This window comes from Uranotaenia lowii, chromosome 2 (assembly GCF_029784155.1).
Source record: "Uranotaenia lowii strain MFRU-FL chromosome 2, ASM2978415v1, whole genome shotgun sequence".
NCBI classification, from domain to species: domain Eukaryota; kingdom Metazoa; phylum Arthropoda; class Insecta; order Diptera; family Culicidae; genus Uranotaenia; species Uranotaenia lowii.
The window spans coordinates 100673354-101225679 of NC_073692.1; the positions used below are offsets into that span (position 1 = coordinate 100673354).

Sequence of the window (552326 nt, forward strand, 5' to 3'; positions counted from 1 at the left end):
CACCATTGGTTCGGAAAGCAGCGTCTTTTCTCGTGAACGTGTTTTCTCTCTGTGTTAGCTCTCTGACTTCTCCTCAACACCACTAATGCGCAATAGATTTGTCCGGAGAAGAGAATTCTCTTCATCAGCGGATGTGAATGCTCTCGCTCACTCTTATGTGTTTACAATCTCACGCTTGACTTCAGTGCGATTTATCTCTCCCCGCTCCGCACAGCTTGGGGAAACAGACGAAAAAAATAGCCCTCTCTTTCACTGGACAAGCCGATCTGAGGAGTTTTGCCATCCATGTGTGTCTTAATTGCTCTCTGGGGTCACCCTTTTGCTTAAAACAAAATATTATACAAGTCATTAACATTTTTTAAAATTTTTTTTTAAGTCATTAACATACCAAATTTCTTTTGTTAATATTTTTTATTCCTATCTTTCTATATCTTGCTTTATAATATCATTTATTTACAAATCAAATTCCAAAAAAACTGTTTTTCTGACTGAAATTGTTTGGTTTGATATACTACTGTATTTTAAAGTAAGAGGAATCAATAAGATATAAGATTTTGTTTGAAGCAAAAGGGTGGCTCCAGAGAACTATTTACATATTAATTTTCAATACAGTATGGTATTGCTTATACGCAATTAAAATTTATTTCCACATAGATTTATGTTCAACTGCGGAGTCCTAAAACAAACAAGTTTTCAATATTATCATATCGAAATCATTAGAAAAAAAACACTTTTAGAAAAAAGACTAATTTGAAATGTGCTTGAATCGAAATGTTTTTAGGAAAATTTTTAGATAAGTTGTGAAACCTTCAAGCAAATTGACGGATTTTTTTCTCATTTGTAGAAGTTTTACTTTTGTTTCTCTTATGTCATACTGTTCGAGACACATAAGAGCCTGGCAACGAATTATCGTTCTTTTACTAAATCGAATACTGACTGACAGAAAAGGTTGGAAAAAAAATACATACGTTGATCCGAAATTAATTATGATTCAATGTTTCATTCAGTTTCTTCAGTTATTAGGAGTGTCAGAAAAGTGCAATAATCAGAATATGTACACCCAAAAATTTGGGATCTTTAAAAATGACAGTCTGATTCTTACCTAGATACTATTCGTACTGTTATCATTGTGATTCAAGGACAATCAATGAATTAATATTTCAATGTTTGGTTGCTTTGTTTTGCTAAAATATATTTTACTACATAATTTCAAACATTATTTTTGTAAAGTACATAGACTGAGTCTATTTGGGGTCATTTTTGAGTTTCTAATTTTTAAGTAACGCTCAGTAAATTTAAAATTTTATATTTTAATTAGAAAATTAATTTTTTTTTTTTCTAAAAAATCAACATATTTTTTATTCTACTCTGGAAGCAAGAAACTGTTAATTTATAAATTCATTGAAGGAAATTTTCCGCTGAACAATTTTGTCGAAGATCGTGACTTCGTATCTTATCAGACAGAATTGTTGTTAGCTGTTTAAGACGTGTATGTCTTTTGGCATTGAAAAACAATCAATTCATCTGACATCACTGATGGTGTCTAGCGAAGTATTGCTTGACTAGTAGTCATGGAATATCTCGATAGGCACCAGCAGTGATGTCAGATGAATTGATAGTTTTTCAATGCCAAAAGACATACCATATTCAACGGCTAATAAGTTTTTTGTGTAATAAGATACGAAGTTACGGTCTTCAATAAATTTCAGCGGAAAATATCCTTTAATGAATTCATAAATTGGCACAAAAATCACTTGCAAGCTCGGTTCCAAAAAGAAACAAAAATTATGTTGATTTTTCAGAACAAAATATTCGATTTCCCCATACAAACATAATAGTTTAAATTTACTCATGTAAACATTACTTAGAAATTCAGCAAAAAATAATGGATGAGTTTTGAACCAAAACAAAGCTTTTTAAAAACCAGGGCTTGAGAGATTCAAAAATTATTTCAAATCGACTCAGTCAAATGAACATAAGTATATACAAAATCTATTAGTTTATTTTTGTTTGAGCACAGGCTCATCCTAAACAGAAAATAACGAAACGAATTCTATATGATAATTATCTTCCCTTATTGAAACAGAAAAATTAGGGCATATTGTCGTAAAATAAATAATCTTAAAAAAAGGTCAACTGATATAAAGTTTAGCCATTTTAAACCCATTCGTTTCCAATTTCAATAATAGCTCACTAGTTATTGAAATTAATCCAATCAATTAATATACATCTCACCATGGATACTACAGATCATTTCTATAACACAAATCACAGGGCAAAAAATATCACTCAATCAATTTAGAATACTGGCAAAAAGCGAATCTGTTGTTGAAAGCAGACCAACATCGGCGAAACAAAAACCAGTCGATTACTATCTCTATGATAACGAACCAATTAGCCCCTTCAAGTGCAGCAGAAACATCTATGGGGGGTTTTGACGAGGAACTTCAAATGCACCGAGTTGTGCATTGGTCGTTGGTATTACATCGAATGAAAAACCGAAGCTTTGTATCCTCTGAATTGAAAGTGAATGAAGAAAAAATAAAAAAAAAAAACTGTTGCCGATACCTTAAAAGAGGAGAGGACTGGATGCCTTTTTGTTTCCAATACAAAATAAAAATGTGTTTACTGACACACTGCAATTGACTAACTAATATCCATAATTGGATTTTTTTTTATTTCAAATGGAATTGTCAGAACCTCAGAATTGAGTGAATAATGTAGTTACAAATTTTTTTTATCATGCTTTGATGACAAAGTAGGTAAATAATGTTTGAAAGTTCTGGGAATAAGTTACATTTTCGCGTTTTTGGAAAACAGTTAAGTAAACATATAAAAAGGTGCATCACGATAAAGAAGACTTTTTCGTTTTAATCAGCCTTGTGATTGTAATTGGAATCCGAAAAATGTTTCGCAATCTAGTTTGAATTAAAGTATATTCAATCATAATTTCAATAATTCCGGATTGCGATTTTTGGTAAAGTTTTATTTTTTTACGAACGAATTACGATTTTAAATCTGCATTTTGAGAAAAAAAACATATGTACGGAAAATTCTGAGAAAAACAGACAAATTCAAAATTCCCTATTTCTAATGTTCTATACAAACAATTTTAACGTAACGGGGAACCCCATCATACCTTTCAAAACAACCACAGCGTATTTTCGTCTCGATGAAAATAAAGGATGAAATCATACGAAACAGAATCAAGCACTTGCATCGAACACTGGCAGGTTCCAAAAATTTCGCACACGAAAGTAACAACCTCTAGACAGGCAAAACCCAAATGTCGCATCGGGTGAACATAAATTCGTGCCCCGAAACGGATCACCAAATCAAGGGTACGTTGCTTTTTTCTGCGAAAGAATAATCGTTTTTAAAAAATATATAGAGTGCTGTTAGGATAAAAGAGGTATTTTTTTTAAAGGGACAAGGTGAATTTTATTCCAAAAAAACCTTATTCCGACGTTTCGGTATCGATTACCATCACCAAAAGAGATTAGAAAATTTGTTATTTATTTCGTAACTCCGTTTGATTTTGGAAATTCGTATCTGTTTTGTCCGATATTGGAGAACCGCTATTCTTGGATTTTATCTAAATCTAAATTATCAGTTCATTTACCCTAGGATCGCCCTGCTTGTTGCACTCAGCCAGCCAGCCAGCCAGTACGTCGATTTTGTCAACGAACGTTCGAGTTCGGGGGAAAACTTCTCTCGAAATCACATAATGTGCGGTTTTCCCCCGGACCTGAATGAGATGATAGGTTTCGAGGGATGGGGATGTGACTGGTTTATCGAATTCCAGATGCCAATTTATGTCGAGCTATGGGAAAAATTGTTTCAGAATCATGTATGAAACGGGACCAAAAAGAAACAAAGCTATCGAGACGCTGTGCAAGTGCACTGGATTATGCTGAAACGAGTCGAGCATAGATGACATATATTGTGCCAGGGAGAATCAGCGATTTTATTTAGACGTGGATTAGGGAATGGATTTGATATTATGTGCAGTTGTTTCAAGGCTGAAATAGTATTTTACTGTACAGGATTATTTTATCAGAGTTTTGGCGTTGAACTCAATCTCCCGATTCAATAGGTTTTTCAATCCTCTCACAATCAAATCATGATATTTCAATTAATTTGTTCTATGATTTTAGATAATGTAAGTATTATTATGAAGCTAAATTTAAAATTTCTATACTCCATGTCAAATACAGATGTCGCATTTTGTTTCAACTGAATTTCCATATTTAGTAAAATTTATAAATTAATTGAAAATAATTAACATTTTTCAAATTTGACTAAAAGCGAGAAAAATGTGCTAAATCGTTTATTTAAGCATTGCAATGGGCTCAGACAATAACAAAATGAAAAAAAAAGACTTTTTTAACGAGCAAGCCCATGTTCTCAGTTCTCTTTCTAAGAGTCTTTAAATGTGTTAATTTGGATTTTTTTTCTTGATTAAAAAAAATGCCTATCTCCATTAATTTCACAATCAAACATTTGATATTTGAACTAAATATTGCCGTCATAAATTTTTTTTTTTGGTTTGCACCAATCCGACATAAGACAGTTTTAAAAGTACAAGTTTTTTCTAATAAATCTCTTATAACAAACGAATGCCTCCAGATACAATTTTGTGCTTTGAGAAAAAAAATGTGCGCAAAATGCTTAGAAAACATGTTTCTTGTATGATTTCATTCACAAATGTTAAAGCCAGAATGCTTATTTTTTTGACACATCCTAATATTTAAACATTAAAAAAATCATAACTCGCTTACAAATCGTCGTATGTATGTGGTGTATTCGGTAAAGTTGCCTCTAAAATCGTTGCCTAATACTTAGTACAAGACAATTTGGCTCTATCTGTTCACTGGTAAAAGTTTTTATGTGAAAATCATGTAAAAATTACGTGCCCTAATATTTGATTGGAGATTATTTAAGCGCATGGTTTGATGAGCATTTTTGCAAAATTTTTAATAAATTTTGTCACGATAAAGGACGGACCACTGTCCAGTGGTAGATATAGATCTATGTGCTTTATCAATAGGTGGAGATAAGAACACCCTTGCACGAGTGTGAGAATCAGTTTTTTCATTGTTTTGATTGCTACGTCACAATCGTTCATGAGCGTCTCGACGTTGAAGTCGGCATTCATCGACGACATGCATCGTTTCATGTTATTTAAAAATCACTATCAATGCCCCTCTTATTTGCGCTTTTTCTTCCTGACGCGCAGTACGGCGACGCTATGAGTTCTAAATAACAAAAAACTTTTTTTGCGTCCCAAACATTCCTCCTAACAAGTTCCTATGGCTTCACTTGGTATAAGGTATACTTGACTCCATGATGGCGTCGCGTTACGTCACAATCGTCCATAAACAACTGTATGGATACAACGAACCAATACTAAAGTTTTTTCCCCACCTATAGATAAACCACATAGGATATAGAAAGAGTAGTAGCTATCACGCAGGGATGCCAGGTGGTTTTGTCAAAAATTAGGACATCATGAAGAAAAAAATCAGGATTGTTTTACCTTTTTTCAATTCACCTAGCAAAAAGGTAAATTTTACCTTTTTCGCATTCACCTAGCAAAATACTAAATAATACCGTTTTCACATTCACTGATTTAAAACTTAAATGCTAGTTGGTTTGGTTGGTTTCTTCAATCAAAATGAAAACAAAATTCATTCAAAAATTTATATTTATTTGTGAAAAATTGGGATTTTTCATTATATTTATTCTCGAAATGTATCACCGTGTTTAAAAAAATTATTGAGGTAAGTCCTTTTTTCTCCAGGCTCGTGGCAATTCGTTAACGCATACATGCCCTTCTCCGTTCGACAAATCCGGATCAGATTCGAATTTTCTGTCATAATCCTCGCGATTCATCATCACCGAATTTTCCGGAATGATATCTGGGCCGATCTGAAACAAAAGCAAAATATTATGACGATTCCCTTCTGAACGACAGAACCGCTTAACCTCAATAAACGGATTCGACAAATAGTTACTTTTTTTCTAGATGAATTGTACCGTTTTGTTTATCTCAATCTAGGTCAACTTCACCTCGCTACGAGGTAAGTTTTACCTTATTTGGATTTACTTTCTTTCCTAGGTGAATTATACTTTTTTATTGAGCTCAATTCAGGTGAACTTCACCTCGCTACGAGGTAAGATTTACCTTTTTTGGATTCACCTTTTTCCAACCTCGATTCAGGTAAATTTTACCTCGCTGTGAGGTGAGTTTCACCTCGAAGAGGTAGGAGTTACCTTTTTGGCTTTCACGAGCGTTCACCTTGCTAGCTTGTCAAATTTTACCTTTTTATTATTTTCCGTGTGGTACTTTAGACGCCTTAATTTATGCAACAGAAAGAAGTATAATATCATCTGAACCGAAGATTATCATCGGTTGAACTATTTGATTAATGTTTATTCTTAGGAGGAACTATTTTATTACAGATTATATGATATCCCGATGATAAATTGATATTTTTTGAAAATTAGGACAATTCCGTACATTTTGAAGATCATTTTTTAAAAATCAGGATAAATCAGGCCAATTTAAAAATCAGGATGGTCACTCGAAAATCCGGACCGACCCTGAATTATCAGGACACCTGGCACCTTTGCAGTACCACCACGCAATAGGCCATGCGTGTTTCGCCCCACTTGCAGTGCGAAAGAACAAAAATTTTAGTTCAGATATCTACATATTTCGGAACACCTTTCAACTGCTTTCCAGTATTTCTTTCATAAATCTAGTAAATCATGAAAAATCTGGACTAATGTAGTTAAAGCTCCTTACAAAGATTCTAGTTATAATTAGAGGTGTACCGAAAATTGACCTTTTCAACTACGAATAAACGAATATTCGGTCCAAAAGCCGGAACAAATATCGATTTCTTTTTTTGTCACCCCCCGTTCGAAATTTCCAAAGGGGAGAATAAATTAAACTTGAAGTATTTTATAGAAATTTCGGAAAATTTATCAAATATCCGAAAGATTACGAGAACAATAATTAAATTGTTGAAGATAGGAGTTCTGGCACTTTTTGTATGATTCATTTTATTGAATTTTTCGTTAAAAATTTACTTGATTTATGGGTTTTGTGCCATGATACAGTGTGAAATTTTATTGCATACAAGCTTTCATGCAATTTATTCCACTTTGTTTGTTTTTTGCATTATTATTTACTATTTAATTTACGATTTAATTTACCCCACATGTTTTTAAAGTTTTTAATTAACGACCTGATGTGTAATGCATAAGATCTTCTCCATTTAATTTCTTTTCTTTTATTCAAACTCATGTAACTTATGATAAAAATCTTTTAAATTGTTACACTTTAGAATCCTCTTAGATTGTGATCGTTCCTTCGATTTTTGTTCTTGATTCAATACTATTTAGACCGACTTTCTATCCTTGTGACTTCGTCAGCAAAAGTCTCTCAAAACTTCTTTTTGTCAGACTTAACATGATACGGAAGATTTAGACTTGAAATTCGTTTATTTGGAAGGGTGCCTTTTTCCACTGAAATGGAAATCTGGATGTTGAGATTATTTTATCACTTCTAGGGCGTTTATCAAAAAGAGAATAAATTCCAGTGAAATCTGGGACAAAACATTCCGAAACAGGCGCCGAACCAATCTGAAATTGCTTATCTGATATCAAATTAAGTTAAGGTCGAATTTGAGCAAGATATTTTCTTAATCTATCGATCTATAGATACATACATATATATAAAAAGCAATTTCCGTTTGTTTGTTTGTTTGTTCGTTTGTTTGTTTGTTCGTTTGAATGTTTGTCTTCAATAGGCTCAACCGTCTTTAGACCTAGAGAGCTGAAGTTTGGCATGGGTGCTCATTAGGACCAGGATGGATGATAAATGTTTTTAGATTTTCGGATAACCCCTTTTGAAGGGGATCGTCCATACAAGACAAATATTGTTTAAAAGATATTGACGTTATTACACATTAGATTAAGATAAAAATTTGCACATGAGTGTTTTGAGGGATGGACTTTTGATTTCAGGTATCAGATTTTGTGTAAGGGGTCGTCCATATTAACTGTTCACTGTTTTTGTGATATTTACGTTATTATGCATCGGATTGAGGTGGAAATTGGCACACGAGAGTTTTTAGGAACGAACAATTGATTCCAATTATCCAATTTTGGGCCAGGGGTCGGAAAAAGGGGTCGTCCATATTAACTCATCACTGTCTTTGCGATATTGAAGTTATTATACATTGGATATAGATGAAAATTGGCACAGGGAAGTTTTCAGGGATGGATAATTAAATTTGATATAAAGGGTTGGCAAAATGGGTCGTCCATATTAACTCATCACTGTTTTGCGATACTGTACATTGAATTTCTATGCAAACTCACGCATATAAAAAAATACATACTGAAAAAATTCTAACAACATATCATTTCTGGCTTATTTTTTTTAACTGAGTAATCTCTTATTGTATTTTCCCAATTTGTGGTTCAATTTCTTTACTATTTATACCGTTTATCGGCTGAAACAAGAAAAAGTAAGTTTTATGGAAAAATACCAAGATTGTCTCAAAAAAAAATTTCAAACTGCGACATATTGAAAGGGACTGACCTGTAATCGATGTACGTCTTGAGAAGCATTCAGAAGCCAAAACCATGGAAGGTAACTCGAGTAAATTTAGTCAAAAATGGTCACAATCAAAGTTGTGGTAAATTCTACAAAATCTATTTTTTTAACAATCACGTACGCTTTAAAAACAAGGAGTAAAGCTCTGAATTCTCATACATCTGTTGAAATGTATACTTTTAACAATATTTAAAAATAATTTTTTTTTTTTTTTTTTCAAAAACTTAACTTATACTAGGTGTCCACATTCTTTCGTGAACCGTCCTTAGTTGAAGCAAAAAGAAAGAAAGAAAGTCTTAAATAGTACGAAATATTCAACCAACAGGTAAAAAGAAAAACTGAGGAAAAGTTGAAGAAAATTGGTTAACGAATGTACAAAAGTAAACAAAACTTGATTAAAGGAATAAAATAGGGAAAGGGTAACTAAACTATACGCATAAATCAATCTCTGGCTAAATTTTAGCAAAAGTTTCAGTATACTGCTTTAGTTTTAAGGTGCTCCATGATAGGCATTGGGGTGGTCTAACCCTTCATTTCATGATTTTTTATTTTTTCTTGAAAACATTCTCAATGGTGCGCAATGATGTGTACATGAAGGGAAAAATAATGAAAAAATCTAATTTTCACACATTTCGAGTATTTAGCCAAATTATTAATTGTTGCAAATTTGCAACAACATGAAATGGTTATACCTTTTTGTTCCTCACACAAGACAGCTAGATATAAATGTTTACTCTTAGTTTATCTTGCACTAACCATAGTTTTAGCTCAAAAACTTCGTAAACCTAGTGTCTGGACACCATTTAGTTGGGGGTAGAACCTATGTATGCTGGTTATCCACCATGGGTGCACGGATTCACCGCAGTTCCTACCTAAGTATGTGCTTACATGCATTATTGAGATTAATTAGATCGACAAATCTCGAGTTCTTTTTCAGTAACTTTTTTTTTTAGTCATAGGTTTATTTATTAAGGCATTTTACTTATAAGTTTCATTTTGCCGAGTGGATCACTATTTAATCCATGTTAGTAGAGGAAGGAGCCGTTATAGTTGCGGTGACTCAACCGTTAGCTTTGATTCTAATTTGGAAGAGGGAAGGGGAACGTTTAGGGTTCAATATCGAAAACGATTTCCCGATGGTACACATTCAGAAGAGTTAACGGAATTCTAAGTAGGACTAAAATGAAACTGCTATTTCACCATCATGCACCGTTTCCTTATCACATTCGTTCTGAAAACATAAATACTGTTTAAATGATAAAAAGCAATTGAAGCACATTATGGAACTCATGTTACAAACTAGGGTTCTACATTGTATAATGTTGAGAACATGTAATGCATTTGCTTTTAAAAATTCAATGTACTATTATGGAAAAGGTATGTTAATAATTAATTTACTTAAAATGCGAAAATATTTATTTCGAACTCAGAAAATCTTTCCCAGGGATCACAATATAATATTTAAAATCATAGAAACACAGCGCTTGTTGTATTTGAAAAATTAAAGATTCAAACTATTACAACAAATACTTCAACGACTCAAAAGTCACAAATTTGTACTAAATTCGACCCTTTGGAAATATAATATCGAACTTAATAATCTGAGAATACATTTGAAAACATACTTAGACAGAAACTGCGGTGAATCCGTGCACCCATGGTGGATAAACAACATACAACATACATACATATGTGACCCTTTGGAATTACAATTTTTCAACTTTTAGCAGGATTTCTAAAGAGGTTTCGTAATTAATGCCATTTTTTTTACTTTATGATACTAATGGTTGATGATCTAGTCGAAAGGATTTTTTACTGTTTTTTCCCATATTTCTACAGTTGGTAGCCATTTTGTTCAGTTAGAGGCTAATGCATCTGCATTATTTTTAAAAATGTCTCGATAACATGATAATATAACATTAAAATAATAATACTTTCATCGGGAAACATATACACTGTTTAAACGATGAATCTTTCGAAAACACACTTTGTAGCCCATATACGTAACTAAAGGTGCTACCGTTGCATGATGTTGCAAATTTGCAACAATTAATAAAAGGCCATTATATCAGACAAAAATTTGAAAAAAACTTCAAATTGTATTAAATTGTGTTAATTGCATTACTGAAAATGCGAAAATATTTTTTCTAGTCAATTTTTTTTTTCCTCGGTGCGAATTGGACTAGGTCAAAATTCTGAAAAATAAGCCTATTTTAACATTTCATATTTTTCAGATTGAAGTTGGTCTAGTTTGTACATATATACTCGGAAAGTCATTTTTTTTAAATTGAATGGTATTTTGCAGTTAGAAATATGATTGCCATGAAGAAAAAAGTTGACTATTTGAATTTCTGCATAATTTACAACAGCTTTAATTAATTGTTGCAAATTTGTTACTTTATGAAACGAAGGGCTAATATGCAAACGTGATGGAACAAAATTCCAAACAAACGAATTTTTAGGCTTAAATCTAGTTGAATTGCAGCAAACCCCAATATGTTTGGATAGAAAAAGCTTTAATCCTGAGCTTGGTCAGCGTGATGAATGGATACTTCAGACAACAGATGCATAAAAAAACATAAAATTTAAACATTATTTGTAGTCCAAATCTATATTTCAATTACCATTTTGGTTGATGAACGATTCATATAGTATTGTGTAACATGTTGTGAAGAAGAAATCGAAAAAACGTTCTCACCTTAACCTCACCGGTTTCAAAGCTGATCAAAAAATCACACCCGCAGCGCGAACTTTTCCACCGACTAAAGGGTAGGTAAGTACAACCGGATCTTGTTTATTACACACACGATTCCACGGAAATTCGCCACATCAAACAACGGTAAAGCGCTACGATTTCTGACTTTTTTTTTCCACATTTTTACTTATACGCCCTACTTCCAGGAAAGCTCAAAATGTTCCCGATCGCCGCCATGGGAACAGCAAACCGGAACAAAGAATGCACATTCGGTATTTCGTTTATCCTGTGAACCTACCAGGGAGTCGAGGAGGTCGTATCCAATTAACTCACCTTCCGGATTTGAGACGAAAATAAACGGCGACGTCTCCATGATTTCCGATTCACATATGAGCTGGTGTAAAATTCTCAAAAAAAAACCCCTAGCATCTATGGGGGGGCGGTAGAAAAAAAAGACAATCATTCCATCTGCTTTTTCCGGGGGAGGAATTCCCGTTGACAATCGACAAACATCGTTTCGAATTCATTTGAAGCGCTTTTTCAATCGTATGTTTTTTTGTTGTTCTGTCTCCTTTCATTCCATCCCTTGGCTGCGACAATGGACACGTTTTTCGATTGCCTCCAAACTCCAATTCTCACCACCCAACCAACAAACCATCATCCACCGGGGTGTGCGACATCCGGGATACATTCCGGTACTTCCGGGCTGGACTCCAACAGTTGAAGGACAAAATTGTCAAACTCGAGTCCCAGCTGGGTGAGGAAAAACGCCGGAACGAAGATCTTCAATTTAGCGTGGACGAGGCGACCTTCTGTGGCGAGGAGCTCAATGTGAGTATCGGTTTCGTTTATTTTCTTTTTTACACCGGGACCATTCCGTTTCCGTTCAATTACAATGGGGATCAGTCTCTTGTTTATTTTTTTTTTTGGGTTCTCGCTCGGTTGCACATTTTACCTTTTAATTGAATACCTATCCAGGTATCCTTGTGTACATACTGCAATTGAAAGGGAACGTGCACCTGGGAGTGTTTTGATAGTTTTTGGCTGGGTTTCATTTTGTTATGAACTCCGAAGTGAAACACTTTTCATATCCATTGTACATAAATACAAAAGCACTAAAAGTTTAAAAAAAATCCAAAATCGGAGTGTTTTATGACAAATTTGGAAGCTTATTGAAAAATCGGAGCTTTAAACAGAAGCTCCCAGCCCAAGCCTGACAGTTATAATTATGATTCGAGATTCAGATTGTCTCTGATTATTGTCTTCTATTATATAAAATTTTCGCGTAACGGTGTTAGTCGCACTACTCCTCCGAAATGTCCTAACCAATTCTAATGAAATTACTTTTAGAATATTCTTTAGGCATGAAAATCGATTTTATCAAATAAAAAAAACAACCAACTATGGCATAACATACTGATTAGTGGGAACATCTGAGCGCATATTTCCAATGCACGATATGGGGATATGAAGCCTAGATGTGATTTTTTTCTTGATTCCTAGCTCATTTGTACAGCACATATTAATGGATGACGCCTAGATGTGACCCAGATTGATAATTTGCCGATCGAAACAAAATCATATAAACTATTTAAAAAAAAAAAAAAATATTTTGATTTTGTGTTAATTAAAGCAGTAGTGGTTGTCTAAAATATTTGAATTTAATACTGATGCATATTAAATAATAGAATGACTCTTTGCGGTCGTTTGAAAAAAAAAAAATGAAAAATTTACATACAATTGTACATATAATCCAATAATTGATTCATATCGATAAATAATATTTTCGACAGATATAACTTTTAGTTGAACATGTACAATTGTACTTAACTGAAGATGTATCAAGCGACTTTAATTTTTTAGAACAACTATAAAATCCGATGAAAATGAACAGACACATGAACTGTACAAGAGCCTGTCCTTTAAAACAGATTATATAGAAATGATTAATTGAAAGGCCGAATGCAGAGAACTTTTTTATTTTTTTCAAGTATAAGTGAAAATTACCAATAAAATAAACCCCTTCTTCGTAACAGTAAGTAAGGATGTGCATTTTCCAGAAGAATTTTCAGTTAAGAAGGTACACTTGAGCAAGTGCAAACGTTCTACATTTACACAAAATGTATACAATATTTCTCTATCTATAAATTGTTGGGCCCAAATAAACAATCTGACTAAATAAATTCATTTTTTTCTAAACACTGCACTGTTTGTTTACACGCAATTCAAGTACGTAAGGCTATGATCATTTAGTATCTGGGCAGTTACAAAAGCCTGTATTTTTAAAAACCTTTGTTCGATCGAAAAACCTTCTATGAAGGAATTGAAGGAATTATTTACCATTGATTTTAAGAAATACCCTTGCTTTATTTTGAAATCGATCATTCATTGTTGAACACTTGTTTTAGTCATGTACTGAGCTATTCCCTTAACCACAGAAGCAGAACCTTTGCAAAATCATGAATTTATTTTAAATAAATTCACCTGAAAAACCCAATACGAATTTGATGGAAACCTAGCCACGAGCAGGAATTTCGAAAAACTTGATATCTAAAATTCGATTTTTACATGAATTTTTTCGTCCATCAGAACACATCTGTCCATTGTGTCAAAATCCGGTTGTACAAATCGAAACATATGTAATCGCAAACTATTTGTTGTGTGCTGGTTGTTCATTAGTCAGGCAACGCTTTTTGCCGACAGGAGACTGACTTGCTGTATAGTTGATCGGCCTGCATTCGATTACTTGCCATAACCATATGCCTTTAACCACGGTTTCGATCAAAGGTTAAACTTCGAGATGCTTGATTGAACTTTGCGAGTATTTTGAAGAATCGTATTATAAGAACTTTCATTCACCCAGAGCAAAGAAGTGAAAGAAAAGAAATCATAAGTTTAAGAGTTTTCAAGTCGATATTGATGGATTTTCGAGGTAATTGTGCAACATTATTTTCACCATGTCTCCTTGCTTCGTAAATATCTCAGAAACACGGAAACTTAAGCATCTAAAAAATGGACAAGACAGCCCTTTTCATAACCAACACAACGCTGCCAAAATTGTACACTTCCGAACCCTAGGAATGTAATTTTCCCCGAAATAAAGTGCCCGAATACTAAACGATCATATCCTTGCTCAACATGAACAGTGTGGTTTTGTTTTACATATTTTGGCTACATAGAAGAGACTTTTGATCCGCTTTTTTGTTGAAAAGTTTTTTTTTTGTACCTAATTGATATTCCAGTGGAAGCAGAATTTTTTTGATAAATTTTTAATGTGACCTGAAAGTGTTGAAAATGATATTGACTCATGAGGATTTTTTTTATTGTCTGACGGGTTTGCGCCAGGGGTCTTCAGATTTTCACCACAATTGAAAATTGGGTTCAATTTTACGACCTAAAACACATGTATTTTTTTCTGATTTCTGACATTTTATTTTTCGAGTTAGATTTGGCTAGATTTCTTCGTAAATAAAATAAAACCATATTTGAAAGCTATTAATTTTCAAAGGAAATCATAAAATAGCACATTAGAACGCATCGAAAGTTTACCAGCTTTTCAAATAAAATATTGACATGAAAAAACATGGAAAATTGTAAGTAAGCTTTAAATTATGTCTAAAAGTACCGCCTACATCGACGAATATTCTGCAAATAATACCATCATTACTTAATTTTTTTTTAAATATTTTATTTGAAAAGCTGGTATAATTTTGTTGCGTTTTGATGTGCTATTTTATGATTTCCGTTGAAAAATAACAGAGTTATGTAGCTTTGAAATATGGTTTATTTATATATATATATATATATATATATATATATATATATATATATATATATATATATATATATATATATATATATATATATATATATATATATATATATGTATATATATATATATATATATATATATATATATATATATATATATATATATATATATATATATATATATATATATATATATATATATTTTGGAGAGGAAATTCTTAAAAGGTAGAATGTTTCATGGCCAAAAGGCGCGTTTGAACTTGTTCCACCGTGTTGTCATTTCAGGGGGATTTAGAGGGGATTTATTTTTATTATCTGACAATTTGCGCCGAGGGTCTTCAGATTTCCCTAAAAATTGAAAATGACTTCAAAACACATGTATTTTTTCAGATTTTTACCATTTTTATTTTTCCAGTTAGATTTGATTAGCTTTTTACGTATATATATATATATATATATATATATATATATATATATATATATATATATATATATATATATATATATATATATATATATATATATATATATATATATATATATATATATATATATATATATATATATATATATATATATATATATATATATATATATATATATATATATATATATATATATATATATATATATATATATATATATATATATATATATATATATATATATATATATATATATATATATATACGTAAAAAGCTAATCAAATCTAACTGGAAAAATAAAAATGGTAAAAATCTGAAAAAATACATGTGTTTTGAAGTCATTTTCAATTTTTAGGGAAATCTGAAGACCCTCGGCGCAAATTGTCAGATAATAAAAATAAATCCCCTCTAAATCCCCCTGAAATGACAACACGGTGGAACAAGTTCAAACGCGCCTTTTGGCCATGAAACATTCTACCTTTTAAGAATTTCCTCTCCAAAATACTTCAGCATTATTTGAGAAAGGTCAGAAAGGGGGTGTTGAATTTGGAGTGGATATTGATGAAATGAAATTTGATAAAATAAACTGAAACACTTATTGAATTCATCTCAAAGCCTTTACACTATGTTACGCTAGACTGAGTCGATTTGGGTCATTTTTGAATTTCTCAAACCCTGGGGTCTAAAAAGCTTCGATTTGGTCCAAAACTTATCCATGATTTTTTTGCAGAATTTTTAAGTAACGTTTACATTAGTAAATTTGAACTTTTAGGTTTGTATGGGAAAATTGAATATTTTGTACTGAAAAATCAACATCATTTTTGTTTCTTCTGTGGAACCGAGCCAGCTGATGTTATTTGTGCCAATTTATAAATTCTTGAAAGGAAATTTTCCGCTTCGTATCTTATTAGACAAAAAAGTTATTAGCTGTTTAACAGGGGCATGTCTTTTCGCATTGATATAAAATAAATTTAATTGACATTACTGCTGGAGTCATGCGTAGTATTGCATGGAAAGTAGTCATGTAATACTTTGCTAGGCACCCAACAGTGATGTCAATTGAATTTATTGTTTATCAATGCTAAAAGACATGCCCTTGGTCTTCCACAAAGTTGTTCAACGGAAAATTTCCTTTCAAGAATTTATAAATTGGCACAAAAATCATCATCTGGCTCGATTCCACAGTAGAAACAAGAATGATGTTGATTTTTCAGTACAAAATATTCAATTTTCCCATACAAACCTAAAAGTTCAAATTTACTCATGTAAACGTCACTTAAAAATTCTGCCAAAAATCATGGATGAGTTTTGGACCAAATCGAAGCTTTTTAGACCCCAGGGTTTGAGAAATTCAAAAATGACCCCAAATCGACTCAGTCTAATGTTACGCATCTATGAAAAAGTTCAGAAAAAGCATTGTGTTTTCACTTGCCTCAATAAACGCGACAAATGTACACTTAGAAATATCTTTTTCTCATAATTTTTGCATACTTTACTTTAAACAAGAGTTTGTTGAGAACTCATTTAGTTATGCAACAAACGAAAATTGATTGGTTTAAAAGATTTACATATTTTTCTTAAATTCAGAAACGTTAAACTACGGTAAAATCCGCTTGCCCCGGTGTATCTAATTTGAAATTAGTTGGAATGAAAAAATAGAAGTGAAAGAAACTTTGATAACTGTAACCCTTCTCGACGCAAAAATCATTATTTCAATGTTTGGTGTGATGTTTTCATGAAAATGTTTAGAAATTATTCATACCACCGTCGAAGCATGAACTGTTTTTTTTTTTTCGAACCATTAAATTTTTGAAAATCTGCTTTCCAATCGAACAGATAAGGTCAGTAAGTTTAAATTTTAAAAAGTCTTAAAAAGAAACCATTAGCACAAAAAAAGAGAAAACTTCTGTGGTTCAGTAGAATAACAAAGTTTAAACATATCTTGTTTTTTAAACTATTATTTTCCTTGATTCATTGGGCTACAGCTTATCCATATGAATTCAATTTGCACTTTTTGCATAAACGAATAAAAATATTGTAATTTGCAGTATATAAAAAAGTCGAAAGATTTCATACCATAACTAGTGCTGTTTGGCATCACTTCAAGTTTTAATGTGTCAAGTGTACAAGTTTAGTACATGGCGAAAAAAATTATTAACATGATTTTAACATTGGGAGGTATTTGGGTACGAGATATGTTTCTATGATAGTTACGAACATTTCTGCATTGCAGTGTGAAGAGGGGAGTGCAGTGAGAAAACTTATTAACCAATCAGGGCTTCCATACAAGTATGTTAGCATAAATCGAGAACTTATAAAGCAAAAGGAAGAGAGGTTATTTCTGGGTGGAGTCAAAAAGAAGGAGGAAAGTCTTTATTCATATAATTTTCGGCATAATTTTAAAACTAATCAAATAAAAAAAGCGAAATGCTACTTCATTTTGATACTAAAAATGAATTCATAGTAGTCCTTGCATTGGGAGAGGGAAAGGGCTAAAATTTTTGCATCCAAATACGATTTTTTGGGCAAATTTCATCATAATAATTAAGAACGGTTTTAAGGGAGGCTTAAATACGATTTAAATGTGCTGATTTTCGATAGAAATTGCTTCAAGCGTTTTATTTCTTGATTTTCGTTGAAAAATCCCTCGATTTTGTCCAAATTTGCCCGGATTTTGGGTTGAAAATTTTGAAATTAAATACTCGGATTTCGCCAGATTTTCAGATGTAAAAAGCTCGGATCTGCCCGGCCCGGATAGGGGAAATAAGAACATAATGGCCACCTTAAGAAGCACTCTAATTAAACCATAGAAAACAGCAATATGTGAGTGACTTCATTGTTCCGTGTTCAGAGACTAGAAAAGCCTATTTACTAACGGGCTAAAACTTGAAAAAGTAGATAAAAATGTTTGAATATGCATTTTATTTTTTTTTGCCAAAAGCGGAAAATCAGACACTGTAGGGGCATAATGAGAACCCCCCACTGGGGTATTGTGAGCACCATTAATCGGGGCACGATGAGCATTTTCTGCCGTAGAATCTTGTAGCGAATTCAACTCGATGATTTTAACTGAATTATACGATGTTGATGTTAAAAAATCACCTCGACCAGGAACCGAACTCGCGTCTTCTGATAACCTTTCCGACACCTAACCAATAGGCTAAACCGTCAGATGTGAACTAGTCAAGCTTTGGCTCTATAATTCAGTTGACTTCATCGAGTTGAATTCGCTGCACGGCAGAAAATGCTCATCTTGCCTCGATCAATGGCGCTCTATACACCCAAGTCAACAAGTTAAATTAAAAACGCATTTTAAAAAATTGTAGTGAAAAATTAAAAATTTCATGATGGTGAAAATTGAGGAACGATGTGTACCTACATCATGTTGCAGTGCATATTTTATAGATCAAGATGATTTAACGATCATAAGAGCTCATTTTCCGGTGCAAAAAAATTATATGGGAGAGTGGGGAATCATGGGCCACTTTTTTTCGTTGTTCCATAACTTCTTTATTATAAAACATAAAATGAAAATAAAAAATGGTATGGTTTTCTACATTTTCAAGGTATCATAAGGTATTTTTTTAAATTGTTTAATAAGTTGTTTTCCCCTAATACTGACTGTTTGAAAAAAAGCAATATTTTTTGGATTTTGAAAAATGGTGGGGAATTGTGGGTCACCAAATCCAAATTGACCAAATAACATGCAAAGTTTATGAGTTGACCCAAAACTGTGATTTCCTAATTCATTTCGTTATTTAAAAGCAATTTCAGATGATGAAATAAAAAAGAGCGCTGTGTATGATCGCATAGATTCCAAAACCTGGCTCGCGAACGTTTTGGCAAAATTTTTATATAGGAAAAAACATAAAAATATAGGTGATTCAAGATGTGTGGCCCACGATTCCTCACAAGCTATGATTTGCAAATTGGTTGCGTTTGTGTGACTTATTGATGTTTCTTCAAAAATTTCTTTTACACGTGAAAGATCATTACAAAACTAAGATCATAAGCGTATGAGCATATTTTTGTTATGCACTTTAGGTTCCCCATCGATGAAATTAGCAGGTGTTTTTTTAATTATGTAAGAAAATTTTTCTAACTTTTTTTAGCTTGATAAATAAAAGAAGCATATGATGCGTATTTCAGTCAACAACATAAAGGAATACATGCTCACGCAAAGTGACGACGATGACAGTTGGTTTGAGATTTTTATCTCAACACATATCTGAGATTTTAAAAGTGGCCCAAGTTACCCCATGGTCTACGATACCCCACTCTTCCCTAATATTTTCGTCACATGAGAACCTAGTTGGTTTTTTTTTAATATTTCTGTAAAGAAGATAAGGAGATTACTTTTTTGCTAAAAAATTAATACTATAGGAACTACAAAACTGTTCCTCATAAACATTTATTTGAGAAAATTCGTACTTTCGTTCAAAAGAGGAGTGCTTACTATGCCCCGGGTGCTCGTCATGTTCTTATCTCCCCTACGTGCGAAAACAATCTGGCAACCTTAGTCTAGTTGTTTTTGAGATAGAGTCCAATTGAGAAGAGAATCAACTTTAATTTGCGATTATTGCACAATATTCAAGGGTTTTTGATGACGTTCTCTCTTTCCTGGAGCTTGAGAAGCTACCTACTCAAAATTTTATTTCTGATAGAAGCTATGACCAATTTAGCAGGATTATCTTAAATCTGAAATTTTAACTCTAAATGCTGAATTCTTAATTCCGAAAATGGAGTTTTGAATTCTATCTTTTGATATAGACAGGGTGGCCACAGAACCGGGAAAACCGGGAAAACCGGGAAAAAACCGGGAATTGAAAATCGAACCGGGAAAACCGGGAAAAAACCGGGAATTTAGACCCAAAACCGGGAAAATTGACAAAAGGTAACCGAAATTCAGTTTTGGTTCCAAGATCAGGGATTCAACCAAAATTTAAAATTCAGTATTATAATTTAAATTTCCAAGACAGAATTTAACAGTTCAAAAAATGTGTAAAAGGAATATCATTAGTTTTTAAATTTAATAACTACTCTGATCTCTCTTCAATTACCCCTCTAAATTAAAAAAAAATTCACAAATTTTACCGAAACCCAGAGTTTAAAACTGTCTCGAAGAAAGAGGTGGTAAATTTAAAAAAGTCTCCTAAATTGCTTTCAAGTATCGCACATAATGATTCATTAAAAACTATCAATCATGTAAAAACAAACGATTCAAAGTTAAATATTTGTTTCAAATTTGGAAATTTTAAATAGATGCTAATATTCTAATTTTCGAGTGATAATGTTTAATTGGAGAGTTAAACACAAGACAATCATCTTTACGCACGGCACGGTGTTTTTTGTAGCTTAATAATAATAGAGTTAAAAAGGAAACCATCTCCTAACAAACACACTGTTTAAAAAAAAATACCATCACGGGGTTCAAATAATTTTTTTAAGTTGTGCTTTCAAACGATAACTGGTCATAATTTATCTAGATAATTTCGAATTACACTTTTAAAAGCTTAGATATGTTGATATTCCTTTGAAAATTTGCGAAAATCGTGATAAAAATTGAAATAAAATAGTCATATGAAATTTTTGTAACACTGTTCAGAATTTTTACAAGCTTTTTTTTATAAGGGTGTGTTTATGTCGGTAAAAGACATTAAGTAAATTCTTTAAAAATGTTAGAATGATTCAACATTGGTACTTCACTTAAAATATACATATTTGTGTTTCGAGTGAAGTATTTAAACAAAATAACAAAATATTGCGATAAAACTGATTATTTTTACTTTTTTTCTTTTCGATGGTACAAGGCAACAAAATTTACGTTTTCCGTTTGAAGAGTGTTTAAGAGCTGATTTTGACTGATTTGAGGCTGACATATCCAATTATGCAGTTTGGTTTCTATCTGCTAGCTCTAGTATTTGAAATTCAAGGTTTAATTTTTTAAATTTTTTTTCAACATTCTAAGAATCGAAGGTTGACAAAAGAAGAAATTAATATTTGTTCCAGCCTGATTGATTTAGCTCAAAACTTAGTAAAACCCACTATCACTAGATTTGATAGAATCAGACAAATGATTCGAATTCAAGACGGCAAAATCAATTTTAAAAACAATGGCTTTGTTTATTGTAATCTGCATTTCAGCACCAACATGTGAAAAGGGTATAAAAGACAAAGTAAACAAAACCGGTTTTCAGTGGATTCAAATAGCCCAATATAAGCTCTACTTAACACAAAAACCGTTTTTAGTTTTTCAGTTTTCGTAAGATTTTTAATGCAGTTTGAGTAAAGGATCTAAAAAAAATAGAGCCATAAAAAGACATTATCCTCACACAGATTGTTTAATACACCCTTTACTCCACAACAAAGCAAACGGTCTAGATGCAAAACATAAAAAGGAGAAGAATGCGGAAAGCTATTCACTCACTCCTATAGCGAGAACCATCCAACCAATCAAACACTGCAAAATATGTTATAACTTTATCATTGACCGAAACAGTAATTTGTTCATAATTCACCCCAAGAAACTGACTCAAAATAAAAATATATACTGACCAATTACGGGCCTTCCTTTCAAATATTACGTAACGCACTTTTCGACCATTTTCGAACCCACTATCCCCTATGTAACACATTTGTTTCGGATTTTTTGTCCAAAATCCATAAACCGTAACAAAATGCTAAACATTCTTAAATTTTTGCACAAAATTTTTTAATTGTGTTGTGAGAAGTATAGAATAAGGATTCTAATGCAACTCAAATTTTGAAATTTGGTCCGCCCTATCCCGAGATGATTGGCTTTGAATATGGATATTTTGAAAATGTTCTAACTTTAAGTTAAGTTTTAGGTACAAAACTTAAACATTATTTCTGGGCAAAATACCTCCGAAATAGCTATTGCTCATTACCTTTCAAATGTGATCAGAAGATTTGCAATATGTCCTAAGACGGCTGAGATATGAACGATCAAAATTTGTATGATTTTTAGCGGATGATCCCAAACTTTAGGCCGGCAGTGTATGCAATAGAAGATTTAAAATTTTTTTCTTTTTGGCCGCTACAAAAATAACATTGTTCCTTTAGTAAATTTCTTCCAAAATTTGCGACTTCAATTTTAAATAAAAATTTCATTCGTGGGTTCTAAAGTTCGTTTTTTCGAATAGTATAGCTAGATTAATTCAAGTTTTAATCAACCTGCACTGCAAAATAAAAATCACAATTTCACTACGCTATGAAAATCAAAAAAAAAAGTTTTTATTGATTTACGATAATAAATTTAGATACCATAATTTTGAATTCTTTATGCTTTTCGTTCATATATTCATTTCAAAATTGAAATTCCTTAATTTGAAATAAAAAAAAATACAATGGGTGAATCTGAATTTAATAAATGTTTTTAATTTTTCTTCATCTCAAACTTTGATATGCTGTTAAATGAATCCTGAAACTATTAAATTAAGACGAAGCAACTCGTTGTCCATTTTTTTAACTTTTAAAGTCAAAATTCAAAATAAAGATCATGATTTCCATGTTCATTCAGAACTTAGAAAGGATGCAAAAACAATGTTTAGTGAATGGTTTGTTATTAGTTATTAATTTATAACAACAAGTTGCAAAAATTTATTTCTTTAGCATGAGTTGTTAATGTATCCAATTCGGGAAATGAAAGTCAATTGATTGACTTACAAGAATTGCATTTTCACAAATAATCACATGTTAATTATTTAATTTTTAATTATTGGCCTTTTTAATATAAAAAATCTACTGAATATTAAAGAAAATCTTTTTAAAACTTGGCTGAAAACAGAAGACAGAAGAACAAAAAACAGAAGAAAGTTTTTCGGAAAACGGCAGGGTAAACTGAGGTTATTATGAAAAAAGATTATTCTTTTTTGGTCTTATCTGTTCATAACTACCCAGACGAATTCGGGGTAATAATGGACGCTGTTAAAATTCTTGTTACTTAACAATTTTTTGTACATATTGGCAATATTTCTAGATAAATCTAAATTTCACAATTGGTGGATTCACAAAAGAACAGGGAATCATGTCCTACAATCTCATATTTACAGATTTTTAGAAACTGATAAAGCTATGTATAACGATTTATTTTCAAGATCTTGATGATTATTGGTACATATTTAAATATTTAAGATAAGTTTAGATAATCAAACAATGCCTTAAAGTGTTCAAAATAATCAAAATTACCCCGTATTATGTAAAACATGGGTAAATTATAAACAATCATCTGTGAATCAGTGAGATAAATTTATAGTAAAAATTTATATTGCAATTGAAGATGGATTTATTACTGAATGTAAAACCTCTGGAAACAACGCCCTCAGAACAGTTTCGAATAATCTCAGAGGCGTGGATTTTGTGAGCTGTAGTAACACACTTGGTACCTGCAACTTATGGAAAAATGATAGAATGTCTCATAACGAATGATTGAATGAAAAGTCCTGACACACCATTTTTAAATTTTTTGTAAACATGACTTTAAAACCCACAACGATGTTTCTTTATCATTTTAAAAAAATGTGATGAAAACCTCAAAATAGAATCAAGTTTGTCTAAGTGTTCAATGATTTGAGTGTTATGAAACAATCTAATCAATGAAATATGTTTAAAATTTTGCTATATTCCGACGAAGATAGGCAGCCAAAGTCTGGAAAATCTTGAATTTTTGACCGGGAAAACCGGGAAAAAACCGGGAATTTCGAAATGAAAATGTTGTGGCCACCCTGTATAGATGAACTTTTGAAACTAGATTCAAATCGTGATTCTAAAAGTCTTTACTGCCTGGCTCTTAATCTCAATTCTTAAATTCATCACTACATATTGCGTCGAAATGAAAGCCTCAAAATATCATTTTATTAAATTTGTTTAACAGTTCCATCTACTTATTTCAAACTTTATTCAATTTTTTTATTTCATTATTTGGGGGATAGGTTCATAAAATATTTTCAAAAAAAAAGTCAAATATGGTTTAATCTCTTTTGTCCTTTTTATGAATAAAATAATTAATAGTTTAGTAGTTTAAATATTATAAATATTTAAAATAATAAATAGTTTAAATTACCATTTACATTTTCATCTAAGAGTCTTAATTATATTTAAACTATTTTGAGACCATAATACATATTCATATTCTACCCTTATAAGAAGTGTTTGTAATTATAGTAACCCCATTCTGATTCATTATTCATTTGTTTACCCCCATTTTTAAATACTTCTCATCGCCCCGGTTTCTCTATCCCAAAAAATGAATACTGTTCTCAAAATCCAGAGAAAAATTCAAAATTCAGTCCAAGTGAGTATTTGTGCTAAATGTTAATGTTGAACAAAGTGTAGTTTTTCTCTCAACGGTATCGAACAAAAAGCTTTTGGATCCTTCAAACCTTCCTTCCTGCTTGAAACTTTTGTAATTATCTACTAGTAAAATTTCAAAAACATTACTTTTAATTTCCTTCAGACCAAATGAACAAACGAGAACAAATTCACACTTTCTGAAATAGACTCCCAGTTCGATATCGATGATTGAAAATCTTGATTGGTATGCAAAAATTGGAATCGCTCCAGAATTGGTTTTTCTTACGTTCTTCGCTTTGCTCCAAGATTGATTCTTTCCTCTTTCGTTTTGCCATTGCATGAAAATTCAACTTAATAAAAAATACCGGAAAGGTTTTGCTCCTACTGTCCTCAGCTAATGTTGGTATTTTTTTTTAGTGATCGGTTGTGCATGAATTTTATACCTCCTTTCATCAAAGTATGCGTCGTTAAAATTGTTTTCTTTTCTCTTTCGATTAGAATAATGTCAAGCATGCTGCATGTCAAATGCTGCCATTTATGCGTATGCACGTAAATTTTATTTTTGTTTTGGCTTAACATTGATTTAACTTATTTATGATTTTTTTTTCAAATGCTCAAAGCTTCAAACCCAAATTTACAAAGAACAAATCACGGAGCTCCAGAAACAGCTTGGTGGCAAACCGACTACAGCAGCTGAGCCGGATCTTTTAGTCAGAGAAACAGGTGAATAACTTAAAAACTTTTCCTAAATTCTTTGAATTATTTCATTAAATTTAATTACAAAAAAAAACCCAGAAACGACAGTCCAGCTGAACATCGAAATCGATCGTCTGAAGGCAGAAATTCTCGAAAAAGACCAGAAGCTGCACCTGACTGACGAGCTCAAACAGTCGCTGGAAGATGAGGTCAGTAAGCTGCACGAGCGATTGGCCGAGACGGAGAAGAATTTGGACATCAAGGTGTCCAGCTACAACATCAGCGAGCAGTGCCTTAAGGAGAAGATCACCTATTTGGAGGGTCGGGTCGATGAGCTGGAAGTTGAGTTGACCACTAAAGATGCCGATCTGGAGAAGCAATATCTGGAGCTGAAAAATGCCGAAAGTAATCTGGATGAGGAGATCTCTCACCTGCAGAGCGATCTTAAAAACAAGGGAGAGCTATTAGGGGAGCGAGAAAAACAGGTGGAGAAACTCACGGAAGAAGTTCAAACGCTACTGGCAGATATTCGACAAAGAGATGTCAAACTGTTGAAAGGTGAGAGTGGGTTGAAGACGGTTCTCGAAGAGAAAGATAGCACAATTGGAAGGCTAAACAAAGAACTAGAGCAGTTGAAAACAAAAGAGAAACTATCTGAAGAAAGTCTCTCTGCCAAGGAGAAGCTACTCTCGGATCTAACAGCCAAATTGGTTAGCACGGAAGAACAGGTTAAGCAGCATGAAAATCAACTCAAGGAGGTTTCAAATAAGGCTCAATCACTTGAGGAGAGTTTGGGCGGGAAAGAGAAGCTACTAGCAGACAAAGAAGCTGCGCTTGCTAAAATACAGGATGATTTGAAGAACAGCTCCGCAGGAAGTGAGCAACAGCAGGTGCTCTTGCGTTCGAAGGAATCCGAGCTGGAACAAAAACAACAAGAGATTGATTCCAAACAATACAAAATCAAAACCCTGGAAACGTCTCTCGCCGAGTTGACTAAAAAACTTGAAGACATCATTCAAGAGAACAACGATAGACAAACAAAGCATCAAGAAGCTCTTGAATTTGAGGCAAAATCCAAGCAAGAACTGTGCAAAAAACTTGCCAATTATGAGACTGAACAACTTGCCAAAGATAAACAGATGGAAGAGAGTGAAATACTTGTTAGCGCTCTCCAAAGTGAACTCAAAGAACTCAACGCGGCCAAAGCTAGTCTAGCGAAAGAGCTGGAAGAAACGCGAAACAGCTTTGCTGATCGTGGAAGCACCCTAGGAAAACTGACTGAGGAGCGATCTCTCCTCAGTGAACAGCTCGAAAAACTGAAAACGGAATCAGCGGGTGCTGTAGCTCTCCTAGAAGAACGCCTGAAAAATGCTCAAAAAACTCACGAAGAACAACTTGCCAAACGAGACCAGGAGCTAGAAAAACAAATTGCCACCAAAGAGAACACTATCTCTGAATTGGAAACATCTTTGGAAAAACTACGCCAAGACACCGTTGAACTCCGGATGCAACTCGAACAATCCAATTCGACTGGAAAATCTACTTCCGATGAACTGAATGCCAAATCCACAACCATCAAGGAGCTCAACAAGCAACTAGAAACGCTCAAATCAGAACTTTCCACAAAAGCTGATCAAAACGAAAAACTCAATCAAAGCCTTCGGGACACTCAAAGCAAGCTGCAAACAAACGAAGAGGAACTCGCTCGTCAGCAAGAGACAAACGGTAAACTAGAGATCGAACACGCCGATCTCAAACGTAAAATGGAAGCACTGGAACAGAAAACAACCCAGTTGCAGCAGCAAAAATCAGATCTGGTGAAGGAAATCGACGCTCTGCGCTCGACAACTTTAGATTCCAATTCGGAACTGGCAAAGACTTCCGATGAACTTAAATCTAAGCAAAAAGCCTTGGAGGAGCTGCGAGATTTGTTCGATTCCACGAAAATCGACATGGAACGACGACTGGACGAAACGAATCAAACGAATGCTGGTTTAAGCGAGCAGATCGAACGACTGCGGAACGAAATGCAGCAGATTTCTAGTCAGAAGATTGATCGAGAGAACGAGCTTAATGTTGAACTGGCGAAGATCAAGGAAACGGCTGAGGTGGAGAAAGAGAATTTGGTACAGGAAATAGCCGGTTTGAAGGCAAGCTTCGAGGAAGAGAGGAATCGGCTGCTGAAGGAAGCCAGCGAAAAGGTGGCTGAGTTCGAAAAAATGAAAGAAGAATTCAGCAAAACCAAAGTGGAATTCGAAAATTTGGTTAAAGAGTTGAACGGAAAATTGGATGGTTTGAAAGAGTCGTCTGGAAAAGAGCGTCAAGAATTAGAAGATAAGTTGCGAGAGCACAGTATTGCGGAAGAAAATTTGAAAGTACAACTGGAACAGTTAAAAAAAGAGGAGCAATCGCTGAGAGGCTCACTGGCGGAGTTGAGACAATCGATGGAGAAAGGCAGTCACGAGTTGTCGGAACAGTTGGATACCAAAAACACCAAAATTACTGAGCTCGAAAAGGATCTCAGCTCCTTGCGAGAGCAACTCGGTAAAAAAGAGCAGGAGTGCAATGAATCTGCACAGAAGCTAGAACAAAACGCTCTATCGCAATCGGATCTTTTGAAACAACTCGAAGGTTTCCTGGAGCAAATACAACAACTCACGAGCTCGAAACAAGAAACTGAAACCTCTCTTAAAGCTCTCTCTGAAGAGATAAATGCGTTAAAAGAGAAATACACTGAGATGGAAGAGGAACAAGTGGATTTGGTTGATCGTGAGCAAACACTTCAACGGAAAGCGGCGCTCTACGAAGAACAACTCGCGGAAGCTCAAACTCAGTTAGAAAGTCAGAAAGAAGAGCTGACAGTGAAGTCTACTGAACTCTCGGAAACGAATGAGAAACTTGGAACAGTTCAGGCTCAATTGGACCAGGAAAGTGCCCGCTTAAGCGGCGTCGTTTCTGAACAAGAGAAGCAAATTCTTCAGTTGAATACTATGTTGGCAGAATTGTCACCCCTGGTAGAGCAGCTACAAAAAGCGGAAGCCAAATTAAACGAACAAGAGCAACTGATCAAGCAGAAACAGGAAAATGAACAGAAGCAGGGTGTTGAGCAAGAATCGCTGCAGAAAGCAATGCAAGAACGGAATGAGACTCTGACGCAGAAGGATTCGGAAATAAAACAGCTTCGCGAGGGTCTTAATTTGAAGAACTCAGAAATTCAAGAGCTGACCAATAAACTTCAAACAGTAGACAAGAGTCTCGCTGAAAAGTCAGAACAAAATACGAAATCTTCGGCAGAAGCTAACAGTTTGCGAGAAGAGTTGGAGAAATCCAAACAAGCAGCAAAGGAACAAGACGACAAACTCAAAGAACAAAGTAGAAAACTTCACGAGCTAGAAACAAAACTCAGTGCCCAGACTTCTCAATTCGATGAACTGTTGAACAAGAAGAAGTCTTCCGAAACGGAAAGTTCACAGAAACTGCACGAACTGAACCAGAAGCTACTTGACCTGGAAAGCATCAAACAACAGGAAGTAACCAAATTAGAAGCGAGACTTGCCGAAACCGTCACCAGGTTGGAAAAGGAAGCCGCCGAATCCGCAAAGTTCGTCGGAGAAATGCGATCCGTCGAAAAGCGGCAGCAAGACCTCGACTGCATTAGGCAGGAACTCGAACTGAAGGAGACCGAGATGCAAATTTCGAGCCGAAAACTGCACAAAGAGGTCGAGCTGCTTCGGTCCCAGTTACAATCGAAAGACAGTGAAATTCGCAGGCTATCACAAGAGCTCGTCAATGCAGCTTCTCAGAAATCTGTGCAAACGACTGCTTTTGCCATCGCAGATGGAGACGAAGATACGACAGCACAAATCAGCTTCCTTAACTCGATCATTGCCGATATGCAGCGAAAGAATGATAAACTCACCCTGAGGATTCAAGCCTTGGAACAGACCAGTATCGAGGGAAATAGGTAATTCTACTCTTGATTTTGTTTTAAAAAAGCTCATTTTGACCATAAATTTATCTCCCCCCGCAGTCACAACTTGAGCTTCGAGTTCAGCAAACGGAAGCCGGCCCCACGAGTATTCTGTGACATCTGTGACGAGTTCGATCAGCACGAAACTGAAGACTGTCCGAAGCAGTGCTCCGATAGTCCACCGGAATCGCTCAAACATCCCTCGGGAGAAGCGAAGGAGCGGAAGGTTCCTCCGCCGAGGAAATACTGCGAGGGCTGTGAAGGTAAGACGGTTAAAATATTTGTTGATTGCTCTCTGGAGCCACTTTCAGTTTAATTTCGTTGATCTGACTTTTTAATCTGAATACTGAAGAACCCTGAATTTTGATGTTTCGAACTCAGAATATAGAATATGAAATTTTAATAAAGAATCTTAATCCAAAATTCGACTCGAAGATCGGAAACTCAATTTGAATCTTAAATCTAAATCTGGGATCTGAATTGGAATCTGAAATCTGTTTTGTTCCTCAGAAAATGAGACTTAACTGATAAAATTCATCATACGTATTATCAAAATTTAAGAAAAAATTATCAATTTTATCAACTATGTCAATTTTGTCAAATGTAGGAATTTTCATACTCAACTTAATTGACAAAATTGACCAAATTAACTAAATTGGGAAAAATTGACAAAACAGAAAAAGTGGACAAAATTGGCGAAATTGACAAAACTGATGTAATTGGCAAAATTATCCAAACCGACCAAATTGACCAAATTTACGAAAATTGACACAACTGAAAAGTTGACAAAAAATGACAAATTGATCACATTGACGAAATTGATAAAATTAACAGAATTGACAAAATGGAAGAAATTATTATTGAAATTAATAATAATACTAACAAACTATTAAAATTAAAAAAAAAACAAATTAAAAATTTGAGAAATTTAAAAAACTGTCAATGTTGCAAAAATAGACAAATAGACTCAAAAAAATATAAAATGCAAAATTGACAAATATAAAAAATTGATAAAATAAGACACAAAAATGATAAAAATCTCAATATTGACAAAATTGCAAAACTTTTATAATTATGATAAAAATCACAAAAATGACAAAAAAAACACAAATAGCAATAAAGACAAAAATGAAAAAAATTACCAAATTGACGAAATTAACAAATATTTCAAAATTGACAAAAATGACAAAAAGGACAAAAATGACGAAGAAAAATGACCAAATTGATAAAATTCGCAAATTTACAAAATCGAAAAAAATGACAAAAATGAAAAAAACGATAAAAATGAGAAAAAACACAAAATTGACAACACTAACAAAAAAACATACAAAAAACAAAAATGATAAAAATGAAAAGAATTACCGAATTGACGAAATTCACAAATATTGCAAAATTGATAAAAATGACAAAACTGACTTAAATGACAAAATTACAAAAATGACGAGGAAAAAATACCAAAAATGATCAAAATCAGAAAAATGACAAAAAAAAACACAAATGACAAAAATGACAAAAATGCAAAAATGAAAAGAATTATCAAATTGACAAAATTCACTAAAATTACAAAATCGACAAAAATGACAAAATTGACAAAACTGCCAAAAAAATACACAAATAAAAAAAATGACAAAAACGTAAAAATGAAAAAAATTACCAAATTGACTAAGTTCACAAAAATTGCAAAATCGAAAAAAATGAAAAAACTGACTAAAATGACAAAATGATAAAAAGGACAAAAATGCCCAAAATGACAAAAATGATGAAAAAGAAAAAAATACCAGAAATGATAAAAATCTAGATGACAAAAAAATATACACAAATAACAAAAATTACAAAAATACAAAAATGAAAGGTATTACCAAATTGACCAAATTCACAAAAAAGTTATAAAATAGACAAAAATAACAAAATGAGCAAAAATGACAAAATTGACAAAATTAAAAAAAATCACAAAAATTACAAAACTCACTAAAATGACAAAATGACAAAAATTCTCAAAATGACAAAAAAGGCAAAAAAAAACAAAAATGATAAAAATCAGTAAAATGACAAAAATTAAAAGAATTACCAAATTGACCAAATTCACAAAAATTAAAAAATCGCAAAAATGATAAAATAAGAAAACATGACAAAATTGACAAAAACTGACCAAAAAACACAAATAACAAAAATGACACAAACGCAAAAATGAAAAGATTTACCAAATTGTCAAAATTCACTAAAACTACAAAATCGACAAAAAAGATAAAAGTGACAGAACTGACAAAATTCACAAAAATTAAAAAAATGATAAAAATGACAAAATTGACAAAAAATTCACAAGTAACAAAAATGATAAAAATGAAAAGAATTACCAAATTGGCAAAATTCACAAATATTTCAAAATCGACAAAAATGACAAATGATAAAAATGAGAAAACATGACAAAATTGACAAAACTGACAAAAAAAAATCCACAAATAACAAAAATGACAAAAATGAAAAAAGGGAAAAATAATGCAAAACAATTGAGCAGAGTGAAACACAGCTGAACCAACTTGGTTGAATGCTCGTCAAAGATTGAATAGTTTTATTTTCCTAACAAACTAGGTAACTAAGGATACAGAGGTTACTATGCTTCGCACCATAGGAGTCGCTGCTTACTACGTCCTAACACTCCTCCCTAAGCTACGAGTCCTACCAAGTTCTTGAATGCTTCAAGCTTCAGACTCGTTAATGCTTTGGTGAAACCATCTGCTGGTTGATCTTTTGTGTTGATGTAAGACAGATCAACAACGCCTTCTTCCAATGCATCTTTCACGAAGTGATACAGGATGTCCACGTGTTTCGTCCTCGGATGGTACCCTTGGATTCTTGCGATACAGATGGCGGATTGATTGTCACATCGTATCGGGATGACTCGTTCTCCAAAAAACTGCAACAGTAGATGGCGCCACCAAAGAGCCTCTTGGATGGTTTTGGACAGCGCAAGATACTCCGCCTCGCATGAAGACAACGCAACAGTTGTTTGTCGCTTCACATTCCATGACACAGCTCCTCCCATCATGGTGAAAACATAGCCAGTTGTCGATTTCCGGCTATCAGGATCTCCTCCCCAATCCGCATCTGAGTATCCAACTAAATCACCTCCTGTTCGGCTGTACTCGATACGGTTGCAAACGGTTCCCTTCAGATACTTTAATATCTTCTTCACAGCTTCCCAGTGTTGGCGACCAGGGTTACTGCAGAATTGGCTGACCTGATTCACGGCGAAACTAATATCCGGCCTCGTTGCTTGAGCCAAATACGTCAGGCAACCAACAGCTTCCTTGTACGGAACCTCTTTCATCTCCAGAATTTTGTCCCTCGTGGTCGGGCACATCGTCTTGTCCAGCTTCGTGCTTGGATCCATCGGAACCGAAACTGGGTGGCAGTTTCTCATGTTGAACCGCTGCAAGATGCTCTCCACGTACTGAGCCTGATCGATCCACAGTTTACCATCAGCTCGGTCACGGGAAATTCGCAAACCAAGACAAAGTTGGGCCTCTCCAAGATCTTTCATCTTGAACCGCTGACATAGAAATTCCTTCAGCTTCTTCTTCAGGCTAGGGTCGTTTGAAAAAATAAGATAATCATCAACGTAAACGGTGACGAAAAGCATTTTTCCACATGCCAGCTGGTAGTACAGGCAATTGTCCACCTTCGATTGCGATAAGCCAAACTCCTTCAGTGCTCCATCCAGTTGTGCGTTCCACACTCGTCCGGATTGCTTTAAACCATTAAGCACCTTCTTGAGCAAACAGACCTTATTGCTCGTATCGCCGAACCCTTCCGGCTGATCCATGAAGATGACCTCATTTCCGAGACTTCCTTGTAAATTCGCACTCACAGCATTCATTTGTTCGATATCCAAGTCGTGCTCCACTGCAAGCGCCAGCAGATATCGAATCGTCGAATATCGGACCACCGGTGAATAGACCTCGTCGTAGTCGATTCCTGGACGTTGCGAACATCCCTTCACGACAGGACGCGCCTTGTACTTGTCAATTCGTCCGTCAGCATCTCGTTTGGTCCTGAACACCCACTTATTGCGTAACGGTTTTCGGTCTTCCGGCAAATCAGCTAACTCCCAGGTTTGATTCTCCTCCAAAGATCGAATCTCTTCTCGCATTGCGGCCAACCATTGACCTCGGTCCGGCCTCGCTAGAGCTTCAGCGTAACTCACGGGATCGTCAGTAGCAACCAAGGATGTCTGGGGGGAATTTTCCAGGACAGTAGAAGGCGTAAAAGTAACATAATCGGAATATTTGCCTGGGGGTCGGCGCTCCCGACCGCTGCGCCTAAACTCTAGCTGCTGATCAGCTGGTCTACTAAGTTTTGGTGGGAGCGCAGAGTCAGCATCCTCGGATTGGGTAACAGATTCATCCATCTGTATCGTTGTCAATTCCATGAAATTGACAGGATCTGGGCTTGAAAAAATAACCAAAGCTGTCGGCTTTCCTTCTTCGACCAAGATGACATCACGGCTGATGAACACTTTGTGGCGGACCGGATCGTACAACCTGTATGCCTTGGAATCTTCAGGCATACCCAACGAAAATGCATGCCTGGGACTTCGGATCCAGCTTCTTGCGTTTCTGCTTCACCACATGCGCCATCGCACGTGAACCAAAGACCTTTAGATGATGCAAGTTCGGGCGTTTTCCGGACCATGCTTCCTCGGGTGTGATGTTCTCTAACGCTCTTGATGGACACCGGTTCGTGATATAGGCTGCTGTCAAAATTGCTTCAGCCCAAAACTGCTTCGGCAATTTAGAATCGTTCAGCATCGCACGGGCCTTTTCCAGTAGAGTGCGATTCATCCTCTCCGCCAACCCATTTTGTTGCGGAGTGTATGGGCAGGTTTTCTGGTGCTGTACTCCGTCCTTCACGAAACTTTTCCACATCTTTTCGTTGACGTACTCGGTTCCGTTGTCAGTTCTCAACACCTTCAGTTTTCGTCCAGTTTTCCGCTCGACCCTGGCCTTGAACCGTTCGTAGGCATCCTTCACATCGCTTTTCTTTCCCAAGAAATACAGGAACATCTTCCTACTGGCGTCGTCTATGAAAATGATAACATAACGACTTCCACCAAGCGACGGGACTTCGATCGGGCCACACAAGTCTGAGTGCACCAGATCCAGCAAACCTTTCGCCTTGGAACCACTTGAAGGAAACGGATTTCGTGCATGCTTCCCTTTGATGCATGCCACACATTCGGGTATCGTTTCGGACCATTTCAAACCGTCGACCATCGATTGCAATTTCGTCATGTTCTGCTGACCGAGATGACCTAAGCGTTTGTGCCACATTTCTGCGCTTATCGTCAGCAACGAACCATCCATCTTGCGATTGAGTCGATATAGCCCTTCTTGATGAGTTCCAGAAGCTATAATGTTGCCACTCTTCTCGCGAACCTTACAGCCTTCTGCGTCGAACAAAACCGTCAATCCTTTCTGGCATATTTTGCTCACCGACAGTAGATTTGCTGCCAGTTCAGGCATCTGCAACACCTCTTGTATCTCGAAAGGACCTTCGTTGACTTCCAGCTTGACGAAACCTTTGGACACAGACATCATCGAACCGTTGTTCGCTGTTCCGACCGGGTGAGAAAGAACTTGCTGCTTCACGAAACCGTCAGTCGAACGCGCCATGTGTGCTTTCGCTCCAGAGTCAAAGTACCACTCGGACTCAACAACGTTGCCAATCGAAAACACGCTGCACATTGCCTTGTTGTTCGCCGTCTTCTGGGGACATTTCGCCGCATAGTGACCAGATTTTCCGCAGATGAAACAACCGCCGTCCTTCTTGCCGTTATTCTTGCTGCATCAACGCTTTGATTTTTGTGCACTGTAAAGTGCGCCATCCGCACCACTCGACTTCGATACTGTTTGAATTTTAACGTCTTGCAGTATCTTAGTCTTTACCGCATCCGCCGTCAGTGCTGCTCCCGAAGCCTCCAATCCCATGATCATCGGCTCGTAATTCGCAGGGAGTCCCATCAACAACAACGCCGCCAGCCACGAATCGTCTACTCGGAATCCAATCCCGGCGAGCTTATGGACAGTGGACATCAAACTATCGACATATGATTCCACGCTTCCGCATTCCTCCAGCCGTATCGATGTCAATTTCCGCAGCAGACCGATTTTCCTCGTCAGACCGTCGTCCTGAAAAGCTCTTCGTAGCTTCTCCCAAGCTTCCTGTGCCGTTCGTGCATCCTGAACTAGGCTGTAGTTCACCGATTCCAAACTCAGGCAAATTCAGTCTCGTTTGAACTACGGTACGTTGCACATCGTGTGTGTGAGCTGAATCGAAATCTAATTTATTTTTCTTCTCTCCTTCCACACGCTATTGTCGAGCGGTGCAATGACCCACAACGATACACCAAGGTCATCGAAAAATGAAGTTCGAGTGCGGAAATATCACGAAAATTATGCTGGGCCATATCTCGTTATGGCTGAAACAAATGTCGGAAATATATCTGCTGCGAAGATTGCTAAAAGTCTGGTGAAGAAATTTGGTGACGATTTTATACGTGCTATGCCGGTTTCTAAAACCAAAATGAAAATTTTGATGCGATCGAGGGATGCTGCTAATGAAATAGCAGGCATCGGTACCTCAAATGAAGTGCGTTTTTTTATCCCCCAACGGCTGGTGGAGTGCCTTGGGGTAGCCTATATTGAGCCGGATATTTGTGATGAAGAACTGAAGTTTGCTAATGCGTACGATAAACGCAAGTCGAATCAAGTTGATAACCCGGAGATAGTTCATGCTCGTCGTGTGCTTAGAAAATTAGCTGATGATAAAGAGGAAGCCCTGTTTACGGTGATTTTTACTTTCGCTGGGCAGAGTTTACCTACTCACATCGAGTTGAATAGAGTGCTTTATTCTGTTAAGCAGTACATTTATCCTGTCCGCCAGTGTGGTAACTGCTGGCGCTTGGGACATGATAAAAAAGGATGCAAGAGTGCTAAACGCTGTAACCAATGCTTGGAGCAAGTGGGCGGCGAAGATCATGCATGTGAAAATAGTGAGCCCCAGTGCGTTAACTGTTTGGGCTCCCATCGGGCCAATGATCACAAGCTTTGTCCGAAAATAATTCAAAAAAAGAAAACCGATAAAGAGCGGCGCGACACTTTTTCACAAGGACGTGTCGATTGGTTTTGTGGAACAACTTCAAATGAATCATCAAACTCACTAACTATCATCTCCCAACCAACAACAAAATCCACCGTGGCAGTTGCTTGCCAAACAAGTAATGTTGACAAGAATGGGTCTAATCCTTCCAGCAAACGTCGTCATAATGTCGATTCGGACGATGAGCTTCCCCAACTTGAAGTTAACATTTCTGACGGGGTTTGCGATTCGATCCGATCGACGATTGAATCTACTGAGGTCATCGATATCGTTGCAGAGGCTCTGGAAGTTCCTGAGGAAGATGTTGAAACTCGACAAAAAATTCAACAAATGGTTTTGGAGAGAATTTCGGATGTTGTAAGTGATAAAATGAAAGGATATTTTGCTAATCTCAGATTATGAAAAACACCACACCGAGCACTTTAACAGCCACCGTTCCTCTGCAATGTCTACAATGGAATTGTAGAGGGATAAATAGTAAACGCTCATCTTTAATCCAGCTCATAAATACACACAATATCAATATTTCGCTTTTGAGTGAAACACATCTCGACAATCACACAAACTTTAGTCTACCGCAGCACACCATTTTTCGTAAAGATCACAGACGAAACTCGATGGGCGTAGCCATCGCGATTCGTTCAGAACTGAATCCCGTAGCATTTCCTATTGCACTGTCAGCGGATATTCAAGCCGTTGCCTGCCAGATCAAATACATCTCCGGGTTGATCACTATTGTATCTGTGTACATACACCCGCAAGCCAACATATCGCAGACTCAGTTTGATAATTTTTTATCAACCGTTCCGAAACCGTGCATCATTGGAGGAGACTTTAACGCAAAACATCACCTATGGGGAAGCGATCATGGAAACACACGTGGAGACCGTCTTCATCAAGCCATCGAAACATCTCATCTCGTCATTCTCAACAATGGTCAGCCAACTAGGTTTGATGTAAACCGGTCGTGGGGCGCAATTGATATCACGCTGGTTTCTTCGAGCCTTAGTTTGTGCTTCGACTGGGAGGTTTTGGATTCACCAAATGGAAGCGATCATTTTCCGATAGTTTTTCATTCGAGTACTACATGCGCGATGAAATTCTACTCTGGAATCAATGTTCGGAAAATCGACTGGGAACGTTTTACCGGAAGCCTCGAGGAATCATTCGTCGAAAATGGAGAACCGGATAGCTTTGATGTCTTCTTTGAGCTGATTTGGCAAGCACTGCGCAGATCCTGTCCATCAGTAAACTCGAACCACACTCGCCGAATACCGCAACCCTATTGGGACGAAGAGCTAACAGAAGCGAAGAAAGCCACCAGAGTTGCTTTCCGCGCTTGGAAACGAGAGCTGTCAACCGAAGCTTACGAAGGGTACGCTAATACAGAACGAAGGTTCAGAAATTTGGTACGCGAGAAGAAGAGGAAAAGTTGGCAACATTTTTGTGATAGTTGTGATAGTTCTACGTCCCTCACAACCTTATGGAGGATGGCTAGAAGATTCAAAGGGCGCGGAGAGCCATCAAAAAACCTTAGAATTTCGGACAATTTGGCCAACGATGTTTTGGACAAGTTGGCTCCCTCATCTGCCAAAAATCCACCCCCGGCTTTTCTACAATGTTCGTGTTGCCCTCAAACTGGTTTACCATTCTCAGTATCGGATATTCAAGCAGTTTTAAAAATCGGTAAAGATTCGGCTCCTGGTTTGGATGGTGTTCCATATTCCGTCATAAATCATCTCCCATGGGCGGCGCTTAGTCAGTTGCGAAAAATCTATTGCCAAATTTTTGCTTCAGGAAGAATTCCGGAAAGCTGGAAAACCTTTAAAATTGTACCGATTCCTAAAAGTGGTCATGATCCGATTTCTCCTTCTGCTGTTCGCCCAATCGCGTTAGCTTCATGTTTTCGCAAAGTGTATGAACTCATAATCAAAGATCGACTAGAACATTTCATCGAAAACAACAACTTATTCCCTTCAGCTATCAACGGTTTTAGGAAAGGACGAGGAACAATGGATGCGTTGTTTCCCCTGATTAATGAAGCTTCTTTAGCTTTGAAAAGAAGAGAGCATGTGGTGATATGTAGCCTCGATATCAAAGCCGCCTACGACAACGTGGAAATTAATGTTCTGGTCCGCGAATTACGCTCATTAACAGTCCCTGAATGCCTAGTAAGAAGTATCTTCCATCTTTTTGAAGAAAGGAATTTGTGCATTTCAAATGGATTAGATTCAATATCTAGGACAACGTGGAAAGGCCTTCCTCAGGGATCTCCACTAAGTCCGTTATGCTTTAATGTTGTGATCAGTGGATTGATCAACAGTGTCCCTCCTGATGTGATAACCGTAAATTACGCCGATGACACAACAATTGCTGTAAGAGGAACCTCGCTGGAGCATAGTTGCGAATCTCTCCAAAGGGCAGTGGATATAGTTGTGGAAAATATTTTCGACCTTGGGTTAGAACTTTCGCCCACGAAATGTAAGTGCCTTCTGATCTCGACACAACAATGCGATAATCCCCCAGAAATAAATATCGGCGGTTGCACTTTGGAATACGTCAGATCCCTGAGGTTACTCGGCATGTACCTCACACGAAATCTGTCGTGGTCGTGTCATATTAGAGAGGTACAAAAACGTACGGCTCCGTATCTTAACTTTCTACGAAGCATATCGGGCCAGTCATGGGGAGCACATCCAGCAGCAATGTTAGCTATTTTCAAGTCATGTGTGAGATCAATATTGGAATACGGTTCCATATTTATGACGGAGTTAACACAAAAAGAAGCCATCGTTTTGGATAGACTACAATGGGCAGGAATTCGAATCTGTTTGGGCTCCACAAAAACCACCCACACAGGTTCACTCGAAGTGATGGCTGGTATTATTCCGCTGCAACAAAGAAGAGAACTTGCTGTCATGCGTTTTGTAAATAAAAGAGCGTCACTTTCTTCTTGGCATGGTCAATACTCCAGACCGATCTTGGAAGGTGGCTTAGTGGCTACGGGAATACACCGCGCCATAAGAATGCTTAACGAATTTATTCCACTTGAACAGCCTCTAAATAATCTCCCATGCTACATGGTCAACCGTGAAGTTGTAAGAACAATAATATCCATTGATCTCACTGTTAAACGGTTATGTTCAGAACACCAGAACTCATCGGCAGCTGATTTGGTTTCAAACTATCTCTTGGAAGTGTATGCCAACGCGAAAATCTTGGCAACTGACGGGTCGAAAGATATACACGGCACAGGTTATGCTGTGGTAAATAGTTTTGGAGCGCCTGCAGAAGGGATCAAACTCGACAGTAAAGCATCAGTTTATATGGCAGAGCTTCTAGCAATCAGGCATGCTGCGAAAATGATCGTAAGCCTTCCTGTTGCTCAGTATATTATTCTAACCGATAGTTTGAGTTGTCTCACGAGCCTTCAAAAAATCAACATCAATCAAAAATATCCCGTTGCTTGGTACGATATAAAAGCTTCCATTCTTGAAGGACAAAGAATGGGGCACGAGATCCATCTGATATGGGTTCCGTCTCACAGAGGTATTCCAATGAACGAGTTGGCAGATCAAGAGGCGAAAAGTGCGTGCATCAATGGTGGTACAGCAGATTATATTTTAACATTATTCGACATCCAGTTTCCGATTCGGCGTACAACAGTGCACAAATGGCAAGCAAAGTGGAATGCAGGAACTAAAGGACGTTTCTGTCACAGCATCATCTCTAACGTTTCGCTCCAACCATGGTTTAGTAGCTTGGATCTCAACCGCAGACAAATTGTAATCCTTTCCAAATTAATATCAAATCATTCACGGCTCCCTGCTCATCTGACTAGAAATGGTATCCTATTGGACGCGACGTGCAGTTGTGGCGAATCCATCGCAGATCCTGATCACATTATCTTCGCATGCAGCAGATTTGAAAATCTTCGTAGACCTATTTGGCGAATTTTAATGAAAAAAGGAATTCCACCCGATATTCATTTGATACTAAAAAAGAAAGACATTGAATTATATAAAACGATAGCTAATTTTGTAATTGAATGTAAAATAGACATGTAAGTAGAAGAGTAATTAACACTTGGCCGGTTATGTTATAGAGGTAAAGCCAATAAAAAAATTAAAAAAAAAAAAAAAAAAAAAAAACTCAGGCAAATTGTAGCAAGTGCCCTCAAGCTCACCTCCTCGTCGACATGCTGACCTTCTCCGGGACAAGCAGCGTACCACGTGCCTTCTCGAATTGATATCATTTTCATGCCGAACGCCCACGTTGAGTAATTCTCGCGACCTTTAGGTTTCTCCAGCGCCGGGAGATTGACTTGTCCGAGAACTCAAACGTTTCCGCCTGCGTGCGCTTGTGCACCATTCGAACCATCGCCAAATCCGCTGTTGATTTGCGAAGGATTTCGACCGCTCACTCCGCTAGCACCGCCTTGTGCTGCTGGACCGCTGGGGGAATCTCTTTCCAGAACCATGGCTTCTTGAAAACTGCTTGCAGAATCTTTCGGGCTTCAATTTTTCAGTTGGGCTCATAACCAATTGAGCAGAGTGAAACACAGCTGAACCAACTTGGTTGAATGCTCGTCAAAGATTGAATAGTTTTATTTTCCTAACAAACTAGGTAACTAAGGATACAGTGGTTACTATGCTTCGCACCATAGGAGTCGCTGCTTACTACGTCCTAACAAAAACTGAAAAAATGCTAAAATACCAGAAATGAAAAAAATGAAAAGAATTACCAAATTGACAAAATTCACAAATATTGCAAAATCGACAAAAATGAAAAAAGAAGGAAAAATGAAAAAAAAAAAAATTGACAAAAAAAAAATTACACAAAAAGGAAAAGAATTACAAAATTGACACAATTATTGCAAAATCGACAAAAATGACAAAAAGGACAGAAATGCCCAAAATGACATAAATGACGAGAAAAATAAAACCAAAAATGATAAAAATCAGAAAAATGACAAAAAATATACACAAATAACAAAAAGGACAAAAACCCAAATATGAAACGAAATAATAAATTGACTAAATTCACAAAAATAACAAAATCGACAAAAATGACATAATGATAAAACAAAGAAAAAGTGACAAAATTTACAAAACTGACAAAAAAACACAAATAACAAAAATGACAAAAATGAAAAGAATTACCAAATTGACAAAATACACAAATATTGCAAAATCACAAAAATGACAAAACTGTCTAAAATGACAATATGAAAAAAAGGACAAAAATACCCAAAATGACAAAAATGACAAAAAATACCAAAAATGATAAAAATCAGAAAATGACAAAAATGACAAAAAATACACAAATAACAAAAATGACAAAAATGCAAAAACGAAAAGAATTACCAAATTGACAAAATTCACAAAAACTACAAAATTGACAAAATTCACAAAAATTAAAAAAATGATAAAAATTAGAAAAATGACAAAATTGGCAAAAAAATCACAAATATCAAAAATGATAAAAATGAAAAAAATTACCAAATTCACAAAATTCACAAATATTGCAAAATCGACAAAAATGACAAAATGGACAAAAATGCCCAAAATGACAAAAATGACGAAAAAAGTAATCAAAAAATGAAAAAAAATAAAAAAAAAAATGACAAAAAAATACACATACACAAATAACAAAAATGCAAAAATGAAAAGATTTATCAAATTGACAAAATTCACACAAATAACAAAATCGACAAAAACTACAAAAGGATAAAATGAAAAAAACATGACAAAATTGACAAAACTGACAAAAAAAAAAATACAAAAAAAACAAAAATGACAAAAATGAAAAAATGGGAAAAAAATTACAAAACTGACAAAAAAATGCACATATAACAAAAATGAAAAAAAATGAAAAGAATTACCAAATTGACAAAATTCGGAAAAATATTGCAAAATCGACAAAAATAAAAAAATGATGAAATTGAGATTAAATGAAAAAAAATGACAAAACTGCCAAATTAAAAAATATACATATAACAAAAATGACACAAAAAGGAAAAGAATTACAAAATTCACAAAATTTACAAATATTGCAAAATCCACAAAAATTACAAAACTGACTAAAATGACAAAATGACAAAAAGGACAAAAATGATAAAATTGACATAAACGACGAGAAAAAAAATTCCAAGAACAATAAAAATCAGAAAAACTACAAAAATACACATATAACAAAAATGCAAAAATGAAAAGAATGATCAAATTGTCAAAATTCACAAAAATTACAAAATCGACAAAAATTACAAAATCGACAAAAATTACAAAATGAGAAAAAATGACAAAACTGACAAAAAATATACACAAATTACAAAAATTACAAAAATGAAAAGAACTATACAATTGACAAAATACAGAAATATTAAATTGCTAAAATTTACAAAACTGACTAAAATGACAAAATTATAAAAAATCAGAAAAATGACAAAAATGACAAAAAAAGTACACCCTAATAACAAAAATGCAAATATGAAACGAATTAACAAATTGGCAAAATTCACAACAATTACAAAATTGACAAAAATGACAAAAACGACAAAATGATAAAAATAAGAAAAAGTGACAAAATTTACAAAACTGACAAAAAAAAACAATTAACAAAAATGACAAAAATGAAAAGAATTACCAAACTGACAAAATTCACAAATATTACAAAATCGTCAAAAATGACAAAACTGACTTAAATGACAAAAAGGACAAAAATGCCCAAATTGACATAAATGACGAAAAAATAAATACCAAAAATGATAAAAATCAGAAAATTGACAAAAAAAAATACACTAAGAACAAAAATGCAAAAATGAAAAGAATTACCAAATTTTCAACAATTCGACAAAACATTCCCGTTTTCATATAAAGGTTTAAAGGATTAATCAATCGAAGGTCTTAATTCTGGATCAAATCCTATGTTTATGATTTTTTATTTATTTATCTAAAAGTTAATCTCACAATCCTCAATCTGCATTTAAAACCTTGAATTAAAATCTGAAGTCTGAATCTAAAATTTGTTTGTTATCTTTATTCCGAATTTGAAATCTGAATCGGAATTTTAGATCTGAATTTGAGGTTTGATTCTGAAAGCGAAATTCGAAACTTGATCTGTAATCAAAAATACAATTCTGATTTTTTTTATGAAAATTCAACAACTTGAATTAACGATTTTGCGTTGTTTTCTTTCCAGTTTTCGGCCACGAGCTCGGTGAATGTCCGGATGACGAAACGTACTAAGAAAAGAAACAACCACCACCAAAAGAAGAGTTCCTCCAATCCCTTTGCTCGATTCGGGGGAACCAAAAACAAACCGAACTGGAAAAAAGAGGCAAACGGGAAGAAATTGCTATTTAATTTGAGACCGGATAATGGCAGCTGGCTGACGGAAATTTTCCGCCGTCTCTGTTTGGAAGGAGTGTACCCGAGCCGAGCCGATAGCCGGAAAATCGCGCATGCTTTCCTCTGCCCTTGGAAACGCGAGAGGAATGAAAAAAAATGGGGGAAAAAGCTCTCAAAATGTGGAATGAAACGGATGTTTATGTTAAGAGACTTTGTCTTGTTAATTCCTTGGGGCGAGATAGGTTTAGAAAAAGGAGAAAAAGTGACTAGCGGCGGCAGCAGTTTGTGAGAATTCCTCAAAGCGTCCTCGGTGACGCAACAGTTGTTTGTTAGCGAAAATAATGTTTCTGCATGCAGAGAAAGCTGCTAAACAATGTTCACTTATTAGCTTTTGTAGTTTAGGGCAGCACGTTTGTTAATATTTTATGTAATCGCTGATTTTCTGTAGCTTTTAAAAAACAGACTATTTCATTATTTATTTGTTTAGTTTTAGATAAGTACTATTAGAGAAACAAACAAAATTAAAAAAAAAATCTTTGAGTTTAAAAGTTAAGATCAGGGTATCAAATTTCGAAGGTTTTTTCAAAAACTTTTATGCAGACATCCGTTTACCAATTGAAAGACGACTAAAACTGTTAAATCAAAACCCCACTTTTTACAGCTTAATGTTAAGTCCGTTTATTTGATTCTTGATATATAGCTACTAGATAGGTAAATTAATAAAACAGAAGAAAATCATTTTTAAACTCAAAACACCCATTCTAAATTTCACTTCCAGAACGGAAAAGAAAACCTCCACACCTTAATCGGCGCCTTCCTTTTTCTCCTTGTAAGCCTCATTGAAACGTTCTTCGAACAGCGACAGCTCCGACAGCAAATCGGTAATGGCATTCATGAACGCTTCCTGCGGGGAACTCTCGGAGGTGGTCTGAATCCGGATCACGAATTTGTGCTCCAACGGATGGGGCAACTTGTAGCCGGCAAACAGCACATTTGGATCCTTGAGCAGCTGCTGCCGGATCATGTTACCGAGGGTGTGATCTTCCTTGTTGACGGTGAAAATAGCGGCGTTCGGAACCTTGGTGTCCAGCTCCTTGATGATTCTGGGCGAGGATAACAAAATTTCAAAATTTTTAATTTCAATTTCAAGCTTCAACGCAAGTAGGGGACTTACTTTTTTTCACCCTCGTATAGCAGGAATGATTCGAAGGTTGGTGGTGCGTTCATCTTGTTGTTTGAACTAGTAGATTTAAGGTAAAATTAAAATTTTATGAAAATATTTTACGCTCTATTTTGGAAAGCGGCGTTTGCGTTTTCGAGGCGATGCTGAACTGTCAAAACTTTTAAAGGTGTGTTAGTGGATTAGAGATGTGAGGCGTTTTTGTGCGAAGCACGGTACCAGTGCTGCCGAAATTCAATTGGAATAAATTGAACAAAATTTCACACATTCTGTATTAATTTTTTTTCCAAAATTCGGGATAAAAAATATACATTTTTAGCATCCTTAGTATCCCGAATTGTGCAGAATATGGGAATGAAAAAAATTCAAAACCATATATAAGAAGCATAACATTCAGGGCAAATTAAGCAATTGTGAACAAATTGAGATGCTCCTTAAAGCCTGGGGGAGTGAAACTGAAATTCGCTGGATCGTTTTGGTATCGTTTTTCGCTGTTCGACAAAAAGTCAACAATTTTCGAAGAGATTTGTAATCGTTTGAATAAAAATGTCGATGTTGTATAGCGAGTCTTGTAAGTTGTAATACTGAGGCGACAAGCAGCGCCTTGATTTGCACCATGCTCACGCAACATAACTGCTCTCATTTACTCTCCATGGAAAAAGCGCAGACCTGATGCCAGGCCGTTGTGTAGCGCGACAAGTAGGGAATCCAATTGGAATTTTGTTTTTTCTCGGTTGAAAGTAGTGATTTTGGGTTTCAAGCACAATAGTTCGAAGATCCGTCCGAATTTGTGATAATAAACTAAATAATATCTTAATCGGTGAGAAAATTGTCATGAATTCCTATTCCCACAAATATAGCAAGGGATTTTGTCGATTGAAATTTCGACATTTTCGTCATCCAGATCATGTTCTGATGAGTTTTTAATGGCTCTCGAAAGAAAGAGAGATTCAAAGCGCCAGTATGACATGCCGATGCGATGCTTTGCTTTCTTATTGGAACGCAGAATGCAAAGCGCAAGTAGATGGAACGCATGCGGTTTCATTGCCTAGTAGCCCAAAGTATGTAAAACTTTGTTTAACCCCTTTCATCTCTACAATTCATTCCAAGTTATTATTAAAACACAGCTGAAAACACTCGTAGATTATAATTTTAAGATATTTTCTTTTGCCTGTAATTCATCGTTACTTCTATTGCTTTGCTGTTGTTCTTGTTTTTGCGTCTCTGCACCTTTGGGCCGTTATAATTTACCATAATTGATCAAAATTTTACTTTTCATTGTCCAATCTTAGCTTTAATTTTTTTTATCTTTTATTGACCAATTAATTTTGTTTTAATATACTTGATTTTAATTCGTGTTCTTCAGAGCTTAGTGATAAGCGTTCAGCTAAAAATTTTCCGCTGCACTTGAAATTTTGTGCTAGGTTTTGTTTTAGAAAATGGATCTTGAGGAAGAACAGTTGATTTGTGTAGAGTGTAAAGGTGTCGAGTCGAATCCCAAAGCTTTTTTAACCTGCTCGTACTGTTTTACTAACATTCATCCCCGTTGTAAGAACCTATTAGGAAGTACCGCCCGTAGAATGAAAACTCAACCATATTTCTGTAATCCAAACTGTGCGGGCATCTATTCGAAAATCGTGGGAATGCATAGTACTCAATCTAGTATGATCAATGCAATAACAGAAGATTTGAAGTTGGCTGTACAGGGTGCAGTTGTCAACGAAATGCAGATGATGAAAGAGGAGTTTAAGACAGTGACTGCAGCTATTGAGGCATCTCAAGATTTTCTGTCTTCGAAGTTCGATGACATTCAGTCAGACTTCAAAGACCTGAAAATTGAAAACGAGAACCTCAAAGTTGAAGTTTCTGATCTTAAACGTTCTCAATCATCACTCTCAAATAAAGTTGATAAACTCGAAGGCAACTTGGATAAAATTAACCGGGAAGCAATCTCCAAAAATGCCATGATCTTTGGACTTCCAATGATAGGCAATGAAAATACTTTGAACCTCGTATGTAAGACGTTTCAGAAAATTGGCTACAATTTGCAACCAGAGCAACTGGACTCCGCGAATAGATTGCTATCGGCTAAAACGAAAACTGATTTGTTCGCACCAATAAAAATAGCCTTCAAGGATATTTCGATCAAGGAGGAAATTTTTCAAAAGAAACGTGTTTATGGTAAATTGAACTCCACTGCAGTTGACCCTGCACTAATTGTCAACGGCAAAGGTGGAAATGTAGTTCTTAGAGATGAATTGACTGCCTTTTCGCTTGAACTGCTTAATGAGTTACGTGAATCTCAAGATGTAATTGGGGTAAAATATATATGGCCTGGAAGAGGGGGCGCTATCTTAGTTAAAAAAGAAGAAAATTCGAAACCTGACATAGTGAAAACAAGAAACGATTTAAGTCGCGTCATGAGTAAATATTTGCTTATGTCCGACAAAAATGTACCTGTAAATTGTAATGAAACACCGTCACCTAAACGTAAGAAGGTTTAATTTATTTTTGTTTTAGTAATTTTAATTTTTAATTATTTATTTACTTTTAATTTGTGATGTCTGGATTTTATTTTAATATAATGGATAGTATAACCAATAAGTTTTATAATAATATTTTAGAATTTAATACTTCAATTGATAATGAAAATTTAAATAAATTAAGGATCTTTCAATGGAATATACGTAGCATGAATGATCTAGAAAAATTCGATAATTTATTAGAAATTCTAGAACAGTCTAAAGTTGTGTTTGATGTGATTGTTATTTGTGAAACATGGCTTGTAAACGATGTCTGTTCATTATATAAAATTCCTGGTTACGCCTCTATTTTTTCGTGCCGCAATCAATCGAATGGTGGCCTAGCTATGTACATTAAAAATAATTTAAAATTCAAAACCGTTCAAAATATTTGTATTGATGGATTTCACAACATCTCGGTAGAGTTGACCATTAACGGGCAAATTATTGATGTGCATGGCATATACAAACCACCCTCGTTTCCCTTTAATACCTTCTGTGATAAATTAGAGTGTCTGTTGTCCTCCGTGCCTGACAATCATTCTTGTTTTATAGTCGGCGACCTGAACGTTCCCGTAAATGTTACAAACAATAATTCTGTGATAAAATATAAAAACCTTCTCGAATCATTTGGCTTTCTGTGTACCAATACTTTAACCACTAGACCTATCAGTGAGAATATTTTAGACCATGTAGTATGTAAGTATTCGAATGCATCTAATTTGAAAAACGACACGATTCATACAGATCTAAGCGATCATCTCCAAGTAATTACTACCTTTGATTTGAAATCAGACAAGCAACAGATACAATTGAGCAAAACCATTATAAATCATTTAGAACTAAACGAAAAATTTGGGAATTATTTGAGAGAGATTGGTGAAATTGAAGATGCTAGCACATGTATTCAAAATATTGTGGCAACTTATAACTCTTTGCTTACTACTTGCTCCAAAAAAGTGACTAAGTCAGTGAAGCTCAAGGGTAATTACTGTCCGTGGATGTCTTTTGACCTCTGGACGTTGATAAAAATAAAACACAATTATATCAAAAGAGTAAAAAGGAATCCTGAAGATGCTCACTTAAGAGAAATGCTTAACCATATCTCCAAGAAAGTTGAAGTTACCAAGAGAAACTGTAAAAAGAACTATTACGCAATGATGAGACTTGTTTATGTTTACATTTTGGTTACTGAATGTCCCCCAAATTTGTCGGGAGACTTGAGACGAGATATCATCAAATGTAAACAAAAAAAGTCTCAGCAACCGAAATCGCAGTCCAAGTTGCCTAGTGTGGACTACAGGCTTAAGTCAATCCAAAGATATTATATTCTATCAAGATACCCGGCTGAATAGTTTTTCGAACAAGGCTGTGTGGTGGCGGCTTATAGAATACTACCACTGGGATACTGGTCCACGTCGTAAAAGGCGACTTATCCAGTACTTCCCATATGTGTTAGTCATTCTTCAAATGCGACTATCACATTGGGAGGGGGGAACCTTGGCTTGGTTCCAAGCCAAGTTTCTTCAGGGAGGATTCACCAATTGTGCTTATTGCTATTAATGCGCATGCACGAGTTGTATTCTCCTAAATTTTGTAAACACCCGCTTCAAGGTGGTTCTGTGCCTGCGGGCCCCAAAGTGGGGGTAGGAGGGTGTATAATAATCCTATCTTAAGCAGAACGTTGTTAAGGTCTGCACTATAGCCAGGCACTGGTGCAAAGGGCCGTATTTTTCCTGGCAACTCGTGGGATTCAGATTATACACACGATTTTTAAAATTTTTATCCTGTATGGGATACCCCGCTTCATGCGTTGATATGAAGGTGCAGTGGTTCTTGTGTGTGATGGAAATATGTGTGAAATTCTTTGATAGAAATGCTTTCTATTAAGGTTGCACAGATAAATCTGCAGCACAAAAGAACCGCTACACTTAACTTATGTCGTTTAATCCTTAATGGAACTGCATCAATCGCCTTGGTCCAAGAACCCTATTTCCGAAATGGAACTTTTTACTTAGGGAATTTGCTCAAACCAAACTTTACTGTGTTCAGTGTAATTGGAATGACTAGTGCCCGAATAATGCCTCGTGCATGTATATTGATAAACAATTCTTTAAATGCAACACTTATACCCAATCTAACAACAAGAGACATTTGCGTCGTTCAGGTTTCGCTGCCTGATAGAAAATACATCTACTGTTCAGCATACACACCATATGAACAATCATCCCCTACGGATGATTTAAAAAATGTCATTTCATTCTGTGAATCACAAAATATACCTCTTGTAATTGGCTGTGATGCCAATGCCCATCATTTTGTATGGGGTAGCTCAGATATCAATCTGAGAGGCTTAAATTTAATGGAATATTTAAGCAGCACTGATTTAGAAATTCTAAATGTAGGAAATAAACCAACTTTTGTTAGGTGTGACAGAGAAGAGGTGATTGACATCACACTTTGTTCTAGAACAATTTCTCAGGAAATTTCAAATTGGCATGTGCCTAACGAAGAATCGATTTCTGACCACAGGTTTATCTATTTTGAACACTCAGGTGAGTTTTTAGAAACAATTACATTCAGAAACCCAAGAACAACTAATTGGGACCTATATTTGGAGCATATTGCTATTAAATTTCATGGATATACACCTGAAATTACTACTCCTTCTGAGTTGGATGAAGTGGTTGCAAAAACCACCGAAATTATTTTAAATTCTTATGAAGAAGCGTGTCCCGTAAGAACGTTAAAATTCAATAAAAACAGTACACCATGGTGGAACTCAAATCTCAGTAAATTACGAAAAAACTGCAGACGCTCTTGGAACCGAAGGCGCACGGAAGGTTTTGATGCCTTCAAGTTGGCTCGCAGAGCTTACCGAAAAGCAACAAGAGCTGCCGAACGCTCAAGTTGGCAGAACTACTGCACAAACATTTCAAGCTTGCACGAAGCAAGTAGGTTAAATAAAGTCTTAGCCAAATCAAAAGATTATCAGGTTTCATACCTTAAAACCCCTAGTGGTGATTATACATCAAACGACGAAGAAACATTAAGTTGTCTATTCAATACTCATTTTCCAGGATGTGTTGATCAAGATTCATCGATAGAGCCTGAGTTCTTTTCTGGAAATCTAGATTCCTTGCATTTTGCTCGGAAAATAGTTACTACAGAATCGATCAAATGGGCAATCGATGGTTTTGCTCAATACAAATCCCCTGGAAGTGACGGTTTATTTCCAGTTTTGATCAAAAAGGTTTCGATCATTTCAAACACATATTAAGAAAAATAATGATAAGCAGTTTTGCTCATGGATATATTCCTAAACTTTGGCGGCAGATAGCCGTGAAATTCATCCCTAAAGGGGGACGATCATCATACGACGAAGCCAAAAGCTTTCGTCCTATGAGTCTAAGTTCATTTCTATTAAAAGCACTTGAACGTTTAATTGATCATCATATCAGGCAAGAATGCCTTGTCCAACATCCGCTTAATGCGACACAACATGCATACCAAACAGGAAAATCAACATTAACTCTTCTGCACAACGTAGTACATAATATTGAAAATAGTTTTTCACAGAAAGAATCATGTCTAGGAGCATTTCTAGACATAGAAGGAGCATTTGATAATGTCTCGTTTACATCAATAATGGATGCGGCACTACTTCATGGAGTGCCTAGTATTATAACTAACTGGATTAGCGCAATGCTAAGTAACAGAAATCTTCATTCGTCTTTAAGACAGGCTTCAATTACAAAAGTTAGCACACGTGGTTGCCCACAGGGAGGTGTACTATCACCTCTTTTGTGGAACCTAGTTGCAGACGGTTTGTTGAGAAAACTCAATGACCGTGGAATACCAACCTATGGATTCGCAGATGATTATCTTCTGCTGGTAAGAGGTTTGTGCATAAGCACATTATTTGATATAATGCAACAAGCTCTGCGCTCTGTTGAGCGATGGTGTTCTCATGTAGAACTTTCAGTTAATCCTCGAAAAACTAATATTGTTTTATTTACTAAAAAACGTATCACCCGCGGGGTGCGCCCTCTGCTGTTTTATGGTTCCGAAATCACCGTGTCTAATCAAGTTAAATATTTGGGTGTCATTCTTGACTCCAAATTAAACTGGTCTGATCACATCGAATTCAGAATCAAAAAAGCATGCATGGCCTTCGGACAATGCCGACGTGCAATCGGAAAAAACTGGGGACTCAAACCTAAACATATTCACTGGATTTATTCCACAATAGTAAGACCAATTCTGGCCTATGGGTGTCTAGTGTGGTGGCAGAAAGGAGAAGTTGCAACAGTTCGGACTAAACTAAATCACCTTCAAAGAATGTGTCTTTTGGGGATGTCCGGATCGTTCACTACAACTCCTACTGCAGCACTAGAGGCTCTATTTTCTATCAAACCTCTACACTTGTTCCTAAAACAGGAAGCCTTCTCATGTGCTTTTCGTCTACAGGCAGTTGGTCTCTGGCTGTCAGGAAATATCGAAAGATCATCGAGTCATACAAATGTGTGGCCTGAATTAGTAAGATTAAACAAGTATAATCTAGCGCCAAACGATTTAACACTCTCGAGTAGTTTTCCCTACATGGGGTTTAAAGTCAAATTTCCTTCTCCTCAAGAATGGTTATCAGGTTTCGTAGAGGACCAAATGTCCTCTCATATTGTATTCTATACTGACGGTTCATTATCAAACGGCCGTGCAGGTGCAGGAATTTACTGTCACGAGTTGAACATAGAATATGCTCAACCTCTAGGAAAATATTGTACAGTCTTTCAGGCTGAGCTATATGCTATTATGTAAGGAGTGCAAATTGCACTTCAAAAGAAGATTATGTTCAGAACAATTTATTTCTGTTCAGATAGCCAAGCAGCTATCAAATCACTCAGTTCTTCCAGTTCTAGATCAAAACTGGTAATCGCATGCCGGAAAGCAGTCGAAGAACTTGCTGAAGGCAATGGATTAAATCTTCTATGGGTACCCGGACATAAGGGAATTTTCGGAAACGAATGCGCCGACGAACTCGCTAGAGCTGGGTCGGAAAAGGAATTTTACGGACCAGAGCCGGCTGTCCCAATATCACCATGTTGGTTCAGAAACCAAATTCAAACTTGGTCCTCTAACCAGCATAAACGATACTGGGAAGAGTTGGACACTTGTCGTCAAACTAAATTATTTTTAGAAAAACCATCTCCAATCATATCGAGTTACTTATTAACTTTAAATAAATCTCATTGCAGCATCTTGATCAGAGCACTCTCCGGTCATTGTAAACTCAACTATCACATGCACAACATTCAGCGTGCTGAATCTCCAGTATGTGGTAGTTGTGAATCAGATGTGGAAGATCCCTTCCATCTTATATGTAACTGTCCCTCATTTGCCAGACTACGTTTTCGTACTCTGGGATCCTACGCTTTAAGCGAATCTGAGTTTAAGAAATTAAACTTAAAAAACATTCTATCATTCCTTACCGAATGTAGAAAATAGCTTTAATGCTAATAATCCCTAGTGGAAAGGCTTTATGCCATCTTAAATAGATTGAATTTATTTCTTCCTTTTATAGGTTTTTCAGGTTTCTCAGGTAAATGATGAAATCTTGGATAAAAAAAAGGCTAGGCACAATTTTCCCGTATGTTTGGATAACGTGCCGCTATTAAGCCTACCCCCATTCTGATACCTACCTACCTGATACCATAGAAGGCTATTTGAGGAACCTTTTGCAACTTTCATGCTCACATTCGAGGAAATTTGGTACCAATTCCCTTTGGAACTTTTGTTCAGCGTAATTCGAACTTTGGAGGCACGAGTTTAAGTAGATATGAGACTTTTGGTTGCTTGGGAAGTCAATCCAAAGATATTATATTCTATCAAGATACCCGGCTGAATAGTTTTTCGAACAAGTAGTCTGAGACATCAACACGTTTGTTTACGGTGCTGCCACTCAACGAAAAAGTCTTCAAGCTTTAAACTTGCATTCAAGCTTGCAAACGCATATCTTTTTCATTTGACCGATGAAACCACGTAAACATTAAAAATGAAACGTCATATGATCAACAAGATTTTTTTTACGGAAACTCAATTTTCTCCTCACATTCTTTCGAATTCAGATTTGAATCAAAACAATATAAAACTCGCAATTACTGAGACTATTCAGATATCAATTAATGAAGTACAATTAAGATTTGGATAGTGGTAGTTTTTGTGGTTTTTGGCTTGAAGGCTGCTTGAAAGGTCTAAACAAAAACAACTGAAATTGTTATGGTATAACAGCTGATAAAAATGGAATTTGTGAATTGTTGTACAGATTAAGAACAGGATAGTCATAAAATATCATTTATTTTCTTTTCTTAACAAGAAACTAAGAATCCAGCGCATCTTTCTCTCCCCGGACAAAGCATAATCTCTCATGACTATGCGACTGTCAAGCGCTTGTGCGGATGGAAAATATTTTTTTCGTGGATTTTTCTTATCGAATCAAAAAAATTGTATTTTGCCAAATTCCTTATAACTGAAACATTTTTATTATTTTAGAATCTAAAATGAAGTTTTATTCATAACAAGTTGTAACAAGTCATTTTTAGCATATTTTTACAACACATTTGAAAAATCCATTCCGAAATTCGAAAATTTTGCTGAAACTAAATTTACAAAGGAATTGTCTCGAAGTTAGAATATTGAAAGCTTTTAAACATAAATTTTACTAATTGCCAGACAAGATGTTTCAAAGAATGCGATTGATTACATAATTGAAATGACCCCTCAATTTTCCTTTAATTGTAAATTTGTATCCCATACACTGCCGTTCTAAGCAAGACTGTCCCATGTGGCTTTTGGGACATTCAACTATAGTTATATGATTAATTTTGTGCATTCAACTATAAATATAATAGATTCAACTATAATGCACGTTATACATTCAACAATAATTATAGTAGAATCAATTATAATTATATGATTGATTTAATTATAAACATGATAGATTCAATTATAATAATATGATTGATTTAATTATAAACATGATAGATTCAATTTTATTCCTATGATTGATTCACTGAGGTCAACTATAAATATTGTAAAAATAATTTCTGTTTATATTGGATGTTATCATATCTGAAGCACTTTTTCAGAATAATTTTATGGCTACGTTTTATTTTCTTTTAATTTATTATTTCAGCATTTTGCATTTAGTTTGTTTTAGCCGCCATGATGCTAGAAAACCTGACCGGAAATCCCGATATCCATGTTCTGGTTCTTCCGCTGTTTTTCTTTTTGGATCTTGATGCATGGTTGCCCAGGAAATTTTGCGTCTCAACTAATCGGTCCCGGAAGATGTCCGTGCTTCTGCACCGGCGAAGATAGACCTTGTGGGGGGAAAATTTACTCAATATGATGTCATAAATCTATCTTGCGTTGACTTACCATAATGCTAGTTTCCTGTGGGATCCTACCAGGATCGTGTAAAAGAACGTCGAGACCCACGTCGATTTCCCGGGCAGCCAGAGTAGGTGTACTTTTCCCAATTCCAGGAACTGTCGGCCTTCTACAAGACCGCTGCCACGAACTGGTAGAGGAAAATGTTTCCCCATCACCGGAGAGCGCTTGCGTTTTGCCACCGATGTTAGGAACTATCGGCTGAGCCCTAAAACCAGCGATACGATCGCTACAGGGAACACGTATTGGGTACCACACTTACTTTTCTTTGTTTTTGCTGATGAACACTATAGTATTCAAGTAACACAGAATCTATCATAACAATACAGTTTTATTTACTATATTTATATTTCAATACCTAGAATCAATCATACATTTGTAGTTGAATCTATCATATTTACAATTGAATCAATTATATCACTACAGTTGAATCTATCATATTTACAGTTGAATCAATTATACCACTACAGTTGAATCTGTTATATTTATAGTTGACTGCCTAAAATCAATGATATAATTGTAGTTGAATCTATCATATTGACAATTGAATCAATTATACCACTACTGTTGAATCTATCATATTTACAGTTGAATCAATTATACCACTACAGTTGAATCTATTATATTTATAGTTGATTGCCAATAATCAATCATACAATTGTAGTTGAATCTATCATATCTACAGTTGAATCAATTATACCATTACAATTGAATCAATTATACCATTACAATTGAATCTATTATATTCACAGTTGATTGCATAAGGTAGTTGAATCTATTGTATTTATAGTTGAATGCATAAAATAAATCATACAGCTGAATGCATTATATTGATAGTTGATTGCGTAAAGACAATTAGAAGTTTGTAGTTGAATCTATTATATAAGTAGTTGAATGCGAAAAAACCAACTGCATTTTGATTATTGGTATAACAAGCTGAAATAATTGAAACAACTGTAGTCTTTTTTCTCCGTGTATATACGAAATTTTCATCAAGGTGATTGTCTCTATGTTGATGACGCAAGAATGTCACACTAGAGAAAATTCTATTAAAAATGCAAGTTTTATCAAAAAATTCTCTTAAGATAAGTTTAAACTGTTGAATACTGAACTGAATACTGAAAAAAACACTAAAATTGAGGGCGGAGGAAATAAAGAGTAACGTATTTCCCAAATTAAGGCTTAACTTGAGTTTTTAGGAAAAAAAGGAACTATGCGAGCTTTTGAAATGATAGAAAAATTGTAGTCGTGTGACAGTTTTTCGAAGAACTAGCATCGGCATGTGTTCTGATTCTACGCAAAAGTGTCACACTGGGCGTTTTTGGCTCTAATTTGCTGTTTTTGGTAGGAAATGTTATTTTCTTTTGACAGAAAACATTGAAAAATTCTCATGTCCAATGTTCGAAATCTACCTTTTTCTAAAAGCTATCGATCTTCGTCTTTTTTATTTTCATATTTCCCTTTCTATCTTCCTTTATTCTCTAACAATGTGTTAAGTTGAACAAACAATTGTAAACAAACAACTGATTAACTTGAACTGTTCACTACGAAAAAAATTTACGGTGAATTGTTAGTTTGAGAGAAAAATTTAAAATATAGCTGAAATTTCAATCGAGTTTTTCTCGTTTGCACGTTTATTCACATGTGACAATCTTGCCTGGAACGGCAGTACATATCTGCTGAAATTTCATAACTATTTTTGACCCTGCGTTTATACGGCTCTCTACGGCTTTCTACTTCCCTTGGTGGATCCTCCATAATTTCGCCTCAAAATGAAATATGGAATAAAATTTCCTTTAAAACAATGTTTTGAAACTATATTATTTTTTTATTTAAAAATATTTCAATGGTGCTTGAACGCTTCGAATGATCACCCTGTATGAATGAACTGCTCACATCTCTATTTAGAAACGTCAGTCGAGCTGTCAATTTTTGCGCAAATCTCACTTACACAATGAAACATTCGTAAACGCGAAGCTTTTTTTCAATTTTCGTGCCTCCCGCAACACACCCACGAACTGGAACCAACTGAACTGCTTTTGGCCGCCGCGGCTGCAAATTCCTCAACAGTAGAACAGCAACGGCAGAGATCCTCTTCATCCGCGGGTGCCTCGGTATGGGTGTGTTCCTTTGGGCGCATATACGTATACGATTCCGTGCTCCCTTTAGTATTGGTGCAACAATTTTCGAATGTGTCAATCAGCGAGCAAAGCTCATCCTTCTTCCTTTTCAGCTTCCATTATCATTTGCGCTCAAGTTGTCCTGCGGAACGGATTGTTCTTTCGGGTTTTCACGACGCGTCGGAAGTTTCGGAGCTCGCTTGGTGTGTCAGCAGGATCCTCCTTCCCCCATTTCTGTGGGAGTGCTGTTGGTAGTGCGTTAATTACTGTGCCGAAGTGTGTATAGCGGTCGGGGGGCGCGCGAGGGAATCCGGATGTTATTTTTTGGCGAATTGAAGAGGAAAAAGTTGTGCATTCTGTAGCCAGGAATCATCTTGTTTACCAGTCGATTCCGGTTTTTCTGCTGCTGGTGATACCTCTTAAAAAAGTGGCAAACCAATAATCATTTGTGTCCGGCTTGCTCCAAGTGGAAGAAAATCTTAAGGGTGCGGTACTCTGGAAGAGAGGAGCAACAGTGTGCTGTTGCCGCAGAAAGAGACGAAGAAGCAGTCAGAGTTACAGGTTCGTGTTGTCCGGATTTTTGTTTCTGCTTCTTGTTTGTCTTGTTTTGTCGATCGGGTTTCATATAGGCGATGTTTCCCCCGAGATATGGAACTTTTCTGTTTAAGATTCCCATCTGACAGATTGGATCCCCGGTGGAAGGTGTGTGCTAAAAATTTGATCGAAATCCGGAGGTCAATCCGTGTTTATGCTGAGAGAGAGAGAGAAGGGGGCCACATTCGCTGATTCGTGGGAAAGGAAATTTCCACCCCGTCTGGGCGGATTTTCATGGGCAGACTCTGGGTAGCCAAAATTCGGAAACTAGGTCAACGGGTGGCAATCGAAATCCTTCAGGAACATGATGGTTTCTGAAGAAAAAAAAACCCATAACGTGAAAATCAAGAAGTTGAGATTCTTATAAAAAGAAACAGTGCATATCTGAGTCATCTTTTCAGTGTTAATACTTAAATCAAGTCTCGGTTCAAGTATGTAATTTGATATTCCCCTTTTTTGCTGCCAAAAAATGAGACAACTTCCCTAAGTTAAAAAAAAAATCGGTCAGCTTCCTGTCCCATCGACAAGGATCAGTGTCGCCGATTGATCTGTGTCTTGCTTTCCAATAAAATCCCACAGAAGGATGAAGAATGAAGAAAGTGGACTACAGAAAAGATCCTCTTAAAAATCGACAGCAGTAAAACAGAAACTGAAAACTGCATACCTACAACATAATCAATAACAGATGTCGAACAGAAGAGAGTGATGCTTTAAAAAGTGAATGATTCTTAAAAAGGGATTCTGTCATTCCAAAAACATGTGCATATTTCCAGTTCTCAGACGAATAGTCGAATTGAGTGATTTAGAATTTGCCAGTTGAAATTGAATAATAATCAATTTCCGAGCGCCCTGTCGCCGTGCTCCGAATCAATCAATTTTGTGAGGCGGATGGCAAAGTAACAAACTGTGTTCCAGACAAAAAGCACGGGACGCAAAGAACTGTCAAATTTTGCTTTTGTTTATGCTTCCTTGCTTTGCGGGGGTTTTCGCACGGAGGGAAAAGCTGCGGTTGTTTCGATTATAGTTTAAGTTTATTATTCGAAATTACGGTAGCCTCAAAGTTAGCATATAACTGTTGTACAAGGTCATTATTATGTGTTAAGGTTTGGAAAGATGAAAGTTGATATTATTCTAGAGTTTGTTTTGAATAGGTCTGATGAGCCATAAATGCTGGTCCAGTTCATCTGTAAATTTATAAGTCAACGTAAAATGGAAGCAGATCATACTGACGTACTAGAAATCGACGTTAATTAAGTTGTACTTACGACCTAATGTATTGCAAACACTGTTTCGGTTGCCTTAAATCTTCAGTTATTCATTCGGATTTTATTGAAAAAATACTGTAAATAAAATAATCCTTTCAACTATTACACTAGCTGTTATGTTTTTTTTCACACATTTGATTTTCTGCGTTGTCGGGTTACAAATTTCCATGCAATTCATAATGAACGAGGTTTGCATGTACACTTGCACCTTCTGACACCAAACGAAACAGGATTTTCATTAACATGTTTTTTTAATACAGCTTAAAAATATTGAAATATTTTTTTTTCGACTTGTGTCTTCTAACAATGTTAATCTATACTTTAAATTTCCAAAAAACAGTTTATCTCAGTTCTGATAAAAAATCACTTGCACCCCTCTGATCCCAAGTGCCTCAATTTTGTCAACTGTAGTTAACTTTTCAATTTTGCCAGTTTTGCATTTTTTCAATATTCGTTCGTAAAATTTTTGCCAATTTTGTCGTTTTTACCTTTTCATGTTGTAATTTTTGTCATTTTTTAAATTTTTCATTTTTGTCGTTTTTGTTATTTTTGTAATTTTTTTAATTTTAACATTTCTGTCATCTAATGTCCAATGTGGAATTTGTCATTTTGTAACAATTATTCTCTATTCTGCTAAATTTATATATTTTTTTTCAATTTTGCAAATTTGCCCATTTTTTTAAAATTTTCTTATTTAAGTAATTTTTATCATGTCTATCTTTTTCGTACGTTTTGTCAAAATTTTGCTTATTTTGCCAATTTTAAATTTTGTAATTTGTTTTATTTAGTAATTTTTTAAAACTCAATTTTGTCAATTTTGCAAATCTTTCCAAATAAATTTTCACGAGGAATAGTTTTGTGATTCCTATTATAGGATATGATAGTATATTAATTTTTCAGCTAAAAAGAAATTTCCTTATCATCTTTACAGAAAAATTAAAAAAAAATCAAGAAGAATCTGAGCTCTTATGATCGTTAAATAAGATACGCACTGCAATTCAACTCGATGAAGTCAACTGAATTATAGAGCCACAGCTTGACTAGTTTACATTTGATGATTTAGCCTATTGGTTAGTTGTTAGACTCGAGTTCGATTCCTGGTCGAAGTGATTTTTTTATTATTTTGATTGTTGAATTATACGGATAGTAGCATCATCCGCCAATCAAAGCTCCAAAAACATAATGTATGAGTGTGTGTGCAATGTTTTTATTCTACAAACAGACATACATTATTTTGTTATTGCTTTGTTTGCGATCATGAATGGTAAATGAAAAAAAAAAATCACCTCGACCAGGAATCGAACTCGTGTCCACTCATCACCTCTCCGACATCTAACCAATAGGCCAAATCGACAGATGAAACAAGTCAAGCTGTAGATCTATAATTCAGTTAACTTCATCGAGTTGAATTCGCTGCTAGATTCTACGGTAGAAAATGTTCATCGTGCCCCGATTAATGGTGCTTTTGAAGGGTGTCCACGATGAAATTGCCACACTATTACCGTATTTGTTTTCACCACCCGAAAGTGTTGCACCTTCCATGCTGAAAACGAGCATGAATCGAGTTTTGCACCCACCTTTGTTGGTGTACGTGAAATCGGCAGTGTCAACAGAAAACATCAAGCTGTCAAAAATCCATTACAGCTGGTATTTGTTTTCGTTTGACTTCGAAAATTGAAATGAAATTCACTTCAGTTGATCATTATCTTTTAAATAATATAAAAAAATTAGCATGAATTTATATACTGTGTTGAATTGTGAAGATTTCAGATTTATTTTGCTTGGTAGATTCGCCTCTGGCTCTGATGATAACTGCAATACCGGCTGATTCTGGGTGGTCTATGTTTGCTGCTGCTAGACTGCAGTTACCCCAGCTTGAAGGTTCCGGTATTTTGAACGTTTATTCCTCGCAAATACCTCGAGTACCTATTTCCGTTTTCAGATGACAAAAGAAAAATTCTTGGAAGTCAAATTGGTGAACTCAGATCGCGGAAGTCGGGGGAGAAAATTTTGCTAACAGACCGAAACGAACGAAATTCAAGCTCCCAATGCGGGTGTAGTCTCGAACTACCGTTTTTGAAGGGCAACGGGTGGGAATCCGGGACTTGGTGCAACCGAGCGACTTGGCACAGTTCGAAGCTGGCTCGAAGCAGAGTAGCTTTGATGCAGCTGAACGCTTCATGCCGTGGAGACCAACTTATAGGACCCTCCCGAACAAGAAAACTTTTCGGTTTGGGCGATTCCACCAGATCTTTGGGTTGGCCTTTTTGCACTCGGATTTGCTGCTCTTTTTCGCCTTCCGGGCACATTTCTTCTTGGGAGCGTTGTTTGCTTTGGAACGTGCCATCCAGGTGAAATTCTCCGCCTCTGTTGGAAACGGCACTGGTATTGAATCCGGAACAAGTTTCCGTTCTTCGGGATAATAAAGAGAAAAAACACAGCTCGAACGCAATTTATGCGGTATAGAAATAAACCAACCAGCTGATATTTGTTTACATCGGGAAGCACGTGCTGTCAAAATTCATGATAGTATAGGTGAGAGCGCAAGCAACACCGAATATTTTCAGAGTGTTCCACCGTCCACTTTATGGTGCACTACCAGTGGACTACTCATCGTGAAAACGAGCATGAAAACAGCAAAAAGTGCACTACCGGTAGTGCCCCGGTGCACCACCACACGAAAACGAATTCTCTATATGAAATTGCTCTAATTTTTAAAGAAAATTTTGGGTGAATTTAGTTCATAGTGCATTGTTTACATCCTGCAAGTTTTAAAGTCCTGTCCTGTGATCATAACTCGCGGGAATGGAATCGAAAGAACAGCTCGTGCGTGATAAAATTTTGCGCATTCATCTCGAGAACAAGGATCTCTCTCATCGTTCCATCGCTAAAACGATGGGGATCGCGAATTCCAAGGTGTCGCGAGTGATTAAGCGGTTCGAGGATCGATTGACCACCGATCGGAAGCTCAGAAGTGATGGAAAAAGTATTCCGTACAACACCAAAAATCACAACCGCGTAGTTGAGGCCTTTAACCGAAACCCGAACGCCTCCGTTCGGGATATGGCTAAGCCGAAGTTTTGTCCAGAAGGCCAAAACTAAGGCTGAGCTTCGAACGTTCATGGTACAAAAGGCCCCTAATCGCGACAAGAAGCAGAACAAGTCCGCCAAAACCCGTGCAAGGAAATTGTATCTCAACAAGTTGAATGCTGCATCATGGACGACGAAACATATGTGAAGGCCGACTTCAAACAGATCCCCGGCAACCTGTTTTTCACGGCCAAGGATAAGTTTAGCGTTCCGGAACATGTTCGCTCTCAGAAGATGTCCAAATTTGCGAAAGAATTCCTGGTTTGGCGGACTTGTTCTGCTTCTCGTCGTGATTAAAAGGTGATACGGTCAAAATTTGGTCAATATCAACTTGACGTATTTCTTTCAATTTTGCATTTAAAAAACCTGAACACCCCTCATTTTGAAGGTGTGTGTGTGTGTGTGTGTGTGTGTGTGTGTGTGTGTGTGTGTGTGTGTGTGTGTGTGTGTGTGTGTGTGTGTGTGTGTGTGTGTGTGTGTGTGTGTGTGTGTGTGTGTGTGTGTGTGTGTGTGTGTGTGTGTGTGTGTGTGTGTGTGTGTGTGTGTGTGTGTGTGTGTGTGTTTCAGTTGTCAAAATGCCGTTAAAGAAAGAAGAGCAGCGTAACAAAATTTTGTTCGCGCATCGTGAAAATCAGAGCTACTCGCACGCAAAGCTGGTAAAATCGCTAAAAGTTGCCAAATCAACCGTTACAAATGTAATTATAGTGTTTGGGGAACGTTTGTCGACAGCCAGGAAGTCTGGATCGGGAGGGAATCGAAAACCGGAATCCGCTGAGGCGACAAAGAGAGTTGCTGGTAGTTTCAAGCGAAACCCTAACTCTCTCTCCGAGATTCCGCAAATAAGCTGGGTGTATCGTCTACAACCGTGCATCGAGCCAAAAAACGAGCCGGACTATCGACTTACAAGAAGGTAGTGACTCCAAATCGCGATGATAAACAAAATACGACGGCCAAAGCGCGATCCCGGAGGCTGTACACGACGATGCTGACGAAGTTTGACTGCGCGGTAATGGACGACGAAACCTACATCAAAGCCGACTACAAACAGCTTCCGGGACAGGAGTTTTATACGGCAAAAGGAAGGGGAAAGGTAGCAGATATTTTCAAGCACATGAAACTGTCAAAGTTCGCGAAGAAATATCTGGTTTGGCAAGCCATCTGTACCTGTGGCTTGAAAAGCAGCATTTTCATAGCTTCCGGGACTGTCAACCTAAAAATTTATGTGAAAGAGTGTTTGAATAAACGTCTGCTGCCTTTCCTGAAAAAACACGGTTGCTCCGTACTGTTTTGGCCGGATTTGGCGTCTTGCCATTACGGTAAAAAGGCCATGGAGTGGTACGCCGCCAACAACGTGCAGGTGGTTCCCAAGGACAAGAACCCTCCCAACACGCCAGAGCTCCGCCCAATTGAGAAATACTGGGCTATTGTCAAGCGGACCCTAAAGAAGATCAAAAAAACTACTAAGGACGAGCAGCAGTTCAAGGCAAACTGGCTTTCTGCGGCGAAGAAGGTGGACAAGGTGGCTGTACATAATCTGATGGCAGGGGCGTAAGGCCCGGCAATTCGGATTTAGAAAAACGAAAGCCTAACTGAATATTTTTCCTGAATTTTATACTAATTAAACTTGAAAAAGAAATTTTATTTGATTTTTTAAATAAACGATTTCACCGATTTACACGCGTTTTCCCTTGACCAAATTTTGACCGTATCACCCTTTATTTGATATAAGCTATATTTCATCAGTTAAACGAAAGCTGCGAAAGCTGGTCATTCTTTGAATAGATATATGAATAAAAGGCATGAAAACAAAAAAAATATATCGCATATAAAACTTGAAGTGGCAGTAAGCATGTAGCTAATTCAAAAGAATCATGAACGGTACTTACAACGGTGACCGAAAAAGACACTCAGCAGGATCATTTCATGTTAGCCTGATTTACCCAGATTTTATTTTCAAGCTCCCTGAACGTTGGAAAAAATTGACCTTTTCAACTATTCGTCCAAACGAATATTTGGCCGAATATTCGGTAGAATATTCCATTGATTTTTTGATAAAAAAAAAACCAAAGACGATTATTTAATTTTCCTTCTATTATTTCCATTTTAATACCCATCATGCTTTTGAGTCGATTTTTTCAACCAGTTGATGTATAAAAAAAGGCTTTTTTTTAAGTAGGGGTCTTTCTGATTTTTCAAATGTCACCACTAACTGAAAGGACATCAGATGACTGGCGCTTTCTATGGTGTTTATCATCAAAGCTATTTGGTTCCTGTGAAATCTGGGACAAATCATGTCGAAACAGGTGCCAAGCAATTTGAAATTGCTTATTTGATATTGAATTAGGTGAAGGTAAAATTTGAGCAAGATATCTTCAAATTAATTGAAAAATAGAACGATATTCCTTAACCTAAAGTAATACCTACCATAATTTTTACTACACGTATCCACATGGTTGGGCAACTCAGGACGATTTTTGAAAAAAAATTAAAACAAAGGGCAAATCTTAAATAAACCTAGGCATTATGCTAAAACATGCAAAAGAAAAAAAAAAGAATTTGCTTTACAGTTTTTATCAAATCACAGCGGCAGTGTTATAATTAAATCTGAGGATAAAACAAAATTTTATGTTCATTTTTTTTAAACCGATTTCAAACACACAATCTAAACATATTTAAGGAGAAATTTAAGTTTAAATAATCTAAAAAACCAGGGCAAAATCTGGGAAGTTTTAAACAATATCTGGGCATCTCTGCAAGATTTGACTTATATCGAGTTCTTTATTGGATTTATGGGCAACGCAAGCCTGGATATATCAAGAAAATCTGGAATAAAAGATTATCAAAGCATAAAGCAATACTTGTCAGCATTCTCCTGTACGATCTACAGTGAAAGATACACGGATGCAACTATGATGTTTTACTGAAACCATAAGTTTTTGAGGATTGTGTAGCTTTTTCAACATTTCTTTTGGAAATTTTAAATTATCCAAAATCATTTAAAATTTTTGACAAATCTATTATTTTATACAGCATACGCATACAATGTGGGCATCCAGCTCCTATGATTGGTTTATTTAATTTTGGGATTATACACCTTAACGCAATCCATTTTATATGATTATAATAAATGGAGCTTCGGCTCCAATTTTTGAAACCGGATCGGTGAAAAATGAACTGGGAACACACGTGCTCTTTATCTCGGGTTTCTGATCTCTTTTTCCATGCAAATTTCGGCAGATGTTTAAGAAAATAAATTTTCCTAAACACTTTAAAATTTACCCATTTTTTGAGAAAAATTTTTTTGCACATCTTTTGTGCAGAATAAATTGGCCCACCGATGGGTTTGCCAGCTTCAATACAATCCTCGTGCGGCTCGCGAAGTTATTTTTCAAATTTCTTTTTTTTTTACTTTTTTTGATTTTCATAAAACACTAGTCCATACTAAACCAACAAAATTTGACATGTCAGTAACTTGCCCCACAGTTATTCAGGTGGTTAACTTTTTCTTGGCATTTCTTGTGTTCTTTTAAAGGCTAGGCAGATGACATTTTTTCTCTTCGGCTATCATTTTAAAATAAAAATAAAACATTAAAACGGATCGAGAGAACAAACCAAAAATCGAAAGGCTACAGATTATCACAGACATAAGTCTGTTGCTCAAATACAAGCAAAAAATAAAACCTGTGATAAAACCATTGGCAAAAGCACAATTTTTATTCTTGAATATTGAGTGCTCCTGTCGACATGATCGACAAGGGATTCCAATCAACATGACTCAAAATCAAAAGCAAAATGTGGTTTGACTGAAGAAGTTTGGGACGAATATTTTCAGAAATTTGTGTCCTTTTACTTCGAAATATGCTAAACCTTACTAAACATCTCAATGAAATGATCTTGTACGGAACTTTGAATAAAAAAGCAGTTTTGTAAGAAAAAAAATCGGTACCTCGTGAAAAAATTAGTGGAAAAATTTCTCGAAGATGCACGAAATGAAATTTAAATAAATAAATTTCAATAATTTTCAATGCTGAGGAGTGAGGAGAAAAAAAATTACCTGTCTCTAATAAACGGTTTAAACTGTTTTAAGAACCAAAAAAAGGCCTTGGATTTTTTGTTTTTAATCAAATTTAAAGGGAGCAAATGATGGCTATCCAGGGAGGGAAAATGTTGAAATGCTTTACGTACAATGGAAACCCCTTCCAGAGGCGATGAAGTAACACTCAGGTTACTGATGAAGGTTTTTCTATTAAAAAATGGCAGGGAAATCTACCTGAAATTCAAGACATAAACAATGAAAACTGGAACTCGCACGAAATTCGTTTAAAAATCTGTGAATTTGCTCAACTTTACTCAACTCTTAATTTTAAATGAAGTTTAGAATCTAAAAAAAAAGGATTTTCACCGTTTGTAGCGAAAAATAAGGTCACCGGGTAAATTGAAATTATGGAAAAAAAATTTAAGTCAATATTATTCGATAAAGATTTAACGTCGAACGCTTAAAAGAGAGCGATTTCAAAAAAAAACTTTCTAGAAGACTTTGAAATAATGAGAAGTAGTGGAATTTTTGCAACATTAAAAAGGCCGCGACAAATTCTTGTCATTGATTAAAAAAGCAAATAAAAATATGTCTCTGTTTGGAAGTAGAAATGTTTGTAAAAAACTTAAAATCAGTCGACAAATTTCCATAAAAACTAACTAAGATTTAGTGATGTACCATATCATTTTCAGCTGGTATTGTCTGTTTTTCATTTGAAAAATCGGGTTAAATTTCCTTTCAAACATTTTAAATAAATAAAACACGAATTTATTTTTTTTCCTTTTTAAAGTTTTTTATTCGTAAAAAAAATTGTAGTCATTGAAGTATGACGATAAATTTTAATACTTCTCTATAATTATGAAGCTTTACAAATTGTTAGTAAGTGATATTTCTAATGCGGCCCGCCGAAAGGATTTTAAATTCGAATTGGCCCGTTGATTCAAAAGGTTGCTCACCCCTGGTAAACAGTTTTTCGAATTTATCGTACAAAATGTGCCAGCATTTTTCTCCAGCCACGTTAAGTTTCTTATTTGAAAATTTTCAAGGTACAATGTCTTTTTTTCTCGATCAACTTGCATAATTCCATTCACACATATGATCAAAACGTCTACCACCATAAGCCTTCTGCATCGGGGCATTGCAAACATCAAACAAAACTGAACCCATTTGATATCCCATCGACAACGACTCGTTATCATCTTTCCCGGTATTAATCTTGAACTGTTTTTTTTCTCTCTTCTAGGATCACGTGAAAGAACGAAAGAAAAAGCTAACAACAAAAATTGCAACCTGTCGTGTACCGCCATTCGTGTGATTTTAGTCATTCCCAGTTTGACAAGTGTGATTCAGTACCGAGTTATTGTACGAATTCAGCTGCTCTGCTCATGAGTTGTCTCTGTGTCGTTTAAGATAAGGGAAGCAGAAAGGTAAATAAAACCTAGCTAGTGCTAGAGCTTGTTGTTTGAAGAAAATTCTAAAGAAACCTTCGGGGTGACCGGGTTTTTTTTCTGTCGTACCCAACTGCACAAGTTAAGTCCGCACCGAGAAGAGCCAGACCAGAAAAAAGCCTTTTCCTCTTCCGCTGAGTGCGTGTTTGGAAAGTATCTTTGAAGAATCGAACTTAACCCGACCCGGAGCAAAGTGGAACGTAATTGTTTGGCGGTGGAAGAGAAGAAAAAAGCAACCGGAAAAAAGGATCTGCTGAGATCAAACCGCTGCTCGGTGAAGGTGTCTGTTTTTGCGAGGGTAAAAAAGGTGCCCCAAAGATAACCGCCAACGGGACAGAAAGTTAGAGAGTGCATTTTTTGTGCCGCGTTCGGAAAAGATAAATCTATACAGCCAGTGAAAAAAAAGGAAGAGTTTCGGGCTTGTAGCTTTGGGTAACTTGATACCTCGTAGGTACCTACACAGAAAGTGATTCGAGTTGAGATGGCGGAAGCCGCCGGTCCAAACAACAACACGGCCCAGGCCCAGGCTCCCGGAGGTGGTGCCGGGGGAGGTTCCGGGGCAGCAGGGGGCGGGGCCAACAACAATGGCGTCGTTAACACGAACCCGAACGCCGAGGTCATTCGTGGTCAGTTGTTCGAGGTTGGACCTCGTTACACCAATCTGGCCTACATCGGAGAAGGAGCCTACGGGATGGTTGTGTAAGTATTTTATGGCCGCTTTTTTTTCTCTTCCCGGGATCCTTTTCAACGCCGATTACCTTCCTAACAAAGTGACCAACCTAGGCCGTCGTTATCCGAAAACAATCTTAATCCTTGCGGAAAATGGTTCAGCTTCTTGGGAAGCGATGCGTTAGTAGTTGGGGGTTGTAGTCCTTATCATTCCTATTCTGCTATCGGTTACCCGGAATTTATGCTCGATTGGGATTCAAACCTAGCTTTCCCATGCTCTCTCATCCGTAGTTATAGGACACCCAATCGAACCAGAGAAGTGGGGTACCTAAACATTGAACCCGGGTAAAATCTAAGAATACCAATAAAAGAAAAATCAACTAATTTTATCTAGCTGCCCATTGGGGCAAAAAACCCAAGTGACCTTAAAATTGAAACTTTAGGAACTTCAGAATTAATGCATATTCGATTTTTTTTAATAAAGTTAACAAATCGCGGACTAAATACAAGATATCTCGTTTTTTTGCTTGCACAAGCGAGCTGTAACTAGAATTACAACTCAAGTGCTGTAATTTTAACAATGAAACTATACTCTAAAAAATTTAACACAACACTTTCGGTAACTCATAGATGATAAATTTATAGAATTTGGTTCATTGGTTTTTGAGATATAGAAGGCCGAATTAAGGAGTTTACCGGTTTGAATATTTTCGAGATTCTTAATGTGTTAACATTCTGTTCAAGGCCGTATTTTATTAAGGGGGCCGGGCAATGGGGGCAATTGCCCCGGACTCCTGGCTTAGGGGGCCTCCCGAAGTAAATTAAAATTTAAACATTACTTTAATCATACTGTTTCAAGTTCAAGAAAAGTAGTAAAGGAAATGAAAATTGAATGTTTAATATAGAGAATTAAAATGTTTAATATAACAGGTAAGGGCCCGTGAAATAATATCTTGAATAATCCCTCCCTAAATAAAATAAGTTTAAGGAGCCCCATTGCAGAATTTTTACAGCTTTTTTGTTGGCTGAGCAAATTAGCACAAATTTTATACAATACCTGGCATAATCTGGGCATTTGATCTCGAATTTCTCAACACAAAATCTGAACCAATTTTGCAGAATTCAGTGATAATTTAAAAAAAAATCTATATATCAATGACTTAACTTAAATCACCTAAAATTTCATTTTTTTATCGAAACACGTCAACGCGTTTAAAACTTATTTCAAACTAAAAAAAAATGGAAAGAAAAAGCACAGAAAAATAGAGTCTAATTGAGACCTTTTGCTTTATTTGTCCACTTTACGTAGAAAACCCAGGCATGTCCGAATCAATCCGGAGAATCTGGAATGGATACCCTACAATAAATAATACTTCTGTTTCACTTATTTATTGAATAAAAAAATATTTCAGGAGGTCTAATTAGGTAGTATTTTGTCCTCATTTTAAAAAATGTAACGGCTTTTACGGAGGATAGATTAACTTTTTCTTACATTTGTAAAAATTTAAGAAAATATAGAAATTATCAGTTTTTAAAAGAAAATTTGCAGAAAATTTATAAATCAAAGACAAAATTTAAAATCTTTTAAAATTTCAAATTTTCTCGGACTTTGTTAGGAATAAAACTAATAAAACTGTGCAATCTGGAATGCTCACTTTATTAGCATATGTAGATATAGGCATGAATATTGCAAAATTAATGTTAGTTTTTCGATCATTATTGAAAAATGCGTTGATTTTTACACTCTACAAAAAAAAGTGACCCGAAAAAAGATAAACCGGCAAAACTGAGCTCTTCTATTGAATTTTCATTCCAATTTTAATCTGAGATTGGAAATTCTAACTGAAACTTTTCCAACTGATTCAACTCAAAATTTTAATAATTTTAAATTTTGAATTGTAATCCGCATAATATTCATCACGTCACATGAAAACGATTTTTTGCGGTTTAGAAAATACCGTTAAAGTGGCACCTTTTAATTTAAAGTTGGACTCACCGTTGTTTAAATTGACATAGGCATTTATGATTTTTGTTTTAGGGTCATTATAAAATAAAATTTCAATTTCAATTTCTTAATCAAATTTTGATAAATGACTAAAATGCTCCCGAGCCTCGGAGCTGCCGACAGACGGAACAGTCGAAGAACAGTGGTGTGGAATCAAGAATGCCTTTATCACGACGAGCCATGGTACTCTCGGTAAAGTTTGTGGAAGAAGGAGTGAATGGATGTCGGATGAAACTTGGAGGATGGTCGATGATCGGAGAAAGGCGAAAGTCGGAATTGAGCAGGCATGTACCGGGTCAGCCAAAGCAGCCGCCCGCTATCGATATGCGGAGCTGGAAAAGGCAGTTAAACGAGCTTGTAGACGAGACAAGAGAGCCTGGACAAACTCCCTAGCCGAAGAGGGAGAAAGAGCCGCCGCCAATGGAGATATCCGATTACTTTATGACATTTCTCGCCGCCTCAGTGGTGCAAGGACTAATGCAAGAATGCCGTTAAAAGACCGAGCAGGTCAGTTATTGACCGATCGAACAGATCAGCTCAAACGATGGACTGAGCACTTCGAACAACTCTTCCGAGTCACGAATAGCGATGGCCAACAGAATCTGCAGCTCGAAGCGCCAACAGTAAGTCGCATAAATGGCGTCAACTCGGAAGCGCCTTCGCTGGCTGAAATAGAAGCGGCAATCAAAAACATGAAATCCAACAAAGCACCTGGGATCGATTGCATCCCTGCTGAAATGCTGAAAGCCGACCCTGCCCTATCAGCACAAATGTTGCACCGTCTTTTCGCTGACATCTGGGATACTGCAACATTCCCGGCCGACTGGATGCAGGGTATCCTCGTAAAGGTCCCGAAAAAAGGAGACCTGACAGAGTGCGGTAACTGGCGAGGCATAACGTTGATCTGTACAACCCTCAAAGTACTCTGCAAAGTGATCCTGAACAGGATCCAGGAGAAAATAGACGCTACACTCCGACGGCAACAAGCTGGATTCCGATCCGGACGATCATGTGTGGACCACATCACAACGCTACGAATCATACTGGAACAAATCAACGAATTCCAGGACTCTCTTCTGCTGGTGTTCGTTGATTTCGAAAAAGCATTCGACCGACTTAATCATGAAAACATCTGGGCGGCTCTAAGGCGACGAGGGGTCCCAGAGAAACTAGTCCATCTCATCGAAGCACAGTACGAGGCATTTTCGTGCAAGGTCTTGCACGACGGTGTCTTGTCCGAACCAATCCCGGTAACTGCTGGAGTGAGACAAGGATGTATTCTATCACCGCTACTTTTTCTAATCGTTATGGATGAGATTCCGATTGGATCGATTGACTGTGCACCGAACCGAGGATTGCCGTGGAATCCTTCAACAATAGAGCATCTGAACGACCTTGACCTGGCTGACGATATTGTTTTGCTCGCCCAAACACAACCAGATATGCAGAGCAAACTCGACGACCTCACCGAAAGCTCCAAGGCAGCAGGTCTCAAAGTCAATGTCGGAAAGACCAAGTCGATGGAGATCAACACAGGAAATCCCTCCAGTTTCATGGTAGCTGGGCAACAAGTTGAGAAAGTGGAGTGCTTCCAGTATCTTGGTAGCCAGATAACGCCTGATGGTGGTACCAGAAAAGACATCGAAACCCGGATAAGAAAGGCCCGATTTGCGTTTGCGAGTCTCCGAAACATCTGGCGGTCACGCCAGATCTCTCTACGAACGAAAATCCGAATCTTCAACTCAAACGTCAAATCCGTATTGCTGTACGGGTGCGAAACTTGGTGCACATATGCGGTAACGACGCGAAAACTGCAAGTATTTGTAAACCGCTGCCTGCGGAATATCATCCGCTCTTGGTGGCCTGGCAATTGGATCTCGAATGAGGAACTACATCGCCGGTGTCATCAAAGGGCGCTAGAAATCGAGATTCGGGAACGTAAGTGGAGATGGATTGGGCACACGCTGCGAAGAGATGAAAACGAGATTTGCAGAGAAGCGCTAGATTGGAATCCAGAAGGTCATCGAAGAAGAGGCAGACCCAGAAATTCGTGGCGGCGAAGCCTAGCCGCTGAAATCCGAACTGTCGACGAGAATCTTGACTGGGACCAGGTGAAGACGCTGGCTCCGGATCGTCAACAGTGGAGGTCTTTTACCACGGCCCTATGCACCGGAGGATCGGCGCGGGATCATTAATTAATTAATTAACTAAAATGATTAAAAAGTGACATTCGCGACTTAAATCTAAAGCCAAAACTTCGAAATCTTAATCCAGGTCCCCAATTCTAGTAGAGGTTTTCGAAAAAAAACTCTCATTTGTGAGTGAAATTTTGTCCCTAATATCGAATTTCAATAAAATATGATTAAGCTTGCCAGATTGCCCAGATGTTTACCAATTTTGTTTATTTTATTTCCAAAATCAAACAAAAATTTGATTCGATTCATTAGAATAATGTATTCTTCGTACCAAATTCTTGAGCAAATTTCAACAAAATTAATGTGGACATTGACGATTTTCTTTAAAATTTTGTTAAATTCCTTCGTAAGGTTTTTTCTTTGTAATGCAAGTTTTCCACTGTCCTCGTCTAATTTTATAGTTTAAATACAATATAAACAAAATTAAATTAAATGGTTAATTTCAGTAACAAATGAGCAATTCTTTTACTAAATGAAAATATTATCGAAGTTCACAAAACACTTATTGAAGACGGACTACGAGTTGGTATTTAGCAATCAATTAGCCTTTTCTTCTCTTGGTTCAGAGAAATCAAAAGATAAAAAAAAAAATTGAAAAAAATTCTAATTCGTTATTTTGAAAAACGTTGAGTGTCGAAATTCAAGAAAAAATAGGAAAAATCAGATAATTTTATAAAAAAAAAGAAAATTGACTTCAGTTTGCTTGAAAGAATCAAACGAAAATTATTTTGAGCAGACTTGAGCCCACGTGGACACTATCCAAACTCCAACTCTATTCTACGTGGAAAAGCATTCGGCATCCTCGTCAATCACAACTTGGGGAATATCCACAAGAAGCAAAAAAAAAAAAATTATTCTAAATTCCCGAGGGGATGAATAAGCCTTCAATGCTTAAAAAGGTGGAAAAATATAAAAAAAAACCATTCCATAATTACTACATTTTAAGGTATTTTACTCACTGAGAATCTTCGATTCAAATCACTAATAAAAATCAAGTGTAATCGTGATTTTAATCATGATTTAAAACACTTTGATTTAAACCAAATCCACCATGATTATTTATTCAGTGTTTTGTTCTTGAAATTAGAGAATTCTTGTTGATGGTTTTGGTACAAATGTTGCTTTTTAGTTCATTTTTAAAAGATATTATTAACTGGAACTTAACTTAAAATTCGTTTTCAGATTCGGAATTCAGATTCAAGATTCAAAAATAAACAAAATCGTCGCCCGTTACGATGAATATGAATTTATGCATCGTCCCGGGTGACGGTTTTGTTTGTTTACGATGAAAAAGTTTGCAACTGAGCCAGTGGAAAATAAACGAAAACGTTTTTGAAGATGTATTTACTAGATTCTTTTCTTTTCCAACGGTTCTATTTTGAACGTTTTTTAAACGATTTTCTTGGAATATGGATATTTTCCAACATGTCAAAAACAAATTCTTGATATTCTTGCTCATTATTAAACAAATCCTGGATGGATTATTGGCTTGAACGTAACTTCTCGATAAACTTTTGGACCGGAATGATCACTACAAAGACCCTGCGAATTTCTGTTAAACATAATATAAAAATATTGTTTAAATAGTGTAAATTGTTTTTTTTTTGAGTTTCTTAATTGATGATTGTATTTTGAATTAAATATTTTGGAATATTTAAAAGTGCTGAATTAAGCTTAAAATGTAATAAAAAACCATATATGTGCTCGTTTGCAGTAGATACATATAGTAATACACACCAATCTTACAAAACACAATTTAAATGTTTATTGATTTAACTTTGCTCAAGTCTGCAGAAAACAAAATTGAGATAGGCTTCTTGATAAAGTCCCACCAATAAATTTGTAGGCAAAGCCTCTTTAGAAAATGTTCCCCACGAGAAAAGACTCTCGGGAGAAATAATTAAAAAGGAGTATTCACGGTTTTTGAAAACTTGTTTGGAATGACGTCTTGCTTCAGAACACCAAATTTGTAAAACAATTCGTATGCAAACGCAAATTAAAGCCTGAAATTTTGAATCGTTTTTTCGGCGGGGAGAGAATTGTATGGCTGCATCGGTGAAAATGAGTGTCAAATCAGTCGTAAATATTGCTGATCCACACAAACACGTCACGTTATTATGATTGTTCGATCTTCAAGAAAAGGTCGATCTCCAAGATCGATACAGATGGATAGTCGTAGAAATATTTCAAATATGAACATTGACTAAATGCCCAATAAATTGCATTTTGGTTCATGCCAAAGAATCGATTCAAAAAATCGATAATTTGAGTTTGAAAAAATAGATCTTCCATAAATAGTTCCAAGATCAACCAATTCTAGTTCTTACCAAATATCAGTTACATAGAAAAATAAACCATGTGATTTTTAATGTGAATCTTAATGTACTATCTTAATAAACCTGCAGCTGTCTTTCCAAGCAATTGACAGAGAAATATCATGATGGCTAAAAGACCCAGAAAAATAGTAAGTTGAAGAATGAACTTTATGAATATTCATAACCGGGTCGCAGGAAGAATTGCCTCATGAGGGGGAGGATTTCTGCTGACAAAATTTTTTCTATTACTTTTTTGCTTGAAAAATGCATACATAATTAATATTAAAAAATTGAATCCAAAAGTATCTCATTTTTTTGGTTTGGGTTTAAGTTTAAAGCTTAAACAAAAATTAGGGATCAACTTTTTATTTCTAATGAACCTTCAATTTGAAATAAAAAGTTGATTGAGGTCCAAGAATTAATTTCAACTTTTATAAATTCGATAAATTCAGATTTTAGTTATAATCTTTTTTTAAAGTATCTACAATATAAATGATGTTAAACAACAAACTAATAAAATATATTTCCGGCTGAATTATCCTGAACTATTGTTGATAAAACAACTTGTACTTTAGCTTCAGGTTCAGGATAATTCAGCCGGAAATATATTTTATTGGTTTGTTGTTTAACATTATTTATATTTTAGATACTTTAAAAAAAGATTATAACTAAAATCATTATAAAATTCCTTAAAAAAATTTATGACAAAAAAAGATTTTTCAAAGAACGCAATCTTGAAAATGAGTTCAGATCTTATTTTATTGTAGTTATATTTTGAACTAGCTGATCCCGTACGAACTTCGTTTCGCTTTAAATCATTGGTACGTCAAAATGAGTTTAGAAAATGAATTCGAAACATTTTTTCGGCAATTTTGGGGAAAAAATTCAACAGTGTTTAAAGTCGCTACTATTACTATTACTTGAAATTCAAATTAAACGGTTGATTGGCTTTTTATTAAAATTTATGTGAGAGTGTTTTCTTCTCGATTGTTTGCAAAATCTAGACATTATGGCAGAAACATGTACTATTTGTTTGTGTGCACGACTCTTTTGCTTGACCTTCACACTTAAATTGGTATCAATTAACTGCCTCCAACAAAATTATTGCACAAAACACTGAACTTTCAATAAAACCCTCTTTTACAGTCCCATGGCCCGAAATTCGATGATTGAAACCAATTTAACGTTCCTCAAAACTCCCTTGTGCCATTTTTTCTTTTCAAATTATATGTAAAATAACGTCAGGAACTTGAAAACAGTGATCAGTGAATATAGACACCCCTTTCGCCGACCCTTGACACGGAACATGTTACCTGGAGTCAATTGCTCATAGTTTATAACCCTCACCTGAACATTTTCATCCCACTCCGATGCATGATCACGACAATATCGCGAAAACAGTGAGCAACTAACATGGACGGCCTTTTTTTGACCACGATTCAAAACTTGACACCTGAAATCAATTATCTTTTCTGTTAAACTCCCATGTGCCAATTTTCATTACAATTCTATGCTCAATCAAGAGCGTCCCTCAAAACTCCTATGCGAAAATTTTCATCACAATCCGATGTATAATAACGCCAATATCGCAAAAACATTAATCAGTGAATATGGACGACCCCTGACCCTAAATTTGATAACTGTAATCGATTGTTCGTCTTTCAAAACACTCATGTGCAAATTTTCATCACAATCCGATGTATAATAACGCCAATATCGCAAAAACATAAATCAGTGGTTATGGACGACCCCTTTTGCCGACCCCTATCCCTAAATTTGATAACTGTAATCGATTGCTCGTCTCTCAAAACACTCATGTGCAAGTTTTCATCACAATCCGACGGAAAATAACGTCAATAACGTGAAAACAATATTTGTCTTGTATGGACGACCCCCTTCAGAAGGGGTCGTCCAAAAATCTAAGAACATTTTTCATCATTCCTGGTCCTAATGAGCATCCATGCCAAATTTCAGATCTCTAGCTCTTAAGACGGCTGAGTCTATAGAGGACAAACAAACAAACAAACAAACAAACAAACATACAGATAATTGCTTTTTATATATATAGATTTTAATTCCGAATTTAAAACTCTGCATTTTGAACCTGAATAAAAATTCTGCATTCCTTATTTGAAATCGATTTCAGAATCTAAAATACAAACAAAATTTCTCAATATTTATGAACCATAAAGTAGGGTTACCATATCCTGTAACGCCAAAAAAGAGTACATGTTTCGAAAAAAATAAAAGAAACGGGAATGACCAGGATATATAAGCTTTTCAAACACCCAATATTAGTTTCAAGTTATCTGACTTACATGACAATTATAAATTTGTCTGAAAATAAACTTTTATCTTTCAAAAGCAATTTTCGTTCCTTGTTAGTTCCTTGTCAAAGGCTTAATTCTGGTTAAACTATTCGTAGGTATACAAGTATTTTATTTCAAAAATATACCAAACATAAAAAAAATAATTTCTAATTATTTCCATTGTGCTAGTTTTTTTTCAATCCGTGTACACTTGATTTGTGTACAGGAACAAATTGCTGTTTTCAATATCACCTGTTAGGGAGACAATTGTAATACAAAGGTGCTGATTGAATTTCCATTTAGTTCGACGTCTGGTTGTTTTCTACTAAAATTCCCGATTTAAATCGATTCGTTATTCGTTTTTATTCATCGTTTGAACAATTCAACAAAGGATGCATACTGACTGATATCGTGCAAAACATACATACAATCGATACATAAAAAGTCGGATTTCTTAAGGTATTTTTAAACATTGTAGAACACAACTTCACGAATTTGAAGAATTAAGTTCGTTTCTCCGATAAAATGAAGAATTTCACAAAAAGACGAATACGTACGTTTCTTGATCAAAAAAAAGTACATGTACTCTTAAAAGAGTACTTATGGTATCCCTACCATAAAGGGCATTTTTTAACAGAATCCTTGACCAGAAATCTATTTTTTCTCTCTTTCCTCAATTATTTATTCGTTATTCAATTAGTGAATCTGAATGAAAATTTCGAATGATGAAACCTTCATATTTTAATTCTGGGCCACCATTATGGAATTTTTTAAGTTTCAATTCTTCATATGAATTTAAAGTAAAAAATTGAAATCCAAATCTTAAAAATGGTTTGTAATTTAAAATATTTTCTTATAACATTCCGGAATAATGAATTTTGAACTTGGAAAATGAACCTCATTCTAGTTTTAAATGCAAATCCAAGATTCGAATCAGAATTGTGTCCCAATGATAAACCGAACTGGAACAAAATCCTGATATGAAGAATACTGGATAAAATTCCAAAATCCGACCACCGGTAACAAATTTTGAAAAATTGGAACCAAGACATTGGAAATGATTGAAACCTAAGCCAACCAGATATTTTACCGCACTTATCCGGGCAGGGCAAATCCGGACTATTTTATCTAAAAACCTTGCCTAATTCGGGCATCCTATTTCAAAACAAAATCTTTGCAATATCCAGGCGAGTTTGGGAATTCTTCAATTAAAATCTAGAAGAAAAAACATGAAAAAATAGTTTTTTTTTCTTTCATTGAAACACATCTGCACGATTATTTGGTTAAACTTGGCTTAAAAAATTGTTTTAGACGCACAACACATAAATGTTATTAAGCATTTTTTTTTTCTTTGATTTTGCAAATATAATGTGAATATTCGAGAAAAATCCGGGCAACGAGGCAACCTTAGTGAGTCTAATCTTATTGACCATTTGATACTCGGGACTAAGGACTGTAACCAAAATTAATGCATCGACTTCTTTTGTGAATAACTTTTGATAGCGTTTTTCGAGTACAATCTTTAAAAATCTATTAACAAGTGAGAAAAATTTGGAAAAAACTGTAATAGAATTGTGATCCTGGGATAAGATATCGAGGTTTGGGCTTAGTTCTGAGTCGAAATCGTTAAGCTTGATTCAGTTAAGTTATTCATCAAAATTTTTTTAAGAATTAAAATTTTTGGTTTAGAGAAGAGTTTTGCTCTACATTTTTGGACCCTCATGGGAGATTAACCTCCAAACCCCCCCGTTCCTACGGCCATGATTCATAATGATTATTTTTTTATTTGTGTTAAGTTTCAGATTCTAGAACACCTTGGTTTTTATTGGACCATCCTAATGAAGATTTGGATTCTATTTTCTAAGTGTGTACTCAACAAAAAAAAACCTTAGAAAGCGTTTTAATGCGTATAGTTTTTTTAAGGATAGAACCTTAAATATATAAAAAACTAAATATTTTAAATTCAATGATCTTAAACTGTTAGTTTTTTTTCTGAACTTGCAATATTGCTTCTTACTTCCAATGCTATACATCGCTGCCAGACACTTTTATTTTTAAAATTTGCAAATTTTTGTCAATGATCAGGTTTTAAAGACGTTTGCGAGATAGAGGAAAGTCTCTCCTAAAAATGTGATTTGCAAAGGTATCAAAAACAATTTGTGAACCCTTTGTTTTTAAACTGAAACTAAAACAAATGGGAAGCGGGAAAATGTTGAAACTGAGATTTAACCAACTTGTCTTACTCCTCCTATTCTGCTATCGGTTTCCCGATGTTTATGCTCGATTAGGTTTTCTGATATCCTCCTGTGTCCTCGTCCCTATCAGTAATTCATGATGCTCTAACATTAGACATCGCTTCCGGTGTGTTCTAATTATAAGTTGCCTTGGCAGGGTTGGTAACCTCGTCAAACGGAGAATAACCGAGATTGCCGCCGATTTACCACCTCCTCTCGGCCAAGAAAACCGGATTATCCTAATGGACTTTTGGGGTTCGGTCATAAGTGCCAGGATTGTATCTTCCTTGTACGCGTCGCACCCGCCCCCGCGTTATCATACATTTATCTCTTCTGGTGGGACCCCAAGCAGGGAAGTTTACCTTTGTCTATCTTCGATTTCCTTTTTCCCGTTTCTGCCGGAAAGTTTGAGCGACAACAACACTATGGTCTGTTTTCTGTTTGGCCGTTTTTTGTTGTTCCGCTTTTTTCGTCGTTTCGATTATATCGTCCCACCACTACTAGCTAGGGCTCAAGAAGGATAAAATCACGGATTTTTCCAGGTCCCGGGGACCCTGGAATCAACCCCAGCGGGAAACTTAATCTAAATGGTATTATAGGTTTGTTTTCTTTTTTTTTCTCGTTGGCCATCCCCAAATTTATTTGTGTGGTGACAAAGAAATTGACATCTTTATCCCTCCTCGGCTGTTGGGGGATTATCGTTTTTGTTGGAAGAAATCTTCGAAGTTCCAATGTCCCTTGCTCCTCCGAAAAGTGTGATGATGATTGATTTAACCTTCTTGTGCCATTATCGGGCAAAGATATGCTGTTGAATGTTTCGAAACATTTTGCTCAGTAATGGGAAGTGAACTGATTTTTTGGTTTTGGGTAAAATGATTCCTAAAAAACCCATATAGAACAAGCTAATTAAGCGACTGTGGTGCGTTATTTGAAATTTACGTGAGAATTATTTTTATGAATTGGATAGATAATAATAATCACTGGCTCATATTTCAAAAACTTGACCCAACAGTCATCAGAGGGCTGCTGTATCATCAACATTGGGTTTAGCTAATTCCTGTGTAAAACAGTTTGATCATTTTTCGTACCGCCTTTATTAGGTAACGATTCTGTGTTTCAATTTATTGGGAATTAATTATTGCAATTTCAACAAAAATTTTAGGTTACAGTGAATCGAAGCCGACCTACGCAAACATGATAATATACAGATAGCTCTACTTTTGAAGTGAAAATGACATAAATGATAAAAATTACTAGAAATACAAAAATGACAAAAATAACGAAAATGAGGAAAATGTCAAAAATGACAGACATTATACAAATGACAAAACTGACAAAAATGACATAAATGATAAAAGTAATAATAATTATAAAAATGATAAAAATTACAATAACCCCGAGAATTAAAGAAAAAAATGTAAAAAATTTTAAAAATAGCAAAAATGACAAAAATGACAAAATTAACAAAAATGAAAAAACGTCTAAAATGACAAAAATGACAAAAATTTAAAAAAATGACAAAAATGACAAAAATTACAAAAATGATAATAATGACAAAAATTATAAAATGATAAAAATAACAAAAATGAATCAAATGACAAAAATGACAAAAATGAATCAAATGACCAAAATTACAAAAAGACAAAAATGCCAAATCGACAAAAATGATAAAAGTGTCAAAAATGAATCAAATGACACAAATGACAAAAATGACAAAAATGACAAAAATGACAAAAATGACAAAAATGACAAAAATGACAAAAATGACAAAAATGACAAAAATGACAAAAATGACAAAAATGACAAAAATGACAAAAATGACAAAAATGACAAAAATGACAAAAATGACAAAAATGACAAAAATGACAAAAATGACAAAAATGACAAAAATGACAAAAATGACAAAAATGATAAAAATGATGAAAATGACCAAAAAAAATGACAAAAATAACAAAAATGAAAAAAATGACAAAAGTGACAAAAATGACAAAAATGACAAAAATGACAAAAGTTACAAAAATTACAAAAATTACAAAAATGATAAAAATGACAAAAATGACAAAAATGACAAAAATGACAAAAATGACAAAGATGACAAAAATGACAAAAATGACAAAAATGACGAAAATGACAAAGATGACAAAAATTACAAAAATTACAAAAATTACAAAAATGACAAAAATGCGAAAATGCGAAAATGACAAAAAGGACGAAAATGACGAAAATGACGAAAATGACAAAAATGACAAAAATAAAAAAAAATGACAAAAATGAAAAAAAAAATGACGAAAATGAAAAAAAAAATGACAAAAAAGACAAAAATGACAAAAATGACAAAAATGACAAAAATGACAAAAATGACAAAAATGACAAAAATGACAAAAATCACAAAAATCACAAAAATCACAAAAATGACAAAGATGACAAAAATCACAAAAATGACAAAAATGACAAAAATGACAAAAATGACAAAGATGACAAAGATGACAAAAATGACAAAATGACAAAAGTTACAAAAATTACAAAAATGCGAAAATGACAAAAAGGACGAAAATGACGAAAATGACGAAAATGACGAAAATGACGAAAATGACGAAAATGACGAAAATGACGAAAATGACGAAAATGACGAAAATAACGAAAATGACGAAAATGACAAAAATGACAAAAATGACGAAAATGACAAAAATTGACAAAAATGACAAAAAATGACAAAAATGACAAAAATGACAAAAATGACAAAAATGACAAAAATGACAAAAATGACAAAAATGACAAAAATGACAAAAATGACAAAAATGACAAAAATGACAAAAATGACAAAAATGACAAAAATGACAAAAATGACAAAAATGACAAAAATGACAAAAATGACAAAAATGACAAAAATGACAAAAATGACAAAAAAGACAAAAATGACAAAAATGACAAAAATGACAAAAATGACAAAAATGATAAAAATGACAAAAATGACAAAAATGACAGAAATGACAGAAAGGACAAAAATAACAAAAATGACAAAAATGACCAAAATGACAAAAATGACAGAAATGACGAAAATGACAAAAATGACCAAAATGTCAAAAATTCCAAAAATTCCAAAAATTCCACAAAACGGACGAACAATTACAAAAAAAGGACGAAAATGACAAAAATGATAAAAATTACGAACAGGACTAAAATGACTGAAATAACTCAAACTACAATTATTAGAAAAATGAAACAAAAAATTTAAAAGTCCAGATTTTTTATTTATCAATATGTGATTATACGATTTATTCGATATGAATGGGGTGTGTTGAATTTATTATTTGAAATTTTTATTCTGTTCGTCAATCATATCAACCTTATAACTTCTTCATGTAGGAAGTAAGAAAATCGTTGAACTCTAGAGACAAACAAACAAAGTATCAAGTATGATGAAAACAAACCTTTGTCATTTTCTTTCCGATGCAATTTGATCAATTTCTTGAACGAGCAGAACACGGAAAGAAAACCAACTTTTCCCATTTCGAATTTCCGATGCCGTGGCATGGAACAGATCAGATCCTCGCTTCTCCTTCGACTTTGTGACCGCATTTTCCTGCGGGACGATTGTCAGCTTATTGTGGGTGTGGAACTATTGCAGGATTTTTATCGTTTGCGCGGGTGAGTCCTGGGCAAAATGGTGCTGAAACCAATACAAGTTTTGAGTCGGTTCATTCTTGATTTCGTCGATGGTGAATTTATTAGAATCGGTAACTTGTGGAGATAGTTTTGAACTGTCAATCCCGTTTTCAAATCTTTTGACTTTTGTTCAAATGTCATTAAATGGGAAAAACTTCGTCCTGTTTGAAAAGGATAGAACTTGATAAAATAGAATCATACAATAATGGAGCTAAAGAGTTGAGAGTTGAATTCACAAAAATTTAAGAGAAAAAATCTGCATAGAATCACCATAGAAGTCGAATCAAAACTATTTCCAAGTGCGCTGAATTAGAAACTGAAGATACTTTTTCGAGATATCCTTATCGGAGAAGGAGGAAGAAATTTTTCGAGAATTTCTGTATAAAGAGCGGGACAAAAGAAATGGCTCTGGCAGTAATTTATCGAAGTGGAGAGTCCAAATAAAAACTGAAAAAATTAAAAGTCAAACGAAGCTTACCCAAACGAAAAAGCGAGATATAGACCTTAAGGGAAAGACAGAGACCAAAAGAGATAGCAGACGACAATTTGCGCCACCAAGATGGGATTTGCTGATTGTGTGGCCGACTATTTCGTTTTTCGGCTGCAGAACTTTGTGCTTTTTTCGAATGTATTTTTTTCTCTGTCGATCTGTTTTATGTCGGCGAAAAACTAACTACCCACTCCGGATAGAGCGAGTATTAAATTTAAAAATTAAGACATCCTTTGAGGGTAATTGAGACCGTAAGTCTCAACTTTGTTGCCCTTGTGAGTTTTTTTTTCGATTATTTTATGAAGTTGGTCGACCAAGGCAGACCATTCAGGAATCTTATATAAATTCGGAATTATTATTCTAGAATCGCAATGACATTTATGATTCGGAATATCCCAATTGTATTCAATGTCGAAGCCGTATCGGTATTTTTTTGAAGTTAAGGCATGAGATTATTATACGCTATGCATCAAATACTGGAATGAGTCATAAGACATAAGACATAAGACATAAAACATAAGAAATAAGACTTAAGACATAAGATATAGAACAAAAGACATAAGACATAAGACATTAGACATAAGACACAAGGAGTAAGACACAAGACATAAGATATAAGACACAAGACATAAGACATGGGACATAAGACATAAAACACAAGACATAAGATATAAGACATAAGACATAAAACATAGGACATAAGACATAAGAATTGAGATATAAGACATAAGACATAAGAAATAAGACTTAAGACATAAGACATTAGACACAAGACATAAGACATAGGACATAAAACATAAAACACAAGACATAAGAAATAAGACATAAGACATAGGACATAAGATATAAAACACAAGACATTAGACATAGGACATAAGACATAAAACACAAGACATTAGACATAAGACATAAGAATTAAGACATAAGAATTAAGACATAAGAATTAAGACATAAGAATTAAGACATAAGAATTAAGACATAAGACATAAAAAATAAGACTTAAGACATAAGATATAGGACATAAGACATAAGACAAAAGACATAAGACATAAGACATAAGGAGTAAGACACAAGACATTAGAAATAAGACATAAGACATAGGAAATAAGACATAAAACACAAGACATTAGACATAAGACATAACACATAAAACACAAGACATTAGACATAAGACATAAGACATAAGACATAAGACATAAGACATAAGACATAAGACATAAGACATAAGACATAAGACATAAGACATAAGACATAAGACATAAGACATAAGACATAAGACATAAGACATAAGACATAAGACATAAGACATAAGACATAAGACATAAGACATAAGACATAAGACATAAGACATAAGACATAAGACATAAGACATAAGACATAAGACATAAGACATAAGACATAAGACATAAGACATAAGACATAAGACATAAGACATAAGACATAAGACATAAGACATAAGACATAAGACATAAGACATAAGACATAAGACATAAGACATAAGACATAAGACATAAGACATTAGACATTAGACATTAGACATTAGACATTAGACATTAGACATAAGACGTAAGACATAAAACATAAGACATAAGACCTAAAACATTAGACATTAAACATAAGACATAATACATCAAACATAAGACATGAGACTCAAGACATAAGATATAAGAAACAAAACATAAGTCACAAGATATAAGACATAAGACATAATACATGAGACTTGAAACTCGAGACATGACAAATGAAACATGAGATAAGAGACATAATACATGAAAAGTAGGCATGAGACCGGTTTCCCACTTATTATATTTTACTCTTAACCTCTCATGTCTTATGTCTCACGTTCCCATGTTCTCATGTTCTCATGTTTCACGCCTCATGTTTGAAGTCTCACATTTCACGTTTTACTTTTCCTTTACGTTTCACTTCTCGCTCACGTCTCATGTCTCAATTCGCACGTCTGTCTTATTCCGTCTCACATCTTCCGTCTCACTTCTCACGTCTTACTCCTCACAATCCAGTTTCACGACTTACGTCTCACTTATTATGTCTCACTCTTCACTTTTCAATTCTCATTATTGACATTAACCTCTCATTTCTCACGTGTTACGTCTCACTTCTCACGTCTCACATCAAACGTGCTCATCTCACTTTTTACGTCCATCATTTCATGTTTCACGTCTCACGTGATACTTCTCACGTTTTTTTCCATGCTTCATAATATTTTTCACATCTCACTTCATTCTTCTATTCTCACGTCTCGCGTCTGAAGTCTCTTATTTAATATGTTTCAAGTGGCAGGACTCAGGTCTCGTTCAGGTAGCAGGTCTCAAAACTCAGGTCTCATGTCTCTGGTCTCATATTTCATGTCCCAGATTTCAGCTCTCGAATCTTACATCTCAGGTCTCAGGGCTAAAGCCACAGTTGCACATTGCATATCAAGACTCTGAGTTCATGTCTAGTTATCTCAAGTTTCAGAGCTGATTCCAGTCCCAACTTAAATTTTTTTAAAGGATTTCGGAGTTCAAACGGTTTTTGAAACTAGTACGTTTAACAAAAACTGGGTTTATGTGACTTATGCTGAGTTGAGTGAATAACCTCTTGAAAAAGGAAATATTGCAAAAAAAAGGATTCTCAAGATCGATCGGTTATGTAAAGCAGAAGGTGTACAAACAGAATGTATTTTTCCCGTGAAATTGCATGACTGAAGCTTGAAGGAGAATTTCCGCCCTTTGAAGTTATTTTTCGGAGTGCCACAATCCCGTTCATATATGGCTACCTTTATCTTCAAGTAGTGAAAAAGGTGTCGAGCTGTTGACTGGAAAATGGACGGAAAATGGCAAAACAAAATCATCTATGACATATGACGATAACAACGCTTGGAAAAACACGGAGAAAAATTCAAAATTTTTGCTTTAATTCTAACTGAAAGCAAAGTTTCCTCTTTCGATATAAAATTTATCGTATTTTTTCATAAATTTTATGCCTTCAAACTTAAGTTAATCTGCTTACAGATTTTAAATATTTTTTCTGTGTTACAAATTCCCAGTTATATCATCCTTTCACGACCACGTTGACTGTAGCTTGAAATAAAAAACACCATCGAGAAAAAAAGTGAACTGTGAAACAATCGGGGTCCGCTTTTCTGCTTCTGGGAGGGGCCATGGAAAACAAACGAAGTGAAAATTTATTTTCATGCTAGAGCAAGAGCAAAAAAAACACATCCTTTTGAGATCGTAAACTGTTGAAAGGGAGAGAGGTCTGTCCTCTGGTTGCTGGTAGCTTTCCACATGACGTTTCTCAACAATGCGTCTCTTGCTCGTGCTTGTAATTTTGTGGAAACATAACGCAATTTTATTACAACACTTATCCCATTCCGAATGGAATCATGCTGTTCGTTCAGTTTATTACCAGAGCAATTGCGACGAATTGCACCTTCAACTATGAACGATGGGAAAAAAGAATAAATACGAAACGATGATGAAATCAATTCTTAATAAAAAAATTATTTCATGCTAAAATTTCGTCTGTCCAATTTCAAAGAATGGGTTCTTTTCGAGAGACCCATTTATCTTTTCAGCAGCTTTGAAATAATTCAATTCATCTGGAAAATGATCCTTTCCTCTCTCCCCCAGAACAACCCAGATACACGATGAGGGTACTGAAAAAAAATACTTTTGAACGATTTTGGCAAACACGATTAACCGAATCCTTCTTCTTCGTCGTAGCTCATTAGGAGGGGAGCCATCATCGAGCCCAGCCTAGGTTCTAATTATTGAACCGTAATGGGTTGTGGAAAATCAGCTCCAAGGTCTAGGAAAGGATACAAGATAATTAGTTAGATCTATGAGTTTTTTTAAACGAATGAAACGTATATCTACGTGTTTTTTCTTTATTTATAAATAAAGAATTCTTCAACGGAAAGGACACTTCAATAAAAGCTTGCAATGTAATGTTTTACTTATGGATTAACCATTGCGATTTCAAACTGCGCGCGGTTGAAAATGGTTTTTAAAAATAACAATAAAAAAAAAGGCGGAAAAGCTCAGACGTATAAAGGTTTTTATTTGTCTGTTGCGTTACACAGAACAGCATTACAGAATGTTTTAAAAAAATCAGCTTCTAAAAGATTAAGTATGGGAGAGTGGGGAATCATGGGCCACTTTTTTTCGTTGTTCCATAATTTCTTTATGATAAAAGATAAAATAAAAATAAAAAATGGTATGGTTTTCTACATTTTCAACGTATCATAAGGTATTTTTTTAAAAAATTTAATAAGGCATTTTCCCCAAATTCTGACTGTTTGAAAAAAAGCAATATTTTTTGGATTTTGAAAAATGGTGGGGAATCGTGGGCCACCAAATTCCAAATTGATCAAATAACATGCAAAGTTTATGAGTTGACCCAAAACTGTGATTTCCTAATTCATTTCGTTATTTTAAAGCAATTTCAGATGATGAAATAAAAAAGAGAGCTGTGTATGATCGCATCGATTCCAAAACCTGGCTCGCGAACGTTTTGGCAAAATTTCTTATATAGGTTGGACAAAATATTTTTCATAACTCTTCATTTGGCATAAGAAAACTTTACAGATAGGAAAAACGTATTTTAAATTATGAATGTGTATAAAAACATAAAAATAGAGGTGATTCAAGATGTGTGGCCCACGATTCCCCACAAGCTATGATTTGCAAATTGGTTGCGTTAGTGTGACTTATTGATGTTTCATCAAAAATTCCTTTTCCACGTGAAAGATCATGACAAAACTAAGATCATAAGCGTATGAGCATATTTTTGTTATGCACTTTAGGTTCCCCGTCGATGAAATTAGCGGGTGTTTTTTAAATTATGTAAGTTAATTTTACTAACTTTTTTTAGCTTGATAAATAAATGAAGCATATGATGCGTATTTCAGTCACAAACATATAGGAATATATGTTCACGCAAAGCGACGACGATGACAGTTGGTTTGAGATTTTTATCTCAACACACATCTGAGATATTAAAAGTGGCCCACGTTTCCCCATGGCCCACGATACCCCACTCTCCCCTACAATTAAAGTCAGCATTACAAAGGCTTTTTTATGTTTGTTACGTTACAATTCAAAGATAAACGTTACATGTTCGCGGTGTATTTTTTGTACCTTAAAAAAAATCAGCTTCTCTGAAAATTTGCCAAATTACATACAGAGGAGACTCTCTTCTATCCAACGCACTATTCACCAAATAGTCGATCAGGAGGTCTATAACAGTTTTTTTTTCAAAGATTTAGGTACATAATACACGAGCTAATTTTTAAAATTTTCTCTACTAATTATTTCTAAAAACTTCAAATTTTCCATTTTCCAGCCTTTATGTATTAAAAATTTCTTCAAAAATAAATAAGAACTCTTAACTTTAAACTTTTTTACCAAAAAGTTTGGCTAAAAAGTATACATTTCCAAGAAAATTTCAAAGTGATCAAAAACCTATCTAGAATTAATTCTTAAAAATAGCTGGCAGAACAGTAGAAAATTTACAAAAATACTGTCACGAAAATTTATTCTCCATAATCATTTCTATCGGAGGCAGAATGCCGTTTTGAGTTGAAGGGAAAGAGTTACAATTATTGTTTCTCCCTTAGAAATACCATGAAATTGATTTTTAACTCGTTTTCTGTAGGTTTCAGAAATGTGACCAGCCTCTACAGAGTAACAAATCATTGTTCAAGAAATAAAATGTACTATGATGAATGTTTGATTATTCTCGCTTTTTTCTTGCTGGTCTGAATTGAGGGTACAGACAGATTTCTAGAAATAGTTCCGGTCCTGAAATCACAAAATAATCAAAACAGAAAATTTTCACATATTTTTCTTTAGAACCACACCCATATATGTACAAATGAATGTTGAGGGAGAAACAATTTTATGTTGAATTATTAAATTGGAACTTTCTCCCATCAATATTGTTGTAAGTTTTTCACAGTGTTGCCGGTTTTTTTTATAGCTAAATCTAGAAAGTTTTTATTGGTCATTTTTAAATTTCCTTCGAAATTTTAAGCCATAATCTTTAGATAAAACTGTTTTCCTTCAAAATGTTTGGAGTTTTTATTTATTTTTGAAGGAATTTCTACACATATATCAATGCCTAAAAATGGAAAATTTGAAGTTTTTAGGAACAACTACACAGCTTACAAAATTTTAAACAAATCGTAAATATTATCTACCAAATGTTATATTTTGATGGTAATTTGGACACTGAGTCCGAACGTGAAATTAAAAAAAATCTCATTAAATAGCTTTTGAGTTATACTCCAAATATGAAATTTTGGAAAAATAAAAAATGTACTTGTACTTAGATTCAAACAGGGTGGATTTGATTTAAATCAAAGTGATTTAAATCATGATTTAAATCACGATTTAAATCACTTGATTTTGATCAGTGATTTAAATCAAAGTTCCTCAGTGAACAAAATGTACCTGAAATTATGTACAGTATGGAATGGTTTTTATTTCATTTTTCCACTTTTTAAGCATCGAAGCATCCCCTCGGGAATTTAAAACTGATTTTTTTTCTTGCTCCTTGTGATATTCCGCAAGTAGTGATTGATGAGAATGCCGAATGCTTGTCCACGTATAAGGCGGTTGGAGTTTGGATAATTTCCTCGTGGACATGCTTCATAAACATCACTCAAATTTAATTAAATGAATATATTTTGATATGAAGTTCGCATTGGCAAACAATGTCCGCTTAAGTCTGCTCGAAATAATGTTTGTTCATTACTTTCAAAAAAACTGAAATCCTCTTTTTTCTTTTTCTTATAAAATCATCTGATTTCTTTATGTTTTTGCTTATATTTCAACGCTCAGCGTTTTTAAAAGTTATGAATTAGAATTTATTCTATTTATTTGATCTTTTGATGTCTCTGAAGCAAGAAGGCTGATTGAGTGCTAAATTCTAACTCGTGTAGTCCGTCTATAAAAAGTGTTTGGTGAATTTCGATAATATTTTCATTCAGTAAAGGAATTGCTCATTTGTTAATGAAATAAACCATTTTAATTAAAAAAAAAACTTTTAAAATTTTATTCAATGTTAAAGTGTTGTAATTCAGCGGAAAACATGCATAACAAAGGAGTAAGCTTACGAAGGAATTTAACAAAATTTTCCAAGACAACCGTCAATCGTTTCGAGTCGTTAGATACAAAGTCGAATCAATGTGGATTTAGTTTGCAAAGCTTTGGTCTTTGATGAATGTTGAAAATCAGGAATCATAATGTTACACTTATACAGCCTTTATAAAGCTGAGTATAACAACTCAGCTTTATCACATGATTGAAGAACCTTCGGATGCTAAAATGTTTCCCTCAAATCCAACTTATAAAACAAATCCTAATTAAATCAAATTAATCTGATTTAAATCAAAAAAATCCGATTTAAATAAAAAAAATCTGATTTTTTTGATTTTTTTGAAAAAATCATTGATTTTTATCCACCCTGGATTCAAATATCTTAGACTGCATAACATTAATTCTATATCTCTTTTTTATTAGTGAATTTACGATAGAAAAAATGATAAGAAATGCATTTTTTTAGAGTAAATTTTGTTTTATCGACAGTTTTAAACTTGATTGCAACATTTTAAAAATAAAGACTTGACCCAAAAAAGGTATTGGTTCAATGATCGTATTATGTTAATTAACACGCAATAAATATATTTTACACATTGCATTTGAGATGGAAAATTTGCTATTTTAATTCCAATCCTGTTGCAGTCTTTAAGTAAAATTTTTGTCTCAATTTAGGCTTTGAGAAAATTATTCATTAAAAGCAATCGACCAGTGCAGAACATTACTGTTATAATAAGGTAACCATACCTTCTAAAATGTTCAACCGACTTTGAAATCTTTGTTTTGAATCAACATTTAAGCACTGATAAGCTGATATAATTCCCCCTGCGTAGGAGAAAAATTTTCATCGCCCAGAGCTCCTGGCGCCAACTAGCTCATCATTCCCTAACTTCGTTTCCCGATCATGTAATGATACCAATAGCTAAATCTCGATTTTTCGTAAATCATTAAATTTTTATTTGACAATTCCAATATATTTTTTATGAAGAGTTTTGTAACTCAGTTAGTTTAAATTTTAGTTTCAATGTATCGAATCAACTCCTTTCTCATTGAAGAAGAGTGTATGATCTTTTGAAAATTTTATCCAAATGGGAAATTAGAAGAACTTTCATATGATCTAACAAGTATTTTATCTAATAAAATGCCAAGACTAAATCGTTCTCCAGGTGATCCTTTATCAAAGAACTGCGACTTTTTCCTTAATAATATAAAGAACATTTTCGCATTGAAAGTCTTTAAATCATTAACTTGTATTCATTTGCTTAAATTAATTCTCAAAAACTGTTAAACTTTAATTCAATTATAATGCGAAATTATTTTTTAAATTTTAACATCCTATTAATTGGAATAGTTTTTCTTAAATATGAAGAATTGCACTTCATATGTAGGCACGTTTCAAATTTTGTTCCTCAAATTCAATGAATCTAGTACATTTTAACCATCGGAACCTTTTTTCACTGTGAGAAAAACATAACAAAAATTGAACACCATAGCAACTTATACTTTTGCACGCAGAAAAATTGAAGCAGGCTAAAAATGCTTGGTAGATAATAAAGTTTCTATATATTTTTTTACGTGTTATTAGATCATGCGGAGTAATTTTTTAATGCTAGCGCCCCATCACAACCAGTGTATTAATCACTTACTAAGCAGTTAAGACACAAACCTTTGGTTGATGGGAATGTGGTTCAGAGTTATATCAGTTTATCAGTGATTTAAGGCCCATAGAAAATCAGATTTTTAAAATGTTACCGTCGAGTCTTAAAGAGAAACTCCGGAAAAAAAATAAAATAAAGCAGTATAAAGATACCGTTCTTTAACAATTTTGGAGGTGCCGCTTATCAAGAATATTCAAGCTTTGTAAGATTCGATTGGAATCTCTCCAGAAACGACCCCGGATGGCCCGGAAATGGAAGATCTGGACTTACTGTAACGAATCCTCGTAAACCTGACTTTTCATTGGTGAGTTCGTTTCATCTTGTCCTTTCATAAGATGCAACGGTTCAAATGGAAAATAACTAAATTGCTCCAAATAACTAGAACTGGTTCTACACAACATCGTTTCGTTTTAATTTATTCATAGTTTGAAGATATCTTCAAAAATTTTGAATAATTTTGATTTGGTATTCACGGAGCAAGAGCTTAGTTTTTGCATCATTTTGTTTGTACTTTTTGCTAGATAGCAAAACAACCAAAAATTACATCGAAAGACCATTAAAACACGATGTAGTAGAGTTGATTTAAAGTCAGTAAGCGTTAAATGGAAATATTGAACTTTTAATTGGTCTTAGAAACTACTTTGTCATTTATATATTTGCATCAATGCAGCTATTTGTTTTATTTTTGTAGACATGGATAGCTATGGAATTTCGTTTTGATATAATACTCGATGATTTGGAGGCTATTCAGCAAAGTTAACATTAACCATATTTTAAAGTGGACAAAGATATAGGAGGCTAAGTTTAGTAATAAATAAAGTACAAAAATTGAAGACAACCTTAATTTTTCAGTATATTTGAATTCAAGTTTTCTTAACTACTAAATACTGTTTAAAATAATAAAATAGTAATCCTTGAATGTACGTGCTTATCTTACCGTTTTTTTTTATCACTGCGAATTTAATTACGATTTTGTTTCTTATGAAAAAGAGTAATGTGATTTTTTTTCAATTCGATGTAGGAGTTTTTTTTGTTGGATATAGAGATTAGATCCATGCTCTTGACAAAAGTGTTTCCTGATCGTATCTTTTTACCCACACTCCCAAACAAAATTGTTTGCTAGGATGCAGAGGTGAGCTCGGTCCTTCCCGGTCGCGCAAAGTTAGCTCTTTCATCCCTTTCTCTATTTTTCCTAACTATCTATTGACTACTAGGACGTGGCCGGCGCAGTTATTGATGTTAAAAGAGAAAGCATCAGTTTTGTACAATGAGAATGACCTATTAATCCCAAGTACCATTCTTTTGACCTTTGAACAAAAATCAACGGTTTTCTCAACTATTAATTCTTTTGACCTTTGAACAAAATTGATGGCCTCGGTCAATCGCGGAGTAGCAACTATTGGTGACGTGGAACTTGTTCTACTGAGCCACGCCTGCGATCATAGGGTTCGAAATGATTCAAATCAGATTAAGAACAGCTAAAAATATGAATATTGAATTATGAATAATGAATCGATTTTTGGAAGATTTTTGCATTCGGCATTCTCATCAAATGTCAGATTTGCTCATTGAGCTCATATTATGGTGACATACCGTGTGGAAATTTTCAAATTGATCTATTTTGAGTAAAATTGATCATTCAGAAATGTTGAACCAACAAACCCACATGGGAAATAAAAATTGATTTTGAATCTATGTACTATCCTCCATTTATTCAAGAATTCAGATTTTGCCTAAATATTCAAGTTTCAGAGATACAACGCTTTAAAAATAATAATTTGTTATTTTTTCTTAAAATTTACATAGATAACATTACAACTACTTCTGAAATCGCTCAGGAAAGCCATTGAGTGTTGGATATCAAAGATATTATTTCATTAAATAATTTCCAAAATCGTGCTTGCGTTATTAGTGAACGGATCCGAAGTAAAGCTTAGTTCTTTTAGAAATGGGACCGTTACGAATGCGTGTATCTCAAAAACTTTTCGTTTGAACTAAAAACTTTCTATAAAGGAAATGAAGATACTCTTATGATTATTCATGAAAAAATTTGAAAAAAAAATTTATCGTTTTTTGTAAGAATAAACTCTACTTTATTCTTGGTACCTCCCATCGGCTAGCGCACACTTTTTTCAGTCATGATATAAGATCAATTTTTCAGACTAATACTTCGTCTAATCTGTATTTTAGGTGTCTACATTCTCTTCCTTCAATTTCCGCTACTTTTCGGACCAATACTTCTCTTTTAAAAGAAACTGAGGGCAATTTAGTGGATACAGATTTTTCGAAATTAACAAATTTGATTATTTTTGAGCCACTTTTTAACGTGTTTAATGGGATTTCTTCTGGCAAAATCTGGCAATAACGAAGTAAAACTATCATGAGATTAAACTTAAAGTATAATCGGTTAGTATAGATCGTAGTTTGCGAAGGGTATAGAATAGATTACTCTTTTTAGGCTTTTGAAAACAGAGAAAACCATAGTTTTCGTTTTGAATATTGTTATTTCTTACACAGGAGCAGTATTTGGTAAATCATAATATTTTATACAAAATAACCAGCAAATACATACTTTAATATACTCGGGACCTTGCCACGAGCAGACATGGTATAGGATTCATACGCTGGAATTTGTTTAAAAAAGGATATTTCATAAGTTTTGTCGTTCATCAAAAATCATCTGTTCCATAGCCTCGGGACCGGCTATATAGCTTACGAGCTCTGGAACTAGCAAAAATTTAGTGTTTGAGGTGTGGTTTGAAAGACTAGTTAACAGGCAACACTTTCAGCTTATCGGAGAAAAAATTTTTTTTGGAAATTTCAGCGATCTATCCTTAGTTTTTCGCTTTTTGAAAATTAAAAATGCTGGTACTGGTAGACTTGATTCCCTGATGACCCTTAGCCGAAGTTGCCGATCATATGCTTCACTTCAATGCTTGATGTGAACTTTATGGACATTTTTGACAGTACTTGCATACTTTTCCACCACTCTCATACAGTAATTCTTCGAATAACGGTTTTCTCAACTATTAATTTCATTATGATGGATTTTGAATGAAACTGTGCAAAATAATTTTTTTTTTCCTTTTTCTCTTGCATAGTAGGGAAGATGAGGGCATAACGAGCACCCGAGGCATAATGAGAAGTCCATTTTTCTACATAAGTACGTATTTTCTTAAACAAATTTTGATGAGGACTTGTTTCGTACTACCTATAGTATTAATTTTTCACCAAAAAAGGAATATCCTTTTCATATTTACAGAAATATTAAATAATAACCAGCTATGTTCTCAAGTGACGAAAATATTATAATTTTTGAGCACCACCAAATAAGCTTTTATGACCTTCAAATCATCTTGATCTGAAATGTATGCACTGCAACATGATCTACACATTGTTTCTAAATTTTCAGCATCATAAAATTTTTGATTTTTCACTTTAATCAATTGTAAAACGCGTTTTTACTTTAATTTGTTCACTAGAGGCGAACAGAGCACTTTCAATGAAGGCATATTGAGCATTTTCTGCCGGAGAATCTAGCAGCGAATTCAACTCGATGAAGTCAACTGAATAATAGAGCTACAGCTTAACTTGTATCGTCTGACGATTTAGCCTATTGGTTAGATGTCGGAGAGGTAATCAGTAGACTCGAGTTCGATTCCTGTCCGAGGGGATTCTTTTTTGCACATACCATTCATGATTGATTTTTTTTATTGTTACATTATACGGCTAATAGCATCAAAGCATCATCCGTCAAACAAAACACCAGCAACATAATGTATGAACATGTGTTAATTCTTTGAATTCTACAAACAGACCTAGATTATTTTGTTTTTGCTTTGTTTGATGAATCTACGCCTCACCGTTTAGTGCAATCATGATCATAAATGATAAATGAAGAAAAAAAAATCACCTCCACCAGGAATCGAACTCGAGCCTACTGATTATCTCTCCGACATCTAACCAATAGGCCAAATCGTCAGACGATACAAGTTGAGCTGTAGCTCTATTACTCAATTGACTTCATCGAGTCGAATTCGCTGCTAGATTCTCCGGCAGAAAATGCTCATTATGCCTTCATTAATGGTGCTCATACTGCCTCGGGGGGTTTCTCATTATGCCTCTACAGTGACTGGATTTCAGCTTTCGGCAAAAATTTTTAAAATGCATTTTTAAACGTTTTTATCTACTTTTTCAAGTTTCATCCAATTAGACAATAGACTATTTGAGTGTCGGAACACGAAACAATGATGTAATTCACATATTACAGCTGTTCTCTATGGTTAAATAAGCATTTTCCTTAAGGTGCCCATTATGCCCTCATCTCCCCTAGATATCTTAAAAACGCTTTATTTTTAAATTTTGAAAAAAAAATAGTCGGATAGTACTTTTTACAGACAACAAAATGCTGCCAAAATTTTGAATGTCCGATTACTAGTAAACGAGCTATTTTCAAAAGAAAGTGTCCCATTTCTAAAAGAACTAAGCTTCACATCCGAAGAAAAATTTTTCTTCAGAAGCTAAACGTAGGCGTAAAAGTACGACCTTTGTGTTTTCCTATTTTTAGAAAATTTTGCCGGTTGTTTTCTAAAAAACCAAGAAAGAACAGCATTTGATTCTTTAGACTTTTATCTCTCTTCTACAAAATTACGAAGATAATCGATCGACGCATTTGATAGCAGTAGTGAAAATGCTTAACTGCTATCGAAACGTACTCTTACCCCACCTCTGGTGCAAAAGTTCGAATGATGTGGGGTAAAAGTACGACCATTCAAAATTCCACAATTCTGCATAAAGTCAACAGGAAAATTATTTTGTATTAATCACTGCTTTCAGCAGCAGCTTCTTTGTTCGCTTCTGATACAAATCCTATACATGGGCAAATAACCTGCGCTAATTTGGAGTTCTCCACTAACTGTCCATATTCAGCAGGTTTTCGAAATCCAGTTCCCATCGTATTTGAGCAATTTTTCGCGCGAGCAAGTCTTGTAGAAACAAAAATATGCGCTGTTGTTTCCAGAGCATTTAAAAAAGAAGTTAAAATTTTCCGTTCAGATTTACTTCAGTAGACCCTTCGTACTTTTGCCCCATTTGCAGTTCGTACTTTTGCCCCTTCAAGGTAGCTTATGATTCATATTGTGCAGAACAGAGACATAGCAATTAATTTCTTTCATTGGCATTTGACGTTGATTAAAAACAACTAAAAACACACATTAAAACTTTCATTGAAAGCCAGACTATTGATTGCACAAACATGTTTGCCGTTATTTGAAATATTACATCATTCAAGCAATAAAGCTACCGCATTTTTCGGAGTATTTTCAATTTCTACGAAAAAATATTATGGCTGGTTGTTGGCAGTCCAAATCACTATCAATCCACGCCAGGGTTTTGAATTTTACTGTTCTCGGTTTGTGATAACCCCAAAACGTACTTTTACCCGACTCGTACTTTTACCCCACCTTACTCTACTAGTAAACGAGCTATTTGCAAAAGAAAGTGTCCCATTTCTAAAAGAACTAAGCTTTACATCCGAAGAAAAATTTTTCTTCAGAAGCTAAACGTAGGCGTAATGAATATACGTCATAATATACGATTCAGAACTCGAACAGAATATTCTTATTTCTAAATTTTAGATTCAGGTTTAAAAAAAGTTTTTTTCATGAACTCCGGGATGATTCGAAAACCAAAACACTTCACAGTGCAATGTTACGATGCACAAAATTGTAAAAACACCCAAAACCCCAGACAAACGAATATTCTATGAAAATACGCCAACAAAACCCAACGACAGCAGTTCAAGATAAGCCGAATTAAACTTAACAAGAAATCGACACTTTATCGCCTTTGATGAGGATCCAATAAAAATCGAAACGTTGGAGTCGTTTTAACTTAAAAAACCGAGATTGAAAGCCTTTAAAAGCTCTTCAAAAATCAGCCAAAACAGTCGTCTCATTCATAAGGAACTAAAGTTCAGAATTTCAACTAAAAATCAGATTAATATTTCAATTATTGTTCTAAAAGTCGAGCTCAAATTGTAGACTTTGAATCCCGATTTTAAATCCATGTTTATGATCAGATTTCTATTTAGAGTTGTTGCCTTAAATTGAAGGGTTAGCTCAAGCACGATAACTGCTAGATTATTCTACACATTGATTACACCATTTCCAAATTTTCCAGGAAAATTCCGAGTCACCATTTGTACGGCAAGTGAATAAACGAGAACCAAAAAGCCTAATCGAATATCAACCAAATAACACCACATATCATACCAATAAATATTTAATGATGTTTTATTTGGTCACCTATTCCGAGTCAAGCTTTGTTGATATGAGAAGCTGTCGATGTGTGCTGACAGTTTTGTTTGGCAAAACGCAAAAGAAATCAATCATGATTAGGTAAATTGATATCATTGGCCGTAGTGTTATTGTTTGCCGACGAAAGGTAGCATGGAATGAAACGAAAATTAGCGGAATGGAACGAAAATATGGTAGAAAAATAATCAGCATGTTTTTGCTGTATGCATGTAGTTGTAGAACAATATCTGAACCACAAAAGAAAAACAAAATTTATTCAATGACAGAAAAACAACTTCTCAATTTAACAAATAATAAACTAAATTCAATGTTTCTTTGTACGAACTCTGTTATTCTTGATTCAAAGTTATTTACCCTTAGGTTCGGCCTAGTTATCGCACTGAAACAGACCGAGTCAACATTACCGAATATAGTTCTGCTAAATTAACTTAATTTTTTTTGTACGGGACTTTCATCCTCTGAGATGATGCATCCCTAAATGCTAAATAAACATCAAAAGCTTGAAGTTTTTTAACATCTTAAAATGTAAACCAAATTCTATATTCGGCTTGAAACTCAGAATGGTACATTTCAAGACAGGAAAAACAAATGTTGTTTTTATTCGTCATTGAAAACTTTATGGAATGCACAATCTTTTATCTCATACTTTGGCGACCGTCAAACAATTTTCATAGAAATTCCAAAACTGACTCCGATTTTCTATTTGGATTTTTGTTACTATACATTTTTTTTATTAATATTTCAGCATCCGCATTTTGAACCTGGCTTCTTAAATGATGTCCGCATATTTCTAAGAGACAACCGAAGTCAATAAAGAATGACAACATACACAGTTTACTCTAGCAGTTTTCTTAATTAAACAATAAATTTAATAAACCCGCAGTCGCCGCCGCTATCTAGTTGTCAACATCCCCGAAACAAACTGACGGGCAGCGCCGGACGTGATTCTCTAGAAGGTTTGCGGAACATGTCTTTCGGTAGTTGTGAATGACTTAGTGGTGACTGTGGATTAACAAACAGTAAATATAAGTATTTAGGTACTTATCTATGGTTTGAGTCATATTCTCCGAAAATATAATTATCGAAAATATTGGTCTTCAAATTAATTTCTAAAAATTCAGGCAATGTACCGAAATTCTTTAAAAATCGGTTGATTTTTCCTACTCAACTCTGGAAAACTCAAACATCACAACACGGAAAACCACAGCCGCTGCTGCTAAGAGTTGGTCACTTTTCTAATAACGCAAGCTGGCAAACGCCATGTTATCACGATCCGGCCGACCTCCGTTCGGTCACATCCGTTCAAACAGATGACTTTGACATGCCATGTAGTCTAGAGTCAGTCAGTCCTGGCAGCAGCACAACGAGCAAAGAATATGAAAAACAAACCATCCCCCATGGGATGAGACAGGTTCAGTTCGAGTGACATGAGTGAAGCTAACTAACTAGTAATGTGCAATCAACACCATATTCTTCGAAATGGCTAATATCGTAGTGTGTGGTGCTGGTAAGACGAGACGATATGAGATGTCCTTTAAAGTATGTTCGGAGCGTAAATCTTACTTATTATGTTTCCACTTTTAATCGATGTTGTTTATTGGTAACACCTGCTGCAGTTCTGATAGCAAGCTTGGTTTACCTTCATCTGTTCGAACAGTTTCATAGGTGCTGTCTTTTGAGCTGATAGGTTATTAAATAGGAAAAGCCAACATAGACAAACGGTTTTAAATTTTTCAACACAAGTTCCATGATGTTCGATAAACTTCACTCGACAAGCGTTTTTAAATATAACAAAATTGACGGTCGCCATGTGAAAAGAAAGTCATTATATCTATGTATATACCTTTCATTACGCTCGATATACTTCAAACAAGTGTTATTTAAAAAAAAACGGAATCACGAGAGATTTCATTGAACAAATTTTTGACGGTCGCCATGTAAAATAAAAGTCACATATACATACCTTTCAGTCATAACTTCTCTTTTCACTCAACTCCAATCGATAAGTGTTTGAAAATAAATAAACTCGCCAGAGACCTTGTTGAACATATTTCTGACGGTCGCCATGTTGAAAGGAAAGTCACTCTAAACACTTTCTCTGAAGGCTAAATCTCAATCATTTGACAAACTGATCAGGACAAGGCAAAGAATCGAACATTTTCCACACATTAAACTTTATGCAACTTTTTAACTGTTTTACGTCATACTCTGTTCAATAAATTTTCAATCTATTCAAATACAAATATCAATAATTTTTTTTTTAATAATTTGGAAATTCTCTTGTGAAGATGCTTCTAAATTAACCATGACCCCAAAATTTTGATTTAATAGTCTGAACTCTCTACTCAAAAAAAATTTTTGATCACTTCGTACCGTTTCGAATATTTAACCTCGATAATCTTAAGCTTCGCAAACACGCCGAGTATAAAATTGACGAAAACTCAGAAGCCGAAAGTATATTACATCGTCCGGATCGACCACGTAGCGTCAATTTCGTATAAACTTTTTCGCAAATTGCCATTTTTTTTCAGGGGGCTCCTAACTTTGAACCGCGACAGCAACTGTTATCCGGATGGGCAGCCAGTGGGCGGATGTCCTAATGTCGAACTCTGGTCGAAAGTGGTTCCTGCATGGTCTGGCACACATGTGCTGTGCGTGTCTCCGGGGACTTCTAGGTTTCATTTCGGCCACACCAAAGGAAAGAAGAAATTGATGAATGGCGCGTGACATTCGAATTTATTGATGCGTAGAGACCTCGGAGCGTCGGAAAAGTTGATTCCTGTTTCGTTTGGTTAAATTGAAACTTGATGGTATCATTTGTTTTTATTAATCTTTTTCGATACTTAATTGAGTAAAGCTAAGCTACCCAAACTTATTACCAACCGAAGTGGTCAACGGATTGGAAGGCAATGACCACGCCTAGGTGGAGTTTCTCATTGACGGAGGCCCAATTTTTTGGTTGCTATTTTCGTTGAAACCAGTTGATCGAGTTTCGTTTTGTTTTCATTCGGTCCAATTTTTGCTTGCGCTGCAACTGGGAGGGGTGCATTTTTTAGTTTCGGTTGCATGCGTTACCGCACAAGTGGCGTTCGACGAGCTCTGAATTGTTTTCTTCCATTGGTGTTTTTGAGTTGTCTTCCTAAAATTAACGTGAAAAATCATATGAGACACTTTTGCGTGGCCTTAGGTACAACATAGTAAAACTTTTTTTTTTAGATTTACTTTAAAATTGATCGGAATGCTTCTTGTTGGAAACTTTCATCGGATCATTCCAACGAGCCCGATAGCCGTGATCGTCTAGTGGTTAGGACCCTACGTTGTGGCCGTAGTAACCCAGGTTCGAATCCTGGTCACGGCATTTTTTATAGCCTCAAAGATGATTTTTTGAATTTTAAATATTTATGCACTCCAAAACTCGGGTTGGAAGCTTTCTGTAATTTATATTAGTTGGATAAATGATTCTTTGAAATTATTTTTAAGAAAAAATTAGAAAGAAAATTAAAAATACAACAAAAATGAATGATCCAAAAATTCCCTTCTGAAGGCTAAGTTGAGTATGAATAAAGCATGTCGAAAAATGCTTCATCGACAGAATTTCAAAATTCAGAGAATCTTCTTCGCGATTTTTTCCCCGATTTGTTTTTCAGCTGTATCTCTGGAGGTCCCAGCATTCACACCGAATAATTTAATTTGGGAATTCCATCACCACAAAAAGGGTCAAGCGGCATGAAATAATTAATTAGCCAATTAATTATTTTGCTGCTTTTTTGAGTGTCAACTGTCAACAAAGGTTATTTTTAAATCAATTAATTGTCGAATGTCATTAAAACTGACGGATTTTGTAATTGTTTAATCGAATTATTACATAATAAAATTGGTGTTTTCGAGTTGTCATCCAAAAATTAACGTGAAAAACAATATGAAACATATAAGTCTAATTTAATGATTAATGGCATTTCGGTGAAGTATACATTCTAACAGGAAGAATTTCAAATGAAAGTAATGAAAATTATAGACGGATAGATTAGATTAGGAAGCATGAAAGGTGTTGAAAATGAGCCAAGAGCGTGATTTGAGAAAACTTCCTGCCGCACAAGACCATTTGTCCCACATCGTATTATTGTCTAGAAGAAGCAAAGTCGATAGGCTGACTTTGCATTGATCTATACAATGATACATGGATGGATCGAAGCACGTGTTTTTCGTACCCCGATCGTTAAATTAGAATCATAAAACCAGCGGTGATAATCTGTTAACACGAAACATATAAGTGTAAAACATTTTTTTTCGATTCACCTTAAAATTCATCGAAATACTTCTTGTTGAAAACTTTCATCGGAACATTCCAACGAGCCCGATTGCCGTGATCGTCTAGTGGTTAGGACCCTACGTTGTGGCCGTAGTAACCCAGGTTCGAATCCTGGTCACGGCATTTTTGTAGCCTCAAAGATGATTTTTTATGTTTTAATAACTATGCATTCAATAATTCAGATACATTGAAGGTTGGAAATTTTCTGTTATTTTTACTAGTAGGATAAAATTTATGCTTATTTTATTATTTTGAAAGGGAAAATTGAAAAGAAAATTAAAAATTCAACTTTGAATCATTTAACATGCACTTCTGAAGGTTAGGTTCAGTATCAATATGAGATGCAAACATATTGAAAATGATTTTCATCAACAGAAATTGAAAATTCCGAGAATTTGATCACAATTTTTTATCCGATTCATTTCTCAGCTGTGTCTGTTGAACTCCCAGCATTTACATCGAATAATTTAATTGGGCAATTAAACCACCACAAAAAGGGTCAAGCGGGCTGAGTTAATTAATTAGCCAATTAATTATTTTGCTGCTTTTTTTGAGTATCAACTGTCGACAACAAAGGTTATTATAAAATCAATTAATTATCGAATGTCATTAAAACTGACAGATTTTGTGATTGTTTCATCAAATTATTACATAAATAAACAGGTGTTTTCGAGTTGTCATCCAAAAATTAAAAATCATATGAGACACTTTTACGTAGTCTTAAGTAAAACACTCTTTCGATTCACTTCAAAATTGATCGGAATGCTCAAGCTGGAAACTTTTATCAGATCATTCCAATGAGCCCGATAGCCGTGATCGTCTAGTGGTTAGGACCCTACGTTGTGGCCGTAGTAACCCAGGTTCGAATCCTGGTCACGGCATTTTGATAGCCTCAAAGATGTTTTTTTTAATTTTTAATATTTATGCACTCCAAAACTCAGGTACATTTTAGGTAGGAGACTTTCTGTAATTTTTACTAGTAGAATACAATTTATGATTACCTACATATTTAAACTTATTTTGAAGGGGAAAACTGAAAAGAAAATTAATACAACTTTAAATCATTTAACATGCAATTCTGAAGGTTAGGTTCAGTATCGATATGAGTTGCAAACATATTGAAACATGATTTTCATCGACAGAAATTGAAAATTCCGAGAATTTCATCGCAATTTTTTCTCCGATTCATTCCTCAACTGTGTCTCTCGAACTCCCAGCATTCACACCCAATAATTCAATTTGGAAATTCCACCACCACAAAAAGGGTCAAGCGGGCTGAGTTCCTTAATTATCCAATTAATTATTTTGCTGCTTTTAAGTGTCAACTGTCGACAACAAAGGTTATTATTAAATTAATAAAAATCGACTGATTGTTTAATCGAATTATTACATCATTTAGTAACATTAAACCATATAATTAATATCTATGCTTCAACGAGGGGAAAATGTAATTTCCGTCAAGAATTTCTGTTTCCAGCAGAATGTTTCTTATAATGTCATTTTGAAAATATCACCCCCAAACCGTAAGAATTCGAGAACCAGAAGTATGCGAAAAAGTGCATTCGTTCAGTTTTGACCTTTACTACACGGGATAGCTGCTGAAATAAAAAAAAACCCGAAATTAATAGATATTGTTATAATAGATTTTACCTACAGCAATTTGCGTTATTGAACCAAATTTTCAACTTGAGTTCCACTTAAATTATGCTTTCTTGATTATTTTGGCAAAATACCAATTTACTGCGAAGCTTTTTTAAACCGTAGTAAGACTACATATTTATGAAACCTAATATTTTCATCTGGATATTAAGAATTATGTGTATGTGAGGCTTGAGGTTTTCAAACAAATCTTGCCTTAAAAAGGATACAACAACGAACAAAATATCAAAACTATATTTCTTGAGTGAAAAAATATCAAACAATGATTTCGGCATGTTTCCGCCCGGGTTTGAACCGGGGACCTTCTGCGTGTTAAGCAGACGTGATAACCTACACTACGGAAACTGTTGGCTATTTCAATAGTTATAGTCTTAAATCAAACTTTTACATTAAATCTTATTAAGCTAATAAATATATAGATACCTATTTTTCAAAAATAATAATTCACTTCCCCAATCATCTTACTTTTATCATTGTTTGTAGGACGTATCCGGCACCATGATTGTCTACGCGATGCTTTGGTATTGGACCAGGATTCATTCCCTTTAGAGCCGAGCCTGTATTGTTAACGCTAAATTTTTTTTTGTTATTGAAAATCGAACGTTGATTTCATTACGTTTCTCTTGAGTAATTAGCTTAAAGAATCTATAAAAAAGGAGCATTGTTTCCGCCCGGGTTCGAACCGGGGACCTTCTGCGTGTGAAGCAGACGTGATAACCGCTACACTACGGAAACGTTCGATGGTTTGTTAAATCATATTTCAATCATGGATTTTCTCTAGGGGAATCGCTTTGCACCACTCATCTAAATCCATTGTCACGCTTCGTTGATACTTAAATTTGAGTGAAGTTTGAAGCTGTTGGCTTCGACAACTCCGGAAAAAACACCACCTTTTGAAATCGGAGCTTAAAAAATAAAAAAAGCTTAATTTTTGGAATTTTTGCATCCAGTCTTAAAACGAACAAGGCAACTTACTTCAGAAAAGTATGTGACTTAAATAAATGAAATCATTTGAAAGATAAACAATTAAAATTATTCTTGTTTCCGCCCGGGCTCGAACCGGGGACCTTCTGCGTGTTAAGCAGACGTGATAACCGCTACACTACGGAAACTGTTGGCTATTTCTATTGATATAGCCTCAAATGAAACTTTTAAATTAAATCTTCATAAGCTTATACATAAAAACCTATTTTTTTTTCAAAAATAATAATTCACTTCCCCAATGGTCTTGCATTTATTTTTGGCTTTAGGACGTATCCGGCACCATGATTGCCTACGCGATGCTTTGATGTTATAACAGGATTCATTCCCTATAGAACCGAGCCTGATGTGTTAACGCTTAATTTTTTTTTTGGTTCTTAAAATAAAACTTTGATTTTATGAAGTTTCTCTAGAGTTATTTGCTTGAATAATCATCTATAAAAAAAGGAGCATTGTTTCCGCCCGGGCTCGAACCGGGGACCTTCTGCGTGTGAAGCAGACGTGATAACCGCTACACTACGGAAACGCTCGATGGTATGTTAAAACATATTTCAATCACGGTTTTTCTATAGGGGAAGCGCTCTGCATCATTCATCTAAATTCATTGTCACACTTCGTTGACCATTTGAAAATGGGATGAAGTTCAAAGCTGTTGGTTTCGATAAATCCGGAAAAAATACCACTTGTTTTAATCAGAGCTTCAAAAAATAAAATAAACTTAATTTTTGGCATTTTTGCATCGAGTCTGAAAACGAAAAGGCAACTTACCTTCATAAAAGGATGTGACCTCAATAAATGGAATCATTTGAAAGATAAACAGTTTAAAATAATTTTGTTTCCGCCCGGGCTCGAACCGGGGACCTTCTGCGTGTTAAGCAGACGTGATAACCGCTACACTACGGAAACTGTTGATTATTTTCATTGATATAGTCTCAAAGGAAACTTTTATATTAAATCTTAATAAGCTTATACATATAAACCTATTTTTTTTCAAAAATAATGATTCACTTCCCCAATAGTCTTTTAAATTTATCTTTGGCTTTAGGACGTATCCGGCAGCATGATTGCCTACGCGATGCTTTGATATTATAGCAGGATTCATTCCCTTTAGAACCGTGCCTGTAGTGTTAACGCTTAATTTTTTTTTTTGGTTCTTAAAAATCAAACTTTGATTTCATGAAGTTTCTCTTGGGGTATTAGCTTAAAAAATCTAAAAAAAAGGAGCATTGTTTCCGCCCGGGCTCGAACCGGGGACCTTCTGCGTGTTAAGCAGACGTGATAACCGCTACACTACGGAAACTGTTGACTATTTAAAAAAAATATATAGACTTCTATCAATTTTCAACATGAAATCTTTTGAAGCTTATAAATATATATATCTTTGTTTTAAAAACAATATTCACTTCCCCAATGGTCTTACTTTTATCTTTATCTGTACGACGTATCCGGCACCATGATTGCCTATGCGAAGCTTTGAGATTGGATAGGGATTCAGGTTTTTTAGAGCCGAGCCTGTAGTGTTAACTCTTAGATTTTTTTTTGTTAATAAAAACCGAACGTTGATTTCATCACGTTTGTCTTGAGTTATTACTTAAACAATCTTTACAAAAAAAGAAATCGCTTCAAGATGTCGCAAATAAGCTTAGTTTTTGGCATGCATGCATCGAGCCTGAAAACGGACAAGGCAACTTACCTCACAAAAGAATGCGACTTAAATAAATGTAATCACATGAAAGATAAATAATTAAAATATAATCTTGTTTCCGCCCGGGCTTGAACCGGGGACCTTCTGCGTGTTAAGCAGACGTGATAACCGCTACACTACGGAAACTGTTGACTATTCAAAAAAATATAGACTTCTATCAAACTTCAACATGAAATCTTTTGAAGCTTATAAATATATATCTTTGTTTTAAAAACAATAATTCACCTCCCCAATGGTCTTACTTTTATCTTAGGCCTTAGGACGTATCCGGCACCATGATTGCCTATGCGATGCTTTGATATTGGATAGGGATTCATGTTTTTAGAACATAGCCTGTTGCGTTAACGTTTAGATTTTTTTTGGTTTTTAAAATCCGAAAGTTGATTTCATTACGTTTCTCTTGAGTTATTAGCTTGAAGAATCTATAAAAAAGGAGCATTGTTTCCGCCCGGGCTCGAACCGGGGACCTTCTGCGTGTGAAGCAGACGTGATAACCGCTACACTACGGAAACTTGGTGGTAGGAAAAATTTGAATGTAGAGCCCAATTTATAATCTTTGGAATTAAATTTCTCGTATCAACACATATTTAGTTCTCTCTAATATTCTCTAGACCCTATTTTAAATGATCAAAACTAATCATATGTATCTCTTTCTCTTTTTCTTTTCAGGTGAGTATTTTCGGAAAATTTTCCAAGAATTCATCAAAGGTTTCTGAGTGAGTAGTAGATGGCTGAAAAATTCAGTCAGCATCCATCGAAAATGCTGATCATCCAGTCTGATTTCATCAATTCTAAATTTATTGACGTTGATGGTGAAAAAAAAACCTTGTCGGGCGCGCTGCTAACATCACTAATTGTCCACCCACGAACCTTATTTCCGTCGGACACAATATGTTTGTTAGGCAAACTTTTTTTTTCTTGTTTACTGAAATTTTGTCAGCATTTTGATCACCTTATTCGCAGTTTTATACTGTCGGTTAAAATAATATTATCTATTCACATAAATGAAAAATCATCAACCAAATAAGATGAAACTTGTAACTTTATCCATAAAATTCAATTAGTTTTGGATGTTTGGTGAACGGTCCATCCGACAACCAATCAAAATCAGACAAATATTGCTTTTTCGAGCCGATGAATTCCAACAAATTCCCAAACTTACCGCACCCGAATTTGTCCATCTTGATCTGCTGTTTGCTGCTATCCTGGCCATTTCGATTCATGTTTGATTTTCGACGTTTCCGAAACGGAGATAGATATTTTCTTTCAAAACTTTATCAATTTATCAAAACCTGGCAGCTGAGAGATGTTTTTTGGGGGGATTGGGGTTCTATCTCTGCTGCTGTTGCTTTAGGCTACACAAGTGTCAAGCCTCTTATAGAAGTAATCCGTTCGATGTCTTGCGTTTTCAAGGATTAGGAAAAGTCAAAACGTTTTTCTTTGGTTTTGACTTGATGAACCGATTGAATAGAATGAGAAAATTCTTTCAAATTTCCTTTCACCTTAAGACTTGAGTTTGAACTATATTTTTAGACTTTAGGTTGGTGATTCAAAAGTTTAAAGTTAAGAGTTCAGTTTTGAGAGTTGACAGCTGAGTGTTGAATGTTGAAAGTTGTGAGCTGAGAGTTGAGAGTAGAAAGTTACTTGAGATTCAAGAGTGGAATGTTAAAAGTAGAGAGCTGGAGATGAATTTTAAGAGTTGAGTGTTAAAAATTAAGAGTTATGAGTTGAGAGTTGAGAGTTGAATGTTGACAGTTGAGAGCTGAAGATGAAAGTTAAGAGTTAAGAGCAGAGCTGCAAATGGTTAGTGCCAGACATCCAAAGATAACATTTTTTAAATTGTAGTGTAACAAATATAATGATAAACCCTTCCAACTCCAACACATCAAAATTAAATAAAAAAGCTGCCCAAGTATGTGATTCGAGAGGAATGCAACAATGCTGCCTGACTGACATTACTGCTTGGTCAATGCTCATGCTCATTCGATTCTTAGACGACTTTGATTTTTTTGTTGATATTGACTACTAGTCGCTGGTCAGGATCGAATGAAATTAACTGAAAACTACCAGCCTTGGTTGATAGTTGAGGGTTAAATGTTGAGAGTATGGAGTTGAGAATATGGAGTTGAGAGTATTGAGTTGGGTGTTGAGAGTTGAGAGTTGAGTGTTGAGAATTGAAAAGTGAGAGTTGAGAGTTAGAATTGAGAGTAGAGAGTTAGTTGAGAGTTGAGTGCTGAAAATGAAGAACTGAAAGAGAAAGAGAGACCTACAAACTCTCTGAGAGTTGTGAGTTGAGGGATAAGAGTTCAAAATTTGAGTTCAGAGTTGAAAGTTGAGAAGTTGAGTTAATAGTTTAGAGATGAGTGTTAAGAGTTGAGAGTTTAAAATCTGAAATTTAGAGTTAATAGTTTAGAATCGAGAGTTAAGATTAAAATTTAAAATTGAGCAGCCAGAGGGGATAGTTGATAGTTAAGAGTTGAACGTGAAAAGTGAAAGTTTAGAGTTGAGAATTCATTTTTGAGTTTGAGATGGTATATTAGATTGGACATGAAAATAGTTCGATTAAAAAACGAAACGTCTGACTAAGAAGAGAAGGTCTTTTGTATCCCTGCATTGCCTGAAAAAGCCGAAAATTCTCAGGTTTCGCGTGAGCTTTTTTACTGATTGAATATACCTTCTCTGAAAGATTCTTAATTTAAAAAAATTATGTTAAGTTGAGTGATAAGTTGAACTCATGATCCAACACAGGACAGCTCTGGATCTTACTCATAGTTTTCATACTAATCAAAGTTGGTCTGGCTATGCTTCACTTTAGCCGATAGATATCGCTCCTTCCTTACCGATATTTATAGACTAAACATAAACTATTCACTGCTAACTTTTATTAGATCCGTTGGTTACCTTGCTCCTTATAAATTAGATTATAACTTTTCCATACTGCTCTGTTCTGCGTCCAGTTCGAATTGCTTCAGTTGCCTCCAGCTACAAACTTGTAGCGAATTTGCATAATACACTTTTCTTCGTCCAAGAAATAATCTGTTCTGCTAGCTGGAGTGTTCTTTTTAAATTTCTCACTATACCTACTTCTTCCAATTTCCGTCGTGACAAAAAAAAGATGGAAACACTTTTGTAGCTGTCCCCCTCACTCCCAATTGGCCATCGAGAGTACTTCGAGGCAAACCTAAAATCTCCCCAAGAAATGGCTCACTTTCTGGGTGGAATCTCAGCAGGTACCCCTAAGTACTGAACTGACTGGAGCAGATTTCATTATCATCGAGGATTTATCCTTTCATCCACTTGAGAGCAGCAAAAGCTCCTTCGCCCGGTGGAAAAGTTCCAAACCCCGTCGAATGGCTGGCTAGTGAGTGAGTGAGCTAGCCTTTGAATAAACGCTGAAGATTTAATCGGATGCCCCCCGTACTTGATTTGATGGCTACAAGGCACTCCTTCATCATCATTGGTTCGGTTATTGTGAGCTTGGAATTATTTACTCAGGTGCAGGGGAATCGATGCTAGTTTATTAATCCATGCTTTTTTCTCTCATAAATTCATAAAGGATTTCGTTGATCTGAATAGCAGAAAGACAACAAGATTATTATCCTAGCAGATTGTTAGCAAGATTATTGTGAGCTATAGGCAACGTTGTCATTTTTGACAATTACTTGCACTCTTGAGGATAAAGGAGCACTTCGTGGAAGGAATGACAAGACGAATTCACAACTTTTGGATACTCACATGATGAAAACGTTGTCTTTAATGTGGCTATTCAAATTCTCCTGGGTAAGGGGGATAAATTTCACTGACAAGATGCCTCTCGGGTTCCCTGCAAGTCTCTTTCATCGGGTTTTTTTTTTGTTTCTTTGCTACTTTGAGCTTCACTTAAAGCAACTCAACAAGCCTTCGTTCGACACTGTTTTTCAGAATGTTCAGATAAAGTAAGGGGTTTCACTGGTATGATAGATGATATGACTTCAAAAGGATGCGTTGAACTTTTTATAGCTGAATCATTAGACTACATGTCGTTTGGATCGCAATTGAACAAAGATATTGCATGGCTTCGGCTTAATACTGTTAATTGAAGCCTGTTCTATAATCATGTTACGAGATGCCCCCATAACTAATAATTGTAGACAAAGTTTTCAATTGTAAACTAAGTATTCCTGAAGCAACTCCGTTGCATTTGGATAAGGAACTTTATTTTTATCCGGAGGCTGTCCGTCCAACGAATTCATAGTTTAGTGTAAGTATGTTTCGCCTTACTCGATCGACATTCTAGGACAAGTTTTGGAACCATTGAGCCAACTATTGACATCGTCTCTACTGCCCTAAAGAACCTTCAAACTGGCACCTAACATCAAGCGGTTTCCGTGGTGTAGTGGTTATCACATCCGCCTAACACGCGGAAGGCCCCCGGTTCGATCCCGGGCGGAAACAATTATTTTGCTCATCAACGAAGGGTTTAAATAAATAACTCGAATGATCTAAAGATAACAGTTGATTTGACTATACCAGTGGTCGGCAACCTTTTTAGCCGGAAGAGCCAAAAACCTCAAATTTTCAAAATTTCAGAGTTTGAAAGAGCCGTATTAAAGATTTATTGTTTTTGTTTTTAATAAAAAAAAATCATAAAATAAGAATGATCACTCAACATTAGGTTTATGAAAATAACTTTAAACCCATTACAGTTTTTTTCAAACTCTTGGATTTTTCTTTCCATCTGTTTCTGATTACCATTAAGTACATGGATTTTCTTCTGGCTCGCCAACTCTTCTAACATGGTATATCAATTTAATATATTATTAATTTTAAGTGCATATAAAGCTTAAATGAATACTTTGCATGATGTTAATGTAAATATTTGAACATGTATGTATGTATGTATGTATGTATGTATGTATGAAAACCCACCAGTGGCTGATAGGTCTTTCGACCCGAGGCGGTACGGGAAGTCTTGATCGCATATTCAAATATTGTTCATGCTTAACTCATCAACAATAATTGCAGCACAACCAAGGGGTCCGTTACCACTGGCTTGGGACAGGTTTGACTCATCTCACTCCCTTCCAACTGTTCGAAACAAATACAGAATTCTGAAAAGGTTCTTAAGTAACCTTCTCATGATTCTAAATTTGTCGAGATACTCCGGCTGGCTTGAACCCACAATCCATTGTATATCAGTCTTCCGATCGTTTGATGTCCTGTCCAACCCCCCGCTGAATCCCATAATAGAGTTAAGCTATTTTGAACATATGAAAAAAACACTTTTTACATCTTACCTCTTTTTCATTTGAAAAGGATACATGTTGAAAGGGATAATTTCCGGGAATATTTAAAAGACAGGAATGGGCAAGCCTGCAGCCAAATCCGCCAGTTGCCACAATCGCTCTTCTTGCACTTACCGGGGGTTGACCAACTTGTGAAAGGGTTTGAGAAACGGCTAGTGACCAACAACACCCACCTTGCGAGCAACAGCAATTGCTCAGCAACATTTAGGACCCCGTAAAAGTTCAACGAGTTCCGAAATTGAAGGTTCGAGCCCCAAGACATCCCGCAGTAGCATTTTTTGTTTGCCGACCACCTCTTCGGGTACACACTACACGGTATTTTGGATTTCTTGATTAGTGTCACCCCCTTGTGAAAGTCGATCCGAGGTCCTTCGTAATTGTGCTCTGCTAGCCAACCAAAAAAGGCCGCATGAGGCACATCCTCACCAGAATCCCCGTGGCTTGATCAGGAATTCGAGGGCTGTTGTAGCTAGCCCTTTTGGTCAGCTAATAATAAACTGGCATGTTGTGAAGCGTTGATGTTACTTCCCGAAGCATTGCTGATACTGATTGCATTGGTTGCAGAGGACACTACTGTCTGCTGTTAACGTCGTGGTAATCGTTCCGGGCGTTCTTGAAAACAGATTGAGAATCTCTAACATTTGAACAAATTTTCAGCACAAATGACAAGAAAAAATGATTTTTTCTCCAGGAGTTAAAATTGGCAGCGAAAAAAAATCAGACCCGTCGTTCACGGCCGCAGCCTACTTATGTTAATGTAAATATTTGAACATATTTACAAAAGCAAAATATTAATCATTTCTTCGGCACAGAAAAGCTTTAAAAAAAACAAAGTAATGAGAAATTTTTTCTATTAAGCTTTTTTAAGACATTCTCCAGGCATGGCCGTAGGAATGGAGGGCGTTTTGGGGGTTTAAACCCTCCTCCATGAGGGTCCAGGAAAAGCAAGCGATTTTTTTTTCTCTACACTCAATTTAAATTCTTTATGTGGCGAGATGGGCTCACTGTAGGATTGTTCGATTTTCGAGAAAAGATCAATCTAAAAGATCGATTCAGATGAACAGTTCTGGGATCGATCCATCTAAAAAATCAGAGCTTTAAGATCGATCTCCGATTAATCGATCTTTTCCATTTGTAACAAGAAGAAACTGCTTTTTTTTTAAACATGCAAACTAGACACAAAATTTCAAATTTGTATAATCCTTCTGAAAAAAAAACAAGTGCTTTTATGTAAGGTGAACCGGACTTAGTGTTTAAAAACAACATTACTCAAAATCCAAATATCTCGGAAACACTTTGATATTTCAAAGTAATGTACTGACAAGAAGTATTCTATAGATTAAAAGAAGAAATTATATAAAGGTCGACCAGGAATCGAACTCGAGTTTTTTGATTATCTCTCCGACACCTTACCAAAAGTAAATCATCAGATGTTAACTAGTCAATCTGTAGCTCTATAAATCAGTTGACTTTATCAAATTAAATTCGCGACTAGATTCTACTGCAGAAAACGCTCATCGTGTCCCGGGTTTATTCTGCCCCTATAGTGACTGATTTTCAGATTTCGGCTCAAAAATTTAAAATGCATTTTTACATGTTTATATCCACTTTTTTTTAAGTCTCATACAGTTAGCAAATTGACTTTTTACGAGATTGAACAGGAAACAATGAAGTAACTTACATATTGTAGCTGTTTTCTAACGTTAAAAAAGCGTCCTCCTTAAGGTGGGCATTATATATTTACTTCCCCGGAATGAGAAAAAAAGATCGAAAGATCGAATCGAAAAAAACCGATCTAATCGATTTTTTCCTGGCCGAAGAATCGATCCAAAAAATCGAAAATCGGAGTTGAAAAGATCGATCTTCCAAGGATCGATCCAAGATCGACCAATCCTAGCTCACTGGCCCCAGCCAACAAACAGCAAAGAAAAAAAAAATCTTTATCAAATTTTAATGATTGAGTTAGATTATTCAAGAGTAATAAACTTAACTTTTAACTGATGCCAAAACCTCAAAAACTAATCTCAGGTTCGGAATTCTGCAACAGTATTTGTTAAATTTTCTCACTTGTCGATTGAAACTCAGTTTTGATGAAAATTTGATCCATGAATTTGAAAATGCATATGCATTTTCAAAATTTGAATAATGATTTTCAGAACTTGGAAAAAAAATATATTCGAAACCATTCTGAGTATTTGTTTCGTTTTAAGATTCGAAATTGTTGAACTTTATTCTTATGCGCAATTCAAGCATAGCCAAGCATTAAAATGACGACCCAGAATAGAAAATTCAAAACCAGATCTTCATTCGAAACTTATATTTGAATTCAGATTCACAAGTCGGATGAAAAAAAAAGCTAAATAATGAGTGAAACCCAAAACAACAAAAATTTTATTCTATTTAAATTCAGATTCACAAATTGGATGAAAAAAAAATTAAATATTGATTGAAAAACAACAAAATTTTAATGAAAGAGTTAAAGATTAAGAAAACGTTTTGAAATGGACTGATATTTAAAATTCCAGTTCCGATTCTGATGGAAAATGACTTTTACAATCAACATAAAAATATCAAGATGACAATTCCATTTAGGAATTCAAATGTAAAGAGATCGCAAATTTATAATGTTGATAGTTAACGTAATTTCAAATTTTCAGCTGATGATCACAAATATGAAGCAAAATTTGATTTTATTTGGAAGTTTGTTTTATGAAAAAAAAAAAAATAATATCTATTCATGAAAAATCATCCACGGGATTTATGTATTGGAATTTATTCTAAATGAAGAATGTTTGCCGATAAAGAAACGTACAATCTTCACGTAAAAAAAATCTGCAGGAAATTTCACGTTTTCTTGGTGTATTGTTTAGATTTTTTTTAGATATTCGAATTTCGATCTAACATTTTGAATTTAAATTTGCAAGAATCAGACTTGAAAAGCAAAATTTTGATATTTTACTTTAACTTTTAAAAATTATATTTTTTCCATACATAGTTGAATCGAAATGGTTGATTGATTCTAATAAGATTTTGGAAATATCAACTGATAAATTTTCATAGAGGGTAATAAAGTGATTGCGTAGGCTTAAAAAATACAATTTGATGAGGATTACGTCGTTTTATAACAAAACCGAGGCTGTCTTAAAACTACTTTTTTGTAAGTGATAAACTTTGATTTTCCTGTGTTTGTGTTCGATTGATTCAAAAATATTCTTGTTTTGAAACAGCAGTTTTTCTTTGCATTTACGGTTAATGGTAAACTAATTCTTGATCTCTATGCTGATGCTTTAAAAACAGTTAAAAGCAAAAGATTGTAAAATGAGACTTTAAAAAATGCTATTTTACCAATTGGTCTTTTGGGATTGGATGCAATTTTTCAAATTCCCTTCTGAACCTCTGAAAACCCGTGTGCCAGGTAACAAGACTCAATCATCGCTTTAGCACCATTTTATAAATATTTTATTCAAAAATATATATATAAAATTTTCACAAATAACGAAAGAGCCGCAGCTTTACATCAAAAGAGCCGCATGCGGCTCGCGAGCCGCAGGTTGCCGACCTATGGACTATACAATTTTATTCGCATAAACATGAACAAAAAATCCATCCGTGACAGTGTTTTTGTACTGAACAACATCACTGCCGTGACCAGGATTCGAACCTGGGTTACTACGGCCACAACGTAGGGTCCTAACCACTAGACGATCACGGCTATCTGGACATGTGTAAGATCGGAAGGAATCTCATAGTCAAGAACCCATGTTCGCTAATTTGATCTTCATAATGAAACCAATAAATAAGATAGATAAGGTGCTACAAAAAACGATATAAACTATGTTTTGGTACTTTAAATGAACGGTCAGTCCAATTTTATTGAATCGAAAAACTTTTATTTTTGATCCAACGTTTCGGTGTTGGTTGACACTTTCATCAGGGATCAAAATAGAATTCAGAATCAACTATTTTGATCCCTGATGAAGGTGTTCACCAACACCGAAACGTCGGATCAAAAATAAAAGTTTTTGTAAGTAAAGTAAAGTATTAAACTGATTTGCCGTTAATTTATAGTATTATGAAAACAACCCTAATATATTTTTTTGTTATTTAATGTCTGTATTTAATGTATTTTCACTGGTACGGTGACAGTGGCAAACTTCATAAATAAACAAAATTGTCGCCCGGGACGATGCATAAAAATTATATGTATCATCCCGGGTGACGATTTTGTTTGTTTACAAAGAAAAAGTTTGCAACTGAACCAGTGGAAAATAAACGAAAACGCTATAAGATTATGTCTTAAGTAGGTCATAGACTACACCACATTTGTACAAATGCGACGAAATTCGATGACATTCTGTCGCTGTGAACACGATTTGCATCGAGTATGGCACTGCTTGAATGAGTGCGCAAGTGGTTTGAGTAAAATCGGGCCGGATCGAAATATTTTGTATAAACCACCCTCTGTGGCATGTTGTATGGTGCTGTTTGTACAAAATTCATGCCATTTACTCAGCCCCAGCCGGCGTGAGGTGGTTTGCGGCCTTAAAGCGGGCCATAGACTACACAAATGGCTTGAGCAAATTCGATGATTCCACGATGATTGTTTGATGCTATGCTCGCCCACACACGATACAAACAAATTTCGCGCGAACACAAACGGTTGCTGGCGAAAACAGTAACAGCAACAAAAAAAACCAACTCCATCCCGGCTAAGGCTGAGTAAATGGCATCAAGTTTGTACAAACAGCAACATACACCATTCCACAGAGGGTTGTTTGTACAACACATTTCGATCCCGTCCGATTTGACTCAAACCGTTAGCGCGCTTTCAAACAGTGCCATATTTGCAAATCGTATTCACAGCGGCAGAATGTGATCGAATTTCATCGCACTTGCACAAATGGCTTGTGCAAATTCTATGACTCCACGACGATTGTTTGATCTATGCACGCCTACAAACACTAACGCCTACACGATACAAACATATTTCGCGCGATGGCTGGCGAAAACAGCAACAGCAACAACAAAATACCACCACACCCCGGCTGGGGCTGAGTAAATGTCATGAATTTTGTACAAACAGCACCAGACACCACACCATGCCACAGAGGGTGGTTTGTACAAAATATTTCGATCCGGCCCGATTTTACTCAAACCGTTTGCGCACTCATTCAAGCAGTGCCATGCACGATGCAAATAGTGTTCACAGCGACAGAATGTCATCGAATTTCGTCGCATTTGTACAAATGTGGTGTAGTCTATGGCCCGCTTAATGCATTGCGATCTCAAGGCATAATGGTGTTGTCCATTCCACAAGGAAAATGTAATCACTTTTGTCACCTGAGACACATTTTTAAAACAAACTGAGAAAAGAATCATCAGTTTCCGTGCTGTAGTGGTTATCACATCCGCCTAACACGCGGAAGGCCCCCGGTTCGATCCCGGGCGGAAACAATTATTTTTATTTTCTTAAAATTTTTCAAAACTGCCCTGAGTTATCTTAGTTATTACGTGTTGGGAAGGTTGATGACTTAAAATATTACCTTAGAATCGACCTTTTTCTGTGATACTTTTCTTCAAATTTAATTGAGAAGTCGTGTTCAACATTAAAATTATGGATCATATTTACAATTTATTTCTGAAAAAAATACTTTTATTGTTATTTACAAAACATTTTTGTACATTGAAGCCAGAAATCTAGAAATCTGTGAAACTTGTCAAAAATATTATGCACGCTATGGTCTGTTAAAAAAAATTAGGTCGAAAATGTTCTCAAAATTCTGCAAAATTCAAGATTTTGCTGTGATTTCGACTACTTTGCTCTCAATTACGAATTTTCCATTTTAAACATTTGAATCTATCGTATTTTTGTACTGTTCCTAAGAGCTGATTGTTGCAAGAGTGTTACCGTAAGACGCAATCCTACAACAACAGAAAAGTTCTTTTCAAATGATGGTCCGTGTTTGAAGAAACCGTATGAATCTTTAGTTTAAAGACAAAAAGGCGATACATTCTCGATAAGTCAACAATGATCAGCAAACTGGGTAATGTCTTTTAAATGGATGTCTTTTAAAGTGAAAAGGTTTCGTGACGCGAAAAGCAGTATTCATTCAGAAATTTCAATTTTTTTTTTTTCATAATGAAGCGTTTTGTGTTATAAGTTCAGTCCTGCTGAACTTTGATCCTGCAATGCACCTTGATCTAGTTATCGTACTGATATTGAAGATGTGATTGAAATTTTGTGCTTTCGTCTTTGAAATTGACTCATGTGTTGAGAAGTTGTTATCGTTCCAAAGGGTTGCATCCATTTCTAATAAGCTCGTTTGCATGATATAAAACCCGATTTAATACACTTAACAGTGGATTAGAGCCTTTCTTACAGATTCAGAACATGTTTGTTTTTATAAATAATAAATTGAATGCGGTGTACAACTCTCATGATTACCCATTTTAGGCCATTATGGTAAGATGTTTGCCAAAATCGTCCTTGTAAATGATTTTTGTTAAATGAAAATATCAAACGATAAATGATAAAAAATACTTCTAAGACTCAATCAAAGCAATCGAAAGATTCCTTTAAATTCAACCACGGTAAATGAAACGTTCAGATACCAATATTTCGATAGCAACTTACTATCTTCTTCAGTAAAACCTTTTCGAGTTCTATAAAATAACAAGAATTTTCGTTACAATCAATAAAAACTTAAAGATAAACTCAGAGCCACGAATTATTTACTGTATTAACTTATACTGTATGAAAAAGAAAATTTATATTGGTAAAAATAAGAAATCATTCATATTCATAGTCAGGTTAAAGTTTTGATTTAAAAAAAAATATAATAAACGAAGTCAAGTTACCTTTCCAGTAATGCTCCTAGCGCGTGTTTGGAAAAAAACGCGAAATCTCGAATAGGTTGTGTGCGGCCCAGTCCGGACCATAGATGGCCCGGACGGATCTTACCTCGCTATTTACCCTGGTATTCCGACGAGCGTGGTTCCTGTGATCCGACTTGCGTGAGGTGTGTGACTTGAACTGGCGTATGTGGGCGCCTATGATCCTTGGGCGAGAGGTGAAATACGTGCATGATGATGGAGTAGGATGGCAAGAAGGATGTATGTTGATATACGAGGGGAGAGTCAATGATAATATGTAATGATAGTGTAAATGCTTCACTTATTTACCCATTTCGAACTGCATGGAAATATATCGCTCCACACCCCCCTTCCACTCTCATAAAAAAGGAAAATTATTTTTTTAATTGCTTGGTTTTGCTTCGCTTTTTTCTCATAATTCCTACTAAAATGTGATTCTTGCTTTTGCTTTTGAACATATTCAGCCTGGTTTACACTTATTTTGATTTTAGATGGTTATAAATGCTTGAACTACGAGTAAACCATTTTAAGCGTGTCAAATGTCTAACTCGAATTCCGGACCGATCGTGAAAACCGTCGACGGCTGAAACAATTTTAGCAGATTTTCACTCGTTATACGAATCGCCTGGCAACTGCGAATGACTACGAAAGATGTCTTACGTACATCTATCTAAGGCTTTATACTTAGCATGTAGCCTTCCCGGTTCCACAGGATTCAACTCGACATTTTAAAATTCCAGGCGTCAGAAAATTGTAAGAGGGACTCCCAACAAATTTGTTATATGGTTCCAACAGCATCCCATCATGCATCAGTGATTCGTCGAATGATGACTGCAAGATTATGTCAACGCTGTGAATCTATTGTGTCACGTAACTGGTCGTTCTAGAAAACCCGACTAATTGCAGAGGTGAAAAAAACAAGATGATCGCAAAGCTTCCACTTCTGCACCACACCAGCATTGGTCAAGTCCCCGGTTCCAAGTGCACAGACCTGTTCCAGACAAGGTTAATTGTCTTTCGAATGTTTAGGCTTCTCGTAGTAGCTACCGCTTATTCGTACGTTGTAAGTTAAATCTAGACTAACGATTTGTTGCTCTAATCAACAATTTTCGTTGCGATTTGTAGCTGGATATCTGAATGAAGGTCCACCTGATTCAATCAGGCCCTGTATCGGCCAAGCCATCCTTGTAGCTTGCTTTGTCGTCTCAGCCACTGCAACATAAGCTCCAGTTTGGTGCATTCTTCTCAATGCTGCTGACCGTATAGATGGTGCCGGTTTCCAACTCGAACTCGGATTTGAATTTTTCGACCAGTCACTGCGAGCAAAATTGACCGACAATATTTCCTTGAAGCGAATGAAAACCTGTGATCTGTGAACGTGAACAAATCCCTGACTCAATGGGTACCGGCGGCTGCCTTGTACGAAACCGATGGCTGGAGTTCCAGAACGACCAACAAATGTGCCCAGGCCAGTCAGCTTCCGGTAGATAAATTACTTGGTCAGACCATCCTCATATAATCTTCCTCGGTGAATGGCAGCTCGATACTGGTCTCGTTGTCCATCTGGAACCGATTGCCCAGAAAGTGGCACCGAGTCTGACCCTGCTTACTCGGGGGTTCCAACGGGAATTCAAAGAACATCTGTCGGTAGTCCCTGTGTTGCAGCAGGAACAATCGCAAAACCAACAAGGTGGTGATCTTGAAATCGTAAGTCTTACCGTGGAGCTGGAAGAACGACTGGACACCTTGATGTCGTACCGACCACGAAGTGACAGATATTGAGCTTTCCGAGAGATTGCAATGGCATCGCTTGATGCTGAGACAAAGGCCTGTCGCATGACCTGCTCTTGGGAAGATTCATCCGGATCTGTTTCTGAGGATTCCGTGGTTGGAATGTGGAATCTCATCTCCATAAGATCCTTTGACAAAACTATCTCCGTTATGTGCTATGTTCCCCCGAAGGAAAAACTAGATAATAAACGTGCAAACCCAATTTATTAATCGAACTCGATAACGAAATTCCAACCTTTGTCTCTCGGGATCGGAATCGGTATTTCTCTAAATGAAACGAATAATCGAACAATCTGCTTAGTCATTTGATCATTCTCATGCTTGTTGTTTTGGCATGAATATTTCTAATACCATCATTTACATTACAAATATTAGCAGCAGGAACAAGAGTAACAGCATGACACATCCTGATAAGAAGAGTTTCAACGTTGTAACACACTCTGCGTTATATTCCAACTAACCAGTTGAGTAAGATTAATATATGCTCATCAGCTGAATATTATTTGTTGTAAATCTTATGAAAGTAGAAAATAATTAAAAAGTTATACCAAACTCTGCGAAAAAAAGGTCTTGCTCGAGCATTAACCCTTCGTTTCATGATTTTTTATTTTTCCTTAAAAATCATTTTAAACAGTTCAAAATGATGAGTACATCACGAAAAAAAATTAAAATAAAATACGATTTTTCCATTTTTCCATACATTAATTGTTGCAAATTTGTTACTTTATGAAACGAAGGGTTAAAGCAGTCTTCTGCTGAGTTCATAAAATGACCTAAAACAGCAACTATTGTGTATTACTATAACTTTGAACAATATTTTACTGCAATATTCTATGGCAATCAAATTTGGCAAACGATATCATTATTGTCACGTTAGGATTCTTCGCATCTGGGCGCAAAAATGGTCAACCGAATGGATTGTCAGGTGTTACAAGCTTTTTGATGTGGAGCGCTCGCTGCTTTGCTCGACAAATTAAGATGAAACTTTTGGGAACAAGGGTATTTTACATCAAAGCTTCACGTCAATAAGCAGCAATGTTCAAAACCTAATAATGTCTTTATCTGACAAACATATATCAACAAATATTCCTGAGCATAGTTCCTATTAGCTCCAAACCTGCCAATTACAATAAACTGACTCAAATTGTCGATTGACCTTCGACCGGGTTAAATTTGGTTATAATTACAATGCATTTTTGCGAGTGAAACAAAGTTTAAATATCCCAAAGGTCTCCAACAATGTGTTAATAATAATTCAACGTTTGCTTTGTGTAACCTCTAAAGAGCCATCGTTTACCATACATGTGGAACTAGTTGGAAACTTGGAAATAGTCAAAATGACAGAATCAAATATGTTATAGTTCTCATGGAATTACATTTTTATATTATTCAAGACGTTATTTTTACAAATGTTGGTGGACTGGCATAAGGTAACCAAGCTTATACTTTTCAATATGGTTCCACTAACTTAGAAAACTTAAATTTATCTTCTAATAAACTGACTATATAGTTATATAAAATTTATTCTTGAAAGTTTTTATTTAAAAGGTTACAATTATTTTCAAAAATGGCTATTTTCTGCGGAAAGGTAAGAAATTTGATGCAAAGTTGATGCAGTAAATTTCACTCTTCCTACCCAATACTATAATGTGGTGGTATATCTGGCTGGTCTTTACACTTTTTTTTAAATATTGATCATTAAAAAACGATGTTTTTTCACTCCTCGATAAAATGCGTGCTTCTTAAAATGGAACACTTTGAAAATGGAAACGAATGCATAAAATATTTCAATGTAAACTTTTTTTACCATTTTATCATTTTTACATGAGAACTACCATCATGATTGCAGTTTTTCCAAAAATGCATTCAAAAGCAACAATATTAAATTATTAATTAGGTAACCATATAAAATGGTTAATGAAAATGAGCGTGTGAAGAAATTGATATGGTGTGCTTCGTTCTCCCGCACGCGCCCCTTCGTCGTTTTGTCCTTCACAGAGCAACCTGAATATAATGTTATGGGAAGTCTCGAAGTAACAATCGCTTTCGTACCATGCAGTGTGGGCACGACGTACTCATCAACGACTTCATTAATTCTAGGGTCGTACCCCTTGGTGAAAACCATTTTTATGTTTAACAATAATTTGGAGCTTCGGTTCCAAAATTTTTGGATTGGTTCGGTTTTCAAACTGAACCATTGAAATGTAAAAATAAATATTAGCCGGGAAAACTTAAATCTGTAGTGTTCCTCCCACACGGTTTCTGTCATGATGACATCAAACCTGAGTGGGAGTGAAGCCTGTTTGTTCTCCCTTCCACACATCGACAGATCCATACTTTTAGATAGCATGCGCGTATCTATGACGTCACGTATAATTTGACGTCATAGACACGATAATCTTGATTTTAGTGATTGCTGGTTGTGGCTAGCAAGCCAAATTGACACGTTTTTTGGAGTGATGATTTGATGATAATTACTATGAAAATTTATTTTTCAAACTATTTTGTTTTTTTTTTCTTTCTTTTATAGGATGAAGAAGAAAAAAAATCAAATTTTTTAAGCTAAAAATCATTTTTATTGCACTGCCCAGTTTCGCAAAAACATGCAAAAAAAGTTTACAAAAAATCACACCAATACACACAAATACACAGACATCGTCTGAACTCGACGAGCTGATTCGATAGGTACCTATAAAGGTATATCTAAGACCCATAATTAATGATCTCCCAAATCGACCGATAACTATACCTTTCTGAAAGAAAGGCAAAAAGGTTTCTAAATGTTATTTATGTGCACATTCTAACAACTCATTTTGCATTCACACAAACGAACAGCACTGTGCGAGCAAAACAAAGGAAACCCGGACCTGTCCGAAAATTTTGACATTCCAATTTGATGAAAAAGTTCAAAGCCTCAACAAATCCTATCCCCATCCAAGGGGAAATAAATCATTGGGATCTTTAACACATGGTTTCGACCTTCTTTGTTCCTTCCCCTTTCATGGTGACAAAGCTGATCTTACCCGAGAAGAAATACATACAGGAAGCTCTTTCTCTTCCTGTTTCTGAAATCCACCCGGAGTGACAAACGACGAAAAGCTTTGAGGACAGCTTCCGAAAGAAGAGCTTCGGAATTTCCTGCTCAAAATTCCAGTCAGAAACGTTCGAGTGGGGTGAACCCCTTTATAGAAAAAAATGAAAACACAAAGGAGAAGCTGCAGAAAGAAATTTTCCGGGACCCCCAAAAAATACATACATTATTGGATGAGTTATCAATTTATTCTCGAATGACTTTCGTGGAACTAAGCTAACCAACCGAGGCGAATGAAACGAATACTTCTAATATTTTTTTGTAGAATTTTGGAGAAAACCCCCCGTTAGGAGTGCCATTGCGAAACGGAACCAATATCTAGAAAAAGGATTTGTGGCTTGAAATCTCTGACTCTCCCTCATTGGGTTCTCACGTACAAATTATCAACACGTGCAGTGATTTTGGGGGGGCTTTTCGCAATGTCACGAACAGTGTTGCTGTTGATGATATAAATTTGGAGATTTATTCATCACACTACGGTTTGGCAAACCAACGCCAACGACTCGACTCGACAGTGGTGTGAGAAAGCTTTCAGTTTATTTATTTCTCTCGACGAAAAAAGGGTGGTCCTTCGCACGAACCGATTTCTGAACCGAAGATATGGTTTCCGGAGAAAATTGAACACGTCGTTTTATCGAGTTTGGCAAACGGAATGAATGAATTCTAATGTTCCTCCGTGGTAGTGGTTGGCAACGTTCAAGGATCGATGAGAGAACGACCACCTGTATTTTCTTCAAAACACTGTATCTGTTGACAAAAAAGACAAAAAAGACAAAAAAGACAAAAAAGACAAAAAAGACAAAAAAGACAAAAAAGACAAAAAAGACAAAAAAGACAAAAAAGACAAAAAAGACAAAAAAGACAAAAAAGACAAAAAAGACAAAAAAGACAAAAAAGACAAAAAAGACAAAAAAGACAAAAAAGACAAAAAAGACAAAAAAGACAAAAAAGACAAAAAAGACAAAAAAGACAAAAAAGACAAAAAAGACAAAAAAGACAAAAAAGACAAAAAAGACAAAAAAGACAAAAAAGACAAAAAAGACAAAAAAGACAAAAAAGACAAAAAAGACAAAAAAGACAAAAAAGACAAAAAAGACAAAAAAGACAAAAAAGACAAAAAAGACAAAAAAGACAAAAAAGACAAAAAAGACAAAAAAGACAAAAAAGACAAAAAAGACAAAAAAGACAAAAAAGACAAAAAAGACAAAAAAGACAAAAAAGACAAAAAAGACAAAAAAGACAAAAAAGACAAAAAAGACAAAAAAGACAAAAAAGACAAAAAAGACAAAAAAGACAAAAAAGACAAAAAAGACAAAAAAGACAAAAAAGACAAAAAAGACAAAAAAGACAAAAAAGACAAAAAAGACAAAAAAGACAAAAAGACAAAAAAGACAAAAAAGACAAAAAAGACAAAAAAGACAAAAAAGACAAAAAAGACAAAAAAGACAAAAAAGACAAAAAAGACAAAAAAGACAAAAAAGACAAAAAAGACAAAAAAGACAAAAAAGACAAAAAAGACAAAAAAGACAAAAAAGACAAAAAAGACAAAAAAGACAAAAAAGACAAAAAAGACAAAAAAGACAAAAAAGACAAAAAAGACAAAAAAGACAAAAAAGACAAAAAAGACAAAAAAGACAAAAAAGACAAAAAAGACAAAAAAGACAAAAAAGACAAAAAAGACAAAAAAGACAAAAAAGACAAAAAAGACAAAAAAGACAAAAAAGACAAAAAAGACAAAAAAGACAAAAAAGACAAAAAAGACAAAAAAGACAAAAAAGACAAAAAAGACAAAAAAGACAAAAAAGACAAAAAAGACAAAAAAGACAAAAAAGACAAAAAAGACAAAAAAGACAAAAAAGACAAAAAAGACAAAAAAGACAAAAAAGACAAAAAAGACAAAAAAGACAAAAAAGACAAAAAAGACAAAAAAGACAAAAAAGACAAAAAAGACAAAAAAGACAAAAAAGACAAAAAAGACAAAAAAGACAAAAAAGACAAAAAAGACAAAAAAGACAAAAAAGACAAAAAAGACAAAAAAGACAAAAAAGACAAAAAAGACAAAAAAGACAAAAAAGACAAAAAAGACAAAAAAGACAAAAAAGACAAAAAAGACAAAAAAGACAAAAAAGACAAAAAAGACAAAAAAGACAAAAAAGACAAAAAAGACAAAAAAGACAAAAAAGACAAAAAAGACAAAAAAGACAAAAAAGACAAAAAAGACAAAAAAGACAAAAAAGACAAAAAAGACAAAAAAGACAAAAAAGACAAAAAAGACAAAAAAGACAAAAAAGACAAAAAAGACAAAAAAGACAAAAAAGACAAAAAAGACAAAAAAGACAAAAAAGACAAAAAAGACAAAAAAGACAAAAAAGACAAAAAAGACAAAAAAGACAAAAAAGACAAAAAAGACAAAAAAGACAAAAAAGACAAAAAAGACAAAAAAGACAAAAAAGACAAAAAAGACAAAAAAGACAAAAAAGACAAAAAAGACAAAAAAGACAAAAAAGACAAAAAAGACAAAAAAGACAAAAAAGACAAAAAAGACAAAAAAGACAAAAAAGACAAAAAAGACAAAAAAGACAAAAAAGACAAAAAAGACAAAAAAGACAAAAAAGACAAAAAAGACAAAAAAGACAAAAAAGACAAAAAAGACAAAAAAGACAAAAAAGACAAAAAAGACAAAAAAGACAAAAAAGACAAAAAAGACAAAAAAGACAAAAAAGACAAAAAAGACAAAAAAGACAAAAAAGACAAAAAAGACAAAAAAGACAAAAAAGACAAAAAAGACAAAAAAGACAAAAAAGACAAAAAAGACAAAAAAGACAAAAAAGACAAAAAAGACAAAAAAGACAAAAAAGACAAAAAAGACAAAAAAGACAAAAAAGACAAAAAAGACAAAAAAGACAAAAAAGACAAAAAAGACAAAAAAGACAAAAAAGACAAAAAAGACAAAAAAGACAAAAAAGACAAAAAAGACAAAAAAGACAAAAAAGACAAAAAAGACAAAAAAGACAAAAAAGACAAAAAAGACAAAAAAGACAAAAAAGACAAAAAAGACAAAAAAGACAAAAAAGACAAAAAAGACAAAAAAGACAAAAAAGACAAAAAAGACAAAAAAGACAAAAAAGACAAAAAAGACAAAAAAGACAAAAAAGACAAAAAAGACAAAAAAGACAAAAAAGACAAAAAAGACAAAAAAGACAAAAAAGACAAAAAAGACAAAAAAGACAAAAAAGACAAAAAAGACAAAAAAGACAAAAAAGACAAAAAAGACAAAAAAGACAAAAAAGACAAAAAAGACAAAAAAGACAAAAAAGACAAAAAAGACAAAAAAGACAAAAAAGACAAAAAAGACAAAAAAGACAAAAAAGACAAAAAAGACAAAAAAGACAAAAAAGACAAAAAAGACAAAAAAGACAAAAAAGACAAAAAAGACAAAAAAGACAAAAAAAAACAAAAAAGACAAAAAAGACAAAAAAGAAAAAAAAAGAGAAAAAAAGACAAAAAAGACAAAAAAGACAAAAAAGACAAAAAAGACAAAAAAGACAAAAAAGACAAAAAAGACAAAAAAGACAAAAAAGACAAAAAAGACAAAAAAGACAAAAAAGACAAAAAAGACAAAAAAGACAAAAAAGACAAAAAAGACAAAAAAGACAAAAAAGACAAAAAAGACAAAAAAGACAAAAAAGACAAAAAAGACAAAAAAGACAAAAAAGACAAAAAAGACAAAAAAGACAAAAAAGACAAAAAAGACAAAAAAGACAAAAAAGACAAAAAAGACAAAAAAGACAAAAAAGACAAAAAAGACAAAAAAGACAAAAAAGACAAAAAAGACAAAAAAGACAAAAAAGACAAAAAAGACAAAAAAGACAAAAAAGACAAAAAAGACAAAAAAGACAAAAAAGACAAAAAAGACAAAAAAGACAAAAAAGACAAAAAAGACAAAAAAGACAAAAAAGACAAAAAAGACAAAAAAGACAAAAAAGACAAAAAAGACAAAAAAGACAAAAAAGACAAAAAAGACAAAAAAGACAAAAAAGACAAAAAAGACAAAAAAGACAAAAAAGACAAAAAAGACAAAAAAGACAAAAAAAGACAAAAAAGACAAAAAAGACAAAAAAGACAAAAAAGACAAAAAAGACAAAAAAAAACAAAAAAGACAAAAAAGACAAAAAATTAAAGAAAGTATAACACGAGAATTAAGATATTCGTTTCTATTTTTGTGCCTTTTTATATTTTTGTATTTTTTTGTATTTTTTTTTTATTTATTTTCGTTTTTTTTTATTTTTTTTTTCATTTTTATCGCTGTTATTTTCGTTTCACTTTTGTTTTTCTAGATTTTTTTTAATTTTTGTCATTCTTATAACATTCTTTTAAATTTTTTCAAATTTATTTTAAATTTTTTTTATAGAGAACGAATGAGACGATTGGACGAAAGCTACTATTAAATTCCTCTCTAAATAAAAAAAATTAGAATTAGATTTTTTTCATTTGTTCGTCACTTTTGCCATTTTGATTTTTTTGTCATTTTTTATCGTTTACATTATAGGGCATATTCGGTTTTGCATCATTTTAGTCTTTTTTTGCCAATTGGTTCTTTTTATTTCTTTTAAATATACACCTATTCTGTAGTTTTGGCAAAATCTCTAAAACAACAATAATTGACATGAATGGCCAAAATAGAAAAAAAACAAATCCTTTTTTTCCATTGTTGTCATTTTGTAATTAATTGTTATTGTAGTAATTTATACCATTTTGTTATATCATTCAAATAATTTTCCAATCAATGAGAAAGATAATATGTTGAAAAAATTATAATTACAGCTTTATTTACAAAAAAACTGTGCGTGTCAATTATTGAAGACCCGAGATTTTTCTTCCTAAAACCGATTTTTCTGAGGAGTTTGGAATTTGAATACTTGAATTATCATCTAGTATTTTTCAATGGAATGTTACGAATTTTCTTTATTTTCTGAATATTTTGAGGGATAAATTTTTAATGTAATGAGAAAAAAGGGCTGAGGTGTTTTACTTTAAACTATTCACTAAATCCTTAGAGTTTCAAGTCACATTTTACAGTTCTCGTAGTTGTAATTAATAAAAAAAAATTACACTCAAATCCCATTACATTATTTCCACCTTCTGGTGCTGAAAGCTGACCCCGAAATGGCTGGGGCAACAAACGACGGATTTGCAAATTTTCCATCAGCTAGCCAGCTCGTCGTCGACGTTTCATGCTGCCTGGTTCTGTATTTACTTTTTTCGCCGTTGAGCACAAGTTAAACGATTATTCTTTTATTTTGTTGCTGCCGCCAGCAGCCATCTCTCCCGTAGTTGCAAAAACGATGCGGGGTCATTTATGTTTATTTTCATGGGCGCACTTTTTCAACCGCCCCATCAAATTGAGCAAAGAAAGCTTGGTATCAGCTTTTCAAAGAACGTTAAAGCAATTTTATGGAAAGCTTATCAAAAGTTATATTTTCATTCAAGATTTTTTTTAAGTAGAATCTCCAATTAAGTTCTTTTTATAGGAAGGAACCTTTTCTAAAATAAAAATAAAAATCTTTTTTTTCCTCTTAAAAATGTATCCTATTGAATTGTTAATCCTAATTTGTTTTTAGTCCCCAACAGAACTTCACAGCCACAAGAATAGCTGCAAAGGTTCATTGCTTTCTCGTGCCAACGTGAAGAAGATCGTGAATATTAAACGTATTTCGTAGCTTTGGTTTTATGGTCGCTTTTTTACTAACCCTGATTATTCTTCCCTAGAAAAACCGTTTATGGTCGGATATAAATTCCCTCCAGTCCATATTAATCTGGAGAGGAAACTTTGCCTTACTAAGAAAAGTAAGAATTACGTTGATAATGATGATGACTGATTGAAATTGAATTGTTTTCGTATTCGACATTGTTATTTTTCAGTTTATTTTAACAAATGCCAAAAAACTCCGTTCGACAACCGCTGAGCTGGAAATGAAATTTAAATTCGCACACTGTACTCAGTTTTCCCAAAACTGTCGACAGGTTCCCCATACCCACGGTGAAATATTCGGTGCTGGCATCTGTCGTCGACCCAGAAAAATGGTGACAGTGGAATTTTTTTTTATTCGAAAGCTGGTTTTACCGTAATGCGAAACCTGCGAACGTTGATCCTTTTCCATCGCCCGGTCGGTAGCTGCATTTCGTTTATTTCCGTACAATGATCCTTTTCAGTTTGAGAGCTGCTCGAAAAATAAACGATTGAGTTTTCACTGTCAACCGGACCGGTATCCAGTAACTCGGTAGGAAAATGAGAGAAAAAAAAAACGAAAAACTTCATCTGGCCATCTGTTGTTAATCTCGTCGGATGGGTCTCATGAATTGTAAAATTTATTGTTTTCTCTGGTTCGATTTGTGCCCTAAAATGATTGCATTGAATTCACTGGTACTTTGAGATTGGAATTTTCCATCGAAATTATTCAATTTTTTTCTAAGTTCAATGTTCTTCAAGTTCCGATACACATTTTAGGTATTAACGATCAACGAAAATCTCCAATATGCTCAATATTAACAAAACTGAACTTTAAGAAGTACTGTGTTGGTGGAAGACTACGGAATCGTTCCACTAAAACCACCATGGGCTTCATGCCTGGTGGGCCCCTTGATTTTACTATATGATACTACATCAAGGAGAGGCTGTACTCTTGCACTTATGCATCGCACCCTTGTTAATTCCTATTTCGCTAACTTCAGACTAGTACAGAGGATTCCGAGACGTGTTTCGATCAGAGGCATGCAACGTTATACGATTTATGCCTTGATAGCATTGGAGATGAAAGCTGAAATCTGATGAAAGAAGCTTAAATCTGACCAAAAAAGCTTAAATCTGAGAGATATTCTCCACGTTTCCGATTATGTAAAAGTAAGGCTTTCAAAGTAATTCGCGTCCGTCACAGCAACCACTCCAGTAGGATTTCTAACCATCAAGCTTATCCAGCGGCGTTGTTATGACATATCCTACAACACTTGAACTGGCAAGACCCATTTCGTTCATCAAGTAATGAAAATCGTGTTATAGACTTAAAAACACTGCTAGTCTGCAGAAACGCGGATCTACTTACAACGAGAGTCGACTGTTCTGTGCGACCCCGACGATAACGTAAACTCTGCGTTCCCACTAAGACTAAGCTCTTTAAATATAAGAATGTTTCGAATTATTTTTAATGGTTTCGGAATTGTCAAAGGTTAAAGGGAATAATCAAACATGCAGTTCAGTAAATCGCAACCAAAAAAATGCTCATCCGTAACAGTGCCTTTCTAATCAACACTGCCGTGACCAGGATTCGAACCTGGGTTACTACGGCCACAACGTAGGGTCCTAACCACTAGACGATCACGGCTATCTGGACATGAGCTTAATCGAAAGGTATCTCATAGTCAAGAACCCATGCTCGCTAATTTGATCTTCATAATTAAACCAATAAACATGATAGATATAACGTGCTTCAGGCATACCAACCGTCATATCCTGATAAAAAATGTAAAAGATTTTTGCGTCGCGACGGGAAATATCCTCTATTGTGTTCTCGGTTTAAGGAGGTCATAGACAAAAATGGAAGGTTTAAGATCTTAAATAAGTAAAAAAAGTTGTGTTCCATCGAATAGAGAAATTTTGATAACGGTCGTTGCATGAGGAAACATTTGATGTCAAGCTGAGCACAAAAACCCATCAACCGTTTCCGTGGTGTAGTGGTTATCACATCCGCCTAACACGCGGAAAGCCCCCGGTTCGATCCCGGGCGGAAACAATTATTTTAATAATTTGCCATAATATATTGGAAATGGTCAAAGATAAGTGCACGGAGAAAAAAAGTATGGTATTTCCAACAATAATCCACTTATATTCAATCATTTAACTGATTTCTTCTCGACCAACTATAATTATCAAAATTTCAACAATACACATAATAGACAATGTGATTAATTTCATATTCAACAATATATATATAACACATTCAATTATAGTTGTATGATTGATTTTTTGTATTCAACTATAAATATAATAGATTGAAATATAATGTACGATTGATGTCATGCATTCAACAATAATTATAGTAGATTCAACTGTAATAATATAATTGATTTGACTATAAATGTGATAGATTCAACTATAATAATATGATTGATTTAATTATAAATATGATTGTTTCAATTGTATTTCTATGATTGATTCAATGAGGTCAACTATGAATATTGTAAATTTAAATTCTGTTTATATTGGCTTTTGGCTAGTGAACGGTAGACAATGTGCAACTCGAGACCCCATACACCCAACCTTCGGGTAGTGGTCATATCACCTCTTGTCTGCAACTCCGATTCTCTACCTCCCCGTGGTGCTAGCTGGGGTGCGAGCAACCTTAGCGGAGATCTGGTACCCAACCCCGGTGGATGCTATGGTCGCATGCAGACTGAGTCAGGGGGCTTCGTACGCGTCTGTTCTCCATGTCAGGGGTGGCGTGCGGAGTGCAACAACGTCCTGGTGGTGTTCGGGACCCAAAACAGCAACATCACGACGGTCCTCCTGCGAAATAGTGGGGTTAGCTGCGGGCCTTGCGAGCCCGTGACTACAAAAAACATAAGCAACGAACAACGAACAACAAATTTCGGATGGAAATCGGCAAAGACCGACGCGACGAAAAGGGACTAACGATTGGAAACTTGGAACATGGAACTGCCGATCTTTAAATTTTGTGGGCAGTGCGCACGTGCTCTCCAACGAATTGAAGAGCCGCCAATTCGACATCGTAACGCTGCAGGAGGTATGCTTGAAGGGCTCCACGGTACGAACGTACCCAGATGGTCGTGCCATCTACCAGCTTTTATAGTGATGGGAAAGATGCAAAAGCGCGTGATCGGGTGGTGGCCGATCAACTCACGAATGTGCCGGTTGAGAATCATGGGCCGGTTCTTCAACATCAGCATCATCAACGTGCACAGCCCTCACCTCGGAAGTACCGGTGACGACAAAGACCGACAGCGGAAGAGGCAGCGAGTCCGACTTTTCCAGGAGAAAAAGCGTCGCCTGGAGGAGGAGGAGCTCGAGGAGCTGGAGCAGCTGCATCGTTCCCAAGAAACACGAAAGTTCTATCAGAAACTCAACGCATCCCGCAAAGGCTTCGTGCCGCAAGCCGAAATGTGCCGGGATAAGGACGGGGGTATCCTGACGGACAATCGTGAGGTGATCAAAAGGTGGAAGCAGCACTTCGATGAACACCTGAACGGCGCACATGCAGGAGATCAAGACGATGGGGGAAGGTACATCGCCGGCGTAGCCAACGATGAAGAGGAGCCACTCCCAACGATAAGTGAAGTTAAGGAAGCCATTCGTCAGCTGAATAGAAACAAGTCGGCTGGGAAGGATGGCATCGCAGCTGAACTCATCAAAGTGGGCCCGGACAAGTTGGCCGATTGCCTACACCGGTTGATAGTCCGGATTTGGGACATAGAACAGCTACCGGAGGAGTGGAAAGAGGGGGTAATATGGGAGTCATCAGGCCGGCTTTATGGAGGGACGGTCTACGACGGACCAGATATTCACATTACGGCAAATCCTCCAAAAATGCCGTGAACACCAAGTCCCTACGCACCATCTATTCATCGACTTCAAAGCCGCATACGACACGATCGACCGTAACGAGCTATGGAAAATCATGGACGAGAACGGCTTTTCCGGGAAGCTGACCAGATTGATCAAGGCGACGATGGATGGAACGCAGTGCTGTGTGCGGATTTCGGATGAATTGTCGAGTTCATTCGAATCGCGCAGGGGGCTTCGACAAGGTGATGTTCTATCCTGCATGATGTTCAACGTGGCGCTAGAAGGTGTTATTCGACGAGCGGTGAGCGAAATGCGGAGCACGATTTTCAACAGATCCAGTCAACTTATCTGCTTTGCAGATGACATTGATATAGTCGGCAGATCAACTGCGGCGGTGGAGGAGATCTACCGCAAACTGAAACGCAAAGCAGGAAGGATTGAGTTGATGATCAATACGTCCAAGACGAAGTACATGCTGGCCTGTGGATCCGAGACCGACCGAACCCGCTTGTCCAGTAATAACAAGGTCACGATCGACGGCGGCGAGCTGGAGATAGTCGAAGATTTTGTCTATCTCGGCTCACTGGTGACCGCAGACAATGACACCAGCTGTGAGATCCGGAGGCGAATAATCAGCGGAAGTCGTGTCTACTAAGGACTCCACAAGCAACTGCGTTCGAGAAGACTTAGCCCTCGCACGAAGTGTAACCTGTATATGACGCTCATTAGACCGGTTGTTCTCTACGGGCACGAGACATGGATATTGCTCGAGGAGGACCTGCGTACACTCGGGGTATTCGAGCGACGAGTGTTAAGAACCATCTTTGGCGGCGTACAGGAGAACGGAGTTCGCGCGACTCTACGGCGAACCCAGTATCCAGAAGGTGGTGAAAGCTGGCCGGATACGCTGGGCGGGACATGTTGCGCGAATGCCGGACGACTGTCCTGCAAAACAGCTGTTCGCTACGAATCCGGTAGGAACAAGACGAGCGGGGGCGCAACGAGCGAGGTGGTTAGACCAAGTGGAGCGTGATCTGACGAACGTGGGGTGCCCGAGGAATTGGAGAACGGTTGACATGGACCGAGTGAATTTTAGGAATTATGTTCGTCAAGTTATGTCGTGAGACGGAATACTATGTAAATAAAAAAATAACCTGTTTATATTGGAAGTTATCATATCTTAAGATGTTTTTTTTCGGAAAAATAAATGGCTACCATTTATTTTCTTTTAATTTATTATTTCAGCATTTTGCATCAAGTTTGTTTTAGCAACCACGATACTAGAAAACTGACCAGAAATCCTGATATCCACGTCCTGGTTCCTCCGCTGTTGTTCTTTTTGCATCTTGATGCATGGTTGCCCAGAAAACTGTGCGTCTTAACTAATCGATCCCGGAAGACGTCCTCAGGAGTCCGTGCTTCTGCAGCAGGCGAAGATTGACCTTGTGGGGAGAAAATTCACTCAATATCATGACATCAATCTATCATACGCTGACTTACCAATGCTAGTTTCCTTTGGGATACTGCCAGGATCAGGTAAAGAAACGTCGAGACCCACGTCTATTTCGAGGGCAACCAGAGTAGGGTTACCTTTCCTAATGACAGGAACTGTCGGCTTACTACACGACCGCTACAAGGAACTGGTAGAGCGCTTGAGCACCGCCGAAGAGCGCTTGAGCCTTGCCATCGCCGTCAGGAAATGCCGACTGAGCCCTAAAAACAACACTACGATCGCTGCAGGGAACGTATTGGTCTTACACTTACGATTTTTTTTAAATTTTTGCTGATGAACACGGATGAACACTATAGTATTCAAGTTGCACACACTCAATCATAAAAATATAGTTTAATTTTATACTTTATATTTATATATTTATAGTTCAATACCTAGAATCAATCATACATTTGTAGTTGAATCTATCATATTTACGATTGAATCAATTATACCACCACAATCAAATCTATCATATTTATAGTTAAATGTTAAAGGTCAACTAGAAATAATATGGTTGAATCTATTATATTTATAGTTGAATAACTAAAACCAATCATACAATTGTAGTTGAATTTATCATATTCACAATTGAATCATTTCAGTTGTTTCTATTACATTCATAGTTGATTACGTAAAGTCAATCATCAGTTTGTTGTTGAGTCTATTATATTTATACAGGGTGACAAAAAAGTCCGGTCACACAGAAAAATCTCAATATTTCAAAGAATAAGATGAAAATCAGAATCTGACTTTCATAGATTTATTCAGTAACTCATCAAGATACTTCACAGACGATATTTCGGAATTACACCACCTTTCTCTGATCGAAGCAGCTTCAGCCGTCTCGGAAAGTCGTCGCAAGCGGCGCGCACGTCCAGTCTCGTATAATCTTTTTCAACGTTGGAGTTCTCACAGACCTTGGTCGTCCAGATCGTGTCCCCAGATCGTGCCTCCTCGGTGCCTCTGGTCTCTAGGTATCGATTTATGGACTTTCCGGTTGATTACGAGCGGTTTTAGGTGTTTAAATATGTTGAATATGTGTCCGGGTTTGTACCCTCTCACATACTCAGCGATAACAGCTGCTCTCAACTCTGCCACTCACAACTTAATGTACACAAGCTGCACAGAAATGAAACACCGCTACTGTGGGCAGCAAAGTTAGCACTTTCATTTGACATATAGGTGGCACCAGATAGATGCAACGTATAGGCTACAGGTGACCCCAAAAAAAAGTGTGACAGGACTTTTTTGTCACCTTGGATGCGAAAAAATCAACTAAGCTTAGATGATTGCTATAACCAGCTGAAATATTTAGAACAACTGTGGTCTTTTTTCTCCGTGTGTCTATTTTCCACCAAATTGGTTCTTCTAAAATTAAAAAAAAACCACCCAATCAACTCTGCCGTGACCAGGATTCGAACCTGGGTTACTACGGCCACAACGTAGGGTCCTAACCACTAGACGATCACGGCTATTTGGGCTAGTACGTATGTACCGAACAAATTCTGTCTTATGAACCGATAGCTGGGTCTGGACATTTGGCCGAAGGCTGGCGGGCCGAAAGATGTAAGTAAGCCGAACAAAAAAGGGCGAATAGAACATAATGCCGAAAATTGTTCGGATGTTACGCCGTATGGTCACTAGACCGAATGAACGATATGCTGAATAGTTACTAAGGGCATGCTATTAATCTAAATCACCCTCAACCACTTACTCGAAGAACATCAACTGGCACTATTGTCCATTCAGCTTACGTTGCATTTAGCATATAAATTTGGATTGAAGATTATTCAGCATATCGTTTATTCGGCCTAATGACCATACGGGCTAACATCTATTCGAACGAACAATTTTCAGGCTTATGTTCCATTCGACCTATTGTCTTCGGCCTAACATCTTTCGAGCCGGCAGTCTTCGGCCAAATGTTTAGGGGCCCTGCTATCGGTTCATCAAGCAGAATTAGTTCGATATTGAATTATGAAGATCAAATTAGTGGCCATGGGTTCTTGATTATGAGATAGCTGTCGGGTATGCACATGTTCAGATAGCCGTGATCGTCTAGTGGTTAGGACCCTACGTTGTGGCCGTAGTAACCCAGGTTCGAATCCTGGTCACGGCAGTGTTGATTCAAATGACACTGTCACGGATGGGCACTATTTTTCATTCTAGGGGAACGATACGATCAAACTTCCCTTGATCATTTTTGAAGAAATGACTGTATCAAATTATTAAAATAATTGTTTCCGCCCGGGATCGAACCGGGGGCCTTCCGCGTGTTAGGCGGATGTGATAACCACTACACCACGGAAACTGTTGTTGAGTTTTCAAGCTCAGCATGGCATCAAATATTGTCGCATGTAACGGACAATTTTTAACTTACTTAAGATCTTAAATCTTCTAGTTTTGTCTAAATATCTATGATCTTCTTCGGCCGAGAGAGAACACAATAGAGGACATATTCAATCGCGACGCAAAAATCATTTACAATCTTTTTTTATCAGGATTTTTATTATGATGGTTGGTATGCCGGAAGTACCTTAAGTCTATCATGATTATTGGTTTAATTATGAAGGGTGGGGATGAATAAACCTATAGGTTTAAAATCCCAAAAAAAAGAAAAAAAAGAAAAAAAAAGTTTAATTATGAAAATTAAATAAGCGAACATGGGTTCTTGACTATGAGATACCTGTCGATTTAACACATGTCCAAATAGCCGTGATCGTCTAGTGGTTAGGACCCTACGTTGTGGCCGTAGTAACCCAGGTTCGAATCCTGGTCACGGCAGTGTTGTTGATCAGAACTGAAACACTGTCACGGATGGACAATTTTTTATGCCTTTGTTATTCATTATCAACTGTTATTTTTTATGTTTTTAAACGATCTGTTCAATTCAATTTGAGTTTTGTGCAGCCTTTGATTGGTGTGCAGAAAATTTCACTCACCATAATCAACAGTTTTGCTCAGAATAAGGATCACAAAGCTAAATTTTTAGGCACATCCAGGATCTGATTTTAATTAGTTGCCATAGAGATCTTCTTCCATCTTATTGCACTTACATTCATCGAATCAGATGCAGCTTCAAAACAATCACAACAGCAGCAACATCGTAGTCTAGGATATCCCTCATCGTGTTCCGAGGAAATTCTATCTAATGATGTACTTAATCCCCCCTACATGGTGGCATTATTTTGATATGTGCTTTGTGTGTGACCTCCTTTGCTTGTCGCCGAGCCGAGCCTTTGCAACACACTAATCCAAAGTCAGTGTGTTTTGGGATTTCTGGTAAAGCAATCGGGAAGGCCCGACTTGTGTTGTCTACATACAAACACCGCTTCACATTCAGAACAAAGATAAACAGACGCTCCATACAGCCGAACGAACTGCTGAAATCCAAAATCACTGAACCATCCTCCCGGGGGAGAGGATTTTATGGTGTCATTTATGATATGCTGGTCCCCCTTCGGTTGATCCTGAAGAGAGAGAAACACGGAAAATAATAAAAAGGTAAAATTTACCGAGTTAGCAAAGGTGAACGCTCGTGAAAGCCAAAAAGGTAACTTCTACCTCTTCGAGGTGAAACTCACCTCACAGTGAGGTAAAATTTACCTGAATCGAGGTTTGAAAAAAGGTACAATTCACCGAGAAAAAAGGTGAATCCAAAAAAGGTAAATCTTACCTCGTAGCGAGGTGAATTGAGCTCGATAAAAAAGTATAATTCACCTAGAAAAAAAGGTAAATCCAAATAAGGTAAAACTTACCTCGTAGCGAGGTGTAATTGACCTGGATTGAGCCAAACAAAACGGTACAATTCTTCTAAAAAAAAAGTAACTATTCGCCGAACCCGTTCATTGAGGTTAAGCTGTTTTGTCATTCTAGAACAAGTTTTGCTTTGTGCCTAATATGTGAAAATCGGAATAGAATGGTAAGTGTTCTTAAATATCATTGAGTTGTGGTGGTTCTCGTCATAATACTATTGATTTTGTTTCAGATCGGCCTATAGAGCTTTGAGGTGTATTCCACGTCATCCTCCAGCCGGAAAAGCCAAACCTGACCGGATTATTCGAACGGAGGAGGCCATGAATGTACGCAACGCAGGTGGATTCAGCGGCCATAGCGGCTCAGAAGAACGCGAAGCCGAATTAGCAGTCCCTATTTATCTCCAATAAATATCATTTTTGAAAGAATTTTGTTTTTTTTTTTATTCTTATTGAAGAAAACAATCAAACCAATCAGCATTTACCTTTTAAATCAGTAAATTGGAAAGCGGTATTATTTACTATTTTGCTAGGTGAATGCGAAAAAGGTAAAATTTACCTTTTTGCTAGGTAAATTGAAAAAAGGTAAAATTTACCTTTTTGCTAGGTAAATGAAAAAAAGGTAAAATTTACCTCGAAAGAGGGGTGGAAAAAATTCACCTCGCAAAAAGGTAAATTTTACCTTTTTTTTATTTTCCGTGAAGGGATGTGCTGGTACCCGCCAAAACCAACCATAGGCAGTTCTTGTTTGTGATTTCAAACGCATGTGTGCTGGCACAGGGATTATTTTGGCAATATGCTCGGTTGCCATCGTCCTTGGGTGTTTTTATTTTGTATTTTTTTTCCTGAAAATCTATCTCTCTTCCTCCCTGTCTCTGCGGGAAAAGTTGGATCACAAGCATGATATGAATTTTTCGGATACCATTCTTGTGTCTTTCCCGTTTGATGGCGGCAGCACCATGGCACAGAATCGAAAGCCCCGGGTTGTTTGTGAGATGGCTTTGCTGTAAATTCATGGGATATCATGGGGCTGTCAATCATCTCTCAAGAGAGAGACGGTGCGACCGAACAACCAATTTTGGATGACGGAAAGGGTTTGGGCCATCGCCCATCAGTGTAATGGTCGTCGATTACGAACCAAATGAAGGTATATTTATTCGTAAAGTTTAGTTTATTGGATGCTGGAGAGGCCGGTTCAAAGGCGAGTCAAGTGAGCTGGGTTCGTTGTTTGAAACTGTTTTATGAACATGTATGTTTCGAGTGAAAATAGTCGGATGAATGCCAATCAACCCATATCAGGTTTGTGATTGGGTTTTCCAAAAATTGTCGGATAGTAAACTTTAGATCTGCGAAAGGGATTTAGTCGCACTTTCATGAGTTGTTTCAATGTTGGGGGTAGAATAATCGTCAGAGTCGGAGTTGTCTAACCTTGATTATCGTCATTTTTTCATATGTTAAGGATTTTAGTCTTAACATAAAACCATAATTTCGCGAAGTTTGAACGGTTTTACAAGAAGTGATTCTCACTCTTAAATATGCTTGTCCATATAGCCGTGATCGTCTAGTGGTTAGGACCCTACGTTGTGGCCGTAGTAACCCAGGTTAGAATCCTGGTCACGGCAGTGTTGATTAGAAAGATACTGTCACGGATGGGCAATTTTTTTGAATTTAAGGGATCCACTTTAAGGGACTATTGAAAATGTACATTCATCTTTTTGATCATGTCAGTCAAATAAAATAATTGCTTCCGCCCGGGATCGAACCGGGGGCCTTCCGCGTGTTAGGCGGATGTGATAACCACTACACCACGGAAACTGCTGATAAAAATTGGTGTTCAGTCTGTCAAATAGTGTTCCATGTAACGATCTTTATCAATATTTCTTTGTGAAATGGAACAAAACATGTTTGACTTATTTAAGGTCTTAAATCTTAAGTTTTGTGATCTTCTTAGGCCGACAATACAATAGATGACATTTCCCATCGCGATGCAAAAATAGTTCATTCTTTTTTATCAAACTTTGTTTTTTTGTTATCGATTGCCTAAAATATTTGGTTTAATTATGAAGATCAAATTAGTGGCCATGGGTTCTTGACTATGAGATACCTGTCGGGTATGCACATGTCCAGATAGCCGTGATCGTCTAGTGGTTAGGACCCTACGTTGTGGCCGTAGTAACCCAGGTTCGAATCCTGGTCACGGCAGTGTTGGTCAGTACAAAAACACTGTCACGGATGGATATTTTTTTACATGTTTATGCGAATAAGAAATAATTTTATAGTCAAATCAACTATGTGTTATCTTTGGATCATTCAAGTTATTTGTTTAAATCCTTTGTTAGTGAGCAAAATAATTGTTTCCGCCCGGGATCGAACCGGGGGCCTTCCGCGTGTTAGGCGGATGTGATAACCACTACACCACGGAAACCCATGAGTAGTGTTTGGTATGAGTGGGATATGATCATGAACTGTACTGCATCAAGTTTATTTTAGAGTGGTTTTCTTACCGTATAAAAACCTTGGTAATTCCTAAAAACCATGTACATACCCGTGTTCAACTTAATTTGAGACTTGAGATAATCAGACATGTAACCTCTGATCTGAGATCATGAGACCCGAGACTTGTGAGTGTGACCCTCGAGTCACGAAACATGAGACCATACACCTGAGACCTCACACTTGCGACCTGAGATCTGAGGCCTGGAAACTTAGACCTGAGAGCTGAATTGAATTTGGTCTTGAAAAATGAGGCCTTAAGACCTGAGCGAGACACGAGACCTGAGGCATGAGTAACAGTGTTCCGAAAATCACTCAATTCTCATGAGAGACACTGAAACGTTTTCAACAGCGAAAGCAAAACCTAAATTGTCGGTTGGTTTATCTCCCACCGGGCAAAGATTGTGTTCGACAGCGCTGCTCCGAGAATCAAAGAAATAAAATTTGAAAAAGAGACGTTTTTTCTCCAGTTGGAATTCTCAACTGAGTGAGGAGCTACCTGATTTTCAGTTTCTTCTTTCAGTCGATAACTTTTCTTGCTCAATCACTCACTCACTCACTCGTTTACTGATCGATGACCGAATGCTGTCTGCCTGATACATCTTGCTTTGTTGTTGCTGTTGTTGGGGAGGACCAAAATACGTATGAACATATGTTTCTGCCACTTTGCCAGAAAGTACGCAGGCAGTATGAACCGATGCAAGGCCGCATTGATTGAGTTTGAGTGAGTGAGTGAATGGATTTTCGAATTGGATCTTGTATCAGTAAGTGTCTCAATCACTTCTGATACACCAGGTAGTGAGCTTGAGAGATCGACTTAGATGCGGATCCGCTCTCGCTTTTGAATCTTGTTTACATTGACTTCGCATTGTCGCTCTGCCGATTCTCCAGGAAACAACAGGCAGCAGCAATCGGCTTTGAATGTCTCCAACTAGAAACCTATCCTGAGCGTTTCTTCCGAGTGATTTTCGGAACACAGATGAGTAAGCTTGCTAGATTACCCGGTTTTATCCGGGTTTGCCCGGATATTTGATGCAAAATTTCGAGAAAGTCCGGTCCGGCCCGGTTGCCCGGATATTGTGAAAAAAGTCCGGATATTGTCCGGATTTTTTCACAATTTTCACAAAGAGACCAACAAAAATCAAATTTTTTGAGTAAGTTTCAGCAAAATCGATTATCGGTATGGAAATTTTCGACGGTTGTTTTAAATAATTTCGCTGATTTACTTTTATAAACCTTTAAATATTTAAGTGCTTCAAAAAGTTGTATATTAATAAAATATTAATTTCGATTTTTTTGCATTTTTTCTTTGCTTTTATATATAATAACACCTAAATTTTGCTCGGTTTTTGCCCGGTTTTTTGGATTTGAAAAATTGAAATCCATGCCCGGATTTTGCCAGGTTTTTTTGAAAAAATGCTCGGAATTGCTAGGCCCGGATGGTAGTGAAAAAAATTCTGGCAACCTTAGGCATGAGACATGGGACTTATGACCTGAGAAATTTCACATGCAGGGTTGCTAGCAAACCGGGAAAACTGTAATCATCGGAAAAAAAAACTTTGGAATTTCATTGCATCACCGGGAAACTGAGAAAACCGGGAATTCTGGGATACCACCGGGAAAATTGTCATGTTTTTCATAGAATTGTAAACATATTTTTAGATCAATTTCTAAATATAAGGATAGCTTACGGCAGTCTCGATATAGACTTTCCTCATAAGCACTTGTTTTTGTTCATTAATGAAAGTTTTAATCGCTTTTATAACTCATTGCGCGCCAAATACATGATATCTCGTATTTTTCACCCTCCGAAGGTGTGCCACACTTATGTACAAGCATTAATCAAATGTTATAAATTTGATAATGAAACAATTATCGACAAAACTAAAAACACAACGTTCAGTAATTCAATGATACTAAGTTTGTACAATTTAGTCCAGGCAGTGGTTTCTGATAGATATATAGAGTGTCAAATTCGGTGTTTCTCGGCTTACCTTTTTCTGCGCTCCCTAATGTGTTACCTAATAACCTTTTATGTTAACAAGTTTGCGACTAAGAGTTTTAGTTTTCGAAGTCAAATGAATCAGTGTTCGATGTACATTAGACTGCCCCAAATTTGTATGGGAAATTCAAAACCTGTGAAATGTTATGCGCTGCAGGCTAAAATTGATCCTAGGCTTAGTACTAGATCTCATGCCAAATTTGGGCCAGATCGGATCACGGGAAGGGGTCGCTCAACAAGCCTGAAGTTTGTAAGGGATTTTGAGACATTTTGTTCGGGAGAAACATGAAAAACTAGTTTTTCATCAATAACTTTGGTTCCCGTCGGCCGATTTCTTTCAAAAACGGGTTTTCTTAAAGCCTAAATTATGAAAAACATTTCATCTGAAGACTGCATATCGATAAGAGTTAAGACAAAAAAGTTATTAGGCTTCCAAAATGGGCTAACTTTTTTAAGGATGGTATTCATCACTGTAAATGAGTCGGGGCGGTCGAACTTATTGACGCCTCATTAGCAGTGATGAATACCACCGTAAAAAAAGTTAGCCCATTTTGGAAGTCCAATAACTCGGCCGACGGGAACCAAAGTTATTGATGAAAAACTGGTTTTTCATGTTTCTCCCGAACAAAATGTCTCAAAATCCCATACAAAATTCAGGCTCGTTGAGCGACCCCTTCCCGTGATCCGATCTGGCCCAAATTTGGCATGAGATCTTATACTAGGCCTAGGATCAATTTTAGCCTGCAGCGCATAACTTTTTCAAAAGTCGGGTCATTTGGGGCACTCTAATGTACATGTTTAATTAAATTATTTTGTGCAAAAAAAAAAAAACAAATATTTTGGCAGCGTGAGACTTTTTTTAAGAAGAGTTACATTTTTCTGACGAAGATATCACTTTTTCAACAAAAAAAGATACTTATTGTTTTTTCAATGAAGTTATTGTTGTGTTTTTCGTTTAAATTGACCTGAGAAACGAAGCCTTATATCGCAAGTGTTTTATTTTTTATTCTTCCTGCGTAATACTTTAGCTTCAAGTTTTCTGAGCTGGAATATAGGTATGTTTTTTTGTGAAAATTGTGTCGAAAACACGTTCCTGTTAAAATCTAAGGTCTCTTCCATGATACAAAATAATAGCTTACATTCAAACGATTAAAATGCAGCCCTGTTTTATTTACGGTTTTCTTTTTTTTCACGAATCTTTGGTTCTAATGACTAGGGCACTACTAAAGTTATTCATTGTTTTTTATATATTTTTCTTTCTGAAACATGTATAAAAAATATGACTGCACTTATAAAATAGTTTAATGTTTTCTTGCAATCTGTTGTTTTTTAGTTTTGTAAGACATATCCCCATTCAAGTTAACAAGCTGATTTGATGTTATATTTCGGTGCTTTTTTGTACACATTTCGTTTCAAAAAGTTTTGAAAATCTGTCAATTCCATGAGAAAAGGCTACGTGTTGAAAGACGTTGAAGTATTTGTCATGATTTCATACCGGTTAACAAGTTATTGTTAGAAATTTAAGGGCTTTACATGAAATTGTTTGAATCTCCATGATTTTACAATCAAAAAACGAGTGTCATTAATAGTTGGATAATCATCATTTTTGATTGGGAAAAAACGGGGAAAAACGGAAAATCTTTAGAATTCCAAAATGAAAAAGTTAGACATAATATTTGAGTGGAGAGAAGTGAGAACTGATATGTGGAACGTGAGAAATCAGCCATGAGACTTGAGACGTGGGATGTGAGACGCGAAAAGTAAGGCATGAGATTTGAGACGTGAGAACTGAGACGTGTGACGTGAGAAGTGAGACATAAGATGAAAGATGTGAGAAGTCAACCCAAGATTTGAGATATGAGACGTAAAACGTGAAAAGTGATGCATGAGTAGATACCTTGTAGGATGAGCTGTTGAGTTGAGATATAAGAAGTTTGACGTGTTTCATGTCGATTACTTTCCGCAAAACTGCTTCATATATCTATGTCTGTATTTTCCCAAAAAAATTACTTTGCCTATTTCGGAAATCATTAAAAAGATGGTAGCATAAAACACAAAAATCTGATTCGTGTGTTAAAAATTTGTAGAATAAGTCATGCCCACTAAGTGAAACATGAAAGAAAGCCCCATTCTGCTTAGCGTCCATTTGGCAAAATTTGCGTTCGGCATAACATCCATACAGCCTATCGTCCTTCATGGCTATCATCTATTCAGCCAACCATCCATCCACTTTAATGACCCCAAAGAAATACTGTCCTTGCGAGCGACCCTCGATCTATCGACTTTTGGCTTCGGGTATGAGCCAGTTTTCTGTTGAATAATCGTGATTCTGTCCATGTTGTTTCAAATTACTTACAAAAACTTACTTCAGAAATAAAGATGTTATAATCACAGAGAACAGACGTACAAGCTCGAACAAAAAATTTACCAAAAAGTGTGTAAAATTTCAAATGCTGAATCCAAAAAAATACGTTGAAAATTGACTTCAAACAGTGCCATCTATTGCGCCGTTCAAAAGTTACAAATCAAATTTTCAAGTGTCCAGTTTTCGAAAAGGCGTAATCGTATTTATATGAACTCATTAAAAATTAAACTAATGCCACTCTAAAATAGACGGATTCAGTTTATTACTTTAGGTTGCTTAATCGGAATAGCGCACGGCACCCTTTCAAATAAACGAATTTCAAATCGAATCAGTTTATCACTTGATAAATCCAATAAGAGGTACCTTTGGCTGGATAGAATTTTACTTCCTCTATTTTTGCATTACTGAGACAGTCAAAATAGCTAACAGTTTTGAAATAAGCTTTTGCACTTCCTCGACGGTTAGCGTTAGATGACGAATCGGCTATATCCAGTCAATTAGGAACATTCTTGACTATCAGTCCTACCAATCAAAACTGATTCTAGACATCTCAAAGCGGGTTGCTTTCGAGTATCGCTTTTGCATCCTGTTCAAAATTTAGTACTTCTAGCTTGAAGGAAATATCGATTAGCTTTTTAAGATATTTTTCCATTATGCAACGTGACGAAAGTGTTACGAAACTTCAACTGCGATTTTCTTGAATCATGGCAAACAGTTCATACGACCTGTTCAAAACTGACCAAAATTTTGTTATTTTTTCCTAGTTTGGTTTTGAAAGTTCTCTTTGGTGTGTTTGGAGACATCTGGTGGCCCAGCCAAAAAAACAAAAATTGGTTCAAAACGGCAGTTGAAAATTTTACACAAGTTTCGGAAGCTAGCTTGTACGTCTGTTCTCTGTGTTATAATTGCAAATTCAGGTTAAATTCGGAGTTGATCTTATTTAACGTAAAAGTAGCTTCCAGTGCATTTTAATAGAAATTAAAATCCTATCTGATCCAACATCTACAAAAAGATTCGAGGTGCAAATTTGTATGGAATTTTTCGATCATTTATTCTATTCCAACAAAATTTGCTCAACATATTTTTAGGATTCTTTTTCGGGCTAAATTTGTTTTTTTTTGTTTATAGAAAATTTTCTAGATTGAGATCGATTCACATAATAATCATAGGGATTTTACTCAGAGCAGTACGCATTTTCCGAGTGCACTTCCAAAATCGTCCGATCCCCCCACCTTAAGCCATCTTCTTCCATTAAATTTGGATTATCTAGGAACAACCTGACCACTTTTAGGTTCTATTGTACCAGAAGCATCCCGGCATTGGTGGAACAATCCTTCAGCTCTCTTCATCGCAACGTAAAAGAAAAGTGCCAAAAAGCTGCGGCGTCCGACCGAAAGAGAGCAGAAAAAAGAAGGAAAGGTAAACCCTCGATTCCCGGAAGCAACAAGTCAGTCGGTTCCATAATCCCTAATGGGATAAAGACACAAACGTGTCCCAATGGAAGTTTCTGTTACCTACTAGTAGGAGTCTCTAGTGCTCTAGTAGGTTCCAGAATTTAATGCTTCGTCATAGATAAGCCCAAACACTCGCTCCCCGGGGCACATAAATTGTGATTTGCCAAAAGGGAAACAGCCAGCCAGCCAAAGAGGGAAGAAGACGCACTGAAAAGTGGTTCCGGTAGATGAAATTCCTGGATCATTTTCCGATGGAGATGGTTGGTTTAGCTGTATGTTTTTGACATTATGATCGTGTTTTTTTGCTTCCTAGTACATATAATGCTTGGTTCAGCTTTTTTTTCATTAAGAGGGTAGCAAAGCAGTCTTATTTTTGATTGGATCTATTTTTAGAGGCAGGGCTTCGGTCGATTTTTCTATTCATCACAGATTCAATCAAAAATAAATCAATGTTGGAATTGAGCAGCTCGACAGTCAGCGTCAGTTCGTATTTTTGGTTGATTTTGTTTTTATTTTTGGATAAAATTATGAAAAAGTCGACTCTGAAGCTCAATCGCACTGGAGGAAAAAAAATCAGTCAAGCAACAAGCAGTTTTTCAAGACCTCAGTTATCGACTGCAGACTGCATTTTGCTTTCGGTTGCCGAATTGCGTGGAAGGGGCATTCGACCGCAAAAAGAAATTGGAGTCCATGACTTTTTTTTCGTTTTGTTTTGGTTCCAATCTCTACGAGCAACAGTTGGGGCAAGCTCAAGCATTTTTGGCGATGAAAAAAACACTCTGAGCCATTTTTCGATAGAGGGGTTCGGCAGATACTAAAATAACTTGATTTTTATGCAATACTTACTGTAGCAAAGCTGTCGGGTTTAAAGTGTTCAATGTTTAATTGAGTGTCGGTCGGAAAATTAAACTTGAACCACACTATTTTTCAGACCAGCTGATTGGATTGCATTGCATAGTTACTGAGGTCTGCTTTAGTTTCGTTTTGCTTACATTTCACTGTTTTTGGAGGGGAAATTGAGTTCAGGTTGCACGAAATTTTGAGGTCCATCCATCTCCCAGATAGCCGTGATCGTCTAGTGGTTAGGACCCTACGTTGTGGCCGTAGTAACCCAGGTTCGAATCCTGGTCACGGCAGTGTTGATTTGAAAAACACTGTCACGGATGGGATTTTTTGATTTTTATTTTTCAAATTTGTTTAAATTCTATTTTAAAACTTATTTTTTTCTCTATCTTTTCAGGTGAGTATTTCTGTATTCCTGACTTTTTTTTCTCTACAATCGAGGACCCGCTACCGTTATTGAACCTTTCAACTAGATTCTAAGTATAACCAAACCGAAAACCCGGAAATTCAATTATCACTGGTAAGAAAGATTATGTTTGTTGGACAACCTCAAATCAACACAAGCATAAATGAAACGGTCAAAGGATTCTCTACCGTTTGCTACTGAATCTCTAAAGGAAGTGGCGGGTTGATTTTGATGCGATTTCCCCGCACATTTCATTTCCGTTAAAGCATATTTGTCGGTACTTATAGGAGTGTGTGCGTGTGCGTGCAGTACGCTTCTGTCAAATATCCTTCGGCGAAGGAAATTCAATTTCAATTCGCTGTTTGCTTGGATTGGCTGATTTTTTTTTATGATTCTGTCATTTCCACCTCATACGCAGTCACACGCGTGCGTTTTGATGGTATGATTTACCAAATGATTATTTATTGGCTCCATACAGCAGCTTGAAACGGGATTGAAATGGAGCCTACCGAGTATTTCATGCGTACTCTACGTAGAATCCCCGTAAGACTTCTGAATATTTTTTTTCTTTTAAGGAAATTGTTTTAGTCGAATTTAATTCAATTTTTTCTTAACAATTCCATGACAGAAAATTCTTATGACGTCTGTAATGCTTTAAACCCTACATTTTTGGGACCAGACATTCCGGCAAAGCTCATAGTGCTGGAGATCTTTCTGCCAAATGAAACCAGGCTGAAGGGATGTAAACAAATTATACTAATTTGATGATAAATCGAATAAGAATTTGAACTCAACAATTGTAACAACTTGAGGAATGAAGAACGAAGACAAACACGGTGTTCATCTTAGTCTCCCATTTTGCCAAATGGGATTTTTTATTTTTTTTATTATGAAGTAGGTATTAAAAAAGGATATGGACAGTAACAGGGTTTAAAAGTTTTTTTTAACGTTGTATGTGATTTTTCAATAGAAATCTTTTAAGCAATTTGGTACTCTTGGTAATTATTGACCTTTTATCAGGGTGGCCAGCGAACCGGAAAAACCGGGAAAAAACCAGGAATTTAAAATGGGACCGGGAAAACCGGGAAAAAACCTGGAATTTCAAATCAAAACCGGGAAAATTATTTAAGGATTTTTTTTCCAATATATAAAAAACCTATCAAAACCAACAGTTTCACCACTTCATCATGACGAAACATTTTCTCTGAAGCTTTACTATCCATAGTCCTTTATTTCAGGATTGTAAAGCAAAAGCGGGAAAATGTCGAGCGAAGAATCGTCGTAGAAAATTTTTTCGATCATAAACTATTTCTTTGCTAACGCTTAATGTGCACTGCAGTGAATGCTGCTACTTTTTAGTTCTGAGTGATGTGGATTAATACGTTGAAATCGGACCTTTTTCGATTGAATCCACATCTCGAAAACTAAGATTTACTTAAGCTTAACATTTATCTTATAACTGAAATTATTATTCATTCAGAATTGATGATGTTCGAATCTGCATCAGGAGCTCATTTTTTTTCAGAAAAACACGATATGCTGAATCAAAACTTGAAAAAAATAGCAGAAATCTATAAAACACATTTGAACTATGAGAGTTGTTTTGAAGATTCTGACAAAAATATCGAATTAATTTTGAAAAAAAAAATCAATGTTAATAGAACGTTAAAAGAGAGTTATGAATTCAGTAATTCATCCTAATTCGGTCAATTAATTTTCTGAAAAGCTAATTTTTAAAGAGATCTTATGATCAAACTCTGTTTTTTTTGAATAAATTGCTGAATTTTTTTTGACGTGACTTAACTTATTTTCAATTGAGCTTACGGTACCTTTATCAAAATTCAAAAATTATCATAACCAAACTTCAAGTTTTCATGTGATTGATAATATATCTTACGTCTCGGTGGTCGAGTGGTTAGCGTAGTAAGACGGTAATCGCTGGTCCATTGATGGCATGGGTTCGATTCCCATCTCGGTACTGGGTGTTAAATGTTAATCTTAAGTTGTCCACGTCATTTATTCAGTCTGTAAAAAGCCTAAATCGGCTAAGACGGTGTATGTCTTTTTAAATAAAAATCTAATTTGTTTTTTTGTTTGTTTGTTTGTGTTATATGTACTAACACCCACAAAATCAAACATCCAATTTCTGACAAACGACATAATCTCGAAGTACTTATCTTATTCGGTTTCGAAAATATTTTCTTCTAATCTTACTTTTAATTTAAACTTTTGAAAATTGGGAATTTTCCTATGCAGGAAAAATTCCAGAAACAAAAAAATAAAATGAGATGCCACCATTTTATTTGGTTAATAGTAAACGCATAGAAGGCCGAAAGTGTAACAAACTACCAAATTTGTGTATGATTCCTGTATACTTTTTTTTACTCAAACCAGTAGGATTTCAAATTGATGAATAGAATAAAAACATGCATTTTTGGGATAGGACTGAAAATTCAGATAAGGAATTTAGATGAATTTATCTGGATTTAGGTAAATAGATTCAGGCATCTAGAACTCAGCGCATTCTTTAATAAAATAACAATAAAAAAAAATGATTCCATATTAGAATTGGAATACAATTTCACATTCAATAAGGTTAATTGGAACTTGTTTCAAACTTTAAAAGGAAAATATTAGAATATCAATCAGTAGTCAAGCTATAAAATAAATTTTGATTTCTTATTCCGAAAATAAAATAAGCGTCAGAAATTTAAATTGAAATTTAAATAACCAATCCACACTTGAAATAAAGTAATTCAATACGAAATTTATCGCGCATGATTATGTTTCAAATTCCAGAATTGAGAAGCAAGATTTCTACAGTAAAATTCAGTATTTCTTCTTGAAATTTTAAAGGAATTATATACACGGCATAATATCAAAACTATAATTTCTCTCATCTAAATAAAAAAATAAAGCATTTTCCTTTATAATAGGTGAAGATGGTGTGAAAAACTGAAAAGAAGGTATCAACTTTCGATTAATGTTAGGGTAACTAGTTGTATTTTCTTTTTTTTATTCTGGACAACCTTTGAGTTTCAAGATCAAACTAAAAAAATAAGTCCTCTCATACTTTTACGTTCAACTTGCATAAAGATATTTTTGGTCAAAAAACCTGATAAACATATTTATTTGCGCATTTTAAAAAGGGAAAACCATCAAATCTCAACCGTGAAAACCGGGAAAAAACCGGGAATTTGAAAATGGAAACTCGCTGGCCACCCTGCCTTTTATTATACAATTCAATTCTTCGTTTAATTTTTGCATTCAATTAACACCTGAACTTTCTCCGCTAGATTATTTAGCAAAGCCCTTCAATGTTTTCTTGTTTCGAATTTTTTGTTCTTTTCAAATAATTTGTAAACAGTGCCCAACTTTTTTTTCGTGGTTTATGATAAATTTTAAAAAAAGTGTAAGAGTTTTTTTTGTAGTTTGTTCTAGACCTGTTTTTTATTTTAGATCAGCTGACCCGGTATGCTTTGCTACATCTTCCGAACATGCATCGGAATATATGGAATCTGATTAGACTCCATAACTCACAACGACAGTTACAGTGCGCCATCGAAAATCGGATTAGAAATTGTTTTTTAATTCCGATTAAAAAGAGTTGCGAAGACTGGACACTAGACTGCCCCATATTTGTATGGGAAATTCAAAACATGTAAAATGTTATGCGCTGCAGGCAAAAATTGATCCTAGGCCTAGTGCAAGATCTCATGCCAAATTTGGGCCAGATCGGATCACGGGAAGGAGCCGCTCAACGAGCCTGAAGTTTTTATGGGATTTTGAGACATTTTGTTCGGAAGAAACATGAAAGCCTAGTTTTTCATTGATAACTTTGGTTTCCTCCGGCCGATTTCTTTCAAAAACAAGTTTTCTTGAAGCCCAAATTATAACAAATATTTCACCCGAAGACTGCAATTTGATTCGAATTAAGATAAAAAAGTTATTAGGCTTCAAAAATAGGCTTACTTTTTTAAGGGCGGTATTCATCATTGTTAACGAGTCGGGGCGTTCGAACGTTTCGACGCAGCACAAACCGTGATGAATACCACCCTGAAAAAAGTTAGCCCATTTTTGAAGCCTAATAACTTCTTTATCTTTATTCGAATGAAATTGCAGTCTTCGGATGAAATATTTGTCATAATTTGGGCTGCAGGAAAACCCGTTTTTAAAAGAAATCGGCCGGAGGAAACAAAGGTTATCAATGAAAAACTAGGCTTTCATGGTTCTCCCGAACAAAATGTCTCAAAATCCCATACAAACTTCAGGCTCGTTGAGCGACCCCTTCCCGTGATCCGATCTGGCCCAAATTTGGCATGAGGTCTTGCACTACGCTTAGGATTAGTATTAGCCTGCAGCACATAACTTTTTCAAAAGTCGGGTCATTTGGGGCACTCTACTGGACACCTGGACGTTGGAAAAAAAAACGAAATCTGACAATAACAACCGCTAGACAATACCCTTGAAGAAGACCACCAAAAATGGTCAAAACGTCAGGCATTTTAAAAAAGTTGTTTGCTTGAAATCCAAGACCGAAAAATAGCCAAAAATAAAACATTAAATTAAAATACCTTTTTATGGAAAATAAGGTTCCATTTTCTTGATTAATTATCAAGTTTTGTGAAAAATTGCAAGGGAGCTCCCCTCCTTCTTCCTATCTGGAAGGATGGAGGGGTACCAAATATTCATAGAAAAATTTCTCGTATTCAGATATCTTTCCAAGCCTAATTTTGTTCTATTTATTGGCTCGATAATTTTTTATTTATTTATTTGATCTATAGAGTCATTCAACCCTGCTTTGCTTGATAAGTTCTCGAGTGATGTAAAAAATTTTCAAGGAAGCCCCCTTCCCCTTTGCTATCTCCCCACTGGAAGGAGGGAGGGGTATCGAGGTACCATTTGCTTGATTAGTTCTCCAGTTATGTTAACATTTTCATTCGCTTGTGAGACCTCCTCCCCCATTTCAGTTAAAGGAAGGGGTTTCCAACCTGCCAAATTTCAAGTCAATTGGTTCAATAGTTTTCAGGTCTATAAGAAAAAGACAGACAGACAGACGACAGGCAGGCAGAAATCCATTTTATTTATAAACATAAGTATATATTAAGACCGCAATGGACGTATGGGACAAAATTCATGATCAAATTTTGAAAACTGACCATATACATTTTGTACATTGGCCCAAAAAATTGACCTGTGCAAAATTTCAGCTCAACTGGCCTTGATTTAGGGGTGCCTCAAAGCGCTCAAAGTTTCGGTTTTTGATCCTTAAAAAAATACCAAAGGGGGGCTCAAGGAAATCGGAAAAATTCAAATTTTGATTATAAAATTAGTGATTTATTTTTAATTTTTATTCGTCATACTCTGCTTCGGAATTGCCATACTCCTCCAAACGGCAAATGAAAAAAAAAATCATAAAGAAACTTTCTACATATATTTGTCTATATAAATTATTAATTGTTATCGATAAAGTTACGCAAAACATTAACAGGTGTGATTTTAAGTGCGGCCTGCAGAAAAGTCTTTTGAATCGATGTGGCCCATCGGCAAACAATGTTGCTCACCCCTGGTCTACAGTGTTGCTTTTTTCTACCCTTCAGATTGACAGGTTTCTCTATAGATAAGTAAAGCTAAAATCCTGTAAACCTAGTGTTAATTATTGGTTTTCTCCGCTTGGTTTGTGTGTGATAAATTTCCATATTTAAATTCCATCTGATTTCCTTTGAAAAGTTATATGTGACCAAAAATGCAACGAAACTACCAAAATTTTGGATATGGGTGAAAGGGCTTAAAGATGAAAAATTGTTTAGCGTGTTTCGAGGCCTGAAGGTGATGCATGAGACGCGAGACGTGGGATATGAGAAAAGAAGACAGGGTGAGACATGAGATGTGAGACGCAGAACGTGAGATATAAGACGTGAACGATGGGACTTGAGAGTTGAGAACTGAGTTGGTGAGAAGACAAGGGGAGTGTCGACATAACAAGTTGGAGATGAGAAGTGAAAATTTAGACGTAAGAAGATGAAATAAAACGTGAGAAAAGGAGAAGACTAAGACATGGTGAAACATGAGGCGTGAGCTGTGCGATTATAGACGTGAATTTTAGGTGGCTTCTACTTCTGTTCCATTTCTGGTATCCCATTGAAAAGGACTTATGTTTGCTCTATGTTTGTTTCGAATATCATAGTAGTGTAAAACGTGCAAAACCATCATTCAAGACCCGTAGTACTTCTTAAATTCCGTAAGTTGGAATTGAAATTTTTTTTGTAAAAGATTTTGCAAATTAATTTTAAATATTTATTTTTATTTCTAAATATTTAACGAGTTTAATCATTTGAATGGTCAATAAAGGTTTAGAGTTAAAATGATTTATTTTGAAAGGTTATTCTAAAATTTTACCGACGGTTGAATTTTTGAGCTGTGTAGTAATATACAATCAATATAAACAAAGATCCACCTAGTTTAGAAAACGATGCTTGAAATGAAATTGAAATTTATGCTTGAATTAATGTCCTGCTTCGGACATCATAGTGTCCAAGTAGCATCCACCCTGGAAATGGTTCATTTTTCGAGCACTTGAAGATAATGACCCAATCCCACCGTTCTATGGTCTAGTGAAACGGCAACAATGATATTTAAGGACTCAGTCTACGCTTTTACAGCGTACTCACACTAGAAATAGTATCAAAAGCTCCAAACGTGTCACCGACAAATTATCACCTTGGCGTGGTTCATTCATGCCACCGACTGGCTACCGGATAGAGGTGGGAGTAGAATTTCCTTCTTCGCGCGTGTCAAACTATTCTAGCAACCCTCGCCGAAGTGAGAAAATTGATGCTAATACTGCAATTTTCTTGGTTGGTGATTATTTATCAATTTGCTTCATGGAGCAAAATTGATATATGCAATTCTGGAGCCCGCGTAGGTTGCAATGGGAAGAACGGAAGGAATTCAACCTCGTAGCATCACGCTTACAACACGCTGGGATAGAAAGGACTGTTGCCAACGTAATACTACTAGAATGTAATAATCCTATCCATCTTTAACTAAATTTAAATCTTGCTTAAGAAAACCGTAAAATTGCTCTCATATCGATAGCACAACCAGTTTCAATTTTTACTATACTTGTGCCCTATTTCCGGAGACTGTACTTTTAAAGAGGGAAGAAGCTTTGAATTATCAATAGAACCTTTCCTGGTCCGAAATACAATCACATGGCAAATTTTTCGCAGCCCTTTTCTAATGAGAGGAGGGTTTGAATCAGCAAACAAACATTTTTCGTTCGCAAGCACCGTCCTTTGCCTAGTAAGGTTCAATTTCCTTGATAAGCTCTCGTAGTTATGCGAACGAATGATCGGTTTAATTTAAATTTGTATGGAAGCCCATTCCACTTTCTGGTTTGAGGAGAGGTCTAGCAATCAGAGTAACATTTCTCGTACTCAAGTACCCTTGCTGCCAAATTAGGTCTTGAACAAACCTAGAGCTTTACTTGAAAATTTGTATTGGAGCCCAATCCGCCTTCTTCCATTCACCATACTAGAAGAGGGTTGGCTACCCTCCATCATTGTCTAGCGAAACATTTCGTTTATCCTGATTCTGATTCTGATTCTGATTATTTTAAATTAACATTTCACTTTAAGATTTCATACTTCGATTTGAAATTTCTGTATCATATTCTGAACCAATTTCTAAATGACGTTATTTACAGCAAAATAAAGGCTAGATACTTAACATGCAGTTCCCCACTTTAGGCGCCTCGCTTCCGATGAATTCTATCGCGATGCAATACATTTGCACCATGACCAAAGTTTCCCAATCATTCCGGATATTTCAGTCAAATATTTTGCATACACCGGGTACCATCATCAACCCAGAGAAACGTGCCTGGAAGTCCGCACCAAATCCCACTCCTAATTGATATGAAACTGAACACGCGACCGCAAAACCCCAACCAACAGAGAGAGCACACCAGTCACAGATTTCCCATTTCGAAGGGCTGACTGGGTCAGAGGGATGTAGTCCCCGGGAATGATTCCGTTCCTCTATACCACCATGGTGGGGGCGATTGAATATCTGGTTAGAGACATCTAGGTTCGGTTCAGCTGGAATTCAATCCATTCGGACGCTTAAACCTCACCAGGATGACCCGAAGCTGGACGGACCGAGAGATCTCCAGGGCGGGTGTCGGTTTTTGGGGGACAAATGCGAACTGACCGACCGAAGCAAGAGGGTGGAAATCTTGATAAAATGTCAATAATTACTCGTCCCTGGACAACGCTGGGGTCCCCATTCCATGTGTTAGTGACACAGCTTCATTCATTTGGCTCTCGGACAAGCATCCCCATTGTGTGTTAATTAGTCTGGATTTATTGATAACGGTTCAGTGAATGATAATATGGATTGAGTGTCTGGAGAGGGGGAAGCTGACTGGTAGGCAACAGATTCAAAGGCGTGTACTAATTGGAACCGGAGTGTTAGGGAGAGACTCCATTCATTACCTACAGAAGGCGACAGTTTGGTTGTATGTGATCAAGGTACTTGTTAAAGATGTCAAGCTTTTATGTGGAAATGGATGGAATCAAAAATCAAACATAAGGAAGGAATTTCAATGTTATTTGTTTTATAATTACTATTCGTACTTGGAAACTTAAAATCACAATGGGTTAAAAAATAAATTCGAATAAATGACTTCTCCAAACGGATGAATTATAATATAAAATTTTTATACATTAAAAAAAAAGGATTTCGGAAAACCACATTGAATAAGTAATTTTTTTTTTCTTAATTCTTATTACCGAGTCAAATAAATCCTATTTCTAAATGGATTTCCGAGTAACTGTCGTTTGATATACCTTTTCACCACTCCGATGGTAAAACATTTTCAACCGAATAATAGAATTTTTGGAATTCTTTTTGAAATTTTAATAATAATAATAATAATTCATTTTTATTCGTGTAACGTAAGATACAATCTTTTTTAAGCGTTACAGTTGGGTTGGTATTATATAATTTCAATCTCAATGTTTCTGATGCACTTTCATATCTAACTAAAATCATTAATTGTTACCGTATAACTGCAAATCTTGATAGTGAAGCTTTCTTGAATTCCGATTTCGATATAATGGATTTTATGTGGGTAGGAAGATCATTCCAGTTCGAGATGCCTCTTATGAGAAACGAATTATTGTAATAGACAGAGCTATGAGGTGGAATAACAAAATTTAAAGTTCTAGAATTTCTTACAGGAACAAAAAGTTGTTTGAGGTAATTCGGACCTCCTCTAGTTACTATTCTATGGGCTATATTGCATGATCTATATTTATAAAAGTTATTGAATGGGCAGCCAATCAGTTTTGTTTGAAGATGGGAAACACTTGAAAATCTTGGTAATCTGTAAACATAGCGGACACATGAATTCAGTGCTACTCGGAGTCTGTCTAAAGAACTAGCTGTGCAATTAGAATAAACAAAATCTGCGTAAATAAACAATGGATAAATGTAGCTTTTGAACAGTTTTAGTTTAGTTTCGATATCAAGATGTCTTGTAGTCAGGTTAAGCTTTTTCAGAGTTCCATAGATTTTGCTACATTGTTTATTAATTTGTTTTTTCCACGACAGTTCATGGTCGAAGACAATGCCTAGGTTTTCAGCCTGATCTGTGAAAACAATTTCAGAGTTAGCCAAATAAAGCCTAGGATATTCCGAAGTTCTATGCCATTTATTAAAAAATAGAGCTTTGGTTTTCGTAGGGTTGATTAATAGTAGATTAAAGTTGGACCATTCGTTTACTTTTTGTAAATCATAATTAATTCGTTCACAGACTGTATTCATTGGCATTGTTTTGTCACAACAATAATAAATTTGAACATCATCAGCAAACATCTGGATACTACAAAATTTGAGAACTGAGGGAAGGTCATTAATGAAAAGGGAAAAAAGAATGGGGCCAACGGCCAAGAATGGAACCTTGTGGAACTCCTGACTCAATAGGCGACATATCAGAAGAGCAGCCATCAATGAAAACGCTTTGGACACGGCCTTGGAGGTATGACTTGATCAATTGGGCTGCGGGCCCAGAAAATGAAAATTTATTAATTAATTTTTCAATTAGCTTCTTGTGGGATACTCTGTCAAAAGCTTTAGCAAAATCTATTAAAAGAAGAATAGCTAATCCTTTTTTGTCAAGAGAGACTGCAATATCATTATGAACTTTGATTAAGGTAGTTTCTGTGCTGTGATTAGCTCTAAATCCAGATTGATTACTGCTTAAAAGATTATTCTGGTTTATATAGTCCGAGATTTGATATTTTATCAACTTTTCAAATATCTTAGAAATCGAACTTAAAAGACTAATTGGTCTTAAATTAGCGATATCATGCTTATTGTTTTTTTTTGGAATCGGTATGACTTTAACTTTTTTCCATTGGAACGGAAACTTATCAGTGCGGAAATTTCGATGTTCTTATAATAGTATTAAAAAGGTGATTTAATACCGGAAGAATTTTTGGAAGAACTATTTTAACCAGTTTAATAGGAATGTTATCAAAACCTGTGGCATTAGATTCAATAGTGGCGACTGCGTTAACAATTTCATATTCGTTAAACTGTCGGAAATGAAAACCATTTTCGTTTTGTGGGACAATGATTTCTCCCTGACTATCGGATAAAAAATTAGAACAGAAATACGTGTTAACTTCTGAGGCGGTAAATGTAGGAGCGAATGTGGAATTTGCTGCTTTACTCAGGCCAAAATTTTTAAAATTACTCCAAAATTTTGAGATCAGTGAATTGACATTATTGCGCAGTCTTTTAAATGATAACTTGTCGCCTTCAGATTTGGTCCGTTTCCAGGTTTTGTAAGCTAGATCCCTGTTTATCATAGCTATTTCAATCTCTCTATTAAACCACTTGTTTTTGCGGTGCTTTCTGAACTTCAATGGGAAGTAGGAGTCGTGCAAAGATATCAAAAATGAATTAAATATTTCAATAAGAATATCAGAATCATTAATACTGAAATAAAAATCCCAGTTCATGCTATTGAGGTAATGAGAAAGTGCGACGTGATCAAACTGAATATAATCACGAATCCAATAGCCATCACAATAATCTTGTTTTGAGAAATTGAGAGCTGAGAAAATTAGATCGTGATTAGAAACACCAGGTAGCGAAATTTGACTAAGTTTATGAACGCTTTCGATCGAGTCCGTCATAAATAAATCAAGCAATGAATAACCATTGTTATGAAAAAATGAAATGAAATTTTACTCTCGATTTTTTCGAAAAAAATGTCATTTGTAGTTCTGGGTATCGTTGATGGAAATTTCATAGACCACTTCCAACGGTCCTCATTCAAATTTGGGTGGTTCTTCGAACATGACATAATCGAGCACTTAACTTATTGGCCTGTTCTGTGGACTTTTCAAAACTTATTTATCAGTCAAACATTGCACAGTGGTCCAGACATGAAATTTAGCGGGAAACAATTATTTGCGCTCTCGCCTTAGGTTTAAGACATTTGGTGTCGAAGACAAAGTTGTACAACATTACAAGGCGCTACTTTTGAATAAAACATTTTTAGGGTGGTTCATAAAACTCTTTAGATACGAAAATTATTTTTTTACTGTAATGAGATAGCGCTGTATTATGTTCAGCAATTATGCAGAACAGCATAATTGATGAAACTTTGTAGAAGACTTTGAATGTCTATCTATAAACGTTTAGGTTTTATGAGCATTTTTCGTGTACAAGTTAGGGTGGTCCTACAAAAACAAGTTTTTTTTTTATAACTTTGTTGAGTATCAATTTATCAAAATTGTTCGGCAAGTATCTAGCAAATTATTATGCGCATCTTTTGTAGCAAACAGATTTCTAATATCTGCTTTTGATTCGCTGTTATCATGAACTTTGTGTTCAAAAATGGCCGTTTTGTATAAGCCTTAACTTCAAATGGAGCAAACCAAAAAATTCAAACTTTAATTTGTTTGAAAGATCACCCTCAGGAGTTACAGTCAAATAAAAAAAAAAAATGTACCATGAAAAAACAGTTTTTTGTTTCTAACTCGTTGTAGATTGGATAAAATGGTTCGCTGTTTTCGAAACAAAGTTGTAACAAGGCAAGATCTTTAATATCGTACATTATGATGGTTTTAAATGGTGCTTAAGCTATATAAAAAGCATTTAATGTATTTTATTGGCAATTTTAGAAGGCTCGTCCATCAAAAAGTGTACATTTTCGCAACACCACATTTTCTGTGATTATTCTACATGATAGGCAGAACCATTTTCAGTTAAAATTAGCGGGGAAATCAGTGAAACTAATAGACTGTAAAAAGTTTAAAAATATTTTTTTTCCTATAAAAAATACCTATTTTATTCGAAGAAAAAACGTTTAAAACATTTAATTTATTTATTAAGTGTTGCCATTTGGTTTAGTCATTTTGAATTATTAAACTTAATTAAAATTTAAATTTTCAAATCGTTTAAACTCCAAAAAATAATGGATCTAATGAGTCAAATTTAGTAAAACACGAAATTAGTATTTGATATCATTTATCTGATATCAAATACTAATTTAGTGCTCTATTAAATTCGATTTATTAGTTTATTTCAATTTTTTGAAGTTTAAATGATTTAAAAAATTAAATTTCAATGAAGTTTGATATTTCAAAATATATTTAAAAAAATGCAACATTCAATCAATAAATTAAATGTTTTAAACGTTTTTTCTTCAAGTGAAACAGGTTATTTTTATTGAAAAAAGAATATTTTCAACATTTAAAAGTCTGTTAGTTCCACCGATTTCCCCGCTAATTTTAACTGGAAATGGTTCCGCTTATCATCAAGAATAATCACAAAAAAGATGATGTTGCGAAAATGTTCTCTTCTTGATGGCCGAGCCTTCCAAAATTGCCAATAAAATATACTAAAGCTAAATACTTTTAGAAATGGGACACTTTCTTTTGCTTACAGCTCATTTACTGAAATTGGAAATTTTGGCATCGATTTTTTGCCAAAGTATCCGAATATCCGACCTACTTTTTTTTTCAAAATTTAAAATTTACGCGTTTTTTTAGATATCTACGATACAAGATAAAATGAATTTTTTTGCACAGTTTCCTTCAAAATCCATCATTATCAAATTGATAGCTCACCAAATCGTTGATTTTTCAAAGAATTACTGTGTGCGAGGGGTGGAAAAGTATGCAAACACTGTAAAAAATTTCCACAAAATTCAAATCAAGCATTGGAGTGATCGTCACATGATCGGCATATGATCGGCAACTAACTACGGAAAAGAGTCATCAGGGAAGTCAAGGCTCATACATAAATTTTTAATTTTGATTAAGCGAAAAACTAAGTGAAGATCGCTGAAATGTCCCGCAATTTTTCTCCGATAAGTTGAAAGTGTTGCCTAGTTTTGAGTGATTCAAACCAAACCTCAAACAACAAATTTTTGCTAGTTCCAAAGCTTTATATTCGGTTCCGAGGCAATTTCTGATGAACAAAAAAACTTATGAAAAATCCCTTTTTCAAACAAATTCCAGCGTTTGAATCCTATAACACGTCTGCTTATGGCAAAATTTACCAAGATTCTGCTCCTGCGGAAAAAAACAACAATTTTCAAAACGAAAACTTTGGTTTTCGTTGTTTTTAAAAGCCTAAAAAGAGTAATATTGTATGTACTCTTCGCAAACTACTATCTATACTAATCGATTATGCTTGAAGTTCAATCTCATGATAGTTTTACTTTGCTATTGTCAGATTTTGCCAGCAGAATATCCATTAAAAACGCTTTAAAGCATGGGTGGCCAACATTTGCAACAGGCGGGCTGAATTTTAGAAATGGTTGCCCGGTTTTATCCGGATTTGCCCGGATATTTAATACAAAATTTGGGAAAAGTCCGATCTGGCTCGGTTGCCCGGATTTCATTGAAAAGTGCTCGGATTTATTCACCTTTTTGCCAAACCGAACGAAAAAAAAACAAATTTTATTTATGCATCCAAAACCAGAATGTTTTTTAGTAAATTCTATAAATATAATCATGAAAGGTTTTGTGGAAGCCTAAAATACGATTTAAAATCTGCTGATAACTTTTGATGGACATTTTTATTCGAGTTTTTTTGCTATTGATTTGCATTGATATTGCCTGAGGTTTTGGTCGACAATTTTGAAATCAAATGCCCAGATTTTGCCAGACTTTTAGATAAAAACTTTCCGGTTTTTTTCCGGCCCGGAAACCTTAGTATAGATTCATCCTAATAAGTCGTTTTTGTTACTTGCATACTTTTACAAATTTTGCTCCATTTGAAAAATAGTATAAATATTACGCAATATCAAATGAATTAGGCCTCCCAACTTATGCACGTAAATTTTTTCAATGCATTTAAAATCTCATCGGTTTACAATGGACATAAAACCAAATTTTGTGGTCTCCAAATATGAAAAAAATGACCGCCCATTTTCCAATGTTTTTAAATTCACCGTTTTTCTTAGAAAAATTTGATAGATAAATTAAAAAAAAAAACGCAGAATGCGAAAAATAACGTTCACAAGCTTTTGACATCTAAAAGAATAATTTTTTCAACAAAATCTAGTTATATCATAAATAATATTGATTTTTCAAAGTATAGACCATAACATCAACTCAATCCAACTCTTTCCAAATTTTTCAATATCTAGATTTGACAAGTGAATTTGGAAGGCCTTCTATGAACAAGACGAATACGAATTTGAGTCTTTTTTAATTAAGTCAAAATTTTGCTAAAAAAAATCGTTCATCTGAGAGATTTGTCAGCACCAAACCGGTATTAACTGAATTTTACTACCCAACTGTAAAAAAAAACTGCAAATTCTGTCTAGTTTTTCATTATTGATGTTCATAAATACAGAGCAAGATGCCAATTAAAATATTTTTAGATTTGATTTAATTTTCATGAATATACCCTTTTCTGTTAAAGCTTAGCTAACAATAACAATTTGGAAAAAATTACAGAACTAACTTTCGATATTTTAGATAACTCTCAAAAGTTAATTAATTTGGATGAATGAACGAAGTTATTGAAATAGAATTCATGTTACGAATGGTTGAAGTTGTTGTAAAAGTATAATTTAATGTCAATGAACATACTTAAGTTAAAAGTATAATTTGAATAATGTTGTTGATATGCTTCGGTGATTTTTTACGAATTTTGAACGATTTTGATACGATCTCACTATCTTTCAGAAACTATCCAAACTTTTCAATAAACTACATGCCGTTTAAATGCTCTTCATACAAATGATTTGTAGTCACCAAAACCCAATCGGGAAACATTGAAAAATGTGTGATGAAATTTACAGATAATGTGTCAAATACCGTACAATTTTGATAATTTAAAAATTGTAATTGTAATTGTTTTTTTTAAACAATGACGGTGAACTTTTTTGTAAAATTATATTAGGCCCGCAGAGCAAAGGGGTATAAGTGCAAAAATGATCGATTTTGAGTAAATAGTACCAAGCGATTCACCAAGTTGATTTTTTTAAGATTTTTAAAAGTATATTCGCATACTCTTACGTTCGAAAGAAAATTGCAAATGTTTTAACCCTCATCCGCATTAGATTTCATTACCCTAATCAGCACTTGTGGTGTCAATTTGACACCATAAGCTCAAATCGTTATAACTTTTGGCGTGTTAGACCGATTTAAGCAAAACTTACATCAAAAGAAACCTTGTAATGTCAGTAAAATATGTTTAGAACATTATATACAGCTAAAGTTACAAGTTTTCTCATTATTCGGCATGAAAGAAAAAAAAAAATCCGAAAAAACATGCCTCACGAAAACTGCTGTAGTTCATATGTTCCACGTCCAAAAAATATTTGCCTTATGCATATGAAAGCTGAAGTTAATGCCTACATCATGGAGACAAGCAATATTTTTTTAAATTTTTTTTTAATGAAATGGTCACAAAAAGTTTAAAAAAGTGGTCTAAAAAACCTACTTTTCATTCGATTGCTAGTAAATACTTTTTGAGCGATGGTAGAGTTTTGAAAAAAATATGACTACAAAATGTATTAAAGTTCCAACATTTCGCTGTCTTTAGATTTTTGATGCAACAAAAATTGAATTAACTGGAATTTTTCAAAGTTCACTACTTTGCGGGATTTTTTTACAAATTGAAATTTCATCTGTTTTTGTGGTCCACTGTCAGGTTGTACCCAGATTATCAGTGCTTTTACTTTGTTTGGACCAATCAAGAGTATATTCATTGGAAAGCACATTTAATCTACATTCTAGTGAGGTGCAACAATTCACGCTGTGAGATTTCACAAAAATATGAAAATTATAAACGTAAAATCATTCCTGAATTTCTAGAACTACAAGTACCGCGTCCAGCAAATCGTGTTTGTTTGCTCTCCGAGTAGGTACGGTGGGTGGTGATTCGGGCAGAGAGCGAAGCCGACAGACGAAATAATGATGCGTGTCGTATGTTTCGCGGTTGGAAATTTTCTATTGACAGTAGTTCTCGTTTGCTAGTCACGTTTTCAGTTTTTTCTTTCATGCTGAATAACGAGAAAACTTGTAACTCTAGCTGTATATAATGTTCTAAACATATTTTACTGACATTACAAGGTTTCTATTGATATAAGTTTTATATGAAGTTCATAATAATTCAAACGACTTAAATAGATTTTACTTTTGTGGTGTCAAAATGACACCAAAAGTCGGAAAAGGGAGTTTTTTTGTCCAGGCTTCCAGGGTTCGTCCATAAAAAAGTAAAGATGCAATATTGAAGAACTTTTGAATTCATTTAGGGTCCCCGAAGAAATTTTTGTATTTTGAAGCTTCTGAAAGAAGTTACAAGCCTTCAAACTTGCAATGGTGTCAAAATGACACCCTAATGCGGATGAGGGTTAAAACACAACAATTTCTAACCGTGTTTTCTCGAATTTAGTTTTACCACTTTGGCTTATATCACTTGAAAGAGATTTTCAGATCTTTGTTTTGAATTTAGTAGGAGTAGATTCAAATATATTTTTCCAAATGATATACGCAGACCAAGAAAATCGAAGAATTCTCAGAACATGGCTTTTCCAAATTGAGCTTCGCGGGCCACAAAAAGTTGGTCGCGGGCCATGGTTTTGCCACCCATGCTTTAAGGTGACTCAGAAATAATCAAGTTTTGTTAATTTCAAAACAGCTGTATCCACTAAATTGCCCTCAGTTTCTTTTGAAAGAGAAGTATTGGACCGAAAAGTTAAACTAATTGAAGGAGGAGGATGCAGCGACCTAAAATACAGATTAGACGAAGTTTAAGTTGGAAAAACTGATCAGTATCATTCTGAAAAAAGTGTGCGCCGGCCGATGAGAGATACCAAGAATAAAGGAGAAATTTTTCTTACAAAGAACGATGAAAATTTTTTTTCATTTTTTAAAGTGAATTATCAATAGATAACCTTGATTTCCTTCATAGAAAGTATTTCGAGCAAACGAATGGTTTTTGAGATACACGCATTCGTAACTGTCACATTTCTTAATGAACTTAGCTTCAGGTGATTCGAATGACCCTTTTTCTACTGTCTCAAGCATCCCGAATTCGCAATAAAACAATTAATGTTTATACATTAAGCAAGTGGTGTATAACTATCATACGATCACACGAAAGTTCTGATTTTCGTATTTTTTTCTATCATGAGTGGATAAAAACGCAGTTGATTCAACGAGACTTGCTTCGGTGATCTATAAAAAAGTTTCAATCGGTATTGTATTTTCTTGCAAATACCATCGATTCCAGCCTCTTGAAGTATGAAAAAAAGCTGATAAAATTCCTGAACCATCTCGCAATAACAATGGTTGATAAGAAAGGTATTTCGTATTTGTCGGTGTATTTTTTCCACCGCAAATCCTTCTTTCTCCGTTGTATTGACTGTTTGCACGCTACCGGACAACACTCTAGTTGGCTGCAATTGAATCATGTAAGCTCAATCGGAAATGAATACGATTGCTGCACTTCTGCATTATCATCAGCTTCCTTGATAAAATATGGACTCTGTGTGAAAGAGATTTATTTGAAGCATTATTTGCTGTCGTAACCCGTTTGTTTGAAAGTTCACTTCAAAACAGGGCTAAGGTCAAATGTCACGGTATGAGAAACAATCAATAAAAGGTTCGAACACAAGACATTTTCAAATATTCTTTTGTTCCAGCTAGTGGACCATGACTGTACCGTGACCGTACCGGGAACTGCCATTCAAAACATATTGAAAAGAGGAACCAATCAACCGGTTCCAGAGGAAGAGGCCGAGACGGAACTATAAGACCAAATATTGTCGCAGAGCGTTCATTTCACAGTACCACACACATCTACACTTTGCTGCGCTCTAGCAGCTCTCTTCAATTTGTGCAAACATTTGCATAAAGTCCACGCGACGAAACAATATGCTGCTGGTCTCGGGTGAAGGCTCGACTCGATTCGGAAGCCGGCAGGAATTTCATATTCCATTCAGGTTTACGGCTCTCTTTTGTTGCTGCTGTCGATATAAATGGCTATTTATTCCAATGGCCTATCGACCGAAGTCATATGGTCACTTAGGGTACTCTTCAAAACATTCCGAACGAAGACGTTTTCTTTTCTTTTCTTTTTTTTTTGTTGTCATATCCTTTTATATCATTGAAATGTGTTGCTTGGGATAAGGACGCATTTTTCTTTTTTTATGTCAATAATACAAAATGTGAGATTTTTCCAGCTTTTTATACTTGAACCACCCTTGGAAATATCAATTTTGTGCCGACCTTGCATCGTCGAGCAAAATCCAGCAAGCAGCCAGAAGTGGTTCTCTCGACCAGTCGTTTGGAGTGCCTAGTTTTTGTCAAGCCAATATCAGTACGTTTCTCCTTTCGGGCTGCGGATATCCGCTCCTGTCTGTGGTCTAGGAAGGAAGTTCCCTGCATCAGGATTCGAACAAGACGAGACGGGATGGTGTTATAATCATTGAGGCAGCCTAAATATGGATTGCCTCAAAGTTTGGTGCCAAAATGACCTTTTATTAGTTCAACTATTTGGTTGGCTTTTCCGGTAGATTGGTTTTGAATATAAGCTGTACTTCATTGATGAAAGCTTTCATGACCAGAACGGTTTCAAAATATAATACTTAAAAAAGTTTCCTACATAAATTTGAGTTGAGTATTGGAGATTAGACACTTGAAACATACATACTATGAACTCGAATGGAACTGAAGTTTCAAAAAACAAAAAATACTCATGAAAACAACTGTATGCGAAAAATTAAGGAACTGACTGAAATATAGAATAGGTATTTTTAAATTGTTTGAGATATAAATCGCTTTTATTTGGGGAATTTTGAGAGCTCTGTAACTGTTTCCTTTTAAATGAATGTCAGGGCATACATTTTTTCATGGATTTCCTCTTTGAAAGATCCACTATGATGAGTGCAACACAAAAAGTAATTAACGAGATTGCACCTGGTTGGAAGTGCTAGAAGATATCAATCAAAGTTTATTGATCTCATTTGACCACATGTGACCCTCCTTTCACTGGAAAATTGTGACTATTTGTTCTACTAATAAAGACATGACTTGGTACCGATATGAAACATTAGACTGAGTCGATTTGAAGTCATTTTTAAATTTCTCAAACTCTGAGGTCTAGAAAGCTTCGTTTTATTTCAAAACTCATCTATATTTTTTTTGCAGAATTTTTAAGTACCTTTCACATGAGTAAATTTGAACCTTTAGGTTTGTATGAGAAAATTGAATATTTTATACTGAAAACCCACATCATTTTTGTTTCTTCTGCTTATGTTTTTTTGTGCTATAATAATTTTTCTGAAGGAAATTTTCCGCCGAACGACTTTGTCAAGACCGAAATTTCGTATCTTATTAGACAATAAAGTTATTAGCTGTTGAATGAGGTCATGTCTTTTGGTTTTGAAAAACAATAAATTCAATTGACATCACTGCTGGTTGTTTAGCGAGGTTTTTCATGACTACTTTTCATGCAATACTTCGCCAGGCATCAGCAGTGATGTCAATTGAATTTATTGGTATTTAATGCCAAAAGGCATACCCATGTTAAACTGCTTATTATTTTTTTGCCTAACAAGAGACGAAGTTACGGTCTCCAAAAAAGTTGTTCAGTGGAAAATTTTCTTTAGAGAATTTATAAATTGGCACAAAAACCGTTAGCAGACTCGGTCCCACAGAAGAAATGAAAATTAAATATTTAAATTTCCTATCGACTGGTCCAGTGAAATTTATTTTGATTTTTCGGAACAAAATATTCAATTTTTCCATACAAACATAAAAGTTCAAATTTACTCATGTAAACGTTACTTAAAAATACTGCAAAAAAATCATGGATTAGTTTTGAAACAATGCGAAGCTTTTCAAACCCCAGGGTTTGAGAAATTCAAAAATTATCCCAAATCGACTAATGAAACATGTGATAATAAAAACTCGTTGATGACAAGTTACTGAGAAAACAAAGGACATGTGCAATTTTTTGTAGTGCTTCACCCATTCGATATTTGGATGAAGATACAATTTTGGAATGATTTGATTGCAGATTAGTTTTTGTGGAATTTGTGTTTTTTAAGTAACATTTTGTTGTGATTTGATTGACTTTAAGCCTCCCTTGTATACCTGATTATGGATTCTTCGATTTTAGACGTGAATTTCACTTTGTGACCTTGATTTTAGCACACGACTTTTGCTTTTAGCGAGTTTTTCAGTAGAGTTTTTGATTTTTAATAACGAATCCTCGATACGGGTAGAAGAGAGAACTGAATTTGTATCACCTTGAGTTTTTAAAAACTTAAGTCTTGTTGAACCCCTTTACAAAATGTTTAAAAACATATCTATAGAATTTTTTAAAATATATGTAAGTGGATTAGCATGGCAGCGAAAAGGGTCATGTCGAATTCCGAAAACCGACCATATATTTATCTATCTTTTGTAGATTGACTTAAAAAAACTGACCTGTGCAAAATATCAGCTTAATCGGACTTGATTCAGAGGTTCCTCAAAGCTTTCAAAGTTTCGAATTTTTACCCGCAGAAATCACCTGAGAAGGGGCCAAAGGAAATCGAAAAATCGAAATTTAAATTTCGATGCAGAATGACTGCATAAAACATCAAGATCTGCTGTTATCTAAAAAAACGTTTATTTTTAAGTCGATTTTTGGCCAAATTTTTTTTTCGAAATAACACCAGATTTCGACGTTTTATGCATTTTTAAATCATTAGGCATCAAAGTTATAATTTAGATTTTCCCGATTTTGTTTGGTCCCTCTTGGGTGATTTTCGAAGTCTTAAAAGTCTCAGAAAGTCGCTTTTCAACCAAAAATTTATTTTAAGAGATAACACCAGATTTCGTCGTTTTATGCATTTTAAAGTCATGTAGCATCAAAATTAAAATTTGGATCCATTGCCTTATGTAGGTTTTAACTTTCTTCTTTTTTTTGTTGTTGAAAACATAAGTTCATATACTGCAGTACAGGTATTTTTGGACCATCTTATAAAATGTATACATCCGTATGTATATAAAATGTACATACATCTACATAGTCCTTCATAGTTCTATATAGAAAAGCAAGTGTGCGAACTCAAGTATTTTTTTTACTTTTTTTCTCACTCAACTACATTTCTGAAAATCTTTTTTATTAGTTTATTTTTATCTTAGTTTTTTTATATTTTTTATTTTTTTAAGGCCACTTATAAAAAATAAAGGGATTTTTGCAATAACATGCCTTAAAAATGTTAGATTGAACAAAAGTTTAACACAGGTCATTTTTTGCTAATTAGGAAAATGTAAATATCCGGTTTTAGAATTTCTATGATGTTTTTTTTTTCAGAAAATCTTAGCACCGGGATAAACACTTCCAAAAGAAAAATATCGAATGAAAGTAATAGGAATTCTAGGTGGATAAACCAGTATCTAAAGAATGAAAGATGATGAAAAAGGAGAGTTCAGGAGTTTATGGGTTTTCATTATTCTTGTACTGACCACTACTGTCCATTAAAATAAAAAAAGAAAAATTAAAATTAATAAAAATACAATTAAATTTGAAAACCTCAAAATTTGGTTAAAAATGTAGAGTCCATAAAGACCGATCAGATCATACTTTGTCGATTGCTCTAATTTCCATGACAGATAAAAATATTATTCAGAGCAATAGGAATGGAGCCATAAATATGATTGATGATTGATTTTTTTAAAACTATTATCAAACAATTTGACAATTCTACGAAACATCATTTTGAATATCGCTTTGAACCCGACAATCGGTTTTATTTAAGCGAATTGAAATAATATCTTACATCTTAAAAACTCTGCAGCCCAACAAGAAAATAGAAGATGATGATATTAAGTAGGTAATGGAAAAACTGGTGTTTTCAAAATTATTTACTACTGAGACAAACATAAAAATAAAAATTTCGTACCGAAATGAGAATTTTTTCGAGTAAGAAATGACTTCCAGAGTTTTGGAAAGTTTGAACCGAGTTTTGAAATAAATCCTATGGGATATATTCTTTTACACGAGAAGTACACGATGTTTCTAGCGTAGAATGCCTTAAATTAAAACAGGTTTGTATTTCAACATTTGTTATTTTTGTTTGCCTTATTGTTTATTTACAAGTAAACTTGGTTTAAAAATTTCCGAATTTGGCAAGCTTAAAAGAGATGTAATGTTTATCATATTTCTCTGAATTTTTTTTGTCTTTATTTGAGAGGTTCTCAGCCACAGGCTGGTTCGCCTCTACAGGCGCAGGATTTGTTATTTCTGATTATACTACTGTCTCGACAGATTTTTTTTAACCCATTAGAGTTTTAGGATATTGCCTTTCTTGTGATGATAACTGTTGTGTTAAAATACTTAAAATCCAAGTGTAAGTTGAATGAAGGAGTTAGCATAATCTAAGAAAATGCAGATTGACAAAAAATCAAAAATCAGTTAATTTTGAGAGTTTGTCAAAAATTTACAAATTAACTTAAAAATAAAAAAAAACAGTTACTTTGGAATATTTGTCAAAAATTCTCTGTTTCGTATTTTAAGAATCTTATTATGAAATATGTTCATTCATATGATAGATTGCCACATTGCCAGGTTTTATCTAGGTTTGCCCGGATATTTAATACAAAATTTGGGAAAAATCAAACAAGAAAAAACAAATTGTGCTGTTGAAATTATTCATGCGTTCGAAACGAAATGTTTTAAGCAAGTGCTATAAAAATAATCATAAAAGGTTTTTAGAAGCCTAAAATACGATTTAAAATTTGCTGACAGGTTTGAATGAACAAATTTTTTTTCAGGTTTTTTTTTTCTCTTGATTATTGTTCAGTAATTCCTGAGTTTCTACCAAATTTGCTCGGATATTGCTCGGACTTTCAATCGACAATTTTAAATCAATTTTTTTTTCGTGTTCTTCAAATGTTTCCGAAAATCATATTTGAGTTACGCTACGAGGTTTCCAAAAAAAAACAAATTTTCTACAAGTCAGCTGAGAGACAAGAGAAATATAGCAATTTCCAGCGAAAAGTGTCGTACTGACACTCTATGTAGAACATTAGGGAGTTTTTTCGTCTGGGCTTTTGAGGAGTGTCGATAAAAAAATATCAATGATGTAAAATTAAAGATCCCATCGATTCATTGCGGGTCCGAAAGACTTTTTTTATTTGAATGTAAAATAAATGCAAATACACATAAATAACCGAAAAGTTTTGATCATTTGAATTCATTTTGAAGATACCATTTAGAAATTGAAAGAATTCATGAAGTGATTCATGACCTCATTTTCCCATTTTAAAAAGACACTTTTATCTATTTGTAGAAAAAATTGCTAGTATCTTACTTTAAATTTGACCGATATCTTCCAAAATGCACATTATATAGTAGCTTAAAGGTGATTGTAACGGAATTTAAGTTGAACAACATATTGTATTCCAAATCCACGAATCTTAGCATAAAATCATTTCACCGATGTAACTAAAAAAATAGCATAAGACAAAATGGGATGACTGAGTGCAGCTTAACAACACCTCGCACATTTGGATCGTATCAAAACCAACAGATATTTTGTGATTCACGTGTCAGTTCTACATGTAAAATTAGTATTTATTTGATCCTGGGGCTTCGTTTTTTGTTGGGAATTTCACTGTGCAATGTCGATGGACAACATCTGCAATTTAATCTTTTTTCCTGTGGTTGAGACGATTTCGTCCTATATATTCAACAGCTGAAATTTACAGGACGATCTCAGGACATCAAACCAGCTCAGGAAAACAACTGTCAAACTCACCTGTAGGTTCGAAACAGTTTTCTCCTGTGGTTTTAAGGAACTTTTGAAAATTTTCTGTAGGGTCGAGATTTTTTCCTTACAATATTTAATTGTTATGTGATTTATTATTTCATAAAAGGTATTATTTACTCTTTTAACTTAACTAATAGGTTTGGTGTTTGTTTGTGATTGCCCAATATTTTGTCTGGAAAATAAATTCAATGTATTATTATATTTTCAGTCAGTTATGAATTATTTAAAAAAATATATCTGTTTCAATGCTGCTGACTCCAGCGGTAGGTTCATGTTGGATTTCATTTAAAATTCTGCCAGCTTATCCTTGGAATAAACTTTTCATCCAGGTTTCAGCACCTCTAAGATGAGTGACTCCTTTCGCAACACGTAGATTATACCCATGATTTTTATGAAAGAGAACAAATTGTAATTTTTATGCTGGTATTAATAAACTCAACTCACGGCTCTCATTTTTCATTTATTTCGTATTGCAACTCTTGATTAATGGCTATAGTGATTTCATTGAAGTCTTCATTTAGTATGCGTCGTCACCGCTTGAATTTCCAATATATCTCTTTCACACAAGCAGAAAATGTACGTGATATGACGCACAATATTAAAAAGTATAAGTAATAAATAAACATTTGACAGTTGAAGTTCCCTCGTGATACAGGACGATTGTTCGAGGACCTGTGCACTTGTAGAAACGTCATCTAGGATTTCAGGAGACAGGAAGCGTCCTGAGATTCATGGGAGTTTCCTTTTGAACTTCGTGTAAATTCATCAATTCCCCTGTGGTTCGGAGGGTCATTATCCCGAGGGGAAACATTGCATTCTTAGTGTGTGTATTTTATTTTCGAAACATCATTCTATGGCTTTCTTTCTTTCTTATTAAGGCAGAATTTTGAAAAAAAAAAAAACAAAACAAATTTTAGAACTATTGTGTTGTTGTTGGAGGAGCAAATATAAATAAAATCGAACAAACCCGATGCAGGATTATAAAAGAAATCTGGAGATGCGGGGCATCGATCCCCGTACCTCTCACATGCTAAGCGAGCGCTCTACCATCTGAGCTACATCCCCATGTTGCAATGTTCCCTTTCCGTCGTGTTATTGTTGAAATAGAAAGTCTACTTAATTATACTCAAAATATTTTCATATTTTTTCTGATGCAACATTTTATATTCACAATTTGTTCACAGAAGTCATCAGTGATCTTTGAAAAAGTCAGATGGTTTTGGCATATTTTTTTGTAGCACTCGACTAATTATACAACTTGGCGAGCCTCGTTGGACAAATTCACGACTCGTGATGAAAAATTTACTTTCCAACTTGGTGCATAAATTACTATTTTGCATCTCCGTACTAAAATGTTTGTTTTTCGTTTCAAAGTTTGGTTTGAAAAAGCCTACTTTTCCTATCGAAAAAAACAGTGTCAAAAAATATTCTTTTCGGTACAGTTTTCAGAACAGTGCTGAAAAGTCAACTCTATTTGCGCGACACTGTTTTTATTTCAAAGGAAAAACGCTGTCAAAAACCGTTGTCTTCAGTTATCATAACTTGAGGGTTATGCAAAGGCATTGGCATTGGCATTGCAAAAAAAAGTAACTCGTTTCAAAACTCGATTTTTTTTCAATCGTTGTAATTATTCCACTCGGCAAGCCCATTGGATAAATGTAGGTACGATTCGTGGTGAAAAATCTACTTTTGCCAACTGAAAAATAAACATTTTGACACTGAAAACAGTATCGGAAAAGTTGTACTTTTCTCTGCAAGCCTCGTTGAATAAATGTACTTAAGAATATTTTCTTTTTATAACTTGCTCCACAAATAACTAGTTTGGTCGTAATATATGTTGTTCAAAAACATCGTCCTGATTAAAATGTATAACTATTTCATTTATTGATTATATGATATAAGAACATTCAATCAGTTGCCAGCTGGGCAGGTATCTACACGCATGCGGAATACCTGTCGAAGATTCATAACACTGAGAATGTTATGAATTTTATACGGTTGCGAAACTGTTTGCTCGTTCTACAAATAAGACATACACATACACGAAATTCATTCATTACATGACAGTTCACACGAAGCCATGGTGTCGGGTATGTGATAATTTGCATTGAAGATTGGCCGAAGTTATAATCTAAAGAATGCAATTTAGCGCATACGTTGGCGAAACTGCGGTGAATCCGTGCACCCATGGTGGATTATCTACATACATACATACATACATACATTTAAAAACATCGTCCTGATTAAAAATATTCACATGCTCTCTTATATCAATTTGAAACAAAGTAGTATTTACTTGTTCAGTTCTACTTCTCAAAACTTTGCTGCATAAAAATATTATTTGGAGATGCGGGGCATCGATCCCCGTACCTCTCACATGCTAAGCGAGCGCTCTACCATCTGAGCTACATCCCCATATGGCATTTAAACAAATTTAAAATTTAACTGCATTATAATTTACTCAGCCCGCTGACTCCATCGGCGGTGAAAGGCTGAAGGACTTTTTGATTGGCTACATTGGTCTCCAACAAGTTTTTTCAGCCACCACACCCGAATGAATGTCGTCATTCACAAACCCTTCCTTCTCCGCGAATAACCGAAAGACCGGCTTGAAGTTTTGTGTGCCGTCATCAGTTGTCAATAAGTTGAAATTGTTTTCGTTCCAGTTCGGTTTGCTTGACAAAACTTTTTTCTGCTCCTTCTTGGTGCGCTCTTTGCGCGACTAGGAAAGCATCAGAAAAGCTCCCGAGAAGCTTGTCCAACTGCCAGCAGCTTGTCAAACAGCCAAAGCTTTATTTGTATTATTATTCCGGGAACGTGTGTATGTGGTCTGGTTTTGGTACATCGAATATCCAAACAAACCATAAAGAGGTATTTTTACATGTTCGGTTTGCAAGTCATTGCTCCGGTCGATTTCGAAAAAGTTCCATTAGGTATGAAGCCCCCACGAGAGAGAACAAGTTGTTTCGGGTACCGATTCGTTTCATAATATTTGCTTGTTGATTTGATAGAAATTCAAACATTTGTTCTCCGGATTCAAATCATTTGGGAGTGGTGGTTTCTATTTCTTGCCGAATGGAAACAGCCTTTACTTTTCCCGTGCCTATAAAAAGCACCATGAAGCCCGGTTCCAGTAAAACGCGACCACCTCGCTCGTGAGCCAGAATTAATAAGTTGGTTTGACTTAATTCCGCAAACAACAATCTCGGTGACGTCAAGCGCGGCCACGAGCGGACAACGAAGGGATCATCAGCACCTGACCTGGTGTCTCGGCCTGGAGGATTGTCCCCAGTTTATTCCCCATCAAGACGAAGGTGGGGGTGGCTGAATGAGGGCGGTCGCAGCCCTGCTAATGAATATTGAAGGTACACAGGTGGGGCGACCAAAGCACGTGGTTCGAATTATGCTCTGTCGTCATTACGAAAATTGCAAAAAACCGCGGTACTGGAAGACCGAGGATTTTTTTTTATTATTGAGGCACAGAGCCTATAAGCGATCATGTGGTATAGCTATAAAAGTGACATTGGCTTCGTGGAGAGCTATAAAAGGGAATGGTGATTAGTTTTTATTTTGCAGGAAAAAAAAGGAAAACGTTCAATTTAGACACGTTGTACACAATCTGTTGTCCCAGAAAAAGAGATTTTTCCTGGAAATTATTCAGCACGTACATATGTGAAAATCCAATTTTCCTTTTCCAAACCGGATAATCACATTTTGCTAATGGCCATTAAGGTAGGGAACCTCACTGTGTGTGCCGTTTTAATTTTCGAATCGAACCGGAACCGGAACCGGGAACGATGTAATTATCATCGTTCAAGATTAATAACTTTATCATATGACAGCTCATGTCATCAAGCGCTATTTCCCATGCCCATAAGGGTGTGTCGAATTGCAACTTTATTCGAATTTCAAAATGTATCTAGATTAAAAAGTTTCCTTTTGGTTCAAAACAAACAACAGAGTTTTTGCAGATTTTTAAAATGAGATTCAGATTCCTTAGGAAAAAACGCAAACATTTGTTCGGAAAGTGTCAAAATTCTCTGGCTACAACTTTGCCCAGAGCGGTAAAACGGTTGAAGCAGCGATAAAATAGTTCTAACGTCCCAACAAAGCATTCTTTTTTTCATGAAAAGAATCTAGCATCACTGCCAGATTTTTCGTCCAATTTAAAAAAAAAATAAAAAAATTCTACATGAAAGTTTTTGGTTTAAGAGCCAAGAAATGTTCTTATGAAATGTCTCAATGTCTATGACCTGTGTTTGTCTTATTTCGAGAGAAAGTTTAAAAAAAAAACCTTGTAAAAAAGAATCCAGTGTATATTATATATCATTTGAGGGCCTTAGAGCCAAAGTGGTATAAGTAACAAAACGGTCGATTTTGAGTTAATAATACCAAACGATTCATCATATTTCAAACTATATATGGTGATTTTTTTCAGATTTTTCGAGTTTTATTACGTTTGAGAGCAAAATACTAATTTTCGAAAAATACATTAAAATGACCAAAAACAATAATTTTTATGCACTTATACCCCTTTGGCTCCAAGGGCCTCATTTGAAAAATATTAGGGTGATCAGGAATTTGAAGTCACCAGATGCTTTGATTTTGTTTGCTTGTTTTGACCAAAACTCAAAATTTTTAGACTACAGGCATTTTGAAATTCGGAAAAAGTTACAATTCAACACGCCCTAATGCCCATATCACTCCATTGAAAAAGATATGTGTTGTACTTATGAATACAGTCACCAATACTGTTTGTTTTAAATTAAATTCTTGTAAAGAATAAGCTTGCCAGATTCCTCTTTTTTACCCGGATTTATAAGGTGATTTGACACAAAATTTGAGAACGGTCCGGTTCGGGTTCGGTTGCTCAAATTTCGTTTAAAAAATATCCGGATTTTGCCGGAATTATTCGCAAATCAAACAAAAAATTCAAACTGTTTTTTTTTTTAAGTTAATCAAAACAATTATGGCCATTTGTCTTTGGTCTTTGTCTTATATACGATTTAAAATCTGCTGATTTGTTTCGCTGAAAAACACAGTTTTTTCTTGTTGATTTTTGTTGAATAGTTTTCAGATGTAGAAAACACTGGCCTGAATATTGCCCGGTTTCAGATTGATAAACTTGAAATCAAATGCCTGGATTTGCCAGGTTTTTGAACAAAATAGATCGGTTTTGCCTGTCCCGGAAACGTGCGTCATGAAATTTGACAACCATATTTTAGAAGGATGAAGTTTGTTTTGAACATATCTGAAAAATGTCTCAGATACGACGATATTTTTGTTGCTTCTTAGAAATTATTCATCTATTTGTAGGTATGTACATCAGGACCTTGCAACTTCTTTCCAGGAATTTAGCTAAACTTTGTCAATTTCTCGTGTATCAAACATGTAAATTTCGGGCACATACATGGGTATTGTCAAGAGCTGTCAGTTATTCTTAGGAATCGTTGCACTCTTCCCGAACAAATCTGAACGCCTTCCAAGAATTTACCCAACTTTACATGCTACACCAGTCGGGTGATCCTTCTGGAAGCTGATGTTTGGTTTTTTTCTTGTGATACATTTCGATTTTCGAATCGTATCGCGCCGCAATAGCTGTTATAAATATTCTCAGTTAGTTGCTAGTACATTTCGGTTTCGGTGGACAAAAATCAAAAGCGAGTTAAAACAATCGGTATCCAACATTTGAAACCCATGTTCAAAATTATAAGGCACTGATATGGAAAATCTATTTAAAGGGTGATACGGTCAAAATTTGGTCAATATCAACTTGACGTATTTCTTTCAATTTTGCATTTAAAAAACCTGAACACCCCTCATTTTGAGGGTGTGTGTAGAAAGTTGCTCCTATTTTGATTTTGGAATTCACTCTTCAGTTGTCAAAATGTCGTCCAAGGAAGGAGAGCAGCGTATCAAAATTTTGCTCGCGCATCGCGGAAATCCGAGCTACTCGCACGCAAAGCTGGCAAAATCGCTAAAAGTTGCCAAATCAACCGTTACAAATGTAATTAAAGAGTTTGGGGAACGTTTGTCGACAGCCAGGAAGTCTGCATCGGGGGAAAATCGAAAACCGGAAGCCGCTGAGACGAAAAAGAGAGTTGCCGGTAGTTTCAAGCGAAACCCTAACCTCTCTCTCCGAGATGCCGCAAATAAGCTGGGTGTATCGTCTACAGCCGTGCATCGAGCCATAAAACGAGCCAGACTATCGAATTACAAGAAGGTAGTGACTCCAAATCGCGATGATAAACAAAATATGACGACCAAAGCGCGGTGCTGACGAAGTTTGACTGCGTGGTAATGGACGACGAAACCTACGTCAAAGCCGACTACAAGCAGCTTCTGGGACAGGAGTTTTATACGGCAAAAGGAAGGGGAAAGGTAGCAGATATTTTCAAGCACATGAAACTGTCAAAGTTCGCGAAGAAATATCTGGTTTGGCAAGCCATCTGTACCTGTGGCTTGAAAAGCAGCATTTTCATAGCTTCCGGGACTGTCAACCAAAAATTTACGTAAAAGAGTGTTTGAATAAACGTCCGCTGCCTTTCCTGAAGAAACACGGTTGTTCCATACTGTTTTGGACGGATTTGGCATCTTGCCATTACGATAAAAAGGAAATGGAGTGGTACGCCGCCAACAACGTGCAGGTGGTTCCCAAGGACAAGAACCCTCCCAACAGAGCTCCGCCCAATTGAGAAATACTGGGCTATTGTCAAGCGGAACCTAAAAAAACCAAAAAAAAACTGCTAAGGACGAGCAGCAGTTCAAGGCAAACTGGCTTTCTGCGGCGACAGGTGGATAAGGTGGCTCTACAAAATCTGATGGCAGGGGTTAAGCGTGAGGCCTGGCAATTCGGATTTGGAAAAGCGGAAGCCTAACTGAATATTTTTCCCGAATTTTATACTAATTAAACTTGAAAAAGAAATTAATTTGATTTTTTAAATAAACGATTTCACCGATTTACAAGCGTTTTCCCTTGACCAAATTTCGACCGTATCACCCTTTATATAGCTTTGTTTCTGAATTCATTTATTGTTGGGCGAATTACAGAACCCTTTCCAAAGTATTGTCTCGCAGATAAAAACCCATACTACGTTTTTAATAGTTAAAACCCGTAAATTTATAGAACAAGCTTTTTCACGCCAATTTAATCTCCATAGAACGAAATCAAGGTTGCCGAAAAAATATTCTGTGTTTTTGCGAAAAAAGTTCTGATTTTCTGTGATTTTACTAAGAAATTCTGTGATGATTTTTTGCATTAATTTTATTAAAAGTCATGACAAATTGAACAAATCAATTAAAATTAAAAATCTTATCATAATTTTCCGAATCAAAGAAAAAAATCCATAGTTTATGTTGACGAAAAATTAAATTTTTTGAAATAAGTACCAAATTCAAAAAATATGTGAAACCTGTGAATATTTCCAAAACTTTGTGTTCTATGACACAGATTTTTTGATGAAAATTTTCTCAAAATTCTATGAAATTATAGATTATTCTATGATTTAGAGAATCTTGTACTTGATATTTATGTAAATTTTACACCAGTTTTGTTGTTTTCAAGCTTGTCGTCATGACATTTTACATCTCAATGCTATTCATGCGCTTTAAAGGTATAAAAATTGATTGAAAAAAGTAGTTAAAAACACATACCGTAAAATGGGATGAATCGAGATAGTTTTAGTGTAACAGTCTGGCTGCAGGAGTGTTTGAACAACAAAACTCTTCGTCCATTTTCATACATAATATTTAATTTTTTCTACTGCCAATTTCATAACATACACTTAGAAAAATCTATTATGTATAGCATAGGATTGTCTTATATAAAAAAAATCGTGCAGACAAGAAAAACGCGATTGAAACGCATCGTGTAACAATTTTGCATAAAATTCGAATGCATACATATAGAAGTTTCTATGCAAAACTGTCACATGGCTATTCTTTTTCTTCCTTTCAAAGCTCGTGTTATTTCTGTTTTACAAATAACATTAAAGTACTCTTACTTCTTCTTTGAGTTAACCAACCAAATCAGGGCCTCATCATTCCTTCTGAAGTATATTTGGTTCATTATAAGGACATAATATCCATAAAAAAAGAATAGAAGGCTCCTTCCTTCTCTTTCACCCGCTTTTTCATCAACATTATATTTGGAAGTTTAAATATAAAACAATATATCTCAGAGGCGGTTTGAAAAAAATAGTATTTTTTAAAAAATTTTGTCTAGTTTGACATTCTAGCATACAAACATTAACAAAGAGAAAACCTTAATGAAAATGTTGCATAAGTTCAGAACAATGTACATATATAACACTAAAAGAGGCAGTTTCTAGAAAACAAATTAAAAGACCTAAAAGTCATGTGGGACACTTTTTCGAAAAACGGCAGTTTACTACACTGAAAAATTTTACGTTCAGTTCAAGTGAAAATGAAGAAAATTGAATGTAGAAAATTCAGTTTGAAAAACCTTGGTGTTATTTTTTATCTTGATCTCTCTTAAATTTCCGAGGTTATTACGTTTCCTGAAAATTCTTTAAAACTACCATTTTCGACAATTCTCGTTTACTAAGTATACACATTTGGAATTCTACGATACAAATTAAAACTTGAATAATAATAACAATAAAATTATAATTAAATCTGTTTAATGCAAAGTATTGATCTTTCAATGATTAATTTGAAATTGATCTATTATAAACTTTCAAAAGTGTTTTCAAGCGGATATTCAAGGTAATGTGCGTTTTTCACAGTTCATATGCAACCCAACTCAATATTTATATTTGAATTATAGAAGAATTTTATTTAATCTAAGACATTTATGTTATTCCGCGATGTCTTATTTTTCTGGGATCAATTAAAAGAAAAAAATTGGAAAAAAAATCGATCGGGGGGTCTAGAACAACTTATTTTTCATAACAAAATACATGAGCAAATTTGAAAACTGTTCGAAACTCACGAAATAAAAATTTCAAAATTTCCATTTATAGGCATCGATCTTAGCAACTCGCTTTAAAAATAAATAATAACTCCAAAAATTTTTATGAAAAAGATTTTTATAAAAATTCTGGCAAAAGGGTATCAATTTTGAAGAAAAATTAAAAATTATCAATAAAATTTCTAGAAACATTCTGTAAAAATAAGTGGCAATACTGTAGAAAATTTTCAAAAGCACTGTAAAGAAAGTGTAATCTCTACCATTATTTCTATTGAAGGCAAAATGCAATGTTGAGTTAAGGGGAGAAAGCTATAATTTAATCATTTAGCGAAAAAAGTTTCTCGCTTAGAAAACCATAAAATTGATAGTCTATAACTTGATTTCTATAGGTTCTATAAATGTGAAGTGAAGGATCATTTTTTTTAAATAAATCAATAGGGAAGAGAGAGGGTACATGATCCCTGGAGATACTTGATTTCTTCGCTATATTTCAAAAATAGAAATGTCTTACAAATATCAAATATTCTAGAAAAAATGTGACAAATAGAATAAAACTACAATGCTGTTATAAATATATTTTTCGGGTTTTTGGATCCTTTGAAAAATTTAACAAATTGTGATTTGAAGATCTATTTTAATTACTTTAAAATGTTTCTGATATGAAAAAATTATAACAAAAATAATTATTAGAATATGTATGTCAATCGTTGGAGTATAATATGAACTTTATAATGCCATATTTTCAAAGCAATAATAAACTTTCAATGTTTTTTAGAAGAAGTTTTCTAAAATGTATGTTATGGGTATAATTGATCCCTTTAGTCTAAAAAGATTTTTTTTTCTGAATATATCGTGATCATTGGTTATCATAAAATTACTAATATCTGTCCAATTACTAATTTTTATCCAGTAATTATCTAATAAAATGGACTGTATTTATTTAAAAACTATAAAATTGCGCCAAAAAGTATGCAATGTCTCTAGGGTAGTAGACAAATTTTTAGAATTCTCTTTGTCTGATACTTACAAACTGTGAATTGAGAACTAATATGGCTAAAAATAGTCGACGGACCTTTAGTTTTCGGATTCTACAAGATTTTTTCCTAGGGTCAGGGCCCCTTGAATTAAGGATCAAGGCTTCTTTAGTAAAGGATTAAGTCTCCTGTAACTTGAAAAATATCACAATTTTTTTTAGTCTAACGAAAATGCTTCTAGTTCATCTACGAGTTCATTTATCGTTTTAATTTTTGGAGCATATAAACTTGAAATAACACTTTGTCAGAAAATGCAATAGACCGCGAGTTGCTAAATTTTCCCAAAAAGATGTGATAAAAATAAAAAAAAGGGGATCAAGTGTCTCCATTCTCCCCTACTGAATGTTTGATTATTCTTTCTTTTTGCCGGTCTGAATTGAGCGTTCTGTAAAATGTTTATAAACAGTTATGGTCCCGAAAAGTTAAAGTGGGTTGAAAATTCGAGAATCATCTTGAAATAAGGATATGAAGGAATTTTACAAGGCTTTATAAAAAGATCATCATACATGTTGTGACATTTTACGATGGTCTATATACCAATTTAATAGTACGTTTAAAACATTTTTAAAATAGAAACTATTTCTTAAAGGTTACAATTTTCAAAGAAATCAGTTATTTTGACAGCTGTTACTTGAAAGTTTGTATCTATAAATTTAAAATTTTCTTTGTTATTTTTACCTGCCTAAACTTTTGACTAAAATTTTTTTTCATCTTAATGATTGAAGTTTTTTTTAAATTTTCGTTTTATTTTTATTTATTATTTTAATTTAGTTTTGAAGCAATAATTTGAAGCTTTATAATGGAAATTTTGAAATTTTTAGGAAGAAGTCATAGTGAATGTTCAAAATATTCTCGTGCATTTTGTTCGCCTATCTTCAATAAAAAAAACCCGATTTAATACACTTAACAGTGGATTGGAGCCTTTCTAACAGAGTTTAAATTATATTTGGAAATATATAAAATAATATAGAATATACATGATAGATTCCTTCCCTCTGAATCATATAAGAATGATTTCAGATATTCAAACACGAAAAATTCCAATCTCAATATAAAAAAATGATGCCTGGTACGTTTTTTTGGGGAAAAGCGAACTGGTATGTAAGGAGCTCATTTTATGTATGGAAAGAATGGTATTTAAACAGTAGAATTTCCAAGATTTATAACACGCTGAAATGGTGCCGTGGTAGCAACCAGAACTTTCACGTTGCTGGTCACGGTTCGAATCTTACTGTTTTTTTATGCTTTTTTTTACTGAATAAGTAAAACCAACTACAATATTGATGGATAGCCGTGACGCGTGCCCTAGCATGATACCTTTTTAAGAGCTCAACCATGCATAGAGGAAAAATTCCCACAAATGGAGGGGAAAGTAATATGACTATTAAATGATCAATCTCATTCTGGAAACTAAATCTGAAATCTTATTCTGATTCTAAAGTTTGAATTTTGAGTTACAACACTTAGTCTAATATTTGAATATATTCAAATTCCAGGTTGATCTTTAATCCGAATTCTTAATCAGAATTCTAAATCTGAATTCTCAATCTGAATTCTGAATTTGAACTCTGAATTTGAATTCTGAATCTGTATTCTGAATCTGAATTCTGAATCTGAATTCTGAATCTGAATTCTGAATCTGAATTCTGAATCTGAATTCTGAATCTGAATTCTGAATCTGAATTCTGAATCTGAATTCTGAATCTGAATTCTGAATCTGAATTCTGAATCTGAATTCTGAATCTGAATTCTGAATCTGAATTCTGAATCTGAATTCTGAATCTGAATTCTGAATCTGAATTCTGAATCTGAATTCTGAATCTGAATTCTGAATCTGAATTCTGAATCTGAATTCTGAATCTGAATTCTGAATCTGAATTCTGAATCTGAATTCTGAATCTGAATTCTGAATCTGAATTCTGAATCTGAATTCTGAATCTGAATTCTGAATCTGAATTCTGAATCTGAATTCTGAATCTGAATTCTGAATCTGAATTCTGAATCTGAATTCTGAATCTGAATTCTGAATCTGAATTCTGAATCTGAATTCTGAATCTGAATTCTGAATCTGAATTCTGAATCTGAATTCTGAATCTGAATTCTGAATCTGAATTCTGAATCTGAATTCTGAATCTGAATTCTGAATCTGAATTCTGAATCTGAATTCTGAATCTGAATTCTGAATCTGAATTCTGAATCTGAATTCTGAATCTGAATTCTGAATCTGAATTCTGAATCTGAATTCTGAATCTGAATTCTGAATCTGAATTCTGAATCTGAATTCTGAATCTGAATTCTGAATCTGAATTCTGAATCTGAATTCTGAATCTGAATTCTGAATCTGAATTCTGAATCTGAATTCTGAATCTGAATTCTGAATCTGAATTCTGAATCTGAATTCTGAATCTGAATTCTGAATCTGAATTCTGAATCTGAATTCTGAATCTGAATTCTGAATCTGAATTCTGAATCTGAATTCTGAATCTGAATTCTGTATCTGAATTCTGAATCTGAATTCTGAATCTGAATTCTGAATCTGAATTCTGAATCTGAATTCTGAATCTGAATTCTGAATCTGAATTCTGAATCTGAATTCTGAATCTGAATTCTGAATCTGAATTCTGAATCTAAATTCTGAATCTGAATTCTGAATCTGAATTCTGAATCTGAATTCTGAATCTTAATTCTGAATCTGAATTCTGAATCTGAATTCTGAATCTGAATTCTGAATCTGAATTCTGAATCTGAATTCTGAATCTGAATTCTGAATCTGAATTCTGAATTCTGAATCTGAATTCTGAATCTGAATTCTGAATCTGAATTCTGAATCTGAATTCTGAACCTGAATTCTGAATCTGAATTCTGAATCTGAATTCTGAATCTGAATTCTGAATCTGAATTCTGAATCTGAATTCTGAATCTGAATTCTGAATCTGAATTCTGAATCTGAATCTCATTTTGATTGTTTTGCATCACGCGGTTTTCAACATTGAAATTTCTTTCATCCAAAATTTTTTTTATGATTTCGGATTTTACAACTTTTAGTAGTATGGTTTTACCCCTAAAAGTATGCAGCAAACTTAATTTCAGAAAAAATGTGAAAAAAGGTTTTCACAAAACAAAATCGTGTTTTCATGCGTAATGATCTTTAAGTCATCGCAAATTTATCAAAAACTGTGAAAATTGGTATTCTTGGAGAAACAATTCCAGAATTGAAAATTGATAAAGTGAGGAGAAATTTTACGGATGATGAAAAGAGCGAAAGAACATTTTTGCAAGGAAAATTTATTAACGTACACCATACTTTACCTCGCAACAACCAGCTTCATCAATTTTTAATTCTGATATTCTTTCTCCATGAATCTAAATTTTTCACCGATATGCCGAAAATAAATTTACATAAATTCTGAATCTGAATTCTGAATCTGAATTCTGAATCTGAATTCTGAATCTGAATTCTGAATCTGAATTCTGAATCTGAATTCTGAATCTGAATTCTGAATCTGAATTCTGAATCTGAATTCTGAATCTGAATTCTGAATCTGAATTCTGAATCTGAATTCTGAATCTGAATTCTGAATCTGAATTCTGAATCTGAATTCTGAATCTGAATTCTGAATCTGAATTCTGAATCTGAATTCTGAATCTGAATTCTGAATCTGAATTCTGAATCTGAATTCTGAATCTGAATTCTGAATCTGAATTCTGAATCTGAATTCTGAATCTGAATTCTGAATCTGAATTCTGAATCTGAATTCTGAATCTGAATTCTGAATCTGAATTCTGAATCTGAATTCTGAATCTGAATTCTGAATCTGAATTCTTAATCTGAATTCTGAATATGAATTCTGAATCTAAATTCTGAATCTGAATATGAGTTCTGAATCTGAATTTTGAATTCTGAATCCTGAATTCTGATTCCTAAACCTGTATCCTGAATTTGAAAACTGAATCTGAATTCTGCATCTGAAATTGAATCTAAATTATGTATGAGTATGTAGAAATGAAAAAAAAAACATAAATTCATTCTTCAACGCGGGTAAAAAAAACGAGGGTCATAAGATCTTCATATAAATTCCCCCCCAACGCAGTTTTCTGTACGGCTCTGCATTTTGTTGACACCCGGCATGGCTATAGACACTATAATTTCATATATGAAATTATAGTGTCTAATAGGCATGGCGGACTCTGAAGGAAACGCCCATCCGCCATTTGCTGCATTGAAAAGCAAGAAGTGTAAGATATAAACACTGTTGCCGTATTTGCCCCAGCAGACTGAGAAACTGCCCAGACCACGGTGCGTCTTAGTAATGCCTTTTAGCTATTTGAGTTTGAGCCGCTCTTTATCAAGCGTGCCGATGGTTTATTGGATAGCGCTTGCAACTTTGGATCTGAAGGGTTTCGGTTCAATTCTCGAGTCAGTAAATTTTAATTTTTTATTTTGATTATCTCTAATTTATAAATGATTGCTGGTGCTGCTGCTTCGAGGCGCCACTAGCAACTTTTTTTTATGCCATAATAAGTATGATATGTATTTCGTAAAGAAAACGGTTTCAACTATTTTGTTTTTTTCCCGTTTTTGAAAGGGTTGTGTAGGAAAAAAAATGCATTCTTTTGAGACTAAAATCATTTTAATTGCGCAGCCCAGTTTCGCAAAAACGTTCTTGACATTTTTAAAATGGCACATACAAATCCACGGACATCAACAGAACTCGTCGAGCTGAGTCGATAGGTACCTATAAAGGTATGCCTAAGACCCATAATTAATGATCTCCCCAATCGACCGATAACCAAACCTTTCTGTTAGAAAGGCAAAAAGGTATTTTAGATCCCCCAATCGATTGTACGATTTGGATAGGGGAGAGTCTCTTCTATAATGTGTCAAATTTACATTGTTGCCGAATTTCGTTTCTTGAAATCATTCTAAAAAAGACACCGTGATCAATAACGTTAAAACGACCAAACGTTGCTGTTGAAATTACATAGGAAGGTTGAGAAAGATTTTCATAAATATTAAACTATGATAATGTCTTGTGGATTGACATTGGTATTTCCAACGTTTCCAGTCAAGAGCATGTCTAAGTTTTTAAATGAAAAATGCAAGCCATAAAAATTTGTCAAGATGTTGACAGTGTTCTGCAAAGTTGCGAAACAACCTGTGATAATCAAGTGAACCCTATGATAGCATCCGCATCCTGCAAGCAGCAAACAACAATTTGTGAGTTATTTTCTGAAAAAAAAAATCAAAAGTTATGATTAACTTCTCATCTCCCAAGGAAATGCTAAAAGTTTCTTGAAGCTAGCTTTCGGAGTGTTGAAAAAAATCATCGAGCACCTGTAGAAAAACTTAAAAACTGCTAGTTCTACAAATTTGATGAAAAGTTCTCGAACATATTGGGTACGAATTATGCATTGTTTAATGTAATTATTTTACGATAAGTTGCTAAATGAAACTAAAAGAAGTTTCAGATTGAAAAATGAACGAACAATTTCAGTAACTGTTCAGAATGTTGAAATATGCATCCGGTGGACGTTTGAAACCACATGGATTGGTTTACGATTACCCCCGGATTGTCGTTTGTTCGAATTATTGATGTGAGGTGATCGCGGCGACATTGCCAATATTTACAACTGGCCTGGCACACACACCTACCCATACCTTTTCGAGGTCCAAGCCAGGGGACACTTCCTTGCCTGTGGGACCCTCAGTAAAATTTATAACTCCATCGTCGGTCGGTCGGTCGGTCGGTCGATTTGGTTGGGGGTGGTTTCGGTTCGCATAAAACATGTTGATCGGTGTGGGTGGAATTGGCTGAGAATAGAGACAACATGTACACAAACATCCAAAACCAAACCCCCCTCCTCATCACGATATCCAGGATTGTCGTGAAATTTATCCTCTCCAGGCAAGGAAGGATGTTGCTGTCCGAATGAATTACTGCAAAACCAGAGCACACAATATACATCATTGAACATTATTGGTGTCAATCAATCTCTTTCGGAGTGGAACCAAGCAACAACCAAAAAAAACAGTCGAGTAGAATATTGTGTTATTTTTTGACCGCAGCTCCGTGTTCAAATATTGACAAAGGATTTTACTAGCAACATTCCACTTGTAACCTAGTGCTTGTGATAAATTCTATTTTGTTTGTTTGATCATATCTGTAGGCAGTTATCATTTCACCGATAAATTAAAATTATTTGTTAATTGCAGTTTAATTATGACTTTCAAATCATCTGCGTATCGTTCTTGATTTTTCAGCTCTTAAAACAATAAAATTGCCAAACCGGCATACTGATATTGGGAAATCAATAATCGGAAATGGATTTAATTGAGTTACTAACGAATAATAAGCAAATTAAAATCATACATGTATGCAACATCCACTGCACACTGGTATAGAACATCAATCTAGCGGAACTAAATTAATAGCGCCCATGGATGAAAAGATAGACTTTTGGTGTCTTCGACAGTATTGCATAATTTTATAAGGCTCATACTTTGAAATAAAATATAGAGTCGAGGGGTCCACCAATAGCAAGATAAAAATGCTAACTTTTTTGTCAAGCATTTTAGAGCTTTTGTTTCTTCTACAAAGTTGTTTATCTTAACAAAATACATAACTTTGTTCAACAAGTCAAAGTTCTACAATTTCATTCTAAGGAGTTAAAATGAAATTAAAAATAAAACCTTGAAAAAACAGTTTTTCAAATCTGGATCGTTGTAGGTAAGGCAAAACCATTTTCAGTTTTCGAAACAAAGTTGAAAAAAGTTAAGATCTACATTCTTTTAGAACATTACGATGTGTTTTGAAATTGCTGAAGCGCTGTAGAAAGCATTTAGTGAAATATATTAACGATTTTCAAAGAGAAGTTTATTGAATTGCGCAAATATTCGCACCATCAGCCAATGTGGATTTTATTTTCGGTGTTAAAAGGAATCATTATCATATAAAACTAGCGTGGAACTCGGTGGAACTCGAAGCAATTTTAAGATTCAAAATCTAGTATTTTTTTTCACAAATATCACTTTTTTAGACACTTGTTTTTACAACATTTGCTTCGGTCAGGAGTAAATGGTGTATATCAACGTGTAGACAGCTCTGGTTTCAAAATGGTCATAGATCCTTTACTCAAATTGAGTTTGTAATCCAACGAAAACTTATTATCTCAAAAGTGTTTTTTCGTTAAATAGAGCAAAAATGGGCCTGCCACCAGCTACTGAAAGCTGAAAGCTACTTTACTTTAGGAGTTAAATCACTTTTACGTGTTACAGATATCAATTATATAATGATGTACTAGAACAAATACTATTGATAAATTTGAAACGGAAAACCGGTTAAATCATCTAATTATTTCTTATGCTCAATTTCTGCAAGTTCATTGTATCAAATAAACTAAGAAACTAATAAAGTGTCTAAAAAAGTAATATTTGTGAAAAAAATACTAGATTTTGAATCTTAAAATTGCTTCGAGTTCCACCGAGTTCCACGCTAGTTTTATATGATAATGATTCCTTTTAACACCAAAAATAAAATCCACATTGGCTGATGGTGCGAATATTTGCGCAATTCAATAAACTTCTCTTTGAAAATCGTTAATATATTTCACTAAATGCTTTCTACAGCGCTTCAGCAATTTCAAAACACATCGTAATGTTCTAAAAGAATGTAGATCTTAACTTTTTTCAACTTTGTTTCGAAGACTGAAAATGGTTTTGCCTTACCTACAACGATCCAGATTTGAAAAACTGTTTTTTCAAGGTTTTATTTTTAATTTCATTTTAACTCCTTAGAATGAAATTGTAGAACTTTGACTTGTTGAACAAAGTTATGTATTTTGTTAAGATAAACAACTTTGTAGAAGAAACAAAAGCTCTAAAATGCTTGACAAAAAAGTTAGAATTTTTATCTTGCTATTGGTGGACCCCTCGACTCTATATTTTATTTCAAAGTATGCGCCTTATAAAATTATGCAATACTGTCGAAGACACCAAAAGTCTATCTTTTCATCCATGGGCGCTATTAATTTAGTTCCACTAGATTGATGTTCTATACCAGTGTGCACTGTACTGATTCGAAATTAAGTGATCACTGTTTAAATGTTTTTCGATGGTGAAGAAAAAGTCAGACTTTGGATAGTCTTCTTAATAAATTATTTTTAAAAATTAATACGACGTTTTAATATTCAGCGCCGAGAAGCTTGCTAATGCTATATCCTTAACACTGAAGTGCGAGCATGTAGGAATTCGGCTTCTTCTGCTTCTTATATGTTTTAAGACTAAGGTCGCCAGATTTTTTTCAGCACCTATCTGAGCCGGACAATTCCGGGCAATTTTTGTATAAAAACCTGTCAAAATTCAAGCATTACTCAGAAATTACTCAACAAAAATCAAGAATAAAAATTGTGAATTTTTTTTATCAAAGCTCATCGATTTGTATCGTATTTAAGGCTTCCAAAAAGCCTTTCATGATTATTTTTTTTAAACTTGCTGCCAAATAAAGTGAATAAATCTAAGCAAAATTCAGGCTTTTCAATGAAACCCAGGAAACTGGGCCAGGCCGGACTGTTACCACTTTTTTGGCTACATTTCAAACTGAGGCAGTCTTCCTTCTGGAATGACGCATGACTTTCCGGTCCAAAGTTTTGTCCACCGGACCCGGTTTTTGCGCATTTTTTTTTGTCCAAGAAGCTGCTTTTCTCTCCATACTTCTAAATCGAATTTGGGCCTCTCCAATATGATCGCTCCAACTTCTTCCATTTTCGCCAACTGACTCAGTGAAATGTTGGGGAAAGTAAACCATTTGTGCACGACATTTTGGCGCTTTTCCGATAAAAGGGTTCTCATAATGGAACACCCTGTATCAAGATATCTGAGAGAATATCCCCTTTTCAATGCACTTGGAAAATTTTGAAGAGAGAAGAGAAGCATAGCTTCTAGACTAGAAAGCAGGGTTGACGAAAGAAAAAATCTGTCTTTTTGCGAAAAAAAAAATTGACTTTCTGTTTTTATCTAAGAAATTATATGATGGAAAACGCATTAATTTGATTAAAAAGTCATGACAAATTGGGTCTTTTTTACATTTTACTTGAGAAAAATCAATTAAAATTAACAATCTTATCATGATTTTCCAAAACAAAATAAAAACCACAGTTCATGTTGACAAAATGTTTAAAAAAAATGTGAAATTTGTGAATTTTTCCATAATTCTGTGTGCTGTGACATAAATTCTGTGATTAATAGTTTGTTATAAATTCTGTGAAATTATAGATTTTTCTTGATTTCGGCAACCTTGCTTGAAAAGGAAGATCTGGGAACTAAAATCAAGACGTGAGACATAAGACATAAGACATAAGACATAAGCCATAAGACATAAGACATGAAACATAAGACATAAGACATAAAACATAAGACATAAGACATAAGACATAAGACATAAGACATAAGACATAAGACATAAGACATAAGACATAAGACATAAGACATAAGACATAAGACATAAGACATAAGACATAAGACATAAGACATAAGACATAAGACATAAGACATAAGACATAAGACATAAGACATAAGACATAAGACATAAGACATAAGACATGAGACATGAGATAAAAGACATAAGACATGATACATGAGGCATAAGAAAGGAGACATGAGACATAAGACATAAGATAAGTCATAAGACATGAGACATAAGACATAAGACATAAGACACAAGACATAAGACACAAGACATAAGACATAAAACATAAGACATAAGTAATGAGACATGATACATAAGACATAAGACATAAGACATGAAACATGAGCCCTGAGACATGAAATATGAGATATGAGATATGAGATATGAGATTTGAGATATGAGATATGAGATATGAGATATGAGACATGAGACATGAGATATGAGACATGGGACATTAGACATGAGGCATAAGACATGCAACATGAGACATGATACATAAGACATGAGATATGAGACATGAAAAATGAGACATGAAACTTTAAGACCTGACGTCTCAGTTCTCATTTCTCACGTTTCACTTTTCATTTTTTACGTCTCTTGTTTCACGTCTCATGTTTCACGACTCTTGTCTCACTTCTCATTTTTCGCTTTTCATGTCTCATTGCTTACTTCTCATGTCTTTCGTCTCACTTTTGATTTTTTCACGTCTCAATCTTCACGCCACACTCCTAAAATGTTCACAAGTCCCGTCTCTCAAGTGCCACTTCTTACTCACGTCTAATTTCCCTAGTCTCACCTATCATGTCTCATGTCTCACCTCTCGCTTCCCTGATACACTTCTCACGACTTATGTCCTATGTGACATTTCGCAATTGGCACGGTTTTTACACGGTTTTCGGGAATTAACACGTTTTAGTTTACGATACATTTATCCGTGTAAAAACGATTCCTATTCTTACTAATCTTCTTCATACGATATAATTTTTGTCCCGAGTCGGCTCGTGTCAAAGGCGTTTAGTTGGAAAAAAGAAAGAACAGTTAAATAGTTAACAGTTTATATGTACGTCAATCATACTTCGGTGACGTTGCACTTTTCGGCTGGACAGTTCCGAACTGGCTTTATCTTTATTATCATTCGAAATTTATACCACACGAGTCCGGTTGGGATTAACCTCTGATACAAATTGAAAACGATTTGTAAACGCTTCAAACCACCTACTTTTAAGTACCTATTGAATTTTTATGCTGCAACATGCCCAAGTCCAGTTAAAAGTTCTCGATTCCTCGAAAAGCAAACCATTTAGTTACGCAATTTCCTCCCATGAATTTTTCTACCCTTTGAACAAAGAAAATTCTACAGTTTTTTTTTCTTATCAAACACTTGTCAGCATTTTCCGATACTATCTACGGTGGGAATGTATTCTCGGCAATAGTGAACCCAGTAAAAACCAACAAAGACGGAACTGAAAGAAATTCCCTAGCCCTGCTTTGGGCTAGTTTTTTTTGCTCTGGTTGAAATGTAACTTTTCCGAAATGATAGTTTTTATTTTCGCCTTTCTCCTTCCGGATAAAAGCACCACAGTGATATGACGTCGAATGTCTTCACAAATCGGGAGCTAACAATCAAAGAAATAGTTCGGTAGTTCCCCGCTATTTGAGAACTTTCTTTGACGCGAGTTTGATCGCGGAATGACTAAAGTTTGGTGCTGTTTGCTAAGTGGAAGTTTAAGGTTATCTCCGGTTCAATTGTTGCAACTAAGAGCCAAAACGGAAATGGGTCGCCAGTTTGGATTCACAAATTTTACAAATAACCTCTCCCCGGGGCGAACGAAATTAACCCAGGTAACGAAGTTCAATAATTGAATTTAATCCTTAAGTATTCCGGGGGTGTGTTGCAATTTAAATAATTCAATTTTCTTCTTTGGCGCCGCCATCGACACAACGTGTTGTTGGCATTAGAGAGATTTCTGGGAAACAAGTCGCTGGGTAACGGTATGTCCGCGCACCATCTATCGGATCGAAGCCGGGAAAAGACAACCGAAAATGGAACCGGGCGATGTTTTTCCTTTTTTTTTTCTTCTAAACTTCACTCTATCCAATTTGTCACCGAGGTTCAGGCCGTGTGTTTCTCCGGAAGATGAATGTCTTCTCAAACTTTCTCGCCTTTCTAGGTCGCTGAGAAGTGCTTTGTAGAATGGAAAACAGATTACTTCCAAACCTCTTTCAACAATTTACACTGGACAGTTGCCTGAAAGGAGGAGTGTTGATAAATCGAGAAGGTTTTCAGTGATCCGTCTCAATTATTTTCCATCACTCTGAAACTTTTAAAATTTTTCAACAAATAGTTTAAAGTTCTTTTCGTTACAAGTTTTTAATTTTTTTCTTAGATACCCCAAATCAAATTTTACAATAAAAAATCAACAAAGGTTAATATTCCTTCAGGCACAGACTTCACTTTTACAAAGACTGTTGTTCGGTGGACATCTAAGAAGATTAAAACAAAAAAAAAACAGGAAAATGTAAAACAGAATAATAACTTCATCGAACCCCTGACGGTGACATCAAGTTTTTTAACCTGCCTGAATAAGTGATGAGTAATGCTATTTACCGGGTTGTTCTTTCCGGGGCGTGTCTCTTTCTTGTTTTGTTTCTTTTAAGATTTCATGGTTCAACACCTAACGGAAACAAATTTAAAGTACCTACAAGAAAGTTAATCTTAGTGATGTTGAGAGTGTCCTAAGCCTTCAACTGAATCAATTCAATTATTCATGATGGTAATCCTGTTTCGTTTATTTTCAAAACCCCTCACGGTGCTTTTCCGCTAGAAAAATGTAAACGAAATTCAGCTGACCTCTCAATACCTATAACATTGAAAAGTTACAATTTCAAAAATTTAGTAGAAACCTAAAATTAATTTTCAAATTTTCTCTATCTTTTCAGGTGAGTACAGTTTTTACAACATACCGGGAAACTGAAATTTCTTGTTCTTTTTTTCTGTAAGTAAGTAGGTATAACTTTAAAGATAGAACTATTAAAATAGATCCAGTCGTAAATCTTGACTGAAGAAAACTGACATGTCATTAGTGCGAAATTTCTCAACAACACTGATATGATAGAACAAAAAACGATGTAGGTCGTTAGCTTCAATTGAGTAGGAAGTTGTCCTAGCTCCCACGCTCTCCGACATCCAGACTAGCGAAACATCAGTTGCTTGCTGCAGAATGATTGTCTTGCCAAACGATGATGTTCTTGCGTATAGAGAATCGGTACAAGAGGCAATACATCAATCATACTGGCTTTCTGAGTTCTACTAAGAATTTTTAACCGTCCCGGAGCTTGTTTGTCGGGTAATTTTGACGGAAGCAAAAGTTTGCAAAATTTTAAACTGTTTGGATACAAGTACACAGGTGTTTATTAGAGTGATTTGAATTTTAAAATTTCAGGAAAATTGTAAGTTTGAGTTCCAATATGCAAAGCTCCTGACTCTAAATTTTATTAAAACTAATAATGTGTAAAAAGAGTATTCATGATTTGTACACTGTACAATTTTTCTGAGTTTTTCAGTGACAGTGAAGATGTCCTTTGCAAAGATGGTCTTGGGTTTTTCTTGCAGTTTTGCTTGTAAGAATCGGTTTAGCTCGGATATTTCCACTGGGATATCACTGTAGAAAATCAGGCGTCCAAAAATCGGAAAATTGATTGTCACCGATATTTATTCTACATTTGGATGAAGAACCCTATGATTATGTGTTCAAAATTTTAGCGCTGTGCGAGGAACCATACTTGATTCTCGAAAAGCATTATCTAATGGTTTTTTTTTGTAACCATATGTTACAGCTGAAACCTTAATTTTCAAGTTTTAGGTACGGCTAATTAAAAGTTTAGCAGTGACCACCAGCGCAAATGAATTTGGAGCGTTTTAAAAGTTGTTTCAATTTCCATTTTTGGCCTTTTCAACATGCCACTACCAAAATTTGGTCTTAATATGTCAAAAAACGATCTAAGACAGGGATGAGTGATGAGCAACCAGCGGCCCTCTGTTTGTGCGGCCCGCGAAGTTTTTCTCAAATTGTAGGGAAGAGTGGGGTAAGGCTGATGTCATGCTGAAGCAACTAGCAACGCAACGCGTTCACACGACAAACCAGCTCTCATTTGATCTCCATGGAAAAAGCGCAGACCTGTCATGCTGAGCGCATTGGAAAGCGCGACAAAGCTGATGCCAGGGTGATTTGTAGCGCGACAAGTAGGAAATCCAATGGGAATATTGTTTTTTCTCGTTTTAAAACAGTGATTTCGGGTTTTAACCACAATTATTCGAAGATCCGTCCAAATTTGTGATAATAAACTAAATAATATCCGAATCGACAAGAAAATTTTCATAAATTCTTGGTTCCCGCAAAAAATTTCGGCATTCTTGCAATCCGAGCATGATCTGATAAGTTTTTGACGGTTCCCGAAAGAAAGGAGACGATTCAAAGCATTATCAGATCTAAAGAAGTGATGATTTGTAGGGAATTTCAAAGCGACTTGTCGCGCCAGCATGACATCCCAATGCGATGCAACGCTTTCTTATTGGAACGCGTGAACGCGTTGCGTTGCTAGTTGCTTCAGCATGACATCAGCCTAACGTGGGTCATGGGGAAACGTTGACCACTCTAAATTTCTCAAGTGTGTGTCGAGATAAAAATCTCAATCCAACTGTCATCGTCGTTGCTTTGCGTAAGCATATATTTCTATATGTTGTTGACTTATGCATCATATGCATCATATACTTCTAGCTTAAAAAAAATTACCAACATAATTAAACAAGCACCCGAAAATTGCATCGGTGAGAAACCTCTAGCTCATAACAAAACAAAGCTCATATGATAGTTTTCTCAGTTTTGTCTTGCTCCTTCACATGGGAAAAGAATTTTTCATGAATTACCAATAAGTCACTCAAACGCAACCAATTTGCAAATCATCTCTTGTGGGGAATCATGGGCCACCTTTTTTTTGGTATTTTATACCCATTAATAACTTAAAATACATCTATTACATCTGTAAAGCTTTCTTAGGCCAAATGAAAAGTTATAAAAAATATTCTGTCAAGCCAAGACGTTACCTACCTCTGCTATTAATTTGAAATAATAAGTTTTCGAGTGATCCAAAAATATTGTTCGAAAACCTTCCTCCTCCTTCCCCTTTTCCCGTTGGACAGAGGCAGAACTCATAAAAACACAAAAAAAAGGATTTTTCGTACTCCAATATACTTCCATGATAAATTTGTTTTATTTTGTATAATTAGTTCTTGAGTAATGCATAAAACTTTATGGGAGATCCCCCTCCCTTTCTTATCCACCCAGTGGAAGGACAGATCATGGGTCTCAAATATCGAAGAAACTTGACTCGTGGCCTTACACCTTCCTATGTAAACTTCGGATTCATTTGCATGATAAATTATCGACTAATGCAATACATTGTATGGAAGACCCCCCCCCCCTGTTTCTCTCCAAACGAAGAGGTTTCAAATAACCACCCATGTCAAATTGGGTTCCATTTGCTTCATTAGTTCTTGAATTTTGCAAAAAAAATTGTATGGCGGGCCCCTCCTCTCTATTTCTATCTTCACATTGGAAGGAGAGAGGAGTCTTAAAACATCTTAAAAATACTCTTCTTACCCGTATACCCTCGCATGCCAAATTTGGTTCCGTTTGCTTGATTATTCCTCGAAATGTGCGAAAAATTGTATGGAATCCTCCTCCCCGCTTCTTATTTCCCCATTGGAAGGAGGGAGGGGTACCAAACTATAATAGACCCATTTCTCGTACCAAAATACACTCCCATGCCGAATTTGGCTCCATTTGCATGATCAGTTCTAGATTTATGAAGACTTATTACTTTTATTTGAGAGACCCCCTCCCCCTTCTAGGGACAAGGGGTCCCAAACCATTATAGGAACCTTCCCCGGCCTCCAATACTCCCATCTGTCAACTTTCACGCAAATCGGTTCTGTTGTTTTCGAGTCTATAGGGAACAGACAGACAGAAATCCATTTGCATATAGATAGATCTGAAATTCATTAAAAATAATGAAATGAACTATGAAATTTTGAGTTAACTCATAAACTTTGCATGTTATTTGATCAATTTGGATTCGGTGGACCACAATTCTTCATAATTTTTCAAATTCTAAAAAATATTGCTTTTTTAACAGTCAGAATTTGGGGAAACTAACTTATTAAAAATTTAATAAAAACTGCCAAATGATACGATAGAAATGCCATACCATACCATTTATTTTTGCATTTTATCTTTGGGACCATTCAAATATTACGGAACGCTTTTAGGGGGGGGGGGGGGGTGGTATAGCAATTTGTTACGCTTTGTGGATTTTGTTTAGAAATTTAGAGAAGAATGTGTTACGTAGGGGGGAGGGGGGGTTCAAAATGCTCGAAAATTGCGTTACGTAATATTTGAACGGCCCCTTTTATAATATAAAAAAGTTATGGAGCGTAACATAAAAGTGGACCATGATTTCCAACTATGCCATATTTATTTCATGATTTATTTTAATTTTTTTCCATTAAAAAAAAAAGATATGTTAAAATGACTAGTTTTGTTAACTTGATGAAATATGCACTTCATTTGCTTGTAGTTGCATTTGCCCCACAATCATTCCGAATGTTAACCTTTTCTTGAATTGTAAGGATTTTTTGCATTTTAAAGTCATTCATGCAATTTTACGTATTGGCAAAAGAAACATTGGATTGTACATTTTTTGTAAAATTATTTATTAATTATTTAAATACCATTTTACAATTTTAATTCAAGAAAGCAAACAAAAAATCGGAAGGATACAAATGATCACCGGCATTTCTAATTCCTTTGGTAAGATAATTATTTTTCAGGCAAAGATAAATTTGTAGGCTAAGCAGATAATTTTTTTTTTCCGAGAACTTATTTATTCCATCAGATTACAAAAAACGGCTGTTAACGAGTGATATATTTTTATTCTCCGCATCAAAGTCTCGGATAGTTCTGAATTCTCAACAAAAACGACATCTCTAATTCTGTGATTCATGCCAAAAAGCTTGTGACGTTTATATGTGACGCTAGTTTCAGAAATTTTATAGAAAAATCATGCCAAACGAGTCATTTTACTTAATAATTAATAAGCAATCCACATTACTGAAGTTATATGATTTTCATGAATCAGCTTATTGAAGCATATCCCAGTGAAATTCAAACTTAATTAAGTAAATCCATGAAATCTGTGAAAATTTTCTGGGATCAAAACTTTGACAAAGTTTGCTTTAAAAATCTGTGAAATTATGATTTTTTTTATCTGTTGATGACTTTGTGGTTTTGATAACTGTGTTCAACATGCAACAATGCAATGATCTTATACGGAACTTCAAACATCAGTTTTTTTCATTGTTTGTACAAAAATGGGACTTCGAGGACAAAATTTAAATTGTGAAAAAACTCCGAAAATGCGCACAGAAAATAGGATTTGGAATCTAAAAATTTCAATAAAAATTTAACTTTCAACGCTCAGAAGGCAGTGATATCCTTAAATTATATTTTTCTTACGTTTAGTTATCCTGTGATTTAGCTCCATAAGACTTTTAAATTGCAGTGGTGATGAATAGTACCATCACTTCAAACATATTTACGAACCATAGAAATGTCCGTTTTTAATGAAACGGGGAAATCGCTGCATTTCATATAATGAGAAGTGTTGTCTGAAAACACTGTACAAAGAGATGTGCCATGTTTGAAAATTTAGCATACGGTGAAAAATGCTTCTTGAATGATTTTTGAGAAAAACAAAAAGGCAATTTATTAAAACTGCTTAGAATGGCAACACATTTCAACAAATCATTCTTTGGCGCATTTTTCTTGTGAATTATCGATAATGGACATAACACAGAAAAAAAGGAAACCTAAAAAAACATTTTTTAGATCAACACAGAAGATACTCATTTTTAGCTTTCACTGGAAATCAAAAAATAAAATGTAATAAATTTTTAGGGTAATTTTTGCCCTTGAAGGTACGGGAAAGTTTTATTTTTTCACTTTGAAGAGTTTCTTGTATATTTCCAAATAAAACCAGTGTAAAGTGTGAAGGATGCTGTTTATAGCTAAAGAGCATTAAGTTTAAGTGAACAAATTCTTGGAATGTTCGATCGATGCCCAAAATCGAAACTGTTGGTTGTGTTAACAGTTCCGGCTCGCTCTCTCGAGTGGCTAAAAGTATCTGGTGATTGAAGAATGGGTTTTACTAAAGCTAACCCATGTCGGGAGCCAAAAGTTCGACGATAGAATCATCCTCAAGATGAGTATTATTTTTGTCTTATTCATAATCAAATCTCAAATATGAAATAATGACATTAGAGGGCGACTTATGTAGGCAAGTGAGCATTAGGGTGTCCCAAAATTGCATTACTTCTGGGAATCTGGGGGCTCACCCTCCAAATGGTAGATTAGGATGTGCCGAACAAACTTTTGTATGGAGCTGACTAAAAAAAATCATGTTTAGAGGTTCCGCAAGCGCGATCTTTAAAAAAAGTCCACTTTCAAAAGATTTGATTTTAAATAAATTCTGGGTCCAAAAATTTTCATAAAATTTATATATTTTATATTTTTTTAATTTTGTTTGAGTTAAAAACTACACGTAAAAAATACAAAATGAACCAAATTTGTATCAAAATGTAAAACTAGCAAGCTATTTTCAAGGAAAACAAATTTTTTGGTCCAAAAATTTTGAATTCAACTGATCAAAATGTGTACCAAGCGTAGAATATTTTTGATACCAATACCATCAAAAGATGCGGATTTTTGTGCACTTAAACTTTGCTCAACAAAACATGTGGTTTGTATCAACGTGTGAACAGCTATTCACGATTTAATGCTTAACAAAAATCACAATTTAGGATATTTTTTATTTAATTTATCAAATTTGTCTTGATAAATACCTACTTTAAAATCAAAATACTTGCAAATAAAGACTTTGATGGTTTAAAGGAGTCATCAGAAGGCCATATGCCGAATTTGAGCAGAATCGGACAACATGAAGGGGTTGCACTGAATCTAAAATGTGAAAGGGATTCTGAGACATAGTGTTCTAAAGAAGCATAAAAAACTGGTTTTTCATCATGCATTTTTGTCTTTACCAATCGATTACTTGATTATGTAGATTATATTAAAATTTCAATTAAGACTAACATTTCACCTGAAGACTGCAACTCGATTGGACTTAAAACAAAAAAGCTATGGCTGTTCCAAGATTGTATTTTTGTGGCAAATTGTCGTTTAACACACAATGAGTACTTTTTACTCATTGAGTTTTACAGGACAATTTGTAATCAAAATACAATCTTTGAACAGCCATAACTTTTTTGTTTTAAGTCCAATCGAGTTGCAGTCTTCAGGTGAAATGTTAGTCTTAATTGAAATTTTAATAAAACTTACATAACCAAGCAATCGATTGATAAATACATACCACATGTTTTGTTGAGCAAAGTTTAAGTGCACAAAAATCCGCATCTTTTGATGGTATTGGTATTAAAAATATTCTACGCTTGGTACACATTTTGGTCAGTTGAATTCAAAATTTTTGGACCAAAAAATTTGTTTTCCTTGAAAATAGCTTGCTAGTTTTACATTTTGATACAAATTTGGTTCATTTTGTATTTTTTACGTGTAGTTTTTAACTCAAACAAAATTAAAAAAATATAAAATATATAAATTTTAAGAAAATTTTTGGACCCAGAACTTATTTAAAATCAAATCTTTTGAAAGTGGACTTTTTTTAAAGATCGCGCTTGCGGAACCTCTAAACATGATTTTTTTTAGTCGGCCCCATACAAAAGTTTGTTCGGCACATCCTAATCTACCATTTGGAGGGTGAGCCCCCAGATTCCCAGAAGTAATGCAATTTTGGGACACCCTAGTGAGCATATTATGTTCGAAATCATACCACTAAATCGTACTGAAAAGAAAATGAGTTCACATAGAATAAAATCTGTGTTTGCTAGTAAAGATAGAACTTGTACACAACAGGGGTTTGAGTAGTTAAAGTTACTCGGTCCTTTGTAACGTGAAGACAGGCAGGCTACCCGCTAAATCTTTCAGATAAGTAGCTCAGTTCACGTAAATATCATTTTTTCTTCTTTTAGTACCTACTGATAACTTATTTTAACTATTCAATTATCTAACATGAATTTCTGTATTGGGAGCACAAATATCATGAAATCAAGTTAGGTTGGGATTTTAAGCAGAATGATAATAATCAGAAACTCATAGCTTTTCTAATAATTATTAACATGAATTATGCCATCCCCCGGAAACAATTAATCAGTCTAACAACGCAAAAATAGGTTTCAAATTATGAAAAATTGCAATTTTTTTGTTGTTGCTCACCTTCGAACACTTTTCATGGTTTTGTTGATGAAAGGTTCGTAAGTGTTATTTTTGAATCAAGGCTATTTTTTCTTTCAATTTTAAAATAGATAAATCAGAAAAACACAATATTTGTAGATCAAAAATATAATTGTATTAGGAAGTTCATTATAAACTCTTAAATATTGCATCAAATAAACTAGTTTAAATAATTCAATTTACAACTAGCAATTTGTATTTCTTTTTTAATCTGTATTTAATCTGTATAGAAGCAGGAATTGAGCAATTTGTATTTCTTTTTTAATCTGTATTTAATCTGTATAGAAGCAGGAATTGAATTTTTTTTTATTGAAACGAATATTTGGCTTACAAAATGTGTATTTTTGGTCTTTCCCAGAAAAAAAGTTTTCGTCAAATGTAGGAGTTTCATTTGGAAACAACAGAATATAAAGAGAATAGAAAGAATGAAGAATACAAGAGAATAGGTATAACAAAATTGACACTCGTCCAAAGTGTTGTAATGTGTGCTAATCATATCGTTTCACCCAAGCCTCCAATCTAAAAACTTATTTGCTAGAATGCAGAGGTGACCTCGGTCCTAAAGCGCAATATTGTTATTTTATCCCTTTCTCTCTTTTCCAAATCTATCTATTGACTACTAGGACGTGGCCGGCGCCGTTATTGATGTGTAAAGAGAGAGCATAATTTTTGTTCATTGTGAATGTGCTGTCAATCCCAGACACCATTCTTTTGACCTCTGGACAAAATTGATGGCCTCGGTCAATCACGGAGTAGGAACCATTGGCGATGTTGCATTCGTTCTTCTGAGCGAACATGGAATCCGAAATATATGTTGATAAATTTAAAATTATAAGTTTTTTTTTATTTATTGCTGTTTAATTTCATTGAATTGAATGTGGAAATAAATAATACAACATATTGAATAATTTAGAAATTCGTTTCGAAAAAATGTTTTAATACATTTCGGGTTCAATGATTTGAGGTGGATGTGAGTAGTCAGTCAAGCTAAGCTCAGCTAAGCTAAGCTAAGCTAATTTTTGCCCTTGGAGGTACGCACTACAAATAACAATTCTTCGAATATAAGTAAAGGTGATTGCAGGAAAAGGGGATAAAAAAAATTATATGAAGCAAAAAACAACAATGCTCGTTCAATAAAATGGAAGTTAAAATGAATGGGGAGTAAACAAAAATAGATGTGTAAACTTGATAGTAACAAATCTGTACTGCGTTTTTCTCTTTGGTTGAGTATTGTTAAGGTCAATGTTCCGAAAATCAATCAAAATAAACACTCAGGATGCGTTTCCTGTTGGATACATTCTGATTGTATAATGGGATAGCGCCTCTCGCAACTGCTTCGCCCGACTGGTATGCAATCTCGATCAGCGCTCTACTTACCAATGCCAACCGAGTCCCATCATTCAGAATCATCGGGTTTGCAAACATCGCATATCGGAGATGAGTGAGATACCAACTGATCCATTCTGAATGTCATTCACTCAGTATCCACCTGGCTGATTAGAAATTGAAAAGACGGCGGAAGTGACCATCTTTCCATCACACCCACAACTACAGTTTGATTTTATTCTTACTGTAGTAAAAAAAGCTGTAAAATAAAATAAATTTATTAATTGATTTAAAATCAAACAACATTTGCTAATGATCGGTTACATGTATCACTCGCTCACTGCCTGAACCATTCACTCCTGATCCTAGCCCAACATGATTCGCCGTATGCATCGCTCAATGGTGAGATTCCAATTTGATGATAGTGCTGCACTGTTTTGACAGCAAACATCGTGCGAAGTGATCTGTATTTTAGCGATGAATGGAACGATGGATGATCGGATAAGTCCAGTAGCAATCAATAACAAAACCCGATCGCTGTACGTTCAGTTTCGAAGTGCAATTAGGAACATTCATTGAAAATGAGTGATTTTCGGAACACTGGTTAAGGTCCACTCAATATAGTTTGGTTATTTTTCATACAACTTAAGGTCCACTCAATATAGTTTGGTTATTTTTCATACATCTTCTACTAAAAATCAATAATTTTTGCACTTATTCCAATTTGGCCCTAAGGGCCTTATTTGATAGAAATATTACGAAAAAAGTCCATAAACTGTCCCGATTCCCTCCTTTGTGAAAATAAAAAAAAGTTTGCCGGGTCAGCTGGTATAATATAAAATACAAGAGTCTGGGTATCAAGCCTTTTTTTAGGTAAAAAAATATTTTTTAAAACTAGTGGAAACATGTAGCGTGACTCTTCCTTTTTCACCATAGATTTTTGAGGCAGTACAAACTGTGGAAAAAAGGATTGTACGGTATAAATTTGCGAGAACGCGCAAAAACTATCCAATCAACAGCTGCCGCCGCTGGTGTTTGTCTGGTTTTATCAATAGAGTGGCGCTGATTTGTTTGAGCTTTTCGCCAGCAGCATTAATATGTTTCTCAAATACGTGTCGTGTCATACCACATGTTCCAATTCAACTGGATTGCAATGGGTACAAGTTGAGTTTATGATGCTCCTAGATTTTTTTTTTATATGATGATCCGAAGCTGGATGTGACATATCAAAAGACAATGCACAAATATCATGAGCGTTTTGAAAATTTTCATGATCGATATCCGAAAAATTTAAACGCGGGTGTTACTTTGAATAGTTGAAATAAGCCACCAGCTTAAAAGCTAAGCTCAATAATACTGTACATATAAAACATAAATATGCATGATGCGAGTGATGAAAGTTCCCAGGCATGTGAATATTTCACTGGCTTGGTCGGTTACTTTCGGGAGAGAATATCATCAGCTTTTATCAGCTTCCTCCAAACTCCGGCAAATCAGATTCACTTGATGAAGAACCAAATCGGAAAGGCTTTGGCTCGACTCGGAAATTCGAGTCACTAGAGTGGCAGATATCCGGTGCGCGGTTATCAGCAACACTCTAATGCCACCGAAATCAGCATCACACGTCCCTTTACCAGGTGTGGTACCTGGTACAAAAACGTAATCAGAAATTAGTTCAAGCACCTACATGTATGCAAGGCAAAAACGGATACCGGGAACGGTGGAAGATTAACGTTCTCGCTTGACTGACGAGCTAAAAAGCAAAGGCTCGGTGGCAAGGTAACTTGCCGGCAAACAGGCAAAAAACGTATCACTTCCTGTTATTTTCTGCCGGGATAATTTATGGTATTTAATTTTCTTACCTTGTTTCGCGTGTCCCGGTACATTTTGAGCTATGGTCGAGTTGCCCGAATTTCCTTTCCCAAGGAAGGTAAATTAAGAACGAAATTAACATGTGGTAATTTGACTCTTTTTTGTGGTATCCCATGAAGGAATGTGGTTTGAATGTTGAATATTTAAAATTTCACATTCTGCTGAAATATAACTCGTATATTTTAACGAACTTTAAACGAGTTATACTGACCCGAATCATCGAAGTCGAACTGCTAAGCTCTAACATCCATCCTCTCACAGATTTTTGAATTTTGTTATTTTTTTTTTGATTCATTTGATTTTGAACAGGTTTGGTCATCACAGAATAAAATTATGAACTGGTATGTCCTGATCAACGTCCAGGTGACGTCCAATGACCAGAGTTCTCCCAGCAAGCGAACACTAGACTCAATTTCAATATTTAAGTCTGAAGACACAGTGTTATTATTACCCTTCTGTATTTTTATCCAAAAGGACGATAAAACTTATTGCAATTTGATTGATCTTTCGAAATAAAGAAGGATATTTTCACTTATTTCTCCATCCCCAACTTAGGTAAAAACAGTGACACGTGCACTCTTTGGTGAATGGCCTTCCGGGAAAGAAATTTATTCGTCAATATCAAGTTTACGTCGAAAAAAGGGAAATCGTTTTTCACTGGAAATATTCATTGGCAAAATTTGAGATAGCAGTACACACCAGCAAATTTCAGACAGTCTCCCGGCTGAACTTTAATCAAAAGCATAGATTTAGCATTTTATAGCGTTTTTTTCGAAAACTCATTAACATCGAATAAATCTAATTCCACCCATATTTTGCCAGTAGGGGTTCCTCGGATACATTAACCCCGGTTTGCGAATATATTTTACACAATATGTTAATGCCATCGGGCTTATGTTCGTTTTGCGCTTGCACAAATTCTGACATCAACATCAAATTGTACCGATACAAAGCACAACACACACGTGACGAAACATGGAAAACTTTGGCAAACGATGTTTTACCAGCTCACTGCCAGCGCGTTTTTCACCACCCCCCAATCAGGATTGGTGGGGGTGGGTGGATTTCTTTTGGTTGATGGTGTGAAATTCGGCTGAAAATTTAGTCTCACCTAAACTTCAATTACGAATATTGTTCTCAAAAAAGGAACTGAGTCATAACAGATTTTATTTCTAAATAATAAAAATCTACCGTACGCTCATTATTTTGACGACACTTAGAATTTCACGTTTACTTTTACTCGTTGTAACAAAAAGAGTTCAAGACTAAATTAACTCGTTTACCCTATTTTTCCCAGCACCACATTGAAGAACTGCAAGATTTTTTTTTTCTATTTTCTCCTCTCGACTCGATTAACGCGAACGAATGACGTGTTTTGTCTTCAGGAAAAAGTTTGTCGTTCGAAGGAAGGAAATAAACGAGCTGAATTGTGTATAGAGTGCTTGTTAAAATCCTATGTTTTACGGAGGCTACAAAAACGCTTAGCTTTAATGTTCTAAGTGTGGAAGTTTCTTAATATTTTTTTATGGATAAAATAATTTTCGTCTCAAAGCTAAGGGCTCTAAATTTTGAACTCTGAATTCGGAATTTGCATTATGAACTTAAGATTGTTTGATTCACTTAATAGAATACTGGATTGAGTCTGAAATAATTGTGTAACGTTACTTGTGAGTATAATATGGCGACCGTGAAAAATAACTAATCCTATTCGAATTTCTTCATTGAGAGGTTTAGAATTCTGTATACTGAATTTTTAATTTGAGTATGGGCTAACAATCCTTGATTTATTCAACTGGAATATTGATGATAAATTTAAAATAACTATCGAATTCAACTTTTTATTGTTAGTTAAACTTTAAAATTGTCAATATTATATGGCGACCGTGAAAAAAAAAACTATCTTCTTTAGAGCCACATTTGAATTGAAATAATAATAAAAAAATCAATTAAAATTTATTTGAAACATTATGACGACCGTGAAAGTATACCTTTTACGTTAAGGATTAATATTTGGACTCCAGTTTTGAGTGAATTTCAATTTAATTTAATTATTAATTTTTAACGATCGACTTCCATTTTTTTTTTATTTTGAGTGAATTTGATTAGAATCCAAATTAACCTGAAACTCAAAATTAAAGTCAGTTTCAAAAGGATGCTTAAGCTTGATAAAAGTTCTTTTTTCACGGTCGCCATATTATATTGCCAACTTGAAAGTTTGAATGAAAATCACAACTTTTTTTTTATTTATTCCAATTCATTCTAATTTTCCAGTTAAATGTTTCAAACCGTCTCAATATACTTATTCGAATAAAAACGTCAAAATTGAAGATTTTACCCCATTTTCTTCGCTGTCAAACCTGTCTTGACATTCAGATAAATCCTCATTATTTCTGTTCATTTGAAACGTCCTCTATTGGTCTTCTCTTCCCGATAAAGAATCCTTCACCTCCCCATTGTCTAGAACTGTCCGGTTCCACTTATGATTGATGCTTGTTAGGGAACAGTTAACAAACGGAAATCGCTCGATTCTGCCCTAGAGTCAATCCTAGGAATAGAGCCGATTTTTTCTTCCGAACAAACGAGCAGGTGAAATAATTAAACTGTTTATTGCCTAGGTGAGCAACCATTTCCGAGACAATTCGCCAACGCCAACATCAACAAACAAGTCATCAATTAACCATCAACTAGCCGTCGGTGCCGCCAGTAGTGGTTGAACGCGATAGAGAATGTTTTGATTCACCCATCTTCGAGGTGAATCCTCCGCGTAACAATTTACCGCGTTTTTTTTTGTCCCCTGGAAAGGAAAACTACCGGGTGCGCTCGGAAATAAATAAAAAAGAACAAGCTGAAAAGAAATGTGTTTCCACGAATCTATCAGAGCAGAGTGCCCTTGGCAATCACTGCTATATCGCGATAAATTTCCCTCTTTAGTTCATTTTGCTAGCTTTCAGGGAAATCGTCCAGATACAAGACTGACTGACTGACGGACGACCAAGATGGTCCTTGTACTTTGCGCAGTTCCTCGACTCGGTGGCTCTCTTGATGATCTTGCTTGAGCTATTTGGCAAGTAAACATCTGATTCGGGGTATTTTCTGCTGTAAAAAGGAGCTACATTTAGTTTCGATGGAAAATTCGGGAGCTTATTTAGAGATTTCGTTCCATGGAATAGTAGTTGATAAGCGGAGCCTGACAGGATTTGGATTTCCAGTTTTGGAAAATTTTGTTTATTTGGAATACCTTTTCTTTATCGATAATGATAATGATAATAATATTTCTTACGTTCGACATCGTTGAAATTGTTTCCCTGGAGATGTCTGAAGTACATTTTATCATATTAGTGTTCTGATTTGAAATGTATCATATTTTCTAGATTTCAATCCTACAAAGAACAATCGATAATTATCCAAACTGATAGATTTGGTCCTGAAGACCTGAACCAGACAATAATTTCAGTGCTATTTCAATTTTCAGCTTTTCATACTTTTGTTCTGTAATTTGTATGTATCTACATTGTACATACAGATTGAACTTTCTTTCATGCATGCACTCTAGCTTACAAAATGATCAAAACCTATCTTTTTTTTATTTTCAACGCACTTATTTCCTATATATCGACTTTTCTTTGAATTTCTATAAAATAAATTTAGATTTGAATTTTCATCAAGATAATTTAAACTTTCAGAACATGGCATATAATTCGACGGTCAAAATCCTAAAACAATGGTTAAATTCTTATAAATTTCTTCAGGGGCTTTTTACGGTCGTCTTGCAAATAGTTATGTTGGTAGTTATGGTTGTTGGTTATGTTGTTAACAAACAAGCAGAAAATCTATGTAAAACTCAAAAACTAGTTTTTTTTTGGTTTTTTTTAAACGGACACTTACAACATATAGGAAGGATCTCAATGAAACTTCTTTGCACTCCCCGCAAATTGCGGAGATCACCTCATATCTCTTCAAAAATTAATAACCGGTATTTCAGAATTTTCAAATTTTGTGGGCTCCTGAAAATTTTCAGGAAGAAATTCCTTGATTGCAACATCAGATCACAACAAATGAATGAGAAGGATAATGGAACGAACTCACCAATTGTTGAAGTAGCATGTGTGTTTCCTCTTGTAGCGAATCATTCAATGATGTCACGAGGTGAACGAAATCAACAGAGAATCGGGTCGGGCACAATAAATTAAACATGCAATTATTGATCACTTGCTTTACCCACATTTTCCAGAAAAAAAAACACAATTTTACAAAAAGAAACTGGTTAAACTTCAAAAATTTAACTTTCACCGCGACGGAACAAAAAAAAAACACGTGCGATACCAACAAACCATTGCCTACTTCTCGTACGGGTATGTTCAAATATTCAATTTTTAAACTTAGGAAGGTTGCGGTCCAGCACGGTTAGCCTAAAAACCACAGTTTTTGCTAAATTTATTAACATTTCTTGCAAAACCAAACAAAAACGGGAGTTGAGTTATTATAATTTTTCATTTTTGAGTCAAACAGAAATCTGGCAAGCTTAGTATATACCAATGAAGTAACAATTATGTCTGGTGTCTTCGAACAATAACTGATAATACATCACGTGCAAATGTTGCATAAGAGCTAATCTTTCTTAAAACTCTGTACAAAGCTGTTAAATACAAAATTCATTCTAATTTATTTAATAACTCATTCATCATCCAAAATTCTTTGATTGATAAAACATTGAGGATAGATATTGAAATGTTTTTCTTTTCATGATTAGTTGCAGTCTGCAACTTGCAGATCGTTGAAAGCAGATTAGAAAGTTCGAAAGCAAAATAAATATTTCCATCATGACGATTGGGAAATAACATTGAGATATTATACTTACAATTCAAAATTAAAAAAATAAAAGAAATAAATTCTAATTTCATAGATATAAGAGTTCAAGAGGAAAATTCGAATCCTTAAATCAGATTTCATTAAGAACCACAATTCAGTGTCTCAAATTAAAGCATAATTTTAAATCAAGATTTCTGAAAACAATTGCATTTCTAATTCAAAAGTGAGAAAAAAAGTTGCAATCAGAACCAAACCAGGAATTACAACAATAATAATTTAAATCAAAATATTTTATTTAAATTTACATCTTTAAAAACAAAAAAATAATGTTTTCATGCAATGTATTTGAAATAAAAAAAAAGCGGATTGTTTACAATTTTATATGAAGAAGAAAACTTGATCGAATATTAAGTAACAATTTTTTTTGTCCAATTATTCTTCTGAATCTGACTAAATATTCTAAACACAGAATCATAAACCTTGAAGAAGAATAAAATCATATTCATTTTTAAAGAATCACTCAATAAAATTCGCAATTTAACTATGAGTGTGTTTTAATGATCAAAAATAATTTATGATTGGTTTCCAAAAAATAGTATGCTGATTTTTGGTTAGTTTTTTGCTTAAGTAGAAGACAATTTTAAAATAAAAGTGCATCAGAATCAATAGTATCAAATTTGGGTTAAATTAGTTGGGAAAGTTTCATTTAGAACTCCAAATCACAGAATGAAATTTGAATGGAAAATCAATTGAGTATTGCCGATTTGTCTACCATAGTTCTTTAATGTTTGAATTTTTAAAATCAATTATATATTAGGAAGATGATGTAGAGTGTTAAGGCCTACGCTAAATTCATTAATGATCGGAAAGCTAACAATAATTTTGCATTTGCTCAAGTTTTATTATTATTCTAGCCAAGGTTGACGAAAAACAAATTCTGTGTTTTTCACATAAAAAATCTCGAATTCAATGACTTGAACCTAAAATTCTGGGACGAATTTCTGTGACTCTATTTCTAAAAAGTTCATTTTGAAACTATGTGAAACATCAACAAATTGGAAACTACTTAGGAAAAACTCAATTTGCACCAACTTGTTTTCATATTTTTATGAATTAAGTCAGAAATAAAAAGTCGAAAGTGGCATTAAAATTTATAATTTTGGAAATCTGTTCAAAATTTAGAAAATCTGTGAATTTTGTGAAAGTTTTAAAAATTCTGTGATTTGTGACACAGATTCTGTGTCGAAATTTTGCTGAAAATTCTGTGATAATAAAGATTTTTCTGCGATTTCGGCTATCTTGATCCTAGCCCCCGTTTTTATAGCTATCGTAAAAATAGTAACATTTTTTTAAACGAAGAGAAAATATTTCACATCAAAATAGAATGATAGACTCGCTCCTTTAATGTTTTCTTTATTTAATAAGTAAGAGAAAGTGATGTATTGTAGGCATCACAGATTTCCCGGATTTATTCGGACATAAATGGGTTTTCAAAGTAAAGTGAACTGGACAAATAAAGCAAACTGTAATCTGCCTCAAACAGAAAACTCAAAATGGTCTAAATTTTCTTCAACTATTTTTAATAAATTGTTTTTTGGTAGTTAAATGATTCGAACATTGATGACCAGTTTTGATAAAAAAAATGAAAGGATAAAAGAAATGAGGTGTTTGGTGTTGGTCACTTTAGTATAGTTTTTTTTTTCGAATAATCACTGGATTCTGCTTAATTTGTTCAGAACTTGTGTAAAAAAATCAAAATCAAATGCCAAAATATTGCTAGGTTTTGAAAATAAATGTACTTGGTAGCGCTTTCAATTAAAATTACGCTGAATTTGATTAAAAAGCTTGTTTTGAAACAACTAAAATTAGAAGAAGCTTCGGCTATGTTGATTCGAAATCACCAATTTTCATGTGCGTATTTTTGTAAACTAGGGTGGCAGCGAAAAGGCACTTGATGAATTTTGAAAACCGACCGTAATTGATTTGAGTTGAGGGTGCACTTTTTTCAAATGATTTATAATTGTATAAAACGAAGTGAACTGGTGTTATTTCGAAATAAAAAAAAAATGTAACCGAAAATTAATATTCTAGGGCATAGGTCGGCAACCTGCGGCTCTTTGGATATAAAGCTGCGGTTCTTTTGCACACTGCAAAAATGTCATCTAAATTTTTGAATATAATATTTGAAAAATTGTGATTAACCGAAAATTGAGTCTTGTGACCTGGCACACAGAATTTCATACGTCTAGAGGAAAATTTTAAAATTGCAGGAACTGTAGGAACAAGCGGAAAGGACCAAATATCAAAATAGAATTTTTTTAAGCCTAATTTTACATTTTTTGTGCATTTTACGGTTTTTGAAGCATGCTGATGCTTTCACTTTCATCGATGGTTGAAATCTTAGAATTTGCTAGAAAATCTGGTAATTATAGTTAACACTAGCTGACCCGGTAAACTTCGTTTTAACTTCTTAAGTATAAATCGTAATAAATGATTAATTTTATCTACACGTCCTTAACTGCATCGTTCTCGCGAATAGAATCTTATGAAAATCGTAACAAATAAAGTTGAATTTGTATTGGGAAAACCTTTCATAAAAAGTGAGATCCTTGAAACTATTATACAAACCATATCTGACCCAAAAACCCCTCGGATACCAAATTTCACTTCATTCCGACCGACCATTCATACGTGATGTTGTTACAAAGAAAATGCCTCCATTTTTATATATAAGATGTGAAGAGATAATTTTGTATGGGGACCCCCCTTTCATCAAAAGTGAGATTCTCGAAACTATTATACAAACCATCTCTGACCCAAAAAACCCTCGGATACCAAATTTCACTTCATTCCGACCGACCATTCATACGTGATGTTGTTACAAAGAAAATGCCTCCATTTTTATATATAAGATTAATGAAATGAACATAGAAAAGGTTTTTTTTTTTCAAAAAAGCCTTTAAATTCTTAAGCAACCTAGCTCTACGCACAAGCTTTAAGAGTTTGATTTTTCGATGAATAAAATTTTCAAAAGTTGAAGGTGAAATTTTTGTGATTCAAATATGTATCTGCAAATTCGATCCAAATTAAAGATCAAGGATCGAAAACTGCCATATTTATGATGCTAATCAATACACCAAAAAAATATAGAAATCTATGCAAATTTATTATTACAGGAATATTAGATTTTATCAGAGTCTTTATCAACAAATAAAAATTAATTCAAAAATAAAAAATCCTTTAGATTTTTTTTTTAAACAAAATCCTTGAGGCTTTAAGGAACCAAACTCGTTTTCTGTATTTACAATTGTTATGTCGAATATCATGAAACTCATTTACGAGCTGGATTTAAATCTGAATTATGAATATAGATTCGGAATCTGAATCCGGAACCTTTATTCAAAATTGTTGAATAAAATACAATTTCTAAAATGTACAAAAAACGATTTCTGAATTTAGATTCCAGATTAGAATTTAAAATATGAGCCAAGAATTGAAATTTTATTCAAAGCCCTCAGTCATGAATCTTTGAATTCATAATTTCAATAATTTTCAGACAAGCAAATCTGAATTGAAATATGGATTTCAAATTATGAATCTGATTCTGAGTGTTCAACTCTGGATCGCCATTTTGCAGCTTTATATGTTTGAATTCTGCATAAGAACTAACTTTAAGACCGTCGAATCTGAATATGAAACAAAAATTTGGGATGGTTTCTAATTATTATTTTTTTAATCAGAAAATTATTTCCGAAATAATGAAAATGCATATGAGTTTTGAAAACAATTAATCAAGAATGGAATGTGATACCAAACCAAATATGAACGAAACAACAGCTTTCTATATTTATTTTCTATTAGTGATTCAAACCGCTATCTAGAATCCTGAATTGGATACAAAAGGGTAACATAAAACAGAAACACAATATTGATTTTGATAATACGGAACCAGAACTTCGGAAATGAGTTTAATCTTTTTAATTTTAATATTCAGAAATGAATTCCTTTCAACAAGTAAATTGAAGTTTTGAAAAACTGTAGCAGAATACTGAACCTAGGATTTGTTTTCGAGGTTTTGGCTTCAGTTCTGAGTTGAGATTTTTTATCTTGAATTACATAAATCAGTCTCAAAATTTAGTTTAAAATTTAAAATTTTAGATGTCAAGAAAAATAAATACCTCGTTAGGTTTTCCTGGACCCTCATGGGAGGTGGGTGGGAGGGTCTAACCCTCAAAACCTCCCTCGTTCCTATGGCCATGCCTGGTTTTAAGTTTAAAAATTAGAAACCTTATGCCTAGATTTTCCTGGCCAGGATACCTTCAGAAAAAATGTGGAAAGTTTGCTCAATAAATAACGGGTTAAAAAGTGAATAGATACATGAAATTCAAATACAAAATTCCAAAACTAAGAATTGAGAACTACAAATTAAGGTTTGACAGCTTTTCAAACTTGGATCAGCATTGAGAATGAATGAAAATTTAGTTCTCAAAATCTATTCTCCATTCAATCAAACGCATAATACTGAAGAATCACATGTAGCGCTTAATGACATTTATTTTGAAAATTTTGAAAGACTTGGATCATCATTCTTGAAGATTTAAATTTTCGGCTACATTAATATCAGTTGAATTTAGCCTCATACTTCTGCATTTACTAAACGATTAGCTTTATCTGGGTGAAATTTTATGAAACTGCTTAATATTTTCAAGAAAATTTGTTTCCTTTTACTTTGTCATGTCTTTGCCGAAGGAATTATAAATATTCTGCTTATGTTTATATGTTGAACTCTTTACTGTAACATTTTGCTAAGTAGTCATTTGAGCTGTTATGAATTTTAATTTTACGTGACCCGATTTTTGCCATTTTTTTAAATCAGAAATTGATTCAAAAAATATTCAAGAGTTAGAAAAACTCTAATGATTTAAAAATTTAAATTCGTAAAACTTTTGTTCATTAATCATTCACATATCTTGTAATTTTTATTACGAACAAAACCAAAAAATCTTTAGTGTGGCTCTTTCAAGTTCTGAATTTTTGAAAATTTAAGTATTTGGCCCTTCTGCCTCAAAAGGTTGCCGACCACTGATCTAGGGCATAGCCCATTTTCCGAGAACTAGTGGCTTTATACAGAATGATTTGAAGTTGGCTTTTAGGACACAGCATCACATGTCTACTTTTAAAAGGTTTATCTAAGATTAAATTTTCACAAGGGTGTTCCATTAATTTTTCAATAAGGTAAAAGTACTAAAAATCCCAAGATAAAAGCACACATAAAAATTAAATTTACTTTACATTTCACTTTGGTGATTTTTCTTCTTCTAAATCAAGTCCACTCGGGCTGAAATTTTACACAGGAAGGTAAGTTTTGTTTCTTGGAAAGCTATAGTAAAAATAGTTAAAACGGAAAACATGTATATTAGGGTGGTCCAAAATTGCAATAATGTCTAGGATTTCGGAGGCTCAACCTTCAAACGATAGCTTAGGATGTAAAAAACAAACTTTTATAGCGAAGACCCAGAAAAACGATGTTCAGAGGTCGCACTGATTCGAATTTTGGAAAAAAAGATATTTTTTCGACGCTTTTTCTCAGATCCTAAAAAAAATATGAATCATGTTTTCTAATATTTGTTAAATTTTGTTTATAATGTATGTTTCATACTAAAAATTTGGTGAGACTCTTAATTTTTTGCTCTGCAAAGTATTTTTTTATTTTCGAGAAAAAAAATTTAATCTTAAAAAAAACACTTCTAAATTAAACTTTTCAATCAATAACGAATTCAAAAGATGTTAAAAAATGCAACTCCGAATAAAAGAAGAAGTTAGTACGTATTTCGATTCGCATTCAAATATTTGTTAGGAAACTTAAAGTAGGGAACGTGAATCAAATTATGTAACTTGGAAATTGTACACTATGTATGTTAATACATTAATGTAATCCAAAAAAAAAATAAATACAAAACTGAATGAAAGTGTGTAGCTATAACTAGTTGTACCAAAGTTATAAAACTTTTACTGTGTAAAAAAGTCCGAATTTTTACATTTTTGCTCTGAATTGAGATGTGGATGGATTAAATCAATTTTAGAATCAAATGAAATCCGGATATTAAAATTTTCAAATTCACACGATTTGTATCTGATATTTATGCTGATCAAAATAATAAAGCGTTAAAGTTCTATAAAAAACAGAATCGATTGAGGACCAAGAATGAGAATCTTTTTTCAACAGCTATAGACTTTCTTTAATTCGTGAATCTGACTGAAAAATGGGATAAATGGAAAATCCGGAAAAAACCGGGGAAATTAAATATCCCGGAAATGCGTTAGTTTTCAATTTGGTTTTCGTTCATTAAAATTTCATTTCCATACCTACTCATCATCTCTATGAGACATTTGCAATCAATCGTATCTTGAAATTGAAAAAAAATCGTCGATTCACCTTTACATACTGTGAATAACAAAAAAGCAAGATAATTTTCCCACAAACAAAAAATGTACTCACATCGTCTTCCCCCTCTATAGGGTTAGGTATCTTCAGTTAGTTGGGAAGCAATTCATCACTCCCGGACATAAATGAAGTTTCCCTCCCAGAATGGCTTGGCCCCAGCTCTATGTGTGGCGATGAAAAATTAATGGGCCCAGAAATTGCCATTTGTTTGTGTTGCGCGCACCATTCACCAGAGGAGCAAGGCCAACTAAATATGTATGGATATGGATCCAGATTCCTGATTCTAGGCATCCCAAATGGAGCCGCTACCTGAAATTAAGACGACAACGTGTAACATTACTAGCTGTTTTCACGGCTGCTTTTTCTCAGGTCTATGGAGCCACTATTCGATTCATGAATTTTAAACATTTCATCGCGGAAGGTAAAATGGCTTTCGATTTCCTATAGGGTAACTTGTCAGTTGCTTCGTGAGAAAAATCGTTTGAAATTGGGTGCTGAACCTAAAAGATTAGAAAAAAAACGAATTATGGAATCAACAATCGAGACAGAGGATACTTAATTGTCCATCCAATAAAATTTAAATACCGCTCAAGTTCTCTGCGAAGTTGCTTCAGCAATTTTACAGTTTGACTTTCCGAGAAAAAGATCACATCCAATTAACTTGTGAGAGCATACAGGATGAAATTTGTTTGCCAAGTGTCCCCGAATATGTTTGCTCTCCTCCTTCCAAGCAAGTTCTTCCTTCAATCTTTATTGGATCGCTCTAGTACAAGAGGGTACATTGAAATTTGATATGACAAAATTCATGTTTACCAAGGCAACTAAAAGTTGCTTCCATCTGTAATGCTTCCTTATTTCACTTGCTAGGCCGAACATATCAAATCAAACAGGAAGAAAGATCGTTTATGTTTTTTTTTCGAATTTAATATTTTCCCAATTTATTTATTTGTTTTCTCGGTTCGTCAAAATTTATTTAAATTTTTTTCTCATAAATTGTACCTAATATGTTTAAGCAGTACTACCAAAACAAGCGTATGGAAACCAATCTTCGGAAATATTCCGGGTGAGTCTCTTTTTCCCAATATTTTCTCATGTCACCATAACATCTGAGAAAGGGTTTTCCACTAACTGCTTTGGAACTGTCGAGCATTTCGAGGTAATTAATAAGGCACTTTCAGCATTCACAGTTGGGAATTGCTCGGTTTGATTGATGTCTGCATCGTCTACCAGTCCGGGTGATGCCGAGAGCTCGAATGTATAATTTATTACACACATACTTACGAAGACATTTCTAGGAAATACAGATAGATATGCTTTACGAAGTCCGATTGATGTTCCGTCTTCGTTGAAGGGGAAATCAATCCATTACAACACAAGTCAAAGTCCAATGGCTTTCCAACAAATGCTCAGATGGATTCTAATTACCATAGAGATTCCAGTGAATTAATTCACTGTTACACACGCTTTCATCATATCGAATTTTTGCAATACCTTACTGATATACTTATTGTATTTTCTCTTTTTTTCAGGTGAGTATCAACAATTGATAGACAGCTTATAAAATTCGTCCTGCGTTTGGTAAGATTAAAATTTACAGAATCGATTTATTTTTCATCGATTTTCTATCCTTAACAATACCTTCAATGTTCAAGGGCATGAATTTGAAATAATTCCCAGCTTTAAAAAACAACCGCTTCTAAGGCTTTGTGTAGCATATCCGTGCTTGAATAAATAAAACATCGAACGGAGAACACAAACCTGTTCGATTCGAAAAACTCGCTTGATCTCTCGAAAACACGGCGTCAGGAGGGAATCATTTTATAACAGCATGTTTCTGAAAGTTTAAACGGGCCCCATCAGATACACCGTGCTTGGCACCCAGCATCCCGGTTGAGGTTTCCATTAACCGAATTAGATCGGAAAAATGTGTTTTTTGTTTGGGTCAGGTACATACCAGTACTCACCTACCCACATTCATACGTATGTTTCAGGGTTTTCGATTCGCATTAGCATACCGGGAAACGGACGGAATATTCCCATTACGAGTGAATTCAATTTTATAGCTTGGAATCCATGAGGAGAGACTTTTCGTGGAATCATCAACAGAAGGCAGTAGTTTTATTTTTGCTGTTTGTTGTGGATTTTTTGTGAAAATTATTGCAAAATATTCAATGAATGGCTCCAATTGTTAAACGTGGGCTCAGCCTTCGAAAAATATTTTGACGGTCGCCATAGAAAGGAATGATTTCTTATAAGGAGTGTATTCGAAAAAAGCAACACTTTGTTCTTTGAATAACTTCTGAATGCATAGATGGGAATTTTCAGTGAAACTGCCAAGTGATGTAATATCTACACGTGCAAATTTTTGTGATGTTCTGTGAAGTGATATTTGAGATAGCGTCCAATGAAGTTTTCCGACTTTAATTTTTGGGCACCATATGCGCCATCTATAATGTATACTATGAACCACCTTTTTTTTCGAATCAAGGCTATTTTTCATAACATTCTCTGTTTCTTAAAGTGTGACTCTCAAAATTAGTCAAAACTTTTTAATTTGGTCAAAATTTGGACAAATTTAGTCGATTGTCCTACATTGACACGAAATCAACGAGTTTGTCTTTTTCTTATTCCACCACAGTGAGAAGTGGCTTCTTTATTTTTAGCCATTCATCGTGTAAAACGTTCTGAAACACTGACTAATTAGCAGGTTCCACAGATCGTCAGCTTCCTCAAATTTTCATTTTTTTCCTCCTTATATATCTCTCGAACAAGCGCGACTTTTCAACGAAAAAAATCTGGCAGGAACCCTGCTAGGTGCCCGCTAAAGAGTCCGTTTGATATCCATTATGGATTTTTCAAAATAACTCCCCGATAACATTCCAAATATTTGCGCACGATTTGACCACCGTATTTTGGTCATTTTACCAGTGGGCAGCTTTTTAACCTTTTAGGAATGAAGTCAGACATGTGTATCAGTCAGTTTAACGAACCAGTCAGAAAAAATATGTTTTTTTAAACTTTTTCTATTGATATTTTAGGACTGCGCTTGATAAAACTACTCACATTCCTTAACTTCATGGAATCAATCATCTTCTTTGTTATTGATAGTTTAGCTCCCTGTTGGATCCCCAGGGCTTCTTTAACGGTTTACCACATGAACTTTGATCGAAAAGTTGATTTCCAGCAGTTTTCGGGTCTCCCACGGGGATTTTCCTAGATTTTTCTCGATCCTGCCCAAAATAATTTGTCTATGAATTTCAGTATTGGACACTATCTCAAAATCCACTTGACAGATTGTCACCGAATTTTGTACACATACACATTTCATTACTAGGTAGCTTCATTAAAAATTTTATCAATTTCCATTCATGCATTCAAGAATTATTCACAAATCAAAGTGTTACATTTTTTCGAATACACTTCTTATACAACACATCCTGGCTTTCTTTTATTTCGATGAATTATTTTATTTCCAAAGACATGAGTCAAATTTAATTCACCATATTGTTCTAAAATTCGATTTTGATGGTGAAATCAATTATAGATAAGTTCTAAAACGAAATGAAATGAAAATCAATCATAATGGGAGAATAATAAGCAGAGAAACGTAAAATGATAGAAAAAATGAATGGACGAAATAAGAGATCAGAATGAACGAAAGATTATAAATACCGATAAAATTAAGCATAATGAGAAATCAAAATAACAAGAGAACGAAATATGTGCAAAGGCTTGACGAGGGAACGGGGGTTGAGAAAAACGAACAGTTGACGAATGGGAATAGAGGGTTTGGAAGACGAAATTAAGAAAATGACAGATTTTTGAAATAATCTGTATAAATTTATATATTGACAGGTTATTGCAAAAATCTGTCATTTACTCAATTTCGTCTTCAAAACCCTCTATTCCAATTCGTCAACTTACTTTAAAGTTATGAAGAACATAAAGGCGAGAATGATCAATGAGAAAAACACTCATAGTAAAAAACAAAAATTAAAAAAAAAAAATCGAAAAATGAGAGCAAAATATGACAATAAAAATGCTTGAAAGAAAAGATATAAAGGAGTAAGAACGGAGTAAGAACAGAGTTAGAAAAATTTAATAATTGAGTGTACTAAATTCGAACGAACATAAAACGTAAAAACGGTATACAGAAAAAAAACGGAAGACAAAAAAAGGAATTACTATTATCACAAGGATAAAAAAGAGAAAAAAAATGGGAGAATGCTGAACAGGAGAATGAAAGTAAATCAAAATGACAAAAAATCGGAGAAAGCAAACAATAAGATGAAAACTAGAAAATAATAAACACAAAGCTAGAGAAGAGAGACAAAAAAAAAACAAATGAAGGGAAAACGGATAAACGGAAAATAAGCGTACGATTTTCGCGAAAAAATGAGAAAAGTGAGATAACGAGAAATGATTACAAAAAATAGTGAAAAAAAAAATTTATTCAAAATGTGCTTGAGTTGAGGAAAACGTTCGCTGATCGCAAGTACCAATATGGAAGAAGAGAGAAAAACAAGTGATCTGAGGAAAAGAAAGAAAACGGTTGAACGTATTTAGGAGAATGAAGATAAGAACAGACAAGACGATTGAAAAATTAGAGAAAAAAATAAGAAAGAAAACAATAAATAAGGGAACTTTAAATAAAACTTTAGAAAATAGCTGAACAGAGACAACAAGACAATTGAAATTAGATGAAACAAAAAAATAATCCAAACTGATAGATAACCAGAAATAGAAAATGTCGAACAAAGGTCACGAAAAATGACAAAATATTAATAAACAGAAGGAAAATAAAAACAAAAAAAATGAATTCAACGAAAGAACGAGTGGAAAACTTTTACGTTACAACAAAATTCGGTAAAGTGGAATCTAAACAATAATACAAGCTAATTATAATGAAACCATTAAAGTTAGTTTAAAAATTTAAAATAATAAAAAATCCTAAAATATATGTTCAGTCGTGACAGTGTTTCTGAAAAAAAAAAAAACATTGCCGTGACCAGGATTCGAACCTGGGTTACTACGGCCACAACGTAGGGTCCTAACCACTAGACGATCACGGCTATCTAGGCTTGTGATCTAAAGTAGAATATGCTACAATCATTAATCCATCTGTAACAGTTGAACCCTCAAGATTAAATCAATAACTCAAAGACTATGGTTGGATAAGGCAGTAGTACATAAATCAGTTGTTTCCGTGGTGTAGTGGTTATCACATCCGCCTAACACGCGGAAGGCCCCCGGTTCGATCCCGGGCGGAAACAATTGTTGCTTTCTCTTTTTGCTTATTTATGAGTCTTCTATAAGTCGTTCATGACTTATTTAAGCGGAGTAGAAAGCCGAAACAGCTAGGTTTAGCTATAAACAACCCGGGTTTGTTGTTTAAATATCATTGATTAACGGGTAATTTGTTCCACCGTAAAAAACCACTTTGAAAATATGATTTCTCCTTACCTTCACTTTCAAACAATACTTGAAGGGTTCACTGTTTCCACATAAGATTTTCTATAATTATAGGTATACATTTTCTATATTTCCCGGAAATGAACAACATTGAAACTCATTCAAGATTGGGAAAATAAAACTTGATAAATTTTGCGCGTTGCTAGCTAAAACTGATCCCACACATTCCAGAAGCAAATATGTTGAATTTTAGTCTGAAATTAAAGTTGGTACGGAATGTTGCAAGTAGATATGTACCGAATAATGATATTCGTCCAACGACCAAATACCGAATACTTGCTGTTTTTACTATTCGGTGAAACGAATATTCGGTAGAATATTTAGTACAATTACAAATGATGTGAATCTCTTCGAGGAAACATCAAGTTTCATTGAGATCCTTTGTGTGTTTGTGTTCGTTTAAAAAAAAATACTTTTTCGAATTTTATTCTTCTGTTTCCTCCATATAGAAGTTCTAGTTTCTAAGTCGGCTATTTTAAACCGCATAAATACTTAGACCGCGAAGCTTTTTCTCAGTTTGAATTAAATTTCCAGGCCCTTTTTCAACGAAAATTTGTCATTATCATAAAATACAAGTTTATACTAAACTAAATAAAAAGTGATATGTCGGTGACTTCATCAAACATGCACTTCACTTGATTGTATTTGAATTTGTCCCGTAATCATTCATATCGTTGAATTTTTTTTTGTAAAATCCATGAAATCGCGTTGGAAAATCAAAACAAAAATCGAAAGGCTGTAAAATTAGCATTCCAGGATTTTTTCAGCGCGGGTCGAATTCAGGCATATACTGTCAACTTTTTCTTTCGAGCCTGGCAAAACCTGAGCATTTGATTTCAAAATTTCCAATCCAAAAACCGGGAAATATCTCGAAAAATCTGAGACAAATTAAAATATTATTCGAACAAAATCAAAGAAAAATGTATAGGGGAGATGGGGGCATAATGGCCCCCTTAAGGAAAACGATTATTTAACCATAGAGAACAGCTGTAATATGTGAATTACATAATTGTTTCGTGTTCAGACACTCAAATAGTCTATTGCCTAATTGGATGAAACTTGAAAAAGAAGATAAAAACGTTTAAAAATGCATTTTGAAAATTTTTGCCGAAAGCTGAAAACCAGTCACTGTAGAGGCATAATGAGAAACCCCCCGAGGCAGTATGAGCACCATTCATGAAGGCATAATGAGCGTTTTCTGCCGGGAATTCTAGCAGCAAATTCGACTCGATGAAGTCAACTGAGTAATAGAGCTACAGCTTGACTTGTATCGTCTGACGATTTGGCCTCTTGGTAAGATGTCGGAGAGGTAATCAGTAGGGTCGAGTTCGATTCCTGGTCGAGGTGATTTTTTTTTGATTTATCATTCATTGATCATTGATTGATCATTCATGATCATGATTGCACTAAACGGTGAGGCGTAGATTCATTAAACAAAGCAATAACAAAATAATCTAGGTCGGTTTGTAGAATTCAAAGAATTAACACATGCTCATACATTATGTTTCTGGTGTTTTGTTTGACGGATGATGCTTTGATGCTATTAACCGTATAATGTAACAATAAAAAAAATCAATCATGAATGGTATGTGCAAAAAAAAATCTCCTCGAACAGGAATCGAACTCGAGTCTACTGATAACCTCTCCGACACCTTACCAATAGGCCAAATGGACAGACGAAATAAGCCAAGCTGTAGCTCTATTATTCAGTTGACATCATCGAGTTGAATTCGCTGCTAGATTCCCCGGCAAAAAATGCTCATTATGCCTTCATTGATACTGCTCTGTTCGCCTCTAGTGAACAAATTAAAGTAAAAAAGCGTTTTAAAATTGATTAAAGTGAAAAATCAAAAATTTAATGATGTTGAACATTCAGAAACAATGTGTAGATCATGTTGCAGTGCGTACATTTCAGATCAAGATGATTTAAAGGTCATAAAAGCTTATTTGGTGGTGCTCAAAAATTATAATATTTTCGTCACTTGAGAACCTAGCTGGTTATTATTTAATATTTCTGTAAAGATGAAAAGGATATTTCTTTTTTGGTGAAAAATTAATACTATGGATAGTACGCAACAAATCCTTATGAAAATTTGTTTAAGAAAATACGTACTTATGTAGAAAAAAGGAGTGCTCATTATGCCCTGGGTGCTCGTTATGCCCTCATCTCCCCTAATCACTTGAAATTTAAGTTTTCTTTCGAAACAAATCAAATCATTTCAAAGCTTCCAAAAAAAATTTCCTAAGTTCATTATAAAGAAAAAAAATCTCCTAAAATTCATTTTACACCAAAATATCAAAATTTATCATAATTTAATGCTTAATTTTGCAGAATATCTTAATGTAGCATTAAGCATTTTGCGACTAATGTGAATAAATGCGGGCCAAAGTCTGTTAGATTTCCATTAAATTTGGACGTCTTGGTCCGACCGGACTCGTCTCGAATTTTTCTCGGATATCTGGTAATAAACCGGACAATCTGGAATGTTTAAAATTACAGACGAGCATTGGCATCTTGTAAATCCAGTGTGAAAGTGATTATTTTCTAAGCCTCAAGAAAAAAATGTCGTATGGTAAATAAGTTGCGAAGATAAGTTATTTTGAAGATTTATTTATTTAATTTTTTTTTTGCAAAAACTGGCTTGTTTCGTTAGCACTGAAATATTGACAAAACTGAAACCATTAACAAGTGAAATATTTTTGTTTCCAAAAGTCATGCCATTAGATAGAATCATTTTAGGAATAATTTCAGATAGTGGAAATTCACATAAAATGTCATAAGTTTTTCATAAATTCGCTTTAGAAATCCTATCTCAGCAGTAGTGTTTTAATTAAATTAGAAAAACCTTGGTTTCTAGAAGAACGAGGGATTCTGAAGAAGTACAAATCAATCAAAAAAAATTATAATTTAAAAAAAGCTATAAAACTTACTAAGATTGATTGATTGCCGCTTGTATTGTCGACTTGATTTGAAAACGGGTTTTAATTTCTCTTTAAAATTTTCAAACTAACAATACATAAATTTGTTTTATATTTCTATTTTTAGTGTTTTCTAATGAAAAATTTTTAGTTACAAAAGATTGATGTTTTATTTAAATGTTTCTATTGTAATGATAACTATCCCTAAACTCAATGACCCATTTGGCAGAGAAAAGATTAACAGCGATTAGCCAGTATTAGGAAATAAAATTTTTAATAAATTTGAAACAGTGTCATTTTGAGTGCGGCCTGCCAAAAAAAATTGAAATTAAAATTGGCCTTTGTTGGTTTCAAAGGTTGCTCACCCCTGACATAGATTCCCTCCGGAATAAGTGTTCAAGTCTGATCGAGCTGGAATTTTTTCACAGGTCCGTTTTTTGGACCAAACTACAAAAGGTACCAATATGGTCCGTTTTAGAAACTCCACACGATCCTTTACGCTGCCACCCTAATGTAAGCAGATCAAAGTGTTCTAAAAGAAAGAAGAGGTATTAGATATCGGCAAGGTCAAAGGCATGATTTCCCGTGGCCCGTGGGTCAAGTTGTTTTTGCAAAATTTTTATTAACGTTTTCTGCTAGCTTTAAAAAAGACTTTTTTAGTGAAAATGTTGGCCACCAAATGTCTAAAGGAACGCAAACGAAAAGATCGGAGGGACAAGCATGTGGAGAAAAAATATGAGTACAAAAATAATTAGGAGCATGAGAGTGAAGGAAAAGAAGAAAATCAATAATAAAATGTTGAGTTTGAAAATTAAAAAAAAGTAGATTTTTTTTTTGAAAAATTGAAGAAAAAAGAAATAATAAAGATAATTAATAGATAAAAATATTAAAAAAAAAAATGAAAAGGATGAAAAAATGAAGAGTTTAAAAACTTAAGGAGAATAAAGAAAACGAAAAGAATAAAAAGAAATGAAAAGATTTCAGTAATAATCAAGAAATGGAAAAAAAATGAGAGTCCACTTTCTCTGAAGAGATTGTATAGAAAATTAAAGAAAATGTAATAATAGATAAAAACGGAAAATGAAGAAGCTGACGAGAATGAAGAAACAGAAGAGAAAAAAGAGAATGAAAATAAGGAAGAGAATGAAAAGAACGAAAAGAATGAAGAAAAATAAGAGAATGAAGAGAACAGAGAAAATGAAGAGAATAGAGAGAATGAAGAGAATGAAATGAAAAGAATCAAAGAAATAAAAAGAATGAGAAATAGAGTGAAGAGATTAAAGAGAGTGAAGAGGTTGAAGAGAGTGAAGAGAATGAAGAGAAAGAAAGAATGGGAAAAAGGAAGAGAATAGAGTGAATGAAAAGAATGGAGATAATGAAGGTTATTAAAGGAATGAAAATAATGAAGATATTGGATGCATGAATTGCTGCAATTAAAGAGGAAGAAGAAAATATAATGAATAAAAAAAATTTAATTGTAGAGAAAAAATAGAGTTACAAGGTGTTAACAATGAAGAAAATAAAAAAATACATTAAGGATTTTTTTTTATTTTGTACGTTAATTTCCGAGGGATTCCAGTGGAGAGAGAATTCTTTGCATTTGGAATGGTAATGATCAAAATTCAACAACTGCTTAACAAATCGCAACAATTTGCAAAAATTAGCACATTTTCACTCTCTCTGAGCACCGGTTTCTCTCATTTTAACTTAAACCTTATAATTCTCTCTAACAAATTGCAACAAATTACCACCAGATTCAATCATTGGCAGCCAAATTTGATTGATCATTGACGATGATTCTCCGTTTATCTCAGTCCCCTGGTGTTAACAGTGAAGCAAAATAATAAGATACAGAAAGATTTCTCTTTATTTTGTACGTTAATTTCGTTGAATAGATGCTATGAATAAGTCAGAATTCAAATGTTAGATATATGTTTTGTGTTTTGAATAAGTTCCGATTCATTTTTTTTACAATCAATAAACTGCCTGTGAAATTAACCCATGAAGTGAGAGCTCACTACGTTTTCGAAACAGATAAAAAATGTCAACGATAAAGCAGTGCATTCCACAACTCCATAATGTCATTGGTCCATAACAGATTCTAACAAAATGATAAATCTTTTTTTCAAGGGAAAATCCAATTTCCACCGTCTACAATAATAACCAATTTTACCGGCAGATTTCCAAGAATGTGCAAGCTTCCTACAATTTCGAAAATTAATTGGATCTCAATTATATTGGTAGACCCGGTTCCCGAAATTTCAACCTGGGAACGGGAACCATTCAAATAAACAGTGGACTCGCTCGATGTTTTGGTTAGAAGTTTGCTTGCCATCAGAAGTTTTACTGTAGCTTCAATTGAAAGCATCCTACTACATAAGTCAAAGTACAGTATGATGTTAGCTAGAAAATGCTAGTTAACCACCACTTCCTGGTCTAGGTGGTTGGGTTGGAGTTGTCTCCGATAGTGCGAATTTATTTCGCTGCCATTATTCCTCCAGGCTTTTCTATGGCTTTAATTAAACCTAGACCGTTAATTGTTGGTTTTATGTTTATTTGTGTTTGGGGGTATTTTCTTCGAAAACCAATCGGAAGTATGCTCGCTGAATTCTCGGTTTTCTATAAATTTGTTGGTCTAATACTCTGTACTTTCCGATTTTTATGTTTCATGGAGAAAATTTATTAAATAACAACAATTCATACCTAATTGCGATTCGCTCTGAATACCCAGTGATTTAGTAGTGCATACACCATTCAAAACACCTTCCTACAAGATTCCGGTTACCGATTCGGAAGTATCGATAGCAGTGCAGCTCTAATAGGCCCGGTTATTTCCGCATCGGAAAACCTCGCGTTTCCGTATCCGCCATCTGCATTGAGCTTTTTCCGGCACCATTTTCCGCGGGTATCGATTTCTAATTAACGTTGTCTGTCTACACTCGGCAGCGAGGGGCCACACTTTGGCACTATTCACAAACCGCTAAGTCGTATTGAAACTGGCGCGCGGTGGTATGTTGATGTGTGCGTTTTCTCTTCCGCTTCCGGTTTGTGGGAAAACATTCCGGTTGATATTCTGGAAAATGGGATTCCACCTCGGAACAGGTTGCCGCCTATTTGATTGGGATGGGTGGGTGTGGGAATCGTCATTCACTTGGGCCATGGCTTTTTAGAACTGCGTTTATATTTTTGTCTAGTCGGTTGTCAATTTATCGGCTTGTTTGCGCAAAGGTCAAGTTACTCGGAGCTATTTCTGGACAGCGCGATATGATTACGGCAAATCAATTTTTCACGGATTGATGACCAGCGGCTTTTTGAAATTGGACCATCCAGGGTTGGAATCCTTTGACGAACTTTACCTGAGTGGAAAAGTTTTCCTCTTGTAATTGATGAGTCTTGCTTCGGAGAAAGGTCTAGCTTAAACTAAGAAATCCGGTATAGAGAAACACGAACTTCTGATAATTCGTAAGAATGTCTTAATTAATCATCTCACGAAGGAATTCCTAGAACATCAATAGCGTGAACAAAATACAACAGTAGGTTCTGTATAACGAGCTTCCTGAAGAGTTATTCAACGGAAGTTATTTGTGTTGCATGACCGTATGATATATGGGTTGTATTCATTTTCTTTTTCAAAGAAGTTGTTTCTCGCTAATGACTAGGACAAATATACGTCAAAAGGTACACGGTAGACATTTGATTTCTTCGCAACATATCTATATTTTTTATGTTCTTTCATATTAAAAAAAACAGATTAAATTACCTAATGCGAGAAAAAATTTTTTTTACGTAATTAGGTTAAAAAATTTGATGTATTCAGAAAAATGTAAGTTCGATCGAGTTTGGATGTTATTTCGATGCTATTTTGATGAAAATTATCGATTGCACAAGCCAACAACATTCACATTTTTCCTAGGTGCAAAGAAAATAAGAGCTTATTTTGGGGCGCTGTTTCCAAATATATTTACACAGCAATATTTGTTGTACTGGAAACCAGCAAAATTTTGCAGGTTTTTTGTCCCGCAGGATCCCAAAGTTAACTCTCAAAAATCCAAATCTGACAGATCGATAGCTGATTTTCCAGCAATACATATCAATTGCTGGAAAATTTCCAGCAAAAGCGAACAAGTGCTGGAAAAGTCAGCAAAACAAATCATTTCATTTGGATTGCTGGACGTTTCCAGTATACTTTTTCGCTGGTAAAAATTTACTGTGTAGTTTTTTTTCTATCAGCTCTTATTTTCGAGATAACTTTTGAAAATAATTAAAAATACATTAAACAAATTTGTGCACTTTTTTGGCAATACTATAGAACATAAGCCATATTTTGAAAATAAAGGTTTTATGTCAATGATCAAGTTTACCGAAGACCGCGAGGGATTTCGTCTTCTGAGAGAAAAAATATTGAAGCTTTTTTTAGTATTTTTTTTTCTTATTCTGCATTTTCAAAAACGGATATTTCGACCAAGTTTAAAGAAAATTCAAACTAAATAGAAACTTTGAAATATTTAAAACCATAAGTCAAATCAATAGAATAGAAAAGAATATCTATGAAAGATCTGACTTATTGATTCAAGGATGGATCGATTCAAGGATTGATTTAAAATCATCTTTTAGTATTCAAAAAGGCTTGTTTGTTTATCAGCTATCAAAGATCCATTTAACTCAAAACTGAACAATTGAAAAATTTCCACACGCTCCTCCACAATATTTCACCGAAACTAGAAGTGATAGACAAGCTCTGACAATTGTTTTGAACTTATGACCTAACAATCTTCCAAAATCAGTTTTAGAAACATAGGTAACAAAAATGCTTTTCCTTTTTGTTAATAAAATTTGTTCAAACTTGATATAAATAATCAGTTTGATTTTTCAACAAAAAAGGCAAAATTTCAACGAAAATATGACAACACTATGATAGAAATTTAACAAATGTGGTAAATATATGAAAAATTTATGAAAAAAATATGAAGAGCTTATGACAAAACTATCGCAAAATACTGACAAAAATTTTACAAAAAAGATAATATTGTACGTCTCGGTGGTCGAGTGGTTAGCGTGGTTACACGGTAATCGCTGGTCCACTGATGGCATGGGTTCGATTCCCATCTCGGTACTGGGTGTTAAATGTTAATCATAAGTTGTCCACGTCATTTATTCAGTCTGTAGAGCCTAGATCGGCTAAGACGGTGTATGTCTGTAAAAAAAAAAAAAAATATTTTATGAAAAAAATAAGAAAAATGTGGTTCATTATGACAAAATTGTAAAAATTATGACAAAAAATGACAAAATTCATAAAAAATATATGAAAATAATACTAACTATAATAACTATGACGAAAGTTCAGCAAAACTATGACAAAGGCGGTGAAAATTTGTTATATGGACAAAAACATGAAAAAATGTGATAAATACAGTGAACCCCCGATTTTATCACATACCGTTTATATCTGCCTCCGATTTTGTCTACCCTCGATTTTGTCACATTTTTTTACCCGATTTTGACACTATATTTAATTTAATGTAAACATACTTATTATTTAAACCTTCTTCTTTTGGAATTATTATTGATTGATATCACGTCAATTGACAACATTGTTATATGACATGATAACATCGAAAACGATTATGAAAATGATTTATGAATGACACAAAGAAAAGTTGTCCGATTTTATACAAATGTTTTTATTCACATTTGAACAATAATAAAGTTGGTAAATACAATCAAAATGATAAATTTAAAGTTACAACATACCATTGAAATTATCAAAAAGCTTGTTTTTGGACCTTTGGAGCCAAACGGTGATTATTTGTTATTATTTATTTCTGATCAACAGATCACATATTATAAGTGCGTAAGCTTTCAAGACAGAAAACACGCTTTCAAGTGAGTGTGATTCCTATTTCCATTATTTTTCATAAATTTGTTTTTTTTTATTTCGAACGAATTCCAAAAATCTGAAAAACACAAAACAAAGTTTGAAAACCAACAATTTTTGCCATAATACCCCTTTGGCTCCGAAGGCCTCAATTAAGCTTTTTAAATACAAGCCATTTCCCTAATACGCCACAAGAGGATGACGTCATTTATCGATAGATCTAAAGCATCAGTCCAATGAACTTTGTTATCCAACACCCGTACAAGTTCATTAGAAATTGCAGAAGTAATGTTCCTTCGGTTGTCAGTTTTGTTTTTTTATTGGAAGATGTTTGAACAAACATTTTTAATCTTATCTCAATACCTTGTTTTTTTTTAAAGTCATTGAGATTTTAACCACTAGGGATCATTCGTTATTTTTTAATACCGATCGAAATACTCTTTAAGAAACAAAGCAACATAATATTGTGATATTTCGATGAAAAAGAGAAATAACTCACTACAAGCACACAAAATAAACACCCTTCATTGTTTAAAATGATGCAGTAATTAGAAATCAAATCAATTTTAACACAGTCGTTTAAAAAGAGTGTTTTTTTTTAAATTACCCGATTTTGCCACTGCCCCCAATTTGTTACCCTAAAATTAATCATGGGGGTGACAAAAGCGGAGATTCACTGTATATGACAAAATTATGACAATAAAATGACAAAATTATGACAAAATTATGACAAATGCGGTGAAAATATGACAAAGTTATGACAAAATTATGAAAAATATTTCGAAAATACGACTAATTATGCTAAAGAATGACCAATGAGAAAAAGGCAGAAATATGATGAAACATTTTATAAAAGGCTGACAAATATTACAAAATTATGATTATAATTTTGAAAATATAATTACGAAACATTGCACCATATTTTTGGCAATTATATCAATTCATCTTTTTTTTTCATATTTTGTCATATGTTATCATATTTTTTGTCATAGTTCGTCATATTTTTGCCATATTGGACTTATTTTTTGTCCCAATTTTGTCATATCTTAGTACATTTGTCATGCTTTTTGCACAGTTTTGCCAGATATTTGTCATTTTAGCGTAAATATTTTGACATATTTTTTTTAAATTTCGGTCATAATTGAGTTATGTCGTTTCATTGTCAAATTCTTTTCATAGACATTTTGACTAAATTGGCAAATTATCAAATTATCATAAGTTGTAGAAATTGTCAAAACTTTTCAAAGTTGTCGAAATTGTTCGAATTGTAAGTCGACGATAAATTTTATTTTTCAACATTTCATATTCATAAAGTCAATACGTTCGTGTATGTTCGTTTGTCTTCAAGTCATTTATCATTGTTCGTTTTCACAAATTTATCAAGGGTACGAAAATAAACTTATGAACGTATCAGCTATAAAACCCAGCTAATTACCTAAAATGTACAAAAATTTGATAATTTTGTTTATATTCAAGTGATATTTCGTTCTCTAGTTTTTGTTTATTAATTTTTGTGTTCTTGAATTTAATGTTTGTTTTATGCTTTAAAAAAAGTTCAGACAACCAAAACCCAATTCCGCAGATTAAAATTTTATAAAAGTTTTTTTTAAGGATTTTTCAATACATGTTAAAGAAAACAGTCGAAAAACAGAAGGATACAGAATCTTTTTTCACTGATACACCGAAACAAAATGGATGCATTTCTTTTTTCTTCTTCTTCTTCTTCTTCTTCTTCTTCTTCTTCTTCTTACATCAACATGGCCAAAACATGTAGGCATCCTGGAAAATGGAAGACTTGCGTCTTTCATTTTTCTTTTCAGCGCATTACCTGTTACATATTGCTATGCATTGCAGATATTACTACGGCCAGGCCAACCATGTGATGAAAACCGCGAAAGATACAGAATACAGGGGCGGAATGAAGCGTGGAGATCCCTACCAAACGCTTCATATAATATTTTGAATATGGAAAGGCCTAAATATGAATTTATGTCATATGGGAAGTATATATGGAATATTGATACATTAAATGCTGTTAAGGAATTAGGAAATTACGAAACTCACCAACATTATACTTACCGCAATAAGAATAAGAATAAAGAATATTACATTTGGGTTTCTGTAAATCAGCTATTTTGCCTTCATATATTTCCGTCTACTCTGTGGATAGTATGATGGGTTAATGACATTAGCTCAAGTCCATAATTGCAAAAACAAAAATTTAAAGTAAATACTGCCAAGCCTAAATTGATATTTCGAGAAAAATATTTCAAAATAGATTTGATATTTTTACACCAATTTTCGAAAACGACAAACAAGATGAAACTTACACTTCTTAGATTCATTAGCAGACTTTTACTATTCTCCACCAGATGTCATTAAAAACCGAAGAAAAAAAAATACTCACCAAATGTCAGTACGGTTAGTTGGAAGATGTAATGCATGGTAACGCTAAAGATTGAAGTTTCGAGCTTTTATGAAGCTTTTGAAGCGCTATTTACATTCAATTTTTGGACGCTTTTGTCAAAAACAATGCTGCGTCGACATAAAACCAATGGCGTATGATTTTTGACACCCTAGTTCATTGGTTCTTTTTGGTAAAACTTTGTATGGAAAAAAATCTACTTGCATTTTTCATTTTTTTTTCGGTGAGGGTGGCACACTTTTTGAAGAGTTCCAAAGATTTCCATTAATGTCCCGCATCATTTGCGCTCGGTGTTGATGCCGAACGAGGTGGTGAAAATGGTTTAAATCGCGAAAAACTTTTCGAATTTTTCCCGGTTTTTCAAACTATTATTTCTTTTATTCTAAATATTATTATAACTGAATAGAAACTAACAAACGCTGGGAGCTGGAAAACCGAATTTTATCTATATCTAGCATCTACATTGAAAAAATGACAAAATTTTACAACCGAACTGTGTTAAACTTGTTGAATTTTCATATAGAGATACGTCGATTTCTAATTTACTAGAAATACTTTCGAAAACAAAGTTTTTCTAATATTGTAAACAAAAATATCTCAGAAAGATTAAATATTAATCAATTCAAATTAACCAAAAGTTTCAGCTTATAGACGAAATAATTGTGATTAATCATTGAAAAGATTTCATTATTTGAAATTTATTCTTATCAATTTAATTTTTTTAATATAGTTTTTGTTTGGCTTTTAAATGACACTTCAACCCAGCTTACATGAAATCGTAGTAGAAATGGTTATCCAAACTTACTTTTAAGACTTATTTGATCACCATCGCAAACATGATAGTAGTGATATTTAGTTTTTGTTGGAAAATTATAGAAATTTTGTCTCTACTTTTGTAGCTATTTGTTAAGTATAGTTTTGTTGTTCCTACGATAAACCTTGTGGGTAAATGATTGTGAAATCTTATAGAGTTTTTGGATATATTCAGGACAGTGACAAAATCCGAAATGTCACATGATTAACCTTTCCAGAACGTATCCAGGCCGCACCAACCTGGACATATTGACCAAAAATCTTTGCAAAATCCGCTCATTGGAACTCAAAATTTTCAAATTTAAAACCGGGCTAATCAGTCCAAATCCCAATATTTTTATAGAATTTCAGGAATTGCGAAATTTAAACATGAAAAATTATATTTTCTCGAGACACCTGAGTGGCATTGATCTTATTTATAATTTTATAACATGGTTATAAGTTCAATTTGATTAAGCAAAAATTGTTATTTGACGCAAAAATCATATATCGTTAGTTTTATAGGAGCTCGCCAAAATTGTGGATATATCCTGGGTAAAAATCGAGTTTTTTTCTTTTAAATACATACCATCCCCAAACCTCGCTTTCCTAATTTTTTTCTTTGAAAATCCGCGTAAAATCAGCCTATCCGGTATCATTACACTAGATACCATTTCTTTAGAGGAATTATCCCAAAGTAATGTAAATCGAATTGTTGCCCAAGATTTTTAAGGAATAATGAAATTTTCATCAAATTGGCATCCCTGATAATGTTTTGAATTTTCGTCGCCACGTGGTCGAAAATTGTTGTTTACATAAACACACGTTCCATTTTTCTCACTCATTTTGATTTATTAACTAGTTCTACATTTTACTCACATAATATGTTATTGTAGGAGTCATTCATGTAATTTGTAATTTATTGACGCAGTTTGTCGGTTACAATTAACTATTAGTTCAGGTTAAGGAAATCAAAAAATAGTTGGCTAGATTTTGAATGGTTTTAATCCTGAAACTCAAATGAGTGTTTTATCAGTTCAAATAATACAATCATTCAATCAATCATTCAATAGTTGTTTTTGAATACTGTTTATAACTTACACAGCAAACATCATTTTTGTTTCTTATGACTCAAAACAAATTTTCAAGTGTCTGGTATTCTGAATTCTAATATTTTGGCGCTTGAGAATGCTTAAATTCATTAGTTTCTAGTCAATTAATCATTAGTAACCAGTCTTCAAAGAGCAACCCATGTGCGATGTGTAAAGAAGTTCATATACACACTTGTACAGTACCATCGAAGTACGTGTTGAACATTCTTATGGGTAAACATAGTTGAACTCAAGTGTAGTGTGCAAGTTGAAGTTCATGTTCAAAAATGTTTGGAACAGTTTGAAATTAATCGCAGCAGTCAAGTTTAGAAGATCCAACAACTCAAGTAGGAAGACGGGTGGAAATTTGGTGCTGTTTTTTTTATTGATAACGAAAAGTGTTTAAATCAATCAAAAGTTCACCCGGGAAGAGTTTAGATAAAGAATGGTGATTATATAAAATAAAATAAATACCTGAAATTTTATCATTAGCGCTTGCTTCTATTTCTTCATCAGGGCCACGAAAATTTACAAGGGCACATCTCTAACCAAGGTAACATATCAAAAGCCTGCGTCCTAGGTTGCGGCGGCCTCAGTAATCTCCAGGCAAGAATCTGAAAGATGACGGACAAACGAAATGGCTGTCTTTTCACCGTCTCCGGTGATGAAACAACTATGCATTCGGACCGCTGGATTTGGAAATATTTGAAATTGGCGAACGCGGTCAATGCAAACTCAAGCGGAGGAACAAATTGACATCGATATTCTGATTCGCTGCATATAGAATGTTACCTCAAAGCGATTTTAAAGTGTGTCATTTGAGTCTGAGGGATTCCAATGGCATGTAAATGGGAAAGGTTTCAACAGCTTCGCGTTCGCCAATTTTCGCGTTCATGTCATCGTCCTGCTGATAGCGCAGGCGAGTGCGCTATTTTAGGCGAGATATGAGTAATCTATAGCTAGCGAGAAAAGTTATCTACTTTTTACACCGATTATTCCACACATACTTAGCGAATATATAGCTGTCAAACTGGAATCAGATTTTAAATAACCATACAAATTCTAAATTATCAGAATTAGAGGATTAAGTAAAACGTGAGTGATATCAAAATCATTGTGTTTGTTTTGTCTCCAACAGTCATCGATCCAAAGTTCGAACCATCCCCATCGTAGTCTCAAGTCATGAGAAAATCATGATAGGTATGCAGCGCACGTAACCATGACTCAAACTAGCAGTACTAGAATTTGATTAGATGCTATCATATTTTACCAAAGTTTCATTGTATTAAATAAATTTTACCTAAAAAACTAAGTGGAAGAAAGTTGGCAAGTTGGAGAAATGGCTGCAACTGCACAACAATTCACAAAATCCAACCATGCAACGGACAATTTCTCAATTATTTGAATTTTTGTATAATTCAATTTATCTATTGACATCCGTGTTCTGATCCTCACACAGAACAATCTATGCCGAATATTCTGATCGAGGAGCTTGAAACTTAATGTTGGGGATGTCGAATACAAAAAGATATCAAATTCATTATTAACATTGCTTTTAATAAATGGTTACATTTGTAACTCAAAAATTAATCTGCGACGATCAGTTATTAAAAACTTATATTTCCATTCCATTCTAAATATTCGTAAACTGCATAATGTGTAAAGTTTAATAAATTTAAGTGTGTGTTTTAGATTAAGAAAAAAAAGTCAGCGTGTATCGATTTGAGTATACTGAAGTGAGCGTGCACTGAGTGTGGCGACTCCAAGCGGTAGCTAGTTTAGGGCGCTTCCCGACAAGCCTCATTGCGAAACATCGAGGAAAAAATACATTTTACCTTGAAGCGTTGATGACCTAATGTTTGACTCCATTCTTTTCACTTTACTCACAACCCAACAACATTTTTTCTTGAAAAAACTATTTCTAACATCTCAAAATCAAATTTAAAAAAAAACTGTCAACAAAAAACGCGTTCACCTGGAAACAGGGTTCCCAGCCTCCTCTCGCTTTTATCTTCACGAGATTGTCTACGTTAATATTAGCACACATGATTCGTCACTATTTCGTCTCATAATTTTCACAATTTAACAACATTACACTTAACAATTTCAAAATTTCTTAGAATTTTCGAGGGAGAAAATTTAATTTCACGGAGCTCCTGCAAAACACGTCATGTCTCAACCGCTGGCTACTTTGATCCAAATGGATGCATTTCTTTTTTCTTTACATTTACTCCCACTTCATCTCTTAAACTGAAGCGCTGATGTGGTCTAGTGAATAGGCTGGCGCGAGTCTGGTAACCCAGGCGTACTGGGTTCGATTCCCGATATCGGCAAGAAAACTTTTGGGTTCGAATCCCATAAGTTGCCGACAGGTAAGATGTGTTTAATTGTATAAATAACTAAAATGCACTAAATAATTCAGAGAGAATGCATCTGGGGTTAATCTGAAGAGACTATTGCAAGCGGAGTGGATTGCCAACCATTGTAGGTCTCTGAAGGTTGGATGCCTTCCCTCGACGAACCATCGGCCGTGGAAGCCCTAGAAGTAATTCGAAGGCCAAGCCACACATACATAGGCTGGACCTTGCTACCGATGGGGGAACCATACATACATACATACATACATACATTTACACCCACTTCATCTCTTAAACCTTCGTTTCATAAAGTAACAAATTTGCAAAAATTAATGTTTGGAAAAATGGAAAAATCGTATTTTATTTTAATTTTTTTTCTTGATGTACTCATAAGTTTTAACTGTTTAAAATGATTTTTGAGGAAAAATAAAAAATCATGAAACGGGGTTAAGCTGATATATTTATAAGAAACGAAAATGGGTTATATTTCGCTTCACAATCGGTTATCAAATATGTTGACATTCATACTGCTCCTCATCAAAAAGGATGTAACTAATGCTGACACTCGAGCTACTTTCAAATCACATCCTGGCCCGGCAATGTTATACAAACCGTGTGGAGCATATCTCTCAGATTTCCCCTTTGTTGACAGATTTAAGCTTTTTTTTCCTCAGATTTAAGCTTTCATCTCATTTGCTCTCAAGGCAAAAAAAGCTTAAATCTGAGGAAAAAAGCTTAAAAACGAGATTCACGAGCATATTTAAAAGATGTTCGTCACACGATACATAGACTAATCGTGTGACCAACATCTTTTAAACAAGTGCTCGTGAATCTCGTTTTTAAGCTTTTTTTTCTTCAGATTTAAGCTTTTTTGCCTTGAGAGCATAGGAGATGAAAGCGTAACAAATCCATCTAATTCCAAGCTTTCCCTTGGAGAGTCAATGATAGAATTTCAGAGTTTAGCCGGAAAGTCCGATTGGTTCGCTCACTGAATGCCATCGCGTGTGTTTTTTCCAATACGCACGGGGAATGGGTTACCTCACAAAATCAGAGAATTATTTTGTATTCATCGATTCCTTCGCCATTCACCATGACCTCCCAACCAGGATTGTTCGATCTTTGGGAAAAGATCGATGATCTACAAGATCGATTCAGATGAACGGTTCTGGGATCGATCCATCTAAAAAATCGGAGCTTGAAGATCGATCTCCGATTAATCGATCTTTTCCTTTTGTAACAAGAGGAAACTGCTTTCTATTAAAAAAATATGCAAAAAAAATTCAAATTTGTATAATCCTTCTACATATGGAAAAATTAAAATTTTAGGCTCTTTTATGTAAGGTGAACCGGAGTATTTAAGTGTTTAAAGTCAACGCCAATCAAAATCCAAAAATTTCAGAACCGCTTTGATATTTTTGAAAAAAAGTACTGACAAGAAATATTCAAGCGATTAAAAGAAATTCTTTCAAGGTATTTTTATTAAGATTGTCTAATGTATATTAGAGCTATCAAACAAAATATGCAACAAATTAATTTATTTTTTCGAAAAAAGTAATTTTTAGAAAAATCGCTGTTATTTCTTAAGGTTAGCAAATTCTTGCAAATTTTTTATTCTAAATCAATCACAAACACCTTTCTGCACCCAATTCACAAAGTTTGGAAATAATTTGCAAAATTGTATAGAAATAAATTGAAAATTTCTTAAATTGTTTTTTTTTACTGATCATGAATGCTAAATGAAAAAAAATCATCATCAAATTAAATTCGCTGCTAGATTCTACGGCAGAAATGGATCTGGCTCCGATTGATGGTGCCTATGTTGCCCCTACAGTGACTGATTTTCAGATTTCGGCACAAAAATTTAAAATGCATTTTTAAACATTTATGTCTACTTTTTTCAAGTTTCATTTAGTTAGAAAATTGACTTTTTAAGTGTCTGAAAACGAAACAATGATGTTACTCACATTTTATAGCTGTTTTCTATGGTTAACTAAGCGTCCTCCTTAATGTGGCCATTATGCTCTTATTTACCCTAAATGAAAAAAAAAAGATCGAAAGATCGGATCGAAAATAAACTGATCTAATCGATCTTTTTCTGGCCGAAGAATCGATACAAAAAATCGAAAATCGGAGTTGTAAAGATCGATCCTCCACGGATCGATCCAAGATCGACCAATCCTACTCCCAACCCTAGGAGATAAAGGAGAATGGAAACAATGAATGAATGTATTGATCCGCTTGGTGCGTGCATATGTAAGGCAGCATTAAGAAAGCTAAAGAACCTCCGACAAACAACCTCCGTTTCTCGTTTCCAATTCCTTTTCCCATCAAAAGACGATTCTGGCAAATCTCCGGCCAAACGCCAGATACTGTGCGTTTTTTTAGTGGGCATGGTAAAAACACTATGACAATTATCCCTCGTTCTGTCAGAGGAGAAAATTGTTGTGAGTTCGATTCTCACCGATGGAATTTTTTTTTATTTGATGATGAATAATCCAATAGGATTAAAATCCCATTAAATGTTTCTCTTGAATGTTTATAGGTAGTGGTCCTGTATCATTTTGCTCGAAAGCTCGAGTCGTTCTGCCAGTGCACAGTGGTGCAGAACATCAATCTATGCTTACTTTTTTGTGTTTCAAATAAGGGCCTCGATGTCTTCGACAAAGTTTTTTTTATTTGATCAAAATACATAAGTTTGTTGAATGTGTCAAAGTCCTATCACATCACCCTCAGGAGTCAAAGTAAAAAAATCTCTTGTAAAAACAGTTTTTCGAATCTTACACGTTGTAGATTGGATAAAATGGTTCGCTGTCTTTCAAACAAAGTTCCACCGATTTCCTCGCTATTTTCAAATGGAAATGGTTCCACTCATTATCAAAAATAATCACAAAAAAGGGGGTGTTGCGAAAATGTGAACTTTTCGATGGACGAGCCTTCCAAAATTGCCAATAAAATACACTAAATGCTTGCTATAGAGCTTCAGCAACTGCTTAACCCATCATAATGTATGAGACAATTGTAAATCGTGGTTGGTTACAACTTTGTTTCAAAGACAGCGAACCATTTTATCCAATCTACAATGTGTCAGGTTCAAAAAACTGTATTTTCAAAAGATTTGTTTTAATTTGACTAACTCCTGAGAGTGGTGTGATAGGACTTTGACATATTCAACAAACTTATGTATTTTGATCAGATAAAATATTTTTTCGAAAACATCAAAGCCCTAATTTGAAAAACAAAAAAGTAAGCATTTTTATCTCGCTATCGGTGAACCCTCCGACAAAAAAATTGATACTAGAATATGCTCCATGTAACACTGAACAATGTTGCTGAAGACATCTAATGTCTATCTCTTCATTCCTGGGCGCTATTAATTTCGTACAGCAATCTGGGAAAGCAATCTGAGTGTTTTGCCAACTATACTCAAAGAAGGGGTTGCAAAATTTAAAACTGCTCTACTCTATAACGTGCTCTGCTCTAAGAACAAGTTCACTGGTGTTGGGAAAAAGTGGTAGAAATTTAGTTACTTTTTGCACATTTTGAAAATTTTGCCATGCAAAAACATTTTCAAGATCTGTGGCCTTCAAGTTTTTTAACAACACGTGTTGTAGTTCGCATACTGTGATGCAAAAATAGTACTATTTCTATCATATATGGCTGAAATAGAAACAGTGCTGTAAAAAAATACAACGCCCAAAGATCTTGAAAACATTTTCGCATGGTAAAATTTGCAAAATGTCAAAATTTCTACCACTTTTTCCCAACACCAGTGAACTTGCTCTAAAAATGTGATCTATTCGGTCATAGTTGGCTTAAGTTTTCTTCGTGCCACAAATATTCATATGACCACATATAAACATTTGAGTGAGGATCGAATTAATTTCTCAACATTCCCTCAACATTCTTATCGATGATCATTTTTGGCGCTGTAGACATTTTAGAGTAGAGCACGTTTGGCTTAAGATATGCAATCTTTCCCTTAGGTGTAGTTGAAGGCTCCCAGCGTCAAAATCGAAAATGAAATCTCATTTAAGAAATTAAATGTTTTAAACTGAAGTTTAGTATGACATCTAGATGAATTTTTGAAAGGTTTTTTTTTTTAATAATCGTTACCAATATTGGTTTGTGAATTTCTCTGGGATACCCTTTATATGAGTTTTGTGAGTTTTCTGTGTTTTGAAAGATTTGTCACCACGGTCATAGATTTTTATGTTGTGAAAATATGGCATGTCACTCAAAGTCTCACTAATCTTACTTTATAGCTGCTTAAACAGTTACACATTTTAAAACTTCCCTCACATTAAATAAAAACTCACCGTTAAGTTTCCATTCACACGGGTTCCTATTTGATTGAAAAGCGCTAAGGTCCGCTCATGTAATCCAAAGTTGAAACTGGTGGTGCTATTTTTATCTTCTCTCTCTATCTCGGTGTCGTCTCATCGATTAATGACTAGACCAGCGAGCAATGAATGTAGCCAGTGATGAGAGGTTCAAGAGGAAACGTGATTATCCATGGGAAATGTTCATTTTTGTTGGTGACCATAACGTGTCGATACATACAGTTTACTTGAATGGCTTCAATTCCTGGAACGTCATTTTGTATCTTTCCAATGGAAGTAGGATAATGATGTTGGCATTTAAATTGATACGATATTCAAAGAAAAGCTCAAATTGAACTTTCTTCCTGGAAAAAATGAAAACTTTATTGAAAAACATAAATTAATGAACTTGTACTTTCTTAGGAGACCTCTTTAAAAATATTCTAATATTGATCGAAGACGAGTAAGAAGCACCTAAAAAATTTTCCCTACAAAAAATTTGAGATCCTGGCCATGTTTTGGGAAATTTCGAACGAAATCAAATAAACTCTGAACAACATGTGTATAGTGATGATGACGTTCCAACCGTATTTTATCGCCTTTTGATCCGGTTTGTTGGCCGTGTAAGTATGTGTTGGTAAGAGTTCGTGCGTTTCGTGACACACACACGCACACGCACACGCCCCACCCAACGAATCCAAGAGACATGCGAATCAACAACTGTAAGCCGGCTCGCAGAAAGCGTTTCCGGAAGCCGCGTTCCTTCTTTCTGAAGATGAAGACGACGACGACGCCCTTGTGTGGATTAGTGCGCGAGGGGAAATTCAATTTTCGGAAGCCTTCCCGACAAACCGAAACGGCAGCGGAAGAATCTGTGAATTACCGACAACTTCTTTCCTTTTTTTCAACTTTCGCCCCCATACGTCGTCGTTGCGTCGGCAATCGAACATGCAATGCTAATCAGATTACACGGGGGAAAAAATCTTTTGAAGTATTGATTTTGTTCTAATATGTTCCGAGAAGCCAGACGCAGTCGAGAGGAAATTTTAATCAAAAACCTGAAGTGTTCCTAAAATTTAAAAAATTGAAAATAAATCGTTAAATTTAAAAATGAATTTTGAAACTGATTATTCTACCTGACCTTAATCTGATCTTACTTACTTACTTATGTCTTTATGCGAAAATATGCATGAAAATCTCTTTTGATGAAGTAAATGAAGTAAATTCAAAATTGTTCGTGCCATGGTATATTTTAAGTTGCTTTGGATCACTTCTTCCTCAAGTTACAAGGGTTACCAACTTTAAGCTTAAGAAACCATACTTAGCAACACACCCCTAAATACCAAATTTTCGTTATTTTTTCTATTTTAAAAAGTTCATTTTTAAAGTGTTCCTAATTCTACAAATTTAACTCCAAGTTCAAAGCTTAAAGCTGTGACAAGTTGAACTCTTCCCACCTCTGTCTAGATCTTTTTTAACGTTCCAACCGAATAGCTCCAAACAGTAGCCATCCATTAGCTCATCAGAATGTTTTTGTGTCTTGTCGCTTGACCAGTCGGTAGATATCCTTTTCGAGACGTTTCCAATCTTCCGGAATGCTATGGATAAAGCTGGATTCCAATGAATGATATGGTCTTCTTGTTTTCCTCAACTGAACCGGACACGATTGTCCCTCGGTTCTCGGCATTAAGACGTTCGCTCAAGTGGAATGGCGCGATAGGAAAAATAGAATGAGAAGGAAAGAATGAATGACGCCCATCGACAAATGATCGGTGATTATGGCTGCCTGTTGTCGCAATTTTCTGGTCGACTATTTTCCTTGGAAAATTGTATGAAAATCTCCGTTGAATAATTAAAACTCTTATAACATGTGTAGGTAGTAGATTAAAGAATTAGTCAAAAACACTCAAAAGTGATTTTCACAAAAGGATCAATTAGGTAGTTGGTACATCACTACTGTTTTCAAAGACAATCCTAGATTTTTCTCAGTAGTAATCAGTAGTCTTGCACCCAGTAATTTGACCAAACATGAGCTATCTCATCAGCGTGTACGCATATCTCGGTACTGTAACATGAAAGTAAACTGCAAAAATCCCAGCCCCCTCAGGCGCCGCCTGAAACAATTAATCATCCCCCGACTCGGAACCGGAAATTGAATGATTAAATCTCTCTGTTGCCTTTGATGCTGCTGCCTTTAACTCATCTGAATCTGAGCTTATGAATTGGGCCCTAGACAGTGGCGCCACCCCGTTTTCCTCCTTCTTTTTGGGCGGCGATACTAGAGCTCAAGGTTTTTATCCTTGAACATAAAGGCCGATGAAGAGTGAGAAATGCCGTGACTGCTCTTTTTTTTTCGCTCCCAACAACACGGTCCAGGATTAATGAGCGGTAAAATCGCCATTTGCGTCGTTTTTGTTCCTGTTAGCAAAGTTGTTCTAACGAGCAACATTGATGTGCACAATTAATTTCACTTTCGCGCGACGCAACATGGAAGATTTTTCGGTAGGAAAATGCTGCGAAACACGCGAATGTTGTTTCGTAGAACTGTCAAGCAACAGGAAAGTAAAGGCTGGAAATATTAGTAAACTGTATCAAAATTTTATCTTAATTTAAGCACACATGAAAAAAGTTGGACTTCCAAATTTTGAGGGGAAAAAATTCATTCTTTTTTAGATAATAATCGAATAAATAACTATTGATTTTTTTCGGTAAAACCGATTTATAAGTATTTTTCAGTTTCGTCCAAAAAATTCTGGAGGTAAAAGGTTTGCCGAATCGCTGCATAGCATTCTCGACATACCTTGACTAAAAATCTGGATGAAGCACTTACGGAAGTTTTGCTAGATGATCATAGACCTTCCCCAGAATCACATTACCTCACGTAGCAACTTCATTTGTATATCCGTACATGTTAAGTCTTGATCCAGATAACCTGTAAAATACCCTTTCCGAGAAATGAGCATGTCATTCACTCTTCAGCGTTGTTGAATCGCTGATTTCAAACACGACCAACAAGCTTCATACCACCGAATAGATTTTTCGACAATCGAACTAAAAATATTCGATATGAAAAACGATATTGAATGCGTTCAGAAACTCTAATACGGTCTCCATTTTCCGCAAATTTCACGGTATCCCAATTCTGGTCATCGTCCTTTGATCTGGGGTATGCTAAACGCGTCCCAAGTCGTGTTCGTCTTCAGGGCTGCGATCTTCTCGCTGATGGCGGTCTTCTGAGACAGCCTATCATTAACACCAGCTGCTACGACTAAACGACTCAAGGCCTGATCTCTACTCTGATGACTTGAACTCTGACCTCTCCTCGAAATGACTCTAGGTTGGAAGCGTGGATATTTCTTCTCTACACAACTTAAGGACTGATCTCTCCTCCGACGACTCAAGATCTGACCTTTCCTCTGAGGACTCAAGATCAGACCTTTCATTGAACGACGCCGGGGTAACACGCATACCCCCCTCTTAACGACTCGAAGCCTAACCTGTCTTCTAACGACTTGTGATCAGACCTCTCCTCGTGATGACTCGGGATTAAATACATCAACCTCTCCTCATGGTCGAGGCCTCTCCTCTCCTCTCCTCTCCTCTAACGACTCGAATTCCGACCTCTCTTCACAATGGTACGCGGGTTGCCACTTTTACCCGTCTTGTATCGTTCGAAAGCAGCGTATCCTGGACTCGCGTCTATCACAACACACGCGTAGGACTTTACTTAGAGACACGGATGATTCCTGATGAGAAGTCATCCGTAACTTACACGAATGACTTGCCCTGCGTCGAGAGCCAATCTACTACACTTTCTACAAACCCTAGCGTGTACGACTTCACAGCGAAGAAGATCAAGTCCTGTCCCCACAACTTGCAGCATTGGTTGTGTAGAAATCGTAGTCCACTTGGCACTTGAGACTTGGGACGTGGGATTTGGGAATATCTTCCTGGGATTTCGGATTAAGGACTTGAGACGTAGGACTTGGAACTTGGGATTTCGTACTTGGGACTTGAGACTTGTGAGTTGTGACTTTTGACCTTAGACTTGTGATTTGTGACTTTTGACTTGTGACTTGTCTCTTGCGACTTGCGATTTGTGACTTGTGATTTGTGACTTGTCACTTGCGACTTGTGACTTGTGACTTACGACTTGTGATTTGTGACTTGTGATATGTGACTTGTGACTTGTGACTTTTGACTTGTCACTTTTCACTTGTCACCTGTCACTTGCGACTTGTACTTTGTAACTTGTGACTTGTGACTTGTTACCTGTGACTTGTGACTTGCGACTTGTGACTTGTTACTTATGACTTGTGACTTGTGACTTGTGATTTCAAACTTGTGACTTGTGATTTCTGACTTGTAACTTGTGACTTGTGACTTGCGAGTTGTGATTTGTGACTTGTGACTTGTAACTTCTGACTTGTGACTTGTGACTTGTGACTTGTGACTTGTAACTTGTAACTTGTGACTTGTGACTTGTGACTTGTCACTTTTCACTTGTCACCTGTCACTTGCGACTTGTGATTTGTGACTTGTGACTTGTGACTTGTGACTTGTGACTTGCGACTTGTGACTTGTGACTTGTTACTTGTGACTTGTGACTTCTGATTTGTGTATTCTGACTTGTGCCTTGTGATTTCAGACTTGTGACTTGTGATTTGAGTCTTGTGACTTGTGACTTGTGATTTGCGACTTGTGACTTGTGACTTGCGACTTGTGATTTGTGACTTGTGACTTGTGACTTGTGACTTGTGACTTATAACTTGTGACTTGTTATTTGCGACTTGTGACTTGTGACTTGTGATTTGTGACTTAGGACTTGTGACTTGTGACTTGTAACTTGTGACTTGTGACTTGTGACTTGTGACTTGAGACTTGTGACTTGTGACCTGTCACTTGTCATTTGTAACTTTTGACTTGTCACTTTTCACTTGTCACCTGTCACTTGCGACTTGTGATTTGTGACTTGTGACTTGTGACTTGCGACTTGTGACTTGTTACTTGTGACTTGTGACTTCTGACTTGTGACTTGTGATTTCAGACTTGTAACTTGTGACTTGTGACTTGTGACTTGTCACTTGTGACTTTTGACTTGTCACTTTTCACTTGTCACTTTTCACTTGTCACCTGTCACTTGCGACTTGTGATTTGTGACTTGTGACTTGTGACTTGTGACTTGTGACTTAGGACTTGTGAGTTGTAACTTGTGACATGTGACTTGTGACTTGTAACTTGTGATTTGCGACTTATGACTTGTGATTTGTGACTTGTGACTTGTGACTTGTGACTTGTCACTTGTCATTTGTAACTTTTGACTTGTCACTTTTCACTTGTCACCTGTCACTTGCGACTTGTACTTTGTAACTTGTGACTTGTGACTTGTTACCTGTGACTTGTGACTTGCGACTTGTGACTTGTTACTTATGACTTGTGACTTGTGACTTGTGATTTCAAACTTGTGACTTGTGATTTCTGACTTGTAACTTGTGACTTGTGACTTGCGAGTTGTGATTTGTGACTTGTGACTTGTAACTTCTGACTTGTGACTTGTAACTTCTGACTTGTGACTTGTGACTTGTGACTTGTGACTTGTGACTTGTGACTTGTAACTTGTAACTTGTGACTTGTGACTTGTGACTTGTCACTTTTCACTTGTCACCTGTCACTTGCGACTTGTGATTTGTGGCTTGTGACTTGTGACTTGTGACTTGTGACTTGTGACTTGCGACTTGTGACTTGTTACTTGTGACTTGTGACTTCTGATTTGTGTATTCTGACTTGTGCCTTGTGATTTCAGACTTGTGACTTGTGATTTGAGTCTTGTGACTTGTGACTTGTGATTTGCGACTTGTGACTTGTGACTTGCGACTTGTGATTTGTGACTTGTGACTTGTGACTTGTGACTTGTGACTTATAACTTGTGACTTGTTATTTGCGACTTGTGACTTGTGACTTGTGATTTGTGACTTAGGACTTGTGACTTGTGACTTGTAACTTGTGACTTGTGATTTGTGACTTGTGACTTGAGACTTGTGACTTGTGACCTGTCACTTGTCATTTGTAACTTTTGACTTGTCACTTTTCACTTGTCACCTGTCACTTGCGACTTGTGATTTGTGACTTGTGACTTGTGACTTGCGACTTGTGACTTGTTACTTGTGACTTGTGACTTCTGACTTGTGACTTGTGATTTCAGACTTGTAACTTGTGACTTGTGACTTGTGACTTGTCACTTGTGACTTTTGACTTGTCACTTTTCACTTGTCACCTGTCACTTGCGACTTGTGATTTGTGACTTGTGACTTGTGACTTGTGACTTGTGACTTAGGACTTGTGAGTTGTAACTTGTGACATGTGACTTGTGACTTGTAACTTGTGATTTGCGACTTATGACTTGTGATTTGTGACTTGTGACTTGTGACTTGTGACTTGTGACTTGTCACTTGTCATTTGTAACTTTTGACTTGTCACTTTTCACTTGTCACCTGTCACTTGCGACTTGTGATTTGTGACTTGTGACTTGTGACTTGCGACTTGTGACTTGTTACTTGTGACTTGTGACTTCTGACTTGTGACTTGTGATTTCAGACTTGTAACTTGTGACTTGTGACTTGTCACTTGTGACTTTTGACTTGTCACTTTTCACTTGTCACCTGTCACTTGCGACTTGTGATTTGTGACTTGTGACTTGTGACTTGTGACTTGTGACTTGTGACTTGTGACTTGTGACTTGTGACTTGTGACTTGTGACTTGTGACTTGTGACTTAGGACTTAGGACTTGTGAGTTGTAACTTGTGACTTGTGACTTGTAACTTGTGACTTGTGACTTGTGACCTGTGACTTGTGACGGGTGACTAGTGACGAGTGACTAGTGACGAGTGACGAGTGACTAGTGACTAGTGACTAGTGACTAGTGACTTGTGAGTTGTGACTTGTGACTTGTGAGTTGTAACTTGTGACTTGTGGCTTTGATACTTGTGATTTCTAACTTGTGATTTGTGACTTGTAAATTGTGACTTGTGACTTGTGACTTGTAACTTGTGATTTGTGACTTTTGATTTGTCACTTGTGACTTGTGGCTTGTGATTTCTGATTTGTGACTTGTGATTTGTGATTTGTGACTTGAGACTTGTTACTAGTGACTTGTGACTTATGACCTCTCACGGATGACCTCTGATACCTGATATAACTTATGACTCATGACTTTTGATTCCTAACTTTTAACACTTGATTTGTGATTTGTAGCATGATGCTTTTGATTTGCAATCTGAGTCGTGCGATTTGCATCTTATTTTAATTATGCACTCCCAAGTAATATCAGAAAACTTGCCGTAATTAAATTTATTGTTTTTAATTTAATTAAAGAAACAACTTGGACAGAAAATTGGATCAGGAATATACTTTCGGTTAGCACCTAATTTGGGAATCTGCGAAAGAGTCAAATTTTCAAGGGTAGTAATCATTCATAGCAGCCATCTTAACAACCATCTGAAGCCCAGGAATTTCTCCCAGGCGAAGTTCAAAGTCTCAATTACCATCAGTTCGTACATTTTCCAATGTGTTTTAAAGACAAACTTTCACGGTTGCTCCTTGCTGGCAGAAATCTAACCAGGAAACTATTCCAGAATCCTTGCTGCTATATAGGAAGTAGGACAGCGACCGCCTTATCCCACCATCTCACCCAGAGGACTAACTTATAGGAGATAATTCATTCCTCACCTGGGTGATACCCAACAAGTGCCGCGCTTTTTCGGGTTGGCCCCGATTCCGGTATCTGGTGGCAAAACACCAGAGCAACAGAGCGGGCTGCCATCTTCAGCTGCCGGATATTCAAATTGACTCCCACCATTTGGCGACGGTGTATTCCTCCTCGTTCGTTCCCAGGACCTTGACTGAGGCTGGTTGTTTCGATTCGAGAAAAAGCCCAGGTGCACCGGCAAGTTTTTCCCTCCAGGGCAAACATAAATTCTGGTGCCGCTGCTAGAAAGTGTTCCACGACTGCATAAACCTTACCGTTAAAATGTGAGCTTTTGTGTATACCGAAAGTGATATATAAGGCTAGATTTAGGATTGTTCCACCAGGCCGGAGTTTGCCGATGCGCGATGAGAAGCAACTTTCTTCCGGAAACGGTGGACTTCATCTTGGGGTTTACTGCCACTAGGTTGGTATATCCTTAGGAATCAGGCTTCAACCGCAAGAAAGTATTTCCATTAGCCATTGCTGACCCAGTTTGTAGAGCGTTTCCTTTTTTTTCCTCTAGGTTCTTATCCCGAGGGCCTCCGAGAGATAAGTTATACTCCGGAATTAGTCACCGCCAGAAGGCCGGATTTTCGTGCAGCACCGTGACAATGGGAAACGAAAGTCGAACGGAAACGAGAATTGAGACAAATTTCGGGCAGTAAAAAAATGGGAGCTTTTTATGCTTGTTAATATTTCCTTTCGAATTACTCAGTTGAGTTCTAGAATTGTAGAACATTGTACTATTTGTTCAAAATTTTGAGTGTGCTTAGTATTGACATCATTTAAAAAAAAATTGTTATTGAAAAAAAGCAAAAATTATCCTAAATCTTGAATGACACTTTATTTATTTAAATAATTAACGCAACTAAGTTCTGGCTAAAATTTCAATTTTTCTTTCTCTGAAAAAGATTTGGAACTTTTAGAAACTAAAATTGAAAAATGAAAATAAAATTCATAATCCGAAATAAAAAATAATTTTAATCTGAATTTTAAAATATTTATCTAAATCTGAAGACCTAAATCATCAATATGAAATTCTAATAAAAATCTGAAAACATTAATCTGAATTTGATATCGCAATCTAAAATTTAAATTCGATATCTGAATCTGTCATTCGAACTTGTCGAAATTCGAAATTTTAATTTGATATCAAAATGCGTAATCTGCATATAAACTTTGCATCTCAATAAGAAATCTGGATCAGTTCCTTAAATCTGAAGTCAAAATCTGAAACCTGTAATCTGAATTCTGAATTATGAATCCAGAATCTGAATCGCAATCCTGAATATGAAAGATTTCAGATTCAGATTTCAGATTTCAGATTCCGATTTCAGATTTCAGATTCAGATTTCAGATTCAGATTTCAGATTCAGATTTCAGATTCAGATTTCAGATTCAGATTTCAGATTCAGATTCAGATTTCAGATTCAGATTTCAGATTCAGATTTCAGATTCAGATTTCAGATTCAGATTTCAGATTCAGATTTCAGATTCAGATTTCAGATTCAGATTTCAGATTCAGATTTCAGATTCAGATTTCAGATTCAGATTTCAGATTCAGATTTCAGATTCAGATTTCAGATTCAGATTTCAGATTTCAGATTTCAGATTCAGATTTCAGATTCAGATTTCAGATTCAGATTTCAGATTCAGATTTCAGATTCAGATTTCAGATTCAGATTTCAGATTCAGATTTCAGATTCAGATTTCAGATTCAGATTTCAGATTCAGATTTCAGATTCAGATTTCAGATTCAGATTTCAGATTCAGATTTCAGATTCAGATTTCAGATTCAGATTTCAGATTCAGATTTCAGATTCAGATTTCAGATTCAGATTTCAGATTCAGATTTCAGATTCAGATTTCAGATTCAGATTTCAGATTCAGATTTCAGATTCAGATTTCAGATTCAGATTTCAGATTCAGATTTCAGATTCAGATTTCAGATTCAGATTTCAGATTCAGATTTCAGATTCAGATTTCAGATTCAGATTTCAGATTCAGATTTCAGATTCAGATTTCAGATTCAGATTTCAGATTCAGATTTCAGATTCAGATTTCAGATTCAGATTTCAGATTCAGATTTCAGATTCAGATTTCAGATTCAGATTTCAGATTCAGATTTCAGATTCAGATTTCAGATTCAGATTTCAGATTCAGATTTCAGATTCAGATTTCAGATTAAGATTTCAGATTCAGATTTCAGATTTCAGATTCAGATTTCAGATTCAGATTTCAGATTCAGATTTCAGATTCAGATTTCAGATTCAGATTTCAGATTCAGATTTCAGATTCAGATTTCAGATTCAGATTTCAGATTCAGATTTCAGATTCAGATTTCAGATTCAGATTTCAGATTCAGATTTCAGATTCAGATTTCAGATTCAGATTTCAGATTCAGATTTCAGATTCAGATTTCAGATTCAGATTTCAGATTCAGATTTCAGATTCAGATTTCAGATTCAGATTTCAGATTCAGATTTCAGATTTCAGATTCAGATTTCAGATTCATATTTCAGATTTAAAATTAAAAATTTCAGATTCAGATAGCAGAGTTCAGATTATGATATCAGATTAAGATTTCTGATTTCTGATTTCAGATTTCAGAGTTCAGATATCAGATTTCCTATTTCAGACTTCAGATTCAAACTTCAGCTTTAGATTTCAGATTCTGATTTCAGATTTAGATTTCAATTTCATATTAAATCTTCATTTTTCAGATCTTAAATATAGATCTAAATCTAAATCTGAATTCGAAAACTGTAATGTGAGTCAGATTCCGAAATTAGAATCTGAGATTCGAATTTGTTAGATGAATCCGAAATCTGAAATCTAAATCTGTAATCTAAATCTGAGTTTTGGATTCGAAAATTGAATTTGAAATCTTAATTCGTAATCTGAATTTAAAATCTGAAATCTGAATTTTAAATCTAAAATCTGAACTCTGAATTCTGGATCTGAAATCCAAAATCTGAGATCTGATTCAGAAGTTTAAATGTGAAATTTTATTCGGGATCTGAAATATAAATCTGAAAAAAATTCAAACCGTCTGAAAAGGTCGGAATTGTGAAATTTGTTAAAATTTCCAGAAATATCCGATAGGCCGCAGCCCATGGCGTAGAGGATAGCCTTCAAGTCTTCTAAGTCAACGGTCATGAGATCGAATCACGGTCACGGCAAACATATTACATTTTCTATGGGTTGGTGGTTTTAGCATTTGGAAGATACTAGCTATCATATCCTCGAAAGTTGTACGCTTAGAGTTAAGTAAAAAGGAATCTCTTCAAGAAAACATCAAGTTTTATTGAGATCCTGTGTGTGTTTGTGTTCGTTTTTTTATGTAGAAAGTTTCTCAATCTAATTTTTTGCTTGGAGACTGAATTTCGATCTTTTTTCTCTGCTAATATTTGAGCTTTTGTTTGCGGTGGGAGAACAATGTCAGCAACGAGAAAGCTTGTTAGTGCTTGTCCGACATAGAATCTTATGCCGATAATTTCACCAAAGAAAGGTCATTATTGGAGTGGAATCTGATTTGTGGGTGTAGTTAAATTAAAGTTCTATATAAAATGCCATCCAACCTTGGCATTATAATACAAATTTCTACGATTTTTTTTCTAGTCAATATTTTTTAGTTTTATCTCCGTTTGTACCAAGAAAATAAAAATTACATTTTGCCATCAACTGCAGTCGTCAATTTCAAAAGCACCGATAAGACAGTTCTCGTTGCCGATGGGAAAGTAAAATTTTATTCCCACTTTTTCCATCGGGTATCAGTCCCCAGAGAACCGGGAAAAGCAACTTCGCTAAAGTCGCTGGAGTAGTAGTTAGTGCGGGGCTAGTACTATTTTTCTTTTATTTTACTGGCACCTCCACGCCGATACCATTTTGATTCGAACGGAAATGACATTGCTGCAAGATATGAGATTCCGCATCCGCAATTTGTTGTCCACTTCTGCTTCGTTGGATTTCTCTTTCTTCCCAGGAAGACTTCTCTCGCTTGGGCACAACCAGTTGCCGTTCGGGGATTTAGTCTGGCAAACTTCCGGGAGGAACAGGCAGAAGAGCATCTGCTTGTTGGGAGGGTGTTGATTGCCCTAGATTTCCGGTTTTTGAATGTGCCCGGAAATGGCATCGGGGCAACGGATCTTACGACGGAACGACAGCGCAGAGAATGTTCAACGTTCAACAGCCAGAGTGCGGTTGTGTGGTCTTTGTTGTCACAAAAAAAAAATGCGGGCCCAAGCCATATCGGCGGCGCCTGGCATGTGAAATGGTTTCGGGGTGGTTTCGGGGTGGTTTCGATTCCACCCACCAGGGATGCCCGAACATGGCGAACCAACAAAGATGAAAGGCGGACATGGATGTGTTGCTGACCAATGGGCCGTGTCCTGCGCTTAAAGAGGATGCCCGTTGTATTGTGTGGCACAAAGGTTTATTTTCCTGGTGTCAGTTCCATTCATTGCACTGAACGAAATCTTTACTTCGGATGTTTATTCCAAGGGTTTTGACACTACAGCATTGAAAGATGGCCAAATACTATACATTTCGTTTGAAACAGTCTTCGAAATTGTCTATTAGATTGCATTTTGGACATTCATATCCACACGTAACATTCAGAGCCGAAAACAAAGGTAAACAATTGGAATCAAAACTCAAAAATCGAGCATCAAAAGTTTGCATACTAAAAGTCAACTCAGTGAATCCTAGATCATGAACTAATTTTCACATACCAAAAAGTGAAGTTCAAGAAGATAAATTTATTGTTGGAAAAATTTATGAATCCAACCAAGCGTAAGCGTAACACAAGGTGGGATGATATGATGAATCAAAGCTATTGATGATTATTAACTTATACAGAGTGCTAGCTAACCTTAACAAGTTTCCGTAGTGTAGCGGTTATCACGTCTGCTTCACACGCAGAAGGTCCCCGGTTCGAGCCCGGGCGGAAACAGGGCATTTTTTTATCAAAGTTTTCTTTATATCTGATAGAGTTTCATGTAAATCATTATTTGCTTTGTACTCACAAAAAGCTGATAAATAGTTTTGTAAGAATTGAATATCGACTCAATATCGAAACTTTAGGGAAGCAACCATGGTACCAGATACGTCCTTGCCAAAGTCGTGCGAAGCCCTCCATGGAGATTTCAGATCAAGTAATAAATTTACTGTAGTACAAATTATATGTTAACAAACGGAACGTGTCAGAAAATTTCGATTTAAAATTCAATAAAACTTCTGTATTGAAAGTCAACTCTTGACACACAAAACACTACTTCGTCCTAAGAATGGGTTTTAATTAAGAAGTTTTTATCAACAAGTTAGTAGTCATGTGACAGGTGTTTATTATTAAAATAAGCAACCTTTTATCCATTATTCTATCACTAATCACTTTGATTATTGAGCATCGTTCATGTCATCACAAATTTTATGCCGATATCAAATATTCTTCAATCTCAATTTTTGGTTTCCTTTTCTTCTATCTAAAGCATGAGTGGCCAAACCATGGACCGCGGGCCCCATGTGGCCCGCGAAGCTCATTTTGGAAAACCCTTGTTCTAAGAACCGAACCTTTTTTTAATATTCTTCATATATAATTTGGATAAATATATCTGAATCAACACTAGCTAAATTCAAAATAAGGATCTGATTTTTTTTAAGAAATGATATAAGGTATAGGAATAAAAGTGTATAAAACCTAATTTCGAAAAAACACGCTTTTGTTGGGGTGTTTGGCATTTTTCGAACATTTGCCATTTTCTATCGAACGTAAAAGTATTCGAACATAATTTAAAAATCAGAAAAAATATAATAAAAATAAAAATATAATAAACAAATATAATTTTAACATGAAGAATAATTTAGCATTATTTACTAAAAATCCTTAATTTTTACACTTATACCTGTATGGATTTTAGAATTTCCCGTCTCTGAACAAAAAACGATTACAATTACAATTTTTAAAATAACAAAATTGTACAGCATTAACACAAAAATCTCCGTTCATTTATAAAATTTTAACAACTTTTGCAAATTATGTAACATATCAAAAGTTTGCTCTGTAAATTTTTCCAATTTTTAATTTTTTGCTCAACTTTCCAGAAAGGGGTATATTTTTGAAAATTAAACCAAGTCCAAATACATTTTAATTGGCAACGTGCTTTGTATTTTTGTACATCAATAATGAGAAACTAGACAGATTTTGCAGTTTGGTAGTAAAACTAAACTAGATCCGGTTTGGTACTGACAACTCTATTAGAAGAACGACTTTTTTTTAGCAAAATTTGTACTTAAAGAAGATGCAACGATTATAAAACAATCAAATTCGTATTCATCCTGTTTAAAGAAGCCTTCCCTAATACACTTGTCAATTCGAGATGCTGGCAATGCTGGAAAGGGACATTTTTTTTTATTTGGAGACCATAAAATTGACTTTAAGTCCATTGTAGTCACGCAATTTGACATTTTAAGGGATGAATGAGCCGAAGAGATTTTAAATAATACTCCTTTTATTTTTCACAGGAGCGAAATTTATATAAAAATGACTCAGTAAGATGAATCTATACTCGATGTGATCGAGGCAAATGTATTTTCCTAAGCGTTTTCAGAAATCTGCTGTATTTTTTTTATTACTCCTGAACAATTTGTTTTTGTGGCCCGCCAGCCAATCTCATTTCTGAAATTTGGCCCGCCTGTTGAAAATGTTGGCCACCCATGATCTAAAGGCTCAATTCCACATTCCAAGGGGTTTTGATAAATTACAAAAAGCCACCTTTTTCCGAGGTGCAAATAATTTAAGAGTTTCTTTTGATTGCTCTGAATGCCCTGAATCCAAATATGCAATGATTGATTTCCATAAGCTTTTGTTTTTTTTAATAACTTTTAAAAATAATTTAAAATTATTTCAGAAATTTCTGACGTTTTTTGACAAAAACAAAACTTTAAAACATAACAAAAATTTTAAAATAAAGGTTTTGAATCATTGATCACTTTTTCCCAAGACCGCAAGTTATTTACAAAAAAAAGTGATAGAAGTTTTCTTTTTATTTGATTTTCCCATTCTGTATCATATGAGAATTTTAAAGAATGTTTAAAAAAGTTTTAGACCAAATTGGATTTTAATATATCTTTAAAGAAAAAAATCAAATTGTTTTGAAGACTTCAACAAATTTGTTTAATGATATAAAACCTTTTTTAACTTTTCTCAGAAAGATCAGGAGTATCTTCTCGTAATGATATTTTTCCAAAATTTGAAAAACTGGAGAGCTCCATTTTTTTTATTATTTGTCATCATCATCGAGATTTATTTCTTAATTGAACGAAATATAATTAACAAATTCGAAATAAGTTTTTTTTCAAAACTGATTCATTTTTAAACTTATAAACTCCATATCCACAAAATTAGAGTTGATAGATAAAATATGACGAAAGATTGAAGTTCAGGACGCCAAAATCTACCAAATCAATCTTAAAAAAATATGCACCTCAATACTATTCCTTTGAGTTAGCAACTTAATTCTATAAATTTGTTTTCCTATCTAAATACGAGGTTTTTTAAAAAAAAAATTGTTTTCTTAATTATTAATAACTTATTTTTATCATCTTAATATTTTGTTTGGATTTTCAAATAAATTTACTGAAATTTATAGTTAAACTTTTTATTTTTTCTTTGTTTTATTTTAGATAAATTTGTTTTTGTTTTTCAATTTTAAATTTATGTGTTCTGAAAACATAATTATCTGCCAGCGTATAGATCTAAATTTTTAATAATAAAAACATAGTTTCTACCTTTCGCCCTTCCAGGACCAAAACTTTCAAGTGACTGTGAAAAATATTCCTAGCTTAAAATTTTAAACTATAAACTGTGCTTTTAAATATTTTTTCTTTTTTAATATTAATTAAATACAATTATCAATTATGGGTTTTGAAAAAAATAATCCGTTATGTTCAAAATGAAAATTTCTAATCGAGAGTTCACATTTCTAATCATAATTTTTTTTTTAAATTCAAGATATTACAGCTACATTTTTAAATCAATTCGTTTTTTGTAGAAGAGAATGTAGAAAAGAAATGTAAATTAAGATGATTTGAAATTAAAAAATTGATTTGTCTTGAGTGAAATTGATCAAAGTATCTGGTACACTGATAAATCTACATGAAAACTTAATGCTGACTTTGAATTTTTAAATCAATTCATTATCCTTTATTGAATCAAGGATTATATTTTACCTAGAGATTCTTATTTCAGGGATACAATGCTTAAGAAAAATATAAATTCTCCATTTTTTTTTTTAAATATGAGTGGAAGATTGGAAAAAAGTTTTTGAGTATTTCATATGAAAAATTTTAACTGATTTAACAACTTTGTTGAAGACTGCGAAACAATTTGACTCATACTTTAAGAAACATTAAAAATTCAGTTTAGTTTAAATCTTCTTTAAAGTTTAGTAAAAATTCCCGTTTTTGGCTGATTTGGGGAAAATGAACAAAATGAAAACTTCAATAACTTTTTTCACAGAAGTTATAATTAATCGCGGTCTTGAGGAAAGTTTATCATTGAGCCAAGAATTTATGTTTTCTTAAAATTTTTCTAATGTTTCACAAATTTTGCCAGAATGTGTTGAAATTTATTTAAGGAATTTCCAAAAGATATCTCGAAATCAAAAGCTGATAGATAAAAATTCAGCGCTTCAAAATTAGTCAAAATGAACTCTTTAATTCTGTGAAATTCGGAAAAATTTGAATTTTGTTGCCTTGTGCTACTGAAATTTTATTATACAATTTTTAAACATGGTTAATTTCTGACCTGATCTGAAATAGATTCGATTCTTTTTTTTTAATTTTAGTGTTACATTTATGTGTTCTTTTTATATGCATTCTGGTTTTATTCAAAATTTTCAATCGCATTCATTTGTTGGTGTTTCGGAAATATTGATTTAAAATTTGTAAACTAGACTGCTTTAAAATCATTTTCAAGCAAATTCTTAGTTCAGAATAAAGAACATACTTTTGAAAGATTTATTAATGATCACTAGTTTACAGCATTTTTGAACTCAGTAAACTGACGGTCATTTCCAATGTAAAATCGGGCGCTGAATCCGAAAATGAAATTCAAAAAAATCTCAGTAGAACCGTTTTTGAGTTATGCTCCAAATATGAAATTTTTAAAAAAATTAAAAAAAGTTCTTGTACTTAGATTAAAATATCTCGGACGGCATAACAGTAATTTGAAATCTCTCTTTTACATATTGAAAGTGAATAAGTTTCAGGAAGATCTGACCATAGGGAGGGGTTGCTTAAGTCTCAAACGTGAATAAAATTTTGAGGTATTTTGCCCGGAAGAAACGAAAAATACTGGTTTTTCATCAATAACTTTTTTCATCACTAGCTGATTGTTTTTTATGGTTAATTTTCTTAAGGCCTAAGTTGAGACAAGTATTTCATCCGAAGACTGTAACTCGATTGGATTTGAAATAGAAAAGTTATTGCGGTTCAAAGATTGTATTTTGGTCGAAAATTGTCGTATAAATCGCAATGCGTAAAAAGTACTCATTGCGTGTTGGACAAAATTTGCGGCGGTTCCATATTTTTTTTCCCAGAATTTGTAAGTAACGTTTACATGAGTAAATTTGAGCTTTTATTTTGTACTAAAAATCATCATCAATTTTGATTCTTTTGTGGGGCCGAGCCTGCTCATGACTTTTTGTCAATGTGTTGCCATTCTCTTAAGAAAATTTTCCGCTGAACAACTTTGTCCAAAAAATGCAAATTAAAAAAATAATGGATTTTTTTTTCAAGGGAGTTTAACTGCCAGGGTCATTCTTCCTTACTAAAAAAAAAACCAAAACGAAGATTTCAAGACCCCAGGGTTTGAGAAACTCAAAAATGACCCCAAATCGACTCAGTCTATTGCAGTCCGTATTAGAATGTTTTCGATGAGCTACAGACTTTGTGTAAAAATGATCATTCATCAAACTCATGTTCTTTTTACTGCAATTTATGTAGTCAAACGTTAATAGATTTTTGTGAGTCTGTACAAATCATTAAAGTCAGCAGTTTCCGTAGTGTAGCGGTTATCACATCTGCTTAACACGCAGAAGGTCCTCGGTTCGAGCCCGAGCGGAAACATGGCAGTTTTTTTTTAAGGTTTCTTTATCCATTACCCTGAAAGAGTCTAATCGGAAATAATCATTTTCTGTCTCGTTTCGAACTCACAAAAAAAACGAGGGATAGTTTTAATTGAACTGAATTTTAACCCAATATTTAAGATCTATGAATACAATCATGGTGCCGGATACGTCCTTACAGTCTTTGCCACATTTTGAATTTTTTTGATAAGTACCTAATAGAATTTCCGGAAAAATATTTTTTTCATGAAACTTACTTAGGTCAAACTTTTTGAATTGACATGGCTTTTTTAAAAGTTTCTTTCGAGTCTAACTATTTGGGTCAGCAGTTTCCGCAGTGTAGTGGTATATGAGTTTTAATCTGAAAAGCGTATTCATACTATGGATGTTTTGATACTTTCATTTCAAATTTTGATAATAATAGGTGTTACAATCATCCATCAAATATTTGAACTGCGCACTGCGCTCTAGTTTGCACCCCGTTCTATCATACCTGAAAAACAAACAAACATATTACATTGAAAACAATTTGAAACTAAATGTGTCATAGATGCATGCATTATTAAACGAGCGATATTTCTGTTTTGTTTGATAATCCCGAACAAAGCACTCTGCACTGCACATGCAACCTGTAAAATACAATTTATAATTCATTGCCCCAAACCGGGCTCCTGCTAATAAATCCTTCAACCTTTTGTACTACGACGATAAACAAACGACGCATGGAGTCTGACTGTCCCCGGCAGCAGGGCAAAATTTATGAGAAAAAATGAAACAAATGCAAACAATCCTGCCTTCCATGGATCTGTACGCGTACCCCCTCGAAAAAAAGGCTCCAAATGTGCCCCTTAAAATAACGAACGGATTTCATTCTCGGCCCGGAACCTCTCGGCACTTTTCTCTTCAGGCGTAATCAATCAACATTATATTTGCTGGCTGTGCGTGTACACTGTACACACGCATCAAACTCCCGGCTTCCTCGGCATCACCCCTGAAAGCCTTTCTGACGATACTTCATATGGACGCCGATGTGAAAATCCGAACAACTACAAACTGCTGTGCACTGTTCCGGGGGCAGAATGGCGGCTTTCCAGTGATGGATAACATTGTAGCCTCTTGCCTTTATCGCAGCCTCCAGAGCGCTTCAGGATGCAATACTGAACCCTGAATGACAACAACCAGCGAGTGTGATGAGACGATCCGACTTTCGGGAGATAGATGTGGATGAATGGGCGAACCAACGTGGATGAGACAGCAGCCAGCGCGCATCTCCATTCAAAAAGATAACGACATGGGTTGAATGGTTGCCGACATAAAAATTATAGACATGCATCGATGGATGCGCGCCCGAAATAAAATTATAATCAATAAATCATTGAGCCGAACGACTCAATCAAACATGATTAACGCTGAATGGTTTTATACTCGCGCCTAATAGAATAATCAAGTCTTTCGGTGCCATATTTTCCGTGAGAAATATTATCCTATGACATAATCCCCGAGTCGGTTATATTTTATGTATTTGTTTGCAATTTAAAACTAACGCATTAAAGATTTCTAATAATTACAAGAAAATAATTTTGAATATTTTAGAAATAATAACTTTCCAAACGATCGTCATCTAATTTATTTGTTTTTATGTAAGTTTAATCGGTGAGAGTTATTGACATAGAAAGACATAGCAGAATTGAAGATTACAGACGGACAGAAAATAAATAAAACTTTACTGGCGTTCGATATAAACGAGTGGCTTTTGCAATAGAAAATAGCTATTCAGGGTATCGGGGGGATCATCTCGCAGTAAGGTTTGTTGGCTAAAAGTTTGTGATCGGTCATGTAAAACATGCAATTTTATTTCGTGTGTATCTCAAACAACGTATTGCTTATCTGGTAACCTTATTGGAAAGTTTGCAAGTTGTACTTGCATTGCTAATATTTAGTTAAATAATTTATTCAGACTATATTCTGTTAACTTTAGCTAAATTTTAATCAGTTCATGATAAAAAAAATCATCACAAACATGTGAAAAGGGTTTTAAATCCAAAGTAAACAAAATTTAATTTCATTGGATTTAAGTAGCCCAATATGAGATCTACTTTTAACAAAAAACGTTTTTAGTTTATCAGTTTCCATAAAATTAAATATGCAATTTAAGTAAAAGATCAAAAAGATATACAGCCATAATATGACATTATTCCCACAAAAATTTGTTTATACATCCTTCACTGTCTAGATCAGAGGTGAGCAACCTTTTAAACCAGCGGGCTAATTTAAATTTGAAATCTTGTCTGCCGGACGCACTTAAAATATTTTTTTTAGCAGAGCTTTACGTCATTTTTTATACAGATCCCGTTCATTTTCGACAACGTTCGATTTTGGACACATTCGATTTTGGCAACATCCGATTTTGGCACATGTGCCGAAATTGAACGGTATTTTGAAATGAATTTATATAATTTAGACAAACACCATGAAAACGTTTTTACGTTCTTGAATGTTGATAGAATACAACGGCAAAAACAATTTTTTTAAAAAGAGCATAAAGTACTCAAAAATGACCAACATGATGAAAATTTCATAAAATTAAAAAATAAATACAAACAATAGACTTTAAAATGGCAAAAAATAACTAAAAAATGATGGAGAATGAAAAAAAAGCAAATACAGTGAATCCCCGATTTAGTCACACACCGATCATGTCTGCTCCCGATTTTGTCTACCCTCAATTTTGTCACCTTTTTCACTCAATTTTGTCACATAATTGTCATTTAATTCAATGTTAAAAAACTCAGATTTAAACTCTTCTTTTGGGTTTATCATTCATGGATTTGGCGTTAATTTACATCATGCTTAAGGGACATTAATAGTGCAGACGACTTATATGAATGATACAAGGATAATATGTCCGAATCAACATTGTTGTCCAGCATCCGTACAGCTTAAATATAATTCACAATTACTGGAGAATCACACGAATCATGTAGAGTGAATGCTGCTGATCATGAATTTAATTTTAGCTCGAAAGGCTTAATGGCTCCAATGCTCCGAGGTCCTCGTCAAGGGACGAATGCCTTCAGGGGACTTAAAATTCCTTATAAAATAAACGAGATCCTCGTCCATTTCTGACTGATTATCCAACGTCATACTCAAATTTTTTTAATTCGTAAACGCTTTGCATCATATCTCTCCTCCATATCATGAGGTAAATTGAATCATCACTACTTCATTTAACTAACGAATGAGCCAATACAACCATGTTTTCGTGTACAAGTTTGTATGTATGTATGTATGTATGTATGGTTCCCCCATCGGTAGCAAGGTCCTGCCTATGGCTGTGTTGCTTGGCCTTCGAATTTCTTCTAGAGCTTCCACGGTCCGATGGTTCGTCGAAGGAAGGTATCCAACCCTCAGAAACCTACAATGGCCGGCTACCCGTGCCGCTTGCAAAAATTTCTTCAGGTTATCCCCAGATGCATTCCTTCTAAAATATAAAATGTTAAACAGTATGCGGTAAGGAAAACTTCTGAGAAAGTAGTCTGAAATATCATTGTTAAAAATTTCAAAATATCTGCTTTATATTTTATTTGTAAAAGGATACGCATCTGGAAAGAAAACTTCATTAGCATATATAATTTCAACAACGTGTCAGCAGAACACCTGGACTGGAACTGATGTTAAAATATCGAAACAAAATATTGTGGTTAAAACTTAAAATTTAAGAAAATATGCGTCACTTTCTTCCAGGAAGAATTATAATACTCAAATTATTAAAATAATTAATAATAACTAATGATAAAACAATAATAAATTTAACTTTCTAATTGTTCAAAAAAAAAATGCAAAATAGATAAGGAATCAGCAGGAGCCTTACTAAATTCGACCATGAAAATCTCTGCCTTCGGTTTACTTAACATTTATTTGAAATTTAATCTGCGCAAATAAAAATGAATACAGACTCCGCTCGTTTTTGGCAACATTCGATTTTGCGAACGGTTTTTAGAAACGACATTACCTTTTAGTTTTCTCTATAACAGGACCAATATAATTTAGACAAACATCAAAAAAACGTTTTAACGTTCAGAAATGATGATAGAATACAACAAGAAAAACAAAAGTTTTTTATAAAATTTATAAAGTACTCAAAAATTACAAAAAGATGAAAAATTAAAAAAAAAAATTAAAACAAATACAAACAAAAGACTAAAAATGTCAAAATCATCTTAAAAATGATGAAGAATGACAAAAACAGCAAAAATGACAAAAAAAAAACAAAGATTATCAACAAAACAAAAGTAATGCAAAATGCATCAAAAACCTTAGAAAAAAACTAAAAATGGTCGGAAATTGACTTAAAATAGTTATTTTGTAAAAATAAGAGAAAAAAGTTTTAGAAAAAAACCGTTCGATTTTGGCAACATTCGATTTTGGCAACACAAAATGTTCGAGCATGTTGCCAAAAAACGAACGGGGTCTGTACCTTATATGCACTATGTTAAGTTCTTATGTTATTCAATCTGTAAATATGGCAACGCTGAATCAAATAACTACTGTTTCAGTAGTTTCATCACCAGAGTACGCTGTCCGAGCTTCTGCTTCTCGCCACTATCGTATGAAAGGCAGACGCGTCGTTTTTGTACGAGCAGTATCACGATTTGCATTTTCGAAAGACTTTTAATACCACCTTTGACAACAAAAACAAAAAACCTAAAAATAATTTCAAAAACATGGAAAAATCTCACCAAATTTGTCAATCCTAGAATCAGCTTCATTCTGACGCCTCGCTCACATGACCCTCGATCCGTTGGGTTGAAAGGGCTGAGACTGGGCCCTTTCATACTTTACATGAAGGAACACACGCACACAGGCAGCCACAAAACAAAGCCCATCTTGCATTCAATCGCTAGGCATTTTTCACATGAGACGTCATATTTTTCCATTTGAATTATGTTGAAACTTTTTAATGTTGATAAATCACTATAATTTTGCATGGACACTTCATTTGTGCGCATTATTTTCGAATACATGCGAGACAAATTCGAACTTTTGTTCAGATCACTTGGTACCGCACGAGTAACGATTGTGCGGATTTGTCTTGTATATTATTTTTCGTCGGATTTTTCTGATAACTAACTTAACACTAACATCCACTGAGCCGATTCACAATCGTCAAAATACAATAGTTTATAGTCGAACGAAACCCAGATATAACGCACCATTCTCCCCGACCGCGACAACCGGACACGAAAGAAGTGAACCGTACCGTTTGGCTGTTCACAAAAGACTGATGTTTTCGTGTACAAGTTTGTCTCTAAAAATTACTCCAATTTTTTCCACGATCTTTGAATTACTACACGTCGTACTTCATACCAAGCATCTTGCATCCAAATGCATGTGTTTTAATGAAATGTTTCTCAAGCTCTGACCTATGTTTATAGGTTTTATGTGCCATGACATGAAGCAAAAGTTGTTGAAGAACAGTTCTGTACAACGTTCTGATCCATAGTTAAATAATAGCAGATTTGTCATACCTATAAGCAGAAATTATGTTCCCTCAGTTGTAAGTTTTAGATTTTTTGTTTAGTTGAAATTTTGGAACAAAAATTTCTAAAACTTAATATTATACTCTAGTATTTTTTACTTTGGAAATTGGAATATTGTTTACTGAGGATCATTCATTCTTTTTGATAATATCGGTCGAAACAGATTGTTTTGAGAAACGTAGCCACAAAATTTAATGATATTTTGAGACTTAACCTGTTAATTATCAACAAATAGCAAACAAAAAAACACCCTACACTATTTTCAATGTAGGTAGCAATTATTATGTATTCTGATAAATTTCATCAGGATTATTTAAAAAATGCATTTTTTTAAATTACCCGATTTTGTCTCTGTCCCCAATTCGTCACCTTAAATGTAAAATGATAATAATAATAGTTTTTTTTGTAGAAGGAAAGTTGAGAAAAAACCGTTAGATTTTGTCAACACAAAACGGGCGTGTTGCCAAAATCGAACGGGGTCTGTAACTACAAATTTTTGAAAAAAACAAATCTAAATAAGGAAAGATAAAAAGAAATCACGTGTTTGAAAACAGAAATTCAACATGATTTTTAAATTTGAATACATTTATTTTTACCTAAAACTTTGCTGAAAAATGGATAAAACATTTCGCCCTATGAACCATATTAAAATATTTTATTTTCATAACATAAAAAATTTCAGATTTTTATGTTAACAAAAGTGTTTGTGTAAAATATTTTATTTTCGAAACATCAGACATTTTCACATTTTTGTTTAAAACTTCCGAATAAACAAAAAGTAACTTTTTATGGTGATTGAAAAAATACCTCTGGAGTAGAGGGTTTTTTAGTTATTATGATTACTTCAATTTTAGCATTGTATTGTGTTATTAAACTATTCCGTCTTCTTGTAATAGCATTTGAGTTTAATTTTATCGTCGTGCGGGGTGACAAGGAGTCAAAAAGTGTTTTTTTTTTCGAATTGTTTTCCCAATAGATAACCCCCGTTTTCAACTCACATAAAAAAGTAAAAATGCAGAAATGTTCGCAGATAGTAAAGGTGAAAATTGATCCATAGTCACCCCTTAGAGGGGAATCAACGTTGTTGCAGTAGATTACTATCATAAGAAAGTTATCAAAAATTAAAATTAGCCATAAATTTAATTGGAAAACTGTCTTTTGTGGAATACCTGAGCTACAGTTTGCTTTGCTTGATTGGCTACTCATATTCACATTAATCATTGAACCCGAAATACTGTAACAAGAGTTTTTAATGTATTTATTTTCATTATTAATTATTCTTAAGTCCTAAAAATATCTTATATGTTTGACAATGTTTTGAAACAATTGCATTTCGAATTTCACGATGTTACTCCGTGATTGACCGAGGCCATCAATTTTGTACAAAGGTAAATTAAAAGTACTTAAGATTAGTAGCTCATTGTCTGAGTACAAAACTGTTGCTCTTTGAACATGAATAACGGCGCCGGCCTCGTCTTAGTAGTCAATAAATAGTTAGAAAAATTAGACCAAATTGTTATAACAATTACAACTTTAACTGACTATGCGAAGTTAACTCTAAGCTTATTTTAAATGCGTGGTCTTTAAACATGCACAATTGTTGCATTTTGTCCTGCTGGTATAACTACTTTTAAAACCAAAAACTTGAAATTTTTCTTAGTAGGTTAAACATATGTACAGAATATATCTCAAGTATACGAATTAAAAAAAATTACAAATATTCTACATTTGCTTGAACTTTTTCTTAAACGTTTATTACTCAGAACAAAGTTTCTTTCGCCTTTTATGAAATATCCGAGCTACGGTTGCCAAATAATCGTGATCACGAGTAGGTTTGGGCAATTAAACCACGACTGTATCTCAAATAGTTCTTTGCCACTACAATAAAAGACGGTGGGTAAAATTTTGTAAAATTCTTTTTCGCACTCTCTACCATTTGGAGCGTTCGGACCATTATTTTCATGTGTTGTTCATCTGTTGTTGAACATGGTATATCCTAAGGTTGCTAGACTGCCCTGTTATCTGGGTTTGTCCGGATATTTAATACAAAATTTAGGAAAAGTTCGGTCCAGCCCGGATACCCGAAATTCATTGAAGAAACCCGGGTTTTGCTCGAATTTGTTCGCTCCATGTGACAAACCATACAAAAAAAATCCAAATTGTGCAATAACATCAAAACAATCTTAAAAGGTTTTTGAAGCCTCAAATACGATTTAAAGTCTTCTATAAGCTTTCATAAAAAATTGTTTTCAAAATTTTATTCTTGATTTTTGTCCAGTAATTTTTGGGTTTTGACCAAGTTTGCCCGGATATTTCACCAATTTCGAAATTAAATGTCCGGATTTTGCCTAGTTTTTTTTTAGATAAAATCAGGCCCGAATATGTGCTGAAAATAATCTGGCAACCTTAATCTAGGACTATATCTAGCTGACAATTGTCTTTCATGTGTTCTTGAGATCCCGCTGGACAATCACTCAATATTTGTCAATTTTCAAGTTTTTTTTTTAAAACAACATGCGTCTTTATGTTTTCATCGAAGCTGATGGAAAATTGTAAAATTCTTCCATAACAGAACTTACAATTGATAGTGGAATGATTGTGTGTCTACCAAAAATCGGTACTGATCTTGAGTCTGTACCTATTTCTAGGAAATTACGGCATCCAATCATGTTATTAAGCCTACGTACGACAATATTCATTCAGTATTCAGTATTCTGGGAAACTGCTATACACACGTATCTGTTTATGTATCATTAACATCGTCAAACTTGCTGTTTGAACATCATCTAACAATCATCCATCGTTCGGTTCGAAGAGACTTCTACTGCTTGTTCTCGCCCGAATCGTCTTGTCGTAGCTTGCTCCCTGGTTTAATGGTGTGGGATGCTGGGAAACCGAGGTTATCATATGCCAATTAAAACGTTTCAGAAACATCTCACGTTACCAGAGCCCCCAGCCAGCCAGCGTTGAATCCTTGGAATAGGAGTGGAAGAACTAAACCGCAGCTTTCATGATTCTGCCACTCGGGTTCAGGAAAATTTCCCTAGTGCCCTCCGCATATCGAGGCGTCGGGTTATCACCATGTGAAGCTCTGCCTTTTCTTTACTTGTGAAAGCTTTATTTGAGCGATAGTTCATGTAGGGAGGAAAAAAACGTTGATGGAGAACGGAGAGTCATAAATTTTAATCCAATTGGACGTCCGGTGTTTTCCGATTGAACAAATACTTCGGTAAAGGGTTTAAAAAAATGAAGAATTTTAAAACAAGCTGCGAACAAATTTTAGTTGCTTTGAGTTTCAAATTATTGATTTTTTTTAATTTAGTAAAAATCTCTACAAACTCTTCATAAAATATTTAAAAAAACGCAATGGTCTTGAGTAAACATAATGATTGCTGAACGGGATAGTTTCGAAAGAAAAAAAAAGCACCTCATCATGAGCTATTCAAGTTGTCATCCTATAATGAAAGAGCTTCGAAAAATGCACATTTTTGAAGACATATCATCTGGACGACTACGTTTATCCTAGAGCTTCGTGTCGGTTCGCTTTTCTGGTCCAGGTTTGTTTGGAAGCTTCGTATTTTCAATGGATTTTGTTCAAACAGAACTAATGAGTACATAAAATTTGATAAAAGAAATCCAAACTCAAGAAATTGATTCTAGAATCTGAATTACAAACTGAGCCGCAATTATTTTTTGTAAGTTTTATTTAATGAGGGATTAACAGTTTGTTTTCACCCTCCACAAGCCTGAAATTAGAATCTAAATCAGTTATCTGAATCTGAATGTTAAATCTGAAGGAAAATTCTGAGACATGTTTATAAAATCTGAAATTTAAGCCCCGAAATCTGAATCTGGAATACGAAGTTTGAAAGCTGAATCAGATATCATTATTAGAAATTTTGATTTTCATTCTCACACGGATAGGTTCATTTAAATCAACAATATTTATAGTTGATCTGGAAATAAACATATTATGTGCTTTTCAGCTTTAAATAAAATTGATTCAATTAGATATTTGCTGGTTGAAATAAGTAAAATTATTTTGTTTTACTTTTTTAATTTGAATATTTAGTTTTTACTGTTAAATTTTTTTTTGGTTTCGCATTTTTCAAGAAAAACCTTAGTTCTTCTTCTTTTTTTTATTTTCCTTAAGAATGAATTGGTTAAATCACTTGGTAGATACAATTATTAGGTAGATACAAATTTATTTCAGAAAGATGTCCATTTCAACAAAATTTTTTTTTTCCTAATTTTTATTAATTTTCCCTTTTCCATTTTCCGATTCACAGCTCTGCAGAGGACACCGTGACGCGGACGAAAGTGGCCATCAAGAAAATCTCCCCCTTCGAGCACCAGACCTACTGTCAGCGGACGTTGCGGGAAATCAAAATTCTCACAAGATTCCGACACGAAAATGTAAGTTGTTGCCGTTGCTCTTTCCGTTTTCCATTTTTTTCGTATTGAATAAAAATTCCTGTTCATTTTCCGACCGTCAAAAGCAGTGCTTTCTAGAGAAATCTAGCGAAGCGAAGCGAAAATGTACATTTTGCAGTTACTAAAGTTGCTCGATGGTCATGTTGATGCTTTCTACTTAGAGGTTTTTTAGTTGACGCATTCAAATATTGAATCATTTTTGGAGGCTTATTGGAAATTTAACACTATTTCTGAAAATATTGTAAGACAGTAAGACAGATTTTCCGTAAACGAAAAAACATTCCATCAGTAAATCCAGACAGTGAAAAAAGGCGTTTAAGCAGGAGTAAATCACTGAATGCTTTTTAATTACATGTCTGGTTTTGTTAATTGGTTCCAACTTAATTGAAAACTTGGAAGAACCACAAGATAATTCGTCGAAACAAGAGATAAAATGAAAAGATTTTTGGAAAGAAAAAACTCTCAACATGAGCGTGCAATTACAACTCAACTTTTTCCAACTGCTCCACCTTCTGCTCCACGGAACAACATTTTTTTCGGTCCGATTTTCAGGGCCTTGGTATGCAAAATCCGTTTAAATTAGAATTAATTAATTAGGCTGCTCATTCTTGTCAGGCATCAGGCGAACATTGGCTCAAGCTAATGGCACAGATTTGGAATTGTAATTTAGCGAAAGGATACGCGTGCCTCTGTTTGCCTAATTTCCCTAACGAATGTATGCAAACCGGGATGAATATCTTCTCGTCAATCGAGTTTTAGGATTACGGATGCTGACACTTGTTTGACGTGTACGTTACTTTACAGACATTATCTGCGGATCAAAAATATTTCCTCGGCCTTGAGGTGAAATAATCCTTTTAAAAGGATTATTGCACCTTAAAAATCCTTTTTTTTAATGAGTTTATCTGAAAGATTGACTATCGTCAAAATTTTCTTCAACATTTGGTTTTAAATTGTTCAACGGATAACTAAAGCTTAAATTTATTCATTTCTGATGAACCAATTGGCGTCGAGGACTAAAAATATAAAAAAAGGTTCACAATAAAAATGTTACCGTTATGTTTTTCTACGAAAGGAGTTTCAAGAGATTTTCCTCTAACACTCAGGAATTTGACATGAGAGATTTCTTCTTAAACATGACGTGATACAATGAAACAAACGTTTTGGGATGAATTTAAATCAGAAAAAAACAGGCTGGTATTAAAATATTAGATTTTTTTCGGTAAATCGCGCTTTTTCAGTTTTAAGTTGTAGATGGCAGCCCAGTCAAACCAAAATAAGGCTCAATATCGATTTGCTAGGTTTATTTAGGGCCATCTTTATGATTTCGTCGTAGTTTTAAGTCGTAGTTCAAGAATATAACCACTGAAGAAGTTTCTGTCTATCTGCACATCTGTTTACTGAGCTTGGTGAAATTTTGAATGTTTGATTTAGTAATCTTAGAATTTATAAGCCTTTCACGCAGTACTGAGTACTTATTTTTTGACAAAATCATCCAGCTTTATAAATCCCTAAAAGTCGACAATGGGTCTCAATTCCGTTTAACTACAGGGTGGCCAGCGAACCGGGAAAACCGGGAAAAACCGGGAATTTAAAATGAGACCGGGAAAACCGGGAAAAAGCCGGGAATTTCAAATCAAAACCGGGAAAATTTTTATGGATTGGACTCTCAGAAAGTTTACAATCTATTAGGATATATTGACAGTTCTACACGAACACCACCTTAGCAGGAGGCCTCAGCCCTAACCTCAAACTATGGGAGAACAGAATCGATTTTTGAGAAGGGCGCCCGATGAACGCGATTTTCCGGTACTAATATCGACAAATTCGCCCTGTCGAAAAGCGATACACAGATGTTCGTGTTTTGATGTTTTGGGTGTTCAGGGCTGCCAAGTGCATTGATATTTGGAAAATGATTACATTTTTTAATTGCATTGTTATTGAAAAACCTTTTCATGAGTTACTAGAATTTTCAACTTTCCCGTAGATTTCTATTCGAATGTGAAATGAAACGCATCATTTATCTGAGCGAAATAACAACTTACTGTATCGCAAACTTAAATGATGTAGCGAATTATGTGGATATGTTTAAAACGGTCAGAGCATGTAGGCATTTATTTTCAAAGTCAACATAGACGGGGCTTTGATTAATTTACTTGTTTGTAACAGTGAACGATTCTGCATTCGTTTAGAAGTTAGAAACAATTCTTTTTTAATCTACAAAGCAGTACCTACATGAAAATATATTTCAGATGTTTTGAATTCACCTTGAAAATTCACTAACAAAAGCTGGCTTATCTTCATCCATTTAGGGACGCCCCGTAATGAATTCAAACGTTTAGCTGTTGATAGTTAAAAAATTCAATCAATTCAGAAATATTGTGATTATTTTGAAATACTGATTTCTGTAACGCACCTAGCATCACTGGTGAGGCCACCAGCAAATCCAAATTTGAGGTTATGGCTGAGGCCAATTTTTCGCCAATACTATCGTCCGTATATACCCTTATAGTCGTTTATTCCAGGATTGTTAACCATTTGGGAGTAGCATGAAAATGTCGGGATTTTATATTAATGAGTAAAATGTCGGGAAAAGTCAAGAATATTTGAAAAATCGAGATGTCTCGACCACAAACTTAGCTTATTTCTTTGCCCAAGCATATTGTGCACTGAAGTGAATATAAAAATGTTTTTAAATTAAATAAACGTTTCACAACTGTGAAGTTTTAATACGTTAAGTCTTGTTAGTTAACTTTTATAGCGTTAATTAATTAAAGATTTTTATTATTGTGCACTTTCTTTGCGAATATCTGGAAAAAATAGAAATTAAAAAGCTGAATGAAGAAATATAAAAATTCAATTAAAAATTAAAAAAAATTAATTGTGATGTGAATTTATATGTTGAAATCAGACAGTCTTCAATTGAATCCACATCTCAAAAACTAAGATTTAAGCTCATCATCTATCTTATAACTAAAATTATCCACTATTCCTGAATTGACAGAGTTCGAATCGGCATCAGGAGCTCATTTTTTTCAGAAAAACACGTTATACTGAAACGAAACTTGGAAAAATTAGCAGAAATCTATCAAACACATTAACACTGGGGGAGTTATTTTGAAGAGTTCGACTAAAATATCGGATTATGTAATGACAAAAAATTAATTTTAATAGAACGATAAACGAGAGATATGAATTCAATTATTCAGCCATGAAGTCTTACCTCGGTCGAAAAAATTTCCGAGAAGCTTTTTTTTACAAAAATCTAATGATCAATGGTAGTTTTTAAATAGATTGAACAATGAGAATTTTTTTAACGTGACTTTATTTATTTTCAGCTGTTTTCAATATAGTTTACTGTACCTCAAAAAGAAAAACCATACTTCAAATTTTCATTTGATTATTAAAACATTAAAAAAATCAAATATTTTGTTTGAGTCGAAAAACTGTCAAAAACGTAAGTTCAAAAATCAAATTTCTGACAAACGACATGACCTCAAAGAACTTACTTTATTTGGTTGCTTTAGCTCAATTTTAACTTTTGAAAATCGGGAATTGTCCCATGCGTGAAAAATGCCAGAAAAAAAGATGCCACTGTATTGTTCGGTTTATTGATAAACGCACAGAAGATAGAAGATGTAACAAGAGAACCAGTTTTTGTGTGATTCTTGTTTATATTACATAAAAATCGAATAAAAACATGCTTTTTTGAGATAGGACATATAATCTAGAACTAAGCGCCTTCTTATAAAAATGTTAAAGGTATCAAATTGATTCAGTATTCAATATGAGAACCGAAATAAAATATCAGATAGCTTATCATGAATAAGGTTCATCTGAACCTGTTTTAAGAACTTTAGGAGAAAAAAAAATCAGAATGTCAGTCAGTGGATTTCAATAGAAAAATTTAGTATTTCAACTTGAAATTTTGAAAGTATTACATGGCATCATATCAAAACTATGATTTGTCCATGCGAATGATAAAAATATAGCAGTTTCTCTTATAAAAAACGAAAATGGTATGAAAGACTGAAAAGAAAGTAACAATTTTCGGTTAAGGTTAGGAAAACTAGATTTTTTTCTTACCGTATAACGATCACTATAATTCGAAATAGTTTTGAGTTTCAAGATTTAACTAAGTCCTCTCACACTTTTACATTCAACTTGCATAAACACATCTTCAGTTTTGATCAAATGGACATATTTATTCGCACATTTTGAAACTAGGGAATCCATAAAATAACATTCGGGAAAACCGGGAAAAAACCGGGAATTTGAAAATAGAAACTCGCTGGCCACCCTGGTTTAACAGCAATATAGAGCTGTCATCTATGACTTGAAATTGAAAAAATAGTGTTTAACTTATAAAAAAAAATATTATTTTTTAATGGAAAGCATGTTTTCTTGAAGAAATTTAGAAATCTAACAAAGCATTTTAGCTCCCATGTCAAATTCGTGAGTGCAAAAAGGAAAACCTCGTAAAAACCCCTTAGGAATGAGCTCGAAGGCTTGAAAAGTTAGACCTGAGACCAGAGGTTGGGACATGAGAACTGAGACTTGAGACATGGGATATAAGATATGATATATGAGAAATTAGATATGAGAAATGAGAACTGAGGCATTAGACTTGCGACCTATTTGAGGGCTGAGACTTGAGACATGAAAAATGGGACTTTAGACCTGAGACATGAGGGATGAAAAATGAGACTTGGGACATGAGAGTTGAGGCATCTTCATTTCTAACGTCTCACTTTTCACGTTTCACTTCTCACGTCATATTTTCACGACTCATGTTTCCTGACTCGCGTTTCACTTGTCATGTTTCTTTTTCTTTTTTAATCGTTTCTCATGTTTTTTGTCTTAATTATCACATCTCACTTCTCACTTTTCAATCTTACGTCTCACTTCTCTCGTCTCACTTACCAATCTTCATTTCGCACATCTCATGTCTCTTTTCTCGCGAATCACGGCTCACTTTTCACTTCTCTGGTATCTCGTCCCACGTCTCAAGTCTCATGTCTCAGGTCTCACGTCTCAACTCTCCGGTTTCATGTCTCATGTGTCATGTTTAAGTTCTCATGTCCCAGGTGGGGATTTTTTTAATTATCTGACAATTTGCGCCGGGGGTCTTCAGATTTTCCCAAAATGGAAAATTTGGTTCATTTTGCGACTTAAAAACACATGTATTTTTTCAGGTTTCTAACATTTTTATTTTTTGAGTTAGCTTCGATAAATTTTTTTGTATGTATGTATGTATGTATGTAGATAATCCACCATGGGAGCACGGATTCACCGCAGTTTCGCCAACGTATGCGCTAAATTGCATTCTTTGGATTATAAGTTCGGCCAATCTTCAATGCAAATTTGCACATACCCGACACCATGGCTTCGTGTGAACTGTCATGTAATGAGTGAATTTCGTGTATGTGTATGTCTTATTTGTAGAACGAGCAAACAGTTTCGCAACCGTATAAAATTCATAACATTCTCAGTGTTATGAATCTTCGACAGGTATTCCGCATGCGTGTAGATACCTGCCCAGCTGGCAACTGATTGAACGTTCTTATATCATATAATCAATGAATGACATAGTTATACAACAGAATAACCTCACCTTTATACCAAACTTACCTCAAGGCACACTAAGCTTACCTTTAGCTGTAACCGACCTTAATCAGTATCATAGCCATATTTATTTCCATCTGATCTCGTTGCCGCACTTCATTACTAACCCCACATTCACTCATGTTTACTCTTCACATATTTTTGCTCTTTTTTTGGCATCTCATTCAATTGGCAAATTCTTTCCAGAGCTATTCTTTTAGCCACTGTGCTCAATTTCCTTCCTCTGTTGACTTTTTTTCACTGAACACCTTTTTTTTTGCCTTCTTTCTTGCCAATTCATTTTCTTCACCATCAATTCTCTTACACTCACAATAGGTGACGGAAGCGAGAAGCGACCTTATCACTTCTTAAGAATAACCCCGAACGATTTATAAAAAATAAAGGTGCTATTTAATCTGCATCTCTTTGCTCTAATGCAAAACAATCACCCAAACTGGGTAGTGACTCCATTGCCCATACTGCAAATATTAGCTTCTTCTCTCTTTCTTTCAATGTAGGTAAAAACTTTTACCCTACATGCTTTAGCATCTAAACTTGTTGGCACTTAGCGATTCACTTTTTCTCACTGCCTTATCATAGCAGGCTATGAAATTTTTCTCTTTTTACTGCTGACGTGAAACAAGCTTTTCAGCTATCCTTCACTGTGATAAACATTTAAATGTATTTCCTGATGGCTGCTTTTCGTTGCTCACACTTACAACAACTGTTACTCCCTCTTCACGACCCTCCACCCAAGCCCGCCCAATCACCCACTACATTCGCTCTGAATAAATTACACTTTGTTCAAAATCCGCATAATCCAATATTTTAGATCATTGCGTATTTGCATACCGCAAGCGAAATTTGGATTTACCGCATTTTTCGGCGATCATTTTTTTCTTTCTCAATCTTTTTCCCTCCCACCTGGCTTTCACGCCAAGCGGAACTTAACCTCAGCGAGCCGACACACAGTATTCTCCGCCGTTTGATTTATGCTTACACGAAAACCCCTTGGCTGGCTTCCTCTGGTTAATTCTCATCTTTGAACATTATAATGCTTCGCCAATGCCATTGCACAACACCTTGATCGGCATTACATCTATTCCTGAAACAAGAATCACTTCTCTTTCCTTATTTTTTCACTATAAAATATTATAACTTTATACAGATGACCAGTTTTGTAATTTCACCCTATTCTAGCCCTTACATGCATACCGAAATTTTCCACCATAACCGCAGTAGGCCGCGCAACGCTTTGCAGCAGAGAAAAAAAAAACAAACAAACGAGACCACAACTACCATAATTTTTCGTTTGGTTTCCAGTTTCGCGTAGCTTTTTCTTAAGTCTTCATCATTCTTTATGCACGATTGGTACACTTTATATGCAAAATCCTCTTCCGGGAATACTGCTTAAAAAAAGGTAGCATTTCTGACCTGCCAAATCATAAACCACAGCCACTGCTCGCCGTAAAGAAAGCAAAAATTTCTTTCACTGACCATTCAATTTCTACAGAATTTCGCTGGTTATATACTTGTGAAATAATGTAATGGATTCATATCACTTCAGAATATCAATTAAATGCACTTTACAACACATAGTAACGCATCGGACAATAATTTCACAAGCATTAAAGAGAACGCGACGACTCGTAGGGAGCGCAAAAAGTGCATCTTCAACATGTATGCAGGTGCGAAAAAAAAATGTTGATATTCCTACCGCTACTCATGCCAAACTAACAACCAGCAGTCGGCATTCGTCCTAATTTCCAGTTTCCACATTGTACGGTAATCGAGAGATTTGTCAATTAAAGCCTAGAATTTCCCACATAACAAGTTGCTTCAACCAAAATCATGGATCCCATTACTTCTGCCAAGTATCTCAATGAAACCTAATCGATAATGACATTGTAGCATAATTGAACACCGCTACTGCTCGGAAAAGTCTGCCCAATATCTCTCCCCCGCCACCCACTTTGAGAACAATAAAAAACTCCCTTAGCTTCGATAAATTTTTTTTGTCAATAAAAAATAATCATTTTTCAAAGCTACATAACTCTGTTATTTTTCAACGGAAATTATAGAATAGCACATCAAAATGCATTGAAATTTTATCAGCTTTCCAATTAAAATAGTTGAAAAAAAATAAATAAAGAACTTCAACATGAAAAGTTGTAAATAAACTTTAAATGGCGTCTAAAAGTACCGTCTGCACCACCGAATATTTTGCAAAAAATTCCATTGAATAGCTCAATTTATGATGCAATTTTCATCTGAAGACATCAAAGTGGGCCATCAACTCCTTGAAGAGTTATAAAGAAATAATGACAACAAATCTCTTTTTTTGCATCGGAAACAAACAATGGTCGAACAAGTGCACTCACATATGGAGATAGCGTGCACTTCTAACAACATGGAAACCAAAGAACTTATCAAAGCAGGTAAAAAACACTATTTTTTCGTGCTTTGTAGAGTGTTTGCAGCATAACTGACTTTAAATTTTAACCAAAATTATTAGTATCGTATTGTTAATGTAATATAACAAATAATGGAAATGTTGCTTTTACAACCTGGTTATATGCTATATAACTTATTAACTTTTCGATCAAAGATCATTGTGAAGCATAATCAATGCCAATAGTAGAAGGTTCAGTCTCTGTGTTTGGGATCACAAAAATGTGAATAAAAAATGAAATATAGACGTGCTTTACATAGTTTTTATATCGGGAGCTAAGCACTGGACACCAAAATCCTTTTCCATTGATCAAAAACAAAGAGTCTGGCACAAATGTAGAAATAATCGAGGAGCTCAGTATGGCCAGCCCAGGCTGTAAAAAGCATCAATCCCATTGTAGGTAATATGACATTGAAAATATGATACTTTTACCGAATTCGTTTTCTCCATTCGCCCAGTTTTGAGGTTTACCATACTAGAACGAACATAATTCGCCGTCAGTGTTTTGCTACCTCGATCGCTCACAAACGAATCTTCAGTGTTCCACCGTCCATTTTAAATCAAATCAGGAGAATTACGGATGCAAAACTGAGCGCATAAACTTCTAAAAATAACAGCAAAATTTGCAAAACTTGTTGTGACCTGGTGCAAAACTGGGTGTAAACGAATACGTTATTAGATTTTTGGACATAACATGAAGTCAGTTTAGCTGCAACACTCTACCGCCCCTACTTTGATAACAGTCCCATATGCAAAAACAAGCAAGCGAGAAAATCAGCTTTTCCTGTCTTGGAATACATTTTTAAATTGTGATCACCACTTTCGGCATAAACGAAAATCGTTTCTAGGTTGTCATAATAAATCGTAAGACCTGAAATTTTCGAGATTGAGTTATTGGTAAGGTCGAGAGCACCATTTTTATTCATTACTAGCTTATTTTACCCGGCCTTGCTCGGGTTCACAAAAAATATAAATCAAAATGAGTTGTTTGATTTTTCGAAATGTTGGAAGCTTTATATTCGTCATTTTAAGAAATTTGGCTCATGTTTGGCCACGTATATTTTGTTTCACTGTGTTTATCGATTTAATTTTTTTTTGAAGAATCATATAGTTTTGAGTATTATCAATAGAATTTCAAAATAATTTTCTTTCCCTTTCCCTATCGCGAAAAACTTTTTTAAACCAGTTTTTTTTTCCAAGAAGCTCGAATAGATTTGCCCTTTAATTTTTTAAATGCAAATGATAAAATATTTTGCTATCTTTCCCATCCTCCATTCGATGAAAATCTCTTTTGGAGATTATCCCACTTTTCAAGATGGATGATCTACATGTACAATGGTAAATTTAAGTTTTATTCACTTAAAAATTTCCAGAAAACACTTCCGAACCTTGTTGAACTATGTTTAAGACTCATTTTGCATGTTTTCAATTGTATGTGTGCTTTTTTCGCTTTTTAATTGAACACTGTTTTATGATTAATTTTTCTTAAATGTAGAAAGTTTTACTAAAAGTTTCTTTGAGTTATCGAAAATAAATCATCTCTGAACCGAAATTACCATTTAAATGTTATTGAAATGGTCTTATTTGAGTTCTTTTTAAGTTTTTTATCCTCGGACACTATCATTCTGTTAATTATTTTGAAGAGTGATCAATGTTAAAATTCTAAATCATTTGTTTGAACTCGCATTACCAAACGATTTTTTTTCCAAATTGGATGGTAGAATTGAACACATTGATGGCCAAAAACAAATCAAAAGTTATAAATTGGTCAATGAAATAGAACTGTATAAAGCTTAAAACCTCAGATTTAATTATCTAATAAAATTTCTACTCCCCCGTTTAAATTTCCCGGCGGCTCTCAAAGCATTGAAATTGCAGCCTTCAAAGTATAACTCTGAATCTTATTATTTTTTCTTTCTTTATAAGGAATCCTAAAAATATGAAAATGGTTGGTTCTTAAAAGCTGGAGTCTATGAAACCGCTGTTCATTAGTTTTTCAGCCTCCAGTTGTAATAGTTTTTCACTGTTCACTTTTCAGCTCACTGTGTATCCTTGTAGACTCTCAAAGCCCCCGGGTGGCGGTAGGGAGCACCTTGAAAACCACTGAAATTCTAGTCAATATATGCCTAACAGGGTAATTGTATTTTTCAATCCTTACTTAAGCTCATTATTGCAATCGAATACCTCGTACCACGAGCTTTGAACAGTAGAAGGAAAAAAACCCGCCAAAAAATTCGCTATGAATTTTTAAATCGCTAGCAGGCTTTGATTTGCTGTCCAGTACACGTGAGCTCTGGATGGTCGTTTCTAATGCCCGGCCCATGGTGATGGTGAAAACAACCCCGCCAAAAGAAACGAAAATCGGTTTTTCAAAATAGGTGCCATGACTTTTGGTTCGTGGGAATCAAAACGAAAGTTCTATGGGAGGGTACCTTTTCTCAGGTGGGAGGGACTCGAAACTATTTTTTAAACCTTCCCATGGTCCAAACACATAACTGTACCAAATTTCAGGCTGATCGGTTTAGCGGTGTGGATTTGCATAAGGTGCATACAAACAAACAAACATATGGGTCATTCCATGTCAAGTGTGCACAGCGAAAAAAAAATCTTATCGAAAATTCGCCAAACTTGGCCGAAAGACTTTCTGAGGCCTACAAAACAAATCCTCAATTTTTGATAATGAACCGCCCACCCCCCGTTACAGGGCGTTTTTTCAAGATTTTGAAAAATTCATCATTTTTAAAATACAATATCTGCGGACTGGAAAATCATACCAAAATGATAAAATTTGCGTTGTGTAGATTTTATTAAAATCTATCATTTGATGTTATTCATTTTCTGAAATAGTGACGTTTTCAACGTCAAAACAAAGCTCTGAAAATAAAACGTTAGTTTTCGGAAGGAAAGTATATTTTTTTCTTGAATTTTATGATTTCATTGTTTTTTTTAGAAAATTTTACGTAAAAACCAACCAAAATCCCAATATAATATTTCTTGTTTTCGAGTTATGAAAGAATTAAGTTTTACTGTCCATCTAATATTTTCTTACAGTATCCCTTTAAACTTTTGGTAATTCCATTCACGATTTTCTTGACAAATTTCATTTAAAATCAGCATGCAGATTGAAGTTTACTTCTAGTGAACAGCAATTTTTTGTAAAAATAAGATGCTTAAAAATAAAATAACACTTTAAGTTTTTTTTTTTTTTTTTTTTTTTAAACTCATTTACGCTATGAATCTCAATGGAAAAAAGATTTCCTTTGAAGAGATTCATGTTTGAGACAAACAAAATTTAAACAAAATAGATTATACTAGAAGTTACAAGATACTTTACATTTTAAAATTAGGGTTACACTAAATTTAAAATTTCATTTCGTTTTGCTATTGAATGATAATTTTATTTATTATCACACTGTTTTAAATCATTAAGTAAGTGCTTCCTTAGCGGATGCTGCGGATGAATAAATGTGAGGATTTGGTTCATTATTTCAAAAAACTGTTAAACTTATTCACAGAAGATGTATAAATGTCAAGAATCTGCTGGTCTGTTGATTACCTACTGAACTTACATGAATTATGGCGATACTGATCTAATACATAATACTGACTATTGACGCACAGCATTTGTTCATTGTATATCGCCTTTATTTATTCAAAGCAATCACAGCAGATTTTTTTTTTGTTGACACCGAATGGAGTACTGAACAATAACATTTTTTTACCTAATTCACTGATCATTGCGAACGAATTGCTGTCGCAACTGCTCGTTTGCTCTTACTTGCAAGTAGTTTTGAATACAACTTCTTAAATCGAAGATTGCTGTTGAAATATCCAGTTGCCTTCTGTTACTGCATTAGAATGGAGTTGTCTTAGTGCCTTTTATTGTTAAGCTTCTGAATAGTCGGGAACAGTTTTCTTAGCATGGCAAAAGCAACGTGTTCAATTGGAAAAGAACTTCATAAGCGATGTTCATTGGATACATTTTTCAAGAACACACGACTTTTTACCGCAAGGGGGTGGAATTTGTTCAAAATGCGATCAGAAGTGCATAATCTAAAGCCTATCTGCAAAAACCATTCTTACAACTTCGGTAAATTGTATCCTGTTTCACAAAATGTTGCTTAAGTTGAATGCTTTCAAATCAATATAACATTGACTGGTTGGATTCCAACCGTAAAGTTTGTACCGTGCAGTCGCATTGTTTTATCGCTCTTCTAAATCGAAACAATAGTGTGTGATTTTCGGTACGCGCATCGTGTTTCCAGCCCGATACAACTGGCCTTGAATGTGCCGTAAGGGAGTTCGAGGGATCCAATAGGTAACCCGCCATCCGGAGTAGGTGTGCCGTCGCCGGGGACCAGAAGGAGCCTCAACACGATATCCAGTCGACCACGAAAGAAGAAAGCGCTTTTTTCGACCAAGCCACGTGGTTATCAAGGTCATCAAATTAGCTGCCATATCGCAATCGAGCTGAGCGGAGGTTGGCTACAAAACAAAGCCGCACTGAACTCGCAACAACAACAAAAAATTAAGATTTGTATTTGCTTTATTCATTTTCCCTTTTTTTTTAACCTAAACTAGTACTATCCCTAGCTACCTTTTCTCTTTGTTTTTTTTTTCGCATTTTGTGAGTGTACTTCGTTCATATTTTAATTACGGAAGACATATTTGTCCCCGTAATAAAATATGAGCGAAGGCGGGGGGGACGACCCCACAGTTCCTATGGATGATGGGAGCATCCTCTATGAAAATGTTGAGCACCTGGAGGACCCTAGCTTTTCCACTGAGAATAACATCTCAGTTGATGAAGCGGGCCCTTCAGGTGCTCATACATTTACAAAAGAAGATCTCTCGCCATCACCCACAGAAACTGCGACTTCCCGAATCAAGGTTTATTCGGCTAATTCGACTTTTTCTGGTCCGTGGGTGGTTTTTTTCCGGCCTAAACCTAACGGAAAACCACTCAACGTTATTCAAATTACGAAGACTCTGGCTAAGTGGTCCTCTGTAACCAGCGTTACAAAGGTAAGACCTAACAAATTGCGGGTTGTCGTGGCTAGCCTGAAAGCAGCCAATGAAATTGTTGCCAGCAATCATTTCAACTTGGAATCTCGAGTGTTTGTTCCATCTCGAGAGGTGGAAATTGAGGGAGTGATATCCGAAATGAGTCTGACAGCAGAATATGTTAAAGCCCACGGCGTGGGCAGATTCAGGAGCCTCGACTCGACTGAGGTCAAAATCTTGGACTGCCGCCAACTCGTGACTTCCTCCGTCGTTGCTGGCGTTAAAAAATATTCGCCATCAGCCTCATTTCGGGTAACATTTGAGGGTACAGCACTCCCTCATTATGTCCTCATTGATGACATGCTAAGGCTTCCAGTTAGGCTGTTCGTGCCTCGTCCCATGAATTGCGACAAATGCATCAAAATAGGACATACTGCCTCCCACTGTTGTAGTAAAACTCGTTGTTCTCGTTGTGGTGAAAATCATGGGGATGGAGCGTGCTCCGCAACAGTTCACAAATGTGTATATTGCGGAGGTTCTCCCCATGATTTATCTTCTTGTGACGCATTTAAAAACAGTTGGGTAAAACAGAGGCGTTCGTTAATAGAAAGATCTAAACGCTCCTATGCCGCAGTTCTGAAAAGCACATCTCCTCCGGTAGAATCTCTCTCAAACAATGTTTTTTCTGTACTGCCGGTTGACGACGGTGCCACAGATACAACTGATGAAGAACAGCCATCATTCTTGTTAGGGAGCTCCCGGAAGCGTTCAAAGGTAACTTCTCCTAAAATTCCTAAAAAGGTCCCTCTAATCAGTTCATCAATCAGCAGTGGTAAGAAATCTTCAGTGGATAAGGAGAACCAAATCCCGCCTGGTTTTCGCGGGAAAACTACATCTTCCAATGATCCTGCAGTCGCAGGAACATCAAAATACCCAACACCTAACACTAGCTCTTCTGCGGTGACTGTCCAAACGGGACTTTTCAAGCTGTCCGATATTGTGAATGGACTGCTTTCGTTTTTTGATGCATCGGACTCCATCAGAAGCATTATTACAGCAATGCTTCCTATTGTGAAGACATTTTTTGAGCAATTGATGCAAACTTGGCCCCTTCTTTCAGTGTTTATCTCTCTCGATGGCTAATTTACGCCGAGAGGTCGGAGATATCACTGTCATACAGTGGAACTGTCGTAGTCTCATTCCTAAACTGGATGTGGTCAACCATTTACTTCATAAAACGAACTGTGATATTTTTGCATTGTCTGAAACTTGGTTATCTTCTCAATCTAACATCTCATTCCACAATTTTAATATTATCCGTCTGGATCGTGACGATTCTTATGGAGGGGTACTTTTGGGGATCAATAAGTGCCACTCTTTTTATAGAATTCACCTTCCTTTATCGGGCGGAATTGAAGCTGTTGCTTGTCATACAACTACACAGCAAAAAATTTCTTAAAGTATACGGAATCTAAAACACGAGAGATCTATTTTTTTACGAGTGTAATTCACAAAAGATATAATTTTCAACTCCTTTTGATGTAATTTTAGTCTTTAGAATAAAAATAAATTGTATTGATATAATTTTACATTCTGTGATGTAAAAACCAAGCGGTCAATGAAATTTATATCACAAACAGTGTAAAATTATATCTGTTTTTTTAAAATTGAATGGAAATTCTCAACTTGTGGCATTTGTGTTTGTTTTTGTCCGAGCAGCCATAAAAGTTCCAATCAGTTCGGCAAGAAAATTTATTATGAAAAAAGCCAAGGAAAGCAAATAAGTCCACGAAATTCGGATGAAGATCAGGTAAATGACATTATGTAAGTGAAAGATGTGGAACCTAATTATTATTTTGGTTTCAGCAGATTTACGCAGTGAAGTGGAACCACGATTGGAGAATACTGATGGCGGCTGACCGGTAAAAATAGGCTGTATGAAGTCCATCATCCCAACCTGGCACTGCTCATGATGGTGGGTGAACTTTTTTTTATTTTTATGCTTCGATTTGAAAATAAATTCCTTCAGTAAAAGATATAAGTGTGTTTCAATTATTTATTATTTATACCTTCAAAAGCGGCAAACAATCAAAATAAAATCATAATTTACACCGTTGTGTATTTTTACACGGCTAAAGGCGGTTCCATTGGCGTGCATCGTTATCGATCTAAATTTACACGCCCCAAAAATTACATTCTTGTCAAAAATACACAGTGATAGAATTTTAGATCAAGAACGATGTTCCGATTTCGTGCATCGTTTTCGATCTAAAATTACACGATTTTTTCTTGCTGTGTATAAGAGGTAAGGACTTATGTGTTGTCAGTTTGTACTGGCCTCATAGAGTTGCAGTGGATCGAAGTCACCTGGAGGACCTGTGCTCAGTGCTCCCCGAGCCAAGGTTGATCCTGGGGGACTTCAATTCGCATGGAACTGTCTGGGGAGAACAAATTGACGATAGTCGTTCAACTCTTATCTATGACATTTGTGACAGTTTCAATTTAACAATTTTGAACACGGGTGAAAAAACACGGGTACCTAAACCTCCTGCAAGACAAAGCGCAATTGACCTCTCACTCTGCTCAAATTCCCTATCATTTGATTGCCAGTGGAAGGTGGTCCATGATCCTAATGGTAGTGATCACTTGCCTATAGAAATTACTATCACTAATGGGGTCAGCTCTTCAAACACAATAAATATGACATATGACCTTACAAGACACATCGACTGGAAAAAGTACTCGGACGAAATAATAACAGCCATCGATTCTATGCATGTTCTATCTCCGTTGGAGGAGTACCACTTTCTTTCAAGTTTGATATATGAAAGTGCACTTAGTGCTCAAACGAAACCCATCCCAGATTCATCTGTTCCTAGAAGGCCCCCTAATCCTTGGTGGGACCAGCAATGTTCCAAGCTTTATAAAGACAAATCGAAAGCATTCAAAGATTTTCGAAAACATGGATCTCTCGTCCTTTTTGAAACATATGTTTCCCTTGAAAATCAGTTCAAAAACTTGATCAAGGGGAAGAAAAAGGCGTATTGGAGGAATTTTGTGGGTGGTTTATCACGGGAAACATCCTTGAGTACCTTGTGGAGAGTGGCACGAAGCATGCGCAACCGATCATCTACAAATGAAAGTGAAGAATATTCACATAGATGGATATTTAACTTTGCACGGAAAGTCTGTCCAGATTCTACACCTGTGCAAAAAATAATCCGGAACGTGCCTCCTGATAGGTGTGTTCTAGATTCCAGCTTCTCGATGGTCGAATTTTCACTTGCCCTCCTCTCTTGCAACAATTCAGCTCCGGGAATTGATAAAATCAAGTTTAACTTGTTGAAAAACCTCCCGGATGCCGCAAAGTTTCGCTTGTTAAATTTATTTAATCAATTCTTGGAGCACAACATTGTTCCCCAAGAGTGGAGACAAGTGAGAGTGATTGCTATCCAAAAGCCCGGAAAACCAGCTTCTGATCCCAATTCGTACCGTCCAATAGCGATGTTGTCTTGTATACGGAAATTGATGGAGAAAATGATTTTGTTCCGATTGGATAAGTGGATGGAAACAAATGGCCTCCTTTCAGATACTCAATTTGGGTTTCGAAGGGGCAAAGGGACAAACGATTGTCTTGCTTTGCTGTCTTCAGAGATACAAATGGCGTATGCGAAACGTGAGCAAATGGCTTCAGTGTTTCTAGACATAAAGGGAGCTTTTGATGCTGTCTCAATAGAGGTTTTGTCAGACAAATTGCACTCCCGAGGTTTGCCTCCACTATTGAACAACATCTTATACAGCTTGCTTTGTGAGAAACATCTGAACTTTGCTCACGGAGATATTGCAATTAGAAGAACCTCTTACATGGGCCTCCCACAGGGTTCATGTTTGAGTCCACTTTTGTACAACTTTTACGTGAGCGACATCGACAGTTGTCTCTCTGAAGGCTGCACTCTAAGACAACTTGCAGATGACGGAGTAGTGTCTGTCACAGGATCTACTGAGTCTCATCTGCACAGGCCTTTACAAGATACTTTAGACAGATTGTCTTCCTGGGCTTTGGGGCTTGGGATTGAGTTTTCCCCTCAGAAAACGGAAATGGTTGTTTTCTCTAAGAAACGTAGACCTGCTCAACCTAAGCTTCAACTCCTAGGCAGAACGATCACTCAATCGAGGTGTTTTAAGTATCTTGGGGTTTGGTTTGATTCCAAGTGTACCTGGAGAGCCCATATTGAGTATCTGAAAGGAAAATGCCAACAAAGAATCAATTTTCTCCGATCAATCACTGGCACCTGGTGGGGAGCCCATCCAGAAGATCTTATAAAACTGTACCGTACAACGATTCTCTCAGTGATGGAATATGGCAGTTTCTGTTTCCAATCAACTGCTAAAACGCACCTCATCAAACTCGAGCGTATTCAATATCGATGTCTACGAATAGCATTGGGTTGTATGCCCTCAACGCATACCATGAGTCTCGAAGTTTTGGCAGGTATACTTCCACTGAAAGATCGATTTTATTCACTATCTCTCCGGTTCCTCATCAGGTGTGAGGTCATGAACCCATTGGTGATTGCAAATTTCGAGAAGCTCCTTGAGCAAAATTTTCAAACAAGATATAGGGCTGTATATCATGAATTCATGTCTATGCAGGTTAATCCTTCATCGTATTCTTCCATCCGTGTTTTTCTCCCTGATTACGACATTTCCTCTGTCCAGTTTGATTTGTCCATGCAGCAGGAAATTCGTGGGATCCCTGAACAACACCGTCCCTTCGTTGTTCCAAGGATTTTTTATGCAAAGTATGGACACGTCAATGCTGAACAAATGTACTTTACTGATGGATCTCTTATAAACGAGTGTACCGGGTTTGGAGTGTACAATCAAATATCCTGTGCATCTTATAGTCTGCAATCTCCATGCTCCGTGTATATCGCTGAATTAGCAGCCATTCATTGGGCACTGGATAACATAGCCACGCGAACCGTTGAACACTATTTCATTGTAACGGACAGTCTCAGCTCAGTTGAGGCTATTCGTTCAATAAAGCCCGGAAAGCACTCACCGTACTTCCTTGAGAAGATACGGATAACGTTGAGTGCTTTATCAAGACGCTGCTTTAGCATCACCTTCGTCTGGGTTCCTTCACATTGCTCGATAGTGGGCAATGAGAAGGCAGACTCACTAGCGAAGGTGGGTGCAACTGAAGGCGATATTTATCAGCGTCAAATTGCCTTCAATGAGTTCTATTTTTTGATTCGTCGAAACGCTCTCGTCAACTGGCAGCGCAAATGGTACGAAGATGAGAAGGGCCGCTGGCTCCACTCGATTATTCCAAAGGTAAGCCTCAAACCCTGGTTTAATAGGTTGGACCTGAGTCGGGATTTTATTCGTATATTTTCCCGTCTCATGTCCAATCATTATTCCATGGATGCGGTACTCTATCGTTTAAATATTGCTGGCAGCAATTTGTGTGGCTGTGGCCAAGGTTACCACGACATCGAGCATATCGTTTGGTCATGTGAGGTCCATCTAGCCGCCAGAGCGGATTTATTGGACTCCCTTCGGGCCCGAGGGAAACCACCCTACTCCCCAGTAAGAGATGTATTAGCTGCGATAGACCTTGATTACATGTTCGAAATCTACCTCTTCTTGAAAGCTATCAACCTCTGTCTTTAAACAATCCTTTATTATTTTCCCTATATCTATTCTAGTTCTTAACAATGAATTGTAAATACAAAAAAAAAACAGACTTTGGCTCCTTAAAACCTTCGGTATGAGCCGTTTCAAATAAACGATTTATAAAAAAAAAATAACATTGACTGGAAGGTTTGAAGGACAATCTAAAGATAATTTAACTTGCAGTGTTGGAACGAAAAAAATAGTTATATTTCGAATAAAAATATTTCATAAACCGAAAATATTATTTTTCTTTCATTCAAAATGTTATTTCTAATTTTCCTTAGTTATAAAACAAATCATGAAAACAAAAAATCTGTTCAAGCATGGAAGATGTGACTAAAAATTTCGACGATTAATGCACTCGAGTAAAACCACTGAGTGCTGCAAGTGTGAAATTGTTTAACAATTCAACTTAAATCTTTCATATCTCGAAAACAAGAAATATTATATTGGGATTTTGGTTGGTTCTTACGTAAAATTTTCTCAAAAAAACAATGAAATCATAAAATTCAAGAAAAAAATATACTTTCCTTCCGAAAACTAACGTTTTATTTTTAGAGCTATGTTTTGACGTTAAAAACGTCACTATTTCAGAAAAGGAATAACATCAAATGATAGATTTTAATAAAATCTACACAACGCATATTTTATCATTTTGGTATGATTTTCCAGTCCGGAGATATTGTATTTGAAAAATGATGAGTTTTTCAAAATCTTGAAAAAAAGAAGGGAGGGTCCTGTAACGGGGGGTGAGCGGTTCATTCTCAAAAATTGAGGATTTTTTTTGTAGGCCTCAGAAAGTCTTTCGGTCAAGTTTGGCGAAATTTCGATAAGATTTTTTTTTTCGCTGTGCACACTTGACATGGAATGACATCCAACTCATCTTTATATATTAGATGGGACTGTTGATCGACCATTTTTGAAACCTTTTCCAAATCTACTCGCATAACAGTCCCATACATAATATTTTTTTCTCAGCAAGCTACTTTCTAAGACTTAAATTTGATCATTTTCGAACTTCTAAATGCAATTTTCAGAAAAAGAAACATAAAAAATATGGTAAATTCCACATTGTAAGTTGAATCTTTTGACGATTTTTGATTGCATCCGATAGTTTTTCGCTCAGGAAGTTATTACTAAGGAAGTCAGACCTGCCTTCGAAAACTCGTGTGCATCATTCGACATCAAGTGAGTTAAATTTTTTTAAATGGTTCAAAGCAATAAATCAAAGATTATTTCGCCGAAAGAAGCATTGAAAAGTAACCAAATCCGCGATATTCCACATATGGAACTGTTATTCGGGTATATTTCATATAGGACAGCCACAAATTGATACTTTTTTCGAAATTTGTAGAACTAAACCTCTTTTTTTAGTGTTTTATTTTGAATACCTTTGTTGACCTAAAATGACGAAAATTCATATGGGACTGTTATGCGAGTAGGGGCGTCTACAAAGCACAAAACAATAGTGTTTTTTACCTGCTTTGATAAGTTCTTTTGTTTCCATGTTGTTAGAAGTGCACGCTATCTCCATATGTGAGTGCACTTGTTCGACCATTGTTTGTTTCCGATGCAAAAAAAGAGATTTGTTGTCATTATTTCTTTCATAACTCTTCAAGGAGTTGATGGCCCACTTTGATGTCTTCAGATGAAAGTTGCATCATAAATTGAGCTATTCAATGGTATTTTTTTGCAAAATATTCGGTGGTGCAGACGCCATTTAAAGTTTTTTTTTTACAACTTTTCATGTTGAAGGTCTTTATTTATTTTTTTTCAACTATTTTATTTGGAAAGCTGATAAAATTTCAATGCATTTTGATGTGCTATTCTATAATTTCCGTTGAAAAATAACAGAGTTATGTAGCTTTGAAAAATGATTATTTTTTATTGACAAAAAAATCTAACCGAAGCTAACTCAAAAAATAAAAATGTTAGAAATCTGAAAAAATACATGTGTTTTTAAGTCGCAGAAATGAACCTAATTTTCAATTTTGGGGAAAATCTGAAGACCCCCGGCGTAAACCCGTCAGATAATAAAAAAAATCCCCAGGTCTCAGGTTTTCAGGTTTCAGATGTCAGATGTCATGTGTCAAGTCTCAGGCTGGTGTAAGGTCTCATGTCCCCGGTTTCATATCTCAGCTCTCATTTACTCTGTCTCAAATCTCACACCCAAGGGTCTAAATTGCAAATCTCATATCTCAATCTCATATCTCATATCTCAAGTCAGCACGGTTTTTCCGTGATTTTTATTCATCAAAATCAGCAGTTAAAGAACAAAAATTAAAAGAAAGCATCGCCCTCATTTTGAAAAAAATAGAAATGTTTTGCACCGTAGAAGCAATATGTGACGAATTTGAGATTGTGCTCACTAGATTGTGCTTTTGCCAATTAAATCTGATAATTCCCTAAAAGTGTAGAATAACATAAAGAAATTAATCAACGTAATTTATGTTTGTTACTTTATTTATCAGTCTTATCGGTGAAAAGTTATATCCTTTTTAAGTAAGGACATCTTAAGTTTATGAAATTTTAAAAACGGATAGAAAGCTAGAAAAAATGAAATGGCTTTAAGATCTAGTATCATTTGAAAATAATCAGAATGGGCAATAAATAATAAAAGGGGATATTCGAGAAATTAAATTGAACTTTTTCGCCATAAACATCGTTTTCCGAATTGATCTATCAATTTTTCATTCGAAAGCACTCCTTTAGTTCGTCATTCTCTTCGAAGTTCTGCTTATCATAATGTTCATTATCGTCCATTCTAAGGATGACAATAATCTCCGCAAAATCTGTTCATTATTGCGCAATTCCCTGTTGGCTATGTCAATCTTTCTTCCCCTCCGGATAAATTCATTGGAATAATTTCGCTACCGGCAAACCGTTTGATGATGGCAAATATTTATACTGCCATCCATCCGAGAGTCGTCTTCCCCCCGAAACAAATTTACACGCTTTAATGTTGGAGAAAATCGTTCATAACCATGCTTCAATCAGCCAACCAAAAGCCATAGTCGATTTTCGGACCACTTCTGGAGCCACCAGCCGCACCACAACCATTGTCTGTGTGCATTTAATTCGATTGGAAAAACTTAATCTTTTGCAAACATACGCCCATCATTCGTCACTGTCTGTGGAACCTCCTTCTGTGTCGATGGAAAATTCCTTTCGTTTGGCCGGGTCTGCCCGGCCGGGAGAAGTTATTCAGAAGATGTAGAAAATTGCTGTTCCTTCTCGAACGAGCCTCGGGGTGGTGACCAATAATCGAATATTCACTCGACCCTCATCGTCCCCATTCCCTTTACCATCTTTCTCAGTAGGTATCGGTTGGTTTGGCTACCGCTTCTTTGACAGGAGAAGAACGATGTTTGACATGAGCTTTCAATTTGGAAATCTCTGCTCAGCAGCCGAAAGAGTAGAGCCGAGAGCGAGATAGAAAGAAGAAGGCAGTAGTAGCAGCAGCATCGTTTGCGTTTCAGGATCGGATCGCATTAGGAGGTGGCTCGTTGCGTGAATTTTCTGCTGCCGGATGGTTTTGGTAAAGCCCTACTAGCGAGCTAGATAGCAAGCCGGCTAGTCAGATTGGAGGATGGTATGCTAATTTTGTGAGTCGAGTTGAAAAGATGACATTTTATACTTATCATTGGACAGACGTGATGATGTTAGGAGATCAACTGACAGAAGGGCTTTCGATTCGATAAGTCATGTTTTTTTTTCCTTGCTCTTCGTCTTCTATTTATTCCGTTCGAATTTGAAATTCAATTCACTGAGGCACTTGACGACGAGAGTATTTGCCCTAAAGTGTTGAAGATTGGAAATTTGTTTATTTGCCCAAAACGGTATTTTTCATACATTTTTTATCTGCTACTAAGAACCGAGGGACTTTTGTATTGAGATTCTTTCATCTGTCTCATCGATCCATGCTGGGTCTATTCAATTTAAATAGGCTTGATCAGTTATTAAAAAAAAAACTCGCCTTTGGGTGCTTTATCGGCTGCCTAGTCATTTTTTTAAGAGGAATAATTCTGCTTGATAATGTCGTTCTACATTTTTCACATTTTTGGGCCTTCCTACATCTTTTGAAAGAACTGGGGGTAATCCTTTTTCAATCGTTTTAGCTGTATTATTGGAAATATGTAGCATACAGGATACAACATAGTGCATAGTGCAACGTCATTGGCAATTGTAACCAACTCGAAATTGGAAATTTGCAAAATCTACTGAACTCTAGAAAACTTAACAAATCCGAATTGGAAGAAATTGAACGAATTGATATTCCACTTTGAGAGGATTCTAGGGAAGGTGAGGTGAATCATAAGTATAAAAAAAAACTTTCTTGGAGATTGTATACATAACTGTTGTCAGAGCAATTTTGCGTTGCCTCTTAGGAGTTAAACTTATTCGTACAACTAAATGTGGACAAATCTAGGCACATCTAAGTTTTCTTTGAAATCCATGACGAGTTGAAAGAACCAAAACAAAGGGTCTTAAGACTCACTCAAGGGCTTTTGCGTGTTTCAATGAGGTGTGTGGTATATGGTGGTACATGATTTAAATACTTTTTATTCATTCACGCACGTAGATAAACATTTTGAGTAACAATCACTCAATTTATCCTCTTTCGTTCTCAACCACACTCTCCAGGCGAGGTCTGAATCGGGAGCATGCTTTCGCAATGTAAACCTCCGACATTGAAGCCCGCGCCTCAGTGAGAATTACAGGTCTTCGCTTGAACCTACGCCCATATAGGATAGTCGAGAAGGCTCAAAATTTCACATTTTCCTCCAGCCAGGTTTGGGTCGGTTTCGAGGAATGGCATGGGCTCCATATTGTTGTAAAACAACATTCTCGGGTTCACCGAAGTTTGCCCGAATCCATGGAAGCACCTGATTCTCCAAAATGTCCATATAGACTTCAGTGTAAACTTTTACTCCAGTTTTTTCTGAAAACAGAAGGCATCTCCTATAGATTCGAAGCAACCGCTCCAAATACCATGTCTTCGGCATTTCAACATTCAGCAACATTCGGCAACATTCAGAACCGATAAACTGATCCATACGAGAATTGGACACCGGATCAATCGAACTAAGTTTCTCGTCTAAGGACACGATGATCAGCTCCTTCTTCGACAGAAATCGCTTCGAGTGCTCAAACCGCAGTGCTCTAAATTGTTCTGTTGTCAGATGGCGCTTTGCTCTGCCCCTTGATGACGCATTTAAGTCATCTTTGACCAATAGTTTCATAGAAGAATTCGAGATATTCGCTTCCTTAGCCATCCTTTGGATTGACCTTACTGGATTCCGCTTCACTCACGTATTGGCCAATTTTACCACTTTCACAGTGCCGTATGTTGTACTACTTCGTTGTTCACGTCAATTGACAGATGAAAGTAAGAGCTAATACACTGACAAAAAAATCCTCAAAAAACGTCAAAAATAACCCAAAACACTTTCGCGATTTTTTATGGGTCATACTGTGGATGAAAATATTTCAAGGTAAAATTGGAGATTTCAAACTACACCAATGAAACATACTTTCTTTCATTTAATTTTTATGGGCAAGGTAATTTGGGCAATGACCTGAGGCATAAAATGTGAAAAATGGGACGCTAGACCAGAAGCATAAGATGCGAAACGGGAGAAGTGAGTAGTGAGACGTGAGGCGTTATTGAGAAGTTAGACCACAGAAATAAGACCAGAGAATTAAGAAGTAGACGTGACACATGAGACGCCAGATGTGAGAAGAAAGAAGTTAAAAGTGAGAAGTGAGAAAAAAAAAGAAGTGAGACGTAAGGCGTGTGTCTAGGCTTGAGACCAGAGATGCCAACTTTTTTTCAGAAAAGTCTAGAAGATTTTAAAAAAAAGTCTGGAAAGTCTGGAAGATTCTGAAAAAAATGTCTGGAAAAGTCTGGATGACGAACTTTATGGGTGGTATCGGTATTTTGTTTTGGTCGCTAGATCGAATCGTTCAGATGTTCGTTACTTCAAAATATAACTAAACATTCTATAAACTTACAATGCCTGAGACCATTGTGGTAATATTGACAGTAGTACGTTCTATCCCAATTCCCTGCTTTATATCCATCTTTCTAGCATTTCTCACTATTCGGTAACTAATACCAAAATGGCAGGAAATTACCACAAAACGTTGGAATTTTGCCTGTTTTTTTTTTAATTCATGTCCAAACTCAAAAGTCAGGAAATTTCTGGAAAAAAATGTCAAAAATTTGAAAGTCTGGAAACTTAAAAAATGTCTGACAAACGTTCAAAAAGTTTGGAAGATCCAGCCAAAAAACTGGAAGGTTGACATCACTGCTTGAGACGTGAGGCGTGAGATGTCTTATTTTGCGTGTCTAACTTCTCACGTCTAATTCCTCACGCCTCACTCCTAACTTCTCACGTATTATTTCTTTTATTTTACTACGCACGTCTCACGTCTCATGTCTCACTTCATTTTTACAAGGTAATATAAACAAAATACGGTGGTCAATTCGTGCGCAAACGAACTCTTTAGCTATTACCTGGCAAGTTTCCAACCAGAAACCTGTCGTTGACAAGTCTCGCATGTATTTCCCGAAGATAAATGGCATAAAATACAAAAAAACTGCCTCTAAATGTGACTGTTTTCTCTGCAAAGAACTTCAATAAGTCCCACAAAGTTCATACGGTGTTTAAGTTGGAGCTGGAATCATGTCATTACGTAAAAACTGTGGTGGAGTGATAAAAAGTAAAATATGTAGTTTTTGTGCCGAAGGAGCACAATCGTATAAATTTGTTATAATTTCGACCAAATTCAAAGTTTTGAGTTATTTTGAAGGTCAAGCTTCAGGAAACAGGAAACGTAACCATAAATAGCCTTGATTTGAGAAAAGGATGGTTTAGAGCAGGCATGTCAAACTGGGGGTTCGCGGGCCGCATGCGGCTCGCGGCCTAGGTCAATGCGGCCCGCGTAGCCCCGTTTTAAATTGTCATAATAAAAACACCACTGATTTTTTATGTAAAATATTACTGCAAAAAAACTAAAGCTGAATGTACCTATTTAACTGATTTTGGCTGCGGCCCTCTACGTCATAGAAAATTTTTAATGCGAAATTTTTTAAAGTCGAAAAACTGTTTCATCGGACGCTATCTCAAATACCATTTAACAAAACATCACAAAAATGTGCATATATAGACATTACGTTACCAGTCATTACTGCATTCGAAAATTACTCACAAAAAAAAAGTTTTGCATTTTTTTTTTCGAATACACTTCTAAGTATAATTCACCTGCCGCCCTTTTTGCTGGATTTCCGAGATCCTAAACAAATTTTGTGAAAACTCAGCCACTAACAGTCGGAATTCCTAACTTTCGTACGAAGATTGCCAATTATAGTACTGTTCAAAATTCTAAAGAAATTTCTATCTCTTCAACTTTCAACTTCCCAACTATTTATTCCAATAATATATATTGTTCAAATTTTCTATGTTAGATAGATCAACTATCATACTATTATCTCACTATATTTGATTTTTCTTTAATTTAATATCAATCATCAATCGATCAATTCTAAGGAAATCGAACTTTTCGTACTTTTTCCACTCAAACTGATATCTTAGAAACTGCGCAACACCTATTAAAATTTTGCCATTGTTTGCGATTGTTGAAACATAAAGCTGGCATGTGAAGAGTTTTTGAAAAGTTCTATCGATTACGCGAGGCACAATATTCTAGGGTTGGATTGAGAAATGCGATTGCTATATAATTTTGGACGAATGTTTGCATGTGAAATATATCATTAGAGTAAGGAGTAGTAGAAGTTGAAAGTTGAAGTGATAGTGCACCTGCTTCTATAGAATTATAAACGGTACTGTAGTTAAACAAAATTTAAAATTTAATTTAAACCTAATACAATAATGATTTGATTGTTTTTCCAAGATTTCAGACTTATGTTTTTTCAAAGAAAAGATTATAAAAATGACACACAATTTCGTTATTTTACTGGACAAAATCTACAGGTCTGAAATATTAACAAAATAATTAACGAAGAATTCCAGTTTTTTTTAATCTAATGAGCTGTAGGTTTATAATTACAAAAATCATCAATCTCTATGAAATTTTTGATCGAATACCAACTGTAACCTGTAATTTTCCGATAACTTTCATATGAAAAACGGATAAAACGAAAACACGGAAGCGGATCCCTGAACGAAGTAAATTATGATTCTTCTACATAAAAAATTCATTCGGGAGTCGATTAAAACAGACTTAAGAATCAATGTAAAATCAAGGTTTGTTATAATAGCGACAATTAAATTAAAGAGAAAAATAAATAAAAATGTATAACAATCCTTTTGAACCTCTATTTGGCGAATAAAACTCAAATTACAGATTTTTGTTTAGTGTTCAAATTTTCCTGTGAAGCGAAAATCAAACCTAAGTTTAGTTCCTCATAGCCAATATAGCCCCACCAACACCCCCTCTTTGTCCTTCCAACGATCCAAAAAATTCAAAATTGGGCTCACCGCCCCCTTAGAAGCTCTAAACGACCACCCCCTGAGGCGGTAGGGATCACTTTGAAAACCACAAATGCGACAAAATCACACATCCAATTGCGAATATCTCGCCACAATAAACTCGTATAGCGTTACAATCTTCAACAAACTTGTTACTCATTCTTTGAACTATAAATTCGTCAATGCTGAGCTACACAGCTTTTTGGGGGTATATTTTTAAACACAAAAAGTGAATGTCATACATTTCTCCGAGAATCTTCATACAAATTTTAAGTCGATTGCACCATCTCGTGCTTTAGCCAATTGAGTTGAAACTTTCAGAAAGTCATTTTTCACCTCATGCCACCAATATGGAGGGTGAAGCGGTGAAAATAAAGATTCTTATTGGTATGTATCAGTCTTTTATGCATATTAAACAGCCTAATGGCCTTTTTTAAATGTAGATTTAGGTAGGATCAATTCTTTATAATTTAAATTGGCATTTGCCCCCCAAATTCTAGTATTTACTTCTTTCTGACTGAAATGTCAATTTAAATTATGAAGAACAATAATCATCAGTCACTATAAATTACCAAAAAAGTAGGATAAATATAAAACTAATGATTAGAATTTTCCACGGAAACTAAAAGGCTGCTTTTGAATCACCTTAGCTGTTCAACAAATATGATGAGAATTTTGTAATTTTATGTATAGAATAGAACATCACGTGATGCAACAGCCACTACAAATGATTATATTACAAGTTTTATAAGCTTTGAAGAACCATCAACCAACAATATTTTTTTTTTCATTTGCGCATATGTTAGTACATAATTAAGCTCCAAACGGTTTGTTCTTACATCCCAGCGAGTTTATTTGAGCTCCACCAGTCTTCTATAGTGGATTTTCTGTTGCAAATAAAAAACACTCAGCTCTTCTTTCATTAGTGGAATCAATATACTTACGTTCGTGTTTTATTTTCCACCGTATTTTTTTTTTATTCATTCGCTGATATCCTCGGATGAAAACGAGTAATGATACAATATTGAAATTTACCCGTTTCCGGTTTCATCCAATGATGGAAAATATCCGATCTGCGGTCGATGCATCTTACAGGGACTTCCTTTAAACAAATATTGCCCGACATATGGAGTGAAAGTAGAGAGACAAAACTTTCCGACCACTAACGGAGAGCTCCCTTGGAGTTTTCTCATTTCATGTGGCTTTTTGAATTCGTGTTTGTTTTTTAATATTTTTTTTTATCAACGATAGACCGATTCAAATGAAAAACACTTTCAACAGTCAGAGATGAAAAGGAGAATCTATTGGGTGTTGTAATACACATTCATTGGAACTTTCTAACACAATCACTGGCGTCTGGTTCAACAGTCAGGTGTGTTTTGGGAGGAATCTTATTTTGGCGCCAGACTATGAAAACAAGTTCGCTTTAAAATAGTCTCACTTGAACTGGAATCAACATTTTGCTTGTTTTTTGTTTACACTGAACTTTCCATAAATTCAATATAGAAGTTCTTGGAACAACAATCGGGAAATCGCACTTACTTAATTTATGTAAATTCATGTACATTTTACTTACAAAATGCATCGAAGAAAGCTGCCCCCAGTTAAATTCCTTGATTTTAAACAAGCAAATTGTTCCTTAGAAAAACGGTAACTTGTGTCCTGTTGGAAACTGTCATCAAACGTGAAACAAAAAGCATCGTTCCTATACTAATTTGTCTTTTTTTTATTTGTCAACAAACAAACAGCTTCAGTTACAACATCCAAAGCTCTTTCCCACGATGATGGGCGAAAGTAAATGTTTGCTCGTTAAGCTAGCGTTTAGTTGTGTTGGTCCCACCGACTTCTTGTTTCTTTTTTTTCCGGTACTCATTCAACACAAAATGGTTTGGAGTCCCAACTGATAACCACCCAACACCCACTACCGGTTGAGATGAATTTTAAATGAGTAAATTGATTGAAAAACTTCTAACCGCGTGCAGTCAAAAACGATGAAGTAATTAAACACGAGGATGTGTTTTGCATTTTAAATCGAGCCCTCCCGCCGCCGCCGCCGGAAACTAGGTTAACGATCAGATTGCCAGGAAGCCAGGCTGGCGACTTTGTTGTGTGTGCTTCTTATGCAACAATGTGTGGGCGAATGTTTCTAATCGGGAGCTTCAAAGGTGTTCTCGAGAATCGACTAATTATTTCCTGAACAGTGGTCAGGGAATCCTTTGGTTTTCCGGTGAGTCGGGTCATGGTGCCGGTCGTAGCCAACCTCTTGCAATAATGTTACGTTATGAATGAAACAGTAGTTTCAGACTGAAATATTAATATGTTCGAGTGTTAAGGAGGGATATCTCGGTCGATGAAAATAGAAACAATAAAGCTGTTGTAAATGAGATATGTAGACTTGAAATTTGTCTGATAAATTAAGTAGCCCTAATTTTTCAATAGGCGAGAAGATAGATCACACTCCAAGGGATACTCAAATTGAATTGAAAACAGGAACGAATTAGCGCCAGGTTTAGGCTTCGGGAGGCTCATTAGAATTTTAGGCTATCTCAGGTCGGTCATCCAATAGCTTCGATTTTAAGTAGTTTTTGGCCCACATTCTCCAAATTTGTCCAAAAACTTCAAAAATTTAGAACTACAGGATGGTCGGAAATTTCTGTGTTTAAAAAAACTAATTCTCGAATACTATGTTTAGATAGAACCATAAATTTTATCACCGAAAAAGGAAAAAAAACAAACTGTAGAAATAAATTATGAAAATTATAAAATTGAAAAATCTACTATCACTGATGCAAAGTTGAATAGAATGTTCAGTTGTAGTTTTTAAGTTTTGTTTTCCAATTAAGTCAGTATCAATTCCAAAACAATCTTCAAAACTTAGTATGGTAGATTTAACCAAACTCCTAGTTATTATTGAATATTTATGAGAGTTTACCACTACCAATTCTATATTAAAACCCGCATTGAGATTTAAAAGTTCCATTAGCGAATGAACAGAACACTTTTAGAATACTTTTTGCACAACACGTTCTGAAGAAAGCATGCCGGATGTCCTATTTTATCATGATTTGCCACAGGCCCGTGCTAATTTTTCAAAACTCAAATTTAGCTAGAAATAATAACAATACCAAAAATGCACAATATATAAGACAAATGGTTAACACTGTTTTCCTACTTACGACCATGACTTAGGTTTCCAGAATTTTTTCAGCACGTATCCGGGCCGGACAAATCCGGGCAAATTTATGAAAATCCAGGCAAATTTTGTCAAAACCCAGAAATTATTCAACAAAAATCAAGCATAAAAAAGAAAATTCATCGACAAATTTTAAATCATATTTAAAGCTTCCAAAAAACCATCAATAATCATTTTTCTAAAACTTGCTCAAAAAATTTCGATTTGAAGGCATAAATAAAAAAAATTTCATCACAAATTGTTTTTTTTGGAATGATTTGCCAAATAAAGTGAATAAATCTGGGGAAAATCCTGGCATTTTTCAATGAAATCCGGAAAACCGGGCCGGGCCGGAGGTTCCCAAATTTTGTAAAAAATATCCGGACAAACCCGGATAAAACCGGGCAATCAGGCAATTTTAACTGTGACACAGACTTGAGTAGATAATAAATTTACTGTAACGATTCTGAATGAATCAGAATCATATATTCCAATCAATTCTTTTTCCCGGAAGTCATTAATAAATTATTCTAATATATGTTCCTTATTCTGAATTAGAAGTTTGCTTGAAAATAAATTTTTCAACAGTCTAGTTTACTAATTTGAAATCAAAACTTGCGAAACGCTTGAAAACGAATATGAATTAAAATTTCAATAAAACAAGAATTTTAACCTTCGGACATAAAAATCAGTGCAGAAATACATAACATTAAAAGTGAAAAATAAACTAAATCCAAATTGCATAATTTTGAAGTTATGTATTGGTTTTTCGGTCTTATCAGGTCAATTATAACACTTTTTATATGTGCTTCATCCAACGTTTCGAATTATATTAATTCTTTATCAAGGAACTAAAATTAAATACAGGAGCATAAAACATATTTTCTCATAATTAATATTAACATTAATTACTCACTCGGACATTCGTGTTATTGTCCAAAGCAGATGCACTCCTACAGCGTTCATCAATCGTCGGGATTCTGGCTATAAATTTTGAATTTGAACTCTCATTTCATGTCGGAAGTGAGGAGGAAAGCTTGCGTGTGACTTACGTGCCCAATATTCTGGTATCGGCCAGGGCGTCGGCGCCTACTCCGTCGTTTTGGAACACGTCCGTGGCAAAACTTCTATCACTCGACACACTGTTTGTTATTATTGTTTGAGTTTTCGTAGCGTTTTCTTTACCGCCAGAACCCGGCGTCCATGAGTGCTTGCGAGTGTTTGCGAGAGAGTGAAACACTCCGCCGTACAAGATTGCTCTCCCATCTGTGTCGCTCTGGATGTTGACGGTATTCAGGGTACTTTGTATGTAGCACATTTCGAGTACCTCTAGGTGCTTACGGTGTTTGTTGGAACTGTCTAGGACGGTGGCTTTATCGAAGTCAAACATGTGCTCCTGTCCGAAACAATGTTCAACAACAGCTGACTGCCGCAGTTCCCGGATGCTGGGGTTTGACGCTGTGGCCCCTGTTGCTAATATGCGTTTCAATTTGGTGACATCACATTTATGTTTCGACATTCTAGTCCGTAGTTTATAGCTGGTTTCATCAACAATTGGGATGCCATAAAGAAGAATACTAACATCAATTTAGATATGTTTCTCGAAATTGTAAACTTTTGCATGACCTGCAGTTATTTTAGATACAAAAACAAATTCTACAAGCAAATATACGGAACGGCAATGGGCTGATTTTTTCCGAGTTTAACTTGTTGTGTGCAGATTGATTTTATCTTCGTTCCAATCATGACGCGATTGCACACAAAACGAAGAAAACATTTCCGAATTGATGTTTTCCATGCCTCGCAGGCAGAGATGCCAATGTGCCTGATTTTTCAGGTATTGCCTGATTTTTCGAGGCTCTGCCTGACAACCTGATAAGTCATTGAATTTCCCTGATTTTTGAAAATATGCCTGATTTTGCCTGATTTTTGCGAATGTCATGAAAAATGGGTAGTAAGGAACTGGAGAAGATACCATAGCTGAAGTGAAAAAGTGAAAATGTGGCTGAATCAGAGCAATCGAAAGATTCCCGTTAATTCTTATTTAAAAAAAGGGACTTTAATGGAATCTTTCGATTGCTTGATGCAGCGGAATTATTCAACTAAGTAGGCTCACAACACATAGTAGAGTGAAAATGTGGAGCGATGACCAAAAAAAAAGGTCATCACTTTGAGCTAAATGTCCGTTACTTTAACGTAGCCTGATTTTGCCTGATTTTAATTTCGCCAGTTCCCTGATTTTTTTAAAAATATGTTGGCAACCCTGCTCGCAGGAATAAAATCATACCAACGAAACAACAGAACGAAGCTTACCGTACACGAATGCTCACGAGCGATCGTTGCCCGACGGACCGAGTTAACATTCCTCGCACCCTTCTCTCGCTTGTTTCCCGTTCCCTTGTATCTATCAATTTAAGCCACGCCCCCATGCGTTGTCCGATTGATGTGTTCGGCTGCCGAACGAAAACGATTTTTTTTAATTCGCAGAACTGTTCGTTTGCTTCGCTGATGTTTCCCCCCCGATTGCTGTTTACTCCTGCCGAGTTTACCCGAAGCTTACTTCCTGATGCTTTCCGAGTTGAACTTTAGATAGCATCATTGCAGATTGAGTTTAACGAAATAAAATCGTTCTGCAAAGAAGGGCAAAGTGCGAGTATGTAGACTCGCGATTTTAACATTTTGCTAGAAACTGGGGTGAAATTATGAATTCTATTCGATTCGAGATACTCGTTTCGAGTGTTACTCGAATCGAGTTAGAATCGGTATTACGTATCTCGTTCGAGTTCTAAATTTTAACGCACTACACTTCGAGTAAACCGGGTAATAGATCATCTCGAAACGTTCCATTCGAATCGAGCTCGTTCAAGATCGGTAATGCCGAAATCGGTCAAATCAAACGAAACTCGATTGTTTCGAGTTCCATAATACCGCCCCTGGATTGCCCATTGCCGTTCCGTATATTTGCTTGTAGAATTTGTTTTTGTATCTAAAATAACTGCAGGTCATGCAAAAGTTTACAATTTCGAGAAACATATCTAAATTGATGTTAGTATTCTTCTTTATGGCATCCCAATTGTTGATGAAACCAGCTATAAACTACGGACTAGAATGTCGAAACATAAATGTGATGTCACCAAATTGAAACGCATATTAGCAACAGGGGCCACAGCGTCAAACCCCAGCATCCGGGAACTGCGGCAGTCAGCTGTTGTTGAACATTGTTTCGGACAGGAGCACATGTTTGACTTCGATAAAGCCACCGTCCTAGACAGTTCCAACAAACACCGTAAGCACCTAGAGGTACTCGAAATGTGCTACATACAAAGTACCCTGAATACCGTCAACATCCAGAGCGACACAGATGGGAGAGCAATCTCGTACGGCGGAGTGTTTCACTCTCTCGCAAACACTCGCAAGCACTCATGGACGCCGGGTTCTGGCGGTAAAGAAAACGCTACGAAAACTCAAACAATAATAACAAACAGTGAGTCGAGTGATAGAAGTTTTGCCACGGACGTGTTCCAAAACGACGGAGTAGGCGCCGACGCCCTGGCCGATACCAGAATATTGGGCACGTAAGTCACACGCAAGCTTTCCTCCTCACTTCCGACATGAAATGAGAGTTCAAATTCAAAATTTATAGCCAGAATCCCGACGATTGATGAACGCTGTAGGAGTGCATCTGCTTTGGACAATAACACGAATGTCCGAGTGAGTAATTAATGTTAATATTAATTATGAGAAAATATGTTTTATGCTCCTGTATTTAATTTTAGTTCCTTGATAAAGAATTAATATAATTCGAAACGTTGGATGAAGCACATATAAAAAGTGTTATAATTGACCTGATAAGACCGAAAAGCCAATACATAACCTCAAAATTGTTCCCGGTCAAACAACAAATTAAATTGCATAATAAATTTCAGATCATGTCAGAAATAAAACATGAATTAAAAAAAAAATTATTCACGATTTTAAATTTAAATTGTCAATCTAGAAAAAAAATCAATTTAGAACTTAAGAAAATTTTTTCAAAACACATACCTAGAAGCTTATTTATTTTAATTTGATAAAACGATCAGAAAAGCATGTATTAAATTTTGTTTATATAATGGGACAAGGATAAATGATACAAAAAAAATGTTTTCTTAAATTTAGTTTGAATGGTTCCTGCCTATGTTTTAATGATTGTAATTTGATAGATTTTAGCTTCCTGAACTCGAAGCTTTTGTCAGATTTTATTTTTCAAATCTAGTTTTGGTGACATACAGTGCCGGTCAAAAGTTTGGGATCACCCGCTAAAAAACATGCAAATTTTTAACGTTCATATCTCAGCGGTCTTAGGACATATTGCAAATCTTCTGATCTTATTTGAAAGATAGTGAGCAATAGCTATTTCGGAGGTATTTTGCCAAGAAATAATGTTTAAGTTTTTCACCTAAAACTTAACCTAAAGTTAGAACATTTTCAAAAAATCGCACTCAATATTCAAAGCCGATCATCTCGCGATAGGGTGGACAAAATTTCAAAGTTTGAGTTGCATTAGAATCCTTATTCTATACTTCTCAAAACACAATCAAAAAACTTTGTGCAAAAATTTAAGAATGTACTTTTAATTAATAAAATAGACAATTAAGTTATCGTCCAAAAGTTTGGGATCACCCCTGGTATGGGGTATCGGACAAAAGTTTGGGCCGTTTGGGGCGTTCATATCTTTCTCATCTAACATCGTATTGCAGTTCTGAAGGGTACATTTGAAAGCTTTAGAATTGCCGTTTTTTTAATAAATTCATACAAAACTTATATTTTAAAGTGATAACCTTAAAAAATTTAATTGAAATTAATTGTTTTTTTTTTATAAATTCATACTTATGATTCTGATTTTTTATGGTTATGGATTTGAAATATAATTTTTTAATGAATTTATGAAAAAACAATGATTCTTAAGCTTTAAAATGCACCCTTCAGATCTGCAATACGATGTTAGATGAGAAAGATATGAATGAGTTAAATTTGCATGTTTTTAAAAGAATGATCCCAAACTTTTGGCCGATACACCATACTACGGGTGATCCCAAACTTTTGGACGATAACTTAAGTGTCTATTTTATTAATTAAAAGTACATTCTTAAATTTTTGCACAAAAATTTTTGATTGTGTTTTGAGAAGTATAGAATAAGAATTCTAATGCAACTCAAATTTTGAAATTTGGTCCACCCTATCCCGAGATGATCGGCTTTGAATATTGAGTGCGATTTTTTGAAAATGTTCTAAATTTAGGTTAAGTTTTAGGTGCAAAACTAAAACATTATTCCTTGGCAAAATACCTCCCAAATAGCTATTGCTCACTATCTTTCAAATAAGATCAGAAGATTTGCAATATGTCCTAAGACCTTTTTTTTTTTTTTTTTTTTTTTGTTTCGATTATAGTCGTTTTACCATCTTTATGGCATTCGCGACTTTATCAACGTAACAGTTGGCGGATCGTTATTGAGAAACTATCCGGTACAACTGTGTTCGATGTTTACTCTTGGGCTCGAACTCGCGGACATCGGCTCAGGAGACAACAGACTTGCCAACTGAGCTATATCACAAGCCCATGTCCTAAGACCGCTGGGATATGAACGTTAAAAATTTGCATGTTTTTAGCGGGTGATCCCAAACTTTTGACCGGCAGTGTATATTAATTAGTTTAAAAATTAATCAGATCTGAATGAAATCAATCATTGATAACTGGTAAACCAACAAATCAACATGAAAGACAAAAACTGATTTTGCATTTGTTTGTTTTCCTCAAAAAAAATCAAACAATAATATTTTTCCAAACTTCAGAAAAAAAAATTATTTAAAAAATTTAAGTATTTCTGACGTTACTGAATTTTTTATTTTTATATTTAATTTGTTGAAGACTGGAAATCGATTTGCCTTTTTTTTAAATTAATTTGAAAAATTGTTCATATTCTCGTATTTTACAGAGTAAGTAAAAGAAAACAAAAAAAAATGTTTTTTCATTATCTGACGGGTTTGCGCCGGGGTTTTTCAGATCTTCACCAAAATTGAAAATTGAGTTTATTTTCTAGACTCAAAAACACATTTTTTTCAGATTTTTAACATTTTTATTTTTCGCTTAAGATTTGGTTATATAGCACAACCATATTTCAAAGCTTCATAACTCTGTTATTTTTCAACGTAAATCATAAAATAGCACATCAAAACGCATCAAGATTTTACCAGCTTTTCAAATAAAATATGTCTTAAAAATGAACCCAATTTTCCATTTTGCCGAAAATCTGAAGACCCCCGGCGCAAACCCGTCTGATAAATAAAAAAAAATTACCTTCTGCGAAAAAAGAAATGAAGTATTCTTTTTTTTCTTTTACCTTCTCTGTAAAATACGAGAATATTAACGATTTTTTAATTAATTTGAAATCAAATTAAGTTTCGGATATTATTAAAACCGAAGTTTAATTAAATTTTCAGTATTAAACAAATTAAATATTAAATAATAAAACTTATGGAATTCAGTTATACAAGAAATACTTGTAATAATATCTTTTCGAATTTCTAAAAACTGTAGAATTTAAATTTTTAAATCGATTTTTTCTCTGAAGTTTGGCAAAATATTATTGTTTGATTGTTTTGAGAAAAACAAACAAATTCAAAATCCGTTTTTGTCTTTCATGTTGTTTTGTTGGTTTGTCAGTTATCAATGATTGATTTAAAAAAAAAAATTCTTAAAAAGCTGGTAGCATTTTGATGTGCTATTTTATGATTTACGTTGAATAATAGCAGAGTTACGTAGCTTTGAAATATGGTTTTATTTTATTTAAAAAAAATTGAACCAAATCTAACTCGAAAAATAAAAATGTTAGAAATCTGGAAAAATACATGCGTTTTTGAGTCGAAAAAATGAACCAAATTTTCGATTTTGAGGAAGATCTGAAGACCCCCGGCGCAATTTGTCGGATAATAAACAAAAATTCTCAGAAATCAAAAGTTCTAGCGGGCTTTTAGAAAGTTCAATATTGATCGAATTTTTTTTTTTAATTTTTTTAACGTTATACCGTTTTTTTAGAAATGTGCCGAATTTTTTTAAATGATTTCTACCTTTTTTCAAAAGTTGTTTAAAAAACAAAAGCTGATAGAGGAAGAAAAAAATAATACGTGCGAATTGGATTCAGGGCACCCAAATTAATTTAAAAAAAATTAGCTCTTAAATTCTGTGCACCTCAGAAATATGTTTATTTTGTGGTCCTGAAAACAATTCATATTCAATGCAAAATTAGGTAAAAGCAGACCTGGCTGGATTACCTGAATTTCGTGGAGATTTTTTTTTCTGAAGAAAGCTTTCGCCAAACCTAGTTCTCAAGTTTCAGATGTATGGCATTTAACCCTCATTTAGAGCATGGTTCTGCTCTCTTATAGTGTGTAGGAATGTTAAAATCTCTGTATCTCAGTTCGCAACCGATATGGTCAAAATCCTTACCTTTCTTGTAAACATCCAGTAGTGTCAAATTGACGCTCTATTCTGGATGAGGATTTAAAGATAACTAATTTGCTAAAGCTTAAAGAAGAAAAAGCTTTTAAACTTATTGCACTTTAAAAAATCCATCTGATACTAAATCACATCACTTATGAACTAAGTAGATCGAGGATATTTTTTATGTAAAATCAGCCACTGAATCCAAAAATGAAATTGTTAAAAAATATCAGAGTTTTTGATTTATGTTCCAATTATGAAATTTTGTAACTAGAAAAAAGTCCTTGTACATAAATCCAAATATCCACCATTTTGGAATTTATTTTTTTTCATATTGAAGATGAATAAATTCATTTGACTTTCACTTATGCATAATTAACAGTATTGTAGATATTTGTGAATTCATGATAAAAATAAACATAAAAAACGGAAAAAATCAATTTTATTGTCGATTATTAGATCGTCGATCGAAGATATTAACACTTTGAAAATTTTCTGTGTAACTGTAACATTTTTTTTTTAAATTTTGTAAACTAATGTTTTTATCAAACATTAGGAAGTGAATTCGGAAAAAATGCATCACTTTGTTTCGTGTATAACTTTTGAATGCATGAATTGAAATTGATGAAATTTTCAGTGAAGCTACCTAATGATGTTTGTGTACGTGTACAAAATTTGGTGACAATCTGTCAAGTGATTTTTGATAGCATCCAATACTGAAGAGAAAAATCCAGAAAAGTCCCAGTGGGAGGCTCAAAAACAGCTGAAAATTAACTATTCGACCAAAGTTCACATGGTAGGGGAACATGCCCTATTATGCGCCACCTAAGCGAATCGCTGATTTTCTATGTATTTCACGTACAAATTGTGTTGAAAATGGGTGCAATCGTTGAAGAAAAGTGTTTTCTACAAATGCCTATGATATTTTATTACTCGAATTGCTATAGTTGCTTCAAAAACTTGATTTTTAAAAACCATATTCAAAGCCACAGAACAAAACTGTGTTGCAAATACGCGCCGCTGTGTATTCAATTCAATATGCGCCTAGCAGCCGAACACACCCGAAAGCAGCCGAAGGCCAAAAACACACCAATACTTACAGAAACTTTGACTGAAAAAAAAATCAAAATGGACTAATCAAAATTTTGAAAAAAAATTAAAAGTAGATTTTTTGGGCTGAATTAACGCTCAAAATATGGTTTTAGACTTTTTGTTCATTTGCAATGAAAATTGGCCTTTTTGAAAAAAATTATGCTATTCTCAGCCTACTACGATTGGCGCGTTATAACGAGCGCATAGGCCGTGATAGAACATACCCATAAAAAGCATACTTTTGCGAGTTCAGTATGATTTTTTAGCATAAAATCATAGTTTAGATTCTCCTCTATCGATGTGTCAGAAAATATTGTCTTATTCGTTTTTCTCTGCTTGGCGACACCTTATTGAAAGTGTTTTAAAATTTAGATCAAAATGACGAAAAACCTAAATTGTGAAATTATCACGACACAGGGGCATTTTAAGGAAAAATTCATACTTGCCATGACCAATCATAGCATTTAGAACAAATTGGTAATATTTTGCAGGCTTCAAATGTTTCAGATTCTTCAAAACAAAGGTGGCGCGTATTAGCCACATGGGGCGTTATATGAACTTTTCACCTAAATCGTTTAAGAAGTCCTAGAGGACCCAATAGTGAGCTAAAATTTGAATAAAAGTGAAGATTATTGATTTCATGAAGTGAGAGGAATGCGAGAGGTTTTTTTCAAGCTCAATCCGAAAATATGAATGAGGAAGTCACAAAAAAAGTCATTTTTTTCTGACTGGTTAATCTAGCTGACTTATAAATAGACCTAATTCATTTCTGCGAGGTAGAAAAGCTGCCCATCGCTAAAAATAAACAAAATACGGTGGTAAAATAAATAAAAAGACTAACTGTAAAATTTTATATAAAATATTATTTGTGGCTCATTTTTCTCCACTGAGTAATCTCTTATTACATTTGCCCGAATTGTACACCGAAAATAATTTTCACTTAAAATGTAAGTGACCTCTGGAGTGAATTTGCGCCATTTGTGAAATCATGTGAATTTTAAGTGACCGTCAAGTGATATTCACTTAAGTGACTGGTCAAGTGAATTTCAAGTGAGTGACTAAGTGAATTCTAAGTGAGCCTGAAGTAAATATGAAATGTATGCTCAGGTCTATTAAATCTTTGAGTAATAGTGATTTTAAGATGAAATTTCGGAATAAAAATTATCAATAAACTTCGTTTAATCAAAACAATTATTTATTTATTTGCGAATTCGATAAAATACATTGTTTTTTCACAAATTTATTGATGGGTTCAAATTAAAGTTTTGGCTTGAAATACTCATCGACTTTTTCGATTTTTTCCCAAAATTTAGGTTGATTTTTTCTGAAAATAAAAAAAATAAATTAATAATGTTTCGAGGTTTTATTTTCATGATATGTACCTACTTTCTTTTATTTGCACTGTTCTTGAAAATTTCAGAATAAAAATACCATCGGGAAGCATTTCCAAAACCTGTTTTGAAGGACAGAAAGAAAAATAAACATTAAATTGAAATATTTTGATTATTGAAAATTTATCACAACTTACATCCAACAAAGATTTCCCACCATGACCAATTTATTCATAGTTGCTCTGTAGAAGTTACAACTTCTGCCGATTCATATTTTGGCCCCTCATTCGGATGAATAGTTGCACTACGACGTATTATCCGCCTCACAGGATATTTTTCTCGGGCTCTGGAAGTATATAATTGTTATGAAACTTATAAATGACTCTTTTTCTGCACCTACCAGCTCATACACAATTCTGTTATGTTTACATAATAAAAACAATCTTTCACAACATGGCTGTCATTCGCTACCTGTACATTCATTTCAATTTTAAGTGACCGGTCAAGTGAATTTGACAATTAAGTGACGGGTCAAGTGAATTTTAAGTGAGAATGTAATGAAATTGAAGTGAGCGGCGAAGTAAGTGGATTTTCAGATGAATTTCAAGTGACAGTCACTTAAAACTTATGTGATGAGTTAGTGAACATTGATTCGGTCACTTGAAACATAAGTGACGGGTAAGTGAAATCTACATGAGCCACTTGAAATGAAGAAATTCACTGAACTCCCACTTTTAAGTGAAACGTCAAGTGTATTTTAAGTATGATTTTGGGTTCAGTGTAGCGTAATCATTTTACTACTTATACCGTTTAACGGCTTAAACAAGCAATAGTAAATTTATCGAGAAATTCATCAAAATGTCTCAAACTGCGACATATTGAAAGGCATTCGTCTATAATCGATATACGCCTTGAGAAACATGATACAGAAGCCAACAATAGCTATGGTAAATTTAGTCAAAAATAGCACTTAAAGTTACAATTAAATTTGTGCAAAATTTTACAAAATTTATTTAAAAAAATATTCACCAACGCTCTAAAGACAAGGCAAAAATCTCTGTTTTCTCAACCATGTATTGAAATGAACACTTTTTTTAGATATTTCAATCAGATTTTTTGATTCTTTCACAAACTTAACTTTTATCATGAAAAAACAGGTGTCCACTTTCTTTTGTACAATCTTCAGTAACCTTGAACTAGATACCATTTTTGGATTTCAGGTGGCTTTATCATACAGTTCTGTTCCTTCTCCTAGTATATGACATGACACGAACATTTTTTCCCCAATTTCGAGTAAATTACTTTCGGATAGAATGATAACAGCAATAAGCCCTGGCACGCACAGCTTCTTTTCGCTTCATGCCATGTCTTTCCATGAACTGACTTATTCATCCATTATGATCCCCATCGCTAAGCTGATGTATGTATGCTCGGTAGACGGAGCCTGAATTCATAAACAGGCTTCGGCAAACATAACATGATGCACACGTTTTCATTCACAAAACCATGTACCTACCTACCAAAGATACAAACCAAGTTAGGTATGTAGATAGACAGAAATTCATCCGCTTCGACTTTTCCCGTATGCACACGCAAAAATACATTCATCTCACAAAGTACAATTACCCAGCATGTGCGCACGTCATTTTTATGCGGCGGCATGCCGAGCAAAAGGAGTGGGAAAATAGCAGAGAAATACAATGATTCCTTGCCCAGTTTCCAAACATTAATCAAGCTCCGGATTGTTTCACATGTTCTTTGACAAATACACACACACACAAATAACCCGTCCGACACTCCCATGTGAAAACTAAATTGTTAAACGTTTACCACCTGTGGATGGGTGATGATGTTGCCGGGGAATGAAATCGGAATGGAAGGGTTCTGTTTGTTCTGGTAGTTTTCCATGCTGTGCTGCCAAATGAACGAAAACCAAACCAAAACGAATCCCCAACTGTCGGCACTAATGAGCCTTTAACCGGGGGCGGCGTGCGTTTGAAAATGTTCACACCTTCATTCTGGCCGCTCAAACAACAATGACGTCTTCGTAGTCGTCGTCAGTCTGTTTGCCGTCGAGAAGAAAATCTCTCCGGGGAAAATTGTTTTATAGTACCGTTGTTGGATGAACTCTGAACCTCAGATTTCATTAATGCCAACCAGATTCTTTGCTGGGGTAAATTAAAATAAAATTAAAACCGAGACATTCCTTGGAAATCATGATAAATTTGAGGGTTAAATGCTGGACTTAATGAGATCATGAGTTTTCATTGCTGTCAAGAGCCAAGCGTTTGTTTGAAAAAAATCTTTTTGGACTAGCTTAAGAAAGCCAGGGGTGAGCAACCTTTTGAATCAACGACGGTACAATTTGAATACCATTTTTTCCGGCGGGCCGCACATAATGCTCTTTAATAATTTTCTGATCTTGAGAACATAAAAAAGTCAATTTTCAATAACTACAAAATTTTTGGTGAAAAATGACAAAAGTAAACATTAAAAAAAACTTTCAGCATCGTTTATCAAATTAGGTTCATCATTAAATCAAAGTCAGTTTTTGTGATCTTTTTCTGTTCACAATTTCTGGTTTTTGCGTATTTATAAAAAGTTTTTCAACATTCAATGTTTGCCCTCGAAGTCCTGACTTTCCATACGAACGATGATAAAGATATTTTTTTCATGGAGTTCCGTATAAGATGTTGAGCAAAGTTGTTCATCACTTCTATAAACCATCTCACAATTGGGAGAAAAATTTTATAAACCGCGAAGAAATTTAATATCTTACATCCTACATTAACTAAATTTTTAAAAATACACTTTCCTTTAGTGAAAATGTCCGGAAAATCGATTGAATATAGTTTTAGACGCCACATGATTTTACGAACGGAGATATAGTGCCCTTTTAACCCCCCATTCCCATATATTTTTAAACACTCCATAAAAAACTAATTTTGATTAGAAAATTAAAAAAAAAAAAAACAACAAAACCTATATTGTGTAGTAATGACTGTTTTTACCCTCACAGAAAAAAAATTTTTGACTATTACGTGTCACTTAAAACTGCAACCTTTAAAATAAATCACCTGTAATAAACAGAACCTGTAATTTTAAATTGTTTTCCTTGAAAGTTAACGAAGATTCATTTATAATTATAGCAAATGTCCTGTAAAAAAAGTTGTACGCTAAAAGTTAAATGTCACGTAATCATATTTTTGAACTCGAAATTACGGTAAATGTCCTGCTCCTTTTTGTTACAGGACATATGCGTAATTTTACAGGAATAATTTTTGCTGTGTGCTCAATCCACCTACATTTTCAAATTAATTCAGAAATGTGATGTTTTCCAAGAAATCGAATGAAGGCTATTAGAGCCACCGCACGCATTGGTAACTCGTAATGGACATTTTACCCTCAATTTCCCAACGTTTTTCATATAGTTCAGAAAAAACTTTATAGGACTGGAAAATTTTGGAGCAAATGTAACCTATCTTGAGTGATTTTTTTCGAGGAATTGAATGACGGCTATTTGAGCCACCGTACACTTGGTAAAATGGAGTTATGGCTGTTTTTACCCTCAATTTCCCTAAATTTTTCTACATTTTTCATTGCTATTTGAGCCACCGCATTGGTAACTGGAGTAATGGCCGATTTACCCTCAATTTCCCATCATTTTTCAAGTAGTTCAGAGAAAGCTGGTTCGAACTGGAAAATTTAGAAGCAAATTAAACCTTGTAAGATTTTTTCCCAGAGATCGAATGAAAGCTATTCGAGCCTCCGCACGCATCGGAAAATAGAGCCATGGCCTTTTTAACCTATATTCCCCTCCATATTTCTATTATTTCAGAAAATGCATGTTGGGCTTTGAAGTTTCAAACCAAATGAAACCAATCTAGTAAGGTTTCTTGCTAGAAATCAAATGTAGGCTATTTGAGACACCACACGCTCCGGAAAATGGTGTTATGGCTGTTTTTACCCTCAATTCTCCTACATTTTTCTACATTTTTCGAAGCTATTTGTTATACATTGTTGTCAGTAGATAAGTCTCGTAAAATTTCTGCGTGTGTTTGTGTATCTTGTATCTTTCGTCAGTTTTTTGTCAAGCTTCTTTAAGTCATTGTATATCTCCTGTCATCATTCTGTCGTTTATCTATTTTCAATCTTTTATAATTGTGTTTTCTCTTTATTTATGAGGATCTCCAATTTTTATATCATGAATCTTCTTACTTTTTAAATTGTCTATGAATATTTCGACGTTTTTTCAACCTTTTTTTTCAATATTGAGTAAATCTTAGCTCAACCTCAAATTATCTTTTTAAACATCGGATCAGTAGACATCCAACATGTGTTGGTTTTTAATTTGCATTTGTAGAGTTTTCAAACATAATAAATTTTTTTTGAAATTTCCGGTTTTCTGTAAATTTATTTCGAATTGTTAACTTCTATTTAATCCTTTATTTATTTATTTGAACCTTTAGACCATGGGTGGCCAAACCATGGCCCACGGGCCACATGTAGCCCACGGCTATCTTTTTGTGGCCCGCAAAGCTCTTTTTGGAAAAGGCATGGTCTAAGAACTGAACGTTTTGAATTAAGTATTCTTCATATATCATTTGGATGAATATATCTGAATCAACACTAGCTTAATTAAAAACAAATATCTAAAAATTTCTTTGAAATGATATAAGCCAAAGAAATAAAAGTGTATGAAAATTGTATAGAACTTCGAGAAAGCACGCTTTTAAATTGCTGTGTTTGGTCATTTTCCATACATTTTTCGAACATTTACAATTTTTTGTCGAACTTTACGTTAATATCCGAATATTATTCAAAAAATCTGAAAAAAAAATCATCCAATATAATTTGAAACATAATGAATAATTTGGCATAATCTACTCACTACTTTTAACTACTACTTTTTGAACTTATACCCCTTTGCCATTCAGGGCCTCATATAATCTTACATAAAGAGTTACCGTCATCTATAAAAACAATTACAATTACAATTTTAAATTATAAAAATTGTACGGTATTTGACACATTATCTGTGAATTACATCCCACATTTTCAATGTTTTCCGATTGGGTTTTGGTGACTACATATCGTTTGTATGAAGCGAGTTGCTAGTTTTAATATTGAGGAGTTTGAATAGCCTCAGAAAGATAGTAAAACCCTTTCAATATCGTACCATATCATCATCATAATTGAAATTATACTTCCACAACAACTTCAACCATTCGTAACTTGATTTCTATTTCAAAACCTTCGTTCATCCACAAAAATTTAATAACTTTTGCAAACTATGTAACATAAGTTTGCTATGTAAATTTTTCCAAGTTGTAATTTTTTGCTCAGCTTTCCAGTGAAGGGTTTATTTTTGAAAATTAAACCAAATCCTAATATGTTTTGATTGGCAACGTGCTTTGTGTTTGTGTACATCAAAAATGACAAATTATACAGAATTTAGAGTACAGTAGAAGAATTTAACTAGATCCGGTTTGGTACTGACAAATCCATCAGAAGAACGACTTTTTTTTAGCAAAATTTTTACTTAAAGAAGGTTAAATGATAATAAAACAATATAATTCGTATTCATCATGTTCAAAGAAGGCTTGCCCAATACACTTGTCAAATCGAGATACTGGAAATTTTGAATAGTGTTGGATTGAGTTGATGTTAAGATCTGTACTTTGTAAAATCATTATTTTCCTTTTTAAATGTCAAAAACTTGTTACCGTTACTTTTTTCAACAATTCCATTCTGCAATTTTTTCCTAATTTGTCTATCAAATTTATCTAAGAAGAACTGGGAACTTGATAACTTTGTAAAATGGGCGGTCATTTTTTTTCAATTTGGAGACCATAAAATTGACTTAATATCCATTGTAGTCACGCGATTTGACATTTCTGGGATGACTTTTTTTTTTTAATTCTTTGAAAACATACATAAGTTGGGAGAGATAATTCATTTCTTATTGCCTAATATTTCTACTATTTCTCAAATAGAGCAGAATTTGTAAAAATATACAAGTAGCAAAAATGACTTATTAAGATGAATCTATACTCGATGTGACTAAAGTAAATGTTTTTTTCCAAAGCGTTTTCAAAAATCTGTTATTATTTATTCACTTTCAACACTTCAGAACAATTTTTGTGTGGCCCGCCAGCCAATCTCATTTCTGAAATTTGGCCCGCCTGTTGAAAATGTTGGCCGCCCATGCTTTAGACTAACATATTGCTTTTTTTAGCCTTTCAAAAAATGTTTTTCAATGAATAGAATTGTCTGTTAATGTAAGTAACTTTTGAGTAAGTTTTCGACTTGATCTGGTCACTATTCTACCCTAATTTCTCTTGAAAGTTACTTTTTTACTCTATTTTTTTACCTAATGGTTACTTCTAGCCCTGGTTTTACCTTAAATTCCCCTATATTTTTCAAATAGTTCAATAAGAACATGTTCGAACTTGCAAATTTGAAACTTAATAGGACCTATCGTGTGTGATATTTTTCGAGGAATAGAATGAAGCCTATTTGAGCTACCGTACGCTTCGGAAAATGGAGCTATGGCTATTTTTACCCCCAATTCCCTTACATCTTTAAATTAATACAGTAAAAAGTATATTCGGACTTCGAAATTTTTAACCCAATGAGACTTAATCTGAGGTTTTTTTTTCCCCGAGGAATCAAGTCAAGGCTATTTGAGATAGGTTTCATTTGGTTTAAATTTATGAAGTCCGAACATGTGTTTGTCTAGAATAATTGAAAACTTCTGGGAAAGGATCTAAGTAGTCAACGCTACAAGAAGGACGTGTTTGACAGCGGCTCCGAAAATTTCAAGAGTTTTTAGGAACAATCGTGTTGGTGTAGAGAAAAAATAATAACTAATTCCCCAAACGGGCGAGCAGCAGAAATTTTCGATCAAATGTTTTCCCAAACGGGCGAGCAGCAGAAATTTTCGATCAAATGTTTTCCCAAACTGCTCTGTGGACCTAGGATATCAAGCGAAGGAAATGGACTGCTGAACCTACGAGATTTTCAACAAGGAAATGGAAGAATTTGGTGTGATCGATCCTTGGTTATCCTTACCAGTTAGGTTCCCGATTCCCGACTCGGATGGTTTTTCTCCAGGAATGCTCTTCATTAGAAAATCTGGTACTATCAGCCTGAAAGCACAAAGCTAAGTATTTTTTTTTAATTTTTAGTCTTTGCAAAGGTTAGAATTTGATAAATCACAGTTTCCAAATTGTGATACACTTTTAGCTTCTAATGGAAAACTTTGACTTAATTTTCGTCGGGTTTATCGGTTTGAGTTAATCGTTTAGTTATGTTTCTGATTATCGACCGTAATATTGATTATATGCAGTTGCATACATATATTGTTAATCTACGTCACTTTTTTCTGTCACGAAATTGACTTTGAATAAACTACAGAATTCCTCGACGTTAAAGTGCATTTTCGGAAGTTAAAAATTGGCCTTTTGGGGATGAATAAACCTATGGGTTTAAAATCCCAAAACAAAAAAAAAAAAAAAAATAAAATAAAAATTGGCCAGAAAGTTGCAGTTTTGATTGGAATTCCAACTTTTGTAGGATCATAAATCTTGGATTCCATGATTTTGAAATTTGGCTAAACATTTAATGGATAATCAACTTTTTTGGTAACACAATAGTAATATTTTCATAAAGTAAAATAAGTTTTGAAAAAATTGAAAAGTACTTATCTGATACATACTTTTTCAAGTTAAGATTAAATTTAGTATGTTGATGGTTAAAGAAAAGAAAGACAGTTAAAAGATTTTTTTTTTTTTACACCGGTATAATTTTTTTCTTCAATTTTATTCTTCAATATTAGAAGTTCATAGTTAATAGTAATTGTATTTTCAAACTTTTGAGTGTCGTTAGGGAAGAACACGAGCGTAGTACAATGTATAGGATTTGGTTTTTCATTTCTTTACACTAGTCAAAAGTGTATCCTGCTCATGTCCTTTACTCCCAAACCTCCAACTTTAAATTATTTTGCTAGGATGCAGAGGTAACCTCGGTCCTAAAGCACAAAATTGATCTTTCATCCCTTTCTACCTTTTCCAATCTATCCATTGACTACTAGGACGTGGCCGGCGCCGTTATTGATGTTTAAAGAGAGAGCATCTGTTTTGTGCATTGAGGATGAACTGCTAATCCCAAGCACCATTCTTTTGACCTTTGAGCAAAACTGATGGCCTCGGTCAATCACGGAGTAGCAACCATTGGCGATGTGGAATTCGTTCTACTGAGCCACGCCTGCGACAATGGAGTTCGAAATACATTAAAAGTAATGTGGAAGCAAAAATGGAATCATCTAATGATAAATAAATTCAAGATGAAGTATTTCGGGTTCCAAAGTTCAAAGGTGGATGTGAGTAGTCAATCAAGCTAAGCTAAGCTAAGCTAAGCTAAGCTAATAATTGAAAACTTCTGGGAAATTGAGGGTAAAACAGACATAACTTCATTTTCCGAAGCATATGGTGGCTTAAATGGCCTTCATATGATTCCTCGAAAGAAAAACCACACAAGATAGGTCTTATTTGGTTCAAAGTTTTCAAGTCCGAACTTACTTTTTCATAAAAAATTGAAAACTGTAGGGAAATTGAGAATAAAATCAGCCATAAATACATTTTTTTAAGCGTGCGGTGGCTCAAATAGCCTTTATTCGATTTCTCAGAAAAATTTACACAAGATAAGTTTATTTGTTTTTTTTTTTAATTTTCTTTTTCAAATTAGTTTTTTTCTGTATTGTTTACAAAATATAGGAAAACTAGCTGATCCCGTACGAACTTCGTTTCGCTTTAAATCATTGGTACGTCAAAATAAGTTTAGAAATGAATTCGAAACATTCTTTCGACAATTTTGGGGAAAAAATTAAACAGTGTTTAAAGTCGCTACTATTACTTGAAATTCAAATTTAACGGTTGATTGGCTTTTTATTAAAATTTATGTGAAAGTGTTTTCTTCTCGATCGATTGCAAAATCTAGACATTATGGCAGAAACATGTACTATTTGTTTATGTGTACGACTCTTTTGCTTGACCTTTACGCTTAAATTGGTATCAATTAACTGCCTCCAACAAAATTATTGCACAAAACACTGAACTTTCAATGAAACCCTCTTTTTCTGTCCCGTGGCCCGAAATTCGATAAATAAAACCAATTTTACGTTCCTCACAACTCCCTTGTGCCATTTTTTTTTTCAAATTATATGTAAAATAACGTCAGGAACTTGAAAACAGTGATCAGTGAATATAGACGCCCCTTTCGCCGACCCTTGACACGGAACATGCTACCTGGAGTCAATTGCTCATAGTTTATAACCCTCATCTGAACATTTTCATCTCAATCATGATGCATGATCACGACAATATCGCGAAAACAGTGAGCAACTAACATGGAGGGCCTTTTTTTTACCACGATTCAAAACTTGACTCCTGAAATCAGTTATCTTTTCTATTAAACTCCCATGTGACAATTTTCATTACAATTCTATGCTCAATCAAGAGAATATCGTAAAAACAGTGAACAGATAATGACCCCTTTTGCCGACCCCTGAGTCAAGATTTGAAACCTGAAAGCAAAAGAGCGTCCCTCAAAACTCCTATGCGGAAATTTTCATCTCAATCCAATGTAGAATAACGTCAAAATCGCAAAAACATTAAATTTGGGTATGGAAGACTCCTTCGATCGATTGCTCGTCTCTCAAAACACTCATGTGCCAATTTTCATCACAATCCTATGTAAAATAAAGCCAATATCGCAAAAACATAAACCGGTGGATATGGACGACCCCTTTGGCCGACCCCTGGCCCTAAATTTGATAATTGTAATCGATTGTTCGTCTCTCAAAACACTCATGTGCAAATTTTCATCACAATCCCGTGTATAATAACGCCAATATCACAAAAACATTAATCAGTGAATATGGACGACCCCTTTGGCCGACCCCTGACCCTAAATTTGATAACTGTAACCGATTGTTCGTCTATCAAAACACTCATGTTTAATTTTTCATCAAAATCCGGTGTATAATAACGCCAATATCGCAAAAACATTATTCCGTGAATATGGACGACCCCTTTGGCCGACCCCTGACCCTAAATTTGATAACTGTAATCGATTGCTCGTCTCTCAAAACACTCATGTGCAAATTTTGATAGAGTGTCCATTTCCCGGCCATTTTTCCGTTCCCGGGAATCGGGAAATTTGGTGACCTGTTTCCCGGGAATTCCCGGGATCCCGGGAGACATTCAAAAACATGTAAAATATATGCACTTTGAATATACATAGCTTATCTAACGTTTCGTGCATACAAGCCGATAATTTGTTCAAAATGTACTCTTCATAATGTTTTTTAACTTATTTTTAATCAAACTTAAATAAATGATAAATTTAAAACAGTCAAACGAACTACAAAATAACCTGAATAAGACAAATGAAGAATTCATTCATGCAATTAGGGGTTAATAAAAAGAATTATCTTTTTATTTGTTTGATTATTCCAACCTTTTTTCGTTTTTCTGAGCACTTTACATATTCGCTCTTCATATAAAAAAACGAGGTATTCTTCATTTTTAAGTTTCGAAATTAATCTGGCTTTCAAAGCCAGAGGGAAACAAGTGCATAAATTTTACTTTCGAGAAATCACAATCTGCCTACCTGCTGCGCGATTTTTCATATATTTTTCGAAGTGTTGTGGGGTTTTGTTCAATGAAAACGGTGTGGAAATACATATAATCTTTTTAAACTTATCTATTTGAATAGAAAAAATTGCACCAAATGGCTCCCAAATGTGTCCTGTCACAGGAATCGGCATTTTCTCAATGAGTTTTCTATGACTAAATTTTCAAAAATAATAATAAGAATGATTCCGGAGGCTATCAGGCTTTTCCAGAGGAATAATTTCATATATGTCGGGAATTCCCGGGAATGAAACTAAGATTCCCGGGAATCGAGAATTCCCGAATTTTTCAAATTCCCGGGAATTCCCGCCCGGGAAATCCCGGGACGAACACTCTAAATTTTGATCACAATCCGACTGAAAATAACGTCAATAACGCGAAAACAATATTTGTCTTGTATGGACGACCCCCTTCGGAAGGGGTCATCCAAAAATCTATAACATTTTTCATCATTCCTGGTCCTAATGAGCATCCATGCCAAATTTCAGATCTCTAGCTCTTAAGACGGCTGAGTCTATAGAGGACAAACAAACAAACATACAGATAATTGCTTTTTATATATATAGACTAGCTGATCCCATACGAACTCCGTTTCGTTTTCAACTTGGAATATGTCATGAACAGTTTGTATGAAAGCCAATTGCCAAGCATTTTCCAGATGCACTTCTGAATTCATTGTTAAGTAATAATTGCAAAAATATTGGTCGATCACTTTGTCTGTCGTCTGTTACTTAATTTGAAATCAGAAATCATTGGACCGTGCCAAAAAACCACGTGTATAAATTTCGATTCGATCATTGCATAACAACGCAATTATTGACAAAAAGCAAAACCCCTTTCGGGGACTCTTATACAATCTTTGATGACTGAAATCGATTGCCCTTCCCTCAAAACTCCCGTGTGCAAATTTTCAAAGCAATCCATTGTATAATAACGTCAATATTGCTAAAAACAGTGAAGAATTAATTAATATGGACGACCCCTTTCGTCGATCCCTGGCAAAACATTTGACATCTGAAATCGGTTGCTCGTCCCTGAAAACTACCGTGTGCAAATTTTCATTCCAATCCGGTGTAAAATAACGACGATATTGCAAAAATATTGAAATGGACGACTATGATTATATGGACGACCCCCTTTGCTGGCCCCTTACACTGAATTTAATTCCTGAAATCCATTGCTCATTTCTCAAAACTCTCGTGTACCAATTTTCGTCTGAATCCGATGTATAATAACGACAATATCGCATCAACAATGAATAGTTAATATGGACGACCCCTTTGGCCGACCCCTGATTTTAGTTTTGATAAGTGGAATCAGTTGTTTGTCCCTAATAACTCCTATGTGCAAATTTTCACCCCAATCCGACGTATTAAAACGCCAATATCACTAAGATACTGAAAATTTAATATGGACGACCCCTTTTGCCGGCCTCTTACACTGAATTTAATACCTCAAATCGATTGCACGTCACTCAAAACGATCGTGTACCAATTTTCATCTGAATACGATGTATAATAACATCAATATCGCAAAAACAGCGATCAGTTAATATGGACGACCCCTTTGGCTGACCCCTTACACAAAATTTGACACCTGAAATCGATTGCTCGTCTTTCAAAACACTCATGTGCAAATTTTTAACACGATCCGACGAAAAGTAACGTCAATATCGCGAAAACAACATTTGTGTTCTATGGACGACCCCCTTCAGAAGGGGTCATCCGAAAATCTAAAAACATTTTTCATCCTTCCTGGTCCTAATGAGCATTCATGCCAAATTTCAGCTCTTTAGCCTTTAAGACGGCTGAGTCTATAGAGGACAAACAAACAAACAAACAAACAAACATACAGAAATTGCTTTTTATATATATAGATGAGGGTTTAAAAAGACACTATATCTCCATTCGTAAGTTCATGCGGCGCCTGAAACTATGTTCAATCGTTTTTCCGGACATTTTCTCTAAAGGAAAGTACATTTTCATAGCATGTGTTAACAGAGAAGTTTTCTCAAATCACGATCTTGGCTCATTTTCAACACCTTTAATGCTTCCTAATCTAATCTATCCGTCTATAATTTTCATTACTTTCATTTGATATCCTTCCTGTTAGAATGTATAGTTCACCGAAATGCCATTAATCATTCAATTAAATCATTTTCATAGAATTGGTTCATGTATTTAGGAGGGAAGATATTGAATTTCGCCGGGACAATTTTTCCCGTTGTACATCCTAATAAAAATCTTTCATGAAATGGATATAATTTTTCGTATATTTTCTGGTGTAAGTTTCAGCAACTTTCTTTTTCAACAATAAAAATTTAAATAAAAAAAAATCATCAAAAATACCAAACCTCCAGTAAAATGTCTAAAAGAAAAAGGGTTCTATACCACCTTAAATCTTTTATCTAGAAATCTGAATCTGGAATCTGAAATCTAAAATTCGAATCTGGATCTAAAATCTGAGTTTCAAATCTTATTTTGCGGTCTGAGTCGTCTCAAATAAACTAATCATTCAAGTGGAAACTGAATCTAAAATCTGTATCTGAAATCTGAACCTAAGTTTAAATTTAAGCTGATACCGGTTCTAAAATCTAAATCTGTAGCTGAAATCTGAAATCTATCTGGAAACTGAAATCTGAAACTGAATCTTATGATTTTAAATCTGAAATCTAATTTTTAAATATGATTCTGAATTCATAATTCTAAATTTGAATCTGAAACTAAAATTTAAATATTTAACTCAAATTTAGGTTTCAATTTTAGTTGAAACTAGCTGACCCGGTAAACTTCGTTTAACCTTTTTACTTAAAAAATCGTTAGAATAAGTTTCGTGCTCGTGAATCAATTTCCATGAAAATCGTCTTAAAATTTTTCGAGTTGTGTCCTATTTCAAGTTAATTTTATATGGGAGGCCCCCTTCCATAAAAAAGTGAGATTCTTGAAACTATTATACAAACCATCTCTGACCCGAAAACCCCTATAAATGGTGTTACAAAGAAAAAAAAATTTTAAATGAAATTTTAAACAAAAAATCCATTAAGATGCAGATTCCAAACTTAAGATAAAAAATACGAGTTTTTGCGCAATCATTAAAGAATCACTTGGCCAAATAGAAACTTCCGAAAAAGGTTAATCGTTAAATTTTCTTTAATTTAGACCACAGATTTTCAAGAAAAGCTCCTACAGCTATGCTGTTTGTTTTGTTTTCTAAGTTTTTTTTTTTTAAATTTCACTCGAATAGTATTGAATTTAATAGATTCGTATAAATATTTTTTGTAAGATTTGTGGATTCTGATAAACTTGATTTCATTGAAGTAACAGTTTTCCTTGCTAGCTCAAAGAAAAAAAAGTGTTGAAGTGGTTTCAACGTATCAAGCTTTCGAGGACAGATCCTTTTCGGTGTCATTTTCAGACGCTAAATTAACAAACTTTGGGATGAAACAATTCTCAAGCACTCCTCAGCATTCTCAACGGGATTTTTTTTTTCGAAGAGTGCAATTTCGTCAGCCGAACTTTTCGCCGCAACAAAAATGGAAATTGTTCAGCTAAACGACAAATAACTCAAAACGTTAGGACCAATAGTATTTACGAAATATCTCATGAACGTGGCATATCAATTCTCCCACCAAAACATAGAGAAAAAAATAGAAGAACTCTGGCCCACGTAAGAAAATTAAAACCATTCAAATTCAACCGATTATTTGCAATCAAATAGATTTATCTATGGAAAAAAATTCCCGAACCAAAACAATTATGATGGGTTGACCTCAATCATGTAGAAGGGTTTCTTTTGAAAATGGGAAATTGAGTCCATCAGTATGTTGAACAGATTTTCCCTTTCCGTTGGAAAACTCGACCCATGACTTAGGGTCAGGTTATCGGAAATCTAGTTTGAGGTATACAGATATCGGATAAGTTTTTTTTGAGAATCAGACAACTTTCGCAGAATGTTTTTCAATCTATACAATAGGATTACAAAATAAATTAGTTTTCCGTTGCATACTTACACAAGAATAACCTTTTCCGTGGATGGGGCTCAAATTGGTTATTATGATTCTGATCACCTTTTTTTTTTAATTCAATCCAGATCCAAGTTCCGAGGTAATTTCAATAACGTATGATTATGTCTTGTTAAAAGTTCGGTGATTTTTTCCCATATATAGCCCGTTGATTGCCTCCACTTTCTTTGGTGGCTCCAGAGAGTTGCTACTTTACAAAATTCAACAAGACGCGGAATGTTTGATTGTTATTGCTGTCATAAAAAAACAAAATTTTCGTACGAATTTCAACCATCAGCGAAAGTGAAAATAAAAAAGAATTTGCAGCATTTCCCCTCGCCAAAATGTTGAAATCGAGAACTCGCTGGAGCCACCGTGTGGAGTGTAAATTCAATTTGTGCGATGCCACTTGTAGATTGTTGGCGGATGTTTCAGTCCATCCATATGATGATGTGTTTATGTTTCAACTCGGCTGCTGTTGATGTTGTGAATTTTCATTCTGTCCGGGCGACTCCAGCCAGCGAAAATTTAGGTACCAGCTGCCGGTTGCCGGTTGACACAATTCAATTATAAAACTTTACGATCCATCATAATCATGGCGCTCGTCGGGAAAATTCCGCTCGCTTTTTGCTGCTGCAAGGTGCTTGGCAAAATTTTCAACATTCTCCATTATGAACGACCAGAGTGGCTAGTTTATGGTTGGCAAGGGGTTGGTTGAACATTAACCTATCAATTGAATTTTGAAAGCAGTCAAGTGGAGATTTATTTGACTGAGCAACCAGCTCTGAAACTTTCATTCTGGTTTTAAATTTATTTTGCTTGAGATATTAGTAAAAAATCAAATAGTTTTTGTTTCAAATATTGAATTTTACTTTCGATTCGAAGATTCCATGTCTCCACTTCCAAGAATCGAGGAAAATTATTTGAAATTTATTGGTTTGCACCATTCTATCAAGGAAGAGAAAATTAAGTTTTCAGTGCAAAGGGTTATTTCTGCAGGGTAAGGAAAATTTCCCCCTCTCCTAGCACTGCAGAGCAAACAAACTTCGAGAGTTCAATTCGACAAATTGCTTTTTATTGGTTGATCAATAGCAAAGCAATTGGCACACGAGTTGTATGATGATAGGGAGTACTCTTGATGATCTTTTAACCTACAATAACATAAACACTTTACTCTACACTTTGTAGCCGTTCTGTTGCTGCCGAGACAAATATTTTGAAAGTTTCAACTCATCAGGGACAGAATTGGCAATCATCATTTTTAAAACGCATTTTTTTGAAAACAATGTGTATAGTACTGTGGTCCAAAAATAGGGTTCGAGGTGTCACACAACAAGTTTCGAGTTTTTATGGAAATTTGGCACCATTTGTTCTACCGAAACTGCAAAATTTACTTGTTTAGCTGTAATTTTTATGCAAATGCACCGATTGTTCTACAGATTGAATTTTCCTGATAGTCTTCAAATGAAGTACAAGAAATAACGACTAGATTCTGAAACCAAATTTGTTGAGAAATCGGTTCATTTAAGGAAAAATTAGAGTTGACTGAAATAAAAAAAAAAAAACGACAGAAGAGACAAAAATTTAAAAAGAAATAAAATTTCATTTTTGTAATTTTTGTCGTTCTTCGTAATTTTATCCTTTTTGTCATATTTTTTTGATTTTTGTAATTTTTTACGACTTTGTCATTTTTGTTATTTATTTCATTTTGTCATTTTTTTGTAAATTTTTTCCATTCTCCTCGTTTTTGACATTTTGGTAAATTTTGTCATAATTTAAATTTTTATCGTTTTTTGCCATTTTGTCCGTTTTTGAAAAATGACAAAAATGACAAAAATGACAAAAATGACAAAAATGAAAAAAATGATAAAAATGATAAAAATGATAAAAATGATAAAAATGACAAAAATGACAAAAATGACAAAAATGACAAGAATGACAAAAATGACAAAAATGACAAAAATGACATGAATGACAAGAATGACAAAAATGAAAAAAAATACAAAAATTACAAAAATTACAAAAATGACAAAAATAACAAAAATTGAAAAAATAACGAAAATTGGAAAAATGACAAAAATGACAAAAATGAACGAAATAACGAAAATGACAAAAATGAACGAAATAACGAAAATGACAAAAATTACAGATTTGACAAAAATAACAAAAATTACAAAAATTACAAGAATGACAAAAATGATAAAAATGACAAAAATGACGAAACTGACGAAAATGACAAAAAATGACATAAATGACAAAAATGACGAAATGACGAAAATGATAAACATGACAAAAATTACAAAAATTTCAAAAATGTTAAAAATTGGAAACATTACAAAAAAGACAAAAATGACAAAAAGACAAAAATTGCAAAAATGATAAAAATGACAAAAATTGCAAAAAAGACAAAAATTTAAAAAAATACAAAAATGACCAAAATTGTAAAAATGACAAAAATGAACGAAATAACGAAAATGACAAAAATTACACATTTGACAAAATTAACAAAAATGACAAGAATGACAAAAATGACGGAAATGACAAAAATGACAAAAATGACAAAAATGACAAAAATGACAAAAATGACAAAAATGAAAAAAAATGACAAAAATGTGAAAAATGACAAAAATGACTGGAATGACAAAAAATGACAAAAATGGCAAAAAAATTGAATTAAATTACTGTAAAGACTGAAATGACGAAAGTGACAATATGAGTAACATTACAAAAATGACAAAAATGACAAAAAAGAGAAAAAAAAACAAAATTGTCAAAAATGACAAAAATGACAAGAATTGCAAAAATGACACAAAAGTGTCGAAAATTAAAGAAACAAAACAGACAAAAATAACATAAATTTAAAAAATACAAAAATGACAAAAATGACAAAAATGACAAAAATGGCAAAAATGACAAAAATGACAAAAATGACAAAAATGACAAAAATGACAAAAATGACAAAAATGGCAAAAATGACATGAATGACAAAAATGACAAAAATGTCAAAAATGTTGAAATTTGGAAAAATTACAAAAAGACAAAAATGACGAAAATGACAAAATTGACAAAAATGACAAAAATGACAAAAATGACAAAAATGACAAAAATGACAAAAATGACAAAAAATGACAAAAATGACAAAAATGACAAAAATGACAAAAATGACAAAAATGACAAAAATGGCAAAAATAAATGACATGAATGACAAAAATGACAAAAATGTCAAAAATGTCAAAAATGTTGAAATTTGGAAAAATTACAAAAAGACAAAAATGACGAAAATGACAAAATTGACAAAAATGACAAAAATGACAAAAATGACTGGAATGACAAAAATGACAAAAATGACAAAAATGACAAAAATGACAAAAATGACGAAAATGACGAAAATGACAAAAATAACAAAAATGACAAAAATGACAAAAATAACAAAAATGACAAACATTACAAACATGACAAACATGATAAAAATGACAAAATGACAAAATGACAAAATGACAAAATGACAAAATGACAAAATGACAAAATGACAAAATGACAAAATGACAAAATGACAAAATGACAAAATGACAAAATGACAAAATGACAAAATGACAAAATGACAAAATGACAAAATGACAAAATGACAAAATGACAAAATGACAAAATGACAAAATGACAAAATGACAAAATGACAAAATGACAAAATGACAAAATGACAAAATGACAAAATGACAAAATGACAAAATGACAAAATGACAAAATGACAAAATGACAAAATGACAAAATGACAAAATGACAAAATGACAAAATGACAAAATGACAAAATGACAAAATGACAAAATGACAAAATGACAAAATGACAAAATGACAAAATGACAAAATGACAAAATGACAAAATGACAAAATGACAAAATGACAAAATGACAAAATGACAAAATGACAAAATGACAAAATGACAAAATGACAAAATGACAAAATGACAAAATGACAAAATGACAAAATGACAAAATGACAAAATGACAAAATGACAAAATGACAAAATGACAAAATGACAAAATGACAAAATGACAAAATGACAAAATGACAAAATGACAAAATGACAAAATGACAAAATGACAAAATGACAAAATGACAAAATGACAAAATGACAAAATGACAAAATGACAAAATGACAAAATGACAAAATGACAAAATGACAAAATGACAAAATGACAAAATGACAAAATGACAAAATGACAAAATGACAAAATGACAAAATGACAAAATGACAAAATGACAAAATGACAAAATGACAAAATGACAAAATGACAAAATGACAAAATGACAAAATGACAAAATGACAAAATGACAAAATGACAATGACAATGACAATGACAAAATGACAAAAATGACAAATATGACAAATATGACAAAAATGACAAAAATTTAATAAAATACAAAAATGACTGAAAATGTCGAAAATGACCCTAATTGTAAAAATGACAATAATTGTAAAAATGTCAAAAAAAACCGAAATATAAAAAATGACAAAATTAGCAGAATTGACAAATATGACGAAAATGACAAAATGACAAAAATGACAGAAATGGCAGAAATTACAAAAATGACAAAAATGACAAAAATGACAAAAATGAAAAAAGACAAAAATGACAAAAATTTCCAAAATGAAAAAAATGACAAAATTACAAAAATGATTGAATAAAATGGCTGGAATGACTGAAATGACGAAAGTGACAAATATGATTAACATTACAAAAATGACAAAAATGACAAAAAAGAGAAAAAAAAACAAAATTATCATAAATGACAAAAATGACAAGAATGGCAAAAATGACAAAAATACAAAAGTGTCGAAAATGAAAGAAACAAAACAGACAAAAATAATAAAAATTTAAAATTTCAAAAATGACACAAAATTGACAAAAATGACAAAATTATCAAAAATGACAAAAATGATCAAAATGACAAAAATGATAAAAATGACAAAATGACATAAATGACATGAATGACAAAAAATGACAAAAATGACAAAGTTGAATAAATGACAAAAATGACAAAAATGACAAAAATGACAAAAATGACAAAAATGACAAAAATGACAAAAATGACTAAAATGACTAAAATGACTAAAATGACTAAAATGACATAAGTGACAAAAGTGACAGAATTGACAAAAGTGACAAAATTGACAGAAGTGACAAAAATGACATAATGACAAAATGACAAAAATGACAAAAATGGCAAAATTGTCTAATAGACAAATATAACAAAAATAAAAACAAGACTAAAAAAACTAGAAAAATAACAAAATTGACAATAAAGGCAACAACAATGATAAAAATGTCAAATGTGACATGATAGACAAATAATACAAATAGACGAATGTCAAAATAATATTGTCATAAATCTCGTTTTAGAAATTTTTGTAACTTCTGTAATTTTTGTCTGCATTTTATTTTTGGAGACCTGTTTTTTTTTGTCGTTTTCGTTATTTTCTTCATGTTTTGTGATTTTGCCTTTTTTATATTTTTTGTTTTTTTTTATCATTTTGTATTTACATTTTCGTTTTTTTTGTCATTTTTGGTCATTTGTATCATTTTTTTTAAATTGTTTGTCATTTTTCGATTCTAGTCATTGCAGTTTATTTTGTCATGTTCACTTTTTCCATCGTTTTAGTAAAATTCGAAATGTTTGTCCTTTTTTTATTATTCGGGTCGTTTTCGTAATGTTTGGTGAAGACCTGGTTGAACTTTGGAAATTTTCAAAAGTGACAAATTCTCTTGAAATGAAAATGGATTTAAAAAAATCTCTATGTACACGATAAAAAATCACTACCATAAATTTTTTACGGTCGCCATACTTTAAAGGAAAATAATCTACGTCCTCATAAAACATTTTAAATTTTGCTGCGGATTTTTCATTGGGCGAACCAGACGAAAATCCATATAGCTTGTTGCATGTTCCAAAAGTACTGTTAATACCCAAATACCTTTTTATGGGCCAAGCATTAGATTGTTAAACAAATTTTCTTGGATATTTTTTTTAAATTTAATTTAATGTTAAAAAAAAACCACGTGTTTCAATACACGCAAGTGAAATGTTTAGGCGTTTGGTTGCGTCACATCTTGCAACACATTCAAAATTCTTCACGATTCCGCAAACTTCTCAACGGATCCTCCGATCAGATTATAATGAAAATTCCACATTCTCATACTTAAGTACCTACCTGCTGCATAAGTTCCATTATTCAGAGGCAGCTTCCACATACACAAACATTCACCGAAAAAGCTCTGCTCCGTTGTTATTATTACCGAAGGCAGCAGTGAGGAAGTTTACCATTTTGTTGTATGATTTCTCATTCATATTTTATTCATGGCGGCTGAGGCGCGGGAAAAGAACAATGTCAATCACACGTTTCGACTCCCTGCTGCAGCCAGAACAATGAGAGGAAAAAAAAACTTTTTCTTTTCCTTTTTCAGCGCCCTTCAACAAAAGAGAAAAAAAAGCTTTCTACGAAATATTAACGAGCAGCTTTCTTCACCCTTTTTCATTGGTCTTTCTTCTTCTTTTCCCCTTTTTTCAGATCATAGATATCAGAGATATCCTCCGGGTGCCTAGTATAGAACAGATGAAGGATGTATATATTGTGCAGTGCTTAATGGAGACTGATCTATACAAATTGCTGAAAACACAGGTAAGTGAAGTGGTGTGCCGTCCGATGGGGTTGCTTTGAATCTTGGGATAGCAAATTGTTTTTATTGGAATCCTTAAAAAATTATTCACTTCTATTCTCGTTCTTTCATTCGTCACCGTTGATGCATTTTTTTTTTTGAAATTTATTGGTATTAATGTAAAAAACTCTTAACCCTCTTAAATCCAATTTTGTTTTACTGAAAAATTCACAGAAGCTTAGTTTCCTGATTAGAACAAATTTTGTTCTACAAAACAAATTCATATATGAGGAAAAAATCAGTACTTTTTCGGTGGTAGTTTTTACACACTTCAGCTTTTTTTAACCTTGAAACACATAAAGACCTCATAGCATTATTTTTATATAAATTTTGTTCAAAATTTCATCAGGGAAGTCAAGGCTCAGAATTCTGATTATTGAATGAGCGAAAAACTAAGTATAGATCTCTGAAATGACCCGCAAATTTTTCCCGGATAATCTAAAAGTATTGTATAGCTATGAATCATTAAAATCTAACCTCAAACAACAAATTTTTGCTAGTTTTAGAGCTCGTAAGCTCGTAAGCTCGTATTTCATTTCACTCTGGATTAAAATGCGATTAATGCGAACATCCACCTCAAATCCATCGTATACCAACATCAAACGAGAACTTATTTGTTTTTCAATGGGTTTCTTCTCGATGCTCATTCAAAATACGCGAGGGTATTTGATTTCGATTCGATTGGCCCACTTTTGTTTCCCATCAGGCGGCGACTAATGTTGGGATAATGAACGTAATGAAATCGAACCTATTCGATTTATTGGATAAGGAAATTGTTGGAGATTTCGAAATGTTTGTTGGTACTCATGTATTTAAGATGAATGAAGTGAAATTTGAGTAGGTTTCTTCAAACCAGTAAAAAATTACAAAATTTGAAGCAGAAAATTCTCTTAAAAAAATTATTTTAATGCAAACATCTTGCTAAGCTTGAAAGAACATTTTTCATCTCTTCCAATTACCAAACCTCAAAACATGTGCTTAATGGAATATTTGGAAGCTCTTGGAATCGTTTCCCGAATGCTTCCTAGAAAAAAGGCTCGTGCGCCTTTTCTCATTGTTACGCAATTTGAAAATGTTCAGCTTCAAGGTAAATCTTCAAACTGAGCCCAAACGAGCTCAATAAAGTTACTGCTTCGTCGCCATAAAATGTTGCCTTATTAAATACTTGTTCCGCTTTTTAGAGGAGCGAAGAAAAAAGCCTGACCAAGTCAAAACATTTCGTAGAACCAGAAAGCGACGACCAGACCAGATTGATTTTTCTTTGCTCTTGAGTAATTGATTGTTTTGAGGGAGATGCTTTGTCGTTCTACGCAAGAGTGTCCCATGTGACTTTTGGATCATTTTCACTTTTTTTTGCTGGAAACTGCCTTTTTTAGTGTAAACTTTCGAATAAAACACAACAAGTATACTTTGTTCTGAACTTATGCAAAATTTTCGACAAAGTGGTTGTCTCTATGTTGATGTTTCTTTGCAAGAATGTCACATTACATGAAACCACTTCAGAAATAAATTGATTTTGATTTAAATTGTTAAATATTATCCTCTGTTGATGACGCGGGAAAAGTGGGAGGGAGAGAAGAAAGGTACCTTTTCCGTTTTGTTTTTGATTTAATTTTGTGTCTTTATAATGAAGAAATATGCTCCGGAAAAAAATAAAGCTCTGATTTTTTTTGAATAACTCAAGGAAAGAGTTAGATAACTTCACTAAAATTTACAAAACATAATACATACATACATAATTTTCGAGATATAATACGAGCTTTCAAAGGGATATAAAGTCTTGTCAATTGACAGTTTTAGCTTAGTTTAGCTTAGCTTGACTACTCACAACAACCTTTAATTATTGAATCCAAAATGCTTTATCAACTTTTTTTCGTATAAATTTACTAATGCAAGTGCAATTTACCAATGCAACTTTAAGTTGTTTTATAAAATATTTTCGTTATTTGGAAAGTCTTGGTAATTGACAGTTTCGTTTAAAAACTCGTTAGTGTATGCGATCAGATTCTACGTAAAATTGTCACACAAGTTTTTGGCTATTACTTTCAGGTTATTGTAGGAAAAAAACTTTTTTGGCAGATTATCTTGAACTTTTTATTACAATTAAACTTTAGGTGGAAACTAATTTTAAGCGAAAAACTGAAAATATATTTTTTAAATTTCAATCGCGTTTTTTCTCGGCTGCACGTTTTTTCCACATGGGACAATCTTGCTTGGAACGGCAGTGCTGCGGGCGAGATACGACGGTCCTGTTGTCACGAATCGACAAGAAGTGGAAACAAGAACAAGATCTAAAAATGGCATTCAATTTGAAAAAAAGAAAAAAGTGACTAACGAGAAGTATGTACTTACGCTTGGCTTCATTCAGCTCGGGCGTGGATAATTTTCCGAGGGCCTTGCGATGTTTATGCTGCAGGCTTTCTCTCTCCGGGGAGGATGCTGGAAATTTGCTCCATTTGTTTTTGTTTCCATTATCAAGCTTTCGACAGCTCAATCTCGGTACCTACATTGTTTTATTACCAGCCATTTTCTAGAAGGTAGCCGGCAATCCTCCCGATAGCTACCGGCAGTAATGATTAATTCATGCCCGAACCTATCCTATGGCAGGCAGCAGCGTTGAAGGGAAAAAGGGGCCAATATAGCCCCAACGTTTACACGGGTTCTGTTGATCAATCCGAAGAATGGGTCGGTTCGGGTCGTTTTGTTCCAGTTGAATTTTCCGGGAAAACAATGTAAAACTTCTTGCATTTCTATTACCCTGTAGTAGGTAAGTTGATACTTTAGGAGAGAATGGAGCTTCAGGTTTTGTTTTTTTTTTTTTTTGTAATAAGAGATGATTCTAGGAGTACTGTGTATGAGAAAAAAACCTCTATCTAAGGGACGCAGTGTGCTTTTCATTATTGGTACACACAAGTCAAAGGCTAATGGATTCTTTGTTTCCAACTGCATCTTCTTCAGAAGAATCCTTCGGATAGAAGGATTCCAGCATAGCTAAATTCGATTAATTAGCGTGTACTTCTGTAATCCTGAATCCTAATCCAAAAAGCAACTGATGAACATTAGCTATAAACAGATTTATGAAAAATTAATAATTCTTTTCTAGATAGAAGTTCATAAAAAAACCATGTCCTGCCTTTGAGAGTTTTAGATTATAAAAATGCAGTGTTTTTTCACAATAAATTTTTCTCGTGGCTCCAGAGAGTAATTTTTGTAAAAGATTTTTGTAATGTAAAGGTTATTTTTTTGAGTCTTCATCAAATCAGGGTTGCAATGTAAACAAAAAAAACGGAAAAACTTTCTAAGTGATGATGCTATTTTTTTCATTCATTCGAGGTTTCTATTATTACATCATTAAGGCTAGTTATATAGCTCAGTAGGTCATTCAGTTGCCTCTTCAGCCGATGTCCGCGAGTTCGAGCCCAAAAGTGAACATCGAAAACAGTTGTACCTGATACATTTTTCAATAACTGTATGCCAGCCAACTACAAGGTTGAGGTTTTCACAATCAATTTTTCTCGTGGCTCCAGAGAGTAAATATTTTTGTTTTAAAGATTTTTGTGATTTTAAGGATAACTTTTCAACAGTAAAATGTAAAAAATCAATAAATTTCACTAAAATGCACTCTTTAGATGTGGTTTCAATCTAGGAATAAAGCCAATATCAAAAGTCATCACATGACAAGAATCGTTACAGTGTTCATAATTACCCCATAATTTCAAAATGCAAGAGCTACTTTAAAAAAAAACGAACACACACATAAAGTCTGCTTCATTTAATATTGGAACACAAACAATTGCGTGTAGTTCAGTCATTTATTAACGAATTCATAATTTGTTTTTCATACAAATGTAGCATTTTCTTTACTCTTTCATAAAAAAAATTAAAAAAATTATTCATTGCTGTTTCGAAGAAATTCTCGTACTTTTCCCGTAACACGGCACATTAGGCGGCGCACACCCTTTTCGTCCACCGTTTTGGCGATTTGATTCCACCAGTTCTTCATTTGAGTTATGTTCCTAACAAGTTTTCCCTTTGCCTTAAGCCTTCGCTTCGTGATTGCCCAGTATTTCTCTATCGGCCGGAACTGGGGGCAGTTTGGGGGGTTGAGGTCCTTCGGTATTACGCTGACCCCGTTCGTTGCGTACCATTCCATAACCGTTTTGCTGTAATGGCAGCTTGCGAGGTCCGGCCAAAACATTTGTAACCGTTGTTACAAAAGGTATTAGTTCGTTTTTCAAATATTTTAAATTGTTATAGGTGAGCTGTTGTGTATTTTGTTGAATTTATGTTTAGGAAAATAGGGATTATTTATTATACTAGCTAGAATGAGGATTTTTAAATATTCAAAAACATGTATTGTTAGATTTAGACGGGCGGGCTTCATAGAGGGTGTTCATGGTACTATGAACAGTGGGGGCGGTCCGCCATATTGGGTGGCGCAAAAAAGGGTTGGCATAGGAGTATGGGAAAAGAGGAAGATGACTCAGCTTCCGTTATGTGTCATTTTTTATCTTGGCGTTCGTGTGTGAATGTTGTGAGTGTTTTAAGTATTTCCGTTACAATTAAGTGGCTGTAAGAGTTCGACAAACTTGGATCATTCAGGACCTTTTAATCCTTGATTGGTTTTCTAAGGGAAAACCACGACCTCACACCACACACGAGTCGGCCTAGGCAGTCTTTGACTGTCTACGCCTAACCCGTAAAAGACCTGTCTCTCTGGTCCCGTGGGGCCATAATTACCAAGGAGAGTTGTCTCAAGCAAGGGCCTTAACCGCTCAGGAGACCCCCTCTCGGCGCGACCAATACGGCCTTGCTGTGGTCCGCCGATCGTGTCAACGAGGGAAGACGCCATTAAGCAAACTCCAACAGTCCGAAAAACTTTATTTTGGATAGTCAACCCTAGCCACGAAGCGAACTTTTGGTCATCCAAGCAGGAGTTCAACAGCATCATCGAGCATCGGTACAACGAGCAGGATCCTGAAGCGCGCCAACGAGTACCCAAAGAAAATCCGTCGACGGTATGTACACCCCATATAAGAAGTGCCCCTGAACCACACTACACACCCACACCCACACTTTTTTTAAGCAAATAATAAATCCCACGAGTAAAAGTCAATAAAATTCCAAGTTTCAATTAAATTAACTCTTTTGATTTGGCAAGAAACTCCGCAGCTTACCCAGTTAGATTTTGTTCCGCGTTCCCTCCGTTTACCCAGTAGTAGGCCGACCCTGAGACACAGTTCAGGGGTCTCCTGCTGCTGAGCTAGTTCCCGGGAGTATTGGGCCAGTAGGTTTTACATTACTGGACGGTCGTGGGCACGAATAAACGGCAGAATCCGTTTCTGTAGGCACTCTTTTTTGTAGACTTCTGATGTCATTGTCTTGTCAGTGAGAAAGACTTTGGTTTTCTGTCCACAACTGCATATCCCCTGCCAAATCATGTACTTGCGGGCGAATTTATCCGCAAACACGAACTTAAATTTTGCAGGTACATCCCCCCGAGCCGTCGCCAAATAAAATTTTTGACCTGGGATTTGCCCAAAGTCCGCCTTCACGTAGGTCTCATCGTCCATCAGAATACATCCGTCGAACTTGGTCAGCACTTGGTCGTACAGCTTTCGAGCATAGATTCTGGCCACATTGTTCTGCTTCAGCGTCCGATTTGGCTGTTTGCTGGCTCGGAATGACCTTATTCCTTCTCGAAGACGAATTCGTCGCACCGTACTGTGAGCGGCCAGGAACTTATTGGCCAAATCGCGGTCTGAAAGATTGGGATTTCTCTTGACGGCCTTGATGACTTTCCCACGCAGTTTCCGGTCGACAGTTCCACTCCGACGCTTCGAAAGCGGCTTCCGAGCCGTCGTCAATGTTTCCTTGTACTGCTTGATAACACGCCATACGGTATTTCTGGACATTTTAAGCTGTTTAGCTAGCTTCGATGCCGACAACAATGGATTTTCAAGAAAACTGTGCACAATTTGATCTCTCCGTTGACATAAATACATGGTGAAAGGTAATGAATTTCCCGACACGTGGGTGAAAAAAGTTTCCAAATCCGTCCACTAGGAGCGCCACAATGAGCAAAAGAATTTGTTCCAATATTAAATGAAGCAGTCTTTATCTCAGTGATCTCAGTGAAACTTCATGTTTCTTTGAAGCTGATAGTATGAAAAACTGAGTAATTTTTCTCATAATTACCCCACCTAGGCCAACTTAAAGTATATAGAATAGCTACCTAAGTCATCGTCCAAAAGTTTGGGATCACCCCGTAGTACGGTGTAACGTAATGGCCAAACGTGTGGGATCAGTCTTCTAAAACATGAATTTTTATTTCAAGTGTATCTGTTTTATCAAACAACGTATTGTTTATCTGGTAAGCTGATTTGGAAGTTAATGAGCCGATCTTGCTTTTTAGATATTTAGTTGAAATATTTGGAAGACTAACTTCTTTACAACTGGAGTCAAAGTTTCATCATTTTCTGATGATTTTCACCAAAAAGTCCGACCGTTAAAAATATATGGAAATTTTTTGTGGCCATAACGTGGTTGTCTTACAAGTTATTGCAGATCGGATTGGCTTATTTGCAAACTTATAAATTGCACCTTATTGAAAGTTTTAGCTCGAAAAATATATTACAAATGATTATCATCAGAACGTTAACCAAAATTAGAACATAAATTTCTAAAGGAGTATGAATTTGTAATAACATAAATCATATGATTTGTAGATTTTAACTTTTAATAACTATTTCATAAGTAAATAAAGGTCATAAGCCAATCTGATCTGCAATAACTTGTAGGATAACTTAGTTATGGTCAAAATAAATTTCCATAATTTTTTTAACGGTCGGATATTTAGTTTGCTATTCTCGTCAACATGTATGATATAACTAACCAATCCATGAGAGCTATATTTGAAGGGCAAGGCACTTTTCATTTTGAGCCAATATTTCCAAAAACCTATATTATTCTGTGTAAAATGAACTAAAAAAATAAACACTACATGCAAAATAAGTCAAAAAATCTATTAATGACCAATGTAAACTCAATACAAAGTTACACAAGCACATATTTAATGGTTTTCATCAATTTATGATGTGCAATTATTCTATGCTCCATCACGTTGATAAACTCTTCGATGAAAATCAGCTAGCACGTAGCTACTTTTCCGACATTTCACACATAATACGAAAAATATAGATTTTATATGAGACAAGTTTAGGAATTCTGTACTTGTTCATTCTCGATATCATCAATGATCATGAGAATTTTACCAAAGAAGGCAGATTAAGTGACCTGTAAACTATTTATTTTGGTCAATAAATTGGACTTTTTGCCTGTACGCCAGGGTGGCCAGCGAACCGGGAAAACCGGGAAAACCGGGAAAAACCCGGGAATTGAAAATGGCACCGGGAAAACCGAGAAATAACCGGGAATTTGACATCAAAACCGGGAAAACCTTATGCAGTGGAAATAACTTTTTCTGTATAAATCCTACGTATAGAAAAAGTTGAAGTTAATCAAGAGTAAACTTTTATTCAAAATTTGACATACTTGATAATTATTGTTTTCTTTGATGAGAATACAAAATCTTATAAGTTTATTCGTGTTTCCAATGTTCGTTAGAAATTAAAGCCAGAATTGTTCGGATTGTTAAATCTTGTTCTAAAATTCTAATTTCAGAATCCAAATTTTGGATTCAGAATTGAAATAGAAAAATATGATAGAAATGTCAGGCTCAGTATGATGTTTCAAATTTGAATTCTGAATATATATTTGATTCAGAACTCAGAATTAAGAAGGTCGAATTAAGTTCTCTATGTTAAAACTTCAATCATGCATTCAGAAGATTAACTAAAAATGCAGATGATTTTCGAGACAAGGTTCTGGTGAAAGTTTGAGACTCAATATCAATTTTCAAAATGTTAAAAGCTTAAGATTCGATATTGCAACTTATTATCTGGATTTATCATTATCATTACCCTCTAAATCCAAAATTCAGGAACCAGTACACAGTACTATGATATCAGGAGTAATTATAAAAATATCGTTCAAAAATCGTATATCCATATTATTCAGAAAAAAAATTTTTAACTCAAACTTCGAGTTTGCAATTAAATTTTAAATCTCATAAAGACATTTATGGATCAGATTATCATTACCAAGTTGGTATTTCAGAATTTCAGTTCAACTTTTCAAGACCGAGTTTAAAAGTAAAACACATTAACAGCACAAAATAAGTTTGTTTATTAATCTGAATAGACTGATTTATAAGAATTATTTGAAATTTCCAAATTCGGTTCATTCTAGCGATTTTTATAAATTTTGTTTTTTTATGTTATTTTGAGATTGAAGAACCACTTTTCAAAAGCACATAACTTTATAACTCTCCAAGGGAAATCAAGATAAAGTTTTACCATATTTTGAATAGCAAACTTCTACATGATAAATCCAAAAAATCACTGCATAATCAAATATTCGGCAAAATATACAATTTTCCATTTCCTTTTGATGTTGCAGCTTTCGTTTTAAACCACCATAATGAGCTGTTCGTTACTTTTAGTGTTATGGAAAAAATAAATCTCTATTTGTGCGTCCAATTCTAACAAATTTCGAAGAATAGATAATTTTTTTCAATAAAATACTTACTCCCCGCAGTTAAAAATGACAAAATACTTGCATTTGAAATATTGTTTAATCATTTTCACGAAGAAATCGAGCCTAAATGTATCGGAATATATATTTCCCTCACCATAATTTTAGAGATTATAGAAACCTTTGAACCCTAAAATTGTTTTATTGACACATGGAAATATCGGTTCTGATCTGGGTGTATTAATAATTAATTGAATACTGGAATTATTTTCTTACCCTTTTACATTTCAACATTTAAATACTTTATTATTGGTACAAAATCCAAAAAGTCTCACCGCAACTTTCGCAGATATAAATAACTTTCGAATTACAAAATTGTTTCACTGAAAATTTTCAGTTTTCACACACTTTCACGTTCAAATATTATAAAATGTCTATTTGTTCGGCCAATAAATCTTGTATCATGTATTAAGCAGTGTATTCTAAAACCGTGAAAAATATGAAATCTCACTAGGGAAAACCGGGAAAAAACCGGGAATTTAAAAATGAAAACCCGCTGACCACCCTGCTGTACCAGTACTTGTGATGTGAAAAGGCTGTAAAAACTAAAAACATAAAATTATTCTATGAAAAGGTAGATGTATATGATACGGCTTTACCACACCATTTGGTTAAAAAGTGTATTCGAACTTATTGAACACCCTGTATGTTTCTAAATTCCGATATCAGAAGCAAGATGTCAATGGTTTAATTCAGTATTCGAACTTGAAATTTTATAGGTGTTATGTGGCATCATATTAAATCCATGATTTATCGCATGCAAATAATAAAATTGAAGCATTTTTCTGTATAATAAGCGAAGTTGGTGAGAAAGACTAGAAAGAAGGTTACAATTTTCGGTTAAGGTCATCTAGAATTAATAACCTTTGAGTTTCAAGATTAAACTCAAAAAATTTAAGTCATCTCACACTTTTGCGTTGAACTTTTTTGAAAAAAAAATATGATGAACATATTTATTTGCAAATTTTGAAACATGGAAAATCATTAAATCTCAATGGAAAAAACGGGAAATAATCGGGAATTTGAAAATCGAATATTTTGTCAAAACCCAGAAATTGCTCAACAAAAGACTTTTTTCCACTTCACCAATCCATTGACTGGGAAAAAGTCAAATGGACGAAGCGTAAGGCTGTTTCGACTAGCTAATCGGATGCAAAATTACGCTAGGAAAGAACCAATGTACCGAATGATGGTATTTTACAACGCAAACGTCGATATTGTTCAATTAAGCATGACCAGAGAACGAATTAAAAGAAGAATTATGCAGTGTTTTTTTTTACAAATTAGGAAAAAGTGTGGCTACTTATTGTTATTTACAATATAGATTAGCGTGGCAAAAGATGTGTGGTAAAAAAAATGCATGATCGAATTTGTGAAAGCGACCATGCTCAAAGCTCTCAAAGATTGGATTTTTTTTTACCTTCGAAAATCACCTAAGGGGAGACGCAATTTTCATTTTGATGCCAAATGACTCAGAAATGCGAAAAACGTCGAAATCTGTTATCTGTTACCATTAAATTGATTTTTGTAAATTTATTTTCGGCATATTTATCGGTGAAAATCTATACTCTTGGAGAAAGAATATAAGAATTGAAAATTGATAAAGATGGATAGAAAAATTAGGAGAAAATTTACAGATGTTGAGAAGAGCGAAAGAGCATTATTACTTATTTTGGTGGATGGTGGACTTCTGATTGGTGGATGGAAACGATATTGTTCTCATGAATCGTCCAAAATTCTATAGAAATCGCATTTCTAGGTTCATGCCTGAAATATTGCACCTCGCGTAACTTTTGATCTTATCAATAGAACTTTTCGAAAACTTCAGATATGCTAGCTTTATACCTCAACAATCACTCTGCAAAATTTCAATAAAAAATGTAGCGCAGTTTCTGAGATATTGCAGTTTGAATGAGAAAAGTCCAAAAAGTCCGATTTTTGTAGAATTACTGTATCTCAGGCCACACAAACTCCAAAAAGCTCAAATTTTGTTGTATAGTAGTGTGATAGTTCATCTATCTAGCATAGCATAGCATAGCATAGCATAGGGTGACTACACACATCTTGCATTGGCTGATACACGAGGTACAACTAATAATCAAGCCCTACACAAGATGCCAAAATGAGTACCTGGATTCAATACTCATTTCAAGTGTTGTTATTGAGAATCAGTGTGGTACCAAAATGAACACCGTGGCAAGTCAATGTAATCATATAGGGATAGTCTGAACAGCAAAATTAACTTTTCAGGTGCAGAGAACTCATACGACCCTACATATAAAGATGCTGTTTCGGACAGGAAAGGAAATTCTTTTTTTTTTTTGTTTGTTTTGCTAGGCTTTTAACACTCTCGTGTTATTCATCCCTTTTCCTCCGTGGCTTGTCAAAAGACAGGAAAGGAAAGGTTATTTGTTTTGATGGGAAATCCTACTTGACAGATAGGATTGATGAATAAAAAAAAATAATATTGACAAATAAACAAATAAAATGGAAAGAGCTTACCAATGTTTTGTTTTAACCCGAGTTGATGCTTACAACCATGGAGCGTAAAGGAACCTGTAATGCCACTTCAAATCTTGAAACACAAGGCAAATCTCTATTGCAATTCCTGGACAGCGGTCCGAGCTGCTTTCAGGATTCTCCGGGAAATAGATTGGGGTTTTATCCTTGTGTTTTATTTTAGGGGTCCGGCCTTGAAGTAACTTTTGAGGTCCATTTTCGGCAACGGTCCAAACGCTCCAAATGAAAAAATATACTGGTATATACCATGAAAAAATTTACTGGTAACCACTAAGAAAAGGCGGGAAATTTAAAAACTTTTAATATTTTCGGTCCACCGCCTAGTGAAAACACTAGTCTATTCCCAAATAAAATTCATTGATATCTTTTTGACTAATCTTTCGACGTAGAAAGTATAAGATAGCAAAATTTACATGCGAAAGTAACGCGGAAACAAACCGACTTTCCTATCAATCAGTGAAAAACAAAGCTTAAAAAGATATAAAAATACTTAGCTGCTGATAAATTTTCCGCTGTTTTTAGCTTGTCATTTCTCGTGCATCTTATAATTGTCGGAAGTTCTTGCGGTATCAATCGGATGTGCGGCTTCTTCTTCAAATTTTCACATATCCACATAACTGATGGCAGGCTGTTACTTACGTGCACTAAACTTAACAGGATCATTGAATTTATAATTTTAAAAAAATGAAAACATTTAATCAGTAGTGTGATAGTTCATCTATCTAACGCAAAAAGTTGGATCAAAATATATCATCAGAGTAAAAAGTTATGGAAGTTCAAATTCAAAGTGACAGTGCGTGTGCTTTCAATTTCTATACAATTATTAACGGTACCGTATACTCCGGACGGGCTTTTTTTCAATTCTGATATTCTTTCTCCAAGAATATACATTTTCACCTATATGCCAAAAATAAATTTATAAAAATCTGTTATCTAAAAAAAATGTTTTGGTCAAAAATCGACTTTCTAGGAGTTTTTTCTAGAACGTTTTTTGAAAACCGGTCGATTTTCACAAAAAAATGATTTTTGGCCAAACATTCTTATTTGACATAATACCAGAACTCGACTATTTATACATTTTTAGGCCATTTGGCATTAAAATAAGAAATTCGATTTTTCCGGTTTCTTTTGGTTCCCCACAGTTATTTCTACAATTTGTTCCCTCTGTAATTGTTCATCGATTCCGAAAATGTATGCAGCACAAGTTGGAAATATTCTAATCTGCCCAGCAGAGGTTGACAAAACCGCCCACAAGATATCAAAATATTCACTTTCTGATCTTAAAACGAACACTACCTGGGAGGATGTAACAAATATTCGGTTCTGTCCAAAAAAAATTGCTCCTATGTTTCAAGCTGAAGAATGGGGGCAAATTTCTCGCTCAAGACGTTGGTTTCGTATGAATAAAATTTATAGAACTTGTGAAACTATCTGTTGAAAACTTTTTTTTTTATGGTAAACGGAATTAATTCCTCTTTTTTTTTTGTTACCAAATGCATTCTGGGGAAAAAATGATAACCCGTTTTTATTGTTTTCTATCGAATTATTTTTTCTTGGATAATCTCAAATAAAATTTGCATATGAAACACAGGGTATCATTTACATAGCCTTAACCCGGAGTGATTCGGCAGCTGATGAAATTTAAGGATTTGTTTTCGACACAGATTTGTGCCAAAACCCTACCAGGAAGGATGGTCCAAATTCATATTATGTTTTGCATGAAGAAAGCTTCAAGGCTTTATCCGAAAAAAATCTAGATGAAGTTTTCTCTTGATTTTAGCTCTGATGTTTGAATAGTAATTAGGTTGATTTTTATGGGAGAATGTAGAAAAAAAAAATTTTTTTTTCATTAAAAACGATGATTGAAAAAACGAATGCATTACAGAGATGATCATTTATTATATTCATTACACACAATTAAACCATAACTATTTAACACAAGTTTCGAACTTTATTCGAAACTAATACCAAGGAACTTTGAGAGTGGCTCCTGAGAGAAGCATTTTTTTTTTGCTTTTTCCAATTATAGAAATCTTTTACAAATGTGCGTTAAGGTGATCAATCTAATGAAATTACTTAAATTAAAACCTTAAAGTTTCATGGTTTCTTTTTAATTAAGAAAAGGATCACACAGACATACAGGATCCAAATGAAATTCGATGTTTTTTTTTCGAAAGAATTCAATCGAATACACAAAGTTGTATATCTTTCGAGGTCATAATGGACAGCATCTTACTAACCACCATCTCACAGAAAGAAAACTACATATACATATATCGTAACCAAGATTCGATCTGACCGGTAGCATAGGAAAATTGTACGCAATCATCTACACCACGGTGAGGTACTTCAGGACAATTTATAAATTAGAGATATACCCAATGTTTGGACTTAAAAAAACAAGTTTATCATTATGACCTGAAACAAGTTTCAAAAATTTATAACCATTTTGAAAATGTTTCCTTGAAAGAAAACCTGAAAGTTTGATTGTGTTCTTTAATACTTGAAACAAAAAAAAATTGTCAAAACTCCATTCTAAAAATAACTTCCAACTTCCTCATTTGAGCCCGAAACAGTAAATGGCGTTTATTCCGGCCAATTTCAAAGTTCACTCGTTCTACGAGAAAACAGCATCACACTTTCCGTTCTTCAATGACATCCGGCCGGGGCCAAATCTGTTGGTGACTTTAACAAGCTTTACCTGAATCAATTTATGAATAGACAATCTGACATTGCTGAAGGAAATCCTTTTCATTCGTCGTGCTAGCCGGCTAATCAGATGCCAAGGGGTTATAGAAAATAGAAAATGAATTTTGATTAGGGTGTTCTCTTCTGTAGTTATGTGCCAAGATTAATGTAGCCCCTTGGTTCGTTCAGTTTAGAGACTTGATGTATGTACTGTACCTGTACCTACATTGAACACAGGAGCTTTTGCTCGTTAGGCTGACTGAAGATAGAATATCTTTCGTCGTTGTATCCCTACATGGCTTGCAGCTCTTTCTGTTTGGAAGTACAATCGAATTTTTTGCTTGTTTTGGCTGTTCAGCAGATGAAGGCTGGTACTGACTGACAGTGCCCCTCGGGGGTCGAGCCTTTTAGTTATTTATTCATTCTTCGTTCTGAAGTTGGGAGTGGCACACAAACAGTGCCCCTCTCAGGAAGTTTGTTTCTTTTGTTTTTCTTTCCGAAGCACATTTCGTTCTCTATGCTACCCGAAGGAATAATTGTTTTGGAAAATTTAATTTAAAATTAGTGTCTGTCTTATTCTGAAAATTGTACAATTTTTTTTTTATTTGTTTTTTTTTTATCTCTTTTCAGCGACTAAGTAACGATCATATCTGCTATTTCTTGTACCAAATTCTTCGTGGGCTCAAATATATCCACTCGGCGAATGTGCTGCACCGAGATCTTAAGCCGAGCAACCTGCTGCTGAACACTACTTGTGACCTAAAGGTAAGATTTCACTGGATTAGTACTGAAATAAACTATATGGGGTGGCTCCAGAGAGTGAAAATGACATAACTTGACCAACATAATTCCTCCAATTCACTAGGTCTATGGCAACCGTTCTCCATCGGGGCATCCCACATCCCCCAAAATAATAACCTCATAATTTAATTTCTTTGTTTATGTGTGATTCTGAAACAAGGAATCTGAATCTAAAATCATAAAACCGAAATCTGAAACCTTAAAGCTGATTCTTTTTTTGATCCAGAAGTTTGCTCAAATCAATTTTAAATGTTAGTTATATCTACACATCGAATTCTGTAAAATGATGTTTTAGCTTATTTTATAATAAACCTAATGAAATATCATCAAAAATGTGAATAAAAAACATTGAAAAAAGTTTTGGTCTAAACTTTATATGGAGTCGCCTAGTAGTTTCCTGAGTTTCTTAAAATTGTTAAAACTCGCCTTTTTTAAAAGACATTTTCGCTCAAACAATGCTCGATTTTTTTCAAAAAAATCAAAGAATTTTTTCGTATTACTTTTTGTTTTAACATTTTTAAATTCTTTAACATTGGAAGTTTTATGAACTATTAATAGAAATTTTTTAAAATACATCTAAAAAACTGTAGGTAAACTGCATTTGTATAAGGAGTCGTTTAGTAACAAATTAAAGAACTCACTTTCATTGATGGTTGAAATCTTTGAATATGGTGGTTATTTGATTTGAACAAAGAATAAGTTTTTATAAGAAAGCATTAAAAAAAAGCTTATTCTATGCTTCAACAAAATAAGTTGAATCTCTTGAACTCTCGAGCAGATTCAAATATTTTAATCATTTATGAAAATAAATTAAATATTCAAAAGTTAAATTAATTGATCGAAATTTTACGGCTCAAACCTGATACTTGCATTTTCGATCCAAATCCAAGTTTCAGTATGAAATTTGACTCTTAATAAAACTGTGCAATAATAATATTATTAAAAATTTTCGACGGGATATTACATGTTCTTTTATTTTCAAATACTTTTTGTTAAAATTATTTCCTTAAATAGAATCCTCTATATTTTTTTTTCAAAAATAAAAAAACTGACAGACTTTGGTTACAAATTTGAAATTTTTAAATTTAAATAACATTCAAAATTATAAATCTGCGATCTCTTGCAATTCCTTAACGAAATAATAATCTTGATACTTATAACTGATATAAACCTGAATATGAATTCAGTTTCAGAATTCTTATATAGCATTAATATTTAAAATTCTGATTAAGCTCATAAAAGAGTTAAAATGATCAAGATTACTTACTATAGAATTTGAATTCTGGATTTTTTTTGAGTTTTAATACGATTTTTGAAATGAAAAAAAAAATCTGAATTAAGATTCGAAATCAACATTTCGATTTGAGCCAAAAATCGAAATTTTTCTCAAAGCCCTAAATCATCAATCTAGTATTTTATATTTGATGCCTTGCTTTTCAAGTTGAATTTATTATTTTATTTTTTTGTTTTTAATCTGAATAAAAATATGAACTTTGAATAATGAATCTTATTATGAGTTTTCAATTCTGGTTTGCCATTTTGAAATTTTGAATTTTGAAAAAGAAACTTCGCCTCGGAATATGAGGCCATCATATGAACCAAAAACTCAAGATGATTTCTAAAACTATGATCATTTAGATTCCGGGCACTTCATTTTGGCGATAACTACATTCCTAGGGTTCGGATATGCAAAATTTTTGCAGCGTTATGTTGGTAATGAAAAGAACTACCTAGTATATTTTTTAGAATGTTTAAGTTCCAGTGTTTTTTGAGAAATTTTCAATGAGAAGAGACACGGTAAAAATAATTTTGCACGATCATCTTGGAAATCTTTTATTGTTGAATTTAAAACTCATGAACTGTTGATTTTTTCTGAATTTTGTTTGGCCCAAATAGATGAGAAGTATAACGAGCTTACTAGAATGCTCACGTTTTCCGATCAAACGAATAGTTTTTAAAATACACGCATTTGTAACTGCCACGATTCTAAATTATCATACGTTTAATATAGTGTTTTTTTTATATTATAAAAATAATTATTTAAATGCACATTGGTTTAAAAATTAAGAAAATTGTGAAAGAAATGCAAAACCAAATTTGAATAACAATTCCAAAACACGTTTTAAAATATTTTCTAATGATCATGCAAACTTAAGGTTGCCAGATTGCCCGCACGGTGTGTTTCTAGAAGGTGTTTAAAAGAAAAAAAAAACAGTAGCTCTATTTTTTCAGAAACTTAAAAAAGCCTTTTCTGAGTCATATCAGGCAAAATTAAAATATTTGGTCGGTGAGATTACGATTTGTTTTTTTTTGAAGATTTATAGTCTATATTTATAAATTTTCAATCTGAAAAATTATTCCAGTGCAATGGAATTACAATGTTTTTCTTTAAAAATTCATTTTTTTCATTTTTATTCAAATTTTTCATTCTGGAACCTAAAACAAATTTCAACGCCTAGAAAGATTAGTGATTTGGATTGAAAAACTTATTTTATATGAAAATTTTATTTGAAATATATTATTTGGAATATCCTCGTTATGATTGGTGCTATCCAAATGTAACTTAAATTTATATTCATATGTGTATATCTTGGAAAACTAATTCTGGCTTAATCAAATAAAAAAAAACATAAATAACAACATTTAAGAAAAAAAAAATTTTTTTATGATATTTTTCTTTTGCCTCAGATTAAAATTTAAATAAATCTCAGTAGACCAGTTTTCAATAGAATTTAAAATATAAAATTTAGTTAAAAATAAAAGTTATTGCACTGGAATCCGTACATCCTCGGCTTCATAACATCAATTTCAAATTACTTTTTCTCATATTGAAGGTGAATTTTTTTTTTCAATCACCTGAACTTCATTTTTGCGTAAGAATTAATATACTGTTGATATTTTTGAACTAATGAATTAAAGATGAAAAACCATTTTTTCAGGAGAAGTTTCAATTTTATCGACGGTTTTAGACCAGATTTTTGCATCTTAGTTTTTTTTTTAGTTTTTATTGTTTTCTATGGGTAATTCAAACTAATTATTTCTAGAGGTTTTTTCCAAAACTGGTATAAAATTGTAGAAGTCATGATTTTTTTTAACTGTCACATTTATGCTTTATTAATGTTTTAACAAATAATAAAGAAAAACTGCAGTGTTCAGTAGAATAACTAAAATAAGTATGGGAGCAACAAAACATGATGAATCTAACGCTTTTCAGGCTAGATTGCTATCGATCATTTGCAATTTATTTTTGCCAACAATACTGTTGATTTTTGTAAATTTAAGATCGAAAAAAGATAGAAATGCACTTTTTTTGGAATAAATTAAAATTTATCACAGTTTAGACTAGATTCATCCATTTTTTTTTAAATATAAAAACTACAAAATTCAATTTTAAACAAACTCTTTGTTTGAGATTATTTTAATAATAAGTGGGTTGAAAACAGTAGAAGCTAGGATTATTTAATCTTAAAGACAATGCTTGCTGTTTGAATAGAATTGGGGATCACAGTGTAGAGGAGGGTTACAAAAATTGGGATTCAAAATGGAAATGAAACGTATGATAAAACACTCCAGGCTTATCATGATCATTTTACCAAACGAAAGTAACATGCAAAATTGGGGCAAGATTAAACTGCTGTAGTGACTGGTATTGAGTTTGAAGTACGAATGGGATTATAAAACAGGAGAATTTTAAAATCTGAATTTTCATCAAAAATTGTTTTCAACGGATCGTTTACTTTTGAATACTGATTTTCTTCATTTATTTAAAGCTTGTTTTAAAACACACGTTTCTACTCCAGATCGCATCACGTTAAGCGTTATCACAAAAAGATTATAGTGGTTCCTAGTATTAACGGATTTTCTTAATCATTGAAGCTTTTTAAATAAAATACCCTCCAGTGTTTCTACAATCAGAATATCTAAAGATATGGAATTCAAATGGATTATTCTTGATCATTCTAATAATTTCAGATAATTTAACCCTCTCAGACTGTTGACAGAATTTGCCAGCTGATTTTCAAATTTTAGGATAAGAAGATATTTTTTTTCAATTTTCTTCCTGTTAATAGCTCTGTAACTAGTTTAGATTTTTTAGAAGTTTTTGATATGATTGTTGAGTTACCAGTACAAATTAAAAATATTGAAAGTAAGAACTAAGAGAATGAGCACCTCTGAAATTAAAAACACCTAGAATATATGTACAATATTTTTTTAAAGATTTCAAATAGAAAATTTTCAAAAAAAAAAAAGTTTTGTATGGGGGGTACTTTAACGAAACACACCGTGTCCGGTTTCCGGGTAAAATCCGGATTTTATTGGAAAAGTCAGGATTTTGCCCGGGTTTATTCTCATTCTCATTCTCATTCACAAATCCAATTAAAAAAACAAATACTGTTGTAATTTTTTTTAAGCGAAATTTTTTGAGCAAATTTAATAAAATTAATCATGAAAGGTTTTTTAGAAGCCTAAAATACGATATAAAATCTGCTGATAAGATTTAATAAAAAAATTGTTTTTTATTTCATGCTTTTCTCTTGATTTTCGATGAGTAATTCCTACGTTTTGACTATATTTGCCCGGATTTTGTCCGGATTTAGGTCGACAATTTTGAAATCAAACGCCCGGATTTTGCCAGGTTTTGAAATGAAATAGCCCGGATTGTCCAGCCTGGATACGTGCTGAAAAATTTCTGGCAACCTTATGCTAACTGAAAATCATGAATCGTAAACTAGATATAATACGAAATATGAAAACAGAAATACAATTTAGATTTTATAATAGGGAAACAGAACCCTGAAACGAGTTTAATCTATTAAAATTTAGTACTCAGAAATGAATTTCTATCATCGAGTGAGAAAATTTGAAAATCTGTAGCAGAGTTTTTAACCTGAGATTAGTTTTATTTTAGATTAAGGTAAAACCTTCGGTACGAAATATTTCCGAATGAATTTTGAAATCTTCCGGCTTCGTTTAACTAAATAGTTTAAACCGTTTAAATAAACGGAATTAACAAAGTAAAAATTATTGATTACTCAGGCGAACAGCCTTTTTAGTGCTTATCTTATAATAACTGATTTTGGAAGATTTTGCCGTGTTTGACTCGAATCATTTGTCAGATTTTGTCTATCACCTTTAGTTTTGATGATATTGAATTCAGTATGTGTATTATAACTTTTGATAGTTCCCATGAAAAAGGACGTTATCCGCCCTTTAGTAATGGCTACAATTGAGGAATCACATAAAGGTCTGTTCAGCAAGAAAATGACATAGTTTTCCTGTTAATAAATGCTAAAATAAATAGTCCCGGCAGTTCGCTATTACCATATCAAAATGGAAATGCAGCTTGATTGATAGCCAAATCCAAGAATTTTACTTCATTATTTATAACTCAGTGGACTGAAAACAAGCATAATTGCCATCTAATTATTTCTCACGAAATCCTGATGATTAGCACTGCATAATTAGTAACTTAAACTGCATAAAACATTACTTTATCCTAGAACTGAGGATGAATAGGAGTAACCGTGTAAAGGACTTCTAATTAATTTCCTACTATTCTTCCGTTTGCAGATTTGTGATTTTGGACTAGCCCGAGTGGCGGACCCGGAGCATGACCATACCGGATTTCTCACGGAGTACGTCGCCACCAGATGGTACCGGGCACCGGAAATCATGCTAAACTCCAAGGTACGACCCCAACTCTTAGATGGGACCACATTTACGACAACCATTAATCCATTATTTACGACCATTTCCCTTCCCGTTCTAGGGCTACACAAAATCCATTGACATCTGGTCCGTGGGGTGCATCCTGGCGGAAATGCTCAGCAACCGGCCCATCTTCCCGGGCAAACACTATCTGGACCAGCTGAATCACATCCTGGGCGTGCTGGGATCGCCCTCGCAGGAAGACCTGGAGTGCATCATCAACGAGAAGGCCCGCAGCTATCTGCAGTCGCTGCCATTCAAGCCGAAGGTCCCCTGGAACAGGCTGTTCCCGAATGCCGATCCCAACGCGCTGGATCTGCTCGGCAAAATGCTGACGTTCAATCCGCACAAGCGAATCTCCGTCGAGGAAGCGCTGGCCCATCCTTACCTGGAACAGTACTACGACCCCGCCGATGAGGTGAGTGCTCTTGTTACTTTTAGTTAATTTAACCGGATATGTGTGTTCAATAAAAAAAAACACCTTTCAAGTTCAACAAACAAATCCGTCATGTGAATCACCAAAATTGAACTTCACATAAATTTCACATTCACTGTTTTGCATTCTATCGAATATTTATTCGGCCATCCAATTCATTAGTACGTCAGCTGGGCTCTGGCTGAATCCATACTTCCTTTCTTCCATCCCAAACCACGTACTCCGGCAAATGGTATCATGCATTTATGATGCAATCATAAATGTAGATGGCGCCAACCACTACCACAATCATACACGATAAATCGAGAAGGATGCGATTATGGGCTGGGCACGCTTGTTGGTTTGACGAATCGTTTTGCATACAGTATTAAATAATCCCACTGCTGCTCGTGCAGAATGAAGGTACGAACGTAGTTCTGCCGATAGCAATATTTGGACCGGTTGAAACTCACTGACCGCAAGAAATAAATATTATATTAGCTGCTCCGTCCCCCCGTTATATTTGTGTTGTCATAATTACCGGCTCATTGTTGGCGAACGCAATCTATTCTATCTGTGGCGGAGGGTACCTGTTCGGAATTTTAATGCCTTCAAGTTAGATGTATTATAGTTCCTATAGTTCTGGAATCGCGAAATGTTTGATTAATGTGACGTTTTAATTCAGCTCGAGAAAGCATTTGATTTTAAATTTGACGATGAATCATCTATCAAGATAAAAACCTCTCCTTCCATTCTACATGGATAAAAGAATTATTTTTTTTCTAGATATGGGACATGTATAAGAATGAAGATAAATGGAATTGAGGGTACTTTAAAATCCAAAATTAAGGTGCATTAAACAATTTTAAAATTCAAAACATTGATACCGAAAACGCACTTCAATGTGTTTCATGTTTCAAAAGGTTGCCAGTTTTCATACAAATAAATCGCGTGTGCCAGTTTTTTGTGGTTCTCTGGTTCTGTCAAATCGAAAATCTTCCTACTTAACACTTCGGAAAGACTCATATTAAAATATGTTGTCGTTAATTCAGTTTAGTAACAAAAATCATCGTTTAGAATTAAAAAAATTATAGCTTAGTTTTGTATATGATCTTTTTCGATTGATGTTTCTCGATGATTTTAAAGAGAAAAATTAAGCTGTTTTTTTTTAGTTTTCGCCTACCCTGAGAATTTTTTTTTCAGATGATGGATGACCAAACAAAAGTTGGCCGAAAAGTTAAAAAAAATAGCCCAGATTTCCTCTATAAAATCACCGAGAAACATCAATCGAAAAAGATCATAAATAAGTGCGGTGATCAAAATCAAATAGGGGAGATGGGGGCATAATGGCCACCTTAAGGAAAACGCTTATTTAACCATAGAGAACAGCTTTAATATGTGAATTACATCATTGTTTCGTGTTCAGACACTCAAATAGTCTATTGCCTAATTGGATGAAATTTGAAAAAGTAGATAAAAACGTTTGAAAATGCATTTTAAAAATTTTTACCGAGAGCTGAAAACCAGTCACTGTAGAGGCATAATGAGAAACCCCCCGAGGCAGTATGAGCACCATTAATGAAGGCATAATGAGCGTTTTCTGCCGGGGATTCTAGCAGCAAATTCGACTCGATGAAGTCAACTGAGTAATAGAGCTACAGCTTGACTTGTACCGTCTGACGATTTCGGTCGGAGAGGTAATCAGTAGGCTCGAGTTCGATTCCTGGTCGAGGTGATTTTTTTTCATTTTTCATTCATGAACATGATTGCACTAAACGGTGAGATTCATCAAACAAAGCAATAACAAAATAATCTAGGTCTGTTTGTAGAATTCAAAGAAATTACTCATGCTCATACATTATGTTTCTGGTGTTTTGTTTGACGGATGATGCTTTGATGCTATTAGCCGTATAATGTAACAATAAAAAAAAATCAATCATGAATGGTATGTGCAAAAAAAAAGTCCCCTCGAACAGGAATCGAACTCGATTCTACTGATAACCTCTCCGACACCTTACCAATAGGCCAAATCGACAGACGAAACGAGTCAAGCTGTAGCTCTATTATTCAGATGACTTCATCGAGTTGAATTCGCTGCTAGATTCCCCGGCAGAAAATGCTCATTATGCCTTCATTGAAAGTGCTCTGTTCGCCTCTAGTGAACAAATTAAAGTAAAAAAGTGTTTTAAAATTGATTATAGTGAAAAATCAAAAATTTTATGATGTTGAAAATTTAGAAACAATGTGTAGATCATGTTGCAGTTCGTACATTTCAGATCAAGATGATTTACAGGTCATAAAAGCTTATTTGGTGGTGCTCAAAAATTATAATATTTTCGTCACTTGAGAACCTAGCTGGTTATTATTTAATATTTCTGTAAAGATGAAAAGGATATTTCTTTTTTGGTGAAAAGTTAATACTATGGGTAGTACGAAACAAGTCCTTATGAAAGTTTGTTTAAAAAAATACGTACTTATGTAGAAAAAAGGAGTGCTAATTATGCCCTGGGTGCTCATTATGCCCTCATCTCCCCTAAGAATCTTCGTTTTGTATAAAGTGAGTTTGTTTTTTAAAGTTCATTCCCACGAAGGATCCGTCCATGCGAAAGCTAAAAATAAAGCAATACCGAAAATTAAAAATAAATATGAAAAACAAATTGTTAAACCTATTTCTTTTTTTAATTAAATTCAAAATTCAATTTAACGGTGTTTAATCCCCTTTAAAAAAATCCTGCTCATGGCCATTACACAAACTCGAAAAAATTAAAAATTTACTGTAACGAGAAAAAAATGAATCAGAATCAATGTTTCAAATCAAGGCTTTTTTGGTTAGTCGTTAATGAATTATTCAAAATTATATGCCTTATTCTGAATTAGAAATTTGCATGAAAATATATTTTAAGCAGCTAAGCGAATACGAATTTAAATTCCGAATAAATCTAGAATTTAGGTTTTTGAACGTGAGAAAATTTATTAAAACTCATAGATGATGATTCAATTTAATTTGATAAAAAGAACAAAATATTTATTTTTTTACAAGAGTGCCATTGATCACAGTCAGAGATAAAATCATATTCGAATTCATCCAGTTATCAAAATAATAGGATAATAAAGAGATTTTTTTAAGTTTACAATAATAACTTTATATTTTAATAAATTCATCATTGAATGCTTATAGTAAAAATTTATAGATTGAGAAATTAAGTTTCTTCGTGATTCCTGTAGGAAATTCTAAGTTTAGTTTTAAATATTGAAAACACAAAGCAAATATTAGTGTAGTGAAATTGCGCATTAAAATTTAATTTAAAATCGCAACTTCGGATCATTTTTCGAACTTTTCATAGATTAATAAAAAAAAATTGATCTTCGCCGTAAATTAAAATATTGGATCCTGGAAAGGTACAAATAATGGTTTTCTTATCTAAAAAAAAAGTTTAAAGTCTTCCAAGAAGAATAAGTTTACAAAACAGAAAAAATCTGAATTTGAAAAAATAAGAAATACCAACTTCTTGAAAAATGGCATCCTGCACTCGAATATTTTGTCAGGTTTTATCTATCACTCTAGTTTTGAAGACATGGTGTTCATAGGTTTTAAAATGAATAAAATTTGGGTAAAATCAATCATTGATAATTGATTGAGCAACTACCCTAAATGAAAGACATGATTCTGAATTTGTTTAGTATCCTCCATTCAATCAAACAATAATATTTTGCCTAGATATTCTATATTTTAAGGAACTATGATCTTGAAAAGATAAACCCTACAATGTTAGAAAATTTAAAGATATCATTTCAAGTATTTCTGACATAGCTGTAGAAAGTTTTTAAAAAAAGTTTTGTTTAATTGAACAAATAAGAAATCATGAAGCTTTAAAAACAGGGAGATCAGGATTCAGTAAATAATAAAAAATCATGTTTGTATTGCAATTTGAAACCCAAACTGTAATCCTCTTTTTAAATGTGTTGCTTCTAAATTTAAAATGACGCCTACAAAAAATATAAATTTAACCTTTGAAAAAGTTTCTCGGCGATTTCAGTAGATTTCAAAAAATCATAAATCCGACGTTTCGGCATGGTTATTTTGCCTTTATCAAGGAATCTAGCGAGTTGAAAAAGTATACAATTTTTTTCGATTAATTAACCAAGCAACCAAAAGTCTCATATCAACTTAAACTCGTGCCTTCAAAGTTCGAATTTCGCTGAACAAAGGTTCCAAAGGGATTTGGTACCGAATTTTCTCGAATGTGAGCATGAAAGTTCCAAAAAGTTCCTCAAAAAGCCTTCTATGGACTTGAAGTTCCAAAAAGTTCCTCAAATAGCTTTTTTTGTGACATGTAAATCGTATCCACATAGCATAAAAGTTACAAATTTGGTCTCAAATAGCCTTCTGTGGACTTCAAGTTCCAAGAAGTTCCTCAAATAGCTCTTTTTGTGACATGTCAATCGCACGAACATGGTATAAAAGTTACAAATTAGGTCTCAAATAGCCTTCTGTAAACTTCAAGTTCCGAGAAGATCCTCAAAAAGCCTTCCGTGAACTTCAAGTTCCAAGAAGTTCCTCAAATAGCCTTTTTTGTGACATGTCAATCGCATTATTCAGAATAAAAGTTACAAATTGGGTCTCTAATAGCCTTTTATGGACTCGAAGTTCCAAAAAGTTCCGCAAATAGCCTTTTTTGAGACATGTCCGCCATTTCATGAATATGAAATGTGAACGAACATCACAAAAGGGCATATAATAAATTAATCATTTTTTGGAGCTTGGAAATTGTTGGAATGTATAATTTATAATGAAACTTAAACTCAGAACAACTTAAAGCTAACTCGCAAATGATTATTTTTGAAAAGAGTAAATATTTTGACTTTATAAAATTTCGTCGAACTGTATTTACTTACCACGAACTTATCACACATTGAAAGGCACTTGAAGCAATTCATTAATTAAATATCAAGATAAACTAAAGAATTTGTATAATTTTTAGCTATAAACATGGAATTCCATTTTTTTTAAACCGTTATTTTTTTAACGGATGATTGATTTCTTAGTCATGACAGTTTCTTATTCATAATAAAATCATTTTTATGTTTTTAGTTATGACAGTTTCTTAGTCATAATCAACATGCTTCTTTGCTGCTGGCTGCCCTTGCGGGTATTCTAGGAAGCTAATAACCACTTCGAATTTTAGCTGCCGGTAAGACAACATCTAGGCGTGGCGTCGTGGCAGCGTGTTTGGCTATCATCTCGGAGGATCGGGTTCAAATCTGGTACCAGGATTATTTTTTTCCATTAGGTTGTTGAATTGCTTGAGTAAGCCAATCAAATAATTGTGTAGCAGAACTGGCGTAGGGGAGATGAGGGCATAATGGGCACCTTAAGGAAAATGCTTATTTAACCATAGAGAACAGCTGTAATATGTGAATTACATCATTGTTTCGTGTTCCGACACTCAAATAGTCTATTGTCTAATTGGATGAAACTTGAAAAAGTAGATAAAAACGTTTAAAAAAGCATTTTAAAAAATTTTGCCGAAAGCTGAAATCCAGTCACTGTAGAGGCATAATGAGAAACCCCCCGAGGCAGTATGAGCACCATTAATGAAGGCATAATGAGCATTTTCTGCCGGAGAATCTAGCAGCGAATTCGACTCGATGAAGTCAATTGAGTAATAGAGCTACAGCTCAACTTGTATCGTCTGACGATTTGGCCTATTGGTTAGATGTCGGAGAGATAATCAGTAGGCTCGAGTTCGATTCCTGGTGGAGGTGATTTTTTTTTTCTTCATTTATCATTTATGATCATGATTGCACTAAACGGTGAGGCGTAGATTCATCAAACAAAGCAAAAACAAAATAATCTAGGTCTGTTTGTAGAATTCAAAGAATTAACACATGTTCATTAGACTAGTTCACTTTTCGGCTTTTTTCGCTGATCACAACGCCACTTACAGGGTTTAATCCTAATTCATTTTCAAGTACTCTGGCCAAATTTGAGCTCATTTGAGTAAGTTTCCAGCGTGCGCTTGGAGTTTTATTGAAAAAAGTCCATTTTTCTGGAAAATTTTCGTAGATGTGTTCTAGCAAGCTGTTGTTAATATAAAATTATGGTTCTATAGTGCACGATGATTGGTATGACAAGCATCTGTGAGGACCTGTTTTAGATAATTGGCTAAATGAAACCGAAAAAATTTTAAAATTCATAAACTACCAACTTGTAAAGAAAATTTACTTACAAGTTTAGAGCTTAAAATCAGCAGTAAATAGAAAAAAAATATTTTCGATATAAACTTTACATAAAAAGATAGCCTTATTTATAACCTTTTATTTAATGTATTACACTTAATAATCGCAACAGTACGAGCAAAGATATTCAAACATCCATATAACATTCTTTGAATCATAATGTTGTTTCCATTCAAGTTTTAACATTATGCAACCAGCAAAACGTGGCATCTGAAATGATTGCCTACTATTCTATAAAAGCGCGCGCAAGCGGGGAGACTTGTATACAAGTAAGTGGGGAGAAAACTTGAATGTAAAATCTTTTATCAAATCAAATTTGTTGCACAGATATTTGAATAACTTTGCTAGCACTGTTGCGATTATTAAGTGTAATACATCAAATTAAAGGTTATAAATAAGGCTATCTTTTTATGTAAAGTTTATATCGAAAATATTTTTTTTCTATTTACTGCTGATTTTAAGCTCTCAACTTGTAAGTAAATTTTCTTTACAAGTTGGTAGTTCATGAATTTTTAAATTTTTTCGGTTTCATTTAGCCAATTATCTAAAACAGGTCCTCACAGATGCTTGTCATACCAATCATCGTGCACTATAGAACCATAATTTTATATTAACAACAGCTTGCTAGAACACATCTACGAAAATTTTCCAGAAAAATGGACTTTTTTCAATAAAACTCCAAGCGCACGCTGGAAACTTACTCAAATGAGCTCAAATTTGGCCAGAGTACTTGAAAATGAATTAGGATCAAACCCTGTAAGTGGCGTTGTGATCAGCGAAAAAAGTCGAAAAGTGAACTAGTCTAATGTTCATACATTATGTTTCTGGTGTTTTGTTTGACGGATGATGCTTTGATGCTTTTAGCCGTATAATGTAACAATAAAAAAAATCAATCATGAATGGTATGTGCAAAAAAAAATCCCCTCGGACAGGAATCGAACTCGAGTCTACTGATTACCTCTCCGACATCTAACCAATAGGCTAAATCGTCAGACGATACAAGTTAAGCTGTAGCTCTATTATTCAGTTGACTTCATCGAGTTGAATTCGCTGCTAGATTCTCCGGCAGAAAATGCTCAATATGCCTTCATTGAAAGTGCTCTGTTCGCCTCTAGTGAACAAATTAAAGTAAAAACGCGTTTTACAATTGATTAAAGTGAAAAGTCAAAAATTTTATGATGCTGAAAATTTAGAAACAATGTGTAGATCATGTTGCAGTGCATACATTTCAGATCAAGATGATTTAAAGGTCATAAAAGCTTATTTGGTGGTGCTCAAAAATTATAATATTTTCGTCACTTGAGAACCTAGCTGGTTATTATTTAATATTTCTGTAAATATGAAAAGGATATTTCTTTTTTGGTAAAAAATTAATACTATAGGTAGTACGAAACAAGTCCTCATCAAAATTTGTTTAAGAAAATACGTACTTATGTAGAAAAATGGACTTCTCATTATGCCTCGGGTGCTCGTTATGCCCTCATCTCCCCTACATGCTGGCATGTATCGAACAAAGTTTAAAACAAAACAATTAAGTAAGATCAATTGGGGGAGGTGATGGTAGGAATAAAGATGGATGCTGAGAAACCGGCAGCACCACATGGGCTGGTGGTGACCAAAGTAAGAGAGGAGAGGAGAATAACTTTTTTGTTTTTGCTGATTAAAAGTTTACTTGCGGGCTGAATAGAAGGCCGTTCAAATCTGTAATGGAACTTCAAAGTTTCAATAAGAACTTAAATTTTGGGCTGAATAAAACGAACTTCAGCACATTGATTATGCTGATTAAGCTGTGTTTGACCTTTTTAACGAGACTTTTGGTTGCTTGGGTATTGTATCAGCTAATCTGATTCCTCGCTTCTAACTGTTTTAATATTATGAGGACAAGACAACATAAATATCATATAATAAAATGTTGAGGACAATACAAATGAGTAAAAAATGATATAATATAAAACTATGTACATATTAAAAACTGTTAATTTTACTTACAGCACGAAAAATTACTGTTATTAGAATTATCAGTTTCTAACAAACAAATATTATATCTCGCGTCAGCTTTCATTACGTCGTATGACGAAACAAAACGTAAATACAAACAAAATGTAAACAAACAGTATTATTACGAAAAAATATAAAAACTGACTTAAAGTAGTCGCAACTTCTTTCCATTTAGAATATTTTTAGCCTGGACACCATATTCTATATGTGAAATACAAATTTAAGAGTTGTTTTGATAACTTTTGCTGCAGTTTTCTGTGCTTTCTTAAGATATTTCATACAACGCAATGAAAGCTCACGCGAGATATCATTTTTTAATCATTTGATTTGTATTGACATCAACATTTAATTAAATAATATTTATTTTGTTTTGTCTTCCTAATATTAAAACAGTTAGAAGTAAGGAATAAGATTAGCTGATACAATAATTAATAAAAAAAAAATGTGAACTTTCTCCAACTCGCCAGATTCCTTGATAGAGGCAAAATAAACATACCGAAACGTCGGATGTAGTAAATAATCATCGTTTTATGATTTTTTGAGGCTGAAATCGCCGGGAAACTGTTCTTCAACTTGACTGGATCAAGCGTTAGGAAATTTAAATATTTTTTATAAATTTCATTTATTTTTGGAAGGTGTAGCACAGCACATCGGTCAGCTAGTTCTTTATGAAACTGCAAAATATTCATTACTACTTTGTTGGTATGCAAGCCTGCTCTGTCGATACATACACGGAGCTTTCAAGTGAGGTTAAATGTCTACTTGTTATTTTCATGTAGGTATTATGAGGCTGCTGAAACTGCAAATATTGATTGCTTTGATGCACGACCTTAAGTCAGCGTTGCCACATTCAAATCTGTATTTTCAAGGCAAAACATCTTTTTAATCTGTATAAAATCTCAAAAATCTGTATTGAATTCTGTGTCTAAAATTTTGATTCGTGATACTAAAGCTGCACTACTGTGACAGTTCTATAATACGTAGCGCGCTAAACTGGACTGCGCTCTTGATTACTGCAGACAGTGGAACGTCGAATCAGTGTTAATCCTGTCATTTTGCCACATGCGATACGCTTTTTGGTTTAACTTTTTACGAATAACTGCGAATGCAAAACCTTACGTACCGTAAAATGGGAGTGGATAGAGACACGAATCGGAAAAATTGTTGTGACCCAAATCTCAAGCATTCAACACATTATTTTTTCGCCTTTCATGACTAAAACGTTCCTTGATTAATTGCGTAAAAGCTAATATTTATTCAATTTACTTTATGTTGCTTGAATAAACTTAAAAAATATTCACATGAAGCCAAATTTCATACCATGACAAATGTTGTTTTGCATTACTTCAAATATTGATGTTACATGTCTATAAGTTTGATACATGATGAAAAATTCTATGAACAAGATCAAACTGCTTCAAACGGTGACACATTTTACCAAAATATTCTTAAAATATTGTGATATTGTGATTGTGGTATTTGAAAAACTGAAGAAAATTTACTTTAAAAATGATCCTACAAAAAAGTGGCTTTCAGCTTTCGCAGGAAGCCTTGATATGAAAATCGAAATTTTATTTGAGGTTTTTTTTACCCCTGGAATTAGGTCAGGCCCCAATATCAACATTTCTTCGAATATAAGTGATTTTGGGGGATTGAAAAAATCCAAAAATATCTGCAAAGCGAGAAACTATGCACTAATTTACGTTTTAAATGATGCATTTATGTTGTTGAACAGTTTCTAAGTACAGGAGTTTGGAAACTGTTTGCAAACCCTTGCTTGTTGTTATGAGCGATGTGTTGTTCCGGTCCCGATCTCAGATCTGGAAACTTTTTCAAATTTGCGAGTGTGACAGTTGAAGATGACTTGAGTGTTGGACCATCGAAGATTTATCGTTGAACACAAAGTATACTCAAAATATTTAAAAAAAAATTGATTTGCTGAAGATCTGTATGAAATCTTTATAAATTTCCAATTATCTGTAATCTGTATATTCAGATTCCGGGTTTGAAATTTTCAAACAAAAATCTGTCTGATTACAGAAAAATCTGTATATGTGGGAATGCTGCTTGAAGTAAATATTTATGTGGCCTACTTATCAATTCGGTAAATTTGGTCAGCACAGCATGCCTAAATGGAGACCCAACTTAGATCAAAATGCTCTACTGACAGACAGACTAAAAATCCATAACATTTACTTAATTATTGAAAACGATTTCAAAGGGTGTTATAAGTTTATTGAAGTAACTTATTCTTTGGTCGAAAAAACAATGAGGGAGTTCATAAAACTTTATGTTGATTTATAACGAAGTTTTAAAGCGTCTTTGTAAGTTTTTAAGTATCTTAAATTATTACTTGGGATGCCGTCTCTCAACAAGTCTGTGTGAAATACAAAGCAATTATCATGAAAAATAGACCAAATACTGGATTTCCTCCGCAAAGCCAAGCTCATTTAAATCGAGAGAAAATGATCCAAATGGGTTAAAAAAATCAAGACAAGTTATGTTCGCAAACTCATTAAAATGGAATTTTTAATTTTTAGCTCTTTATCATTTCACCTTTGGACCTTTGAATTGTCATTTTAAGACTGAGTTGTTTTGTTATTCATTTAAAAATGAATATGAATATGACTTTTCCAATTCCTTGAGCCTTTTAAACGTCCCGAAATCGCAGAGCTTCGTCGATCGCTACCCTGATACCCTTTAACGCTCTCTGACGTTAGAGACCACTTTGAAAATCGTTGGTAAAGATGAACGAAAGTTTTTTCTTCGATTTGATTTCTAGTTTTTTTTTATTTTATCGAAAAATGCATAAATTAGTTTAGATTACTCATTACTCATTACTCTCAGTGATGCTCTGCATAATATTCTTCAGTCTATTTCTTTGACATTCCGAGTCAACAAAAAACTTTGTTAGCTGAAAACTATTTTTGTTTGTTTCTCCAGTTACGTAATATTTTGCCCTCCATTTCTTCCCCGTCAAAATGAACCCAGATGGAAACACTTTTGGCGCGGCAACGAATGCACATGATGATGACAAACGAAGCGTGATTTATATTAATTATCACCCGAACTAGGTGCTGTAGCCAAAGTTTTCCGGCAACAAGCAACACTACATCTTCCGGAAAACCGGAATCAGAACTCACTCACCCCTTCACACTTACTCGACATTCAGACATTTCTTCTGTACTGTTTGAAATTCATGATAAACTTCAATGAAGATTCATGGCGTTTTGTCGGAAGTTAAAATTTGTTGCCTCTCCACAGTTTGTCGTCACATTAGGAATTTGGTTTCCTCGTTGATTGGCGAAACGTTCGCCGACTTCAACGCGCTCCAAGTTTGTTTCCCACCCACCCGGGCGTAATCAATTTAGACAAATAAGTTGTGTTCCCATGAGTTATGCGCTGGTGAATTCATGTACCCAGGATCAGTATCTTCTCTAACCGCTTGTTTTACAATGTTGGTCTAATGAATTATTCATCTGTCCGTTAATTTTCCTTTTTCCGAGGACCAGATAGCAGCTGCTGGGGCGCAGCCATGCAAATTTTATGAACTCTGAAGATGAAACTATTAGACGTGCCTGTCAAAGCGTTCCTCAATTAGCTGTTGATCGATTGATGGCTGCTGGCAGCGTGACCTTACGCCAACATCCCCATCATTATTCTTACAATCCACGGAGGGATGACACTTGAGTAAGATGCTATCCTTTACAAGAACAAGAAGCAACTTTTTAATCATTTATGTTTAAAAATTTGAGCACATTAACGATGTGAGAATTTGTTTTGCGACATCAAGGCCCGTTTCAAGATTTACCCTTAGACTTAATTATTTACATTTCAATGTATGTACGACATTTCGTGATTTACAACTTACAGTAGCAAGTTTACCTCGAGCGAAAGCTCAAACCGACTGTCGACGAATGTTAAGTACAGTACTCCGTTTATCAGATACCATGATTCCGAGAATCCATCAAGCAACAGGAGCAACATAATGAATTAAAGAGCTTGCCGGCTACCTTCTGCGTATTACCAGCAGTGACGCGAAAGCTTTTAAGCAAAAAGAGCTAAAGATAACGCCTTTTTAATCGGAATCGATTAAGTTCTTCAGTTAATCATTCTGTCTGGTTTTATTTGTCTAAGGTTTAAACATGAAATTAGATATTTAAAACAAAGCATAACATATCAAACCGGCAGCATTAAAGCAAATCATTAAAATATAGCCAAACCAATACTCAAAAAGCTCAACACCGGGAAAAACTTTGGAATTTCGTTGCTTCACCGGGAAACCGATATATAACCGGAATGTGATAACAAGTAAAAAAATCTAGTTACATTTTTCCTTGAACTTTTTGAAACTGTTCGAGTTCAGTCTTGTCTCATTCAGTGGTACTTTTCGATACAGTTTTCAGAACGGTGTTTAAAAATGCCTTTTTTGACACTTGTTCAAAAATTTTCAGGACATTAGCATGGTCGTCTACACGCGGCTGTTTGTTAAAATGTGCTTCTTTTAGGTAAATTGATTGGTTTTCAAAGGAAATTTCCTAATTTGCATGTGTATGCAACTCGTTGCAAAACTCGATTTCTTTTTCATTGCGTAAGAGCAAGTTCACTGGTTGAGATGGAGTTGGAAATTTCGAAGGTTTACATCACATCACAACAAATTTGCCGTCCACCGGTGTTGGGAAAATCTGACATTCGAACAGTTTCGCGCTGCAAAATTTGTATCGTATAACACTTTTTGGCTGAGGGTGATAGAAAAACACATTGTTTTGCAACACCGAACCAAGTGATAGAGTCGGCGTTGCAATACAGTATTCGTGCATGAAACGACTCGGTGCTGCCATCTTTCTTATGTTCAAAACCTCAGTTGAGGGGAAAAAAGGAAATTGAGTAATTTTAGGATTTTAATAGAAAACTAAATTTTAATGTTTCAAAAATACATTTATCACTTGAATTGTTACGATTTACAAAAAAAAATAATCAACTCTTTATAACTTAAAGTCAATTTTTTCGATACCCTAGCCCAGGGGTTTTCAGATCATTTGCTCGGCGGAGCACTTTTTAAAACCAAACATTTTGGCGGAGCACCTACATTTTTGAAAGAATAAAAAACCCGAGTTTTGAAAACTTATCGTTTAAATAAGATGTGTCTTGTCATCGTAGTCAATAAAATCAGTAATGAATGGCTACACTGGTTCCGCGTTAAGTCGGGATCGGTATTTTGCGTATTTTGTCTTCGTTGCGATATATTTATGTGGAAAATCCAGACTCACATACACAGATAAGTTGTTGAAAACGGCAGAAGAATAAGTTTTGCTTTATCGGACAAAATTTCAAATTTATTTTTCAGTTGACACCAATACTCCTCTAAGGACTTTTTGAATACGAATCTTTCCTGAAGCTTTCAATCCGATGTCATATCTATCAACCATTCATATTCTTGCGATGGTAATGATTCTGGTTTCTTTGACATAAAAATAGACTGATCTGCGCATTTAAAGTCTTCAATCTTTTTATTATTTTATGATATTCTTCGGAGAATTTTGCTAGAAGCTGTTCAACAAATCCTGCGACAAAACATTGTAATTGTAAATGACTTCATTAGACACGTGGGCCTGTTAGTCAAGTTTACACCAAGGAATACAAAAATAAATTTATCAACGAAAAGTGTTGTGATTGTCATAATTCTTGGAAGTTTTCGGATGATAACTTCAAGGTTATTTCTGATTGAATGCTTCTTAAATTCGGAAAGCTGTCCAGGTTGCGCTTTTTGAGCGATTCTGCCTAGAATTTGATTTTTCTCTTGATAGCCATGATTTTGTCGTTTTAATCGAAGATTGTTATTCCTTTACATTGAAAGACTGAAGTCATTTTTAATTCAAACAGGCGAGACAACGTTTTCCTACGAGATAACCAGCGATCTTCGGTATAAAGTAGTAGCGTGGAATGTTGGCTTACCATCTCTTCGCATAATGCCTTGAATAACCCTGAATTTTTCGGTCGAGCCTTAATAAAGTTGATTATTTTTATGCTTTCGTCCAAGACTTCCTTCAAATATGATGATAGTTTCGTCATAGCGAGTGCATGTCGATGAAGGAAGTAATGACTACTACCGCAACTTTTGGTCTTTTCTTTGACGTCCGTAACATAATCATCAATTATTTAGCTTGAAAATTTCAGCCCACGACGTGGAAGTTGGCAACGATTTGCAAAGGAGCAAATCTTCTTCGAAACATTAAGAACCTTGATAGCGAACAAATATCATCAGAATTGCTAGTCCTGCTAAATCTGTGGATTCGTCAAGCTGCATGTTGAATTTTGAAGTTCTCAATCGCTTTCATCATCTCCAGCCATGTCACAAATTCGCCTAAAACCGTGTTGTTAGACATGAGAATCGAATTTACCAATTCCACTGTTTATTATCAACCATGATACGGACGATTTCTTGAATACAAGGTTTTAATAAGTTTTCAGCAATAGTAAATATGCGCTTCTCCAGCTTTTCCAATCGGGAGCTCGCCAAGTACGGCAAAAGAACAGTCTTTTCATTTCATTGAGTGTTTTGCACACTCAATTCTGCAACACTACGTTGTTCTATCAAAGCAGTGCATTTTGACAATCCACCATTCTTTGCCAACATCCCTGCAGGGATTCAGCCGCCAGTAAAAACAAAGTAAACAAATTTTATTCGTTCGAACTATATGCCTTGTGATTTTTTTTCTCACGTTTCGATAAAAATTAAACGATGAAAAAATATCAGAGTTTTTCAAAGTTGGTATATGATTTACGTTGCGAACGTCGCGGAGCACTTTCAAAAGCTTCGCGGAGCACCAAGTGCTCCGCAGAGCACGATCTGAAAACCCCTGCCCTAGCCAATTGCGTGCACCATCACTTTTCTGAAACGCAGAGATGCCAGATAGTTGAATAACTTCACGATATTGTGATATTCATTTATTAATAACATTGATGCAGAGACCGAAAAATTAGTAAAAATACTGGAAAGCAAATTCACTTGGCATCGCTGGTAGCTTCGATTTTATTCCTTCGTTTTCTATCACACCGATGGACAGCCAACATTTTTGTTCTATTTTTCGCGATAGAAAAATTCCCATCTGTGCTACAGCTGTCAAAATTCCTGCCACTTTTTCCCAACACTATTGGACTTGCTCTAAGAACATAATTTTCAAGAAAAACGAAAAAATGTGACAATCTCCGAACAAATTTTAGCGTTTTTTCATCCGAAGTTTCAAATTATATCCTGGATACCTAAATCAAATTTAAAAAAGTTTAAAAATTATGTATCTATCGTATTTAAAATTGATAGCGAAATGGAGTTCGTACGGTATCAGCTAGTATTCAATAATTTAGACCAGGGGTGAGCAACCTTTTGGAGCAACGGTCCAAATTGAATGTGGAATCTTTGCGGCCGCACTCAAAATAATATTAGTTTTAATTGTTAGCAGAGCATTACGTCATTTTTAGAACAACATATTTTTGACGAAAAAAGGAAAATAAAACGATTTCATGTTTTTAAAGAAAACAGAAATTTGACAAAATTTTCTTTAAATACAAGGTGAATAATATCCGCCAAAATTTAACAGGTACCTGTACAACTAAATCTTGATCATACTTCTATAATTTTTTTTATCGATTTAAAATGTCTTATCTTTCTTATAATCAGAGACATCGTTTGTTTCCCTTTTTTATAACAAACGAAAATTCTGGAGGACTTCCTTTGATTCGAAAAAAAGTTTAAACTATTTTCTAGAAAAACTCTTTTTTGTTCGAACTGATTCTTCTTTTCGTCATCACTTCAGTTTAAAATGGATTTATGAAGCTAAAACTCAGCGAAAACTCTTCAAGTGAGAAAAATATATTTTTTGGAAATCACTGTCTTCCCAGCAAGGTTGCCGAAAATAGTTCTGTATTTTTGAGAAAAAAAATTCTGACTTTCTGTGATTTTACCCAAAAATTCTGTGATGCTATTTCCTTAAATTTCATTGAAAGTTCATGATAAATTGGGTCTTTTTAACACTTTAGTTGGGAAAAGTTAATTTACATTACCATTGCGATTTTTTTTCACTCTTCCGATCCTTTTCATGGATTTGAATTTCTACGTTCCCCCCAATTTTTTTTTCGGAATGGATAATCGAATCCGACGGATATTCGAGTCGGAAACTTTCACCCACGAAAACTTTTGACTTATGACTTTTTCTGAGTGTGAAAAAGTTTATAGAATGCTTTTTAAAAGTACATCTGCACACTGAAAGTTGAACATTGAACATTCATAAAATTTTACACTGATACTATTTTTCGTTCATATTTTCTTCGAATGATGGATCAACGAACAACAATTATCTTACAAAATTTGACAATATCTGTGAGCTCAGCAAATCGTACATTTTGGACTTGTACCATTCATACCGCAATATCTCAGACTGATTGGTGGAGTGAAAACATATTATTACCATGATCCTTCAAATCTATTATATAAAATTCTCTTGTAACGGTGTTTGTAGTACTACTCCTCCGAAATTACTGAACTGATTCTAATGAAATTATTTTTAGAATATTCTGTGGGCATGCGAATCGGTTTATATCGAATAAAAACAACACAAAGTCCCATCAATTGTTCGTAATAATTAAATTTATAGTTTTTTGAATCAAATAAAAGTCATGGCTTTCATTTTCCGAGATTTTCTTTCCCTTGGGCGCCGGGCCGTTTGTTTTTCGTTTCCATGGCCGAGGCGTCGCGAGCAAACGTCGAAAAAGTATAGTAACCATGGCGTAGCATACTGGATTAGTTGGAATATTTGGGCGCGCATTTCTCAACCAAGCATAATTCCAAACATGTGGTGGCGCTATGAAGCCTAGATGTGATTTTTTTTTATTCCCAGCTCATTTGTACAGCACATATTAATGAATGAGGTCTAGATGTAACCCAGTTTGATATTTTGCCGATCGAATCAGAATATTATATGGATAAACGATTTTTAAAATTCAAACTATTTTGATTTCGTGTTAATTAAAGCAGCAATTGTTATCTCAAAAATATAGTTTCATAATGATGCATATGATATAATGATTCTTCGTGGACGTTTGAAAAAAGAAAGTTGCAAAGAACTTTTTGATTTTTTACAAGCATATGTGAAACTTATTAATAAAATAAACCATTTTTTCATAACAAAAAGTGAGTGAGGATATGCATTTTTCGGAAGAATTTTCAGTTAAAAATGTACACCAGACCAAATACAAACGTTTTTTTTTTTGTGAATTCTTTATTTGAAACGGCTCATAAATACAAACGTTCAATATTTACAAAAAATGTATAAACTATTTCTTCATTAAACAATGGTTGGGCCCAACTCAACTTTTTTTTTTAGAATCATTCACCGAAAAACTGTATACAGGTTCACTATTGGTTTACACACAATTCAAGTGCGTACTTAACATGAAAGTGTGTTTTTGTTTTGCATATTTTGGCTACATAGAATAGACTTTAGATCCGCTTTTTTGTTAATTGATGTGATTGATATTCCAGAAGCAGAAGCAGAAGCAAAGTGTTTTTTATAAGATGTTAATATTACCTGAAAGAAAATGTTGAAAGTAATATTAACTTCTTTCATTTCACACGGTGAATCAAGTGCCAAAGCACCTTTTAGCCATAAAACATCTACCTTTTGAGAATTGTAACTCCAAAATGGTCAAAAAGAGTATTCCAAGTGTTGGATATGAAGCAAATATTCAAAACTAATAAAAATTTTTGTTAATAAAGTCTTTTGGTTAAACAGTATTCAGTGAAATAGAAGTACCAAGTAGAATTTTACTCTAAAGAAAAACTGCAGATACAGAATGAAAGTTGATTAAAAAGACAAACAGGAACAAGAAACAAATTCAATTTAAAGTCTTTATACTGACGCATCTGAAAAAGACCTATGTGTTTTCACATGCACCAATAAATCGGACAAATGTATACTCTGACATTTCTTTTTTAAAATAATATGAAAGTTGAACTGTGATGATATCCATTTGCACTTGCCCAGGTGTTTTTTTTAAATAGCAATTTACAATAAATATTTTTTATAAGGTTTCGAGATATGTTTATATGAAAATTTCTAGAAAATAGAATGAACTCATGAAGTCATCGTAGCCTTAACAGATAAATTCTTTTCGATATTTTTATTTTTTTTTTAAATCTGCTTTTCAATTAAATGCTATTGAATTTTGAAAATATCACATAATCTTAAATGATATCACCTCCAACACTATTCAGGGAATTTTGAATTCGGAACACCCCAATGCTTCAGTTAGAATTTTCAAAAACAATGCGCTGAATTGGGCATATATGTCCTTTAGGATAAAAAAAAATACTGTGATTCAGTTGAATAACAAAAAATCTAAACAGATTTTTTACCTCCTTTCAAAACCAATCGTTTGCTTGATTAATTGGGTTAAAATTCGAAGGAATTTAATTAGCACTTTTTGCTTCGATAGGTGAGCATGGTGAACAAAATGCTGCTTGAAAATAGTTAGTAAAAAAAATTTCTCTTATGTTTTTTATTTTTTCAATTCTAAAAAATACACCATCCAAAGCTAATCGGAAGCTGAAAGTGCTGCGTTAGGCAGAATATTGGGCAAATACTCCAAAAATTGTCCCGGTAATAAAAATTCTTAATAAAATCTAAATTCCAAATAATGAGAAACTTTTGAATTCGATTTAAACCTTAATCATTTAATGCATAGTGTTGTTCAAAAACAACATTAACCAAAATCCAAACATCTCGAAAACGCGTGGAGATTTTTGAGTGATGTTGTCTCAAAAAATATTTTATATATTAAAAGAAAATAGCCCATGGTATTTCTATCACGATATTTTAATGTATGTGTGAGATATCGAACAAAGTATGCGGAAAAACTGCAAAAATCAAATTTATAATTTTTTTTTTTTGGAAAACCGCTGTTATTTCTTAAAGTTTGAAAATTGAACAATTTTTTTTTATTCTCAATCAATCACAAACACCTTCCTGCACGCAATCAACAAAGTTTTGAAGAAATTAGCAAAATCGTATAGAAATGAACTAAGAATTTCAAAAATAATTTTTCATCTTCGATGGGTTGTAACTTTTATATTTGTTATTCGAATTAAAATATTATTTCACTGAATCAATAACTGAAATTCGCATTTAAAAAGGTCATGCATAAAAGGATTAAAGTGAACTCGAACAAAGCGGAGTAAATCAATTAAATGGTATTCAATAAATGAAACAAAGATATTATCAACGTTATACATGGAACAAGTTACAAAAACGTGGATTTAGCTAGAGGCTTTCTAAGTTTGATGGTTACGTTGAGTGCTGAAAAAAGCGATTTTGCAACGAGAAGCTGAGAGCTGATACCATTAAGCAAAACATCCAAATTAAAGAAAAGTAAAAAAAAAAGTTTAAATGTAAGATGCATGTGATATTTGAGGTAATTTTATGATAATTAAAGCAAAGACCCATAGAATTGAGTTAAAGTTCTTAGGTTTGATTCCGCTAGAATTAAGCGGGACAATTTGAGTAAATGGAAAGGAGGGAATTGTAAAAAAAACTAGGACATGTTCACGGAAGTGAAACTGTTAAAAACTCAACATTTGATGCTTTTTTCAAGGTAAACAGCAAAGAAACAGTGGAAAATGGATGCCAAGTTAAAAATGGTAAGACGAAGTTTACCGGGTCTGCTAGTATTCTATAAAAATCGCACTTTTCAGTTCAAGTCAAAAATATTGTACCACTACGCATAACTTTTAATTCAACTAATAGAGTTTTTCAAAAAATTTTCACATGTTAGCTTCGTTTTTCAAAAATTATCTTGAAAATTGCTATACAGAAAGACTGATTTCGACGACGCAAACGGTACTCCATTGTTGGTAAGCAGAGGGCGACAAATCTCAAATCCATTAAAGTTGATGGAGCAGAGTAACACATGTGATGAATTATGAAGAAATTGTGAAGAGTGTTTTAAATCTCAATAATGGCAATGCTATTTTCAAAAAAAAAAAAAAAAACGATTTCTTTGCAAATATTTGCGCAACAGTCTGCTTTAAGTTAGTCCAAATGGTTGTTCAAAATTGTCTTTCATTTTTTTCTGTTTTACGTACAAATCCCATAATGTATGAGCTCATAAGGCATTCAAAAATGTCATTTGTGAAGCTTTTTTTTTTGAATGGAAGTTTTGATTGATTTCAGCGTTAGTTAGACCTACTACTTGGGTCATATAATGTCATTATTAGTCCCATCGAAACAGAGCTGTTTTATGAAGCAATCAGAAAGGAGAAGAGCATGTCGTATTTGTCGCATGCTTAAAAGGTTAAAAATACGGTTGCCAGAATTATTTCAGCACATATGCGGCCGAACAAATCCGGGCAATTTCATCTAGAAGCATCTAAATATCAGGGCATTTGGTTTCGAAATTGTCGACCAAAAACCCGGGCCATATTCGGTCAAAATTTGAACACAACCCAAGAATTACTCACCAAAAACCAAGAAATGAAACCTGAAAACAATTTTTTTAAATTCAAACTTATCAGAAGATTTTAAATTGTATTTAAGGCTTTCAATAAACCTTTTATGATTATTGTTATAAAAACTTAAATTTCGTTTTTTATGCATAAATAAAAAAATTGCAACATTTGTTTTATTTTGGTATAGTTTGGCAAATAAAGCGAATACATCCTGAAAAAAATCGTTCTTTGTTCAATGTAATCCGGGAAACCGGGCTGAACCGGACTCCCTAATTTTGTTTTGGATATCTGGACCAACCCGGATGAATCCGAGGAACCTGGCAACCTGAGTTTAAAATAAATCATTGAAATCATTGTTCATTACTTATTTGACTAAGAGAAATGCGTTGATATTCCGTCGTTATGAATTGTTACTACATGTAGTGTTAAAAAACAAAATTGTTCGTGAGTTATGATATTATTTATTGACAATAACTTGTCTTAACGTGCGAATAACTTTGTTTTTTAATACTTCATGTTTTAACATGAACTACGGAATATCTACGCAAGCTTACTAGAAGATAAAAAAAATTTCGCGCTATCGAGATTTATTAAATACACAAAAAATTTGCATTTCATCCTTCCATATTCTAAACTGAGTATTAAAAGTGCATTCAAATGATTGAATAACATTTCCAAATGGACCCCGTTGTTTATCCTGAACGGAACTTCGAAAGCATGCATTTAAAAACACACTTAACTTTTGGTTGTTTTTGTGATTTTCGAAAACACATCTGTAAAATTGAATACAACACGGAGAAAAATATAAAGATTTATCAACTAAATTACGCGTCTACATGAAGATAAATATGGTTGTTTGGTTCTGACCCGAAAATTCGATTAGGTCAACCAGAAAATTATCCGTTGCCATAAAACGGATTATGGCTAATTTAGCAATGGATGAAATCCAATAGAGTGGCTGTTTTAATCATAACTTCTGTTCTTTTCGAATGTAGAAAATTGTAGATTCGAGTATAAATAAGGATAAAATGAGGCTGGTAAAATCTTTTATTATTTTCTATTTGAAGGTGGAAAATATTTTCATTTTTTTTTAAATTCAAACGAATATTCCTGATTGTTACTGCTGTTTTACCCGTGGCATCCAAAAGTGTCTAGGACACATTAGGCTGCAGCCAGAACGAATCATTTCGTGATCTGAAAACAAATTCGAGGCTAACTGGGGGAAGTTGGCCTTGGCCCTGAACAAAAATTAAAGGATTCGTTAAAATTAGGACTATGATCTCATCTGGGCTATGATGTCAATATTCGAAATATATTAAAACTTAGGTTGATTAAATTGAGGTTTCATTTGTTTTTTTTTATGCACCTTCCGAATAAGTTCCTCGGGAAATAGCGTTTGTCTGCTGATGCAATGTCTAAGTGGATGTACATATCAGAAAGAAAATCTTTAAAAATTAATCAATTTACCTTTCCTGTTGGCCAAAATTTTCGCCAAAGCACTACAAATACCTCCTTCAACTGTTTTTTTTTATTTTCTGATTCAAGAGAAAATGTTACTTGTTCATCTAAGAAATAAATGTTGGCTGTACAATATTCGAGATCTCAAGCATCAGTTAAATTTGAAAACTATCTATCAGATTGTAAAATGTAGACTAGGAAAAAATAGCCAAGCTGATTATTCTATTATTCTAGCGATAAGCAGTTGAGAAATCCTTTACAGCCAAATCAACTTCACATAAACGCTAGTTTGCTTGTAGTTCTCGATGTTGATTAAGCGAAAGTATGAGTTGAACGAAAAATCTGTGATATGGAAGAGCCAACCATTCGAATTTTGATAACAACCTGCAGAGTTTTTTTATCCGTGAAAGCAACGGATAATAATAATTTACATTTACACTCTTTTTAATGAAGCACATCTAAAACTTTGTCTGCTAGAACGCAGCATTAATGAGTCTGTAATTCTGTTATATTCAAGAAAAAACTTAAATTGTTCTTTTGAATCATATTTTGATTAGAAACGAGATTTATTCCGTCCACCTAACGAAAATTCACTTGCGTATCTCACGTGCGCTATTTTTTTTTACTTCGGAAAATGATAAGACCGATTTCAATGCATTAATTATTTTCTTCATCCTTCTCCCCCACATTACCTTCCGCCTTCAGCCCGTCGCCGAGGAACCATTCCGCATCGCCATGGAGCTGGACGACTTGCCAAAGGAGACGCTGAAGCGATTAATCTTCGAGGAGACGCTTCGATTCAACCACAACGATACCCTGCCGGATAGCATGTAATTTCCTGGCGGTGGCGGCGGTCGACGGCAGAACCGTTTTTCCCAACAACTACAACTACAACAACACCTTCATCGGGCACCTGCCGAAAAACTGCCCCGCTGATAGCCTCCTTACCTTGAGAACGAACGTTGAAGGAAAACGAAACGTTGCCTGACGTGGTACAGCAGCAGCAGCAGTTCATTCACGGAAAACCAAATTGAGACGAAGAAAACGGAAACTAGCAAGCATAACTACCATTGATACTATCTTCAAGCTGCACACACAGAACAACTCACAACGGCCGGAGTTCAATTTTTCTGTAGAAATTTATCATTTTTACTTTACTTTGCTGCAATATTTCCATCTGCTGAAGCATGTACGTGTTAGATTGTGTGGGTTCGTGTGTGTGATTTAGTGTGTTCGTACGAGCACCACTCGGTTGTGTTGTGTCTATTAGCATGAAGGCGGAGTTCCGGTTCCGGTCTACATGTTCCCTCTTATATCCACTATGACTATTATAGTGCCCTAGAATTGATGCATTTGGAAACTGGTTCACAGCCAGTTGTGGAGGCAGGCAGACAGGAGTCCCGGAAAGTATCTAGACCGTAGGACGTTCACCGGTGCTATCCTTGGGAGCATTTCAGGAGAATCAGGTTGCTGCCACAAGACAACAGATGAAAATAAGAAAACGCAAATGACTGAATGTAGGAAATCATTGGTAGCAGGCCATGAAGCATCACAAGATTTTTTTTCCCTGTTTGATTTATCACCACCGCAGCACATCATCTCTCCCATTGAACCCATCGAACAGGCAATCAATTGCTGTTGTTTTGCCTTGCATATACATAGATACATACACATAAATGGAAATCAATCAACGTAAACGGTAAGCGTAAAATAGTTCTAGCAGATAATGTGTATGATCAAATGAGGATAATTATTTTAAAAGAAAAATTCAACAATGAATAATGCAAAAATAAGGAGAAAAACTACACAACAGTATAAACGAATCGTCAAAAACAAACACTAGGTTACTGCAATTGCTCTGCAAACAACAACAACAACAATGTTTTTGTTAATGATTTGTTTCGAATGCTTTGGATAATCACTACCTAGTATTGTATAAATTTGTATCCCTAGGCTGATTTTCTCCCGCACCCGCATTGCGGTTTAGTAAATTGAAACCCTAGTTATTACCGCATATCATGGAAGCAAGTTACATTTTAAATCTATAAGCAAAAGTAAAAGTATTGTTTTTTAAGTTTTACTATCCCAAGCATGTTCGAGGAACCGAGTAATTATTTTACACAAGATCAAATCAAAACTGTGTAGTAGGGCAAGTGAGCTCCATACATAAATAACATAATTCTAGCCAATCAATCAACTTTGCAGTGTCTTTTTTTTGTTGAACTGACCATGATGGTAGTTTATTTTTTGTAAGATAGTAACTAGCAAATCAACAGTTTTTATAGTCGATTTTTTTTCATCCGAGTGAAATTGTGAATGTTTGTTTCGAGACATAAAAAACATTGTAATCAGGCGCAATTTGGAAAAGTCACAGAATAAAAAACTGAAAAAGATAACGAAAAAACCAACGTGTGGTAGTTGTTCTTCGCCGCGGTTGAGAGAGGTAATTGGAACGCAATAGTCTGATTAGAGAATGTCAAAATCTTCGAAAAAGGAAAGTTTATTTCACGTTTTTTGTGTTAATATTCTAAAACATGTAAAAAAACACCTAAAATTTCACCTAAAAGAAAAGAAATGAAATCGGACAAAATCATCGATCAATATTGATGGGGTTCCTTGATGTGGTTAAATTGTGTGTGTCAACACAAAAAAATTGTTCCGTACGCTTTTATGATTTTTGTACATTGTCCGAACTTATCCGATAGCAATATTTTTGAAATATCGTTCCTAACAGAAGGCGTTCGTTTTCGGTGAACACATAATCTTGCATCATCGTAAAGTGTTCACTTGTACGTGTTGATGTTGTTTTCTTGGTTAAAACTGTTTTTTTTTTTGTTTCAAAATCGAATCAAATGTGAAATTTTGACGCCTCTTTTCAACAGGCAGCTATTAGGATTTGGTGTGCAACACAAGCTGCATCCCGGGTGGCACTATTTTCGATGGACGACACGGGGAATTTTCTTAGTATTCGTAGTTGAATTCAAATTTAACTTGAATTTAATCCAAACTGGATTCTGAGTCAATATCGATATCAATTTCTGAGCTACATTTAAAAAATTCTCAATTTATTTTTTCGATTTTGGGGTATGCATACTAAGGTCTTTTTTAACGCGGTTTGATTTTGCTCAGTTTTTCAAACACGGCATCTTTTTACGCGGTTTTTTGCCATGGATATGATTCTTCTACACGGCTCTCGCGAATCAACACGTTTTTCGAGCGAAAATATTCCAAGTCCTTTACGTTAACGACGAAATTTTTACCGTGTTAAAAAAAAACCTTAGTGTATTGTCAAATGTAAGGCTTGTAGAGGGTGATACGGTCAAAATTTGGTCAAGGGAAATCGCGTTTAAATCGGTGAAATCGTTTATTTAAAAAATCAAATTAATTCTCTTTTTCAAGTTTAATTAGTATAAAATTCAGGAAAAATATTCAGTTAGGCTTCCGCTTTTCCAAATCCGAATTGCCGGGCCTTACGCTTAACCCCTGCCATCAGATTTTGTACAGCCACCTTGTCCACCTTCTTCGCCGCAGAAAGCCAGTTTGCCTTGAACTGCTGCTCGTCCTTAGCAGTTTTTTTGGTCTTCTTTAGGTTCTGCTTGACAATAACCAAGATTTTTATCAATTGGGCGGAGCTCTGGCTTATTGGGAGGGTTCTTGTCCTTGGGACCTGCACGTTGTTGGCGCGTACCACTCCATGGCCTTTTTACCGTAATGGCAAGATGCCAAATCCGGCCAAAACAGTGCGGAATAACCGTGTTTCTTCAGGAAAGGCAGCAGACGTTTATTCAAACACTCTTTCACGTAAATTTCTTGGTTGACAGTCCCGGAAGCTATAAAAATACTGCTTTTCAAGCCACAGGTACAGATGGCTCGCCAAACCAGATATTTCTTCAAGAACTTTGACAGTTTCATGTGCTTGAAAATATCTGCTACCTTTCACTTTCCTTTTGCCGTATAAAACTCCTGTCCCGGAAGCTGCTTGTAGTCGGCTTTGACGTAGGTTTCGTCGTCCATTACCACGCAGTCAAACTTCGTCAGCATCGTCGTGTACAGCCTCCGGGATCGCGCTTTGGCCGTCGTATTTTGTTTATCAGCGCGAATTGGAGTCACTACCTTCTTGTAAGTCGATAGTCCGGCTCGTTTTTTGGCTCGATGCACGGTTGTAGACGATACACCCAGCTCATTTGAGGCATCTCGGAGAGAGAGGTTAGGGTTTCGCTTGAAACTACCGGCAACTCTCTTTGTCGTCTCAGCGGCTTCCGGATTTCGATTCCCCCGATCCAGACTTCCTGGCTGCCAACAAACGTTCCCCAAACACTTTTATTACATTGTTAACGGTTGATTTGGCAACTTTTAGCGATTTTGCCAGCTTTGCGTGCGAGTAGCTCAGATTTTCGCGATGCGCGAGCAAAATTTTGATACGCTGCTCTTCTTCCTTGGACGGCATTTTGACAACTTAAGAGTGAATTCCAAAATCAAAATAGGAGCAACCAGCGTGCCTACAGCTACAGGTGGTTGCATATTGAGAAAAAGTAGGCGAGGGGTATCAAAAGTTTCTCATTGGTGGGGGGTGGAGACGGTGCGCTTTTTGACAGCGAATTGTTCGCCTACCATGCCTACGATTACGATTGCCTGTCACAAGATGGACGATTCCGTGTATTGGTATAAGAACACACCCGAAGCTGTACACGCCCTGGGAGCAACCATGATGCATCAAGGATGGTGATCTCACGGAAGATCAAAAGATTTCAAACCGTACTGGGGTTTACTTTATTTTATTATATTTAAATTGAGTTTTCGGAAATAAAGCTATAATATGAGTATATTCAATGAATGAAATAGTATTCTAAACACTTTTTTTAATAAAATTACAATACAGTTCGGTCTTTCCGTATGTTCCGAAAAAGAAAAACTTTTCATTGACCGTTATGATAGAAAGGATCTTAAAGGGTGAAACAAACAACCAAAACCCTAAACCGGATGTTGCTTGCCCCTTATTCTTGTTACCTTATCCAAAGAGCTATTTTGTTTCCCTCCAATCGAAAACTGTTGGATGAAAATAAAAATAAATCGGTTCTGCTAAAAGAATGCTAGAAATTCTGCTATTGATAATTTTCACGATTAAATGATAAACGATTTTATGATTCGAGATTTTATTTTCAAATAAATGTTGCACCATGTGAATACTGCTTAAGCCTTTTTTTAATATTAACATATTCAGTTAATCTACCTTCACCACCACCCACGAGCAGCGCTGAGCTGGAGCTTATTACTGCACTCAAGGATGACTAGCAATTGGACAGCATCACCCGCAGGAATCTTTCAGGGGCTCAATCCTTTCCGGACAATCAACAGTCGGCAGTGAATCGAACTGATTCCCCAACCCACTCATCGAACTTATCGTCATGCTCAGGCGCTTCTTTATCTCGTTGAAGACCGGATGTTCCTGCAGGAGGGCCAGCCGCTTCTCGGACGATGGAATGTAAAGCCTCGCCATGTTACCATCCGATTCGATGACTTTCTGCTGCTTCTAGATAGCTCTTGAAAAAAAAGTGTTGAATAAGCATAAATTTGTCATAAGTAATGCAAAATCAATGTTACTCATCGCTACCGACAAAGCTGGCACCGTCGTTTATAGGTCCAACCTCTTCCAGCTTTGCTTACCAGCCCGGAGCTCAGCCGGAAGATTTTGTTTCGATTCTATGAATTATATTTGCAAAAATCAAGACGAAATCTTTGTCTAAGCAATATCTTGATGATTGGCAAAACTTCGTGTTTTACAAAAAATCACAGCACCTGGCATCCCAGCCAGCCAAACAGCCAGCTGTCAAATTTCGGCTGCGTTTCGCCCCCTCCTCCGCATCCAACCCTCGTCTACTTTTTGCCAAAGTGAGACCACCATATCTAGATTCCATCATGGGAGCAACATTCTACACACACACACACCTTCAAAATGAGGGGTTTTCAGGTTTTTGAAATGCAAAATTGAAAGAAATACGTCAAGTTGATATCGACCAAATATTGACCGTATCACCCTTTAAGGAGTGTATTCGAAAAAAAATGCAACACTTTGTTTCGTGAATAACTTTTGAATGCATGGATGGAAATTTTCAGTGAAGGTACCTAGTAATGTAATGTGTACGTGCACAATATGACAATCTGTCAAGTGGTTTTTGAGATAGCGTCCAATATTGAAGTTCATTGACAAAATTTTTTGGGCTGGATCGAGAAAAATCCAGGAAAGTCCCAGTGGGAGACCCAAAAACAGCTGGAAATCAACAAATTCGATTAAAGTTCACATGGTAAATCATTTAATAAGTCCTTGAGGAACAAAACGCAAGCTAAAATTTGTATAAAAGAGAAGATTGTTGATTCCATGAAGTGAGAGGAATGTGAGAGGTTTTTTCAAGCTCAATCCGAAAATATCAATGAGTAAGTGATAATAAAGTCATTTTATTGCCTGGTTCGTCCAGCAGACTTATAAATAGGCCTGACTCATTTCTACAAGGTAGAGAAGCTGCCCACCGGTAAAATAAAGAAAATACGGTGGTAAATTCGTTCGCCAAATATTTGGACTGCTTGTTGAGAGATATTCTTTAAAATTTCGTAATGGACAGCGGAAAACGAACGTCACCTGGCTGGTTTCCACCCAGAAGCTTTTCGTTCACAAGTCTCGCCTGTATTTCCCGGAGATAAACAAGGAGAAAAAATTTGAAAAAAATTAATGTCTAGTAACGATTGACACAGGATGAATGGCTAAAAATACAAAGAAGACTGCCTCCAAATGCGACCGTTTTCTCTGCAAAGCTCTTCGATGGGTCCCACAAAGTATTTACTCTGTTTAAGTTGGATCTGGAATCGTGCCATTACGCAAAAACGGTGGTGGGGTGATAATGGAGGGCAAACGGCTAAATTTGTTATAACTTCGATCAAATGAAAAGGTCAAGCTTCAGGAAACAGTAAACGTAATCAAAAATTGCCTTGATAGCATAGCATGGGGAGACAACACACATCTGGCTTTGGCTGATACAAGAGGTACAACTGATAATCATAACCATCACATGATGCTAAAATAATACCGTATTTTTTTTCACCTGGAGGCAAGCTAGAGGCAACCTAGGTTCGCTCTAACTGCTGTCATCGTGCTCATTTATTGCTCGAGAGGTAACCTAGGTTCGCTCGAAGTTCACCAATACTCTCAACGTTGTTGTCAAAACATTAAACAGCTGTTTTGGGCTGAAAGCAAAACAGTTGAAATAATGACCGGGAAAATGATGATTGCCGCGATTTTGAACCTCTCAGCCAAGCAAAATTGTACTATCTGCTGTCCAGTGCAATCCGGTCACGAAAAAGGCAATCCGGATGTGAAGAACTGAATGAAGAAATCTAGAAGGGAGAACAAAATGACAGCTGCATGTAAACATTGCGCTCGTTCTCACGCACACCTACGTATGGAATAACTCGAAACCCGAAAATCGTTTTTTTATTCTGACAGTTCCAGAGCCAAATCCGGAATAAAAAAAAATACGCCATAAGTATCTGAATTCAGTTCTCATTTCAAGTGTTACTTTTGAAAATCAGTGTGGTACCATATTGCACATCGCGACAAGTCAATGTAATCATCGTAGGGAAGAACTGAAACAGCTAAACAAACTCTTTAGGTGCATAAGGGGTCTGGAAGGGTACAATATGGGAAATCCCACTTGGCAAATAGGATTGAAAAGTTTCAACATAAACTAATCTCACCAAAATCTATCGTCAGCCGGTGGTGACTTCACACACTTCTTATCCTCGGCAGCGTGTTGTTCGTGATGGACTCAACGGGTTTTCAATTCCTTTTCATCTTCACATTTCGTAACTATTAGGCACAAATTAAACTGTTAAACTGTTTAGGTTTCAAGATTCTTGAAAAATTTCCAGCCGAAAAAAACACAACCTTCATCGACGGCCACAGCCTACCAAGTTTCCAACGTAATCAAAAATTGCCTTGATTTGAAAAAAGGTGGTTTAGAGTATACACGTGTTGCCCAAAAATTAACACGTTCGTCGCCACGGCACCCATATTCGGGTGACGGGTGTATTTCCTGGGGGGTCCCGTCACATCAAAAAGCGTGTGACGCTCTTTTACTTGAGTTTACCGCTTAGCTTCGCCACACGTTTCAAATATGAGAGTTCTCCCTCTTTGCCTTCTCTCTCTGAAAATTTCTTTGGGCCCCGCTAGTAAAACTACCGAAATGAGCGTGGCGACGAACGTGTTAAAGCCGAAAAATTTCTTCATCGGGGGCTATCTCAGAAACCACTTGGCAGAACATCACAAAAATTTGCATATGTAAACATATTTATCATTACCAAATAACTTCGCAGAACATGTCATCAGTGGGGTGAGGTGAAAAGGGCATACGTTGAACAGCTAGAATCCCGAGCCTCGGATTTGCCGAAGACGGAACAGTCGAAGAACGGTGGTGTGGAATCAAGAAGGCCTTTATCACGACGAGCCATGGTACTCACGGTAAAGTTAGTGGAAGAAGAAGTGAATGGATGTCGGATGAAACTTGGATGGTCGATGATCGGAGAAAAACGAAAGTCGGAATTGAGCAGGCATGTACTGGGTCAGCCAAAGCAGCTGCCCGCTTACGATATGCGGAGCTGGAAAAGGCAGTTAAACGAGCTTGTAGACGAGACAAGAGAGCCTGGACAAACTCCCTAGCCGAAGAGGGAGAAAGAGCCGCCGCCAATGGAGATATCCGATTACTTTACGACATTTCTCGCCGCCTTAGTGATGCAAGGACTAATGCTAGAATGCCGCTAAAAGACCGAGCAGGTCACTTGTTGACCGATCGAACAGATCAGCTCAAACGATGGACTGAGCACTTCGAAAAACTCTTCCCGAGTCACGAATACCGATGGCCAACAGAACCCGCAGCTCGAAGCGCCAACAGTATGTAAGTCGCATAAATGACGTCAACTCGGAAGCGCCCTCGCTGGCTAAAATAGAAGCGGCCACAGGGATGTATCTTATCACCGCTACTTTTTCTAAACTTAATGGATGAGATTCTGACACCGAACCGAGGATTGCCGTGGAATCCTTCAACAATTGAGCAACTGACCGACCTTGACCTGGCTGACGATATTGTTTTGCTCGCTCAAACACAACCGGATATGCAGAGCAAACTCTCCACCTCACCGAAAGCTCCAAGGCAGCAGGTCTCAAAGTCAATGTCGGAAAGACCAAGTCGATGGAGATCAACACAGCAAATTCCTCCAGTTTCATGGTAGCTGGGCAACAGGTTGAGAAAGTGGAGTGTTTCCAATATCTTGGTAGCCAGATAACGCCTGATGGTGGAACCGAGAAAGACATCGAAATCCGGATCAGAAAAGCTCGATTTGCATTTGTGAGTCTCCGGAACATCTGGCGCTCACGTGAGATATCTCTACGAACGAAAATTCGAATCTTTAACTCTAACGTCAAATCCGTATTGTTGTACGGGTGCGAAACTTGGTGCACATATGCGGTAACGACGCGAAAACTGCACGTATTTGTAAATCGCTGTCTGTGGAATATCATCCGCGCTTGGTTGCCTGGAAACTGGATCGCAAATGAGGAACTATATCGCCGGTGTCATCATGGGCGCTAGAAATCGAGATTCCGGAACGTAAGTGGAGACGGATTAAGCATGAGGAGAGAAACGTTTCCTATAAATACTGCAATTCGTCCTACGAGATATGAATTCAACCATTTATTCTGTGGATTAGGAAGACTGGATCGGAGTCAGTTCATGTGATACATCATTCAGAAGTGTCTCTTTGGTCAGTTCGGCGAGACAAGTTATAGGCATCCATGAATTTTGGATATTTTTACCGAAAAGGTTATAGTTCTGTAAAACATAAGGTTTGGTAATGTTTACCAAAATACCAGCAAAAAAGCAATGTTAACTTTGAATGTTTTTTGGAAAACCAAAAAAAAGAATTTGTGATGAGCTCGAATCACTTAATTCGTAATTTTCAAGCTAATTCCAATTTTGTTCCATTCATAGGCTCAGTGTTGTTCTAGATATTTCATTGAATTGAATAAAACGGTTATCGTTCCCCGTATGACCCCAATATACTTGACCAGACAGAATACATTTTCCATTTAACGATTTTCATGGTAGCACAGCGGGCTCCTCTGCAATTTGGCCGGGAGCCAACTGTTGGTCGATTCTCGAAGCCATTTTCTCGTTCTGAAGGTTGCCTTTGAGAAATAAATCAGCTAAAATGCTGTTCATGCCCCCTTACAACATACATATGTACTTGAGCATGGAACAACCCTCGACAAAAAGGGAAATCAGCAACGATTGATCACTATTAAGTGGAGATAGATTTTTTTTTGTATCATAATTTGCAGCTTTATTTTAATTTTATTTCTTACTTAAGTAAAGTCCCCAAGTGATACGTTCATCCAAAATTTGAGCCACTTTTGTCAGCCAGCACTACAAATTTCATCAATCATATAAACTTCGTTGTACATTTAAAAGAATATTAAACAAAACAAATTCAAATATAGCTGTTGTGAAAATCAAACTAGCTGGGATGTGTATTAAGATCTTTCTTGCTTTCTCAGTGTAAGGATTTCTTCTAAATTTCTCGTTTTTTTTTTTCAAAATATTTACAATCAAATTCAATCATCACCAATTGAAGATACGCACATAAATTTTGAACAGCGAGCTTTCCAAAATTATGGAATGAACAAAATGAAAAATCCAAATCAAGAGTTTGTTTCCAACAAAGTGGAGCAAACTTTAATTGTTTAGCAATCAGGCTCATTTTTTCACCTTTAAAATAAAATGCAAAAATCCCCAATCATTCCTGAAAAAAAAACAAACGAAAAATCATCTTGTACAGTAATGTGTAAACAAACAAACAAAAACTCGGGCGTCTCAAAAAGTGTAATTAAACTGGAAAAAGAAACAAATGTTGCCGATTAAAAAAAATGACACTGTAGCATTCATCTACATGCTGTAGATATGGTCAACAAACAGGCATTATTCATTCGCAAACCAAAACAAAAAAAAAAGAGGAAATAAGTTTAAAGTAAAATGAAACAAACGCAAATTCAAGTGAGAAAACAGAAAACAACGTGATATTTTAAAAGAGAAAAAAAAACTCGAATGACATTTGTCTGTCATTGTGTAACGATTATTACGCTAGGGATGTCAGCAGAAAAATTTATCGTTAGTAGGTATTACGAATGAAAAAACTCTCTCAAATCTTGTAGTTAAACATTTGAAAATAGTTTACAATTCTATTGAGAAAAAAGTTTTTCCGTATTGTACAATTTTGTCAAAACCTCTAATTGTTCTCATATTTTTTTTAATTTTCCATAGATAAATATATTGTATTGAAATGCTTTTGAAAGTAACGAATTTTAAACGCAGCATCTGAATCTAGTCCATCTAGTCAAACTGCATTTTACAATTGTTCGAAATGATTATTTTGAAAATTGCAACCTGAAAGCCGATTCCGGTTTAAAAATTTGAAGTATACTATCCAGTTGAACTTGCTTTTTTACATATTTAAAATCTAATTAAATGATATTTGAAATTCTATCGATTTTCTATTCCCGGTTGTGAGGTTTTATCCGGAGCAACTGTGGGATTTTTTCCGATTTTTTTTAACTAAAGAAAACTCAACTTATACAATACAATGCTGCTATGTACAGATATTACAGTTATGAAACTAACAATGAAGAAAAAATCAAAGTATAAATACACACACATCTATAGAGTAGGTTATCTCTTGTAGAATTTAAGTAAAAATGTCATCGTTGCAAATTGTGTACATTTGGTCAAACATTTTTCTCCATTCGTCATAGATATTAATTAAAAATATATATAGCTGTACAAAGAAAAAAAAATTTAAATAAAATCCACCGTCAACAAAAAATAACCATCAAAAATCACTAACGGATGCGAACAACCCGGCATCAAACAATTATCATTGTCAAGTCGAATTTTGTGCTCTTTATCTTGAGTGTAAGCAAATGTTATTCAGTGTGTCAATCGAAATGGACTCTTTGTATACAGTTTTAAGAAAAGAGAGAGAGATTACAGCAGTTTAAATTAGCCTGAAGAAGAACCCCTCATCCATCATCCATTCCATTTCACTCACTCGAGAGAGCAGCAGCAATCAGGCATATTAGGCAAACTTTCTTATTTGAAAAGCCCCTCAATCGAGGGACAGGCCATAGCACACGAAACTGGCGAAAAGCTTTCACGCAGTCAACCAAATAAAAAACGTCGCAAGAAGAACAGAAACCCCAAACCAATGTTGCATATATAAACATAACTAAGAGTGATATCAAAAATGAGGAGAAAAAAACACAACTTACAAATTCGTGTAGCGATCAGAAGATGAAAAAAAAAAATGTTTTCTATATACATAGGATGAATGGTTGTTATTCTTTTCCCAGCAAAAATAATAAAAACAAACAAAGAAGTAAACAATTAAAAAAACACAAAACCAATGGTTAAGATGTGAAAAGATATGTATATCTTATTTTAATGTTTTCATTAAAAACAAAAGAAAAAACTTAACTAAAGCGCAGTCTATACTAAACAAGCAGATTAAACGTAGATACGATCGAATCAAATATATTGAAACAGCAACAACTCTGAAAAAAACAAGAAAGAGCGAGAAAAACAACTACCGAAAAATGCCATAAAGTAATGTGTTTAAACACTCAAAACAAGAAACCACAATAAAGTCAAACCTAAAGTAACAGCATATAAATTAAAAAAAAAACGACAGCCGGCTTGAGAGCTAGTTATAAACAACAATTATCCGCTACCAATCAATAGGTACAAACAAAATCGATGGGAAAGAAATCTAGATGGAAGGTATATGAATTAAATTGATATATGATTAAGGAAGTTGAGTAGTTTTCGTTTTCTTCGAAATTAACTCCTATTTATGTAAGCTTTCAATTTCGGATCTTTTTTTTTATGAAGGGGAGATGTGGTGCTGTTACAGCTTTCGGTGTCTCCTATCACAAGTAACAAAAAATCATATCCAAGTTAATTTCAAGTTCATTTTTGGCTTGGTAAATGATACTCGTTAAAAAAAATATATATATATACCTATGACAGATTCTACGGACGAAAAACATGGTTTTTTTAACCTTAATATATTTTTTTTTATTTATCAATGAAACCTCAAAAATTGGACATGAAGTACACCGGGGTAAGTGGGGACGGTGGCTATTAAAAAAATACTGTGAACTTTTTTTCAAACCTTCAATGCAGAATGTTAAATTAACTTGTAATCTATCCAAGAACTGTAAAAGAGATATGGTTCAGACAATTGCGGATGTTTACGGTGAGTTTTTGTAAGTTTTATATTTTTAACTACGATGTTGAAGTGATGTGCATCTTTTTCAATCGCAAATTTCTCGTAAAGTAGCTGGCTCTTGGCGAAAAACTCTACTTTGAAACAATCCTTACATTCGGAACAACCATTTAGGAAGGAAACGACGGTTAAAAATTGAGAAAAAAGGGTTTATTTGCAAAAATCTAAAATTTTGTTCCCAAACCCTACCTGGGGTAAGTGGGGACGGCTTTATATATACTTGATGTTTACACATTTTTTCAATTTTCTCCCCTTCATTCAATACAATTAGGCATTATTTAGCATTCAGATCATAAAAAATTAGTAAACGTAGTTGTTTTTTTTCTAAAATAAGTACCTATATATTTTCGATAATATCGGATTACACACAATAATCATTGAAAGATGCCTTTTTAATAGTACCATGAACTTTTTTCAAAATTTCGGACGGTTTGAGCAATAAATTAACGTATTCAACCAAAAAAACACAAATTTGTTGAAAATTTCCTGAGAAATCAAAGGGAAAATCTACCGTCACTACTTAACCCATAAAGCGGGGTAAGTGAAGACACCAGTAGTCCATAACAATTTACTTGATAACTTTTTTCACTTTGCATCTATCAAGCTCATCTCTGCATCACATGTTCTGCATCACATTGAACGCGATTTTATCAAAATTGACCCACTGTTGATTTTTTAATGATTTTTTAAAGTTGAACTATGCAAAAAACCGTCCCCACTTACCCCGGTGTATATTTGTAAAATTATCCAATTTTCTACCAAACACACTTCTTTTTATCTTTGTTTAGCATAGAGTACAAATTTTATAAACTGTTGTACTGCCGTTCTACGCAAGAATGTCCCATGTGACTTTTGGGTCATTTTCACTTTTTTGCTGGAAAAAGGAGGAAAAAAATCAAAAAGTAAGTATAGATTCCAATGTAAATTGACCAACTACAAAAACAATATCCATGAAAGGTGCGGAAGAGCCATAAATTTAACGAAAATCCGAAAAACAGATCAACATTTCAATCGCGTTTTTCTCGCTTGCTCGTTTTTCCACAAGGGAAAATCTTGCTTTGAAGGGCAGTGTACAGCCTAAAAATCTCGAAAACTCAACAAATTTCTGCCAATATCTTAAGAACGATAGATTTAAAATTATTTCGGTTGATTGCCAATTTGTGGAAATATGTATTATTCACAGTAATGGGAAATACAGTATTTCTATAAATGTTGAAAAGCCTTGAAGTTAGGAGCAAATCATTGAATAAGCCATGTTATACGTCACGCTGGTTTATATGGGGTCATTTTTTATTTGTGAAAATTGAATATTTTGTGCTGAAAAATTAACATAATTTTTGTATCTTCTGTGATATCGAGCCTGCTCATGGTTTTCGTGCCAATTTTTGAATTCTTAAAAGAAAATTTTCCGCGGAACAATTTACGCGAAGACTGTTATTCCGAACCATATTATGCAAAAAAAGTTACCTGGTGTTGAATAGGAGGATGTCTTTGTGATGTCAGTTGAATTGATTGATTTTCAATGCCAAATGACATTCTTCTATTCAACAACTAATCACTTCGATGAAATTGTTAAGGGGAAAATTTTCTTTAGAGAATCCATAAATTGGCACAAAAACCATTAGCAGGCTCAGTTTCACAGAAGACACAAAAATGATGTTGATTTTTCAGAACAAAATATACAATTTTCCCTTACAAACCTGAAAGTTCAAATTTACTCATGTAAACGTAACTTAAAAATTATGCAAAAAATGGATGAGTTCAAAAACCCACACGAGGTTTTTTAGACCCCAGTGTTTGAGAAATTCAAAAATGATCCCAGATCGACTCAGTCTAATGTACTATGCCTCATTTTATAGTAGAATGTTTTTCTTTAACAAAACCGTTAGTTCGAAACTTTTCTGCATCTTGGGCGATTCTGCAAAAAAAAGTTTAGCAATTTTGTTATCAATATGTGTGAGGTGTGACACAGTCTTAAATTTAATTCGTTTTTTTTTTCATTTCGTGATAATTTTTTCCCAGTTTTCTTTATTTCTGAGCTTGTCAAAACCAGGCCCTTGCGAAGGACACGTCCATGGAATTCGAATTGATTTGTAAGACCATTTCCTTATTTATGTTCATAACACAGAATAAATGAGAATCTAAGTTTTGGATCAATGCTATTCCCGGTCATCAATAATTTATTTAAATTTATGTTCCTCATTCTGAACTATACATAAAAATATAAGCAGCCAAGTTTACAAATAAAACATCAATAATTTCAAAACCCCAGAATTTAAATGTCGAATAAAACCGGAAATCAAAGCTTTGAAAATAAGAATCACAGAAATAAAATACATTAATTTTAACCCAGATTTGAAAAGTAACTAAATTAGAATTGGAATTCTGAAATAAATTCCAGATCAGGTAAGAAATTAATCATGATTTAAAATTGTTCAGCAGAATGTTTATGATTGTTATTTATCAATCGTCTTAATTTTTATTCCTTTTCTTCATTTTCAATTGAAGTCTTGATTTAAAAAATTCCGCTGTAATATTTTCAATTTGAAGAAATATTTAAACAGGATTTAATTTGCAAAATTTTGATGAGGAAAAGAAATTCCATTTTGAACTTGAGAGAATTCATTCGAAACACATTATTGAAATTAAAACTTAATCACATATATACAAAAAAGAAAAACAATTTTATTTCAAGAGTGCCAGTGATCTAAATTGGGATAAAATCATTTTTCACATTCCAATTCTTCCAGTTATCATATGAAAAGGCTTAAAAAATTTCATTTCACAGTAATAACTTTAAATATTCATAAAACAACATTTTTAATTCATCATTGAAAGCTTATACTGACAAAGTACAGGTTGGGAAATGGGTTACTGATAAAAATAAAAAAAAGGAATTTGAAAATTTGCTATGAATATTGAAGCACAAAGCAAATGCTAATTTAATTGACGTTGCGCTTTAAAACTTAGCCCTAAAGTTGCTACTTTGATTAAAAAAAAGAAAGATTCAAAAAAGTTTATTTAAAGTAGTATAAATATAATAAACGTTAATAAATTTTTAAGCGCTCGTTTAATACTTTAAAACTTTAAGTTTTGAATATTTGGTCGCCTTTGAAATACTGGGTCCTGGAAAAAACAAAAGATAGAAACTTTGATTTCGGCCGACCGAATATTCGGTACATCTCTAATTTAGACCTTTATTTAGATTTACCTCGTCTGCTTTTTGTCAATTTGTGGAATGATTTATTGTCATTTAAGACTTTTTGTCATTTTGTGGAGTTATTGTCATTCATGTAATTTAAATAATTTTGATAATTTTTCTGAATTCAGTAGATTTTGTAAATGTTATTTTATGTTTGCATTATTTTAGTTTTTATCACATTTGTAATTTTTTATATTTTTGATGTTTTTGGATTTTTAAAATTATTATCTTTGTATTCCTTCTGTTTCTATTATAAATATTTATTTTAATGTTAACTTCAAATTGTTCTGGGTTGAAATTTCAATATAAATCATACATTTCAACAATTTTAAAGCTACAGGAAATGATTTATTTCACACATTTCATAACCATGAAATGGAGGACGTGTCTCAAAAAAGTCTATTTGAGAAACTTTTTGGAACTTTAAGTCCCTAGAAGGCTATTTGAGACCTAATTTGTAGTTTTTATATTGAATGGATGCGATTAATATGTCACAAAAAAGGCTATTTGAGGAACTTTTTTCAACTTCAAGTCCATTTAAGGCTATTTTAGACCCAATTTGTAACTTTTACACTGAATAGATGCCATTAATATGTCACAAAAAGGTTGATGTTTCACAGAAAGGCTATTTGAGGAACATTTTGTAACTATCATGCTCGCTTTCGCGAAAATTCGGTACCTATTCCCTTCGGAACCTTTGTTCAGCAAAATTCGAACTTTGGAGGCACGCGTTTAAGGGGGGGGTAGGGTCTAACGGGTAGAAAAAAACACCATTTTCACATTTTTTTTCTGGAGCTATCGTTCAAACAAATGTATTCAAATTTTTTGCATTATACAAAGCATTTTTAAAAGAACATTTAGTAATTTTTTCGTAGAAAAATATTGTAAAATGAGCCGGTGGCGGAGCATATTCGAGGATGCCTTTTAGAAAACAGGATTTGCGGTGGACACTGTATCTCAGCACAGAATCATCTGAAGTCAAAAAATCAGAGCAAAATATTTTTAATAGATGTTTTTCTGGACCCCAACGTTTTTATTTAACTTAAAAATATTTTTATGAAATTTTTGTGGCTGTTTGAAGTAAAAACTACGATTTTTCACTTAAAAATCCGCCATTTTTCACCTGTAAAATCTCCCCAAAATAAAAAAAATCAAAAAAGAAAAACGTTGGGGTCTGGTATTTTATATGTAGAGAATATGTTGAGTTTTAGACAAATCATGGTAACCTATGAATCCGTTGCCAAGATAAACAAACCCGTATCCATGTAAATGTTTTTCTGTCGGGTATAAAAACGTGCTCGGCAGCTAATAAATCTCACTCTAAGTTTTTACTTCAACCAAACTACACGAGTTTTATTCCACGCCACTTTACAAGTGGTTATGGGCCCAGAATAGTTTGGAAGTGAAGAAGTGAAGAAAAGTTTTCGCAAGATGGTTCTCCCCAGAGATGATGGTCCCCGAAGCAACGAGAATAGCGGCAGAGGCCCAAGCAGCAGCAGAAGCGGTACTGGCGGTGTCCCATCCGGTCAAGGTGACGGCGGAAGGCAACCAGCGGCCGGTGCGCGTTCTCACGGAAGCTCAGTGAGCCTGCCGGCTATCGAAAAGTTGAAAGGACGAATCAACTACTCTTCTTGGTCCTTCTCGATGAAGATGATTCTCATCCGAGAAGGGTCGTGGCGTGCTGTCAAACCGAGAGACGGCGACGATGTGGATCCGGAAATGGACGAGCGAGCGTTAGCTGCCATTTGCCTGAGTATCGAGAAGAGCAACTTTAGTCTGGTGCGAAATGCGGAAACAGCTCAAGAGGCCTGGAACAAGCTGCAGAGGGCATTCCAGGACGATGGGTTGAGCCGACGGTGTGGTTTACTGGACAAGCTGACGTCGGTCAAATTAGAAGACTTCGAGAGCGTGGAGGATTACGTCGATGAGTTGGTTACGACAACCGACAGCCTGCGTGAAATCGATTTCGAGGTTAACGATCAGTGGCTGGCATCTTTGTTGCTGAAGGGTCTTCCGGCTTACTATGCCCCGATGATAATGGGCATCCAAGCGTCGGGAATGGAGCTGACGTCCGATGCCATCAAAACGAAAATTCTGCAAGACGTTAGGTGGCCATTGACGAGCTCTGGTGATGAAGGTGCCCTGTACACGAAGCAAAAGTTTCGGCGTTCGAAGGGTGCTTCTCGGTCTGGTGGTGCTAGAAGAAAGAGCGTTTGTTTCAACTGTAATCAACCTGGCCATTACGCAGCAAACTGTCCCGGTAAACAAGGTTCTTCGAATCCAGACAGAACGAAGAAAGGCAAGGCATTATGCGCGGTGATGACGGCGAGAAGTTCAGACGAGTGGTTTTTTGATTCGGCGGCCAGTTCTCACATGACCAGGTGCGACGATGGTTTCATCAAAGAGGAAAATTTCGTGCATTCCATCAGCACGGCAAACAACGAGACGATGCAATCTGTTGCCAGGGGCAACGTCACCATGGTGCTGGAAGAAGGTCCCATCGAAGTACGCGGTGTGCTTCTAGTTCCCGATCTTGCAACCAATCTGTTATCAATCAGCAAAATCTGCAACAAAGGGTTGCAGGTGGTATTCCAAGCCGGTCGATGCGAGGTCCTGAATGAAGACGGTGACGTGATTGCTTCTGGATCCGAGACGGATGGGTTGTACAGGCTCAATCGAGGAAAGAATGAAAGTTCATTCGTGACGATGGAAATTTGGCACAAGCGCCTAGGTCATCTTAACGAACAGGGAATGCGCAAGTTGGTATCGATGGTTGACGGCGTGAATCTGAACCCACGAGAGAAGCTCGAAGATTGCGTTGCATGCATTCAGGGTAAGCATGCAAAAGATCCGTTTCATTCCAGCACATCCAGAGCAGAAGGTCCCCTTGATTTGGTGCACGCTGATGTTTGTGGTCCGATCGAAGTTCGCTCGATTGGAGGCAATCGATTTTTCGTGATTTTTGTTGATGATGCGACGAAAATGGTGTTCCTGTACTGCCTAAAAACAAAATCTGAGGTCCCTGAGGTTTACCAAAGGTTCAAGTCCATGGCAGAACGGCAGACGGGTCGAAGGCTGAAGGTGTTCCGTAGTGACAACGGAACGGAGTTCGTCAATGCCAAGATGAAAGCAAGCATGGAGAAAGACGGAGTCGTACATCAAACATCCTGTCCTTACACCCCCGAGCAGAATGGTACGGCCGAGAGGATGATTCGAACGGTGGTGGAAAAGGCGCGGTCCATGATGAGCGATGCTGGTTTACCAAAAGCGTTTTGGGCGGAGGCCGTGTCGACGGCCGCTTATATCGTCAATCGCAGTCCAACCAGGTCGTTGCAATTCCTGACACCGGAAGAGGCGTGGTCCAAGAAGAAGCCGGTCCTGACAAACTTGAGAGTTTTCGGATGCAAGGCGATGTATCAAACTCCCAAGCAGTTGCGAAAGAAGTTTGATCCGAAATCGGAAGAAGGCATTTTCGTTGGCTATCCGATGAATTCTAAAGGATATCGGATCTACAACCCAATTACCAAGCAGATCGTCATCAGCAGACAAGTAATTTTCGTCAACGAAGGGAAACCGGCTAAATCGATTCCAGAGGAATCATCGGTAGAACTAACGGAATTGTTCTACAATATGACTCCAAGGCAGCCGGAAGAGGTCAATCCAGGAGCAGATAGTCGAAGCGTTGTTCTGCAGAACGAACAACATGTTGAAGTCCGACCGGAAGCTGAATCGATTGTGGTGGAGCCCGATGTGGTGGAGCCTGACGTGGTGGAGCCTGACGAGGCGCTCCCGCCGCAACTAAAAACAAGACCAGCTGATAAGCAGCAAGGGTCGAGGCACAGCGGTAGGGAGCGCGTTTTTCCAGGCAAGTATAATGACTTCATCTGTTTTAGTCCTGTTACTGGTCCTGGTTCCTTACAGTTTGGTGACGAGGCCGATCCAACGAGCTACACTGACGCTATGGGGAGCTCGAATCACGATTGCTGGAAGATGGCCATGCAGAGATGAACGCGCTTGCCGAAAACGAAACCTGGGAGCTCACGGATCTTCCACCCGGTAGGACGGCGATCCGAAATAAGTGGGTTTTCAAGATCAAGCGAGAATCCGATGGTCGACCGGGGCGATTCAAAGCGAGGCTGGTGGTAAAAGGTTGCTCCCAGCGTCCCGGGATTGACTACAGCGAGGTATACGCGCCGGTGGTCCGGTATTGCACAATCCGTTACTTGATGGCCCTTGCAGTACAACACGATTTGGAAATCGAGCAGATGGACGCAGTAACAGCTTTCTTACAAGGAAATCTTTCGGAGGAAATCTACATGGAACAACCGGAAGGGTTCAACGATGGTTCTTCGAAGGTGTGCCGACTGAAGCGTGCGTTATATGGCCTGAAACAATCCAGCAGGGTGTGGAACAGCCAGCTGGACGAAGCGTTGCGGAGCTTTGGACTTATCCGTTCGAAGCTGGATCCTTGTATGTACTACATTATCCGTGAGGCGAAGATGACGTATATGACAATTTACGTCGACGACTTCTTGATATTTAGCAACGATCAAGAATTGAAGAAGAGGCTGAAGTCATTTTTGAACAACCGGTTCAAAATGAAGGACCTAGGAGTTGCGCAATTTTGCTTGGGACTGCGTATCACACGGGATCGTCAGGGTGGCAAGCTGTACCTCGATCAGCAGCAGTACATCGAAGGCGTACTGAAACGGTTCGACATGCACGAGTCCAAAGCAGTGTCCACTCCATACGATGGAAGCATGAAGCTCGACAAGTCTATGTGTCCAAGCAGCAACGAAGAAAAGGAGACGATAAGAACCATTCCTTATCAAGAAGCGGTTGGTTCTCTTCTCTACGCAGCTCAAGCGACGAGACCGGATATTGCGTTTGCGGTCAATTTTGTTAGTCAGTTCAACCAAAATCCCGGGAAACAGCACTGGACAGCAGTCAAGCGCATAATGAGGTATCTCCGCGGGACCAAAGAAGCTCGACTGGTTTACTCACAAAACGCAGATCCACAACTCTCGGGATATGCGGATGCCGATTGGGGAGGAGATCCAGATACTCGGAAATCCACTACCGGGTACATCTTCAAGAAGATGGGAGGAGCGATATCCTGGAAGGTCACGCGTCAACCGAGCGTGGCATTGTCATCCTGCGAAGCTGAATTTATGGCCCTTTCCCAAGCGACCCAGGAGGGAATCTGGTGGCAGCAGCTTTTGGAGGAAACCGAAGGGAAGAAGGTGGTTACATTGTGGTGTGACAATCAATCTGCAATCTGCACCGCAAAGAACGAAGGCTTCAACCCACGGTCCAAACACATTTCCATCCGTTATCATTTCGTTAAGGACGTCGTTGAAAAAGGAGACATCAAGATCAACTACATCCCCACGAGCCATCAACCAGCAGATGGATTAACAAAACCCTTGGCTCGGATAAAGCATCAAGATTTCAAAAAGTTAATTGGAATCATAGGTTAAGGAGGAGTGTTGAGTTTTAGACAAATCATGGTAACCTATGAATCCGTTGCCAAGATAAACAAACCCGTATCCATGTAAATGTTTTTCTGTCGGGTATAAAAACGTGCTCGGCAGCTAATAAATCTCACTCTAAGTTTTTACTTCAACCAAACTACACGAGTTTTATTCCACGCCACTTTACAAGTGAATATGTTCCAAATTTGAAAAGAATCGGATAAGTAGTTTTCAAATGACGATGTCCACGGATTTTAAAAATGTGCTTTCGAGAAAAACGCGTTTGAAGTTTCTGCTCTTGCTTTCTTGCAATATTAGATAGAAGGAGATAAAGGCCTATAACTTCTACAGTTTTGGTTCAATTGACTTGAAAATTTGACACAACATTCTTGAAATGTTTTACAATAAGAAAATAAAAAAATAAAAAAATCGATTTTTTGAAAATGTTAGACCCTACCCCCCCCTTAAGTAGATGTGGGACTTGGGGGTTGTCATTTAAGTCCTTTTGTCAATTTGTGGAGTTATTGTCATTCATGTAAATTAAATAATTTTGATAATTTTTATGAATTTTGTAGATTTTGTTTGAGTTATGCTATGTTTGCATTATTTTAATTTTTATCACATTTGTAACTTTTAATATTTTTTATGTTTTTGGATTTTTTAAATTAGTACTTTTGTATTCCTTCTGTTTTTATTTGTTAAATTTTGTAATTTTTGTATTTTCTGCATTTTTTGTCATTTTTGTAATTTTAATATATTTCTCTTTTTTTATATTTTTTTATTTTTCTTATTTATGTCATTCTTGTCATTTTTGAAATTTTTTTTGTCATTTTTCTCGTTTATGTAATTCTTTTTTTTCTTGGTATTCTGTTTTTTTTTCCATTTTGGTCTATTGTGTGTTATTGGTCTTTCTTGTCAATTTACATTTTTGTCAAATTTATCATTTCTGTTTTTTTTTTCTAATTTTTGTTCTTGTGAATGACTCGAAAAATGACTGATTACCATAAAAGTTCATGACGCTTCTGAATCATCTCGGACTTTTTTTAATGCAATCTGCTATTAGCCTGAAAGAGTTGTATCAGCCTCTTTTTTATGAAAATCACTTGAAAAAAATCGTCGAAAAAAAACGAGCGAGCATATCTTTTTTTGTTTAGTAGAATGATTATTTTTCAGCCACACTAATGTACTGGTCTGATGCACAGTTCCAGTTTCTGGGGGACAACACAATGTTTCCACTATTCTCCAATAGAGTTCGCTTCCAGCTGAGACAATATTCCGAAATAGGAATTTTATTTTCTGCGTGTCTCCTACGTCAAACTGTCACCGCCGCCGCGAGAACAACAAAAATATGTCAACATCGCAAATTGGGCCGAAAAATCGATCCCGTCGGATGTAATTTTGAGTCGTCGCTCGTCTCGATTCGATTTCAAAACTGTTCGGACCGTTCAAAATTAAAGTTTTATAAGGGACTCTGCTCCTGCGTGTGTGCTTTACTGTTATTATTGTGAGTTATATCAAAACATCCAGTTATTGTTGAGTGTAGAAAAAATTCCAGCTAAAAGCATGCAGCCCATCGACACCTTATTTTGAATCGCAGGTGAGTAATACCTATATGCCTATAACTTGCAACATTGAAATGTGAACTGCGATGTGGCTTATCCTTATCAGTTTGATTGATGATTTTCGAATTTAAGTAGCTGAAAGATAAGATGGTTTAAGCTCTCCATTATTGATTTTTGACTTCATAGGTTTAGTTTTTCGGTTGATCTCAATAGGAAAGTCAAGCAAATGTATCATAATATACGAGGAATGTCGAAGAACGCTGATGGTTCAAGGTCGCCAACAACTGCTGCTGCTAGTTCAGGGATTTATGACCAAAGCTGGTTGAAATGATCATTACCCACTAACATATATACACGGAGAAGTTTGGCTGTGCCAGCTAGCTGCGTATATACACAAATAATTTCGCGTTCGCTCGACGGTGTGCGCTGGTATTTTAATGGCCATATATACACATTCGGGCCTTGGGGACATTAAATGGTACAAGTGATGTGACATTGGACATTTGTTAGTTGCTTAATCGCATTTTAGAAGGATTATTTGTGATGGGTTTCATAGCATTTCTCACTTTGATCGTTGATTAGAGATTTATATTGATTAAGGGATCAACTCTTAGCAAAAAAAATTATAACATACCTACTTCCAGATTTTAAGACTGGGTTTATGTTACAATACGAGGTAAAAATTTGAAATTTTCATCAGGATTCTGCACTCAATTTTATTATTGGAAACATAAAAATTAATCGCTGACATAAATCTTTTTTGAATTCTTTCCAGCGATGTTTCCAAATTTTGAATCAAAATTGCGGTTTCAATTTTTTTCAAAGGGGATGTTCAATTTTGATAGGCCATCTAGAAGCGTGTTAATTGAGCCAAATGTTTCAGTTTCGGATGGTTTGGAGAGAACTACGGAATGTAATAGTAAGAAGTAAAATACCGTTTAAAAGTTTTAATTTTTTTTTTAGAAAACTTTACCGATCTTTGGTTTAAATTTTGAGCAACCATCTACAGTCAAATTTTACCGAGAATTTAGCGTTGAACCGAAAAATTCCGTGCTAGCAAAACTTACATTACAACTTGAAAGGGAGCGACCTAAGCTCTCATTTTCATAGAAAATGGCACCTAAAAAATTTGAAACTGGCAAAGGTTTCTGAATTTCTTAAAATGGCGGGATAGCTTTTTCTCAGCCTCTCAGCCACTTCAATGTCGAATTCGGCCGACATTGCAGTTCAAAAAATCTCACTAAAAATACAATTAGCTAAATTTAAAACATTTTGGAAGCTGTGGAAAGCATGGATATCTATGTTGTTAACTTCTTTAAGTAGTATTTGCGAAAATAGGAGTAAACATTTTTTCTGGTTTTCTCATTAAGAATAATACAAAATTGGAATTTTTAGATTGAATTTCTTGCGTTCAGAACTTCAGAGATCGATATGAGATTCTCAGACGCTTCCTAATTGAATCCGAGGAAGCTGAAAGAATGCAGACGAGACGAGACGAGACGCGCATTTTCAATGCCACCCCGGCGCAAGGGTGATGTCACTCGAATAAATTCACCCGGTAAACTTGTTGCGAAAATTCACAACTATTCGACGAAGAGACGCAACATCGCCAGGCTTCGGACGGATCCTGAGGCGCGCCTCATTAGAGGCAGAGCAGTACCACTCATTGAGGAGGAACTCACAAACTCCTGGCAGTCGAAAATCGCTCTTTCTCGCTTCTCGTACCGCCTCGTATCGCTAAGAGCGCCAGTCACTCTTTGCTCCCTCAGAGGCTCTGCGCTCCTCCCAAAGAGGCCTCCCTGGGAGAAATCACATTGCGAAAGACGATTCAGAATTTATTTGATTGCTTTAAGTAGCTCACAGCTGCTGGCTGGCTGATGGGGGTGGCTGTGCGACGATGTAAGCACAACGAATTTTAGACTATTGTTGAACCTGAACAAAGTTAACATTATTACTATAATTTACATTCAATGTTCATGTAAAACGATTGTCGCAGTTTAGGCCTTCAGATAATATTTTTTACAAAGAAATCGGTCGGTATTGAAAAAAATACCGTCAACAAGGGCATCATGCACACTTTTCAACTTTAATGGCTTTTGAATACTTAACGTCTACAGATAATCATTCTGCTTGTAAATCAAATGGCTTTGGGTTGATGGGACATCAAGATTACATAGTCAGAAAAATTATTGGCTTCTAAAAAAAGTCTAGTTAAGTGGCAACAAACTTTGTTTTTAATGAAAAATCAAATGAAAACGTTTAAAAATTTAAAGATCGTTTCGTAAAGAAATGCATGTATCAGTTACTGAACAAACATCGGTTGGTGTTTGGATATATAAACAAACTGCTTCTTGGTTGCTAGCTCAACCAAAATCGCCCCTGCAAGGCATACTATCAAGCGAAATACCCCTAAATATATGCAATGATATTTAATGTTTACGTGTTCAATAGTTAGAACACTGCCTGTTCAATATTTAAATCATTGTGTTTAATTATTGGGACAGAAGTAATTTTGAATAAAAAGGCTTAAATAATAATTTCAAAACATATTCCCGCGAAAAAAATATATCAATTCGAAGCTGAGAAATAAGCTTAAGCTGCGCTATCAAAATTTTATCAGAGAAACCTTTCGTTATTATTTATTGGCCACAAATGTGTTGAATCCCTAGGATGGTGTTCAATATAAAGTGTTCTAACCCTGCTGTTGCATGATGCCCCGTTTGACGGTTATTGATAAAATAATAGCAACCCGAACAAAATATTTTAAATTTCTTTACAAACTTGAGGCTAGTTACGCGATCCCTTCTAGTGCTATTGGACTTTAATTTTGCATGTCAACTTCACACAACTGCTTATTTGAGCCACTCTACTCAACAAAATAATTAGCAGGGACACGTCCTACCTCTTGCTATTCATATTAAATCATTTCCAAATGACACCGCCGGCGCAAACCAAAACAAACGAACACGAGCCAGCCAGATTCCCAGCTCATAACGTTTGCTTTAAAGCGGTCTCCCGAAGCTACTCCCGAAGAGCGCTCATTTATCTTTTAAGAGCAGAGCGAGAGGCGAAAAGAACTCCCAAGGAGCATTAAATCTTCGAGGCAATGGTCACTCCTTTTCATTCCTTCTTGCCGCTTAAAGAGTGGGAGCAGATTTTAGCTCCGTGGGTGCTTTGCTCTCAAATGAATCCGAAGCCTGAACATCGCATCTCGGTGGTCGCCCAGAAGTTTATGAATGATTTATTTTCGAATTTACAATAATGTTTTCCCATGGGGCTTGGTTTGTAACCGAGTTGGTGTTTTTATTTTTCGCCAAATGAATTATTATTTTCCTTCCACAACCCTCGGAGCACTATACTGGATGGAGGTGCTCCACATCTGGGCTTCTTTTTCTGGGATGGGGCTTCTCAACAACTGCCTGAAGGAGGAACATCTTTGTCGCTCTAGTGGCGTTACAGATTCCAAGCAACTGGCAACGGCCAACGAACAACGGTGAATGTGAAGTCAGAGGATGTCCCTCATTTAGTAGTATTATTAGATTGTAATTTACCCTGATCGATGGCAGGCTGGCGGACTAATTCCATCATCCCCTCATTGGACATTAAATATGCCGAGGGAATCGGTGTAGGGAAATCGGAATAAACAGAACCCGTAGAATGGAAACTCGTTTTCTTGGGCGGTTTATAGGGGGGTAATCAGCAAATGTTTTGCATCGCAACCACAAGCCACTACTAGCTGTAATCGATATCATACTTTATGTACCTCAACATCGACTTTGTTACATGAACGTGCATTAAAAAGATTATGCAAACGTAATGCTTGTGCAAATATGATGGACTAGAATGTTTAGTCATAACGCATGGAATTTAAATCTTTTTTTTTCCTATCTATTTTATTTTGAATCCTGTTTGAATATGTAAAGAATTCTACTCTTATATTCTCAATTCAGATTTCAAATTGATTTTTGAATTTTTTTAATTTTTTTTCAAACTGAGCACACATTTTGAGGAAAAAGTAGGACAGCGGGACATTCTACAAAAAAGCGAGACATGTCCCGCTTTTGCGTGACGGATGACAACCCTATGTTAACCCTGCGTTTCATGAATGTTAACTTTTCACAAAAAATGGAAACCTCTTATACACTTAATTGATCTGATTTCTATTTAAATTTGCAACAACAAAATTTTTATAGTTTTTTTTATTTGATGGACTTCAAATAGATTCTGCAATTCAGTCGCTTTGCCATCTTTTTCATTATTTTTGAAGCATGCGTATGTTCTGCTACCCTTCGTTCATTTATGCTGAATAACTTAAAACGTCCTTAAAACGGTTGTCTGGAGCACATCGTGAAATTTTTTTTCTTATAATACAAGATTTGTTTCTATAGAGCGATCACTATACTTTATACTAGGCATGATTATTTTAAACAGCTGAGCTCTAAAAAATGAACGCTCATTCTGCAAACAAATATTTTGAAATATTTAATTTGAATAAATACTCGACTTAAAACCCAAGAGTTTTCCTTGTTAACATTAAAATAAATAATAGTGCTTAACTTTCAAAAATTCAGAAAAAAACACTGCGATTTTTATACATGTGCCACGAGATTAACATTATTGCAAATGTATCATTTGGTAAATTAATTATTTGTAATAAGCACGAAAAACCAATTTTAAAATATAATTCGAATAACTATTATTTTTTTGAGCACCTGATTAAAATAAACAAGCAAAAAAAAATTAAGACAATTTTTCACCATCAACATTGAAAATATCACGAGTGCGGAAGTATGCGATAGTTTTCTAAGTTTATGAAGTTATGAATGTTCACATGATGTAAAATTTGTTGCTGGGACTTGCTGAGAACATAAACAAAAACATTTATTAAAAAAAAACTTTTAAAACTGCAAACAAAATAAAGAGTTTTTGAAAGTTGCAGTCTGAATCAATTTGGGTAATTTTTGAATTTTTCAAATACTGGAGTCTGAAAAGCTACGTTTTGGTTCAAAACTCATCCATAATTTTTTGCAGAATTTTTAAGTAACATTTATTGAATAAATATTCGAATATTCGAATATTTTGAAAATTAAATATTTTTTACTGAAAAATCAACATCATTTTTGTTTTTTTCTCTGGAACCGAGCCTGCTAATTGTTTTTGTGCCAATTTATAAATTCTTTATAGAAAATTTTTCGCTGAACAACTTTGTCGAAGACCGTAACTTAGAATCATATTAGACAAAAAATCTATTAGCTGGTGAATAGGGGTTTGTCTTTTTGCAAAAAATAAATAAATTCAGTTGGCATCACTGCTAGGTGCTTATAAGGGTATATACAGACGATAGCATTGACGAAAAATTGGCCTCAGCCATAACCTCAAACTTTGATTTGCTGGCGGCCTCACCAGTGATGCTAGGTGCGTTACTAAAATCAGTATTTGTTTGATTTCAACTAATTATAATATTTCTGAATTGAATAGATTTTTTAAATGTCAACAGCTAAACGTTTGAATTCATTATGAGGCGTCCCAAAATGGATGAAGATAAGCCATATTTTTCTAATGAATTTTCAAGGTGAATTAAAAACATCTGAAATATGTTTTCATATACTGCTTGATAGATTCAAAATTTGTTTCTATCTTCTAAACGAATGCCAACTCATTAACTGTTACAGTGAAAGTAATTTAATGAAAGCCCGTTTATGTTGACTTTGAAAATGATCTCCTGCATGCTCTGATTATTAAAAATAAATCCACATAATTCGCTACATCGTTTAAGTGTGCGATACAGGCAGTTGTTATTCCGTTCAGATAAATGTTGCAATCAATTTCTATGCATTTAATTGCATTTCATTTTTTTCTAGAAATCTACGGGAATATTGCAAATTCTCAGTACTTATGAAAAGGTTTTTCAATAAAAATGCATTTAAAAATTATAATCATTTTCCAAATATCAATGCACTTGGCAACCCTGAACGCCCAAAAAAATCAAAACACGAACACCGTGTATCGTTTTTCCACAGGGCGAATTTGTCGATATGAGTACCGGAAAAACGCGTTTATCATGCGCCCTTCTCAAAAATCTATTCTGTTCTCCCATGGTTTGAGGTTAGGGCTGAGGCCTCCTGCTAAGGTGGTGTTCGTGTAAAACTGTCAATATATCCTAATAGCGAGGTATTGCATGATTACTTTTCATGCAATAGTTTGCTAGTCACCAAGCAGTGATGTCAATTGAATTTATTGATTTCCAGTGCCAAAAGACATACTCCTGTTAAACAGCTAATAATTTTTTTTTGCGAAATTAGAAACAAAAGTACAGTCTTTGACAAAGTTGTTCAGCGAAAAATTTCCTATAAAGAATTTATAAATTGGCACAAAAACCATTAGCAGGTTCGGTTCCACATTAAAAAAACCAAAATTTCATTTATCAGTACAAAATATTCAATTTTCCTCCAAAATTTCAATTATGTCACTTTGGAAAGCTGTAATTCAATCTTGAACTTGACGTAGTTTGATACGGTTTGTTGAAAAATTCCATTTTATAAAAATCTTGATGTTCCGACAGCCGCTATTGTTCGTCTAAAAACTAAATATTAAAAAACTGACTCGTACATGGTGTCAAATGTATTCAAGAAGCAAATAAACATAAAAATAATAGTGTTAGTTCATTTTTAAATTTTGACTTTTGAACTGGTTTTTGGCTGAAATACTCGTAGGGGTTTGAAATATCAAGCTCTAAAAACAAGAAAAGATAAAAATAATAAATAATATTTTTAAACTGCGACCCAGAGATGGGTCTTGACTCAAACATTCAGTCAGCGAAACTTTTTTTGTAGAGAAATGAATCCAACTTAGATGAAATTTCAGGGACTAGATAAGAGAATTTCGGTGTTTGGCACCGCCTTATTTCTATTTTTAAACTTTTTCGCATGTTTTTCAACATCGATTTTCTCTTATCTAGTCCCTGAAATTTCATCTAAGTTGGATTCATTTCTCTACAAAAAAAGTTTCGCTGACTGAATGTTTGAGTCGCAGTTTAAAAATAGAAATAAGGCGGTGCCAAACACCGAAATTGGCTAGATATCCAAATACGGCAAACGCATCATTTCTCATCATAACTGACAACCCGTGCAGGATATGAGAAGGCAATGCAAATCTTGCCGTGCTTAAAAATGTCTAAACTTGATTCCAACTACCTTAAGATGAAATGATGGGAATAGAAATAGACCAAGAAAAAAATGATTATGATCACATGGGAGAACTATTCCCTTCATTCCGATAGACATCGACACTCAACCAGTATAATATTCATACGCCAGGTTGGTCTCCTGTAGTAGAATGTTAATACATGGGCCCCGGAGAGGCGCAAGATGTGGGTTCAAGTCTCACCGGGAGACAATGCGAATTTTTTTCGCATGTTTTTCAACATCGATTTTCTCTTATCTAGTCCCTGAAATTTCATCTAAGTTGGATTCATTTCTCTACAAAAAAAAAAATAATAATAATAATAAATAATAAATAATTTATAGCACTTTTGAAGGTCTATAATTTGCGGATCGACGTTTGATTAAAACTTACCTTTCAAAGAATAACTTTATAAATTACAGTTCAATGATTTATTTAGAAACCATATATCAGAGTGCAGAATGCTCAATTGCTAAACAATGAATGCCAATGCTTAGTAGAGTAGCCCAAATTTGTTTGAGAAAACTGAAACTTGTGAAATCTTACGCATTGCAGGCTAAAACTGATCGAAGACCTAGCACATAGCCCCTAAAAACCACGGGTAAGAGTCTCGCAACGAGCCCTAATTTTTATGGAACGTTGAAACATTTAGTCCGGAACGAATATATTGTGTTCCATTGAGTCGAAGCACTAATGAACAGCATAAACACAATTTAGGAGAAATTTGTTCACTTCTATGTTATGTACTGAGAGGGGATCCACGTTTTTCACCACATCCTGAACTGAGGCAGTTTCTTACTGACGTAAACACGCATGACTTCCCGGTCCAAAGTTTTGTCCACTGGACCCGGTTTGCGTCCAGATTTTTTTTCCAGAAAAACATATTCTCCTCCAGCCAGGTATGGCATTTTTTTTAAATTTATTTATGTGGATCCTAGGCATTAGCCTTTTATCTGAGTTAAAACTTAAATAAACACTGACTTCTGATCTTAATTTGTTGTTAAACGTCTACTAACACTAGTTTTAATTTGGTCTCTGGTCATGCTCAAGTTAATTTCTTCGTCCTACGCGTTATAAAGTGCCATCATTCTATACATAGTGTCAGAGCTGTGGACTGTATATGGATAAGGGTCGGATCAATCACTTCAGAATTCCAGGTTACACTTAAAGGAAGAACGCAAGAATAACACTTGATAACTCTTTATTTTTCTCTTAAGGTTACAAGTACATTCTAAACTTTAACTTGGTAGGTAAATTCGCGTAACAAAGGATAATGATGCTTAAACACGCGGATTCGATTCAAAACTAAAACACATCACGACGCGCGCTTCTTTTTAAATCAGTTCGAATATTCTGGAACGGCTCCATACCGCTCGAAACCGCTGCGTTCGTTATTTTCCGAGAAAATGATAAAACGCTGCACTTGGAAACGTTAATTTTCAGTCCATGGCTTTTACAACATTCTGAAAATCGGTACAGTGCGTTTTGCAAATTTAAGTAATCTTTCGGATAACGAACGGGAAGGAATATTTTAAGATCATCTGCATATATCAGCACACACACGTCCTGTAGAACCTCGCAAAACTCATGCATAACAGTGATGAAAAGAAAGGGTCCCAAGTGACTCCCTTGTGGTACACCACTGTTAATCAAGAAAGTACCGTATCTGACGTTTCCTAGCTTCACATATTGAATATTTTGAATGAGGTATGAACGTATCCATTTGAGCTCATAGCGTCATAGCGTCAACCTGTAGTCCTTGCATCATCCATTTTGAAGTTCTTGAGACAAACTCTCCAAGAATTGTGACGGTCGATCTTCTTTGCAGAAAACCATGTTGAACGTCGGATATTCTCCTTTCCAACCATGGGTACATATGGTCGTAAACGATGCTCTCAAAAAGATTGGGTATGGCAGAAAGAATAGTGACTCCACGATAATTTCCAACAGAAAGCTTAAAAGCACATTTATGTATCGGTAAGATATGGGAAATCTTCCAAAACTTCGGGAAAACTCCTTCGTTAAGAGAATCCGAGAAAGGGCGAAGGGGTGGTCCTTCAAGCCCGCCAACGCACTTTTTTAGGAGAGAGTTAGTTAAACCGTCAGAACCTCCAGCTTTTATGAAAACAGGAGGCATCTTCAATCCATTCGAAACAATCGCATCCAATACCACGACTTTGGTATATAGTATACTAAACTTCAAATTTACATTCTGTATAGATAACATTCTAAGTCTTCAATGGTGAAATATACGGATAGTGTGATAGGGTGATACGGTCAAAATTTGGTCAAGGGAAAACGCGTGTAAATCGGTGAAATCGTTTATTTAAAAAATCAAATTAAATTTCTTTTTCAAGTTTAATTTGTATAAAATTCAGGAAAAATATTCAGTTAGGCTTCCGCTTTTCCAAATCCGAATTGCCGGCCCTTACGCTTAACCCCTGCCATCAGATTTTGTACAGCCACCTTGTCCACCTTTTTCGCCGCAGAAAGCCAGTTTGCCTTGAACTGCTGCTCGTCCTTAGCAGTTTTTTTTTTATCTTCTTTAGGTTCCGCTTGACAATAGCCCAGTATTTCTCAATTGGGCGGAGCTCTGGCGTGTTGGGAGGGTTCTTGTCCTTGGGAATCACCTGCACGTTGTTAGCGGCGTACCACTCCATGGCCTTTTTATCGTAATGGGAAGATGCCAAATCCGGCCAAAACAGTACGGAACAACCGTGTTTCTTCAGGAAAGGCAGCAGACGTTTATTCAAACACTCTTTCACGTAAATTTCTTGGTTGACAGTCCCGGAAGCTATGAAAATGCTGCTTTTCAAGCCACAGGTACAGATGGCTTGCCAAACCAGATATTTCTTTACGAACTTTGACAGTTTCATGTGCTTGAAAATACACACAAAATACACTCCGGGATCACCCTTTGGCCGTCGTGAAAGTTAGAGTTACCTACAAAAAATGCTACTAATTAAAAAAATAAAAATAAATTGTTTATTGATTTTTTTAGCATACAAAATTGCAGGAAAAGACCTCAGGACGACATATCTCAGTAAAATAATGAATACCTTGCAGAAAACGTTCTCATCGAAACCGTCAAAAATGAGAAAAATTGCACATGGGCAATGATTTGCGTAGAAAAACATTTAAATCGATTTAAATACTTCCCAATTTTGAAAATTCTCTTCTGTGAACTGTGTTCTTGTTAATTTTTTGTTTAAATTCATTCATCCTCAAGCCACAATAAAAGCTACTGAACGTCGTCTGGTGTGGAGGCAAAATTCTTTTGGTAATGTAGTTTATTTACTCTCGTTCGCTTCCCCCCAGTTTCACGTTGTACCTTTTATAGTAGTAAGTTCCATGTCGATTCTCACCGGTCGGTGCTTCCAACCTGTGCTGTCTGCTGTGCCAGAGTTCCCCGACGACGACGCCTTCAGTTGTTTACCATTCGCCGGCGTGTTCGGAACGTTTTCGACCCTTCCCTAGTTGGCAAACGCGAGCCGCGCAAAACAAATAACTTGAACCGGTTTTTTTTTACATTTCATTCTACCTTCTCTCTGTTGTCAGTTTTCCTCTTTGATTGAAAAAAAAATCAGAAACAAAATTGCTGACTCTCAATTATTTGGAAGTCGTTGCAGAAAGAGGAATAAAACAAGTTCATCGCCCAAAAGCTCTAAAGGTTGTCCGATTTGGGACCCACGCGAAGACCTTGTATTACCTTGACGACGACGCGCGGGGTTTTGATGCGTATACGGGGGGTCGCCATAGTGACGTTGTGTTTACCAAAATCAGTGCTGTTTGTGAATTGAGTCGTGTTATCGTGGTACGACTGTAGCGATATCGTGCTGTGAATTTTTGTCATTTCGTAACCTTAGGTGGTCTCTTGGCGCTCTGATTCGAGGTTAAAATTAGTAAATTTCGAGCGTCTTCGAGCGGTGGTTCCAGATAGTTGACGTTTTCCATTTACTTTTTGAAGCTGTGTGGCACATTGCCAGATGTAAGTCAAACTATAAACATTCATTGACTTTGGCCATTCGGTAGGTGCCTTTTGAGTAAATGCTTATTGGCAGAGATTGTTTAGGCATCTGCGTCGCACTACAAACAACTAACAAACATTTTTTTCATTAGTTTTTCATGTTGTTTATCGCTTTTCCACACATTCTCACTTTGAATCAACGTTCAAAGCTGGTCATTAAGTCGTAAACCCAAATTCTTTTATTCTTCTCAGCCTACCTTAATATTTTTTAGTGTAGCATCAAACAAGCCGCGTTTGCAAACTGAGTTTGGGATCGATTTTTCGAATTATCCACCATTAGATATGTATTTTAAAGATAATTTGGAATCATAGAGCAAGTCTTTTATAAAGCAACTAATCGTGAAAAATTCATTTATTGGGACGAATGCCTCCTGTGAAGTTAAAATCGTAAAAGAAATGATAATTTAAGTCGTAGACCGTATCGTAAAGATCGTATGAAATGTCGCCTGAAGTCAGTTTAAATCGGATATGATAGAAAGTCCGCCATTGTTGTTAATTTTGAAATGATTTTTCTCCCGCGGCGGCTTCAAATGAGAAAATCATCGTCATATTCTCTCTGCAACCAGTAGTGCATCCAGGTGGCTAAAAATCAGATGGAAATTGATTAATATTGACCAATGAGAGAATAGTGTCGCTGGAAACGATTTAAAGGCTATGGGAGCAAAATCTTGCGCTCTCTTGCATTCTTCCAATAGGTACGAATAATCGGATAAATGCTGATTTTTCAACTTTTATACGATAATTCTTTCATGTATATGGAGCGTATATCAAAACAGCATAAGAATATAGCTACAAAAATGTTTGCTGGGTGATCAGTGATTTTGTTCCGTTGGAAAATGATCAAGAAAAACAAGAAAAAATGTTCAAATGTCACATTTCACGCGCTTGTACCGCTCACAAGCAGGGTTGCCAACATTTTTTTCCCAAATTCAGGGAGCCTTGAGAAGAAAAATCAGGCCAAATCAAGCTAACATCAAATAGTTAAAATGATGACCTGTTTTCCCTTTCTTACAGGCAGGTATAGTAAACGATCACCACCACCACGAATAATGAGCTTGAGACTTTATTTTATAAGTTCTATTCATTCTATTGATTCAGCTCGATGATTTATCAAGCTGTAAGTACGTACATATTTTTGTGCGTGGGCATTTGTTCATGTCTTTTTGAAACTGGGCTGGGCTAACCAATTTTAAATCAGTCTCCGAAACTTATAAAAAATATTCCATAAAAATTAGTGGATATTTACTATTTCATCTAAACATAAAAAGTACTCATGGTGGCTCCAAAAAGGTTGCCAACCTGGAAAAGTTTGATGACTTTTTTTGGTCACTTTTGTTTGATAATCTAATAATACATTCTATACATTATTAATGCCAAACGCCATTGTAGAAGTATCGAAAGTACTACGTTCTATGCTTAATTCCCTGCTTAACATCCATCTTCGTGGATCTTCTCATTTTTAAATTGCTTATTCGAACCATTTTCTATCATTTTATCTCGAAAACTCGGAATGTTTACTGTTTTGTAAAAAATGTCATGTTCAAACCCAAAAGTCTGAAAGAAAAGTAAAAAATCTGGAAATCTGGAAACTTAAAAAATTGTCTGACGAAAGTCCAGTTTGGCAGATCCAGAAAAAATCTGGAAGGTTGACATCACTGACCATACCCCATCGACTCGGGATTTTATTACCCGAGCGCGCCCATGGTCGGCATAGCGGCAAACCCGAAGCAATCGACCATGTGCGTGCTCGGCTTAAATCCCGAGTCGATGGGTGGTGATAGCAGGGTTCCTAACATTTTTTTTTTTCGAAATTCAGGAACGTGAGAAATAAAAATCAGGATACATCAGATTAGCGGAAAACTCTGTCAAAGTGAGGACCTTTTTTGGTCGTGGCTCCACATTTTGACCTCCTTCAGTGGTATCTCATGCAGTTCAATACCACCTTTTTCCATTACATTCACAAAAATCAGGGAAAATCAATCTAATTTAAAAAAAAAAAACAGGGAAAAACCTTGGCTTACCAGGATGTCAAACTGATCCTCTAGAAATCAGGCAAATCCTGTAAAATCAGGCACATTGGCATCTCTGCTCACAAGTGGTTTTTATCCGATAACGTATTAAAAAATTTGAAACTTGTCAATAAATTTGATAATTATAATCACACAAACCCAACGAAAAATTTAAAAAACAATTTTTTGACATGTTTTATACGATTTTTTAAATCAAAATTTTTGTTGGAAAAAGTGTAAATGTTGACACTCTTTACAAAATAGTCAATTAAAATATATGGATTGATTATTTGGGAATTTTTAAAATACGTTTTGAGGCCAACAAATACTGCTTCATTGTGTAGAAAAAAGATTTTTTTTATATCCAATGGGGTTGTTTTAAAAAGAGAACAAAAGTAGTCGCAAATGAGTGAATTCACGTCACGCAAACAGGAAACTTTCAAATTTTACGAGAAAATTTTAACATAGTAAAACAATTAAAAAAAATCTTCTTTGGAAATATTAAGAGAAATCTGAAACACTCAATTTTATAGACTTCGGTTGGAATCCAGCTTAGTTACAACAGCTCGGATGAGTAAATTCACGTCACAAAATTTAATTTTTTTGTATTTTTTTTTTTTTGGGAAACATGCTCTGAAAGCTGTTTTGACCCTCCAAGTGGTCGGATTTTTACAAATCGAACATAATTTAGTTGATTTATGAATTATTTCGTCATTTTCAAATAAAAGTACACAAATACTGAAATACAAACAAAAAAATTTTTTTTACTGCGAAAAACAGTAGTAATTTTGACGTATGATTCCTCCATATGTTGCTATTCCAGTGCCAGTCAAAATAAGGAAAAGTTAGGTAAAGATACTGAAAATTTATTACTGTACAAGTCGGAATAACAAAATATCACCTTTAAAAGTGTATATGAAATTTGAAGGCTCTAAAGAATTTTTCAGAATAATTTGAAATTTCGTGACGGGAATTCAGTTCACTATCCAGTTCTGTTTTAACTAAGTGAATTCACGTCACAACTTTAAAGAGTTTGTTCGTTGTTGTTCAATCGAGAAGCTATGAACATCAAATTGTGGGTAATTGTTTTCTCTACAACTTATTTTAAGACACCAATATTTTATTACCACAGAGAGAACAGGAAATCTCAGTGATATGTACTGAAGTCAAAAATGGTTAATTCCAGCGTGAATTCACGTCACAAAAGTAATCGATCACAACACAAATAACTTTAACTTGTTAATGACCAAATTATATTAATTTTAGAAAATTCAATTTGCGACCGTTGGCTACTATTTTTTTTTATTTTCAAGTAATTGGTTGACTGCTAGAATGATGAAAGTTCCAAAAAGTCCGGTAAAGCGATTTCACGACACAGTGCAATGTGTCAAATGTACTATGTTTACTTAGGCTAATGGCCTTATAAATTCAAAGGTTAATAAATGGTATCTGTCTCTGGAAAAATTGCTTAAACAAATTTATTAATGCTAATTGTGTACGAAATAAAAAATGAGAGCTTCCCTCGTGCATAATGCACAGCTATTCCATCTGGCCGAATTTTTTATACTCATATCGTTTGGTGTCCCTGACAACTGACTGAGCACAAACTTTAAATATTGGATGCTTAAATTTTTATAATATCAGGTGCAATTTCAACGTTCTGCTTGGAAGTGGCGTGTCCAGTTGGTTTGTATTTCGCAATACTAGGCAAATTTCATTTGTTTCTTTTTTCTTTTTTTAGTTACAAATTTAAGGTAAATGTACTTAGAGATTGAACAAAGATGCAATAATTTTTTAAAATTGGTTTTATCATAATTGAGGATTTTTCCTCTCATACAGAAATAATTAGCTCATCAATTCCGCACCGCATACCCTAATGCACTTCATTAAAAACGATTGCATACCACAATTTTACCACATATCCACCGACAGTCATCAAACTGACGAGGAGCTCCGCTCGCCAAGGAAGGAGCTTTGTAACCCGATGCAGTGGGGAAATTTTCAAAGATTTCACACTCGATATCCATTACACGTTCCAGCTCGAAACGTCTTTTGGACGGAGTGTATGTGGGTGGGCTATACAGTATATTAATGCTGAGCGCCAGTAGCAAAACCTTACAAAATAAGCTGTCCTTGAACTGTGACTGTGAATTAATTGATTTTTCCCATTGGTTAGCCGCAATTTTGTGAATTTCTCTATCGAAATTTGTAGATTCTAATGTTCAAGTAAGATATATTGTACGTATGTGGAAATTGTTTGCATTCTGAAAAAGTTATAATTAACCCTCCAAAGCCGTTCGGGTCAATATGACCCGAAGCGCACATTTCAAACATCTTTATCATCATTCCAATATACTGATGAACTGGTAGTTTTGACAGACCAAGTATGTTCTATGAAAATAATGATCAAATTAACGCCAAAAAACTAAAATTTGAGTTTCTAAAATCGGTTCATTGAGAAATGAAATACAGCTAAGCAAAGCCAAAACTGGATGTCGTTTTTTTAAAGTAAGACTTTTTTCTACCGGAAGATCTGTCATAGCGGTAAAAACTTTCATTGGACCCCAACATATCTATACATTGTCGGATAGATGGATTCTTGACAATTTTAAACATCAAAAAAATAATTAAATACAGAAAAGCTGTCAGAAGTTATGAGTATTTTAAAAATAAAATTGATTTTTCGGACTTTTAACTTTCTGAACCAGTTTCTGAAAACCTGGTAATACATATCGACTTTATTTTGAAATGTTGAGTAATTAGAATAAATTACCTACACAATGAATATAATATCATCAAAATCGGTTAACATTTACAGCCAGGAGAACGAAATCAAATTACAACTCATATTTCCCCGAAACGGATATTTAGCGAACGGCTTTGGAAGGTTAAAAATTAATATTCCCGTTTACTTGGAACGGAAAATTTCCTGATACAGGTACATTGCCAGGTGGTTCCATCGTCCAAATAGTAGATATAGTCACAAGAAATCAGCGAATAATTTAATATGCAGATGGATTACCGAAATAGATTAGAGGGGACCCACTTGGGCACTGGGCATGGCAGTAGAAGACTTCACCGGCCATTTGTGGTAGTCAGTGACCGAGAACTTACAACTGGCGACCGGCGCCGCGTCAGAAAAGGTTGCTAACATACATATATCGGTTTCAGTTGAGTGAACGCATGAACCTATAGCCTAGCTACAACATTACGGGACAACTCATTTCCAACAGAAGTCGATACTTGGTCGTTGGCGATACTAGTATTGAAGTGTCCTAAGCGACAAATGAGAGTAATTAAATTTCATCGATTTTTTTTAAAGTTCGTTTGCTTAAAGTGATAGGTCTGGAGGTTACTAGGAAAATCTAAATGATTTCCAGTTTCCCTGGAAAAAATGAAAGAGGAAATTTTAATCCTTTACGGAAGCATACAAGCCAAACATATTTAACATTGCTGATGTTGTTGTTACAATATGGTTTGAAAAAAAACTTAACCATTAAACTAAACTAACAACACAAACAAATTTTACTAAAATTTCGTCTATAGAAAAACCAAATGTCATATGCCTATCAAAAAAAAAATTAGGCTACGTTTACTTTGTTCCTTGATAAAAATTCACAATTCTTCACAAATTCTTTCATTCATTCATCTTCTTCCTTCTTCCTTTGAAAATTCGTCAAAAATCCTGTGTTTCGTATTTATGTCAACTTTTCAATCCTTTTCAAAATTTATCTGATGTGACTTTAATCATTTTCCAGTAATAGAAAAGTACGGTTTTTGCACCATTTTTTTACATTTTTGTGGTCTTAAAAAATTTAAAAAAAAATACTTATGTGCAACCTATAGCTTTTAACAGCTTTTTTGGACACTGAGTGAAATGCTTTTTTAGCATTCCGTAGTCCGTAGGCAGCGTCCATAAAAATGTAATGATGCAAAATTAAAGATTTTAAGAATTCATTGAGGGTCCCCGAAGAAATTGTATTATTTGGATGCACCCGAATAAAATTACAAGACGCTAAACTTCCAATAATATCATACCTGAGTAACCAAAAGTTCCATAGAACGGTCTCTTAAAAGCTTACTCAGCCCTGCTTCAGGGCTGTTTAGCATTCTACTCGGCTTAAAATTTAAGTTCTTATCGATACTTTTAAGTCCACAAGTCCATAATCGAAACTGTGTAGCTATTCAGTAGACTGAGTCGATTTGGGGTCTTTTTTGAATTTCTCAAACCCTGGGGTCTTAAAGCTTCGTTTTGGTCCAAAACTCATCCATGATTTTTTGCAGAATTTTTAAGTAACGTTTACATGAGTAAATATGAACTTTTAGGTTTGTATGGGAAAATTGAATATTTTGTACTGAAAAATCAACATCATTTTTGTTTCTTCTGTGGAACCGAGCCGAGGCTTTTGTGTCAATTTATAAATTCCTTCAAGGAAATTTTCCGCTGAACAACTTTGTGGAATGTCATAACTTCGTATGTTTTTAGACAAAAAAGTTATTAGCTGTTTAACAGATGTATGTCTTTTTGGACTGATAAACCATAAATTCAATTGACACCACTGCTTGTGTCCCACGAAGAATGGCATGGAAAGTGGTCTTGCAATACCTCGCTAGGTACCCAGCAGTGGTGTCAATTGAATTTATTGTTAATCATTGCCAAAAGAAAGACACCTGTTAATATACTAATCACTTTTATGTATAAAAAGATACGAAGTTATGACATTCGACAAAGTAGTTCAGCGCAAAATTTCCTTGAATGAGTTAATAAATTGGCACAAAAACCATTGGCAGGCTCGGTTCCACAGAAGAAATAAAAATGATGTTGGTTATTTTAGTACAAAATATTTAATTTTCCCATACAAACCTAAAAGTCAAATTTACTCATGCAAACGTTACTTAAAAATTTTGCAAAAAAACATTGATGAGGTTTGGACCAAAAAGAAGCTTTTAAAACCCCAGGGTTTGAAAAATTCAAAAATGACCCCAAATCGACTCAGTCTATTGCATAAAACTTTGAAAGGATTTTTTTTTTCAAAAAAGAATTGTAGGTATTTGCTTTAATCTCTCATTGAAATTCTATACATTTATTTTGATTATACTGTTCCCGTTACTCTTAATAAATTTTATACTTACTTGAAAAATTTTCATGAAGATTTGAACCTGGACCTTTTTAGTGAAAACTGAACACGCTACCTCTGTACCATAGCCAACGCTTAGATTGATGTTATTTGAAACACCTATTTAACCCTTCGTTTCATGGTTTTTTTTATTTTTCCTTAAAAATCATTTTAAACAGTTGATAATGATGAGTACATTAAGAAAAATAATTAAAATAACATACAATTTTTCCACTTTTCCATACATTAATTGTTGCAAATTTATTACTTTATGAAACGAAGGGTTAAAGTTAACTCAGGTTGATCACCTTTTTAGAGTAGGGTTTATATTTAAAATGTAAACCTTTGCATTCATCAAATGATGCATCAACTTTTTCTAAACCGGACTCGCATGGTTCGTGATTAAACGTAAGTTTTTTAGTGTGGTTTTTTATTTTTGTGAAATGTGTGCCTTACTTTTTTCTTTCAAATTGTAGTTTAAACAAGACGAACCCCAAACGGTTGGTCTAAAAGTCTATTTTTTTACTACCCAAGTAACCAGAAATCACATAATACTTAATTTTGTACTTTTAAAGTTCAGATTTGGCTGAATAAAAAGTACTCGAGAGAAATGAAGTACATTTTCCTTAAGTGCTTGATTTGGACTTCTGAACGAACATTACAAGTCTGAACAAGTAGCATAGAACATTTTTGTGCGTTCCAAGTAGAGTAAGGTGGGGTAAAAGTACGTTTTGGGATTATCACAAACCGAGAACAGTAAAATTCAAAACTCTGGCATGGATTGCTAGTGATTTGGACTAACAACAACCAGCCATAATTTTTTTTTGTAGAAATTGAAAATACTCCGAAAAATGAGGTAAAGTAGCTTTTTTGCTTAAATGATGTAATATTTCAAATAACGGCAAACATGTTTGTGCAATCAAAAGTCTGGCTTTCAATGAAAGTTTTAATGTGTCTTTTTAGTTGTTTTGAATCACTATCAAATGCCGAAGAAAGAAATTAATTACTTTGTCTCTGTTCTGCACAATAAACTGTGAATCATAAGAAACCTTGAAGGGGCAAAAGTACGAAAGGTCTACTGAAGTAAATCTGAACGGACAATGTTAACTTCTTTTTTAAATGCTCTGGAAACATCAGCGCATATTTTTGTCTTGCTCGCGCGAAAAATTGCTCCAATACGATGAGAACTGGATTTTGAAAACCTGCTGAATATGGAAAGTTAGTGCAGAACTCCAAATTCGCGCAGGTTATTTGCCCATGTATAGGATTTGTATCAGAAGCGAACAAAAAAGCTGCTGCTGTAAGCAGAGATTAATACAAAATAATTATCCTGTTGACTTCATGCAGAATTGTGGAATTTTGAATGGTTGTACTTTTACCCCACATAAACTTTTGCCCCAGAGGTGCGGTAAGAGTACGTTTCGATAGCAGTTAGGCATTTTCACTACTGCTATCAAATGCGCCGATCGATTATCTTCGTAATTTTGTAGAAGAGAGATAAAAGTCTAAAGAATCATATGCTGTTCTTATTTTTTGGAAAACAAGCGGCAAAATTTTCTAAAAATAGGATAGCCCTAAGGTCGTACTTTTACCCCACCACACTCTACCTTACAAAATCCGGATATCACCACAGTAACCAAAAGTTTCATAGAACGGTCTCTTCCTTTAACCCAATATATTGTAGTGATTTACTGCGATTTTTTTTGTCATTTACAACATTTGAAGTTAAGCGAAAGCGGCCATCTTGGATTTCAAGGTGGCGTCAGATAGCGAAATTCGACTATTTCCAATATTTGTAGCGTGTGGCTAAACTGAGCGGCTAACATGAGTAAGAGAGCGTCACACGTTTTTGATGTGACGGGCTCTCCAGGAAATACACTCGTCACACGAATATGGGTCCCATGGCGACAAACGTGTAAAGGTAGGGTTGCCATGCGTCCCGCATGTCCTGCTTTTTTGTTGAATGTCCCGCCGTCCCGCTTTTTCCTCAATATGTCCCGCATTTTTCATGGAAAACTTTTACAAAATTTACTGACAACACAAAACATCTTCCAAATCGTCTTTTTCTAAAAATAAGCAACACGACACAAACAATTTTCGAATACGTCTGTTTTCTCAAAACAAGCATCATTTTTTTAGAGTGTACATATATTGTCTTATGAATAGCCCTAAAGTTACAATAAGATTCTAATTCAGTTAAGCGTTCTTGGAGCACGTTTAACCAATGCAATGTAAACAACTTTAGTTTGATGAAAATAATGTTCAAGTTGCTTCCAAATGATTATAGATCGAAATTTTTCGACAGACTCTTCTTATAGTTTTTATAGCTTTTATACACCACCTTTTTTGACTCAATTGTCCAAAGTATACAATGTTGGAAGTTTCTAAATTTTTTAAACAAATTTGGAATGTATATATGTTATTGCACAAAGCTTTTTACGCGATATTAAATCCACCGTTTACATGTAGGAATTGATATACTGCTCTCAAATAACGTATTAATTTGCGAGATTCGTGGAAAATTACCGTGCTTATGGTGAAAAACCGTGTAAATAGAAGTCATGTAAGAAAAACTGAAGGAGTCAATCCGTGTTAAAAAACCTTAGTGTACTTTCTATGAAAAACTTTGGCTGATGGTATACGTATAAGTTAGGCAATACAATTTAGCTTTTTTTTAAAGTATCTTAAATGTCCCGTTTTTTGTTGTGAAATGTCCCGCTTTTTTTCTGAAAGCTTACTATTCTAAGCTGCCTACTCTAAACTTTTATTTCCCTGACCCCTCTACCCACATTTCCTTTTCAGCGTCAGCTTCTCACAGCTATTTAAACGCCACAAAAAAAAAAAAAATGTTCCGCTTTTTTCTGAAAGTATCTGGCAAGGCTATGTTAATGTTCAGTGGAAGCCGCCATCTTGGATTTCGAAATGGCGTCTGATAGCGAAATCTGACTTCTTCTAGTTTAGACCTCTAGCCAAAACCCATGTTGTGGGGTTTCATGCGATTTATAGTCATTTACAGCATTTGAAAGCTAAGCGAAAGCCGCCATCTTGGATTTCATTATGGTGTCGGATAGCGAAATTCGACCTGTACTGATTTAGCAATTTCACCAAATACTGTGGGAATTTTATGTGATTTTCAGTGATCAAAACTATTTTAATGTTCAGCGGAAGCCGCCATCTTGGATTTCCATTTAAATTGGTGACTGATAGTGAAATTCGACTTCTACTCGTTTAGCCCTTCCATCCAATACCCATATTGTGGGAGTTTAATGCGATTTTCAGTGAATTACAGTATTTAAATAATCAGTGGAAGCCGCCATCTTCGATTTCAAGATGGCGTCAGATAGCGAAATTTGACTTCTTCTAGTTTAGGCCTATTATCCAATACTCATATTGTTTCATGCGATTTTTAGATATTTACAGCATTTAAAGGTTCCGCGAGAGTCACTATCTTGAATCTCAAGACAGTGACTGACAAGGCGTCTGATAGAGAAATTCAACTTAAACTGGTTAAGCCAGGGGTGAGCAACCTTTTGAACCAACGGGCCAATATAATATTAGAATTTTGTCGGCAGGCCGCACTTAAAATATTTTTTTTTATAATAATTATGAGAGCTTCCCATCATATTTAAAAAAATACAAATTTTTGGCCCAATGAAATCTGAAAAAGGCAAGATAAAACGAATTCACGTGTTGAATAACAGAAATTCAACACCACTTTTAAATATCCCATATCGAAAAGGTAAATCACTAAATCTTTGCCATTTTAAAATTCTCTCAATTTTTTAATAGCACTTCTTGGCAAACATTCGTCTTACAACATTTTTATTAAAACCATTATTTTATTTACATAGTATTCCGTCTTACGACATAACTTGACGAACATAATTCCTAAAATTCACTCGGTCCATGGCAACCGTTCTCCAATTTCTCGGGCACCCCACGTTATTAAAACCAATGGTATCTACTATTTGTCATCACTTGAATTTAAAAATTTTCTGGAGCTTACCACAGTGATAACTAATCGTGTGAAAAATATGTTTTCAAAGAAATCACCGTCTTCTTAGCGTTGGAAGTTGAAACGCTAATTGACTTTCTGTGATTTTTTCCAAAATAAAAACTTGTCCTGAAATCCTAGATATTTTTTTTACAACGGGTAAATAATCCCGTTTTTTTAATTGAAGTTCTGTATCGGATCATTTCATTGATATGTTGAGCAAAATTGTCGAAATGCCAGAAAAATGTGCAATTTCACATATTTTAAGCAACTCTCTTCAAAACTACATTCTTGATTCTGGAATTTTTAGGGCTTGTGATATAGCTCAGTTGGCAAGTCTGTTGTCTCCTGAGCCGATGTCCGCGAGTTCGAGCCCAAGAGTAAACATCGAACACAGTTGTACCGGATAGTTTTTCAATAACGATCCGCCAACTGCAACGTTGATAAAGTCGCGAATGCCATAAAGATGGTAAAACGACTATAATCAAAACAAAAAAAAAATCTGGAATTTTTATCCAGATTTTTATAATTTTTATTCTTATTAAGATATCATTGGGATAGGGAAAATTTTTTTTCCGCGTGTGTCAAAATCGTTGTAGGAAAATTCTTTTCCATGTCATTCAATAAGGGAAAAATTAAATTAAACAGTTTCCTCTAATAGTGAAGATGGATTTACCTTAAAGGCCCTCGAATTCCTATGCTGCTCTACTCAGAATTTCCTAGAGCGAGTGAATAAGTCTAGCGAGGCAGAGTGTTGTTCTCCCGGCCGGATGTGCGGCTCATTGGGCAGGACGAGTTTGCAACGTCCTCTTTGGCAAAAATTCAAGTAATCCGAAACTAAGTATATTTTTTTCTTTTTAATTCATTTTTAATGCATTTTTAAAGCAGGTTCTATGAACTTGAAAATGTTGTTTAGCAGCGGTTTGTGATGCACATTAAGTGCTTTGAGAAGCATTGAAATTTTGATTTACTTTCCGAACCGTTTTGAAGTTTTAATTTAATTTAAAGTTTTCGTTTTGGCATATCACGGTTCGTTTGAGTTAATCAGGGATGTTTGTCTTGTCCGATTTTTATATCATGATTTTTTTTATTATGCTAATGATACTTTTTGACAAAGTTTACTCGTTATTACGATGAAACTGTTAAATGTGACCGACAAAGATAAAAAAAACACTTTTAAAGTAAAATTTGACAATATAGGTACAATTCTCAAAGTTTTTCCTTTATCAGTACCTAATGTATATCTCTGTCTCGTTATTTTTTAGCGATCTTATTTTAAAATTTAATTTAGAAAAGCGAAATTAAGCCACTTAAATATTAAAGAGTAACAATGTTATTACTTCGCGAGCTAAAATACTTACCTTAAATAAGTACCAAAAAGTATTAAACTTTCTGCAAACCTTTCCCAAAATTCAACATGTTATCATCAATTGCATCATCTATAACTTTTTGATTCTTGTTCCATGTTTTTTTTAGTGTTTATTTGTTAATTCTGTTCAAGAGTCGTTTCGAGAATCAGTGATGTGTTAGAGATTATAATGAGGGAAACAGCTAGCTTGTGGGAAATTCGAATGATTACTTTTCTAATTGTTTGAGTGTTCATAATTCTTTTTAAATTTTCCAATTAAAACACCTCGCAGATATTATTAGGAGTTTCCTTACGAAAATGTCTAGGAGCATAGGAGGTGTAGGTCAACCAAAGATCGCACCATTTTCCAAAAATGGCTCCTGATCCAAACCTCTCCCTTACTAAAAAAAAAACCCCTTTCGAGATACTTGAATATAGATTCGCAGACGTCTATACGTTTCTATAGCTGGTGATACTGACTTATCATTGCTCCAGAGCTTCCAAAACAAGTTTTTGAAGAAAACTGGAATAACAGATTTATGGTTGATCCTAAAAAGTATCTTACTAACAATCTTTCCTTCATCCCTCTTTAACTACTAGGACGTGGCCGGCGCCGTTATTGATCATTTTCTAAAGGGAGAGCATGAGTTTTGTGCATTGAGAATGAGTTGCTAATCCCAAGCTGCATTCTTTTGGCCCTTGTACAAAATTGATGGCCTTGATCAATCACGAAGTAGCAACCATCGGTGATGTGGAACTCGTTCTACTTAGCCACGCCAGCGATCATGAAATTCTAAATGCATTGGATGATTCGATACAATTTAATATTATATTTTTATTAAAAACATGAAAAAAATGGCGGTATTTTTGAAGACTAATTCAAGCATTTCGGGCTTAATGATTTAAGGTGGATATGAGTAGTCAAACAACCTAAGCTAAGCTTAGCTTATTAAGATATCATTAATCATTAATAATCATTAATTATATTAAATAGCTAAATTTATCGATTTTTGTTACAAATTTTCTTTCAAATTACTGAAAAAAGCATCACAGATAATCTAATAGATTGGATTGGATGACAGAATTTCAGATATTTTTTTTTTATCAAGTTCTAATAATTTTTGGTCGATAACTTTGATACCGACAGATTCATGTTGATAAAAAATCTTAAATCGTTCACCCATGCTTTATTATTAAACTTTCGTAATTCTCGTCAATATCCAGAAGTAAAAATTATTTCACAAAGTTTTTGTTTTTTTTGCCAATATTTGAATGCTAACAGAACAAGCCTTTTTGTCAAATTGGATAAAATAATTTTAAAAAATCCACTGAGCACATTTTTTATCATACTTCTGTAAAGGAATTTGACACTTTGATGGATTTTGCTTTTCAAAGTGGTAAATAATTAGGAAAAATGAACTCTGAATAAAAAAAAACTCCAATATAACGTTATGCCAATAAACAATATGCATTGAACAGAATATAATAAATGCTTGAAATGCCAGAAAAAAAAGTTAACAATCTGACATATTGTGGGTCAAATGCAGATAAGTGCAGTCATATGAATTTTCCCAACAATCCATTTTAGAAGAAAGTTAATGCATAAAAATTAGAAAAAAAGCTACGCGGACCGCACAAAAGGGTCTCGCGGGCCGCGGGCTGCTCACCCCTGGGTTAAGCTATTTAACCCAATGACCATATTGTGGGAATTTCATGTGATTAAAATCATCTTAATGTTTAGTGGAAGCCGCCAACTTGGATTTCGAGGTGACGTCTGAGAGCGAAATTTGTATTCTATTCGTTGATCCCTTTCAACTAATACCCATATGGGAGTTTCAAGGGATTTTCAGTGATTAACAGTATTTTAAAGTTCAGCGAAAGCCGTCATCTTGGATTTCAAGATGGCTTCGAAAAAGTAAAATTCGATTTCTTCTAGTTTAGCCCTTTCATCAAATACCAATATTGTTGGGTTTTCATGCGATTTTAAGACATTTACAACATCTTAAATTTCAGCGGAAGCCGCCATTTTGGATTTTAAAATGGCGTTCGACAGCGATTTCTACTCATGGTTTATTCCACGAGTCATTCTCAACCAATCCCTTTCCATTCAAAAAGTCTGTCCTCGTTTACTGTACTATTGATTAACAACTCAGAAATGAGGAACTCATCCTAAACATCCTAAGCGAGAGAAAGGTCAAATTTTAGCTTTTAATATGGCTCTAATAAAACCATTTTAAAACTAATTAGCCATTTATCTGACCATAATAATGCTATTAAGCATTGAATTGACTAACGCCATGTTGGTTGCAAAATTGAAAGGCACAAAATGACGCCATATTGATGGATTCACAATGTCAAGTATTTGAAAATATTGTTTCAAGCCATTTTCCATCAATTCCATCATGATTTGACGAGGCGCATTTTTTTAAGATACTATTTACTATACTATACTATATCGGTATATCGGTGAAAATGTATGTTCTTGGTGAAAGAATATCAGAATTGAAAATTGATGAGATGGATAGAAAAGTTAGGAGAAAATTTTACACGATTTGAAAAGAGCGAAAGAGAATTTTTGCGAGGAAAACTTACTAACGTACACCATACTTTACCCCGCAACATTTCATTATTTAGGAGAAGCAGGACAGGAAAGAGGTGGTACTACATTAACCTATACAATGAAATTTGCAGGGTGGCCACCCATTCGGGAAAAGCGGGAAAAAGACGGGATTTGAAATCCAACGGGAAAAAAGCGGGAAAAAGCCGGGAATTTTCTCGAAAAGTCGGGAATTTTTGGCTCAGTGAAAATCTGTTCAATGATGTTTAGTCGAAATATGTCGAAACAAGTGGAAATGGATTGACAGTTGATCACCAGTCTCTTTCCATTTGACTTCGACCGATTTCTACCAGGTCGAAACAAATCCTCTTGCCGAGCAGGGTCGGTTTCGATTAGTTTGAACTTGCTTCATTGAACAACGAGAGGATGTTCCCGGACAGCCAGATTGCTAATCAAATGGAAATGGGAAGAACAAAAATGACCTTCTGGATGGCATGAAACTATGTTTTTCGAAAAATCCTGATCTACTGAAACGAGTGATCCAGGGTTCCATGGATGGTCCAGTAGTAAATTGGAAAATGCTCAAGGAACTAACTAGCGAGGTTCAAGAACTTGTTTGAATCCGGCGTACGAGATTTTCACCATTGGGAGCTGCGGACTTCACACTGTACATAACTCATTCAAGGAAGGACTGAGGAAAAGTGAATGGAATTTGGATGAAACATTCACAAAAACATTCCACTTAGAAGGGCTGCAGTAACGGGCTCAACTATATTTCCGTTAAAATTTTGTGACGTTCGCTGGGTGGAAAATGAACGCGTTGCAGAACGTGCTGCCAAAATGCTACCGTACCTCAAATGGTTTGTCGACGAAATAGAGAAACAAGAGGAAAAAAGATTAAGGAAAACCCTCCAAATTTTAAGCGGAGTTTTTTTTTTTAAACGAACACACACATAGAAGATCTCAGTGAAACTTCATGTTTCTTTGAAGAGATCTGAATTTTACTTAAGACTAAAGCGTACATCTTTCAAGGATATAATGGCTAGCATCTTACAAATGCTAACACCACCAGCCCACAGAAAGAGTACTATGTATGCCGTGACCGAGACTCGATCTCATGACCTCTGGCTTAGAAGACTTGAACGCTATCCTCTAGGCCACGGTCGGCGGCGAAGTTTTGCATCGATTTCCCGGTCGAAGGTATTCGACATTGTTGCTAAAGCTGTAGATGATAGTTTGCTGGGACCAAAGTTAAGTTTTTTTTTTTGTTACGGCCGCTTCGACTGTTGAGTCCTTTTTACGAGAGTATCAGACAGAAGCACCGATGGTTCCGTTTCTCTTCGATGATTCAACCGGGCTTGTGAGATGCAAGCAAGTTGTAAAGCCTGAACGTCTAAACGTAAAATCAAAAACACTTGTTGAAATTGAACTCTCAGAAATAATCCGTCTACCTCCTGAAAGCGTAGAAATTTCATTCTAAGTCGGCAATCAAGAAAGCTAAGAGTCCCGAGCAGACTTTGATGCCAAAATCGATAGCAAACTGTAACCAAAATCAGCTATCAATGCCAAAATGATAGCATTATTTGCTATAATATTTTACCCCATCATAAAATAAGGTTTCATTCAAGCATCAATATGTTGAAATATGATGGCAGACCAAGACCAATGTAAGGCATCGATAGCTAAACGATGACACAATTTGTTATCAAGTTTCATATGATAGCAAAATGAGGTGTTAGTGGGGTTTCATGTTCTTTCCTTAAAAAGATTTTAGAAAAGCAGTCATCTGTCGCCGATACCAAAATTAGGCATCAATAAGCTTTCCTCTATTTCAAGCAAAATCAAAGTTGAATAAAAAAAAATCGATAAGCTTATAATTTTTTTTAAGTAATAGCCAAGCAGTCTTTATAATCCAAACATAGAAATTTATGATTTGACAAATAATAAATTTCTATGTTCGGAAATAAACAACGTACAGTCGATAAATTTTCATCTTATAAAAAATACACACATTTTTGTCGCAGTGTGCAATCTAGGTGCACTGTACGCAATAAGAAAACGAAAGTGACTCATAAATCTCTCTTTCCTCAACGTTCGGAAAACGAGTTGAATTTACTCAAAAAAAATTATTCTCTCAAAAATGCAGAGCCGATTGTTCGTCGCAATTAAAGTTGTTGACGATCCGAAAAGAAATCAAAATATTGGTTAAGGTTGGCCGATTTTACCAGACTTCCTCGGATATTCGTTACAAAATTGGGAAAAGTTCTGGTTTCCCCAGGTGTAAGGATTTATTTGCTTTTTTTTTAATCAAACATAAAACTTGTGTTGAGTTATTATATTTTTGTATTTTTTGCATCTTAAAAATAATTTTTTGAGCAATTTGTTCACAGTTAACCGATCCATACTTGGTTTGTTTTAATACAGAGGATTTGGAAAAATGGTTTATATCACGGTTTATCGGTGATTAAAACAAACTTCGAATCACTTAAATTTTCGTTTGACCTGTCACTTAAAAAATTAATTTCTATAGAAAATGTCGAAATAGAATTTACGGGTCTACGGATTTAAATAATTACAGTTTTTGAAGCATAAGGCCGATGACATAGTGAATACGATGCGATGCGATGCGGTGAATGCGGTTCAATGCGGTGAACCACATTTGATGAAAATGTATGTGAATCGCTTAAACCTGACATACTCAACGCGGCGAAGCAGATGTCAATTTGTTCCGCCGCTCGAGTTCGCGTAGGCTGCGTCCGTAAATTTTCCGCCAATTCGCATCGCATCGCACTCACTATGTCATCGGCCTAAGGTCGATGACATAGTGAGAGCGATGCAATGCGAATTTACGAACGCAGCCAATGCGAACTCGAGCGGCGAAACATATGACATCTGCTTTGCCGCGTTGAGTTTGTCAGGTTTAAGCGATTCACATACATTTTCATCAAATGTGGTTCGCCGCATTCAAACGCATTCGCCGGTTTGCATCGCATCGCACTCACTATGTCATCGACCTGAAGAAGGGAAGTTTTACTCAACATCTATCGTACTGCAATATTAAGAATACGAAATTGAGTTTTAAATTAATTTCATACAACACAACTGATATGGTTTTGATTTTTCAGTGTTGAGTTAAAATGTTTAATCGTGTAAAAATGTAAACAACTGGTGCTACTGCGGTTCTACGGTCGTGTTCCGGGGTTTTCGGAAATATGAATCCTAAAAGAAAATACTAACGCAGTCGTGTGTTGTTGAATTAGTTTTAATTTTTTGAATCGCCGCGAGTGAATAACGAAGAATATAACCCGCGACAAGATGGGTCGTTTATACGCGGCTGGAAAAGATTTCTGCTTGTTAACATCCTGGCTGAAGATTAACACAGACGTCATCGAGGAGCAGGGAAAGTCCCAGATTCCACGGCTGTTAGGCATTGGAACAACCGTAGATATGAAACGAGACATTAATGAGAATCTTTACGATCTAACGAAGAAGGTACATCGACAGCCAAATCCTGCTAATTCTGAAAAGAGGTAGGTACGCAATAACTTCGGAAGGAACATCGGCTTAAATAAAGTAGGAAGTTGTTATAAAGTCTACCAAGGCGAGTAAAGACTGCACAGCTGCAAAATAGTGCACCTTATACGCTCCCCGAGATTCGTCCTGCCTCAGCAATGGCTCGTAGGTGGAAGAGACACAAAACAATTATAAAATCTAATTCTGGATGTTGAATGAAATATAAATAGTGACTGCACAAGGTTTCTCGAAAAAACTGCTCTGTAGCCTAGTCTATCTAAAAAGTAGAAACACTAGTTTGGTGCTGAAACCTGTCCCAGAAAATTCCATTTTCAGGAACAAGGGCGGGACATGTGACAGGGTCTTCCAAGCAGTATACTGCCCCTACTCGTATGACAGTCCCATGTAGTTAGTGATTCCTATCCCCATGGGACTGTTATGCGATTGGGACAGAATAGCAAAATGTAATAACCAAAATAGTGAAACTGCTGCCTAGTAAATAAACTAAAATTCAGTTTAATTTATTAACTAAAACATACATAATTTATTAACAACATACGACTAGGTTCAGAACAGCAACAATTTTATTTGACATCTAATAATGTTGACAGCGAGTTTTACTTTGCATTAGATTCTAAATTTTGCTGTCGTATAAGACCACATTGTTTAAATAAATACATTTTCAAAGATAAGATGGAATAGAAAACAACGTAATATTATGGTTATTAAACTCGGGATGAATTAATTCTCTAGGTCTGATTGCCTAGGCTATTTTGATTGCTGCAAAAAGTTGTTGGCTCCCCACTTTATTCAAGGGCAGTCACAAGTTTGCCAAATAATAAACGAATTTTGATTTTAATCAATGCAATGTCTGTATCAAGGAGTTTCTCTTATCTAATTATGTTCTTATTGCAATGTTTTAAAATCTACAGTTTAATATAAGTTCAGGCGTTTAAAGTCATATTGCTTCGCACTTTTTAAACATAAAAACACTAATGCGAAGTTTAATGTATATACGACTGTGCATTACTTAAATTTTCTCAATCATAAGAAGACGTTTAGCTACAGGGAATAGAGCCGAATTTACAGTACTGTTCATGATTCTATAGCAAATGTGGTGCACGCACACAGATCTTTTAGTTCGTACTTTCAAATCGCTTTACCTTAATAATTATTTTTATGTTTTTTAAATCTCTTTTAGAAGTAATTCAGCTATCCCACTATTATCTAACGTAATTTGGCGTTTCTTTTTTTAGAACTTGAGATTCAGCAGTTCAACGAAAATTTGACTTTATGGACTTCTTTCATTCAAACTATTATATTTCACGGGTGAGTATAGCAACCATATAATTGCATCGTCCCGAGTGACGGGGGAGGATCTAATTCAAATGAGGGAGAGAATACAGTGGTACGATACAATGCGAAAATCGTTCATTTAAAAAAAATATACTTAATTATTTCAAAATGAAAGTTTCGCGTTGCATCATCAAGCATTAAAGATGAATTTTAGTACATAATGAAAATCGCCTTTATTTATGCAATAAAAAAAATAGATGTAATATTCATGGTTCATGACATATCACCCAGAAGAAATCGTATTCTAAATTTCATAAGACACGTTTAAAGAACCCCTTTTTTCAGTCCAAAATAATTTTTCATAAGATTCTTATGAAATTCTTTCAATTTCATAAGATTTTCTTATAAAAAACAGAAAAAAAACCGCAGTGCGAAGATAAAATTAACACAATCATTAAAACAGCTGAAGAAAAGCTTCTTAATTTAGAATCATTTGAGAAAAGTAGTCCATTCAAATTGTTCGTGGTATTGATTATTCAATGGTAAGTTTATTTTGCAAATTGTATTATTTTCATGAATGTCAAAAATATGTTGAAAATTTGTATAAACTTTAAATTTTCATAATGTTTGCCCACTCTCATGCTTACTGGGAGACAAAAAACGTAAGACCGATAGACTGAAACCGGCAGCGAAATTTTCCAAGGTTTTCTCGTACATCCGCAAACAACTGACGGATCTGCTGATTCTGTGGGAGTTTTATTTGTAGTCCCACAGCGGAGGAAACGAACAAATTATCCTTTGTTTTTTGGACAATTTGGACCGGAATGAAAGTGCCGCGGATGGTTACGAATTTGAAAAAAAAACATGAACAATACGTAATAAAATGCAAGTTTGCTATTGAAATTATCAATTTTAAGTAAACATATGGATATTTTTATGACATTGCATGTTTTTGAAAACAATTTTATGAAATTTCATATGCTTAGAAAAAATCATAAGATTATCTTATGAAAAAGAAAACCTAATCTTAAAGGGGTGTTCATTCTGAAAGTTAATTTCAGTCATCAGATAATCTTATGAATTTCATTATATTTTCTTATGGCGCCACTTCATAAGAGAATCTTATGGCATACATAATAGTATTTTTCTGAGTATAACGAACATTTAAATTTAGGTATACATTTTGGCGTTTTAATGTTCGCTATTTGTTTGAACTATGTATGCTTCACTATTTTTGTTGCATAATTAAAGGCGATTTTCATCATATCCCCCCGAGCACACTTTTATGGAAAAATAATGCTAAAGTTTGCTATCATGCCCTGAATGTCAAATTTAGTTTCATTGTGTCGGAAAAAAGGGAGCACTGTGATCGGATAAATTTGGGTATCGTTTTTGACTGGAAGAAAGCACAATGATGATAAATTTTGCTTTCATTAAAAGCTCGTTAATACCTAGTTTAGGCATCCTTTTGATAAAATTTTCGAAACCACAACGATGCCAAATTTTGGCAGTAAATTATACCTCAAAGTGGCATCATTATGCCTTCAAAACTCATTTAGAAACGTTGGCCAAACAAGGCATCATTAAGGTTTCAGTGAAACCTACAGTTGGTATAATCGAGGTATCCATATATGGAAAGTGAGACCCAAATTTTGGCATTGTACCACCTTTATTCGGGCAAAATGATACCTCAATTTACTTTCAAGGCATGATAGCAAAATTAGGTATTATTTTGCCATAAAAGTCTGCTCGGGCTGGTCATGTTTCCGACAAAGATTTCCTTGTATTCAGAAATACCTGCCGTTCGTTTTACTGTGGAATTTTGAATAAAATGGTTATGGCTATAGGATCTCCCTTGTCTCATCCCATCACTCGGTATTTATCGTGCGTTAATCCCGATATGATTGCACACTATCCAGATATTGCCAAAAAACGTTGAGACCTGTGTCTAGAAGTACTTGTTGACAAACAACACTTAAGTAGAGCTTGTGCCGATAAAATTAAGGACGAATTCGGACAATCAAATATGTGCATACCTTCAATAAAAACATCATTTCGGGATATCGAAGAAAAACACAACGATTGGACATTTTTAGGATAGAACTTATTGGCAAATCGAAAAAGGAGTTCTTCAATTTGACGACTTTATTGAAGAAAATTCTAATTTTGTCTCATGACTATGGAAAGAGGCTTTTTCGTTAACGCAAAATGTCTAGTTGAAAACCAAACCGAGGAGAGTCTGACAGCCCAACGTATCGTATACGACGGAATCGACATGTCAGGGGGAGTCACAGCTATAACGATAACGAAATTGTTAATCTAGTATGCCCGCAATTCTCACTCGAGAAATGTCGAGTCCTTAAAGTCCTTAAAATGGAGGAAAATCTGAAAAAAAAACTATAGCGAAATGAATTCGAGAGGCAGAAAAGGAGGCTAAGGAGCTGGAAGCGAAATAATTGAAGGTGCTTTCCGACGCTCATAGAGAGGCAAGCTACTTAAAACTATTTATATGAGATACAAATAAAATTGGAAAATGATAATCAAACATATTTTAATTAATAAACTCTTTTTCTTTTGTTTAACATTTTCGAATCGAGGGGCATAGCTTTAAAAATTAAAAAAACTCTGCTTATCAATCTAATGATTTAGAGGTTAATTGGTAAACATAACTGAAACAAAAACCATTTAAAGATCATTTAACACTAAAAGACAGCTTAATCGATTTTCGTTTATATGGTTTCAAAACTGAATATTGGGAATTTTGTTTGTTTTTCTGTTGTATAAAACAGGGAATTTCTTGAGACCATGCGGAAAAAAAACGGGAAAAAAGCGGGAAATCAAAAATTGATTTTGAGTGGCCACCCTGAATTTGGTTGGTCCGAAGCTTACCACATGTAAAAATTGAAAAAAGACTCGGAGAACTAATAGAACCGATAAAAAACATAAATTGCTAACATGTTTAAAAATAGCTTTATAAAAGCGTTGGTGACCAAAATTTTAAAGCGTTATGATTTTATCGAGTTTTAATAAATTGGTCATGATGACGTTTCCAGATTTTAGCTTTATTAAAGTTCTGGTGATGTTATATGTAGAGTGCGCTTTAGCTTTTTATGAAGATTAATGCTATAGTCCAAACGAAGTTTCGCTGACCATAATAAAGCTAAAATTGTTACTTGGGATATCTCTCTTCTTATATAAAATAACTATTTTATTGTAGATCGTATCATGTAGAACAACGTCTAGTTTAACATATAAGTTTACGAAAAAATCAAACCATAATTGCTTTGTTTAAATTCAATATTCCAACTATTTCCAATATTCCAAAATATTTAAGTCTTAACCACTGACCACTGACTGTCTGTGATCAGTGTCTTAACCATATATCAAATAAGACAGTTAGGCATCAATGATGGTATTCCGAAAAGCTGAAGAAAAGCTCAAACGCCGGTCCCGTCGAGCAGTGGGCATTAAAAACGAGACCAAACGAAGACACAAAGAGCAAAGGCAGTGAAGCAACTAAAATGCTTAGATTATGGGGCTGCATTACCCGTGTCGCTTCGCGAACCTGAGTCGATTTGTATTTTCTTCTTCTTTTTCGGTTTTAAATATCGATTACGATGTCGAAATATTGCTAATATCACAGCTGTGTTCTAGCAAAGCTTCAAATAGAAATAAGTTCAAAAAATGTATTGATGTTGTAAGAAAGTCAGTAAGAAATTGTTGACAGAAAACTGTTATTTCTCAACTTTAAAAAAGGAGAAAACCGACACAGCCTAGAGATGTAGTAACGAGCCTCCGGACGTTTCCCTTTGCCAGGGGTCAAGCTGGAATCTGTTAAGCAGGCCCCCGGTTCGTGTGAATTCTGCTGAACAAAACGACACGGCAGACGAATCAACTGGACTGGCTGGACTGGATGCCGCCTTCTCAACTGCTTCTGCGGGATGAAATTTCTTTGTTCCGGGCGGGGTGTGGCTTCCGGTACGAGTCTGAGTTTACAGATGAATGGGCCGATGGACCCATAATACGTATCAATCCACCGACATAAGTGGCACAATGTAATTTCCATTGAATTCGGTTGGGGTCATTGTTGGTCGTTGAAATGTTGTAGTGGAAAAAAGGTTTAACGAACGCGAGCTGGTCTAATGATGGTTAGCTCATAAAATGTTTTAGATTTTCAAATATAAAAGTAGAGCTAGCACGAAAATAAAACTGGTTGAAATATTTCTATGCACACTAGATTCTGGAAATGGAAATTATTGTGGGAAAATTGGGGTTAGCAGCTCATTTCTATATATTCAAATCAACGTTAAGGTTTAATTGCTCATAATTCAAAACATTTACTTAAAAAACTTAAATATGACTTAAATCTTTAAACATTTTTAATTGTATATCACCCATATAGAAAAGCTTCAAACATGGTTCTCTACAAATTTCTTTTGAAATCAAATTAATGTTTCTCTTTTATCTTTTTTCACAGATTGATATTCAATGCCATACATTCTGATACGGGGTAATCTTGCTTCCTACAGCCACAAATACCCTTTTCGAGTGCTCGTTTCGGGATTGAAAGGTAAGCATGACGTGTGATAAAAATGGATCAATTTTATTTTCTCTTTCTGGTTAGGATAGTGTTGAAGGGTGTTACGAACAATTGGTCAAAAAGGAAAGTTGGTTTTTTATTTCATTGTCTTATAGGGGAGAGGCGGGCTATATGCGCATATTAAGGAAAGCACTCATGTTCTCCCATATTCCAATAGATAGGAGTCTGAAAACTATATGCACATGAGCGGACATCTGTTTCATACACATTAGAGCAATTTTTCTGTTAAAATCTTTTACAGTTTTTGTGAAATTAATTTTATAATAAAAGAAGTCAAAATAGCCAATTTCCGAAACTGGCGGGCTAAATGCGCATATTTATGTTTTTGGCTATATTTCATTAACACTTGCAATATTTTGATATTATTTAATTGAAAATAGTAGAAACGGATGTTAAGCATACGTCAAGGCTGAAATTTTGGTGAAATTTTTTACATCACTAGTTCTTTTGGTTGAAACATAGTTAAGTATGCCATATGGCCATATTTCATGGTAATATTTTGTCCATATAGTATTTTTATCGGATCAGTATGAAGTTCTTCTTTTTTTTCCTGTAAGATCGTGATTTGAGCGTAGATTTACACCCTTATTCTCGTTTACGGCGTATCTGGCTTTCGTTCGAATGGATACTTTCGAACGAATTCGAAAAAAGGTATTCTTGTTTTCGTACGAATCAGATACGTTTGATTTTGGTGTTGCCTGATTAACTTCGAAATTTCATGGCAGCCCTGAGGTGTGAAAATGACAGCTCTAGACGTGAATGTTGTGGATAGAAATTTGTTTATTTTTGAAACCTGGAGAACAGAAAATTTCTGGGGATGATTTGGATGAAAATTTTATCGCAAGCAGCCGCAAACGGTCTACTGAAGTGTCTCCGGTTACAAGAAAGTGTCCTCATTACAAGGATAGTGAGAATGGTGCCACCTTGACTGCTTCTGCTGCAGTAAATTCTCCCCCACCGGAATTAAAGTCGACGGCGAGTCTCAAACAAAAAAATATCTTTTAAATGGAAAATTGACTTATTTCTACACTGATTTTTTAAAACAAAAATGCTAATAAAAGCCACATAAATTTTATTTTTTTGAACCACAATCGTTCTTAACCTCATACCAACGCCCTATGTCCGCAGTTCAGACTTCCGTTTGTTTGCCGCCGATAGAAAAAAAATCGGTCGAAAAAAATTCATCAACGAAAATGTTTGCAGAATTTTGCATAGCATCAACCCACGTTTATATTGTTTGTGTTATTAAATTCTATTTTGTCTTATTTCCTCTAATTTAGCGATTTCTCCTACTTCAATTACACATATTTTAAATGGGGTGTAAGGAGTAAGGACACCTTCTGGTGGCGGTAAAAAAGCTGAAGCTGCAGACGGTGCTCGTCTCAGATCGGTTCAGTCGTCGCGAGGAAACTGGAAGATTTTAATGACAACAAAGTTTCAAATTAAACTTTCCTCAAAAATTTTGAATAAAAATCTCATCAATTCAATTTTCAAAAAATACAAAATTTGGTATTGAAATATAAAAAAATTCTTAATTATTTTAAACTTCTCAACTTTTTTATTCGAATGTCCAAGATTCGAAACATCAAACTTCCGCTTTTTTATCCAAGAATAAAATTGTTTTCGTCTTTAAGATGTTTTTCATTTTGCAGCATTCCCTTTGATGGGTTTGAGTCCAACAACATTCTTATTTTAGACCACTTTTGAATTCTACGATCGGTATTAATGGTGAACTTCTCGCAAAACTGACTTTTTTCTCAGGGCGACTCCGTCCCTTTTTCGAGCGAACCTAGGTTGCCTCTCGAGCAATAAATGAGCACGATGACAGCAGTTAGAGCGAACCTAGGTTGCCTCTAGTTTGCCTCCAGGTGAAAAAAATACGGTATAAGTTTCACTAATTTCTTTAAACGGTCATGATTCGCAGTATCAGACTCGCGTTTGTCAGTCCAAAGAAAATATACGTTCGATCGAAAACGGGAATGCAATGTTTTGTTCGTTCGAACGATGTTCGAAAGATCGAACTGTTCTCGTTCGTTCGAACGAAAACAAGAATACGAAATTGCAAAACTTTCGAACGAATGTCATTCGATCGAAAACGAGTATAAGGGTGTTAATGTTTAACTGATAAAAAGTCAAAAATTTATAAGACTAATCTATTTTTCTTGATACAGACATTTTACCTGCCTTGATATGAATAAGAAAGAAAAACCATTTAAATTTTTGTTCACAGAATCTGTACGCACGGTAATTAAAGTTCAATATATTTTAACAAAACTGACAAAAATCTTGTTTGAATTTTTAATTTTTTTCGACTGTATATAACAATTCATTTTTTTCATGCTATGTGTTAAAAGCGTTTTACCCTCAAACTGCACTGATTCGATATGATGAATCTCCAGCCATATCGTCAATCGGCTGTAAGCGCATATTACCCAACATGCGCATTTAGGACCACTTCCCCCTACACTGTACCGAAAATTATAAACACACTTTCTTTCTTAAATAAAAGAAACAATGATTCTTTTAAACATTTTTTTTCTCAAACATAGTATGGGATTTTGGGACATTTCGTTCGGGAGAAACACGAAAATCCAGATTTTCATGAATAACTTTGGTCCCCTTCGGCCAATTTCTTTTGAAAACGGTTTTTCTTAAAGCCTAAACTACGACAAATATTTCATCCGGAGACGGCATTTCGATTCGACTTATGATAAAAAAGTTATTAAATTTCAGTAATGGGGTAACTTTTTTCAGGGTGATATTCATCACTGTTAATGCTGCGTCAAAATGTTCGAAGCAGTGTCTCTCATTGATAGTAATGAATATCAGCCTTATTTGTTAAACAAAGGTAACATTTAATGACCAAATTAAAAAAAAAACAATTCAGTAGTACGGCTTTTTCAAATTCAGTACTAATTCTCGAAAATCAGGACACCTAACATCGGTTCCTGACGTTTCCTTGACATGTTGATGTTTAGCTTAAATTAATGTCTATGGACAATAGACTGAGTCGATTTTGGGTCATTTTTGAAGGTCTCAAACGTCTTAAAAGCTTTTTTTTGGTTCGAAACTCATCCATGATTTTTTGCAGAATTTTTAATTAACATTTACATGAATAAATTTGAACTTTTTTGTTTGTATGGCAAAATTGAGTATTTTGTACTGAAAAATTCGTCATCATTTTTGTTTCTTTTGTGGAACCGAGCCTGCTAATGAATTTTGTGCCAATTTATGAATTCTCTAAAGAAAATTTCCCGCTGAACAACTTTGTCGAATACCGTAACTTCGTATCTTATTAGGCAAAAAAGTTATTAGTTGTTTAATGGGGGCTTGTCTTTTAGCATTGATAAACTATAAATTCAATTGACATCACTGCTGTGGCCTCGCGGAGGTTTCATGCAAAATAGTCATGCAATTGTTTTATTGTTTTAAAAACCATATAACATAGTTGTCTTAATGACAAATTTAATTTAAGTTTACATAAATATATCCATCGTTTAAAGGTCGTTGTACATACATTGAAGTCAAAAAGCGTATTAAAACGTAGAAAGCTTATTTTTGCGGAACGTAAAGGGTCGTTACTACCATACCGAGTACTTCTTAATTCTAGTGAAAGCCAGTCACGATTTCGCAGAGCTCTTCAGGGGCATAGATATTACATCGAGAAAGAAGCCATGAACAATCGATTTCATTTCGTAAAACCTTCGCCACGAACAGTGACTGGCCGATGGCATGGCGATCCGAGAGTGTGTGATGTCCCAGTAAAGCACAACGCCGAGCATACGGTGGAAGGTTTAGAGGGTTCTCTCAAGGCAGGTATCAGAAAAGGGTTAGGCTTAAAAGCGGCACGTTATCCAAACAAACGGGAAAATTGTGCCTAGCCTTTTTTTTTGCAGATTTCATCATATACCTGAGAAATCTGAAAACCTATAAAAAGGATAAGAAAATAAATTCAATGTATTAAACATGGCATGTAGCCTATCCACATGGGAATTCTTGACAAAGTATGGCATAAAGCCTATCCATATAGGAATTTTAACCGGGGGGCTCTTATGGGGTAAAGAATGACAAAATGTTACTTTAGTTTAAATTCTTAGAATTAGATTCAATTATAACATGATAGGCAGAGTACAGAAAAGTTATAAAGCGAACGAGAGACAGTTACATATAAGTCGGAAAGAATCTTAAGAATCATAAATTATTTGAGGAGATTTCATTATACATTGATCAGAGAATGCTCCGACCAGGACGCTACAGTGAGGACTTATAAAAAAAATCTGATTTAAGTTGGCATTTAGCCTATCCACATAGGGATTTCAAGCATTTGCACTTCATAAAATTACATTTGAAAGGTTTTTTTTTATAACTTTCTTACTTAAAGTTAGACATACCAATGAAATGTAGTCAGTCAAAAAAGGGCAATCACACACTAGGTGGAAAGAAAATATAGGTAGTACCTACTACCTCGTAATCATAGTTAAACCAAACAGGAGATTCATTATACAAAGTTTGTATTTTTTTTACAGACCAGTTAGTGGTCTGGTCAGATAGCTACTATGAGTTTTTAAAAAGTGAAATTTAAAATGCAGCTTTGAAGAGTGCATAAGTAGATGAATTTTAATACATAGCAATCCGATATGACAGCAAGGCTTTTTTATTATCTTGCGATATATTTATAAACTGGACGTGGGAAGCGATTTTGAAGCCCTTTGGCTATCTGTACAGTAACGAGTAGTTTTGAACATTATTTTTAATTTAAGCAATATATACGAAAGCACATGCATTTGCACGAAACCAATGCAGTAAATTCCAGAACCAGGACTGGCGTATGATAACGAAACATCAGAAAATGAAATGAGAGGAGATTCAACTCTTCTAAGCCATACATTTAACCAATCTGAAGCTAAAGTGAACTTGTCACATGTGTCAATACAAGAGAAGTTATACATATTTGGTAAAACAGGAATAACTGTCGACATGCGATACTAGTTTTGACTTCCAACTAGATATAACAATAAATTTGAAAGCTTTTCGGCTACCTAAGCGAATTTTTTTTTTACATTTGTTACTTGAAAACGACATTTGTACGGCTTGCATGATTGAAGTACCAGGTCGGTTTATTTTTAAATTAAATATCTATTTCTGAAAGGCCATTTACTTTCACAAGAAGGTGTTATCGAACTGAAGATAGAAGGCACTGGACACTAGTGTTAAAACAAGGACAAATATGAAGAATTTATTTGATGTCTCAAATATTACTGATGTAATTTATGTAGGTAGATCAAATTTTTATAAGTTTTCAACTAAGCCAATCTTAACAGATTGCCAAAAAATAAAGAAAATCCCATGGGGCTGTGAGTGATGTGTACATAAAAGAAATTTACATTTAAGAACCACATGTGTAGAGATTTTATTGAAAAAATTACCAAGAAAGCAAAGATATTTGTTAAATTATAGATCGTTTTCCAAATTGGCAAAACAAGAAAATAAATATGGAAGAATACAGCTTGCGCAAATGCATGTTTGGCAATACGCACTATTGGCATATCCTCCCCGAGAGGAAATAGGTCATAAAGTTCAAAAATATCAACAAGAATTCAAAACCGCTTAGATTGAAAAATTGGTTTACACAATTCTGAACTGAAAACAATTATGAATTCTGCATGCTATAATTGACTTTCACCCATTTTCTCCCCCTCCCAGATACAACCTCATTGATTTCCAATAGACAGAAATATGAGATAAACGTATCTGGGAGGTACTGGATAAGTCGCCTCGTACGACATGGACCAGTATCCCAGTGGCAGTATTCTTTAGGCCGCTGCCACACAGCCGATTTCATTTCGTAAAACCTTCGCCACGAACAGTGACTGGCCGATGGCATGACGATCCGAGAGTGTGTGATGTCCCAGTAAAGCACAACGCCGAGCATACGGTGGAAGGTTTAGAGGGTTCTCTCAAGGCAACTCCCGAAGAGCATATCGTACGAATCTTCTTTGAATTGCTTCAAAACGCGCAATCCACACAGCTTTAAATGGCCACCACACTAGGCTTGCAGATTCTAATGTTGAACGAACCAAACAGCAGTATAGAGCTCGCAGGCAGACAGGATCAGTGAATTTTTGGCTCAAACATAAGATAAATCCCAGCATCCGGTTAGCTTTCGTGGCAATCAGTAAGGCTGTTTATGGTCAGAAATATTTTCATATCATTCGCATACAGGAGTACTCCACATCCAACAAAAAGCATGTTTATATCATTGCATCACAGCGTAAACAGTAATGGGCCCAAAGTACTGCGATTATATGTTAGGTAGCTCCTGATCCATACACACAGTCTTTCGGAAAATACTAAACGTTGTAGCTTCTTGAGCAAAATTTCGTGATTCACTGAACCAAACGCGGGGCAGTAATGTAGTATATATGGCATCAATTTGCTTGCCGCCATCAATATTGGATAAACAGAATGATGTGATAACTGCCAGGTTTGTGGTTACTGATCTTTTGGGATGCTGATTTTCAGAAATCCAACTCCGGCACGAAGAAAACAATAGATCGTAGACGATCCTCTCCAAAACCTTTGAGCAGGCAACTAGCGACGTGACAACTCGGTAATTACGCACATCCTGTTTGTCGCATTTTTTAAAGATAGGGCTCATTAATGATCCCTTCCAGGTGGTAGGAAATTTTTGTTGTTCGAAGGACAGGTTGACTATGTGAGTTAGTAGCTTTACCAGTACGGCGCTACACCTTTTTAAAACGCACGAATGTATGCTATCTTTACTGGTTGAGGTAGAAAACTTCAAATTATTGATAGCATCAAGAACCATTTCTTCGGTAAAAGCGAAGACGTCAAGGTCTAACACATCTCTGGGTAATAATGTTACCGCTGCATTGATTTGATCTGTACCTTACGAAGGCCATTTTGATCGAATCTGTTTTAGCTGTTTTAGGCGACTATTTGTCCAAGGAGATCGAAGAGGAGGTCTCACCAGTGCACAGTGGTCCAGAAATGAAATTTAGCGGGAAACAATTATTTGCGCTCTTGCCTTAGGTTTAAGACATTTGGTGTCCAAGACAAAGTTGTACAACATCACAAGGCGCTACTTTTGAATGAAACAGTTTTAGGGTGGTTCATAAAACTCCTTAGATACGAAAATTATTTTTTTACTGTAAGGTGATAGTGCTGTATTATGTTCAGCAATTATTTAGAACAACATAATTGATGAAACTTTGTAGAAGACTTTGAATGTCTATCTATTAACGTTTAGGTTTTATGATGATTTTTCGTGTACAAGTTAGGGTGGTCCTAGAAAAACAAGTTTTTTTGTTATAACTTTGTTGGATATCAACTTATCAAAATCATGTGTTCGGCAAGTATTTAGCAAATCATCATGCGCATCTTTTGTAGTAAACAGATTTCTAATATCTGCTTTTGATTCGCAGTTATCATGAATTTTGTGTTCAAAAATGGCCGTTTTGTATGAGCCATAACTTCAAATGGAGCAAACCAAAAAATTCAAACTTTAATTCGTTTGAAAGAACATGTTAAAATCTACATTATATCAAAAAACTGGAGAGGTGTTTTTTGTTTAAAGCTTTTTATTCACATTTGAACTTGACCAAAATTGCCATTTTTCACATAACCTTTCTATATTATTTTTGACTACTTTTGGCTGCGTGAGGAATATCCGTACACATCGTAACATTTATATCATCATTAAAGTTAACAGAAACGGAAAAACGGATAAAAAAGTTTATTTGAGAAATCAATAAAAAATTCATAGAAAACAAAAAAAACACTTATATTCTAGCAATAATTTTTTTTTCCTCTAATTATAGACACTTTACCACGTTAGTGGCGTTCGTGTCTTCTAGCAATAATGAAACAAATAAAAAAAACGCGTTAGGGGTAACAGATCAAATGACGGCTGCATTCAGGAAGGCTGGTTTTTGAATATTTCATACATTTTCTATTGGATAGTGAGAAGTGCGGATCTGATGTCAGGAGGAGTCTTTTAAAAACATCCTCCAGACTAACCACACGATCGAACTTTCTGGAGTGGTTTCCTCGAAATCTTCGTAAACTTCGTAAACTTTCTTGTTTCACCAGCTTCTTCCGAATACATGCCTATGGGTAAAATATGATGTTTTATGACTGCTGTTCCATGCACTAACAATTTGTGTACGGTTGGAGAAACGGGATACCAGCTATATAAATTGTTATAAAGCACCCGAGTTTCTTCGGCATACCCTTCAAACGAGCTACTGTTGATAATGATTAAAATCACGTAAAACTTTTCCAAAAGCTGAACGGGACTGAACCCGTAATTTATGCAACTTCAATCCGTTTCTCGAAGAATTTCCTGCAATCTGCAATCTGCAATCTGCAATCTTCATGAACATTTCCAACGAATCTTGTAAGATCTGCACTTTCCTTAGCAAAAATGAGCCTAATAGGTCTGCACAAACTCACTGAGGATGGGCAATCGTTACTCCAGATAACGTTTTGTATCCCATTAGATTTATCTACGAGACGTAACGGAACAAGAGAAACCGTGAAAATGTGTGAATCGCTGTATTCACGCATGTCTCTTTCATCATCTTCGTCAATGAAGGATTGATTAAATCTGTATTGAAATAATTTGAAGATCAAAAGATTAAGGTCCGTTCATAATAAATTTATACCTGCTGTGGTTTGAGCTACCATATGCTCCCCATTTGAAAATAAGTTGAAGCATTTTTTTCCGGAAATGTAGAATCATATTGTAAATATTTCAACAACCTTTCCACTGTGTGATCCACCAAATTAATTTAATTAATTAATTTCTTTTTCAATGTTAATTTCGAAAGCTTCGGATCCATTTTTAACAGAACTTCAACCATATCTTTTTCACTAGACCCCTTCAGCCAGTGAACGACTATAACTTTCCTTTGAACGTTCATCACGAATAATCGAAACTCTTGTACTGAAAACTGTGTGGTTTACTTGGGTTTGATCAAAATGATCACCGGAGAAACCAAAACTGGCTTTCACAGTCAAAAGGACATAAGTGAATAATAACTCCTTCTAAGAAAAATACAATTCAAGACTTTCTTGTTGGGTAGTTAGTAATTCATTGTTTTCAGTTTATGGTTCTATACATTAATAATCAAGAATCCTCATTTTTTTCATTTGTGCCCCTCTGGCTATGTTAGTCTTTCAAAATTTTTACAAAAGGTTATGAATAGGAAACTCTGCTTTTGTAGTGGTAAAAAAAATTAGAATTATTGACTAAGGGTGCGAAAGCAAAGAAGAATTCCATGTCGCAGAGCAAAAGTGATATATTTTGTTATATGAAAAATGGCAATTTTGGTCAGGTTCAAATGTAAATAAAAAGCTTCAAACAAAAAACACCTCTCCAGTTTTTTGATATAATGTATATTTTAACATGTTCTTTCAAACGAATTAAAGTTTGAATTTTTTGGTTTGCTCCATTTGAAGTTATGGCTCATACAAAACGGCCATTTTTGAACACAAAATTCATGATAACTGCGAATCAAAAGCAGATATTAGAAATCTGTTTGCTACAAAAGATGCGCATAAAGATTTGCTAAATACTTGCCGAACACATGATTTTGATAAGTTGATATCCAACAAAGTTATAACAAAAAAACTTGGTTTTGTTGGACCACCCTAACTTGTACACGAAAAATCATCATAAAACCTGAACGTTAATAGATAGACATTCAAAGCCTTCTACAAAGTTTCATCAATTATGTTGTTCTAAATAATTGCTGAACATAATACAGCACTATCTCCTTACAGTAAAAAAATAATTTTCGTATCTAAGGAGTTTTATGAACCACCCTAAAAATGTTTCATTCAAAAGTAGCGCCTTGTGATGTTGTACAACTTTGTCTTGGACACCAAATGTCTTAAACCTAAGGCAAGAGCGCAAATAATTGTTTCCCGCTAAATTTCATTTCTGGACCACTGTGCAGTGGTACAGAATTATCGAAAACTTCACTCATAATGGAGCAGAATGTACTCACACACAGCCATATCCACATCAGCACATCTTTGAAGATTCGTCCAGTCAATTTCGGATAGCGCTCGGTTCAATACCTCAAAATCAGCACGACGGAAGTCACGAGCGGATGCGTCGAAGTCCTCAATTAAAGCTACTGGATTCAGGAACGAAATATCGAATCCAAACGGAGGATGATGCACGTCTATGGGGACAACAACTTCATTGGCCTCGATGATGGTGCTGATCAAGATAGACTCATCGGTGAAGACTAAATCCAGCGTTAGTTTATGAAGGTTCCGTACACCATTACGTTGATGCATTCCATTTAAAATAGTTCCATCCACTAGAGAGGAACTTGCCGTACTTATCACCGATGAGGGATCGATCAACAAGTTGTTGCCTTGGCCAGGGATCCACTATAATTGAGGTTGGTTAAAATCGTCTAGAAAAATTATACCGCATGTTGTAATCTACCCAAGCAACCAAAAGTCGCGTTTTTACTTAAAGATGGAACTCCGAAGTTCACATTTGGCTGAAAAAATGTTTTACGGGAACTTCAGGTGACTGTTGTCGCGTAAAAGTTACTCAGGAACTTCCATCGCCCTTTGAAAGGTTAAACTATCGATAACGGAACTTCTAAGCGCTTTTAATGGAACTTCTTTCAAGAAGGTCGATAACGTTCGCGTAACATTCCAAAACGCATCATTAAGATACTTGAAGGTGTTTTAAAGAACCTATATGGGAATTCTAAGCGACATGTCAAAAATGTCTGTCAATTTCTTGTCATGGTATTTGTTTTGTTTATGTCTGCACTGATATTTACAAATGGAATTCAAGATTTTTTCGAATTTTTCCAATAAATGTTAAGATATTCGAATAAATTTTTGATGATGCGAATTTTTGTTATGATTCATATTGTGTACTGAAAGTCCTTTGAACGAAATAAGATACCTTCTATTGACCAACCCACTCAATCATCCCAAATGACATTAAGTTTAAATACTAATCATTACAGTGGCAATTAACTATTGCTGGATTGGTCGAGAGGCTGGTGAGTTTCATTGCAACCTAGAGAGCAGCGGTTCAATTCTCTAGGCGTGTAAGCAGCTTTTGTAATCAAAACAATATAATTAAAATCAATGAGATAGACCATGATAGACCGGCAACCTAGCAATCTGACATGTGGTTGTCAGAGCAATCTGTCAATCGGATTTTTTTTTTCGGCGCGTAGAAGTTTCTTGACATTCTCTTAGAAGCTGAATAGCGTTCTCTACAGCCACCTAAACGAACTTGAAAGTAGCTTTAAGAACTTAAATTTTGGGCTGATTAGCATTCTCTTCAGACACAAACGAGAGCTGATTAAGCTTCTATGGAACCTTTTTAAGGGAATTCTGGTTGCTTGGGTAGCTTCCGATAGAGCATTCACATGAAGATCTAGAATGGAGATATCCTGGCATTTTCCGGTGGAATATACGCTAATCCGATCAAAATCGAACGAGGTGCATAGGACACTTTCACCCACAAGTTTTCAATGCTACTGGTATTCCCAATACCTCGCTAGGCACCCAGCTTGTTGTTGTTGTTGCTTTTTTGTTACGGGACTTTAACCTTAAGGTTATTCGTCCCTGCTGTGATGGATCATATTTTGGATAGTAATTGTGTGTCTTCTAGGAATCGCAAAAGTTGTTTCTCATAGGGAGGTGATAGTACTAGCTCCAGGGTGGTATCCAAATCGTTTGCCGAACGTTCAGTACTATAGGCAAGGCATTCTGATAATAAGTGGGGAACTGAGAGGGCAACACCACAGGTAGAGCAGATAGGGGGTCTGTTTTTTCAAGAAGGTAATTATGGGTTAAGTTAGTGTGGCCTATACGTAGGCGAGTGAGGACTCTTCGATGCAGGGGTTTGGGGTTATCGGGCCAACGAGTTGTGATAGGTTTGATTCTCCTCAACCTGAAATGACAATTTTTTCGCCATTCTTCATCCCAGCACTCTCTTAGAGTCTTTTTGACCCAACGGGTAAAATCTATTTGGGGAATTTTCACTGATTCGATTATGGATTCACGGCCAATGTCGGCAAGTTTGTCGGCTACTTCATTTCCCGCAATCCCACAGTGCCCTGGGATCCAGCAAAACTGCAGGTTATTTTTAAGTGCGGAGATTTCTGTTTCGAGTAGCCAGGGATGTTTGATAGTGCAAGATTTAATTTGTTCGAGGCAGCTAGCTGAGTCGCTAAAAATGACAGTTTGGACTCCTGGTCTGGTATGTGAAGTGGAGGCTATCATAAGAGCCTATGCTTCTGCACTAAAGATGGAACAGGGGGGTGGTAGAGAGGAGCTAAATTTTGGGGTCGAACTATAAATTCCATATCCGATTTTCTCGTCGGCAACCGACCCGTCAGTGTATATGTGTTCTAGATCTTTATATTTTCTATGGATTAGGGATCGGAAATGTTGTTGTATTTTCACTGGGGGATCACCTGCTTTGACTAGCTTCATGAGGGAAAGGTCTACTTTGGGGGAGGGTTGATTCCAGGGTTCTGTTTTGGTTCTGGGTAGGGTTGCTATGGGTGGGATATTTTGTTTGGTTAGGGAAGATAGGAGATGGTTGGCTCTGCGCACAAGTGGTACGTCTTCACGACCTTTTAGGCTAAGCCATCGCACTGCCTTGTTGACTACATTCATAGTAAGATAGTGAAGGCACCCAGCACTGATGTCAATTGAATTTATAGCTCTTCAATGCTAAAATACATGCCCCCATTAAACAACTTATAACTTTTTTGCCTAATAATATACGAAGTAACGGTATTCGAAAAAGTTATTCAGCGGGGAATTTCCCTTAGAGAATTTATAAATTGGCACAGAATTCATTAGCAGGCTCGGTTCCACAGAAAAAACAAAAATTGTGATGAGTTTTCAGTACAAAATATTCAATTTTCCCATACAAACATAAAAGTACAAATTTACTGATTAATTTACAGATTAAATTTAAGAAATGACCCCAAATCAACTCAGTCTAATGGGCAATACCAGGACGTTGTTTACGATCTGGGTTGCCAGGTGCCCAGATTTGTCTGTAAAACCAAGACTTTTGACCCTTCGTCCAGATATTGGCCAGACACAGATTATGCCCAGATTTTTGCTGAGAGTGCACAGATTTTACAGGTTTTCAAAATTGAGTGATGAAATCAATATTCATGCATCGGATTTTATCCGTAAGTGCCAGATTAGACTGAAATCTCGCTTGTATTCATTGGTATTTGACCAATCATTCATTAAACAGTTATTTTTTAAAATAAGATCGGCATGGTACGTGGAAGGAAACAGTGTTTGTTATATAGTTCTCTACTCGAAAATAACCCGAATACCACAGGATAACCACAGGAGTCTACCCCCCCTCTCCTCACACGCATCGTCAAATTTCTTGTTTAGTACCAAATTTGTGATCTTCCCTATGCACAGACACACACAGACTTTTTTTCAAAATTGCCCAGATTTTTACTCCTCAACACCTGGCATCCCTGTTTACGATATTCAGCTAGGTAATTTAAAAATTTTCATCGATTAAGACAGTTGAAATTGTTTCCCAAGTTCTTTCATTTTTTTACCAATAAGTTAGAATGAATATTCTTCTAAATACATTCTGCTCCAAAGATCTGATTACAAAATAATTTCTAAGGTTTATATAAGAATGTTTCAGAGGGCTATAAAATTATAATTTCAATATTTATCTACGAGTTTTCAACAGGTTTATTAGTCAACACCATTCCATACAAATTTCTTGGAGAGCCAACAAAAAAAAAACTGGCTACGGATTCGTAGCTCTAAATTCATACAGTATTCAACAAACAAAATTACTTCCATTCAACATCTGACCAAATGCGTGCATCCATTCTCCAATCAACAATCTCATCTCTCGTATATCTCGGTTCCATTTCCAACAAATCAATTTTCCAATTAACACATCTCTCGTGTGCGTACACATCATTTCCGTTTTTTTTCTTTCTTTCTTCCCATCTCTCGATCGATCTCCTATCGTCCATTAGCGGCCGATCTCGAACAGCTAAACCGGTTCCCGTGCGGGGGATACAGTGATGAGGCAACGGTTGTCTATCTGCAGCATCCTTGCGTGATACTGACGGCCTTGGAGGTGAGTAAAATCGCTTATGCGTTGAACAAATAACAACAGAAAATGGAATAAATGCACACCTCAGTTATTGCAATCGTCTGTCAGTTTCGAACTTTTGTTGCTTCTTTGCTTTTAATTATGAAGGACTCTCTTATGGAAAACCTCTTTCTTTCTTCGTGGTTACGGATGACCTATTTTATAGTATTGGATGAATGTGGGGTTTAAAGTTTTTCGTGTATGACTTTAAAAAAACTTACAATACTCTTGTTGTTTTCCAGGTTCTCGGATACCGAGTGGTCGCGTCATCCTCGACGGCGGTTAAACAGGACTACAACGAGTATATGTGGACTATGCGAAAGGAGTTTAGCGATCCAGAACCTTACAGCTGCGAGTCAAGTGCATCGTCTAACAATCTCACCGTTGAGCGGGATAATTTGGCTAACTTGGGCCGTGAGGTGAATAGCCAACATCAACAACAACAACAATCCTCCACCTATCTACCACCCCCCATCAGTAAGCTAGACGTCCCGGAGTAGGGCAAGCGGCGGCGCCTTGGACCGATATTTGTCGTCTGTGTTAACTTTCGTGTCTTCGTAATTAGCCGTGCTTGATCTGTGTTAGGAAGATTTTAACGATTTACACATTATAACAATGGAAACGCCCAACTCACAGACCACGACACAAAATGTGGTAACGGTGCCGATTCCGATCCTACCGGCCGAGGGTACCTATGCGTACGTTTTTGTCAAGGGTTCCCTGTACGCACGGGATAGTGCCATATTCGGTTGCTCGGCTGACGAGGTTCAAGCGCTCTCGAAGCGCTTCCAGATCAGCTCGGTTCCGATCGACAATGGGGTGCTGATCAAGGTCGCTCCCTCGCTCATCATCAACTCACTGGCTCAGCTGGGCTACAAAGTGGTTTCCAGCACTGGTGAGGCGGAGATCGTGTGGACTCTGCAACGTGAATTGTAAAAAAAATGGAAACCTGACCTCACCTTTACGAAGCGATAAAATCATCGTTACTATATTTGCTAGGAAACCTTTTTGGCTATCTCAACATTTCCGCAGCTCCACGTGACAACTTTTATCTTCCTCCAGTATTTTTGAAAACCCTATAACCTGTGTAATTCTGCCACCATTTCAACTGATCCACACATGAAAAAAAAGTCAAAACTCTGGGTGCTAATGTTGTGTGATCAAATTACAATTCAACCACAATACCTATACGAACCTACTGGAGTTTGCCAACAAATCTAATCCAAGCTGTTATACTTATTTTTACATACATAAATCATCATCGTCGTTGCCGTGTCGTTAAAGCCTGCAAACGCCTGTCGTAGTCCTTCGCCCCCACCCAAAGCCATCACTCTTACGAACGGTCACGGGATTACAAACGGAAACTGTAACGGTCATTCTAAGGATGCCCCACGACCAGCGGCTCGGCGATCATCATCATCATCATCATCAGCAACAGGATCAAGCGCACCAATGCAACTGCACTAGTACTCCAGCACCCGCCACACAATCGCTGGACGAGTTGGAGTTCGAGCGGGGTATCTGGACAGCTGGTGGGTATTATGATCTTTAGGCCTCGTTTTCACAAAATTTCTAATTGATGCATGCATAAATAAAATTTTGCGCACATTATAACAGTCGAGAAATCGAGCAGTTCGAGCTTTTGTCTGCCTTTGTCTCCCTAACCTAAACTCACATATGGTGGAAAGAGAAAAATATTGTTTGGCAGATTTGACAGCTCATGTGAAAGCTCCAGCAGAGCCTTCAACTGTTATACAGACATCAAAAGTCTACATCCAGGGGCTTTTTTTATTGATGAGTGCAACAATTGCACTTAAAATTTCTTTTTAAAAATCATTGAATATAGTGTTTTAAAAGTTCTATGAGTATTAAAACAAGTTCATATCAGTTTTAAAAAAATATTCTGATATTTTGAAACTCAAAATTAACTTCAAAAGTGTGTATATTACGAATAAAAATTTAAAGATGAATGCATCAATACGTATACATGAATAATGAAATTTGTGAAAACGCGGCCTTAGTTTGTGAAAATTTCGGACTCTAAAAAAGATCTTCTTATTTCAGCCATTGATAATGATACATCGAAATTGACAACGCTCATAGGTAGGGGACATTTGAATGATAGGGACCAGTCTGGCTATACCGCACTACACTACGCTGCACGATGTGGTCACCAGGAAATTTGTCGGCGATTGCTGGACAGTGGTATCGGTGTTGACGAACAAACGCATGGAGGGGCAACGGCACTGCATAGGGCCGCTATGATGGGTAAGTGGATTCCTTACACTAGTAGCTACCTTCCAGGTGTTGAAAAGCAATTTTTTCTATCATTTTATCAGGTCACTCGAAAATAGTCAAACTTCTTTTGGAACGCAAATCGAACCCGCTGCTCCAGGATAGTGATGGTAAAACTGCGCTCCATCGTGCCGTCGAACGTGGTCATCTGGAAACGTGTCAAATATTGCTGGAAAACCACCGGGCAGCTGCCACTATCCGAGATAACAAGGGGAATACTCCGCTAGAACTGATCAGTGTCACCTCACCCCACAAACAGCAGTTTGATAAATTATTCAGCGTTTGATACACAAATAAAATGCCGTTTGAAGAGTTCGCTTCTCTGTTGTAAGCACAACTTTAATCGATGTACATTTTCTTAAGTTTTGAAAAAACATGAAGCACGTGTTTGAGCTTCCGCTCTGTCCCGGCTCCCGCGCATTATAAGCACTTTTCTGCTGTAGCAACAAAATAATAACTAGCGATTTGTGATAGTTGCTCAGAAGGTATTGCATTAGTAAAGCAGAAACAAACAAAAAATCACCAGCATCGTACAGAATTTTAGAAATCATCGATGTTATTATCACCCTCATGTTTTGCATAGTTTTATGATATCCGGACCTATTTCCTCGAAAAAGTAAATATCCTATATTTTAAAGTGTTTTATAAAGTGATTATTTAAGAAGGATGTTTCACGGTCACAGAGTTTTTTGCAAAAACCCTTTGTACTGTTGAGAGATGAAAAAAAGCAAAAACAGGCAAGTCAGTGTGTTTAGTTTGCACACGTTTTCTTGTAGTTATTAGATATGTTGATGTGGAATAAATGTGTATCTAAAGTGACCCAATTTGTGGAATGGAAAATATCCGAATGCCAAATTTTCTGCAGTTCTTTCATTTGAAAGCAAAATGACATATGACTCCTCGGTCATTACGGAGTTGAAGTTGAAACCTGCTGTCCCGTTGTTATTGAGCGTTCAATACAACATTCGTTTTGCTGATACATTGTCAAAGGATTCCACAGCAATCCTTGTGTCGGTTCACTAGTGATAATTGATCAAGTCAAGATCGCATCTTTTACTATTTTACTATCATCATAGACTGGTTTCAGCAGCTACCAGAATTTGGTCAGACAAGACACTGAAAAATGTTGCACAAAATTGCTTCGTACTGTGCTTCAATAAAAGGAGTAGTTTCTCTGAGAATTCTCTCTTTCTAAGTGCAGTTCAGATGTTTGTGTTATTGGGACCGTTGATTTTTTTTCAAAAACAACAAACAACACCAGAAGCATAGTAATGCGTTGGCCTAGAAAGCCGGAGATTGCAGGTTAAAATCCTGCACAGTGCAGTAAGTAATTTTTCAAAGTTTTCCAAATGAAAGTTTTGATCATTTTCTTCAAATTCAATGTTGTCTTTCCCAACTCATTTCTAACCAACAAAAGAGAATTCTGGAATTCATAGACTTGTTCTAGTGTTATTCGCAGCGTTGGAATGTGGTCCATAGATGCTGAAGTGTAGCATAAATTTGTTCTTGGATCCAGTTTGCGGAATCCTTTATTATTGTTACAGATTCATGCGGATCTTTTTTTCTTAGCACCTTTACTAAGATACCCTGCATCTACTCGACCAGGATATCTCAGATATCTAAAATTATTGCGGTGCAAATTTTATGCTGACAAATCAATCTAAGCTCAGGGCCCAAAACAGCGTCTGGAATCGTTGGCTTTCCTGTTGGAATGCCCTGAGTCAGATTCCAGACGCTGTTTTGGCATTCGTGTCTAACAGCTTTTATCTCAGCTAAGCAGAGACTGCCTAGTAAAAGATTCCTGATGACACTTGCTAGACATTTAGGTGTTAGGCTATCATCGCAGTTCGGGACTCGGACGAGGTATTCGAAATACTCAATTCAACGTTTGAACGTCTATTCGATCTGTCAATAGCTGACTTTCCTGATCTTTTAGCGGGATTTTAGCAATTTTTCTAACATCACTGAGGCCTCAAGAAATGTCATACAATAAACGGATATCTCTATTGTAGGAGGCTCTTTCGCCCTCCTCAGTAAGGATTTGTCTAGGCTCTATTATTTCGCCAACAAGATCGTGTCACTTAAAAAAAACTGCCTTTTCTATGCCGTACATCGTAGATGTGGGGCTGCTTTGGCGGATCTGTTTTATCCAACATCTATCCGCTATTAGGCACTTTTAAACAACTCGCCCTGGGTATTTGGACACATGCACTCGCTGTTTGATTTTCTATAAGATTTTAATCGCCGTATATTTTATGATTCCAAATATAAGATGGCATGTTCGATGTTTTATTGTATCTCATACTGCGACGGCACTTCGCTTGTTCGCAAGAATACTCCTTTCTTATTTCCGACTGATATACAGAAGTCTAGCAATTTTCCGACAAAAATGCAGTTCAACGACAAAATCAGCAAAAATCCTTCGGAAATCAGTAACTTATTTGCTAATTTTTTTCAAGATGTTTACACAACCCGTAATGAAGAGGATCGAGATTATGATTATTTCTCGTATCTCCCTGAATCTTCATTAAATATCACTGTTGATAATGTATCACCCAATGAAATTTTGAATTCTTTAAACACCTTAGACGCCTCTAAAGGGGCAGGTCCTGATGGATTGCCGCCAGTATTTTTGAAATCATTATCAAATGAGTTAGTGAAACCCTTGTTTTGGTTGTTCAATTCCTCTTTAAAAAGCGGCATACTACCCCCCATTTGGAAAGAATCGTATTTGGTTCCAATTTTCAAAACCGGCAAAAAGTCAGATGTTAAAAATTATCGTGGAATTGCTATATTATCTTGCATCCCTAAGTTATTTGAATCAATAATTAATCAACACATTTTTTCTCAAGTTAAAAATGCAATCACTACTAAACAACATGGTTTTATTAGAGGACGTTCTACTTCCACCAATTTACTAAATTTTGTAAATTTCTCGATAAATGCCATAGATGAAGGGAATTATGTTGAAACATTATATACTGATTTTAGCAAAGCATTTGATAGAGTTGATATTCCTTTATTGCTTTTCAAATTATCTAAAATAGGTTTCAATCATAAATTATTAAAGTGGGTTCAGTCATACCTGCACGGAAGAACGCAACTAGTAAGATTTGAAGGAAATTTGTCGTCTGTTGTGCATGTTACATCAGGAGTGCCACAGGGATCCCATCTGGGTCCTTTACTATTTATTTTATTTGTCAATGATGTTGAACACATTTTAAATCATTTAAATGTTTTAATATATGCAGACGACATGAAACTTTTCATGAAAATACGTAAACCATCTGATATTGAATCCTTCCAAAGAGAAGTTGATAATTTTTATGTATGGTGTACAAAAAGCTTGCTAGAGATAAACGTAAAAAAAAATAATGCATCTCAATCTCATTTACTAAAAAGCGAAATGTAAGACAGGACACCATCACCATTGGTCAAAAATCTGTTGAAAGATGCAATCAAGTCAGAGACTTAGGTGTCATACTTGATTCTGAACTGACCTTTGTAGAACACTACAATAACATAATTTACAAGGCAAGTAATATGCTCGGGTTTATAAAAAGGTTTAGTTTTCAATTCAATGATCCCTATACCATCAAAACACTGTATGTAACATATGTTAGGCCCCTTCTTGAGTACTGCAGTGTTGTCTGGGCTCCATATCAAGGTACACATAAAGACCGCATTGAGTCAGTACAAAAACAGTTTTTATTATATGCTTTACGCAGGTTAGGTTGGAGCTCGTATCAGCTACCTTCGTATGAATCTCGATGTATGTTAATTAAAATAGATAGTCTTGATAAACGACGTGAGTTTGCAATGTTAGCTTTTATAAATGATGTTATTGGGCAAAGAGTAAATGATGCAAACATTTTAGAAAAACTTAACTTTTATTCTCCCACTCGGTATTTAAGAAACAGGAATCTATTCTACATAAATAAACAAAGAACAAACTATGCCCAAAATGGACCTATAAATAAGATCATGATCTGCTATAACAAATACTGCACCATAATTGATATAACAATGAACAAAAATGAACTGAAGAGAGTGCTTCTATCATAACATTATACTTATATAGATTTAAGGCAAACATGTAAAACGGTCTACGCAAATGATTGACGTCAAATAAATAAAATAAAAGATAGAGACAACTAAGAATAGTTAGCATGAATTTCTCTTTAAAATAAATCAACAGAAGTTTTTTTTTTCGGGAGCCCCGTACGATTGCGTCCTTCGATGTTCTGCAGGACCAATGCCGGTTGACTCCGTTTTATTCGGAAGAGTTATCTCTTCGGGTACACTCCCACTTCCCCGGGTGTCGAAAATTTACACTTTCACACTACTATCAATATTGTCCTCGGAATTCTTTCTTAGATACTGTCCTTTTACTTTATCTCGGTTGTTTGTTTGTGTTCAATCAAATATGAAATTTTCAAATAACACTCACATTCACTAGCCGCTCCCACTCTACATCTTGGTATCCTTGGCACCCTGCAGGGCCTGAGTCATGTACAGTTTGGCCAACGATTGGGAACAGAATTGGGAAATGTGCTGGGCGTAGGTGTTGATTTGACCGGACACGATCATCGGGTTCAGCCTGGGTGGAACCGGCAGCGGACGGTACAATTTCGTGACTTCTTCCTCCGGTAGGGCAGGTTCGCCCTTGGCGATACGTGCCGCATTTTCCTGTGCGTGCCTAGCCAGCATGCGATGCTTGTCCTGTAGATTGAAAAAAGGATTGAATTAATGCATTCTAGTTTAAGAGATAATTCAAGAATTTCACCTGTTCCTGGCGGATCACCAATTGCTGATACTTGTTGAATTTGTTAGCTTCCTGATTAAGTTCATCAACGCGATCCATCAAACAGCGCAAGTGGTTCTCGAGTACTCCGGCCGTGCCCAGATCCAGGAAATGAGTTCCCTCCTCTTCCGGAACCATTTCGACCAACTCCGACATCATGATGTTGCAAAGAGCCGAGTTCTTCAGCACAATCGGAACCTCGATGAACAGGTTCTCGTAGCCCACCTTCAGATTGCGAAGGGCTTCAGGTGTAAATTCACCTTCCTTGTACATGGCGATGGCCTGCGGGGTCAACCGATAGGCCTTCAGCGTCAGGAAACCTCGCTTCGATTTTTGCGTATCGTAGATAACCACCACCGATTCCTCGATACTGGTCTGGTAGTGATACTGCGATTCCAGCAGCGGCAAAGACAAAAAGTTGCCCACATCGGCACTTTGGTACCATCCCACGTGGAAGTGATCTACGTTGACCAACCGAAGACGACGCATCATGTTCAGCTGATACTCTTCCTCGTCGATGGTTTCGTCAGACGACTTCGGAAACGGAAAACAGTTGGTGATTTCCAAACGATCGTCCACGACCAGACCGAGCAGGGCACCCTGGGCCACCTCCATGTTGCTCAACGATTCTTCGTGGCAATGTTTCACCATTTTCATCGCAGCCTGGAAAGCGTGAAAAATATAAACTTAACATAAACTTGCGTAATGCTGGAAAGGGTTCCCGAATAACAAAAAGAGTCATTTAACGGGCTCAAAAAAACTTATTCAGCTTTCTCAACTGAAGCATGCTATACAGCCTAAAATTTAAGTTCGTTATATGACTTTAATCGCCGTAATTTTTATGATTCTAATTTTAAGTGGCATGCTCCGCGGAAAACTAGAAAATTTTATTTTTATAGACATATGAAAGAAAGGTGGTTAGACACAGGAATTAGTGCGCCAATAGAAGAAGGCTTGGTAGGTGTAGAAATTTTGGGCCAGAGGGCATGTTGGTGAACAGCTCCCGTGAATTGTAACGCCTTTGCTCTACACTAGCTAACTATGCATGAGAAACTGAGAAACAGAATTCCCATGTATACAGATCCCGGCCACCTTATACAATCCGTGTGGAGCACATCTCTCAGATTTAAGCTTTTTTCTTCAGATTTGAGCTTTCATCTCCTATACTCTCAAGGCAAAAAATAGCTTAAATCTGAGGAAAAAAAAGCTTAAAAACGAGTTTCACGAGCACTTATTTAAAAGATGTTGGTTACACGATACATAGACAAATCCTGTATCGTTGCCGGGATCTGGCTTTTACACACACCTCAAATGAGCAAAAGCGAACAACGGTTGAGCTTTTCTTATGCGAGGACAGTTCTAGCGACGTTGCCTTTTTTCAGATTCTCGCTGCGAGTAGTTGCTATTTGCATTATCGCATTAACTTACTAGCATTAACAATCTCTTTAAAACGAACTGAATTGTCAAGGCTTTTGAAACGTTCAAATGACAGAAAAAAACGTACAAAATGATAAAAGTTAACAAATGGTAGAAATAAACAAATAGGAGAAATAAACAAATGCCCGAAATTAGCAATTACCGGAAATTATCAAATGCTAGAAATTAACAAATGCTAGAAATTAACAAATGCTAGAAATTAACAAATGCTAGAAATTAACAAATGCTAGAAATTAACAAATGCTAGAAATTAACAAATGCTAGAAATTAACAAATGCTAGAAATTAACAAATGCTAGAAATTAACAAATGCTAGAAATTAACAAATGCTAGAAATTAACAAATGCTAGAAATTAACAAATGCTAGAAATTAACAAATGCTAGAAATTAACAAATGCTAGAAATTAACAAATGCTAGAAATTAACAAATGCTAGAAATTAACAAATGCTAGAAATTAACAAATGCTAGAAATTAACAAATGCTAGAAATTAACAAATGCTAGAAATTAACAAATGCTAGAAATTAACAAATGCTAGAAATTAACAAATGCTAGAAATTAACAAATGCTAGAAATTAACAAATGCAAGAACTCGACACACAAGTGAAGTGAATACTCGGCAAAACAAAACTTTATGAGTTAAATGCCTTAATAAAACTTTTTGTAAATAAAAAAAAAAAAAGAACTCGACAACAAACAAAACTTTGGCATCTTTTTTTCATGACGTTGTCTTCGGACTACCCATTTTATTCTGAGAACGTAGCCCAATTTTTGCTACCTCAGCATGGTTAGTAAGCGTATCGATTGGGCGCTTCTTCAGCCCAAGTTTACAGATTTTCAACAAGTCTAATTGATTATCAAGTAGCACTTTAACTTAACTAACGATTAAAACTTACCAGGCCATCGCACTGGACGTACGAAATGGTATTATCGACTTCTTGTGTCGCACGACGATTTTGACCACGACTCGCCATTTTTTGAGCACTACCGAAAGATTGAAGCGAAAAAGCAAAAGTGACAGCTTGAGCATGGGAAGCGCGGTGAACGCAGCACGGATAAACGGAGGCAGAGAATAGCCTTAGGGTATTTCGGGGGAATATGCACCTGCTAAGGGAAATGATCGAGTATGCGGAATACATAACTTGAACATCCTAATACATTGCAACATGTGCTTCGTATTTCTATCTTCTACTCATATTCTGTCAATAATATAACTTTTTATTGTAAAAACTATGAAAAAATCGATTTTTTACAAACGCCTTTAAAAGTAACCTTCGAAATCATTGGATGTTAAACGCCCCAGTGTAGGCAGATAATGCTCCAAAACATTGGATCAAAACGACTCAAAAACAACACAATATTCACAGTGAAAATGAATTAATTCTGTTATTTAATTAGGAAAAAACTGAAAAAAATATTTTTTCCAAGTTTATCTACACATGAAAACAAGTGTTTTGTTTACATTTCCCAGTGAAAAAATGAAAATCTTTGAAATTTTTGACTTTATTTTGAACTGTGTCAGTTTCAACCAAATTTTTCTGCTACTTTTGGCGACAAATTAAGTGAACCGGTTCGATTTTCGGTGCACGTTTTTTACGCAAACCCGATCGAAAGTTGTAATTATGATGCATCCTAATGTTAATTTAGGACTAAGCAAAGAAAATGATCGGTATATCATTTCGAAATTCGTTCTGTATTCATGGAAAACTGCACTCCAAAATTTAAAATAAAACACGTGGTTTTGTTTACATCTTACCGAACAGCACCTTGAGAGGAGGGCGATTTGTCCAAAAAATTATGGGGGCATTTTAATCGGATATTTAAAATTTGATAAATCTTCAGTTTACCATAAAACAACAATTTACCACAGTTTTCCATCAATTGATAATTCTAACATATAATTTGAACAACCAATCAAATCAATAATGAGGATGTTTCAAGCGATCATCTTGGGGTAGAAGCTTATTTCATTTGATCACTTTTTACAACTTAAGTGATGGATAGCCACCACAAAATTTAATTTGATTGTTATCCGTATTTTAATGAAAATCAAGTTATCATTTTTATCAAAATTACAAGGTATTGATTTTAAGAACACATTTGTGTAAAAAGAATCCACTAAAAACTTCGCAAATCTTAAAAATTCCTCAAAATATAGTCGCTTGCGTTTTACCCCGCAAGGGCATTATGGACAGAAGTACCCTAAATCAACTGTGGCAAAATGTCGTAAAGTGCTGCCCTCATGTGTGGGATAGCGTAATGTGAAATGTCGACTGACACAGCCAAAAATAATGAAAAATGTACTAAATCTCTTTCAACATTATATTTCCATGAGAACAACTATTTTTTAGCAGAAGAAATACCCTTTCTTCTTTTTTAATTTATGATTATCCGTAATGTAAATAGATTTTTGCCACCATGAAAATAACGTGAAATTTACGTCAATTTTAGGTTGCAAAAAGAACTCGCGCAGCAAGCAGGATTCATGTATTGTGAATTTAAATAAAAATTTTAGAAACGTCGCTGGTGGACTGGCAACAAAACACAGACTTCCGACAATCTAGTACTTCACTTTTCTTTGTCGGAAGTCCGGACTTCCGAAATAAAGATTCCAATGTTTACATTGAAAGAGTGTGGATGCTCGTTTTTTCAATTTGGATTTTTGGCTATTTTAAACTGTTGTATTGTCATTATTATTAAGAAGAACTGTGATAATTTTAGCGATAAATTCACAAGTATACCTTCTGTGATAAATAAGTGACCGTACTAAGATGAGTGGCGAGGATGCTGCTCCAGACGGAGCAGCATCAGTACTTAACCTCAATCAACCGATACTAAATTCAGGACAAGAAAGGATGGAAGAAGACATGGAAACAACCAGCAGAGGAAAGGATCACGTCGACGCAGCAAGTAGAAAAATATTTAAAAACTACAATTACCAAAATGGGGATTGCCGTCCGTATCGCGTAATAGTAGAGAACACAGATGTAGAAAAACGAAAAGTTGTTAACAGATTACAAATAGGAATAATGCTACACCAAAATGGTTTTGACAAATGTATCGATGATATCAGGAAGACAGCTAGAAATAAAGTAACAGTGTACGTAGGAAATATTAAAGATGCCAACAGATTGGCAAATTGCCAGAATCTAAATCTACAGGGATTCAAATCTTATATTCCAAAACAATTCGTCACGGTGACAGGAGTTATTTCTGGTATACCACTTGAAATGAAAGACGAAGAAGTTAAACACTTTATCAAGGCCAAAGCAGAAATAGATTCCGTTTTTCGAATGCATCGCTATAAAGACAAGAAAAAGGAACCCACATATAAAATGGGTGTAGTTTTCCGTACTAATACTTTGCCAAATGACATCAGTATATATTCTGTGATACACAAAGTCCAACCGTACATTAGAAAACCGATAATCTGTTTTAAATGTCTTCGTTATAACCACTTGTCCAAAAATTGTAAAGCGTTGATTGAAAAATGTATGTCATGTGCTGTAGAACACTCGACAGAAAATTCTTGTAACGTTTTAAAATGTTTGTACTGTCCAAATTCTAATCATAAGACGACTGACAGAGTGTGTCTTAGATGGAAGAAAGAAAACGACTTACAAGCAATAATGGCCAAGAAATGCATGACTTATCAGGAGGCAAGGCAGTACTACGAGGTTCCAACTGAAAATATGTTTGACGTTTTGAGGACTACAGAGGATTTTCCAACAATTGCAGAATCATACTCCAGAGTTGCAGCTAGCGGGCGTAATTTTCCACAACAACTCCAACCAAAGCGCAGTGAGTGGAGTTCAAACGACAAGAGAAATAGATCTAAAAAAGAAAATAAAGAACCAAACAAACTTAATGTAGAAACAGATAGTGTACCAGGAGTGGCCAGTATTTTGGGATTAAATCAAAATGAATTCGCCAAAAAACGTAAAATGGAAGAAGAAAAAGAGGAAACAAGAGGCATAGGGATGTTCAATAAGTATAAAACAGGAGAGCTAGAGAGGTTTAAAAAGGAAATTGAGGAAACAATTAAAAAACAATCACAAGAAGAACTGAAACAAATAATTTCAACAATTAGCATGAAATTAGAAACTATTATGAAACCACATGGCACAAAAGGAGGAGAAATATCAGCTTGCATCTTGGGTGAATTAAATAAAATGCTAGGATCTGCAGGAGATAAATAATTTTCACCGGCGATTTCAAGGTGTTACAGGCAAATATTCAAAGTTTATATCGAAACAAAAACGAACTGACACACGAACTGTATACCCAAAATTATGATGCAGCATTGCTTTCGGAAATCTGGGTCAAACCAGAACAGATTTCTACTTTACGATGGAATATTCAAGGCTACCATCGACATCTGGCACCCCGTGCTGACGGGTATGGAGGAGTAGCAATATTCTTGAAGGAGGAATTTAAATTTGACAACATTCAATTACAAACAACAGACGATTTTGAAACACTCGGAATATTCATACCTAAATTAGATCTGGCTCTAGTAGTCGTCTATGTGAACCCAAGAATATCAAACGATAATTTAGAAACAGCCATAACAACACTCTTTAACGAAACAGCTAGATTCGGTAAAGTAGTAGTAGGAGGTGACTTTAACAGTCATAATGTAATATGGGGATGCCAAGAGTCAAACGGTAAAGGGACAATTGTACATGATGCCATAATAGGAGCTAATTTATTACTATTGAACAATGGAGCTGTAACTTACATTCCTCCAGTTTCCAATCAAAGATCTAGTGCTATAGATTTAACATTGTGTTCTCTTAATTTATTTAATGTGGTTCAATGGAAAGTTGTTGATAAAAATTTCGGAGGAAGTGGACACCTATTTATTGAGATCTGTCTGGATTTAAGGATAAACCGTAAACAAAAATACTACTACGATAAACAAAAAATATCGGAGGAAATGGCACAGGTTGAGCACTGGGAATTCGAAGACTTGAAAGATCTGTCTAAACTTTCCCAAAATATAACTAAAAAACACAAAAAAATAAGCAAACATACACCAAAATATTACTGGAGCTCGGAGTTGTCACAGCTCTATGAACAAAAACAAAACGCACTACGTAGTTACAATCAATGCTGTAGTAGTGAAAACCTAGTTTTTTGGAAAAGATCTTCTGCTATTTTCTTGAAATCCAAACTTGAACACATTAAAAACAAAATGATAGAACTCTCCAGCTCCATTGATCCTAGAAATTCACATGAAAATTGGAAACTCGTTAGACGATTAAAATTCCTCCCTGTTACCAACCCTAAAAACAATTCTATAAACACCAGCAAGGATATGGCTTCACAGTTTCTCACCAGCAACTTTGGCCCATCAAATTACAGAGAACCTCTCTCGCCAGCAAACAATACAAGAACATCCATATTAACCTATCGACATTGGAAAAACTTCATAAGAAACAAATCCCCAACATCATCACCAGGTACAGACTATATAAACTATAATGCATTAAAAAATTTAGATCTACAATCAGTTACAAAAATAATAGAATTGCTAAACGGAATGTGGCAAAAAGCAACTCTAGACGATCACCTAAAGGAAATAAAAATTATCCCTATATTAAAGCCCAACAAACCACCGAATGAAATAAGTTCCAGCCGACCTATAGCGCTTTTACCAACCGTTGTAAAAATATTAAATGCAGCAGTATTAGTAGACATCCAACAAACGTGTGAAAAGAACAATGTCATCCCAGATTTATCTTTTGGTTTTCGCAAAGGTATGTCTACTGAGCATTGTATTACGTATGCAACAAACCTAATCAAAGCAGCACGAAGAGCCAACTATACCACAATTGGTGTCTTCTTTGATTTTTCAAATGCTTTTAACACAGTCGACATTGATAAATTATACAATATCATGATACAAAATGGTTTCAACGAAGATACATGCACATGGATCTACAACTTTTTAAACAACCGGAAAACCCTCATTGACACCGATCAAGGAATTGTCAGCCAAACTATTTGTACTGGAGTACCACAGGGCGATGTTATGTCACCTGTTTTATTCAATATTTACACAGCTTCTTTGCATAATACAAACCTCGACCCAGATATAACAACTTTACAGTTTGCAGATGATTTTTTAAAAATTGTCAAAGCAAAATCTTTAGAAAAGGCCATTAACAAGATGCAATCTGAAATAAACCGATTTATGGCAAAAGCTACGGAGTTAGGATTACGTCTTAATAGCTCAAAAACAAAGGCAATGCTATTTAAAGAAAGTGATAAACAACTCCACTTAAGAATGGGAGGAGAAACCCTAGAAACAGTGAGGAGCTACAAATATTTAGGTATAACACTTGATCAGGCACTCAGATACGGTATACATGTTAAAATGCTGAAACAAAATGTGCTGGACAGACAAAACATGCTAAAAATAATCAGTGGTATAAGATATGGTGGCACACCAAGAGTGATGATGCTGTACCATAGAGCTTTGTACGGGAATTATTTGAATTACGGCGCAGTAATCTATGGAGGAACAGCTAAGAAATATTGTGACATGTTAGAAGTAACGAATAGACAATGTCTGAGAATTGCTACAGGATGTACTAAAACTACACCAATTAACACATTAGCAGCAATAGCTGGAGAAGAACCGCTGACATTCAAACGCACTTATTTAGCAAAAAAACGTATTGCCTTGCATATCCATCATAACGATCTAATTGCACAACAACTCCACTCTTTAGATTTGGACAACGTTCAAAGTGAAGCAAAGTACACTTTTCTAGAAAGAATTTACATTAAAAACATACAAGAATTTCAAACGATATACACAGAAACAAAACCAGAAATAGAAATAAGAGTCGAGATAGAAGATCAAATGATAGGCTCAAGAATGAAAAAGAATGAAACATCTCCAATTGTTATGAAAAAACTGGCCCAAGAAATGATAAACAACCATTATAGTCACCGTGACCAATGGTACACTGATGCTTCTAAAAGTACGAACAAATGTGGCATTGGAATTTATGACGCTTCTTCCGATACAAAGATAAGCATTTCCTTAGTAAATAATGTTAACATTGCAACTGCAGAACTTTTAGCTATAAGAGTAGCTTTAGAACAAATACACAACGAAGAAGGAACTGGAGTTGTAATTTTCACCGATTCCCAGTCAGCCTGCAAAATTTTAAAAAGGGACATTATAAACAAAAAATTTGATCAAGTCACGCACGACATATGCTCACTAGCTACAACAAAAAATGTAAAAATCCAATGGATACCCTCACATGTCGGAATAGAGGGAAATGAACATGCAGACGTTCTAGCAAAACAAGGATTAGACGGACCAATATTACTCGAGAACAAACTGAGACTTGATGATGCATACATGAGATACAAATCAGAATCACTCGAATCCACGAATTTATGGTACAGGAACATGGTGCACAATGAAAGTAAAGGAATCAAATTTTATGAACTACAATCAAATTTCTCTACCAAACCCTGGTATTGGGATATCGAACTAAGCAACATTCAAATTCGCACTTTGAATCGCTTACTAAGTGGCCATGACTATTCACCCTATTATTTAGGAGTGATGAAAATTCGAGACACAAAATTGTGCGAACTATGCAACACGAATTTTACCACCGAACATGCACTTCTCAAATGCATTCAATTCAATCATATAAGGAATCACTATGATTGGGATCGATATTCCAATCTGATCGAAATTATTCAAAATTTTGAAGTTACAAAACTAAAGGAAATCCTCAGTTTCCTAGAGAAAGCTCGCATGAAAATTTAGAAAAACAGAAAGTTTGATCGAAAATTATGGAAAAAAGGAGCATCCCTACGAAAAAACGAAAATCAACATATAAACAAGTAGTGGTGATATAGAGTATAAAACTCTCTGCCAATCAAACAGATCCATACATACATACATACATACATTCCGAAATAAAATTTAGTGTTGGCGCTATTATAATTTTTCATATGATTTGTAGGTGAAGCGTAAGAGGCGCTAGATATTTCGTTGAACACTCCAAATCCCGATGATTCCTCTATCAGGGACCCATTTCTAAAGAACATTTTTTCAGCATCGACGTCTATATTTAGCTTAAAAAATTTGTGGAATCAAAAGTTGACGGTGCGTGTCCGGGATTCCACGGATTTCCTGCTGCATAGACAAATCAAACTGTACAGAGGGATTGTCGTAGTGAGGGATGCAAACACGAGTTGGAGACAGCGTTGCCAACCTTTCAGATTTTTCTGGAATCTTCCAGATTGTTATGTGTCATCCAGAAATACAGGCCTCATGTTGTCTGGTCCAGACTTTTCATAAATTATCCAGATTGGTCCAGAAATTTTCTTTAAGCTCAACGTTTAAATAAAAAAAAAACTATTGAAATCTAATATCTCATAACGGCAACACTGAATTAACTGTAAAGCAGAATACAGAAGTTATTTTGACATCTGAATGGGTCTAAGCTTTCGTTCACATATGTAGTGAATATAAGAAAATGAAAATATTGTGTGGCAAAAAATAAGGACCATTTGAGTAAAATATCAATTTATATGGATATGGAAAAGAATGACTCAAAAATGTTGATCGTGTATTGCCTGTCCGATAAAGCGAGAGAAACTGAACGAAAGTGAACGATGAAAAAAAGAGATTGCCGATGGCACGGGATTCTGTTAACGAATTTTGTAGAACAAGGTCGCGTCTTTTGAGTTGTGACATATTTAATCGGGAATAATTATAAAGTGTCCGAAAATTCAAGTAAAAGTACGACAATGGCGCGGTCGGTAAGTGTACAAGTGATTAATTCATGAAGAAGAGAGCAGATATTGAGGATCTAACGGGAGACAGTGATTAAAATAAATTGTGGAAGCGACAAAAATTTTGTAACAGAACTTTTTATTGGAAGACGTTTGGAAGGTGAAACTCCGTCATTTTCATGAGAATTCAGATTCATTCCGATGAAAGACTCGGAACCTGGTTGTTTTTCCGATGAAAGACTCGGAACCTTGTTGTTTTCCGATGAAAGACTCGGACCATTATTGGGTATACCGATGAAAGACTCGGATAATTTCAAGACACTCCGATGAAAGACTCGGATCTACTAAAGATGTTCCGATGAAAGACTCGGATCATTACTGAATATTCCGATGAAAGACTCGGATCATTACTGAATATTCCGATGAAAGACTCGGATTAGTTTATGGTATTCCGATGAAAGACTCGGAATTTTGAGTCTCCGATGAAAGATTCGGATCATTTTGTTATTCCGATGAAAGACTCGGATCATTTTTATTCTTCCGATGAAAGACTCAGATCAGCTTTATTATTTCGATGAAAGACTCGAAATACGGATCATCCGATAGAAAATATAATCATTGGTCGAAATTTCTAAGAAAAACTCGGAGTATGATTTGATACGATGAAAGTTACAGAGAGCCTCGAACAAGTTTGAATATTCCTACGAAAGACTGGACTCAATGAAATTTGAGATGAAAGATTTGATAATTTGTTTTTCCGATGGAAGACTCGAACCTTTGTGTTTCCTAGAGCGGGTAACCATTATCAGTTGTTGATTCGGTGATATCAGTGGAATAATTAAGTTATGAATGAATGGAAGAATCCGAAATGGTGAGTGTACATTTCACCACCAATTTGGAATTGATGAGCTTAGGCATGAATTCAAAGATAACAAAAATTTGAAAACCGAGTGAAAGAATAAGCAAGAAATAAGATTTGTTAATAAAAAGAATAAGAAAGAGATATGATCAGAGAAAAAGATATACCAGAAAGAGAGAAAGCTAAGATAGAATAAAAAAAAAAGAGAAGAAACTATCTAAAAAAAAAATTAAAGAGATAAGAGGAATAATTTATGTTGTATACCTAGACAACATAAAAATATATAGATAATTGAAAATTGAAAAAAAAAAACAAAAAGAAATGTCAAAAACAAAAACATTAAAATGTTTCAAATCAATGAGGGACCCGGCCATGATAAGATGATCCAATAAATGATTTGGGCCACTAATGAATGAAACACTCCAGATTGTAAAGTGTATGATCCACCACCCATTTGGATTTGATGAAAAGAAAATAAAATTTGGAAAGAAAAAAGATTCGGTAATAAAGAGAATGGGTAAGAAAAAAAGCAATAAGAATGGTAAAATGGAAAAGAGAGAATCGGAAAAGATAAGTGCTAGAAATAAAACTTTAAAACGGGAAGAAAAAAATTAATGAAAAACAAACATTGGAATAGATAATAGCTGATGAAAATTTAAAAAAATGCAAAAAAAAATGAATAAATCAGAAGACATAAAGTCGGATATTAAAGAGAAGACAAAAAAAACAAAACAAAAAAGGAGAGCAAAGAAAAGAGCCAAGAGTAGCAGAAAAATAGTGTAAAAAAAGAAGAAAACGAAAGAGGTAAACTAAAATAAAACATATATTTTGGGATGAAAATAAATAAGCAATCTCATGACTATACAATTAGATCCAAAAAAGGACGATAGAAACGAAAAAAGGATTAGAGACAAGTAAAAAAAAAGAACAACTTACAAAAGAAAAAACAACAAAACAAAAAGAAAAGTGCAAATAAAAAAAGATTCTAAAGAGAGACGAAACAAAATTGAACATTAAAATCAATCGATGATGATTATAAGGAATAATTTTTTAAAGGAATTAACAAAATGAATTTACTAGTTGTATGTTTAAATGAAAGACTTTAATACATACTGTATCCCGATGAAAGATTCTGACCTTCTAGCCATCCTAGGAAGATGTCGCATAATTCGATGAAAGAATCCGATTTGTCAAGTACTAACCAAAACCAATTTGACTTATACTGAGTGGAAGATTGAATGAAGAATGAAGAAAAATGGCAAAAAAGGTGGAACAGTTGCAAGAGAGTAAAGATAAAAAAAAATTGAAGAGAAGAAGAAAAATTAAGTATGAATTAGAATCCGAAACTAGCTATTGAAGAAAACGAAAAAGGATTGCCTCTGAGATTAAAACCCAGATTTTTTGCGTTACTGGCTGGTAACCTTGCCAAAAATAGTACAGAAAAGGGCGATCCTAAAAGATAAAAAAAAACTAAGACACAGAGAATGGAATTTTGGGCTATTTAAGACAAATAGAAATTCAGATAAGCATCAAATCCCTTGATTTAGCAAGAAGAGGGAGAAGATAAACGAGAAAATAAAACAGAGAGACGAACAAAATTAAAAGCCTTAAGAACAGAGTAAGGGAATAACGGAGAAAAAAATAATAAAGATAGAAAATCGAGAAAAAAGATAGCAGAAATTAAAAGGAAGAGAGATTAAAAACAATTGAATTGATTAAAGAAAGCATATTAAGTATCTATCCTTCAAAGGCTCAAAAATACCTAATTATAAATAAAACTTAAATTTTTGTTCAATGAATATAAAACAGATAGAGGACAACCATTATTTTTTTGTTAAAATATTCAGCCTACATTCCACCGAAATGAGCTCATGTAGAGTAGAGGCGGATGGTAATGTAGTGAATATAAGAAAATGAAAATATTGTGTGGCAAAAAATAAGGACCATTTGAGTAAAATATCAATTTATATGGATATGGAAAAGAATGACTCAAAAATGTTGATCGTGTATTGCCTGTCCGATAAAGCGAGAGAAACTGAACGAAAGTGAACGATGAAAAAAAGAGATTGCCGATGGCACGGGATTCTGTTAATGAATTTTGTAGAACAAGGTCGCGTCTTTTGAGTTGTGACATATTTAATCGGGAATAATTATAAAGTGTCCGAAAATTCAAGTAAAAGTACGACAACATAGACTCAGACATTGATTATTTGAAAGTAATGATTATTGATCCATAGACTACAATATTGCGATCTGCAGCCGAATTCCGGTACTTGAAGAAAATCTCCGAAAATCTCTTCTAGAAAAGAAATTCTAAAATTGTCGTTCTCTTCATAAAAATGTCTTTTCTTCTTGGCTGATTCCGAAAAAGTAAAGAGAAAGAAAAAAAACCAAATGTAAGAGAAGAAAAAAGTATAGTTCACCTATTCACCGCTAGACGTCTTTGACGTTTGTTGTTGGTGAGACTTTTCAAAACGACTTTTTGTTGGCACCGTCTTTCTCCCATGTTTCCCGATATTGAGCATGGTAATTAGAATAAAATTATATTTGTAATACTGAAAACTATTTATAACAGCAATATTCAATATTGTTAAATGAAATACTTCAAATCTTGCTCATCGTGCATGCAATTAAATATGAAAAAACATATTGTTGAGTGTTGAAGGCATAATTGGAAGTTTTGAAAAATGAATCTAGAAAATTATGTGTTTGTAAACAATCGGATGTGTTGATATGATGAAATATGTTATAGTTGTACATTCGAAAGTGTCATACTTATTGATTTAGATTAATTAGGTTTAATCGATAACCTGAGCCAAGATATCGCAATGTTGTTAGAACTTTTAAATGTACCGGAATTATTGTGGATCTTTCATCCTTTAATGGGATAGCGTTCAATTGTTGATCCAGTAAGTTAATAAACTTCTTAGCCAAACATTTTGGCATTCGAAAGAGTTTTTCGAAATTTCCATCCGAAATATCAAATGGATTACTTATATCTCTCAAATAACGACGATGCCGAAGTAGTTCGATATTTTCTAGGCGTTTATAACACTTTTTTTTACATAGTAATATGATCCAATCATTTGCTCCATTATTTTAAAGTTTTAATAGGTATTAACGTATAATTTAACAAAAAACCTCACTGAAAAGAAATGTCTTTTGAAATTTCCGAAGCAAAAATGCCGAAGAAATTATAAATCTCGTTTTCTATTTCAAACGTCAAAAATTGTCTTCTTTGAATTGACCGGAATGTCAATCTAAGAAAATTTCGCAACGAAAAAAATCCGAAGAGATTGAAAATTATGTTTTCTTTTTTAAACGTCAAAAAATGTCTTCTTTAAATTCACCGGAATTCCAAGATAAGAAAATTTGAAAAATGTCTTCAATAATTTCTTTTCTTTCACGAAATTTTTAGCCCGGAATTCGGCTGCTGGCGACCAAAAAAAAAAGGTCGTCACCTATAAAGTTTACCATCCAGACTTTTCCAGACATTTTTTTCAAAATCTTCCAGACATTTCTGAAAAACAGTTGGCATCACTGGACAGTTGGAGTTGGACAGTTGGAGAGTACGAAGAAGGGTTTACCTGCATTGACATGAGAATGTGCTGTATAGACATAAATCTGGTTTGAAGATTTTGCTCTTATACAGGGATTATACCATACGTACTCTTTTAAGAGTACATGTATTCTTTTCTATCAAACTGGCTTACTCGTCTTTTTGTGAAATTTTTCCAAATTAATGTACTCTTTTTTTCCTTGTTGAAAGACATTTGATCAGGAAAACCAACGTATTTTTTTGCATTTTATGAAATTGTTTCACATCTTATGCAAAAACTATTAAATAAATACAGCTTACAACAAATTACTTTTACATTTTATTTAATAAACATGCATTTTACATCATCTTAAACACATCAGTGAGCGCGATAAGCGCCTTTGAGTATGCAATCAATCATCAATACACACAAAATTTAGGTAAAGTACAAGAATATTTTAAAAGAAAATTTGTAATTGTCATATAAGTTAACCTCCAAGACATTAATAATATTGCTGATCCACTCTTTTTCTCTATTTCTGCGATAGCTGATTTGGGCTCCCGTAGGGTACCACTGTAAAAAAAATTACAGTATTCAAGAAAAAAACGAGCATTGTTCTACATATGGATTATTTATCGACTGAAATTAAATCGGATGAACAAACGGAAAACATTGAAAGATGTTTTAATGAAAAGTAGTCAAACAAACATGTATACCAAATATTATTATCGGATTATCTATTGATTATAAAACAAAAAATTGTGTTTGCCTTGAGCTTGGTCAATCAGTGGTCAAAATCATGGAAAAATGAATAATAAAAAAAAACCTGTTTGCGATGGGGTCAATCAGCGGACAAATTCACGAAAAAAAATGAAAACCTGTAGTTGTTTAAATAAGTTTAGAGTTCGACGACACGGTAGCGATCATTCATTGAATGTTGGATTTCGTGCTATGTTTTGCAGTCGGAGTTATCCGTATAAAGTTAAACTGAAAAGCGATTAGCGTGTAGAAAACCGTCAAATTTTATACTGATTCGACAGATTGCACAAATTTTGCAGTTATGAGTGCGCAGTCCAATTTTTTGCGATGCGAATGGTATTATTTCCTATAATATATTATTCACCGTACACAACTCCTTTTTTAACTTCTCATATACGATTTGTTACATTTTACGACAATATAATTGAATTCGACCAGCATATAAAGCAAGGATTATTTAAATAAGGTAGTGCTGAGAGCCATATTGGATTTTTTTGTGACGTCACAAAAACGATTGTATCGAAAATTTATATGAGAATGGTAGGAATTTCAAAGAAAACACATTTTAGAACGAAAATGAATTACAATTTCATTTCGATTATGTTGAAAGGCCTCTATTTCACTATGTTATGAAGTGTTTTGGTCCGTTTAAGATTGCATTATGTTTTTTTTTCTTATTTTATTAATGAATGCAACGTCGCCTTTAAGATAAAACGTGCAAAAATGAAGAAAAAATCAGGTTTTAAAAGGTCAAGCTAGTAGATATTGGGTGTTCAACTGATTGTCATGATTTTAATTCAACTGGTTTACCATGTTCAATTCTTATATGAAACAATTAACATCAATAAACGATTGTTGAATCAGTTCACTGAAATGCCAATAACTGATTGTTGTTTTGTATAAAAATATCTGTTTTGGTCACTCTAATGCAATGAGGAGCTTAAACTGTTCTGATTTGAACATTTTCATATAAGACTTTGAAATAATTTTAAAGTTTTGCAAATTTCAATGGAGAAAATGCACCATTTTTTCTAACTTCGATGGTCTATTTATAGAATTTTTTTTCGAAAAATGCAACTTTTTTTGTACCGATCTTGAAGAGCAAGAATCCTTCTACAATAACATGTTATCAAAGTGGAAAGTTTTCAGCAGATTCTTCGAATTATCAACGAAAAAGATAAGTTTCTTAGTAAATTAACTAATTTTGCGTGATTGTGACGTCTCAGCCTGTACCAATACTAGAGCAGGGCTGCTTTGGCACTACCTTTTTTAAATATTCCTTGCATATAAAGTATCAAAGACGCATTTATCGCATCAAAAATCTTCGTCATGCCAAATTCGTTAATTCTGGGCTATGGAAAAATGTGTTTCAATAATGTAGATTGTTTTTTGTTTTGTCTGGGAATTTAACGCTCGTAATTAATTCAATCTCCATGAATACTGAGAATAATAATGTTTCATTCCGATGACTTCATGTTTTGTCCTCTCTTGCAAAATAATGATTTGAAGATTGATTCAAGAATTTACTTCTTAACTTTTCAATGAAATTAGTGAGTGAGACTGATTTTTTTAACTGTGTTTACTGCTCCGGCTAGCCTACCGCACGGAAGGCTACCGTCGCGCGATTAGAAATTTTCCCAGTAACCGCAATATTAAATTGAAAAATCTCGGTGCCATCTCAGATAGCACGAAATATGTACAGTAGAACCCCGCTCATCCGAGCGCCGGTTATTCGAGCCTCCGCGTTATCCGAGCGTTATCCATTTTAATCAAAAAACCATGTATTGATATTGTTAAGTTATTGAATTAACGTCTCTGGCAAGTTTAAAAACTAAACTTGCCAGAAACGTCGATTAAATAGAAAAATAAAATTCATGCAAGAACCGAGCTATGCGCCCGGATGATATGCAATACCAGAGAAAAAGGATTTTATCAATGTATTTCGTTTAATCCGAGGTTTCATTTACCCGAGATGGTCCCTCCCCCGACAACCTCGGGTAACCGGGGTTCTACTGTACATACTTTTACATACCATCCGGGGGCAAAGCACGATAATGTATGGATCTTGTGTCGACCTGATGGCTGGGATAACTTAGAGCTCAGATCAGAAAACCAAAACTTGGATATGCGGGGTTCTCCTATTTAACGTTTCTCTTGAATTTTTGAATAAATGATTTCAATGTACTCTTTTTGGTGTTGCGCGTTATGGTAATCCCACTCTATAGTTTTCCCAACAATGCGGCGATGGAAACGAAAAGTTCTAGAGTTTGTTTTGATTAGGACGTATGAACCAATATAAACAAAACTGAGTTATTTGCTGCAAACGATTGATAAGCATGTACTTTATCTTTGGTAAAAAATTGGTATCATTTTATCATAAAATAACTTTTACACAATGATTTGAATTTAGGACGTATGATGACTTTTTCATTTTTCAGTGCGATTTGGTTTTTGCGTCATTTTGGGTTGCCGTGTATTTGCCGGGATGCAAAAGGTCGCTAAAAACAATTCGTCAGGTTGGTTTTTACGACGTTATGCTCCGTCGCGTAAAGTTTTTTTGTGAAATTATGAAAATTCGTGTAAATTTAATCGAAACTGTGACTCTGATCTTAGCCGTGCTAATAAAATAAATGGCTCCAGATTAGTGTTGGGTGAGTACCATCAGCTTCACTTTTCACTGTGTGAATAGTTAGTTTTATTTTTTCATTACAGAGGCAAACGAAATAACCAAAACAGATGAGCGATGCTTTTTTACACTCCTTTAACAACCAGTAGTGCCAATGGTAGTGGTCGGAAATGTCCGGGTGGACTCCCAACGGCAAGTCCAACAATGCAATAATCACAAATGCCACCTCTCAATGATTTCCGCGTGCTAATTGGATAGGATTACCATCTAAAACCTTTCATCAAACAACTCCGAATGAAAAACTGAGGATTTGAGCCAATCAAATCAGTTTTAGTAACCAGAATTGTCAATTGATCAGAAGGACGTTTGCGCCAGAAGAGAAATGCATTATGTCGTAAGTACCACTTCATTGATAAAAACTGAATTGATGCAAGTTTCAAGTATATCATCATGTTTTGCGTTCAGTTTTACATAAAATTTCGAATTTGCAGACGAATTTGACCAGCAATAACAAAGTAAGAATTAAAAAGGTGTTTCGGAACTTTATAATCGATTTTCTCAAAACATGTCAGGTGGTTCATACGACTTAATCAAAAAAAAAACTCTAGAGTTATTCTTTCACTCCTCAAGAAAAACCCGTATGATCTGTCAAAATTTGTGTGAAATTTTGGCTGCATCCCACTTGCGCTAGTGGAAAACTAGTGGGAATTCTTCACCGCTTCCATCACCTATTGAAACAATAATAATTTTCAGACTTCATCAGAACATTTGATTTCGTTTTTCAAAATTAAGCGAATAAACCGATAATTTGTAAAATTAACAACGAAACCCTGGTAAGTTTTCAAGATAGAGTAGAACCCCGCTTATCCAAGGTAGTAGGGGGAAGGACCCCCTCGGATTAGTGAAAACTCGGATTACACGAAATACATTGAAAAACCTAATATTTTGCATATATCATCTAGGCTCAAAGCTAAGTAAATATCTACACAGATATCTACATGGATTTAGCCATGCTATTTAATCGACGTTATTCGGCTTGTTTAAGAGTTAAATCGCCGAAATACGTCGATTAAATTGCTTAACAATAAACATGTCTATCGTGGCGATAAATCGAAACTGTACAAGGATTTTGTATGAAAATAGTGGCTCAGATTACGTGGAAGCTCGGATTACGTGGAAGCTCGGATAAGCGGGACGTGCTTTAAGCGCTAAGGATCATTCATTTAGAGTTTAAAATATCAAATAACATACCGTCAAACGGGGCATCATGCAACAGCGGGTTAGTTAGTTAAGTTAGTTGCAACAGCGGGGTTAGATGCAAAATTTGTATACCACAGCACTGATATAATTTTTAATTTTGTGTAACGTACCTAATCGAGTTATTTTTTTATGAATACAAAATGATGATGACATAATTTTTCACAGCTTTAGCTAGTATTTTAAAGTTTTTCATTTTCATTCAAAAATAAAAAAAAAAACATGAATAAATTTACAAATTTTAACATTTTCCAATGCCGTAAAAAACTATACCCATCACTGCAAAAAATCCACCCTTAGGATGTATGTTTCCTCCACACATAAGGTCTTCAAAATAGCTCTACGCATATATTTCATATACTTTATATGAACATCATATGTCACACATAAATTGTATATTCATAACATGAAGTTAATATGATATTGATTCATACATTTTTTGATTTTCGTTTTTGAAAATTTCCATGATTTCAAAATTTCCACCCTTAAGAAAAAGTTGGTGTGCACTTTTAAGTGTGAATTCAAACATTTTGATAAGGTAAGTATTACTCTATTATAAATAAAGCATTGATTATTGATCTCTTCTGATCTCCCCCACAGGAAACCAATCCCTGACTAATGCCATAGGATGCAAGGACGTCGGTCTGGTGTCGATCGAAGCCGTCGATATTGTTCCAGTCGAATAAACGTCGTTTTAGCTGCTGATTTTCCGGTGCGGAATTCGCATTTCTGTGCCAATGGAATACGAACGCGAGACATGTAAGTATTAGGCTTAGCATTTTTATATTTATTTCTATTTAAAATAAAAATTACAAAAATGTTTCGAGCCATCATCTCACAATTTTTTCATTTCCCTCCGAAAACCTATTCGAACAAAATAAAACGTCTTCAAGTAGGCCTCACGTAAACGCCTAGATGTAGGCAGATGTTTGAGTGCAATGTATGCTTATAATATTTATGTGTGGGATTTTACTTTTATGTGACGCATATAAAAGTCATAATTTTGTATTCTACACAGAAAAAAAATCTGAATCCTTAACAACACTGAAATTGAAAACCCTTAATATTACATGACATAGAATGCGATTTCGTAATGTAAATCTACAAATTTAAAAACAATTGAATCATTCACAGCACTGAAATTCAATCACACTAAAATTACACGACACAGAAAACGATTTACAAATGTAAAATTCCGTCATTTATGATGCTTCTTTTTATTTACATCATATGTGATGTAATTTTACAGATATTTTTCGTAGAAGCAAAAATATCTGAACCCTTAATAGCACTGAAATTCAATGACCTCAATATTACACGACATGGAACGAGTTTTTGTCATGTAAATAAAAAATGTTGAATACTAAGCAGCACTGAAAATTAAATCTACTAAAATTACGCGATATGGATAATTATAATAGAACGAAAATTTATTTTTGATGTAATTGTAATGCATTTCAATACAAATTGGTATACGAAAAGTTTAATCAAAAAGCGAATGGTGATCGCAGTTGTTCAGCAATACCGTGAAATACAAGCACAAGTAAAATATTGCTGGGCATATGATGTAGACGTCGATGCCATATTGGTGGAGCAGCGCTGCGCTGCATGCAAGTGACAGATAACCGCAAAAAGGAGGAAGCAAAGCGCAAAAGTTTCGTTGCGTTTGAATCGTTTTAATTCCGACTGCCCGGAATACATTTACGGAACCTGAAACATCTTTCCAGCAGCTAAATAGTTGATACTTCTGTTCAAGACTTGATAAGGTAAGTTCTCCAGCAGTATGAATTTTGAATGTTTTAATTTTGATTAGTAAATAAACTTTTGCAGAACAAGGCAAAAATAAATGTTTCAAATGTTAGTTTCCGGATCCAGCTAGTGTCCATGGCCGGTGGTTGTGCTGGAGACAGAATCCAAGAATTGGACTGCTTCTGCTTTCATCCAGGTAAGTTTTTCTTGCCAATCGTAATTTTCAATAGTGAAAGTTTCACATTCCAGGTTTCAGTACAGCTGGTCCAGGTAATGCGATACGGTCCCAAACGTGAACAAAACATACGCCGCTAGTTTGAGATTGACCAAATATTCTAAGTTCAAAGATGAAATATCGTTCAGGTAAGATGATAACTCTATTTTTAATCCCTATAGTATTTTTTGTCCATATCCTGTACAGATTTTCTTCACATCATTAAATTCGTGAAACACACTAGCCAGGCTTGGGTGGCCATGTACCGGATTCCTAAAGTTTACACTTCAATGGAAACAAGGAATCTTCCAGTGAGAGAAAACCAGGAAATAAAGGTGAGAAATGGTTGTAAGAAGAACGTGGATCGCTGCCCGGCTGCACTTTCCGAAGAAAAATGCCATTTCTTAAGTCGTTGGGTAAGTTAGGATAAAATGAAAGATTTAAGGAAAACTAAACTTAATTATATGAGGGGTAGGTTTAGGATATTATTCAATGTAATCAGCGATGTGCCATTTTATGAATTCATAGATATGTAAGAACATTTTGTAACATAAATGAACTTTTTTGTATAAATAAAATGTCTAAACTTTCCTATGTTTCATTATTCATGATATTTAGCATCAATACTTAAAGAAATATCACAAATTCTTTCAATATTTTGTTACTTTTGAAAAATAATACGAAAATGCAAAAAAAATGTACTTTACATGCCGCATTGAAAATTCAGTCCTTTTCTATGTAATATTACAAGCACTAAGTTTTACTCTTTCTTTAGTCATGTATTATTCAACTCGCACTGAAAATTCCGTCATATATGATGCTTCTTTTTATTTACATCATATGTGATGTGATTTTACAGAAATTTTTGGTAGTGTGTATATGTGTGGACACGTTATTTTCAAATGGGAATCACATTGCAAAAATCTATAAGGCTAACACATATCCCCAATATGTGGATTTTTTGCATGCAGTATGACGGATTGGCTTAACCAACAAACTTTTTATTGATTGAATCATCCTATTCCAACACTGTTGATGTAAAAATATTTTTTGAACAATCACCAATTTTTTTTTCAATCAAAATTTTTATAATTCAGTTAGGTACCTGTCTAGGGTGAGATGCAACCAAATGCAAATCAAAGAGACACCTTGTAAATCTCGTTTCCATATGTTGGAATATGATTTTGTTTTGAATCACGCATTTGTCAACAATGAAATTTCATTCACCAAACATTTATTTTTATGACTTCAGTTGGTAGAATTTTTGTAGTACATTTTTTTTACCCCTAAATGTATGCAATATTATATGTTAGAATATATGTTTAGAAAAAAATGTAAAATTTAGTTTCAAGAGAACGAGAAATTACTGCAATTGGTGTTTTTATGCGTAATGGCTTTTATGGCATCTAAAATTTATCAAAAACTATACATTTACATACGTTTTAATTAGATTTTTCCTAAAAATCCAAGTTTGTTGCAAGTTACCCCTTTTCTAAATACAGTGAAAATCGCATGAAAATTAGGAATAACTGAAGAAACCAATATTTTTTCTGACTACGTCAGTTTGATGTCCCACTAACCTTAAAACTTTTGATGCATAAAGGGTATGATTATCTGTGGATGTGAGTTTTTTGAAGCCATTGAACTAACACACGAAAAATAATAAAAAGGTAAAATTTACCGAGACAGCAAAGGTGAACGCTTGCAAAAGCTAAAAAGGTAACTTCTACCTTTTTGAGGTGAAACTCACCTCACAGCGAGGTAAAATATACCTGAAACGAAGAATGAAAAAGGTACAATTCACCGAGAAAAAATGTGAATCCAAAAAAAGGTAAATTTAACCTCGTAGCGAGGTGAAGTTCACCTGAATTGAGCTGAATCAAAAAGTATAATCCACCTAGAAAGAAAGGTAAATCCAAATAAGGTAAAACTTACCTCGTAACGAGGTGAAGTTGACCTGGATTGAGCTAAACAAAACGGTACAAATCATCTCGAAAAAAAGTAACTATTTGACGAATCCGTTTATTGAGGTTAAGCTGTTTTGCCGTTTAGGAACAAGTTTTGCTTCGTGCACAATATGTTAAAATCGAAACAAAATGGTAAGTGTTTTCTAGGATTTCATTTAGTTGTGCTGGTTCTCTTCACAGGGATGCCAGGTGTTGAGGATAAAAAGTCTGGGCAATTTGAAAAAAAAGTCTGTGTATGTCTGTGCACAAGAAAGATCATAAATTTGATACCGAATTTTTTTTTTAACAATGCATGTGAGCGAGGAGAGAGCGGGGGGGGGGGGAGGGGGGGGGGGAGAGAATTCTGTTTAATTTCGAGTTGAAAACTGTTTAAGAAACTATCTGTAACTGTAACTGTTTCCTACCACGTACCATACCGATCTTATTTTAAAAAAAAAAATGTGTTTAATAAATGATTGGTCAAATATCAATCAATACTGTGTGGAGTACATATTGTTGTATGAGTAAGTGAGCACCACTACAATACACATTCCCGCATGAGAGTAGAGCCGAGTTGGGTGGCTCGAGTGTCTCTAGTCAGTTAGGACGCGGCAGGCTAGCGAGCAGGCCTTCTAGGGAGTTTAGTGGCGGATTAAAGTGATGGGTGATTTCCAGTGGTTGTTTAAGCTGCACATTTGGCGACCGTTTCAGGACAAATTTTTTATCCTAATGGATTTCAAACAAACATAGTAGAACCTGCCACGGAAATCACCCATCAAAGAAGTTTTTGGAAAAAAATCACGTGTTCCTGTGAGAGTGTTGTTGTGGTATTAAGTGTGGCAGTGTTGCGAAATATTCAGTTTTTTTTCTCATTACAAGAAATATCATTACAAAATGAAATAATTGCAAGTGACTTCAAATGGTAATAACAAGTTTGAAAACCTAAACTAATTGCGAGTTGGGAGGACCGCAAAAAAAATCAAATAATTGCGAGTTGGGAGGACCGCAAAAGAAATACAATGATTATTTGCGTGTTGGGAGGACCGCAACATAATTCAATAGATTGCGAGTTGGGAGGACCGCAATAATTCTGTTTTGATTGCGTGTTGGGAGGACCGCAAAGAGAAAATGAAAGATTGTGTGTTGGGAGGACCGCAATCGACTCTATGAATTAGCGAGTTTGGAGGACCGCAAAGAGAAAGTGAAATTTTTCGTGTTGGAAGAAACGCAATAAAATAGAACTGTTTGCGTGTTGGGAGGACCGCAATGAAACGTAAAAGGATGGCTAGTTTGGAGTACCACAATGTGTTTGCCAGTTAGAAGAAGTGCATTATGGAATGCAGGAAAATTGCAGTGTTCATTATCTGGTTACCAATTGAAGGCCACAAGAGAAAATGCGACATGTTAAAGAGAACTGCATTTAAATAAAAGATAGTTAGATTTAATTCCAATAAACGGAAGACCGTGAATTGAGGGGATTGTTGCTGGAAAGAATGTAAAGTAGAAAAAGAGCGTCATAGGAAAATCTTTTTAAAGACACCGTTGAAAAAAATTACAAATAATTTCAAAGATCGTTCAATGACATGTGTTGGAAATTTAAATAAAGTGGTGAGTGAAAAAAACACTCTAATAGCTGAAGTGTCCAAAGAAAACTAACATAAAAATGCTGCCTAGGGTGTGATATGAATAAAAATACCAAGTTTTTTTTTCTGAAAAGAAAAAAAATAAAACGGAATCGAAAGTAAGAGATATAGAGGTATTATGGTAAATTTACATAATTCAAAACTCAATTAAGTTAAAACTTGGTACTTGATGTTTTTCATACTCATGCGATTTTACTTCAGAGAAGTTAAGAAGATAAACATAAGGAGTAAAAGCAAGTCCATGAAACATAGGGCAAGACAATCGCTAAAAATTATATCTGGCCTAGAGGAGTTTTTCTGAAAAATGCATAAGAAGATAATGATGTTTAAATTTACTGTTGGTCTGGAAATTATTTATGTGATACAGATAAGAATTATGAAAAAAAAAAACAATGTGATTCAAAGTTTTTGGGAAAAAAACTAAGAGATACTTTCAGTGTACAATAGATGAAAAATGTGTAATGTAAATATTTGTTTCATTGGCCACAAAAAAAAAACAAAGATTCGTTTTACTGTAGTACTTAATGAAAATAAAATAAAAATGATATTTCATACATAGATAAAAGAAACTGGCATGCGAGCTGTAATAATATGTGTGTTGATAGTCTCTGGCTATTTTAAAAGCAATTGAGAGGAAGAGGGAAAAGAGAATGAAATAAAAATGAATCATTTTGGTTCATGAACGGCAGAATAATAACAACTCTTAATCGGAGTAAATACATAAGTTTAAACTGATTCAGCGAATCGCGTGTATGTTGCAATGCGCAGAAATGAAATGCCCGATGCAAATAAGATACTTGAATGCACAAAAATTCTTATTATACCTTTACGCTTAGCAACTATTCACAAGCAAAAACAGGAAAAAGTAATAGTTATGATGAAATTAAAAAATCAGGAGTTGAACTGTTCATTGAACTAGAAAAAACAATTTTCAGAAAAAAATGGCAAGTTTGGTGTAACAGATTGCGCTAGAGAACCTTTACGTATCTTGCGTTTTAAATTGGATTTCACACTGGATCGAATATGTAAACCCTTAAAAATGATTTTGTTGGATGATCAGTTTAAATAGAATGTTGGAAACTATGTAAATGGAAAAAAATGTTGAAAAAGTTACAAATTAACTTAATTTTGGCAACCGTCTGAAGGCACTCGCGAATGTCTCACAGTATGGTTTTGGCTCGTGCAAGTGGAAGTGAGATGCCATTACTGCTAACGCGCCGCGGCATTAAACATTATATGTTACGTGGAAGTACTCAGAGAATCACGCTTGTCGTTGTGTGTGTATGACGAATTTCTCGAAAGAATGAGCGTAAGTGTGGGAATGACAGCAGAGAATAGGAAACATGGAAAACGGTCTTTTGTTTGAAATTTATTACGAAGCAACGATGTGGTGTGCTGTTGTAAACAGTTAAATAAAAGATGCACAACAGGAAAAGTTATGCGATCACCATACCATATATGAATCACGAACTCTTGATCTTTGTTTCGGAGTGGTGGTGATCGAGGATTTTTATCACTGCTCTCATTCATAAAACGAATGGTTCTTCTTATTGTTAAGCAGAGAAAATTATTAGAAAGATTTGATCTTTTGAAACGCAATTGATTTCCTATTGGTGTTTTACAAATACATTTCAATAGGCTTTAGAAGTCTGCATTATGGAAACTGGGCCACTGAAATTTTTGATTGATATAATCCTTCGGATCTCCGATGACTTATTTCAAATGTTGATGTGTGAGGAGACGGCGCGGCAACAGAATCGACATGGGAGAGACCCATGCAGGGCTTGCCAACGCCTGGTTAACGCCCGGAAGGTATGCAACCGAGGAGCCGAAACACTAAGGCAGAACCAAACGTAAAAGGCTCATTTTGTCAACTTTCAGAAGGGAAATGAAAGGGTTTGTTCCGAAGTGCAGCAACCATTGGTTGGAGTTGCTCAACAACGATGTTTGCAATAAGTTTGGAGATTTTATTTTGTGGCACCAACCACTAGCAGGGTTTTAAAAATTGACCTTCCACAGATAACTTTAAACATAAAAAAAATGTTTGAACATTTTTTTTTCTATTTGTGCTCGAAATGAAAGAAAGGATTCTTGGTAGAGTTTGTCAGGTAAATAAAAGATTTTGTATTTTGTGTGAAGTATTTATATTTTTTCATTGTGTTTTTTTTTCCTAATCGGGGTGTCTGAATGAGAACCAACACGGAAATTCTCCGTTTTTTCATTTAGCTGATTTTGATGGTTTGTTCTTTTCCCGAGAAGAAGGGAGATGTGTGGAGTACATATTGTTGTATGAGTAAGTGAGCACCACTACAATACACATTCCCGCATGAGAGTAGAGCCGAGTTGGGTGGCTCGAGTGTCTCTAGTCAGTTAGGACGCGGCAGGCTAGCGAGCAGGCCTTCTAGGGAGTTTAGTGGCGGATTAAAGTGATGGGTGATTTCCAGTGGTTATTTAAGCTGCACAAATACAAGCGAAATTTCAGTCTAATATGGCACTTACAGATCAAATCCGATACATGAATATTGATTTCATCACTCAATTTTGAAAGTCTGTAAAATCTGGGCACTCTCAGGAAAAATCTGGGCAAAATCTGTGTCTGACCAATATCTGGACGAAGGGTTAAAAGTCTTGGTTTTACAGACAAATCTGGGCACCTGGCAACCCAGTCTCTTCATAATACTTTGCTTTTGTTTCAGAACGGCCCACAGAGTTTCGTGTTGTATTCTCGTCAGCCTTCAGATATTATTCCGGAAAAGCCGGACCTGACAAGCTTGGCGAACAAAGGACTTGCCTCAACAATTTTTAAAGAACACGGTGATATATTTCAAAAATAAATATTAGGTAACAGTCCCTATTTATTTCAAATAAATACCATTTTTTCATGAATTGTGTTTTTTTTAAATTAATTTTATTGAAGAAACCAATCAAACAAACTAGCATTTACCTTTTAAATCAGTGAATGGGAAAACGGTATTATTTACTATTTAGCTAGCTGAATGAGAAAATGGTAAAATCTACCTTTTTGCTAGGTGAATTGAAAAAAGGTAAAATTTACCTTTTTGCTAGGTGAATGAAAAAAAGGTAAAATTTACCTCGATAGAGGGGTGGAAAAAATTCACCTCGCAAAAAGGTAAATTTTACCTTTTTTTTATTTTCCGTGCAGCAGACCGGACGCGTTTTTTTTTTCGTTCTATTAGTGATGCACAGGGAAAAAATTTGAATGTTGCCACCCGAAGGGAAGAAAATTAGCGTTTGAATTGTGTTTAAAAATTGACCTACGAAAATCTGAACCAGAAAAAAGGAAATTAAAAATTTTTAAAGTGATATTTTTTGGAACTGACCCAAAAAAGGGGATAAGTCAGTGAAAATGTAGTTCAATTAAAAATAAAAGCATTGACATGTAGCTAGATGTCTGTCGATTTTTATGATAAAAAAACGTGGTTATTATGTTTTTATTGTGGGGTATTGGTGTAATTGGAAGAATACTAGACTGCTGCGATTAGTGACTAATTAATATGTAACTGAAGAACATGCAGACTTTTGCTTTCTGTGTAGATCGCCTAAAAACTGCTGAAGTCTTTTGATGGCCTCAAGATAAGTATCATTTCATTTCATCACTTCTTTTAATTGCAATTCAGAATAAATAGCTTAACTCTATTTAAGGGGATTTATAGGGGGGTTTGGACAGGGCATCAAACGAACGGCAAACTGATATACAATGGATTGTGGGTTCAAGCCAGCCGGAGTATCTCGGCAAATTTGGAATCTTGAGTAGGCTACTTAGGTACCTTGTCAGGATTCTTTTTTTGTTTCAAACAGTTTGAAGGGAGTGAGATGAGTCAAACCTGTCCCAAGCCAGTGGTAACAGTATTTGAATATGCGATCGAGACTTCCCGTACCGACTTGGGTCGAAAGACCTATCAGCCACTGGTGGGTCAAACATACATACATACATACATACATACATACATACATACATGTGAGTTTTTTGAAGCCATTGAAGTTAAAAGTTTTGCGTGTTGCCCCAGTTGAAGGTATTTAATTCTTCTGTATAACTTTAATTTTATTTATTTTATTAGAGAGGCTTGCTTGGTAGATTCGCCTCTATTCAGTATAACCACTGATCACACTGACATGACACTTAGAACAAAAATTCAATCATTTTCAACGAAATCGAGTGTCCAGTCAGTATGGTCAGTGGTATAACGTTACCCCTTTTTACATAAAACCAAAGCCTACTTAACACATTAACCGCGAGCGCGAAGAAATCTTAAACGGAAAACATTTATCTCAAAATCACATATATTAAAAGTAATTTCTGTATGTTTGTTTGCCCTCTATAGACTCAGCCGTCTTAAGAGCTAGAGGTCTGAAATTTGGCATGGATGCTCATTAGGACCAGGAAGGATGAAAAATGTTTTCAGATTTGCAGATGACCCCTTCTGAAGGGGGTCGTCCATACAAGACAAATAATGTTTCCGCGATATTGACGTTATTTTTCGTCGGATTGTGTTGAAAATTTGCACATGAGTGTTTTGAAAGACGACCAATCGGTTTTAGGTGTCAAATTTAGTGTAAGGGGTCAGCCAAAGGGGTCGTCCATATTAACTGTTCGCTATTTTTGTTATATTGACGTTATTATACATCGTATTCAGATGAAAATTGGTGCACGACAGTTTTGAAGGACGTGCAATCGATTTGAGATATCAAATTTAGTATAGAGTATGGTGGGGTAAAAGTACGACCTTATATTACCGTGTACAAATTTAATAGCAGAGCAGAATTTAAGAACCACTGAAGATCGGCAAAAGCCTGCGCATCCAAATGATGATCATTCGCACGATAAGCCACTCCAATATTAAGCTATTCGAAAGTTGAGCCACCCACTGTCATCGAATGATCTGTCAGAGGAACTTCCGTGGAAACGCACACGAGAAAGAGCCGACTGTGGTTAATAGTTCAGTGATACTACGCGGAAATTAAGCACATTTAGTTTGCCCGAAGTGCAATTGATCGGGAATCTACATCGAGGTTATACGCCAATTGAAGGTAATCAAATACGAAGTCGTGTTGACCCTAGTACAAAAGGTTTAATTTCCCTTCAAAAAGGCACTTTGAACGAATTCGTCATCGTTGGTTTTACATAGTCGCGCGAGGTGCCTGACCGAGCTCACTCCTCCAAAACAACGAGGTAAAACGATTTATTCCCAATCATTGAATTCGTCAATCTAACATTATTATGCCTTCATCCAAGCTTCGACTCGATCAGCACCCCAAAAACTGCAAGGAAGTAGATCCTGCGACAAAACGATCACGAGCATCACAACAGCGAGAAAGGTAAAAACGAAAGTTCATTCTTCAAAATTAAAGTCGTCAAAACTAACGTCACCATCCATCCAAGGTTCAATTCGATCAGCACGATCAGTATCCTCATCTCCAGGAAGGAGATTAAGATTGCAGCCAGGCACACATCTCGTTAGCACCAGACGACAGCCAGTGGATCTGAAAATCATACACATCGAAAGGTAACAATGTGCGTTGAGTTTTATTGGAACAGATTCCTAAAAGCAAATTTTCTAATATAGAAGTGCATCTCGACTAAAAGACGTGCGATCGCTGCGTTCCCGACTAGGAGCACCACTACGTCGACAAAGCCCTCCTGAGAGGTAGGACGTGATCAATTCATTCATTTTGATGCTTACTGACAAATTGTTTGCCTGCAGGGCTTTTGTTTAGGTGCCGTTTGGTGGAAACAAGCCGCCACACTATTTGGATAGCTGTAAGGCGCAATTGTAGTTCCAAGGAGAGAGGGTTCGATCCAAAAACATCTCCCACTCTAGTGTTTTCGTGATATCAGCATACGCCGACTGTCCAGTCCAGCGTGTGCGATCGTACTAGAAGAGAGGTCGGACTCACTCCCACCACAACTGAGAGCAGAAAGCATAGCAGCAGGCAACCAGAAATAATCCAATTGGAATTGGATCTGTGTGATCGGGGGAATCCAGCTGATGAGGACGTCGCATGCAAACAGCTGCTGTATGAAAGAAGTACTAGCTTAAGGAATTGCATGTGTGCTAGTGTGAAAACGAGGCAGCTGATATCGTACCGTTCGCCAAGCCCGGTCGCGCATGCAATCCGATCGAGGGCGATACGATAAGGAAGTAGCAGAAGGCAGCAGCCCGAATACGAAAATATTGTAACATAACAGTTCCTGTAGTAGTTATAAAACGATTCGAAACAGAGTAAAAAAACGTTTAGAAAATGATATCTGAAACCATAAAAAACATTGCACTTATCTTGAATTCCAAAACGACGGTCTGTTGAATATGGCGTTAAGTTATGTTACTGTTTAAAACTATTAAAACCTCTATATGGAGGAACTGTGCTACAAACAGTTTAAATAACGTCCAAAAACTGCTCTTGGCAAACGTATTCAGGCAACCAAACTGTTAATATCACAGTTTTTCGAAGAGTATTGTTTTAACGAAACTGTAATGATAACAGTTTTCAAACGATTGCACATAACGTACTGTTTGTAAATTTGTTCGAATATACTTTAGTATCTACAGTCTGTTTGAGAATAAAAACGGTAGTGAGTACAGTACCAATAAAATATAACAATTCGAATATATTTATAAAATTTCTTTATTACTAAATTTAAAATTTTATCACTTGCACTTTCATTTTGCACTTCACTTGCACTATTTTCCACTTACAAAACATCGAAATAGGTATTAGGTCTCCCTCATCCTATTTTCTGTCCCGACAGCCAGCATTCTTTCCTCGAAAAGTAGGTGCCTCATGCTTGCTTTTTCTCTAAATACAGCTGAAAAATACAAATCGATTATTACTTAACTTATCAACATAAGACATAATGTTAAAAGTCTTACCTTTCTTTGGTGGTCTTCAAATAACTTTTCCTTAAAAAACGGTTCAATTTGTTACGACGACATCAGAAAATTTGTCGAACGAAAATGGCCGACTTGAACGTGCTACTGTCAGAGGTGCCAGGTGTCCTGATTTATCGGGATTTGTCCTGTTTTTGAGAGACCGTCCTGATTTTTCAAAAACACTCGAGTTGTCCTGATTTTTTTTAAATTGATCTCTAAAATATCCTGAATTGTCCTGATTTTCATAAAAACATCTCAAATATAATCGAATTTATAGTTAAACTATGAGAAAATCGAATAAATCTTTAGTAAAATAGTTAAACCCATTAAACAGATGGTAATGTTCGGTTCAGATGATATTCAAATGCAAGGAATATTTAAAGAAGGTAGTGCCAAGGCAGCCCTGCTCTAGGATTGGTGCAGGCTGAGACGTCACAATCATGAAAAATCTGTTAATTTACTAGGAAATCTATCCTTTTCGTTGTTAATTCGAAGAATCTGCTGGAAATTTTCCACTTTGAAAACATGTTATTGTAGAAGGATTATTGCTCTTCAAGATCGGTAGTTGCATTTTTGAATAACTTCTATAAAATAGACCATCGAATTTCGAAAAAATGGTGGAATTTTTCCACTGAAATTTGCAAAACTTTGAAATTATTTTTAAGTCTTCCATGAAAATGTTCAAGTTAGTGCAGTTTAAACTCCTCATTACAGTAAAGTGATCAAAACACAATTTTTTATACAAAACAACAATCTTTTATTGGAATTTTAGTGAACTGATTTAAAAATCATTTCTTGATGCTTATTGTTCTACACAAGAATTATATACGGCAAACCGGTTGAATTAAATTCATGACAATCAGTTGAACACGCAATTTCTACCAGCAAGACCTTTTAAAAACTGATTTTTGCTTCATTTCTGCACGTTTTAGCTTTAGGGCGTCATTGCATTCATTATTAAAATAGGAAAAAAACATAATGCAATCTACAAAGGACCAAAAAACTACATAACATACATAACATAGTAAATAGAAGCCTTACAACAGAATCAAAATGAAATTGGAATTCATTTTTGTTCTAAAACGTGTTTTGCTTTGAAATTCCTACCATTCTCATATAAATTTTCGATACAATCGTTTTTGTGACATCATAAAAAAAATTCAATATGGTTCTCGGCACTAACTTATTTAAATATTCCTTGATTCAAATTATGTTTTTCGATATGAACTGCAGGCCAGTCAAGAAACTGCTTCCAGCTGATTTTTGATTAAATCACCTGGAACCCCTGGCTACTGTCAATATTTGCTACGCTCTGTTCAATGATTAATTACAAATGTTTAATTATTAATAATGGAAACTATACGATCTATGTTACAGTTTTTTTAGATCAAATTTGAATGTACATAGAACAGGTCTGTACCATTTTGACAGAAGGCATGAACGCTACAGATAATGGTTCGAGATCTTTTGTACGATTGTTGATAAAATTGAAGTAAATCGTTGAATGATATCTTTCACCTTTTCAGAAAACATCACATTTTCACATTAACGTTCATGAAAGATTCTTATCGTTTTCGAGGTAAAGTTCAATATAATAGCTACGTTTACAGTGACAATCACTATTTACAGAGCAGTAGATGAATCGTATAGACTATTTGAGATTCAGTTTTTTAGTATGCGGGAGTGCATGAGTGTGGATAGCAGGGGTGTCAGGTGTCCTGATTTTTCAGGATTTGTCCTGATTTTCGAGAGGCCGTCCTGATTTTTCAAAAACGCTTGAATTGTCCTGATTTTTGAAAAATGACCCTTAAAATGTCCTGATTTGTCCTGATTTTTTAAAAAATATCCCAATTATAACTAAATTTGATGAGAACATCAAACAAATCTTAAACAAAATAGTTAAACCAGTTAAACAAATGATAATATTTGATTCGAATGACGTTTATATGATGTTTTTCGATTTTAACTGCAGGCCAGTTAAGGTTATTCTCGCTTCAGTTGCATAATTCGAGGCGTCTTCAGCACCTATATTTCGCCTTTAGTTATGCAATCTAAGAAGAACTGCCTTTTATTTTCACCAATTTGGTGGTGTCCTGAAAAATCCTGATTTTTTTCTTCGCAGTGTCCTGATTTTTGATAAATCGACCTGGCACCTCTGGTGGATAGCACATTGGAACAGCTGATTGCGGAGGAATTCCGGGGCCCCGACGAGAGGCGTACTAAGGAGAAGAAAAGGCATGTCATAGTTTTAAGAACATTTAGATCTAAGTCAAAATTATGTTGGGAAATTTTATATCTTACTTTCGATTCTATGTAAGAATATAAAGAGCATGATTTCAAATATTGATATGAGCTTATTTTAAAATCTTTATTGCACCACATTCTTGGATTGCAATTTTGAGAGAATTGGGAGGTGTGAAATACACCACAGAATTATCGTCGTTTCAAGAGCTGGTCGTTGAAGTCAATCATTGATTGCAATTGAGTTCAGATATATGCGGAACCGTCACATTGGCGCCCAACTGAATATCCCACGAACAATTTGAGTAGTTTGAATCTAATACGAAATTTTTTCTCGAAAACGTTATATTCTCTGGTCAATAGTCTGTCAAGATTCGAGTGGCAAAAGGTTTTGTGAATAAAAAAAATATGGACATTGTCCATCTAGAAGATGAAGAGCTTGCATTTGAGCTTGCTCTGAGAAAGGTGAAAGAAAGCAAAGGACAAGATCGAGGGGCAAAGCTAGCGAATCTTCGAAAAGCGTTGGACAAGGAAATTAAATCAGGGGATATTGCAACATCATCAACTCACTTTATGACTGACGTTGACAATATTTACCAGTGTCAGGCCAAAATTCCGATCATTCTTAATTTAGTGGAAAGTGCTATCCGACAAGAAACTCCAGAAATCTTGAAAAAAGGACGTTCCAGGCTGTTACACTACCGCTATCGCTTATCTCTAATTCAGGACAAACTAATCACAGCAAATGCTAGTAAGTCGATTGCAAAAGTGGAGGTCGCTCTGACGAAAATCGACGAATTTTTAAAGGGACAAACATCGAATACCGTGTTAACAGGTGAGGACCAGGAAATTCTTCCCAGCGAAAAGGACATATTAGATAGACTGAAAAACTCTAAGCTTCAGTCCAGCATTAAAGAAGCGGTTGTGCAGCATGAGGTTCCAGTCAATGAAGAGCATCTACGAAACCAGCATCAGTATCTACAAGAACAACAACAGCTTCTGCTAGGCCAAGATGAACATCGAGAACAAATGCATCGTGAACATCAACTACGTGAAGAACTAAAACGGGAACAGCAACTTCGAGCTCAATTACAACTAAAACTAGAACAACAAAAACTAGAAAATGAGGAAAACGAGCAAGTGCAACAAGAACGGGAAAGACTACTAGAACAGCGTGTTAACCATAGACAACAAAAACAAGGTCAACCACTGCAATGGAATTATCAGATAAGAGAGAAATCAGCAAGGGATCAAGTCCAACAAAAGTCATCGGATTCAGCAGCTTATATTCCTCCAAATCCTTTCCAAATATCTCAACTAGAACTTCAACATCAGTTTCAAGCCCTACTTCAACAAAAGCAACAACAGTTTGAGCAATTCATGCAACTCCAGCAGGAGTTTGAGAAATTGCAGAGAAGCCTAGCTAAAGAGCAAGAAAAGAGAGAAAATCTGGAGCGTATTCTTCAACATCAACGAAATCATCAGCATGAAGCATGTGGCAGAACAGAACAACTGCTGTGGCAATCTGAAGGAAACACAACTCAACAGAATAGACCAAACGATAATCCATATTTTCAAAAATTTTCTCAACCAGTGTATAAATGGAAAATGGAATATGCAGGCGAGAATAATATTCGAAAGTTAGGCGAGTTCTTGAACGATGTCAAGGTATATGCTTGGACGGAAGGGGTGGATGACGTAACGTTATTGCGATCAGTCAAACATCTTCTTAGAGGACCAGCTCAACAGTGGTACACCAGAGCCTACGAGACATTTGTCAGCTGGGATCATTTTAAAACGGAAATAAAAAGGGAATTCCTTCCGCCGAACTATTCCGAGATTTTGAAACAAGATCTCTACCTTCGTTTTCAGGGGGTTAATGAGACATTTACAGCATTTTCCAGGGACCTGTTAGCAAACTTTGAAATAATTGAACCCCCGATGCTTGAAACAGAAAAAATGTTCATATTAAAATCGCACCTCAACATAGACTTTGTGCCTATAGCTGCAGCGGCCCAAGTCAGCACAGTCAGTGAATTGGTAAAAGTATGCAAGGATTTTGAGGTATCGCGATCTTATGCATTAAAAAATCGACCCATGAACAATCAACGTCCAGTGTGGACCAGGCCATTGAATACTAGTAATCCAAGACAAACAGTACCCAACACCTATCAACAGAATCCAGCATATCGAACAAATTTTCCCCGACAACACGTGAATATGGTCACAGCAGAGGCTTTTCGTCCAAGGCAGGAAATGAATCAGGAAGAGTTCAACGAAGTCGAACCATCGCAGTTTCAGTCTGAATTCAGACAAGGTGCAGTCGATACATCTCCGATCATTTCAGAAGAATTATTTATTTATTTACATAGTGTTCCGTCTTAAGACATAACTTGACGAACATAATTCCTAAAATTCACTCGGTCCATGGCAACCGTTCTCCAATTCCTCGGGCACCCCACGTCCTCCATTTCAGAAGAAGTCAACGCATTAAATTCAGGCATCAGAACTCCATATAGGCCATCAAGACCTGCAGAAGCTCCAAGGGACTCCGAGATGCAACCAAATAGAATCTTCTCTGCTCCAATCCTTTGTTGGCAATGTGAAAAACAAGGACATACATTCCTTATGTGCCCGAACCCCAAAACTTACATTTTCTGTTTCACCTGTGGGAAAAAGGGTTGTACAACACGAAACTGCCAAACCTGTCAGGCGAGATGGAGACAACTAGCACCAGATTCTCCTAATGTTTATTCGGGAAACGGCTACAGGGAGAACTCTCAATGAGGGAGGAGAGCTCTTCCAACTTTTTTGAAATCCCCAATATATCTAACGTACCCTGCTTCCACAAAGTTGAAACATTTATCTTCGACCATAAAAACACTGACAATCGTCCGTACACTCAGAAATGAAAAAAATATGAAAATTATTATATTTCAATAACTCCGATATTTCTCTGACATTAATATCCAGAAATATTAAAAAATAACTATTTCAGATATTTAAATTTATGCATCCGAATAATTTCTTGGCGTGTAATGATCCAATGCATAAAATTTAATAACCGAGAAATTATATATTATTTTGTTCAAACAAACGCTTTGTGCGTTTGAGTCCCAACTAAACGGGTATGAGCACATGCTAGATTCTTCAGTTGCTAAATGCCTTTCAACTTGACTGCATGCTGATTCCATTCTCTTTAAATATTTATCTGAATCGTATTTAAAAAGGATGGACTCAATTGCAGCATGTAATATTACCAGCGAAATGCACATGTTTTTATGCTATGGTCAATTATGCACATTGACCATAGAACATGGACGAAAATCAAACGATTTTCGTTTGGTTTTTCTGTTTATTTCTGCTTTAAGCGTTTGCCTTTACGTTACGGCTCAAACTTTTATTTCTGACCACCAGATGTCGTTCCATAACATTTCTCAATGCATAAATTTTAATCGCAGAAATATTTCCAAGTGAGAAATATCCCAGTAATTACACCATGAGAAATATCCGTGTGCGTAAAGAGGGAGATATGTGAAAATACCTAAAATATAACTGTTTGATATTTTATTTATTTCTGAGTGTACGCTCAGATCTCGATTATGGGACAACAGTTCAGAGGACTCTTGGATAGTGGAGCGACGTGCACGCTAATTGGCGGTCAATTAGCAAAAATAGCTGATCAATTCACATTACAGAAACATCCAGTGAAAGGGGAGATAAGAACAGTCGACGACTCTGCGCATCCTATTTCTTTCTACTCGCATATACCAATCACTTATAACCGAAAAACTCACACGTTACCGATACTGTTTGTGGAATCGATGCCAACCGCATTGATTCTAGGTATGGACTTTTGGGATGCGTTTGGGGTCAAAGCCGTGGTTTGTGGATTGATAACAACAATAGACAATTCTTCGGCTAACAGCAGAACAAAAGGAAAAGTTAAACACAGCCATCTCAAAATTTCCAACATCACACAACAAAGGAAAACTGGGACAAACCCACCTGTATTGCCATCGCATTGACACCGGAACAACCGCACCATTCAAGCAAAAGTACTATCCAATGGCTAAATTCGTCCTGGATGATCTAAATAAAGAAGTGGACAGGATGTTGAAATTGGGTGTAATCGAGGAGGCGATATGTTGTCCATGGAACAACGCCACGGTAGCTGTAAAGAAAAAAGATGGGTCAATGAGGTTGTGTCTAGACGCTCGCAAGTTGAATTCAGTCATTGTCCAAGAAGCGTACCCCATTCCGCATATTGCGACAATTATGAATAACCTGAGTGGTTCGAAATACTTATCATCCATAGATCTCGAGTCCGCATTTTGGCAGATCCCTTTGGAATCTACATCAAAACAGAAAACAGCTTTCACGATACCGCAAAGAGGCCACTATCAGTTCACAGTAGTCCCATTTGGACTTGCCACGGCTAGTCAAGCTCTGTCAAGAGTCATGAACTATTTGTTCATTGACTTAGAGCCAAAAGTCTTCGTCTATCTGGACGACCTAATTTTGGCCACAGAATCGTTAGAAGAACACCTGGAATACCTAGAAGAAATAGCCAAACGGCTTGATAAAGCAGGCCTCACCATCAACTCGGAAAAATCGATTTTCTGTCGAAGAAGTCTAAGCTATCTAGGATACGTGTTGGATGACAAAGGTTGGCACGTCGATGAGTCAAAGGTAGAAGCTATTAGTAAATTTCCTACTCCAGCGTCAAAAAAGGAAATTCAGCGATTTATTGGCATGTGTGGGTGGTACAGGCGATTCATTAAGGACTTTTCGAAGACAGCTGCTCCACTCACAGAACTTACAAAGTCAAAAATCAAGTTTAAATGGTCAGAACAATGCGAAAAAGCCTTTCAAACATTGAAAACACAGCTTACATCTGCTCCTGTACTCGCTACTCCAAACTACAAAAAACCATTTTCCGTAGCATGCGATGCAAGTGACGTGGCGATTGGGGCAGTTCTCACGCAAGAAGGAGAGTTTGGGGAACGTGTCATCTCGTACTTTTCACAAAAATTATCCCCATCAGAAAGAAAATATTCTGTCACCCATAGGGAGTGTTTAGCGGTAATCAGGTCGATCGAAAAATTCCGAGGCTACCTGGAAGGAACCCATTTCACCGTTTACTGTGACCACTCGAGCCTTCTGTACTTAAAAACAATGAAAAATCCTACACCTCTACTAGCCAGATGGATACTTCGTCTCAACGCATACTCTTTCGACATCCGTTATCGTAAAGGATCGGCGAACATTGTTCCAGATTGCCTAAGCAGAATAGAGCTGGTAAACTGTATTTCGAATAAGATTATCACGAAAGATCCCTGGTACAACGAGCTCAAAAGCAAAGTTGAGTCAGAAGGGGACAACTTTCCAGACTTTCGAGTTATCGGGGGCAACTTATATAAAAACTGTGCTGTGGTAGAGGAAACGGGAGGCAGATCCCATCGCTGGAAGCGGGTAATTCCGGATTCCGAGAGAAGCAATATCATTCATCATTTTCACGACATCCCCACGGCGGCACATCTGGGTTTCGATCGCACGTTACATCGAATTCAAAGGGACTACTATTGGCCCAACATGTCAGTCGATGTCAAAAAATACGTACGAGCATGTGACTCCTGTAAGGCATCGAAAGCACCGAACGCAGCTCTCACACCAACGTTAGGAAACTCCAAACCCGCCAAGCTTCCATGGGAGCTCATCTCGATAGATTGGATAGGTCCCATGACTCGATCTAAAAAAGGATTCACTGTTCTGTTAGTAGTCGTGGATTGGATAACTAAATTCATCATTGTCGAACCGTTCCGCACGGCCAACGCTCAACAAATGGTCGCTTTTTTGGAAGGATACGTTTTTCTGCGATTTTCTGTTCCAAGAATAATCGTATCAGACTCTGGTTCCCAGTTTTTATCCCATACATTCCAGGCCCTCCTGAAGCGATACAACGTGATCCACATGCGTACTGCATTTTATACGCCTATGTGCAACGCAGCTGAACGAACCAATCGTACTCTAATCACGTGTATTAGATCATTGCTTGACGCTGATCAGAGAGAATGGGACGTCCACATCCAACAAGTAGTTTGCGCCATAAATACAACAAAACAGGAAACCTTAGGCTGCAGCCCACACTTCTGCAACTTTGGTAGAGATCACATTTTATTCACAGACGCTTACCCCCAAGCAAACCTAAACACAGCAGAAGACTTGACAGCCGCCCACTCAGCGAGAATGAAAGTCATTGAGAACATCCATCAATTTGTGTTGGCGCGGATTACCAAAGCACACGAAGACAGCAGAAAACGATACGATCTAAGAGCTCGTGACAGAGGATTTGCAGTCGGTGACATCGTATGGAGGCGCTCATTTGAGCTATCATCTGCAGCGGATCATCGGACGAAGAAATTGGGTCCGAAATTCTTGCCAAGCATTGTGAGACAAAAACAGGGAGTCAACAATTACCTTCTAGAGGACATCAAAACCTCCAAGACCGGAGTGTACCATGCGAAAGATATAAAAGCAGATTAGATACCAAAGCAATAGCTACCAGAACTCAAATATTAATAGATTATCCAGCAATTAGAATGAAACAAAAAAAAACCCAATATGTAAAACAAAGCTCAATATTTGAAATCAAAGTAACACCACAATTAATGCTCAAAAATAAAATAAGCTCCAAATCAAAAGCACAAAATAATATAGCGAATAGAATAGTCTACCCCAACCATCATTATGAAGATCGAGGACCAATCGATAGTGCCAAATTTCCAACATAATACTTAGATAAGGAGAGTCAACCATAGGATAAAACTTGAATTAATTTCTGCGCAGAAAAGTTCCACTATAAATTTGTCACCAATTGTCAAAGGTGAAAGGAACAACACATTTTGTAGTTAAGCAAGCATACAACATACTTTGAGATAAGCTGATTTCGAGTTCCAAATTGTGGATGATTCGTCGAACAGCAGTACGATACATACAAGTATTATAGTAAAGCTCAAGCAAAAGCGAAATTTTTGGGAATCTGTTTAAATTCCCAAAAATTTCTTTTGAGATAAAAGTGGAGTTGTATTACCGTGTACAAATTTAATAGCAGAGCAGAATTTAAGAACCACTGAAGATCGGCAAAAGCCTGCGCATCCAAATGATGATCATTCGCACGATAAGCCACTCCAATATTAAGCTATTCGAAAGTTGAGCCACCCACTGTCATCGAATGATCTGTCAGAGGAACTTCCGTGGAAACGCACACGAGAAAGAGCCGACTGTGGTTAATAGTTCAGTGATACTACGCGGAAATTAAGCACATTTAGTTCACTTCCATCTGTACCGTTGAGCCGTCAACACGTACGCCGGAGCATCGTATCGTTGCTGTGTACCTGCAGGAACATTTTACATTATTTATTTTTTCCTTACCTGTATTTCAATCAGCACTTTTCAGTGCTAAGATTATTTTCATTTTCTTTTATTCATATTTTCTCTTTTCTTTCCAGCATGGGGAAGTCATCGGCTGGCTCAAGGGCCGGTAGGAAACGAATTGCCGAGCCTAATTCAGGTCCATCGCCCAAAAAAGTTGAAATTTCCAACTCATTCGATGTCCTTCATAACATCGGTGATGAGGAAATATTCATATTTAATTCTGATAAGAGTACTAAGAAACCTTCTTCTTCTTATACTCTTAAAAACGAAAAGATTCCACCAATAACGGTCACGATTCCTGACTTCAATGCCTTTCGAAAAGAAATCGTCACTTCCGTCAAGGATGTGAAGATTTCTTTTCAGATCGGTCGAAGGGGAACTGCTCGTATATTGGCGGAATCTTTTAATGATTTTCAAAAGGTTTTAAATTATTTGAATAATAAAAAACACCAATTTTTTACGTACGACACTAGAAGTGATCGTCCATTTAAAGTTGTACTTCGTGGTCTCACTGGCGATCAAACACCGGATGAGATCACAACTGAATTAAATTCTTTATTAGGTTTTTCTCCAATTCAAGTAATTCAAATGAGGAAAAGAACCAACACGAATAATACCAGTAGTGTTGGTTTTGCTCCTGAGCTTTATTTGATCCATTTTAAAAAGGATCAGGTTAATAATTTGCAAATTCTTGAAAAGGCTCGTCTTATGTTTCATTGTAGAGTCAAATTCGAACCTTTTCGTAAATCTTCTACCAATTTTTTACAAAACATTACACAATGTCGTCGTTGTCAAGCTTTTTGTCATGGCACTAAAAATTGTAGAATGAATGCCAGATGCATGTTTTGCGGCTCATTCGATCATGAAAAATCTAAATGCCTTTTTGGTGGTGATAAGCCAAAAACAGAATTTTTTAAGTGTGCGAATTGCGCAGGTAATCATTCCTCGAATTCTCTAGATTGTCCCGTTAGGGCAAAAATTGTTGCTTCTAGGAAAAACCCCAAAGTTTCCAGAAAAGTTTCTTCTCCTCCTTCCTCTTTTTCGTCTACACACGTCAGACCGGCAAACAACCTGCCTGTTCGCAGTCAGCCTCGGCCTACATTGGAATCACGGCTGGGTAATACCCGAAGTGATTTTAATGTTACCTGGGCTGATTCTGCGCCACAGACTCGTTGTTTATCGTTCTCAGAGGTGGTTGAAAATGGCTTTCCCTCTTCAGGTTTAACTAATAAAAATGAGAAAAAACCAAGTCTCAACGTTCATGCGAAGGCTTGGGAAAATCCCCGAAATTCAAATACTTGTTCTTCTCCTTCATTTTCTGATCCTAACAATTTTGTTGATTTGGGTGAGATTACTGAGGAAAAATTAAAATTTTTGCATCAAAATTTAATGGAAATGATGCAACTTATGTTGAAAGCAAATTCAATGTTTGAAGCTTTCCAAACTTCTTTTAATTATGCTAACAAAATTATTATGACTTTACGATTCCCTCATGGATCCAAATAGATGTTTAAATATTATGAATTGGAACGCTAGATCTTTGCTGGCTAACCAAGATGAATTCTTTTTATTTTTGAAAACTCAAAACATACATATTGCTGCCATCACTGAAACTTTTTTAAAGCCAGACAATAACTTGAAAAGCAATGCTTTCTTTAAAATTTTACGAAATGATCGACTTGATCGACAAGGTGGGGGTGTAGCTATTGTCATCAATAGTCGTCTCAAATTTAGACTTCTTCCTTCTTTCAATACAAAAGTCTTAGAAACAATTGGAATTGAATTAGAAACTTCTATGGGGAAAATTATAATTGTTGCCGCATACTTGCCTTTTCAATGCAGCGGTGAACAGAAAAATTTTTTGAAGGGAGATTTACAAAAACTCACCAGAAATAAATCTAAATTTTTTATTATTGGTGACTTTAATGCAAAACACCGATCTTGGAATAATATTTCATCAAATTCTAATGGGAATATTTTGTTTAATGATTGCTCTGCAGGTTATTATACTGTTGAATATCCTAATGGGCATACTTGTTTTTCTTCAATTAGAAATCCTTCCACAATTGATTTGGTTCTAACGGATTTAGGCGAGCATTGTAGTCAATTAGTTACTCATGCGGACCTCGATTCAGACCACCTTCCAGTAACATTTTCTTTATCCCAAAGTCCCATTGAAAACCCTTTAAAATCAACTTTTAACTTTCAAAAGGCTAACTGGGAGCGATATATGAATTTTATTGAACGTAATTTAGATGTAAATGTTCCACTGAATTCAATAGAAGATATTGATTTGGCTGTAGAAAATTTGACAACTTCAATAGTCAATGCTAAAGCCGCTTCAATACCTAAAGTTAAACATAAATTTAATCAACCTTTAATTGATGATGATCTTCAGTTTTTGATACGACTGAAAAACATTCGTCGACGCCAATATCAACGTACTAGGGATCCTTATTTAAAATTTATTTATTGCGACCTTCAAAAAGAGATCAAACGTCGTTTAAATTTCATTCGTAATGAAAATTTTGCTAAAGCAGTAGAGGACATAAAACCCTACTCAAAGCCATTTTGGAAATTAACAAAAATTCTGAAAAAGCCCCAGAAGCCAATTCCTACTTTGAAAGATGGGGATAAACTTCTTTTAACTAATTCAGAAAAAGCTCAAAAATTAGCCCAACAATTTGAGTCTGCTCATGATTTTAATTTAAACGTTGTTAGTCCTATTGACGCTCAAATTTCCCTAGAATTTGATGATATTCTTTCAAAGCAAAATGTGTTTGAAAGTTCTTGTGAGACAAATATTGATGAACTTAAATTGATTTTCAAAAAATTTAAAAATATGAAAGCTCCGGGGGAAGATGGGATTTTTTTATATTCTTATTAAAAAGTTGCCTGAAAGCACTTTAAATTTTTTAGTTAAAATCTTCAACAAATGTTTTCACTTGGCTTATTTTCCCAATAAATGGAAAAATGCCAAAGTAACTCCAATTTTGAAACCTGGAAAAAGTGCTTCAGAGCCTTCAAGTTATCGACCAATTAGTTTGCTTCCTTCTTTAAGTAAACTATTTGAGAGAGTTATTTTGAATAGAATGATGATTCACATTAATCAGAATTCTATTTTCCCTGATGAACAATTTGGTTTTCGTCATGGACATTCTACTACACATCAACTTTTGAGTGTAACTAATATGATTAACGCTAGCAAATCTGAGGGTTATTCAACTGGTGTTGCTCTTCTTGATATTGAAAAAGCTTTTGACAGTGTTTGGCACAAAGGTTTAGTAGCTAAATTAGCTCGATTTGATTTTCCTGTATATCTCACCAAAATTATTCAAAATTATTTGACTAGCCGAACCTTACAAGTAAGCTATCAAAATTCATGCTCTGAAAGGACACCCATTAGAGCTGGTGTCCCTCAGGGTAGTATACTTGGGCCAATCTTATACAATATTTTTACTTCTGATCTTCCTGATGTTCCAGAAGGAAAAGGTAGAAGATTATTTGCTGATGATACTTTGCTTTCAGCCAAAGGTCGAAATTTACGGGTGGTACGCAGTAGATTGCAACAAAATTTAAATTCCTTTTTGAATTACTTGAAAATGTGGAAAATTTCTCCTAACGCTTCCAAAACTCAACTTATTTTATTTCCCATAAGCCAAGAGCAAATTTTTTAAAACCTAATGAAAATCATTCCATAACTTTTAATGGGGTTTCATTAGAATGGTCTGATCACGTGAAGTACTTGGGACTTACACTTGATCGGAATCTTACTTTTAAAAATCACATTGAAGATATTCAATCTAAATGTAATAAATACACTAAATCTCTTTATTCTCTCATCAACAGGAAATCCAGGTTGTGTCTGCGAAATAAGATGTTTATCTACAAACAGGTCTTTCGACCAGCGATAATGTATGCAGTTCCGATTTGGTCTAGCTGCTGCGCGACGAGGAAGAAAGCCATCCACACTGAACAAAATCGGGCTATAAACTGTATTAGGAATTCTAGTATTTTTGCACTACTAGAAAATCCAATACTTTTTATAAGTGAGCGAAAAATTTTGCGCATATAGTTTAGCGGTTCGATAAATTTTATAGGAATTTCCAGTGAAAGTAATTTCATCGTAATTTGATAAAAATGATTATTCTAAACAATAAAATGAATGTATTTAATTCTACTTTCGATTTTAAATTGATTTGTTATGAAAAATGAAACATCTGGGCTTGAAGCATTATAATATTTTATTAATCACTTAAGTGCTCAAATTAGGAAATGACACTTCGGGGGTGGTTGTTCCGTTTTCATTGTAAGTTCCCTATCCTATATTATCCAACGTTGTTGACGATGCCATCCACCGTTCCACCGACTTTAGCATAAGACCAGGATCGCAAAATAGGATTGAAATCTGAATCATCATCCAGGTTACTCTACCTGTAAAAATGAAACGAATTTTAAATTTTTTTTAATGAAAATATTTTGGAAACACATTTTTACCTCAAATTTGCGTATCCATCAAGTTCCTTTTGTAAAATCTTTGTATTGTAGTTTAATGTACTTTGATAGAATCTCGCACCAAGCGAAATATTAGACCAGCCGACGAATTCTTGATTCCGAAGAAACGGTCTTAAGACGTCAGACCTCCTATCGATGGTAAAATTTTTGATGGGCTTTGGTAGCTTACTGGCACTGATTACCGATCAGTTGTTGGTGTGGATCGATGTGAACTTGGCTCAAAAAGTTTGTTCGCAACTGTAGCATCAGTGGCCAGCACTTCTTTGGAAGTGGTCTTACTGAACAGGATCGTCACTTCTGTAAAAAAAAAGTTTATTTAAATCTTCAAAATCATTCGGCAAAAAAAATTATATGTCAACAAATAATATTTTTCCTTAATTAAATTAGAATCAAAGTTTTGCAGAATTTTAGTACCATTTTTAGTTTTTATTTTTTAAGTAGGTAAATCACCAAATTGAAAAAAAAATCAAATTAAAACTTTGAAATTAAAACTTGACTTTAATTGGACCCTTCGTTCACTCACCTGAAAAATGGATTCTTCCGTTTCTGACCTCCGACAAATGGATCTTGACCGGGCTTACGCAGTCCCGAACCATTGGTCCGGGAATCCGGTGACGTCGATTGCCGCTGAAGCCGTGCCTGCAGAGCCTTCTGTTCCTGTTTGAGCCGCAGAATTTTGTCCGAGTAACTATCCAAAAAAATGTAACGGCTGCTTGAGCCACTTCCGCTGCCGGGTGCTCTTCTGCCGTGGGAGAAGAAAAATCAAGTACTTGTAGCTATAGGCTCTTCCAGCGATAAGCGGGTAGTAATGAGAGAGAATGCTTCCAGCGAATGTATGATGTTGGATTTGGTGATGCTTCTGATCGGTAGCGGCTGTTGTCTGTGGTCGCAATCGTGGACGAGTTTTCATCCGTCAGAGTAATGTTTACTTTTGCTGCTGTTGATGAAGTGGTGCTGATTGTTCCAGCCCAGTGTTCACCTTGTTTGGCGCCGGAAATGCTCTGGTGTTTGTACGGGACTGTAGGAGGGTACAAAAAAGATGCAATTTTTCGCTGAACAAAACCGTTTTCTACTTACCTTTACCGGTCAATGCTCGGGCTAGTGGTGGTGTTGGTGATACGATCAGTGACGGCTGTTGGATGTTTTCTTATGCCAGAGTCCACTGCTGCGGCTTTTGATGTGGCGACTTATTCTTTGTTCTTGTTTTTGATTCGTTTCGATCCGAATTCGGAATATTTTCTTCTTCAGTTGCTAAATTTTGTGTGAAGAGATCCGGCACTGTTTAAAAGTAAAAACATATTAGGGAACTGGAGAGAAATTAAAATAAAATTGTATACTTACAGCAGGGAAACCAAGCGGAATACTCTTTACATAATGCTAGCTGGATTCCGGTCATTAGCACAATTCTCCAGCCTTCGGGATGTTATGACTGGTTGTGTGGTCGCAATGATGATTGAGGAACTGGACGAGTGATGTTTTTTTTCCGCCAAAGTATTGCTCCTGCTGTTGATGATGTGAATGTATGGTCGTTTCTGCCCAGTTTTCACCTCGTTCGGCGCTGGAACTGTTCCGGTGTTTGTCCGGCCGGGTGGGTGAAGTTTTTTTTCGCATCTACTGCGAGCTGTACGGGGGGTAGAAAAAATTAAAATTATCGCTAAACAAAACAGATTTTCAACTTACCTTCATCGCTAGCGATGTTTTCGGCCTCGGTGCGTACAGTTTGCAGTACTTTTTTGGCCATTTTACGGGTTTTCTTACCAAATTCACATAACAATCGAGTCGGTGCGAATTGTTAGTTAGTTTATTAGATATGCAAAATGTAAATTCCATATAAAAATAAATATTTGAAAATTAATAGATTTTCTAATACATTTGATTAGGATTATTAGGCTCATGGAATTCATTAGATTTTCCTATACTTTTTAGTATGTTTTTCATCAATAAAATACACTTCCAGAATTTATTGATTTTTCTAATAACTTGTACAGAATAAATCATTACTTTGTATTTGAGCGATTAACTTTAAAAAATATTGAAACGACCTAGTAGATTTTATTTCCAGATTTGGTTCAGTGCAGAGGATTCAGAACAAGGTTCTGAAAATGATTTTGCGGCTTCCACCTTGGCACAGCACCGAAGATCTTCATCGGATTGCAGGCATAGAATCTATCGGAGAGATGGCCAACAACATCATCTCCAACTTCAGAGGCAAATCGATGCAGTCTGCCATCGCAGAGATTCGTTCTCTTTACAATTAAGTAGTTTTTAGGATTTAGGATTAAGTTTATACATTTTTTTTTTTGCTCAACAGGATATTCTCCTATAAATCAAATTATTTATTGCTTAAGCAAATTTAAATCAAATAAACAATGTTTAAAATTAACTGTATCAAAAAGTTGAACTGATCATAATTGATCTGAACACTTTAATTTAACTTTAATAATGTAACTTAAATGTAATGATTAAAAGACTAATAAAGACATATTTAAAAAAAAAAAAAAAAAAGCACATTTAGTTTGCCCGAAGTGCAATTGATCGGGAATCTACATCGAGGTTATACGCCAATTGAAGGTAATCAAATACGAAGTCGTGTTGACCCTAGTACAAAAGGTTTAATTTCCCTTCAAAAAGGCACTTTGAACGAATTCGTCATCGTTGGTTTTACATAGTCGCGCGAGGTGCCTGACCGAGCTCACTCCTCCAAAACAACGAGGTAAAACGATTTATTCCCAATCATTGAATTCGTCAATCTAACATTATTATGCCTTCATCCAAGCTTCGACTCGATCAGCACCCCAAAAACTGCAAGGAAGTAGATCCTGCGACAAAACGATCACGAGCATCACAACAGCGAGAAAGGTAAAAACGAAAGTTCATTCTTCAAAATTAAAGTCGTCAAAACTAACGTCACCATCCATCCAAGGTTCAATTCGATCAGCACGATCAGTATCCTCATCTCCAGGAAGGAGATTAAGATTGCAGCCAGGCACACATCTCGTTAGCACCAGACGACAGCCAGTGGATCTGAAAATCATACACATCGAAAGGTAACAATGTGCGTTGAGTTTTATTGGAACAGATTCCTAAAAGCAAATTTTCTAATATAGAAGTGCATCTCGACTAAAAGACGTGCGATCGCTGCGTTCCCGACTAGGAGCACCACTACGTCGACAAAGCCCTCCTGAGAGGTAGGACGTGATCAATTCATTCATTTTGATGCTTACTGACAAATTGTTTGCCTGCAGGGCTTTTGTTTAGGTGCCGTTTGGTGGAAACAAGCCGCCACACTATTTGGATAGCTGTAAGGCGCAATTGTAGTTCCAAGGAGAGAGGGTTCGATCCAAAAACATCTCCCACTCTAGTGTTTTCGTGATATCAGCATACGCCGACTGTCCAGTCCAGCGTGTGCGATCGTACTAGAAGAGAGGTCGGACTCACTCCCACCCAGTGATGCCACATTTCAATCGGTATTTTTGAACCCAAAAAAATCTTTTTTCGGTATGGAAATCCGAAAAATCGGTATGAAAATCGGTATTTTAAGGTGATTAAAAAAATTTTCTTCTGAATTCTGAAGTCTGCTATTTAATACTATAATAATAAATGCCTTATAGTATTTTGTGTGCTCGTTTTTTTTTTGTTTTTATACATTTTTATTCGTTTTTAGAAGTTCTAAAAGGTTTTTACTGTTCTTTTTTCTCTGTTATTATTTCTGGAAAAATTTTATAAACTTTGGATTTTCATAATTACTGCATTGATGCTAAAAAGGTTAAGTGCATAAAATCAAATGTCGAGAAAAAAACGTTTTTGGCAATTTTCAATACGTTTTAAAATAATTTGTATTTTTCTTCCGAATATAAAGGTATGAAAATAAATTTCTAAAAATCTGAAGAAATCACGAAATATAGTTTGAAACATGAAAATCGTTCCGTATTATTAACTCATGGATCATTTGCTCTTATACTCTTTTGGCTCTGTGGGTAATTTGATAATTTCAAAAAATCGCATACTGAAAGTTTTTGTGGAATTCACTACAAAAAAAAAAAATCTTGAAGCTTCCTTGTAATATTCTCAATGACAATATTTCTTCATGTTATCGATTAACACATGATTCCTTATAGGTGTAATCCTTATAGATTGTTCTTTACAATTTTTTTATGTTTCCAAAATTCTGAACTTCTGAACTCATACATATTCAACCTCATTAGATTAATTCCCGCTGGCTATCTTGGCGCAATTATGAATATCATAGAGTATGTTATACAAAACGAGAGTTTTCCAACATTCTTAATGGAAAAATTAGTGGACGGATAGTGGAAAATTTAATCGTAGACTTATCTTTTAAAATTCAATTATCATAAACAACATGCTTCTTTCCTTTAAAATTTGAGGGTTTCGATTGAAATATTGAAAAACGTGCACTTATCATAAAAGCTTCAACTGTTTCTTACTTAGCTAACGCCAAATAATATAATTTGGTCGTCTTCAATTTAACAGAAACCCAATATTTTCTATAGTCTTGCTTACACTGATATTTATTTTACTTTTTGTATCAAAATTCTCAAAAATCGGTATGAAATCGGTATGTTTTGCCAAAAATCGGTATTCGGTATATACCGATTCTTGGATAAAAATTTGCTCAAAAATCGGTATGAATACCGAAAAATCGGTAGGTGTGGCATCTATGCTCCCACCACAACTGAGAGCAGAAAGCATAGCAGCAGGCAACCAGAAATAATCCAATTGGAATTGGATCTGTGTGATCGGGGGAATCCAGCTGATGAGGACGTCGCATGCAAACAGCTGCTGTATGAAAGAAGTACTAGCTTAAGGAATTGCATGTGTGCTAGTGTGAAAACGAGGCAGCTGATATCGTACCGTTCGCCAAGCCCGGTCGCGCATGCAATCCGATCGAGGGCGATACGATAAGGAAGTAGCAGAAGGCAGCAGTGCATGAGTGTGGATAGCACATTGGAACAGCTGATTGCGGAGGAATTCCGGGGCCCCGACGAGAGGCGTACTAAGGAGAAGAAAAGGCATGTCATAGTTTTAAGAACATTTAGATCTAAGTCAAAATTATGTTGGGAAATTTTATATCTTACTTTCGATTCTATGTAAGAATATAAAGAGCATGATTTCAAATATTGATATGAGCTTATTTTAAAATCTTTATTGCACCACATTCTTGGATTGCAATTTTGAGAGAATTGGGAGGTGTGAAATACACCACAGAATTATCGTCGTTTCAAGAGCTGGTCGTTGAAGTCAATCATTGATTGCAATTGAGTTCAGATATATGCGGAACCGTCACACTTAGTGCTATCCTATTTTTATAAAAAAATTGTAGTTGTTTTTCTAAAAAAACAAGAGCAGCATTGGATTCCTTAGACTTTTATCTCTCTTCTAAAAAATCACGAAGATAATCGATCAACGCATTTGATAGCAGTAGCGAAAATGCCAAACTGCTATCGAAACGTATTCTTACCCCACCTCTGAGGCAAAAGTTCGAATGATGTGGGGTAAAAGTACGACCATTCAGAATTCCACAATTTTGCATGAAGTCAAGAGGAAAATTAATCAATATCAATCTTTGCTTACTTTTGTGTCCGATTTTGATACAAATCCTTTACATGGGTGAACAATCTGCGCGGATTTGGAGTTCTTGTCCATTGTCCATATTCAACAGGTTTACGAAATCCAGTTCTCATCGTATTTGAGCAATTTTTCGCGCGAGCAAGTCTTTGTAGGAACAAAAATATGCGCTAATGTTCCCAGTGAATTTTAGAAAGAAATTAGAACTTTCAGTTCAGATTTACTTCAGTAGACCCTGTATATCATTCGTACTTTTGCCCCATTTGCAGTTCTTATTTTTGCCCCTTCAAGGTTTCTTGTGATTCACAGTTTATTGTGCAAAACAGGAACATATTAATTAAATTCTTTCTTTGGCATTTGCTAGTAATTGAAAACAACTAAACAGACACATTAAGGCTTTCATTGAAAGCCAGAATTTTGATTGCTCAAACATGTTTGCCGTTATTTTATATATTACATCATTTGGGCAAAAAAGCTGCTTCACTTCATGTTTCGGAATATTTTCAATTTTTCCATATACAAATTTTGTCTGGATGAAGACAGTCCAAATAACTATCAATCCACGGAAGAGTTTTGAATTTTACTTTTCTCGGTTTGTGATAATCTCAAAACGTACTTTTACCCGACTCGTACTTTTACCCCACCTTACTCTAAGGGGCCGACAAAAGGGGTCGTCCATATTAGCTTTTCAATATCTTAGTGATAATGACGTTTTTATACATCGGAATGGGATGAAAGTTTGCTCTTAGGAGTTATTAGGGACAAATAATTGACTTCACTTATCCAAATAAAAGTAAGGGGTCAGCCAAAAGGGTCGTCCACATTAACTCTTAACTGTTAATGCGTTATTGTTGTTATTATACATCGGATTCAGATGAAAATTGGAACACGATTGTTTTAAAGGGTTAATCGATTTCAGGTATTAAATCTATAGTGTATGGGGCTGGCAAAAGGGTTCGTATATATTAACTTTTCAATTTTTTTGCGATATTGTCGTTATTATACATAGGATTGGGATGAAAATTTGCACACGGTAGTTTTCAGGGACGGCAATTGATTTCAGATGTCAAAAGTTTTGCCAGGGGACGACGAAAGGTATCGTCCATATTATTTTTTTCTGTTTTTAGGAATATTGACGTTATAATGCAATGAATTGCTTTGAAAATTTCAAACGGGAGTTTTGAAGGATTGATTTCAGATATCAAAGATTTTATAAGAGACCACCGAAGGAGGTTTAACTTTTTGGCAATAATTGCGTTGTTATGCAACGATCGAGTTGAAATTTATACACGGGGGTTTTTTGGACGGTCAATTGATTCATGATGTCAAATTTAGCAGCAGACGACAGAAAAATTTATCGTCCAATGTTTTTGAAATTTTTACTTAGAAGTGAAATCGGAAGTGCATCTGAAAAATGTTTTTCAATTGACTTTCATATAAACTGATCATGACATATTCCAAGTTGAAAGCGAAAAGGGGTTCGTATGGGATCAGCTAGTATTTAATAAATAAATTTATTACATTTCAGCCATGCTTCTTAGAGTAGCTCACGCGCGGCAATCGAAAAAACGAGAATTGTCGTATTTGGTGGTATGTGTTAATAAGTCTGAATTTAAACTTGAAGCTCAAACTATACAATCATATTATTTTATCTTTTTTGTTTTTAATGCTACATCATTTAACATTGTATTCGTAGTCTAAACTCAGGCGTTTTGTTTTAAGATCTAATGATTTCAATCAACGGTCAACACGGTAGAACGAAAGTCGTCTAAACTGATGGCCACGTGTTCTTAGATAAAAAATGAAAATCGAACCCAGTTGCACCGGATATGTTAGATATTGCGAGAAAAAAAAACATCAACAATTCAAAGGTTAACTAATTTTATTCTTCAAACATTTCAAATTAAACTGCTCAAAATCAGCGGGTTTCTCAAGATTTTTTTTCATTCCTTGTCTTATTTGAACATTTTCAATTCTCCCCCGCAAGGGTTGACAAAACCGCCTAATCAACGAATGTAGAGCAAAAAAAACAGTGAAAATCACGCGCACACCAACAAGTGCACGACTGCGAGTCACCGTTGAAAGAAAAACCCATAATATCGCCGTGGCCCGTGCGTGTGCATTTCCCATTCCTTCTGGATCCTGGGATGTGTCGTTCGTGTCGTGTCAGTCGAACCGAGGGTGGCAAAGCGAACGGATATCCCTACAGCAAGGACAAAATTTTCCTGGTTGGTTGGCTGAAGCACAGACACTGCCTTTTTGAGGGGGAGAGCTCGCTAGTGTGACTTTCGTTCGTGCTTTCGGGACACTATCGATAGTGATCGTTTCCGGTCGATGTACGAAATAGTACGTTGAAGTAGTGAAGATTCGATAAGTGGATTGGCTTCCACAGTCATATAAAGTAAGGTCTGGAAAAATAGTGTTTTTGAAAAGTTGTCTAGTCAGGAAGATTTCGCGATTTTCCAAGATGTCGGTCGCATCCTGAAAACACGCGTCGGCGCAGTGTGCCCCTTGTTCCGATCCGAGACCAATTACATCGCGCTGGCAGCATTCCAACTTTCATCAATCCCAGAGTATTTTGTAAATATTTATCTAAAGGAATCGAGCGGATGTAATGCTACATAAAGGATTTCCTGCAGTGCTGAAGTGTTTTTAAGCTCAAGCAGCTCTCCAGTGTTCGGTGCTCGTTTTTCCACGCGTGATTTAAAGGACACTCGTATGAGTTTGCTACTTATCTTGTTGTTTTTGAAAAAAATTTGCGAATTTTGTAACAAATTGGTTCTACGTTGTTACAATTCGTTCCTGGTGCACCCGAACAACAACCACCTGGAAAACGGTGGCAAGCACGGAGGGAACCGTTATCGGTCCAGGACTGTCGGCAATCACAAGTTGTACTACAGCGATAGGGATCTGGTGGTTCGGCCGAGGCGTACTCGAAGGGCTCGCAACGAACAACAACAACATCACCATCAGCGGGGTTCGATGGCCGATCGCGACAGCTACGGGAAATACTACTGAACCACCCCCTCACATGAGCACGATAGCAGAAACGTGACTTATTTAGATAGACACCGTAGAACCACGTAGAACGTAGCGATAATTGAACAACTCGGAGGCTAACAACAAAATCCTGACCCAAAACCAAACTTATCAATATCAACTTTTGTCAATCAAACCGCTCTTAGCCCTTTGATAGTCAAACAAATCTGAAAACATCCAAAGGTGCCTCCCCATCTACATTGATGACAATGAAATGAGCTAGTCAAAGCAAACAGCAACCCACCAGGATCAGCAGCATAGACAGACAGTCACGTTCAACAATCGCACAAAGCACAAGGTTAATTCCAGATGACCATCCAGGAAAGTCGTAACTCCCTTCAAGTATCGCCTTGTTCCACTTCGAATGGGCTCCTGAGCATCACGACGGGCCCCAACAATGTCGCCCCGACCGGAAGTAATGCGATAGTGCACCACATAGTGGCGCCACACGGAAGCAACGGAGCAGGAGCAGGTGGCGCCCATGTAAGTAGTGGTGGCGCCACAATGTCCAGCAACAGTTCCGGTTCTAGCACCTCCTCCGATGGCAGCAGCAATAGTGAACAGCTGGTCATGGTACCGGAAGTGGACGAGGACGCGCACGAATATCGGTGCGAGAAGCCGCTGCAGAACGGGTGCGAGGACAAGTGGGACTGGAGCAAGCGGGACCGTTCCAAGGAGGTGTGGCTCAGTGGTGCCAACAATCGGACGGTGCATTTTCACCCGAACTGGAGCAAGGGCACGGCCGGGATTCGGGGCACCAGGGTGCTAAACAATGGCCGGTATTACTGGGAAATAAGTGTGTCACAGCGAGTGTTCGGGACGAGGTAAGACATCGTAGATATGCGAATACATGTTTACATACATACATACACACATACATACATAAGTATGTCGGTAAATGTGCACCCTTTCAATTTCTCCCTCGGGTAAAAAGAACGTGTTGACGATACGGTGCTTCCTTTATTCAATTTTTACGTTATATCACCACGGAACGTCACATTAATTTGCGATTTATTTTTATAGTCTGATTATGATCAATTCAAATTGTTCTTGCATTGTTCATTTTATTTCAGTTCCAAGAATCAGAAGATTCATAGAGCAGGCTCTTTACTCTGCTTACTGAGCCTTTCCAAAGTTGGTGATACAATAAGATTAGCTAAACATTTAATGCCATTATCGATATTAAGTATTGAAATAAAGCTGAAAAGCGGGCTTTTAGGCCTTTCTGCTTGGCTTACATGAAAGTTGGATCTACAGTTGCGTTCAAAAAAGAATGAAATTGCGTTAAGCTGCACACCCACTTCCAACTTTGACAAGCTGCCATTTCTCTTTCGGTTGATATTTTTTTTCATGAAAGTTTCACACAATTCAGTTCAACTATTCTACTAACGATTTAAGAAATTTGAAGTCTTTACAACTAATAGAAACAAAGATACAACTTTTCCCGTAAAAAAGGGAAATTTGGAATTGCTTCACTAAATTTTTTGTATCTTTGACAATTTTCATTGAAAAATCTTGAAATATGGTCCAAAGACGTAAAAATGTTTGATCTAGTACCCAGGTCAGGTTTCGTCAAAATCAATGAACGTAATCAAAAATGGTGCCGTGTAGAAAATTAACCCCCCATGAGGGTCCTGAAAAGCATACGAGGTGTTCTTCTCTATATACTCAAATTTTTAAATTCTTAATTAAGTTTTGATGATTGAGGAAGGTTATTCAAGATAAACAATCTTTGCTAAGATACCAAAACCTTGAAAACTTACACCAGGTTCTCAATTCTGCTACAGATTTCCAAAATTTTCTTACTTGATGATAGAAATTCATTTCTGAATACTAATTTTTATTAGATTAAACTCATTTCAGAGTTCTGGCTCCAAATTATCAAAATCTAAATTGTATTTCTGTTTCCATATTTCGCATTATGTATCTAGATCGAAAAACGTGTGCATTAGGGTGTCCCAAAATTGCATAACTTCTGGGAATCTGGGGGCTCACCCTCCAAATGGTAGATTAGGATGTGCCGAACAAACTTTTGTATGGGGCCGACTAAAAAAAATCATGTTTAGAGGTTCCGCAAGCGCGATCTTTAAAAAAAGTCCACTTTCAAAAGATTTGATTTTAAATAAATTCTGGGTCCAAAAATGTTCATAAAATTTATATATTTTATATTTTTTTAATTTTGTTTGAGTTAAAAACTACACGTAAAAAATACAAAATGAACCAAATTTGTATCAAAATGTAAAACTAGCAAGCTATTTTCAAGAAAAAAAATTTTTTTGGTCCAAAAATTTTGAATTCAACTGACCAAAATGTATACCAAGCGTAGAATATTTTTGATACCAATGCCATCAAAAGATGCGGATTTTTGTGCACTTAAACTTTGCTGAACAAAACATGTGGTTTGTATCAACGTGTGAACAGCTATTCACGATTTAATGCTTAACAAAAATAACAAATTAGGATATTTTTTATTTAATTTATCAAATTTGTCTTAATAAATACCTACTTTAAAATCAAAATACTTGCAAAAAAGGACTCTGATGGTTTAAAGGAGTCATCAGAAGGCCATATGCCGAATTTGAGCAGAATCGAACAACAGGAAGGGGTTGCACTGAATCTAAAGTGTGAAAGGGATTCTAAGACATAGTGTTCTAAAGAAGCATAAAAAACTGGTTTTTTATCATACATTTTTGTCTTTATCAATCGATTGTTTGGTTATGTAAGTTTTATTAAAATTTCAATTAAGACTAACATTTCACTTGAAGACTGCAACTCGATTGGACTTAAAACAAAAAAGTTATGGCTGTTCAAAGATTGTATTTTGGTTACAAATTGTCCTGTAAAACTCAATGAGTAAAAAGTACTCATTGTGTGATAAACGACAATTTACCACAAAAATACAATCTTGGAACAGCCATAACTTTTTTGTTTTAAGTCCAATCGAGTTGCAGTCTTCAAGTGAAATGTTAGTCTTAATTGAAATTTTAATAAAACCTTCATAATCAAGCAATCGATTGGTAAAGACAAAAATGCATGATAAAAAACCAGTTTTTTATGCTTCTTTAGAACACTATGTCTCAGAATCCCTTTCACACTTTAGATTCAGTGCAACCCCTTCCTGTTGTCCGATTCTGCTCAAATTCGGCATATGGCCTTCTGATGACTCCTTTAAACCATCAGAGTCCTTTTTTTTGCAGGTATTTTTATTTTAAAGTAGGTATTTATTAAGACAAATTTGATAAATTAAATAAAAAATATCCTAATTTGTTATTTTTGTTAAGCATTAAATCGTGAATAGCTGTTCACACGTTGATACAAACCACATGTTTTGTTCAGCGAAGTTTAAGTGCACAAAAATCCGCATCTTTTGATGGCATTGATATCAAAAATATTCTACGCTTGGTACACATTTTGGTCAGTTGAATTCAAAATTTTTGGACCAAAAAAATTTTTTTTCTTGAAAATAGCTTGCTAGTTTTACATTTTGATACAAATTTGGTTCATTTTGTATTTTTTACGTGTAGTTTTTAACTCAAACAAAATTAAAAAAATATAAAATATATAAATTTTATGAACATTTTTGGACCCAGAATTTATTTAAAATCAAATCTTTTGAAAGTGGACTTTTTTTAAAGATCGCGCTTGCGGAACCTCTAAACATGATTTTTTTTTAGTCGGCCCCATACAAAAGTTTGTTCGGCACATCCTAATCTACCATTTGGAGGGTGAGCCCCCAGATTCCCAGAAGTAATGCAATTTTGGGACACCCTAGTGTGCATTCTAGTGAGTCTTCTTATACAAATTATCTATTTGGCCAAAAAAAAATCAACAGTTCATAAGTTTTTAATTCGACAACGAAAGATTCCCGAAGTAATTGTGCAAAAATATTTTTACCATGTCCTTTTTCATCGTAAATTTCTTAAAAACACGAAAACATAGACATCCTCAAAAGTGGACAAGGTAGTCTATTTCATTGCACACAAAGCTGCCAAAATGCAAATGATCATAGCTTAAGAAATTATCCTGAGTTTTTGTTTCACATTCAGATCCGAAGTTCCACTTTTTTTTTTATTGCAGAATTCAAAACTTCAAAATGGTGATCCGTAATTGAAAACTCTAAATAATACTAATCATTAGAAATCATATTCTAATTCAGATTAAAAAAAAGAATAATAAATTTAGATTGAACCCCAAGACATCAAATATAAAAAAAAAAACTATATTGATGAGGGTTCTGAAACAAATTTCAATTTTTGGCTCATATCCAAATATAAATTTGGAATCTTAAATCAGGAAAAGTTTTTTTTTACATTTCAGAAATCGTGTTGAAACTCCAAAAAAGATCAAAAATTGAAATTTTGGACTCGGAAAAAGATCCAAAATTGAAATTTCACAATAAGTATTCTTGATAATTTTAACTCATTTCTAAGCTTTATCTTAATTTTGAATATTGATGTTGTATCTGAATTCTGAACCTCAATTCATATTCATGTATCTGAATTTTGACCCTGAATTCATATTCAGATTCAGAATTCAGATACAGAATAAATATTTGAAGTTCAGACTTTTAAAAAGCCTCTGATGAAAGTTAAAAAAAAATACATTATGTTCAAAAATGAGTTATCATTATCAAGATTACTATTTCGTTGAGGATTTCAAATTGCAAGAGATCGCAGACTAATGATTTGGATTGTTATTTCAATTTTAAAATTTTAAATAAGTAACAAAAGCCAGACAGTTTTTATTTGAGAAAAAAAAACATCCACAGGATTTTATTTAAGGAATTCATTTTTACTAAATAAAAATTCGAATAATGAAACATGGAAATATTTAACATCGTTAAAAAATTTAATAATATTATTATTGCAGTTTTATCGAGAGCTAAATTTCGAACTAAAACTTGAATTTGAATCGAACTCACAAGTATCAGGTTTGAATCGCAAAACTTCCATCAATTAATTTTACTTTTGAAGATTGAAGATAGTTTATTTTGATCAATGGTTAAAATCTTCGAAATTGTTGAAGAGTTTTGTAGATTATTTGATTCGAGCATAGAATAAGTTTTTTTTTAACAAATCGAAGTCTTCCTTATAAAAACTTATTTTTCGTACAAAACAAACAAGCTAGATTGACCAGATTATAGATAGAGCTAATTCAGACATTTTAACCATAGATGAAAGTATGTTCTCTAATTTGTTACCAAAGGATTCCTTATACAAATCATGTTTATCATTCTACAGGTTTTCGAATGTCTTTTCAAAATATTCTAAGTAATTCATAACACTTTTTATGTAAAAGAACGTTAAAATGATTAAGTAAAAAGTAATAAGAAATATTTCTTTGAACAAATATTTCATAGAAATAAATGGATCACCATGAGGCCGTTCTTCCTAAGGTCCTGTTTAAAGATTATATTTGCTCCTGGGTTTAAATACCCCCTCTGTTGGAACAATTTTTATTTCTAAACAATGCAGGAATGAAGTTCCTCCTCTCGAACCTCATTTTTTACCCGGCACCATTTTTGATCACGTTCATCGATGTTGACGAAACCTGGCGTGGTACTAGATCGAACATTTTTACATCATTGGACCAAATTTCAAAATTTTCAATGAAAATTGTCAAAGATACAGCAAATTAAGTGAAGCAATTAAAATTTCCCTTTTTTACGGAAAAAGCTGTATCTTTGTGTTCTGTCAAAGACTTTTGTGTGAAAATTTCATAAAAAAATATAAACCGAGAGAGAAATGGCAGCTTTTCAAACAAACATCCGTGAAAATATGCCTTTCCATTTGGTAAAAAAACTAATTCTAGAAGTATTTGTTGTTTCGGTTATAAATAGTCGTTTAAATAAATTCGTATCGTTCGTGTCTTTTCAACCTTCCAAAGCTGTTCGGGTCAATGTAACACAAAGCGCACATTCAAATCATCATGCCTTTTTGAGAATTCGGAAATGTTCTAGTAAAATAATAATCAAATTAACCAAAACAAAAGTTAAATTTGATGTCTTTTTTAAGACAGAAGTTCCGAGATAGCCGTCTAAACTTCTATTAGACCCCCGCATATTTATACATCGGTAGATTTACAGTACCGTTCATAATTGTATAGAAATCGGAAGCACGCGTACTGTCACCTCGACTTTGAACTTCCATAACTTTTAACTCTGATGATATTTTTTGCTCAAATTTTTTTGCGTTAGATAGATCAACTATCTCACTATTATATCACAAAATTTGAGCTTTCTGGAGTTTGTGTGGTCTGAGATACAGTAATTCTATGAAAATCGGACTTTTTGGACTTTTCTCATTCAAACTGCAATATCTCTGAAGCTACGATACATTTTGTATTGAATTTTTGCAGAGTGATTGTTGAAATATAAAGATAGCATGTCTGAAGTTTTCAAAAAGTTCTATCTATGAGATCAAAAGTTACGCGAGCTGCAATATTTCAGGCATGAACCTAGAAATGCGATTTCTATAAAATTTTGGACGATTCATGAGAACAATATCGTTTCCATCCACCAATCAGACAAAAAATGTCTGACAAAAGCAATGAAGAAAAGATAAAATGGAATAAATGATCCATTTGTGTTTTGAAATCAGAATCTTGCAATATTGTTTTGAATTTTTGGTTGAAATAGATTTACTGGTTGTTAAACAGAGAATATGATTTTCCTATGGAAACATTCGTCCAAAATTCTATAGAAATCGCATTTCTAGGTTCATGCCTAAAATATTGCACCTCGCGTAACTTTTGATCTCATCGATAGAACTTTTTAAAAACTTCAGACATGCTAGCTTTATATTTCAAAAATCACTCTGCAAAATTTCAATAAAAAATGTATCGTAGTTTCAGAGATATTGCAGTTTGAATAGTAAAAGTCCAAAAAGTCCGATTTTCATAGAATTACTGTATCTCTGTATTTCGAATTTCGCAAACTCTGGGGTCTAAAAAGCTTCGATATGGGTTTAAACTCATCCACGATTTTTTGCAGAATCTTTAAGTAACGTTTACATGAGTAAATTTGAACTTTTAAGTTTAAATGGGAAAATTGAATATTTTTTACTGAAAAATCAACATAATTTTGGTTTCTTCTGTGGAATCGAGCCCGCTCATGGTTGAGTTTTGGACCAAAACGAAGCATTGATTCCAGGGTTCGAGAAATTCAAAATTGACCTTAAACCGACTCAGTCTAATATAGACCTTAACCGCCAAGGAAGGTTTATAGATGATTTTTAATACAAATTCAGGCAACACAGAGATGGGTCTTGACTCAATCATTCAGATTTTTTTTGTGGAAACATGAAACTATCACCTGATTTGAAAAAGATTTTTTATCTTTATTTTAGAAAAATAAAGTTCAATTTATAAAACAAATAATTCGATATGTTCGAAAGCAATACCACACTGTATTAAACATAAATATGAGTAATCAGGTACCGAGAATTATTACTCTGGCTCTTGGAGCCTATGTGAAGATATAATAATGTTATAATAATGATAAGAACGTGTTTTTGTAGGCCATGTTTGTAAAATGCCTCTATCCTAAAATAACAGGTAAAATAGAAAAACAATGTTTTTTTTTTATTTTTAATAACTAAAACTTTGAAAGTAAGCCCTAATCAATACCTTGAAAGAGAATTGAAGATCTCAAAAGAGATTTGATAGTTTTTCTTTTTGATGAACTGATTCCATAATATGGAAATCCTAACTTTTGTTTAATTCCATAAAATTATAAAAACGTAGATTTTTGTAAAATTTCAGCTTTGTGGTTTGAGAGTTATCAGTTTCTAGCATTTTCAATATAACAATACTGAAACATTGCCAGAGAAACTGAAATTTTGCTTAAAACATAAATAGGCGCATTTAGCCAGCATATAGCCTGCTTCTCCCCTAAATACATGGAACGAGCACCAAACATCATAAGGAACACCGGGGTAAATGGAGACAGTTTTTCGTATAGTTCAGCTTTAAGAAATCATTAAAAAAAATCAGCAGTGGATCCATTTTGATAAAATTACGTTCTATGTGATGCAGAATATGTTGTTCACAAATGCTGAAGAGATGAGCTTGATAGATGCAAAGCGAAAAAAGTTATCACGTTAATTATTTTGGACTGTGGAGGGGAGTGATAGGTTAGGAGCGGTAGATTTTTCCTTTGATTTCTCATGAAATTTCCAACTAAAGGTGCATTTACAGTTCTTTCGAACGTGAAAATGAAAAAACTTATATTCTTCAAAAACTCGACTATGCTGCATTTCATGGCTGCGAAACTAGGTGGAATAGATGCGGAATGGTTGAACGATTATTTTTTGAACTGATTTCCTTGTTCAAAGCCCTTTAATATTAATTTTATTTCAATTCCCCCGATTTTCACTGCGGAATATTTTTTCCGCGTTCACTGACATTCCGCTCGAAGTGTAAACGCACTGAGCGAACGTGAAAACGGAAAACAAACAAGAGTGGTGAATATAAATTCCGCGTTCATTTTCACGTCCGAATGGCAATGTGCATTCTGAAAAAAATTTCACCGATGACGGAAAAAATTTTGCTTTATAAAAAATTAGTTTTTTAATTTGTAAGCTTATTTGAAGGCAATTAAAGGCTTAAAATACTACGAGTTTGAAATGAAACGCATACGATTTTTTTTTTTACTTTAAAACCCGCTTGGGCATCATTTAATTGCACCTGTTGGAAGAGTTTCTCGACGAATAAATGTACGTGTTGGAAGAGCTTCTCAACGAATAAATATAAATGAAGATCATCGAATGGCCAGATTCCATTGAAATAAAAAAAATAGATTCCGCTTTGTTCAAATGTGTGTTTCAGAAAAGGTATGGAAATAATTATAAAAATTTATGAAATCATTCAATAATAATGTGTTTTAAGGAGAACTGAAAAACAGAAAAATTAACAAACAAAAGAGTACTGATGCATTTTAATTAAATAAAAACCTTTTCAATTGTTTCACTAATTAAAGGTAATTTTGAAATTTTTGTTTGTCAATTTTTAATCAAGAACAAAAAATGGCTATCTTGTAGAAGTTATATTCATAACGTCCTTTCAATAAGTTTTTCAAAAGAAACGAATCGCTAAAGCTCGTTACTCCTTGATCGATAAATACTTTTTGGGAGTACTTTAAATTCATACAATTTAATTTAAATTCATTGTATTCAAAGATAAGAACTTTGGGATTATTTGAATAAATCAATCGTTTTCAAAGCTGAATATGTTTTGAAGAAGAACAATATGTTTTTTTTTGAGAAATTTGAATTTAAATTTGAGCATTGGTTCGACAAGTAACGATCAAAACAATGGTTGAATGATCTGTCATTTTCCGATCGAAACCAATTTCTACCCGCAGTTGAACAAACCTCTTACTAATTTTGAAGATTTGACCGATTTGACATTTCACTGCGGAATATTTTTTCACTGTGGTGAGTTCACGTTCACGTTCGAGTTCGAGTTCACAAGAACTGTAAACCGGGCTTAACGTGTGATTTCTTAGTGGCATACGTTACTCTATTGCTCGAACAGTCCTAAATTTTGAAAAAAGTGCGTGGTACTATTAATAAGCCATCTTTTAATGATTATTGTAGATAATTTAAGTCGCAACCCACTAGAACCGATTTTATCGAAAATATTTACTCATTGCAAGACAAACAAGTACTTTTCCCAACTGTTCATCATCCGAATGCAAAATTCAAAACAACGGGCATAAATCGAGAATCCACTCCAGACTTCTACATTTTCCTGAGACAAATATTGCTGTTAATAATTGTGGTAATAAAAAAACAATTTTTTTCATAATTACACATACTGATTACCGAGTTATTTTTTGCGTTGTAGTATTTTTTTTTAATCAATTCTGTATTTGTACCTACTTGTTGTATCATATTCCAAATTAAATTGAGTTGTATTGCTGTTGATGGGGTAATATTTACAAATTATAATGGCACATTTTCGCAGCATTTTCAAAATTAACAGGTGCTACAAAAGTAGAATACAAATTGATAACATATGACTCACATTACATGTTGCTTGATTTCATATGTGTGAACAAGAAAAATACAATGTATGAACGCAGTCATAAGTCGGGAAAGAAACAAAAATCGATACCAGGAAAAACTATGTGCAAGTGTTCATTTTTCCTACAAGCAGGATTCGTTTCCAACCTCGAGGGATGAATGCTGATGGGGGTTGGGTTGCTTTTTGCTTTGTTAAACATCAAACCCTACAATATAGGTACCTATTTAGTTATGCTAGGAGGAAGGCGACACTTGTTGTTTGTCCGGGCGCGGCGGCGTTTCTTTTCAATGTTTTCAATGCTGAAGCGCCAGGATTGTCCGTAGAAGGGGAGAGATCATAAGGTATTTGAAACCTGCGGAACTTGGTGCTTAGAATTGGATCGCACCATTATAAAGGTTTTTTTTGTTCCTTAAAATCATAAAACAATCTAATGAGGCAGCTCAACTTAGCGATTGTTTGTGGAGTGTTTCTCTGAAACGGATGTGCAATCTGCACGAGCGTGATACATATAGTGCATGCCGGTTTCGGTATAGAACAATTTCACTGTTTTTTATACGCGGAACTTTTATAAAAAATCAAAGAATCATTGTTAGGGCACTCGAATTTTCGCATTTTGATATAATTCGTAACGAGCGACGGTAAAGGCGGTGCTCCTTTTTTTTAATGAGAACTCTTTTAATATTTATTGCAGTTTATTTTGATACATGCTTTGAGTAAAGAATATGGTATGTAATGTATCACCACAAAACCTTTCTAAAAAAATACGTATACGGACCTGATCTACAACGTAGAAGCACAGACAAAGTAGAAACATTGGGTCGGAAATTCGAAAATCACGCATTTTACCTATGAAGATATGGCGTGATGCCTAGAACAATCGAAAAATCAGTATGTCTCACGACATAACTTGATGAACATATCCCTTTGAATTCACCTCGCTTGTTGCGCTCCTGCTCTTCTGGTGCCTTCCGGATTCGTTGCAAACACCTGTTTTGGGGGAAAGTCGATCGACAATCTCACCACATGTTCGGCCCAGCGTATCCGTCTAGCCTTCGCCACCCTCTCGATACTGGGTTCGCCTTAGAGTCGCGCAAGCTTGTGTTTTATGCTTCGCCTCTACACTCCGCTCTCCTGCACGCCGCCAAAGATGGTGCTTAAGACTCGTCGCTCGAATACTCCGAGTGTACGCAAATCCTTCTTGAGCAATATCCACGTCTCGTGCCCGTAGTAGACAACCAGTCTAATGAGCGTCATGTATAAGTTACGCTTTGTGCGAGGGCTAGATCGTCTAGACCGAAGTTGCTTGTGGAGTCCATAGTAGGCACGACTTCCGCTGATCACTCGCCGCCGGATCTCACGGTTGGTGTCATTGTCTGCAGTGAGCAGTGAGCCGAGATAGACAAAGTCTTTGACTATCTTCAGCTCGTCGCCGTCGATCGTTACCTTGTTATTACTTGGCACGCGAGCTCGGTCAGACTGGGATTCGCAGAGCATATACTTTGTCTTGGACGTATTAATCATCAACCCAATCCTTTCAGTTTGCGGTAGATCTCTTCCACCGCCGCAGATGATCCGCCGACTATGTCAATGTCGTCGGCAAGCAGATTAGTTGACTGGATGTACTGGAAATCGTACCCCGCCTTTCGCCCATCACTCGTCGAATAAAACCTTCTGAACATCATGCAAGATCATGCAATCACCTTGTCGATCACCTTGACGATAGCCCAATATATGGGGCGAAGCTGGGGGCAGTTTGGTGGGTTAATACCTTTCTCAACGAAATCTACATCGTTATCCTCAAACCATCTAAGAGTGGATTTAGCGTAGTGGGCTGACGCCAAATCCGGCCAGAACAATGGTGGAGCAGTGTTCCGAATATCACTCATTTTCAATGAATGTTTCTGATTGCACTTCGCAACTGAACGTACAACGGTCGGGTTTCGTTATTGATTGCTACTGGACCTACCCGATCATCGATCGTTCAATTCATCGCTAAAATACAGATCACCTCGCACGATGCTTGCTGTCAAAACAGTGCAGCACCATCATAAAATTGGAATCTCACCAATGCGCAATGCATATGGCGAATCTTGTTGGTCTTTGATCAGGAGTGAATGGATCAGGCAGTGAGTGAGTGATACATGAAGCCGATCATTAGCGTATTTTGTTTGATTTGATATATAGCAAATTAATAAATTTATTTGTTGTTATAACGTTTTTTAACATCAGTATGATCAAAATCAAATTGAAGTTGTGTTTGTGAGGGAAAGATGTTACCTTTCGGCATGTTTTACAAATTTTACAAGTTCTCTTATTAAACTGTCGTCCGTCACGTTAAAACTACTGAGAATTTATGGTGTCCCGCACAACTGTTTGATTTTTCTCGTCCTGCAAAAAACTAATTTTGAATTTCATATAATTCAGGCAGATACTGAGTGAGCTGCATTCAGAATGGATCAGTTTGTATCTCACTCATCTCCGATATGCGATTAGCAAACCGATGATTCTGAATGATGCGACTCGGTTTGCATAGCTGATAGGAGCGCTGATCGAGATTGCATACCAACCAGGCGAAGCAGTTGCGAGAGGCGCTATCCCATTATACAATCTGAATGTTTCCAACAGGAAACGCATCCTGAGTGTTTGTTTTGATTGATTTTCGGAAGACTGTGGTGGAGTCGTATGTTTCTTATACAGGTTTCTAAGGTTTTTTTTACGCGGTATGAATTCCGTCGTTCATGTAAAGGGTTTGGAATATTTTCGCTCAAAAAACGTGTTGATTCGCAAGAGCCGTGTAGAAGAATCAAATCCATGGCAAAAAACAGCGTAAAAAGAAGCCGTGTTAGAAAAACTGAGCAAAATCAAACCACGTAAAAAAAGACCTTAGTGTATAGTGGCAGCAACCTTTTCTGCAAACACTCCTTTTGGTAGATATCGGCATTTATTGTTTCTTATACAGGTTTCTAAGGTTTTTTTTACGCGGTATGAATTCCGTCGTTCATGTATAGGGTTTGGAATATTTTCGCTCAAAAAACGTGTTCATTCGCGAGAGCCGTGTAGAAGAATCAAATCCATGGCAAAAAACAGCGTAAAAAGAAGCCGTGTTAGAAAAACTGAGCAAAATCAAACCGCGTAGAAAAACTGAGCAAAATCAAACCGCGTAAAAAAAGACCTTAGTGTATAGTGGCAGCAACCTTTTCTGCAAACACTCCTTTTGGTAGATATCGGCATTTATTGTTCTATTGTAAAGAAGCTCGCCGACTTCAATCCGTAGGAGCAGATTGCCTACCACACAAGCACTTTCTGGCCAAATTTTTCCACCTCAATCGACTTCTCGCGGTCACTCACATCCTCCCCAATAGCTGCAGTGTAGAATTGTAGTCCCGGAAGAGTACTGGAATTCTTTTTTACATAAGTTTCATCGTCCATGGGAATGCACGCATCTGGCTTCTGCAAAATCCAATGATACCGCTTCCGGGCTCTGGGTTTGGCTCGTGATTTTAGTTCAGCCGTTTGTTCGGACACTTTCTGCTTCTTGTATGTCTTCAAGTTGTTCCGCTGCTTGATCCGCTGTACCATTCCGATCGATGTCCCAGCTTTTTTCGCCAAATCCCGTATGGACATCGATCGATTCCGGTTGATGAGGTTGATTACCTTACGGTCCAGATTTGGGAGATGGTCCTGGTTTTCTGCCTCTTCCTGGCAAATCATCGAACGTATAGTGTTTCCCAAACTTGTTGAAGATGGATTTTACGCTCGCCGGATGAATGCCGAAACGTTTCGCCACTTCATTCATCGAGATGCCCTTCTTTCGCATCCAAGTGTCCAACACACGAATTTTAACTTCTTTTTTTAATTCGCGACATTTTGGGAGAAACGAATATTTCAAACGTAAACAAAGCGCTGGTCCACTCTTGACAGATCAAGATGATACAGACAGGTGAGCCCAGTTGTGCGCGTTCACGCGTTAGTAAGTAGAAGGCCCAAATATGTTTATAGTTAACTAGCTGACCCGGTGTGCTTTGCTACACCTTTCCAAATCAAATGATATTTTCAGAAATTATTAAAAATTTTATTGTTTTGTTGGCCCATTATAACATAATTCAAAATTACCCATATAAAATGAGAGCTGCAGCTGGAGTTTGAATTGCAATACAAAGATGACATAAACTAATTTTCTGAATTTTGATCTATAAATTTGTGCTAAAGTTCCGATAATTTGATCTTTTTTTTTAAGCTTCGCCCTGAAATATGAGGGTCTCAAATCAATCGTACGAAAAAAATCTAACTTATAAAAAATGGTTGTTTTTGGTTGATATGTTCTAAATTTATGCTAAAAAACTGATAAGAGACCCCTCTGTCCTTCCCATCACCCCCTGTTGAATGGAGGTCGTGGTGTTTAATAATCATACCCATATTTTTCTTTACCAAGAATCCTCTTATATCAAATAAAGTTCTATTAGCTGATAAGTTTTTGAGCTTTACAACAAAATTTATATGGAGCCCCCTCCTTTCTTTTACTCTCTACATTGTAAATCGTAAGGATCTATAACTATCGTGGAAATATATCTCGTGTTCGAATACCTTTCTATGCCATATTTGTTTCGTTGCTTTGTTGTTCAAAATTTCATTAGGCCCACCTCCCTTTACCTATGTACATACTCACTGGAAGGAGGAGGGTGTGTCAAATAATCAAAGAATCACATCAGAATCATTTTCTATGTTAAGTTTTGTATATTTCTCGGATTTTGTAAAAAAAAAAGTTAAATGTAAGCTTTCCTCTTCTCTTCCTATGTTCTCAGTTCTATTCTCCTTCAGCAAGAAAGGAATTGTTTCACATAGAAATATCTATCGTATTGAAATACCATCCCATGCCAAATTAAGTTTTATTTGTGTAGTAAATTCTTGAGTTATGCATAAACTTGAAAGAGAGTACCATCCCCCTTCCATTCTCCCCATTGAATGAAGGGGTGAGAATTTAATATTCATAGAAGTATTTTGGTTTCATTTGCTCAATTAATTCTCGATTATGCAAAAAAATTGTATGAAAGCCCCCGTTTCCCCCTTTATATCGTTCCGCTGAAAAAAAAATGGGGCTTCAATTTATCATAGAAACATTGCTCGTATCCAAATACCCTCACACGCCAAATATGGTTCCATTTGCTCGATCAGCTCCCCAGTTATACTCAAAATTGTAAGGGAGACCCTTCCCCCTCCTCTTTTCATCCATCTCTTTGAAGGAGTGAGGGTTACCAAATATTCATAGAAGCATTTCTCGTACCCAAATTTCGTTCCATGCCAAATTAGGTTCCATTTGATGTTGTAGTTCTCGAGTTATGTTGTAAAAATTGTATGAAACTCCCCTCCCTCCTTCCTTTCTCCCTGCTGGAAGAAGTAAGGGGTCTCAAACAATCATTAGAACATGTCACGTTCCCAAATACCCACCCATGCGAAGTTTGGTTCCATTTGCTTGATTAGTTTTTGTGTTATGTCAAAAATATAAAAGAGGCCCCCTTCCCCTTGATATCTCCCTATTGGAAAGAGGGAGGGGTCTCAAATAATCATAGAAATATTTTTCGTATCCAAAAACCTTCCAATGGCAAATTTGGCTCCATTTGCTTTATTAGTTTTTGAACTATGTAAAAAAATATGAAATAGGCCCCCTCCCCCTTTCTAATGGAAAGAGGAAGGGGTCTCAAATAATCATTGAAATATTTTTTGTATCCAAATACCTTCCCATGCCAAATTTGGTTCCAATACCTTGATTAGTTTTCGAGTTATATAAAAAATTGTAAGATAGCCCCCCTCCCCCCTTCCTATCACCTCACTGAGAGGAGGGAGGGGTACCTAATAATCCTAGAAATATTCCTCGTTCCCAAATACCACCCCATGCCAAATTTGATACCATTTACTTGATTGGTTCTCGAGTTATGGAAAAAATTGTATTTTGTTTGTTAGGCTCCTCCCTCCCTTCATGAAAGAGGGAGGGGTCTCAAACCATAATAGAAACCTTCCCCGGCCTCCAATACCTCCACCTGCCAAGTTTCACGCATATCGGCTCAGTAGTTTCCGAGTCTATAGGGAACAGACAGACAGACAGACAGACAGACAGACAGACAGAAATTCATTTTTATATATACACTGAGGTTTTTTTTTACGCGGTTTTTTTTTACACGGTATTTTTTTACGCGGCTTTTTTTACGCGGATTTTCGAATTAACGCGGTTTTTTTTACGCGGATTTTCGAATTAACGCGGTTTTTCAGAGAAAATATTCTAAGTCTTTTTCAAAGGAAAACACTTAGAATCTTTTTGTAGTTGGGAAAATCTTAGCTCTGAGACTAAGAACGTGATACATGAGATCTGAGACCTGAGACTTGAGACTTGAGACCTGAGACCTGAGGCATGAGACCTGAGATTTGAGACCATGAAATATGAGACTCGAGATCTGAGACATGAGACCTGAGACTTGAGACCTGAGACCTGAGACATGAGACATGAGACATGAGACCTGAGACATGAGACGTGAGACCTAAGACATGAGACCTGAGACATAAGACCTGAGACATGAGACATGAGACATGAGACCTGAGACCTGAGACATGAGACATGAGACATGAGACCTGAGACATGAGACGTGATACCTAAGACATGAGACCTGAGACATAAGACCTGAGACCTGAGACATGAGACCTGAGACCTGAGACCTGAGACATGAGACATGAGACATGAGACATGAGACATGAGACATGAGACATGAGACATGAGACATGAGACCTGAGACCTGAGACCTGAGACCTGAGACCTGAGACATGAGGCATGAGACATAAGACATGAGACATGAGACATGAGACCTGAGACATGAGACATGAGACCTGAGACATGAGACATGAGACCTGAGACATGAGACATGAGACATGAGACATGAGACCTGAGACCTGAGACCTGAGACCTGAGACATGAGACATGAGACATGAGACATGAGACATGAGGCATGAGACCTGAGACATGGAACATTAGACCTGAGACATGAAACGATCTGAATTCCACACTGTCAAATAAGCCTCACTATATTCTACTATTCTATTAATCTAATTGATTTTGTTTTTTATCTTAAAAATAAACTATCATTGTACGCAAATTTTTAAATAATCATGGTTCTTACGCGTTTTTTTAGTAACGTGCTTTTTTGTGCGAATTTTTTAATTTAAATTGATTTTTTACGTGGATTTTCGAATTTCGGGTTTTTTAACGTGGATTTTCGAATTAACGAGGTTTTTTTTACGCGGATTTTCGAATTAACGCGGTTTTTTTTTACGCGGATTTTCGAATTAACGCGGTTTTTTTTTACGCGGATTCTCGAATTAACGCGGTTTTTTTTTACGCGGTTTTTTTTTTACGCGGGACGAAATACCGCGTAAAAAAAACCTTAGTGTATAGATATTCGATACACCCCTTAGAAGAGTAATTATTTAGGTGCAAAATCTAATCCTTTCTTTGAACAAAGAGCCCGGCAAAATCCGGCCTTTCCAATGAAATCCGGGCAATCAGGCCGGACCAGACTCTTCTCAAATTTTATATTAAATATTCGCGCAAACTTGGATAAAACCGGGCAACCTGTCAACCTTATGCTAGCACTAATTGCACCATTACGCTTTTTCACATTAAATTCATTAGGCCTATCATCTTTTCAGCCTACTTTCCATTCAACCTAATGACCATTCCACCTCACATCTGCAAGACTGGCGGTTCACCAATCGGTTGATTTGCGGTGAACCCCTAATAATCCCTAGAGTCGGCGAGCTTACACAAAAACATGAGCAGGAAAGTTCGGGAGAGCTAAGAAAAACTCCTCGGATAAAGTTTAGGTACCGTTTAATTCGCCGATTCGCATTAATTGGTTAACATACCACTTTCTTAAACTAGTTATCTGACTTTGTTTCCACTGACAAGTATTCCGTTCCTCCCTTGGCGTCGAGCTCGGGTTCAATGAAGACAGCTAGGAGACATGGCTCGCTCTCGCGGGTAGTGTAGTTGTACCCGGTCCCACCTTGGGCGCAGAACCGGGCACTGCTGGTCCTTCGTAACTAACCGAAACGGCGTGATTACGGAGTACCTGACCTCACTTTGGGCGCTGAACCAGGTACCGAGGAAAGCAACACCGACGGCGCGGTCGGTCGATATTGTCGGGCGGCACACTTAGACCTTTGACGATGAGTATGAGCGCGTGGCGATGCCGTACCTTGACCCATCTTGGGTGCTGAACCAGGTACCGGAATGAATAACACCGAGGGGTTGTCGACTGAGGAAGCGCTCTCGAGGTTTGGTTAATTAAATCAAACAGAAACAGCCTTTCCTTTAGGGATCTGGTGGTGATTCCTGTTCCTGTTACCCCAGTTAAAACTTTATAAAGTATTTTATGATCCTCCAGGTGATTTTTGGATCGGTTATGTGCGCTGCGAAATATTTGCAGAGTAAATGGTCATTTCCATTTTGACCGGCTATGACCCCATTCAGCGTCCTTGCCTCCGTCCCGCGCTCATTTTCGCTTCACCTATCTCTGGAGGGATGAATGACCCCATAGCTGTTAAAATCCCAATGATCAAATAAATAAAAAAAAAAAAAAAAAAAAAATAAAAAAAAAATAAAAAAAAAAAAATTAAAAAAAAAAATTAAAAATTCACCCTATCTCACATTTCGCCTCTTCGCCCCAAAACTGCGGCTCAAATCTCTTCGCTGTGCTCTGGTGGCCGGTCGTTCGTCTGGTTAGCGTGGTTTGATGAACTGCTTCACCAAGGAGAACCCCTTAACCCCCACAAACGACTCTGCCAGATCTACAAGATCACTGCGGCCTCCTTCGACTCCTCGGTACACCTAATAGGCGATGGAAGCGCTGACAAATTTGGGTGATGGTTTTCCATTAGTGCATGCAGTAGATGCAGCTAAAATTTCACCCAACTTTTGACAGATCTAAAGGGTTTTTCTTAAAGAGAGCAAGAATAACTTTTTGCTTCCATCGCCCATTGAAACGAAAAAAACATCCTTGTGAAACTAAACAGGAATGCCATATTTGATGTAACATTTTCAAAACGTTTCTACCAAGCATACGAGACACTATAGAGATCTGAGTGCATGCTCCTAGAGAACACTCTGTAAGTATACGGCACCAAAAAGTGTTCTTCAAACAACATAGACAGCCGAATGTGTGTCAGTCCGGAGCGCGTTTGGGAAAATCTTACTTTAACGAATTTACATCCTTTTTTATGAACGAAACAAATTTTACTATTTGAGTCCCCATTATTCAATCTTCCTCTCCTTCTCATGGTTTTCTAGCATGATGTTCGGTATCGGTACCAAGAAGGCGCGGCTGCACGTGAACGCCTTCACCAACCTGCTCGGGGAGGACAAGAATGGCTGGGGCCTGTCGCACAAGGGGCTGCTGTGGCACGGTGGCATCGCCCGCAACTACACCAAACGCTTCCGGGAGAACCAGGCGACCAAGATCGGTATCCTGTTCGATGGTATCGCCGGCACCCTAACCTACTACAAGGACGACGTATGTCTGGGAATTGCCTTCCGGGGGTTGAATGAGGTTTGTTTCGGCATGTTATAGGTTGTTTTTTAGAGTTTAATTTATTTTTTCCGATTGGTTTTAGATACGCGAGCCCCTATACCCGATAGTCTGTTCGACGGCAGCCAAAACGGAAATGGTCCTAACGGAATCGCGCCGGGATTTCGTTAATTTGCAGGATCGTTGCCGGGCGGTGATAATCAAACACATCAAAAGTCGGGAGAAGTTGGATCGATTGGATCTGCCTTACTGCATTACCAACTATCTGGCGGAAGCACTGTACGATAGCAGTATTCCGGTGACGCCGCTGGAACAGCAACTGATGGATTACTATCTGTTCTAGCCCGAGGCCGTTGGATGTCCGGCAAAACCACGTGCTTGCTAATGGTATCTGCCCCTAAATCGACGTTGATTAATTTATTTTTATAGTAGTTTAATTCGTTTAACCTGGATGTTTCCTATTAAATTATTTTGTTGAATCTCCCCGCTCGTCCGTACTTTGAAGCTAGTCCTAACAGTAACTAGTCCAATTGAAACAATAATTATTTGTTATTACTTAGTGCTTATACGATTATAACTAGATTTAAATTATTTTGTTTTATATACGCAGAAGACGAATAATTCGAATGCTGAAATCATCGTGTAAATAACTATGAACTAAACAGTGCTAAACATAATACTTTTGATATCCAGATGAAATTCGACGCCAACAAGAGATATTTATGGAACGAAGCTCCGAACTAAATTTTTATTTTTTTTAATTAAGTTGAAATGTTATTTAACCATCGTGACACTTGAGGAACGATATGAGCGAATATCTAGTCATTTTGCATAGACATACGTATTAGCATACTCAAAAAGTCATTCTATAAGATATTTCTGATACAAATTTACATCAGATTTACAATAAATTCCAAAGTAATGTAAATAGACAGGCAAAGCAACAAAAGACATGGATAAGCATCAAGCTTAGAATCCAAAATAATTGAATTCATACCCTATTCTTGATTGTAGATATAAACAATAATTCAAGAATTATTAATTTGTTGAATCCGATTAAACAGTGCTTTATTGTAAGCATTCACGATGATATTATGAAAGTGGATATCTAGGATTTGAAATAATACACGTTAGTAAAGCTAATCCTCAGAAAGGAATTAAACTCCACCAAAGGGCATAACATAGGATAATGGGCTTGAAATGGTAAACATTTTAGGTTGGAAGCTAGCAAGCAGTTGAAATAACACATCCTTTCTGGATTATTTTTTTCGTTCAAAAACGAACAGAAACAGATCAAAGATTTGATAAAGTATTCTAAAAGTCATACGAAATGCTTCTTAGACATTATATCGTTGGGTTGTTTGATTGAGCTGTAGTATGTAGAAAAATTCGATTTGGCAGTTATTTTAAGTATCAAAATTTTGGAATCGGGAGCCATAGCTAGTGTTATCAATATTGGGCAAATGATTTTTTTTAATGATTTTTGATAGATCAATGAAACAGGAAATCATTAAAAACAACTAGACAGTAGACCTTTTTCGGAAAGTCACGTGACGTCAAATTTCAACACTAATTTCCGAATTTTGTAAGCGCTCTAGTCCTGAAATGTCAGTTCTCTAACCTTCGATTTATTCTCGGACCTCATTCGAACTCCAGATTCTTGGCTCAAGACTACGAGGTGTAATTTAACAGCAGAAGAAGAAGATCCAGCATTTCTCTCTTGAATAAAATATATTGTTATAGATATTACCAGTAAAACTTTCGAACCAACTGAACATGTTAATGAATTTAACACACGAGCAAGTTTGTTGGTATAACAAATTAGTCCAATATTGATAACCAAGTATGGCTACTCGATGTCCAGCAGAGCACAAAAGTAAACTACAATTGGCAAAATTCGATTAAATTCAAAATTTGCTTAGGCTTAGGAACGTTCCGGAAGGGTGACACATTAGCGTAAACCTGAAAGAAATGTATAGAAGGATATGAACGAATATATGTAACGGGTAGGTATTTGTAAGAATTGAGATAAGGCTTAGAATAGATTCTCTCGAGAAGCTTGGAATCTTTCTCTCGTTTCATGAGTTTCTAGATAATTGTAACTAGTATTCATAAGTTAAAAATATTTCAAATTTTATTTTGGAAAAATACTTCAACAAAGCTTTATGTTCCTTACAGCCTTAGTATGGAGAATTTTAATTCGTAATTTCTGTGATCGAGAAGATTTTTTTTTAATTTTCCATCACATAAATAAACATATTGAAACAATTATAACGCACATTTTGAGCAGATTATAAGTTTTCATAAAACGAACTAACCGTGAAAGTTGCTTGGTCATCATCGAGCAAGTGCCATAAATAAAGTAAAACCCGTATAAAATCATACGTTTCAATTGTGGAATACTAAACCTATGAACTTTCCATTGGTGTCTATCATAAACCTTCCCTTTAAAATATCGAAAATATAAACATAAAATCACTGAATTTAACATTCAATGTAGAATGTACGATGTATAGATGGAAAAACAAAAAAATAAAGATTGACCTGCGGTAAAGCTACTTAAACTGATTAGTGAAGTAAGAGAGAACTCGCGACATAACCATTTGCGATATGTATTAATAACTTTGTTTAGGGCTTAAAAATAAAATATGTTTTTTAACTAGTCACATCAACGATATGATCTCGGGGGTCTGCATTTATAACGTTTTGGTGGTTAGCAAATTTTCATTTCGCTCTTCTGAGATGGGGGGTATTCTATTCAAATGAAAGGGCAACGGAATGGTGGCAGAATTTCGATGTGCTCATTCGGCAAAAATTGCTAAATCTAAATGGGCCGCTAGGTGTGCAATAGTTAGCAGATTCGTTCTGGCTACTCGGTCTTGAATGAACTAAGGGTGTATGTGAGATACTTTATAAGTAAATTAATCAAATATATTGTCTATTTTGAGTACACATTTAATGATTCTGCATTTTGATATCGTAAACGCATTGATGGAAAATAAATGAAAAAATAAGAAAACAATTGGTGAAAGCTAATGTAGTAAATGAATCGAAAAGACAACTATAAGTATGCAATGAATTTAAAATGTTTCATTCTGTAAATTATACTGAACAAAATTTAGTAAGAAAATTAAACTAATAAAATCTCTTGTGTACCCAAAGTTGCAGGTTTAAAAAAAAACCAATTTATTCGATGACATTTCTGTGAAATCGTACCGCTCAAAGCAATACCAAAATCGATGGATTCATATAACATACATGAACGTTTTTAATGCCTTATCCTGATATGAGCAAAAGGAAATCAGCTTACATCGAAATTCCGAAAATTGTTGTTTTTGAAATTTGAGATTTTTGTGTGTTTTCAGATATTTTTTAGGACAACTAGAGTGCCCCAAATGACCTAACTTTTGAAAAAGTTGTGCGCTGCAGGCTTGAATTAATTCTATACCTACTACAAAATTTCATGCCAATTTCGGGCCAGATGAAAAACTGTCAATGGACAAAACATCAAACGATCTGAAGACTAATATACAATGGATTGTGAGTTCAAGCCAGCCGGAGTATCTCGGCAAATTTGGAATTATGAGTAGTTTACTTAGGTACCTTTTCAAGATTCTTTATTTGTTTCGAAAAGTTGCAAGGGAGTAAGATGAGCCAAACCTGTCCCCCCCTTGGTTGTGCTGTAATTATTGTTGATGAGTTAAGCATAGCGTGGTGCTAGCTGGGGTGCGAACAACCTTAGCGGAGATCGGATACCCAGCCCCGGTGGATGCTTTGGTCGCATGCAAACTGGGTTAGGGGTTAGGTTAGGGGGCTTCGTACGCGTCTGTTCTCCATGTCAGGGGCGGCGTGTGAAGTGCAACAACGTCCTGGTGTTGTTCGGGACCCAAAACAGCAACATCAGGACGGTCCTCCTGCGAGATAGTCACTACAAAAAATATTGGCAACGAATAACGAACAACAAATTTCGGATGGAAATCGGCAAAGACCCACGCGACAAAAAGGGGATAGCGATTGGAAACTTGGAACGGCCGATCTCTAAATTTTGTGGGCAGTACCCACGTGCTCTCCAACGAATTGAAGAGCCGCAAATTCGACATCGTAGCGCTGCAGGAGGTATGCTGGAAGGGCTTCACGGTACAAACGTATCCAGGTGGTCGTGCCATCTATCAGAGCTACGGCAACACACACAAGCTTGGAACAGCTTTTATAGTGTTGGGAAAGTGCCGGTTCTTCAACATCAGCATCATTAACGTGCACAGCCCTCACCTCGGAAGTACCGGTGACGGCAAAGACGAATTTTACGCGCAGCTGGAGCGTGAATACGACCGTTGCCCAAAACATGAGATCAAGATCGTCATCGGGGATTTTAATGCTCAGGTCGGCTAGGAGGAGGAATTCAAACCGACAATTGGAAGGTTCAGGGCGCACCAGCTGACTAACAAAAACGGCCTCAGACTTATAGATTTCGCCGCCTCTAAACGAATTGCCGTACGTAGTACCTTTTTCCAGCACCGCCTCCCACACAAGTACACCTGAAGATCACCGTACCAAACGCAATCACAGATCGACCACGTTTTGATTGACAGCCGGCACTTCTCGGACATCATCGACGTCAGATCCTGTCGAGGCGCCAACATCGAGTCAGACCGTTATTTGGTGATGATGAAGATGCGCCCAAAACTCTCCGTAGTGAACAACACATGAAACCGGCGCCCGCCTCGGTTAAATACCGCACGACTGAAGCAACCTGAGGTCGCGGCAGACTACGCGCAATCGGTCGAAGCAGCGCTGCCGGCAGAGGGCGAGCTTGACGAAGCCCCTCTCGAGGACTGTTGGGATACCATCAAGACAGCCATCAACAGTGCTGCGGAGAACGTCATCGGTTATGTGGAGCGAACTCGACGGAACGACTGGTTCGACGAGGAGTGTAGGAGGGTGATGGACGAAGAGAATGCCGCGCGGGCGGCAGTAGTGCAAAGAGGCTCCCGTCGAAATGTGGAAAATCACCGACAGCGGAAGAGGCAGCGAGTCCGAATTTTCCAGGAGAAAAAGCGCCGCCTGGAGGAGGAGGAGCTCGAGGAGCTGGAGCAGCTGCATCGTTCCGAAGAAACACGAAAGTTCTATCAGGAACTCAACGCATCCCGCAAAGGCTTCGTGCCGCAAGCCGAAATGTGCCGGGATAAGGACGGGGGCATCCTGATGGACAATCGTGAGGTGATCAAAAGGTGGAAGCAGCACTTCGATGAACACCTGAACGGCGCACATGCAGGAGATCCAGACGGTGGGGGAAGGTACATCGCCAGCGTAGTTAACGACGTAGAGGAGCCACTCCCAACGATGAGTGGAGTTAAGGAAGCCATTCGCCAGCTGAATAGAAACAAGTCGGCTGGGAAGGATGGCACCGCAGCTGAACTCATCAAAATGGGCCCGGACAAGTTGGCCGATTGCCTACACCGGTTGATAGTCCGAATCTGGGACATAGAACAGCGATCACTGTCCTCAATGCCACCTACAAAGTGTTGTCCCGAATCCTACTCCGCCGCCTAACGCCACAAGCAGGGTTGGTCGGCTCTTCTCAAACAACAAAGAGCCGGGAGCAACCAACACTGTTTTCAGTTCGGCTTCCGAGTGTAATCCTCTTTCGCTGATCGTGCTCCACTCGTTACCCGAGTTTACACGAGCTGTAAGTGACTCGAACGGCAAGTGTGAGAGCATTTGCATCCGAGTGGGAGAAAGAGAATTCTAAACAAAGAGCGCCCTGTGTTTCAGTCATACACCTCAGAGCAAAGAAGGAAAAAATTATTTATACTCCCACCACACAACGTAGAAAAAATATAAACAATTTCTATCCGCTACCATGCCTACTGCTGTTAGCTGTTTTGATTTTTTTTTTGCAAAAGGTAGCGTTCGAAGAAGAGGTGACAGGTGGTTTCATAAAAAAATGAGGACACCGCGAAGAACAAAAACCAGGATTTTTCAGGACCCCAGTAGATTGGTGTAAATGAAATGCAGCTCTTCTTAGATTGCATAAATTAAGGTGAAATAGCGGTGCAGTATACGCCTTAATTTATACAGCAGAAGAGATATGAAGTTAGGTGGCTTTTAGTTTATACCGAAAAACACCGTTCAAATATCATCTGAACCGAAGATTACCATTGGTTTAAGAGGTTAAATTGTTTTTATTGCAAAATCAATTGCAATTAAGATCAGGACGGCTTCTAGAAAATCAGGAAAACGCTGGGAGTTTTGATTCGGAAAGTAGCATCTTTTCTTGTGAACGTACCAAGAATAAACTGAGTTAGCTCTCGAATTCTCCTCAGCACATTGCGCAACAGATTTTTCCGGAGAAGGAAATTCTCTTCATCAGCGGATATGAATGCTCTCGTTCACTCTTATGTGTTGACAATCTCACTCTTCATTTCAGTGCGATTTATCTCTCCCCGCACCGATTGGGGGAGCAGACGAAAAAAATTGCACTCTCTTTCACTGGACAAGCCGATCTGAGGAGTTTTGCCACCCATGGCCACAAGCAAACAGATTAGTGGGAAGTCATCAGACCGGCTTCATGGAGGGACGGTCAACGACGGACCAGATATTCAAATTACGGCAAATCCTCCAAAAATGCCGTGAACACCAAGTCCTTACGCACCATTATTTATCGACTTCAAAGCCGCATACGACACGATCGACCGTAACGAGCTATGGAAAATCATGGACGAGAACGGCTTTTCCGGGAAGCTGATCAGACTGATCAAGCGGACGATGGATGGAACGCAGGGCTGTGTGCGGATTTCGGGCGAATTGTCGAGTTCATTGGAATCGCGCAGGGGGCTTCGACAAGGTGATGGTCTATCCTGCATGATGTTAAACGTGGCGTTAGAAGGTGTTATTCGACGAGCGGTGGGCGAAATGCGGGACACGATTTTCAACAGATCCGCAGTCAACTTATCTGCTTTACCGATGACATCGATATAGTCGGCAGATCATCTGCGGCGGTGGAAGAGATCTACCGCAAACTGAAACGCGAAGCAGGAAGGATTGGGTTAATGATTAATACGTCCAAGACGAAGTACATGCTGGCCTGCGGATTCGAGACCGGCCGAACCCGCTTGTCCAACCCGGCTCACTGGTGACCGCAGACAATGACACCAGCCGTGAGACCCGGCGGCGAATTATCAGCGGAAGTCGTGCCTACTATGGACTCCACAAGCAACTGCGGTCGAGAAAAGTTAGCCCTCGCACGAAGTGTAACAATGTGTAATACAATGACGCTGACAATGTGTATACAATGACGCTCATTAGACCGGTTATTCTCTACTGGCACAAGACATATATATTGCTCGAAGAGGACTTGCGTACACTCGGAGTATTCGAGCGACGAGTGTTAAGAACCATCTTTGGCGGCGTACACGAGCTCGCGCGACTCTACGACGAACCCAGTATCCAGAAGGTGGTGAAAGCTGGCCGGATACGCTGGGCGGGACATGTTGCGAGAATGTCGGACGACTGTCCTGCAAAACAGGTCTTCGCTACGAATCCGGTAGGAACAAGACGAGCGGGGGCGCAACGAGCGAGGTGGTTAGACCAAGTGGAGCGTGATCTGGCGAACGTGGGGTGTCCGAAAAATTGGAGAACGGTTGCCATGGACCGAGTGAATTTTAGGAATTATGTTCGTCAAGTTATGTCGTGAGACGGAATACTATGTAAATAAAAAAAAATAAGCATACACAATATTTGAATGTTACTTACTTACTTAATGATCCCGCGCCGATCCTCCGGTGCATAGGGCCGTGGTAAAAGACCTCCACTGTTGATGATCCGGAGCCAGCGTCTTCACCTGGTCCCAGTCAAGATTCTTGTCGACAGTTCGGATTTCAGCGGCTAGGCTTCGCCGCCACGAGTTTCTGGGCCTGCCTCTTCTTCGATGACCTTCTGGATTCCAATCTAGCGCCTCTCTGCAAATCTCGTTTTCTTTTTTTCGCAGCGTGTGCCCAATCCATCTCCACTTACGTTCCCGAATCTCGATTTCTAGCGCCCTTTGATGACACCGGCGATGTAGTTCCTCATTCGCGATCCAGTTGCCAGGCCACCAAGCGCGGATGATATTCCGCAGGCAGCGGTTTACAAATACTTGCAGTTTTTGCGTCGTCACCGCATATGTACACCAAGTTTCGCACCCGTACAGCAATACGGATTTGACGTTTGAGTTGAAGATTCGGATTTTTGTTCGTAGAGAGATCTGGCGTGACCGCCAGATGTTTCGGAGACTCGCAAACGCAAATCGGGCCTTTCTGATCCAGGTTTCGATGTCTTTCCTGGTACCACCATCAGGCGTTATCTGGCTACCAAGATACTAAAAGCACTCCACTTTCTCAACTTGTTGCCCAGCTACCATGAAACTGGAGGGATTTCCTGTGTTGATCTCCATTGGCTTGGTCTTTGAATGTGCGATTGAGATTTCCCGTACCGACACTGGTTGAAAGACCTATCAGCCACTGGTGAGTTCTCTTGCATACATACATATATACATACATACAACAGTGCACGTGTTGAAGCTTCAAACTGACACAATACCAATTATTTATAATATGCGATAACAACTATATCCTACCATAACAATCACGTGCAAAGTTAATAATTATATGAGATTGTATGTCAATGGCAATCACTGTAGTTCAGACATCTTCTAAAAGCAATCTAATTTTAAAAAAAAATGTATGTAGCATTTGGATTAGTCTGCAAAGACTGTTGTCGAATGCTAAAGCCGACTATTCAGACAGCTCATGTGTGAAATGCGATTGAAACCTAATTTCAATTACATCTTGTAACACGAACCAAAACCAGAAACGTCAAATCAAGAAAATCGATATTTTAAATTTTTGTACTTGCTATTAAAAGATACTAAATAGCGTTGTACTTACTTTTCACAGCCAGCCATGGATAATTAAGAAGGGGAATCATCTAAGGCGAGACTTGGAAGTTGTTACAGATGATGAAAATTATTATTCGCATGATCATGCTTCTGTCTAGGAGTGAGCATTTGAGAACACTCATGTCTGTAAATGAAATGGATTAGTTTGAACATTTAAGTAGATACTTATTTTCAATATAAAATCTTACATTTTGTTGACTTTTCTGGGAAATTTCACTCCAGCATTTTGTCCGCAATTATCCTTGAATCCCCAGTAATTCCAATATCAAGAAATGAGTTGCGATACGCCTAAGCTTACAAACTTTCAATATTACTAGCTTTTGACAAAAAGACTTAATTAAATTCTCCTAAATTGATTGAAAACAAAGGTGCTCCTATCTCTTCCGTACTGGACCTTTCAATGTCCAAAGTATCAACCTTCCTTTGAATCCTATCCTACATGATGAACATTTATTAAGTAGGGCTAACATGGCCAGTCATCAAATCAAAAAGAAAAACGTGGAAAACATTCAAATCAATTCTAACCCAACCAGCTGGATTGCTCGCGAGGAACTTATTCAATATTGTATTTGTTTTAGTTTTTTTTACATTACCTATCATATTCACCACACCACCGTTTTACAAACTTGTCTCGTGAACATTTTTGGAACTCTTACGCTTTCGTATTTTGCTGGCTTTTTTCATCGCTGAAGAATCTGTTTCTGGCTGTGACAGATCTTATTAGATTGCAATCCTTTTTTGTTTTTGGGAATAATTTTGACGATGAGGTCGTCGACTGGTACTGACACGGGCTTTAATGCTTTTGATCGATTGAAGAACAAGGGGACTCTTCTAAGTTTGGCTATCCTATAGCTATACTGAAACGTCACGCTACCCTTTGATTTTGGTTTGTATGTTTGATTTTGAGTATCCATAGACATAGAATAATATTTATGGTTGAAGTAAAATTAAAAGGTTATCCTACAGTCAAGCGAAATAAAGGTTGCCAATTGAAGGTGTATGGTTTTCGTGAGAAATGAACCTTACTTTGAATATTATGACATAAAACGATAACATGGAGAAAAATGTGCAACGGAAAATATGATGATTCCGCTTGGGTAAAAACAGTAAAACAATCTAAACGAATGAGCTTATTTCACAAAGTCTGGGTTTGTTTCGATCTTATCGGTGAACTGCAAGTGACTGTCGATGATTTGAAACAGTTCTTGCGGTGCCGGAATGCGACCCGTTTCCAGCTTGGACCACACCGGAACGTCGTTCAGGGCTATTTCGAATGCACCCGATGATATGAGCTGGAAAAAAGATGGACAACATTGTACAAGTGTACAAATGGTGAAACTTCGCTCGAATTACCTGTGCTTCCAGCATGTTGCCCAAGAAGAATACCATCATGCAGGCGTAGAGTTTGTTCTCGGTACACCAGCGCCACCAGGATGGCATCGGTTGCCTCAGATAGCCGAACAGATCGAAGTTGGACATAAGGGCGATGATCATCAACAGCTTTGTCACTAGCAGGATCTTCGAGAAGTACATGTTGAAGCCTGGGGGGTCATAATTGCCACCCCGGATGGTGATTTCCGGATACTTCTCGTGAATGATGTTGTAGTATTCGTCGAAGGCTTTGCGATAGCCGCAGGAGTAACTGTTGAGAAAGTTAAAGTTTGATAATTTTTTAGAGAACGATAATGAGATGGGGGATATAATTGATGATAATGAATTCCTGTCTTCTTAGACAACATAAGGATATCACAATTTTGGATAAAGCCCGGTGCCCAAGAAGCATTAAAGGCTTTGGAGAAATAATGAATATGAATATGTATCGGATGGTCGAATCAGATTACAAGGAATCTATTGAAGGGACCAAAAACGAAAACTGCGAAACATCAAGTGGCTCTCAGGCAGGAATAAATCAGCACGAACTACTAGCGCGCTATTTCAAACTAGCATGTCGAATCAGCATGAAGTGATATGCAGATTTTTTGAGTATATCTTTAAAGTCTTGGAAGTTTCTTCTAAAGATTGACGTAATTACAAACCGAATATGGATTTGTTACGATTTGGTTAAAATCGTTCTAATTCGAGGCTTTAAACCTGTTCTGTTTTATCTATTAAGAACAGAAATCGACAGTTCCATTTCCGAAATCGAAAATATATTCTCAACAAACAGATTATTAATTTTTGCTTGAGAGAAGAAGACGTTGATCCAGGGTTCGGAAACAAATTTTATAATACATGCCAGAACTGGAACGCTTCATTGAAATATTATAAGTTATGAATTTTTTTATATTGAGAAAATATGGGATAAAACCAAAATATTTTTGTTATTTCTTTCAAAATGTTATTTTAAGGAAGAGCTGTTAACTTTGTCCATAAATTCTTATAAATTAAATGTGAAGCTCTTGGATAAAGAAGTAGCTGATACGCATCTATTATAAACCGGCGTATCACCTATCCCGACATTTCAACATTCCCCGAAAATTACCTATATGTGATTTATCTACTCCATTTCCCGAGTATTTGCTTACCAATAGAGGAACGTCATCGTCGCCCCGTAGCCGCCGACATTTTGGCTGAATTTGGTAATCGGGATCTCCTTTTCGGCACTGCCACTAGCGGGAACTAGACTGACGAGGACCAATGCCACGCAAACAACGGTCAGCAGCGAAAAATATCTCCGGGTCCGGCTAAAACTTGGCCACTCCATTTTTTCCAGGCTCTACTGGTGTTGTTCGATTCGCTTATGATTTTGAACGAGACAATCTTTCGGGAGTCTTTCACTTACTTAACACACCACTTCACAATGGTCTGACCCTGTTACCAATAAATTATAAAACTAATTAGATTACGAATTACTTAGCGCTGTGCTATGGAAAAACGAATCAAAGAAAATTTCCAATCGTACGTTCCCGTTTTTTCATTGATAAGGCGATTTTTAATGGATTTTCCACCAAGAAAAAGAAGAAAATGTCATCTGATTACCACAGTTGATTTTTGTTTTTTCAGGAGATAGATTTCGGTAGTGAGTGTTATCGACATGAAAATTTACGCTCTGTTCAATCATGTGTTGGATCGAGAAGCGTGGAATAAATTTGCAGAAATTATACAGGTATGCTTTTTTTTGCTTAAATGTAGTACAAATAGGCCTTATATTGCTGCTCATTTAATTTCTGCTGAACTTAACTTTTTCAACTAACATTTATAAATGAAGTAAAGAACATCGCAGCTTTTAATGCACCGAAATTTATTGATTTTAAGTAAGAATTCATAAGGCTTTAAATCCGTACGTATTTCACGTGAAATAAATGTGTTGTAATGTTGCAGATTATTGATATGCTTCGTTTGTGCGAATCGGAAACACAAAACCTCATTTCTGGCAAGTAGACTAAACAGGTTGACAAGCGGGGTTTGATTTCGTGTAGGGCATTTGGCGGTTAATATTATTGGCGGAAGCAAAGCGAGGCGTGCGTGATACTTGATGATTTAAAATAAAAATAAGGTGAAATCAAATCAGTAATAAGCATGGAGGAAAAGCGAATGTAGTGACGATTATGTCGTTCATGAAGAAAACAGTCGTGACCCAAGTAAATGGCAATCCGTTAACAAGAGTATTGAAATAAATGCATCCGAAGTGTTCGTCCCTCGTGAGTGTTCGCGCGTGCTGTTGTCCGTTGGAAAAAATATTCCATATAAAAGGCCGTTTGTAATAATCACTATAATCATCACATCCAGTAATCATCACTAGACAATTACATACAATTAGGGGAGATAAAGGCATAATGACCACCCTAAGAAGGACGCTTATTTAACCATAAAAAAACAGGGTTGATATGTGAGTTACATCAATGTTTCGTGTTCAGACACTAAAAAAGTATATTTTCTAACGGGCTGTGTATAAAAACGTTAAAAATGCATTTTAATTTTTTTTGTTGAAAATCGAAAATCAGTCATTGTAAGGACATTATTTACTATTGATAGATCCTAGGCTTCAGCCTTTTATCTTTAATGGTGTTTACAATACATATATGAAAAACTAACTCAAGTCTATTTTTGATTTGTTCTCTGGACATATTCAGTTTTAAAACGTTAGCATTGGTTCATTGCAAGGGCATAATGAGAGGGTATAAACTAGTCAAGCTGTAGCTCTATATAATTCAATTGTCTTCATCGAGTTGAGTTCGTTGCTAGATTCTACGGCAGAAAATGCTCATCGTGCCCCGATCAATGGTGCTCTTTTCACCTCGAGTCTACGAGTTGAAGTAAAAACTTGTTTTAAAATTTATTATAGTGGAAAATTGAAAATTTAATGATGGTGAAAATTTGTGAACGAGATTTGCAGAGAGGCTCTTGGATGGAATCCGGAGGGACATCGAAGGAGAGGCAGACTCAGGAATTGGAAGGAACCTTGTCTGGGACCAAGTGAAGACGCTGGCTCCGAATCGTCAACAGTGGAGTCTTCGATACAGTTAATTAATGAGCGACAAAAATTCAGTAAGTGGTCAATAATAATAATAATAATATTTATTAATGACCCTTTAACTTTATAAGTCATTCAGGTCAGATTCCGAAAAATAGATACATTTCATTTTACAATTGGTGCAGTAATTTTGTTTGTTTTAAATATTCTATCAATTTGGATTCTCTTTGTTCATTGTTAGATAGCACTTCGCTGATGTCTCCTTGGATTCCACATGTTGTTCTTATTGAATTGTATTTGCGACATTCTAGTAGGATGTGTGGAACTGTCAGTAATGTGTTGCAGGTATCACATAGTTCTCGGTTTCTAAGGAATAGTCCCGAGTGCGTCAGTCTTGTGTGACCGATACGCAGTCGACATAGTGCACGTGTTTCCTGGCGTTGTTTGCGGTCGTTCCATGCGTAGGTAGTACATTTGATCTGGCGAAGAAATGGTTGGTGATGGCTTGTCCAAACACTTTCCCAACTTTGTCTGATGATGTGCTTCAGGTTTCTTATGGCATCTTGTGCTGGAACACCTTGTGCAATGCTGGGCATTGCTCTGGCTTCGTTGGCTAGGCGGTCAGCAAGTTCGTTACCCGTTATACCAGTGTGTCCAGGGATCCAGCAAAGAGTTATGTTTTTGAGCTGACCAGCTGTTTCGATGGATTGAATCCACGGATGTTTGGAGGACCCATTTTGAACTGCGGTTATGGCACTCGCCGAATCCGTGAAGATTACAAGAGGTGAATCGATGTCATAAACACTTTTAATCGCATTGAGTATGCTGTAGGTTTCAGCCGAGAATATGGAGCATTCCGGTCGGAGTCGCATTAGTTTTTGAATATTTGAGGACCAGATTCCGCAACCTACCCGGTTGTCAGCTAACGAACCATCAGTATAGATGTGTAGATGATTTGAATATTCTCGGTTGATATGTTCAGTGAAAAGAGGTATTGCCTGCATTGAGTTTGCACCGGATCGAAGTTTAAGTTTTAGTTTCCAATCAACTTTTATAGTTTTAGCATTCCATTGACGGGGCCCATGTCGCGTTATTGGTTCGATGTACGGTATCTGTTCATTCGTCAAATTCCGGAGTTGTGAATTAGCTCTCTGAATTATTGTTAGTGTTTTATTCGAATCTTCTGTAGTAACCCTCTGCTGTCTTAGTAGCAGTTAGCGTTCAACTTCCGAGCTAGACGGTCGGTTTTTTTTTCTATCGTTGCTATCGGAAGTCGAACACGGACTACTTTTAAAGTACATTTTACTATCCGAAATCCGTCGGGGACCAAGTGCCGCCGCGCATGGTGTTTTTCGCGATGGGGCGCCGCGAGAACACATTTCGTATAGACTTTTCGTTGGCTCCAAAGCCACCTACCCACGAAGAAGTGCATAAATTCATTGCTCATGAGCTTGGATTGAAGCGCGAAAACGTCCTACTAATACAACCAAACCGCCGCCTTGGTTGTTTTTACGTGGAGGTCACTGACCTCGAACTCGCTCAGCGTGTCGTACAAGATCACGATGACAAACACTCCCTTGTTTACAACGGGAAATCGTACAAAGTACGTATCGAAATGGAGGATGGGGCAGTGGAAGTAAGACTGTTAGATCTTACTCGCTCCATCACCAACCAGCAAATTGCTGACTTCTTGCAAGCCTACGGTGAAGTTCTCACAATCCGAGATGTATTGTGGGACGAAAAGCTGTTTTTCGGTGGTACGCCGACAGGAATTCGTTCGGTGCGCATGGTAGTGTTGAGAAACATACCATCACATGTTACAATCGGTGGAGAAACAACTGCTCTGATCTACAAAGGCCAGCGGCAGACCTGCGGTCATTGCGGGGAATTTGTACACACGGGTATCCCGTGTATACAAAACAAAAAACTGCTTGTCCAGAAACTGGCTGCAGACCAAACGTATGCAAACGTTACCAAAATGAACACACATCCAAACCCACCCCACGCTGCTAACCCACGTCCCGTACAGGCTCCGAGCGCCAAAACAAGCGTTCAAGAGCGACAACAACACACACAACCAACTACGGCTCCGACCGTTTTCGTGGATAAGCCAGTGCAGCTCGATATCACGAAGAAATCGCAGCAACCACTCATGCCACCACCCGCCAAACCGACCACCTCCACCACCACCACCACCTCTACGATCCAGCTTAGAAGCCACGACATCACACGCACCAAAACTGATGGAAACGAATCCGATATTTCGATTTCCTCAGACTCTTCTAACAGCAGCAGGAAGAAAGTGAAACAAAGTCAACCGAGTAAAAAGTTGAAAACAGCTGTCGACGGTAACGTATCCACCCAGGAGGAGGATCTTTGCATGTGATGGCTATGATCAGCTGCAACCTCGGAACTATAAACATCAACACAATCACCAACACTACCAAACTAAACGCGCTTCGAACATTCATCCGAACCATGGCCCTTGACATCGTCTTTTTGCAAGAAGTTTACAGCGAGCAACTTTCCATCCCAGGCTATAATGTAATAGCAAACGTAGACCACAACAGAAGAGGAACGGCAATCGCACTGAAAGAGCACATTCGATATTCGCGCACAGAGAAGAGTTCTGATGGCAGATTGATCGCACTAAGAATACACAACACAACGATTTGCAATGTGTATGCGCCCTCTGGTTCAGCAATGCGAAATGACAGGGAAAGGTTTTTCAACGAGACCATCGCCTACCATCTCCGACATCGAACCCCCAACATAATCCTGGGGGGCGATTTTAACTGTGTCATCAGACAATCTGATGCCACGGGATATAATATGAGCCCTGCATTACAAGCGACAATCCAACAGCTTCAGCTACATGATGTATGGATAGCATTACGACCCGGCATCCCAGGACACACCTATATAGCACACAACTCCACATCCAGGCTCGATCGTTTTTACGTCAGCAATGGTCTCCTCAACCAGCTGAGAACAGCTGATGTGCACGTCTGCTGTTTTTCAGACCACATGGCAGTCACAGCTCGAATTTGCATTCCGCTTCCTCACTCATCCCCCGGCAGAGGATTTTGGTCCCTACGTCCTCACCTTTTAACCGACGAATGTGTCGAAGATTTCCGGAATAGGTGGCAATTCTGGACTCGACAACGGCAAAACTACCGATCTTGGATGGACTGGTGGCTCCTGTGTGCCAAACGGAAAATAAAATCGTTTTTCAAATGGAAATCTAGAGAAGCCTTCGATAGTTTCCATTGCGAACAGCAGCGGTTGTACATGTACCTGAAAGAAGCATATGAACGCTACTATCAACATCCCAACGAGATCCAAAATATAAACCGAATCAAGGCAGAGATGCTGGCACACCAGCGTCGTTTTACTGCACTATTCGTGCGGGCAAACGAAACCTACGTTTCCGGAGAGCCCCTCTCAACGTTCCAGCTTGGAGAAAGAATAAGGAAGAAAACGACGATTGAAAAAGTGGAAAACGAAGAAAGTGAAGTGTTAGAAGATCCAATGGCAATACAAGAGTACATGGTTGAGTATTTTAAAAACTTATATGCACATGTTCCAATGGAAGATCAACATAGTGAACAAACATTCCCGTGTGTTCAATTAGTGCCAGACGAGAATGAACGAAACGATGCCTGCATGAACAGTATAAGTACCACTGAAATTCTGAACTCTATTAAATTCAGTTCACCGAAAAAATCTCCGGGACCAGACGGTATTCCCAGGGAATTTTATCTGAAAACGTTCGACGTGATTCATCGTGAATTAAACTTGGTTATGAATGAAGCAATAAGTGGAAATTTTCCGGCTCAATTCGTTGATGGAGTTATCGTGTTAGTGAAAAAACGAGGGTCTGGGAACAATGCAGGCTCGTTCCGTCCAATCTCACTGCTCAACAGTGACTATAAAATACTCTCGAGAATACTCAAAGAGAGACTAAACCATGTGCTCGAAGAAAACCATGTGCTCAGTGATATCCAAAAGTGCTCCAACAATCGTCGAAACATCTTCCAAGCCACGTTGGCTCTGAAGGATCGGATAGCTCAACTAACCGCCAGAAAAGAACGGGGAAAGTTGATATCATTCGACCTAGACCATGCGTTCGACAGAGTAGACCACAGTTATCTCTTCAACACGATGATACGCTTGGGAATAAATTCGCGCCTAGTAGAATTGCTGACGCGTATTTATGCGCAATCCAGTTCGAGACTGTTGATAAATGGGCATCTCTCCGCTCCTTTCCCAATTGGCCGATCGGTGCGACAGGGAGATCCTCTCTCCATGCATCTGTTCGTTCTCTATATCCATCCACTATTGCGACAGCTACAGGTGGTCTGTGGCTCTGATCTCTTGGTTGCTTATGCAGACGATATCAGTGGGATAATAACAAGCGCCGAAAAAATCGATCAAATGCGAGAGCTGTTTTTACGATTCCAGAGAGTAGCGGGAGCAGTTTTGAACTTGTCGAAAACAACAGCAATAGATGTTGGATCTGTAAATGGGAATCCCATCAGCATCGCATGGCTTGAAACGATGAACACAACCAAGGTGTTGGGTGTTATTTTTTGCAATTCGATACGCAACATGATAAGGCTCAATTGGGATGCCCTCGTCACTAGCTTCTCTCGACTAATGTGGCTCCACTCGCTTCGTTCCCTCAACGTGTACCAGAAAGTAATACTTCTGAACACATTTGTCTTGTCCAGAGTATGGTACATATCATCAATTCTTCCCCCGTACTGCGTACACACAAGCAGGATAACAGCAACCATGGGTAGCTTCATCTGGCGAGGCGCCGTGGCACGCGTACCCATGCAACAATTAGCGCGAACGAAAAAAAACGGCGGACTTGGTCTACATTTGCCAGCATTGAAAACTAAAGCACTTCTAATCAACAGACACATGCGTGAAGCTGATTCCATGCCGTTCTATCGTAGCTTTATCCAACAAGCAAACCTCGGAAATCAAACTCGTCCCACGGACCTACCCTGCTTGAAGATGATTCTCAGCACGTATCCCCAATTACCAAGCCAAATAATTGAAAACCCGACAGCAGCAAGTTTGAACAGTTTTTTCATCGACCAAACAGATCAGCCTCGCGTAGAGAGGATCTTCCCAGCCGTCAACTGGAATCGAGTGTGGAGCAATATTTCATCGTCTCGCCTATCGACGGGCGTGAGATCACTGCTCTACATATGGACTAACCAAAAAATAGCCCATCGTCAGCTATTGTACACACAACGGCGTGTGCCCGACGAAAACTGCGAATACTGTGGCCAGGTAGAGACAGTGGAACACAAATTTTTTTCATGCCAGCGAGTGAGAGCCGGCGTGCGCTTACTCCAACAGAAGATCAACTTGCTGTTCAACGATCATCAAATAGTTCTTGTGAATGATCTTATCGTACCGCTACTTGATAGAGTAGGGCTTGCAAAACGCATTGCAATATTTAAAATTTTAGCCAAATTTATTGATTTTATGAATGAATGCAATAATGTAGTAGATGTAGATGCATTAGAATTTCACTTGACAGTAGAATAATCACAACATGTATGTACATAAACCTAAACTGAACAATAAATTGATTATAAAAAAAAAAAAGTATTGCACATTTAGTAAGCTGTTGTACGTAGAGGTATTCAAATGGAAGCATTCCAGATTCGGCATAAATTGAAATAATTGGGCTTGTTCGGAAAGCTCCAGTTATACTTCTTACTATAGAATTGTATGCCGGGCGTAATTTTCTGATGAATTGTTCACTGCCGATACTGATAAATCCGATGCCATAGAATAGTTTCGGAATGGTAAGGCTTTGATGGATTCTCATAAGCGAACTCCTGTTTCCTCCAGTTAGACGACTTCCCATAATTTGGAACAGCTTTTGGGTTGACTCGAGTGCTTTACGACAGGCCCTAGCATGAGCTGAGAATCGTAGGCGACGGTCAACCGTTACTCCCAGAATTTTAGCGACATTGACTTCTTCAATTAGTGTCCCGTTGATTTGCAGACGGGGAACACTGTAGTGTTTGTATTTTCTACAGACGTGTAAAAGTTGCGATTTAGATGGCGATAAAGAAAATCCCGTGGTAACCGCCCAGCGATGAATTGTGTTCATAGCTTCCTGAAGTCGACTCCTTATTAGTGTATGGTCTTGTCCCCAAGCTATTACAAGTATGTCATCGGCATAGACAAGAAGTTTAATATTTGAGGATAGTTGCTCGAAAATTGATTCCATTGCAATCAAAAAAAGGGTTACGGAAATCACCGATCCTTGTGGGACACCGTTTTCTTCTACTTTCAAGGCAGAGAGTTTCCCACTCACTGAAACAGAAAACGTTCGGTTCATGAAAAAATTGTTGATGTATTTACCAAGATTTCCTTTTACACCCCAAGCTGATAGTGTTGTGAGGATTGGGTGTCGCCAAACTTTGTCATAGGCTTTACAGATATCGAGAAGGACCATTTCACAGTGTTGCCTCTCCTGTAAAGGTGTTTCTAGAATCGATTCCAGGTCAGAAAAGTATGATTCGGTGCCTCTACCACTAATGAACGCGTATTGGTTTTTGCTGAGACAGTTGTTTTGATGCAGAAAATGTAATAATCTCCGATTGACCATCCTCTCCATGACTTTGCCAACGCAGTTAAGTAATGTTATAGGACGGTTATTGTCAGGTTCTCTGGCATTTCTACCCGGTTTTGGAATAGCAATGACCAGCCCATTCTTCCATTCTGGTGGTATTAATCCAGTTGCCCACACTTCGTTAAATACATTCAGAAGCGTATATTTAACGGGTAGGGGGAGCCGTTTTAACATAAGGTAATTTATTGTATCGAATCCTGCAGATTTTCCGCTGGCTCTATCGAGTGCCCAAAGTAACTCACTAATGTTAAAAGGAATGTTAAAGTCGAGTTCTTCTCCTCCATCAAAAGTTGGGGGGTTTCTTTCAGCCTCGTGTTTCATGCTTTGAAAATCGGAGGCGTAGCTTTCTGTGGCAGATATGTTTTCAAAGTGGTCCGCAAGAATATTAGCAATGTCAGAAGGATCGGTATAAATATTATTGCTTGAAACTATGCAAGGTTGCTGTATGCTACGTTTTCCTCTTAGGATGTTGACTTTCCTCCATAGAAGAGAAGAGGAAGTGGTAGGATTGATCTCTTCGATGAAATTTTCCCAGGATTGTTGTTTCGCTTTCCTTACAGTTGTTCTTGCAATGTTCCGAGCTTCTTGGAACTCTTTAAGGGCTTGTGATTTTCTGGGGTCGTCGTCTCTGATTCTTCGTAAGGCTCGTAATTTCTTTCTTCGCGTCTTAATTGTTTTCGCTACTTCCGGGTTCCACCAGGGTACTGATTTTCCACCGAATCTTCCAGTGGTTCGTGGAATGCAGGCTTCTGCAACTTCAACGATTGTGTCGATGAACTGTTGGCTAGTTACTTGTGTTTCGGGGGGTAAGAGTTCAAGAGTCTTATTTTCAAAACTTTCCCAGTCAGCTTGATCGGTAATCCACCTACGTCGTAGGAGCAATGGTTCGTTAGTTGTTGGGATTGAAAGACGGATTGGAAAGTGATCACTATCCCGACAATCCGCATCTACCGACCAGATGAACTTGTTGGCTATATGGCTCGAAACAAGGGTTAAGTCTAGAGCAGATGTACGACCGGAAATGGGATCAAGTCTTGTATGCTCGCCGTCATTTAGCAGCACCAGGTTATGTTGAGTGATAAATGTTTCTATCATGGAGCCCATTCTGTCAGTTCTGAGACTACCCCAGATTTCGTTGTGAGCGTTAAAGTCTCCCATGAGAACATGAGGAGTAGGTAGTTCTTCTAAAAGTTGATTTAATTTGATTTGATAGTTGTGAGGGCTAGCTTGGGGGGGAATATATATGGAAATGAAAGTAACTTTGAAAGGATGTAGGATGGTCACTGCAGTTGCTTGTAGGTCGACTTGGATATTATGGAAACTGTGGGGAATGCTGGAGTTAACTGCCAAACCAACTCCATGTTGGTCATCTCGGTTGTTACCACTTTTTAGTTTCCAGTTGTAATTTCGAGTGAGGCTGAGTGGAAAAGTTAGATTTTCTGGGCATTTTGTTTCCTGCAGTGCTAAAACTAACGGTTTTTCATCGTTTAGGAGTTGTTGAATTTCCGGCAAACTTCCTCTTAGGCCCCGGACATTCCATTGTATCGCCATTGCCTTAAAGTCGCGCGGTGTTCGACTTGAGCAAGGCTGGGAAGAGTCAAATCTTTGGGAGTTTTGTGTGACGTCGCCTACATCTTCTACATTGAGAAGAAGGGGAGTACTTTGACCTTCGCTATATAAAGATCTTGTATTAAAAGGCTCATTACCCTGAGTGTTAGAATTCCCGCTATTTATAAATTGTTGGGTATAAGTGGTTGAAATAACAGTGTTCGTAGTTTTAGATTGATTGGTCATTGATGATTTAAAAAGATATCTGTAAGAATAGCGAGAAAAGTGTTTAGTCGTAAGACATATCAGTTTCTGAGTCAGTATCAGTTTCCGATATTATCATGGTTGGGGTTTCGTTTTGTTTGTGGCTATGTCGTTGAGGCTGTGGGGATTGTTTTTGGTTATCATTTTTCTTCTGTGGCGGCGATCCTGTTCCAGATTTATCCTGTTTCTTGTTTTGTCGCTTTCTTTGACGCTTCGAGATTATTTTTGAATTTTCTTCTGAGCTTATTGTCGGTTCGGGTTGCTTGCTTACCTGAGTTTCACTGGAAGTTTGGGCTTGAGCGGCTTGGGACAGATATTTAGGGGTTACCAGTTGCATTTGCAAGGCTTGTATCTGAGACTGGAGGTCTTTGATTTGTTTTCGGTGTGAAACTTGAAGCTGCTGAGAATGCTGTTTAAATTGTTTTAGTTTTGTTTTTAAGTCTTCGGTTTCTCTTCTAGCATTCGCTTCAGACTCTTTAAGTTTCGTAATTTCGTTATTTTGTAGGGTTTGGGCAATATTAGAATACGTGTTCTTTTGCCGCCTTTCTGTGAAGATCCTCCTAGCCTCACCCATGGAGAGAGACTCATCTGTCCTCAGACGAATTATATTTTGCTCCTCGATGCGTTTCGGGCAAAGATTGGAGTAGGACGTATGATTTCCGTTGCAA

The 552326-nt window shown here is 35.3% G+C and overlaps 10 protein-coding genes, 4 long non-coding RNA genes and 26 other non-coding genes across 45 annotated transcripts; 19 read left to right on the forward strand and 21 right to left on the reverse strand.

Moving 5' to 3' along the window:
- The first annotated feature begins 24556 nt into the window (after positions 1–24556).
- On the forward strand, positions 24557–44759 carry LOC129743799 (restin homolog). Its single transcript, XM_055735993.1, has 5 exons — positions 24557–24836; positions 25456–25558; positions 25631–29495; positions 29562–29764; positions 43860–44759. Exons 1-5 carry the CDS (start codon positions 24789–24791, stop codon positions 43904–43906), a joined length of 4266 nt encoding a protein of 1421 aa, XP_055591968.1. The 5' UTR covers positions 24557–24788; the 3' UTR covers positions 43907–44759.
- Positions 44644–45338, reverse strand: LOC129743801 (DNA-directed RNA polymerase II subunit RPB11). Its single transcript, XM_055735997.1, has 2 exons — positions 45183–45338; positions 44644–45111 (listed from the first exon to the last, which is right to left on the reverse strand). The coding sequence occupies exons 1-2, from the start codon at positions 45233–45235 to the stop codon at positions 44811–44813; spliced, it is 354 nt and encodes a 117-aa protein (XP_055591972.1). The 5' UTR covers positions 45236–45338; the 3' UTR covers positions 44644–44810.
- Positions 45339–54789: 9451 nt separating this feature from the next.
- LOC129741717 (uncharacterized) lies at positions 54790–57299 on the reverse strand. Its single transcript, XM_055733464.1, has 3 exons — positions 57179–57299; positions 55148–55416; positions 54790–55089 (listed from the first exon to the last, which is right to left on the reverse strand). The coding sequence occupies exons 1-3, from the start codon at positions 57297–57299 to the stop codon at positions 54913–54915; spliced, it is 567 nt and encodes a 188-aa protein (XP_055589439.1). The 3' UTR covers positions 54790–54912.
- Positions 57300–57392: 93 nt separating this feature from the next.
- On the forward strand, positions 57393–388088 carry LOC129746125 (mitogen-activated protein kinase 1-like). Its single transcript, XM_055739613.1, has 8 exons — positions 57393–57840; positions 67508–68411; positions 270331–270457; positions 332050–332160; positions 346691–346825; positions 352433–352549; positions 352632–352988; positions 375886–388088. The coding sequence occupies exons 2-8, from the start codon at positions 68194–68196 to the stop codon at positions 376012–376014; spliced, it is 1194 nt and encodes a 397-aa protein (XP_055595588.1). The 5' UTR covers positions 57393–57840; positions 67508–68193; the 3' UTR covers positions 376015–388088.
- Trnah-gug (transfer RNA histidin (anticodon GUG)) lies at positions 101963–102034 on the forward strand. Its single transcript has one exon. It is a non-coding gene; the product is annotated as a tRNA-His (tRNA).
- On the forward strand, positions 103037–103108 carry Trnah-gug (transfer RNA histidin (anticodon GUG)). Its single transcript has one exon. It is a non-coding gene; the product is annotated as a tRNA-His (tRNA).
- Positions 103795–103866, forward strand: Trnah-gug (transfer RNA histidin (anticodon GUG)). Its single transcript has one exon. It is a non-coding gene; the product is annotated as a tRNA-His (tRNA).
- Positions 105307–105379, reverse strand: Trnav-cac (transfer RNA valine (anticodon CAC)). The gene has a single exon. It is a non-coding gene; the product is annotated as a tRNA-Val (tRNA).
- Positions 105684–105756, reverse strand: Trnav-aac (transfer RNA valine (anticodon AAC)). Its single transcript has one exon. It is a non-coding gene; the product is annotated as a tRNA-Val (tRNA).
- Trnav-cac (transfer RNA valine (anticodon CAC)) lies at positions 106079–106151 on the reverse strand. The gene has a single exon. It is a non-coding gene; the product is annotated as a tRNA-Val (tRNA).
- Positions 106459–106531, reverse strand: Trnav-aac (transfer RNA valine (anticodon AAC)). Its single transcript has one exon. It is a non-coding gene; the product is annotated as a tRNA-Val (tRNA).
- Positions 106853–106925, reverse strand: Trnav-aac (transfer RNA valine (anticodon AAC)). The gene has a single exon. It is a non-coding gene; the product is annotated as a tRNA-Val (tRNA).
- Positions 107384–107456, reverse strand: Trnav-aac (transfer RNA valine (anticodon AAC)). Its single transcript has one exon. It is a non-coding gene; the product is annotated as a tRNA-Val (tRNA).
- On the reverse strand, positions 107770–107842 carry Trnav-cac (transfer RNA valine (anticodon CAC)). Its single transcript has one exon. It is a non-coding gene; the product is annotated as a tRNA-Val (tRNA).
- Trnav-aac (transfer RNA valine (anticodon AAC)) lies at positions 111692–111764 on the forward strand. The gene has a single exon. It is a non-coding gene; the product is annotated as a tRNA-Val (tRNA).
- Trnah-gug (transfer RNA histidin (anticodon GUG)) lies at positions 116256–116327 on the reverse strand. The gene has a single exon. It is a non-coding gene; the product is annotated as a tRNA-His (tRNA).
- On the reverse strand, positions 131678–131749 carry Trnah-gug (transfer RNA histidin (anticodon GUG)). The gene has a single exon. It is a non-coding gene; the product is annotated as a tRNA-His (tRNA).
- Trnah-gug (transfer RNA histidin (anticodon GUG)) lies at positions 136843–136914 on the reverse strand. Its single transcript has one exon. It is a non-coding gene; the product is annotated as a tRNA-His (tRNA).
- On the forward strand, positions 137490–137561 carry Trnah-gug (transfer RNA histidin (anticodon GUG)). Its single transcript has one exon. It is a non-coding gene; the product is annotated as a tRNA-His (tRNA).
- Positions 137681–137753, reverse strand: Trnav-aac (transfer RNA valine (anticodon AAC)). The gene has a single exon. It is a non-coding gene; the product is annotated as a tRNA-Val (tRNA).
- Trnah-gug (transfer RNA histidin (anticodon GUG)) lies at positions 138155–138226 on the forward strand. The gene has a single exon. It is a non-coding gene; the product is annotated as a tRNA-His (tRNA).
- On the reverse strand, positions 140940–141012 carry Trnav-aac (transfer RNA valine (anticodon AAC)). The gene has a single exon. It is a non-coding gene; the product is annotated as a tRNA-Val (tRNA).
- On the forward strand, positions 141328–141399 carry Trnah-gug (transfer RNA histidin (anticodon GUG)). Its single transcript has one exon. It is a non-coding gene; the product is annotated as a tRNA-His (tRNA).
- Trnav-aac (transfer RNA valine (anticodon AAC)) lies at positions 141550–141622 on the reverse strand. The gene has a single exon. It is a non-coding gene; the product is annotated as a tRNA-Val (tRNA).
- Positions 148576–148647, forward strand: Trnah-gug (transfer RNA histidin (anticodon GUG)). Its single transcript has one exon. It is a non-coding gene; the product is annotated as a tRNA-His (tRNA).
- On the reverse strand, positions 174066–174138 carry Trnaa-agc (transfer RNA alanine (anticodon AGC)). Its single transcript has one exon. It is a non-coding gene; the product is annotated as a tRNA-Ala (tRNA).
- Positions 175416–175488, reverse strand: Trnaa-agc (transfer RNA alanine (anticodon AGC)). The gene has a single exon. It is a non-coding gene; the product is annotated as a tRNA-Ala (tRNA).
- On the reverse strand, positions 222380–222451 carry Trnah-gug (transfer RNA histidin (anticodon GUG)). The gene has a single exon. It is a non-coding gene; the product is annotated as a tRNA-His (tRNA).
- Positions 222580–222652, forward strand: Trnav-aac (transfer RNA valine (anticodon AAC)). The gene has a single exon. It is a non-coding gene; the product is annotated as a tRNA-Val (tRNA).
- On the forward strand, positions 255256–255328 carry Trnav-cac (transfer RNA valine (anticodon CAC)). The gene has a single exon. It is a non-coding gene; the product is annotated as a tRNA-Val (tRNA).
- Positions 388089–398590: 10502 nt separating the features above from the next.
- On the forward strand, positions 398591–449120 carry LOC129744997 (uncharacterized). Its single transcript, XM_055737821.1, has 4 exons — positions 398591–398836; positions 434322–434414; positions 448502–448605; positions 448863–449120. Exons 2-4 carry the CDS (start codon positions 434333–434335, stop codon positions 449118–449120), a joined length of 444 nt encoding a protein of 147 aa, XP_055593796.1. The 5' UTR covers positions 398591–398836; positions 434322–434332.
- Positions 448906–451734, forward strand: LOC129744995 (ankyrin repeat domain-containing protein 39-like). Its single transcript, XM_055737820.1, has 4 exons — positions 448906–449039; positions 449905–450152; positions 450685–450888; positions 450960–451734. Exons 2-4 carry the CDS (start codon positions 450005–450007, stop codon positions 451199–451201), a joined length of 594 nt encoding a protein of 197 aa, XP_055593795.1. The 5' UTR covers positions 448906–449039; positions 449905–450004; the 3' UTR covers positions 451202–451734.
- LOC129744998 (uncharacterized) lies at positions 449236–450000 on the forward strand. Its single transcript, XM_055737822.1, has one exon. The coding sequence runs from the start codon at positions 449236–449238 to the stop codon at positions 449554–449556; it is 321 nt and encodes a 106-aa protein (XP_055593797.1). The 3' UTR covers positions 449557–450000.
- Positions 451735–455137: 3403 nt separating the features above from the next.
- On the reverse strand, positions 455138–458163 carry LOC129744994 (eukaryotic translation initiation factor 3 subunit H). Its single transcript, XM_055737819.1, has 3 exons — positions 458051–458163; positions 455702–456382; positions 455138–455637 (listed from the first exon to the last, which is right to left on the reverse strand). Exons 1-3 carry the CDS (start codon positions 458126–458128, stop codon positions 455386–455388), a joined length of 1011 nt encoding a protein of 336 aa, XP_055593794.1. The 5' UTR covers positions 458129–458163; the 3' UTR covers positions 455138–455385.
- A 17830-nt stretch (positions 458164–475993) lies between these two features.
- On the forward strand, positions 475994–477454 carry LOC129749383 (uncharacterized). The gene is made up of 4 exons (XR_008738032.1): positions 475994–476738; positions 476803–476917; positions 476971–477084; positions 477143–477454. It is a non-coding gene; the product is annotated as an uncharacterized LOC129749383 (long non-coding RNA).
- A 7838-nt stretch (positions 477455–485292) lies between these two features.
- LOC129749641 (uncharacterized) lies at positions 485293–486787 on the forward strand. Of its 3 annotated transcripts, XR_008738111.1 has the most exons (6): positions 485293–485573; positions 485634–485715; positions 485779–485861; positions 485926–486049; positions 486110–486190; positions 486248–486787. It is a non-coding gene; the product is annotated as an uncharacterized LOC129749641 (long non-coding RNA). The 3 variants fall into 3 exon arrangements; XR_008738110.1 differs by having other exon boundaries at positions 485634–485861; XR_008738109.1 differs by having other exon boundaries at positions 485493–485861.
- A 14531-nt stretch (positions 486788–501318) lies between these two features.
- LOC129747770 (uncharacterized) lies at positions 501319–503664 on the reverse strand. Of its 3 annotated transcripts, XR_008737575.1 has the most exons (7): positions 503366–503664; positions 503288–503335; positions 502949–503228; positions 502685–502885; positions 502131–502625; positions 501590–501904; positions 501319–501526 (listed from the first exon to the last, which is right to left on the reverse strand). It is a non-coding gene; the product is annotated as an uncharacterized LOC129747770 (long non-coding RNA). The 3 variants fall into 3 exon arrangements; XR_008737574.1 differs by having other exon boundaries at positions 503288–503664; XR_008737573.1 differs by having other exon boundaries at positions 502949–503664.
- A 478-nt stretch (positions 503665–504142) lies between these two features.
- On the forward strand, positions 504143–505103 carry LOC129750043 (uncharacterized). 2 transcript variants are annotated; one of them, XR_008738266.1, is made up of 5 exons: positions 504143–504320; positions 504384–504466; positions 504531–504654; positions 504715–504795; positions 504853–505103. It is a non-coding gene; the product is annotated as an uncharacterized LOC129750043 (long non-coding RNA). The 2 variants fall into 2 exon arrangements; XR_008738265.1 differs by having other exon boundaries at positions 504143–504466.
- A 4148-nt stretch (positions 505104–509251) lies between these two features.
- On the forward strand, positions 509252–532959 carry LOC129747649 (SPRY domain-containing SOCS box protein 3). Its single transcript, XM_055741950.1, has 3 exons — positions 509252–511059; positions 529593–529851; positions 529916–532959. Exons 1-3 carry the CDS (start codon positions 510545–510547, stop codon positions 530171–530173), a joined length of 1032 nt encoding a protein of 343 aa, XP_055597925.1. The 5' UTR covers positions 509252–510544; the 3' UTR covers positions 530174–532959.
- Positions 532960–539279: 6320 nt separating this feature from the next.
- Positions 539280–541709, reverse strand: LOC129746024 (thioredoxin reductase-like selenoprotein T homolog CG3887). The gene is made up of 3 exons (XM_055739443.1): positions 541291–541709; positions 540119–540407; positions 539280–540057 (listed from the first exon to the last, which is right to left on the reverse strand). The coding sequence occupies exons 1-3, from the start codon at positions 541467–541469 to the stop codon at positions 539896–539898; spliced, it is 630 nt and encodes a 209-aa protein (XP_055595418.1). The 5' UTR covers positions 541470–541709; the 3' UTR covers positions 539280–539895.
- Between the last annotated feature and the right edge of the window lie 10617 nt (positions 541710–552326).

Excerpts from the sequence above, each read along its gene's own strand:
- LOC129743799 (XM_055735993.1), top strand. The coding sequence starts at position 24,789 with ATGAATACTGTTCTCAAAATCCAGAGAAAAATTCAAAATTCAGTCCAA. Across the intron at positions 29,496-29,561 it reads ACCAGTATCGAGGGAAATAG|TCACAACTTGAGCTTCGAGT; the intron begins GTAATTCTACTC and ends CTCCCCCCGCAG. Across the intron at positions 29,765-43,859 it reads ATACTGCGAGGGCTGTGAAG|TTTTCGGCCACGAGCTCGGT; the intron begins GTAAGACGGTTA and ends TTTTCTTTCCAG.
- LOC129743801 (XM_055735997.1), bottom strand. The coding sequence starts at position 45,235 with ATGAACGCACCACCAACCTTCGAATCATTCCTGCTATACGAGGGTGAA. Across the intron at positions 45,112-45,182 it reads CTATACGAGGGTGAAAAAAA|AATCATCAAGGAGCTGGACA; the intron begins GTAAGTCCCCTA and ends ATCCTCGCCCAG.
- LOC129741717 (XM_055733464.1), bottom strand. The coding sequence starts at position 57,299 with ATGCGCCCAAAGGAACACACCCATACCGAGGCACCCGCGGATGAAGAG. Across the intron at positions 55,417-57,178 it reads AAGCAGTTCAGTTGGTTCCA|TGTGGTACCCAATACGTGTT; the intron begins GTTCGTGGGTGT and ends AAGAAAAGTAAG. Across the intron at positions 55,090-55,147 it reads CACAGGAAACTAGCATTATG|GTCTATCTTCGCCGGTGCAG; the intron begins GTAAGTCAACGC and ends TCCCCCCACAAG.
- LOC129746125 (XM_055739613.1), top strand. The coding sequence starts at position 68,194 with ATGGCGGAAGCCGCCGGTCCAAACAACAACACGGCCCAGGCCCAGGCT. Across the intron at positions 270,458-332,049 it reads CAAGATTCCGACACGAAAAT|ATCATAGATATCAGAGATAT; the intron begins GTAAGTTGTTGC and ends CCCTTTTTTCAG. Across the intron at positions 332,161-346,690 it reads ACAAATTGCTGAAAACACAG|CGACTAAGTAACGATCATAT; the intron begins GTAAGTGAAGTG and ends ATCTCTTTTCAG.
- LOC129744997 (XM_055737821.1), top strand. The coding sequence starts at position 434,333 with ATGCCATACATTCTGATACGGGGTAATCTTGCTTCCTACAGCCACAAA. Across the intron at positions 434,415-448,501 it reads GCTCGTTTCGGGATTGAAAG|CGGCCGATCTCGAACAGCTA; the intron begins GTAAGCATGACG and ends ATCGTCCATTAG. Across the intron at positions 448,606-448,862 it reads TGATACTGACGGCCTTGGAG|GTTCTCGGATACCGAGTGGT; the intron begins GTGAGTAAAATC and ends GTTGTTTTCCAG.
- LOC129744998 (XM_055737822.1), top strand. The coding sequence starts at position 449,236 with ATGGAAACGCCCAACTCACAGACCACGACACAAAATGTGGTAACGGTG.
- LOC129744995 (XM_055737820.1), top strand. The coding sequence starts at position 450,005 with ATGCCCCACGACCAGCGGCTCGGCGATCATCATCATCATCATCATCAG. Across the intron at positions 450,153-450,684 it reads GCGGGGTATCTGGACAGCTG|CCATTGATAATGATACATCG; the intron begins GTGGGTATTATG and ends TTCTTATTTCAG. Across the intron at positions 450,889-450,959 it reads GCATAGGGCCGCTATGATGG|GTCACTCGAAAATAGTCAAA; the intron begins GTAAGTGGATTC and ends TCATTTTATCAG.
- LOC129744994 (XM_055737819.1), bottom strand. The coding sequence starts at position 458,128 with ATGGCGAGTCGTGGTCAAAATCGTCGTGCGACACAAGAAGTCGATAAT. Across the intron at positions 456,383-458,050 it reads ACGTCCAGTGCGATGGCCTG|GCTGCGATGAAAATGGTGAA; the intron begins GTAAGTTTTAAT and ends CACGCTTTCCAG. Across the intron at positions 455,638-455,701 it reads TGGTGATCCGCCAGGAACAG|GACAAGCATCGCATGCTGGC; the intron begins GTGAAATTCTTG and ends TTCAATCTACAG.
- LOC129747649 (XM_055741950.1), top strand. The coding sequence starts at position 510,545 with ATGACCATCCAGGAAAGTCGTAACTCCCTTCAAGTATCGCCTTGTTCC. Across the intron at positions 511,060-529,592 it reads CAGCGAGTGTTCGGGACGAG|CATGATGTTCGGTATCGGTA; the intron begins GTAAGACATCGT and ends ATGGTTTTCTAG. Across the intron at positions 529,852-529,915 it reads CCTTCCGGGGGTTGAATGAG|ATACGCGAGCCCCTATACCC; the intron begins GTTTGTTTCGGC and ends GATTGGTTTTAG.
- LOC129746024 (XM_055739443.1), bottom strand. The coding sequence starts at position 541,469 with ATGGAGTGGCCAAGTTTTAGCCGGACCCGGAGATATTTTTCGCTGCTG. Across the intron at positions 540,408-541,290 it reads ACGATGACGTTCCTCTATTG|TTACTCCTGCGGCTATCGCA; the intron begins GTAAGCAAATAC and ends CTTTCTCAACAG. Across the intron at positions 540,058-540,118 it reads GCAACATGCTGGAAGCACAG|CTCATATCATCGGGTGCATT; the intron begins GTAATTCGAGCG and ends TCTTTTTTCCAG.